The 540,302-nt window shown below is 40.5% G+C and overlaps 2 protein-coding genes, 1 non-coding gene and 1 pseudogene across 9 annotated transcripts; 1 reads left to right on the top strand and 3 right to left on the bottom strand.

Moving 5' to 3' along the window:
* Nucleotides 1-43,624: 43,624 nt before the first annotated feature.
* On the bottom strand, nucleotides 43,625-43,733 carry LOC122744997. The gene has a single exon (XR_006355313.1). It is a non-coding gene; the product is annotated as a U6 spliceosomal RNA (small nuclear RNA).
* Nucleotides 43,734-121,747: 78,014 nt separating this feature from the next.
* On the top strand, nucleotides 121,748-260,203 carry LCOR (ligand dependent nuclear receptor corepressor). 7 transcript variants are annotated; one of them, XM_043983000.1, is made up of 9 exons: nucleotides 122,535-122,682; nucleotides 122,991-123,064; nucleotides 194,523-194,588; nucleotides 194,986-195,065; nucleotides 207,874-208,006; nucleotides 214,516-214,803; nucleotides 219,477-219,570; nucleotides 222,137-223,141; nucleotides 225,692-231,924. In XM_043983000.1, the coding sequence occupies exons 1-8, from the start codon at nucleotides 122,633-122,635 to the stop codon at nucleotides 223,104-223,106; spliced, it is 1,755 nt and encodes a 584-aa protein (XP_043838935.1). In that variant the 5' UTR covers nucleotides 122,535-122,632; the 3' UTR covers nucleotides 223,107-223,141; nucleotides 225,692-231,924. The 7 variants fall into 7 exon arrangements, 5 of the variants coding, with proteins under 5 accessions (XP_043838932.1, XP_043838933.1, XP_043838935.1 ...); XM_043982997.1 differs by lacking the exons at nucleotides 122,535-122,682; nucleotides 222,137-223,141; nucleotides 225,692-231,924 and adding exons at nucleotides 121,756-121,881; nucleotides 251,054-260,203; XM_043982998.1 differs by lacking the exons at nucleotides 122,535-122,682; nucleotides 222,137-223,141; nucleotides 225,692-231,924 and adding exons at nucleotides 121,846-121,885; nucleotides 251,054-260,203.
* LOC122740590 lies at nucleotides 200,644-201,081 on the bottom strand (annotated as a pseudogene).
* A 12,819-nt stretch (nucleotides 260,204-273,022) lies between the features above and the next one.
* Nucleotides 273,023-521,149, bottom strand: SLIT1 (slit guidance ligand 1). The gene is given in 39 exon segments (XM_043983001.1): nucleotides 273,023-273,295; nucleotides 274,438-274,649; nucleotides 275,113-275,401; nucleotides 276,298-276,452; nucleotides 277,001-277,131; nucleotides 277,325-277,562; nucleotides 286,829-286,966; nucleotides 289,026-289,119; nucleotides 289,641-289,743; nucleotides 289,745-289,781; nucleotides 292,373-292,470; nucleotides 292,834-292,958; nucleotides 294,689-294,842; nucleotides 295,294-295,303; nucleotides 301,285-301,356; nucleotides 302,338-302,409; nucleotides 303,845-303,916; nucleotides 310,399-310,467; nucleotides 312,318-312,450; nucleotides 316,012-316,178; nucleotides 318,056-318,199; nucleotides 320,586-320,729; nucleotides 321,252-321,326; nucleotides 323,041-323,185; nucleotides 323,393-323,416; nucleotides 324,624-324,787; nucleotides 333,097-333,240; nucleotides 334,320-334,391; nucleotides 335,192-335,263; nucleotides 336,555-336,626; nucleotides 339,273-339,420; nucleotides 344,477-344,640; nucleotides 345,179-345,250; nucleotides 350,235-350,306; nucleotides 350,816-350,887; nucleotides 489,891-489,962; nucleotides 495,529-495,600; nucleotides 497,497-497,568; nucleotides 520,657-521,149. Coding segments are annotated over 39 exon segments (4,602 nt in total). The 5' UTR covers nucleotides 520,851-521,149; the 3' UTR covers nucleotides 273,023-273,056.
* Between the last annotated feature and the right edge of the window lie 19,153 nt (nucleotides 521,150-540,302).

Here is a 540,302-nt window from a genome sequence, read left to right as displayed (position 1 = left end):
TGATCATATCTCTCGTTCTATTTAAAATTTCTGCCTGTTTTATCAGGACTTTGCTCATCTGACATCTACTTCTGCCAAATTTCTCAACTTCTGAGAAATTAATTTCTGTGATTATCATAGCTTGATCAGTGTTTTTTCACCATTCATATCACATCCTCTATGTTGCATATAGTTCCCTTTCAAGTCTCCTGGCCCACTTTAGCTTTTTTCTAAGTATATTCCACTCTTAGCATATGTATTTTAAATCTCCTTCTATCCTATATTCCTATATTCTGCTTCCAAATACTTTACTGAATGAATTTCTTTTGGCTGTTTTGGTCCTAATTTCCTGATGTGTGATTAAAATCTCTTAATATAGTTCATTTCTTGTTGAGTACATCAAAGTGTCAAATCCTTTGGCCATTTTTATCTTTGACATTTCTTTGGGGACTATAGGCATTACAACAGGGGGCTGCAGTTCTGGTTGTTCCCAGACTCAAATACTCTCTTGGCTCATTTTTCCCCTACTAGCTGGCAATTCTTTATTCTTTTTCATTTAAAAAGATGTTCACAAGTCACATCAACTTCTTAGCATAATGAAAACAAAACATTTGGATTGGTCAAAGTGCGGTAATATCAAGGAAATACATCAGCAGTAAGAATTTCCAACAGCCTGGGATAAGAGGACATAAATCTTATTTCTTTAGGCTTTGGTCCTTAAGTTCAATTTAAAAGAAACTGCAACTTTTGGAATAGTGACTTGCTCATCACTACAGAAAAGTGACTCCTTAGCTTCCTGACCAGGATTTGCTTTGATATGGCTCTTTTTTGGTTCTCATCTTAAATGTCTGACCACTAAATAATCTCTTTTGCTAGTTCCTTATCCATATCACATCTCTTAACTGTATATTCTAAGAGTCTTATTCTTTGTCTATCTCCTCTCTCTTGGTGACCTCATCAGCTCCCATGATTTTCATTAAGAATTTTCTGCAGATGCATCAGATATCCTAAATCTAGTTGCTCTTGATCTCACCTATTAGACTATTGGACATTACAAAGTGGGTGTCTCAGTTCCAAAGAACTCATGATGGAAAATGCTCTCCACATCCAGAAAAAAAATAACTGTGGATTCTGAATGCAGATTGAACCAAACCGTTCCTACTTTTGTTTTTGCTTTTTCTTTTTTTGAGGATTTTCCCTTTTGTTCTGGTTCTTCTTTTACAACATGACTAATGCAGAAATATGTTTAATGTGATTGTACATATATAACCTATATCAGATTTCTTTCTGTCTTGGGGAGGGAAGGGAAGAAGGGAGAAAAATTTGGAACTAAAAATCTTATGAAAACAAATGTTAAAAACTATCTTTACATGTAACTGGAAAATAATAAAATTATTTTATAATTAAAAAAAAACAAAGTGGGTGTCTAAATGCAGTGTCTAAAACAGAACTTATTATCTTTTCCCCAAAACCTATTCCTCTTCCTAACTTTCCTTTTTCTATCTAGGACACCAATATTCTTCCATTTATCCTCTCTTCTTTCCCTCCCCCATCATTGAGAAGGCAAACAATCTGATATAGGTTATACATGTGCAATCATGCAAAACATATTTTCATATTAGTCATGTTTTATAAGAAAACACACACACAAAACACCAGGAAAAATACAGTTTAAAAAGTTTGCTTTGATTTGCATTCAAACTCCATCAGTTCTTTCTCTGGTGGCAGATAGACTTTTTCATCATGAGTCCTTTGGAATTGTCTTAGATCTTTGTATTGTGGAGAATAGCTGTCATTCACAGATGATCATCAAAAAATATTCTTGTTACTGTGTACAATGTTCTCCTGGTTCTGCTCACTTCACTCTGAATCCATTCATGTAAGTCTTTACTGCACTTTGAATCCATTCATGTCTTTATATGTTTTTTGTTTGTTTGTTTGTTTGTTTGTTTTTTTGCAGGGCAATGGGGGTTAAGTGACTTGCCCACGGTCACACAGCTAGTAAGTGTCAAGAGTCTGAGGCCGGATTTGAACTCAGGTACTCCTGAATCCAGGGCCGGTGCTCCATCCACTGTGCCACCTAGCCGCCCCAATAGGTTTTTAATAAAAGTATCCTACTTGTCATTTCTTATAGAACAATAGTATTTCATCATAATCATATACCACAGTTTATTCAGCCACTCCCCAATCAATAGACATCCCCTCAATTTCTGATTCTTTCCCAACCCAAAAAGAACAGCTATAAATATTTTTGTACATAGAGGTCCTTTTCCCCTTTTGAAAAATCTCTTTAGGATACAGGCCTAGTAGTGGTATTGCTGGATCAAAGAGTTTACATGACCTTTGGGGATAGTTTCAAATTGTTCTCTAAAATGGTTGAATCAATTCACAACTCCGCTGATTCTACATTAGTTTCCCAATTTTTTCATATCCCCTCCAGTATTTGTCATTTTCCTTTTCTGTCATATTAGTCAATCTGATACCTCAGAGTTGTTTTAATTTGCATTTCTCTAATCAATAGTGATTTAGAACATTTTTATAGGACTATAGATAGCTTTGGTTTTTTCTTCTGAAAACTGCCTGTTCAAATCCCTTGACAATTTATCAATTGGGGAATGATTTTATTCTTATAAATTTGACTCATTCTCTATATATTTGAGAAATGAGACCTTTATCAGAAAAACTTGCCACAAAAATATTTCCCAATTTCCTGCTTTCCTTCTAATCTTGGCTGCCTTGGTTCTATTTGTGCAGAACTCTTTTAATTTAATGTATTCAAAATTATCCAGTTTATACCCCTTAATGCTCTCTATCTCTTGTTTGGTCATAAATTCTTCCTTTATTTATAGATCTGACAGATAAACTATTCCATGATCCCCTAATTTGCTTATGGTATCACCCTTTACATCTAAATCATGTTCCCATTTTCACCTTATATTGTATATGGTGTGAGATGTTGGTCTATACCTAGGTTCTGCCAGCTTTATTTCTAGTTTTCCCAGAAGGTTCTATCAAATAGTGAGTTCTCTTCCCCAAAGCTTGGATCTTTGAGTTTATCCAACACTAAATTACTATGGTCATTTACTACTGAACATTGGGTATCCAAACTATTCCACTGATCTACCATTCTATTTCTTAGCCAGTACCAGATTGTTTTGATAGTTACTGCTCTGTGATAAAGTTTGAGATCTGGTATGGCTAAGCCACCTTACTTCACTTTTTTTTTCATTCATTTCCTTGATATTCTTGACCTTTTGTTCTTCCAGATAAATTTTGCTATTATTTTTTTCTAGCTCTGTAAAATAATTTTTGGTAGTTTGATTGGTATAGCACTGAATAAGTAATATAGGTAGAATTGTCCTTTTTATTATATTGTTTTGGCATACCCATGAGCAATTAATATTTCTTCAATCATTAAGTCCTGTCTTTATTTGTTTTTATTGTGTTCATATAGTTCTTCAGTTTGCCTTGGCATGTAGACTCCCAAGTATTTTATATTGTCTGCAGTCTTTAAATTATTTGTACTGTCTGATGTTCCTGTTGTTGGTCTAACTTCACTTTTTCCTCCAGGTTCTGAATGAGCAAACCTGAGATCTGCTTTCATGAGACTAAACCTCCTGATTTGCATACGCAAGTAGCTACCTGCTTGAGTAGTTACACCAGGTCCCACAACCTACCCACACTCCTCCTCCTCCCTTCCAGTGACCATATTAACTTCTGTCCACCATGAACAACTCATGCATACTGGTGAAACTCCTTTCATCCTTGCAGCAACCCTGTGAAGTCACTAGGGCAGGTTTTGTCCCCACAGTACAGATTAAGGAACTGTAAGACAAAGAAATCAAGTGACTTGCCCTAAAGTCACTTACTGCTAGCTACCAGTAGAGAAGGAACTAAAATTCATATATCTGGACCCCAACCCAATGTACTTTCCACTAGATCTAACTACTAGCTTCCAAAAGGAGCTTGATTGTCAAGTCAGCAGATGCTGATCTTTTTAATTTTTTTAAAGAAAAAATAATGCAATCCTGGGTCCCCAAAGCTGTCCATAAGTTTCACGTAGAAACTTTAATAGTTTCATAGCTTTATTCCATGCTAGCCTTTTTCCATCACTACTCTTTCACGAGCGCAAAAACAAGGCCAAGAACCTTGACTAGACATTCCAAGAAAATGACTAGCTATGGTCCATCCCACTTAGCTCTACAGTCCCAAAGACCCAATAATTCCTGGCTAACCTAAAGCCTCTTCTAGCCCTATATCTAAAATTCTATAAGAAAGTATTTTGGTTTTTGTTTTCCTTTGACCTTCTGGGGAAAAGAGGAGGTATATTTGACCAATATCTTATCTTCCTCTTTTGGTAGTAGAAATGTTAGTTCCTCTTTGGCTCTGGGGTGGAGAAATATTAAAAACTAAAAACAGTGTGAGGATCTTTATCATATAAAAACAAACATGAAGGGAAGTCCACAAAAGTGTAGAGGGCCCATTCAGAACGACAGGTTTCTCTCTTTTGTAATCTCTAGGAAGCATCTTGTCTATTTTATCCAGCCCTTGATGAATCACTAAATGGGGATTTGGGATCAATGATTCCGATGTTTTTCTTTTTTCCCCATTGTTTTTCTATGCAAATTTTAAAGTAAAAAATCAAACTGAAGCCAATCCAAGCATGTATTCAGTACCTGCTACATGCAAGATACCATGCTAGGTGCTAAGAACACAAAGACAAAATGAAAACCAGTGTGCCGGACATACAGAAACTACTGCTCTACCACAGGCCACATTTGAAAATGGGACTGCAATCTGAAAAAACTATTATAGCAGCTCTTTTGGGAGTAGCAAAAAAATAAATAAAAATAAAGGTATATTCACCTAATGGAGAATGGCTAAGCAAATTATGGCATGGGAATGTAATGAACTATTATTGTGCCATGGAAAATGATGAAATAAATAGTTTCAGAGAAAATTTGAAAGACTTGTATGAACCAATGCAAAGTGAAGAGAGCAAAACTAGGATAACAATTTATATAATTAAAAAAAACATTATGAAGAAACACAACAATGTCTCGGGTCAATGCAGTAACGAACTTATTCCAGAGGACCAAAGATGAAACATGCTACCCACTTATTGATAGCAAGATGAAGATGTAGAATGTACTTAAGATGAAGAATGAAATATAGATTTTTAGACATGGCTAGTGGTAGAATTTCCTTTGCTTGACTATGCATATTTGTTACAAGGATTTTCTTTTTCTTTTGTTCATTCAACAGGGGAAAGGTGGGAGGGAAAGAAAATAAATGCTTGTTAATTTATTAAAAATAAACTACTTTAAAAAAAAATAAAACAAATTAGTTTTAAAGAGTAGAACTGTGCAGAAAAACCTGGAAAGACTTATATGAACTGATCCTAAGTGAAATGAGCAGAACCAGGAGAACATTATATATAGTTTCAACAACATTGTGTGATGATCAACTGTGATAGACTTAACTTTTCTCAACAATACAATGATCCAAGATAATTCCAAAGGACTCATGATGGAAATGTTCTTCACATCTAGAAAAAAGAACTGTGGAATCTAGATACAGATTGAAGCATACTGTTTCTACTTTTTTTGTTTTTCTTTTTTGAGGTTTTCCCCTTTTTTACCGATTCTTCTTTCACAACATGACTAATGCAGAAATATGTTTAATGTGATTGTATATATATAACCTATATCAAATTGCTTGCTGTCTTGGGGAGGGGGGAAGGGAGAGGGAGAAAAATTTGGAACTAAAAAATTTTATGAAAACAAATATTGAAAACTATCTCTGTATGTAACTAGAAAATAATAAAATACTTTTATGATAAAAAAGAGGTAAAAAAGTAGAACTGTGTTACTTGGGAAATACTAGCACAGGCTTTTATAAAATCACTTTACTTATGAATTCAGAAAGAGAATGATTAACTGTCCTTTTTCTCTCTATCATTTCTCTATTTTTTCTCTCTATCTATCCCTTTATCATGTAAAACAACAGAAGGCTGTCTCTATGTTGAGTTATAGAACCTCATTCTTCCATCTCTTGGAAAAAAAGAATGCAAGAACAGCCCCATGATTCCAGCTCTTATCCTCATCCTGCTCATAATCAGAATAAACTTATGTAATGCAGAATCGTTCAATTAAAGTATAGCATGCTCAGTCAGGGACAACATCTGCATTTGGTTCCTGCTCTCAATGAATTTACAGTCTAATTGGGGAGACAACATGTGAACAACCATGTACAGACAAGTTATATACAGGATAAATTTGTGATAATACAGTTAAGGCAACCTCTCCCCTTTCTAACTTCACATTGCACATTTAGTAGCTCTGCTGTATATTTGGCACTTCTTTTCTTTTCATTTTTTTTTCAATTTCAAGAGTATTTCTGTACATGTAGGAAAACATAAACATAGGATTCTATGTGACATTCAGTATATGTGTGTATCACATTAACATCACTTTGTGGTCTGTGGTACCTTTAAGTATGATATAGTTTCCCTACTTATCTCTTCTAATCATGTCCATTTTACTGTTGCCTTGTTTGAGATTATGGTTACTACTTTGTAGGATCTTTTTGAAAATTTACCTGAAGCAAAATAAATTCTACTCTAGCGAGAAATCTATTTTTACTTTCATTCCTGTATTTCAACTCTTTATAAATTTTTGTTTCAAGTGTGTTTCTTATAAATAACATACTGTTACATTCTGCTTTCTTATCTATTCTACTCTTCTTTTATTTTATAAGTGGATTTATCCCATTCACATACATGAGTACGATTGTTGTGTATTTTTCTTTTATCCCTTCCGCTTATACTTTTTCCTCTCCTTGCCCCCAGTCCTCCATTTTACAAAGAAGTTAGTGAAAGATAGAGTGTGCTGAATACACATAAGTGATCTTCTTTTGCTCTGTGGTTCCTCCTCTCCCCCACTTGCCAAGACCCCAATCAGAAATTTTTTATCCTTTTTTTCTTTCCTTTCAATCCCCCTTCACAATCTACCCTTCAAAGCTGGAGTTTATTCTGCTTCCAACTAATAATTTCTTTATTATACCTTCCTTGTTAACCCCTATCCTTATCTGCTCCCTTGTTGAGTTTAAGGTTTTTCTACACCAAACTCTTTGTGTGTGGTCTGTATGTGTGTGTATGTATGTATGTATGTGTGTGTTTGTATATATGAATGTGTGTGTTCAACTCTCCTTTGTCTGGTTCAGATGAAAGTGAGATTTGTGTGACATCTTCCTCATTTTCTCCTCTAAGTCTTTTGATTTGTTTTCCTAATTCTTATTGTCTCATGGAATCATTCATTTCTGTTTTGGTCATTCTGATTTTCTAGGAGTCTTGGGCAAAATTTTGTTTTTAACCCTTTCTGCTAGAACTCTCATTTCATTTATAATGTCCTTTTTTAGCTCCTTTTTTCATCCCTTGCAGTAAATTCTAATAAACCTTGTGGCCAATATATCTTTATTTGAGGCTCTGCCTATTGTAATAGTTGTTGTAATAGCAGTAAAGTCATAGTTGTAGTAGTGGTGGTGGTGGTAGTGATGGTAATAGCTAGCATTTATATACTACTTTAAGGTTTGTAAAATGTTTAACAAACATTATTTCATTTTATCCTCACAACTACCCTGAGAGGCAAGTGCTACCCCATTTTACAGATAAAGAAACAGAGGCAGATAGAGATGCTATGTGACTTCCCCAGAGGCAGCCAGGTAGCCTCAGACATTTGCTAGCTGTGTGACTCTGGACAAGTCACTTAATTCCTATTTGCCTCAGTTTCCTCATCTCTAAAATGGGAATAATAGGAGCACCTATCTCACATAGCTATGGTTGAGGATCAAATTATACAATAATTTTAAAGGGCCTAGCCCAGTGCCTAGCTCATAGAAGGCACTATATAAATGTTAGCTATTATCATTATTAATATTATTTTAACTCAGGTCTTTTTTATTACAAAACCTGTGCTCTCTCCACTGTGTGACCTAGTTGCCTGATCTAAGCACTAGGGGTCACTGTGGAGTCACTCTCTTCCTCTAAGTGGGATGACCTAGGATCCCTAAATTTCCTTATCGTTAGTATCTTCTATTTATTCATATTTCCAGCTTTATTTCTTGAATCAAAATTTTCATCAAGGCCAGGCTCTGACTGTGTCTGCATACTTGGTGGACCCCTGTTTGGTCCCAATTTGTATTTTCTGGGAACCTGTTGCTAGGCCTCCCTTCTGCTGTTGTCTGCTCAGCACCAAGTGTTGACAGGTTTTAGGCTCACCCAGGTTCTCCAAATAGAGAGCATTGAACTCTTCGGGATCATGAAAGGTGGCTCATGTCAGTTTGCTGTGCATTTTCAGAGTCATCAGGGTGTGTGGATTGATTACTGCCTTTGCCCCTTTGCCAGCTCCATATTGTGCTTATCTGCCCTGGGGCCTTCGGATGGGGCACTCCAATTTTCCACCCCTGGATCTAGGCTGTGCTTGACTGACTGGGGCTTCCTGGCTGGAGCATCCTGAGTCTGTCAACACTTTGTTGTTGTTTAGTTGTTTTCAGTCATGTCCAATCCTTCGTGAGCCCTTCTGGGGTTTTCTTGGCAAAGATACTGGAGTGGTTTGCCATTTCCTTCTTCAGATCATTTTACAGATAAGGAAACTGAGGCAAACAGGATGAAGTGACATGCCCAGGGTCACACAGCTACTGTCTGAGGCCAAATTTGAACTCAGGAAGATGAGTCTCCCTGACTCTTTCACTATGGTGCCACCTAACTTCCCTGTCAACACTTAAAGCCTTCCTAGTGTTGCTGCATCTGTCATGCCCTGTCTCCTCCAGCTGGGTCCCTTTTTTAATGCCTGCAGGCTTCTCTGTGTCTCCTTTTGCTAACATAAATTAAAGTACTTACTGTCATTTTTCTCTTTATTTCCTGGGGGACTCCAAAAGATACAAGATAGCACAAGAACAAGCATTATAGTCCTATCTGGTTCCAAGAAGTGAAGTGAGCCCAGATCAGATCTTCTCTGGGCACACTAAATTCACACGGACATTAATCTGATCCCAATCCTCTTACATATTTCTTTTTGTGTTTTGTTTTGTTTTGTTTTGGCAGGACAATGAGGGTTAAGTGACTTGCCCAGGGTCACACAGCTAGTAAGTGTCAAGTGTTTGAAGCTGAATTTGAACTTAGGTCTTCCTGAATCCAGGGCCTGTGCTTTATCCACTGCACCACCTAGCTATGCCTCCTCACATATTTCCAAAGAACTTGGTAGTCTTTTTGCCTATTAGGCTTTGCTCTAACACAACTGAAATAAGTAAGCCTTGTCCTTCTCTGCAAATTCAGATTCCCCCCAAATTCTGCAACTTTATAGCCTTATATTGTTATTTTAAAAAATTTGCGGGACAGCTAGGTGGCACGGTGGATAGAGCACCAACCCTAGATTCAGGAGTACCTGAGTTCAAATCTGACCTTAGACACTTAACACTTACTAGCTGTGTGACCCTGGGCAAGTCACTTAACCCCAATTGCCTCACTAAAAAAAAAAAAAAAACCCACCACCACCACCAAAAACAAAAAACATTTGCCTCACATTTCTTAACTCCTGTAACAGTGGAAATGGGGGCGGCTAGGTGGCACAGTGGATAGAGCACCGGCCCTGGAGTCAGGAGTACCTGAGTTCAAATCCGGCCTCAGACACTTAACACTTATTAGCTATGTGACCCTAGGCAAGTCACTTAACCCCAATTGCCTCACTAAAAAACAAAACAAAACAAAATAAAAAACCAGTGGAAATGAAGTTATTTTCCAATCTCTAAAGTAAAATATTCCCCAGTACTTTGAGGCTTATTTGACTATTTTACTGAAGATAAAACTGAGGTTTAAAGTGAGATTATTAAATGGTTGTTTTTGTTTTTGTTTTTTGAGTTTTAATTTTAGTTTTTTGGTGAGGCAATTGAGGTTAAGTGACTTGCCCAGGGTCACACAGCTAGTGTCAAGTATCTGAGACTGGATTCGAACTCAGGTCCTCCTGACTCCAGAGCCAGTACTCTATGCACTATGCCACCTAGCTGCCTCTAAATGTTTTAATCGGGGCACAAAGAAAGAAGAGTAGAAGCAGCACTGAATTCAAAATCAAAAGACCAGAATTCTGAGACACATTCTTTGGTATCATTGTCAGCATCAAAATCAGCAGCTTCTTTAGTCAGGAAACTTTACACATGAGAACAGAGGCTCTAGGGAATGGGATGTGACCCTTGTAGTTATAAAAGTTTCATCATACTCTTTGGTCAAAAAATAGGATGCTGAAAACTCTCAGGTACAGTACATTTGAAGGGAGGGGGCTTGTATTGAAGAAAGAAATCTGCAAAATACTTCAACCATTAGTACAGAGGAATTAGAGAGGCCAGTACCATTTCAACAACCTCTATCCCTGCCCTAGTTTGATTCTTAACATGAGTAGTCTGTTGTGTCACCCACTGGTTGACAAAGTTGAATAATTTCAAATTTTGCCCTCTTCTTATCAGGATACTCTTTTGCTGTCCTGGATACATATGATGCAGTGCTATGGAGAAGACCTGGGTTCAGAGCAAGAACCTGAGATAAGGGACCTTTCTCAGCATTACCAAGAATGAAAGTATCAAACCTTGAAGATTGGGCAAGAGTCTATGTAATTGACTAAGACTTTCAACAACATTTCTACCCAGAGAGGAATGGAGGATGAAACCCATGGGAAAGAACAGATCTAGTTAACCATTTCACTTCACTTCTGAGGTCATCCTAGGGTCAAGTGAAGAGAATAAACCAGTTTGCTGTTTTGAAGGAAATATAGCTTGCCATTAAAGTGTGTCCTAAATAAATAATAAATAAGCAAATAAACAAATGAATGAATGAATAGACAAATAAATAAATGTAGTGTGTCCTAGTATAAACTATGAAATCGAAGCTGGCACTGTCCCATCCCTGTTTTGAGGGCTGGGGCAAGTCCTAAGGACATTTGTTAAGAAGCAGCATAGGATAAAAGATGAGGAATGGGATGACTAGGATTTTATTCCTTCCTTGGCTACTTCCTGAGTAATTTAAGTATGACACTCAATGGTTCTAAGCCTCTGTTTTCTAATAACAGCCAACATTTATATAGTACTTTAAAATTTACAAAACCCTCTTATGTACATTGTCTCATTTTATCCTCACAAGAACCCCATGAGATAGATGCTATTATTATTCCTATTTTATAGTTGAGGAAAACGAGACTGAAAAAGACTGTGACTTGCCCAGGTGGTTAAACAGTTAGTGACTATGTCAGGATTTGAACTCGGGTCTTCTCCCTGACTCTAAGTCTAGTACTTCATCTGCCATGCTACCTAGTTGCCATTGGTGAAATAAAGATGTTAATATCATGTATCATAAAGGGTTACTGTGATTATCAAATGGGTTAATGTATGTGAAAGTACTTTAACAATGATAAGATAATGTACAAAGGTAAAAGACTGTCATTATTGGTACCCCTGTAGGGTATACCCTTTCCCACATTTGCAATTTCTAGGTGAGATGGTACAAACTTGGTTGGGTAACATAGAAAATCAATTTGACTCAGGCAGTAGATGGGGGCAGTTTCTAGTTTCCTAATATGGCACACACACAAATATACATAAACATACACATATATACATACACACATATACACATGTAAGTATATACATATATATTAGACATGAATGTACAAAAATATAGATCTAACTCATAAATTTAAATGTGAATGGAAGAAACAATCCAACAAAATGAAAAAGAATGACAGAATAGATAAGAAAACACAACCCCCATAATCTATTGCTTATAAGAAAAATATTTTAAAAACAAATATATACTCAGCAAAAATGAGGGGCCTAAAAAAATTTTTTTTAATAAAAAAACGAGGGGCCTATTTACAATGCACCAGGTGAATCCAAAAAAGCAAGAATTACAATCATGCTATCAGTCAAAGCAAAAACAAGCATTTGAAACATAAAAAGGGATGAATAAGGAAACTATATTAAGCTGAAAGGAATCATAGTCAACAAACCAATTTCAATATTAAACTTATATGTTCCAAATGCCTTAGCATCTAAATTCATAAAGGAAAAATTAACTGATCTACAAGAAAATGTAGTAGCATAACAATGGCAAAATATTTCAGTGTTCCTCTTGGGTTTTGGATAAGTCTATCAGAAAGATAAACAAAAGGGAAAAAATAGAATTGAACAAATTGATGAAGAAATTAAAGATAAAAGGCTTTTGACATTTAAATGGGACTACTAAAGAGTATAGGCAACACCTAGCTGCTTCATAATGGGAACATAATAGTATCTTATGATAGGATCTAAAATTGGAAAAGACGGTAGATAATACTAGGTTAGGAATTTTAAAATTACCCTTTAACAACCTACGATTCCAAATACTCTCACCATTCCAAGACTTCATTTGTCTGATTAATAAAATTTGACTAGACATAACACCTCAGTGTTTTTAATACCCAGGATACATAAGTGAGATTTCACTCAAGTATTCACTTTTGAATAAAGCCAACACTGTAGTTTCAGTCTGAAATGTGTATAAAGGCCTAGAAAAAGACCACTAGTTGGAATAATTGGAATAGCCACTGTCCTTCTAAATGGAGCCTGTTGAAACAAGTCCCCATGGGATTTGAAAGTATTCTATATCATTTCTGCACCACACAAACCATATGAAAACTCTGCCCTTCTCCTTAATAAGTGAGATTGTCTAACAGGCTGAAACACTCCAGTGATACAAAGCAATGTTCTGAAGTTCAGAATTTCTTGAATGACCAATTGTAGACCATACATGGTGACCTCTCTCATCAATGTTGCCTGGACTGTTCAAGGAATCAAGAATTCCTTCTGACCTCTGGCCACAGAGTTATGGCTAAAAGTTCTTAGTGTAGGAAAGCCACTCACAATGTACCTTCCATACTGATGGCCCCATGAAGGGAGACTAGGCTCTGCCTCCTGGGAAGGAGCCATGTGGGATTGAGATTCCCTATGGGAACTTAATCAGTTAGGAGTAAGTTCTCCTAATCAATTACTACTAAATAGTAACACTGGATATTTGGTATGGAATGAGGGGTTGGAGATCTTCCTGCATTCAAAACCATGTAGCAATAGTGTAAAAGAAATTTTGATATGAGGATGAAGTTGCAGTATTTGATAAAATTTGTAGAATTCAACAAATAATAGCAAGTTCACTCTCCAGATGACAATGATACTTATAATGGAAACATCAGTTTATGAATTCAGAATGTTTATTATAAAATAGATATGGCTAAAGGGATCAAAATATACACAGGAGTCCATGATGCCTGGGAAGGATGTGGGGATTCATGTTGGTAAGTGGGTATGACTCATTTTAGCTGGGTAAGATTGCCTTCAAGTAGTTGCAGAGGGATTCCATCAGGATCTGAGGAGTTGCAGGTGGGTGCAACTAAGCAGAGGTGCCCCAAATCAGCAAGTGATTTGCAGGTAACCAGCAAGGGGTACACAAGTACATAGCAAGTAGAAAACATGTGATCAACAAGGCATGTGCAGGTGACTGGCAGGTGAATTGCATATGTTGTACACATGAAATAAAGATTATTTTCAAGTGAATCATATATGTGATGGACCTGATAAGCACCAGTTCTTGAACTGCATATGTGTAGGCATCACCAGGCAAATCAAGGGGTTTCTAAATCTAGTCCTATCAGCTCTCTGGAAAGGAATCTTTTCCAGCATCCGGCCTCACCTAGAAGGTAAAGAAGCCCCTCCCTCCTCCTTCCTAACTCAGAGCTTCCCTAGGGCACTAGGAAAACTGCTAAAAGGTAATGATGACCCTGCAGGCTAAGGCATTCTGAGATGGGTGTGCATGACTGCAAACTACTGAGGAGAGGTCCCTCATTAAATCTCCCGCATCTTAAGCTCCTCTGAGAGTAAGTACAGCTGATGCTTGGTCTTAGGTCCCCCTTAACTGGGTAGCTCAGACTTCCAGCTGTTGCATACACACCTCAGGGTTAGTGCCAATACATGGGTAGATCTAGAAAGGCTTTAGGCAAGGTACTGAGGTGCCCCACACATCCTCCTACCTACCCCCCCCCTGCTGGAAACTGGATTTCCTTGATGGAAATCTCACACCAGTCATACCTATAATCTCAATAATATACATTCTATAATAGTCCCTAACTGTGAGTGGGCTTCTTTAGGACAGGGGCCATTGATTATCTAAATATTATATGCCCCTCCCCCTGCTTAGCACACTGCTCTGCATGCATATTTATTGGATTCGATCGAATAATTTTATAGAATAAAATAAACCAAAAGTAGTTGATTAAACTCTGTCAAATACAGAAATCAAATACCAGTCAACTAACATTTATTTTAAAATACTTTAATTTACTTATTTTAACATTAATTTGTAAAAATTTGAGTTCCAAATTCTCCCCCTCCCTCCAATCTCTCCCTTACCCATTGAGAAGATAAGCAACAATATCAATTATACCTGTGAAACCATGCAAAACATATTTTCATCTGAGCCATACATGTTGCAAAAGAAAGCAAGAAAAATAAAGTGAAAAAAGTATGTTTCAATCTGCACTGAGAGTCAAGCAGCATATATTAAGAACCTACAATGTGCCAAACACTGTGCTAAGTGCAATGGGGACAAAGAAAGGGGGGAAATTTAGTCCCTGCTTTGAAGGAGCTCGGTCTAATGGTGAAGCCAAACGACTATGTACAAAGATGAAATATGCAGATAAACTGAGAGTTGTACCCTAAGGAAGGGAGATTCAGGAGGACTGAGAGAGGTTTATAGTAAAAGGTGACTTTAACTGAGACTTGAAGACAGGGAAGCTAGGAGGCAGAGATGAGCAAGAGAGTTCCAGGTTTGAGGGACAGCCAGTAAAAGTGCCCAGTTAAAAAGATAAAGTGGATAAAGCACTGGCCCTGTATTCAGGAATACCTGAGTTCAATTCTGACCTCAGACACTTGACACTTACTAGCTGTGTGACCCTGGGCAAGTCACTTAACCCCCATTGCCTCACCAAAAAACCAAAAAAAATAAAAATGAAAAGATAAAGTGTCATGTTCTAGAGACCACAAGGAGGCCAATGTCAATGGATCAAAGAGTAGGGTGGAGGGAAATCAGTACAAGAAGACTGGAAAGGTAGGAAGGGGATAGGTGATAAAAGACTTTAAAAGACAAAGGATGGGGGCAGCTAGGTGGTGCAATGGATAAAGCACCAGCCCTGGATTCAGGAGGACCTGAGTTCAAATCCGGCCTCAGATACTTGACACTAGCTGTGTGACCCTGGGCAACTCACTTAACCCCCATTGCCCTGCTCCCCAAAAAAATAAATTTAAAAAAAGACAAAGGATTTTATATTGAATTCTGGAAATAATAGAGAATTACTAGAGTTTATTGAATAGGGATTGAAGACCTGCACTTTAGAAGGATCAGTCTAACAGCTGAGTAGAGGATAGAGAGTTGAGGCAGGGAGACCAACCCACAGGCTATTGCAATAGTCTAGGTATGAGGTGATGAGAGCCTGCAACAGGGTGGTGTCTGTGTCAGAAAAGAGAAAAGGACATAGATGAGATGCATCATTTTGGTTTTATTTCCTTTATTCATAATCAAGAAGGCTTAATCTTTTCCCTGGCTGCATTCCTATTCCTTTGCTCCTCCATAAGTTGTTTATTTCTTTCAACAGCCTCAGGAAGCACTCTCTGGGACACTTGGCTGTAATTCAGATTATAAACCACTAGATGGCAAATTTTTCATTAAGTAACTGATCCTGGGTTTGGACTCTGTTAGGGTACGGAACAATAAAGTGTCCTCCACTTGCTAAAATAATAAAATAATGATGATGGTGGTAGTGGTGGTGGTGGTGATGATGATAACTTTATAAGAAGAGTAAAACTACAAGCATATATCATGCAAAATATAATAAATAAATTAGGCACTTTTCTGAATAAGATTTAAAGTCACAAAAAACAAGACATTCATTCAATTTATCCTTTCAGCAGGCATTTAAGCTCTTATTGTGGACATAGTGCTAGATGTTATAAGGAATACAAAATTAAGATAATTCACAGCCTCCTGCCTTCAGGATTACAATCTAGTAGGACAATAAGACATAGTTACACATAATTATATAATAGTTACACAGTAATACATGAAAAGTTCTTTTAAAAACTGCAAAATAAAGTGCTATAGAAGATCTGAATGAAGACATTATTTATCATGAAAGAATCAGTGAAGGTTTGTGGAAAAAGGTGGCACTTTCTGGTTTATTTCTTCTACCCTAGAGCCCAGTAAATGTCTTTTTAAAAAACAACAACAACAACCCAAAAAAACCTTTGGTATGTGTGGTTCTTGTATAGGGTCTCTCCCAAAGTGGTGAACAAGCTTTCTTCTAGAAAGGTACACATTTTAGAAAGTAGTAAATTCTAGTCAAGATGACAACTTGAATGCAGGGGAAGGGGGGGGGAGGGAACGGAACCAGAAAAACAATTTATACAATGGCAAAAAAAAGTAATTTTGAAAGGCAAAAACTCTGATCCATGCAATGACCAACCATGACTTCAGAAGACCTATGATGAAGCATGTTATATTGCTCCTGACAGAGAGGTGATGGACACAAGGGGCAAAAAGAGGCATTCATTTTTGAACATGGTCACTATGGCAGATTCATTTTGCTTGACTGTGCTCATTTGTTACAATTTTTTCTGTCTGTTTTTAATTGGGAGGGGTTGGAGGAGAGGAGTTAACAATAGTGATGCCAAAAAAGAGACCACTGAAACATTTTTGACTCAAAATAAAGCACAGACAAGTAGAACAGTTTAAAAGTAACATGCAAATTTTATTAATGCTTCTTTTAATAGTAACTGTTATGAAGCAGAGATTCATGGTTTCATATAGAATCCTTTTATGTGGTCTGCTGTGTATATGAAATGCTCCTTAGTGTTTAATTTCAGAATTTTAAAAATATTTTAAGTAAAGTAGTAAATATCAGGTAAAGGACAGCTATTTATTTCCTCCATCACAAAAGAAATGCTTAAAATACAAAAGACTCCTAAGCATATATTAACAAATTTATATAAGGTAGCATATGGACATAACTAAAATATCAATATTTTAGCTAACTGAGTAGAAAAGAACATTTGTATAAGGAACACTAATAAAATCACCTTAAGAAGAAATACAGTCCCTCAAATAGAAATGCCTAAGGAGAGACAGAGACTATTTTGAGGACCTGAGAGAAAACCTCCCTCAGATAAATTTACTGAAAGGACCTATTTGAAAGCACAATGTCAACTGATGTTAAAATAGCTGCAATGCATTATGGTCCATCAGCTCATTTACATATGACAATTTAGTTATTTGAAGGGGAGGGGTGAAAGGGAAGAGGGAAAGGAGTAAACATTTATACAGCACCTGCTATATGTCAGATACTTGACTAAGCACTTTTTACAAATATCTCATTTGATTTGAAAGATATTGCTGATAAACTATAAATCAAATAACTGGGGAGTAAAAGTGCCATTGGGATCACAGATTTTTTTTTCATTTGAATTCACATCTTAAGTTAGAGATAAATCACTGTTCTTGAGGAGATCCTGATTCAATGCATTATAAGCCAGGGGCATATTTCCTTATGAAAATAGAAGAAAAGATATGAGAAAAAGGAGAATGTAAGAGTCAAAAAGAAGCTAGAGACAAGACACAGAAGATGATGAGAAAAGCTACTTACAGAAGGTAAAATACAGGAGATGAAAGGAGATGAGCAAAGTTAACAGGCAAACTTGGCAACAGACTTGAGAAGTTGCTTGACTGAAGGAGAGAACTATATTTCCTGGAATCTGACTGAAGAAAATCAGAATTTTGTCCTTTTCTAACAGATTTCTGGGCTTATTGCCCTCTATGGCCTCAGGGTAGGGAAACCTTTCAGGGGGTGCCTTTGTTACCCTTCTTTTACCTCTGTGGCTTAGTAGAGAGGTGAAAAGAGAAGGGGAAAGATAAACTGTGCAGCTGTTTTGCTGTGACTTATGCTGATATATTTTTACTAAAAGAATGTAACACTTTCTCAGCAGCCTGCCAAGGGTGGCCTAATACTAAAAGAGACTGACACTGCTTCACCAGTCCAAGAGTATCAGAAAAACATATAGAAGAGACCCTAGAGGGAGCAGAACCCACAAAAGGATGGGTTGAGATCATTTTCCAGCCAAAGATCACTTAGAAGGTTGTCAGGAGGGGGATGCTATGCCAGGGTGGGAGTGGAGCCCAACTCTATGGTCACACCAACATAGATCCAGACCCAGGCTGGCCACCCAGACCCTAGACATGCTGACACAGATCCAGCTCCAGCCAGGCCACATCAGAGAAATTTACCCCCTGATCCTCTGAATTGGCTGCAGCACCAGCATCTTCTGGAACTAATAAGCTCATGTTCTGGTGAGGGGGTCAAGTGGTTGGCCGGGGGGGGGGGGGAGATTACAGGGGTTTCTGCTGGAACTGAGGCATAATTTGGTTGTTCTACCCCAGCTGAGAACCAGGAAGGAATCTTGAATGGTGGCCCAGGTTGGGGAGGGGCACAGGCTCACCAGAGCTATCAACCACAGCAAACAAATTTTGTTGCCTGGTTGAATAGCAAGTAGGCTTGGGGTTATTTACAGACTAGAGCACAGGCCAGGCAAGTGAAGAACCTGTACCTCCTTAAATTATACCACCTGGGACCCCATGAGTCTTGGGATAGTGCATCCTGGAAGCAGTGCCCCACTTTAAGAAAGAGTTTAAAGTCAAGAAATAGGCAGGCAAAATGAGCATACAGAGAAAGATGCAGACCATAGAAAGTTTCTTTAGTGACAAGGAAAATTGAGGTGCAACCTCAGAAGAGGATAACAATGTCAGGGCTCCTATATCCAAAGCTCCCAAGAAAAATATGAATTGGTCTCAGGCCATAGAAGTGCTCAAAAAGGATTTTGAAGATAAAGTAAGAGAGGTAGAGGAAAAAATGAAAGCAATGCAGAAAAGTCATAAAAAAAAAAAAGAAGAGACCCTAGAGGACGTGAATCCAATCCCTATATTTTATAGATGAGGAAACTGAGATACTTAAATAAGTTAAGTGACTTGCCTAGGGTCACACAGGACTGAAACCAGATTTTTCCTAACTTCTAGTCCACAGTCCTAACCAGTACACCATATAGCCTCTTTTTGCCATAGTGCCACTTTAGGAGGAAAAACTCAAAACTAGACTTTATAACAAAAAATCTGGGAAATTATGGACTTCTGAGCAAATATACACATACATACATACATACATACATATACACATATATAATAGCTGATATCTATATAACACTTAAAAGTTTGCAAAGCACTTTATATATCTTTTGCCCTAACAGTAACCCTGTGAAGTAACTGCTATTATTATCCCCACTTTATAAATGTGACAAAATAATGGAATTTGGCAGGCACCCAGGGGTCCACCTGATTAATTTAGTATTGTTTGAGAAACCAACTAAACACCTACTTGGGATGATTAGATATAGGCCACACCTGGCCTGCCCTGAGTGACATATACTGCTGACATCACCAGGGGGACCACTCTTGGCTGTGCAACTTGAAGGACCTTCCTTTTGGGGGAGGGAGAGAAAAAGTAGAAAAAGAGAACACTGAGAGGAGCTCTCTTTTCTGTTGGTGAGCTTCTGAGAGCAGACTGGAAAGGGACTGCACAACTGACTCCCATAAAAGCTATGGACCCCAGGTGGTGAGTTAATAGAAATGAGGCCAGATCTTCAAATTAGCTGAGCTGGAAGCATGTTTGAGGATTGAGTCAGTCTTTGCTAGAGCCAGGGAGCTTATCCATTTTTCTCTTCCTCTATTCCCTTGTCCCTGGCTTTATTAACTTCACCTTTGTTATATATTTTATTCCCATTAATAAAACCTGATTTGATTTGTGGAAAAGAGACTATTAATCTCTTTTCTTATGAGCCTGGGAGAAATAACTAAAAAAGGCAGTTTGGAAGGGAGGAAACTTCAGACCCGGAGGTCCCTCATTGTTTTCTGAACCCCAATATTACGGCAAGCTACCCAATGAACTCTCTCCATATTAAATTTGGCCCCTACATAATGAATGATTGAAAAACTCTTAATAGGGTCTTAATATGTGCCAAATGTCACGCTCAATTCTGGGGATATAAATATGAAAGTGAGACAAACCCTATGATCAAGAAATTTACATTCTTTTAAAAAAAATTTTAATCATTATTTAGAATTTTATTTTACCCAATTACATATAAAGGCAATTTTAACATCCATTTTTTAAAATTAATAAAGTATTTTATTTTTTTTCCATTACATGTAAAGATAGTTCTCAACCTTTGTTTATACAAGCTTTACAATTTCAGATTTTTCTCCCTCCCCTCCCCTCCCTCGCCCCTCCCCTAGACAGCAGGTAATCTGATATAGGTTATATATATATATATATATATACACACACACACATAATAACATTAATCCTATTTCTGCATTAGTCATGTTATAAGAGAAAAAAATCAGAGCAATGATGGAAAACCTCAAAATAGAAAAAAACCAACAGCATCAAAAACAAAAGAAATAGTATGGTTCATTTAGCATCTATACTCTGCAGTTCTTTTTTTTTTTTTCCTGGATTTGGAGATCCTCTTCCATCACTAGTTCCCTGGAACTCTTCTGTGCCATTGCATTGGTGAGAAGAATATAGTCCATCACAGTAGATCAACACTCAATGTTGATGTTACTGTGTACAATGTTCTTCTAGTTCTGCTCATCTCACTCATCATCAGCCCACGCAAGACCCTCCAGGTTTCTCTGAATTCCTCCTGCTCATCGTTTCTTATAGCACAATAGTATTCCATTGTATTCATATACCACAACTTGTCCAACCATTCCCCAATTGATGGGCACCCCCTCAACTTCCAATTCTTTGCCACCACGTAAAGAGCAGCTATAAATATTTTTGAACATGTGGGTCCCTTTCCCCCTTCCATGATCTCTTTGGGAAAAAGACCCAAAAGTGGTATTGCTGGGTCAAAGGGTATGCACAGCTTTATCGCCCTTTGGGCATAATTCCAAATTGCTCTCCAGAATGGTTGGATCAGTTCACAGCTCCACCAACAATGGATTAGTGTTCCAATTTTCAGACAGCTTCTCCAACATTTATTATTTTCCTTTTTTGTCATTTTAGCCAATCTGATAGGTGTCAGGTGGTACCTCAGAGTTGTTTTTATTTGCATCTCTCTAATCATTAGAGATTTAGAGCATTTTTTCATATGGGAATAGATAGCTTTGGTTTCTTCATCAGAAAACTGCCTGTTCATATCCTTTGACCATTAACATCCATTTTTAAAACTTTGTGCTCCAAATTCTCTTCCTACCTCACCCCTTAAGAACACAAGCAATTCAATATAAGTTATACATGTGTAGTCATGCAAACATTTCCTTATTATTCAGGTTGTGGGAAAAAAAAAGCAGACAAAAAAAACTTAAGAAAAAGAAACTAGGGGCAGCTAGATTCAGGAGGACCCGAGTTAAAATCTGACCTCAGACACTTGACACTTACTAGCTGTGTGACCCTGGGCAAGTCACTTAACCCTCATTGCCCTGAAAGAAAAAAGAAAAAAAGAAACTAAAAAAAATTATGCTTCAATTTGTATTCAGAAACCATCAGTTCTTTCTCTAGAGTTGGATCACATTTTCATCATAAGTCCTTTAGAGTTGTCTTGGATAATTCTATTGCTGAGAATAGCAAAGTCATTCATACCTGATCATATTACAATATTGCTGTTACTTTGTATATAATACATTTCACTTTTCATCAGCTCATATAAATTTTCCAAGGTTTTTTCTGAGAGCATCCTGCTCATCATTTCTTATAGCACTAGAGTATTCCACCATAATCTCATCCTACAATTTGTTCAGCCATTCCCCAATTGATGGACATCTCCTCAATTTCTAATTCTTTGCACCAGATAAGTGCTGCCATAAATATTTTTTATACGTAGAGGTCCTTTAACTTAAAAAAAAATCTCTTTTTGGATACTGACCTGGTAGTAGTATTACTAGGTCAAAGAGTATTCATAGTTTTATATCTCTTTGGCCATAGTTCCAAATTGCTCTACAGAATGTTTGAATCTGTTTACAACTCCACCAACGGTGTATTAATGTCTCATTTCCCCCATATCCCCTACAATATTTGCCATTTTCCTCTGCTGTCCTATTATCCAATCCAATAGGTATGAGATAGTACCCCAAAATTATTTTGACTTGCATTTTTCTAATCAATAGTGAGTTAGAACATTTTTATATGGCTATAGATAGCTTTGGATTATTTCATCTGAAAACTCTTCATATCTTTTGATCATTTATCAATTGGGGAATGGCTCTTATTTTAATAAATTTGACTCCATTTTCTATATGTTTGAGAAATGAAGTTTTGTCAGACAAACTTGCTTCAAAATGTTTTCACAGTTATGATTACTATTTGTATTTCCCTCCATCCTATTCCCTCCCCATGACATTTACTTTATTCTCTACCTCCTTTCACCCTTTCCCTTCTCAAAAGTGTTTTGCCTTTGACTGCCCCCTTCCTCAATCTGTACTCCCTTCTATCAACTCCCCCCCCCATCCCTTTCCCCTCCTACTTTATTGCAGGGTAAGATACTACACACAATTGAGTGTGTATGTTATTCCCTCTTTGAGCTAATTCTGATGAGAGTAAGGTTCACTCACTCCCATGCACCTCCCCCATCTTCCCCTCCACTATATAAGCTTTTTCTTGTTTCTTTTATGTGATATGATTTACCCTATTCCATCTCTCCCTTTCCTGTTCTCCCAGTGCATTCCTCTCACCTCTTAATTTTATTTTTTAAAGCTATCATCCCTTCATATTCAATTTACACCTGTTCCCTCTGTCTAACTATACTCCATCCAGATGCTCTAATAATTAGAAAGTTCTTATGAGTTACAAGTATCCTCTTACCATGTAGGAATATAAATAGTTTAAGCTTTTAATCTCTCTTATGATTTCTTTTTCCTGTTTACCTTTCTATGTTTCTCTAGAGTCATATATTTGAAATTCAAATTTTCTATTCAGCTCAGGTCTTTTCATCAAGAATGCTTAAAAGTCCTCTCTTTCATTGAATTCCCATTTTTCCCCTGAAGGATTATACTCAGTTTTGCTGGTTGGGTGATTCTCAGTTGTAATCCCTGTTCCTTTGCCCTCCAGAATATCATATTCCAAGCCCTCTGATCCCTTAATGTAGAAGCTGCTAAATATTGTGTTATTCTGACTGGCTTCACAATACTTTTTTTTTCTGTCTGATTGCCATATTTTCTCCTTGAAAATATAGCTCTGGAATTTAACTGTAATATTCTGGGTAGTTTTCATTTGGGGATCTCTTTCAGGAGGCGATCAGTGGATTCTATCAATTTCTATTTTACCTTTTGGTTCTAAAATATCAGTGCAATTTTCCCTGATAATTTCTTGGAAGATGATGTCTAGGCTCTTTTTTTGGTCATGACTTTCAGGTAATCCAATAATTTTCAAATTATCTCTACTGGATCTATTTTCCAAGTCAGTTGTTTTTCCAATGAGATATTTCACATTGCCTTATCTTTTTTTCATTCTTTTGCTTTTGCTTTATTATTTCCTTATTTCTCATAAAGTCATTAGTTTCCATTTGCTCAATTCTAATCTTTAAAGAGTTATTTTCTTCAGAGAGCTTTTGTGCCTCCTTTTCCATTTGGGCAGTTCAGCTTTTCAAAGCATCCTTTTATTCATTGGCTTTTTGTACCTCTTTTGCCATTTGGCCTAGTATGGTTTTTTTGTTTTGTTTTGTTTTGTTTTGTTTTGTTTTGTTTAGTGAGGCAATTGGGGTCAAGTGACTTGCCCAGGGTCACACAGCTAGTAAGTGTTAAGTGTCTGAGGCCGGATTTGAACACAGGTACTCCTGACTCCAGGGCCAGTGCTCTATCCACTGCACCACCTAGCTGCCCCTGTTTTGTTTTTTAAAGTGAGGCAATTAGGGTTAAGTGACTTGCCCAGGGTCACACAACTAGTAAGTGTTAAGTGTCTGAGGCTGGATTTGAACTCAGGTACTCCTGACTACAGGGTCGGTGCTCTATCCACTGTGCCACCTAGCTGCCCCTCTAGTATGTTTTTTAAGGTGTTATTTTCTTCAGTATTTTTTTGTGTCTCCTTTACTAAGCTGTTGACTTTTCTTTCATGATTTTCTTGCATCACTCTCATTTCTCTTTCCAATTTTTCTTCTACCTCTCTTACCTTATTTTCTTTTTTAATTGTTTTTGTTTCTGTTTTTTTGGTGGGGCAATGAGGGTTAAGTGACTTACCCAGGGTTACACAGCTAGTAAGTGTCAAGTGTCTGAGGTCAGATGTGAACTCAGGTCCTCCTGAATCCAGAGCCAGTGCTTTATCCACTGCACCACCTAGCTGCCCCCTCTTACTTTATTTTCAAAGTCCTCTTTGAGCCCTTCTATGAACTGAGACCAATTCATATTTTTCTTGGAAGCTTTGGATGTAGTAGCTTTGACTTTGTTATCTTCTTCTAAGGGTGTATTTTGATCTTCCTTGTCACCAAAGAAACTTTCCATGGTTAGAATTCTTTTCTATTTGTTCATTTCCTCAGCCTATTTCTTGACTTTTAAGTCTTTGTTAAAATGGGGCACTGCTTCTAGGGTGGAGGGTGCAGAGACTCAAGCTTCAGGGAGTTTGTGCAGCTGTTTTCATAGATACTTCTAGGAATTTGTAAGTTTTTAGTTCTTCCAAGGTGGTATGATTTAAGGAGAGGTATGTTTACTACTCTCCTGGCCTGGGCTCTGGTCTGCAAGCAGCCACAGGCCTTCTTTTCTGCCCTAGAATGATGAAAAGAGACTAACTCCACTGTGACTGCAAGCTCTTGTGTGCTTGTGCTCCTCCCCCACCTGGGACCACCACCCAAGACTGAGACCTGGATGGGCAAAATAACAGAGTCCCAGCAAACTAGGAGCAGGCCTCAGAAACCTCTGAATTAGCAGTGGCAGCAACTTCTTTTGGAACTCAGCCCACAGATGGTAAGGGGGTCAAACAATTGTTAGCTAAGAGATCCCTGTGATCTCCTTCTGGACAATTGTTGACCCCCTTACCATCTGTGCTAATTCAGAGGTTCCTGAGGCCTGCTCCTAGTTTGCTGGGGCTAAGGCTGGTTCTGCACTGGCATGGCCTGTGCTGGGCTGTGCTCCACTCTCACCCAGGTACAACAGATCTCTCCTGCCAACCTTCTAAGTTGTCTTTGGCTGGAAAAATATTTTGCCCTGTCTTTTTGTGGGTTCTGTTGCTCCAGTAATTGTCTCATGGCATTATCTGAAGGTATTTGAAGGGGTCTTGGGGAGAACTCAGAGAAGTCACTGTCTTTCCTCCACATATTGGCTCTGCCCAAGAAGTTTACATTCTAATGGGGGAGACAGAACTTATATGGAAATGGTAGCCAGGCAAGGGCAGTTTGGTTTGAGAAATCACAGGGATGTTGAGTGGAACCATAGGTGAGTTAATTAACATACCCTCCTTTCCAGAAGCAATGCTAGTATTGATTTGATTATAGCTCCCAGATCAAAGAATGGGGTAAATATAAATGATGATTGGACATGGTAAGGTAGCCTGGGGCTCTCTCTCTATTTCTCTCCATATGTGTGTGTGTATACACATATACACATATGTGTATTTGTATATGTGTATATATACATATTATACACATACATAAACACATACATACACATATTGTATATGGAGGGAGAGAGACAGAGACAGAGACAGAGAGAGATGATTTTTCTATGTGAGGTTGTACTCACTGACTCCTGTTCAGGACACCTTTGATTAAGAATCCCAAAGTTGAACTATGGAATATGGATGCTGATTGAACCATACTATTTCTTTTATTTTTGGTGCTGTTGTTTTTCTTTTTTGAGGTTTTTCCTTTTTGCTCTAATTCTTCTCTTATAACATGACTAATGTAGAAATATGTTTAATGTTATTTTATATATACATATACACACATATATACATACATATATATACACACATATATACATACATGTGTGTGTGTGTATACACATATATAACCTATATCAGATTACCTGCTGTCTAGGGGAGATGGGGAAGGAGGGAGAAAAATTTGAAACTGGAAATCTTATAAAAACAAATGTTGAAAACTATCTCTATATGTAACTGGAAAATAATAAAATACTTTTATTAATAAAACAAAAAAGAATCCCAAAGTTAAGTGTATTTCATCCCGGAGTGCATGATCTATGGTTACCTAGTAATCCCCAGGATGAAGCAGCAGGGAAGGTAGCAAGAAAATGAGGACAACAGGACTCAGATATGTCAAGTGGTTTTTTCCAGGGTAACAAAGCTAGTTTATGTCTGAGATGGGATTCAATCTTCAAAGTCTTCAAAAGTCTTCCTGACTCCAGGTCCATTACACTATCTTCTATACCACACTGCCCCTCCATAATTAGGACCATTATTTAAGAAAATGATTCTGGTATGTGATATGTAGGAATATTATGGTATGTAGGAATATTGACAAGGCAATGATACCACTCAGTAGGCTATTGCAAGAGTACAAACAAGAGGTAATGAAGGCCTTAGCTACAGTGGTAGCCATGGAAATGAAAAAGAAGAAAAACTGGCAGGATTTAGATCTGGTTGAAGGGGGGAGTTAAAGGAGAAGCTGTTAAAAAAAAAAAAAGACTAGGATTCACAGAATCCCAGAATTTCTTAATGAATCCTACCATTAAGTACTGATGCACCACTCCCAGCTTAAAAGTACCACTCCCTTGAAAATCACAGACTCATAATGATTAATAAAGCATCAATGTAGTGCTTTACACAACACTTTTACATCCATTATCTCATCCCACAGCCTCACAGCAATCCTATGAAAGTACATGGGTGCTATTATTATCCCTACTTCAATGCTGTGGAAACCGACCTTCAGCACAGTTAGACTTAACCAAAATCACACAGCAAATAAGTGATGGACTCAAGGTTCAAAGCCATGTCTTTGGATTCCAGGTCCAGTGCTTTTTCTAGGTTGCTGCACTGTCTCAAAATACAAATTTGGAGCAGCAAATTCCTTAGAGGTCCCCAACCCAAACCCCTCATGTTACAGATGAAGAACCTTTGGCTGAGTGAGGTTAGTTCTTTTTTTCTTTACTTTGATTTAATTTTTGGAATAAAACAAGCATTTCCACAACATAGTATAATTAAAATGATAATCGCACATGAAACTGCAAATCTATTATGTACAATTTGTTATTCCTTTTAAATACACAATAATGTTATCTTATAAATTTCTTTTTTTTCTTCCTCCCCCCAGATGGGATATACATATATACATATGTGCACACCTATTTGTGTATATCTATCTATCTATCTATTTGTGTGTCTATATACATACATATATATGCCTACACATATGTATATGTAAAATTATTCTATATACACTTCTATTTATCCATTCTTTCTCTGGATGTAGATAGTATCTTTCTTCATATGTCCTTTATATTTTGATTTTTTTTTGTGGGACAATGAGAGTTAAGTGACTTGCCCAAGGTCACACAGCTAGGACGTGTCAAGTATCTGAGGCCGGATTTGAACCAGGTCTTCCTGAATCCAGGATCTGTGCTTTATCCACTGCGCCAACAAACTACCCCCTTGATTATTTATAATAGACAAAATGACTCATTCACTCAAAGTCATTATTAAAGCAATACTGCTTTTACTGTATACAATGTTCTCTTGGTTCTGCTCATTTCACTCTTCATTATTTTTTGCAAGTCTTTCCATGTTTTTTCTAAAATCTTTGAGCTCATCATTTCTTATAGCACAGTGGTATGCTATCACAATCATCCACAACTTGTTCAGTCATTTCCTAATTGATGGGCATCCCTACAACCAATTTCTAGTTCTTTGACACCACAAAGAGAGATGCTATAAATATTTTAAGATATATTTACACACATATGCATATATATACATATACATGTATAAGGTGGGGAGAGAGGGAGGACAACTATGTGGTGCTGTGGATAGAGTACTGGCCCTGGAATCAGGAGGACCTGAGTTCAGATCTGGCCTCAGACACTTACTACCTGTGTGACCCTGGGCAATCCCATTTGCTTCAATTCCTCCTCTATAAAATGAACTGGAGGGGGGGGGGAGCTACAAATGTTGGAGGAGAATGTGGAAAAAATGGGGAACTAATTCACCATTGGTCCACAAGAGAGCTCGGACTAGAACCTGGATCTCCTCATTATTAAGGCTATGCTTTTTCCACTGTGCCCCACTGCCCACGTGGAAGCTTGCTATCCCTCTATCACAATGCCACTCCCAAAATAAATCATTGTAAGCAAATCAATTTCTCTTCAGATGGATTCAATTTGGTACTGTTTCGTGATTACATTTTTTTTAAAAAATGCTTTCCATCTGCAAAACAGCTTATTAAAGAGCCATTTCAGCTCCTTTTTATGCATTCTAATTTGTGAGATGATTACCCAGCTTGTAACATGCTCCATGTTAGCCTTTGGAATGCCCTTTCTTGCAAGCTATTTCAAGCTAGCTCTGTTAAATGAGGACGAAGATACCTCTCAGGGTTGTTTGGGAAGATCAAATGAGATAATATATGTAAAGCTTTTGTAGACCGTAAAGTGCTATGTGACCGTTGGCTATCTTTATCAGGCAAAATGAGAAAAGAGAGGCGAATTTTGGTGAATGTAAAGACTCGTAGATCTAGACACGACTTCAGAGGCAACCCAGTTCAAAGCCCTTGTTTTACAAATAGGGAATTGGTAAACCAAGAGAAGTGATGCCCCATCTTCTCTGAGGGGAATAAAGATGGAGAAGATGCCTTTGAAGTTAGTTTGAAAAAAATATGTCCAAGGACTGGAAGAGAGCAGGCATTTCACCCTGAGATGCTTCAACCCCTGCTTAAATTTTCAAAGGTATTCTGAACAGAAAACAAAAATCGGTTTGAGCAGATCGCTCACTAGGTGGTACTGTGTGCACATTGTATGATTATGGAGCCATTCATGTGGTGACTAAACACACACTTGGTAAGCACCTACTGTGTATAAAGCACAGTGTTAGATTCTGCGGGAGAAACAAACGTTCGCTAAGGAATGGTTCCTGATTTTGCTGTATTAATTTGTTTTACTGAATTTTTTATCTCCTCTTTTTCTTCATCTTTTTAAAAAAATTTCTCTGCTATAGAGGGTAGCACTCTTTGCGGGGGTGGGGAGCAGATACAGAAGGAAAGCTAGGTGATATAAAAACATATGATAATTTATTTTTAAAAATCTATTTTTCAAAATTAAAGAAGAAATGACCCATGGCCTCATGGGGCTTATAAACCAATAGTAGAATGTAAAAAATGAAAAAATAATTATAAACTAATAAATAAATGCAGAAGGGACATATAAGCAAAGTGTTACATGAGGTTTGAGGAAAAAGATGGGGATAACTTGTAGACAACTTGGACCCAACCTAGGGTGCTACTACCTTATGTTTGTAGATCCTTACCTTATATCTCCCAATTTATAACTACTAGAAATTAGTTCTATGTCATTTAACATGCACGGAGTACAGAAGCCATCTTTTCTAGCCTCCCCCTGAACAGGAGATCCCTCTTAGAGCATCTCTGACAAATAGTCACTCAGCTTTTGACTGGAGACTTCCAAAGACTTCTCTCAGATATCAAATTCTGAGAATATATCAAGTGCTTAATAAATGCTTGTTGTAGTGTTGCACAAAAACAAAAAATGTGTGATAGACAACCTGAGTGCCGGGGTGATAGGGTATGTTAGAAGACCTAGAACAAGGCTTTGAACATGTTGGAGATATGCCCTAGTGAGAATGGAGGGGGTGGGGGTATGAATGAGAACCACGAGGCCAATAAAGAGTGCATGATGGGCAGCTAGGTGGTGCAGTGAATAAAGCACAGGCCCTGGATTCAGGAGAACCTGAGTTCAAATCTGACCTCAAAAACTTGACACGTACTAGCTATGTGACCCTGGGCAAGTCACTTAACCCCCATTGCCCTGCCAAAAAAAAAAAAAAAAAAAGAGTGTATGGGTTACACAGAACACCCATAGAAGGAAGCCCCACATGGATGAGGTCCAAAATTCACTGAAATCAAATGATCTCAAGGTATTGCCCTTATGAGAACAAGGATTGAGTCTAATCTAAACTTTTGTATCTTTACAAATGCTTTGTTGTGTCATGGGGTGCAGAGCACCCCAGAAGTTCTCTGGGACACATCAAGGAATCTTCTCCTTGAGAAACTAAACCAGAGGACAGATAACGCCTAGAGAGATAAGCTGAACCAAACCGGACTGAGCTAGCTTCGGATTCCTACCCTTCATTCTGGTCTCCCTTACTCTGGGGAGATAAATTTGGGTGTGGCTTCGGCCTTTGTGTTCTGAAGAGGGATCTGTAGCCACCCCTCACCCAATTCCCCCAGCTACCACCAGTGGGGGATGGTCCTCACTCACTAAAGGAACTTTTCACCGGCAGATGGTCCACCCCCATCAGTCCTCTATAAAAGTACCTTCCAGTCTCCTGTTCGAGGAGATTTGGTACCTCTGAGCCATGTGCTTTATGCCAAATCTCCCCATGAAAAGTCCAAGGATTTCTTTCATGGTTTCCCTCCCCCCACCTTTCCCTTCCCTTGTTCCTCAATACCACCTTATTCTAACTAAGTTTTGTGTGCAAGAGGGTGTAATTCTTTAAAGAGGAATTCCCAAGAACCCCAACCCCAACCCGTACCCCATTTCCTACCATATCAGTTGGATTGATTACAATAATGCCCCAGAAAAGCATGCAAATCTGAGTAGTTTTAAGACACCTGTTTGGGGAATAAGATGGAACTGTCCCCTGGAGAATACTAGTGGATATTTGTAGTTTGTGGAAAATAGACAAAATCACATCATTTTCTTTTTCTTTTTCTTTTTTTTTTAGTGAGGCAATTGGGGTTAAGTGACTTGCCCAGGGTCACACAGCTAGTAAGTGTTAAGTGTCTGAGGCCGGATTTGAACTCAGGTACTCCTGACTCCAGGGTCAGTGCTCTATCCACTGCGCCACCTAGCTGCCCCCATTTTCATTTTAATATTTATTCACAGAACACAAAAATGTAGCAGCCCATAGGAATGATGTATAGCGGCAGAGTCCCTCAGCTCCATTTGTTCTCTTAGTTGTCAGATTCTTACACTTCCTTTAAAATGCAAATCAAATGCTACCTTCTTCCAGGAAGCTTTGTGTGATGCTCCCTTCTCTGTTAATAACCATACCTCTGGTTTGCACTTATCTGGGTTAGCTAGGTGGCACCACAGTGCTTAGAGGGCTGGGCCCAAAATCAGGAAGATTCATCTTCCTGAGTTCAAATCGGACCTCACACACTTACTAGCTGTGTGACCCTGGGCAAGTCACTTAACCCTGTTTGCCTCTGTTTCCTCATCTGTCAAATGAGCTGGATAAGGAAACAGAAAAACACTCTAGTATCTTTGCTAAGGAAACTCCAAATGGGGTCACAAAGAGTCAGACATGACTGAAAAAAAAAAATGAAAGTAATCACGTACAAAAAGGAAATGAAGTTAATCAGGCATCATTTGTTCTGAATGTCATAATAATGGCAAAGCCCAATGAGGTTCAGAAGTGTGAGTGAGAGCTTGAAAGGATATGGGGGGTTTCCATCTGGGGTGGCTTCTAGTTTTGGAAAGGGTGCTAGAGTTTGAGAGTGGGGAAGGATTTTTGACTTTGCATACAATAGAGAACACAGTGATATTAAAGCTGTGGACCAGGACAGAATCCCTGGGGTTTTATGCAGAATCTTCCAGAATAGGGTCCAAGCATGACCAGCCCTGTAGACTCCAGCAGTCAGATGAGTTGGAATCACTGCTATACAGAAAAGGGATGGTCCAGAAACTGCTAGTATCCACTGGACATGAAACAAAAGATGGCTCTTGGTGAGACTAGCTTGGAGTCACACTTCCTGGCACTCAACTTGGAGAGGAGACTCTTTCTCCTTGCTTGCCTTCATTTTCTTCCTGCTTTTCCTCACTCCAGCAGAGAACTATTATCTCTTTAAGCTTCATTTTGGGTTTCTTGTCATACATTTGAAATTGTATTAAAACCAGATCATTATTGAATATGTGCCATTTCTACTTGCTATTGAATAAAGCCAGATAGTTATTGAACACGTGCCATTTTCTATTTGCTCCAAGCTGGGAGATTAGAAAGGGAGAAGACAACCTGGGAGGAAGAAAATCTAAATTATTGAAGGTTTATAAAACCAATTTGGCTTTTGCCAGTGCAAACTGTCACACTTAATAGAGATTTATTTGTTTTAAAGATTGCAGAGAGAGACACAGAGACAGAGACAGAAACAGAGACAAAGAGAAAGAGCAAGGATATTTCCCAGAAGGGACACCAAGGTAAATACACAAGCTAGTATAACCCCAGAGGCAAGTGAGGGAGCTGATGTGGGCAGAGATTGTCCTCTTTCCCCAGAAAGGCAGCATACATTAAAGGAAAGCCAAGCCCCAAAACAGGAAGGAGAGGCTAGTCAGTCAATTAGGCATTGTCTACTAGTTGCTGGGGGATCTTTGCCTAACAACAAAATGGGGTGGCAGGGGAGTGAATTTCCCCTGCTCTACCACCAATCTTCCTCCCACAGGAAAGGAGAAATGAGCTCCTCAGACACAATAGACTGAGCCCCAGATTCAGGGGTGATGGACCACTCTGCTCACCTTGATCTCGGAGTCACCTGGTGATAGCATTAATGAAGGTATTGTTCTCCATTGTAAATGATCTTAAATCATTTCTTTGATCATACACTCTTGAATTTGTCAAGGATGCACTCTCAACTACCTATAGTCTGAAAATACCTTCTGCTTCCCCATCTTTTTAAAACACTTGGGGCAATTTGCCTTTTATATTCCTAAAGCACCTTTCCCCTTCTCCATGATTTTTCAAAGATCACAGACAATTAACTCATCAATCCTATCTTTTAGTTCTTTCAGGACCCTAGGACATAGTTATCCAAGCCTCTTGACTTGAACTCACTGAGGACAGCTAGTTTCTTCTCACCTTGCTTATCTTGGGATCATACTCCCTGTTAACCCCTTTTAATTCTACTCTTCCTAGTCTTGCTAGAGTCCAGTTTGATTTCTACTATAACGTGCTTCACCTCTGTAAGTTATGTTTCATGTGGAGCTGAATATGTATATCTTATCAGGATTCAATTTGCCTTATTTCATTATCAAGTTCTTATTGGCAATATACATTTATAAATATCCTGAAGTTATTGAATAATCCTTGCACAGAACCCTGCTATCTTCTCTGCATTGTTCCTTTTTTTAGTGCGGTGCTAAAACCATGTTGCAAATCTGAAAGCTAGGATATGTCTATAATAATAATAGGAATTTAATCTTATGAGAATAAGAGCCATTCCCCAATCATAAATGGTCTAAGATATGAACAGTTCATTCTCAAGGGAAAAAAAAACAGACTATAGGCATTAAAAAATGCTGCAAATAACTACCAATTAGAGAGAGATATATTAAAGCAATCCTGTAGGTCCTCCTCACAATTATCACATTGGCAAAGATGACCAATAAGAAATGATAAATGTTGGAGAAGCTGTGAGAAAACAGATACATTAATGCCTCATTGGTGGACTTGTGAATGGATGTTCTTGTTGTTATTTGTCCTCTTGTTTTTCAAGGAGGACCAATGATATCATAGAACAATGTCTTGACTTGCCTCCTGAATTGGATTTAAGTGAGAATTGAAACAAAAGACCTCAGCCTCATTTTCTCTTTCAGTCATCAAAGTCCTTGGCAGAATAATAAGTCAAGATGATTGGCCATTGCCTTGGATGCAGTGGATGACCTTGGTATCTCAAAATCTGACCAAAGCTCTAAGTGCTCCACAGCTCCTGTTTTCATCTGCCTTCATGGTTGTTGGAACAAATTGTTCTCATCTGGGGGCAGCCTAGGTGGCACAAGTGAATAAAGCACCAGCCCTGGATTCAGGAGTACCTGAGTTCAAATCTGACCTCAGACACTTGCCACTTACCAGCTGTGTGACCCTGGGCAAGTCACAACCCTCATTGCCCCCCCCCCAAAAAAATTGTTCTCATTTGCTGATTTTGCCATAGGAAGTCTTACATGGTTGGAGTAGACAAGCCCCTAACTCACCAATGGGTTGATGTATGTCAATGTATCCTCAACTTGAACCCAGTTGCCATGACCATTTACCAGGAGGAGCTACTGGGCATGCTATAGCTTCTTGTAGCCACAGGTGAGAGTTGATAAATGGACACCAAAGGTGAATGAGCAGCCCTGAAAGGGCTCAGCAAGCCCTCACACACGGGTGCTAGTCCTCCCTGAATCTTTCTGGAAAGCAATTTGGAATTATTACACAAAAAGGTATAATGATTATAGAGAGAGACATTCACCCTAGCATCTTAAGTTTTCAAAATGTTTTATACCCAGTATCTTATTTGAGCTTGTGTGGTACGTACACAGATTTTATTATAGTCATTTTAGGATTAAAGGAAACTAAAGCCCTGAAGATAAAATTATTTGCTATCATACCGCTCAGAATTAAGGTTAGCTATTAATTATTCATAGGGTTTCAGTTATTACATTTGGGGTGGGATTTGAATCCCAAGTTTTTCTTGCATGGAGGTCTAGTAAATTATCCATTATACCAAGCTGCCCCTAGTATTCTAAAAAGATATTTTTCCTGGTATCGTCTATTTAGTTAGCCTGACTAGTGGGCTTATTAGCATGATTAAAGAATGTCTCTCAAAACTGCTTTGAGTTCTGCATGTATGAGAAGTTACAAGGCCATTCTCAGGTTCAGCCACTTTATGCAGTAGCCAAGACCTCTTGGGCCACATCTTACCACCCAAGAAAAGCAAGATCTCTGGCCATATTGGATGTTAGCAGCTGTGCTACTAATGGTAGTTACTAATAATAACAGCAACCAAATATTGGCTTGGACTCCCTGGGTGGGGCCAAATCATTTTTTTAATTAACTTCCTCTCAAGGAAGATCCAAGTAGAAGCCTTGCATTAATGGATGGGAAACATTGGTATAGACCATTAGATCTAAGCAGAGTTATTATATTAAGCCCATCCCTCCATAATACCCTTGTTGGGCTATACAAGAAATCTAAGTAGAATGACAAAAGGGTTCAGTGAAGGGAGTAGTGTGCATTGGCTTCAGTTTCTTTATTCTAAATTTCTGCCTTTATATGCATTCCTGCCAGCAGCAAAATGCTTTGTCTTGAGCATTCCCCAAAGGAACAAATTTCACTGTTTTCTCTATTAACCTAAAGAAAGTCAATAAAGAGAAGATAAATGTCTTCTAATTTATATGTTTATTTCCTCATTTTTATAAAACTACCAATAACAACAACTCATATTTACATAGTGCCTTATGGTTTGCAGAGTACTCTTCTCACCAAAACCCCTATAAGGTATATTAACTTCATTTTACAGATGTGGAAACTAAGGCTTTGAAGTTAAGTACCTTCCCATGGTCAAAAAACTAATTGGGTATCTGAAGCAACTTTTAAGCTCAAGTCTCCAAGAGTAAACACTCTTCATATTTTGCCACTTTCTTCTCAGGAAAGATTGTTTAAATATCTTATGAGAATGAGTATGCACCAGGGGCAGCAAGGCGGCACAGTGGATAGTATATGGCCCTGGATTCAGGAGGACCTGTGTTCAAATCGGACCTCAGACACTTGACAGTTACTAGCTGTGTGACCCTGGGCAAGTCACTTAACTCCATTACCCTGCAAAAAAAAAAAGAAAGAAAAGAAAAAACAAAAAGAGAAACGATATGCACCCATTGAAGAGATCCTGATGAGATATGAGAAGGAATGGGCAGGTTTTCACAAATAGTGGTCTATAGAAGCCCACGTCTTCAAAATCACCCAGCCAGTTGACAGACAGTAAGAGAACATAAAATCCCACTGTGGATTATTGTTTGTTGATTATAAAAATGCATTGCCTTAAAAGGCTTTATTCCAATAAAATCCCTCAAGGTTTCTTGACAGTTGCAAATGAATACACCTTTATTCAATTATCCTCTAATTGTCAACATAAAGTGAAAATTAAAAAATGAGAAGTAGGCTTTGCCAAAGGGTACACTCTTTCTAGGCTGTGAAGGCTGTCCAGGATAGAATAAAAAAAAAAAGAGGATTCCCTATAGACTATGTAGTTCTTAGTTTGCATATGATTATTTTGCTGATTGCATCAAGCCCCCAAATACTATAGGACTTACTCTCAGTAAAACTCATGCCCAGACAAAGAAATCAGCCTAACTAAGAAAATACCAAAACAATAAAGAATGCCTATTGGACAGACTTTGACGTGCAATTGGAGGGGCAGTCCATTGAATTAATTCATTAATGCTACTATCCTAAATAGGCATGGCAGATGGTTAATGAACTGGATTTATAAGAGATTAGGGAACCTGTATAGTAATTGTAATTATTCCAAGCTACTCTCCAATATTAAGAAAACAAAATTCAACACCAATATTCTTCCAGTAATGGATGATCTGCCCTCAAAACATCTACACTGTTAGTAATTCAAAAGTCAATGAGGGCAGCTAGGTGGCGCAGTGGATAGAGCACCGCCCCTGGAGTCAGGAGTACCTGAGTTCAAATCAGGCCTCAAACACTTAACACTTACAAGCTGTGTGACTCTGGGCAAATCATTTAACCCCAATTGCCTCACCACACACACACAAAAAAAGTCAATGGAAACAAATGGGGGCAGAGTCAAGATGGCAGAGGAAAGTCAGTGACTTCTCAGAAAGCTCCCCCCAAATCATCCAAATATCTTCAAATAATGCCATAAAACAATTCCTGGAGCAGCAGAACCCACAAAGGGACAGGGTGAGATCATTTTCTTGCCAAAGATGGCTTTGAAGGTCAGCAGAAAAGGTCAGTTGTACCAGGCTCCACTCTCAGTACAACTGAGAGTGGAGCCTAGACCTGGGCCCTGTGTTAAGGGCTAAAATTCTAGCTAGTCTGTCTAAAATATCTAATGAGTGGTCGCCAATAAATTATAAGCTTTAGCAAGAGTTAGTCTTTTAAGCATTTATTAAGGAAAACAAGAATTTGGTAAAGAGAGAGAGAAAGGCCTAGATTTCTATCTATTAAAGGGAGAGCACATTTTTAGCTCCCTTCTCCGCCAGCGTCCCCAGGAAAGAGCCCCAGACTGAGCGCCAGTCTCTTCCTTCCTCCTCCCACTAGCCCGCGTCACTTCCTGACTCCTGGTCTTGCCCTCAAAGACCTTCCCTTCATGGGCAGAACTCCTCTACAGTAAGTATCCAGCAGGTGGCGTTATTCCAATCGTTACAGTCCCCCCTGTTGTTCCTCAAGAAACAAAATGTTTCCTTGACGGAACAGTAAAAACAATATGATAACTATTGCTAACTAATAATATGTGAACAACAATATAGAAAAGGAAGAGAGGAAAGTTTTGTCCAGAGGGGCGATTTTTTTTGTCCTCATGAACCGACGCTTTGACATTAGTCTTGCAAAGGGAGGGCCTCTGCAGAGAATACAAGTTACAGATGGTGCATATTATAACAGAAAGAGAAAAAAAACCAACAAAAAGAACAAATCAAAACTGTTCATTTAAAGTCTCTGAAAGTCTTTTCTCAGATGTCCTCTAGGTGTAGTCGTGGAATGGAAGTCTTTTCAGGGGTTGATGTGTGGATGCTGGTAATCAGCCAGGAAAATTTCCTACAAAATTGAGCTTAACAGAACTTTAAAATAGCTTTGTCAATAATCAAATCAAACAATGCAAGTTCTCAAAAACATGTCTAAGGGAATTCAGAATCTTAGTTGTTTACACATGAATCTATAATAAAACAAAAAATGAACCATTCTTTAAAATTATAATATTACTATAGTCCCCCCCCCCCCTTATGGAGGGTTAATTGAGAAGACAATTGCTGCGATATTAATATTAAAAATAATTTTTTATCTTTTTTCATCACTTTTTTGCATCAATCTGCCTAATTATCCTCATGCCCATTATGAGAAATTAGAAAATCTAATATGAATTGGTAACAGGTGTCAAGGCCAAATTCAACACTGTTATTTATCATGACACCTGAGATAATTATGGGGGTTACCATAAAAGAACAGAGAAATGTGGGATATGAGCATTCCCCACACTTGAGCATATGTACTGTCATGCAGTATGCCAGCAGCTTAAAATAGGTGGATGGAATATATGTCCATGCCACTGAACATATTGGAGGAAACTGAGTCAGAACTTTATTCAGATGCATGGGATTGAGATGTCCATGGCATCAGGCATATAGGAGGGAGCATAGAAGCCAGGTGTAGAAGTGAGATGGGTGGGATGAATACTTCCAGCCATCTGTACAATATTGTGGGGAAAAAGAGAATAAAATATTAAACCAAGAGAATCCAACCTCAACATTTGTCAAAAGCCGTTCCCTCGGCCATACCTTGACTTCATGCATGTCTCCCCTCATGTGACAGTTCAGTGTCTGCTCTTGCATGTATTCCTCTTGTGATTGGATGGCATCTTGGCCAACTGGCATCTGATAACTCAGAATAACGGCAATTAATGACTTAAATGATAAATTCCCATAATCCAAGTCTCATATGGATTTAAAAATGAGGATAATAAATGATTGCAAAAAATGCGAATACGTCTTGACTCAAAATATAATATATAATTATGCAACAATTTCAAATAATACCCTTTTTTTTAACTTAGTATACAATTACTTTTTTGAAAAATCTGAACATATTTAAATACAAGTTAAAGCACAACACAATCTCAAAGAAAACTTTTACAAATGTTCCCCTCTTTTTTTTTTTTTTTTTGGAATATGCTTATCAAAAATAATACTTCTAGAATCAATTTACACTTGCCATGGCAAACAATTTGCCAGGGAAATGCTTTAAAGAGTTTGATCAAATAATCAGTTGAGAAAAAATAACAAAAACAAACAACTCAGAATATGGGAGCACAATACTCCTAGAATTAACATTGTATAATAAAATCAAAACCATGTTTCAAAATTAGATAGATGAATGAATAGAAGAAGATACACGTGAAACAATAAAAGACAATGAAATTCAAACTAAGGAAATCTAAATGAATATGAACTTAATATCAATAAGAGTATTATAAAATATAAACTTGATCACATGATTATAAAAAGCTTTTACAAATATTCTCTTTGTTTTAAAAACTAAGTATAAAACACAATCTCAAAAGCATGAAAATCTCTATGAAAATAAACCCATACCATTAATTTCAAAATGTAGGTGTAATAGCATAGAAATCCTATGTAACCTCTGAACTGACATTAATACTCTGAGTGAATTCAGAACACTTTCGATTCCGATATCTAAAATCCCCAATACTCATATCAATACCTTGCTGTTTACTTCTACATTTCTGTAAAATATATACCCTTCCATGGCAAAAGAAGCAGAGTCTTGAACTATGGTGGTGATTGTCATTCTTATTCAGCTTAAGTTTTTCTTCTTTAACCCCTCTATATTGTCTGTCAGTCTTTTCACCATACAAATGCTTTATAAGGTTACTAATTAAAGACAAAAGCAGGTTAGCAAAATTATGAACAAAACGAGCATATCTGGAATTTAAAGTGTTTTCTAAGGTTGTCTCAGAAGCACAGCCAGGCTGGGGAAGGGCTGAGCCTGAAGCTGCAAATGTAGTTAGAGAAAGTTGCGCATGAGCATTAGATCTCTGGACTTCCCAGACCAGGGAAGCAATGGGCTTGGCCATGGGAGGAGTAGGGGGTGGGGTCTGGAGAGGAGGGGAGGGATCAGAGCAATTTGAATCAGACTTGATTTTGAACTCAGGCCTGGATTCCTCTTCCCCCACTTTGCCTCCAGGTGCTAGGGGATTAAAAGCTTCTAGAGGGGTGGGTCATTGCCTCCAGGCATGCAAAATTAAAGCAACAATTAGTGTTAGAACTGGGAAAAAGCTGCAGGAATCTCTTCAGGTTTCTCTGAAAAAGCATGGTTGGGAGAGGGAGAGATATTTCCTTGTGTGAGTAAGTTGCTGGCTCTTTTAACAAAAAGAAAAAGAAAAATAGAAAATCCACAAAAACAAAGCATTAACATGATCTTATCTCCCATTTGTCTGGTTAAACAGACTAAAATCAAAAATAGGGTAATTAGGGAGTTTAAAAGGTCCATTCGAAAAAATTTAAAGGAAAACACAGCCAGTACGCCAGTACTTAGCAGTTAAAGGGAGAGGGAGGGGAAATTTCTTACCCAACCAGAAGATCAGAAGACTGAGGGTTAGCTTTCCTCTTCGTGGTCAGCCATCTGTTAAGGGCTAAAATTCTAGCTAGTCTGTCTAAAATATCTAATGAGTGGTCGCCAATAAATTATAAGCTTTAGCAAGAGTTAGTCTTTTAAGCATTTATTAAGGAAAACAAGAATTTGGTAAAGAGAGAGAGAAAGGCCTAGATTTCTATCTATTAAAGGGAGAGCACATTTTTAGCTCCCTTCTCCGCCAGCGTCCCCAGGAAAGAGCCCCAGACTGAGCGCCAGTCTCTTCCTTCCTCCTCCCACTAGCCCGCGTCACTTCCTGACTCCTGGTCTTGCCCTCAAAGACCTTCCCTTCATGGGCAGAACTCCTCTACAGTAAGTATCCAGCAGGTGGCGTTATTCCAATCGTTACACCTGCCAGTACAGATCCAGTCCCAAGCAGGACCCCCCCCCCCCCCACGACTGACCCAGGCCTCCAGAGCATTTGAATCAGCTGTGGTAGTGGCTGCTTCTGGAATTCAGCTCACAAACCTGTGAGGGGGTTGAGTGGTTGGCCAGGGGGGAGATTACAGGGGTCTCTACTGGCACCGAGGTGGGACTCTGTTGTTTTGCCCATGTTTGGACCTGGGAAGCTGTCAGGCAGCAGCCCAGGTGGAGGAGGGGTGCAGGTACACCTAAACTTGCAGGCATAGTGAAATGGAAGTCTGTTCTCAGTTACAGGGAAAGCAGTCCTATGGTTGCTTGCAGACAAGAGCACAGGCCAGAGAGAGTAGGGAATGAGCTTCTCCTTAAATTATACCACCTAAGACCCCCTGAAGCTTGGGACAGTGCATCCTGGAAGTAGTGTCCCACTTTAAGAAAGAGTTAAAAGTTAAGAAATAGACTAGGAAAATGAGCAGACAGAAAAAAAATGCTGACCCTAGAAAGTTTCTTTGGTGACAAGGATGATCAAAATACACTCTCAGAAGAAGATAATAAAGTCAAAGCTCCTACATCCAAAGCTTCCAAGAAAAATATGAATTGGTCTCAGGCCATAGAAGCTCTCAAAAAGGACTTTGAAAATAAAGTAAGAGAGGTAGAGGAAAAAATGGAAAGAGAAATAAGAGATACAGGAAATTCATGAAAAAAAAGTCAAGAACTTGAAAAGCCAAATGGAAAGGGAAATACAAAAGCTCTGCAGAAAATAATTGCTTTAAAATTAGGATTAAGCAAATGGAAACTAATGACTTTATGAGAAATCAAGACACAATAAAGCAAATCCAAATGAATGAAAACATAGAGGGCAATGTGAAATATCTCCTTGAAAAAACAACTGACCTGGAGAATAGATCCAGGAGAGAGAATTTGAAAATTATTGGACTACCTGAAAACCATGATCAAGGAAAGAGCTTAGACATCATCTTCCAAGAAAGTGTCAGGGGAAATTGCCCTGATATTCTAGAAACAGAAGGTAAAATAGAAATTGAAAGAATCCACCATTCACCTCCTGAAAGAGATCCCAAAAGGAAAACTTCCAGGAATGTCATAGCCAAATTCCAGAGCTTCAAGATCAAGGAGAAAATATTGCAAGCAGCCAGAAAAAAGCAATTCAAATACTGTGGAGCCATGGTAAGGATAGCACAGGATCTAGCAGCTTCTACCTTAAAGGATCAGAAGGCATGGAGCATGATATTGCAGAAGGCAAAGGAATTGTGTTTACAACCAAAAATACCTACCCAGCAAAATTGAGTATAATCTTCCGGGGGGAAATGGGACTTTAATGAAAAAGAGGACTTTCAGGTATTTGTGATAAAAAGACCTGAAAATAAAAATTGAAAGAATCCACTGATCACCTCCTGAAAGAGATCCCAAAATGAAAACTTCCAGGAATGTCATAGCCAAAATCCAGAGCTCCCAGGTCAAGGAGAAAATATTGCAAGCAGCCAGGAAGAAACAATTCAAGTACTATGGAATCACAGTCAGGATAATGCAAAATCTAGCAGCTTATACATTAAAGGATCAAAGGGCTTAGAATATGATATTCTGGAGGGCAAAGGAACTGGGATTACAACCAAGAATCACCTACCCAACAAAACTGAATATAATCTTAAAGGGGGAAATATGGCAATTCAATGAAAGAGAGGACTTTCAAGCATTCTTGATGAAAAGACCTGATCTGAATAGAAAATTTGACTTTCAAATACAAGACCCTAGAGAAGCATAAAAATGTAAACAGGAAAAAGAAACCATGAGGGATATTAAAAGGTTAAACTGTTTACATTCCTACATGGGAAGATGATACTTCTAGCTTATTAGAACTTTCTCATTAATAAGGCAGCTGAATGGAATATATTTAGACAGAGGGCAGAGGTGTGAGTTGAATATGAAGGGATGATATCTTTAAAGCTATTATTGTTGTTGTTGTTGTTGTTGTCGCTATTATTATTGTTTGGGGTGGTCAGGTTTGGGTGGCTGGCCCAGGGTCACACAGCTGGTGAGTGTTGGGTGTCTGGGGCTGGATTTGGACTCAGGTCCTCCTGGGTCCAGGGCTGGTGGTTTGTAAGCTGTACCACCTAACTGCCCCATGATGACATCTTTAAAAAACATATAATTAAGGGGTGAGAGGAATGCACTGGGAGAAAGGGAAAGGGAGAGGTGGCATGGGGGTAAAATATCTCACATAAAAGAAGAAAGAAAAAGCTTAGGGAGTGGAGAGGAAGATGGGGGAGGTGCATGGGAGTGAGTGAGCCTTGCCCTCATCAGAATTGGTTCAAAGAGGGAATAACATACACACTCAAGTGGGTATAGCAATGTATCTTGCCCTGCCCAAAAGTGGAGGGAAGGGGATAAGAGAGGAGGGAAAAAGGAAGGGAGGGCAGATTGGGGGAGGGGCAGTCAGAAGCAAAACACTTTTGAGGAGGGATAGGGTGAAAGAAGATAGAAAACAGAGTAAATATCAGGGGGAGGGAATAGGATGGAGGGAAACACAATTAGCAATAGTAATTGTGAAAAAAATTTGAAGCAGAGATTAGGATGGAACACTATTGTGCTGTAAGAAATGAAGAGTAGGATGCTATCAGAGAAAGAACTGATGGTATCTGAATACAGATTGAAGTATAAATATTTTTGTTAGTTCCTCTTTCTAAGTTTTTTTGTCTGTTATGTTTTTCATGACTGCACATGTATACATATTGGAATTACTTGAGTTCTTAAGGGGGAGTGGGGAGGAAAGGGAGGAAGAGAATTTAGAACACAAAGTTTATTTGGTGTGTTATCCTTGCACAAGGGCCATGCTAATCTTCTCTATATCATTCCCAATTTTAGTATGCGTACTGCCAAAGTGAGCTCAGAAACACAAAGTTTTAAAAAATTGATGTCAAAATTTGTTTTTACCTGTAAGTTGGGCAAATGCTAAATAAATAAACTTAAATATGAAAAATCAATGGAGAAAGATGGTAAGTATAAGTAGGTTTTAGCATATGGCCAACAATAATATATGCAGGAAGTGGTACAAAGCTTATCTCCTAGGAAATGTATGTTCAGAAAAGGAATTCTGGTCATTTAGGAAAAGCATAGGATAACAGATTACAGTCTCAGGACTAAACTGACAACCATGAAATAGTCAAAGACCTAGAAGGCCTCTATCCTTTTATATATTGGGTAAGTGCAAAGGAAGTGCTGGGACAAGAATTATGCAGAATGTGAAGTCATAGATGGATTATGATTTAAGTCATCACATGACACAATATAGAGCTCTCATGTTAAAGAAATCAAAGCTCTGTTTAAGTGTGGAAGTATCCTCTGTCTAAAACAGAAACCTGTCCCCTACAGAAAGAGAAACAGAGTGAGCTTTGGTACAACAAGGCAAGCACCCATTTTTACTCTGATCAGCAACTGATTACATGCACTGCATGGGAACCCCTCAGTAGAGGTTCTACCCAGACTTGGAGAAGGAGAGTATTTAGACAGTTGAAAGGGGTGGGCTTGTACAGTCCCTGGACAATAAATATTTATATCTTTATTCATAAGTCAGTCAGATCCTGATTGATTAACTCCGTGCTTCTTGATTTGCAAGAGGATCCCTTTCATAATGAAAATCAGCCTGATAACTTACTCCTTGAACACAAGCAATGAGACACAGAATATGGAGCAGAAAGTCCTTGGGAATCTTTGCAGATAAGAATATCTCTTGGAAGGTCCATGCAACCCCAAGTGGCTCAGGAATCTTGGGGAGAGGAGACAGAAAGTCTCTCACACATAATGATGTCTCAGAAAGGACCATAAATTGACAAATGTCTCAGGAGAAACCTAGTTGGTTTGTGCTGTTATTGTCCTCAGGAATTTCTGACTATTTGCAAATCACCCAGGTTCAATTTCTGTTACTTTAAGGTACCTTTAATTTGTTAGGCTAGGTTTTCATACAGTTCCTCTGGAAAATAAGGGAATTCTAATAAATTTTGTATACCCTCATAACAATTTAGCAGTCCTTTGACATCTTCTACTTATTCCATATGATGAGCAAGAAATCAAGCATTAATCTTTTCCCTTTAATATCAATTGTTTAGGATGATATCCTGATAGAATTCAGGTTCCTCTTCTCTTCCTTCCTTTGTTTATTGAGTCCTTTTTCAGTTGTGTCCAACTCTTTGTGACCCCATTTGGGGTTTTCTTGATGAAAATAGTGGAGTGGTTTTGCTGTTTCCTTCTCCAGCTCATTTTTAAAAATTGTTATTTATTTATTTTCGTGGGGCAATGAGGGTTAAGTGATTTGCCCAGGGTCACACAGCTAGTAAGTGCCAAGTGTCTGAGGTCAGTTTTGAAATCAGGTCCTCCTGAATCCAGGGTGGTGCTTTATCTACTGCACCACCTAGCTGTCCCCCTCCATCTCATTTTAAATGACTTGCCCAGGGTCACAGAGCTACTAAGTATCTGGGACCAGATTTGAACTCTGGAAGATGAGTATTCCTGATTATCTATTGCACCACCTAACTTCCTAGCTCAGAAGAATTAGTCAAATATTTGACTAACCACCTCAGGATATTCAGAACTGCCTCTTGTCTTAGATTTTACAGGTACTTAAGAGGTGGGAAATTGGAGAAGGAAATGGCAAAACCACATCAGTATCATTGCCAAGAAAACCCCAAATGGGGCCACAAAGAGTCAGACATGACAGAACAATACCATACAACAAAATAAGGGGCAGGAAATAGGTAACCTGATCACTCTCTTCAATACATAAAGGGTTGTCTTATAAAAAAGAAACTAGAGTTATTCTACTTCTGTCAGAGGGAAGAATTTAAACCACCAACAGGAAGTTAAAGGGGGAAGTTTTAGGTCAACATTAGAACTTACTATATTTGTCTGAAAATGAAAGAGTTTTATGGTGACAGTGTACTCTCCACTATTGGAGGTAGTGGAAATTGGATGTCATCCTTTGTCAGAATGTGGTAGAAGGGAGATTTTCTCACAAGTTGGACTAGAAGTTCTAAGAATTCTCCCCAGACCTAGGATTTTCTGATTGTTCGCTTAAGGTCATCCACCTACCTAGCCCTCTATGAAGATATGCTAGCTTGCATGTTCTTAATTTTAATTTATCAAGGAGTGGAATAAATGTAAAAGGGGCAAGGAGAGAAAAAAAAACAATGTGATCTGACATTGGTACTCCAGCTCTCCTCCCAGCAGGAGTGACTAATCTATCATCCAAAAAAAAAAACCCAACAAAACAAAACCCCACCCTCCTGAAGCTCAGTGGTTCTGGACTGGGCTCAAGTAAAAAGGATGAACCATTCTGGAGACTTCCAACCAAAACGGCTAGCTTATTGCCACCAAAATATTTATAAATGTAAATATCTAAATGGGATCTTTTGCTACTTCTTTTATCTCTTTCGGGTATAGGTATAATGGTAGGTCAAAAGGCATGCAAAATTTAACAACTTTTTTTTGTGTGTATAATCCCAAATTGCTTACCAAAAAGGTTGTGCCTGTTCACAGGATCCACCACAGTGAATGCATCAATGTGCTTTTTTTCCCCGAAACCCTCCAACCTTTATCATTTTCCTTTTTGTCATGTTTGCCAATCTGACAGGTGTGAGGTGGAATCTCAGAGTTGCTTTAATATTCATTTCTCTTGTTACTAGTAATGCGGAGCATTTTTTTTTCATAAAGCTATAGATAGCCTGGGTTTCTTCCCTTGAGAACGGCTTATTTATATCCTTGAACCATTTATCAATTAGAGAATGGCTCTTATTTAAATCAGCTCCTTATATATCTTGGAAATGAAACCTTTATCAGAAAAACTTGTTGAAAAGATTTTTCCCCAGTTAATTGTCTCCTTTAACCTTCGCTTTATTGGATTTCTTTGTACAAAAGCTTCCTAATTTTATCAAATCAAAATTATCCATCTTATTTTCTCTGATTCTCTCTCTCTCTCTCTCTCTCTCTCTCTCTCTCTCTCTCTCTCTCTCTCTCTCTCTCTCTCTCTCTCTCTTTCTCTCTCTCTCTTGTTAGGTCATGAACTTTTCTTCTGGCCAAACATCTGATAGGCAGTTTTTTTCACATTTCTCTAATTTGTTTATGACTGACAACATTTTCTATCTAGGCCACATATCCACTAAGAGCTTATCTTGGTAGAAAGTATGAGGTATTGGTCTAAATTTAATTCTCTTCCATCTGCTGTCCTCGATTTTGGTTTGTTTATTTTTATCATTCACATAGAAAGTCCTTATCCCACTAGCTGGAATCCTTTGTTTATTGAATACCAGATACATTTGCTTCTGTGTGTTGGGTGCCTCATTGATTGGGATTGATACCTCTATTGTTTTGAGAATAACTGCTTGTAGTATAGTTTAAGGTAGTAAGTCTCCAAATGTGAAATACTGCATATCTTTTTAGAGGTTTTTTTTAATGTATTCATCAGTTTTGCTAGAAGGGAGGGTTCTCTTCTTCCTCTTTTTCCTTTTCTTTCTTTTTTCTTTTTTTTTGGTTTTACAATTACTACATGTTATAAGGTATTGCTCTCTGGGAGGGAGGAAAGGGAAGGATGCAGAAGGAAATCTAGGCAATATGAAAATAAAAGCTCAATATACTCTTTTTAAAAAGAAATGCATCAAAATTAATAGGGAGATGGGGCAACTAGGTGGTGCAGTGGATAAAGCACTGGCCCTGGATTCAGGAGGATCTGAGTTCAAATCTGGCCTCAAACACTTGACACTTACTAACTGTGTGACCCTGGGCAAGTCATTAACCCTCACTGCCCCACCAAAAAAAAAATCAATAGGGAGAAAAGCAGAGATAGGAACAGGGAGTGGGTTAAGAGGGAGATTAATACTGGAGTGGGAATATGAAGCAAAACAAACTTCCTGATTACATGCAGGAGATTAAAAGTCAAAAAGGAAAAGCAAAGAACTAGAATCTAAAATGGTGACCAAAATTTCCTCTTAGAAAGTTAAGGAATAGCCGGCTGCACAACTCGTTGCACAGAAATGTAATAGAATATTATTGTAACATAAGAAATGATGAAATAAATAGTTTTGGAGAAATCTAGGAAGGTTTGTATGAACTGCTGCAGAATGAAGGGAACAGAACCAAGAGAGCAATTTATACAAGGACAACAACATTATGAAGGCAAACAACTTTGAAAGACTAAAGAATTCTGATCAATAGAATGACCAACCATACCCCCAGAGGACCTATAATGACCTATATTATCCACCTCCTTACAGAGAGGTAATGGATTTGAGATCAAGAAAAACATAGACATTTTTGGACATGGCTACTGGGCAGATTCATTTGACTTGACTATGTTTATTTGTAATAATGGGTAACAAGAGGTCCCTCCTCACCTGTTGGAGATAGATCCATTGGTACAAGGGACTAATAGTATGATACCAAAAAAGGGTCAGTCATTGAAACATTTTTTAAAATGCACCAAAGAGAACAGAAATAAGTTCAGAAGAATATATAGAGAAGCAGGACAGTTTTGAAAGGATAGATAGATGACAGATGGATGGATGGATGTATAGATACATAGATACATAGATGGATAGATGATAGAAAGATGGATGGATAGATGACAGATATATAGATATATGGATAGAGATAGAGAATTTATTAGATCCTTTTCCCTTAAAAACAAAAAATATGAGATGGAGATTCACAATTTCATACAGAATTCTCTTTTTATGGTTCACTCTGTACATGGAAATGCTTGTGTGTGTGTGTGTGTGTGTGTGTGTAAGTTCAGAATAAAATCTTTTTTTTTTTTCAAAAAGATTTTTTTGTTTGTTTTTTTGTGAGGCAATTGGGGTCAAGCAAACCACCCAGGGTCACACAGCCAGCAAGTGTTAAGTGTCCGAGGCCGGATCCGAACCCAGGCACTCCCGACTCCAGGGCCGGCGCTCCATCCACTGCGCCACCCAGCTGCCCCAAAAAGATTTTTAAAAGACAATTGGTGGGGGCAGCTAGGTGCTGCAGTGGCTAGAGCACCGGCCCTGGATTCAGGAGTACCTGAGTTCAAATCCAGCCTCAGACACTTAACACTTACTAGCTGTGTGACCCTGGGAAAGTCACTTAACCCCAATTGCCTTACCAAAAAAAAAGATAATTGGTGAAGACATCCCAAAAAAGAGAAAATGACCTATTTGAACAAAAAAATATTTATAGCAGCTCTTTTTGTGGTGGCTAAGAATTGGAAATCAAAGGAATGCCCATCAATTGGGGAATGGCTGAACAAGCTGTGGTATATGATGGTGATGGAATATTACTGTGCTATAAGACATGACAAGCAGGATGATTTCAGAAAGGCCTGGAAAGACTTACATGAATTGATGTATACTGAAGTGAGCAGAACCAGGAAAACACTGTGAACAATGACAGCAATTTCAATGAAGAACCGTGAATAACAACTATTCTCAGCAATGCAATGATCCAAGACAATCCCAAAGGACTAATGATGAAGTATACTATCCACCTCCAAAGAAAGAACTGATATTGATTGAACACAGACTGAAACCTATTTTCACTTTCTTTCATTTTTTTCTTTTGTTCAAATTTTCTTATACAAAATTACTAATATGGTAATGTTTTACATAATTGCACATGTATAAATTCTATCTCATTGCTCACTGCCTCAGGGAGGAGTGAGGGGAGGGAAGGAAGGAGGGATAGAATTTAGAACTCAAAACTTTAAATAAAAATGTTTATTTTTATTAAAAATAAAAGATAATTGGTGTCAGCTGGAAAAAAAGGAAGGATTACCAATAACTTTACTAGATGACAGGACCTGTTGTCTGTTTAACATGCTCTCCACTTTACCTGCCCAGTGTGAATGTCGGATGCTTCAATTGCTTCATGATACTGGGTGCTTTCTATACCTGTATAAATCACAATCATTCTATACATCCTTATTTTATGGGAATTTTTGCCCAGTGATGTGCTAGGAGATGTTTAAAAACTAGTTCTCATGTGGGTGGGGGGAATTTTTTTTAAACTATTAAACTTTAAATTTAATTTACATTATTAACATTTTCTCTATCACTTTAAGTCTAAACATTCAACAAAGCAATGAATCAAGCCCTAATTTGTAGCTTTCACCTTTTTCTGAGGTGTTGATGCTCACAATGAACATTTAACAAATGACTCTTGGGAGCTCCCTCCAGCATAATCCTGTATCTTTTCCTTAACTTCCCAGCCTGGCACAGTGCCATGTACAAGTAAGAAGCTATTAAACTGCCTATTGTTTGGGGGGTTATTTTTTTAAATCATCATCATCATCTTTGCCTCCCCTTAAATTTCTCTTCCCTCTGCCTTTTGCTGTGGATTTCTTTCTTATGAAATATAGAACTTGTAGGTCTGTGTAATAAACAGCACAAATTCCACCATCTCTCTCTGCACAGAAATAAGCACTCTCTGCTCTCCACCCACTCACTTGCTACCTAGCACGAGCTGAGGAAAGAAACTAGAACAGAAAATGTGAGATTCTCTGCCATGCATGGACCACATTTAGAGTGCTTTGTAAGCTCTGGTTGCCACAGTTATAAGAATGACCCTGAAAAACAGGCAATCATGATAGTGAAAGGGCTCAGATACGTTGCCATACAACGAAGGAACTAGGGCATTTAGCATGGAGAAGACAGTATATTTAAAATGGGATATGATAGCTCCCTTCAGGTATTTGAAAAGATATCTCATGGAAGAGAGATTAGATTTGTTCTGCTTGACCCCAGAGAGCAGAACTAGGACTAAGAGGTAGGATATTAATGAGCAGGGGGAAAAAACTTCCTAACAATTAGAGTTCTGAAAAAGTAGGATGGGCTACCTTGAAAAGCTGTGAGTTCCCTCTCAGTCTAGGTCTTCAGGCAATTACCAAATGACCATTTGTCAAAGATCTAAGAGACGGGATTCCTTTTTAGATCCATGTTTTCCAAGTCACACCCAGCTCTGAGATTTTGTAACTCTAAACCATCCAGTTAAAAAACTGTATCTCCTTCTTTCCTATCAATCGGCGTTCTGCTGGGATCCATTGACCCCTGCTACTTTGACTAATTAAGGCTTTTATGGCCACACCACCTGCCTTATTTCACCTCACTGCTATCTAATTGATGATCTCACAATCAGACTTTTGACTTGTCCTTGCTCTAGGGAGTTTTCCCCATTCCTGGTCCTTGTGGACCTTGACCAGAGCTAATTTGGAGTTCTGGAATGTTGGAGGAATTGGGGCTATGACCTGGGAAGTTCAGATTACTGGAGTATAACATCAAGGACGGAGGGTGAAATAGGCTTCTCTTTTAGTTTCTATCACCCAGCCCACTTACACTGACTTCATTTCTGGGTCAAATGAGGATGAAAAAGGGTATACAAAGTATATGAAAGGGATTCAACAAATGAGAGTGAATTCTAATATATATTCAGTCAAGAGGCAGTATGGGAGAATAGCTAAGGGGCCAGTCTCTGAAACAAGAAGATTTGGGTCCTAATCCTGACTCTAACATATACAGACAAATCACAACCTCTCACCCCGCTCCTGCCCCCCCCCCCCGCCAGACAACCCTCTAAGACTATGTTATAGATGTGAAGTAGATATGCTTTGGTGGAGTAAGTTCCCAACCAGACCAAATGGTGAGCTGCTCCAGGTCTGTATCACAGCATCCTGGCCCCCCAGCAGCTACATTTTGCGAAACCAGGTTTGCACCCTTAGAGCCTCTACTTTAGGATTTAAACGTAGGTTAGAATGCTTCCTGTCTTATTTATAGCATCAGGGAGAAACATAGATTCACCAAAACAAAGTAACAAAGAACAAAAATGATGGAAAGCGCTCCTGGACATACACTATAGGACTCTATCTACTCTGCTACTCACTCACTCAGACCTGCCCCCCCCACCCCCACCCCCACCCCACACTCATCCCCATCATCTAGCCCCAATATCTCTAAGACCAGGCACCTGCTTGCACTTTGCACAGTCCTTTCTAAAGAGATGTTATTTTTAAAATTTAATTGTATTTGAGCAGGAGGGTGTGGGGGAGAAAGGAATGAGTTGTTAATCAGTAACAGACTCAATTCTAAAAAGCAGCTAATAAACCAGATGTCCCATGATGAGCTTAGTTCTGTACCTGAAGGTCAGTGAGATCAGTTTGGCATTCAGCACCCCCTAGAGGAGTTGTTCACATGTAGTATAATGGAGAGTCCAAATTCATTTGGATATGGAATCCTAAGATTTATGTTTATAGGCTCATGGGCTTGAGATCTAGAAGGGATCTTAGAATTCAATTCAATTCAACAAACATACAACTTTCACTCATCTCTCCTTCCCCCATCCTGAATCACTGGTTGAAATGGGGGATCTAGGCTAATCTTTGCTCCCCATTGCCATTTGCAGGTTCTCCCTCTACCCCTATTACTCAGTGTCCTCTCCTCCTTTTCAGTTCATCCATATTTATCACCCAAGCAAAATTCTGGTAGCTATCATCTACCAACCTGATGACATTCCTTTCTTTAATGAGTTCAGTGCCAGGCTAACAGTCTTTCTTTCTTTCCTCCCCTTTTCTCTCCTTCTCCTTCCCTCATACCAGGGAACTTCAACATAAACACTGATAATCCCTCAAATACTAACACTTTCGTATTCCTGAATTTACTCACTTGCCATGACCTACTCCATCACCCACAAGTATTCCATGTCTATGTTCATAAACTCTGAAATTCCTTTTTCTGATCATAATCTGATCACAATCCTCTGTCTTTCCATATTTCCTTCTGCCTTATGACCTCTAATCCTGTTCTTTGTGTTCACTATGATTTCCACTATGACTATGACTTTGTTTTTCCCCAGGCAATCACCCCTTTCCCGATCTTTAGTCCTTGGTGAACCAATTCAACTCTACATTGTCCTCTGCTTTTGAGTCCCTTGCCCCTTATCCAATCCCTATACATACTATGGCAAGCTCCAATCTTGGATTGGACAAAATATAATTTCAATTTGACCCTCACTATAGTAAGGCAATCCGTTTACACATCCCCAATCAATTAACTATCCCATTCACCACAATAGCTTTTCCAAACTTTTTATCCTTCTACAAATCTCCTATAGCTCTTCCTTACCCCAACCTTTTCAGCTGAAAATTTTGCCTTGTTTTTCACTGAAAAAATTGAGACCATTTGCTAAGAGCTCCCCCTTCTCTCCTGCTTATCTCATGTCACTCATCTGCCTTCCTCTATCTAGTCTATCCTCCTTTATTCCTATCTCACATGAAGAGATGGTCCTTCTCCAGAAATCTCCAGTAGATTTCCTTCTTAATCATCTTCATCCTCTCAATAATTTCAACCTCTCTCTGTCTACTGGCTACTTCCCTGCTGTCCCAAACATACCCATGTCTACAGACCACCATTCTTAAAAAACCCTCACTTGATCCATCTATTCCCATTAGCTTTCATCCTATATATTTCCTCCCCTTCATGGCTGCAGCTCTTTGAGAAAGCTTTCTAATAACAGGTGCATCCTTTCCTCTCATTCTGTTTTTTACTCTCTGTGGTCTGGCTTCTGACCTCATTAATCAATTGAAAATGCTCTCTCCAAAGTTACCAGAGATCTCTTTATTGCCAGATCTGAAGGCCTTTTGTCAATCCTCATTCTTCTTGACCTCTCTACAACTGTTGACACTGTCAATACCCTCTACCCCTTGATACTCTTTCATGACATTGATTTCTCCTGGCTCTTCTCCTGCCTGTCTGTCTGATTATTCATTCTCAGTCTTCTTTGCTAGATCTTCATCTAGGTGACACCTAGTAACCATGGGTGTTCCACAAAATTTTGTCCTGAGCATTCTTGTCTTTTCTATGTATACTATTTTACTTGGTAATCTCATCAACCCCCATGGATTCAATTTCTTTTTTTTTTTTTTTTAGTGAGGCAATTGGGGTTAAGTGACTTGCCCAGGGTAACACAGCTGGTAAGTGTCTGAGGCTGGATTTGAACTCAGGTCCTCCTGACTCCAGGGCTGGTGCTCTATCCACTGCGCCACCGAGCTGCCCCTTCGATCTCTATCTCTGTGCAGATTATTCTCAGAACCATTTATCCATCTCTAACCTCTCTCTCTCTCTTTTTTTTTTTTTTGGAGGGGCAATGGGGGTTAAGTGACTTGCCCAGGGTCACACAGCTAGTAAGTGTCAAGTGTCTGAGGCTGGATTTGAACTCAGGTACTCCTGAATCCAGGGCCGGTGCTTTATCCACTGCTCCATCTAGCTGCCCCCCAACCTCTCTTTTAAACTCCAGTCTTGCATCTGCAACATAATCTCAAATATAAACATCTTAAATTCAACATGTCCAAATCAGAACTCATTATCTTTTCCCCAAAACTCTCCCCTATTCCTAACTTTCCTTTACTATCAAGAGCATCACCATCCTTCCAATCACCAAGGCTTTCATCTCAACTTAAGCATCCTCAACTTCTCATTCTCATTCTTCATATCAATCTTTTTTCCAATTAGTCAATTCTATCTTAACAACTTTTCCACATATGCCTCCTTTTCTCTGTTAGCACTGCCACTACCATTGTATAAGCCCTCATCATCTCATACCTGGACTAGCCTACTGGTTGCTCTCTTTGCTTCGAATCTCTCCCCACTCCAGTCCATACTCTTCTCAGCTACCAAAGTGATCTTCCTAAAGCACAGGTCTGACCATATCATCCCCACCTCCCCCATTCAAATACCCCAGTAGTTCCCTATAATCTCCAGAATCAAATATAAAATCCTCTATTTTTAAAAAAAATTTTATTCATTTTGAACTTCAATACAAAAAGACCCAAAAAAGATATATTTCCATGTACACAGAACAACATTAAAAAAGGATTAAGTATAAAACCACGAATTTCCATTTCACACTGTTTACTTAAAAAAAAACCAAAAAACTATGTGGGGCAGCTAGGTGGTGCAGTGGATAGAGCAACAGCCCTGGATTCAGGAGGACCTGAGTTCAAATCTGGCCTCAGACACTTAACAATTACTAGCTGTGTGACCCTGGGCAAGTCACTTAATCCCAGCTGCCTCATCAAAAAAAACAAAACAAAAAACTATGTAAAATATCATTTTTAAAGCTGCCCTACTTTTCTATGCTTCCTTCTAAGTTTTCTTTTTTTCTTTGGTGTGCACTTTTTTTTCATCCCTCCTTCCCCACCCTGCCCTAGAGAGGGATACCATTAGACACAAATATGGCTATATATGTAAAATCATGCTAAATAGACTTCTGTTTCTCAGTTCTTTTTCTGGATGTGAATAGCAACTGTAACAATTGGAATGACGCCACCTGCTGGAGACTTTCCGCCATGAAAGGAAGGTCTTTGAGAGCAAGAACAGGCGTCTTTTCTTTGGCGTCAGGAAGTGACGTTTGCTAGTGGGAGGAAGAAGGAAGAGACTGGCGCTCTGTCTTGCTCTCTTTCCTTTGGACTCTGGTGGAGAGCGGAGCTAGAAATGTGCTCTCCCTTTAATAGATAGATGAATGTAGGCCTTTCTCTATCTCTTTACCAAATTCTTATTCTCCTTAATAAATGCTTAAAAGCCTAACTCTTGCTAAAGCTTATAATTTATTGGTGACACTCATTAGATATTTTAGGACAGAATAGCTAGAATTTTAGCCCTTAACACTTCATAGGTCCTTTGTAGTTGAATTGAGTGGTTATAATACTTGAAATGACTTAGTTTTTCAAAGTTGTTCTTAGAACGATATTGCTATTACTGTGTACAATGTTATTTTGGTTCTGCTCATTTCATTCTTCATTATTTCATGTAAGTATTTTTTTTCCTGTTTAGAATTTTATTTTCCAAATTACATATAAAAAACAAATTTTGACATCAGTTTTTTAAAACTTTGTATTCCAACTTCTCTCCCTCCCTCCCTTCCCACCCCTAACCCCCAAGAACTCAAGCAATGATAAGTTATACATGAGTAGTCATGGAAAACATCTCCACATTAGCTAGGTTGTGAGAGAAAACAGATAAAAACAAAACTTCAGATCAAGGAACTGTCAAAAAAATTATCCTTCAATCTGTTTTCAGATACCATCAGTTCTTTCTTTGTAGATGGGTTGTAATTTTCATAAGTCTTTCAGAGTTATATTGGATCATTGCATTGCTGAAAATAAACACATCTTTCCCAGCAGATCATCTTACACTATTGCTGTTATTTTGTATACAGTACATTTCACTCTGCTTTAGTTCATGTAGGTTTTTCCAGGTTTTTCTTATAGCATTCTGTTCATCATAACTTTTATATAGTACCTTAAACTTGACAAAGAATTTTCTTCACAGTAGCCCAATAAAGTAGGTACCACACATTTTGCCATTATAATCAATCATCATAACTGTTTCCCTCCATCCTATTCCCTTCCCAGGATATTTACTCTATTTTCTTTCTTTTACCCTATTCCTCCTCAAAAGTGTTTTGCTTCTGACTGTCCCCTCCCTGATCGACCTTCCCTTCTTTCACCTCTGCCTCCTTATCCTCTTCCCCTCCTACTTTCCTGTAGGGTTAGATAGATTACTCCTCCAAATTGGGTGTTTATGTTATTCCCTCCTTGAGCCAACTCTGATGAGATTAAGGTCTTTGAGCTAATTCTGTGTTCTAAATTTTCTTCCTCCCTTCCTGCTCAACCCTCCCTATGAAATCAAATAATTCAATATCTCATACATGTGCAATTATGCAGAACATCTTCACCTTCCTCAAAAGTGATTTGCTTTACTGCTCCCTCCTTCAAACTGCCCTTCCTTCCCCTCTTCTCCCCCTGCCCCATATCCTTCCCCTCCCACTTTCCCTCAGAGCAAAATATATTACTATACTCACTTGAGTTTGTATGTTATTCCCTCTTTGAGCCAATTCTGATGATAGTAAGGTTCACTCACTCCTCCACTTCTTCCCTGTCTTCCTTTCACCTCCACAAGCTTTTTCTTATTTCTTTTATGTGAACTACTTTTTCTCAGTCTCCCTCTCCTTTTCCCTTTCTTCCAGTGCATTCCTCTTATCCCTTAACTTTATTTTAAAGATGTCATCATGGGTTAGCTAGGTGGCACAGTGGACAAAGCACCAGCTCTGGACTCAGGAGGCCCCAAGCCCAAATCCGGCCCCAGACATAAGCCACCCCACCCTTCTTGCCCCCCCCCAAAAAGGATAAACAAAAAATAAATGCTTTACAGATATCATCCCTTCATATTCAGTTCAGATCTGTGTCTTCTAAGTGTATTACTTTCAGCTGCCCTAATACTGAGAAAGTTCTTATGAATTAGAAGAATTATCTTCCCATGTAGGAATGTAAACAGTTTAATCTTTTAATATCCCTCATGATTTCTTTTTCCTGTTTACCTTTTTATGCTTCTCCAGGGTCTTGTATTTGAGAGTCAAATTTTCTATTCAGTTCAGGTCTTTTCATCATAAATATCTGAAAGTCCTCTTTTTCATTGAAGTCCCATTTTTTCCTCTGAAAGATTATAATCAGTTTTGCTGGGTATGTGATTCTTGGCTGTAGTCCCAGTTCCTTTGCCCTCTGGAATATCATATTCCATGCCCTCCAGTCCTTTAATGTAGATGCTGCTAGATCTTGTTTTATTCTTATTGCAGCTCCACAGTATTTGAATTCTCTTTTTCTGGCTGCTTGCAATATTTTCTCCTTGACCTGGGAGTTCTGGACTTTGGCTATAATATTCCTGGAGGTTTTCCTTTTGGGATCTCTTTCAGGAGGTGATTGGTGGATTCTTTCAATTTCTATTTTACCTTCTGCTTCTAGAATATCAGGGCAATTTTCCCTGACAATTTCTTGAAAGATACTGTCTAAACTCTTATTTTGGTCATGTTTTTCAGGTAGTCCAGTGATTTTCAAATTCTCTCTCCTGGATCTATTTTCTAGGTCAGCTCTTTTTCCAGGAGACATTTCATATTGCCCTCTATTTTTTTATTCATCTGGATTTGCTTTACTGTGTCTTGGTTTCTCATAAAGTCATTAGCTTCCATTTGTTCAATCCTAATTCTTAGGCAATTATTTTCTTTTGAAAGCTTTTGTATCTCCTTTTCCATTTGGCTTTTCAAGCTGTTGACTTTTTTCTCATGACTCTCCTGCGTTGCTCTCATGTCTCTTTCTATTCTTTCCTTTATCTCTCTAAATCTTCCTTCTATCTCTCCTATTTTCTCTTCAAAGTCCCTTTTGAGTATTTCCATGGCCTGAGACCAATTCATATTTTTCTTGGAAGCTTTGGATGTAGGGGCCCTGAGGTTGTTATCCTCTTCTGAGGGTGCACCTAGATCTTCCTTGTCAATGAAGAAACTTTCTGTAGTTCTTTTTCTTTGTTTGTTTAGGGTTTTGTTTTGTTTTTTGTTTTTTTTGTGGGGCAATGAGGGTTTAGTGACTTGTCCAGGGTCACACAGGTAGTAAATGTCAAGTGTCTGAGGCTGGATTTGAACTCAGGTCCTCCTGAATCCAGGGCCAGTGCTTTATTCAATGTACCACCTAGCTGCCCCCAACTTTCTATAGTTCTTAACTTTCTTTGCTTGCTCATCTTTCTGTCTTTTACTTGACTTTTAACTCCCTCTTACAGTGGGGTCCTACTTCCAAGCTACACTGTCCCAAGCTTCAGAGAGTCCCAGGTGTTTTGGTTTGAGGGAGGGAAGGTTTTTCTCTTGCCTGGCCTGTTCTCTGGTCCGAAGATAACCTCAAGACAACTTGCTAATTAACCAGCCAGAAAAACTTTTTGTGCTGTGGTTCTTAGCTCCGACGAGCCTGTGCCCATCCCCCTCTGGGCCTCCCACCACTCAAGATTTCTTCCTGGTTCCCCACTGGGGTGGGATAGCCAAATTCCTCCTTAGGTCCCACAGATAATCCCTGTATTCCCCCCCTTCCCCCAGCCAGGCGTTCAGCCCTCTCACCTGACCATAAGCTTAGTTCCAGAAAACAGTGGTGCTGCAGCTGATTCGGAGGCTCGGGGGCAACTTTCTCTGGTACAGCCAGCCTGAGGACTGTGTTGGCATGATCATGAGATTGTGCTCTTCTTGCAGCCCAGCATGGTCCCTTCTAAGCTATCTTTGGCTAGATAATAATCTCAGCCTGTCTTGTTTTGAGTTATGCTGCTCCAGGGGTTGTTTTATTGCTGTTTTGGGGATAATTGTATAAAGAGCTCTGTGCATTTAATGTCTTTCCTCTGTCATCTTGGCTCTGCCCCCCGCCCCCCATCTTTTTTTGTTTTTAAAAAATCAACCAGTTCATCAGTTCTTATAGTACAGGAGTATTCCATCACAATCATATACCACAACTTGTTTAGGCATTCCCCAATGAATGGGCATCCCTTCAATTTCTAGATTTTTTGTCTTTTTCCCTAACCACCTTGGGAAACAGACCTAATAGTAGCATTGCTGGGTCAAAGGGTTTACTCAGTTTTATAAATCTTTTGGGCATAATTCCAGATTGCTCTCCAAAATGGTTCCATCAACAATGAATTAATGTCCCAATTTTTCTACATCCCCTCCAACATTTGTCATTTTCCTCTCTTATCATTTTAGTATGAAAGTATATGATGATATCTCAAAGTTGTTTTAATTTGCATTTCTCTAAACAATAGTGATTTAAAGCATTTTTTTCATGTGACTATATATAGTTTTGATCTGTTCACATCCTTTGACCATTTATCAACTGGAGAATGACTAATATTCTTATAAATTTGACAGCTTTTTATATATTTGAGATATGAGACCTTTATCTGAGAAATTGTCTATAAAATATTTCTCCCAATGTTCTGTTCTCCTTCTAATCCTGGATACATTGGTTTTATTTATACAAAACCCTTTTAAAATTTAATGTAATAAAAATTATCCATTTTATACCTCACAATGCTTTCCAACTCTTGTTTATTAATAAATTCTTCTGTCCAAAAGTATGGTGGGTAACATGTTCCATATTCTTCTAATTTTCTTATATCTCCCTTTATATTCAGGACATGTATCCATTTTGACATTATCTTGGTAAATGATATAAGATATTGGTCTATGCCCAGTTTTTGCCAGACTGCTTTCTAGCTTTCTCAACAGTTTTTACCAAATAACTAATTCTTATCCCCCCAAATTCAGTCTTTACATCTGTTGAACACAAGGTTACTATAATCATTTGCTACTGTCTTCTGAATGTCTGCTCCATTCCACTGATCTACTTTTCTATTTCTTAGCCAGTACCGGACAGTTTTGATAATTACTGCATTACAGTATAATTTAAGATTTGGTACTGCTGAAACCTTCTTCTTCTTTTTTCATAAACTCTTTAATATTCTTGATCTTTTGTTCTTCCAAATGATTTTTGTTATTATTTTTTCTAACATAGTTAAATAGTTTTTTTTGTAATTTAATTGGTATGGCATTGAATAAATAGATTAATTTGGGTAAAACTGATTTAGTCTGAAGGTGGGATAACATGGTGGATGACCTAGGTTCAATTCTCATCTCTGGCACATGGTATGGCTATATGACTCTGGGCAAGTGATTTAATCTTTCAGTTCCCAAAACAATTATTTAAGCCTGTATATTGTAGATTAGTTGTTGGTCTGCATTAGTAGAAAAGGTTTCTTCCCTGTGAATTCCCTACGTTAATGAAATTACAAGTCCAGATTAAAAGGGGGAGGGGGGCAAGGGGAGATTTTAAGAATATAGTCCAACCCTTTGAGACCTAGATTGGTGAAGTGACTTTCCCAAAGTCACAAAGCTAATCGATGGCAGAGCTTTAAACACAGGTGGTTTGCCTCCCAAACCAATGCTCCTTCTTTTATCCTACCCTGTCTCAACACCTTCATTTTACAGATGAGGAAATCAAGTCCCAGAAAAACTAAATAAGTTGCCTAAGTTCCTATAGCTAGCAATTGACTGTCCCAGGTTTCCGGACTCCAAATATATCCATTCCCCTCTCTAGGATACTAGACTGATACCGTGACTCAGAGTTGTTATATCTTACTAATTATAGCAAACTTTTACAAGTCATTTTTCCTTTATGAACCCGTGTCCTTATCTATAAAGTGGACACAATGATACCTACCTGCCTACTTCTCTCATAAGTTTTTCCCTTTCTGTGGATCAATTGAACTATTTCTATACTGTATATAAAAGCACTTTGTATATTATAATATGCTACATTAATAATTTCACTCAACAAACAGTGCCTATTATGTGTCAAGTAGGACACTGGCTAAGGGAAACCTGATTGCTAAATTTTTAGTGTAAACATTTACACCTCAGAAATCAGAAATCGGGGCTTGATTTATAGTTTTATTGATTGTTTCTAGACTTTCCATCTACTGATGGGAAAATGTTAATAATCCAGACTAATTTAAAAGTGTGTCATAAGTTGTTTTTTTCAGAGAGATGGTTATTAAACATTAACCAACAGACCCCCCTAAATACATTGACAAAAATGAAACACTGCCCTTGAGGAGCTAATATTCTACTGGGAATATTAATTTATTTCCTTTTCACTGTACCCTTTTTATGGTACTACACCATAAGGAATTTCCCCCTTCCTCATTCTTTCACTATAATTTGGTTAGTCCTTTTAGCCCTTAGTGTCCCTGAATGGGTTAGACAATTTAATGTTCTCTAAGACCTTTCCATTTCTTATTGGCTTCCATCTTCAGAGGAAGAAGACAGATCCTTGTGACATGAGTTTGAGGTTCTTTCTGGAAATGATCATAGTACCTAGAAAGGCAAAATTGTAGGATCACAGATTTCAAGCTGGAAAAAAAAAGTAAAGTCTAGAATTTCTTTAACATTCAGTCTGCTAGCACATTTCAAAGACGGAATAAGTTCCTGAAAGCAGCACAAAAAGACTAAGTAGGACTGATTCTACCATCTTTTTTTTTTTTAGTATATTTGTAACACTGGTTATTAAGTTATTGCTGTGGAGGGTACAGTTGGCTGCAGGTTCTTATCACCATATTCTCCTTCTTCACCTTCTTTGTCTGTAGAGATTTAATCAGCCACACTGTGTTACAACAATTAGCTCCTTTTATCTTAGAAGCATTGTGATAGCCCCTTGGGTGTATTATGGTCCTTTCCATTGATGCTTTGTGAAGTTAACATCTCACAGGTTGATAGCAAAACTCACAACAGCTCAGAGCCCCCAGTTAGGAAAATTCCTAAGATTCAGGCTAAGGTTTGGTTCTGTGCCCTAATTTAAATTTGTTTTTATCTTTGTTACTGGACAAGCTTAGGGAGGGAAAGTTAGGGAAAGGGTTTATTTTGTGTTGTTAGAATTTCTTTCAGTCCTTGAAGAGATGCATGCAAACCAATTGCTTCAGCCTTAATCTTCTACTCCAAGATACATGCAAAAGGAAGTGAATAGACCTTTCACTTTCTCCTTTTTTGGGGGGGGGGGCAGGGGCAATGAGAGTTAAGTGAATTTTTGTTTGTTTGTTTTTCACTTTCTCCTTTTGCCTGTTGCCTTTGTGTTTCCAATTCTTTCTGCTTCAGCTAGGTAAATTCTGGGCAGAGTGGGGGTGGCTACTCTCCATTTCTGCTGATGTAGCTAATCTCTTGAGGTCTCTAGACCTTCCTCTAAGTCTATCTCTCAAAGACTGTCTTTTTAAAGAACTCTGGGGAGCAATTCAATTCAGCTTTCCAGCTCAAAGATAGTGATAGTCTCAAATCATTCAGGGATGAGTGTGGAATACTTGTCCCTCTGAACTACAAATCTCAAAAGCCAGTTACTTCTCAAACCTACATAAAACTATAGTTATCAATTCAAAGGGCATTTTCAGAAATGGTGACAATAATCACTTTGGTTTGTGTATTTATATTAGATTTATGAATATCATCAATATTACCAATGTACTTTTTTATGGATTATTTTAGATTAGATTAGTATAAAAGCATACTTTGCAAAACCCTGAGTTTTTCAGAATGACATAGGGTGTCCCAAAAGTCTTAGTGCAATATTAAGTTTTAATAGCTTGAAACTGCTCTAAGCCTTTTGGGACACCCTTTATAACTGTTACAATATTTGCAACTCTATAAAAGATTCATTTTTAACACATGTGAAATGGAAAAATAAGGTCATTCCTCGACATGAAACTGTAGGAATCAGAAAGACTGCAGTTTAAATCTGACACAAAAGTTAAACCAGTAAGAGTAAAGAGAGATCAGAAGGAAGAGTTTAGATTTGCAATGAAAAAGGGTAATGGTTGATGGACAAAAATCCAGGACTGAATATAAAACTTAACTCTTACAACTATGGAAGTTGCAACATATTTCTGTGATGAAAGAGGAACTGCCACTTTAAAGCAAGACTTATCATTTTTTTTAAAGAATTTTTGGTTTTTGGGTTATTTTTTTTAAAGGAGTAGTGCAGACAGAGAGAAGCTCCATGATTAAGATTCAACCCTGGAGTTAATACTTTCTACTGACCTGTAACACATTCTCAGGACAGTTTTTGCAGATGGAAAGATTGGCTCCCACAGGCAGAGCAGAGGTATCAAACATGGTGCTCTGTGGTCTAGCAATGCCCTTGAGTGTAGCCTATGGTTTAGAGGCCCCTGTTTCTATCTGACTTTTTATTTTAGTGAGGCAATTGGGGTTAAGTGACTTGCCCAGGGTCACACAGCTAGTAAGTGTTAAGTGTCTGAGGCCGGATTTGAACTCAGGTACTCCTGACTCCAGGGCCAGTGCTCTATCCACTGTGCCACCAAGCTGCCCCTCTATTTGACTTTTACACCACTGATGTAGAGGAAAGAGGACTGGCCTCACTTAGCTCAAGAGACTATAAGGTCTAAAATCCTAGCTGTGATGTCTAAACTCTAATGAGTGGTCACCTTAAATGAGAAGTTTTAGCAAGAGTTTAGCCTTTTAAGTATTTATTAAAGTGTGTTAGAAGTTAGTGAAGAGAGAGAGGTAAAAAGCAAACTTCATCTAACTATCTAAGAGAGCCCAGCATCTGTCCTGTCCCACCAGAGTCGCCAACTGTGAGAATTAGAGTGCTACCAACCTGTTGAGAAAGATATTGCAGGGAAGCTCTGCCATGAAAAGAAAGCATGTGAGTTAGCATCCAGAAGTGACCTTTTCTGGGGTTTCATAGGTCAGATTGGTGTCAGGGAGTCGTGTCTGCCGCCCATGGGTCCTGTCAATCAGTGTTACCAGCCAATTAGCTTGGAGCTGTGTGTGTGGATGGCCCTATTTCCTGTTTCACAGGAGGATCCTGGGAGAAGCTGCAGGGGAGTGAGGTCTATGGGTTCGGGACTTGGGCTTGGTGGGAGGTCAGAGGCTGGCTCTTAGAGATAGTTAGACAAATACTGTTTTGCCTCTCTCTCTTCACTAACTTCTAATGCACTTTAATAAATACTTAAAAGGCTAAACTCTTGCTTATGCTTCTAATTTAAGGTGACCACTCATTAGATTTTAGACAACACAGCTAGAATTTTAGGCCCTTACAAGACCTTGCTTCTAGATCCAATTCTGCTATTAGCCAACCAACTACATAATGTCAAACAAGTCACTTCCGCCTTCCATCTGTAAACTGAGCAGATTCATTAGTTCTCAAACTCAGAACCCCTTGGATCCAACACTCTAGAGTGTGGCGCCAGAAGCTTATTAAAATGTCATTGTTGTTGCTCAGTCATGTCTGACCCTTTGTAATCCTTTCTGGGAGTTTTCTTGGCAAAGATACTAGAGTGGTTTGCCATTTCCTTCTCCAGCTCATTTTATAGATGAGAAAACTGAGGCAAACAGGGTTGAGTGGCTTGCCCAGGATCACAGAGATACTAAGTGTCTGAGGCTGGATTTGAATTCAGGTCTTCTTGACTTCAGACCTGATGCTCTATCTTCTGAGTCATCTTGCTGCCCAAAAATGTCATTAATTCATTTCTATTTGAGTTTAACAACCAATGGATTATGCTAATACCTAAAATCCCTTCTAGACCTGATGCTGGGGTGATTCTGGATTGATAATAGTTGATTTCAAGCTCGGAGAGGAGATAATTTCTGGCAGTGTTTCCTAATCTGAAGCAATGAAAAGAGCTAGCCAATGAGACACTGGCAGACAATCACCTTGCCCTTCCAAAATTGTCTCATGTTTATTCTGTATATATTCACTTAAATACAAATCATCTCTCCTAATACACTATGAGCTCCTTGAGAGCAAAAATTATTAAATAATGTTTTCTTTGTATCTTCAACACCTTGCAGAGTGCCTGGCCCATAAAACTTATATAAAAAATGCTTATTGATTGATTATGTCAATATAAAGGAAAGAGAAGAAAGAATACTTCCTTATATACTTTATATAGCTTGGTTTAGTACTTAACACAGTGCCCCACCCATACATGAATATACAAGGAATCTGTGATTTCAACAATTTAGGGAATTCTTGGTATGGTAGCCTACCTTTGTTATAATTTCATGGATAGGTCATCTCAAATTGCCTGAAGCAGACAGAGGTTAAATGACTAGTTGAAGGTCTAGGCTACTAAATGTCAAAGAAGTGGGGTTGAACCCATCTTCCTGATTCTCTCCCTTGTTCCAGGCTGCCTCTACTCAGTGTACATACCAGAGACTTAATACACATTTATTGAATTGAATTAAATCAACCTTTACCAACTTGTGGCAAGGCAAGAAGAGTGTTTTATAATCCTATGGTAGGCATATAGTGGGGGAAAAAACCCAAACTATAACCATCTTAGGTAAAAGCAAAGTTTTATAGTAGCTTTTTTTTTCTTTTCTTTTCTTTTTTGTGTGGGGGCAATGAGGGTTAAGTGACTTACCTAGGGTCACACAGCTACCACATGTCAAGTGTGTGAGGCCAGATTTGAATTCAGGTCCTTCTGAATCCAGGGCTGGTGCTTTATCCACTGTGCCACCTAGCTGCCCTCCAAAAGCAAAGTTTTATGAAGTTAATCCACCCAGGAAAGAACTCCCTTCCCTCCATTTAAACTATTTGCTTTAAAAACTTTGGAATCTAGAGGAGTACATAACAGTCAACCTGGTCATCAGGAGTAAGAGCTGTTCTCCAGTGGGTACTTTTATGGAACTTTGCTAGGTGTGCTTAAATTTAGAGTTAGTCACTCCAGCAATGTCAGGAGGTATAGCTCCTAGGCATCTTTGCCAGATAAGCAAGAGATAAAAAAACAAGAATTGTTTTTAGAGAGGAGACCTCTCAGCAATAGTGGGATGTGAACAGCAAGAGCTAGAAAGAGAAATTCCATTTAAAATAATTGTGGACAATATAAAATACTTGGGAGTCTATCTGCCAAGATAAACCCAGGAACTATATAAACCTAAGTACAAAACACTTTTCCCACAAATAAAGTTAGATCTAAACAATTGGAAAAAATATTCATTGCTCATGGGTATACCTGAAATAATATAATAAAAATGACAATTCTACCTAAATAAATTGATTTTTTCAATGCGTAACAAAATACAAAAAAAAAAATTATAGAGCTAGAAAAATAAAAAACAAAATCTATCTGGAAGAACAAAAGCTCAAGAATATCAAGGAAATCAATGAAAGAAATGTTAAGGAAGGTGGTCTAGGCATACCATATTTCAAATTGTATTATAAAAGCAGTAATTATCAAAACAATCTTGAGGGGCAGCTAGGTAGCGCAGTGGATAAAGCTCTGGCCCTGGATTCAGGAGTACCTGAGTTCAAATCCAGCCTCAGACACTTGACACTTACTAGCTGTGTGACCCTGGGCAAGTCACTTAACCTCCATTGCCCCGCAAAAAAAAAAAAATTAAAAAAAAAACACAAAAAAACAATCTTGTACTAGATAAGAAATAAAATGGTGAATCAGTGGATTAGATTAGATACAAATTACATTATAGTAAATGACCATAGTAATACAGTATATGATAAACCCCAAAATCCAATTTTTTGGAACAACAACTCATTATTTGATGAAAACTAGAAGACAGTATGGCAGAAATTAGGTATAGGCCAACATTTATACTGTATACTAAAATAAAGTCAAGATGAGTACATGATTTACACATAAAGGGTGATGCCATAAGAAAATTAAGAGAGCATGGAATAGTTTATCTGTTATATCTATGCATAAAGGAAGAATTTAGGACCAAAGAAAATATAGAGAACATTACAAAATGTAAAATAGATAATTTTGATTACACAAAATTTAAAAGGTTTTGCACAAACAAAACCAATGCAACCAAAATTAAAAGAAAAACAGAAAACTGGGGGTGGGGGGGCAAATATCTCTGATAGTGGTCTCATTTCTCAAATATATAGAGAACTGAGTCAAATTTATAAAAACACAAGTCATTCCCCAATTGATAAATGGTCAAAGGATATAAGCAGGCAATTCTCAGATGATCACTATTGATCAGAGGAATGCAAATTTAAAAACTTTGAGGTGCCACCTTACACCTATCAGAGTAGCTAATATGAACAACAACAAAAAAAGAAAGAAAGAAAATGAAGGATTTTGGAGATGTGGGAAAACTGGGTCACCAATGCACTGTTGGTAGAGTTGTGAACTGATCCAACCATTCTGGAAAGCAATTTGCAATTATGCCCAAAAAGCTATAAAACTGTATACAACCTTTGATCCAGCAATACCACTACTAGGTCTATATCCCAAAGACATCCAGGAAAAGTATTTATAGCACCTCTTTTTGTGGTGGCTAACTAAGACTTGGAAATCAAAAGAGATGCCCATCAATTGGGGAATGGCTAAACAAGTTGTGGCATATTATTGTGATGGAATATTATATACCATAAGATATAATAAGCAGGATGATTTCAGAAAAAACCTGGAAAGACTTACATGAACTGATGCAAAGTGAAATTGTACACAGTAACAACAATGTTGTTCAATGAAGAATTGTGACTGATGTAGCTGTTCTCAGCAATAGGATGGTCCAAGACAATCCCAAAGGACTAACAATGAAGCATACTGTGAGAAACCCCATTTAAAAATTTCTGGGACTCAGGATTAGAGAAGTATCAAAGGTCTTTATTTACATTCTCAAGAGAATAGGCACATTGCCTAATGGAATGGTGATGAAACATGGACCCCTGAGCCCTTTTATCCTTTAATATGGCTGGCCCCTCCCTTCTTCCCCAGTTACAATCTGCAGGCCAAGACACTGGCGCCCAAAACTAGCCAATCAGAATGCAGTGTAGCCAATGGGGGGAGGCAACACAGAGACAGCCCTCTAAACTCCTCCCCCACATGACCAACTTTGGGTTTCCCTCATCATGTGATTTGGTTTGCTGGGAAGAGGGAGGGGAGGCAGCCCTTTCTTAGATTGGGGGGAATCTGGCCCCTAGTTTGTGGACATTAGCATTTTCAAATTTTGGGGGTGGGGCCCACATTTTCCCACACATACTATACACTTACAGAGAAAGAACTGATACTGTTTTGAAGCATGATATTTCTTACTTTCATTCTTTTTCTTTAATTTGAGCCTTCTTGTACAAAATTACTAATATGCAAATGTTTTACATGACTGCACATGTATAACCTATATCTGATTGCTTACCATTGGAGAAGAAAGGAGGAATAGAAGTTGGAACTTAAAACTTAAGAAAAATGTTTAAAATAATTGCTATATCATGTAATTGGGGGAAGAAATAAAATATATATTTAAAATAAAGTAGTGGACATGTTGATGTAGGAGGCAAAAAAGGGTTAATAGAAAAACCCAAGACCCAAGCTCTATTTCAGATATTAGCTCTAAAAGGCAGTCAGACCGCAGTTAATGGATAACTTATACTAGATTCTTGTACCCACAGAAATCAGTGTCCATAACAGGAACAGAGGGAGAGAGGCCATGATGACCTTAGACTAAAATGACAAGGCTATAGAAATTCTAAAGAAAAATGATTATATTTTGAAACTAGCCATAGGAATCAGAAAGAGACATGCGCAGAAAAGGCCAAATTTGTCCCCAGATTCACCTTATGACGTGTAAACCCCCAAAACACACCTCCACTGAAAAAGGTCCCCGCCTCAGGGGTTGGCTTAGGACCCCAGGAACTCTAAATTAGGATAAGCCCTCCCCTGAAACACTCATAGGTGGAGAATATTATAATTAGAAGGACAGGCCCTCCCCTGTAGCTCCCTAAGGTGGAGATTATTATAATGAGACTGATAATCAATTTATCCATACTATAAATATAACTGTCTTTCCTTTCCTTATTTGAGAGATACCTTTCCAATATTCTGGTTCTCTCCCTGTGGTCACCCACAGTATTGCAATAAAACTTGGGAAATTGAGTCACTGAGTCTTTTAATTCTTTTGGGATGACTCACGATCAATTTGACCCTAAATTCCATCCCACATCAATGTGATGAAGGAAATGGAACACTATCTCAGGGATTTTGAGAATGATGGACAGGCAGCATGTTTCCGGGGAAAGATCATTCAGGGAGAAAAAATTATGACCCTTCATTTTTCTCAGAGATATAGAAGAAAGGATACAAAGAACATCAGGAACTCATAGATTAGCCGAGAAAGAGGAAGGAAGAACATTTTAAGACAGGTTTTATTAAATATTAAAATCTCACTTTCATGTGTGAGAGACCCTGGGTTCTCAAAGGCTATGCTAATATATCGCAAGCTTTGGCAGGTCCTACTAAACTAGAGATGTTGTGGACATGATGTAACCAACCATATGTCTGTTGTCTGAGGACCAACCTGACTAAATTCAGATAAACGCACCACCAGGTTGGTAAGAGAGAAGGGAAAGGATGAAGAGGGAAGGGGAAAAGCATTTATAAAGCATCTAATATGTGATAGGCATCATGCTAAGTACTTTTACAAATATTAGTCCATTTGATCCTCACAACAACTCTTAGGTAGGTGCTATTATTACCCCCATTTTACAATTGATTAACTAAGGCAGAAAGGAGATTTAAGTGACTTACCCAGGGTCACAAATAAGTGAAGCTGGCTTTGAACTCAGGTCTTACTGATTCCATGACTAGTCCCCTGGTACCACCTATCTGCCTCTAAGAGTGTAATGAATACACTTTCCACAGCAACTCTTAAAAATAATCTACTTAGTCTTAGAGGGACTATTTCTCATTTTCCTCCCCTCTATACCTCAGCCAAGATACCAAAAAAAAATCCATATTACAGCTCTTATGACTGTTGTTATTTGTCCTTCATTCTTTTTTTCTTTTCTTTTTTTTTTTTTTGGTGAGGCAATTGGGGTTAAGTGACTTGTCTAGGGTCACACAGCTAGTAATTGCTAAGTGTCTGAGGCCAGATTTGAACTCAGGTCCTCCTGAATCGAGGGCCAGTGCTCTATCCACTGTGCCACCTAGCTGCCCCTATCCTTCATTCTTGAAGAGCACTACGATATCAGGGCTATGTCATAACTTTAAGTGAATTGGATTTAAGTGAGGGAGGGCTGTACAAAATCACCAACCTCACTCTCTCTTCTGGAAGCATCTGGGTCCAATGGCAAGGTATACATCAGGACAACAGGAGATGGACCTGGGAACTCAAACATGCTTAAAATATTGAAGTGTTAAGCAACCTACCTTTGAGTATTGGAATCCTAACAGGTCATCACCAGCCCTTGTGAAGTCTGGTTCATGGGGGACTTCTGGAACAGATGACTGCCTGAGGAGAATTGGCCATGTCCCCCACCCTCACTAACACAAAACCCTTAAATTCGCATCAAACTCAATAATGAAACAAAAATTCAATGAAGAACCACAGGGACAGTGATCAATGGATGAGACTATCTCCTGGGCTTCCTCCTAGCCTTTATGGCCAAGCCATTCCTCCTGTGTCAGAAGGTGGTGATTGTTCTCTGTGAAGACATTAACTTTCTACAGAAACTTGTTGAAATTACTGGCCTTTCTCTGAAAGCACATGAACACAGAAGACCCTCAAAAGGCCCCTATCACTTCTGAGGCCCTGAGCCAGGTTTTCTGGAGGACAATACAAGGGAAGTTTCCTCACAAGGTCAAAGGAAGTCAGACTGAATAGCTTCAGGTGTTTGATGGTAAACCCTTACCCTGGGATAGGTTTATCCTAGCTGAAGCCAACCTGCAAGTTTGCCTATTTGGGGTACCTTGCCCATGAGTTTGACTGGAAGCATCAGGTAGTGACTGCTATGTTGGAAAAGAGAAGGTCAAGATGCATTAGAGAAAGAAAAGTTTGCACAACTCCTCAAGCAAACAGAGAACTTGTTATTATTCAGTCATTTCAGTCATGTCCAACTCTTTATGACCCAATTTGGGGTTTTCTTAGCAAAGACACTGGAGTAGTTTGTTATTTCCTTCTCCAGCTCATTTTACAGATGAGGAAACTAAGGCAAACAGGGTGAAGTGACTTGCCCAGGGTCACACAGCTATTAAGTGTCTAAGGTCATATTTAAACTCAGGAAGGTGAGTCTTCCTGACTCTAGGCCCAGCACCTCATCCACTGTGCCACCTAGCTGCCCTACAGAGAATAATTTGAAAAGAAAAATCCTCAAATAGACACACCAGCACTTGGTATGAGTCCTGTGAAATCTATGCTCTCAGGCAGATTTCAAAAAACCTGGAAAGACTTACATGAACTGATGCTGAGTGAACAGAACCAGGAGAGCATTGTATACAGTAACAGCAACATTGTGTGGTGATCGGTGGTGATAACTGTGGGAAAATATGGGCCCCCCTCAAAAGCTGATTGAAGTTGTCTGGGGAAAAATTAATGTCTTGGAGGTGAATTTCAGCTGGGAGAAGGGTGCTTACTAATGGCTCCTTTCCTCCCCCCCTCCCCAGCAATCAGGATCACATGATAAGAGAGACCCAAGGCTGGTCAGGTGGCGGAGGAGTTTAGAGGGCTGTTCCTGCCTCACCTCTGAGGAAGAAGGGAGGAGTTTAGAGGGCTGCCCTTTGACCATACTGCATTCCAATTGGCTAGCGTTTGGCGCCAGTGTCTTAGTGAGAAGATTGTAACTGAGGAAGCAGGGAGGGGCCAGCTGGGTTAAGAGATAAAAGGGCTCCTGAGTCCATTCAACTCACTGCCATTTCCATTAGGGAGCTAGCCCATTTGGGCTTGAATGTATAAATAAAGAACTTTGATACTTCAACACTGAGTCCCAGAAATTTTTAAATGGGGTTTCTCACAATAACCTTAGATCTTCTCAGTAATACAACAATCCAAGGCAATTCCAAAAGACTTCTGATAGGAAAATGCTCTTCACATCCAGAAAAAGAACTATGGAGTCTAAATGCAGATGGAAACATGCTATTTCCACTCTTGTTTTGTTTAGTTTTTCTTTTTCATGGTTTTTCCCTTTTATTCTGTTTCTTCTTTCACAACATGACTAATATTGGAAATATGTTTAACATGATGGCATATATATCACCTGCATCAGATTGCTTGCCATCTTGGGGAAGGGGAAGGTGTCAGAGGGAGGGATAAAAAATTGGAACTTAAAGTCTTGTATAAAATGAATATTGAAAATTATCTCTACATGTAATTGAGGGGGGAAACCCATACTATTTTTAAAAAGAAAGAAATTGATGCTCTCCTACAACTGGATTCTTGGCTCATCTTTCTGTCCCCTCTCTATAATACCTTCTGGAGGTGGGGGAGTAATGGAGAGGGACCCTCTCCTCAGAGCAGGGATCTGAGAATATAAAATGCTAGAAGCATATCCCTGTCTCTTACTTTCAAAAGGGCAGTCTGAAAGTGGAATGGCTGCCTCTGAGAAGGAATGGTTTATTCTACTGGGGGTCAAAGGCACACAAGAACATTGTTGATATACCTGCTGTTCACCTTTGGGATAAAAGACCTTGAGATTTCAGAAGACACCTTAAAGGGGAGAAGTAAAGATCTTGGGAGCAGGGGAAAAGATCTTTGAGGACAAGGTATCCTCTTGAACTTTGGACCCACAAGCCTAGGTGTTTAATCAACATCGGCTCAATTATTTTAAGAATCCTTTGCTCTTTCTACAATACTGCTGTGCCTTATACATACTATATCACTCACCCAAGGTCACATAGCCAGTAAATGGAAAAGATGAAGCAGAAATCCAGGTCTCTGACTCCCAGTTCAATTTCCTTTTCAATGCACTAATGCTTGATTTTTCTGTTTCAGAAGTATACTTGTTTTGTTGTGGGTTTTTTTTTAAACTCCTTGCTCATTTGCCTTTAAATGTTCTTCTAGCCTTATCCATTTAAACAATTCTGCAATCTTTAACTCTTCTTGTCTCCATGGAGAGCTTTCAAATGCTGATATATCTATAGTGTGCAAGTGGTGGGGTTTTTTGTGTTGTTGTTTTTTTTTAAGAGAGAAAAGGGGAAAACCAGCTCTATTGGTTTTAATATGTAAATGCCATCGCCGTGAATTCACTTGTCTAGAATCATTTTCTTCCCATATTTACTACATTTTCCTCTTCTGTAAGACAGAAACACAGTACTTTTTCTACATTAATTTCTCATCTCTAATTAGGAAAAAAGCAATAAACATAACAATTGTTGCAAAAGACAGTTTGTGAATAAAGGAGCTGACAAAGGAGATGTCATTAGACCAAAGGATTGAATCAACAAACATTTATGAAATAATGTTTACTGTGTACTAGGGACACAAAGGTGAAATAATACAATCCTGTCCTTCAAGAAATTTGCAATCTAGCAAGGGGTCCTTGTTACACAATTTTTAAAAATAGAGAGAAGAAGCTTTGTCTGACCTTTAAAGACTGACAACCTGGAGAAATACAAGATAGGGAGATCTATGGAAATGAGGTTGATTAAAGTGTAAGTAGCTCTCTTTCCCTGCCCAAAGGAGAGGCTTTCAAGATCTTTGATTTTTATCTAGTGAATATTTTACCTAGGAGTCACTTGGGGAGATAGAGATTTAAATGGCAAGTATAATTAAGTATCTGCAGAAGGGGGCAACCAGGAGAGGTCCCTGGTTCCTCTAAGGTATTTTGTTTTAATAAATATTTGTGTGTGTGTGTGTGTGTGTGTGTGTGTGTGTGTGTGTGTGTGTGTGTGTGTGTGTGTGTGTGTATTGGCCTGTTGATATACATTTGATCTAGTTGGCTATAATCTTATCATATGATTGTTTTTATATATGTGTAAAGCCCAACACTCCCCACTTTAGACTTGTATAGCTTAGGTTCAAATTTAAGAAGACTTCCCACTAATTATTCTGTCACATGCCAACACCCAGGTTCTTCACTCAGAACATTAGACAATAAATCAGACCTTTATCACACCTGGAATACTGTAATAGCTGATGGTGGGTGTTCCTGCTCCAAATCTCTCGTCCATCCTTCACCCAGCTACCAAAGTGATCTTCCTAAAGCACAAGTCTGACCCTGTCACCTCTCCCTACTTAATAAACTCCAGTGCCTCCCTATTAACTCCAGGAATTGTCTTTTAAAACCCTTCATAAGCCGGTCCCTTCCTACCTTTCCAGTTTTCTAACACTTTTAACCCCCTCCAAATAATCTTCAATGCAGTGACACTGGCCTTTAACACAACACCCTATCTCTGAACTCCAAGCATTTTCACTGCTTGTCCTTCATGCCTAGAATTCTCTCCCTCCTAATCTCTGCCTAAAGTCCTGCCTTCTTCAGGAAGCCATTCCCATTTCTCCTTAATCTTGGTGATTTCCCTTTAAGATTACCCCTAAATTATCCTATAGATATCTTGTTTGCCCATCGTTTCCCCCCTTAGACTGGGAGCTCCTTGAGAACAGGGAAAATTTTTTTTGCCTTTCTTTGTATCCTCAGTGCTTAGCAGAATGCCTGGCACACAATAGACACTTTCCCCCCAATATATTCTTACTTATATCATTAAATATTTTTCAATTACATGTAAACACTTTTAACATTCTTTTTTAAAATTTTTGAGTTCCAAATTTTCTCCCTCTGTCCCCGCCTTGAGAAAGCAAATAATTTGATAAAGATTATACATGTGAAGTCATACAAAGCATTTCCATATTAACTATGTTACAAAAGAAAACACAGACTCCCCTCCGCCCCCCCCCCCCAACAAGAACAATAAAGTTTAAAAAGTAAGCTTTAATCTGCACTCAGACTCCATCAGTTCTTTTTCTGGAGGTGGATAGCATTTTTCATCCTAAATCCTTTGGAATTGTCTTGGATCAATGTATTTGTCATGGGAGGATTATGGGGCCCGGTTACCCCAACAATTCTCTGGGGGGGTTCAAGGAACTTTTTCCTTGAAACCTCAGGGGTTTTCCCTTGAAATCAAGTAGGCCTCTCCTTGAACTCAATCAAGGACACACACACACACACTCACCTAACAGAGATAAGCGGCATAGATCGAACTGAGCACGCTCCAGGACCATCACCCTACATTCCAGTCATCCTAAACACTGGATGAGGTAATCCAGGAGAAGACCACCTGGAACCACCCATCAGCAGACTGCTTAGACCCATCAGGACAAAGTTGACACCCACCACCAGATTGCTCACAAGGGATTCCTCCTACCCCAGCTCAACGCGGGAAGACCACCAGCCCCTCACCCAATAAGAGATTCTTACCCACTCCATCTAAACGCTATCAAATGGCACCCCACAAGTTAGCGGGGGAGGAAAGCGTTTTGTTCTGGCAAAACCTTCCTCGCGGCCGGTTTCTCTTGTACCCCAATAAACCTGTTCTTTTATTCCTAATTAGGTCTTGTACGAGAGTGTCTTTCTTTACAGAGGAATCCTAAGGACCCACATGCTTTCTTCTATCAGTTTCTCCCCCATATCATATTGATTAGAATAATTATCATTCACAATTGATCATTGTACAATATTGATGTTACTGTATACAATATTCTGGCTCTGCTCACTTCACTTTGCATGAGTTCACGTTAAGTCTTTCCAGGTTTTTCTGAAACCATGCTGCTTGTCATTTCTTATAACACAATAGTATTCCATCATAATTACATACTATAACTTATTCAGCCATTCCCCAGTTGATAGGCATCCCCTCAATTCCCAATTCTTTGTCACCATAAAAAGAGCTGCTATAAATATTTTTGTATAGTAGACACGTAATAAATGCTAGGTGATTGATCTTAAAAGTGAATTTTGCGATTGGGATTGCTAGTCAAACCCCTTCTTTCATCGGATTGCATAAATTGCAGTGCAAATGAGTGCAGGGTATTCTCTTTTATGTTGCAGTTCATTCCTTTGTTTGTCTTCCAAGTCCAGAGCCACAACTTTGCTCCTCCTTACTTCAGAAGTCTAGGTTCAGGAGCTTGATACTGACTAGGGGTCTGGTGTTAGATAGGAAATAACAACACCACCCCCCTTTGTCTAAAAGATAGAGTCCAGTCATTCACTTTGCCACCTCCCTTGGCTTCACCCAGATATCTCCCTGTTCTTCTGGGACTAGGTTCTTCTCTCCAGGAGTCATTTGACTGTTCTGCCTCTGCCTTACCCCACATGTCATCTGTGGAGATGTGGAAGTTTCCTGGGAGATCTGTAACTCTTTTCCACCAGGACCTCAAGTCTACTCTCTGGTATCTGTCTATTATTTGGTGAATGCTCAGCTACCCATTTTATAGACCTACAGTAACCTTTCTTTCTTTCTTTCTTTCTTTCTTTCTTTCTTTCTTTCTTTCTTTCTTTCTTTCTTTCTTTCTTTCTTTCTTTCTTTCTCTTTTTCTTTTCTTTTTTTTTTGGTGAGGCAACTGGGGTTAAGTGACTTGCCCAGGGTTACACAGCTAGTAAGTGTCAAGTGTCTGAGGTCATATTTGAACTCAGGTCCTCCTGAATCCAGGGCCAGTGCTTTATCCACTGCACCACCTAGCTGCCCCCAGTAACCTTATTTCAATCCAATTAATTTCAATATGCTGACAACTACCCATAGGCAGAAGGTACTCATCTGTACCTCCAACAAGAAGATGTGAAGGAAGTCCCACAGGGCCTTCAAGACAGAACAAAGACCTCATCTTTAATCTTATCAGTTAACAATTTTAACTCAACTCCTTTCTGGTTACACCCTATACTAAAGCTACTTGTGACACCCCGGCAACTACTTGAAGATCTCTTTACCAATATATAGATATCTATATTTATTTGTAGATATCTGTATCTATAGACATATCTTAAATATTCAAATCTGTGATCTCATCGATGTGGGCATTCCCCCCAAATAATACAATTGCAACAGTCAATAATCAATTGATATTTATTGAATATCTACTGTGTGCTAGGCACTGAGCTATATATATGTGTGACTCTTGTCCTCTCCTAGGTTAAGCATGAGTTCATTCAATGGGCAGAGGACTTTCCTTGATATCCCCTATAAGAGATTATAGAGGGGGCAGCTAGATGGCACAGTGAATAAAGCACCGGCCCTGGATTCAGGAGGACCTGAGTTCAAATCCAGCCTCAGACACTTGACACTTACTAGCTGTGTGACCCTGGGCAAGTCACTTAACCCCCATTGCCCTGCAAAAAAAAAAAAGAGATTATAGAGATCATGGCTGAAAGATACCTCAGAGGCTAGTTAGTCCAACCCCTTCATTTTATAGATAAGGTCACTGAGGCCCAGAGAGGAGACTTGCCCAGGTTCACACAGGTAGTAAGCATCAGCAGTGGCATTTGAACCAAGGCCTTTTGACTCTGGAGTGAATACTATATCCAGACAGCTACAGTAATTCCACCTCAAAAGGATACCAAAGGAATAAGTGAGCTGTCTGTGGGCTATCCCTTGTTTTCCCCCTCACCTCTTTAGTGAGATGACACCTAACATAGCTTCTCTTTTGTAATTCCTTGCTTGTAATGTGTTACAACCTGTTCCTGCCTGCTGTTAACCTTTGGATGATTCTCCAGGTCAATTTGTCAAAGACTGAAGCAACAGCAAGAGAAAAGTAGTATGGAAAAGTTGGGCCTTTGTTTCTCTGAGAAGCTTGAAGTCATTTACAGAATTTTGCAGTTGCTGTCTTTGTGGTGGCAAAGAATTGGAGATTGAGGAGATGCTTATCAATTGGGGAATAGCTGAACAAGTTGTGTTATATGAATGTAATGGAATACTATTGTGCTATAAGAAATGATGAGTAGTCAGATTTCAGAAAAACTTGAAAAGATTTAAGTATACTGATGCTAAGTGAGCAGAACCAAGAGAACATTGTACACAGTAGCAGCAACACTGCATGATGATCAGCTGTGATAGACCTAGCTCTTCTCAGCAATACAATGAACCAAGATAATTCCAAATGTTGGGAAAATTTTTAAGTCCAACGGAAGAACGAAAACAACAAAGTTTCCAGGCTGAAGCAAATAGGTTTATTGAGAGAGGGTTAGTCCCCCAACAAAGCCAATAGGTTTATTGAGAGGGTTTTAGCCTCCCAATAAATCCGGTCATTCAGGCATTAGGCCTGAAAGACCCAGAGTTACAAAATTCATGGGTTTATATACCTTTCCAAAGTTACAATTGTACAGTATTATATTATTAGTTGAACTTCTAAAATTAAAACATATTCTTAGGAAATATGAGGAACTACCTAAATAACCAAAAATGTCAGCATTATGCTGACAATAGGGTGGGTCATTGTCAGGCCACTGGTCAGCAACGTGAACTCTTTATAGAAAAGTATGTCACTTGTGATTATTAAAATATAGCATTGTTGGGGCAGCTAGATGGCGCAGTGTATAGAGCACCGGCCCTGGAGTCAGGAGTACCTGAGTTCAAATCCGGCTTTAGACACTTAACACTTACTAGCTGTGTGACCCTAGGCAAGTCACTTAACCCCAATTGCCTCACTAAAAACAAAAAACAAAAAAACCCAAAAATATAGCATTGCTGACTACTAGATCTTGTGATATTACCTAATGCTTGACATTGGAAAATTAGGAAATATGAGAAAAGACTTAACCTTTTGACCTTATGTAATCTATACTAAATAGAATAAATCACAATTTTTTAGTTAATGTATTGATTATTATCTTAATCAAATCACTTATAGCTATGGTAAATCTCTTATAACTGAGGGATGGGGAAAATCTCACTCACACAAAGGATTCATGATAGAAAATGCTCTCTACATCCAGATTGAACCATATTACTTTTGCTTTTGTTGTTGTTTTTTCTTTATTGAGGCTTTCCCCTTTTGTTCTGAATCTTCTTTCACAACATCATTAATGTGGAAATATGTTTAATGTGATTGTACATATATAACTAATATCAGACTGCTTGCTGTCTTGGGGAGGAGGTAGGGAAGGGAGGGAGGGAGAAAAATTTGAAACTTAAAATCTTATAAATACAGATGTTGAAAACTATCTTTACATGTAACTGGGGAAAATGCTATTAAGATTGGGGAAAGGGGCAGCTAGGTGGCACAGTGGATAGAGCACTGGCCCTGGAGTCAGGAGGACCTGAGTTAAAATCTGGCCTCAGACACTTGACACTTACTAGCTGTGTGACCCTGGGCAAGTCACTTAACCCCAATTGCCTCACCAAAAAAAAAAAAAAAAGATTGGGGAAAAAAAAGAATTTTGCAGTTTCCCAAAGGCAGGTTGGTCTACTCTTCTGCCGTTAAATTCTAGGCCTAATACATTGTCTATTTACTGTATTTTTGCAAGATATATACGTATATATACGATATCCCTATAAACACATCTATATATACATGCAGATATGTATGTATGCACAAATATATAAGTGCATTTATATATGTATATATGCCTGATGTATGTGTGTATACATGTGTGTATGCATATGTATATGTATATATATGCATGCATACACATAGACACATACTTAGTTTTCCCTAGATGGACTCCCTTTTGTTTGATTATGGATCTCATTTAGGAGGTTCTATAACCTTCCAGTACTTGATGTTACTTTTACTATATTAAGAGAAACATCTGGACTGCTTTTGGGAAATCTCCAAGTGATTTTATTATCTTCAATTAAATGCAAAAGGCATTTATCAAGCACTGACTGCACCAGGCACTGTGCTGTGTGATTGGCATACAAAACCAAAATTAAAAAACAGTACTTGCCTTCAATGAACTTCCATTCAGCTTCCAACCCAGCTGGCCCTTTTAAGAATAAAGCTATTAAGACATTTTTTGCAGGTATGCTGTATTACTGCAGGACATGGAATACCAGGCTATGAAGAATTACAGGTGAGAGTTACCCTTAGGACAATGGAGAAGTACACAATGGGTGTGACAGATTCGAATAGTTACCTTCTGTGGAAAGAATGTCCACACTTGGAATTATATAAAGTCACACATACACACACACAGGCAATCCTAAAAAATAAATTTTGCACAAAGCATCATTTGTATTTTTCTTTCTGCTTTTAGATCATATATTGGATCCCCCCAAAACAACTCTTGAAAAGAAATCTATGGATTTGTCATGGGCAAATGATTGTGATACATATGAGGAATGAGATGAGGACATTGAAAAAGGTTTTATAAGAGTTTAACATCCAGAACAAAGCTACCTCACTGACAGCTGGCAATTGCTGGGACTTTGAAAAGTCATTCAGGTGAGAAATTGTGAGTTAAAGGAAACTGAAAAGGGACTTTTTTTTTTAAAGAATGGGATTTGAATGGTCAATTAAATCATTAAAACATGGTCCAATGCCTTTGAACTCTTTCTGAATAAGGATCAGCATGAGAGGCAGCAAGAGATTGTTGAAAACATACTCAGTTTTAAGTCGGAGCATCTGGATTTGAATCCTGGCTCTATTTCCTACTACCTTCATGAATTTGGGTATATCACTTGATCCGTCTGGGCCTATTTCCTTATCTGTAAAATAGAAGGGTAGAATTAGATTATTTTTTCCTTTTGGATCTAAGTTTATGATCCAGTGATATAAGGGCTGCTATAATTGAAATGCTTATCATCATACCTCTGTCACAGTGGAGCTGTGATATCATTGACAGGTTACTCTGTTCTATGCAGTTTATAACCCATCCCAACAACCTCATCCAGAACAGATCTGCCTACATCCTCCCATGAATATTCCATTGGAGCAGGGGTTCTTTTTTTTAAATTAATTTTTATTTTTTATTCTAAACTTAAATGCAAAAGAGAATGCAAATTTATATATGCATAGTGGAATAGAAAAAGAATATTGTACATGAAACCACAAGTCTCTATTATGTAGAATTTATTTTTTTGCATCCATTAAAGAGGTCCAGAGATTCTACCAGATGACAAAGAAGATCCATAGAACACACAAAAAATTTAAGAACTTCCACATTAGAGGATTCCCTCAATATTTGGGGGCTTCACTCTAGGGGGGTTTTTTGGGGGCGGTTTTGGTGAGGCAATTGGGGTTAAGTGACTTGCCCAGGGTCACACAGCTAGTAAGTGTCAAGTGTCTGAGGTTGGATTTGAACTCAGGTCCTCCTGAATCCAAGGTCGGTGCTCTATCTACTGCGCCACCTAGCTGCCCCCCATTATAGTTTTTCTGACATTATATGTCTACCAAGAAAGCATGCAAAGTATATCTTTGTTATTCCTCATTCTTCCCATATGATCAGCCTAACTTCTAGTCTTCTTCCTTTCTGATGACATCATTTTTGCCAATTTTCTTGTATAATTCTCAATTAGTAATATATTGTATCCTACTCCATTCTGCTAGGTACTTCTTCATTGCCTTTTGCATGACCCTCAACTTAAATTCTTTGGAAACTATGGGTTTTCATGATCTACAGCCTTACAACATCACCAGCAAAATATAATAATTAAAGAGTTAGCCCTTATTTCAGTGATAATTTTGAGGTCATTAATAGCACAGTGCCGTTTTTCAAAGGCAATCCAGCCTATTTCCTTTATCCTATTCAATTCTGAGCCCAGTTCAATGTCCATTCGTAGTGTCTGTACAAGATATAAGTACTAATGGAACAACTGTATGAGCTGTCCAACTAATCAGGAGGACTTATAGTCTAGACAATAGGCTTTCTTCATTCACTTGTCCTCACTCTACTCTGCCCTTTCTCCACATGAGGTATAGATCAAAGCTTCTTAAACTGTGAGTCTCAACTCCATATGGGGTCATATAACTGAATTTGGAGGTTGCAAAAAAAATTGGCAAGAGTAAAAGTTTATGTATATTTATTTTATATACTTATATACCTGGGGTCACATAAAAATTTCTTGGGTAAAAGGGGGTTGTGAATAGAAAAAGTTTAAGAAGCCCTGGTGTAGATAATTAGACCACATTCTTTTGAGTGATTAGAGCTTTCATTCAGGAATCTCTTCAATATTCCAGGGCTTAGTGGAATAAGAACAATGTCATCTACAAAAAGGCATCAGGAGGATTTTACCATCTATAAAAGAATACCTCTGCCATTTGACTTCCTCATCTGATTTCCTCTATGATAACAGCCAACACCTTTGACTAATTGAGCATATGTCTCCCTGTCTTATACTTTGCTTGATGTTAATGTAATAACAGTTTGAGGCATATGTAGACCCCATGAAAATTCATGGCTTATCCATCCTCTCTAAGTGTAGACACTGAGGAGAGAGAAATCATGATCATGTATAAAAGGAGATCATCATTATGTATAAAAGAAGTACCTTGAAGAGACTATGGAACATTCATAGATATTTGGTAACTGGTTCTGGTAGCCTAATGCCATGATTGAAATGAGCCTTTTTTTCATTTGACTACATATTGAGACTTGAAAAGGTCTGAGTCAGCTTTGGCTGTATTCAGTAAAGAGAAAGACCTTGGGCCATCTTCCCCCTCTGAAGCCATATGGCCCTCCAAAAATGGGCCTGCTTGGTTTTTTTGTTCATTATTTTCCACTCCCTATTAAGGGAGTGGAGTCACTGATCAGCAGCATGAGCCACAGTAATCTGAGAGTCATGATTCAATTCAACTGTTGCAGCTTACTATCAATTGCCTGAAGAGCAAGGAGTGACCTTCATGACTCCAGCCCAGCAGAAGGATTCACCTAGCAGTGATACTGAATCTGGACATGAACTTGATGGGATGAATGTTATATAGGAATCAAGCTTAGTTTGGAGCCCACTTTTCCATAGATTGAGGGGGTGTAGGGGAGAATGTGATCTAGAAGTACTGGACAAAATATTTGTCCTTTCTTCTTGCTATGGCTGCAAAGTAAATATCCTTTTGGAAAAACCAATTGATGTTAAATGGGTCTGGGGTGGTTCCCCTAACAACAGGGAGAACACAACTTTGGGGGCATGAACTAATTACCATAAAGAAGAGATACCCCCAAATCCCTCAAAGTACTTCAGAATACTGAGGGGCAAATGAAGCAGCCTGGCTCTGGGAGAGGGGAACACATGACATTAATAATTAAGGAGACATTGAATAGTTCTCTCTGTTGGTACATTTTTCAAGTAATCTTGTATGACTTTGATATATGATTGAGACACACTTTGTTGGAGGAGAGCCTTTAAGGTGGCATTTTTGCCCTACTGAATAAGTGTGGGGGTTTTAAATAGACAACAAACAACAAGCATAGTGGGATCTTGTATTCTTTACATGTTTTAATCAGTCAATTAATTATGTGACTACAGGTGTGAGTGTCACCACTAACTGGCAAGGAGGTTGGTGGGAAGTGTAGTTTTTTCCAGCTAGAAAACAGAACTGAAGGATCATGGGAAGTGGACACCAATGTAGGACAAGCGAAGCTACACTTTGGTTCTCTCTGGAGAAGGGAAGAGTCAAGGGCTGACCATGATGAGCAAATGTCAAGGAAAAGGAGTTGCTAGCCTAAACTGAATGTGCTCATGAGCAATTTGAGCGTTGTCTGACTCACTGACCCACTTAGTTTTCTAACTGCACAGAATTTGGTGTTTGCCTGACTTTGCATGATTGCTATTTTGTAGGACATGGTAAAGTTAACCCCTTCCAACTCATTTTCTCCTACTCCATTATTCCCTAATCAATTAGCATCACCATTAAAGATTTTAAACCTTATTTGTTTTACTCAAGCCTTATTTTCTATCTTCACTTTTAAATAACCCATTTTTTTTGTGGGGCAACGAGGGTTAAGTGACTTGCCCAGGGTCACACAGCTAGTAAGTGTCAGATGTCTGAGGCCAGATTTGAACTCAGCTCCTCCTGAATCCAGGGCCAGTGCTTTATCCACTGTGCCACCTAGCTGCCCCTTTCTTCACTTTTATAAGGGGATTTGTCCCCAAATAAAAAAAACTTATTTTTGTTCCATGCTAAGCAAGTGTTTTTTATGAAGTTTGCTCAAAGAAGAGAAGTTTAAAAGTCTATTTGAGGGGCAGCTAGGTGGCGCAGTGGATAAAGCACCGGCCCTGGATTCAGGAGTACCTGAGTTCAAATCCGGCCTCAGAAACTTAACACTTACTAGCTGTGTGACCCTGGGCAAGTCACTTAACCCCAATTGCCTCACTAAAAAAAAAAAATTTTTTAAATTTTAAAAAATTAAAAAAAAAAGTCTATTTGAGACTAATTGCTTTCAACCTAACCATAAGTCCATATAAAGCTTCTTCATTGAACGTACAGAGGCTTTGTCTGAAACATTATTTATAAAAGCCTCTTTTCTCTTTCCATATCTTCATCAAGTATGTCCTTGATGAATGTATATAATTCTCAAACAAGAGATGGGAATGCTTTTAAGTTCCCAATGGACCATCTCACCATGATGATGGTAGAAGCAGGAGGGCTCCAATTGTCAGCCAATTTCCCATCCCTTTTCAGTCATCCTTTAGAGAATTGGGCCTTGGTGGCCTAAAATACCAACCAGTACCTCTGGCTATCATTGCTTTGTATAGGGTTTTTGAAAGGGATGAAGGTCTAAGAGAACATGATTGTTGTGATAACTTAAAGGATACCAGAACTGACAAAATGAATGGGAAGCTGTTGTTTCAGTCCTAGGGTCTTAGATTTGTAATTAAGAAAGAGCAAAATGTCAGTTTTCAATTCTGAAGTCTAGCATAAAGAGGAGGTGCCACACTCCCCCAAAACATCTCTTTTCCTTTGATATTAAGAGGCAAAGTTGCCACCATATGGCACTACGGGGTCAAGCTGCTCCAGCACTTTTTTTTTAATGCACAGGCATAAGCATGCCATCATAGATCTAGGCCCCAAGTTCTTTTTAGTCTTTCTTGTGCCTGTGTGGACAGGAGCTGTCTTTTTTCTTTCAATGCTCCAGTCTGAACTCAGTCTAACCTAAGGTTATGAATAAATTCCCAATAATAATTCATTACTTAATTTTACTTGTTTTGCTGACCCCCTCACCCCCAACCTATTCAGATTCTATATTTTACTAAGGTGATGAAATAAAGAAGAAAAGCAGAGAAGTAAGGTTCTTTCTACATAGAGTCTGAAACCTAAATTTCTTATACTCCTTAGAGGTGAGGGAACAAAATTATGAAGGTTGAATTTAAAACTCCCAAGATATAGCCCCTTCTTCTTATCTTACAGGGCCCTAAATGTCAACTTCTGTACTCATTCTTCTGAACCTTGTTTTTCCACAGACAACAACTTAAGTGTTGGAGAACCAACCCTTAAGAATTTTGATCTTCAAGGTGTGGGGCAATCCATCTTAATTGACCAGATATAATTGCCTCCTCTGTCAGGTTGGACCTGTAATGACCATTCCTTGAATACCTTTGTAAGTAGGATCTTTGGTTTACTTTGAGCTGGTGGTTGGGTGAAGCCCTGATGCTTACATCACAAGCTGTATGTTAGAGGGACCACAGTCAAGTGTTATCCAGGCATGCTTTGTCTTGATTCTAATGTATCCTTCACTAGCATCTTCTGGTGTCATTTCTATGAAACACAGAGATTCTCTTTTTAAATGTCCCCCTCCTAGTGGTACATTAGCAAGAGCATAAGTAAATGTTTTTATGTTAAACAAATTCATCTCCATATTTCCTGTTTTCCTTTGTCAGATAGGAATGGCTGAAAAATGCAGAAGAAAAGAAAAACTTGGTCAAGTTGAGGTTACATTAGATCTTAATATACTTCACATTTCTAAATAGTTTATGTGCCGAACTTCCAAAAACCAAGGTGGTTGAGTAAGCAGGATATTGCCTGAACAATCCCAAATTCACCACCAAATAACTATAAAATAGCACCTTAGGCACAGCTAGGTGGCACAGTGGATAAAGCACCAGCCCTGGATTCAGGAGGACCTGAGTTCAAATCTGGCTTCAGACACTTGACACTTACTAGCTGTGTGACCTTGGGCAAGTCACTTAACCCTCATTGCCCCGCAAAAAAAAAAAATTAAATAGCACCTCAGAATGAATTCTGAAAGACACAACAACAATAACAACGACAAAGACAGAGCGAAACAATTTTCTAGTCTAAGACAATTTGAAAGGCCAGAATGAAAGGTCTTTCTCACTCATGTAAAAGGGGAGGGCAGTCCAAGTCAGATAGTGTCCTGGCAAGTCAGTAGCAGGCCTTGCCTTAGCAAGCCAGGCCAGTTGGAGGCCCTGAGCCACAGTACAGGTCAGTGACTAGGCCCTGTGGCCCCAGTGCAACACTAGGCAAATGGCAAGAACCCCACCTCCACCCCCATGGCCCTGAAACAACAGCAGGCCCCCAGCAGGTACCAGTATAGCACCAGGCAAGTATCTAGCCCCACCCCCAACCCCACAGCACTGGCACAGCACCAGGAGAGCAGCCAGGCCCCCTGGAGCACCTGTGCAACACCAGGCTAGTGGCCAAGGTCTAAAACCCCCAGCAAAATAAGCTTGGGATAATGCCCCCTCCACCCTGGGAAGCAGAGATCAACTTTAAAAGTCACAAAATAGGGGGCAGCTAGGTGGTGCAGTGGATAAAGCACTAGCCCTGGATTCAGGAAGATCTGAGTTCAAATCCAGCCTCAGATACTTGACACTTACTAGCTGTGTGACCCTGGACAAGTTACTTCACCCTCGTTGCCCTGAAAAAGAAAAAGTAACAAAATAGACTGAAAAATTACCAAAAACCCCTAATAAAAAAAAAAAGAATCTGACTATAGATAGTTATTATGGTGAGAGGAAAGATCAAAACGCAAACTTAGAAGAGGACAACAATGTTAAAATACCTACATTCAAGGCCTCAAAGAAAAATAAGAATTTGTCTCAGGCCCAAAAAGAACTCCTAGAACAGTGCAGAGAGGATTTAAAAAATCAAATAAGAGAGGTAGAAGAAAAATTGGGAAAAGAAATGAGAATGGCACAAGATAATCATGAAAATAAAGAGTCAACACCTTGATAAAGGAAGCACAAAGAATGGAAAATGAACTACTTAAAAAGTTGAATTGCACATAATAATTATATGAAACATTAGAGTCAATCAAAATTGAAAGAATAAAAAAAACAAAAGAAAATGTAAACTATCTCATTGGAAAAACAACTGACCTAGAAAATAGTTCCAGAGGAGATAATTTAAGAATGATTGGGTTACCTGAAAGCCGTAATAAAAAAAAGACCTGGATATCATACTTTAAGTAATTATCAAAGAAAACTGCCCTTATATTCTAGAACTAGAGGGTAAAATAGACATTGAAAGAATCCACCAATCTACTCCTGAAAGAGATGCCAAAATGAAAATCCCCAGGAACATTATAGCCAAATTCCAAAACTTTCTGGTCAAGGAGAAAATATTGCAAGCAGCCAGAAAGAAATAATTCAAATATCATGGAGCCACAGTCAGAATTACACAGAATTTAGCAGCTTCTACATTAAAGGATTATAGGGCATGGAATATAACATTCCAGAAGGCAAAGGAAGGAAGACTACAACCAAAAATTACCTACCCAGTGAAACTGATCATAATCCTTCAGGAGAAAAAAATGATCATTTAATGAAATAGAGGACTTTCAAGCTTTCTTGATAAAAAGACCAGAACTGAACAAAAAATTTGATCTTCAAATACAAAACTCAAGAGAAACATAAAGAAGTAAAAAGGAAAGAGAAAGCATAAGGGATTCAATAAGGTTAAACTGTTTGTGTCCCTACATGGGAAGATGATACTTGTAACTCTTAAGAGCTATATGTGTATTAATACAGTCAGAAGGAGTATACCTAGACAGGGGATGTGGGTGTAAGTGACTTTGATGGGATGATATAAAAAAATTAAGGGATGAGAAAGAGGTTTACACAGGGAGCAGAAGGAAGGGAAAGGCAGAATAGGGTAAATTATCTCAAATGAAGAGATGTGAAAGACCTATTACAATGGAGGAGATGGAAAGGTGTGCAGAGGACATCACTTAAACCTTACTCACATCAGAAATGGCTCAAAGAGGGAATAACATATACAATCAGTTGGGTATAAAAATCTATCTTACCCTATAGGGAAGGAAAAGGAGAAGGAATTAAGAAAAAGGGAGGGGGATTAACAAAAGAAATGGCAGATTGGGGGAGGTGGTGGTCAGAAGCAAAACACTGATTAGGTGGGAAGGGGTTAAAGGCAAGAGAGAAGGATAAATAGGAGGAAAAATAAGATGGAGGGAAAAACACAATTAGTCATCGTGACTGTGAATGTGAATAAGATTAACTTACCCATAAAGTGGAAGTAGACAGAAGAGTGGCTTAAAAAACAGAAGCCTACAATATGTTGTTTACAAGAAGCAAACTTGAAGCAGAGAGACACACAGAATAAAGGTAAGGGGCTGGAGCAGAATATATTATGTTTCAGCTGAAGTAAAAAAAAAAGCAGGAATAAAAATTATGATCTCAGACAAAGCAAAAGGAAAAATAGATTTAATTAAAAGAGATAAGGAAGGAAACTACATATTGCTAAAGGTACCCTAGACAATGAAGTAATAGCAATACTAAACATATACACACCAAATGATATAGCATCCAAATTGTTAAAGGAGAAGTTAAGTGAGTTATAGGAAGAAATAGACAATAAAACTATACTAGTGGGGGACCTCAGCTTTCCCCTCTCAGAACTAGATAAATCTAACCAAAAAAAAAAAAAAAGGAAAAGAAAGAAGTTAAGGAGGTGAATAGAATTTTCGAAAAGTTAAATATGACACACCCCTGAAGGAAACTGAATAGGAATTTTCTCAGTGGTACATGACACCAACACAAAACTTGACCATGTATTAGATCATAAAATCCTCACAATCAAATGTAGAAAGACAAATATTGAATTTATCCTTTCCAGATTATAATACAATAAAAATTCTATTCAATAAAGGGCAGTGGAAAGATAGATTAAAATTAATTGGAGACTAAATGATATAATCCTAAAGAATGAGTGGGTCAAAGAACAACTCATAGAAGCAATCAATAAGTTCATTAAAGAGAAGGACAGCAATGAGACAATATACCAAAATTATGGGATGCAGCCAAAGCCGTACTTAAGGGAAAATTTATGTTTCTAAACTCTTACATCAATAAAATAGAGAAAGAGCAGGTCAATTAATTGGGAATGCAACTAAAAAGAAAAAAAAAACACCTAGAAAAAGAACAAATTTTAAATCCCCAATTAAAAACCAGACAGGAAATCCTGAAAACCAACTGTGAGATTAATAAAATTGAAAGTATGAAAATTAATGAGCTAATAAACAAAACTGGGAGTTGATTTTAGGGGAAAAAAATGATAAAAGATAAACCACTGATTTTCTAAAAAGAAAACTAAATTATTATTATCAAAAAGAAAAAGGATGAATTCACCAACAATGAAGAGGAAGTTAAAACAACTATAAGGAATTATTTTGCCAAATTTTATGCCAATAAATCTGAGCATCTAAGCAAAATCAATGAATATATATAAAAATATAAGTTGCCCAAATTAACAGAAGAAGCATAATACTTAAATAACTGCATCATAGAAAAAGAAACTAGGAAAAAATCTCCAAGGCCAGATGGGTTCACAAGTGAATTCCACCAAACATTTAAAGAATTAATTCCAATACTATATAAATTATTTGGAAAAATAGGCAAAGAAGGAGTACTACCAAATTCCTTTTATGATGCAAATATGTTGCTGATACCTAAAACAGGAAGAGCTAAAACAAAGGTGGGGGAGGGGACTATAGGCAATTTACCTAATGAATTTTGATGCAAAATTTTAAAATAAAATACTAGCAAGGAGATTACAGCAATATGTCACAAAGATCATAGACCATGACTATGTGCAATTTACACCATAAATGAAGGGCTGGTTCAATATTAGGAAAACTATCAGCATAATTGACCATAACAATAATAAAACTAACAGAAATCATATTATTATCTCAATAGATGCAGAAAAAGCCTTCGAAAAAATATAGCACCTGTTCCTATTAAAAATACTGGAGGGGCAGCTAGGTAGTGCAGTGGATAAAGCACTGGCCCTGGATTCAGGAGTACCTGAGTTCAAATCCAGCCTCAGACACTTGACACTTACTAGCTGTGTGACCCTGGGCAAGTCACTTAACTCCCAATGCCCCGAAGGAAAAAAAAACAAAAAGCAAACAAACAAAAAAATACTGGAGAACACTGGAATAAATGGAGCTTTCCTTAAAATGATGAAGCATTACATATCTAAAACCATCAGCAAGCCTTGTCTTTAATGGAGAAAAGCAAGAAGATCAGAGGTAAAGCAAGGATGCCCATTATCACTAATATTATTCAATATTGTCCTAGAAATGTTATCTATAGCAATAAAAAAGGAAAAAATAAATTGAAGGAATTAGAATAGGCAACAAGGAAACAAAAGTATCACTCTTTGCAGATTATATGATGATATACTTAGAGAACCCTAGAAAATCAACTAAAAAAAAGCTAGTTAAAATAATTAACAACTTTAGCAAAGTTGTAGAATATAAAGTAAACCCACATAAATCATTATAATTTCTATATATTACCCAGAAAGCCCAGCAACAAGAGATAGAAAGAGAAATTCTATTTAGAATAACTGTGGACAATATAAAATACTTGGGAGTCTACCTGACAAGACAAACCCAGGAACTATATGAACACATTTACAAAACACTTTTCATACAAATAAAGTCAACTAAACAATTGGAAACATATCAGTTGTTCATTGATAGGTCAAACCAGTATAACAAAAATGACAATTCTACCTAAATTAATTTACTTACTTAAGGCCATACCAATCAAACTACCAAAATTATGTTACAGAGCTGGAATAATAACAAAATTCATCTGGAAGAACAAAAGGTCAAGAATATCAAGGAAATTAATGAAAAAATGCAAAGCAAGATGGACTAGTTATACCAGATCTCAAACTATATTATAAAGTAGTAATCATCAAAACTATCTGTTACTGCCTAATAAATACAGGTACACAAGACACAGTAGTGAATGATCATAGTATTCTAGGGTTTGATAAACACAAAGATCTCCACTTCTGAGACAAAAACTTACTGTTTGACAAAAGCTGCTAGGAAAACAGGAAAACAGTATGGCAGAAACTAGGTATAGACCAACATTTTACACCATATACCAATATGGTTAAAATGGGGGCATCATTTAGACATAAAATGATACCATAAGCAAATTTGGAGAGCATGGAATAGTTTACCTGTCAGATTTATGGAGAAGGAAAGAATTTATGACCAAACAAGAGACAGAGAGCATTACAAGACATAAAATGGATAATTTTGATTATATAAAATTAAAAAGCTTTTGCACAAACAAAACAAATGAAACCAAGATGAGAAGGAAAACTAAGCTGGCAAACAATTTTTATAGCAAATGTCTTTGATAAATGCCTCATTTATAAAATATATAGAGATCTGAGTCAACTTTATGAGAAAATAAGGCATTCCCCAATTGATAAATGGTCAAAAGATATGAATAGGCAGTTCTCAGATGAAGAAATCAAAGTTATTGTTAGATGGAAAAAATGTTCTAAATCACTATTAATCAGAGAAACACAAATTAAAACAACTCTAAGGTACTCTCTTATACCTATCAGATTGGCTAATATGACAGAAAAGGGAAATGATAAATGTTGGAGGAATTGTGGGAAAATTGGGACACATACACCAAAAGTACAATCAAACTTCATACTCTTTGGTCCAGCAATATCACTGCTAGGTCTGTATCCCAAAGAGATTTTTTTTTTAAAGGGAGAAAGGGGGAAGGAAGGACTTGTACAAAATATTTATAGCAGCTCTTTTTGTGGCAGCAAAGAACTGGAAATTAAGGGGATGCCCTTCAACTGGGAAATGACTGAACAAGCTATAGTAATGAAGGTGGTATGTGAATGTTACAGAATACAAGTGTGCAATTAAAAATGGTAAAGGGGGGGGGGGCAACTAGGTGGCGCAGTGGATAAAGCACTGGCCCTGGATTTAGGAGTACCTGAGTTCAAATCTGGCCTCAGACACTTGACATTTACTAGCTGTGTGATCCTGGGCAAGTCACTTAGCCCCCATTGTCCCACAAAAACAAACAAACAAAAAACAAAACAAAACAAAATGGTGAAGGGGATGGTTTCAGAGAAACCTGGCAAGCAGAATGGTTTCGGAAAAATCTGGAAAGACTTACATTAACTGATGCATAGTGAAGTGAGCAGAAACAGGAGAACATTATACACAGTAACAGCAACATTGTATGATGATCAACATGAATGAGTTATTTTCAGCAATACAATTCCAAAGGACTCATGAGGAAAAGTGTTATTCACATACTGAGAAAGAACTAATGGAGTCTGAATGCAGATCAAAGAATACTATCTTTATTTTTTTCATGTTTTTTTCTTTTGGTCTATTTCTTCTTTCCCAATGCAATAAGGGAATATGTTTTACATGATTGAACCTTTGTAATCTATATCAAATGGCTTACCATCTTAGGGAGGGGGGAGGTAAGGATGGGAAAGAAAGACTTGGAACTCAATTTTTTTTTTTTGGTGAGGCAATTGGGGTTAAGTGACTTGCCCAGGGTCTCACAGCTAGTAAGTGTCAAATGTCTGAGGCAAGATTTGAACTCAGGTCCTCTTGAATCCAGGGCCAGTGCTCTATCCACTGTGCCACCTAGCTGCCCCTAAATTTTTTTACTAGCTGTGTGACCCTGGGCAAGTCACTTAACCCTCATTGCCCTGAAAAAAAAAAAGAATGTTAAAATTTGTCTTTTGTAATTGGGGAAAAAAAAAATACTATTAAAGTACTTTATGTGCTGAATATTTTTTCTTTTTCAATCTTAGTTTCTGTTTATAATCTAATTTTAATTCTCAGACATTTTCGTCTTGATTATTACCTTTTAGGCAAGAGAATTACAACAGAGATTGTAAAACTAACTTTAATTTGTAATCTATATACAAATACCTCTTTCCTAGTGATTCTGATATATCTCTGATGTACTGATTTTTCAAAACATTTCAGATGGAGAAATGACATGGGTATTTTTGTCTGTTGCTATAAGGGCACATCTGTGTCCTATTTAGGAAATAGAAAGATGAGCAGCTACAACTAATAGATGGGTCCGGGTGCCCAACCTGAAAGGTTCTAGATGTGCCTTGTTAGGAAGTACTTCAAATGGCAATGACTCTGCACACACTCAAGCCTTTCCTTTGACTTGCTATAATTTGTTTTGCAGACCCTAACTTTAACCTTGGATCATTCTGTTTTCTTCTTTCAAGTTGTGCTTACAAATTATTGCTTTGTTTTTTACAGAGGGCTCCTCTGGGCCAAGAGCAATCCACAGAAGGTTATAGACACAGTAAAAATCCTGGTTTTCTCTACCGGAAATCAGTTTTCATTTCTCTGTGAGACAGAAAACATAGGAAATGGGATTATCTTAGAGTCACAAAAGACTTCTCTATCTCAAAAACCCTATTATAAGACAAAAGGAACACTACTTGAGACTACTCACTCTCTTTCCTTCTCCCCATTCAGACTTCCAAGAGAAAGAATCAGCCACAGTGACTGAAAAACCACATATCTAGCTGCAGATCTCATGACCGGAACTACCCAGAAGCAAACAATGTTTGGCAACTACTATGACTCTCCTGTACCAAAAGGCAGGTGAGCTGAGCAAAACATCATTTTCCCTGTATTCCTTTTTACACATGAGTTTCACATGGCAAGTCAATTGTCCTTCCCCACTCCTATTCATGAGCCAAAGGCATGTGCAGTTAGGATTTCTCTTTCTTTTTCCTGAAAAATCTGAGAGGAAACAAGTGGAAGATTCAGAAGAAACAGTTAATGATGATTGTCTCCAAAACAGGAGTTTGGGGTTTAGTTTCCTTTTCACTTTATTTTATATATAATAAACTGTGAGTATGATAGAAAGTGACTTGAGAAAGTAGAATCCCCATAAGGGTGGGAGCTCTGATTACTTCTTATGTATCCTCCTCTAGTTATACATAATAGATTTCATTTTAATATCTAAGCAAAATATCATTTCATCCCTTAGACTATATTGGAATCTGGGCAGGAAGAATGAAAAATTAAGGCCACTTTCAGCAAGCACGTATGGAATTGCCATGTTGGGGACAGTCACTGACTTGTTAAGGTTTCCATCCCTATCAGAAATTGACTAGCCTGGTCACATGTTGAGGAGTTCTAGAGCAGGGATTCTTAACCTTTTTTTTTCTTTTTAAATGTCCCGGACCCCTTTGGATTGCAAAGGATACTAATTATATTGAAATATAGTTATCAAAATAGTTTTTAAAAAATACTTCATGGATCCCCAAGTCAAGCACCCCAGACCAGAGACTCAAGTGTTTGAGGGCTTTTTGAGAGTCAATGGGGCTAACTCAGATGTTGTACTCTAAGCTAATTTAAACTACTTTGGCTAAATAGTTAATATAGTGTTACCTGGCTCCCTCTGATGATCCAGGAGATTTTTCACAGTGCTATAGATGGCTACTGACCACTCCCACATCTCCACTCTCGCCCCTAACCATAGGTCTGAGGGGAATGGATGACGGTATTGATAAATTGTTCTGAAAATTATATGGGAAATCACCATTTTAAAAAAATTTAATGTATTGGAACATATGTTGACAAATATTATTGAAAGTCAGAAGTTACACATTTGTCAGAGCATTTTGTTTTGATTTTGAAGTTTTAACAAAGTATAAAGCAAGGAGAACTGCACAGTGGACACACATTCTTCTCTTGTGCTTGTTATAGTGTCTCTTTCACACTTCAACCAAATTCCCCCAACTCCTACCATTCATTAGTGAGCAGGCACAAACCAGTAGTCTGAAGTTTGAATGACTTTGCCTTTTACACAGTATTATATGGTTAGTCTTTTAAGACATTAAATGGCATCCATTTCCTATTTCCTCTCTTGGCCCTTCAAGTAATTTAAAATAAATTATTTCAAAATTTTACTGTCTGCTGGGTTTTTTCTTCATTTTCAAAAAGAGTATGGGGGGGAGGAGAAGCTAGGTGGTGCAGTGGATAAAGCACCAGCCCTGGATTCAGGAGCACCTGAGTTCAAATCCAGCCTCAGACACTTGACACATACTAGCTGTGTGACCCTGGGCAAGTCACTTAACGCCCATTGCCCCACAAAAAAAAAATAGAGTATCAGGAAATATGTTTTTAGGAAAAAACACCAAGAAGTATAACATTGTTTTCAGGTGAGTCAAGGTGAGTTTGGAGGAAATCAGTGAGCTCTTATGGGCATACACACACACATACACACACACACACACACACACACACACACAAGTGAAAACTGCAGATGAGCATTTTTCCTGAATCCCTTCCAAAGTAATTTAACTTTTAATTAGCCAATTTGTTATCCTCTTAAAAGATCAGAGGGCCTAGAGCCTGAAGGGAACTCAGAAATCGTCTCATTTTTTTCCCGTTTAACTTAACTTTCAATTAACTGAAAATTGAAACATAACTTTTATGTTCCTTTTAAAGGATCTCAATTTTTTAAACTTTAGTTAAAAATTTCATTAATTATTCTTATGACTAGCTTTTGATCTATCTTTAATGCTTGGAGCTAAGACCTCATTTCTCATAGTGGATTCATTATCATCTCCTCATATACCTGTTATGAATGAATTCTTTTTATACTTTTGAATTTTTAACATTAATTTTAAAATTTTTGAGTTCCAGATTCTCTCCTTTGCTTCAGGATCTCTCATTGAGAAGGCAAGCAATATGATTCAATTAACCCTTAACCCTTAGCTCTCTACCCATTATTGTATCAGTCACAAGCATACATTGTACAGAATATAACATGAAATGAAATTTTCTTTACAAAAGAATCGGTGGTGGAGCCAGGAAAATGTGAAGAGCAGGTGATAGGAAGGTAGATTTTAAGGTGTTTTGTCAAAGATCTAACTACTTAAAAGGTCTTTTAGTCTGATAAGAACCCGTTCATCTGACCTGCTCAGGAGCACCTCTAGAGGGAGTTGTAAAATCTGACATGGATTTCAAATTTTAATTTTCAAAATCTGAACAGCTCATTGAGGAACTAGGAACTGAAAAAGCCTGAGGCTTGTTAACTTCAAAGACTTTCTCCTGATGGTCAGTGCAGCTGAAAGTCAGACACACATGGACTAAGGAAAGCCACAGAACCAGCCTGCAACTGATTAAGTTCAAAGAAAGAGAGACTGGAAATGTGTGAAACTTGCCCTAACTAAAAAGAGGCAAGAGAACATGAAGCCACACCAAGGGAATAAGAACAAAGTAAAGCCCAGCTGATAAGAAAATGACAGTGACTGCCAGAGGCATTGGATGACAAAGTGAGAAGATGGGAGCAAGAGACTTTGTACAAGGCTGAAAGAGCAGAGGAGCTGTCCAGGCCTAAAGGGAAGATCCCAGAGGTCAGTGGTCCAGGTAGAGTCATGAGCCTGAAACCAGGAAAGCAGCTGCAACATTTACTACTTGGGTGGTGATGGATTTCCCTTATCTGAGCCACAGTTTCCTCATGAGTGAAATTGGAATAATGTTTGCATTGCCTACCTTACAGAGTCATTAAAAGAAAATAACTTTTAACTGCTAAAGAATTGAGTTGTTTCATCAAAATTGGTTCAAAGAGGGAATAACATACACATTCAATTGGGTATAGAAATCTATCTTACCATGAAGAAAAGTAGGAGGGGAAGGGAATGAGGGGAGGGGATAATGGGGGGTGGGGAGGTAGTCAGAAGCAAAACACTTTTGAGAAGAGAAAGGGTGGAAGGAGGGAAAGAATAGAATAAATGGCAGGGGGAAGGAACAGGATGGAGGGAAATATAGTTAGCAATAGTAACTGTGAAAAAAAAATTTGAAGCAAGTTTGTCTGATAAAGGCCTCATTTCTTAAACATATAGAGAATGGAGTCAATTTTATAAAAATAAGAGCGATTCCCCATTGATAAATGATCAAGAGATATGATCACTTTTCAGATGAAATAATCAGAGCTATCTATAGCCATATGAAAAAAATGCTCTAACTCACTATTTTTTAAAATTATTATTGAATAGAATTTTATTTTCCAAAATATATGTAAAAACAAATTTTAACATCAATTTTTAAAAAAAATTGTGTTCCAACTTCTTCCTCCTCCATTCCCGCCCCCCACCCACTAGAACTCAAGCATTTCAAAATAAGTTATACATGAGTAGTCATGGAAAACATTCCCACATTAGCTAGGTTGTGAGAGAAAACAGTCAAAAAACTCCCAAAACTTCAGACTGAGGAATTGTCAAAGAGAAAAAATTTTTTAAAAAAAAATGTGTTTCCAGGGGCAGCTAGGTGGCACAGTGGACAGAGCACCAGCCCTGGAACCAGGAGCACCCGAGCCCAAATCCAGCCCCAGACACCCAACACCCACCAGCCGCGTGACCCCGGGCAAGCCACCCAACCCCAATTGCCTCACCAAAAAAAAAAAAAATCTAACTCACTATTGATTGGAAATATGCAAATCAAAACAATTTAGGGATACTACCTCATACCTATTATTTTGGATAATAAAACTACAGAGGACAATGACAAATATTATAGGGGATATGGGGGTAATAGGACATTAATGCCCTGCTGCTGGAGCTGTGAACTGATTCAATTATTCTGTAGAACAATTTGGAACTATGTCCAAAGGGCTATAAAACTATGCATACTCTTTGACCTAGCTATACCACTACTAGGTCTGCATCCAAAAAGTGATAAAAAACAAAAAAGAAAAAGGACCCATATGTACAAAAATATTTAAAGCAGCTCTTCTCTGGTGGCAAAGAAGTAAAAATTGAGGAGATGTTCATTAATTGGGGAATGGCTGAACAAATTGTAGTATGTGATTATGATGGGATACTACTGTGCTGTAAGAAATGATGAGCAGGATGCTTTCAGAAAAACCTGGAAAAACTTACATGAGCTGATACAAAGTGAAATGTACTGTGTACAAAATAACAGCAATACTGTAAGATGATCAGCTGTGAACGACTTAGTTCTTCTCAGCAAAACAATGATCCAAGACGACTCTGAAGGACTTTTCTTAATCATAAAAGTATTTTATTATTTTCTAGTTGTATGTAAAGATAGTTTTCAACATTTGTTTTATAAGATTTCTAGTTCCAATTTTTTCTCCTTCACTCCCTTCCCTCCCTCCTCCCCAAGACAGAAAGCAATCTGATACAGGTTATATATGTACAATCACATTAAACATATTTTTACATTAGTCATGTTGTGAAAGAAGAATCAGAACAAAAGGGGAAAACCTCAAAAAGAGGAGGAAAAAAGTAGAAACAATATGGTTCAATCTGCATTCAGAATCCACAGTTCTTTTTTCTGGATGTGGAGAGCATTTTCCATCTTGAGTCCTTTGGAATTGTCTTGGATCATTCAATTGTGGACAAGAGCTAAATCTATTACAATTAATCATCGCACAATGTTGCTGTTACTATGCACAGTGTTCTCCTGGTTCTTCTCACTTCACTCAGCATCAGTCCACTTAAGTCTTTCCAGGTTTTTCTGAAATCTTCCTGCTCATCATTTCTTATAGCATAATAGTATTCCATTACATTCATATACCACAACTTGATTGGCATTCCCTCGATTTCCAATTTTTGCCACCATAAAGAGAGCTGCTATAAATATTTTTGTATATGTGGTTTTCCCTTTTCTATGATCTCTTTGGGATATAGACCTAGTAGTGGTATTACTGGGTCAGAGGGTATGCACAGTCCCATAGCCCTTTGGGAATAGTTCTGAAGGACTTAGGATGAAAAAATGCTATCTATCCTCACAGAAAGAACTGATGGTATCTGAATACAGATTGAAACAAAATTTTTTTTTACTTTATTTTTCTTGGGGTTTTTTTCTGTTTTCTTTCACAACATGACTAAAATGGAAATGTTTTACATGACTACACATGGATAACTCTCAAAGGGGAGTGGGGAGGAAAGAAAGGAGAGAATTTGGAACCCAAAGTTTTAAGAATGGATATTAAAATTGTTTTTACATGTAACTGGGGAAAAATGATAATTTAAAAAAAAAGAATTGTGAGTTGTTGATTAAGAGTAGAATAGTGGAAACCAGAGCAAAGGGATTTGTCTTGCTGCTGTATTGCTTCTCACATCCTGAAAGATCAACCCTCTCCACCAGATGTCTAGGGATATCTCAACTGACTCATCTCTATGATGGCAGTAACCCACTCAGCTTTGGAATGCCTCCCTGGAGCTGAGTTGTTTTGATGGATGGATGGATGAATAAGTGCAAACTCACCTCTCTGTTAGATCTAGCCAGACTGTGCACACTGTTCTTCTGGTTCTGCTCACTTCACCATATGTCAGTTCATATAAGTCTTTCTGGGCCTTTCTGAAATCATCCTGCTTGTCATTTCTTATAGCACAATAATATTCCATTACAATCATAAACCACAGCTTGTTTAGCCATTCCCCAATTGTGGACATTCCTTTAATTTCCCATTCTTAGCTACCATAAAATCAGCTCTTGGGGGGCAGCTAGATGGTGCAGTGGTAAAGCACCAGCCCTGGATTCAGGAGTACCTGAGTTCAAATCCAGCCTCAGACACTTGACACTTACTAGCTGTGTGACCCTGGGCAAGTCACTTAACCCTCATTGCTCTGCAAAAAAAAAAAAAACCCAAAACCCCAAAACAAACCAACCAAACAAACAAACAAAAGCAGCTCTTGCTATAAATATTTTTGTACAAATAGGCCTTTTTCTCTTTCGGAGGATGTCTTTGGGATATAGACCTAGTAGTGGTATTGCTAGATCAAAGGGTATGCACAGTTTTATAACCCTTTGGGCATAGTTCCAAATTGCTCTCCAGAATAGTTGGATTAGTTCGCAAGTCCACCAACAGTGGATTAACATTCCAGTTTTCCCACAACCACTCCAACATTTCCCCAAATCCAACATTTTCCTTTTTTGTTAATTTGTATTTCTCTGATCAATAGTGATGACTATAGATAGCTTTGATTTCTTTGTCTGAAAACTGCCTGTTCATATCCTTCATATCTATCAATTGGGGAATGACTTGTATTTTTATAAATTTGACTGAATTCTCTATATATTTGAGAAATGAGGCCTTTATCAGAAATACTTGTTGCAAAAATTCTTTCCCAGTTTTCTGCTTTCCTTATAATTTTTCTTGCATTAGTTTTTTTTTTTGTGCAGAAGTTTTAAAATTTTATATAATCAAAATTATATTACAGTTTGTAATGCTCTCTACATCTTCTTTGGTCGTAAATTCTTCCCCTGTCCATAAATCTGACATAAATTATTACATGTTCTCTTAATTGTCTTACGGTATCACCCTTTATGTGCAAATCATATACCCATTTTGACCTTATTTTAGTATATAGTATAAGATGTTGGTGTATACCTAGTTTCTGCCATACTGTTTTCTAGTTTTCCCAATAGTTTTCATCAAATAATAAGTTTTTTTTCCAAAAGCTTGGATCTTTGGGTTTATCATATACTAGGTTACTATAGTCATTTACTAGAGTGTAATTTGTACATATTCTATTCCATTAACCCACCTCTCTACTTCTTAGCCAGTACCATATTGTTTTGATAATTATCATTTTATAATATAGTTTGAAATCTGGTATGGCTAGATCACCTTCTTTCACATTTTTTTATTGATTCCCTTGATATCCTTGAGTTTTTGTTCTTCCAGATGAATTTTGTTATTATTTTTTCTAGATCTATAAAATAATTTTTGATAGTTTCATTTGTGTGGCACTGAATAAATAGATTGATTTAGGTAGAATTGTCATTTTTATTATATTGGCTTGAACTACTTATCAACAATGAACTTTTTTCCAATTGTTTAGATCTGACTTTATCTGTGTGAGAAATGTTTTATAGTTGTGTTCATATAGTTCCTAGGTTTGTTTGGCAGGTAGACTCCCAAATATTTTTTTATTGTCTATAGTTCTTTTAAATGTAATTTCTCTTTATATCTGTTGCTGCTGGACTTTGTTGGTAATATATAGAAATGCTGATGATTTATGTGCATTTATTTTGTATCCTGAAACTTTGCTGAAGTTGTTATTAATTTCAAACAGTTTTTTAGTTGATTCTCTAGGATTTTCTAAGTACAATAGTATATCATCTGCAAAGAGTGTTGGTTTTGTTTTCTCATGATTTATTCTAATCCCTTTAATTTGTTTTTCTTCTCTTATTGCTATAGCTAATATTTCTAGTACAATATTAAATAATGGAGGTGATAATGGGTGTTCTTGATTCACCCCTGATTGTACTGGGAAAGTTTCTAGCTTAACCCCATTACAGATAATGCTCACTAATGGTTTTAGATAAATATTACTTATGATTTTAAGGTAAGTTCTATCTATTCCTATGCTCTCTAGTATTTTTAATAGAAATGAATGCTGTATTTTGTTTATTGAGAAAATCATATGATTTCTGTTGGTTTTGTTATTGCTATAGTCAATTATGCTGATCATTTTCCTAATATTGAACCAGCCCTGCATTCCTGGTATAAATCCCACCTGGTCATAGTGTATGATGGTTATGGTATATTGCTGTAATTTCTTTGATAGCATTTTATTTTAAATTGTTGTGTCATTATTCATTAGGGAAATTGGCCTATAATTTTCTTTTTCTATTTTGGTTCTTCCTGGTTTGGGTATCAGCACCATATTTGTCTCATAAAAGGAATTTAGTAAGACTCCTTTTGGCCATTGTTTTTTTGGGGGTTTTTTGCAGGGCAATGGGGGTTAAGTGACTTGCCCAGGGTCACACAGCTAGTAAGTGTTAAGTGTCTGAGGCTGGATTTGAACTCAGGTACTCCTGAATCCAGGGCCGGTGCTTAATCCACTGCACCACCTAGCTGCCCCCTGGCCATTGTTTTTAGAAGTTTATTCTGAACTTAAACACCAAATAAAATGACCATTTCCATATACAAAGTAGAACATAAAAAGAACATTGTACATGAAACCACAAATGTCTATTATGTATAACATCCTTTTTGTTTCAAAGATATAATAAACTCCATGTATAATTTTCAAAGCCATTCTGCATGTCTGTTTCTATATTTTCCTCAATCCATTAGAAAATAATTCAGTGACCCTATTTGCTTCCTTTTCTTTTTTTCTTTTTTTGAGTAATACTACCATTAGTCCCCTTGCTCTCCCCCAAAACAAAATCCTTGTAGTAAATATCTATAGTCCAGAAAAATAAATTCCCACAGTTTCTGTGTCCAAAAATATGTCTCATTCTTCACCTTGAGTCCATCACTTCTGCCAGGAGGTAGGCTGTATGCTGCAGGGGTACTATGGAATTGTGACTGGTCATTACATTGTTTAGAATTTTTGAGTTTTTCAAAGTTGTTTTTCTTTACAATATTGTTGTTACCATATAAATTGTTTTCCAGTTTCTACTTCTCTTTATATCAATTTATACAACTCTTCTCAGATTTCACTGAAACTCTGCCTTTGATCACTTCTTATAGGACAACAATATTCCATTACATTAATATGCCATAATTTGTTCAATCATTTCCTAATTGATGGGCACCCCCTTTATTCTCAATTCTTTGATATCAGGTCATTCTCTTTGGAAAAGAAAATAGAAGAAAAAGAGTTAAGCACCTCTGCCTTCTCTCCACTATTGGTTATCATTATCATCTGGAATAGAGGAACTAACTCTTCTTTGATTCTCTTTTTCTGCAATACAGCTTTTTTTTTTTTCAGAACAATGAGGGTTAAGTGACTTGCCCAGGGTCACACATCTAGAAAGTGTCAAGTGTCTGAGGTCAGATTTGAACTCAGGTCCTCCTGAATCCAGGGCCAGTGCTTTAATCCACTGCACCACCTAGCTGTACCCCCTCCCCATACAGTTTTTTAAAAAAATAATCTTATTGCCTTTTACATTCCTTTGCCATTCTGAGATTCTGAACTCCTGACACTATTCTTAAAGGACTACATCATACTTTTTGTATTATCCTCCACAACTGCTCCTTATCCAGGACATCTCCTTTTACTTAATTTTATTTTAAAATCTAAGTTGGTTGATAAGTTCCCTATTTAGACAATTTTCTTCTTTCCTTCTTATCAGTGTTTCCTTTTCTCTTTGTGTTATTTCCAAACCTAGGTGGGGAGAAGGAGGGCTTAACCTCAGTTTCTACTAACTATTAATTTGGCTGCATGTACACATTTGTTGGTTTAACCCAGGACTTCTGTGATCTTTCTGCTTCTGTGTGCATGCCTACCAAGCAGAATTCAACAAAATAACTTCATAATTTTGCTCCCAAGAACTATTTAATGGCAGCATCAGATTTTAAACCAGATTACAAAGCAGTAATCATGAAAGCAAACTGGTATTGGAAAAGAATTAGAGTGATGGATCAGAGGGATAGATTAGGTACACAATGATGTGGGATGGAATTAGGGTCAAATTGATCATGAGTCATCCCAAAAGAATTACAAGACTCAGTGACTCAGTTTCCCAAGTTTTATTGTAATACTGTGAGTGAACACAGGGAGAGAACCAGAAAAGTAGAAAGGTATCTCTCGAATAAGGAAAGACAGTTAGATTTATAGTATGGATAAATTGATTATTAGTCTCATTGTAATAATCTCCACCTTAGGAAGGTACAGGGGAGAGCCTTATCTAATTTGGAGTTCCTGGGGTCCTAAGCCAACCCCAGAGGTGGGTGCCTTTTTCCGTGGAGGTGTGTTTTTGGGGTTTACACATCTTAAGGTGAATCTGGAGACAAATTTGGCCTTTTCTGCACATGTCTCTTTCTGATTCCCATACTTAGTTTCAAAATATCTTCATTTTTCATTTATTTCTAGTCTGAATTTCTATAGCCTGTCATTTTATCATTGTTATTGTGAGAATTGGAATGACACCCCTGCTGGGAAAGACATTGTAGGGAAGCTCCGACATGAAGAGAAAGCATGTGATTTAGAAACCATGTGACTTTAGCAACTGGAAGTTACCCAGAGTCCAGAAGTTGCCCAGTGTCCTGAAGTTACATCTATAGAACCACCTGTGGGACCTGTCAACCAGAGCTACCAGCCAATCAGCTTGGAACTGTGTGTATGGATGGCCCTGTTTCCGGTTTCTCAGGAGGCTTCTGGGAGAAGCTGAGGAGCAAGCAGGCCTTTTCGGTGGGAGACTTTGGCAGGAGAGCAAGAGACAGGCAGGATAGGGAGAGCAAGCAAATTTCATACTTGATCCACATGTTTCTCTTTACTTACTCCTAATATACTTTAATAAATACTTAATGCCCAAAGATTGGTGCTATACTTTTTCTAATTTAAGGCAACTACTCATTAGATTTTAGACATTGTAGCTAGAATTTTAGCCCCTTACATTATAATTTAAGATCTTCATGGCCTGCCTCCCTATGTTCTCATTATGGGTACTGATTTATGTGGGTAAGAGAACCTAGCATCCTGACTTGTAAGTTATCTATTAACTGGGGTCTGAATTCCTTTTAGAGCTCATATCTGAATTAGAGCTTGAGTCTTAGGTTTTTTTGTTAACCCCCTTTTGCCTCCTACATCACACAATACACAATAATAAATGACCATAGTAATCTAGTGTTTGATAAACCCGAAGATCCAGACTTTTTGCATAAGAATTTACCATTTGATAAAAATTGCTAGGAAAGCTGGAAAGCAGTTTGGAAAAAACTAGGCATAGACCAATGCTTCATACCTTATACCAAGATAAGATCAAATTAGAAAAATAATTTCTAGGTAAAAGGTGATAACATAAATAAATTAAGGGAGAATGGGAAAATGTACTTGTCAAATCTATGGATAAGGAAAGACTTTATGACTGAACAAGTGATAGAGAAGATCACGTGAAGTAAAATAGATAATTTTGATTACATGGAATTTAAAAGGGTTTATACAAATAAAGCTAATGCAACCAAACAGGAAACTGGGGTAGGAAGTGAATTTTCAGCAAGTTTCTCTGACAAAGGCCTCATTTCTCAAATATATAGGGAAACTAAGTCAAATTTATAAAAAAGATAAGCCATTTCCCAATTGATAAATGGTCAAAGGATATGAATCAGCAGTTTTTAGAAGAAATCAAAGCTATCCATAGTCATATCAAAATTCTCTAAATCACTATTGAGGAGAGAAATATAACTTAAAACAACTCTGAGACACCACCTCACAACTGTCAGATTGGCTAATGTGCTGGAAAAGAAAAATGACAAATATTGGAGGGGATGTGGAAAAATTGAGCCACTACATAGCTGGTAGAATTGTGAACTGATCCAACCATTCTGGAAAGCAATTTGAAACTATGCCCAAAGGTCTATAAAACAGTACATATGGGGCAGCTAGGTGGTGCAGTGGATAGAGCCCTGGCCCTGGAATCAGGAGGACCTGAGTTCAAATGTGGCCTCAGACACTTAACACTTACTAGCTGTGTGACCCTGGGCAAGTCACTTAACCCCAATTTCCTCACACACCCCCCAAAAAACCCTACAGTACATGCCTTTTGACCTATTAATATCATTACTAGCTTTGTACTCCAAAGTGATCAAAGAAAAGGAAAAGGACCTATTTATATAAAAATATTTATAGCAGTTCTTATTATGGTGGCAGAATTGGAAATTGAGGGGATACCCATCAATTGCAAATAGCTGAACAAGTTGTAGTATATGATTATGATGGAGTACTCTAGTGCTATTAAAAAATGATGACCAGGATGGTTTCAGAAAAACTTGGAATGACATATATGAACTGATACAAAATGAAGTGAACAGAACCAGGAGAACATTATACACAGTAATGTCAATATTATAACAAAAATTAACTGTGAAAGACTTAGCTACTCTGTTCAAGACAATTATCCAAGACAATTCCAATGTGCCCATGACGAAAAATGCTATCCACCTCCAGAGAAAGAACTGATGAACTCTGAATGCATATATATTTAAATGAAACATATATTTTACATTTTTCTTTATTTTTCTTAGGGTTGGGTTTTTTTTTTGCATGCTTTTTCTTTCACAATATAACTAACATGGAAATACATTTTGCTTGATTTTACTTGTACCATCAACATGTTGCTTGCCTTCTCAAGAGGGAAGGGGTGGGAGAAAGGGAGAGAATTTGTAACTCTAAATTTTAAAAAATGTTTTAAAAAATTTACATGTAATTGGGAAATAATGAAATAAATGAAATATATTTTAAAAAGAACTATTTATTAAAATGAATAAAAATTATAAAAAATTAAAAGAACTATTTAATGGAGATCATCAGAAAACAGGCTGTAAGGGAATTTGTAGTTCATTAATGAATATATCAAAATAATATATATTGGAGTATCAAATACATGGACCATTAGGAAAATTATTAGTTCAACAACATCTACAGCTATCAATAATAGCTTTTAGATTTAAAGTTATGCCTACTTCAATGTCCCTCTGAGCTTTTAGGCTAGTTGTATTGCGATATGAAAATAATAGGAATGTGGTAAAAACAAAACAAAACTAAAAAGACAATGACAGGCAGCTAGGGGTACAGTGGATGAAGGGATGGACCTGAAATCAGGAAGATTTCAGTTTAAAATCCAGCTTCAGATACTAGCTATGTGACCCCTGGGCAAGTCACTGAACTGTTGTCTTGCTCAGTTTCCCTATTTGTAAAATGGGGATAATAATAAAACACCCACCTTTCAAGGTTGTGAGGATAAAGTGATATGATATTTGTTATATTGTTATGGGAATGTGGTGGGAATGCAAAAAACCTAAAGATCCCAACCTCCCCCCTCCCCCCCCAATCCTTGAACTCTCCCAGGGAAGGAGCAGCTCTACCTCCCACCTCAGGAATGGGTGTTGATGAGCATGACCCTGGTACACAGATATGTAAGATATGGATGGGTGCTGCATATCTTACTGATGCCCCATTATTCCAAATCCCCTCCCTGTTGTTACATTTCTCTCCCAGTTCTTTGTAATGCCCTTCCCTCCCTTTTGTCTGGTAAAATACAAAAGACCAGTCTTCTCTTACTCCAATGGGACAGTCACCAAGGAGATCTGTTCCCGGCCATATTTCTCTCTCCTGATAAATCTCTCTCTCCCTCTCTCTCTCTCTCCAGGACAATGAGGGTTAAGTGACTTGCCCAGGTTTACACAGCAAGTGTCTGAGGTCAGATTTGAATTCAGGTCCTCCTGAATCCAGGGACAATGCTTTATCCACTGTGCCACCTAGCTGCCCCTTAAATCTCTTTTTATTTTACAAGATTTGTGATGGGCCTCCAATACTTTGAGTGAGTTAGCCCCTCGATTCAGGTCACAAATCTACCCCAAACAACATGAATGCTAGTTATCATTAATATTAATTGTGTTGTATCCCAGTTTAGCTTATCTCTTTTATTTTTCCCCATCTATTAATCTACATGTAAGAATGGGAGAATGAAAAAAACTCTAAGTTCAAAACCTGGAGAATGCAAAACCACAGAGCTGTTTGGTAATCCTTTGGGTGAGCAACCATTACCCGACTCATAGTCTAACCTTCAAAGATTAAAAATCAGAAGGCCTATGGAATGTTCACCATAAATTAGAGTAAGGCTTCTGACAGAGGGACCCAAAGAAATGGCTAAGCCAGAAAATATTTGCTAGCTAGGAAGGCATTGCTCTCTGTACTTGGGGCTGAGAATCTTATGCCTGGGGGATAAGAAACTTCAGTAGCCAAGACTGTGAGGGAACAAGGCATAAGAATTCAAGGGGGAAGGTTTCTGCTGGATCTGGGCAAGGATTTCTTCTTGAATAAATGAGCTTGTGACTTGTCTGGCACTGTTCTAAGTGCTATCAATAGATAGTCCTTGTCCTCAAGGGGCTTACTTTCACTTCCCTTTTATGACAGTTCATTCCATTCACATTCACAGTTATTATTACTGTCTATTTCCCTCCATTCTATTTACCCCCTTTGTACTTTCCCCCTCTTCTTTCCCCCTATTCCTCCTCACCAACGTTTTGCTTCTTACCCCTGCCTCCCCCAATCTGCCTTCCCTTTTATCAGCCCTCCTCCCTTTTCTTTACCCTTTTCTCCCCTGCTTCTACCCTCCCTACTATTCGTCCTCCCTTTTCCCCTTACCCTTTTATTTCCCTAAAGAATAAGCTAAGTTTCTTTATCCAAATGAACATATATATTATTCCCTCTTTGAATCAAATCTAGTGAGAGTAAGGTTGAAACAATGTTCACCCATCCCTTCTTTCCCTCTATTGTAATAAGTTTTTTGCACCTCTTCATATGATATAATTCGCCCCATTCCACCTCCCCTATCCTCTCCTCCCCATAAACTTCTTTTTTAACCTCTTAATTTTCTTTATATCATCACATCAAAGATAATTTATGTTTATACCCTCTGTGTATAATCCTTCTGTCTGCCCAAATATATATACAGTTCTTAAGAGTTATAAGTATTATCTTCCCATGTAGTGATGTAAATAGTTTAGCCTTATTGAACAATTCCCCCCCCCCGTCCCATTTACCTTTTTAAACTTCTTGAATCTTGTATGTTAAGATAAAATTTTCTATTCAGTTCTGGTCTTTTTCTCAGGAAACCTTGAAAGTCCCCTATTTTATTGAATGTCTATCTTTTCCCTGAAAGAGAGTGATCAGTTTTGCTGGGTAATAGATTCTTGGCTGCAATTCAAAGAGCTTACTTTCAAATGGAAGAATACAATAATACATAAAGGAGAGCTAGAAATAGAGAGCTGGTGGTTTGGGTGCTGATGATATGGCTTCAAAATGCTCAAGAAATGATGTGGTGATCTGGTCCCAGACAGAATAAGGTGATAACTCACCTATCAGAGCGTAGCATCCCAGGCTAAGAAGCTGATTTATAAATGGAGGGAGATAAAGAGAATCGTCATGTATTTATTGTTCTTTTCTTGAATTTTGTCTCTCAAGCATTTCTGTGTGGGGCAGCTAGGTGGCACGGTGGCTAAAGCACCAGCCCTGGATTCAGGAGGACCTGAGTTCAAATCTGACCACAGACACTTGACACTTACTAGCTGTGTGACCCTGGGCAAGTCACTTAATCCTTATTGCTCTGCTCCCCCCCCCCCAAAAAAAAAAGAATTTCTGTGAATCTCTACTGTAGTTCTTCTTCCTATATTGTACTATTTTCTACGGTTTCTAGTTTGATAGCTATAAATAGACAGTTTCCTCCCTTTTATTTTCTATTTAGAACCCTTTTGATTAGATTTGCAAGACTCCAAGCAAATTCATTATCATCCCATATCAGGTGTGCTCTATCCCTGGACAGGAGGTCATCTTTTCTGTATTTTAAGTTGTAGTCTAAAACAAAGATTCTTAAACTGTGGGTCACAACCCCATATGGGGTCACATAACTGAATGTGGAGGTTGTAAAAAATTTGGCAACAATAAAAGGTTATGTATACTAATTTTATATACTTATGTGAGGAAATGGGGAATGGTCTCCTCTCAACAAGAATATAATAGTCACCATTCAAATTACACTCCTCCAGACCTGTTTAAGGAAAAAGGTCTCCTTCTTCTTCCCACCCACACCCTCTGGCAAACAAAATCAAATGGTTCAAGGAAGCCCTGAGCTGTTCTCAATTAGGTCCGCTCCTGAGCTATGTCCATATAAGGGAGGATTGAAAAATTGTCCCTGTATCACCTCCCCCACTGGCTAAGAAATAATACTGTGTTCTGGTTAGCTAGTTTTTGCATGTTGATTGTAATTCTTGAGTAATCTGCCAGTGATGAAAAAGGGGAGGGTCCATTCACATTAGGGACTAGGGGTTAAAATGGAGCCTGTGAGCCCTCATTCTCTGCACCCACCAGCTGCACACTGGGTTGCCCATTCTCACAAGAATGACAATAGATGAGCCTTTGACACATCACCACTGCTGAGTTTCAGAGAATTATTGAGCAGGAGTCATTTCCCTCACACTTATATACTCAGAGTCATGTAAAAATTTCTCAGGTAGGGGGCAGCTAGGTGGTATAGTGGATAAAGCATGGGCCCTGGATTCAGGAGGACCTGAGTTCAAATCCAGCCTCAGACACTAACTGTGGGACCCTGGGCTAGTCACTTAACCCTCATTGCTCTGCCAAAAACAAAAACAAAACAAAACAAAAAATTTCTCAGGCAAAAAAGGGTCTCACGTGGACAAAATTAAAGAAGCCCTAGTCTAGAAAACCAAATTCTATTCTCAAACATAATTTTTCTAGCAGGTGTTCATTTCCTAAATCTTTCTTTTCTGAAACCCTTGCCTTTAATTGGCATGTGATGAAAATACCGCCTATACCCTGAAAGTCTTCAGATTCTTGCCTAAGATTTTGTAATATTTAGGAATACTTTATTACAGCAACAACAACTGATATTTATACAGTTAATTCAAGTTTGAAAAGTAATTTATAAACATTATTTCATTTTATCCACACAAGACTAACCATTTTACAGGGAAGGAAACTTAGGCTCAGAGAATTTAAGTAATTGTCCTAGGGTGCATGACTAGGGTCAGAGACAAGGACTGAATTCAGCTCTTCCTAAAGCCAAGCCCAGCGCTCTTTCCCCATTAGGCTCTATTGCCTCTTAAACTCTGGATTCCTTCTGGCAATAAAATTTATGCCCAAGAGAAGACAAGAAACTTCTTTGTTATGGTTATCAGCCTGACAAGGGGCAGCTAGGTGGTTCAGTGGATAGAGTGCTGGCTCTGAAGTTGGGAGGATCTGAGTTCAAATCTCATCTCAGATAATTACTGGGCAAGTCACAACCCTAATTGCCTTAAACATCTGGGGCCCTGTCCAATGGTCCTAATACATATTTTGCCACTGGACCCAGATGGCTCTGGAGGAGAAATTGAGGTTGGTGACCTTTCCGGACCCTCCCTCTCTTATATCTAATTCACTGAAAGTCATGATATCACCCTGATGTCATAGTCCTCTTTAAGAATGAAGGATACTTACTAGTTGTGTGACTTAACCCCAATTGCCTCACCCCCCCCCCCAAAAAAAGAATGAATGACAAACAAAAACAACAATCTGACAAATAGCTGCTCAAAGGTTCCTCAACAGAGGATCCCTGACTACCAAGAACTGATCTCTTTTCCCTCCAGGCCTTATTGGATGAATGATCTCTCATCTGGCAGTACCTATGATTGACATCATCACTTTGTGAAGCACAAGCAGCTGTTTCTTCCTCAAAGACTCTAGTTTCCTCCCTTCCCAGAAGTGTCATATTTGTTACTTAGCTCCGGGTGTTCAGTGGTCTTTGTATTTCCTTTGCATCTTTGGGTAACATTCCTCTACCCTCCCAACTTCCTGTTACTGGATGCCTGACATAGGCCCCTCTGCCTTTTTTGGATCATTTTATGATTTCCTGAAATAGAGCTCTGGAAATCCAGGTTATGATAAAGCCCATTGGGATTCAAATGGAACTACTTGACTAAGCATTACACCTAAATCACTCTGGCTCTCAAAGATTTTTCAATAACAGGTCCCAGAGCAAGCCTCACTAAGTCATTGTTTGGGTTTTGATGGCTCAAAGTGAGTGTAAAAAGTAATTGTTTCTGTTCTGGCCAGAAACCCTGAGGGTCTTCCTCTCCCAGATTGATTGATTGATTTATTGATTGATTGATTGAATGAATGAATGTGTGGGTGTGCATGTGTGCGTGGGGCTGGGGGCAGTGGGGGGGGGGGACAACAGGTAGGCAAACTAGGCCATCTTTTGCCTCATTTATTACCTAGCCATAAATCACTGAATGGCCATTGTCTCCAACAAAACTGAGACCTGGGAAAGACCTTACTTTAAAAGGCCAAGGTCTCCTACTGCACCTGGGACCAGTTCCAGTTTTCCTGACCTATGTCTTCACATTGGACTTAGATGACTAGAGAAGAGAGTGAGGCTGATGACTTCGCACAGCTCTGCCTCACTGAAATCCATTTCACTTGCAAGTCATCACCCTCCTGACATCATTGGTTCTCTTCTTGAATGAAGGGGGAACAACAATAAGGAGCGCCCTCCCTTTCCAGAAGAGTCTCATTTTTGTTACTTAGCTCCAAGTGTTGATCGTGGTCTTTGTATTTCCTTTTCACTTTTGAGTAACGTTCTTCTACCCTCCAACCTCTTGACATAGGATCCTGACATAGGTCCCTCTGCCTCTTCAGATAATTTTTCTTCTTTGTTTTTACATGGAAGCCCTTCTGGTTTTGTTTTTGTTTTTTTTTTAAGGAGCGCTTCTGTTCTTGATAACTTGGAGAGCGGAGAGACATTCTTTAGACTCTTTTACCTTCTCTTCTAGCCTGAACTTTGAGCATAGATAGCAATTGCTTTACTGTGGTAGAAATATAAACATTGTGCACTCTATTCAGGTTGCTGTATACTTGCTTTTCATATTTGTTTGAAGTGAGATCTTCAGTACCTTGTAATCCTTGCTGATAGCTCCCTCAAAGAACCACGGTGTCAAGTTGCTTTTGGATGCCCTCGATTCCAGAGATGTCCCCATCTTGCCCACGTTGTACTGCCCTTTTGAAATCTATAGATCTCCTAGTTCCTAACCACCTGCCTATCCTCTAACACAAAGTGATGTATGGACATTCATGAGAAGTATGAATAAAGTCTTATGACTTTATGAGACAGCTAGGTAGTGCGGTCGATAGAGTTCTGGGTTTGTAGTCAGGAAGACCTGATTTCAAAAATGTGACCTCAGACACATCCTAGCTGTCTGACCCTGAGAAAGTCAATGGTAACCTGTTTGACTCAGTTTCCTGAATTGTAAAATGGAGGTAAAAATAGCATCTACCTCCAGGGGTGGTTGTTGTGAGGATCAAATGAAATAATATTTGTCAAGCACTTAGCACAGTGCCTGGTACATAGTAGGTGCTTAATAAATGCTTGTTTCATTCCTATCACAGTTCATAGAAGGGTGTATGTCCTTCTTACTTATGGGGACCTGGAAAGATCATATGGAAAAGGTGGCACTTGTTAAGGGCTAAAATTCTAGCTAAACTGTCTAAAATATCTAATGAGTGGTCGCCAATAAATTATAAGCTTTAGCAAAAGTTAGACTTTTAAGCATTTATTAAGGAGAATAAGAATTTGGTAAAGAGAGAGAGAAAAGCCTAGATTTCTATCTATTAAAGGGAGAGCACATTTCTAGCTCCACTCTCCACCAGAGTCCAAAGGAAAGACCGAGAGACCGAGCGCCAGTCTCTTCCTTCCTCCTCCCACTAGTCCGTGTCACTTCCTGACGCCAAAGCAAAGACTCCTGGTCTTGCCCTCAAAGACCTTCGCTTCATGGGTGGAACTCTTCTACAGTAGGTCTCCAGCAGGTGGCGTTATTCCAATCGTTACACACTTGAATTGAATCTTGAAGGATAGGGAGAAATACAATGGGTTGAAATGTGAGAGGAAGGCATTTCAGGCATAGCTACCATGAACAAAGGCACTGAGACATTCAGTAAATGCTTTCTGAATAAATAACACTTGCATATCTCTTTTTTTTTTTTTTTTTGGTGAGTCGATTGGGGTTACTGACTTGCCCAGGGTCACACAGCTAGTTAATGTTAAGTGTCTGAAGCCGGATTTGAACTCAGGTCCTCCTGACTCCAGGGCCGGTGCTTTATCCACTGCATCACCTAGCTGCCCCTGCACTTGTATATCTCAATAATAATTATAGCTTTTATTTATGTCAAGCTTTACAATTACAAAGCATTTTCAACATGTTATCTTCTGTGATCCTGATTTATCACCAAATGAACTGGATAATTACCAGAGATGCTCAGAGAAAGGTTATGGTTTGGGCAGCTAGGTGGCACAGTGGATAAAGCACTGGCCCTGGATTTAGGAGGACCTGAGTTCAAGTCTGTCCTCTGAAACTTGACACTTACTAGCTGTGTGACCCTGGGCAAGTCACTTAACCCTCGTTGCCTAAAAAAAAAAAAAAGGTTGTAGTTTATGACATGACAAACATAATATTTTAGGAAGGTTAATTTGTCAGTTAACAATTGCTAACATCAGCCCACAGACCTCAGGTAGTTATGGGTTACAAGCAATGAAACGGCAGAAATTTTCAAGTATGACCAAGAAATCTGGGTTCTAGCCTAGCAGGTAGGTCCACATGTTTCTCTAATTGAAAGGGATTTTGAGGTCTAGATGCATGCCTAAATCAAAGGTCAGAGAGTTAGGTAGGCAACCAGAAGTTAGGGCACCCCTGGACTCTGGGGCATTGGGAAAGCATCAGGTCAAAAACCTGAAGAGGCAATAGACAATGATGTAGATACACTGGCCTCCTGGCTGTTCCATCCCCTCATTCCATCATCATGCCTTTGCACTATCTCCCATGCCTGAAATCTCCCTGCTCCTCCTTTGTCTCTTGGTTTCACTGCCTTCTTTCAAGACTTCCCTCAAATACCATCTTCTTCAGGGGTCAATTTTTTAATGCCTGACACCTTCCTCTCTTCAACTGCTGGTGCCTTCCTCTTTGAAATAACCTTACATCTATTCTGCACAAACATTGCATGTACCTCATTATCTCTTCCATTAGAATGAAAGCTCCTTGAGGGCAGGGGCAATTATATTTCCAGTGCTTAACATAATGCCTACCTCATAGCAAGTACTTGATAAATGCTTATTGACTGACTGAAAGATACTAATTTCCAAGGCAAGGCAGATGGTTTATTAATCAATCAACATGGCAGCTAGATGACATAGTGAATAGAGCACATGGCCTGGAGTCAGGAAGATCTTTTTAAAAATTCTAATTAGTTAATTAATTAATTAATTAATTAGTTTTGGAAGATCTTCATTCAAACTAATCCTCAAACATTTCCTAACTGTGTGACACTGGACAAGTCACTTTACCTCTATGTCTCAGTTTCCTCAACTGTAAAATAGGGACAATAATAGCACCTATCTCTCAGGATTGATGTGAGGATCAAATGAGATCATTGTAAAGTGCTTAGCACCATGCACTATATAAATGTTAATTATTATTAAATATAATGAATGAAACAACCCCTACTCCCAAGGAGCTTACATTCGAATGGGGGAGACAAAAAGGACACATATATACGTATATATGTGTGTGTATACACACATATACACATATAGAATAAGTGTAAAGAGAATAAATACAAAGTAGTTAAATAGAAGGTTGTTCTAGAGAGAAAGCACTAGCAGTTAAGAGTTGAGGAAAGCCTTCACATAGAAGTGAAGTTTTGTTTTCTTTCTTTCTTTCTTTCTTTTTTTTTTTTTTTTGCTGGGCAATGGGGGTTAAGTGACTTGCCCAGGGTCACACAGCTAGTAAGTCAAGTGTCTGAGGTCAGATTTGAACCCAGGTACTCCTGAATCCAGGGCCGGTGCTTTATCCACTGCGCCACCTAACTGCCCCCCTTTCTTTCTTTTTTAATGAGGCAATTGGGGTTAAGTGACCTGCTTATGTCACACAGCTAGTAGGTGTCAAGTGTCTGAGGGAGGATTTGAACTCAGGTCCTCCTGAATCCAGGGCCAGTGCTTTATCCACTGCACTACCTAGCTGCCCCCGAGCTTTTGTTTTGAAGAAAGAGAGAGATTTTAGAGTTAGGAGTAAGAAGAACTTTCAAGGCAGGGGGGACATGCAGCAAAGGCAAAGACAGAGACAATGAGAAGTTTGGCTGGATTGCAGAATGTAGGAGCAGTCAGGAATTTGGAAATCTTAACAATCAAAGGGGCAATACAAGGTGGGCAATGAATGCACCAGTGACCAAGAAGACCATAAGTCTAAAGAAAGTTTATGGTTCCTTTAAGAGTTTCATATACACTTTTTCCCCCTAGCAGAGGAATCATCCTAGATATGGATAGACAAGCCAGACCCCCTAAAGAAGAATAGGTAAATTAATTTACCAAATTGGAAGAAGTGAAGGGGAGATAGTGAAGGGAAGATCTCCATAGAAGGGAGAGTCTGGAGGCACTGAGACTGTCTAGGAGGTTGTGGTTGTAACAGACCTATAAAATGATTGGAAAGGATTAAGTCACTTTCCAAGGGAAAGTGGCCTTTATGGTTTTGAATAGCTTCAAATGGTTTCCCTAAATTAGTAGGCTACTAGTTCAACTCTATCTTTTGATGTCTTTCAAAGGGATCAAAGCTAAATTTTCAACTTAGTGCCTGAAGTGAGTGGAGGTAATAAAAATGGATAGGCAGATGCAAACGCTAGTGTTCATTGCAGAATTAAAAGCTATGACTTAGAACCTGATTGGCCAGGAAAATACACACACCAACACACCACAGACACACAGACACAGACAGAGACACACACACACACACACCCAAGGGAGAAGGCACAAACTGCCATGTTTTACAATTCTATTTCGTTTTAACAGGGGAGAAGAGAGAAACAAAACATCTTCTGTTGGATGAGATCAGCCCAATTAGAAAAACAAGTACCAGTTTTACAAACGCAAGGCAAAACTGATTTTTTTTTCCCCTAAATTTCTGCTTTGGAGCAATGCTTAGCAGAACAGTGGAACAGATGCAGACATTTCAGGCAAAGAAAGTTTTGAATATGTATTTAACATATAAACATTATAGGACATCTCAGAGAGAACAACAGAGAGCTTTTTTAGAGGAAGTATTAAGTATTAAGGAGAAAACCCTGCAATTCCTATTAAGTATTTGATTATTTGCAAACACATTGTTCTGAATGGTTCCCTGGCAAATGTATTTGTCAAGAACCTAGTTAAGAAATATTTTCTGATATCTCAAAGACCTATGATTTTATCATTGTGCATTCTATCTCAAATGACACAGATCATAATGTTTCTCTGCCACTGGTAGCTAGTCTTCTATAGTCCGTTAACAAGCAATAGTTAGACACTCTCCTAGGCACTAGGAATACAAAGAAAGGTGAAAAACAGTCTCTGTAAAATACCTATTTGTACAAAAATATCTATAGCATCTCTTTTTGTAGTGGCTAAGAATGGGAAATCAAAAGATTGCCCATCAATTGGGGAATGGCTAAACAAGCTGTGGTATATGATTGTGATGGAATATTATTATGTTATAAGAAATGACAAACAGGACAATTTCAGAAAAGCCTGGAAAGACTTTTAGGAACTGATATATAGTGAAGTGTGTAGAACCAGGAGAATGTTGTGCACATTGACAGCAGTATTGTTTGATGTAGAACTGTGACTTAACTATTCTCAGCAATACAATGATCCAAGACAATCCCAAAGGACTAATGATAAATTATACTATCCACCTCCAAAGAAAGAACTGATATTGATTGAACACAGACTGAAGCATGCTATTTTTCACTTTCTTTCATCTTTTTTTCTTTATTTAAGTTTTCTTATACAAAATGACTAATATGGTAATGTTTTATATAATTGCACATTTATAACCTCTATCTGATTGCTTACTGCCTCAGGGAGGGATGAAGGGAGGGAGGGAAGGAGGGATAGATTTTGGAACTCAAAATTTTAAATAAAAATGTTTTTTATTATTGTTTTAAAAAAAGAGTCTCTGTTCTCAAGGAGCTCAGTGGCTAAAAAAAATAAGCATCTGGTGAACAACGTTTTGGTGATGAGCTTCTTCACATTTAGAGAGGTGGGGTCTTATCCAATGGGCATACAGTTCATTGCCAGGTCTTTCTACTTGATTATTTGGTAAGGCCTGCTAGAACTTGTCATCTTCTGGAATCTTCAAGAATTCAGGTTCCTCTCTATGTTACATAATATGAGGTATTGGTTTAAGACTTAGAGAAAAGGAGTTTTAAAAATTACTCGCTATTAACATGAAGCTTGATTTGGTCAAGAGAATGTTTTCTGTCTTTGAATCTTTCAAAATTTCTTCTCTCTAGAAACACAAAGCTGCTTGGTTAAAAAGGATTCCTCCCTCTCCCCTTCCCCCCTCCTCATCCCACTAATAGCATCTCGTGGTGAAACAGGGAAACCACAGGTATGCTTAAGTTGTGATATAGGCAGACTGTTCCATTCAATTCAACTAATGTTTATTAAACATTTACTACAAGTTAGGTACTTAACTAGACTCTGGGGATACAGCAAAAATCCAAACCATCTCTGTTCTCAAGGAGCTTACAATCTACTAGGGGATAAAACAGGTACACAAGTAAATAAAAACAGTCTATACTCAGTGTTAGTTCCCAAGACGGAAGGAAAAAGGCTAATACTTAGGGTAAGGATCGGATGGGAGATCAGGAAAGGCCTAATGTAGGATGTAGCACCTGAACTGTCCTTTGAAGGAAGCTAGGGATTGATTGCATGTACAGGCATGGCTCATTTTATTGTGCTTTGCTTTATTATGCTTTTCAGATCCTGTGTTTTTGTTTTTTTGTTTTGTTTTAACAAATTGAAGGTCTGTGACAACCCTGTGATTGCACCCATAGAAGGTGGCAAACTTAAAGGATAGATAGTGTTTGTGTTCCGACTGCTCCACTGACCAGCCATTCCCTTCTCTCTCCCTCTGCTCCAGCCTTTTTATTCCCTGACACATGACAATATTGAAATTAGGCCAATTAATAACCCTACAATGACCTTTAAGTGTCGAAGAGTCAATTTATGCATCAAACTTTATTGTTGTCTTATTTTAAGAAATTACCACAGCCACCCCAACCTTCACCAACCACCCCATGCTGCCATCCACATGGAGGCAAGACCCTCCACCAGCAAAAAATATTATCACTTGCTGAAGGCACAGATCGTTAGCATTTGAAGCAATAAATATTTTTAAATTAAAGTATTACATTGTTTTGACATAATACTATTGCACACTTAACAGACTAGTGTAAACATAATTTTTATATATATGCACTGCAAAAAATTCATACAACTCACTTTATTGCAGTGGTCTGGAATTGAACCTGCAGCAATATCTCTGAGGTATGTCTGTATTGTACTGAGGAAGAAGTGAATTGTAGACATGGGGACTACTGGAGCAAAGTCATGGAGCCTGGTACTGAAATGTCATGCATGGGGAACAGCTAACAGGACGTGGAATGGAAGGGGGAGGGGAAGGAGGCACATGAAGCAAGACTGGAAAGGGAGGTAGCAGTCAGATTCGGGAAGGGAGTTAAATGGAAGGTTGAGGAGTTTGTTTTTATTTTAGAGGCAATAGGGAAACATTGGAGATTTTTTTTTTTTAAACAGGGAGGTGACGGGCTCAGCTTTGTATTTTTAGAAGTTCAATTTGGCTGTTATGTGGAGGCTGAGTTAAAGGGCAAAGAATCTTGAGACAAGAATACCAAATTAGGAGGCTGTTAAAATAGTCTAAGTGAGAGGAGATGGGGACCTGGACTAGGATAGAGGCTGTGAGTAGAGACATAGGATCAAAAAAGATCGAATAACTAACTGATAGATGTGGAAACTGATCTGATAGCAATATACTACAAGGGTGATACACTTCTTATGCATCTGTCTTATTTTCTAACACAGTGATAACCATATATGGATGGGGACTGTATTTCTTACTTAACTGGTATAGAGAACTCTCAGGTAAAGAAACTTCTTTTACCATTGCAAGCCAACATTTTCTCTGTGTGTTATAGTCTTAGTTGCTTAGAACACTGAGAAGTTAAGTGTTTTGCCCAAGGTCACATAGCCAAATTTGGTATCTAGGTCTCAAGACTCTTTGCTCTTCAACTCAGTCTCCACTTAACAGCCAAATTGAACTTCTAAAAATACAAAGCTGAGCCCGTCACTTTCCTGTTTTGTTTTTTTTTTTAAATCTTCAAATGATTCTCTATTGCCTCTAAAATAAAAATAAAATTGTCAACCCTCCATTTAAATCCCTTCCCAAATCTGGGTCATAGATAGGACTTCCACCCAGGTCTTCCTGGCTTCAAAGGCAGCTAGTCTCCATGCATTCTAACACAGCTTCTGGTATAAAATGAGAATTCAAATGCTTTTAATTTTATGGGTGACATTTTCCTCTTTCTACTCTCTTCCAGTGTTCTTTCTACCCAAATCATCATTGAGGAGAAAGATTTGGATTTTTTTAGGTGAGAGCCAAGACAGTTTGAAATCTATATTAAGGACCTATTTTGTAGACTAAGATCATCCTCGCCTGTAGTAGTCTTTTACAGTCGGATTTCATTGTCCCCTTATCCCTCTTCCCTCCCCCCCACTTCTAAGAAAAATATCTCCCATGCTAGTTTCTTTTTAACACTAGAAATTATGGCATTGGGGGCAGCTAGGTGGCTCAGTGGATAAAGCACCGGCCCTGGGTTCAGGAGTACCCGAGTTCAAATTCGACCTCAGACACTTACTAGCTGTGTGACCCTGGGCAAGTCACTTAACCCCTATTGCCCTGCAAAAAAACAAAAACAAAAACGAAATTATGGCATTAGCATTTCAAGTATTGCCTTCTCAACCAGGCCCTTATCTGAAATACAAATACTTCCGATGTAAAAAGGTATACCACCTTAAGTCACTGAAATCTTAGCGCGAATTAATTTTGAGGTGTCTTTTTTTTTCCTAAAGGAAAAAGGGAAGATGAAATAGGGGTTAGGGGCCATCTGGGAAAAACGTAGAGGGTTACTGAAGACAAGCTGATCTCAATTTCACAGTTTTACACAGGGGCCGGTGCTGCTGACAGTTTAGTTTTTGTTTTCATTAATTTGTTCTATGATTAACTTCAATCAATCAAGAAGCATTCAGCTATGTACCAGGGCTTCAAGGACAAAAGTGGAACTGCCCCCGTCTTTAAGAAGCTTTCATTATGTTGGAGAAGAGATTAATATATGTACATAGATTAATATAGACAAAGTTATATATATATATAAATACATATTCATATTTGCAAAATAAAAATAAAGTGATTTTACGGGTGAGGCACTGGCAACCAGAAGGCACTTGAAGGGGGAGTACAGTGATAGATAATACACCTGGAAAAGTAGCTTGGAACCAGGTTGTGAAGGGCTTTAAATACTGAGTTTATTAATTATTTTGTTAATAATACGCCAATAAAGTCTATAAATAGCTTAAGGGTTTTTTTTAAAGTGGTAGTCTTCGAAATACAGTAATAAAGTCTATAAATAGTTTGTTTTTTTCTTTAGTTGAAATGATTTAGGTCCTATTCTTCATAATACCCTTAAAGTCTATAAATAGCTTAAGATTTTGGTTTGTTTTTTGCTGAAGTTGAAATGACTTGGGTCTTATTCCTCCATCGTCAACTATTACTCTTATTTCTGCCGCAATCGGGTTACTTAAACTTCACGCAACAGTTGGTACCGAGACACTGGAAATGGTGTAAAACCAAAAACAATTGGTCGATGGTGTGAAACCAAAGAGAATTGGGAAAAGAATAAGGGCAGGGCTTTGATCTGGGATCGCTGGGATCAGGCTGGACCAGGTAATGGGGGTAGCTTTGAATAGTGACTTTTCCAAGGCCAAGCTCGGAGAGGGCTGGAGAGGGCGGCCTATCTGTGAGTGGGCGGGGGGCTCTCCCACGGGACCCTGGGGAAATTCCTGGGAAAGACTTGCAGCCGAGTGACCCAGGCATCCCGGGGCGGGGGAGGAGGCGGCCAGGGATCCACAGGAGAGTCAAGAGCCCTAGGGGCCCTCCTTCCTCCTTCTCCCCCCCCCCGGGAGGCCTGACGCAAGGCGGGGTGGCGTGCGTGCGCGGCCCCGGGCGTGGCGTGACCATGCGTGCGCGGGGCCGCGGCGGAGGCGGAGGCTGGGCCGGGCTGGCGGCAGAAGATGGCGAGGGTGTGTAGGCGGCAGCAATGCTCCGTTGAGAGACGCGGCTTTCGGCAAGAACTGGATTCGTGGCGCCACAAGCTCATTCACTGTGTAGGTGAGACCCTCCCCCCCCGCCGCCGCCTTCGGTCCGGAGCTGCCCCGCCGCTTGCCGTCCCCGGCTGGAGAGGGAACCAGCTAGTTCCTCCTCCGGCCCTCTCGCTCTCTTCCCCCCCCCTCCCCCTCCCCCTCCCTCCGTCTCCCCTCTCTTCCCCCACCCCCTGGTGGGCGAGCAGCGCGCGACTACGGCGGCCGCTTCTCCCTCTGGACTAGGCGGGCGCGCGCGCGCTCGCCCCTCCCTCCCTCCTTCCCCCCACCCCCCGCGGCTTTGCCTTCTCGGGCCGGGCGCTCGCCCCTCCCCCCAGCCCTGACCCGGCGCCTGGGCCGCGGTGTATTGTGGAGACACGGTCCGAAATGCACACACTTTTCCGGGGTCGCCGCTGCCGGCTTACGCTGAGCTAGTTGGGCGGGGTGGAGGGAGGGGGGCGTTGGACCAATCACCGCCCCCACCTTCCCCAGCCGTCCTTCTCTCTCTCTCTCTCTCTCTCTCTCTCTCTCTCTCTCTCTCTCTCTCTCTCTCTCTCTCTCTTTCTCTTTCTCTCTCTTTCAGTGCCCCCCCCTCCCCATTTCCCCCGCTTCTCCCCCCTCACCTCCGGGACGCGTGGCCGCGCGCGCGCCCTCCCCCCCCCCGCCCCTGTGCACGCGCCTCGGCCCCGGGAGCCCGGGAGTGGGCGAGGGAGCTGATGGGGGAGCTGGAGCTGTCAGAGGCCCCGAGCCCGACCGAGGAGGGAGCTGAGCGGGTGTAATGGCCGCGGGGGGCAGCAGCTTCCCTCGCTCTGCTGGCGGGGGCTCGGGGTGGGTGTGTTATTGGTGGTGCAGTATGCGTGTGCCGTGGGGGGAGGGTGGATTGCACGGAGGTCAGCTGGGAAGGCCACGGAGGGGGCCTCTTTTCTCCTCTCAGGGGGTTTGCTTTCTAGTCGCCGCTACCCTGAGAACCGCAGCATCCTCTATCCGCCCGGTGCAGCGGCTTTGCGTGGGCCGGTCCCCGGGTGGTCTTCTCCCCGTGGGGAGGAGGGAGTGGACGGGGTTGCCCCCCGGGAGGGGCCCGGACGGCAGAGCTGCTCCTCTCACACTGTATGTTTTGTCTGTTTTTCTCTCCCAAGGTCCCGTTTCCCTCTGTGCGGCGGCCGGCGGGACCATAAGGGCTTAACTCATATATTTAACCCCCCTCCGAAAAGTAAGTGGCCCGTGTGGTGTCTCCGCTCCGCCCGCCGCCCCCCAGCCCCACTCCATCCTTGTGTCTTGACTCTCCTGCATCCAGTATTGTTAATCCTCATCCTTTCTCTGCTTCTGCTGCTGCTGCTGATGATGTGTGGGGAAATTTCCCCGTCCTGTACGCCCACTCTCTGGGGAGGCCCACGGGGCATATTAGTTAGGGACCTGGTCTTCCCTAACTGTTTGCTAATCTAGGAGATTCTAGAGGTTGGCTTGGGCCCCTCACCCCCTCCTTCCCTACAGGGTTTCATTGGAAGGAATTATGCAAATCCAGCTTTCTGGTGTCCATTCAGCGGCAATTTCATGCGGTGAGAAGTTCTCTTTGTTGTGTGAGGGGGAGAACAGACACTGATTTAATAGACATATCTGTTGGGGGGAAGGGTGGAGGGGGTATGGAGAGAGACTCAGTTTGGAAGAATTACTGCACTTGGTTAGCTCACTGTCTTTGTGCGTGAACCTTCTGGCTTGACAGGAGTGTCTGCCCTTTACCATATCCCACAAGGGATTTTTTCTTTAATAGATTAAAAGCAAAACTGAAACTTTAAACGAAGTGAAAAATCAGGTAACCTTTACCTAAAAGACAATACTTTTTCAGAAACAAGCTTATCCCTCTCTCCAGTGGTGTTTTATGCAAATGAATAATCTAAATCATGTTACAGACCTTGACTTAGTCTAACATCAGAAACAATGATAATTGATGCTACATTAGTGGTTCAAGGTTTGAAATGATTATGAGTATTTAACAGTGGGAAGATACTGAATTGAGTAAAGCCTACCAAAAATAGACTGCTAAAACGGGCTCTGTAAACATTTCCAATTCTGTATCTAAAAAATCATTTTCTCAATTAAGGGTCAATAAATTTCAGCCTCCACTGCATTCATGACCACCTTTGGCCTTCACTAAACCGCCTTTTAGTTATCAGTTTGCATTTAATTTGCTTTGATTCTGGGGCTTGTTTTATTCTTTAAGATAGAACTACTTTCTTAAATATAAGTGTTCATTTAGCTTGCATGTCTTTCTTTGGCATGATTTTAAAAGACATAGAATTTTTTAAACTGAACTTTCATGATGATGAAGAATATTTAGTTTTTATTTTCTAGAAGTGTCATGTTTGCTTGATTTTCTCAAAGATTTCTTTTGTTGCTTTAGACTCAATACAGTTTTTAAATGATTTTGAAATTGGCAGTCACCTTTGAGTTGTGAGACTACAGATTTAAAAAAATAAACATAACTTCAGATAGTTTTAATAAGTTAAATTATCTCACTCTAACAGTTTTTCTTGGTTTTGGTTATTCCTTATGGCAAGTTTTATATAGTGTTTATTGTTCAACATAGTGGTTTATCTTTGCACATTATGGAGCATAATCTTTAATGCCAAATTCTGAGTTTTGAGGAGGTAAAGTTCAAAAGATATTTAGAGTCCAAAGTGCAGTGGCAATATTTTAATCTCAGTAGTAGACTATAAATAGTCTGACTCTCAAATCACTCAGATCACAGATTCCCAATTTCCCTCACATACTCAGGGTTTGTTGTGTTTTTTTTAATCCAATATAGATTACTACATAAGTTAATTTTAACTTTCAGAACTTTTAAATTAAGAAAATGTTGGTGATCTTTTATACTGTTGGAGAAGCAACTATTTTCCAATTTTATAGCCTCTTTTAATTGGCTGATAATATAAAAAAATCTTGTAGTAAATAGAACAGTTGACCTGTTAAATGATCTTATGGTTCAGTTGTCTCAATACGGCAGTGTCATTTGGTTTTCAAATTATATTTCATTTACACTCAGCATTAACATTTTGGAATGAATGAAAATTCACTTTAAATGCCCTTTTTCTTGTCACTTCTTTGCCATTAGCAGAAATAGAGGTGGGTGGGCACATTGACATTGACTCAGCCTTATTACCTTTGTAGGGACTTGGGTGGTAGGAGAGGAAGGCATTGAAGTCCTGTGGGGATCATCCATTCAAATTGCAGGGAAATTACTAATTTGAATCTTCTACTACCTCAGATGTGACCGCTTTTTAAGGAATTTTATACAGTGTCAAGGAAATTAGGTCTGACCCTTGTCTTGATCTGGTTAGACTGGGAAAGCCATGTGGGAGAGCAAGTGTTAGATGACTATCTCTGGCCTGCACAACTATTTTACGTTGTTTTAACTCCGGCAAATAAGGTTGTGGTAAAGGAATACTAGGAGACATTTGAGCTATAACTCTATGAGTGTTGCACAGGGTGGGTGGTCTTCTGATTTTTTGACCTAGTCAGTGATTGTTTGCTTTATTCTGGTATGAACCTGAGTAAACACTCAATCACATTGGCATTAATATGCTGCTTTTAGGAATGCAATTTTTTTCAAAGAATTCGATTTATGTATTGAACTTTTTTAAGCTCCTACTATATGTAAGTCTCTGTGCTAGACACCAGGGATACAAAGATGAAATAGTTTGAGGGCTCCCTACCCTCAAAAAAGCTTATGAAATAGGGATTTTAAAAAGTATAGAACAAGACAATATTATTTTTTTTGTTTTGTTTTGTAGGGCAATGAGGGTTAAGTGACTTGCCCAGGGTCACACAGCTAGTAAGCGTCTGAGGCCGGATTTGAACTCAGGTACTCCTGAATCCAGGGCTGGTGCTTTACCACTGTGCTATCTAGCTACCCCAAAACAATATTATTAATTACCAATTAGTATAAATAAAGTTCTTATAGGACTTAGGAGTGATTGGTTGTGTAAGATTATGATAGGTGGGAAATGGGAACATTCCAAATGGAGGAAATGACAAGTCAGGTGTGGAGGTAAAAAAATGAAAGTCCTGATTGGGAAATAAGTAATCCAATTTAATTGAAGCTTAGGGTTAGGGTATAGGAGTAAAGGAAATAAAATTCTAGAAGGGTAAATTTATCAAGGGCCTTGACCAGTATGATTATGGAAATTATGCTTGATTTGGTAGGTAGCTCAGGAATTGTGGGACTTATTTACATCTCTAGTTTTAAGGAAGCTATTAAGAATGTAGTGTGTGATAATTACAGGATGATGAGATTGAGTGTTAGGCTAATATTTAGAAGTGAGTGTTGCCTCATTCCAAGTAGTTATCTTGGGAGCCTGTGGACTTGTTCCAGTGATGATGCTATTGATATTTTTGGGGGCTCCTATTTGGGAATTGCCTTTAGACTTTCTGACTCATTCATTCAGTTAACATTTATTAAGTGCCTACTCAGTGTGAGGAATACAAAGACAAAAAAATATAACAGTTCCAATTCACAAGGATTCCATTGTATTGGAGGTGCAGGGGGAAACTCTAAATAGCTAGGAAAACACAAAATGTGGGCAAAGTGATTTCATTGGGGTAGGACAGCAAGAGTAACTAGAGAATCAGGATAGGTCTTTTTTAGAGATGGTGTTTGATATGAGAATGTAGGGGTTCTAAGAACTTGAAGTGAGGAGTCCATTACAAAGGGAAGAGGGAACAGTTTGTGCAAAGCTATAGATGGGATGTCATATGTGGGAAATAGTAAGTAGGCTAGTTTGGCAGGAACTTGGAGTTTATGACAATGAGTGATTTGCAACAAGTTAATGCCCTGGTTAGGCAATGTACCTGGAGTCTGGAAGACCTGAGTTCAAATTTTGCTTCAGACACTTCCTAGCTGTGTGACCATAGACAAGTCACTACTGCCTGTCTCAGTTTCGTCATCTGTAAATTGGAGATAATAATGGCACCTACCTCCATGGTTGTTGTGAGGACAAAATGAAATAATAGCTGTAAAGAGCTTTGCAAACATTAAAGCCATATAAAAGCTCTCAGGTTAAATGTTAGCTGTTACTGTTGTTCTTGTTAGCATCTGGGAAAATAGGCTGGAACCAGATTGTGAAGGGCTTTAAAATTTAAACAGGAATTGATATTTATCCTATAGCCAGTAGAGAGCCATTGGTACTTCTTGAGCAGGAGAAGGAATATCAATTTGGCAGCACTGTGTAGGATAGACTGGAAAGGAGAGAAATTTGAAATGGGTAGACTAATATATTTTTGAGCAGAGTATGCTCTTTGTAGTATTTTCAGTGGTGGCAAAGTTCCACCTTGGTGGGGGACAGAGGGAGAAGGGTTGAAACAGCCAAAAGTTGTTTGGTGCCAAGTGGTTCTACAACAATTGTGATCACATGAGGTTTAGCTATAAAATGAGATCGATTTTTCTTGAATACTTTGTAAACTGCCTCTAACAATACTTCCAAAGTAGTTCCAAGAAGTGTCTTGAGCACTGACAGCATTTCTGTAATAAATGAAGGACAGTAGTATAAATGTGCTGGTATGGGTTATTTTAATTTTATTTAAATTTTTATTTATAGTCACAAGGGTGTGTGTGTTATGGGTAGATATTTTCCCTTTCATCTTTAATAATCAGAAGCAGGATACATGACAATCAAAAGCTTTTTCTTTGTCACATTATCTAGATTGGATTAGAGGACATTAGTTGTTTGGCATATCCCAACTACACCCTCCCCCCTACCCCCCGAATTTTCTTCCTTTTCTAACTAACCAAACACTTTTGGTATTAGTTTTTCTGAGTCCATTATGGTGAGTTAGAGGAAATACAGGAAGTTATCATTTCTTGGGTTAGTAATTAGAAACTTTTGCTTCGCAAATTACTCAAAAATTGGCTAGTGTATATATATATATGTGTGTGTGTGTATTATATATGCATCTATTAATATATCAGTGTTATGATATGCAGTGTATGTGTATAACACAGCTATTCTTTCTGCTGAGCTATAGTCAACGTATCTCTAATTCCTTCTTGGACATCTTTAACTGGATGTCCTGTAGGCATCTCAAACTCATTATGTCATAGACATTATTTTTGTTCCTAAATCCTCCCCTATTCCAAATTTCTTTGGTACTATCAAAGGCACCACTATCCTCCCAGTTACCTAGCTTGCAACCTGGATGTCATCCTCTTCTCATTAACCCCACATATCCACACCATTACCAGATCTTGCTCTTTCTACCTTCTTAGCAACATCTCTCATATGTGTATGCACCCCTCTTTCCCCTTCTTTCCTTTCATGCAACCACAATACTAGTTTGGGTCCTCATCACTTCTCCTGGACTATTGAAATAGTCTTCCAGTTGATCTTTGCCTCAAGTTTTTCCCCACTCTATTCCATCTTTTGCTTAGTTGCTAAGGGGATTTTTTTTACATACATTCATCATCTTTCCCTCTCTCTTTAAGCCCCTCCCCCCCAAAAGAAAAAAAGGCCTTCATCCTAAGCAAGCATAGTCCAGCAAAATAAATTCTCTGATCATTTTTAATTTGTCACTTCTCTGCCAGGAGGGTGAGTGGCATGTTTCATCTTTAATCCTCTTGTTTTTCAAAGGTTTGTTTTCCGCTGTGGTGCATTCAGCATCAGTTCATAGAGGTCTTCCCAGTTTCCCCTGAAACTGCCAAGGGAATTTTTAAAAATTGCATGTCTGGCCACATCACCTTCCTTTTCAGTTAGCTCCAGGGTCTCTCCCTGTTATCTCCAAAGCGAAATATAAAGACCTCTGTTTAGAATTTAAAGCTCTTCATCAACTGTCCCCTTCCTAACTTTATAATTTTCTTATACCTTACTCCCCTCCATGAACTCTACAATCCTGTTAAACTGGCCTTTCTACTGTTTATTGCCTTCTTACTGCCTTTTCTTAGAATGCTCTGCTTTTCACTGCTACCTCTTAGATTACCTGCCTTTAAGACTTAGTTCAAGTTCCGGGCTTTTGTCATTCCCCAGCGGCTTGCCCCATCCAGAGTGCCTTCATTTACTCTGTACATATCTTGTATGTACCTAGTTATTTTCATATTGTTAGGGTGTGTGCTCTTTGAGGGCAGGGACTGTTTTTGCTTTTCTTTATAACCTCGGTGTTTAATACTTTATCTGGTACATTCTAAATACTTAATGAGTGCTTGTTGACTGACGTCACTTCTAGAAATCATGGTCAAATACTGGCATGTCCAAATTCATATACGTGTGTGTGTGTGTGTGTGTGTGTGTGTGTGTATTATCTTTGAAGAAAATCCCAGTTTAAAACTGTGGGATGACTTTTAATTGAACAAGTCTTCATTGAACACTTAATATGTGCTAGAACTATTTCAGTACAATGGTCCAGGCCATCAAGAAACAAAAATTTTAGTTAAAAAGACAAAACATGGTAAAAATGTAATAAATATGAGACAGTAACTTCCAACTATGAAATACTATATTGTAGTAGTGTAGTGAAAATAATGTAAAAAACTCCTTGTTTACCTTAATATAGTTATCTTTCATTCTCAGCACAACCCACCCATCTTTGCTCAATTTCCTATATTGTTCTTTTGTTGCATTTCTGAAATGTGCAATCATTTGTATAAACTTACAAATGACTGTAATTTACAAATGAATGTGTTTCAGAAACAGATGAGCAGTATAGGAAATTTAATAGATTGAGAGTGGGTGGGGCTTGGAGAACACAAAGTATAAACTATTACTATAAACAAGGCATCTCCCTGTACATTATTTTATAATTATAGTTACTGTGTCTCATGTTAAGTCATTACATGTTTTACAATGTTTTGTCTTTGGGATTGTAATGTAAGTTTTTTGATGGCATGGACCATAGTATTTGGAATAGTTTCTGCACATGATGAGGCCTCAATGAGATTCATTCACTTGAGAGCAATACCACTGGGATTTTCCCAGTGGAGTATCTGAAATGTTTTTGTAAAATTACCTTTGGAGAGCAAGCTAAAATTTCTCTTCCGGCTTTTAACAAGTGCTTGACTCAGGGTGAGGGACCTGGAGACCCTTCTATATATAATACTAGGATCTTTTGAAGGAACCGAGAGTGTATAATCTGGGCAAGAACAGATTTATTCAGGGCAAAGAAGACGACTTAGAGAGACAGTGTGGTACAGTAGAAAGCACACAGGATTTGGAATAAAGGGACCTGGGTTTGAATTCTGGCCTTGTCACTTTTTTTTTTTAAGTGAGGCAATTGGGGTTAAGTGACTTGCCCAAGGTCACACAGATAGTAAGTGTTAAGTGTCTGAGGCCAGATTTGAACTCAGGTACTCCTGACTCCAGGGCCAGTGCTCTATCCACTGTGCCACCTAGCTGCCCCCTCTCTGTGTGCTTTTGATGAATATAATCATAGGGGTACTTCAGTGGCCCTTAAGTCCAACCTCATTTTACAGATGTGGAAACTGCACAGAGAAGTTAAGTGATTTGCTCAGAGTCTCAATGTCTCACAGGCAGGATTTGAACTCAGTTTTTCCTGACATAATCCAGTGCTTTCTCCACTACAACAGGTATAACTTGGAAATAGTTGGAATTGAAAAATTGAGCTTATTAAATTTAACTATGACATACTATTCTTTCTTACTTTCTTTTTTTTGCGGGGCAATGAGGGTTAAGTGACTTGCCCAGGGTCACACAGCTAGTAAGTGTCAAGTGTCTGAGGCCAGATTTGAACTCAGGTCCTCCTGAATCCAAGGGCAGTGCTTTATCCACTTCGCCACCTAGCTGCCCCTATGGCAGGCTATTCTAGAATGTTTTCCCTTACTATATACTTTCTCACTATTTGGATACTTCCTCAGTTTTGAGTAAAGTTAAAAGGGTAATTTTTATTATAGTTTAAAGTACTGAGTGAATGCTGAGGGAGCATAGGCTAAATGGCAAGTGATTTAGAACTATTTAGGTTTCATCAGGGAAGTTTCCTGGAGGGAAGTCTTTTTTCCTTTTTTTTGTGTGGGGCAATGAGGGTTAAGTGACTTGCCCAGGGTCACACAGCTGGTTAAATGTCAAGTGTCTGAGGCTGGATTTGAACTCAGGTCCTCCTGAATCCAGAACCAGTGCTTTATCCACTGTGCCAACCTAGCTGCCCTCAAGGGGGGAGTATTTGAATTACAATTTTGAAGATGAGTCTAAAGGATTTGAAGAAGAGGAGAGAGGAATACAGAGGTGGGAATAAGCAAGGAGGCTTGACTGGTGAAGAGGAGATACATTAGGTAGTAACCATCTCATACAATTTCAGAGCAATACGTAAACTGGGGAAGGAATGGAAGGAACATCCAAGTGCAAGTCTGCCTTTGCTGCTCAGAGTCGTAGGCTACTCACACTTTAATTATAGAGAAGTTACCTAACTGCCATTGGAGGGAGTTTCCACACAGCAATTTGCTTGTACTAGTGAAATAATCATCCAGACCAAAAAAGAGAAAAGGGCAAGATATTATACACACACACACACACACAGAGCATGGCATACTGAATGGCCTCAAGTCCTGCTTTTGACACATTCTGAGCACATCACTTACCCTCCCGTTGTTCTAGACCACTTTTGCAAACAAGGTGCTCAACTTCATTGGTAGAGGGAGCTTCATTATCTGGGAGTTCCCTGTGTCAATAAAATTAAAGGTTGAATCCATTCACTATATAAGTATACACACATTAACTCTGTTGTACAATAATAGTATCATTTTATTTTAAACCTGTGGCATCATTGGTTCAGGAGCTCCCCTACCAATCCAGTTTGTAATTTATAGTCTCAGAATGTTGCCTGGGCTACTAAGATTAAGTGACTTGTCCGCAGTCACAGACGTGGAGTGTGCCAGAGATGAGATCTGTCTCTAAGGCTGATTTTCTTTCAGACCACCATACTTCTCTTTTGTATGGCTGACATTTATATTGTATGCAAGAGCTTGCAAAATGCTTTACATACATTATTTCATCTGAACTTTGGTATTAGAGGTAACATTATCTCCCTTTTTACAGTGAAACAAACAGGTTCAGAGAGACCAAGTGATTTGGTATGGTTACGGTTAGGAAATGGGATTTGAACCCAGGTGTTCTTTTAAACTCAACAATATCCACTATATCTTGCTTCTTTTAAATTATATTTTGAGTTTTGGAGGTGGGAAAGAGAATGGATTTGTAAATAGAATGATCAGAGAGGGGGGAGTATTACTTAGGAAAGGCTTATTATTTAAACCCTTAATTCATTTTTTTGAGAATTCTTTTTAGTCATAATCATTATTTAGTCAGTTGATTAAAAACATGGTGATAAAATAATAAAGGTTTATTTTTAGAGAATGAATTTTAGTATTATGATTTGATTTTATCCGCACTTAAAAACCCAGAATAGTGCTTTTCCCGTGTGTGTGTGTGTGGGGGTGTGGGTGTGTGTGTGTGTGGGTAAAAATCTTGTTTGTAATAAAGTGGAATTTATTTGATTTTTCTAATGTGTGACTGATTTGAAAAGATGATTTTGATTTTCTATTAATCTTGATTTCACCAACCAACCTGGCTTTGCTTTGTTAGCACACCTAGGTTTTGCCTCTTTGTGCTTTTTTTTTTTTTTAGTGAGGCAATTGGGGTGACTTGCCCAGGGTCACACAGCTAGTAAGTGTTAAGTGTCTGAGGCCGGATTTGAATTCAGGTACTCCTGACTTCAGGGCCGGTGCTCTATCCACTGCGCCATCTAGCTGCCCCTCTTTGTGCATTTTTTAAGAAGCTCGACATATATAAAAATGCCATATAGATAAGTCTCTGCATTTTTTGTAAGTATGAGACTCCCTTTGGCGAAGGGAGGTATGATTTAAGTCACTTAAAACAACATATCATCTGCAAGCCACTTTGCTAAGTGCTGGGCTATAAAGACAAATGAAAGTTTATTCTTTCCAGGAGCTTGCATTCTAACAGTGCAGTTGGCTATGTGGCAGTTGGCATTTACAGTCTTTAGTAAAGGGTTGTAATTATTATTGTCTCTCTGCTGATTTTTCAGTTATATGACCTATGCTAAAGATAAATGTACGGACTACCATCTCAGTTTATTTGAATGCCCTACATTACTTTGCACATACTAGTGCAATAGCAGGTTTTGTTGTATTATACTTGTTCTTTACCCCAACACTTGACATTTTTTTTTTTAGGGCAGTGAGGGTTAAATGACTTGCCCAGGGTCACACAGCTAGTGTCAAGTGTCTGAGGTCGAATTTGAACTCAGGTCCTCCTGAGTCCAGGGCTGGTGCTTTATCCACTGCGCCACCTAACTGCCCCCTAACACTTAAAATTTTGAGTGATGAGAGCATATAGTTGTGTGATGTGATGTGATATGAAATAGAACTGTATTCAATTACTGTGGAAAAGAAATGAGACTAAGGCTTACCAAAGTGGGGGAGGGGGGAAAAGAAAGTAAGACAAACTTGTATATTCATATGATTTGTAAACAAGACTTTTTTGGGGGCAGGGCAGTGAGGGTTAAGTGACTTGCCCAGGGTCACATAGCTAGTAAGTGTCAAGTGTCTGAGGTTGGATTTGAACTCAGGTCCTTTGGAATCCAGGGCTGGTGCTTTATCCACTGTGCCACCCAGCTGCCCCCAGCAAGACATTTAATGATGAAAAGAGAGGAGTAGTTACATTACAAACAAAAATTCAACACTTTAAGTTACATAGTCTTGATAACAATTAAACATATTTATGCAAAGTATTCTACTTTAATACATTTGATTAACACCTATTTTATTAAAAATTATGAGGAATATAGTGTAACGATTGGAATGACACCACCTACTGGAGACTTACTGTAGAAGAGTTCCACCCATGAAGCGAAGGTCTTTGAGGGCAAGACCAGGAGTCTTTTCTTTGGAAAAGGAAGTGACGTGGGCTAGTGGGAGGAGGAAGGAAGAGACTGGCGCTCAGTCTTGCCCTCTTTCCTTTGGACTCTGGTGGAGAGCGGAGCTAGAAATGTGCTCTCCCTTTAATAGATAGGAATCTAGGCCTTTCTCTCTCTTTACCAAATTCTTATTCTCCTTAATAAATGCTTAAAAGTCTAACTCTTGCTAAAGCTTATAATTTATTGGCGACCACTCATTAGATATTTTAGACAGACTAGCTAGAATTTTAGCCCTTAACAATAGATAGCATTTCAGTTTAAGAAAAGAATTTGGAATGCTTACCATCAGCTTCTATGAATTTTTGAGAATGTCACACGTGAGCACTTATCTTTGTTGTTCCTCTTTGCCTTATTCATCTGAGGCAAATATCTAGAAATTTCTGTCTTAAATCTATGTTATCTTGAAATGGCTAAATGTGTTGATAATTGAGTTTCAAACTCATTTTTGGCTTTGACATTTCTAGCATCTAAATGACATTTTTCAATGTCTAATAGTACTTTAATAGGCATGTGTTCTCCAATATGAGCTGTAAATTTCTTTATTTTTACCTAAATTGCATTTAGTGTGTTCATGTTACACATCACTAAGATTAACTAGTGGTCTTTTGACACAGTGTAATATAGATTATGACATTTCTAACTATGTTTATAAGCATATGTGGAAACTATGCATACCTATATTATGCATATATAGATATTAGAAATTTCCAGTGAGCAACTTTTTTCATAAGTGATGCTATTTTGATGATAATCATTTTAACCCTATTAAGAAATCGAACTCACCTTCTAGATTATGTGAGAAGGGAGGAGGAAGGATGACACCTTTAGCACCAGTGAATACACAGTGAATACAGTTAAAGTGAATGTGGTCTAGGAATAAGCTTGAAAGAAAGACTGTTTCCATCCTTACCTTAACCAATTGCTCCTTGTTGTAATGCACTGTGAATAAATTTTAATGCTGGTGTTCATGGGAGGTGGGACAGACTTGGTCTTTTATTCCTTCAAGAGTCACTGACTCAAGAACAGTTGTTTGTGGGTCAGTGTTGAGGGTTACATGGTAATAAACAACTGTTATTTGCAGCAGACATTCTCAGAAATAATTATGCGAAGTTGGAATAGTTTTTACCCTTTGGGAAGCCTGAAACAAATTTGATAGTAGCTAAACAATGATAGAGAGCACAGTGCTTTCATATAAATGAAACAAATTTAACTTTCCCCCAAGTCTTTCTTATTATGATATTACTTTGGAGAGAAATTATTCTTTCTTCTTCCCCAAGAATTCTTGGGTCCAATCCCTTGCTGAATTCTACTCCTACCAGGGTTTCACCTTCTCTGCTTTTCTTCTTATCCCAAACCACATAATGGCAGCTTATCTTTTGCAATATGTCTATCATCAATCAATAAAACGTTTATTAAGCTCCTACCATGTGCCAGGCAGGTACTGTCTGGAATTGCCAGGGAAATAATGGTTATTTATGCTTTCTTCTATGTGCACAATTCTCTTAATCATTGTGCTTTTACAAATACAGTAAAAGCTATATTAAAGTCTTAAGTCTAGTTCTGGTTCATAGATTTAGAACTGCTTATATAGGTTAGAGGCCATCTAGGCTAGTGGTGTCAAATGACATGGACAGGGGCCACCAAACTACGTAAAGATCCCTGTAGACCACATATTAGAAAACCACATTAATATAATATATGTTTTATTGTATTTTTATTTATTTTTAAAAATTATTTCCCAGTTACATTTTAATCTGTTTTGGGCTACACTGGGGAGTGTTATGGACCTGGTGTGTAATTGATGCATCTGATCTAGACAATCCTTGAGTCTCATAGATGAGGAAACTAGGACTCAGAAAAGTTAAACGATTTGCCCACCATCACAGAGCTGGGATTTGAATGCAGGTTCATAGCCAGCACTTGCAGTGAGAATCTTAGTTGCCAGACTGTATTAAAATCAAACCAATAGAGGTTTGAGAGTCCAGACAAAAGTACTCCCTCAGATTAAAAACCAAACAAAACAATTAAGTATATGTTTTTCTACCTTTGTTGTACACAGACATATCAAGACTTCACTACAAAATTGCTTTCTGGATCTGAAAAGTGACTTCCTGAGGAAGAGACCATTGTTGAAAAAGTTGTATGATGAACAGTTCACACTGTTTATACTATATGCTGTCCTTTGGATAAGTAGAGTAACTGTTAGAGTGTAACTGTAATGTATCTTTTTGCCTCATGGTCATATTTTGTATGCAAGTTTATGTTTTATTATCAATAAATGTGTACTTAAATGCTTCCTGTGTACAGATATGTGGTACTGTGATAGGGATTTAAAGAGTCTGAGGAAGACAAGACAAAAACATTCAATTAAAAAAATTATATTCAATATTATAAAAGATATGTAGATGTACCTTATTTTAAGAAAATCCCATACAGCTAAAATGTAAATTTTCGTTAAACAAGTAAGGGGCATAAAGACCCCAAACAGCTACACTTGTATGAGGAAAAGTGAATGAGTTTAGATGGACAAAAATTCCTGATGGTGACTTGGAATGACTAAAGAAGAGTCACAATACTTCATATTGTAATAAGTTAATTAGATATAAAAATTACAAAGCAAGTAGAGTTGTACTGATATTTAGTATTTCTGTTTTGCTTTTTAAAAGAAAAGGAAGTTTTCATTTGACCAAGTAATCACATTTTTTTTTTAAGTGAGGCAATTGGTGTTAAGTGACTTGCCCAAGGTCACACAGCTAGTAAGTGTTAAGTGTCTGAGGCTGGATTTGAACTCAGGTACTCCTGACTCCAGGGTGGGTGCTCTATCCACTGCGCCACCTAGCTGCCCCATTTTTTAGTGAGTAATCACAATTTTTAAAACATAGTTTTTTTAAAAATTAAAGTTCTAATTTTTTTCTACTAACAGAAATCCTTTTTCTCTCTCCCACCACCTACCTGATTGTAATAAAAAGAAAAATACTTTGTAAAAAGTATGCATAGTCAAGCAAAACAAATTCCCTTATTGCCTATGTTAAAAAAAAAATGTCTCATTCTGTACTTTGAATCTATCACTTCTCTGTCAGGATAGCATGCTTCTTCATTCTTGGGTTTCTGAAATCATAGGTGGTAATTGTGTTGTTTAGAGTTCTTTTTTTAAAGTGTTATTGTATTAATTGTTTTCTTTTGGCTCATTTTAATCAGTTTATAAACGTGTTTTTGTAATATTGATGTTATAGTATACATTTTTCTTCTGATTCTGCTTATTTAATTCTACATCAGTTCTCACAAGTCTTTCAACATCTTTTGATGGAAAACCAATTTGCTTTCAGAAATGAAAAAATTGATAATTTCAGGTAATCCACAATTTAATTCAACTAGCAAGTTATAGTACCTAAAATGTTTAGTTTCATTTTCAGTAACATCTTGATCTAGTAAAAGAGGCTGTGTTTGTATTAGAAATAAAATATATATGCAAGCTCCAATTTAATTTTTCTTTCACCTTTTCCAAATTTTTTTATTGTGTAGGCAAGTTGTGATTTTTTTTTGAGGCACTTTCTGATAACGCACACACAAATACATTCCCATGAAGTGTACCTTTTCCTTCTTTTTCTTTCACGTACACATAGCAGATATTATGTGCAGTTTTTGTTGAGTTAAATTTTACTCCCTTTTCTTATTTTTTTTCTCAGACATTTATTAAGTACCTGCTGTGTACCAGGTGCTATGCTAAGCACCTTTGTTCTCAGTTAAGCCCAGTTTGAATTAAAAATAATCTCCTGGTTTCTGCCTTTAGGTTATTGCCATAAAAACAGGATATCCTAAGTATTTTCTACTCTATCATGCTACATCTTTTTCTGGATGCTTACTTTAGCTACTGAGGCCTTTTCTGTTGGAGAAAGAGCACCTACATTAGGTGATAGTTTGTATGTTAGCTCTTCTGATAGAATACTAGCTCTTCAAAGGTGGGGGGTATACATTTTGTGTCTATATCCCTACTACCTAATACAGAGTAGGCACTTAATTAAATGCTTTTCCTTCAAGAGGTGGGGTAGGAACATTTTGGCTTACTTTTTGTGACTTAGGTTCAGAAGTCTGACCCTGGTACAGTGGTGACTCATTTTTACCACTTGTTTGGACTTTCATAAAGCATTCTAGTTCCTGTTTGCTTCTTTTTGGGGTTGGGGTGGAGGCAAGGATGTTGTTTAAGCTTCTGTGGATTGATTCCATTGATGATATTTCATCAATAGTAAATCCTCCCTTCAACAATGCAGATTAATTATGTCACTTAATAGTCAGAGTTGCCTGGAACTGAGAGGAATGGCTTACTCATAGTTAGCTCACTACTAGTATATGTCAGAAATAGGACTTGAACCTGGATGTTTCTGACTCTAGGGCTGGTCCTCTGTCTGCTCTGCCTTGATGCCTCTCTTTATCTTTAGTGATTCTTTTTAACATGGGGAGGAGTGAGAGCTTTGTCTTCCCTCTTCAGTGGTACTTCCAATTTAACCACTTGTATATGTTACCCAGTAATGGAAAGGGGAGCTAAGGCCTGATCCCCACCCAACAACTTTTCTCATGCCCTTTAAGGAAGGACTGGGCTAGAGCTGCCTCCCTTCTCCCCCCCCCCCCACCCCCGCACGTACATCGTGAGGATATAACCACTGTTTTGCAAAACCAGAATTTACTGCAGCTTAAAAATTCCTTTTTCAGGAAGTATGAAAGAACATGATTATAAAGGACAATAATCTCTGATTTACTTGGAGGTAAGTGAGTCTAGACTATAGGCAAGACTGCCTGCCTGCTGCTGCTTGGAAATTCTTTTATTCTTTTATTCTTCCCTACTTGAATCCCTATCAGATTCCCCACTGTCACTGTTCTAAACATTTTCCATTTTCATTAATCTGCCATTATTGAACAGATGATATCATTTCTTATTTTACTGAGGTAATAGAGGCCTTCTGACTGGAGGAAGGTTGAAGGCAGTTCCTCTTGTTTTCGAAATTTCTCTCTTTCACCTGTTGTCATGGAGGAAAATTTATTTTTCTTCCCTTCCAAGGCTAGCCTGGCCACCTCTGTTCTTGATTGTATTCCTTCCCATGGGACCTTTTGTCAGTTCTCTCTGTTTAATCTCTCACCTTTAACTTCTTCCCTTCAGCCTCCAAATTTGCTTAATCATTCCCAATGTCCCCAAAACAAACTATCTTACCCTCTCTCCATCCTTACACTAATCAACATTTCCAAATTTGCAATTTATGCTAAATGCCTCTGTTCCTTCACCACTCTGTTCCTCTATCCCTGACGATGTAATTTCATACTCTTACTACCTTAATGAAACAGCTCTCTTGAAGGTTATAGATAACTACCTTTTTACCAACTAGAATGGCCTTGGTTAGTCCACATTAGAATTTCAGAGCTATGAAGGACCCAAAAGATATTTGTATCCAACTCTGAAGCCGTTACTTTCTGTTTATTTTGTATATGTTTTGTATTTACTTATGCGTGTATAAGTTACTTCTCAGCAGATTGTGAGCTCCTGGTTTTTGTGTGTTTGTATCTCTACACTTAGCGGTGCCTGAGATATAGCAGATGCTTTATACGTGTTTATCAAATTGAATTGAGTTCCTGTCTTCTTTATAGAACTTGACATTATTCAAAGAGGAATAATTTTTAGATAGGGAAGGGACACCTCTTCCTTGAAATTTTCTTTGCCTTTAATTCCCCAGCATATCACACTTTTTTCCTTACCTCAGATTATCTTGTCTCTTTTTGACAATACTTAAATATTGTTGCTTCCCAAGCATAAGCCCTTTTTTCTCTACAGACTCTTCCCCCTTAACAGTTTCATTCTAGCTTGTAACTTTACCTGTCATTTCTATGTAGATTACTTCCTAAACTATGCCTAGCCTCTTTTGAAAGCTCAGCTTTTGTATTTTCTAATTGCCTATTAGATAGTTCTACCTGGATGGTTCACAGGTACCTCAAATTCAATGTATCCAAAACTGAGCTTTGTAGATAACCATTGTACATAATAAGTTTTTTGTAATCTCTACTAGTCTTCAAAGTGATCTATTCTTTATTTTCTGAACAAATCCTATGCTTTGCCTTCACACCTTTTCATCACAACCTGTGTAAATCCTACTTATCCTTCAAGATCCAGCTAAAATCTTCTTTCCCTGTGTCTTCTGGACTTCTATGGGACCTTGAACCAATCTTATGGCACTTTTTCTTCATTGTATTATAGTTATGTGTACATGTTATATCTCCTTTTACTTGATTGTAAGCTCATTTAGAACAACAGCCATTTACTAATTTAATTTCTTCATCCCCTCTCATAGCGTCTGACTCAGATGTTTAATTGTTATTTTTTTAATGAATAAGTTGAATGGGCCGTGAATGCCTAGAATGCTACTTTGTTTTTGGTTAGAAGAAAAAGATGCTGCCAGAGCAAAGCTGTGAGAATTCATCTATTAGAGACCATAGTGATGAGGGCTTGAACTAGGATAGCGACCATGTGAATATTGAGAGGAGATGGGTTAGAAAGATGATCTGGAAGAAGAATTGACAAAGACTTCACAACTGTTTGGATGTATTGGGGAAGGGTGGGAGTGAACTTAAGGATGACTCCCTAAGTCAGGAACTTTTGGTGACTGAGAATGGTGGCGTTATCAATACAAATAGGGAAATGTGGAAGGAGGGTATGCATTTTGGGGGATTAGATGGTCCCTGAGGGCTTGTATAGAAGTCCATTTATGGATTTATGCATGAGGACTTCAAGGAGAAATTAGGAGGACTTGATCATGCCAAGAAATTGGCATGTGGTGTGTTTTGGCACACTTAAAACTGGGAACACAATAGGAGGCAGGAGTAGCAAGAGAAGGACAGGTTGGTACCCACTTTCACTTTGAGGCAGTAGCAAACACCTTGAAAGCCAGATAAGTATATAATCAGGGATATTGCCACAGAATAATCTTTCTTTAGGCTGTGCCAAGGAGTCTAGGGAAAGGAGGTTGTCCCTGAGACTCTAGTTCCAATTTCTGGTTTCATACCTCTTATGAAGCAGGGCAGCTCAGGGGTTCTGAAGAAGGATACATTTTTTTATAGTGAAGAGGAAAGTATTGCTTAGACACATCTAATTGGTTTCCCATGTCTGACACAGGCAGAGAATTACCAGTTAATTTGCCTGGTTGTATGTGAGATGCAGAGTTCTAGACATAAAAGATTCTGGACTAGAGAGGAGCAGGTTCCAGGCAGGAGAATGGAGCACAGGTAGAATAAAAACAGTCTAAGACAGACTATGCCTGTAAAAGTAGATTCTTTTCCTGCTACCACATGTCCTTTACAGCTTGGATATTGCATAATTTTGTGGTTTCCATAGATGGGTTTTTGTTCAGTGATTTTCAGTTTCAGTTGAGATGTCTGTAAGATGATCGAATTCTGTCATGGATGTTTTGTGAAAAGTACAAATGATAGAAGGATTTCATGTAAGTGGTAAAGTCTGCTGGTAGTGTAAATAATAGCCCATATATATATATATTTTTTATTCTGTTCAACTCTTATTCTGCCTTTCTAAAAGTCCTCTGACCATTGTGCTGAAAACCTTCCTTTAGAGCTCTTGACATTGTGTGGTTACCAGTGAAGCATACTGGTCATCTTTTTTCTCTTGTTCTTGCTACATGACTGGCCCACTTCCTTTTCTATCATCCTGAAAATATATGGTGAGAAAAGGAGTTGGATTGGTGAGGTAGCAAGAGCAAATGGTAACAAATCAGCAGTTGGTTCTGGTAATGGTATCAGCAGAATGTTAAGTCTTAGAAAAAGGCTTTTATCTCGTTGAATAGATTTCTAGGGGAACTATGAGTCATCTGACAGGATGAGAAAGCAAGGATGAACAGGTTAGGATCACAGATTATTTGAAGTATCGATGACAGGGCAATAGTATACTATGCTGGGTTAGAGGGTGGATAAATCTAAAACATGCAAAAAAACACTGCTTGCCCCTTTTGATGTTATATGAAAGATTTGGTCGTTAGGGACAGGCAGAAAGTTCTTGGAATGGCATTTCCACAAAAGTGACTAGGAAACTTCATGACTGTTGGAATTGTTTTAGTCCCCTTTCTTCATTAATACACCCTCATTACCTGAGAGGTAAGAGAAATAGTAGAATATGTTCCTGTGGCACATGCTTCTGTATTGTATAGTTAGTGAAATGGGCAACTGTAACTTTCTTGAAGTTTGTAAAAGTCAACTCTGTGAAGCTTGGTAATATGCCTTCAGCCAGTGAGAAGACTGGAAATATACCTTATATTAAATGACATTCATCAGTATTTGTAATCACAATTTAATGAGACCTTGATTGTACATTGGCTTTAGTATTATGTTAATCTTAGGTAATGGTTCCTGGAAAGACATTTTATTGGCAATGTTTATTGTATGTTTTGTATTCCTGAGAACTTTTTAAGTTCTGGGAGGTCAAAATGTTAATATTTCGCAACTTATTGTACTAAACTACTTATTGTACAACTAATGATACCAAACTCAGCAAGAAACATATATTTTTACCCTTTTGTGCTAGGCACTCTTGAATCTTTGTCCCTACCTTTTAGAATTTATAATTCATGTGGATATTTATGTAAGAGACCATTAGGATAAAAACATTAACATTTTAGTTCTATGATAGTAAGTTCCAAAGGATCATATGGTTTTAAAATGTGTATGATGATGGACTTTTATTAATTTGTTAAATTGAATATTTGTTTCAATTGGCAGAGCCACCTAAATTCTTTTTTATTTTTTTTGCCAGGCAATGAGGGTTAAGTGACTTGCCCAGGGTTCACACAGCTAGTGTCAAGTATCTGAGGCTGGATTTGAACTCAGGTCCTCCTGAATCCAGGGCCTGTGCTTTATCCACTGTGCCACCTAGCTGCCTGTAAATTTTATATATATATATATATATGAAATGTCACTGTATAAAACAATTAGTTTGGATTTCATAATCCATTACTAGTTGCATCTTAACTTTTTGTTTTAATTGTAGGACATGAGAGTATGTAAATAAACCCAAGGTATCATACCCATACCTACTGGAAGCAGGAAATATTATTGAGGACTTGCATAATTATGTGATCATATTTCTTGGACCTGATAAAATGTTGAAAGAACCCCATGGTTTGTAGACACAAAACTACATACATACCATATCAACAGGATGTAATGTGCCTTTTAAATTGATCATTTTATACATAATTAGGGTTGGACTTTTCACTTATATGTTGGAAACCAGTAAAAAATATTACCTTATTTATATGGTTGGGGGACCAGATAAGTATATAATTGGGGTAGAAGCTATGGAATCTTTGTGTCTGGATGGCATGAAAAAAAATAGTTAAGTGGTCCTTTAATATGTAAGAAGGCTTTATTTAGACCTGTGAGTCTAAATGGGTTTAAGAAGCCTACATGCCACAGAATAAGAATAATTTACAGGTATTAACAAAATATTTCAGAAAATCACTAGCACACAAGTTGCAAAAATAAGTGGAGTAATAAGACATTGATGGGATAACTATTGCTTTTTTGCTTTTTTTTTGGTAAAACAATTGGAGTTAAATGACTTGCCCAGGGTCACACATCTAGTAAGTGCAACTATTGCTTTTAAAATTTTCATATACTTAGATATTGTGGGAGATAAATGAATGAAATATTTTTCAGTTGGTGAAACCTCTCCTACAGTGATCTGCCCCAAGTTTTTGTTATTATTATTGAAACTTAATTTAAAGAGGAAACAAACAATATAAAATCCCTTTTATTATAGTCTTCTTCTATACTTCTTCTAAGTCTATACCAATAGTAATATAATCTCTGGCAATTCTGCCAATCGAGAAAGAATTTGAGCTTGGATGCAGTGGTAGTATGTCCAGCTTACCTTAGCTCTTAAAGTTTGTAGAGATTATCTCTAGATTGTCAATAAGTATGGTAAAATTTTTCTTCCACAACTTGCTTTTACTGAGTCATACTAAGTCATGACTTATCACAGAGTTATAATCTTTGGCATCAGAGGGAATACCTGAACTGATGTAATCACCAGTCTTGAAGTGTTGATAGCTTTCCTCCACCAATGGAATAGAAAGAATGATAGAAATAAAAAACATTTGTGGAGGAGATCACTTCACAATGTTTTTACTAGTTAGACTGCTAAGTGGCTCAGTGGATAACTTGGAATCAGGAAGAAGACTTTAAATTCTGATTTAGACACCTGTTGCCTGTGTATCACTGAACAGGTCACTTAACCTCTCTCAACCTCAGTTTCTTAAGCACTTAAGCCCTCCAGAGGGCTGTTAGGAAGACCAATTGAGATAACATATGTAAAGCATTTTGTATACCTTAAAGCACACTATATAAACATTATCATTATTATTAATGAATTGGGAAGTGATTGGTTGATATTAATGGAACTCTGAGTGAGAGGATAATTGGCTACCCATTTTTGAGGGCCCTTTTTTATAAATTTCGAACTGCTTTTAAGATTGATTAATCAGGGGCAGTTAGGTGGCGCAGTGGATAGAGCACCGGCCTTGGAGTCAGGAGTACCTGAGTTCAAATCCAGCCTCAGACACTTAACACTTACTTAACTGTGTGACCCTGGGCAAGTCACTTAACCCCAATTGCCTCACTTTAAAAAAAAAAAAAGATTGATTAATCAGCATGTAAGCTATACATATGTTTGGCTTTTTTTTCCCCTCAAAAATATTTTAAAGAATTATGCAGTATAACTGAGTCAAATTTATAAAAGCAAGCTATTCCCCAAATGACGAATGGTCAAAGGCTGTGAACAGACAGTTTTTCAAAGAAATCAAAGCTATAAATATCAAATGAAAAAATGCTTTAAATCACTAATAGAGATGTAAATTAAAAAAACTCTAAGGTACCACCTCATGCCCATCAGACTGTCTAATATGACAGAAAAGGAAGATGACAAATCTGGTGGATATGTGGTGAAATGGGGACACTAATGCCTTGTTGGTGGAGCTGTGAATTTTGGTCTAACCATTCTGGAGAACAATTTGAAACTATACCCAAAGGACTATAAAACTTCGTATCCTTTGACTAGAAATACCACTACTAGGTCTATACTCCAAAGAGATCAAAGAAAAAGGACTTATATGTACAAAACTATAGCAGATCTTTTTCTGGTGGCAAAGAATAGGAAATCAAGGGGCTGCCTATTAATTGGAGGATGTCTGAACAAGTAATGGTATATGATTGTGATGGAATGCTTTTGTGCTATAAAGGGAGAATGGTTTTAGAAAAACCTAGGAAGACATGAACTAATTCAAAGTGAAGTGAGCAGAAACTTATAATGATGATCAACTATGAAAGACTTAGCTACTCTTTTCAATACCATGCTCTAGGACAATTCAAAATGACTCATGATGCAAAGTGCTATCCACCTTCAGAGAAAAAAAAGAACTGACAAATTCTGAATGCAGATTGAAGCATATTGGTTTTTTCTTTCTTTATTTTTCTTGCCTTTTTTTCTTTCCAGCATTAGAAATATGTTTTCCATGACATCACATATATAATGCTTGTCATCTCAGAGAGTGGGAGAGGGACAGGAGGGATACAGAGAATTTGGAACTTGTAATGATTGGAATGATGGCCACTTGCTGGAGACTTACTGAAGGAAAGCTCCGCCTTGAGGAGAAGGCGCCTGAGGGCAAGACATGTGGTTTTTCTTTGGCGTCAGGAAGTGACCTTTGCTTGTGGAAGGAAGAAGGGGCAAGGCTGGCGTGGAGAAGGGAGCTAAAGATGCCCTCTCCCTTTGATAAATAGATGAATCTAGGCCTTTTTCTCTCTCGTCACCAAATTCTTATTCTCCTTAATAAATGCTTTTAAGTCTTAACTCTTGCTAAAGCTTATAATTTATTGGCGACCACTCATTAGATATTTTAGACAGATTAGCTAGAATTTTAGCCCCTTACAGACTCAAAAAAAACCAACTGTTAAATTTTAAAAAATTATGCAGTAGGTTTTGTAAAACTATTTACAACAACTTTTTCATCTGAATCTGTGCTCTTGTCAGTCATTACTTAGCAAATTGCCCAGAGAAAATAAACTTTTTGTGAATCTAAACATTCTTGCTTGTAAGTACGGAATAAAGTGGTTGAGTGACTGAGTATCATCAAACTAGCCCACTAATGCCACTCTGTATATTGGCTGGTTCTAGACAACCATGTACTTTACTTTAGCTTCATATACCTTCCAGCTATCAGGCCATCTCATCTTCTCTTGCCTACAGTTGTCCAAATGTCTTCTCTACTCCTACCCTTTTTTTGCCCTTCCCCTTGCACCTCCCCCAAAACAAAGCCCTTTTTATGTGTTGTTTTTCCAAATTAGAATGTAAGCTTCTTCAGGACAGGAACTTTTTCTTAATATTTGTATCCCCAGTACTTAGAACTGTGCCTGGCACATACATAATAAATGCTTAGTGTTTTTTCATCCATTCATATGGATTAAGAAGTGGGGTGGGAAGAGTTGTCATCAGCCAAATCTCTTGGATCCAAGATTGAGAGATGTATTATTATTATTTGACAGGCTTAGGGAATAACTATCATATTATGGCTTTGAAGTTGTAAAGATACTTTCACATCTAAAACACAAATCTCTTATGGTCTTTTATTAAACAACCCTCTCAGAACCATGGTTGTTTTAAAAAAAAAAGTCTATCCCCTGCAACATGTAAATAATAGTAATAGTAATAATAACTTACATTTAAAGTTTGCAGAATGTTTTTGTCATTAAAAACTTTGTCTAGGGGCAGGTAATATAAATATTGTACTTATTTTACAGATGAGGAACTACCCTGTAGTGGCTAAGCAATTTGCTTGTGGCTATACATTATGTAAATATCTGAGTCAGGATTCAAATCCAGGTCTTCTAATTTCCAAGTGCTATACTCTATCCGGCACACCAAATCAACCATGTGAAAAGTTAAGGAATCTTGTCATAATATGAGCAAACCTTCAGTTTTCAAATTCAATGAAGAAACCCTCTGTTCTTAGACCTTTTTAATAAGCTGTAGCTTCCCTTGAATTTCAGCAACTTTACAATATCTTCTCCATTTGGGCATGAGTATCTTTTGGTAGGAATTTATAATGGCAAAAGTCAGTCCTTTTATTGAAAAATAGTTATAAAATAATATTACTGTTAAAGTAAAAAAAAAAAAAACACCATAGAGCCATTGTCAGTATTGCAAGGGATAAGTGTATTTCATCCCCCCCTTACCCCCCCCCCCCTCCCCAAATGACCTTTCTTTCTCTACTTCAAAATTTCTGGCAGTTTATATCACCTGGGAACTTCCATTACTGCAAGAACAGAAGCAGAGTTTATAGGTAAAAGACTAGAAGAGAGATAAAAAGAGATGGTAGTAGACATATTTTGTTGACGCAGTGACCCTAGGACAATTAGTTGCTGCCCAGAGTAAATGGAAGAAAGTAGGAGTGATCCATTGGCGGCGGGGTGGGGGTGGGGGAGTACAGTTTGAGGAGGTAAGATGATTTTTACAAGTAGGTTTTTAACTTGGATAGTTCTATAATTGATTTGAATGTTTATAGCATGTTGTATTAGTGGGAACTTTATATTAGCAAAAACTTGAGGATCCTTTACAACTCCTTGTGTGTTTTTCCTGAGTTTGATAGCTAAACAGAGCAATTATGATTCTTTAATATTATAATTGAATATTGAATTATTATGATTGAAGTCTAAGTTTTAGCCTACTTGACATTTTGTTTTAGTTTATCTCACAACTTTTGAAGGAGTTAACTAATAAGAAACCATCTTGATGAATATATCCAGTCTTAGTTGCTCTTATGTATTAGAGAATGTTCCCATGGGCACCTCAATATCAATATGTCCAAAACAGAGCTCAAGGTCTTTCCTCTCCTCTTAAATTCTCCATTTACTGTCAAGGGCACCATAATCCTCCCATTTATCTAGGTTTGCAACTTTAGTGTCATCCTCTGCTTCTCAATTTTCATCCCACATATCCATTCAGTTGTCCTTTTTGTTTCTACCTTCACATTATCTTTCATATACTTGCTCTTCTGTCCACTAACACGGCATTGTTCAAGGCTCTCATTCCCTTTTATGTGGACTATCATGATAGCCTTCTAATTGGTCTCCCTCCCTCTCTGCCCTGTCTCCACTGCAATTTGTACTCCATACAGTTGCCAAAGCATTCTCCCTAAAGCATTAAATCTCTGTCTTTGTGTGCTCTGTAAACTTGTGCTTTTATTATTCCTTAATGCTGGCCAGTCATTTTACTCCCCATACTAGTTTCATCAGTAAAAATTTCCTGAACTGACTCTTTTCCACAGGTTTTTAGATATTTAAAGGATCTAAACAAAAATTTAAAAATCCTAATCTTCTAGGTTGATGTCAAATGGAGAGAGGCCTTTATTGATATTTCACAGAGGTCTTTTTCATTGATTTGGACAAAAGACATAGATGTAGCCTGCTTATTATTTTCTGACTTGAAGTTGGGAAAAGGTAGTTAATTGATTCAGTGGCAGAATTGATATCCAAAAATGTTCCTGAAAAGCTGTAATAATGGACGAAGTCTAATAAAATAACAAATGTAAAATTTGCATTTAGTTTCACATGATTAACTACATGGTTTAGAATTGAGAAATTTGACTTACTAGTAGTTCTTGTTGAAAAAGTTTATGAATTTTAGTGAATTCTAAGTTTATTAAGACTTGGTGACAAAATATTAACAACTGCAGTAGTAAGGTGAACATAATCGTAGGCTGCATTCAATTCATTATCCTGAAAGAAGGTCCTGATAATCCCATGGGGGTCTGCTCTGATTAAACCATATCTAGAGTATTGTCTCAGTGCCACTTTTGAATGTTTAGATTTTGGGTCCTTGGATTTCGTATAGCTCTATCTTTTTGTTTTGTTTTGCAGGGCAATGAAGGTTAAGTGACTTGCCCAGGGTCACACAGCTAGTGTTAAGTTTCTGAGGCCACATTTGAACTCAAGTCCTCCTGAATCCAGGGCCTGTGCTTTATCCACTGTGCTACCTTGCTGCCACCCATATAGCTCTACATTATGCCATTAAGGTGGTTCTTTTCCTACACTGGCAATGGACAGCAGCCTCTTTTTATAGTTAGGGTCGAGGTAATAGAGAGGGTAGACATTCATATTTTTTAGTCCTTTCTCTTCTTTTTTTTGTGCTTGCACTGCCTATTCCTATTCCTGTTCTACATCTTGAGCATCTTTCTTTTTCTTTAGTCTAGGAATTTCTGGGATTCCTGTCCTTTGAGATGGTATGTGAAGCTCCCTTTTCCTTGTCTGTCTTCTATATTATCAATACTACCAATAAGTAAATCAAGTATTTATTAAATCCTCAACATTAATCAGCCAGAAGGCATTGTGTTAAATCTGGGGATACAAAAACAAAAGTGAAACAGTCCTTGCCTTTGAAGAAGCCTGTGTTCTAATGGGGAGGAAAGAGAGGCACACATGCACACATATAGATAAAGAATAGAACTAAAGGGATCAGGGAAGGAAGGTTTCCTGTAGAGGGTGTCACTTGGGCTGAATTTTAAAGGAAATGGGAGATTTCAAAAGGGAGGTGAGTGGGCATGACATGAATGATGATCCAGTGAAGAAGTCAGGTTGGAGGATAAGCAGGAGAGAGCAGTAGTACCAGGCTACAACACTAGTATTTTGTAACAGTCGCTCCTATGCTTTGTTATCATTTAAGTATATTACATAGTTAAACTATAGCCAATTCCTAGGAAAGTAGGAAAAAAGGGACAAAACCGGTAATTTTTTCTAAGTACAAACCTATGATTTTGCCACCAGGTGGTGCTGGTGCATAGGTTAGGGCAAAATGTTAACTTAGATGTGTTTCTTTGCACATTTTGGAAAATGGAGATTGAGGCTGAATATAATTGAGAAATGAAGTTTGTGTTTTCTAGTAACTTGGATAAGAAAATTCTGTGTGAGGACACGATAATTGCATTGTCATCATTCCCCCAGACATAAAGAATGGCCTTCTTTTACTGGTAGTCCCAGCTTCTGGTTCACTTCTTTGGCCTGTGAATCATTTTCTTAGGGATGATATTGGACCTAGGTAAGAAGTCACTCATTCTGAAATAGCATATCTGAAAGAATATATAATTTGCACCAGGGATCCCATTTCATAACTGAAATTTTCAGTTAACTTGTTCCTAGTTATGTGCCCTAGAGTTAAAATGAGATCTACCAAAACCCCTTAAACCAAAAATACTTAACCTAGGATGCTTAATTTTGAAAAAAGATTTTTAAAAAAAATTGGTTTCTTTATATTATGCTATATACTGGATGTCATAGAAGCTTTGGTTCGGCTTTATGCGATTAAAGCTTAAAATGGCATTGACACTTTTGGGATACACTGTTTTTAAACTTTACCAGGCTATAGCCAAAGGGATTTGTGACACAAAAAAGGTTAAGAACTCCTGCTTTTAGGCATATTTGTCTCTAATGGCAGTTACTAAGCCTTTATCTCTCTCCCTTAATGCTGATGTCTTCCCTCTAAGATGATCTCCAGTTTATCCTATATATATATTATTTATACATGTTCACTTGTCTCCCCTGTTAGATTGTGAATTCCTTGAGGGCAAAGACTTTGTTTTGTTTTGTTTTGCTTTGCTTTGCTTAGGGGTTTTGTTTTTTTTTTTTTGGTCTGTCTTTTTATCTTCCAGTGCTTAGTAAAATGCCTGGTATAAAGTAGGCACTCACTGCTTGTTGACTCAACATTTCATGATGTTTCGTTTTTCCCCTATATCTATAGAGTCTCAGGGTTGGAAGCTTCAGTCCACCAAAGGAATAGGCTGATTCTCAAGGGCAGAGAACAATATAGTAAACATTTAATTGCTTCCCCTCCCCTCCCCCCAACCCCCAAATAGCTAAACTCCACCTCAGGTATAAAGCAGTGTTTAGTAATTCCACCTCAAGATAAAAAATTGTTTTCTTTTACAATAATATCCATCATGTTAAATTTTTAGGTTTTCAGGTGAAGAAACTAAGGTATCTCAGACTAATCTTAGAATTGCAATGGATCTGCGAAATAATCTAGTCTAACCTCATGTAGTTTAGGAATCATTTCTATAATATCCCTGATGGGTTATTTATCCTTACCTTACTGTCTGTGATGGGGACTTTGGTACTTAATGATGTAATCCATTCCATAGCTGTACAACTCAAAAATTTTTCCTAATATTGAGTTGAAATCTACCTCCTTGTAAGTTCTACTCTGGGTTTGCTTTTTAACACAAGAAGAGCCAGGCATGTCTATTGAGGCAAACATTTTATTATAATTTTACTTTGTAATAAAAATGTTCACCCTAATCCCCCCTCCCCCCACTTCATGCAGTAGAAAGAAATGTACTGTGTGAGTGTAGCTTGATCCTTCCAGGTACTCTTAAATTCTGGTTCTTCTAGTTAAGCACAAATCAACACAGAAGAATCTATTTCTTCCACTGGACAGCCCTTCAGATACTTCAAGACGGCTATCATTATTTAATCTTTTCTCTGATCCTCCTTAAGGATCCACATCGATTAGGTAACCTCTTCAAACCTCAGTTTCCTAATCTGAAAATGGGAATGGGGAAAACAATAGTTGTAGCACTTAATCACAGGGATTTTGTAAGAATCAGCTGAGTTAATATTATGTATATGGTTTTGCAAACCTTAAAAGCACTATGGAACTATCATTCTTTCTTGGTCTAGAGTTCTACCCTATTGAAATAGTTTCAAACTCTGATTTTGTTATCCAGCATGTTAGCTATCCTTCCCAGCTTTGTGTGATCTGCATTTGGTATGTATATCTTCAAGTGTCTTAATCAGTAGATAGAAATGTTAAGATAGTGCCATTGACTGTTCTGTGACATACAGAACATTTCCCTTTAATTGACATCAATCTATTCATTAACCACAACTTTAGATGTTGATGTTTTATGATATATTAAGTTACTTAAAATTACTTCCCAGTTTTTCTTTTCCACAAGAAGATATAAGAGAGTTTATGGCTTAGCTTTCTTACCATTCATTTTACTAAAGATGAACAGATTATATAACTAGCTAGAGCCTGCAAAATTAAGCTGACATCAGTTTTTGCCATTGTGTTAAACTGGCCTGTTTGCAAATATGCAGCTTGAGATTTCAGCTAATACTAGCTAGTTTCTTGTTTTACGTGATACAGAGCTTCCCCTTTTGTACTATATGTTCTTTGGTCTGTAAATCATCATGTTCCCTTATGTACTGTTTGAAATTCCATTGTACTCATTCCGTTTATGCACCTAGGACTTATATAAGATCTGTGAAACTGCTGCTCAAGCTTCCCTTATCTTTTTTTTTTATATACAGCGAGTTTATACTCTGAGCATAATAAACTTCTTAAAATCATATTTCTGTGTCATTGATTGTATAATTGGTAGTAGTGCTTGTCAATAAATCTTGGACAATTTTTGTCACAAATACAATGAAAGTTTAGGGGCCCACCTTTCCTCATCTACCTATAGGCAGACAGGCACAGGAGCCTTAGGAGTGGTAGCACCTTTACACTTCCCTCTTACACTGGTCCTGCTTCTAGCCCAGCATTCACAGCCATCATCGGGGAAGCCACTCCTCTGGAGTGGGAGGTCTGTCATTCCTACCAACAGGGAGGCAAGCCAGCTTAGCTACAGCAGGAAAGCATCCTGAGGAGAGAGAGTAGCCACCACTTTGACCAGCATCTCCCCTCAGACCCTGATGAGAACCAGCCAAGAATTTGAACATGAGAACCTTGGGAAGAGCACTGCTTCCAGCCTAGTGCCCTCAACCACCATCCAGGCAGATGTTACTCCTGTGGAAATGCTCCTGTAGGAGCTATGGCCACAGCTACTAAAAGACCCCCCCCAAAAAAGTTATTCTTCCCAAAGTCCTTGATACTGTCAAATGGTTCAACATCAGAAACTTATCATCTTGTCAATGGAAAAAATGATGTTAAAAAGGCGTTAACATTTATTTTGTGGCTGTACTGTAAGGCTCATGGAGCCTTTCTATCTGATTTGCAGCTGAAACTTTCTCTATGTGTTGTCTCCCCAATTAGAGAGTTCCTTGAAAGCAGGAACTGTTTTACTTTTCAGTGGTTTACTTAGTGCTTTGTACATAGTAAGCACTCAATAAATACTTTATTAATTCATTGATAAATTCAAATGCATTAATGAAATAAAAATATCTTCCTTTAGTAGATTATGTTCACTTACCAGTCTAGTAACCCTATCAGAAAAAGAAATTAAATTAGCTTGGAATAACTTTTAACAAGACCAAGCTGACCCCTAGTGAACACTACTTTTTCAAGCAAAACATTTCAAATAAACCAATAAAACATTTATTTTTATTTTATTTATTTATATATTTTTTGCGGGGCCTTTTGGGGGGGGGCAATGAAGGTTAAGTGACTTGCCCAGGGTCACACAGCTAGTAAGTGTCAAGTGTCTGAAGTCGAATTTGAACTCAGGTCCTCCTGAATCCAGGGCAGGTACTTTATCCACTGTACCACCTAGCTGCCTTCTCCAACAAAACATTTAGTTGGAGTTACTGTCAATTAAACTGACCTACTGTTTCTTTAAGTCTCCCTTTTCCCCCTTTTGTTTTCTCAACTCTAAAGTTCCAGCCCCTTTTCCATTTTTAATGATTTCTGACAGTAGGGACTCACTTAAAGGAACTAGGTTCTGTCTCATTGTCTTCACACATTGTTTCATGTTCTCAGGTCTGATGAAACAGTTTTTCTCTTTTTGCAAACATTCCAAGTTATTATTTATTTTGCGTTCTTTTCTTTTTACATTTTGAGTTCCAACTTCTCTTCCTCCCTCTCCCACCCACTTAGGAGGCAAGCAATATGACATCAGTTTTACATGTGAAATTATGCAAAACTTGTTTCCGTATTAGCCATTTTTTTTGTTTTGTGTGTGTGGTTTTTTTAAAGCAAGAAAAATAGAGTTATACTTCAGTTTACACTCAGTTCATCAGTAATCTCTCTGAAGGTGGAAAGAATTTTTTCATCATGAGTTTTTAAGATTGGGGGCAGGGCTGGAAAAGATGGAAATAAAATCACTTATTTATATTACACCATCTACTCACACAAAACCAAACCAAAAAGGCCAGTAAGCAAAGGTGGTCCGTGTAAGTTTCAAAAGACAGGGAATTAGTTTTTGCTCTTTAATGAGGGTAGAATTAATTTTTTTCCCCAAAGGCAGTAGGTACACCCATCATGTATCTCTTTATTATGTTCTATTTAACCTATAACTTTAATTCTTTGAAGATGGATATTCTATAATTCTTCTGCCATATAGCATCTTTTGAAAGAGTATTGTAGTTCAAAAGATGAGAACTGTTTCAGAAAGAAGTTTGGGAGTCATGGAAAGGAATGAGTACTTTCTCATGCCATCAGACCTTCTCTCATTCAATTCTGGGCCCAGATCATCCTCCATCTCCTCTGTCCCAGGTCTACATGTGCATGCATGCATGCATTTTGATGGACTACCTGAGCTGGTCATCCATATACATATCATAATACATATGTTCATTTTTCTTCTGATTGTTTTTTCTTTTGTTGATAGGCTGACCTCTTGAATAATTGTAAAGCTCATTTAGAAGTCTCCCAATTATCTGGTCTGATAGAATCATCAGGTGCCATCAGGGAAACAATACCTTATCTGTAGTCTAGCTTCTTAAACTGTGGTTCTCCACCCCATATGGGGTGGTGTAACTGAATGTGGGGGTTGCAAAAAATTTGGCAAGAGTAAAAGGTTATGTATACCTATTTTATACACCTATAAAACCCAGGGTTGCATAAAAATTCAAAAAGGGGTTGTGAGTGGAAAAAGTTTAAGAAGCCCTGATTTATAGGAAATCCTATTTGAACTCTAGTGCACATCTTGCATGACAGTAGCAAACGTAATTTCCTGATTTACCTCCTGATTTTTATATCTCAGTTTTTTAAAAGTTTAGACTTATGATTGTTTTTTTGTTTTGTTTTGCAGAGCAGTGCAGGTTAAGTGACTTGCCCAGGGTCACACAGCTACTAAGTGTCAGGTGTCTGAGGCCGGATTTGAACTCAGGTCCTCCTGAATCCAGGGCTGGTGCGTTATCTACTATGCCACCTAGCTGCCCCCTAGACCTGCGATTGTTGTGAACTCCCAATATGGTCATTCCTTTTGGTGATAGATATTGGCAGTACTTTTCTGTGACTTTCTTGTAGTCTTAGAGAGTTTCCTGGAATATTAGGTATTAAATAGCTTGGCCATATATAGTATATCAGAGGCACAACTTGAACCAGATCTTCTTGACTCATGTTGATTTTCTGTCCACTGTGCTCACATGGCCTTTTGTCAAGTAATCTTGATAATGTGTGGGGGACTCTTTATACTAAGAGTGGCTGTAAGTCAAAATGTTTCCTTTTTATAAGCACTAAATAAGAATGGTTGATCTTGCATTCTTTCTATCTTTCAATCGTGTGTCTTTAAAAGTGGGGACTCCTGAAGATTTTTAGTTGTAAAAACTTGATTTCCCTTTTTTATAGTTTCTTCAAGGATGCCCTAAATACATGTGTAAATTTTGTTTTTGTTATCTGAATTTGTTACTTCATAAATATAGGGAACTTCTGTGAGGAACCCCTCTAAATCAATGGAGACCAGCACCTGCTCTGCAATTTACAGTGTTAAAGAATTGTATGGGGTATTGAGACATTCAGCAGTTTATGTAGGGGCCACTGCCTCTAAACAGAGACAGGACTTGAACCTAGGCCATCCTGATTTTGAGACTCAGACTACCTTTATCATGTGTTAATTGTTCTCACAATTTGTAGAGGTGGGGAAAATTATGTAGCTCATTTATAGCCTTACTCTAACTTTTTCCCCCCTAGTAATAACCGTGGTTCTCCACCCATCCCCAGTTGTATCTTCTGCTCTTTCAGATAGCACTGGATTTATTTCTTTAATGCCCTCAAAATTGTATCATCTCCAGCATGGAAAGTTCTCTTATGAATACTTGGTCATCTCGTTCAGCTAACCTTTTTATCTTTTCCTTTTGTGTTATTTCTACTTTTTCTTACAGCACATTGGAAGGAGACTGGCTTGTTGGAGTTCCAATGTGGTGGTTCCATTGTCATTGGTACAGGAAAAAGGTTTGTTCTAGAAATCTTGACCGATCTTCCCATTTTTCCTACACAAGGCCTTTACTGATCCCCTCCATTGTTACTGCCGTCTTCTTCCCCTGAAACTACTATTTCATTTATAAGTATTCTATCTGAAATTCCTTTATCTGACCAAAATCTATTGTCATTCCACCTTTCCCTCCACCTTGAATCTTCAGCCCCACAGTAGTCTGCATTCCCTCAGACTCTTCTTTCCCAGAGTGTCACCTCTGAGCTAGTTACAGTCTCCTCTTTCCCATATTGTCTCTTTGATGAATCAGTTCAACTCTACATTGGTCTTTTCTCTTGAGGCTATGGCCCCCTTATTTTATTGCTGATCTTGCCTTACCTTAAGGCAAATACCTTAGCCTATAGGTATTTCCACTAACTGCTGCCTTTACTCCTTTTACACTTCCCTAATTAAATTGCTATCCTGTTCATCACAGTGGCTCTTCAAATCTTTTCATCCCTTCTCAAACTTTCTATGGGTCTTCCATCCTGACCTATCATGTCAGCTGAGAGCATTGCCTCATATTTTACTGAAAAAAAAAAATTGAGGCCATTTGCTGAGAGCTTGTTCTTCTCCCTTTTTCCTCATCTCACATCACCCAGATGCCTTCTGTTAATACTTCCATCTTTACCCCTGTCTCACATAAGATTGTCTTTCATGCCAAGGAAAAGATTTTAATTTATGTGCATAGATATATACATGTATGTACACATACACACATACTCTATACAGTTTTACTTGGTGATCTCATCAGCTCCTATGGATTCAATTATTATTTTTATGCTGATTTTTTAAATAAATAAAAGTCTTTTATTATTTTCCAGTTACATATAAGGATAGTTTTCAACATAGGATTTTTAGTTCCAAATTTTTCTCCCACCCTCTCTTCCCTTCCTCCTCCCCTAGATGGAAAGCAGTCACAATTAAACATATTTCTGCATTAGTCATGTTATGAAAGAAGAATCAGAGCACCAGGGGAAAACCTCAAAGGAAAAAAAAAACAGCCCCAAAGTAGAAACAGTATGGTTCAATCTGCATTCATAATTCACAGTTCTTTTTTTCTGGATGTGGAGAGCATTTTCCATCATGAGTCCTTTGGAATTATCTTGGATCATTGTATTCCTGAGAAGATCCAAGTCTATCACCATTGTTCATCACATAGTGTTGCTGTTACTGTGTACAATGCTCTCCTGGTTTTGCTCCTCTCAGTTAGCATCAGTTCATCTAAGTCCTTCCAGGTTTCTCTGAACTCTCCTCTTGCTCATTTTTTTTTTTTTTTTTTTTGCGAGGCAATGAGGGTTAAGTGACTTGCCCAGGGTCACACAGCTAGTAAGTGTCAAGTGTCTGAGGCCGGATTTGAACTCAGGTACTCCTGACTCCAGGGCCGGTGCATTATCCACTGCGCCACCTAGCCGCCCCCCCTCTTGCTCATTTTTTCTTACAGCACAGTAGTATTCCATTACATTCTGTTAAGGGCTACAATTCTAGCTGAACTGTGTAAAATATCTAATGAGTGGTCGCCAATAAATTATAAGCTTTAGCAAGAGTTAGACTTTTAAGCATTTATTAAGGAGAATAAGAATTTGGTAAAGAGAGAGAGAAAGGCCTAGATTCCTATCTATTAAAGGGAGAGCACATTTCTAGCTCCGCTCTCCACCAGAGTCCTCAGGAAAGAGAGCCAGAGTCAGCGCCAGTCTCTTCCTTCCTCCTCCCACTAGTCCCCGTCGCTTCCTGACGCCAAAGAAAAGACTCCTGTTCTTGCCCTCAAAGACCTTCCCTTCATGGGCAGAACTCTTCTACAGTAAGTCTCCAGCAGGTGGCGTTATTCCAATCGTTACAGTTCATATACCACAACTTGTTCAACCATTCCCCAATTGATGGGCATTCCCTCGATTTCCAATTCTTTGCCACCACAAAGAGAGCTGCTATAAATATTTTTGTACAAGTGGGTCCTTTTCCCTCTTCTATGATCTCTTTGGCATATAGACCTAGCAGTGGTACCACAGGGTCAAAGGATATGAATAGTCCCATAGCCCTTTGGGCATAGTTCCAAATTGCTCTCTAGGTTCGTTGGATTAGTTCATAGCTCCACCAACAATGTATTAGCATTCCAATTTTTCCACAGGTTCTCCAACATTTATTATTTTCCTTTTTTGTCATATTAGCCAATCTGATAGGTGTGAGGTGGTACCTCGAAGTTGTTTTAATTTTCATTTCTCTGATCGTTAGTGGTTTAGAGCATTTTTTAATATGGCAATAGATAGCTTTGATTTCTTATGCTGATGATTTTTTTTTTTGGTGAGGCAATTGGGGTTAAGTGACTTGCCCGGGATCACACAGCTAGTAAGTGTTAAGTGTCTGAGGCTGGATTTGAACTCAGGTCCTCCTGAATCCAGGGCCAGTGCTCTATCCACTGTGCCACCTAGCTGCCCCATGCTGATGATTTTTAAATCCACTGATCCAGCTCTAACCTTTTTTCTGACCCTCAGTCTTACATCACCTGTTGGACATCTTGGATTAGATGACATCTTAAAAACTTAACATGTCCAAAAGTTACTATTGAAGTCACCACTATCCTCAAGGTCACTCAGGCTTAAAACCTAGGTGGTGTCCTCAACTCTTCACTCCCCTCCTCTGCATCCAGTCTCTTTTCTCCCCTGACACTGCATACAGTAACAAATTAACTTACATTCTTTATCATTGTTTTGTGTTAGTCTGTATGCTCCTTGAGGACATGAAGAGTAGGTTTTACTCTTATGTGTCATTTAATTAATTTCAGCAAGCATTTATTAAGTATCTACTATGATCCAGGCATTGTAAGAGGTACTGGTCATAGGATAGGCACTGGAGATAGAGAAAAACAAGAGTTAGTACTAAGTATACTATAATAGCTAGTTAATATATTAAGGACCACTAATTTCACATGACACAGATTAGCACCTCGATAACTTAGGAGATGATTGTTGAAAGTTGTGATCAGTGAAGAATTGACCACCTTTCAGGTTTTGTCAAACCAGGTGACAAACCTTTCTGAATTTAGGGTGATCTTAAAGCAGATATATAGTTCATCCCTAGTCCCATACTTGAGGACATTCCAGCTTTGTAAAATCTGCCAGTGCTAGCACTCTGTTGGCAGACTATTCGAGAAACCAGGACCATCTGAGTGCCACACATGGAGGTATTATGGTAAGACTGAAGTGGAGGAACATAATATGTCATAAAGAAAAGAGTGCTGGATTTGTAATTCCAGGTTCCATAGCCTGCCTCTAAGCACCTATTAGCTGTATGGTACTGGACAAGTCACTTAACCATGATGATCCTTATTTCCTTTCTCAGAAAGAGACCATAAACATTGTCTTGTCCAGTCCTCTCATATTACAGGTGAGGAAACTGAAACCTGGACAAGTTAAATGGCTTGTCCATGGTCATATGAGAAATTACTAGCAGAACTAGGTCTCTTTCAGTGCTTTTTTTTCTACTGTGCCATGCTGTCTTCCAAAACAAACCTTGCTTCAATTCAATACATAATTCTCCATTGAGAGAACTTAAGAAACTCACTAAAACACAAATAGTTCTTTTTTTTTTTTAAGTGAGGCAGTTGGGGTTAAGTGACTTGCCCAGGGTCACACAGCTAGTAAGTGTTAAGTGTCTGAGGCTGGATTTGAACTCAGGTACTCCTGACTCCAGGGCCAGTGCTCTATCCACTACACCACCTAGCTGCCCCAAATAGTTCTTTAATAGTAATCAGCTTACTACAAAACATTGACACTTGAATTTCTAGCCCGTGTAGACCTAAAGTTTCAAAGTTTCAATATGCTTTTTATCTGCTTCAGCCTTTAGCACATTTCAAATAATTCATTACTAGTAATTGTTATTTTTCCCAAGTATAAATAGTGGTCCTGTAAATTGTAGACCTCAGTAAATATAATCACAGATTGATAGATATGTCAGTGTTGGTAAGAAAAATATTTTATGGAATGAATGTAAATGTTAAAGCCCTATGAAAATACTTGATTTTATCAAAACGTGTTAACAAATTGAAAAGATGTTCATTTGAGAACTGTCCAATGATCATTTTGTTTCAAGATGGCAGATTGCATCATAAATTCAACTTGATTGTTCTTTGCTCCTGTTCAGTAGACAAATCCTACCCTTGGGTGGGCTTTCAACCATGGAGTAGAGGGGGAAATGCTATAATTGAAACTTGTGGTAGGCACAAGCTGAAGAAATAGTATGCATTTATCATTGCAAACTCATAGCAGTGTATTTTCACAATAGCCATGCCACTTATTATGTACGTTTTGAGGAAAGACCAGTAAGTAAAATGTGTAACTCCTGGGAAAAGACTTACTCAAAACTACTCTCTTTGAAGATAATTTTGAATCTAAATGAAATGAAAAATTCTTAGTTTTATTCTACAGAGTTAAGATATCTCAGTAGTAATCAATATTATTTCTACTGCAACATAATTTTGACTATCCTTTAGAGGCCCCCTACAATGTGTTCTGAACCAGTTTCTATATCAGATCTTTATTCTTGAAAGGAGTGAGCTGGACTTTGAAGAAGCATATATTTCATCCTTTCCCTTCCCACTGTCATTGCCGTAATCCAAGCCTTCATTGCCATCCTATCTGTTGGCTTTTTGCAATAACTTTCCAACAGGCCTTATTCTTTCTACTCTTCTCTCCCTCCCCCACCCGTCTACCCTTTCTTTTCTGCCAAACTGATCTTCTCTATGCATAGTCCTGATTTTACTGCTCTTTCCGTTGAAACCCTTTGTCTTTACTTATTCCCTACTGAGCAAAGTTCAAATTCTCATCTCATTTCATCTTTTTCAGCCTTGGGTTTTCTCACCCATATCTTTTTGCTCATAATATGCCCTCCCTTTGTTCTATTAGTTGTTGAATTCTTACATTTCCTTTAAAATCTAAATCAAATGCTACCTTCTTTCCAGGAAGCTTCCAGACACTAGCTATGTGACCCTGGGCAAGTCACTTAACTGTTTTCCTCAGTTTCTTCGTCTGTAGAATGAGCTGGAGAAGGAAATGGCAAACCACTCCAGTATCTTTGTGAAGAAAACCCCAAAATAAAGAGTCAGACTACTAAAATGACCAAAGATGATCATCATCATTGCACTTACCTATTACTTTGGTGACCTGGACCACCTTTTAGACAGTAGGAATCATTATTGTTTGTTCACTAAACTACCACAGTGCTCTGCACATAATCAGTACTTATTAAATATTTTAGTTGAGTTGAATTGAAGCTTTCTGCACCTTCAGACTTAGATTATTTCCTCTTCCAAATTCCTGTGAAACTTCTTTATAATGTTTATTTTTGCTCTTAATCTAGGGCCATGGATGATGAGGAAGATAACATTTTTGTATCCCCCTTTAGAATGTTTAAACCTGAGTGGTTCATTGAAGTTTTATTTCAAAGTTACTACTTTTTGGTTGAATGAATAAATTTAAAAGGCTTGTGCTATAATTTAATATTTTAAACTATTGTCTAAACCAAAATTATCTTTGGGAACACATCTGTGAATTCATAAAATGAAGTTCTTTTAACAAGTTCAACCATGCATCCCTGTGACAAGTAAAACTGTTATATGCTAGGCAGTGAAGATTAAAACAGTTCTTGTTCTCAAGCAATTTATATTTTACTAGGAAAATATAGCATTTTCACAAATAAATAAATGTGGGATGTATACTAAGTAAACAGGCAGTATACAGGGATGGGGCGGGCAGAAAGGCAGGGATCACTAGCAACTAGAAAAATCAAGAAAAACTTGGGAGGAGGTGGCACTTTGGCTCAGCCTTGAAGAGCGTTAGGGTTTGGGGGAGGGGACATTCCAAATATTAGGAGATAAACTGTTCAAAAGGGAAGATATTTTATCTCCCTTTTGCATTTCTCTCTCCAGCATAGCATTCAAGGGTTCTTGTCTGCCTTGTACTTCAGTGGAATTCTGCCTTAGGAGCATTTCTGGTATCACAGTATACTTTGGGGCCAGACCTGTTCCATCTCTTGTCCCTCCCATTCTGTCAGGGCCTTCTCAAGAGTGATTAAGATAACCTGTTTTCCAGCCAGACTCTCCTCCCTGGTTCCCTCCTACTTTGAGGTAGGCCTTTCAGTACCTCCTGGGGCAATACATTACTACTTATTACCAGGTTGAACTTGAAGAGGTGATCCGCACAATCTATCTACAGACCACTCTGTTTCCTTCAACAGACTTTTCCAACAATAATAGTCTTTCTGGATTCACTCTCATAGTATACTCCCATCCCCTTACATTTGCCTCATCCCAGTGCTTCTGAACCTGACCATCTTCTGATATACAAACCAGTTTCCCCACCACCAACCTGCTGCTGGTTCACTCCCAGCTACCTTGACTATATCCTAACCTTAAGATCCTACTTTAGATCACCTGCACTTCCTCTTTAACCCACAAATATGGTCATATTTTTTATTTTGTTATCACTCAAGTGTTCTACTTCCTTGGTCACAAACTCTGAAATCCCTTTATCTGATTATAAGCTTTATCATTCAGTCTTTCCTAATGTCTTATGACCCTTAATCCTGTTCTTTGTTCTCTCTCTGAAATTCATTTCCTCTACCCCTAAATTCCTTCTTAAACTATCATCCCTATATTTTTCTTCCCTTCCCTATCTCAACCGCTTTGGTGAGCCACCTTAACTCTTCACAATCCTCCATTCTAAACTCCTTATTCCTTCGAACACTGGAGTATGACCTCCATCTTCCTCCTTTACTACTATTCATTTGTTGCTGAGTAGAACTGGAGAAAATCATGTTGAAGTACTGATTGTGTTCACTACAAGTTTATGTAACCTAATCCCAGATTGGGGTTAGAGGTAGTTAGATGATTCAATGGATAGAGAGCTGGGCCTGGAGTCAGGAAGATCTTGAGTTCAAACCTCCCTTCACATGCTTACTAGCTGTCTGACACTGGGCAAGTCACTTAACCTCTATTTGAATTAATCTACTGGGGAAGGAAATGGCAAATCACTCCAGTATCTTTGCTAAGGAAACAGGAAGGACAGCATTGTCAAGCTGTGGTCAAGGGGGGGTCATGAAGAGCTGGACATGCCTAAACAACAGATCCTAGTGGGGCCCTCACTACAGCCAGGAAACCATTTGAATGTACCTCACTGCCTGACTATCCCTCTCTTCACATGGCCTTTGCACACCTTCTCTCCTGCATTCAGTTATCTCTATTCAATATATTGCTGTCTCTTGGCAGATTTCCACATATATGTATATATACACATACACATATATGTTTGCATGCATACACATACACACACACCTTCCTCTAGTCTCTCTCTCCCAAAGTCCCAGTCCTTCTTTACCTTCTCTATTTAGATGTCCCTTAGGTATCTCAAACTCATAATGTCTAAAACAGGACTCATCTTTCCTCCCAAACTCCTTCTTCTTTACCATAGAGGGGGTACCACCATCCTCTCAGTCATCTAGGCCTGTAACTTTGGTGTCCTTCTCGATTTCTCATCATTCACCTCACCTACCCAATCCATGGCCAAATTTTATTATTTCTATCTTTATAATATGTCTCATATATGCACCTACCTTCCTCTCCACTTACATTGCCACAACCTTAATTCAAAGTGCTATTACCTCTTATCTGTACTATTATAATAGCCTTCTAACTGGTCTCCTTGTATCAAGTTTCTCCCCACTCTAAGCCGTTCTCCTTTCATTTGCCAAGGTGATTGCTTCCCATACCTTATTCATAAAACATTTGATATTTTTTTCTTTCTTTTCTTTTTTTTTTTTTTTTTGTGGAACAATGAGGGTTAAGTGACTTGCCCAGGATCACACAGCTGGTAAGTGTTAAATGTCTGATGCTGGATTTGAACTCGAGTCCTCCTGAATCCAGGGCTGGTGCTTTTTCCACTGTGCCACCTAGCTGCCTCCTATTTGCTTTCATTTAAATCAAATTGTTGCACATGCTCTTAACAGTTGTGCTTGGATTGTTAATGAAAACTTTATTGAAGATTTAATTTGTATTGCATCTTGTGTATTTGTTCTTAGGTTGATTCAATTGTTTAAATACAAATAGAATGAGTGGCAAAAATGAAGGAAGAAAACATGTGCCTTTACAAATAATGGAATGTGAACTGTTTCTGCCCTTCAGAGTAAATTGACTGGTTTAAAACTTGGTCTTAAGGAATACTTCTGCAACTTCAATAAAAAAGTATACATATTGAGATTGTATATTCCATAGATAAACATGATATGAAATACAAAATCTCTGGGACATCTGTTTCTACCACAGCTATGAGTGTTACTATGTTAAACCAGTTCAAAATAGCTATACCTATGGTTAGAGCCAATGATCTCTCCCCTGTTCTGCTCCCTAAAGATAGCTGGCATTTTGTTTTAACAAGGAAGCTGGTCTTGTGAAATCAGTGTACTAAAAAAAGTTGGGGCGGGGGGGGGGCAGCTAGGTGGTGCAGTGGATAGAGCATGGGCCCTGGAGTCAGGAGGACCTGAGTTCAAATCCGGCCTCAGACACTTAACACTTACTAGGTGTGTGACCCTGGGCAAGTCACTTAACCCCAATTGCCTCACCAAAATAATAATAATAATAATACAACAGATACATAAAACATATATAAAAATGTGTATCCCCATATTGGCCATATCAAATGGAAACAGATAATTCCCCCAATGTCAATTGGCTCTACTCTCCTAATATTAAACCTAAAAACCACATGGAAAATAGAGAGATCCAAACAGAAGTAACATAAACCTATCATAAACTATAAATGAAAACTATTTGTGGGACAGCATGGATGATGGTCTCCTGTGTAAACTTTAGAATGAGGCAGGCAAGTTGGAAAGCTGGTTAATTCTCCCTAGCTATTTCATTTTCATCTTCATGGGTATTCTAAAGTCCATCTGCAGTGTTAAGTTGTTTTGAAGTAGTTGCATTAACTAGTGTGCTCTTTGTGTGGTTTTTCACTTAATGTATCAATTTTAGTAGTAGCATCATCAAAAGCTTTTCATAAGAACAAAACCTCTGGATAGTTAAACTTTAAATAGTTAAATCTTAAAACAGAGTTTAGAGCCAAACCCAATCTTATAGGATACATTGGTCCTGTATCCTTTTGTTGATTTCAAATGCTTCTTGATATACTTCTTGTGATTGAACCACTATCTTCTCTTGTCATCACTGTCATTAAACCCAAAAGCAGTAGGAGTTTCATTTTGAAATAGAAACTTTTGCTTTTTTCCTTATAGGAGTCAAGAACTTTTCCAATAGAGACTATATCTTTGAAATATCTCTTATCTTGGTCATTTCGTTTTCTTTCTGCATTCTCCGATCATCTTCTCATCACCTTCTGAAGTCTTTTGCTTAGTACTTCAAATGATACTTCAAGATGAGTTTGGATTTTCAATTAAATTTTTATAAGCAATGAGAATATTTCTATTTTCAGCTCTTTACTCATTTGCAGATTTCACAACAGCTGTCATGTCATCCTCTCTCTCTCTCTCAACCTGTTTGGTCATTTTGACTCTTCTGCACCAGTTCATTTTTATCCATGACTAAATATTCTGTTCCTCGAGTGAGGTGATGGCAGGGTGGCATGATTTAGGAGTCTCTGGACTCCATTGGTGGTTCACAATTGTTTTTCTAAAACACAGGTATGACCATGTCACCCCAACATATTTCAGTGATTCCTTATTCATGTCAAGGGTCAAATAGAAACTTCTTTGTTTGAAACATAAAACTTTTCAAAACCTGGCCTCTTCCTATCTTTCCAGTGTTACACTTTACTCCCTGTTATGTGCTCTTTGATTTAGCAACATTGACTATTTGCAAAAAAGGGGGGGGGGCAGCTAGGTGGCGAAGTGGATAGAGCACCAGCCCTGTAGTCAGGAGTACCTGAGTTCAAATCTGGCCTCAGACACTTAACATTTACTAGCTGTGTGACCCTGGGCAAGTCACTTAACCCCAATTGCCTCACTTAAAAAAAAAAATCGACTATTTGCATTTTCTTAAATAGGATACCTCCATTTCTTTACCCTATTACTTTCTGTCTTCCATTCCTGGAATGCTCTAGCCCCTAATCTCCATTTCTTAGTTTCTCTAGCTTCCTTCAAGTCTCAGCTCCTATCTCTTCTATTCTCATTAACTCTGTTAATGCCTTCCCCTCTCAGTGCATTATATCAACTCTCCATGTATTTAGTTTCTACTTAGTTTTTTTTTTACATTTAAATAAATTTTATTTTTAAAATTATACTAAATACAGAGTAACAGAAAAATTTTACAGAGAAAAATAGCCATGTCTTTATTTTAGAAACATGATTCTTCAAAAAATTCTTTGTTTTTTATGAAACATTTTACTCATGAAGACTTTTTTCCCATCAGACCTGTTTAAAGAAAAGCTTAAATTTAAAAATTCCTTATTTTTTCTTTTTATATCTTAAAAAATGTACACTCTATAAATTCTTTTCATTTCTTTTGGGGGGGGCAGTAAGGGTTAAGTGACTTGCCCAGGGTCACGCAGCTAGTAAGTGTTAAATGTCTGAAGCTGGATTGAACTCAGGTCCTCCTGAATCCAGGGCTGGTGCTTTATTCACTGCACCACCTAGCTGCCCCTATAAATTCTTTAAAATAACACACAGTATCTTTTGGGATCAAATGGATCACAGGCAGTTTGTTGTTGTTGTGGTTGTTTTTAAAGTCAGTGGAGAGAGACTCCCTGAATCTTTTCTGAAGTGCCTTTTTCTCTGTCTCTGGGGATCAATAGTCCAGATTCACATGGGAATTCAGACCTCCCTTGGTGTTGTGGAGAAGGCAAGGAGGAAGGCAGGAGCAATGGCAGGGCACAGCTGCAGTGTCCATAGAGTCTGAAAAAAAAAAATCCCCCAAATCATTAAGATAAGGCAGATCTCAAAATTCCAATGTGTTCTATGCCTTCTCCCAATCATTCCAAAGGTCTCTGATGGGTGAATTCTGTTGCCATGCAGAGATTCCATAGGAGTTGGCATCTGGCACTTTTTTGTTCTAGAAGTTGTAGCAGTGGGCATCTCCTTTCCCTTTGGCATCATATCCAGGGAGTGGTTGTCCGTATTTATCCACATACCAGCAGAAACCCCTCTTTCTTCCTTTGGATGGGCAGCATTGCTTCTTCTTATAGAATTCTTTCTTGTCACAGTTTGGAATATGAATCCATCTTGGGCTCAAGACATTCAGAAACTTCAGGTGGTTCAATGTGTCTTCCATTTCTCTGTGGCAAGGCCCATATTCCACCTCCTGTTTGAATTCAGAAGAGAAATTCTCTTTTGTCGGTGCTTTGTGACTCATACTCTATTTTGTAGCACTGTCTTTGGCTTGTCCTTTCCTGATGATGTCTAGTTTGGTTTGGTGTGGATGGAATTTGGAATCAGGTATCGGGGGAACACTGGGCATTGCCTGGTTCTCCATGCTGCTGGTGTTCCCGTATTCTTCATCACTGGCATTTCCCAAGGTACATGCACTCTTAGACGCCTCAACAGTTTGCCTTTCTCTTCCTCTGCTTAGTTTTTTACATGTCTCCTCCATTGGAATGTAAGCTCCTTAAGGGCAGGGATTATTTTTGCCTTTTAAAAAATATCCTGAGTGCTTAGCACAGTGCCTGGCACACGGGAAGGGCTTCATAAATGTCTGTTGACTGACCACCTCTGCCATGCATGGGGAAAGACAAGTTGGTCAGTTTGGCCAGAGTGTAAAAAGTATATAGGGGAGTGATATTATAATCAACCTGAAAAGGCAGATTGAAGCCAGACCATGTACTTTATATGCCAAACAGGAGTTTGGAAAGGAGGAATTCCATGGTCAGACCTTTACTTTAGGAATGGTAGCTTGGCACCTGAGTGCAGGACAGATTGGAAGGGAAAGATATGCGATATAGGGAGACTAGTCAGGGAGGTTATTGTAATAGTGGAGATGAGAAGTAATGAGAACCTGTAAGAGAGGGTATTTGTATTGTACATGGAATCAAGATAACAGATGTAGGAAATGTTGAGGAGATAGAATCAAAAGACTTTGCCACTGTTCACTGTGTCCTCGGTAATTTATTATTAATTTTATGGAATCTGTTTTGTTTGTTTTCTTATGTGATTGACATCTTTAGGCTCTTAGCAATGAAGACTTGCTGAAGTGTTTTACCAACAGCTTTTGAGAGACAGGTCTTTAGTGGGCTTTGATTTTTTTATGAGTATTTGAGGCAATTATTTTAAGGTTTAGAGTAGTCCAGAAAGTTCCTGAGATTAGATTACTAGGGAGCCCAGAAGAGTTTCTAAGTTAAAGGGTGGTGGTGGTGTTACTGCTGCTGTTGCTGCTGCTGCAATTGTTGTTTTAAAGTTTTACCAAAGAAAGAAATTGTTTTGTTTCTGACCTTTGACTTAATAGCCTTTCATTACTTACTTGATTGAGCAGTTAGGTGGTTCGGTGGATGTGTAAACAGTGTATCCAAAGCACTGCCAGGCCTGGAGTCAGGAAGTCTCCTTTTCCCGAATTCAAATCCAGACTCAGACACTAGCTGTGTGACCTTGGGCAGGTCACTTAACCCTGTTTGCCTCTGTTTCCTCATCTGTAAAATGAGCTGAAGAAGGAGATGGCAAGCTACTCTAATGGCTTTTCCAAGAAAACCCCAAATGGGGTCATGAAGGGTCAGATACAAGTGAACCGGCTGAATGCTACCACCTACTTAAATTCTTAATTTCAGAGATCTTTATGACTTTTTTTTTTAGATCTGAAAACAAACTCACAGAAATCCTTGTGGATTTGTTTTGTTTTGGTTTTTTTGCTGAAAGAGAACCTGAAGAAAATTAATGGGGAATTAAAATTTTTTTTCCCCAATTCCACTGTGAATGGGGCATCAGTCAGGGAGTATGGAGATACACAAGATTAAATAAGTTAGAATTTCTATCCTTAAGCCACAGCATGAGGACTGGCCTGGATTTCAGTCCTGCCTCAGAAGCTACTTACCTTAACCAAGGCAAGTCACTTCACCTTCTTGGGCCAGCTTCCCTCATCTGTAAAATGATATCCTTTGGTCCTTTCCAACTCTAGATATATGATTCTATGATCTAAAACATTAATTTACAACCAAGTTAGGTAGACCTGACACATATTGGCTATGTGGTCATAAACAACTCTAACTTCAGTATCTTAGGTATTTCTAAAATTATGAAGTTAGAGATTAATTAATTGCTTGATTTGCTTGGTGGATGGAGTTCCCTAGGCTGTGGAAAATTAGTTTGAAACACCTCTGCTCCCCAAAATGACCAAGTTAAGAGTTATACCAAAGTTACAAAGGTGTTCAATATTTAATATTAGGAACAAGAAAAAAAATCACATGATTAAATCAATAGATGCTGGGAGAAAAAAACTTTTATAAATTGTAATATTTATGTTCCCTAAAAGGCATAGTCATGGAAGGACTCTTCTTTTGTATAATGAAAAGTACTTGCAATGGAAAAACAGCTTTCCGAGTAAGTATAGGGGTAAAGTAAGAAAGTGTCCATTCTCCCCACTATTATTTGACACCATTCTACAAATGATAGTTATAGCAATAATACAAGACCAGGAAATTAAATCTATAATCATTAGCAAAGATGAGGCACAATTGCTCCTATTTTATATAACATAATGGATTGTCCAGAAATTTAAGGAATATTAACCAAGAAACTTCAGTGTGCTGTTCTCTGGAAGAAGGCTCATGGGGAGGGAACAAAGAGGACATGGAGGGAGTGAGCAAGAGATTGAGCCTGCTCTTATTCTATGAGAAAATGCCCCTCAGTTGCATCCAAAGACTGGACTATGATCTTACCAGTTTGACTAGGGAAATCAAATTCATGGTTCACCTCTCTAACATTAATGACCCGAACATGAGTATATCTGATTGTTATCTGGATGAGTATCCCAAATAAGTCAGAATATTGTAGTGGAATGGGCTGGGAACTCTAGTCCTGAGTTCTAGTCTTGACTCCATGTGGTCTCAGAGAAGTTACCTTTTCTCTCTAAGCTTCAGTATTGTCACTTGTACCTTTGCACCAGTTGTCTATTCTTGAAATGTTCTCACTTTCTTGCTTTTGCATGTTAGAGTCTTTGCTTCCTTTCAAGTCTTAACTCAGGCCCTTTTTCCTGTAGCAGGCCTTTCTGATCCCTTCTGTTATTAGGCTCTCAGCTCCTTTCCGAAGTGATGTTTTATTTTATCTGTATTCATGTCGGTTCTGTCTCTAACCCCCACCCCCCACCACAATGTAAGCATTTTGAAGTTAGGGATCAGTTCATTTTTGTTATTGTATCCCCAGCACTGAACACAGTGCTTGATTGGTCCGTACTTAAATGCTTTTTGAAGTTAAGTTGTGGGATACAAAATAGGGCAGCTAAGTGGTGCATTGGATAGAGGGCTGGGCCTGAAGTCAGAAATACGCCTCTTCCTGAATTCAGATCCTTCTTCAGACATATACTAGCTGTGTGACCCTGGCCAAGTCACTTAACACTGTTTGCTTCGGTTTCCTTACCCAAAAAGAAGTTGGAGAAAGAAATGGCAAACCACTTCTGTATCTTTGTCAAGAAAACCCTAGATGAGGTCATGAAGAGTCAGACCCAGCTGAAAAACAACTTAACAACAGAAGGATACAAAATAATTCCACAGGAATCATCACTACTAACAAAACCAGGAAAAATTCTAGAGAAATTTCATTTAAAATAGCTATATTTTGTAATGACCTATTTTGTAATGACATTTATATGACCTTTTAAGGGTTGCAAAGCATTTTATATACATTATCTCACACTCAAGACTTAAATTCACTACAAAACACTTTACAGAAAAAAATAAAGATTTGAAAAATTGGAGAGTCCTTGTACATGGTTAAACTGTGCCAATATGATAAAATGATACTACCTAAATGAACTTATAGATTGAGTTCTATACTGATCACACAAAGAATTATTTTCTATAACTTTTATTCAGTCAGCAAGCGTTTAGCTTCTCTTAACTTCCAGGCACTGTGTATTAGGTACTTGGGATACAAAAACAAAAGGAGAAAGTACTTGCCCATAAGTAGTTTACATTCTACTAATTAGACAAAATAATAGTTCATATTTGGGGCAACAAAAGATCTAAAACCTCAAGGGAAATAATAAAGAAGGAATGGAATAAAGAGAGCCTTGCATTACTATATCTTAGGCTATGTTGTAAAACAGTAATCTATTTAGTACTAGTTAAAACGTTAGAAAAGTAAGATCCCAGGAATGGTTCCTTCTCAGAAGTAGTTACATAATAAGTAGCCTAGCATTCAGGAATTCCAAGAACATAAATTACTTGTGGAATTCTCTCCTATTTGACAAGAATTTCAGGGACAGCTGGAAAATCATTAGCAGAAAATAGATTTACATCAGCATTTTATACCCCATACAAAAATGAACTACAAGTTGGCATGTTCTTTATATAGAAAAGACCACATAATAAGGAGAACAAACTCACATATGTATCTAGGGGGAAACGCTTTAATTATATAAGAGGTAGAGGTGATTATAAATGATAAAAAGTAATTTTGGTGACAAGTTTTGTTTGAACAAAACCAATGTAACTAGAGAAAGAGAGGCAGCATGTACATAGACTGTTGGCCTCTAAACTAGGAAGACCTGCGTTTAGATCTTGTTGCTAACATTTATACAGGCTGTAGGATCCTAGGCGAACCACACTCAGTGCTTTAGACAATACAATTGCAGAGAATGTGTCAATTTATATTAGTAGAGAGAGTTTCAGTTACTAGGAGTTTCTTCTGTCACATCACAGATCTAGTCCCCGTTCCTAGCATATAGGGACAATTATAGGGTTGGTGTTGGAGGAATTAGAATAGAAATCTTTGCATTAAGCATCTATTAAGTTTGCTATATAAGAAATTGATGCAGTTCTACAAAAACCATTGTTTATTGCCTAGTAGATAAATGGTTAGAGGGTATAAACAACTTTGAAAATAAAAATAAAGTATTTTAAACAAACTTTTAACAATTAGATGAAAAAAATGTTCTAAGTCATTAATGAGAGAAATAGAAGGTAAAACAACCCTTAGGTTTTGCATAACTCCTGTTAAATTGGTAAAGATGATAAATAAAATAGTCAATGTTGGAGAGGCTTTGAGATGCTAGACACACTAATATACTGTTGGTAAAGCTGTGAATGGGTCTGGTTGTTCTGGAAAACAACTTGCAGTTATTCAAGAACTTACCAAACTGTTCCTACCCTTTAAACCATTGTCATCACTCAAGGAGATCCAAAAGGGATAGTTCCTTTATTTATTGTAATATTATTTGTGGTATAAAGAAATTGAAAATAATAGATTTCAATTGGTTGGGTACTGTTTGAGTAAATTATGGTATTTTATTTTTATATGGGTCTATCCTGAACTGCCATCTTCACACTCCACAGTCTCGATGACATTCAATTCTCATGTGTTTAATTATTAGTTCCATGGAGCAGCTAGGTGGCACAGTGGATAAAGCACTGGCTCTGGATTCAGGAGGACCTAAGATCAAATCCGACCTCAGACACTTGAAACTTACTAGCTCTGTAACCCTGGGCAAGGCACTTAACCCCCATTGCCCCACCAAAAACAACAACAACAAACCCCTATTCTAATTGTTATTTCCCTGTAGGTGATTTTCCAGTTCAATATATCCAACCCTAGTGTCTCTCTTGAGCTCCAGTCTTTTATAAATCAATTAATCAACAAGCATTTATGCAACACCTCTGTGGTAGGTACTGTGCTTGTCCATTGAGATATTGAGACAGAAGTGAAACATTTCCAGCCTTCAGGGAACTTATATTCTGTTGGGAGAGTCAGCATGTTCATATGTTGGTCTGTACAAAATAATACAAGGTTAGCTGTGGGAGGAGGCACTAACAGCTATTGGGGCTATTAGGATAGGATACATACAGAATGGAGTGTTCAAGCTGAGTTATCAGTCATTTAGTAAACATTTATTAAGTACCTGTCATGTAACAGGCACTGGGAGTACAAAGACAAATGTGAAATAGTACCTACCTTCAATGGGTATTTGAGTTTAGTTTTGAAGGAAACCAGGGATTCTGAGAGATTTGAGAAGAGGAAAGAGCATGCCTGCTATGGGAGACAGTCAGTACAAAAGTATGAGGGAATATGGTGTCATGTGTGAAGTGTGAAGAAGGCCAACATAGTTCATGTAAGAGGAGTAATGTGTAATAAGCCTGAAAAGATAGATTAGAACTAGGTTAAGAAGAACTTTAAATGCCAAAGAGAAGTTGTTGACTTTAGAGGTAATAGGGAGCCATTGGAGTTGAGTCATGGGGAAAGGGAATGACATTACCAGCCCTGTCCTTTAGGAAAATAATTTTGGTGGCTTTCTGGTGGGGAGTTGGGGAGACTAAGTAGGAGACTATTGAAGTAATTCATGCTGAAAGTGATGAAGACCTGACCTAGGATGTTGGCAGAGAGGAAACAGATGAAAAATATTATGGGGGTAGATCTTGAGGACGTTTTACACATGGGGCAAGGGAAAGTGAAGGGTCAAAGTTAACTGAGCTTGTGAATTAGGCTGACAAATTATGTTGATGCCCCTGATAGAAATAAGAACATTTCAAAGATTGGTCTGTTTAATGAGAAAGATGATGAGTTCTTTTCCAGAAATGTCTTGTTTTAGATGTTTATGGGATATCACATTTAAAATGTCCAGTAAGTTTTTGCTAATGTTGGATTGGAACTGAGAAGAGAAACTGGGTTGAATATATAGATCTGAGAGTAATATGTGTAGAGATGATACTTAAACCCAGGGGAGCTGGTGAGATCACTTAGTGAGAAAGTATAGAGAAAAAAGAGAACACCCAAGATAGGGCCTTGGGTATACCCAGTTAGTGGTCATGACATGGGTAAAGGAGAATGAGAAGGAATATTCTAGAGAAGTGTCATAAAATCCAGGGTGGGAGGGGGTAGGGGTGGGCAGCTAGGTGGTGCAGTGGATAAAGCACCAGCCCTGAGTTCAGGAGGACCTGAGTTCAAATGCGACCTCAGACACTTGACACTTACTAGCTGTGTGACCCTGAGCAAGTCATTTAACCCTCATTGTCCTGCCGCCCCCCCAAAAAAAGAGGGGAAAAATACTGAAGAAAACCAGTCAATATATTGAAATGATCTGACATTGCATGCAGTGTCCCATACCTGAGCCCAGTGTCTACTAATGAGTTGTGAGGGTTTTTTGAAGATAGGTGATATTGTAGTGTTTGTGGGCAACATTGAAGGAACCAGTAGATAGGAAGAGCCTAAAGGTATGTAGGTGTGAGAGAAGATGATAGAGTAATATGGTGGAGAAGAAGGGTTGGGGACATAGAATCAAGTAGGCTTTTCTCACTGAGAAGAGCCACCTCTTCATTACAGGCTATGTAAAGAAGATAATGGGAGATTATGTCAATGGGTTGTGAGTTCAAAGAGGGAAAGAGATAATTGCTGGCAAATGGCCTCAGTTTTCCTTGTGAGATCCATTACTGAGAGGATAGAGGAAGGCCGCTGTGGGAAGCTTGAGGAGGGAAGAGGTTTGAACAGCTTACTGTGGTAAAAAGGATAAAGAATCAGTTAGGGAGCAGAAAAAAGATTGCCTTGCTGCATTGAGGGCCCAGTTAAGATTGGATAACAAAAGTTTGTAATGGAGCTAGTCAGTATGGCTACATGGCTCCCTTTAGTTCCATACATTAATATCTTTTGAAGTAATATAAGGATTTTAAGAGGTAGAGGTAAAGACGTTCATTGCAGGCAAAATGTGATGATGTTGAGCAGCAAGAAGCAATAATGCATGAAAGGAATTAGTAGTATGTTTAAAAAAAAAAAAAAGCTGGGAAGGTAAGTTGGAGCCAAGTTGTGATGTACTCTAAATGTCAAAACAGAGGAATTTATATTTGATCTTAAAGATAAACAGAGCCACCAGTGTTTGGTCATCCCTGCTATTTAAGAAAATCATTTTGGCAGCTATGTGGAGGTAGATTGGAGTAAAGAGAAAGGAGGAACACCAATTAGGAGATTATTGGAATAAAGTAGGCAAAATTTGATGAGGGCTGGCTTGAGCTAGAGTGGTGACTCTAAGTAGAGAAAAGGGGACAGATGGAAGAGACTTGTAGAAATGGAAATGACAAGATTCAGCACTCAATCTAATATCTGGTGTGAGGAGTCATGGATGACATTGAGATGGCAAATCTAGATGATTTTAAGGTGGTGGTGCCCTGAACAGAAGTAGGGAAATGTGGAAACTATATGCTTGTGATTGTGGAGAGGGATGCCTATGTGTCTTTTGGAGCCTCTCAGTTTTAAGTTATCAAAATGCCCATTAATTGCTGTGCTTATAGTAGAACCTGTGGTCGATTTTTCTCCAGGAATTACACCAACAATCCAGATGGGAGAGGAGAGGGAACTACCAATAAAATGGATAAGAATAAAAAAGGCATGATTTATTTTAGTTTTAGTAATATGTTTTGTTTTTCTATCACTTTCATTTTCTTCTTCTGTCTTACTTTGTATCAGTTCATATAAGTTTTCCTATGCTTCTGTGTATTACATTCATATACCACCACAGTTTGCTTAGCTATTATCTACATTATTTCCAGATGTTTGCTACTACAAAAACTGCTGCTATAAATTTTGATGTGTTTGGGACTTTGTATCTTTGACCTCCTTGGGATATATGCCTAGTAATGGTATCTCCAGGGTAAAGGAAAGGGGCAATTTAGCCACTTAGCATAGTTGTAAATTGTTTTTTAGAATTCATAGCTCTGCCAACAGTGCTTTAGTGATATAGCAACTATTTAAAGCTGCTTTGTTGTGATTCACTTTGTTGTTATTTTCAGTGATAGGCTTTGTTCCATCCAAACTAGATAAGTAGCTGTTCCCCATCTCAATGTATCTTGCTTTCTTGGCTCTACATTCTAAAAGACCACTTTCTCCCCTACCTGGTAAAAAACCTTGTTTTTTATCTGTTAAAATACTTCTTTTTTAAAAAAAAAATTTTTTTAACGAACTTAACAAATGGCAAAAGCATGAATATTTTTGTATACAAAGAACAGAAAAGAATGATTGTATATGCAATGGTGGACTATCATCTATAGTTTTTAAAGTTGTTTCACCAAGGAAACACTCCATGTCCCTGAAAGAAACAAAGGAGGGAATATATTAAGATAATGGAATTTGGTAGCCACCCAGGGATCCTACTTGATTGATTTAGTAGTGTTTGAATTGGGTGTGAATGAGGAACTACTAAGTACCCACTTAAAGGTGATTATATCTTGAACTTCAATTTGGCCAACTCTGAGAAGGAGTGTTTTCAGAGGCTGTGGACTGCTACTTCAATAGGAGACCGCTCTCAGCCAATTAACTTGAAGAACCTCCTGTTTCTGGAAGGAACTGGGAAGTAGGAAGTGGATGCTGGTGGAAGGGATCTTCCTCTTTTGGTTTGAGACATTAGCATGGTGGCAGAATTTTATGTGGGCTGTTAGGAAAGGAAAGGTTTCTGTCTCTCTGGCTATACTGAATAAATCCAAGCTTTAATAAATCTTTAAAAGCCTAAACTCTTGGTGAATTTACCAGTGATTTTAGCCAGTTTCTCCCAAAACTGGGAGAACAGATTAGAACCCACATTTAGATTTTTAAACAACACAAAATGTATAATAATTTTAACAATAACAAAACTGCCCCACTTTTCTTTGTCCTTTACTGCACTTTTCTTTATTTTTAATGTTTCATTAACACATTTTAAAAAATGATCCACTTATCCATCTTCCTAAATAAAAGCTCAGCCTTGTGTCAAATAGTATAGTCAAACAAAACAGTTCTTCACACTGAATATGTTTGAAAATATATATCTCATTAGTCCAATACTGCTCTGCCAAGAAGTGGGAAGTATGCTTCATCATTCTTTTGGAGTTTCTGGGCAGTGGGTTGATCAGAGTTTTTAATCCTTTCAAGGTTTTCTTTTTCATCATTGCATTGTAATGGCCTTTGGTTGGTCTCTCTGTCTTAACTCTTTCCACTTCAATCCACCTTCCACTTAGCTGCCAGTTTGGTTTAAAGCTCGGGTCTGACCACTGTTTTCTTTGTTTGTTTGTTTTTAGTGAGGCAATTGGGGTTAAGTGACTTGCCCAGGGTCACACAGCTAGTAAGTGTTAAGTGTTTGAGGCCGGATTTGAACTCAGGTACTCCTGACTCCAGAGCCGGTGCTCTATCCACTGCACCACCTACCTGCCCCTGGTCTGACCACTGTTAACCTCTATTTTAGAGATTCCAGTGACTTTCTATTACTTCTAAGGTCAAATATAAAATCTTCTGAGTTTTGTTTTTGTTTTTGTTTTTTTTAGTGAGGCAATTGGGGTTAGGTGACTTGCCCAGGGTCACACAGCTAGTAAGTGTTATGTGTCTGAGGCCAGATTTGAACTCAGGTACTCCTGACTCCAGGGCCGGTGCTCTATCCACTGTGCCACCTAGCTGCCCCAAATCCTCTGAGTTTTAAAGTCATTCATAACCTGGCCCCTTTCTACCTCTCTAATTTTTTTTAAAAATAAAAGTATTTTATTATTTTCCAGTTACATGTAGAAATAGTTTTCAACATTTGTTTATATAAGATTTCCAATTTCAAATTTTTCTCCCCTCCCCCCTCCCCTAGACAGCAGGTAATCTAATATAGGTTATATATACATAATAACATTAAACATATTTCTGCGTTAGTCATGTTATAAGAGAAGAATCAGAGCAAAAAGGAAAACCTCAAAAAAGAAAAACAACAGCACCAAAACCAAAAGAAATAGTATGGTCCAATCAGCATCCATATTCCACAGTTCCTTTTTTTTTTTCCTGGATTTGGAGAGCCTTTTCCATCATGAGTCCTTTGGAACTGTCTTGTACCATTGGATTGGTGAGAAGAATCTAGTCTATCACAGTCGATCAACACATAATGTTGATGATACTGTGTATAATGTTCTTCTGGTTCTGCTCGTCTCACTCTTCATCAGTTCATGCAAGTCCTTCCAGGTTTCTCTGAACTCCTTCTGCTTATTGTTTCTTACAGCACAATAGAATTCCATTACGTTCATATACCACAAGTTGTTCAGCCATTCCCCAATTGATGGACATCCCCTCAATTTCCAATTCCTTGCCACCACAAAAAGAGCAGCTATAAATATTTTTGTACATGTGGGTCCTTTCCCCTTTTTTATGATCTCTGGGGAAAAGATCCAAAAGTGGTATTGCTGGGTCAAAGGGTATGCACAGCTTTATAGCCCTTTGGGCATAATTCCAAATTAACCTCTCTAATTTTTTAAACACCTTACTGTCCTTTCCATATACTCCACAATCCAGTGTCCTCTCCACATACTCCACAATCCAGTGACACTGGCCTCCTTGTTGCTCATAGCACTCCATCTCCCAACTGGTCTTTCCCCATACCTAGAGTTCTCTTCATCCCTGCTTCTTGGCTTTTTTCAAATCTTACCTAAAATATCACCTTATACAAGAAGAAACCTTTCCTGGTTCACCTTAATTAGCCTTCTCTCCATTGATTATTTCCAAATTATCCTGTATATATCTTTTTTTTGGTACATAATTGCTTGCTTGTTTTCTCCCTGATTAGACTTAGTTCTACATAACAAACCAGAAGACTTAAAGATAATAGAGCTTGTTGAGTAGTAGAGGTGACATGATCATACCTAGTCTTTAGGGAAATCATTTTGGTAGCTCCTTGGAGGGGGAATTGCAACAGTGACTGGATTTTTTTTTTCTCCCCTATTTGTATCTCTGGCACTTAGGCATACTACCTGTTATGTAGTAGGTACTTAATAAATGCTTCTTGTACACATTTTGCTCCTGGTTCATTTCACTTCACTGCATCAGTTCATACAAATCTTTCCAGGTTTTTCTGAATTCATTCTTTTCCTCATTTCTTATGGTATGTTAATGTTCTTTTACATTCATGTTATCATTTGTTCAACCATTCCCCAACTGACAGATGCCTTTTTTGTTTCCAGTCCCTTGCTACAAAGCAATGTTACAAGTATTTTTGCACAAAGAGGTCCTTTCCCTCTGTTTTTAGCTTTTTTGGGGATATAGGGTAATGGTATTTTGCTGGGCCAGATGGTTTGCCCAGTTTAAGTGACTTTTTAGACATAGTTCCAAATTGTTTCTAGAGGCCATTTCACAACTTCATAACAATGCATTTGTGTGCCCTTCCTCACAGAGCTCTCCTACTATTGCCACTTTCCTTTTTTTATTATCTTTGCCAACCTTGCAGGTGTGAAATAGAATCTCAGGATTATTTTATGTTTTATTTCCCTCAGTAGTGATTTGGAGCATTTTTCATATGGTTTTTGGCAACTCACATTTCTTCTTTTGAAAGCTTCCAGTTCTATTGGGAAATGTTCTTACATACTTGCATTAATTCCTAGTATATCTTCAATATGAAAAATTAATATTTTTAGTCTTTTTGGTTTTAGGAGCAGTAGAATTATGAGTCAGACTGCAATGCCTTTTAAGGATGCAAAGAAGTATAAGATAGTTCTTTGTACCCTTAAAAAACTTAATGTCATTCACAGAAAAGACAGAATTTGAATAGCTATTCCAAACAACAATATAATGTTATAGTATAGTACTGCTTGCTAAATGAATGCTAGAGAAAGTAAAAATATAGCAGTTAGATAGAAGATGTGGGCCAGTAGGGACAAGGGAGGTTTCAATGAATAAAAGGGCTTTGGGCTAAGCTCAGGCCTGATGAATCAGTTGTAGAGCTGAGAATGGGGGAGGGCATGAGCAAAAACCAGGAAGTTGTGGGCTGTTTGTATTAAGGAACATGGGAATATAAGACTGCAAAGATAAATTGGTGTCAGATTATAGACTGGATTTTGAATGCCAAAGTTAGCACTTTGGTCTTGTAATGACTACAGGGGACAATTAAAGGGTTATTTTTTAAAGGTAGAGGAGAATAAGATTTTGATAAAGTAGTGTTTTAGGAAGATCTGTTAAGGATAAGAATTGATTGGGAAGGAGAGAGGCTTAGATACAAGGACTATAGGATGTTCAAGAGAGATTCTATAGAAATTCCCATTTGAAAAGATTTTTTATCCCTGTATGTATGGTGGTCCTATTCAGTTTCTTGTTCTTTATAGATTTTTTGTTATTGTGCTTCATGGCTGTTCTGTGAAGTCCATAGTATAAATTCTGAATACATTCATTCTTTCCTTATTTGCCTTTTGTTAATGTCAAGCATAGCACATAAAATGTTCTACTGTTGCTATGCAACTGCTAAATCCAATATTTAATGCTGTTCAGTTTTATTAATATTAACATCAGTGAACAGAGGGCTAGTAAAATATGATTGCACAATATCCAAGCAACAAAATTTATAAGTATTTAAATGTATTGTTGCATGTATGACCAACATGAGGGCCATAATTAATGCATTTGCTGTTTTGAGAAAAGTTAGTTATCGTTAAGTCTTTTAGCTCATAATCATTATGAGTTCTTTCTTTTTTTTCCCCTTTGAATCAGGTAATTTGACCTTTTCCCCCTTGCTACTTTCTGAGCTTTGGTTTTTCTGATTATTTCTATGTAATTAATACAGTTCTTAACTCTTTTATTCCTTTTTATTCTTTCTCATGTTCTGCATTGTTTTCTCTTTGATTTCTTTATTGTCTATCCCCCAGGATATCCCTACTTTCATTATTTAACTATAGAATTATAGAATGTTAGAGCAAGGAGAGAACTTCTCTATTTAGTTGATCAGTAAACAAGCATTTATTAGTACCTCCTGCATGCCGGTCACTAGATGATTGAATATAAAGACAAAAATGAAATTGCCCCTGCCCTCAAAGAGGACACTTTTGAGTTCACTTTTGGACATGTTGGTTGGGTTTGAAGGGTCCATAGGACATATACTTAGTGCATACTTTGGGACATTACTTGTAATTCCATAGTTTCTGAAATGAAAGAACAGTAAACATGTTTTCATCAAGCCTTTAATAAGCATTTATTAAATTCTTATGTTCCAGTCACTGTACTAAGTACAGAGACAAAAATGAAATAGTCCCACATATTCATACTTAATGCTTGTATTCTGTTGGGGCAAGCATTAAGTACACATATATGAATATACAAAATAGACAGTAAATAAAAGTAATTGGCTGGGGGATATTAGCCCCCAGTGGCTAGAGGAATCAGCAAATATTTATTCTTGAGCAAGTACCTGCCCATAATATAATCTAGGCATTTATATTACACACTTACTAGCTTCAGATATTGGTTGGAGTTTTTACTTTATATTAGATGTGAAACTTGTATATTGCTGGTGACAGTTTTTAAAATAGTGAACTCATAAAAGTGGAGGCAGTGTGGTATAGTGGGGAAAATGTAGGATTTCGTATTAGATTATAAGAAAGACAACTTTAAAAATGGCATTTTCTTAAAAATCAGTGTTACTGAGGTGTGCAGAATGAGATATGTTTTTCATACTTGGCTATTGTATTAATTTGTTTTGCATAACTATACTTACAGAGGAAGGCCTTTATTTGGGAAGAGGAGAATGTTAGTGTGGCGGAGGAGTAATGATAGTTTAAAAAGAGAATGTATCAATGAAACATTTAAAATAAACAAGAGTAAAGAAGAAAGTTCATAGGATCATAGCTTTAAAGCTGAAAGGGACCTCAGAAGCCATGTAGTCAAATCTTCTTATTTTACAAATGAAGAAACTGAGGCCCTGAGCAGTTAAATGACATGCCCAAGGTCAGCACAGGAGGTAGGGTATAAATTCAGGTCCTCTGGATGCTTTTTCCATTATTTCATGCAGACACACACAGGCAGGGCAGTATAGGTGTTAATGTGTTAAATTTAATATGTACTTTTAAAGAAGTGAATGTTGTGAGATGTCTTGCTTTCCAACTTTTTGTTGTTACAAGGAAAGATCATGGTGGGGTAATAAAACCTGGAAATGCCAGTGTTGCAAAATAAAAGGCATTAATAAAATTTATTTTTAAAAGATGTTCTAGAACCTTTAAAGCTCTTCAGAACCTGGCCCCTTTTTACTTTTAACAGTCTTTATAGACTTTATCCTCTAAACATTCTGTGATCCAGCTACACTGGCCTACTTGATGTTCCTTGAATTTTCTATCTTTTGTCTCTGTACCATTTGTACCAGTTCTACATTTGTACCATTCCTATGCTTGGAATGCTCTATTCACTTATCTCTACCTCTTAGTTTTCCTAGCTTCCTTTGAGTCAGCTTAAATCCTACCTTCTGTAGGAGACCTTTTCAGTTCTGTTTCCACTACTAATGCCTTTATTTCTCAGATTACCTATCATCTACTTTGTGTGTACCAAGCCATTTATATGTTGTCTCCTCTCTCCAATATTTTAATATAGGTACCTTCAGGACAGTGTCTGTTTTTGTATCTTCAGAACTTAGCACAGTACCTGGCACATAGTAGTGCTTAATAAATATTTGTTGATTGTCATCAGATTGATCCATATTCAATCCAAAGTCTACAAGACCCAGGGGTTTAACCTTTCTGTATTTTTTAAAGGCTTTGACAAAATATAAAGATGATACATAGATTTCTCACTAATATCTTCCTCGTAGTTTCTGCATCTTTTTATATATTTTATTTTAATGAGTACTTTCATTTTTAGAAGGGAAAGAGTAAGGAGAGTTGAAGAGCAATTACTCTTGGATAGTGTAACAAAAAAATTCAACTATCCTTTGCCTACTTACTATGTTACAATATAAACAGCTGAAGAAAGTCAAATGCTTTCTTTTACCATTTATACAGCTCTTGAATGTTCACAAAATGATTTACATATATCATCTTATTTGATCCTAACAACAGTCCTATGTGGTAGGTACTATTGTTATCTTCAGTTTACAGTTGTAGAAACTGAGGCTTAGCAAGCTTAGTTAAGTGGCCTTGTCCAGGGTCACATGGCTACTGAATGTGTTAAGTAGGGGTCTGAGGCAGGTCTTCCTTTGTTGAAGTCTAACACTCTATTGAGTTGTACATCAATATTCAGAAAGTAGAGTTTTTATAAACAGTGAAACATTGCACTGGCTATATAGGCCAGTACACTTCCCCACCTCCCCCCAAGATGCTAACACAGTGTGATTGCAGAGGCTGGCAAACACTTTGAAGAGTAATATTCAATAAGAGTTAGAAAACTCATCATACTTTTCATTGCAATAATTCTCTTGCTAGAACTTTATTCCAAAAAAATCATAAAAATGAAAAAAAAATTCCTGTCTGGCACACAGAAATATTCATATTCACTTTGCACTAGCAAAACAAAAACAAGGCCAGCCCATATGTCCAACCAATGAAAAAAATGTCTATATGTTATATATTAATATAATGGAATAGTTTGATACTATGAAATGACAAATTAGAAACACAAAAGAAATTCGGAAAGATTTTTATGAGATGATAATAAATCAATCAGTAGAACCAAAATTAGATACATAAGGACTATACCAATTTATTTCTTAAAGAATAGGACAGCAGGGATAAAGATGGTCAAACTTTGGATAGCCTTGGTTTGGAAGGGGATATAGAAGAGTAACATTTTCTTTTCCCATTGGATAATTCTTTTGGTTTTACCTGTAGACTGTTTACAGTTTTCCTTTTCTATGTGTTTGATAACTGACTAGGCTTAAAATTGGTTTGTATATATTATACAGACAATATTGGATTAACTGTTTTGGATTCTACCATCTAAGTGAAGAAGTGGCTTATAAGAAGATGAAGTTGAGAAAAATGGCTGTATTTGACCAGAAATATACAGAAAAATGTTCTAGCAATGATAGCAGTTTTAAAGGTACTCAGAAATCAGTTTTCAAGATAACTCATAGGGGAAGATTCTCAATGTAGAAAAAAATGATCTTTTGCTTCAACCCCCCCAAAATGTTCTCAATACACAGATATAAACTACTGTGCCTAGTATTTTTTATCTCTAAAACTTTCAAAAGAAGGTTGTATTGCCATATCGAAAGTGTCATTAGCAAAAACATGAAAAAAAGAACAGATAGGCTTTTATAAGTGATTTTGTCACAGTTGACTGAGAGGTGTCGAAAGTATTAAAGTCCCTCTGTTTCTATTGTTATTATTAAAAATTCATTTGATTCAGAAAAAAGTGCAGTTTTGATGGCTCTCTCCACAGACATAATATCTTCCATGTGTGCGTTAGAATTTTACATATATATATATATATATATATATTGTTCAGTAATCCATTAAGTATTGGCATCAATCAAGATGTAAAACAGGAAGGTATTCTCAGCAAAGACATTTGCAGTGTCACAAAAGATCCCATGCTGCATTAATTCAGTTCAACAAGCATTTATTAAATACAAAACAGTGGCACAATTTGTGAAGAATTAAAGTGAAAAACATACAAAGAGCAAATGAGAAGTACACAGTGAGCAAGAATAGACTGGGGCGGGGGGGGGGGCGGGCAGCAATGAGGGTTAAGTGACTTGCCCAGGGCCACACAGCTAGTAAGTGTCAAGTGTCTGAGGCTGGATTTGAACTTGGGTCCTCCTGAAATCCAGGGCCAGTGCTTTATCCACTGTGTCCCCTACCTGCCCCCAAGAGTGGATTTATATTAGTAATGAATATTTGTCTAAGAAAGTTGCTGCCCCCCTCCCCAAAAGTCCCTGTCTTCAAGGACCTGACAGTCTTAAAGGAGAGAAATTAAGCAATAATATACAGACAAGATAGATACAGGATATATTGTAGATAATCTCAGAGAGAAGACACTAGAATTAAAGGGGATATCAGGAAAGGCTTCTTACAGAAAGTAGGGTTTTAGCTGACCCTTGATGAAAGCCAGAATGTGGAAATGAAGAGGAAGAGAATTCCAGGCCAGTGATAATGCATGGAATAAGTAGATGGAGTGAGTACCAGCAGAGAGGTCATTATCACTGAATTGCTAACTATGTGGTGGTGGTGGTGGTGGTGGTGGTAGGAGGAGAACCAGGTTATGATGAACTTGAAAAGACAAACAATTTTATGTTTGATATTGGAAGAAAAAGGGAACCCCTGACATTTATCGCATATAGGGGAGGAAGTGACATGGTCAGATAAATTTGACAGTTGAATGGAGGATGAACTTGAGAAAGCCAAACAAACCAGAAGAGTACTGTAATAGTCCAGGTGTGAGGTGAGGGGACCTGCACTAGGGTGACAGTAGGGTTAGAAGAGAGAAAGAATTGCATATGAGAGGTGTTATGAAGGTAGAATCCACAGGACTTGGCAACAGATTGGATATGGAGGGGTGAGAGTGAGGAATGACCCTCTAGGTTGAGCGCTTGGGTCACTGAAAAGATGGTGATATCTTTGACATTAATAGGAAAGTTAGGAAGAGGTAAGGGGATGGGGTAGAGATGACTTCTTAGGTAGTCAAGATACTGGAGTAGTGGGAAGAATTACAGCCTAACGCTCTCACCAGACTTCTTCCACGAAGATATAAGGAATGTACCAGACCAAATCCTGTTTGGGAAATCCAAAACAAGTCACAGTGAGTAATTTTTCCAGCCCACAGGAGCTTAGGGAGACAAAGATGTCTGTAGATATTAAGGACAGGGTCTCGTCCACAACACACCATTTGAAAACATTCCAGCACCCAAGAACCGAAAGAACTGACACTGAGAACAAGGCAGAAAGAGATCGTTGGGGATCTCCAGACTATTGCAGAGTGCATGAATGAATGCCATCTGTCAGCTGTCACCACCCAATTTTGGGTTACAGAACTATTGTGGAGAAGAGTAGTCCAAGTGGAGAAGTTGCTAATAAATCTTTAGCTGCATACTGACAAAAGATGAGTTCTGGAAGCAAACCAAAGCTGTGTGACTCCAATCCCAGGAGCAGAGTGTTTCCAGCTTTTAGTCCAGCCTGGAATTCTACAGTGAAATAACCAGGGCAGAAGTCCTAGACAAAAGGGAAATCTCCAAAACCTCCCAGTGGGCTAATAGAAGTTGGGTACAGTGTCAGTCTTCTGAACCTTCCAAGTGGGGGCAAGCCAACAGACCCAAACCCAGGTCAGGAATTTGGAAAACTCAGAGCAGGAGGATAATGAGAAGACTTTGCCCTGAATGACATCATTTTGGGAGCACTGAAAGTTTGCTGCCCTCCAGCCCACACTGACTGAGCTGTGAAATTATCAGACAGATATAAGAAAACAAAAGTTCAGACCAGAGTTTCCCCTAGAAGTATGCAGTGCCCAGCACTAACATAAAGTCCAAAATGAAGAAGTAGGCTGCAAGAATGAGCAAACCAAAAACAAGAGTCCTACCATAAAGAGCTGTTATGGTGACAGGGAAATTTAATACAAACCCAGAAGAGAATGGTTTGAAAACATCAACAAGCAAAACCTCAAAGAAAAATAACAAGTCCAACCAGAATTTCTGGTAGAGTTAAAGTAACAGTTTAAAGAAGAGCTAAAAATTATTTTGAAAAACAAATGAGAATAGTAGATGAAGAGAAGTATAACACTTTATGCAAGAAAATAATTCACTGAATCAGAATTGACCAAAGCAAAATCAAAAGACTGAAAAAACAGAAGAAAATATGAGGTATCTCAATGGCAAAACAACTGACCTAGAAAGAGATGTGAGAAGAGATGATTTAAGAACCATTGTATTACCTGAAAGCCATGACCAAATAGAGCCTAAACATCATTTCAAGAAATCATGGGGGCTGGGGGTGGGAAAGAAACTGCCTAGATCTCTTAGAATCAAAGGACAAAATGGAAATAGAACAAATCTGCTAGTTACCTCCTGAAGGAAATTTCAAAATAAAAACTACTAGAAGCATAATAGCAAAAATCTAGAGCTTCTACGTCAAATTAAAAATACTGCAAGCAGCCAGGAAGAAAGGATTCAAGTACCAAGGAGCAATAGTCTAGATCACACATGATTTTGTAGATGCCATTACAAAGTTGCTGAGAGGGGGCAGCTAGGTGGCGCAGTGGATAGAGCACCGGCCCTGGAGTCAGGAGTACCTGAGTTCAAATCCGACCTCAGACACTTAACACTTACTAGCTGTGTGACCCTGGGCGAGTCACTTAACCCCAATTGCCTCACTTTAAAAAAGAACAAAGAAAAAAGAAAAAAAAAGTTGCTGAGAGCTTGTAATATGATATTCCAGTAGGCAGACTATCTAGGTTTACAACCAAAAATAACTTAACCAGAAAAGGTGAGTATAATTCTATAGGGGAAGAAAATAAACCTTAAATGAAGTCGAGGACTTCTAGGCATTTCTGATTTGAAAACAAAAACCAAAAAAACCAGAGCTGAGTATAATATTCATGTTAAGAGAAACATTTAAAGGTAGACATGAGCTTACCAATCATAAGAAACTAAGCAAGGTTAAAGTATTTACTTTCTCATATGGGAAAATGATACATGTGACCTCTCAGAAATCTATCAGGGGTAATAGGATTCTAATTACAGAGGTTCAGTGTGATTTTGTTTTTGATGACCTTAAAAGAAGAATGGAAAGGGTGTGGAATAGAAATACACTGGGAGAAGGGAGAGAGAAGAATGGGCAAAATTCTATAAATGGAATGTGCATGTAGAAGTCCATATGACAAGAAGTAAGTGGGGGTACATGGGCAACACTCTTCAAAACCTCTCATCTGAATTAGTTAAAAGAGGGAATAATATATAACACACCTACATTTGGGTACAGGAATATATTTCAGCCAACAAGGATACAGGAAGGAAAGGAAAGATAAAAGGGCAGGTAGATCAAAGTAAGAATTAGTTGGAAGCAAAAGAACTTCTTAAGGAGAGGATAGAGATAAAACAGAAAGAAATGTACAAGAGAATAGGATGGAGGAAAATAACAATTATAACTGAATGTGAAAGGGATTAACTCATCCATAACATGGGTTAGTTGAATGGGTTCAAAACCATAATCCAACAGTATGTTTACAAGAAACACACTTGAAACTGGGAGATACACACAAAGTTAAAATGAAGGGATGGAACAGATTCTATTAATCTAAGGTTCAAATAAAAAAAAGGCAGGGATAGCAATCATGATCTTAGACAAAACAACAACAAAAATAGACGTTACTAAAAGTTAATATAAATAATGAATGAATCCTAATACTAAATATATATGTACCAAATGGCAATCTACATTCTTTATTTTTTAATAATGCTGTGTTTTTCCTATTACATATAAAAAGAATTTTTAACATTCATTTTCTTTAACATTAAGTTTAAAATTCTCTCCCTCCTTCCTCATCCCCCTCCTTGAATCAGCAAGCAATTTGATTATAGGTTATACATATACAATCATGCAAAACATTTCCATATTAGTCATACAACATTTATATTCTTATAGGAAAGGAAGAATAAAGTATAAATAGCAAAACTGTAATTTATCAATTTATTCCTCTCATACCTAGATAAATTAACCAAAAACAGAAAAAAGAAAGAAGGGACCTGTATAGAATTTTAGAAGATGATAGACCTCTGGAGAATATTGAATGGAAATTAAAAACAAACAAACAAACCTATTTCTCAGCTGTATGTGGTACCTTAATAAAAATTGGCCATGTTTTATATAAAACCTCACAAAATAAATGCAAAATAGCATAATGCAATGAAAATTACATTAAATAAAGAGCCTTTGTGGCAAAGTTTTAAAATTAATTGAAAACTAAACTTAATCCTAAAAAATGTAAATCAAAGAACAAATCATAGAAACAATTTCATTAAATACAGTGGCAACATGACAAAATTTTAGGAATGAAGTAAAAACACTACTTATGGAAATCTTGCATCTCTAAATGCTGTCATCAACAAGAGGGGGGAAAAGAGTAGAGCAGTGAATTGGGCATTTAATTTTCTAAAGCTAGAAAACCAACAAATTAAAAACTTCAATTAAACACCAAAATAGAAATCCTGAAAAATCAAAGAAAAGATGAACAAAATTGAAAGCAAAAACATCTGTTGAATTACTGAATAACATTAAATGAGGGTGTGTTTTTTTTGGGCGGGGCAATAAAATAGACAGCCCATTAGTTACAATTATTTTAAAAGAGAAAACCAAATTACTGGCATCAAAAAATAAATAAGGTGAATTCACAGCCAGTGAAGAAGAAATAGAAATTATTAGGATCTATTTTACCCAATTATATGTCTCTGGGTTTTTTGTTTGTTTTTTGGCTGGGTAATGAGGGTTAAGTGACTTGCCCAGGGTCACACAGCTAGTGTCAAGTGTCTGAGGCTGGATTTGAACTCAGGTCCTCCTGAATCCAGGGCCAGTGCTTTATCCACTGCTCCACCTAGCCTCGCGCCCCCCCCCATTATATGTAAATAAAACTAACAACCTAAATGAAATGGATGGGTAGTTATAAAAATATAAATTATTCAGATGAACAGAACAGGAAATCGAATACTTAAATTACCTCATCTTAGAAGAAGAAATTGAACAAGGTTTAAATTAATTCCCAAAGAAAAATTCCTCAGGACCAGGTGGATATATAGGTGAGTTTTACCAAATATTTGAAGAACAATTACAGTACTATACAAACTTTTTTTTTTTAAACAGGAAAGAAGGGAGCCTGTCATTCTTTCTATGATACAAATGTTCTTGATATTTAAACCAGGGAGAGTCAAAATAGAGAAAGAAAGCTGAAGAAAACTATCCCTAATGATTATTGATGCAAACACTTTAATTCAAATATTAAGGAAATTACAGCATCATATTACAAAAATTATACACTATTATTAAGCTGTATTTAAATTAGGAATTCAAGATGGTTCAATATAAGGAAAATTATAAACAATAATGTAAAAACAAAAATAATTTTATTATATCACTAGATAAAGAAAAGGTTTTTGCTAAAAGCTTATAAATTGTTGAGTGGCAGCACCCATTCCTGTTAAAAATAACAAGGAAGAATAGAAATAAATGGAGCTTTCCTTAAAATAAGTAGTATCTGTCTAAAAGTAAGAGCCAACATTATCTGCAAAGAGGCCTTTCCAGTAAGGTCAGTGATAAAACAAAGGATGGACATTATTGTCATTACTATTCAGTACTGTTAAATATAGTAGTGACATGAAAAAGAAATTGAAGGAATAAGCATAGATGAAAAAGAAAGCAACAGAATGATCTTTTGTAAGGAATGTAATGATTTACTTACTTAGCGAACCCTAGAGAATCAGCTAAAAAACTAATTCAGCAAAGTTGTAGGATGTAAAATAAATCTACATAACATGCCAGTATTTCTAGATACTATCAACAAAATCCAGTAGGAAGAAATAGTGAAATTCTGTTTAAAATAACTACAGTTAATACAAAGTGTTTGGGAGTCTACTTTCTAAGGCATACAGGAACTATATGACCATAATTACAAAATACTTTATTCAAATACAGGGTCTACATGGTGAAATTTTAATTTCTCATGAATAGGCTGAGTAAATAGAATAAAATAACAAAAGTACCTATTTACTAACTAATTTCCATACCAATCAAACTACCCAAGAACTTTATAGAGCTGGGGGGAAAATAACAATTCATCTGGAAGACTAAAAGGTTAACAAATATTAAGGAAATTGTTGTTTGTTTTTTTAATGTGGGAAAGAAGAGAGCTTGGATGAGCCAGCTCTCAAAGTTTACTACAAAGCTGTAATTTGCTTAAAAAAACCTTTAGTACCAGATATTAAATAGAGTGTTACACAATATGAAGAAGCAAATTAGCACAGTAGTATAGTGTTTAACAACCCCCCCAAATCCAAGATATTGGAACAAGAACTCATTATTTGACAAAAACTGATGTGAAAATTGGAAAGCAATGTGGCAGAAACTAGGTATAAATCAACAGCTCACTATATGTCAAGACAGGTTGCAAATGAGTACAATCTTTAAACATCATATGCAAATTAGAGGAACATAGAAGAAATTTCCTGTCACATCAGTTCATGACCAAAATTAGAAGAAAAGCAGAAAACGGGGTGAGGTGAATCTTTGCAGAGATCTCATTTCTAAGATATTTAGGGAGTTGATTCTAATTTGGAAGAATAAGAACCATTCCCCAGTTGATAAATGATCAAAGGATATTAATAGGCACTTTTCATAGCAAGAAACTCAAGCTATCAATAACCATATTAAAAATATTCTTCATCATTAATGAATGATGAGAAAAATACAAATAAAACAATTGAGGTATCAACCTCAAACCCATCATATTGGCTGAGATAACAGAAAAGGAAAATGACACATGTTAGAGAACTGTTGGGAAAATAGTTACACTGATGCACTGTTGGTGGAGCTGTGAACTAACCCAACCATTCAGAAGAACAATTTAGAGCTGTGCCTAAAGGCTATAAAAATTTGCATGCTCTTTGACCCAGCAATGCTACTATTGGGTCTATACCCCAAAGAGATCAGAGTAAGAGGAAAAGGACTTATATGAACAGAAATATTTATAGCAGCTGTTTTTGTGTAATACCTGAACAAGTTATGTGTACATGACAGAATGCTGTTCGGCTATAGGAAGGGGATGTTTTCAGAAAAAACTGGGAAGACGTATGAACAAAGTGAAATGAGCAGAACCAGGGTGGGGGGATCTCTATCTATCTATCTATCTATCTATCTATCTATCTATCTATCTATCTATCTATCTATCTATCTATCATCTATCTATCCATCCATCCATCCATCCATCCATCCATCCATCCATCCATCCATCCATCCATCCATCCATCCATCCATCCATCCATCCATCCATCCATCCATCCATCTATCTATCTATCTATCTATCTATCTATCTATCTATCTATCTATCTATCACAACAATATTGTAATGATAATAAATTATAGCTAACTTAGTAACTGATCAATACAATAATGCATGGCAGTTTCCAGATAGAGAACTGAGTGCAGATTGAAGCATATTAGTTTTTTGGACATGACAAATGAGGGCATTTACTTTGTTTGAATATACATTATTTGTAACAGGTTTCGTTTTTCTTACTTTCTCAGTGGGTGAGGGAGGGGGAAGGAGTGAGATAAAATGAAATTTAAGCAATAAAAATATGAAAAATGAGTTCAATTTTAGACATACTAAGTTTAAGATATCTGTGGTTCAAGATGTCTAGTAGGCAGTTAGAGGTCAGAGACTGGAGATTGATAGAAAGGTTAGGGTTCATAAATTTACATAGAGAATTGAAATGATAGAGGAGGTATTGAGATTAGCTAGTATAGGAGGATAGAGGGAGAAAAGAAAAGGTACCAGGACAGAGTCTTGAGATATATTCTCACTCAGGGGATGAGAGCTGGAGTGAGATTGAGAAAGAGTGGTGGTTAGATAGGTGTGAGGAGGATGGGGCAGAGAAGTGTCATGAAAACTTAAATGAGAATATTAAAGAGAAGAATGTGATTAGCAGTGTCAAAAAGTGCAGAGAGGTCAAGAAGGATGAGTATTGAGAAAAAAAGATCCTTAAATTTTACAATTAAAGGGTCCTTACTAACTTTGGAGAGAACAGTTTCAGCTAAAGATGAAGTCAGCAGGGGCAACTAGATGGTGCAGTGGATAGAGCACCGGCCCTGGAGTCAGGAGGACCTGAGTTCAAATCCGACCTCAGACACTTGACACTTACTAGCTGTGTAACCCTGGGCAAGTCACTTAACCCCAATTGCCTTAAAAAAAAAAAAGATGAAGTCAGCAGCCACACTAACAGCTCAGGAGATAAGGAAAGGACTACAGAAGATATTTCAGTGAAATCCACAATAATATGAAAAAGATTGGTCTAATATCCATACTGAAGTGGATAAAAAGCATGTACTTGTTTCTCTAGTATTTGTATTGCTGAGTCTAAAATTGTGTAGGAAAATATTGTTCTACATTGCATTCAGGATATTTTACTTTGTTTCCATGGTCTCATACTGCTAGTGGCAACAAAAATCCATGTTTTTAAAATTAGTATTTTTGCGATTCTCTGTGTATGGGAAATTGCAGAAGAATCAAAATTGCCAGTAATTCAGAGGGCCTTGCAAAGGTGAGCACGTGTGGGTTGAAGCTTGTTTCCACTGATGATCTGCATGTAAGAAATATGAAGCTCATTATTGAGTATTTCAGTCAATAAGTATTTATTTTTAATCAATGCGTCAGGTACATTGCTAAATTGGGGGGGGGGGGAGGTCACCAAATGAATAGAAATAAGAGAGCAGAGAAGGCAGAAAAAAAGACCTGATTATGTGATTAGAATGAGATTTAAATAATGAACAAGGACAATAAGAGGGACTTTAGTTTCTTGAGGTAGTACAAAAAATAGAAGGCTGCTCCTATGGGGGATTATGGAAAGGCTTAGAAAGAATAAGGCTGTCTGAGAAGACTGGTAGGAATTGCTCTTTGCTTGTACTCACCTGGAGGAGCCACAGAAAATGTGAAAGTGTAGATCCCATCATTGTAATTATATTTTTTGGAATTAACTTTTACCTGTGTACCTTCCTTGTGAATAATGCACATTCTATATTTTGAACCATCACCCTTTCTGGTATATTGTGCTACATAAATTTCTGTAAGTATATGAAAATGGGCTTTCATCCCCCCCCCCCCATTTTTTATAAGCAGCATATATATATTTAACAGAAAGCACAAATAATGGAAGGTCTTTCTCATTAGACATGGCCATGTGATAGTACTAGGATATTGCTGTTTTGGAATGTTTAATTTTCTCTTGGGTATCGTTGGTGTTTTGATTTTGAACACCTGATTATCATCTGTTCAATTGTGGTAAGATTTATTCTGAACCTGTCTTTTCTCATGCATTGTGTGTTAGTGATTTTGACTGTGAGGTGATCATTGTATGAAGAGAAAGCAGGGGTGGTCTTCTGAAAGGATGATTATCTTAGTTATTTTATTCAGAAATGTGGAAATTATTTTTCATTCTAGGTACTTCTTATTTAAAGAAATTGCTAAATTTTAAATTTAATTCTAATTTAGAATTTAGAAAGTATCCTTAAATTCAGCCACTGGGTCAGAATTGCTTAATAGGACAGAAGAGCAATAGTGAACAAGCAGAAAAGAGACATCCTTTGAAATTGAGTTTGTAGGTTGTAAGAAATTGAGTCTGTAAGGTGTAAGGAATGTTAAGACATTTTGGGGAAGGTGTTGATATGTATATGGAACCAGCAATAACTTTTTATATTTTTAAGTTGTTTTTACTAATGCCTAGCTTTATTTTTTCTTTTGAATTTGTGTGGGGTGTTTAGTATAGGTATGGAAATCCTTTTGGACTTAAAGCTTGTCATACTTTTGTTTGCATTTCTTCACAAATGACCCAGGGGTCTTTCAGTACTAGGAGACAAAGTCCTTTTTTTCCAGCAACAGATAAATGCTAATTGTAGCTACTACAGAGCTACCATTGCACATTTTTGGTGATACACTAACATTTTTCCCCTTTGTTCTTAGGGTTTGAAAGTATCCTCGAAGGGCTGTTTGGACCTGGATTATTAAAAGATCTCAGTTTATTTAAAGGTATTCAGTCTTTTGTTTGTTTGTTTGTTTCTGTTCTGCTTTGTTAATAACAGAAACGCTAGTCTCTAGACAATGTATGTTACCTTGGTGATTTGTTCTTCACTCCCCTCCCCCATCCCTCTTGTTCACAGTTTCATATTTGTTAAAAATTATACACAAAAACACACCCCTTTAAAGCTAGAAGCATGAATGTTTGACATAAATACTTTTATATAAAGCAATTATATGCACACACAAATATAGAGATATATAGTGCTAATATGGAATTTAACACTTTAAGGCAAAGCATTATTTTCCTTCCTAGTAAGTAATTATTTGAAATTGCTCATAAGCATATTCTTTGTTACCATAAGTAATTATATGACTTAAGTAATTTGCTTTTGCTATAATTTTACAGACTGTGAACCTGAAGGTGTTTCTGATTGGACTTTTAATGAAAATTGTCTATTCTGTTGCTTAAGAAGGGAAAAAGTAAAGGTAACTATGAAGCTTATGCAACTTCATGTCTGATATACTTTTAAAAATCCATACTTCTTTAACTGTGGAAAGGCAAGATCAAGCCATAATTATATGTAAAATGTACATGTAACCCAGTATCCCTGGCGGTATTATCAAACATTATGTTAGAAAGTTTGTGCATTATTTTCTTTTTGATGATTTTAGGTGCCAGCTAACATTGCTTCATTTAGATATTTATTTAGAAATAAAGTTGACTGAGTGAATGAAGCTAAATAGACAAGTAGGCAGATAGTCATGTATTTTAAAGTCGAATTGTACAATTATTTAAAAACAGATTCTTAGCCCAAATAATACAATTTATAGGATAAATAATTGTGTTCTTTGTAAAAAGAATAGTAATTTATGTTTATATTGTCCAAGTACTCAAAAGTGAATAGAATATCCATTGTAAAATATAAATTATATGCTTCTCCCACTTTATTTTCTGAGTTCCTTGAGGAAAGGAGATTGTCTACATCTCCAATGCTTAGGACAGTGACTGGTACATAGTAGGCACTTAATGTTTATTGATTAATTGACCTCATTTAGAGATCTGGTCATAATACTGATTATTATAGTAGATATACTAAAGTGTTTTGTAATTCGTTTGTATATATTGTGTGGCCCTCCACAAAATTATTTGAGACAGTGCCTTTAGGTTGAATATAGTTTGCTTCAGTTTTTAGAAATTAGAAACTTGCTACTTTAATTGCTTGTAGCATTTAATTATAACGAGGTGTTACATATTTGTGCTTTTATTTCAATTATCATTCTCTCAGTCTTGAGATGTTAGAAACCCTCATAGTTCCTTCTTCTCATTCCACATTTACTTAGCTACTAAATCATCTTGATTTTCCATCATGTACTTCCATTCTTTTCCTACTAGTTACTACTCTAGTCCAAATCCATATTATTTAAAGTATGGACCTCATAAGTTACAGGATCATAGATCTAGAATTGGAAAGAAACTTAAAGGCTACCTAATACATTCTCTGCATTTTATAGATGAGCAAACTAAGATCTATGAGGTTAGGTGATTTACCTAAAGTTGAACAGAGGTAGTAAGCATCAGAGGTGAGGTTTGAACTCAGATTCTCTGACACCAGAGTCCATTCTCAGCTTATTCAACTGGGCCTATATTGATTTGGCAACTTATCTCTGTATGTTTGTCTTTTACCCTCTCTTCTCATCCAGTTCTATTCTGTCCACCACTATCATGTTACTTTAACCTATAGCTTATTTTATAAATGTCCATCTCTGCCTCCAACCCTTCCAGAGCTCTTCTATATAGTATAGGGACTAAACACATTATGCTGACATTTAATGCCTTCTGCCATCTTATTCCTACCAGTCTTTCTAACTTTTTTTTTTAACTATCTGTTTATGGGAACTTTCCCTTTCTTCCAAAATAGTCTACTCTGTTCTCCATTATGGAGTCTTAGTTCCTTACAGTTGCTTGGGGAAGTGGGTAAAGGGTTTCCCTTGCTTGGAATGCTCAATGCTTTGTCTCTTTCTGATAAGCCTACAAGGACCAGCTTAAATTCTCTTCAAAGCCTTTCTTTTTTTCTTTTTCTTTCTTTCTTTCTTTCTTTCTTTCTTTCTTTCTTTCTTTCTTTCTTTCTTTCTTTCTTTCTTTCTTTCTTTCTTTCTTTCTTTCTTTCTTTCTTTCTTTTTTTTTGTGAGGCAATTGCCTAGTGTCACACAGCTAGTAAGTGTCAAGTGTCTGAGGCTGGATTTGAACTCAGGTCCTCCTGACTCCAGGGCCAGTGCTCTATCTGCTGTGCCACCTAGCTGCCCCTTCAAAGCCTTTCTTGAGGTCTCCAGCCTTCAATGATTTGTACCCCCTCTACTTTCTTCTCTTCCTCTTCTCCTCCTCCTCCTCCTCCTCCTCCTTGCCCAGGGTCACACAGCTAGTTAGTGTCAAGTGTCTGAGGTCAGATTTGAACTCAGGTCTTCCTGAATCCAGGGCCGGTGCTCTATTCACTGCGCCACCTAGCTGCGCCCCCCCCCTCTACTTTCTTAAAGGATTTATTATCTACCAGACATTTGGTACTCATCACTTCATACTAAAACAGAAAAGCAGGTTAATATGCTTTAGGAAATTTTTAGTAAAAGGGGGGTGAAGTGAAAAGTAATTTTTCATTGATAAGGATTGATCCTTCATTTGTATTGTTCATTAATTTTAAGTTCAGTCATACACGTTCTAGTTTGGTCCACGTAGTAGTCCTATGATATAAGAAGAATAGATATTGTTAAACTCATTTTGTAGATAAATCAATGTGGTTCAGACTTTGACTTTCTAGCAAAGGTGGAGATACAGCCCAAACCCAACTGTTCTGGCACCTCCTCTAGTACTTTTCCCACTAACACTTCAATGAATTGGTAACATTTCATTAAACCAGCACTGAACATTTCACTACCATGAAATTTTCTATTTGGGTGTTTTTCTGATGAACTTGGCAACTACATCAAAAAATTGAGTAATGATTTATTTGGTAGGTGAAACTTAAACTCCTGATGTCATTAGGAAGTGTATGCTATCTCCAAATCAGAAGTTGATCTGGATATTTGGAGAAAAAATTTCCCAGTTGTATTTGAAAGCATGATAGATTTTAAAATTGGTTTAATGATTTAATAATAAAACTTATTAAGCCCCTATTATTTACATAATGAGCATTGTTTCACTAAGGGATACAAAGATGCTTCAGAGGTTTGATAATTTATCTAAAGAAATAAATAAAAAGATAATTATAAATAAAAAATAACCACTTCAGTATTTGAGCAGTAAGGACAAGAGGAGGTCAGAAAATATGTAGATTGGTTTGGTGTAGAAAGAAACTTTCATGTTGGAGGTAGGGCTTAATTGGCTTTGAAGGTCAAGAAGATTTATATAAGCAGATGGATTGGATCATAGGATCATAGATCTATAGCTGAAAGAGACCCTTGAGGTCATCTAGTTCAGCTTCCTCATTTTATAGGTGATGAACTGAGTGGTAAATGAGGAATTTCAACTGATTCCTCTAACTCCAGTCTAGCATTTTTCTCACTGTACCACTTAGTGTTTTCTAGAAAACCTATTGGAGCTATGTTCATTGGCAAATAAAATTGAAAAGGGTTGGTTTGGGTTAGATTTTGGATACCAGTCTAAAAAGTTAAGACTTGTAGGCATGAGAGAGATAATACAGGATTTCATGAAGGGGAATGATCAAATTTAGGTAAACGAAATCATTTAGTAACAACGTGCAATTTAAATTAGCTGGGAGAGAAATTGAAGACAGTGAGATCAAGGAAGATGCCATTTGCATAGTCTAGTTGTGGGGCAAGCACAGAGATAAGATCCAGAGCTGGCTGCATGGTCCCTGCCATCTGGTAATTTAAGTAATTTTATTTTAGGTTTTATTCAGAGTCCTTGGGGAGGGGATAACAAAACCTCTATAGCTAGTTTAAATTTGCAGGGAGCTTTGGCTTGCTCTATTTTCCAACCTGAACTGGTTCCCTTGGGGCTCACCATATTGATTCTGGACTCAATCACCTTAGCCCTGCTGTAGTTCAGACTTCCCAAGTTAAGTAATCTACCAGCCTTAGCTTCCCTAGTTTCAGGATTGATTTTAGGCATGTGCCATGAGGCCCAGCTACTTATTTATACTTTGGTAAAAATGAGTCCTAGTGTAGGTCGTACTTGCACCAGGCTTGTTTATATTTTAAACTTTGTCTGTCATTTTGGAATGACTGACTTCAAGTCACCAGGGTTCTGAAAGACTTGGTGGATATAATGATGAACTCATTGTTATTAGCAGTCTTTGAAATAGAGTGGTAAAAGGAGAAGTGTTTGAGCGATGAAGATGAATAAATGTCCCTGTTTTCAAAATAGCGAAGAATGTGGAATGTTCAGATTATAGGCTTGTGAGATTGACTTTTATTCTTGATTAAATTCTATATTGTATTAATAAAGGGATGGTTCTTGATGATTGATCAAGAACAACTACTGTCAGACTAGTGCTATTTCCTTTTTTGACAGAATGACCAGGCTGATGGATTAAGAGAGGGCTGTAGAGATAAGTCTATTTCAGCAATGAACTTGAAAAACATTTTATCTATGAAAAGCGACCTGGTAACTTGGTAAAAAGAGTGCTAGACTTGAAAGCAGGATACCTGGGTTCACATTTTATCTCAGATATTTTCTTGGCAAAGTCTTCTCAAGAATCTTCAGTTTCTTCTCCAAAATGAAGATAATAGTATATGATCTCACAGTAAGGTTGTGAGGAAACTTCTTTGAAACCTTAAAATACTAAACAAACTTGAATTATTGTTGATTTAGAGTGGAATGTTGTGCTAGACGACAGTGCAGTTGGTGGGTTTGGAACTGATTGACTTGACCAAAAGAGAAGTCCTTAATGGGTAAATTTAAATTTGGAGAAAGTTATCTAGTCCCATGCCACAGGATTCTGTCTTTAGCCTTATGCTTGTTTAACACTTTTGTCATTGATTTGGATGAAGGCATTGGTGGAATGCTTAACAGATTTTCAGATAACACAAAGTTAAGAGGGACAACAAAAACAATGGATGCTAGAAACAAAGTCCTACTGTAGTATACCTCCACTCAGCTGTCAAATTGATCTCTCTAAAGCACAGATCTGACAGTGTCAACCTCCCCCCTTCAGTATGCTCTCATGGCTTCCTGTAATCGCCAGGATCAAATGTAAAATCCTCTATTTAGCAATAAAATCCTTTCATAACTTGGCCCTCTCCTATCTTTCCAGTTTTCTTATGCCTTACTTTTCCCTCCCCCAATATGCTCTTTGACCAGTACATTAACTTCTTTGCTGTTCCTCAAACAAGACACAATCTCACTTACTCTTCCTCACACACCTCCCAATTCCATTCATTTCAACTGAATGTCCCCTTCATGCCTGGAATTCTTGTCTTCCTCATCTTCACTTCCTGGCTTCCCTGACATCAGGGCTCAGCTAAAATCCAACCTTTCACAAGAAACCTTTCCTGATCCTCCTTAATGCTAATGCCTTCCCTCTAAGATTATCTCCAACTTATTTTGTCTTATTTCTTGTTTGTACATGGTTGTTTGCATGTTGTCTTCCCCACTAGACTGTGTGTTCCTTTAGAGCTTGACTTTTTTTGTGTGGGTGTGGGTGTGGGAAAGCAATCATTTGTGTTCCCAGCACTTAGAACAATGTCTGGTGCATAGTAGTTGACTAATAAATGCATATGGACTTGACTTGATCTGATTCCTAGAAAATCTCAACAGCCTAACACAATGGGCCTAATTTAATAAGGTGAAATAAATATAGGTATGAATATAAAATTTTGTGTTTGGTATCATAAAATAACTTTACAAGTTCAGTATAGGGGACTAGATAGCAGTTCCTGGGCTAGGGGAAAGCCCTCGAAGGTTTTAGTGCTTTGCAGTCAATGTGGGATATGGCAACAAAAACCAGTCTAGTCTTAGGCTTTTTTTTTTCTTTTCTTCTTCCCCCCCCCCCTCCCACTTTTTTAAAAATACAAACAAGGCAATTTATTAGTGAATCTGGTGTGGTCTGTCCTAATGCTTCTTGTTGGCAACAGCCACCTGTCTGGCAATTCTGTTCAGGTCTCTCTGTCCCTGAGATGTCAACTTCTGGCCCCCATCCTGGTCCTTCTCCACCATCTTGAGGCCTTCCAGGGCCTGTAGGACCCTTCAGGCCACCCTCTTGGAGCCTCTGCTGAAGTGACTGGGCATGACCCCATTGAGCTGGCGCCTGCTGTAGATCTTGGTCATTGATCCCACCCCTGCACCGCCTCGGAGGTACAAGTGACGGGCTGTGGAAGCAGCCCGGGTATAGAACCAGTTCTCGTCATAGGGTTCTAGCTCCTTATGTTTGGCCAGTTTGACCGTGTCCACCCATTTGGGGACTTTCAGCTTCCCTAAATTTTTCAGGAAAGCAGCCAGGCCTCGGATGAACTCCTGCTGGTTTATGTCCCTCACTGTGTCTCTGGGCATCGTGTGGGCTCCGCGCAGCCAGCCAGGGGAAAGCTCTTAGGCTTTCTTAAGAGAGAGCTAGTATACAGAATAAAGGAGTTGATAAACTCTCTTCTTTTACTCTGCCTTTGTCAGATTATATTCAGAATATTAGGTTCCATTTTACATCTGACATTTTAGGAAAGATTTTTTTAAGCTGGAACTTGGCCAGGGAAAACAGCCAAATGTGAAGGAAATTAGAGATGTGCCATATGATGATCATTTGTAGGAACTAGGGATGAATAGCCTGGAAAAGAGAATATTTGGGAAAAACATGAAAGCTGTCAAATATCTTAAAGTCTTAAATGGAGAAGAGGCCTTAGTCCTACTCTGCTTGTTCCCAGGCAGCAGAATTAACAGTAGTGGATGGAAAGGACAGAGGCAGATTCAGGTTTGATTCAGGCTTTCCAAAAATGGAATAGGTTGCCTCTCAAGGGGTTTCTCACAGGACCAAGAAAAGGCTGGATAACCACTTGTAGGGTGTATATCGTAGAAGGGATTTCAGTTCAAGTGTAGATTGGACTTAGATGACTTGAGGTTTCTTTAAAGAGATTTCTGTGATAATTAATATTTTATCCTTTAGGAATTTTGTAAGAAGATAAGGTATATGGGGGAGATTTTTGATTTCCACTTTTGTTTTTTTTAAATGGTAGTGACTGAAATGCCCCAGAAATTAAACTCTTGTTTTTGAAGTCCATTCTAAATAGTTAATCACCTTTGGGGACTTATGACAAAAAGGGCACTGTTTCTCAGAAACTTCACTTTTTATCCTGAGGAGGACAAGTTTGGAGGTATTTGGTGCAAAAGAATGGGTTAACTACCACTAAAGTTTTACCAAGGTCAAGGAACCTTTTTCTCTCATCTCAAGACTCCAAGATGCTGGATATTGTACAATGTAGTCTCACTTTGCTCTTTCATTTCTCTTGTTGTATTATCTCCCCCAGACCATCTCTCTTCCATCCCATCATTTGTTGATCAGTTGAATTCATCAAATACTTATACTACCTATTATATATAAAGTACTATGAAGAATAGAACAGATGAATAAGATAAATGTGCTTATGTAATATGGCAGATACAGAAATATCTACTATACAAAGTCAGATATCAGTGTCATAACAGCAATATACAGCAGGAAATCAGAGAAGGAAGGGATCATACGCAGTTGGAATGAGGGAAGGCTTTGTTAACCTGCTACTCCCTGGCCTTAATAGCTGTGGTCTAGTCCAGCTGGTATCAACAAACTGTAATCTATGGGCCAAATCCAAATGGCTGCCTCTTTTTGTGTAGCTTGTGAACTAAGGGTGGTTTTTGTTTTTAAAAGTGTAAAAAACATTTCCTGGCTTACACAAAAACACCCCTTGTCGTGGCTTAAGTATTTCCACTGTCTCTGATACCTATCATCTCTAGGCTGGGATGAGGAGCATCTAAAGGATGCTACATGTGTCATACCAGGGTCTGAAGGGATGGAAGACTATTAGAATCTCAACTGTGGTTCATTAGTAATGAGAAAACAAGAGCACAGGGGAGCTTCTGCGTATTGGGGGAGTTAGGTTCAGGACCTTAGACTTATGGAAAATCATGTAGAAGTTCCTTTCTTTTATATGCATTTGAAAGTATTTTCATTTTGCCATGTCTTCAAAGTTGTCAAGGGGTCATTTCAGGTAATTTTAAAAATGGTGATGGTGTGAGAAAAATGGGGCTTAGAAAGGCTAAACAATTGGCCCAGTGTACTTTCTGGTGTACCCACTTCCTTATCTTAAGGGTGGTCTTAGCAGGCCAGGGTTCTTTTTAATCCTGTTTCCCTCTACCATAGAGGAAGAAAGAGTTCTATGAAACTTCTCTTAGCCCTTTTAGGGGAGAAGCTGAATTCAAAAAGATAAAGCTTTTTTGGGGGGGGGGGTGTTTGTTTTTTTGCAGGGCAGTGAGTGTTAAGTGACTTGCCCAGGGTAACACAGCTAGTAAGTGTCATGTGTCTGAGGCTGGATTTGAACTCAGGTCGTCCTGAATCCAGGGCTGGTGCTCTCTCCACTGTGCCACCTAGCTGCCCTGGATTGAGCATTTCTAAATTTACTTATTTAGACCAGGAGTTTAGGGTGGGGAGTGGAAATGATTAGTGGAGATGCTTGAAGAAAATTACAATCATAAGAGATGGAAGAGACCTTAGAAATTACTTATAAAAACTAGTGTCTTCCTGATTTCTGGTACAGCGCTCTATGCACTACACCATGAGGTTTCTAGCAGAAGCTACTCTATTTGGGCCACTGTGGCAGTAGTGGCATAGCTACTTGTTCCGTTGCCCTTCTTCATCTTTCTCTAAGATCTGAACTATATCAGCCCCTATGGAGACTGACATAGGCTAAGTGAGTAAGGGCCTAGTCCACATGGTCAAAGACTGGGCAAGAGGCATGTGGAATCTGGGCTGCCTGGCCAGGACCCAGACCACTGACTCCATGGAGTGGCCAGGGATGGGAGTAGCTGTGAGGTTGAGAGGATAGAAGCAGCTGCAGAGGAGACATTGGGGTGCCAAGGGTTTTTACTAGTATGTCCTATGTGGAATCCCTCAGTTCAGCCTGCTGGTTTTCCTTTTCCCCTTTCCATTTCCTGTTCCTTCAAGGGCTGGGCAGTTGGTTGTGATGTGGAAACAGGTTAGGCAGAACAAGGAAGTGGGGCAGTCGGGAAAAGACCTGTGCTCTAAGTTCAGCAAGGGTTTTGGTCTGTTCTGGGAATCCCCTGACAGAGTGTAACAATCTCTACCCTTGAAAAATTTATAGTCTAGCCTGGGGCAACATGTATGGAAATAGGGTTATACACAGTAGAGGCATGATGATTTTGGGGAAAGGCACTAGCTGATTGGGTGAGGTTGGGGTAGGTCAAGAAAGGCAGAAGGTAGCTTTGAAACTGACCCTTAAAGGAATCAAGAGGTACAGGCACATTTTTTCTCCCTAACTCTTAGAAATGAATGCTTGAAAAGGTTTTGAGACTACTGTTCTAGACTTAAACCTTGCATAAGACAATTCCAGGAAACATTTTCCCCTGGGATTTAGAACCTTTTGGGCATTCCTGCAAGGGTCAGTATTTCAGTAATAAAACCCATTGCCACTCTAGAACAGCTTCATCCAGTACTAGTTAAGATGCAGCTCGAAAGAGAATTATTTTATCACTTTTACTATTTCAACACCTGTACTTTTATATTGGGAATGATGAGATAAACTATTATTAATGCATATGAAAGAAAAATATAAGTTTCAAATCTGAAAAGAAAGCACTGCTTAGCTGCAGATAGAGTGGGAGCATTAATAAGCCCTGGAGGTTGTCTATGCAATATATCCATCTTAGATTTAGAAATCATTTACCTTAAGCCACATGGGGATATGAATAATTACAGCTTGTAAATTTTCATTAGTTTTCTAAGCAGCGAGATTCTAGGACCCTTGGTGTGGCTATGTGATATAGTAATGGACCCCTGAGGGGTTTGATCAAAATGCTGTAAGTGATAATGAGGAATTGGTTTAGAGGAAATACCCAAGAAATAGGACAAGACCAGTTATTAATATTATGGCTCAGAGGTTCATTCTTAAAATTAGTATTTGCTGCCAGTTTTGCCCTTGAATCAGTTCAGTTTTTTTAAGCCTTTGATTAAGCAGCTTAGAAAAGTTTAAGGAATGTTTATTTTTTAAGTACTATAATTTTAATCACTCAGCATATTTTCCACAGCTGAATGTGGTGACAGAAGTACAACATTTGTTAATGCAAACAAGATTCATTTAAAATGTCAGCTCCTGTGACATGTAGAAATAAATAAGCCTTCCATCACCACTAGTTTAAAAAAATTAAATTTTTAAAGGTAAGAACAATCATTATATTTTCAAATGATCAGGTGATTTGCAATAAAGTGATACTCAAGATTTATCAGCTCCAACTTACAGTTCACACTCTACATGCTTCACTCCATACTATCTTTTTATTGGGAAATCTAAGATTAGAGGCATAATGAACATTTAGGCAAACATTCAGGAAGACCTCACAGTTTGGAGATGATATGGCCATGACAACTTAGGCAGTCAGTACCTTATCTTCTGCAGCTCTACTTTCTGGAGCTTTCTGTTGCTTTCAAATTACCTGATCAAGAAAACTTCTAGAAACTAATAATCCCTTCTTTCTGTGTTTAAGAAACAAATCTAAGACCTTTAAGAAAAGGTAATCACTCTTATATGTAAACTTCCTTTTACTCATATGCAAATCCCTTTCTCTACTCTTTAATAAACCCATGTGAGTCTTACAGAAAATATTATTTTTTAGGACCTGGAAACGATCCTATGCCAGTATGGAGGTTAGATGAATTTTCAGGTGCTTTCTAACTCTTAGAATTATAAATCGTTGGTTGAAGAAAGGATAAAATGTAAGGAGATTGCATTTAACATTTTTACTGTTGCTATGTAGCTAGATATTAAAGGCCTATTCTTTGGTAAATAAAGGTTTCTGAATATACAGTGACTAGGACGTCGTCACTTCATATTCTTCATAACCTTTTATACTCTCTTTTTGAATGAAAATTATCAGGGGAAAAGAATTGAATTATTCTTATACCATATTAGATTTTTTTCACATAACTGGCCATCTTTCAATCATTTTCATATTCATTAGTTAGTGTCCTTTATGAATTTGGGGGATGGTATTAATGTTTAATTTTGGAATTAGTATGTACATACTAATTTGTGTACACATACCATATATGTCTAGGAAAAATCAATTATATGTTTTATATTAATTAAGTTTGGTGCAAAAATGTGGAAGATTAATGGTTCTTTACCTTGTTTTTGGTTCTTATAGAAATCTCTGTATTTTGTCTGAAAAATTATTTTTAGATTTGACTATGGTGTAGTGCCTTCTCCCTAAAATAATTTTGTGTATATGTGTATATATACATGTTGGGTTCCCTGATTATACTTTAATGTTCCTAAAGGCAGGAACTCTTTTTTGCTTTTGTTTTTGTAGCCCCAGTGTCTGGCACATAGGAGACACTTAATAAATGATTGTTTATTGGTTAAACATCTATTGAAAGAATTTTTGCAAATTTCAAAGTTTATGAAACTGGTTGCCTTTTAGTTCTTCTGTTGCTTTGATAATAGTCTGTTCTGAAAGACTGTGTGTAAGCCATTTTGGCAGAGGAAAGCCTGGTTTGGAGGGGCTTGTTTTTCAATATGATACAAAACTATTACAAAACTCATAGTAAATTCCTGAACAATTAAATGAAAATTTAGACTAATTATTGGAGGGAAAATTTTCTTAGAACTTGCTTTTGATATTTATCAATACATTTCTAGAAACAGTTTGCTAATTTAATATCAAAATTTTATGACTATCTCCTTGGACGAATCCAATTTCTTAAATCATTATTATATTGGACCAATTCTTTGTAACTTAAGAAATGGCAAATACAGTCACCATAATGTTTATTATAATTACTGTTATCATTTTAGGACTGTTTAGACTAAAGTGAAGCTTTATTTCGTTATGTGACAAGCTTAAATTTTCACAGTCATTTAAAATAGTTATAGTTTCTTTAAAATATTTAAAATATACAATTTATATACTATGTATTTTGTGATTATTCAATTAAGCAGCGTAATTGATAACATATGCATACTATTTACAGGTTATAGTTTTTTGGTGGGGTTTTAGGAAAAGAGAAAGGAATTAGTTATCTGCAGGGAAGTTTATAAAAGAAGCAGTTTTCCACTTAGAAATGGAAAAAAGCTTACAGTCAAATCCTTGTTTGTTTATACTTCGTACTATCCATGTATATTCCTATTTAAAAATCTAAAATATCTCTTTATTCTTCCATTATGAAAGGAAATGTATATCCTTGAATTCTAGTAAATTTTATGGGGTTTAAAGGCTGCTCAAAAGGCCTTTCCTTTCCATTCTGCTCTCATTTTCTTGTAGCATGACATTCAGTTAACTGGATTATCCCCAGTAGTAGACATAAGCACAAATCAGTGGGACTTTTCCTAATTGCCAGTGCAACATTGGACAAGCAAAGATTGGATAGGGAGATGGGGAGACTTGGTGAATTTACTTTTTATTTTCTACTATTTTTGCTGCTCTCTAAACAGATTCTTTTAAATTTTTTTTCTTACGTCTCACTGAATAATAACATGTAGTTAATTTCCTATGAAATTCTAATAAATAAAAATCATTTATGCTTCGTTAGAAGACGCAAGCAGAGCTGTACTGTCAGTACATTATTAATAATATTTTTAGTTTATAGTACTTATGTCTTCAAGAGAACTTTGTTTTTTTAAAAGGATTCAACTTAACATGTGATCTTGAGTTTTACTCAAGTCAAAAGTCTGAAAAATCTTAAGTGGAATTATAGATGGAGATCTTACAAGGGGGGCTTTTTGTGTGTACATTTGTATGTATTTATGTATGTGTGTTTTGTCAATGAAATCTTAGTGCAAATTTAAGCTCTTAAATACATATACTCTGTGTATATATTTAATACACACACTCCCTTTTTGTATTTCATAGTTTTTAGAGATAAAATTTTGGTTGAAATTCACATACATTTAAATGAATTTTGGTTTTGAATTAGAGGTGGCAATGAGATTTTTTAAAATTCATCTTAAGTTGTATTAAAAATTTTATTTTAGAATTCATCTTAAGTTGTATTAAGATATTTTTATTTTATGTTGGTATGTAATTATTCATTTATGCCTTTTGAGGAGAAATATTTTTTTGCAAATGTTTCACTGACTGTTTTTGCAGGAACATTTAGTCGATCTGGATGAACCAGCTTTGGGAGCTGGGCAAGAAGCTCTGCTTAGACAAGGGCAAGCAAAAATCATTCGTTTCGAGAGACAAGCAGAAGAATTCCTCAATGCAGTCTTTTATAGAAAAGGTTGGTTTGGGGAAAGAATAATATCCAGTATTAGAGGTTGCTGATTTTGTTACTGAATTTGATCACTTTTTATGTTTTTGTTTTATATTTCCATTTGGTCAAGGTAAAAATTGATGAAATTTGTCAAGGTGGTCACCTATAACTTACCTCTCTATTGCCTAAAAATGTTTTTTCATAAACTTTTTAAAAATTCAGTATTTGATTTGATTTATTGTAAGGTTGAAGAGATTTTTATTTTAGGTCATCTTGTCTATTCTCTTGTCTTTAGACATATTTGCTTGTAACCAATACCTTTAGGAAAGTCTATTCTAGAGTACTGTATGAACCTTCCCAGTATAAAAAAAAGATCATTCATTTGCCAACCTAATTTCCTTATCCTACAAGTTTCATGTTGTTCTTAGATTGAGATGAAAGCTAGCTAGTACTTGAGCGTTGCCTAAAAACTCTTAATATGTTTAAAAGCTTATTTATAATACAACATCTGGAAATGACCTTTAAAAATTTCCATACCTGTCTCCTTATTTTTAATGACAAAACTGACATCCAGGCATGCTTACTACCTCCCCTTTAGACTATGACAGCAACCTTCTAATTAGTATCTTTCCCCACTCCAATCCATCTTTCCTATAGCTCCTGAAGTGGTCTTCTGAATAAAGCATCATTTTGGCAATGTCATATTTCTCTCCTCTCCCCCATTCCCTCCTACCTCCAGGATCAAACAAAAGAGTTTTCATTTGGTATTTGGCCTTTCCCTTTGATCCTTTCCTGCCTCTCTAGTCTCCTTACCCTTGACCCTACTCCATAACTCTGGATTTTAGCTCCAAGGGCTCCCTTGCTATTGTACACACATGACATTTCCATCTCCCTGTCCTGGGCCTCTGCTCTGGCTGCCCTTACCTGTCTCTGTCCAAGACTCAGGTCAAATCTCCACCTCCTGCTTGAGGCCCTTTCCCTTCTCTCTCAGATTATCATTCTTTCTGTAACAAAGATGACTTTCCTATTTACACTTGTTTATATCTTGGATGTACATTATTTGCATGTTCTCTCTCCTGTTAGACTGAGTTCTAGAGGAAAGGGATGGTGTTTTTTCTTTTCTTTGTATCCCCAGCACTTAATCCCAGGTTTTACACACAGTAAGCACATAAAATTAATGCCTACTGACTGACTGGTTAGAGAGCTGGCCCCTAGACCCAGGAAGGACCTGGATGTCAGGTAACTTCCCTGGCCAGGTCATTGTACCTCTTAGTGCTCTAGGCCAGTGTGTCAAACTCAAAGAGAAATGGGGATAGTCCTGCCCGCCACATATTGACTTAGAAAACCATGTATGCTAATTTAACTCGTGGTTTTCTAAGTCATTTTTTACCAATATGCTATTATGTTTTTATTTATTTGGTTAAATATTTCCGAGTTATATTTTAATCTGGTACAGGCCACAGACCTTTCAGCAGCATGTGTGATACCTCTGCTCTCTACAGATCTCTTGAGTTGCAAAGAAAGTAGCACACATTGATGGAGAGGAGTCAGTAAAATCACAGGTCCAGCCCTTTTCCTCCATCTTCTGTTGGTATCCACAAAGTAAATAGCCAGTAGAATTGAAATACAAGTCCTCTTACTCTAAATTGGATGCTTTCTTTTGTTAGTCAACAAGCATTTAACAAGTACTGCCTTTGTGCTAAAGCACAGGTACTGTGTTCTAAGTACAAGAAAGACAGAAATGTGACCCTTCTTTCAAGGAGCTCATGCTCTAATGGAGACAGTGTGCCAAATCCAAGTGCATGCTAGTGAAAGACACTGTTAACAACTCATTTTCATTAACTTTTCCTCATTGGTTTTAGTGTATTCATTTTTTGTCTTACCAAGAGCCTCGTGGAATATCATCAGATCTGAAGGCCAGATTTAGAGCTCTGTGTTTAAAGAGTCAGCTTGGGATAGGAAGATTGAGAGAAGACTGATCTGAGAGTTAGGAAGATATGAGCTCCAGGAATGACTGTCACATAATAGTATGTGACCAGAGGCAACTTTTCAGAGTTCTGTGTAATTCTAGGAAACTTAGTTCCAGAAGAATTACCTATGTATATCCCTGGGAGTTTCCTTCAGATTGATAAAACCTCATTATACCCATATACCATAAAGAAAAAAGTAAGAGACTGACAACTGCTAATTGTTCAAGGGTTATTTATTATCAGAAATGTATGTATATATGAATCTCATTGTATACATCAAACTGGACGTTCTATCATAAATAATTCCTGAACAATTAGCATTATATATACACATATATGTGTGACATGCTCACCTTCTCTAAATGTTTTAACTTCAGGGCAATCCCCATTATCATATTTATATGGCTTTCTATAGGGCTATGTCACCATGCATTTGTATTAGTTTGTTGGTACTTTTTGCCTCCTAGATCACGAGTCACATTTCAGACTAATTTTATACTTTTTGGTTGACTTCTTTGTCCCCACCTTCATTCAGACTTTCTTCAAACCTCTAGTGAACTTTATGCTAATGTCTAGTTCCTTCTCTGTTTGGCACCTTACAGACCTAAAGTACATGGGTAGGTGTCCATGCTACAAAATTACTTCTCCCTTTAGCTAGTTGCTAAGGGAACTGATTAAAAGTACAGTAATTCACTTTAAGGTATGAATGATTGATAAATATTTTAAATGGGAATCTCATTTATTAATCATAAAGAATTTTTCAATTGTGTAAAATGAGTATCACTTTCCTTTGTTCTGGTGACAGGAAATTTGAGATGGAAGGAAAGAGTGCTATTCTTGGAAACATCAAACCCTATTTTCTGATATGGACTTTGGTTTTTTTGTTTGTTTGGTTTGGTTTTGTTTTGTTTTGTGGGGCAATGGGGGTTAAGTGACTTGCCCAGGGTCACACAGCTAGCAAGTATCAAGTGTCTGAGGCCAGATTTGAACTCAGGTACTCCTGAATCCAGGGCCGGTGCTTTATTCACTGTGCCATCTAGCTGCCCCCTGATATGGACTTTGAGGAAAGGGAAGAAAAGTTCAGTGACACTTTTTTCTGGTTGTTTTTGTATTTTGCAGGGCAGTGGGGGTTAAGTGACTTCCAGGGTCACACAGCTAGTTAGTGTCAAGTGTCTGAGGCCAGATTTGAACTCAGGTCTTTCTGAATCCAGGCCTGGTGCTTTATGCACTGTGCCACGTAGTTGCCCCAAGTGACACTTATTTTTTTTTTTGTAAGTGAAGCAATTGGGGTTAAATGACTTGCCAAGGGTCACACAGCTAGTAAGTGTTAAGTGTCTGAGGCCGTATTTGAACTCAGGCACTCCTGACTCCAGGGCCAGTGCTCTATCCACTGCACCACCTAGCTGCCCCGACACTTACTTTTAAAGCTCATCTACCTCTATTTATTGTACCCTTTTTTTCCCCAGGCCATCACTGTCAGAAAATTACATTGCAGTAATTTTACACTTACACACACAAACACACATACACAGTCTGTATATATGTATACATGCGTGTATATGTGTGCAGCACACATATACACACAGTTCCATACATAAACACACGTGTGTATGTACATACATATATACATACATGCATACCATATACATAGGGTTAAGTTTCCTGACTTCTTTTTTTTTTTTTTTGGTGAGGCAATTGGGGTTAAGTGACTTGCCCAGGGTCACACAGCTAGTATGTGTTAAGTGTCTGAGGCCGGATTTGAACTCAGGTACTCCTGAATCCAGGGCCAGTGCTCTATCCACTGCGCCACCTAGCTGCCCCCGTGTTTCCTGACTTCTTTAGAGGACTAGCCTTTTCATCTTTTACATATAGGTTTGTGACTTTTAAGTTATACATGTTATATAGATTCTAATAAATTGTCATAAATTACCTAAAGATAGGAATACTTCAAATAATTTAGAATTAACCCTTGTTTAATATATATTTAATAATTATGTTGAAACATAGAACTTAACAAGAAAATAGACTGCTTGAATGTAAATGATGTTTTAAGTAATAAATGGTTAAAAACCTAAATGACTGAAGTATTAAAGTTTAGATTTTTGTTTTAGTGGCACACTTTCTGAAGGGACTTCAGATATTCAATTTATTAATTTTCTATGACTCATCCATTTGGAATTTATTTTCCATTTGAGGTTCCTTTTAGCTTAGTTGTCTGATCCTTTGTTTTAATTAAATTTACTTCAGTTGTAATTTTTGAGAAAGTGCCTTTCTTATTCCAATTTAGTGACTTACATTTTAGAATGGGGATATGTCACATTTAGCTATTTTAGTTAATAACTATAATAATTAAATGGTGGTGGTTGTTCAGTCATTCAGTTGTGTCTGTCTCTTTATGACCCTGTGGACCAGAGCATTCCAGTACTGTCCATTAGGTTTTCTTAATTAAATGTTAGCTATTATTATTTTGGTTTTAGCTAATTTGTCACTTTTCTATCCTAATAATGTTGTATAGGTATGCATATGGGTACATATAATATGTTTTAGATACATTAAATAATCAATATGTCCAAGGTTTTCAAAAGAAGCAGAAAATAAAACAGGACAAGTATTTAACCAATCTAGACATTGTTTGCCTTTTTCTTAATTGTATTTCCTTCGTCTAGACTATATTACTATCAGAAGTGAAAATGAGCTTCAGGGTCTGTCCTCAAGACTCTTGTTCTCCAAGAATTTCTTTAACTATGGTTACTAATCTAGTAAAAGACATGCCTCTAAACCATTTCAATGTGGTTCTCAATGTGAAAGTATTTCACTCATTTGTTGAATGTTTTCTACTTTTTCCACTGGAAAAATTGATTTTTAAAAAATGTTTGAGATTAGAATACTGTTTTATAGGAAAGTATTTTTTTAAAGAAATAAATAAAATAAAAACCTTGACTGAAAAACTGTTCATAGACAATTGACAAGAAAAACTAGTGGTTGGTGAGAAATAAGTGGCATTACAATGCTATTTATTACTAATCATACCTAGTATTTTCTCTTTGATTTTATTCATTTGTCCTCACAGGACTTTCTGAATATTCACATTTATACTCTGTCCAAAAGAAACCAAACAAAACCAGAGTCTTTCCAGTGGAACTGCACTGAAAGATAGGCCAATGAGAAATGTCTGTAGTTATATTTATTTTTGCATAAATTGAATCTTTAAGTATATAAATTCAATCATAATAGTGTCATGTTTGTTTTAAAAACTGGACTTTAGGAAGAATTAAATCCACTATTCTAAATAACCTAATCAGTTAGAACAGATTTAATAATAAACTTAATGGATTTGACTCTCAATGATTTTATTCTATGAAAATAGTTTTCTTTTGAGGCACTTGGAAATTTTATATTATAGTGAGGTTTTTACTTTAATGGACTTCAGGTTCATGTTCCTTATCTGTAAATTGAGGAGGTTGTACTACATGATCTCTAAGTCACTGTCTAGTTTTTTGTGTTTTGTTTTTTGTTATTTTGGGTTTTTTGCAGGGCAGCGAGGGTTAAGTGACTTTCCTAGGGTCATACAGCTAGTAAGTGTGGTGTCTGAGACCTGATTTGAACTCAGGTCCTCCTAAATCCAGGGCCGGTGCTTTATCTACTGAGCCACCTAGCTGCCCTGTCTAGTTCTAAAAATCTCTTCCCTCAGAAAGACCAAGGGACTTAGAGCCTTCAAAAGCAGTTATTGGTATGCCATCTAAAACTACCTTCTCTAAAAACTGAAAGTAATATGGTTGGATTACCCAATCAGGATAGCAGGGTTCTTGTCCAAGTTCTGCCACTAGTAATCAGTCATTTAACCTCTCTAGGGCTCACTTTTCTCTTAAAATGAGAGAGTTGGGCTAAAATATTTTTATACGGTCCTTTCCAACTTTGAAATTCTAGTGATTTTCTGAATTCATGTTTATTATTTTAAATCTTTATAATAGTAGACATTTATAGCTTGAATTTCTGCTTCAGAACATACCTAGAGCTATTATATTAGTGGAAGTCATGGTATTGTTAAAGAATATACCACTTGGATGGCCTGTTTTGGCTTTTTATTTAGATCATTAAGTTTAGTGATCCCCTTCTGTGATCTTACTATGCCTCACATAGTTTAGTACAAGAAAATTAAATACCCAATAACTTATCTCCCAAAGACTTTTAAGAGATGGATTAGTTAGTTAATCCAAAGATTTTGAGTAATCTTGTATGTGGTAAGCATCAGAATAATTATAAGATCTTTGGTTAAGGTAATTAATAAAAGATGGGTTTTAGAATTTTCGTATCAGATAAGTCTTAATCATAGGTTAGGTTCTGCTTTCTTTATGTATTATACTATGACTTTTAGGTAATGCTACAATCTTAAAAAGTTGAGAAATATAATTGGAAATTTCCTTTTGTGAAGGAATCTACATCTCAGAAATAAAAACATTTTATGGGAAAAACACCTAGATTTTAATGAAAATTTTTAAATGAAATTTTATATTTCATTCAAAAACTTTAAAATTTATTTTTAATTAAATAAATTTTTGTTTACAGACAGTCTCTGGGTCTCTGACCCCAATATTCCCCTAGTGGCCCGTGAGATCATGCAGCGAATGATCCAGCAATTTGCTGCTGAATATACCTCAAAAAATAGCTCTACTCAGGACCCCAGCCAGCCCAATAGCACAAAGAACCAAAGCCTGCCGAAAGCATCTCCAGTTACCACCTCTCCCACAGCTGCAACTGCTCAGAACCCTGTACTCAGCAAACTTCTCATGGCTGACCAAGACTCACCTCTGGACCTTACTGTCAGAAAGTCTCAGTCAGAACCCAGTGAACAAGGTATGATTTTATTCTCTGGATCTCTTCCATCTCTTTGAAAAAAAGTGCTGATTTAGTACTCTCACTTTGAGAGACGGTTTCGGCAGATAGGGCTCAAGCATTGGTGAAAACATGATGAGCTTCCAGCTTCACTTAGATCAAATTATGCACTGAAAAGAAACATGGTATTTTATATTCAGTCTCCAAAAGGTTATGTTTGTTTATTTTACTGAGTCACACTACTTATATTGTTATAGATCAATATGACAATGCCTGGTATACATGTGTAGTAGGTGCTCTTGCAGCTCTACTTCCCAGCCTCCAGTTGCGTGCCCCATAGGGTGGGAACCCCTAATTTAGGATGAGCGTCATTAACTAGAAAAATTATGGCCTGGAAGGCAAGAGGGTAAAACAATAAATCACTCATCTCAGGTTTCTACCTGTTTCAAAATCCTTACAATCAGGAAGGACAGTTCAGCATCACTCTTGGTGGGGGAAGGGTGTGTGTACCCTCTGGGGAGCTATTTTGAATTATTCAGTCTTACTGTCTTGTGTACAAAGTCAATGAAATATGTTGGAGTCTTTTAATAAATGAGAAAAATTTGTAATGAATGTATGTGTATTCAAATCTATCGTCACTGGTCATAAGTACAAAGCTCCAGGCTTGTTGAAGTAAACATTTATTTTGAGTAATATGTGAAATGCACTTTTTCTAACTTTCTTAATTTTTTTCTCAAGTAGGTTAAATATTACCTTTGCGTTATAACTTTGTAATAGTAAAGTATCTTTAGACAAAGCAGTACTTGGATTATTATGCATTCTAAATTTAAAGTTTAATTAATGAGCTTTATTTATGTCAAACTATAAGGCATACCTTTTTGTAAAGTGGTATAGTTTTGTACCTATCTAGTGGGGGAGACAGGGAAAGGAGAAAATCATCTGAAAGAAAGTATTAACTTTAAGCAATTTGATTGGATAAAACAAATATAATGTTTGCCTCTTAAGATTTCCATATACAATTTCCATAATTTAACTTAAAAAAAAATTGGGGGCAGGGCATTGAGGGTTAAGTGACTTGCCCAGGGTCACACAGCTAGTAAGTGTCAAGTTTCTGAGGTCGGATTTGAACTCGGGTCCTCCTGAACCCAGGGCCAGTGCTTTATCCACTATGCTACCTAGCTGCTCCTCATAATTTAACTTTTACAACTGACCCCAACAATCTGCTTTTGAAATTATTTTCTTTTGCTTAGTTAAAGTAATTCTTATTTATAAAATAGGCCACTTTTGGTTCATCATATATAAATGCCTATTTGAATTCATTACTTAATACTTTTTCAGTGTCAGTAAACATTTGTTAAATGCCTTTCATGTGGCAGGCACTATGCTAAATATTAGGACACACACAGAAAGACTAAAACACCACACCTTCCTTCAAGGAGCTCACATTCTAATGGAAAAAAGACATGTAATCAGCTATGTACATAAACTATACAAATATAGAGTGGACAGAAGATTATCTCAGAGGGAATGTACTGTCAGGAGGAAGAACTAGGAAAGGCTTCAGTGATCAAAATGTTGGAAGGATTTCCTAACTAGACAAAATGTAACTTGTTATGGCCACTTTATTGTTGGTAGTATACTCTCAGCAAAACTGAGGCCTTTCTGAACACTTGCTATTAAAGGAGATTGTTTTCTTTTCAATACTTTTGTTAGTTCTACTAAAAAAACTATAAGAGTTTAGTTATTTCATACTTTTTGGTACCTCTGCAGATCATAGACCCCTAACAGTCTTCATGAGGTGTTATGACCAAATAATTTCTTTCTTTCTGGTGATGAGCCTCCCTGAACTTAAGTAAGTTATCTTTGGACAGCAGATACATGTCTCTTGCCAACCTTATTAAGAATTTATTTCCTCTAAATATTAGTGTAATCTTTTTGTTTTACAACCACAAAGCAGTAGCACAGTGGATGTATTTGAAAGATTAATGATAGTAGTTAATTAATTAGTATACAGTTATCATTTGGCTTATAATTTATCTTCCTTCAGAAGGGGTGCTATAGCTGAAAATTATATTATCAACATCATTATTGTGGTTATATTGTGGTCCATATTTGGTTAATAAAAAGTTCCATGTAGACTTTGGAAATGCATCAGTGGCACCAGATTGACTTTTAAAAAATGAGTATTTTTAATCTTGACATCCTATCAGTTTATAATAGCCTGCAATAGGAAATGAGAAGGTACCCACGAGTCCTATATCCCTTTATCTGCAAAAAGAGGGAAACTAGATTTTAGAGACCTGCTGCTATTAACCTGGTGGCAAAGGTTATTTGATATTAATCTAATATATTAGTTTTGCCTAAAATGTTCTTTTTAAAAGTCATGCAGTATTTTGGGTTGCCCTAAACCATTTCTGAAATTGTGGAATGGTTGCTTAATAAAAACAGTTTACAAGGTTAATTGTTCATGCTTTATATAAAGTGTAATTGTCTTGTACAATATTACACACAGATGGTAACAATGTAACATTTGGTATATTCGTCATTAATAATGGGTGCTTTCGTAAATGATGTTTCATCTTCATTGCTTTGTTTTCCTGTAACTTGGCATACTCCTTTTTTTTGTTTTGTTAAAAAAATAATAATAAACACAAACTTAAAACTTCTTTCCTGTTAACTTCCCCTTAGAGGTAGATTACTGACCAGGAAACCTTTCCATATTTAGAGCTATCATATTTATGTACTTTATCCTTGATAATTGAGATGCAGGAACCGACGGGCAACAGAGAGCCCAGTTTTCTGATGTCCTCGTTGTGGCAGGAGCTGCGGCTCCCGTATCGGACTGCACAGCCACATTGTGGCCTATGGCTCTTCAAGGTGCTGATCCATGGTCGTCCTCGACTGGTGGAAGCCTACAACTAGATCCTTGATAAGTTGTGTAGGAAAGGCTGTGGGATGTAGTAAAAAAAGGAACCAGAGATCACTGAACTTGAAGTCATAGGACCTGGGTTCAGATCCCAGCTGTTCTGTTTGTCACCTTGGGCACTTATTTTAATCTCTCTGCATGTCATTTTCCCCATCTGTAAAATAAAGAGAATTGGACTATATGATCTCTAAGATCCCTTTCAGCTCTCGATTTGTGATCTTGGAAGTATAGCCATTTTTATCTAAATGTATATGAAATCACATACTAGTAATACCTAATCATACTTTATGGAATTTCTATGTATGGTATAATGGAAATAACACTGGACTTGGAGTTGAGAGAGACATAGGTTCATATCCCCTATCTGATAACTGTGTGATCATGGACAAGTCACTTAGCTACTCTGAGCCTCAGTTTTCTAATTTGTAAAGTGAGGATAATACCAGTATTCTCCCTCACAAGGTTGTTGTAAAGATCCAGTGGAGCAACATCCATAAGGTTGTCTGTTAATTCTAATCAGTCAACAAGCATTTATCATTGTCTATGTTGTTTTTTTTTTAAACATAGCATTCACTTGTAATCTAAAACAACTATTTTATTACAGTAAAGTTGTTGTAATTAGGTTTGTGAACTCCCCCTTTGAAAAATACTTGCAAGTATTTTGAGAATCCAAGATATGTAGACTTTACCTTTTTTAGATAGATTCAGTTTTTAATGTTTGACTTTATAATTTCTGACTTTGAGAGACTTTGGCTCTTTTTGAATCTAGAAAGTCAAGGCCAGTGGGTCTCATGAAGAATTTGGAACAGTTTAAATTGGTATTTCTGGTATCTTGTTTTATCTTTGTTAGTCTTGTGAAATGTCTCAACTTTTGGGGGGTTGGGGACAGTCTCTCTAATATTAATCTTTGGTCATGTTAGCCATGAAGACTAGACCTTGGATTTCACTGGTATAAGGAACTCTGTGAAGAAACTCTGTTCAACTAATGCAGGTTGGTACCTGCTCTGCAGCTCATGATCTTAGAGAGTTGCTTGGGGCACTGAGATGTTAAGAAACTGGCCCAGGTCAGGCAGCTAATGTACTTCAGAGTGGGCTTTAGACAAAACTTGGACTTTTTTCTAAATCCTAAGGCCAGTTGTCTCTTGGCTATGCTAGTCTGCCTTTTATAAGATATTGTCATAATATTTGTGAGATTTATAGTTTCTTGCCATAGGGTCATTTCTTTGTTGTTGTTTTTGTTGTTTTGGGGTTTTTTTGTGGAGCAATGAGGGTTAAGTGATTTGCCCAGGGTCACACAGCTAGTAAATATCAAGTGTCCAAATCCAGATTTGAACTCAGGTCCTCCTGAATCCAGGGCCAGTGCTTTATCCACTGTGCCACCTAGCTGCCCTGAAGGGTCATTTTTTTTTTTTTTTACTACATTTCTCTGGCAATTGGCCAGGCTTCCCTCCCTTCCCACCATTAGCTTGTGTATAATCTAAAGTCAGTTTATAATCAGCATTGTGGTCAGTATGGACCTCTTGAGTTTTTTCCCCCTTTTAAGAGAGTCCCTTTTGTGGGGTGGGGCAGTGAGTGGTGCATAGGGCATCAGATGGGATAGCCTGTATTCTAAATGATACGGTAATTTTACCAGTTGATGATTCAGAAATAAAAAGTAAATGTATTCATCTACAGTAGGCCAACAGCTTTTAACTTTTTAATCCAGCATACGTAGTTCATGATTATACCTAGTTTTTTACATTCTCAGGTGTTCTTTATGTTTCTACAGACGGTGTCCTTGATCTGTCCACTAAGAAAAGTCCATGTGCTGGCAGCACTTCCCTCAGCCATTCTCCAGGTTGCTCCACTACTCAAGGGAACGGGTAAGGGAAAATATTTGCAGCTTTCTCATAATCTATTTTAAGAGATGTATTACAGATTGATACTAATTTCCTCTAACATTTAAAACAAATGGAAATCCTTCAGAGTAATGATTTTTATGGTGGATCTTCTGTAAAGTCAGCCTTTACCTAGTCCACCTTATAGAAAAACTGCATTCTGAAATTTGATAGCACAGGTGAATAATATTATTTTCAGTAGTTAAGAACTTGGCAAAAATGCATTTGTATTTTTGGATGGTTTATTGGTTTGACATGTGAGTAAAGAACGTTGATCAAATATTACAAAGTTAAGGTATATCAATTATAGACTTTAGGTTGAAGCTTTTGAGTGAGAAGTGGACTTCATTACAAGACTTGGTCTATAGGGAATTTGGGGGTTTTGGTAAATGTGAACTGCAAATATAATTTCCAGTGTTGACAGTTCATAAAATAGAATGGTGCTTTCTATTGCCTCTTTAACAGATGGGGTAGATGTGGGTTATTGATAGGTAACTTCCTCTATCAGGACGCTATACAGAATCATAAAAATTAGTTTTTGTAGCACTCTTGAATATAAAAGTGAATTTTCTGATTCTAGGAAGCAGATTTTATAGTGAACCATGATCTGGAGCCCTTTATCAACTATGTATTTTTTTTTCCTAAAGGAGCTATTTTTATGTAGAATATGTTAGAAATCAAGGTACATGAAAGCAATATGATGAAGCTGTCATAGAACTGTAGTACATTGTTAGATATGAAAAGCAGCTTTCCTAGTAATACTAAATAGATATTGAGGCTTAGCTTCAGAATAGAAATCTTCTGTAAGTTACATGAAGGTAGGGGACATCACAATGTCTTAACTTTTTGAAACATGCTCTTAGCTGTTGTTTTTAAAAGTATCCCTTCCTTGTATTGCTTTGTAATATCAGCTACTACAACACTGTCCCTGTTATTTTTCTTTAATGTTTCATTTTTCTGTCTTTTTGAAATGAAAAAATATACCTTTTACTATTTTATCCATTTTGGTTTTTTAAAAGGATTTGCTTTTGCACCTTTCTCTTCAAATACTGATATAAATATAATAATTCTGTTCTTATATCACAATATCATGGAATATTTGGGAATTTTTCATTAGCCCAAGTTAGTTTCAATAAATGGAACTCTTTGATAAGACTTACCTGTGATTTGGTGGGAAAAAACAGCATAGTATTTTGCTTAAAGTTTGTCTTTGCAGACTGTACCTTCACAATGGAAATTATTTCTCTGTTCTTATCATTTCGTGGAAGTCAAATCAAGTTCTCTAATCTCTTAAGTGAGTTAGCAGTACCGCCCTGTTTTTAGGTGAAGTTTTGGTATTCTTAAGGTATTACTTTTGCCGATCATAACACAAAGCCCACAAGAAAAAAAATCTAGCATGTTTTTGTAGGTATAATAGGAACCATACCAGTGTGTCTAGTTTCTAAACATTTACTTTCTTAATGTTATCACTTCTTTTGGGCATGCTTTACCATTCGCCATTATTGACCTTGATAATCTGTCGTCATTGTGAAAGTCTGACACTTGCAAACCAGTATAAGTTTGTATTTGTAGTCGTGTGGGTGAAAAAATGGGCTAAGAACTAGTAATTCATGAAATCACTAACTTTTGGTAGCATTCTTTGGGAGTCATCAACTTAAAATATAGATAGAAATGACTACTCCACAAATAATAGATTTTTAAAATAAAGTTTAAAAGACATACAACATAATGCTCATAACCTTGAAATGAACCAAATTTAGTAGCATTGGAGGTAAGAAAAGACCATTTCTTTTGAGCCTGGGACATTTCAAATGGAGAATCAGACGTTTCTCAATTCATTGTGTTTCTTCTTGTGTTAAAAGAAAGCAGTGTGGTAAGTTGTTAACATGCAGCTTCTTTGCTAGTGGCAGTACCACTTTGCTTTTAATTCAAGTGTAAAAGAATAACAGGCTGTTTGGAGTTGTTTATTTTTTGATGATGAGCATCAGCTTTTCGTGTGGATTAAGTGAGCACCCATCCATGGCCTCCACTATTGTGAACAACAGTTCAGGTTTCGTAGCAGGTTGTCCAATGTGTGTTGAATGTGTTGCATTTTAAAGTCATTTGGCTTACTCTTTTATTACTGTACTTGTTTAGTGGTAACGTCACATTAACAACATAGTTGTGTATAGAGCTATGGAGACTGACGATTACTTTGTCATTTATAATTAAGGTGCTATTTTCAGACAGTTGCGCGAAGCCTTTCTCCTCCGAAAATTTGTGAACCCAACCAGAGACCAGCTGACAGGTTTCATTTTTCTTTGCCCAAAAAGCTCCTGGTTTTTGTTTTTTGTTTTTGTTTTTTGTTTTTGTTTTATTTTTGTTTTTGTTTTTTGGTGGACAAGTTTTAAAATGACTGCTGAGACATTTTTTAAATTTTAGAGAGAGAGAAAATAAATAACACAAAGTGATGTTACCCAAGCAAGGCCTTCTAATAAAGGAGTGGTCCCCTCACCCATCCCTCCCTACCTGTGCAAGTCCTGCTCACATCAGTTTCCTTCCATCCAATTAGGCGACCTGGGAGACCCAGCCAGCACCGTCCGGACGGACTTCGGAGTGGTGATGGGGTACCTCCAAGAAGCCTACAGGATGGAACCAGGGAAGGTTTTGGCCACTCCACATCTCTCAAAGTTCCACTGGCGAGATCACTGCAGATTAGTGAAGAACTACTGAGCAGAAACCAGTTCTCCTCAGCTGCCAGCCTTGGGTCATCTGGATTGCAGAATCATGGGCAACATTTAATCTTATCCAGGGAGGCCTCTTGGGCAAAACCACATTATGAATTCAACTTCAGCCGCATGAAATTCAGGGGAAATGGTGCATTCAGCAACATCAGTGACCTTCCTTTTATTACAGAAAATTCTGCCTTTCAAAAAATGGCACTTCAAACTAAACAAGATGGAAAAAAGGACGTGAGCCATTCATCTCCTGTAGATTTAAAGATACCACAAGTTCGAGGCATGGACCTTTCATGGGAGTCCCGCACTGGTGACCAGTATAGCTATAGTTCTTTGGTCATGGGTTCACAAACGGAGAGCGCGCTTAGTAAAAAGTTAAGGGCTATTCTTCCAAAACAAAACAGAAGAAGTATGCTGGATGCTGGACCGGATTCTTGGGGCTCAGATGCTGAGCAGTCTACCTCTGGACAGCCATATCCCACATCGGATCAAGAAGGAGACCCAGGCTCCAAGCAGCCTCGGAAGAAAAGAGGGAGATATAGACAGTACAACAGTGAAATACTGGAGGAAGCAATCTCGGTGGTTATGAGTGGAAAAATGAGTGTTTCCAAAGCTCAGAGTATTTATGGGATTCCCCACAGTACACTGGAGTACAAAGTAAAGGAGAGGCTGGGCACTTTGAAAAACCCTCCAAAGAAAAAGATGAAATTAATGAGGTCGGAGGGTCCAGATGTTTCAGTAAAGATTGAATTAGATCCCCAGGGAGAGGCAGCACAAAGTGCAAATGAATCAAAAGATGAGTAGGAATACTGTAGAGTGCCAATTACTTTACAAACTGGGTGAGCACTACTGCATTGTTCAGTTATCATTGAATGCACCTGACTCGATATACTGTAACCCTTGTTCTTTGCAGATTTTGCATGGACACCCAGGTGAAAGGTGCATTCTGAATGTTGCATTTTTTAAATTTCCCACGTGCAGTATGGCTCAAAATACCTTTTTAATTTTTTCCCCTTTGGCCTTTTGCATGTTTCTCTACAATTTAGAGAATTGAGTTACCTCACAGAGAATGCAGATATGTGGAAGTGGACTCCTTGCCTGTAGAGCCAGTGTGCTTTTTTTTTTTTTTTAAAGGAGGGAAGGGAGTTACTGTCATATTTACCTTTTTTTTTAAGGCCACTTTTAAAACCCAACTCTCTTCTACTTGGAGCTTTATTGTTCATATTTAGAAAGCCATCTTAAACTAGAAAATTATTCAGAATTTTCTTTCTTCTTGGATCCAGCTAATTGAAGTATTACAATAAAGAGTACTTGCTCTTTAGATAGGGTAAATCTCTTGAGCTCATGGAGATTGGTTATCTCCTTAATAATTCTAAGTAATCAATTGGGTCTAATTACATTTTTATTGTTTTCTTTCAAAAATTAAATTCATTTAACATTAATAATCTCTTTAGTGCTCACCCAGTAGGGAGGGGGGGAGGGGAAAAGGTACATACACTACCTTCAAAAATGCTTCAATTACTTTGTAAACACTACCTTCACTGTAGTTTTGTTTGGGATTTTCTAAGGGTAGGATTTGATCTCACCAGTTTGTGAGGATGTAGCCTTATCTCATGGAGGACAAGCTCCGCTTTTACTCAGGAGCAGTCAGGGTACATTTAATGATACGATAGAGTATGCCTCATTTTTAGCAAAACTAGGTTTCTTTGTAACCTTTTAACCCTTTTTACAGATTTGATTACGCGTTTACTAACTACTATGTGTAGTTCCAGCAACTGGTTTAAATTATTTCAGATCTGTATATTAGGGTTGGGGAAATAGGGAAGGGAAATGTGTATAACTGTGATCTTTTTAAAATGATCTCTCGACATTACAACCTCAGTAATTTGCCCAAATGACCACATTGATGAAGGATCCATTTTTTGTGTTGAGGGGAAAAAGAAAAAACCCAAAGGTAGCCTAACCTGATTTAGGCTATGCATCATATTTAGCTATAATTCAGTTATAACTAAAGATCCTTAGGGTGTTTCCTTTTTAAGTAACCCGTTTGCTAGTAGCAGGTGTTGTTGTTTTGTTTTTTAATTTAGCATCAATTCCCCCTCCTCCCTTCTCCTTTTCCAGTTTTTAACAGTAATAGGATTCAGTAATTAATTTTTAATGGTTGCTTAGCACACAATACTTTAGGCAGTTTCTGATCATGTTAATATAAGCACTCCTTAAACTCTTGGTTTTTTGGTTTTTTTTTGAGGTGGGTTTTAAAAACTCCAATAGACCCAGAACTAAGTTTGGTCAATGCATTCTTCTAGTATTTCTGCAACAATCATCCATAACTGGGTGAAGCTCACAGGTTTTGATGCTTATGTAAGTCAGAATTATTGTCTGAGCAAAACAATAAAAACACTGCATACATCTTATAAATAAAAATTAACTAGGAAGGGTTTTTAGGCCCTCTCAGTTTTTTAATATTGCTCAACCAAAAGAATCATTGGCTTTTCTGTATAAAATAAAAATAATAAGCATTGTACTTGGGCATTGATTAAATTGAAGTTGGTGATTTCGAATAGATACCAATATTTCATAGGGAAGGAGGACTAGGTAGGCCCAAGACTGTGTGATTTTCTTTGTTTGAAAATTTTGGAGCAGTTAATTAAATTAGCCTTTTTCGGTTAAGCTTATTTTTTTCCTGCAACTTACCTGTTCAAAGGTTAGGCACACCATTGCTGTCACTTAGAAATATGCACTGCTCATTTTTGACATGGACGGGACTTGGGGCCCTTTTTGCTTCAGTTACTTTGTGTGATGATTTAAACATTGAATGAGCCTGCTTCCTCTTAGATCTCTAGTTGTCATCTGAACATAATAAGCGGTTTGAGTTCAGTACCAGTATGTAAACTCTGCAGTATTTTCTAGCATAGCTAGAAAGTGCAATAAAAATGCATTGCTAAATTTGTGGCTTCATCTGCTGTTGAAGGAAGTTGTAGAAAGTTTGCTGCGAGCAAAGGGCTACATTTTTAAAGGGAGCCTCCTATTTTCCTTCCACCCTTATTTTTAATTTTTTTTGGTCAGCACATAATTAATTGTGGCTACTGGTGCCTTCTTGTCCTTTACTTGGATTATTCAATAGCTAACAGTTGTTGCAAAAAGGCCCTTGTGAAAGCAGTTAATTTGTTCATGTGCTGTTTTTTCATTTGCAGACAGATATTAATGGCCCGTTTAAAAATTTGGCCCTAAAAGTTCAACTTTTGTAGAGTTTTACTGTTCAGAGAGGTTTAACCCTATATGGTAGTCTATTTAAGTGATGTATGAGTTGAGTTTTGTAAAACTTTGTCATTGTAGTGTACATGGAGTGATCATTTTACTAACATAAATATTTTCTATGTGTGTTTCAGTGGATGACAATCGAGCAGCAGAAGAATGGTGTGCCTACCCTTTAATGCTGCAGTTTAAAAAGAGAACTTGTATTGTGTCATTTCAGATTGTAGGCTAAGAATTGTAAATAGTGAAAATTTGAGTACTTCTATTATTTGCTTTGGTTTAGAAAGTGAATTTAAAAACAAACCAAACTCTAAATGTTCTCAGATTAAATGTCCTGAGACCTGAAGATTGTAATATTCATGTCTGTGAAGCTTTTTAACATTACACTTGAGATCAGTGACGACTTAATATTCAGGTAAACTTTCTTTTCAGAGAAGCTTTTGAACAAGCATATTTCCTCCAAAGGTCTCTTGTGTTGGCTTTTTTTTTTTAAGTAGATTTTTTTAAGCACTAATTGCATTACATTGGTAACTGCAATATAAAATAGCCATTATTGTTTTGTGAAGCATGGTTGGAATTAGTTAGTGGTCCCTTTTAAATTTCATGAGCCTCTCAAAAAAAAGACAAAATAAAAAAAAACAAAAACAAAAAAAGCTGCTGAATATTTCAAAAGATATATATTTTACCTTATTGTAGGTTTTGTAAAGTTAGTTTGTAATATTCAGGTGCACTTTTAATGTTAAATTTTGTTCTCAAAGTTCCATTCTACCATGTATTTCTTGAAGTGGTTCATCACATGGCTGGCTATCAGTCTAGGTGCTGCAGTGATCCCTTTATGTTGGACTTCTCTCTTGATTTGCCGCTCTGCTGTATTGGCACTTTCAGTGTAGATCTACTCGTTGTGTTTGGGATCATCTTAAATATGGAATGGGGGATTGTCTTATTAGCATGCTTAATTTCTGCTGACCAGAGGTTTGCAGGGCTCAGACCCCGTTGACCAGTTGTTGTTTTTTTGGAGTGGGAAAATGTAGTTTATTTGTCACAAAAGCCTTCTTTCTCACATCTTTTCTGATAATTGGATGACAATGCTACTGGGTCAGGGATATGTATTTAGAACCTGTTATTCCTACCTTTTTGTGAGAGAACACTGATAACAATACGCAAGCTTATGACACTGTTGTAGTGAAAACACTAAGTGATTCTGTGGAAGGATTTCTTTCTGGTATTTTTATCATTAGTCTTTTGATTCTCAAGGCAGTGTACTTCATGTGTAGTCATCAAGTTTGGCAGTAATATAAGTCTTCTGTCATGATAGTGTGTTAAGTAGGGCGACAGGAAGTTAAGTGGTTATGAACAATTAGCAATCAGCTATGAAATTTTTCCCTATTCCAAGTACCATGAAAGATAAGGTTGTTTCCTTTCACAAAACAAGCATTTTATATTTGTGTGTACAATACTTTAAAGTATTAAGTTTGTTGTTCTACTGAAATAGATGTTGCTTAGTAAGCCTTTGCTGCAGCAGATCATAAATATGGGTAAGGCTTTGTGTGATAGGGGTCCTTATGTAGAGTTAACTGTATGGTTCTGGTGAGCAAGCTCAATAAGTGTGAAGTATATTAGCTTTATTTGAACTATATTTCCTTTCCAATGTTGAAGTGCTTTTAAAAACTCTGGTTATCTAGTACCAATCATTACCTCAACGAATTGGCATTTCTATTCCCTAACATTTTACCCTAGCTGTAATGTGAGCTCTAAGGGATCAGATGTTCTAATACTTTGGCATCATAGGAGTTTAATGATTGTTTAACTTTTTTTCCTTAAGGGAATTCCATATTGTATGCAAAACTTACTACATATAAAGTCTGTTTCATAGCCATTTTCTGTCATTGAGAGGTAGTTAACAGTATGGTCTGTCCATTCCTCCTAGTAATACAGAATGGGGGCTGTTCCATAACAGGAGACCCCTTATACTTCTTGCACGCCTCTCTTGGAACTTACCTTACAGTTAAAGGGCTCCATCTGAATTTTTGTGATCCTTGCTAGAACTTGAAGCTTGTACTACATTTGTAAGTTTTGGGGGAGATAAATTGAATTTCTGCTTAAATTTGGATTTCCAAGTAGCTATCAACTACATGAGATTTTTTTAGGTGCCACTTTATTATAGTTGTTTCTCCCTTAACTTTGAACCACTCACTTTTGCTTTTTGAATTATTTTACCTGTCTGAATTCCAGAAGACATTTTTTCATATGAGCCATCCTTTCCTCTATATTCAGGTTACTGTCTTTGGTGATGGAAGATTGACAGTGGACTGAAAAGCTCCTTAAAAAAGCATACTGTGTTTCATGGGAGACATTAAAATTAGATAAGCCAAGTCTTCTCGGCTTTCATGAAGTAGTAGACCATTTTCCTTGTTACTTGTTACCTTGCTTTAGAATTATGGCTTTATGTTGATACCTATGGCCAGACCAGTGCTATTGAAAGCTTAATGGTCTTAACTAAAAAACCCACCAGTTAATGGCTTACTACATTGTATGGGCCAGAAAAATATTCTGTTTGTATAAAAATGCTCTTCAAACTTCACTTGGAAAAAAAAAAAAAAGGATAACTTTGTGGTGCATGGAATACAAATCCCCAGATCCTTTTGATCAGTTTTCTTAGGATTAAGTCTGGTTACAACAGTACAGGTTATGTCACTATGGCAATTGAAGGGAAACTGGAGAGAGATTCTGTGCAATGAACCCCTTTTTTCTCCAAAATGACCTTGCTTTAGCCTTTTTTAAAAAAAGTTATAAATTATCCCTGTAGCATAACACTATAGCTGTGAGCCCTAACTCTTATGAAGGAGATGGGGGGTGGGGGATGGGAAGGGGATAAAGATATGTAGGCTTTTGAGAGAAATTAGGTTGGGATAAAGAAGGGAGAGCTTAAGCATTCTGTCCTAAACTCTGAAAACTAGTAAGAGGACATACTGTGATAAGGTTGAGCCATCTACATTTCTTGAGTCAAAAATCTTCTAGATCCTTTTTATAGCCATTTACGAGAAGCATCTAGATTAATATATGTTAAATTGGCAGACAGCAAAACATATGAGTGATGTACAAATTACTGATACTATAACTTGTTGGAGGGTACTTTTAAGTTTTCTGGTTTTATAGCTATGTGTTGAAATAGCTAAAAGAGATTCTGCAGAAGCCTAAAAGTAAGCACTTTTAGTTAAAATCACAGATTAATTGGATGGAGCAAGTATTGTAGTCATATATAATCTATATTATTTGTATGTAAAAATTGAGCTGTTTATCTTGTCTTAGACTGTTATATGGAACAGTCTTAAAGGTAATTATTTTTAGACACTGGAAATGACCCTGTACACACATACCAAAAAAAACAAAAACCAGTTACACATATTCAACGATCCATACCTCTTAGACTTGTAGATTTGTCTTGGGCAAAGAATTTGTGAAACTATTACCAGTATTAGTGCAGTCTTGGGTTCCTTGTTCTGCATAATTGCTCCCTTTCTCAGGTATCATCCTGAAAACACTAATTTAAAAATAATCTCTTTAGAGATTAATTTCTCAGAGGATAGTGTGGAAGGGGCTGGACATAGGACACTGAAAAGTAGAACAGACTACAGCAGTTACTAGCCAAATGAAATTGAGATCTAAACTATTTTCTGCCCCCATCAGAATAATGGGGACACCTACCAATTGAGTTTAATAAATACTTGGTGCTGCACTTCTAAAAAGGCTTTTCTTTTTCAAAGGTGATTTTTTTTCCTTTATTGTTGGAAGCACGAGCAGTACATTTTACTGTCACTATTAAAGCACTTGTCTGACATTTTTAAAATACTGGAAAAGGGATAATTCAGCACTTTTTCTGTTACAACACTAAAGTCTTATCTTGTCTTCAGAGTCTTAGGTACTGTAAGTTTTAGTGATTAAAAAAAAAAAGAAAAGAAACCATCTCCTAATATGGGGTCAGATCACATTTATATAAATAAATCTTTGTCTTAAGGGGAAAAAAAGATAACATATTATACCTTTCCAGGCAACTCTAGTGTTTGCTTGATCTTTCTCTCATTTCGTTAAGCTTTTTAAGGGCTTAGAATTTGGATTTGAGAGGAAGCGAAGGGGAAAATTCCCCTAAATGAAAAATTGTGTCAGATCATTATCGTCACTAGGAAAATGGGTAGAGATTCTCTCTCCCTTTTATGTCTTCAGGGAATGAGCAGTATTTAGAATCTTTGGCTGAAATTCAAGCCTTTTTACCATGTAAATTTTTCATATTTGCTCACTGACATGCTTTTTACATCAGAGGACTGAAAAAAATGAGTCTTAATGTTTTTAAGTCGTGGAATGGTATATTTCTAAAATGAAGGGGGGTAGGTAAATAATTACATAGGTTAGAATACCAGCATTAGTCAGTTTAAGGAATTTTAGTATGTAATAGCAAAGTGTTTGATTAAAAACCTAATCCTGAATTGCTAGTCTGTAATTAGGTGCTTTCTGATTTAGGAGATAAATAGTCTTTGGTTATTGATATGATCGGTTATATGCCGTGTTGTCGGGAAACCAGACTTTTAAAGATAGAAACTTTTATCAGACTCCCACTTGTTGCTTGTACTAATGGGATGTATACTTTACAGCAGCTTATTGCTGCTTTGAAAAGAAATGTATACAATATACTTTTGGAGTGTTTACTCATAATTCTTTATAACCTCCACTTGTTAAATTGTCAGACATGGGTATTTTATCAGTCCACTATGTAAAGTAAGACTAATGTGCTTAGGAAGCTGACTTGTTCACACTGTTTAAGAACCCTCAGGGACAGTTGACACACTCTTCGAACTCAATTCAGGTACTTCTACTCTATTCCTAAACCTAGCAGTGACTTGTATTTTTTGTTTTGCTTTTCTTTTGAAGTGCTGGTAGCACATCCTTGATGAATGTCAACTTAAAACTCAGTTCAGGTATCCAGGTATAACTCAGCCAAACGGATTTTAAAGCTGCATATAACTCTCCAGCACACAGTGCCTCAGACACTTAGAGTGGCATTCTGTATATTCAGTTATTACTACTGAACAGATAACATGGGGGTTCCTGTTAACAATGTATTGTAAGAGATATATATATGTGTGTGTGTGTGTGTGTGTGTGAGTATGTATGTACACACACACACACACACACACACACACACAATTAAACAATATACTTAAAAATGCCACTAATAACCAGCACAACTAAAGTAGATGACATTCCCAGCTGCTTCTATAAATTCTATAGAGGCAGTTCCTTAATGTGGCTCTTGCTTCTTCACCATGACTACTACTAAATTCAAGCACTGGTCCTTGGGCGTCTGACCTCTACATTCTAGTTATGCAATGTCTTTAGAGAATTCTGTGCACTGGCCACTGTGATGGAACCAATGGGCCAGGAATGCTTTGAGTTTATTAGTAGTGATTCTGCCAAAGTCGGTGTTGCATTATTTAGTATGTAAAAATGTCAAAGAATCAGCAGAGGTGGGGGTGGGGGGTGGGGGCTTTCCTGCACAGAGGCAGGCATTTCCATCTAATTGGTAGTCTTTAACCTCTTCTGATGTGAAGTTCTAATTAGTTCTTTGCATCTTTAAAGAAGAGATCAGTCTACAAGGGAGAGGAAGATAATCTTTAAACATACATCTTTTAGTTACTGCAGTGTTATCTGTGGTTTACAAAACTGATTATACCTCTGCTTTATTATTTGATATCTTACATATGAAAAGAATTCTCTTTCCATTTGTATAACCCATAGTCTTTGAAATATGAAAAATGGCATTTATCAGATTTCTAGAAGCTCAAGTGTCATGAAAAAAAATAACAGGAACCCCTTTTACTCTTATGGACCTCATTTCAATACTGTTTACAGTTTGACGGAATTGTATAATTTAATATTTCTCTTGTACTGTAGTTTATATTTATTTACAGATTTTTTTGTACTGTGTGATTTGAACTTTTTGTTTCTTGCTATGATCAATGTTTTATGTAGTAGAGCACTTATGATCACAAATTAAGGTTTTTGGTTTGATTGCACTACATTAATTTTTTTTAATGCAGTTCTGATTTTTGACTGGACTAAATAAGCTGTGTCTTAATGTATGTGATAAGTACTTAAATTTTAATCCATGTGGTTCCCCCTACCCACTTTTTTTTTTTTTTTGCATTATATGTCAGAAGCGCTAGTTCTTTCGTGCATGTGTAAGATTTAATGGCTCCATTGTATTATTTGACCATGACATTTTGGAAGAACATTCCCAACTGTAATGTTGTGTATGGTAGTTCTCACTGGATGCTAGACTTTTCAAAACCACTATTCTTCTAATAAATTTTGTTGTGAAAAACTTTTAAAAGTTTTATTCTTTTACTCTGTGTTAAATTTTTAAATGGCATGAAATGATAAAACAATAAGAGTGGTAGGAATTATAAATACACTAAACAAATGTGGAAAAAAATGTTTAAGACATTTTTACCATAGGTGAGCTTCCAGGTGAAAGCCCTTTAGAAACTGGCAAATTAGAGTGTTCAGATGTAACATCTGTACCTATAACTTTACTTGTACCATTTAGGTCTTCCCTGGATAGCTGGGTTTTTAAAAGCTATTTAGTGAAAATGAGAACACCATTTTTAGTAAAACTAAACAAATTAAAGATAAGCAAACTTGTTCTTGAGAGACTGGATTCAACTTTTTTTCCTGTCCGTAATACTATATACGAGACTTGTTTTTAAATGAAGAAAATAATGATTTGCTTGGTAGTGTTTGCTCTTTAGAATGCTGTGCTCTGCACGTAGTGCACAAACATAATAAAAATATTAACATATTAATCTTGCCCCTCCAATCCTCTCAAATATCCATGATTTCAGTGGAAAGTAGGTATTTCCTTATATCTGGATCAATATGGAGAGTATGACATAATAAGCTAATGATATTATTACTGCATCTGGGTCGATAAGTATATGCAGGTCACATAGATTTTGTGTACAAAGGGGTCATGATTTTAAAGATAAAAGTGCAAGACATTAGACTTAGAGAAATTTTTTAGAAAGATTTCTCAGATTTATGTTTATTGATATTTTGAACTTAGATGCATTGAAATAATTTTCCCATCATTTCAATTTCATTGTTACTGTCCCAGGCTTAAATGTAGTATTATTTATGTATGATATTGTATGGTGCTAAAATTCTAGCTAGTCTGTCTAAAATATCTAATGAGTGGTCACCAATATATTATAAGCTTTAGCAAGAGTTAGACTTTTAAGCATTTATTAAGGAGAATAAGAATTTGGTGAAAAGAACGAGAAAGGCCTAGATTCATCTATTAAAGGGAGAGCGCATTTCTAGCTCCCTTCTCCACCAGCATCCTGAGGAAAGAGAGTGAGAGTGCCAGTCTCACCCCCTCTTCATCCCCCAAGCCAACGTCACTTCCTGACACCAAAGAAAAGCTGCATGGCCTTGCCCTCAGAGACCTTCTCCTCATGGTGGAGCTTTCCTACAGTAAGTCTCCAGTAGGTGGCGTCATTCCAATCATTACAATATATATGTGGGTCTGTCTGAAAAGATCGATGTAGAACTTATCAGTCCATGGCACACTGAACACAAAATGTATCCATTGTTCTGTGCTTACGTTTATCTAAAGAGACTTTTGTGGCCTTAAGACTTAACTACCTAGGGGGCAGCTAGGTGTCGCAGTGAATAAAGCACCAGCCCTGGATTCAGGATGACCTGAGTTCAGATGTGGCCTCAGACACTTGACACGTACTAGCTGTGTGACCCTGGGCAAGTCACTTAACCCTCATTGCCCCGCCACCCCCACCCCTACCCCCCAAAAAAGACTTAACTACCTAGTCATAATGTAGTTTCTAGAAAAACTCTTGAAAGTTCCAAATAACCAACTTTAAAAGAGTTTTTGGAATAAAATCCAGGTAAAAATAAGGGACTGCCTTATGTATTTAAATAGATATGGTATATTGATGGAGTATTTGTCATTATGTTTAATTTTATATCTCCCCACATAACTATATACTTGTTTTACATTAAACATTTCTATCTTTTGCCCTTCCAGAACATTTTTTTCAGTAAGCTCAGTAAAGTCTATGACTGGGCAAAACTTATTATAGATAAATCTAATTTTCACACAGTGGACAGATGTATTTTGTCAAACTAGATCTCAAATATACTACTGAAAATAACTCTTCAAGAAACCTTTTGGTGGGGCAGCTAGGTGGCACAGTGGATAAAGCACCGGCCCTGGATTCAGGAGGACCTGAGTTCAAATCCAGCCTCAGACACTTGACACTTACTACCTGTGTGATCCTGGGCAAGTCACTTAACCCTCATTGCCCTGCAAAAAAATAAAACAAAAAAAACCTTTTGGTGATTTGTTTTGTAATGTAATTCATGCCCATATTTACCAGTTTTCTATATTTGGGTTTTCATATTGTAGTTTTCTTAAAATGGGCATTCCTGTTATCATTGTTATATTACCATAAACTTTTTGCCATACCAGTTTACTTCTGAAGAGCTTCATCTTTTTTTTGTGTGAATAGGTTGCCTTTAACTAATCTTATCTCCTGCCTGTTCACCACAAGAAGTAAGCCAAAGTTTAGCTGTAGCCAAACTGACAGTCTTGTTTCCTTAAAGGTCTTAAGTCTCTGTTTGATTCAATTCAACACATATGAATTGAATACCAGCTTGTATGGAAAATGTACTGTGCCACTTGTTGTGTTCTTAATATATATTCCTCTCCCTGTCCCCCCCATTCTCCATTGCAATGTCCTTCTCAAGTGTCTAGGTAGCAGTGGCTAGGGTGCGGAGCCTGAAGTCAGGAAGACATATATATGTTCTTTTGAGGCTGAGTAAACATTTGTAAATATAAATGAGGATAATTTCTAAAATACACTGGGATTAGGTGGAACTAGGAGGCAATCCATTTTCTACTTTCAAATCTAGGCAGTTGTAATTTAGACTAATCACTTTAAATGGTAAATTAACAATTGATATTTTCCTTAGCTTCCATTTTAATTAAATATTAAGTGTAGAGTTAATGAAGGGAAATTTCAATATGAATGAAATGAATGTTTTTTAGGAATAGTACTATAATACCCCTGACCGGTTAACAAAGATTTGCTGAGGCCTTCTAGTATACCTGACACTATACCAGGTAGTAGGGAAAACAAATCTATATCTACACTAAAGACATCCTCTGAGAACCTCGTGCATGGAGGAAAACCTGAATTTTTAAAGTTTATGCCAGTGGAATGTGCGTTCTGGCAGAACCTGCACCAAGATAGAAAGGCTTTAAGTTTAAGAATGGGCCCAGCAGAAGACCATTTGTTGTCTGAAGGCCATCCTAGTCTGGTTCATCACCAGGTTGGCTCAAAGGGTGATGATTTTTAAAATTTTTCATAAAGGCAATTTTTTGAGACCACGTGCTAAATGATAAAGGACTTGTAATTTGCCTATGTGTCATTTGCCATACTAATGAAATCACAAATCCACGAAGCATTAAAGTGATTACACAAATACATGTCTGCTCATTTATTAATCTTCACTACAAGGAATTTACAATCCAGCTGGGTAGACAACATAGTCTTTTTCACTCTGTCTTCAAACTCACTTAACAGATTGATTACAAACCCCTCCTCCTTACACACTTGGTGTTCTAGCCAGAGCGACCTACTTGCCAGTCCATATTCCCTCTCCATACCTTTGCCCAAGCCACTTCTTATGTCTGGATTCTCTTCATTTCCTCTCAGAACCCCTAGCTCCCCTCAGGTGTAAGTAACACCTCCTTTAAGAAGCTTTTCCTAACCACCCAAGTCATTACACAGTGCTTCCTCCAAGAAACCACTTTGTAATTCTTTTGTATGTATTTTGACATTTCTTTCTGTATGAAAATGTTAGTCCTCTCATCCCCATAGAATGTAAGCTTCTTTATTAGGGCAGGGACTGCTTTGGTTTTGTGTTTCTATCCCAAGCATCTGGCGTGTAATAGACACAACAAATGCTTATTGAATTGTTTGTCAGATCCATGAAACAAAAGGCTGAAGAGTGTACCATTACACTAAACAGGAATTTTCTAGGTCTGCCACCAACTAGTTGACTACTGATTGGCAAGTGATTTAACCTCTCTGCCCTTCAGTTTACTCATGTGTAAAATGAAGTTAAGACTAGAGAGATCGTCTCCAAAGTAGTAGTCTATATAGTTCCAAATTGTTCTCCAGAATGGTTGGATAAGTTTACAGTTCCACCAACAGTTCATTAGTACCCCAATTTTCCCACATCCCCTCCCTTCATTGTGTCTTGACTGGATTATTGCAATAGCCTATTAAATGTGTCTCTTTATCAAGTCATTCTCCTCTCCAATCCATTTTCCATGCAGCTCCTAAAGTGATTTGCCCAAATCATGAATCTGACCCTTACTTAGTAAACTGTAGTGGCTTCCTATTGACTATCTTATCCTTTTAAAATTCTATTTTTTTTGTATGTTTCATAAGTACAGTTATATACACGAAAATGTATGTTTCTAAATTTTTACTGATAAGGATGCAAAATCAACAGTGGTACCCACTAGACTACAGAATCTCCTATTTTTCCTTCTACACTTGACATTCCTTGTGTCTAAGTAGGTAAAACAACACTATATATTCTGATAAGATTAATTGTGCAATAAAGAATAGGAAAGTATATAAATATAAATTGGATTGGAAACAGAAATTACAAAAAGTAAGTAGGTAATTTCTATTAAAATATGCTTTAGAAGTCAAGTCAAAGAAACAAACATTCAGTGCCTACTCTGTGTCATGAATTGTGCTAAATGTCAGGGATATAAAAAGAAAGGCAAAAAACAGTCCCCCGGCTTAAGGAGCTCACATATAAATGGAAGAGACAACATGCAAGTAACTACATTGAACCCTGCCAAAAGCATCTGGAAGGATCATTTGTTTCTGGAAATATTGAGATTTCAGTAGGGTGAGTCTATAATAAAGCCTGCCTCAGATACTTAATAGTTGTGTGACCTTGGGCAAGTCACTTAATCCTTTTTTTTTTTTGCCTCAGTTTCCATGTCTGTAAAATGAGTTGGAGAAGGAAATGGCAAACCATTCCAATATCTTTGCCAAAAAAAATCCATATAGGGTCACAAAGAGTCGGACATGACTTAAATGACTAAACAACAGCAACAAAGCTGTAACAACTACAAATGACACTGGATAGAGAATTCAACATCATCATGTTGACATTAATTTGCAGGTGTGGATTTGTGTTGTCTTTGTTGCATAATTTTAGATTTTAGGAATATTCTTCAACCAAAAACATTTCTCTCTCTTTTTTTTTTTGAGACTTAGAGCAATTCCCCCCACCCCACCCCCCAAATCAAACATTTAATCCTGCATAATAAAAGCAAGCAAAATCTTTGTCAGGGTCTAGGGGATTGTGTTGTTTCTGTTCTTCCTATCTAAGATCCTTGTTCCTCCCCCTCATTCATTCAAAAGCATTTGTTGGTCCCACCCTAAAGAAGCCTACGTTCTAGCTAGTGAGTATTAGAGAAAAATACAAGGATATAGTCAAATGTCAAAATAAGTTGTACAGTTAATATATATGTCCATGAGGTGAGGAAGCAGAGGGAATGTGATCCAGAGCAGGTTGAGGAGGTGCTACATGAGTTGAAGACCAAGTTGGATTGCATGAACAGGGATATAGGGCAAAGCAACACCACCTAAATTGGAAATGAACATGATCTGTCCATAGGGTGATCAAGATATGCTCTTAATTGGAGCAGAGGCTATTGTTGTTGGGAATTTGTGAGAGAACCATTGTGCTCACTACCTAACCCATCACCCTGCGTGTATAAATGGGTAGTTAACTAACAAGGGCCTACAGTGTGCCACACACTGTGCTAAGTGCTAGGATACAGAGAAAAGCAAAAATGCAACCCCTGCCCCCAAAGGAGCTCACATTCTCATGGAGGAATTAGACAGTATTTGTTGGGTTGGATTTTTTTTTTTTTGGTCATTATGTAGGAGCTAGGGAAAGCACTAAAGATCACAAGGTGGATATGGTTCATTGATAACCAGTGTGAATACTATCATTTTTAGGCTACTAGATGGCCTAAAGGGAATAGAGTGTTGGACTTGGAATCCAAAAGAACTAAGTTCAAATCCTGCCCCAGACACTTCGCTTTGTGGCCCCATGCAAGTCACCCTCTCTCAGCCTTAGTTTCTCCATCTGTAAAATGGAGATAATAATAGTACCTACCTCTTAGGATTGTTGTGAGGAACAGCACTTTGTAAACCTTAAAGCACTATAGAAATACTAGCTGTTATTGCCATTATCACTATTTACAATGTTGCTATCCTTGTAGACATTGTTTACCTGGTTTTATTTACCTCACTTGGCATCAGTTCATACTCAAGAGTCTCTGAAATCATCTTTTTAAAAAATCATTTTTATACACCAGTAATATTCCATTATATTACTATATCACAATTCATCCAGCCATTCCTCAGTTGTCAATCTAAAGTACTACTTTATACTCTAGTTCTTTGATTTTTTTTTTCCTTCCCATTTAATCCCCCTTTGGAATCAGGAAATTTGTTTTGCTTGTGACTGATCCCTCCGTGGCGTTATCCTTCCTCTTACCTCTATCCTCAACCCCACTTATTTTCCTGTTTACTTTGAAGTGTGTGTGTGTGTGTGTGTGTGTGTGTGTGTGTGTGTGTGTGTTTGCATGCTGGTTTCTCTGGGTTTGTATGTTTGTATTTCAAAGTTCCTACTCAGCTCTGATCTTTTCATCAGAAATACTTTAAAGCTCTCTCATCCATTAAAGGTCCATCCCCTCTTCAGCCCTCCCAAGCCCTGCCTTGATGTTACTGTGTTCTTTATTCTCCTGGTTTAACTCACTTCACTTAGCATCAGTTCACACATGTCTCCCCAGGTTTTTCTGAAACAGTCTTGCTTGTCATTTCTTATAGCACCATAGTATTCATCACATTCTATACCATAACTTGTTTAGTCATTCCCCAGTTGATAGGCATCCCCTCAGTTTACAATTCATTGCTACCACAAAAAGAACTGCTGTAAATATTTTTGTACACAAAGGCTTTTTTTTTTTAACTTTGATCTTCTTGGCGTATGGACCTAGTAGTGGTATTGCTGGGTCAAGGGATATGCGCATTTTATAGTCCTTTGGGCATGGTTCCAAATTGTTCTCCCAAATGATTGGACCAGTTCACAGTTCTACCAGGAGTGTAACACTATCCCTACTTTTCGCATCTTCTCCAGCATTTGTCATTTTCTGTCATCCTAACCAATCATTCTGCCTTTTCTTTTTTTTTTCAGCGAGTCCAATGATTTTGTTTTTTTACTATAGTAAAAAAACCCAATCTTTTTCCAGATTTTTAAAATAGCTCTGAAAGAGTAAGCTTCTCCCACCTTCCAAAAAAAAAACCCCAACTGTCTATCCTTGGGCAAGTTCATCTTGACTTCCCAGTTTTTTAGGAATTTCTTTTACAGGTTTCCAGAGCCTTTCCACTTTGTGGGGTGATAGCATCCCATCCTCCCCAGAGTCCACTGATTCTTAAATTGTCTCTAATTGACCTGTTTTCCAGTTTGGTTGTTTTTGACATCACCTATGTTATATTTTCTTTTATTCTTTTCTATACTTTTATTTTCTAAAATGTTCACTCTGGAATCAGGAGGGCCTGAATTAAAATCCAGCCTCAGACACTAACTCAGCATGTCACTTAACCCTAATTCTCCACCCTCCCCAGCCCCCCCCCCCAAAAAAAAAAACTTAAAGACTTAAAAAATTAAGTAATGTTTGCTGTTTCATAGAGGCACTGGTTTCTATTTGGTTTGTTCTTATTTTCAGGGATTTCAAATCTAGGCTAAGGTTTAAAACCACTTTCTCTTGCAAGGTTCTTATTCTCCTAACTTTAAAATTTTTATTTGATTTTTTTTTATCTCATTATTTCTTCTAAGTATTCATGTAGTCCTTGTGGAAACCCTTTTTTTTTCCCTTTGAACATGAGCTTGTAATTTTTATGGAGTTACTGACTCCTTTTTGAGAAATTCTAGATTTATAATCTTTCTTGACAAGCATTTTAAAAAATTTATTCATCTCTCCAACTTTATTTACTTAATTGGAGTCTTGAGCCAGGGGTAGGCTCCATCTCGTCCTCTTAATTTATGTGGAGTAGTCAGCCATGCTTCATCTCAACTTTGGATCCTCCTTAAGTTTCTGTACTGACCTTTATATGATGAGGTTAGTATTCCTCACCCCAGATCTTTGGCTCTCTTCAAGTCTTTCTCTGGCCTATCAGGACAGAGTGTTAGGGACCTCAGAGTCCCTGGCCAGGAGGTCCTAATCTGAGCATTTAGCAATTCACTAATCTTCTGTCATTCCCCTGAGCTTCCAAAGTCTCCACGCTGAAACTTTCTAACCACCTTGGAGTTTTCTCAGGGGAATTCTCTGCTCTCAAAGCCTCTGTATGCCAACAGAGCCTTTTGGGCTTCATGTGCCCCAGTCTACTTCTGTTTGTGATAAGGAACTACGTGTGTTGGTACCAGCTTTGCTAGTGTGCCTCTCTTCCTATTGCCCTAGGGCTTCTGGCTAACTTTTTAGCACACTTGTGGAGTGGGAGACCACTTCATTGTACTGTCTCATTGAATTTCTTCATCATTATTTGGTCTGGTGTGATTGACAGGCCTACAGTTAGTGAAGGGTAGAGCCAGGATTTGAATCTATTTCATCTGTCGTCAAGTCAAGTATTCTTTCTGCTATACTGCATTACCTAATTAGACTTTTTAAAAAAGACTAAAATAGACTACAGTTGTTGAGATCAGGTATGTTCTACTGGGTTAGAAATAATAATGAATACATGTATAAAGGTTAAAAGGTATTGATTTTTATAAAAAGTAACTTTCTTTGGCCTTTTGAGAAAAAAAATCAAATTACAAGGTATTATTTAAATGTAGTGTTTGTAAAGAAGGCTACAGAAAGTTTTGTGACTCCACTCATGTTACATGTATTAGAGCTCAATTTTCCTTTCATTTTTCTTTTTATTCCTAAGTGCCTAGTATAGTACCTTTCACATAGTAGGTACTTCATAAATGTTTATTAAATTTCACTTAAATTGATATGTTCATTTGAAAATTTTTAGACTTTGTCATCTTAAGAGTATTTTTTTTTAAAAGATTGAGTGAGTTTTGCACACTTTGCGCGGGGTGGGGGGTGTTTATTTGTTTTTGCTGCTTCTCAGTCATCTGAGTTTTTAAGTCTTCCAACAACAGTGTTTATTCCATATTTTTGTGGCGAACAGCTGCAGCTGACTACAGTCTTTTATGTCAGAACTCCAGGACACTTGTTCTTATACCTCTGGCTAGATAGGACATATACATTATGGAGAATAGGGAAATACTGGGAACATAGGGGAAAAAACAAGGGTTCTTTAAGTGCAATTGATTCACCTGTGTGGAGGGAACAACGGAATAATGGACCACCATCATCAAGGCTAATACAGCCCCTTTTCCTCCCATTTTACAAATGAGGAAACAACCTCAAATAAGTGAAGTGAATTAGCCAGGGTCCCATAGGTGGTAAGTAGCAAATAGAACTAAGATTGGAACACAGGTCTTTTGGTTCCAAGTCTAGGTATCTTTCTGCCACTCTAAACTGCCTCCCATACAACCTCTCATTGATTCCTGTTCTTTTGATGTACTATGGATGACCACATTAAGTGTCTCAATTATAATGTAGGAATTTGATAGTGGTGATTAAAATCCTCTTGCTCCATTATTCTTACTTGTCTTCCTGCCTACCTAGCAGCCACATCCATGAGGAAATCTTTGCTTTTAATTTCTTCTCACCTGAAAATTTCTCCCTTGAATTTATCGTCCATAATCTATTCCTGTTGAAAATTCCTCCTCAGCCTTGTTTTTATTTCATCATTTTCCCATTGTCTACACATTCCCAAACACACCTTAGGAAAGATTCTTTTAGACTGTAGGATCATATTTAGATTGAGATCATATTGTAAATTCTATTGGGTTGAAAATGTATTACAATGAATGCATGTGTAAAAATTTAAAGGTGGATTTCTTTTAAACAAAGTACAATACCATTCTTTGGCTTTATCTGCATTCTTCCTAAGTAGTGTAAAAGAAGGCTGTCTCCATGATCCTTCCAAAAAGTCATTACTCTGAAGGGTTGTGGTTGTTCTAGGGTTATTCAAATGCATTTTTAAAATGTTTAGATGTTAGTCTTATTTGTGTGTGTGTGTGTGTGTGTGTGTGTGTGTGTGTGTGTGAGATTTAAGCAAATTGATTAAGTATAATCTTGAAGAGATTAACTTTTTCCCTCTAGTTGTAATAGCTTTATCACTGGTTTACCAGAGCATAGTATGTGGGGGAACAGAAATGTATGCATTCAGAGAAAAATCAGTGAAATTTTATCTTTATTGAAATTTTATTAGTTCTTCAAAATTTATCTCTGTTCCCCTTATTTCTCTATTTTTACTACAAATTTTATTTGCTGTACTAAATGGAGGAAAACTAAGCCACTGCAGAAATCAAAATGCCAGTCTAATATTGGGGATTCAGTGAATGGGAGATGGACAGAGTCTGTAATTCTCATGATAACTGAAGTAACCTTTGAACCTTTTCTTTTGAAGTTGATACTGTTTTTAAAAAATAAGTATTTAATATGAATACATAGGTAGCAGAAGACTTCGTATTTACCACCAAACTCAGAGGCTTCATATGTAGAGTTCATGTTCCTCACTCAAGATAAACTGTAGTAAAAACCAAAACTTTTGAATAAGTTTTTTTCTCTCCTAACTCTGAAAGTCTTAGACATGGAACGGCTTCTAAAAATGCAGGCTTTAAAATCGAATAAGGGACATCGTTTTGTTGTTTATTATAGGTATGGTAATCTGATGTATCAAGAAAGAAAAGTTGCAAAGATGTCTGTCTGCCCAAGTATCAAATTAGATTTTGTAAACTTCTCTAGTTTTTATTTCATTTACAAAGTTTTAGTCTTCATTATTTGTTCTTTTTAGAACACCGAACTTTTGCTTTGATTTTTGTTCTGGTATAAGTAATACCTCACTCAAAATTAGAAAAACGAATGTTAAGGAGTTTAGAGAACAACCTGATAGTTTAGTTTGAAAGTTCTCATTTGAGATGTTTCTATAAAATAAACAATCATTCTTAGTTTTCTTTCTGACTTTACCGTATAGAAGGATTCTGTTGAGTTGAGCAGACATATATGTTAAAGCTCCTATATTGTACTATATACTGGGAATACAAAATGATCCAAGACATCTACCCTTCTCCTCACCTACTTTCAATGGAGCCCATGGAGGACTCTGAGATGGAATAAGAGATGACTGACTATACTTCCCAGAATCAAAACTTGGGGCAAGTAGTCTTAAAAGGGTATTTTTTTAAAATATGTTTTTATTTATTCCATTAAATATTTCCCAATTATGAGGAAAAAAATTAACATTCATTTTTTAAAAGTTGGAGTTCCAAATTCTCTCCTTTTTACCCCTTCCCCACCCTTTGAGAAGACAAGCAATTTGATGTCAGTTACCTATCATACACATATTTCTATATTAGCCTTGTTGCAAAACAGACAAAAAGACTAAGAAAAATTTTTTAAAATTTTGAAGTATGCTTCAATCTGCATTCAGAATTTTTCAGTTCTCTCTCTGGAGTTACATAGCATTTTTTATCATTCAAATGAAACTTCTTTTTTTGGAGAGGGAATGTCTCAGAAAATCGGAAATATATAGTTGCCATGATATAGGGTAGAGGGAAAACTGGCAAATGTATTTCCCCAGAATATTCAAGAATGTGATTGTCTATAGACCTGAAAAGGTACTAGGGTACAATTACGTATAGAGGCTTAGTTCTAGAAACTGCCACAGCAGAGAAAAGTGTGCTTATTGTTCCTTTCAGTGCCTAAAGAGAGGAATCAAGCTGAATTATGTTTTAAGTACAACCTGTTTCTGATCTCGTGGTAACTATCTTCTGCTTCGCTTACTGCTTCCTCTAACTACCATGCTCCCCTGGCATATTTTATTTTTTAATTTTTTTTTTTTAATTTTCCCTGGCATACTTTTTAGGTGGTTTCCCCATAGCTTCTTTGTCTTTAGCTGTTGAGATTTAACTAAATTCCACAAGTCATTTACTACCTCTAGTTTTGTGTTCCTATTAAAATTGTTGTTTTCTAATCTCCATCTTTGTCACAACATAAGCAGGATGAGCCTGTACATTATTAGTGAGCTCTTTGTCCATCCCCAGGCCTTGCACACTATCTAGGTGATGAGGGCGGGGACCATCACCCAGTTTGAGTCACAGGTGGCTTCTGTAGAGAACATTGCTCCTAAGGACCAGGTCCTATTCTAGTGTGCCTCCTCACTCACCATGAATGAAGCCATCCTTTGGGGCAGTGTGAGATAGAGCCCCTATCCACTCTGGAAGTGGGCTGTCTGTATATTAAGTACTTGAAAAGTGAGGGGTCATACTCCCAAGATAGCGTGCTAAGAGACAGATGCAGTACAACTGCTGCTTTGTCCATGTAATTCCCACCTCTGGCTATAAGGGGTCCAATGCCAATTTATAACCACCTCGGAATTCCACTATAAACAATAAAAGATGGTATTTACTTTTCCTTCTTTTTTTTAAGTGAGGCAATTGGGGTTAAGTGACTTGCCCAGGGTCACACAGCTAGTAAGTGTTAAGTGTCTGAGGCCGGATTTGAACTCAGGTACTCCTGAATCCAGGGCCGGTGCTCTATCCACTGTGCCACCTAGCTGCCCTCGGTATTTACTTTTCAATGAGATTGTGTTTGCTTACCCAGAAATCTCATTGTTGCTGAAGGATAGACAGCAAGGGACTGTGAATTTCTCACTTCCAAATTTCCAGGCTCTTCTTAGAGACTTATCTTTTTAGCTCCTCTTTCTTGCGATTTTCATCTGTCTCTGTTACTTAAGTACATGAAGCCCTGTAGATTAATGGTAAGAGCAATAGGTTTAGAACCATTTATCAAGCACTTATTATGTGCCAAACATTTTTCTAAGAGCTAAAGATACAAAAACAAAAACAAAGACAGCTTCTGCTATCAAGGAGCAAGAAAAATAACGCACACAGGGAAGTAGCAGCCAGGAAGAGAGAATTTGGTCCAGAAACCTAGAGGACTGGTGAGTGAGGTCAGAGTTTGGAGTAGTGGAAGACCTGGATTCAAATCCTACTACTTATCTTCATGACACTCACTGGGCAAGCTCCTTAACCTCCCCAAGGCAATCTCAGCCACCAGATTTCTTCATGTATAGAAAGCAGGTTTTGTAGTACATGATCTTTAAGGTCCATATCCCATGATAAGATAATGAGGGACAAATTGTGGCTAGATCATATCTGCCTTTTTATATGCTTATTCATATAGTCAAGAGGTGGCTGTAGGTGATTTTAGCTATATCTACTATCTGTACTAGAAAAAGAAATCATTGGGAAATCATTAAAGATGAGGTTGTGAAACAACTCTTTAAATAGCACCTTTCAAAGGAATTTATGAGTATTTTTTTTTCTTCCTATATCACACACTTCAAAGTTAGGTTGATCATGGACTTGCTGGCCAATTCTGCACTCAGGGTTAAACCAGTTAGTTGTAAAATTCAGTTCACCAGATATTTCTTCAGGACCTACTATGTGTAAAGACTCCCCTTTTTCAGAACCTCCCTTTCCCCTTCTACTAGTTCTCGTTTTAAGATTGCTCTTGTGTTTCAGATGGTTTTTGAAAATGCTGATTAGTTAGTATATGGTTTGTTCTGATATGGACAATCTTCTTTGGGGGCTTTAGAAACACTGGAATGGAACAAACAATGTCCATTCCAGGTCCATTAAGTGAATTATTGGCCTTGCACAGGGTAGTAAGTCACTAAAACCCACTTATAACAAGGACCATAATCACTGGACCACAACAGGTTTTATCTCAAGCAGGAAATTGTTTTCCATTAGGATCATTGGCTTCTCTCTAATATTTTTTTGAAGTATTCTTAATATATTGTGCTGAATTTAGACCTTGAAAAGGCTTTTCATAAAGACCAAGAGCTCCTTAGAAAAATTAAATAAATAGAGTCAAAAGGAAAGTCTTGTCAGATTTTAAAATAAAAGATATGGCTGTAAATGACTGATTTTCACACTTTGGGAAGTGGTTAATAAAAGAGTAGAAAGTATTCTAGGAGTTTGAGGAAATACAAGAGAAGCAGAGGAGCAAGATCATAAAATGGGCCAGTACTATAAAGTTATTATGATTTATTGAGGCTTTAGGGAAGGTTGGGAGTGAGGAGTTAGGTGGGGGGTTAGAGGCGATTCTACAGAGAACAAAACAAACTAGGAAACTGGAAAACAGTCAAAAGTGTTCTCATTATCTCATTTTAAGATTATAGTAGTAGATGGAGATATTTTATTAGACCTGACCGGAGGTCAATATTATAAAGAATCTCATATCCAGTGGAGATTTCTAGTGAGCTTTCAAAAGCAAGGGAAGGACTAGATAGCTAAGATGAGTGTTCATTTTTCATAAAAATTAAAATGTGCATCTAATAGCATACACTCGTTAATTACCATGGCTGAATGGGGAATGCCCATGGAATTTCTGTAATATGAAATTAGCACTTTTGTAGAGATTTCTGAAACAGGAAGATTTGCCTCAATTCACCTTCTGGTATTTTGTCAGACACCAGATCTAAGCAGTCTCATTTAGATGAAGAGGACTTGGATTTTTTTTTTTCTTTTCTTTTCTTTTTTTTTCTTTCTTTTTTTGGTGAGGCAGTTGGGGTTAAGTGACTTGCCCAAGGTCACACAGCTAGTAAGTGTTAAGTGTCTGAGGCTGGATTTGAACTCAGGTCCTCCTGAATCCAGGGCCAGTGCTTTATCCACTGCGCCACCTAGCTGCCCCCTCATATACAGATTTAAGGAATTAATGAATTATCTAATTGAACATGAGCACTTTGAATGGTTCAGATGTCACTTCTACATGCTCTTAGGGCATCAGCTCCATATCAGGGCATCAGTTAAAGTTAAGTATCTTTTTAATTTGAGAAGATTCAACACAGGAATCATCTATTAAAATTGTCTATTATTTCCGATTTAAGTATTAATATTTTGGAATACTGTTACTAATATGACCATTTTGGTTTTCCTTGAAACATGATTAAATACTCCTAAGAATGATTTTGTGACGTTTCAAGGTCCAAGTAGATGGTATCCCTGATCATATAATGGAAGGCAAAAGGAAAAAAACCTGGTTCACTGAACACAGCTTAATTTACAAAAGAAAAAACAAAACAAAACAACTTTGCTTCAGTGTATCTGTTAACTGAAAGACATTGGTATGGCATTCAAAGCCTGCCAACCTAATGCCTTGTACCTGAAATTTGCTATTGGTTTTCAGAGCCTTTTATCTCTTTATCTGCTCATTCCACAATTTTGATTGAGTACCTCCTGCTCTGTGTGCTTAACACTGTAGTTTGCCTCATGAAAGAGGCAAGGTGAGATGTTACATTGCCCATGACTTTTAGATCTCTGTTACAATAGCGCTTTTCTTCATGAGAAACTGGAAAATGTTTGTAATGTATTACTTGATTTACTGTTAATACAGCAACATTGATTTCACTTATTCGCAGTTCACTGATCTGGAAATTTCAGTATTTGGTTCAATTGGCTGAGACCCAAGAAATAAGCTAAGAAGGACTCTAAAGGACCAAAGGAAGAGCCACACAGCTTATGTACCATAGGTAGAGAAGTTTCTCAGGTCTTCCCTGAGACTTCTTAACTCATAAGTAGTCCTGAAAAGTCTAGTTATCTGGTTTCCTAGCCAGTGATTGATTAGAAAGAATAAATTAAGAGGAAGGAGTGATAGGGGGTAGAGGAAAGACACAAAAGCCCAGTGGTTTGGAGCCTTTTAGCACCAAGGCAAGCTCCATCACTGTGTCGAGCAGCAAATATCAGACACCACAGTGATAACCCTGAGTCGAGACACCATATTAACCTTAGTATCCCCATTTAACAAGACAGAAATCTGTAATTCATTTTCAAAGAATCCCAGATTAGATAGCTCAAATAACTGAAGACTTGGGCTGCTCAAAGGTGTTAGCATTAATTATGGATATGGAAACTTCACTTATTCGAAGCATTCCCTTGATAATGGTGGATAAATGAGACATTGTTGTAGCACTTTAATATGATACCTTTTCTGGATGAATAGTATAGGCAAAGAACCCTCAAAAAGCCTGCTCATTTGCTCCAGGGTGCCAAACAGTACTGGCTGAGAAGGTAGAGAATGTGTCTTAACTCCTTCACAAAGCAAGTCCTAAGACTTTTAAAAATCAATAAAGGTATTTATTTGGAGAAGAAATGGAAATATAAAACATTAGCAGAATTCTCAGCACCTGTTTCTCAAATAGCAAGTCCTCATTCAAGTTCATAGAATTCCTTAGAGGCAGCTGGTGGTATAGGGAAGAGGGAGCTACGCCTATGGTCAGGAAGACATGTGTACAAATTCAGCTTCAGATACTTAGTAGTTGTATGACCCTGGCCAAGTCACTTAAACTCTGCCTCTTTTTCCTCACCTGTAAAATGGGGATAATAATCTACCTATCTTGCAGTTTGGTTATGAGGTTAAGATGAGATAATATTTGTAATATATGGCTTAGCACAATGCCTGGCACATAGTAGGTGATGTTCAGTTGTTTCAGTCCTATCCAACTCTGTAACCCTTATTTAGGGTTTTTTTTGGCAAAGATATTGAAGTGTTTTGCCAGCTTTTTTTTCTCCTGCTCATTTCACAGATGAGGAAACTGAGGCAAACAAGGTTAAGTGATTTGCCCAGGGTAAGTATCTGAGGCTAGATTTGAGCTCAGGTCTTCCAGACTCTGGGCCTGGCACTCTATCTACTGCACCATCTAGATGCTCTATTAGCACATAGTAGGTGCTATATAAATGCTTATTCCCTTCCCCTATCTATAAACTTTCTGTGGTTTATACTTCAGACATGTTTGTGCATGGCTGACAGGGTGAAAACTCATTCATTCAAGCATTTATTAAGTATCCACTATGTATAAGACACTGTGCTATGTACATACTCATAGTTCAGAAAAACAGTCCATACCTTCAAAGAGCTTTTTTACATTCTAATTGCATTCACACAAGATCCCTTCCGAAGAAAAATGAAATTCACTAAAACTGAGCACGAGCAGACTAGGAAAAGTCATCCAGAAAAGTTGGGAAGAGGCAGAATATAAAGATCTTCCATTCAGGTGGCCTCCACAAGTAAAAGTCTGAACACTTAATTGATTCCTAACCTGAAGCAGTTTGTGTTAAGCAGCAGATATGATATAGTAGCAAACAACTATTATTGATTTGCTTTTCATGCCATGTATCGAGAAACGTGTTCTCCAGGAATTTTTAGGGTTTAGATTGAAAACCAAAAGGAGAGAATATAAACTTCCTAGTTCACCCCTCCCACGATTTAACGAAAGACATCATAACCATAATAAAAAATTGTTACTCGGTGCTAGGTGCTGTAACAAACAATAATCATAGTCACAGATGTAGATCACTACTATGAAGGAGTTTATGATTTTGCCCCCCAAAAAGCCACTGATAAATTGAATGAAACTTCTTGGAAGAATTAGCAGTGAGAAAACTTGGCTAAGCAGATCTGTCACATTAATAATAACGACGACGACAATAATAATGTTTGCTCAGTAAATCCCAGATGTCCTGAAATTGTTCTTGCTAAAAATCATTAGCCACTGTATCATATCAGCTGTACATTTGGTTTGTCTCCTGTACTGTTATTTCCATACACACCTTATACATTCCCCATTAAAACTCCAGAAGTTGGGGGGCAGCTAGGTGGCACAGTGGATAGAGCACTGGCCCTGGAGTCAGGAGGACCTGAGTTCAAATCCGGCCTCAGACACTTAACACTTACTAGCTGTGTGACCCTGGGCAAGTCATTTAACCCCCATTGCCTCACTAAAAAAACAAAAAACTCCAGAAGTTTATTGTGGATTAGCTTTTGGAGGCTTTCCAAATAAAGGGTTCTGGTATAACATAATTACCAAAAATTATAGACGACTATATAGGGATGACATTATAAGATGATTGAGAGAATTTATGTAGCAATGGCCTAGTGTTAATAATAATAATAACAACAACAACAACAGTAGCTAACATTCATCTAGCATTTATTATGTGCTGGTAGGCACTGTGCTAAACAGTTGATACATATTGGCTTATTTGTTCTTTACAACAACCCTGGGAGGTTACAGGTGAGGAGACAAAGGCAGAGGTGAAATGATTTACCCAGGCTCACACAGCAAGTATCTGAGATTGGATTTGAATGAAGGTTTTCCTGCCTTCTGGCCCAGCACTCTTTCTACTGGGCCACCTCGCTGCCTCACATGTTCAGAGTTAAGGCCTAGGAGTCAGACACTTCGGGTTGCAAGACTGCCTCTGTGTTGACCTCCCAGAAGGCAGATCATTGTTTTCTCCTTGTATGTATTTATATGAAAAGGGGTGGAACAGCACCTGCATTGTTATTATCAACCAGCTAGCAGTGTTGGGCAAAAACATATGTGAACACCACATGCAAAATACCAACACTAAGATTTATCATAATTTTGTCATCTATTAAATGACTGGACTGCTAGGATTTCATTTTCAAATTGGCTTTTTATTTCCGGGCCTGATATATGTGTCCTAAATATGTAAAAATAGCCACACTGATAGCATTGCAATACTATCAGCTAAAAGTCACTGTTAAGGTAATTTAGTGATCATTTTCATACCCATGGGACAGGGATATTTCTGAACAGCCTTTTTGAAAGAACGAAGGATGTTCTATAATGGTAGATGATGAAATCAACTAAATAATTTCGAAAATCTGGGGTTTTTTAAAGCATATTATTAGGAACTGAAAAAATAAGCATCTTTGTCATTTTCCTAATTTTTATCCAGTTGCCCACTCCTGTTTATGGGTTTGAAATGTATGCTGTGAGTGAATCCTGACACTCCCACTTATTAATAAATGACTGTGGACACAGTCACACAGCTCCTCTGGACTTTAGTTTCCTCATTTGTGAAGTGAGCAGATTGAACTGGATGACCTACAGTTTCTTCCAGCTCTATAACAATGATCATAGCTACAGTTTATTAGCTTTAATTTTTTTTTAATGAGTAAATGTTATAATCCATCTGCTGCTAACTCTAAGAAATCAAGCCCATTTCAGCTAACCAGAATTTATTACATATTGGTCATTATTCTAGCTCACATCCATTGTGAATTAACTCTGGCAATTTTTGACATATATAAATGAAATTAAGGTTTGCTGATGTGCTTTTCTTTTAAACTGACTTGTCTTTATTGACTATTTTTCTCTCTATCTGTCTAGTGAGGACCCAGCAGAGACAGTAACAATAGATTCAAACAATCAGCCGAAGTCACCACTGGAAAAGTTTATGGTCAGACTGTGTACCCATCATCAGAAGCAGTTCATTCGTGTTCTAAACGACCTCTACACAGAAGTGCAGCCAGGGACTGACGGCCAACGATTTCCTGATTCTGATACTATGGATCTTTCTACTTGCAGCCCTGGGTGTGGTCAGCTAAGCACTGAAAATCAGGAAAAGGGAACTATTTGTTTTGACATGAAGTCCCCTTCTGCAGATTTACTCGTAGATCGAATGACCTGTCAAGGGTCCCCTTGTTTGACAGGGTCAACTCCGAAGGAGCCTGCTGAGATGAAATCTTTAGAAAGAAAAGAGAATTCCTTTACTGCTATCAGAAAAGATGCTTCTGAACTTCCAACTACTAAAGCCAACTCTGGTGGCCCAAAGGATGGTTCTACTCTTGGATACCTCACTGCATCTAATTCTTCCTCATTTAACTCCCACCATGTTTCTAAATGCCCGGAAGGGCAAACCACTGGACAAGAGCATGACATTAGTGTTAAAAAATCTGAGGACGAAAAAGACCAGATACACAACACAGCTTTAGTAGAAAGTTTGATTTCTGTAAAAGTGGCAAATGTGAATAGTACTGAGGATGGTGACAGTTGTGTGGTTTCTCAGAAGAATTTATTCAGAGCTTTACCAGAAGAGACTTGGGACTCAGGGTTTATGGGAAGCTCACCTAGAACTGCTGACAAAGAGAATGCTTTACAATGTAGCTCAAAATCATCTTTGCACCAGGATTTAGAAGAAAATGAACAAGATACAAGGCCAAAGCAGGAAAACCATCTCCACATGCTAGGAAGGAATAAGGCAGGTTACCATTTACATCCTGGTGACAAGGGTCAGTTTGATAATTCCAAAGATGTTTGGTTATCACCAAGCCCCATGCCAACTCTACACAAAGCATCCATTGGACATTCACGAACAAAAATTATATCAGCCTCTATTAAAACAGCTCGGAAAAGTAAAAGAACTTCAGGTTTGAGAATCAACGATTATGATAATCAGTATGATGTTGTTTATATCAGCCAACCCATAACTGAATGCCACTTCGAGAGTCAGAGATCAATATTGTCTTCTCGGAAGACAGCAAGAAAGAGCACTCGAGGATATCTTTTCAATGGAGATTGCTGTGAACTACCAACTGTCCGCACATTGGCCAGAAGTTCACGAAGTGAGGACAGAAACAGCTACTCACCTCTGCATACAGAGGCCATAGGGACTCCCAAACAGGCCATGACAGTTTCAGACAGTGAACCTGCAGGAGATGTGGAGATCCTTGGAGAAGACCCTGAAGAAACTAGTGAGGAAAGAACTCCCCTCAAGGAAGTATTCCAAGACTCTCCATCAAAAAATGACTCTCAGGAGTCTGAAGCTTATTCTGCAACAGATGACACTGAAGAACAAACTGAACCTAATCAAGTTAGTTTCCTGAATCCAAAAGAAACTACACCTTCAGGGTCTCCTCTTTCTTTTGTCCATAAAGATAAGGTACCAGAAGACAATTCTGATGCTGTAGTAAACAGCTCACCTTTGCATGTGGGAGACCAATCACAAATTGAACAGTTAGGCACTAGTGAGGTTACTGTTCCCCTGGAAATGGATAGCTGCATTGACCCCTCCCCTGAAAGCCTTCTTGAAGGTAATCATGATGCTATTAGTGCCTCAAGACCTCATTCTCCTTCTGAAACTCTTAACAGGGAGGACAGTCCTGTTTGCTCTGAAAACCAAGCTTCCCCTAGGAATCTAGATGCCCCTGCAGATTTCGAAAGTGTTGCTAGAAGTCAAAGCATTAGTATCGATACTGGAACCGATAACCCTCAAGAGCAAGAAGAAAATCAGCACAAACAAGATGAAGTTTTATGTACCAATGAAAATTTCGATGACAGTGAGGGAAGTGAAGCAGCACATGATACAAGTGAGCTAGAGAAAGAAGAGCAAAGTGATGATAAGCAGTCTTCAGAAACAGAGGTATGCAATCAAACTACTCATCCAGAAGAGAATCCAGATAAGAAGAAGAAGAAAGGCAAAAAAACCCTTGTGGTCTCTGATAGGTGCCTAAGAAGTCAGCTTTCAGACACACCAGCAGCTTTCCAACTTCCTTGTCTTCAAATCAAAGTTTCCAAAAGCCCAGGTGCAAAACGTCCTAAGAGAGAAGTGTACTTTGATGAAGCATCCTCTGTACATTTCCCAACCGACTGCTTCCACAAAACACTGTTGAAAAGTATTGGAAATACAAACACTGATGAGAAGGATCCTGAGCAAAAAGAGGCTGATGGGAATGGGATAACCACCAGACAGACTCTTAAAAATGTGATAGCAAAAGAAGATAAAGTTGCAGGAGGAGAAGAAACTTCATCTCAGAGTAATAGCCCCACTACCACAACTAGTCAGGACCCACAAGGAGAGAAGCTTGCAGTCTGTGAACAGACTAATTCTGACACCAGAAATGTTCACCTTCCTGCAGAAAGCAGTCCTAAGGAAGACACAAAACAATCAGAAAAGGAGTCTGCAAAAAGTCTAGAAAAGGAGTCTGCAAAAGATCTAGAAGAAGTTGTCAATGAGGTAGACAGTGAAAATACAAAACAGAGTGATGCACTATCTAGTCTGTGTGCATTGCCAAGTGACAGAAGGGAAAATACCAGCGCAACCCTAAGATCATCAATGAAACATAAAAGGCTGGCCTCTCCAACTTACAACCTACGGCATGCTCATACAGTGGACTCTTTGGATGCTGTACAACCTACTGCAGGAAAGGATGTTGTGCAGGCACATTCAGTGCCAGAGGAAAACCAAGTCTCAGATGCTGAAGATTCTGTGGAATTGAAAGATGCAGATACACTCGTGGATGATAAGCCAAAGTTTGTGGAATGGTGTGCTGAAGAGGAAAATCAGGAACTGATTGCTGACTTCAATGCCCAGTACATGAAAGTTCAGAAAGGCTGGATCCAACTGGAGAGAGAAATACAGCCCACACCAAAAGCAAAGAACAAGTCTGACAAACTGAAAGAGATCTGGAAGAGTAAGAAAAGATCACGCAAATGTAAGGGTTCATTAGAAGTTCAGAAGCTTTCCCCTGTTCAGATGCTATTTATGAAGACTTTTAAACTATCTGACATTTGTAAGTGGTTCTTAGAGACAACTGAAACAAGGTCACTTGTAATTGTGAAGAAACTCAATACCCGCCTCCCAGGAGATGTACCCCCCATCAAAAGCCCCCTTCAGAAAACCTCCTCTTCTAGCCAGTATCCAAGTTCACAACAGGCTGAGCGCTTGAAAAAACACTTAAAAAAATTTCCTGGGGCAACGCCTGCTAGGAATAATTGGAAAACTCAAAAGCTGTGGGCTAAATTCCGAGAAAATGTTGATAAAATGGAGTCAGCAGAGACCGCCACTGTCAACCTTGGATCTCACTCTGAAGCCAGTTTGGAATTCAAGGAAGAAAGAACTAGCCAGCCTTCTTCTAATTTGCCTACACCAGCAAGTACTCGAATCCTAAGAAAATATTCCAATATTAGAGGAAAGCTCCGAGCCCAGCAGCGTTCAATGAAGAATCAGAAAATGGAAAGTTCATTTGATCTCCCTATGGAAAATAAACAGAATCGAAAGAGTGTGTGCATTAACCCTTTAATGTCTCCCAAACTTGCTTTGCAAGTCAATGCAGATGGATTTCCTATGAAGTCCTCAGGTGCTGAAGGAGCCAGGGGAAGGAAAGGGAAATCAGATTCCTTACCTAAAGCTGAAGGTCAGCAGAACAAAAGGAAGAAAACAGCCAATGAGAGCAGCAGCCCGCAAAACAATACCACTTTCACTAGCAAGGACAGATTGCAAGTAAAGAAAGCCAGTAAAGCAAAACATTTAGATGTGTCCTCCAAAGCATCTGCTCTCAAGAAGCGGCCTTCATCTGATAAGACCAACAAGCTGTCCAAAAAGGCGTCTTTGAAAGAGAAAACAGTTAAGAAGGCCACAGACAAGGCAGCAGGAAAGAGCCACCTTCCCCTCCGGAAAGGAAAAGAGAATACTCAAAAGAAGCCAAGTCAGACTCAGCCCACCCCTCGAGAAAAACTGTCCAAATCTCCAAAACAGAAAGTTGCTAGTGAATCACCTTCCAGGTCACAAAAAACTGCTCCCAAAAAGCAGAGTAGTGGAAAGAGTAAGGACAACAGATCATCCATGAAGAAAACCCCAGAGAGCATCATGGCCCAGAGAAAACGAAAGCTACGGGCAAAACTTGACTGTTCTCACAGCAAAAGAAGACGCCTGGATGCCAAGTGACGGAAAGAATGGTAGCCAGGTGTGAGCTGGTCTGTGGCAGCAACCCTGTATTTTGCATTAACTCAACCTGCTTTTATAAGCTGTAGCAAGCCTTTAAAATCTGCAGTTAAAGGAAAACACCCACAGTTTTAGGCATCAGAAAACAGTGTCTCAGATGGAGAAAGGAACTTGCTTTCTCCCTCTAGGGCTGAGAAAGGGAGTTATTAATTACTTTCTGAATGTTCCTTGGATTTTAAACTTGGAACCAGGCAGATTTAGTTTAAAAGTACAGTGCCTTATTTATCCTTTTTTTTAAAAATAAAAAAAAAAGCTAATCTGTATGATTAAAGGCTTGCCTTTTATACTTGATGCACAAGCACTTGTACTGTAGCAGAAATGACCACCATCAAACCCTGAAGTCATTTTCCAGCAATGTCTCTGTCTGAACATTTGTTCCTCTTTGAAAAACCTCTTGGTATACCCTCCCACTTTTTTGGGGTTGTGGTAAAGCAAAACCAGAATCATTTGGGATGGTGTGAAGACTCATGGGGTGGAGGGGAGGGATGTCTGTTGCCCTTTAGTTAAACATTAATCCTATTTGTTACCTTTTTTTTAAAAAAAAAAACAAAAACAAAAATCATGTTAATTGTTGGTCACTTCTGTGGACTTTGAGTTTTTTAAATTTCAGACCATGTATTCTTATCATTGAACCCCATGTTAAAATCCATGTGGCACAGAGGTATTTGCTTGTAGCCTCCAGAGTTATTTTGTAGGCCCAGTCTTTGCTGCTGATTCTTCAGTATCTGTCATCCTCTTTGTTTTGGGGCCCGATAGCTTGGCTTTCCTTCTAATACTTCCCCTGACACCCAGAAACAATCTAAGCTTTTTTTCCCTCTCTGTCCATCTGTAGTAATATCACTGTCAGTACAAAACCAGCCATTTTTATTTTCTCTTTCTTATCCAAAGTCCCCCCACATTCAAAGCCTAAATGTTATTTTACTTAATAATAAGGCTCAGCTTTGGGAAGCATGTAGGCACGCATTGAATAATGAACATTTCTCAGTTCCAGTTTTCAATTTGTTAGTGTTTTCCTCATATGATGATGTGTGCACATAGCATCAGTGGACTGAATAATTAACAAAGTTCAATCAGTTCATATAGAACAGAATGCCTCTGTTTTCCTCCATTGCCAGGCCTATTTTGGAAACAGACACTTGAAGATCTAACCAGTGTAACCTGTGAGATAGGTCAGGGGTTAGCTTAAGATTCCCTACCCCCTGGGAGAGGCAGACACCCTTCCCCATGCCAGGGTTTTTCCCCAGTGGCCAGAATCAAGGGCCGCTTCCTTTTTTTTTTTTTTTAATCTTTTCACTTCTTCATTGTAAGTCTCTGGAAGGAGGGAGCACACATTGGCTGTAATCTGTGCCTTGAATGTTGCTTCTGTGCAAAGCTGATACATTCCCATTGAGCCACTGCAAAGGAAAGCTGAATTGTTGAAGACTTCCATGTTTTTACTTCCTTATGCGGCACCTGAAAAGGGTGTTGTGGGTGCCTGTTTTGAGAATGGCCACCTGTTCCAGATGTTCCGTATCTCTGTACATAAAATGTGATGTTTCTTGTTATTTAAATGCACTTCACTCAAATCATGATAAGACAGGCATTTCTACCAAATCTCCACTTAGTGATAGCAACCATAGAGGTATAGTAGAGAAGAAGGGAGGAGTGAAAGGCTTCCCCCAGCCTTGAGAGCTGTTCTGGACTTCCAAGACTCCAAGGCTGGCAGGAAGGGTTTGCAAGTGAGAACCTTTTTTCATTAGTCTCCACTCTGTAAGACACAGACTATGTTCATGCTTTGAAAAATCCCTGTGCTTAGCTACTTAAGAGCTACTGTCATTAATGAAATTGCCAAGTGTATGTTTTGATAGCCTTCTCCCCTGCCTCCTCCTCCCAGGTGCATGAAAAATAGTGGCACAGTTGTAATGTTTTTTAAAAGAGTTTTATTTTCTTAAATCTTTTTTCACATAAATATTGATGAAGAGAGCTTAATCGTGATTTAAATAGCTCTGCATTTGCCTCAGCCAGGTGCATTTTCCCCTAGCATAAGTATGTCTGGTTTGATTTTGGTTTTGGTTTTTTGTTTTTTAGCTATATGTATTCCATTTTTGCAGGGGCTGAATGAAATAAGGTTGAGGAGAATATGGAGTAATGAGTAAATGGAGAGGATTTTACACAGACTTGCTTTCAGAATCCTCTTAGGCTTATTTGGGGATTCTATCATTTTCTGTTTTCCTATTTTGGGCTACATTTGGAAAATGTGTGGATTTCATGTCTGTTAAATTAATAGAGCCTCTTTTAAATCTACTGATAACTTTGTAGCAGTGACTACTACTGTTGAAACAGATGGAATTCTACGTAAGAGAGATACCTTTTAAAATGATGCTTTTTATCTTGAGCGAATCCATCACATTGTTTTAGCTTACTCAGAGTTTCCCTTGAAATGATCTGTGCAGCAAATGTACAAAAAACTTTCCCCTCTTGCTCACCCTCTTTCTGTTGCTTCCCTAGTATTCTTTCAGTTCCTTCCTCCATGGGGTGGTAGCCATAAGGCCAGTCTTTGCAGGACTGTTTGCTGTTGAGTCATAGGCTGGTTTTCCTCTCTCAACCCATATCCCCTAATTCATTGTGGCAGTAGCTGTCCCCTCACCTCTCTGGCTTGCACTGAATTGTCACTGCATCCCCAAATGTTTATAGACCAATAAGAGAGTCTTGTGACAGTTGATATGGTCATTGGTGAAGAGCTCTTGAGCTTAGGAAAGGGGATGCCAACCTGACTCTCTTTGCCATCTTCACTCCCCAGAAGGAGCTTCAGGATCCTATACTGTGGTACTCATAATCTTCTCCCTTTTTTTATATTCTTTTCCCACTGACATCTTTGTAATTCATTCTTTCTGCAAAGGTAGATGTATATGTGTGAATATCCATGATTAACTATCATCCCCCTTTCCAATTAGACATTTTCCCCAAAATTGAATTTCATACTCCTTAGAAAAGTACTCTCTTCCTCTATCTTGTAACTATTTACCCATTTCTCAGGGGAAGCCTAAATTCTGCTCCAGAATGGAGAAGCAAGAGGAGTCTTTTGAGACTCTCAGTATGGAGAGGTTTAAGGAAGAGCCACCAAGTGAAAGTTCAGAAACAACCCGCCAAAGCCAGCCTCCTTTGATTCTCACAATCAAATACCTAATGACCTAAGAGATGCTGCTAAAGCAGGCAGAACTCTTTATTTCTGTTTCATATTGTAACATTACTAGTATCTGTGAGTCACAAATTTCCTTCAGGAGTCTGCCTACCCCTCAGTGTTTCTTGAGTTTTTTGGCAGTGTCCATTTCCATTACTAAAGAAATCAATATAGAAATAATGGCCCACACATTATCTTTAAATTGTTTATCTATTACTGTACACATATTAAGATACATGTAGTAGAATATGTTTCCCAGGGAAGAGGCATAAATAAATACTACCATATGTGTATGCTACCCTCTATTTAGATCAATCACTTATATGCATCATATACTACCTTATTGTAGATTTCTTAACTAAAAAACCTTTCAGACATTATAGGTAAAATTTATTACTTGGAGACAAATAATTAGAATTGACGTTTTCATTTCTTCAAGTGAACTCATGATTGCCCTGTACTTGCCACTTGTAGCTTATTCCATTTTTCTCATTTAGAAATGGCAGTTTGATCGGTTTGTGGGCCATATTGGAATAAGAGGGTACTGCTGAGTAGTATAGACTGGTGTTACAGATGGTGTCACCATCATTGGTGGCAATGGCCATGATACGGTGGCACTAGGAGATGTGGGAAGCTATCAGCTAAGCCAAAACAATCCAGCAAATGCCACATTGTCCTTACTGTTACTCAAGTTTAAGAAAATCAAATTACTAACTTTGAGATCAATAGATTCATATTCATTTTTCTAAACTCTCCCCATCACTCCTCTTCGTTCTACTTTGTTTCCTTGCTCATTTTCTCCACCTTTTTTTTTTTTTTTTTTTGGCTGGGCAATGGGGGTTAAGTGACTTGCCCAGGGTCACACAGCTGGTAAATGTCAAGCGTCTGAGGCTGGATTTGAACTCAGGTCCTCCTGAATCCAGGGCCGGTGCTTTATCCACTGCGCCACCTAGCCACCCCCTTTCTCTACCTTTTTAAAAATTTCTGACCTCTTCACATTCTTCTTCCATTGACTTATCTTTATAACTCATTCTCTGTCTATAAAGGTGAATGTGTATGTGTGAATACCTATGATTAACTATCATCCCCCAATTAGACATTTTCCCCAAAATTGAATTTCAAATCCCCTAGAAATGTACTCTCTTCTATCATCTAACTATACACCCCTTCTATTAATCTATATATCGGAAATCAATGGCCAAATAGGTTTGAAATGCTGAAATGCACTCTGGTGTCATCCAGTGCAGTGTAAGCAAAATGATCCAAGGACAATGGGGACCTGTGCCTTTAAACTTATTTGTTATCAAAAGAAGAAGAGAGTTATTTTTATTAGGAAAGAATTTAATTTGCTCCTGTTGGACTCCTAGTTTCTTGATTGCAAATTTGGATACAGTAAAGCTCTTTAACAGAATGATTTTTTTTAAGTGAGGCAATTGGGGTTAAGTGACTTGCCCAGGGTCACACAGCTAGTAAGTGTTAAGTGTCTGAGGCAGGATTTGAACTCAGGTACTCCTGACTCCAGGACCAGTGCTCTATCCACTGCGCCACCTAGCTGCCCCTAACAGAATGATTTGAAGCAAGGATCACTTCCAAATCACAATGGTGTTTTTTTTGGGGGGGGGGTGGGTTTTTTTTGTTTTGCTGGGCAATGAGTGTTAAGTGACTTGCCCAGGGTCACACAGCTAGTAAGTGTCAAGTGTCTGAGGCCAATTATTTGAACTCAGGTCCTCCTGAATCCAGGGCCGGAGCTTTATCCACTTTGCCACCTAGCTGCCCCCACAATGGCTTATGATTGTAAAATATAATTTGGTTTTAAATGCTATTTTAAGTTTTTTTTTTCCATCGGAGTCTGAAGAGAGGTGCATGGCATCGAGCTTTTTATAGATATGTTCCTTTGCACCTTCCAAAATTGTCATGTAAAAGGTGAAAAAACCGAAAGCACAGAACAGATGGAACCTTCGTCCTAATAGGGAGTCACAGAATCATGAATTAATCTAAAGAAGAAGCTCGAAGTGATTCATTGCTCTTTTTAATACATGCTCCAAGGACTGATGATACAGGAGCAAATGATAATGGAAAGATCAGCTCCTTGTTTTCTATCCATAAATATAAAAGACAAATTCATGTAAGACAATTATTGCATTGCTGAAACTTCTCCTGAGAAGCCCCAGCACTTGATTCTATTTGAACAGAAAATTTGGTTGGGTGGTTCTTTGCCATTGAAGTATTCCCATCATGTAGGCTGGACAGAGTATCTATGATACTGGGGTGTTTGGATTAGTTGTGTAGAAATCAGGTTGGAACCCCCCACCCCAATATTGAATCACGCCTGCCTTAGGCACATGGTGATCATGTTCCTGACTCAACACACTTTCTCTGCTCTCCTCAATTATTTTAAAAGTAAGAAAAAGAATTCCATACTTAAAACAAGGAGAATGACAACTTTATGAGGATTTGTGGATGTTATGTCCTCCCTGAACAAGACAGGACAGACCCTCCTACTATGGGATAGCCTAAAAGAGAAATCTTGAACTCTAAATCCTTTGCTTCAAAGATGAAGAAACTTGGGAAGAAACACAGACTCTTTTCTGTGCTGTACTATCTGGAGTCTGTGATATACTACATTGGGGAACCATGTTCCCAGGGACTACATATCATCATCGGCAAGAATATGTGCCGTGAGAGGTTGATTGTTGCTCTGGACTGTGTAAACTAGACCAGGATAGCCAAGTGATGTAATTATCACTTCTTTGTCCTCTCAGATCTTTATGTCTTATGCTCAGCTCTTGGGGAAACTCTTTGGCTTCACCTTTCTGGAGAGTAGTTGTGCCAGTGGTATTAAAAAAAGTTATTATCACCCTAACACCAGCAGAAGGTGCCATATGCAATTACCATACGTGGTCATTGAACGTTCATTAAGTGCCCATTGCAAGCTTGGCTCTAGACATGGAATTGTGTAGTGGCCCCACTTGCTGGTGCTCTTGGGGAGTTTCAGAGCGTCATCTCGATTTTGAGTGTATTGAACCATATGTGTCTTCTAGAAAAAGAAAATTCAAGGCCTCTTCTTTTTGGGCATGGAGTTGGGTAGCTAGTTTGGAAAACATACATGGTTTACGAAAATGTCATGCAGAATCATACTGGTCTTCATAATCCCCTGTGTAGAAACTTAATCTTTCTGTAATTTTTCCTTCCTTGATGACATTGCATTTTCTCCTGGGTTTGCACACATTATTAGGAGCTGTAGTATAATGATTTTTTACGATAAAGGATGCTGTGCCCCATTGTTGATTATTCAACATTATTTGTCCGTAACACATATATAAGTAATGCTCAAATCCATTATGTGTCTGTAGTTAGACTACTGGTGGTGGGGAATAGTCTTTATTTTTGTTATTCAAGAATGAACTTGTACCTTTTGAGACACACACACACACACATACACACACACACACACACACACACAAGCTGGAACAGCTGGAAGTGAATGGTAGCAGATCCTTAACTCACTTAGTCTTTCCTACAGTTAAAGTGTTTGCAGGTCTCTTACTCTCCAAACTACCAACCTTTAAATACAGACACTTCCCTCAGCTTTTGTTGAAGCTTCACATCAGCCCTATGATCTTTTCTCACCACGGCTGTCCTGTTTATTTTGAACAAAGAGGCTGCTGAAGCCCCTGATTGGCAAGGAACCAGGCTTTCTCATCATTATCTTGTCACTTTCACTTCTATCTCTAACTCCTTTTCAGTACCGCCGCCCCCCCCCTTTTGGGGTGCAAGCACCTTCTCCCGTGCAGTTTTAATCAGTTTTTGTATTCATCTGCTTCACGAGTTTTACATTTTCTTGTCCAGAAATTGTCCTGTCGTGTCTCTTAATTGCTCTTCTTGTCATTGTCTTCAAGAGTGTTTGATGTTGTTTTTTTCACTCCCAGTTTCTTTCTGTAATTTATACGATATATTGTCTTATATTTAATGCTGTAAAATATTTGAAAGTCTGGTTTGCAGAAAAAAGTCTATACAAAGTCGGCTGCATTGTGTTGTATATTTATGCCATGACTGAGGAGGGGTATTTTTTAGAGCCGCTGTAGCTTAAAGTTGTGAATTTTTACCAATAGTTGCTATGTTCTGAGTAGTCCTAGGTGTGATCTAGTGATGACTTTGTCTCAGTAAGGTTTCAGATATCTGTATATATACATATTTATACATGCCACTGGGGAGTTGATTTCACTGTAAATAGTGGTAATTTCCTGTTCAAATGCTTCTATTGAAAGTATTTATTTTAAGAATATAAACCAACTGTACTATTGGTCAAAAGGACTGTCAGAAAAAAGCACTATTTTTTTTTTGACAGTTAAACACCCCCAGCCAACTGTACCCAGCTATTACACTCCCAAATAACATGAGAGGAAAAAGAGGAGATGAAAATCTTTCCCCTCTTTGTACCGCAGGTACCTTTTAAACCTGCACATCAGATCCAGGTGCAAGAAAATCATGGGTGAGGAGCCAGATTGCATTTCCCGCTCTTCATCCACTTCACAATAAGAGTGGAGCCCTGTGCCCTGCATTGTGAGTGCTGGGCACTGCCCCTAGAAGGTAGATCACCTGGCATCGCATCAGGCAAGCCTTTCTTTTTGTAGACAGTTGGCTGCACCTCTGCTTGAGGGCCTCAGTGGGAAAGGGAGCCTCATCTGCAGCCCCGAGAAAATCTGGATGCACATCCATGGGAAATGGCAAAAAAGCCATCAGTCATGTCAGCAAAGCATTAAACCACATCGATAATCTATCCTCTGTCCTTATAAAAGACACTTCACTAACCACAGGAAGAAAACCTCCCTTGAATTACCTTGAACATTTCCCGTGAACACCTTGTCTTTTTCCCTGTTAGCACCTGACTTGATGCTACTCATAACCAGGGGTTAAGAAATGAACCCATCTGTTCTAAGATGTGTTCATCTTACTTCTCAGGAGTCTGGTTTGCATTAAACGTTTCCATAGATCGGTGGAACCCTAATTTCTATAATCATGTTTAGCTTCACTCTTGGGCTCTCTTATCTGAGTAGGGTTTCCGACAGCCCTCAAGTAGAGGACTGGGGCTTGTGTCCCAGGGGAATGCTTTAGAGTCGGGGGCACGCTGGGGTATTTTCATCCATTTGAATCACAGTTTGTATATTTCTTTGGGGGCCTCCATTTGTCTTTTCTGAACAAGTGAAGAGGTTACCTGAACAGTAATGCTGGAGGATGTTTTTCTAAGATCCTATTTGTAAGTAAATCTGGTTTTACAATAAAAATGTGAATGGTTTTACTGCAGGTGCCAGGGAATTTAGCACTAAGCTAGACATTCAACACTTTTTTAACCTTTGGGGAAGAAATAAGATGACTTATACTCATTTAATAGTCACAGGAAGAAATATTGTAAATAGTTTTTTAAAAAATATTTATTACGTGTGCTGTGTGCAGATTCATGTTCTGAGTGATGTCAGTTTGCATTGTAATGTAGTAGAAGGATATATTCTGAGCTGTGGTTTTACTTTTAATAAATCCAGTTCTCACATCTAGAAAGAAAACTGAGCTGTTGGGCTGGGGATGGGGGTGGGTGGGGGAACATGGGTAGGTTGGGGGGAGGGGGAAGGGTGATTTTTAAAGTAGCATCAAGTCTGAGCTTTAACGCTTCTCTTCATCTCATCCAATAACTTTTTAAAAAATAATTATATCTATATATACCTATAGGACTGAAACTGGTCAGTGGTCAGTACACGGGTCTGCAGAGCAGATTTCCCTTTGTTCCTTTTGGTGTGCCGCTCTTGAGCAATAATAATCTTGATAATAACACTTGTGTCAGAGGCCCCTGCGGCCCCTGGCCTCAGAGAAGGGAGTAGGACTAGAGCGTAGTCCTGCTAAGAACTCTCGTCTTTGCTTGGAGATGTTGCTGTACTTGAATATCTGCTTCTGTTGATGTGCATTTTCCTACTTTGAGAAATAAGGATTGTAGAGTATGTATAAAATCTGTTAGGACCAGACCCATTAGAAAGATCCAGTCCAGTGAGGATTGCTGGTAACTTTCAGGGGATTATTGGGATGTGCAAAATCCTGATGTGAGGGGAGCCAAGCTGCAGTTAAGGCAGCTTTAGGAAAGTTTTTTTAGAACAGACTTAAAATGGCCAATAGAAGAAACTGCTGTTATCTGGCCATATTTTATTACCTTTTAACTAAATTCCATTTTCTATCAAACCACACACAAACTCCCTCTGCTTGTAGCTTTGAAGCACTAATTCAGTAGATAGAGAATAGCATGGACTGTCATCCCCAGGATATTTCCACACCTTTCACTTCACCCTAGGCAGTTCAGCAGCATCTCCTCAAGACCAGCCTGAACTTCGGTCAGAAAAGCCCCGTGTTAGCTTCAGTAGCTGTCATGTAAATGTTAGGCTTTTAAACTGTGTCTTCTCTCTTGTATTTATGAAAGTGTTTGGAGAATGTTCACTAGTGTTACTTAGCTTGAAGTGTTCCATTGGAATAAACTTTTCCTTTGCTAGGCCTGAAACCAAGCAGGCAGAGAAAACCAACCTCCACTTTTGTATCATGGGTGAAGTGACAATAACTCTTCGGTCTATTGGGGTGAGGGGGGAGGGGTTTGAAATGAATCTGACCTAAGGTTCCTCAAGTCTTAGTACCTTATAATCATCCTCTCTAGAATTTTGTCCATACCTTCTAGGGACAAGTAGTTCTCAAAGCATAGCTTCGAGGGCACTAGTGAATGCCTTCCTGTGGCACTGGCATTAGGAATCAATTATGTGGGAAATCATGACTTCAATTCTTCATTTCCATTACAGCTCTAAGGTATTCACCCAAGGTCAGTACAAAAGCACAGACAAGTTTCTTCTTTAGTCAAATAGATCATGTTCGAGGACAAAGGGGATCCTAGAAACCCACACTGTTTTAACTTTGCCAAAGGAGCTAGTGTAGTCCTATTGGGAAGTTGAAGTGGCATGTTGGTTTTTGATACTTTTTACATCTTGACCCTGTCAAGTTTATTTAGGGGATTTGAGGGGTCAGAGAGCAGGGTATCAGTATATATGTGTACTGCAAGGAGCTCCAAAATTAATCCGCCATGCCTCTCAAGGTCTTTTCAGGTTCCTCCCCATGTTGTCATGACTGAGGTCAATTCCTTATGCTCTTTTTTTTTCTTTTAAAACTGTATGTGTGAGTCTTAGAGACGGTTATCCAAGATATCCAAGGATTGTATTTCCAGAGGGTCCTTCCCATTTTCTGGTACTGTGTGCATAATCCTGGCCAATGTGAAAGCTCTCTCCTTTCACCTTTAGCAAAGAGCAGCGATGAGAAATATTGCAAGCTGGTGCTCTTAAGGATTTGATAATATCTCTTGGGTCTGGATTTCCGTTATGTTAGTGGGGATAGGAAAATACTGTGTCTTTAATGGATGACAATTAAATGTATGCTGTGAATTGTTGGTCTGAAACATTGAAAAAAAATTCATTAGACAATGTTTACATACCTCACCTGAAGAACCTTTGAAAGTGTAAATAAAAATAAAAATTATATTAAGTTGCTTTAAAACTATGTATAGCTATAAAGTTGGAGTTGGAGTTATTTTAACTTTGAATATGTACCAAGTCTCTTAAATATTGAAATTTTGTGGAATTTTTGTGCTTCTGTGTTTTACTTTCCTGTTAGGCCACATAAGACATGTTCTTGCTATTGGTAAAGGGGCCCTCACTGAAATCCAAACTTTGAAGGATTTCCTTTTCTTTTCCATGTTTGATTTGGGGGGAAGGGTGGTATGGGTGATTGGATTGGTGGGAAGAGCTTATCCACCATTGACATCTATCCTGTGAGCTTTCTAAAGGCGCTTATTTTATTGAAGTTTATTAAACATCTCTTTGATATTAAAATGCATTTGTGTCATTACTGAAAGGATGAAGAATTATCAGGCCCAGAATGTATATACACCCAACGGCCATTCAAGGAAAGCATAGATTGTATATCTGAAGCTGGCAAGAGCTTGAGTCTATGTCATTAAATTGTGCTAGACTTTAACCAGAACAAATGTTTTATATACACACACACACACACACACATACATGTTGGGGGGGGGGATGTATTTATCTCCTAGGATAACAATAAAAGTTGTCATTTCAAGCCTAGCTTAAAGGGAAAAATCCTGTACAGTTAATGGCTCCTTTGGATTTATATGGTACTCTTGGTCAGGCCTTCTGACAGGACCACACTTAAGAAATAGTTATCATGGAGCGATCATACTATTGTCAGCCCTCCAAAATGGCCTTTGTGTATGAGAATACCATCTAGAAGGTCCTCTCCTATGTTAACCCCAGGCCCCTGTTCCATTGGTTGTGTCTTGTAATGAAGAATAACTTAAAATCTGAGCTGTAACAGCCCTTTTTAAAATTGATTCATATTTTAAGGAAAGACCCAGTGTATTCGCTTTTTTTTTTCCCCCAGACTTAAGGGAACAATAATTCCACTTTTCAAGTCCCTCCTGCCTTGTTGCTCTGCATCTCATCAGCCAGCTGAGTGTGGAGCAAATGCCAAAATCTACCCCAGAAAGGCTTATTTCAGACTAGATTCCAGAGTATCGATTTCAGGATTGAAACTTCACAAAGTGGTCCAAAGTTTTTTGTCCTAGCCCATGATTTAAAGTTTGCCCGATATAAAAAGCCTTGCACTGAAAGTCAAGATCAGCTCTCTTCACCTGACTTTGTGTTACCTTGATCCTCACTCAAAATAGTAATTGTTAAACTAAGTAAATATTTTCCCCACGTTGTTTCTTTGTGCTGGAGATCCAGGAAGGTACTGCCACAGATGAGTTGGCGCTCTACTGACAGGGGCTAGAATTGAGGTCCAGCAGTAGCTCAGAGGTGAATTGAGGTTTTGGGGTAGAGGTAGACTATCTGAGCCACAAAAACCTCTGAAGCCTCCAGAGAGAGGGAGAGATCACAGAGTAAAAGCCGTAATTGTGGAAATCCATGTCAGCATGAAGGGTGAGTTGTGGATTAGATGAACCCAAAGGAGTTTAATGTCTAAATCTAAAATGTTATGAAAACCTAAATTACATGGTATCCTTCAGATCACTTCTTGCTAACCTTGGGCCATATATACGCATCATGATATTCATTCTCTTAGTCATTAATTTTATTGTATAGCATGCTCTTTTGAAATGAAACTATTGGTTGGATTTACAGCCTATTTGGTGACCTCTATAACAATTCTAAAGTTCTGATGACTAAAAAGATCAGCTGTAGAAGTAAAATGACTACCACTGAGAAATGTGTCATGTAAGCATTGTCATTGCCAATAACAGTGTACTTGAGTTCACCTTTCTTTTTGTGGGGCAGTGAGGGTTAAGTGACTTCCCCAGGGTCACACAGCTAGTAAGTGTCAAGTGTTTGAGGTTGGGTTTGAACTCAGGTCCTCCTGAATCTAGGGCCAGTGCTTTATCCACTGCCCCACCTAGCTGTCCCTTTGAGCTCACTTTTGCAGGCATTTAACAGTCTTAATAATTGTATGATTCTGTGTGGAAAGAACATAAATACATAGAAGCATTAAGGTCTTTGGCCACCACTGGCCCAAAATCTTGCATCTTAAAGCAGGGGTAGGCAGAGGATGCAAGTGATTATTTCAGCAGTTTACTAAAGAAGTCTTACTGACTGTGGGAAAGACCTTTCGAGCCATAGTTTGATGACTATTATATGTACACCCACATGGAGCATATGTGAAATGAGAGAAAGTGAGGTGAGAACTCTCCCAGATCTCCATGTCAAATCCCACCCTTTACATTCCCCCTACAGAGAGGCGGAAAGAGCACAAGTGAGTTTGTGTCCTGACTCTCTCCCATCTTGGTAGGAATGTTTCTCCCTCCTTTGCCAACGTGCAAAGTGATTTTTAAAGTCCAGAACCCTGTCTCCTGAATCCCAGTGCCACACCTAATTCATGGTGTCACTAGATAAGGGCAGAAATACAGATTGTGCCCAGTTGAATGGGGAGCAGCCCAATGTCAGCTAGCAGCAGTGAAAAAGACCAGCAGCCCAAAATCTCTGGATGACTAAATATCATGTTCACACAGAAGGCAACATAGACAATGTCAAAGGACTGTTGCTGACTCCCCTGTGAGTCTATTGCTAACCAGCCTTCTTCCAGAATCAATAACGAGCTAAAGAAAACCCCTAAATAACGTTGCTATTGTAGAGCTTCTGGAAACCAAAAACAAAACACTTTTTACCCTTAACATAAAAATACTATAACAAAATTAAATAATATATAAATGTGTGTGTGTGTGTGTGTGTGTGTGTGTGTGTGTACACACACATATTAGAATCTGTAAGTATTATGTATAAAGAGATTCCTTTAAGGAGAAGCCACGACAGGCAAAAAAGAAGGTAGAAAGTCTAGCCTTTTCTATTTTCTACTGTTTTCCATGGGGAATTTTGTGGCATTTTCCTTTTAAAATGGTTCCTGAGTCCTTTTGCTTCCCTATTCCTCTTTTAATAACAGTTTAGCTAAAAGTGGCCTCTTCATACAGTGGCCAGTGATAGAGCTAAAAGCAGTTTTAAGTTCTCAAATAGGTTGTCAGGTGTGATGGGGGGCTTATGTCTTAAATGGTTGGCCTCAGTCACTCCCAGGAAACCCAACCTGGGGTTGGACACAGCAGGCTGTTAGTGAGTGGGAGGGCAAAGAAAGTGGTCAGGAATGGCACGAGAGCCTGTGGACCACTCCCTGACCTCATCTCCAAGAATAGGCTTACACATCAGGGGCTGTTCTTTTGGAGTGATCATCGTTGCTCTTATAGGAAGCCCTATGATAGTATAGGCAGCTGTCTGAGAGGGAGGGCAGTATTCTAGGAGAAACTGAAGAAGTAACAGAAATCATTGCCTTGATACTTAGCAGTCCTCATGAGTGCCCTGGGTACCCTATAGCATGTGGCTTACAACTGATGTTTTTCCTGCCAAGTGGCCCGTGTTGGGGAATTGAGGGTTGAGTTTTCTGGGGGTTAATAGACCTCCTAAGATTTTTTTTCCTCTACTTTTCATTCTCTTTTGGAAAGGAGCGGTTTAGTATCTATTTGGTGTTGCTGTGGTAGAGCAGCTTGCTTTCTGTCCACTTCCAGTGGTTTCCCAATATGCTGCAGAATAAGACAGTAATGCCTTGGAAAGGCCACATTAAAAGAGAGCCTGTGTCTCAAAAATGGGCTTCTTCTGGCAATGCAAAGACATCCCTTGTGAGTAAATCTGCATTGTGTAGGGGTTAAAGATCCCCTAAACTCCCTTCTTTCCCAAGAGATAGCTCCAGGTCCTTCTACAGTGGGCATTAGAGAGCTGAGAGACAAGCCAGGGCCAGTTTGGAGGGGGGGGGGTCGTCTACCTTTTGAACTTTGAAATGCAACCCCCTCCCTCCCTTGCAACATTAGCATAGGAAAGTTGAAGACCAGCTTGGAGACAGGAGGGTTTGTAAGCCACTGAAGTGCGGGGCCTTTTGAAGGAAGAGAAATAAGTACCCAAAGTTATTTTCCTGTCCTCCCCACCAAAAGCTTCCTCTAAGTTGGAGCTTAACCTTTTTTATGTCACAGACTCCCCAGAATAATGTTTTTAAAAGCATAAAGTAAAATACAAGGAAATCAATTCCACTGAAATGCAGTTATCAAAATATTAAAAAATTTTTTTAAAGTTCATGGGCCCCAAGTTAAGAACCCAGTTCGAATGACATCTAGACAGGATCTCAAATAATTTGGCAAAAGGAGGCCATGGCCTTTCCCCCCTTGGCCCCTCTAGCCAGGCTGGTGTTTTAGAATAAAAGAATGAAGTCTCATGTTTATTTTAAATTTCATAATACTTAAATTCATAATCGATTCAATTCCATTTACAAGTGGAATTTTTATTTGTGGATGGTCAACAATTTAATTGGTCTTAATTGTGGCCTCTCACACACTCCATTTCCACCTTCAGCTGCCTTCCTTTTAATAATACTCTAATGTCTGGTAATCACACTCTAGAGGTCTACAATTAGAGCCACTGAAGCCATCTCCTCTGCTCAAGCCTTCTATGACTCATTCAGCCCTGGCCAAGCATCCCTCTCCTCCCAAGCCAATCAGTCTTCATAATCTACACCATGCCGTTTTACAGTCAGACTAAATGCTCAATTCTGCTTTCCCGAATGTAGGCTACAGTCAGGGATTATGTCTTCTACTCGGTATCTCTCCCATTCGCTATGCCTAGCACAGTGCTTAATAAAATACTTGTTGGTTAACATTTGGGTTTTTATTTTGGTAAATGTTTTCTAACTCAAGGAATTGTTTTTTCCCAACTTCCATCTTCAGCTGTTCCCCACAGCTCAGTGATCAAAATCTCACTGAGTTCACCCTCAAAATTTTTCATCTCTTGGACCCTCCGAGCCTACTTAGACTAGAGCCCACCAATGGCAGCTGTGCCTTAATAAAATGATCTGTCTGTCCCTAGGCCCCCTGACCCTAGAAACCACAGAAGGTTGTGACCAAAGCTGAAAAATGTTGATCTAAATATTGAGACCTAGTCAGAGAATTAGAATCCCAGATCTGAAAGGAGCCTTAGATAATCATCTTCTACAAAAGACTTGTTTTACAGATGAAGAAACGGGCCGGAAATGACACTTGCTCAAAGTTACATAGCAAGTTAGCAACAGAGCTAAGAGTAGGATCCAGGCCATCTGATTCTGAATGCAATTTTCTATCCATTATACTGCACTGGTTAGGACTTTTTAAATGAATGAGCTCCACGGAATGCATCCCAGGAATGGACCTGGTTTGGTGAGATGAATTGAACCCATGCACAGAGCCTTATTCATACCTATTACTCTGGCCTGTAACTCAGTGAGACCTTGGCTCCTGCTGGGACTAGGGAGGCCGATTTGGAAGGACAGAAGAGAAAGAAGGCAGTCGTCTCCAGTCTGACTGAAGTCTTGACTTTTCTCCATGAGCACATTTCCACAGCCAAACTTAAGGCTTCTGCTATGTATGCATACTCCCCTCTGCCCTCTTTGCACAACCCAAATCATTTCCCTAAATGTTAGCACTTAGGGAACCCAGGAAACTCTTGGTCATTTCCCCTTGCTAAGATAGATTTTCCTAGAGAGTGACTTGCTATCCCTGGTTTCATAGCTGTGGCCCCAAGGGACCGTGCCCTCCCCACCTCAACAGATTGCCCTCTCATAGCTTATTCCCAGGTTCAATTCCTGGCCCTATGAAAATAGGCCCTCCTCTAATAGCTTAAGTAGGCGTCTGTTTTCCCTTCTAAGTGAAGAATGCTGGGGAGTGAGCTACCGGACAACAAGGATGTTCTGCAACCAAAGCCTGCCTCGTTGAAAGGATGAAGGTGTTGCCGTCGCAAGGGATGCATGGTAAGGGGAAGAACTAACATAAAGTCGTTTCTCCCCACCACCACCCCTGCCCCTATCTCTGGACACAAATGGGTCTTCACAAGTGTCTAGGGCTGTTCAATGCCATCTGCTTTTGTGCTTATATTTGCTGGATGTGCCATGTCAGCCAGGGATCATGAAGAGATGCTGAATTTCCAGAAGTCCTCAGTGTTCCAGTGAAGCTAAGGTGCCTACTATGGTCAGATCCCCACATGACCACCTTGCCCATGCCGACCCAGACCATTAAGAGAGCACTCAGAAATGCTCTTCTGTACAGTCAGTTCCCAGGGAGGGAGGCTGGATGAACTATCCAAATCAGTGCCTCTGTATCATTGTCCATGAGCCCCCCGAAGGCATCTTCTCTGGCACAGGAACCGTGCCCCCGACCACCTTTAGTTCTAGGAGCTGGCAGCCTACAAAGGTGGAGAACACATCTGGCCTCCAAAGCCATGCAGTCCATGCCCCAGCCACAGGCAGAGAGGAAGAAAGAGTTGAGTCCAGATGGGTAGAGTCAACCCAGGTTGAATAGCCTGGGCATCTGGCAGGAAGGGATTTGGGCAAAGGATCTGCCCCTCCCCCAACCTCACTCACTCACTCATTCATTCAACAAATATTTATTGAGCGCCTACTATGTGCAAGGCACTTCAAGCCGGCCCCAGGAAGAGGACAAGCCAACAACACAGAGCAGCTCGGCTCAGCCCCAATGCTCACAGCTGCCATTTTGTTTTGAGCTTCAAAAAGGGGGAGAACATCTATCTACACACAGGCTCTGCCCATCAGCAGTTAACCTTGCCCTTCCATCCCCCACTTCCAATGGCCATGGTTCCTGCCACAGGGCTCTGCTGTCTACAGACATCAGCACAGTTGCTATTCCAGTCCACCGTCCACACCTATCCCTGCAGCATTGACCATCCACATTCTGGCATCTCTGTCTTTGCTGTGGTTGTTCCCCACCCCATCCCGCCCCTTCCTCCCTCCCCGTATCCCCAGCCCGCCCTCCCCCACCATCAGCCCAGATTTGGGCCGTTCTGGCGCTACATGCAGCGAGCACAGCCACACTTGACGGCCTTTTCCACCTCCTCCACAAATGAGGAACCATCGCTGCACTCAAAGGTGAATCTCCTCCGTTTCATCCGCAGCCCCGTGCAGCAGCCCTGGCCCAGGCAGGAGCCTCGACACTCGACCCAGGACAACGGGCGGGTGGTCTGGCAGATGGCATAGCCCCTCTGGACCTGATGAAAATCCCGAACAGGGTCCCCCTGGCACTCGGACTCTGAGTGAGACACCAAGAGAAAGGCACAGGGTCACATGCCTTCTTCGGAGTGGTTTGCGGAGGTGGGAAGTGGAAAGTTAGTTTATCAAATGTCCTTGTAACCACCTTCCCGTGGCTTGTGGGCTCTCCTTTCCCTAATTCCTTCCTCCCTCTAAAAGTCTTACAATTCTTAGGATCATAGATTTTGGAACCGGAAATGACCTTAGAGATGGCTTAGTCCAGCCTCCTGGTTTTATGGATGAAGAAACTGAGGCCTCGAGTGTAAGTGACCTATCCAGTCACATACAAGAGGGAAGAGCTAGGAATCAAACCCAGGTCTTCTCTCTCCAAATGCAACTCTCTCTTTACTGCACCATGGTGACTAAAAGGGACGGTGGAAGTCAGTGATAGGATCATGGGTTTCCAGTTAGAAGGGCCTTCCTTCAGAAGTCATCACATCTAATCCCTTAATTTTCATACAAAAGGAGGCCAAAGGCCTGGAAGTTAAGTGATTTGCCTAAGATGACACAAGCAGCAAGTAGCAGAGCCATGATTAAAACCCAGGTCTTTTACTCCAAAAGCCACTCTCATTTTATTGCCCTAATTTTACCTTCCACCTTCTCAACTCCACTCCCCATCCCCACCTCAGCCCCACCTCAATTCCTTATCTCAGCAGTGGCCCGGGAGGGAATAGGACCTGGGCCTTTAAAAACCTGGCCTTCCCTTTGCTATACCCCACTTCCAGGCATGGAGAAGAGATGGGGGATAGGAAAAGGCCTTTTTTTTTTTTTTTTTTTAACCAGGATGCTCTAGGCTGGGAGTATTCTCTGGAGAAGAGGAGACACCATGCAGACTTGGAGAGAGGCGCCAGTCTTCTGTGTGCACTGAGGGTGAGTGGAGGAGCATTTCATTTCAGAAGGCCCCAGGGAGGCTCTGGCTCCTCACCAGATGTGGGGCAGCCAGGAGGCATAACCAGGTTGGGGAAGCAGTAAAAATGCTGTGAGGTGATTCTCTCGTTGGAGAAACTGGGGGGTTGGTGCCCAGAGGGGAGGGGAAGAAAAGAGGGGACTCTGGGCTTGGGCAGAAGGCAGAGAGGTGCTAGGAGACGGAGCGGTGAGCTGAGGAGCGTTAGGGAAGGGTGCATTAGGATGGGGGCCCCTGACCTTGCTCACACAGCTCCCCAGCAAAGCCGGCCTCGCACACACAGTGCGCGGCCCCTTCGGCGGAAATCTGGCAGTGCCCATGGAGACAGTGAAGGTTCTCACAGGGATCCGGTGGCCCCCCTGGCTGGTTGCACAGAGCCCCTCTGTAGCCATCCTGGCACTGACAGCTGTAGGACAGAGCATCCAGGGGCATGCAGGTCCCATGTACACACCTGGAGAGGACAGAGCAGGAGACCCTGCCTAACCCGGGAGTTCTGTGTGTGGGAGGCAGGCGATGTAGGGCACTGCCCCAATTCTGCCCACACCATATATCCAGAGCCATCCCCTCTCACTCTTCATCCCAGCAGTGGCTGAGTTCCAACGGTAGCCAGGGGAGAGGGGGCATCCCTGTCTTTCACAATCTGGACTGCCCTTTGCTCTACCCCACTCCCAGGAGAAGGACCCTTTTTACCAGGATGCCATCTGTCCTAGGGAGCTGAGGCCACGAAGGGCATGGGCTTGACCAGGATGGAGAAGGGACCCTTTTACCCTAAGGCTCCAGACGAGGAGTATTACCCAGAGAAGGCATCCTCCCTATCCCGCTTCTGCCTTGCTCTTTTCCTGGGCTAGAGCATCGGCAGGTGGGGACACTTTCTCACCCAAGGAAGGAGAGAAGGTTCACGGGGGCTCACTCACTTGTGCCCCTGGCAGGGGTTGCTGAGTTGCTGATCGCAGTGAGGGCCTCCCCAGCCTGGCTCACAGTGGCAGACGGGCCCTTGGGCGGCATTGGGCTGGCAGATGCCATGGAGACAGTACAGCTTACGGCACGGCTCACAGCCTGGCACCACACCTGGCTTCATCTGGGTCTTGGTGAAGTCTTGCAGCTCATTGTTGATGTACAGGTTGCGTATGCAGCCGTGGAAGCTGGTACCATTGAGGATCTGCCACAGCCGGAAGGCAGCTGAGTTCACATCGACAGGCATGCCTGCAGCCAGAAGCACAGCTTGCCTGAGCCCTAGGAGAAGCCCTGCAGTGGGCACTATCTGGGGTACATTCACTGGAAGGACTTTATCAGAGATAAGGAATCAAGTCTTTGTCTCCCCCCATTCCATCAGCAGGTCTTGGCTACTTTTCTTCTGTTCCCCCATTTCTGGCTAGTTCCTTGCCTACCCAGAGCTTGTAGATAGTTCCCCGCACCTCTGTTAGGTGCAATGTGTGGCTCTCTCTTCTGGCCTCCCCCAAAGCTCTCAGTGGCCAAGAGAGAGAAAGAAGGCTTGGGAGGATCTGGTCCTGTGGCCTAGCAGTTCTAAGAGGTCCCTCTCTTTGATGATGCCAACTTTTGCCTTCACAGAGTCCCCACACAGGCAACAGCAACTAACCTGAGCTAAGACACCCTTTCCTCTAGCCCTCTCCTTTGTGACTTTTTGTCTGTACCCATCCCGCAGTGAACTTTTGTTCTGAAGCCCAAAGCAGAAGAAGGGTGACACAGAAGGAGATCTTTGGGACCTGAGCCTCGATCCCCAGCCCCGCGTCTCCCTGCACCCAGAACTGCAGGCCAGAGACGGAGTAGGTGGGAGTGAGGAGCCCTATGGTCAGGCTCTGTAGGACCTTAGAGAGGTTAATCTTCTTGGTTTAAAATTAATCCACACTAGAAAGGGCTTAGGTCATCAGCTTCTATGCAAGACCAGATCCTAACATCCAAGTCGGTTTTAGAACTGCCCCCCCTGCCTTCCTGGGAACCTCCAGACTAGGGGGTGGGAAAGGCCTCCATGGAGCCCTGTGGCTTCCAGGGATGGGAGTGACCGCACCCAAGGTTTCTTTGAGTCAAAGTGAATGGAGAGGTCCTGTCACCAAAGCGCTGCTCCCTCCCTGGGGCCTCACCTCCCACATAGAGCGGGGCCTCGCTGTTGAGGGTATAGTGTTTGCCAAAGTTGTCCATGGTCATAGGTCTGCCGCCATCGATAGAGAGATTCACCATCTGGTCAAAGGTGACAAGTTCGACTGTGTGGAACTGGCCATCATTGATGGTCTCGGCGCTAGAAGGAGACAAGGCAGTACCCCCCCACCACGGGTCAGGGGCTTCAGTCACAGACCGTCCTTGCCACAGGAGAACATCCGCATCTGTTTCTCCAGAGATGTGGGGTGCTACTCTAGTGGCAGGGCCGACCACTGCTCTCCTAAGGATCTCAAAGCACCTTAGAGATAAACGGCCTCACAAGAAGAGAAGGATGATGGGGCTTCATGGTGACTCAGTGACAGACTTCTCACCCACCTCCTTAGGCTCTCTTGGGAAGGCATGTCAAGGGCATCCCTATCTTGCAGAGGCTCCCTGACCTTTCCTGACCCTTCCCCTTGCCGCACATGCTCTGTCCACCTATCACCAAGGTGAGGAACCCTCAGAGCCTCCCTTCTGAAGCAGACCCTGAACTGAGAGGTTGGAAACAAGATGGTGGAAGGGGCTCTGGATCATGGACCCCCTGGGAGCCATCCTCTCTACTAAGAATAGCAGTCATAAGTGCAGAGACCAAATAACAGATGCTCCCTAGCCCCAAAGGGTGAGCAACCAGGTCAAAGGAGGAGCTACCTGTAGATGGCCGAACTGGGGTAGCTGCCCGGATCATAGCTGACCCTCACATGCCCTTGGTGCAGTTCTACAGCAATGTGGTCATTGTCCCCATTGTACAATAGGATTCCATTGTCTTCCGCTGTGGCAACCTACGAGAAAAACCAGATACCTCTGCCGACTGCATGGAGGAAGTAGGCAGGAGTGGGAGCCCCTGGGCCCCTTGCCAAGCAGCACCCTCACAGATACAAAGTTCTTAAGGCCACACCCCCAGGGAAGGGCTTTCTTCTTCATGCATCACCCCACCTCTCCTTCCCCACACCCAGACCCCTCATCTTATTGTACCTGGAGTGTGATGTTGGCCCGGGGCCAGTTCTGCAAGTCGGTGAACTGTAGGTATGTGTCTCTGTCTACAAAGTTGACACTTAGCAGCTTCTCACACTCGGGGCCACCGAAGCCTGGCAGACACTGACATACAGGCCTGTTACCCAGGTCCACACAGTTAGCACCATTCTGGCATTCGGCCCCCTCACAGGGACTCGGTGGCATTAGGGACTGGGAGGCCATCTCACACAGTTGCCCACTGCGACAAAAAGAGAAGGGAAGAGAAAAACTAGGTCAGAATAGTGATCCAGTGTCTTAGGAACAAGGCCTAGCCTGTTTCATCCTCTAGCCCTTCTCCCCCATACACACTCATTACTAGTCACCTGAGTCCTGTCCCTATTTTCAGCTAAATTCAATTAAGTATTTAGTAAATGTCCAGCTCCAGGGACATACACAGCCCTTGTGCCATAGAGCTTATTCTATTAACTGGCATGTCCACTGTGTTCTTTGGAATCATTAATTCTATTGTTTCTTGGGTTTAAAAATTATGGTGAACTTAACAGCTATTAACAGAAATAAGCAAATATACATACACAATGATCTTCCTTCCCTGATCTATTTCTTTTTTTTTTGAGGGGCAATGGGGGCTAAATGACTTGCCCAGGGTCACACAGCTAGTAAGTGTTAAATGTCTGAGGTCGGATTTGAACTCAGGCACTCCTGAATCCAGGGCCGGTGCTTTATCCACTGCGCCACCTAGCTGCCACCTAGCTGCCCCCTCACAATGATCTTCCATCGGACCTTAAAGAAGTCAGAACTAAAAGAATTAAGAGACAACTAAGGAAAAAGCATCTGTTCTGTGTCTGCCCAAAAGATACTTATAGACTACAGTCCCACATCTTAAGTAGAGAAATTCTACCAAGAACTCGATAAGACCTTCCCAATTAAACCCACATCTATTTTAATACTTGGTGAAGTCAGGGGCAGCTAGGTGGCGCAGTGGATGGAGCGCCGGCCCTGGAGTCGGGAGGACCTGCGTTCAGATCCATCCTCAGACACTTAACACTTACTAGCTGTGTGACCCTCGGAAAGTCACTTAACCCCATTTGCCTCACCAAAAAAAAAAAAAAAATACTTGGTGAAGTCAGTGCAAAGATGATCAAAGAGTAGTGAAAAACATATTGTTTTTGAAAAACATATGGTCCAGGAGACAGAAACCAAAGAGGCTTGTAGATTTTATAAGTCTTTTCCCTATAAATTGTAAATATTTTCCCCCAGAAACAAGTTGGGAGGTGCATGGTAAGACCCAAATAACAGCAACAACAAAAAGAACCAAATAACATCAGAAAAAGTGAAAATGTTCATATTTTAATAGGAAATTATTTAACAATGTGGAAGTCATTTCCAAATTGGCTACTGGTGCACCAATGACTTGTTAAAGCAAAGATCAAAACCAGCACAAATTAGAACAATGAAAAGGTATGGTGTTCAATTGAGGTGACTTTTAACCTGACCTATTAGAGCAAGCTATTGACACTGAAAAATGGGAAATTGATCAAAAGAACAGACATAAAGACTATCCCAATTTCCTAAGGAAGTTTGATGCGAATTGATCACCAAAAGCAACCATTTTAGCTACAGACACATAATTTCTTTGCAGAGCAGAGAGATATGGCAGCTAAGCACATAGCCAGTTCAGAATATAAATTTATTCGTAAAATCCAAAGAAGAAGGGCAGTGGAAGATAATGAGCAACGGTCACCTTATAAGACAGTAAGAAACAATTTCACAGGAAGCTTGGTGTGATTATGTTAAATGATCTCAAGAGCACTTAAGGACAGAACTTGAAGAAGGGGCGGGGAAGAGACAAAATAATGGAAAAGATTCAGCAAGGTTTCTGTAACAGACCCTTTACTCCGCCAATGACCATTTGGATTCAACAGCACAATCCCAGTGGACCACATTAGGAAGCAGAAATGGTGCTGAAGAAAATGAAGCGGGGAAGAGCATCTGAACTACAATAAGGAGGCCTGTGCTTGAGCTTGTGAGAAATGGTGATGGTCTGATACATGGTGAAATCTTCTCCGAACATCTTGGTACATGGGGAAATTTTCTCAAGGGAAGTACGTCCATATAGAGAACAGCAGACAATATTGTCTAGTAAAGTACGTCAACTCAAGAAAGAGAAAAGTAAGTTTTTCAGGGCTAGAGATAGAAACCAGTTGGAGCTGGCTCTCTCTGGTATCCTAGAGAAAGTAGGTAAAAGGTGAACCCTAGTCTCTACTGCGCTTGCTCAGTAGACATTAATATTAACTTCTCCTCCCCTGTCTAAAATCTCCACCCCATTTTTGATCATGGGTCACATGAAGGTATATATGTACGGGAAGGGTAACATATCAAGGTGGATTTAGCTAGAACTCTTCTGGGAAGATTGTGAACCTGTGCCTAGCAACCTATGGTGGCTCAGGGGAGGGACTGACTGTGGCAGAATAAAGGATAAATACCCGATGCTTGCTTTCAGCATTTGGCACTCACTGATTGGCTTTACTGTGGGTGCCCCATTCTCATGAGAATGCAATAAAGGCTTTTGTCATACCAAAGCTGCCTCTGAAAGAACTTATTCTGAGGATGTGGTCTGCACCTGTTTCTCACAAGCTGATGTGATTAATTTTTTTTTTTTTGGTGGGGCAATGAGAGTCAAGTGACTTGCCCAGCTAATAAGCTAGTCAGTGTCAAGTGTCTGATTTGAGCTCAGGTCCTCCTGAATCCAGGACAGGTGCTTTATCCACTGTCCCCCGACCCCGCCCCCCCCCCCACCCCGGCTGCCTGAGCTGATGTGATTTTGAGGGCCCTGAAGGACTGATTCAAGCTCTCAGAAAGAGGAGAAGATACAAGGTGCTTGGGGAAAATCTGAGATTTTATTACTCTAAAAAGTTGGCCGAGAAAAGATGAATAACTATATACCCATATACCCATTTTTGCAGCTCCTCAAGATCTAAATAGGAATAATCTACAGGTGCATTGAAAATGTCCTTGAGAAAGGTATGAGAAGACAGCTTGTTGGCTTTCACAAATCATGCTACAATGGCAACATCTTTGCAATTGACCAAAAGATGTAGAAAATATAAGATCCCATTGCAGTTATCATCTGTCAACTACTTTAAAAAGCATTTGATTTGACAGAACAAAATGCCACCTTAAAAGTTCTCTTAGGGGAAGCTAGGTGGCGCAATGGATAAAGCACTGGCCCTGGATTCAGGAGGACCAGAATTCAAATCTGACCTCAGACACTTGACACCTACGTACTAACCTGTGTGACCCTGGGCAAGTCACTTAACCCTCATTGCCCTGCAAACAAACAAACAAAACACAAAAAAGTTCTCTTATATCAGGGTGTCACCCATGTGTGTGATAGAATCATACTAGATTCCTTGAAAGATGTAACAGAAGAGGGACCTAATTATTAACAAGTGAGGCACAAACAGTGAGACAAAGCTCTTTAAAGGTTATTTGCAACTGCCAGGAAGGAACTAAAGTCCAAGGTTTTCTATAGTTGGTGAGGTTCTCCAGACCAGTCTGCTTGCAGATCACATTGTACTAATTGCCTCAGTCTTCAGAACATTTCATATGCTCCTAAATTAGAGAGACATAATTGCTCAAGAGCTCAGATAAAGTATCTATCTATACAGGAAAAGCCAAGTGGATGAAGAACGCCTATTGTCTAGACTATAGCACTCAGTAGGACAGACAAACAGTAGAACCTGTCTTTCAATACTATTTGTTTTCCTTCACTCTTTTTTTTTTTGTAGGGCAATGAGGGTTAAATGACTTGCCTAGGGTCACACAGCTAGTAAGTATCAAGTGTTTGAGGCCGGCTTTGAACTCAGGTCCTCCTGAATTCAGGGCTAGTGCTTTATCCACTGCACCACCTAGCTTCCCCCTCAATACTATTTGTTTTGAACATAAATTGTAACTAGATAATAAGCTAGGCCTGGGCCCATATGAAAAGGAGGAAGAGAATCAGCTATTATTGCATTTGGTAAGATACACAGTGTTTTTAATAAGCAAGCTCCTCCCTGAAAAAAAGACCTCTCTCTAACATTAGTACCCTTTCATCGATACTGTCAGACCATGAATCATGGACGATCACGGTCTCCAAAGTTGCAGGTCACTCAAAAGGCAAAGGAGAGGTGTGTGATAGGTGTGAACGGGCTATTACATGTTACCAAGTAATTATAGGGGAGAAGTTACTTAAAGGATATCATTGAAGAAATGCCTGACCAAGAAAGAAGGAGGACCAGTCACAGAGCGAAAGAGAGGGATAACTGACACATAGCCAGTGTGCCTCCGTAGATGTAGAGGGAGCATCTAGCATTTGGGGTGAGCCACGTGTGGAGAATTACAGCAGTTTACAGAAATGAATGGGAATAAGGCATGGGGAGGTGGGGTGCCTTCGGTAATGTCGGAGGGAGTGCCTACATTAACAAAATCACAGATACATCCAGACAGTGTTGCCCAGAAGGCAGCTGAAGATACACTGCAGAATAAAGCTGGATATTGTGACTTGGGAGCCATCAGCCATTGAACACAAGGGGTATAAAGAGAGAAGATGGTCCAGAGCAGAACCTTGAGGGATACCACGCTTATGAGACAGGGCATGGATGATGCCAATGCAATGGAGATTAAAAAGGGAGTGGGCAGACGGATGAAAGCACCAGAAAAGCTGTCACATGGAACTAAAGGGAGAATAGAGAGGATTCTTCGCTTATGTCAAACTCCACAGAAATGTCAAGTAAGATGACTGGGAAGAGGCTGTGGGAAACCAAGTAGGTGCTCATTGGGTGGGGACTGGCTAGAAAAAAAAAAACTGGGCATCTGAATATATAATAGAATATAAGCAATTTAGAAAAACGTGAGATTTGTACAGATTGATGCAGAGAGAAATAAGCAAAACAAAGAACGATATGTACAAGGACTCCGATAGGAATTCCTGGGACAGACCATTGTACATATTGTTATATTAGATTTCTATACTGGATGTTTCAGCTTAATTGTTTTTCCTTGTCACAAAGACGGATTCACAGAGGGATGAGGAATAACTTAATATGAAGACAAAAGACATCAATTGTTGTTTTGTCGATTAGTTATGACCTACTCTTCATGACCCCACTTGGGGTTTCTTGGCAAAGATAATGGAGTGGTTTTGCCATTTCCTTTGCCAGGTCATTTTACAGATGAGGAAACTGAGGCAAATAGGTTAAATGACTTGCCCAGAGTCACACAGCTAGTAAGTGTCTGAGTCGATTTGAACTCAGGACCTGCTGACTCCATGGCTAGCAGTCTACCCACTGCACCACCTCGCTGCCCTAATGACATCAATAAAACTTTCTTAATAAACATTTTTAAGAAGAGACTGGGGCAGCTACGTGGTGCAGTGGATAGAGCACCAGCCCTGGAGTCAAGAGGACCTGAGTTCAAATGCGACCTCAGACACTTAACACTTACTAGCTGTGTGACCCTGGGCAAATCACTTAACCCCAATTGCCTCACTTTAAAAAAAAAATTAAGAAAGAAGAGACTATTGGGTTTAGAGGTTTATAGATCATTGATAACTTTGAGAAAGCAGTTTCATTGGAGTGTTGCGGTCAGAAACCAGATGGCAAATTGCTGAGGAATTAGTGGGTATTAAGAAAGTAAAGATAGGAAGTAGACAACTCTTTCTAGGAGTTAGGCCATGCGGGGGAGAAGGGAGAAGATGAAAGCTTGAGGTGTATGATAAGGTCAAATAGAGACTGAAGAGAGATCGAGCATTTTAGTGGGTATTGGGAAAGGAGACATTAAATAGGAAGAGATTAAAGATGAAAGTGGGGATCTGGGGGAGAGGGAGAGAAGAACAATCAGCAGGATAAGCTTTCAGAAGAGAGGGATGATAGTTGCCATTTAAAGCGTACTTACAAAGTACTTCACAGCCATTATCTCATTTGATTTCACAATAGCTCTGGCAGGTAAGTACTGTACTATTCAAGAGACAAGGACAGTGTACAGTTGAACTGGCTTACCAAGGAGGCAAGATGGGGATGAAGAAGCATGTAGCTAGTATAGGAGGGACAGCCTGGGAAAGACCTGAAGGGTGGAGAGATCAGAGGTCATGGGGTTGTAAGGCCAGAGGGAAAGGTGGAATGACAATATATTGGGATCAGATAAGGAGTTTTTAGAGTCCATGAACTTAGAAAGGGCGCATTTGTGGGTGATGGCAAGGTCAAGGCTTTGTGGGTGGCTGAGGTGGGGCGGGGAAAAGGTCTCATGAAATGAGTAAGTTGGAAAACTGTTAGGTTAGGAAGTTTGAGGGAGTAATCATTATGTCTATTGAAGTCCGCTGGTATGAGGGCAGGCGTTGAAGAGGAAAGACTGAGTCAGGCACTAAACCTGTTGAGAAAAGAAGGGGGGTGTCTGGAGCAACCCATTTTGATTGGGTGGTAGATCCATATTAAGGAGAGGCTGCTGGGTGATGGTGGTAGAAGGAGGGCCTGAAGGTGGCAGTGGGGGACAAAAAGCATTCTTAAATCCCCCACCTCAAGCCGTGAGTCAGGGAGAATGACACACTGGCTATAGGAACCTTGGCACTCTAGAACTGTAGGTTACAAAATAGTAGGAGATGCTCACTACAGATGAGATCACAGGTGGGGGGGGGGGCTGGCTGCAGGAGCAGGGTGTGGGACACGACTTCCTGGAAGAACTCTTCAAGTCTCTCATAGGACTTTCCCTGTACTTAAGCTTGAATCTATCATACTCTCCTATGCTTCATGTCACTTGTATGCATGCAATTTCCCACCTGAAAATGTATGTACCACCAAAAAATGGCAAAATAGAACAGACTTCCATCATTTCTATAATGGACTCATTTGGAACAGGTTCAAATCTCTTCTTGGACAAGGAACTGAATCTCTCTGGTGATCTCTAAAGTTCGAGGCAGCTCTCAATTTATAATCCTAAGGTTATCATCAACAGTGGAAATACTCCATTGGGAATCTAATACCCCAGTACCTGATGTGTTATATGAAGAAGGAGAAATGGGAAACCAAATCTAGAAGAACAGACAGGAACATGAGAAGAAATCTGTGCTGGAAGTGATCATTTTAAAGGTACTTGGGGATCCGTTCTCAAGATATCTCAAAGAGAAGACTCCCAAGGAATAGAAAAAAATCACAGCCAGTATTACTTCCCAAAAAAGGCAACTGAGAAGACAGCAATTTGCCTATTTTCTCATTTCTATATAGTCTTTTTTTGGGGGGGGGAGGGGGAAGGTAATTGAGGTTAAGTGACTTCCCCGGGGTCACACAGCTAGTAAGCATCTAGTATCTGAAGCTAGATTTGAATTCTGGTCCTCCTGACTCCAGGGCTGGTGCTCTATCCACTTTGCTACCTAGCTACGCCTTCTATATAGTTTTTTGGAGGATAGTCTGCGCACACATCAAGGATATTTTTGATGGAAAAATGAGAAGAGCACAGGCAGATTTTCTTCTTCTTCTTCTTCTTCTTCTTCTTCTTCTTCTTCTTCTTCTTCTTCTTCTTCTTCTTCTTCTTCTTCTTCTTCTTCTTCTTTTGCCTTAAACCTTTCATGGAGATGTCTTCCACAGATTTGTTAAAGTCATACAAGATGGATATAAACAAAGGGAAAATCTGATAGAAGATTTTTGGGAAGGGAACAAGCATTTATATAGCACTTAATACCTGCCAGGCACTACGCTAAGCACTTCACAAATATTATCTTATTTGACCCTCATAACAGCCCTGTGAGATAGATGCTGGTCTGATTTTATTCCCATTTTACAGTTGAGGACACTGAGGCAAACAGCAGTTAAGTGACTTGCCCAGGGTCACACAGCTAGTAAGTTTCAAGTGTCTGAGGCCAGATTTGAACTCAGGTTTTCCTGAATCCAGGGCTGGTGCTTTATCCACCACGCCACCTAGCTGCCCGCTTCTTCATAGATTCTAAATGGAAGAGAGATTCAGGCCATCTAGTGAAGCCTTCCACACACTCCTGTTTGTAGATAGCATTGTAGTGATGATATTATGCCCTCACACACGAGATAGTCTCCTCAATGAGATTCATAGCTCCCCAAAAGAGATTAGCCTAGCAATTCACACAGGAAAAACCCCAATAGAATAAAAATACATATTGTCCAGATGCTATGCTACAAGATGGGCATCCCATGAGTTAATCCATCAGTCCATCCATCTTAGACAGATGCTACAAACAGGGCACTACCTGGGCCCAGAAATGAATCGGAATGAGACAGTAGACTGGACTGTATCAGAAAGAGGGATGATGCAGTATTCTCAGTGATCCCAAGCTGTCTCTCTTTTTAATACCAATATTCTCTCATTATGCTCTATGGCCTTAGAGACAGATCCTTGTAATCTCAGAAGGATCAAAATTGTGGGTGACCAAAGAATTTAAAGATGAATGTTGTCTAGAAGTAGGCTGCAACATATCACCAAAATTGGTTTGAATGCAAGACTTGATGTGAAAAACATTAAAGAAATGGAGGAGGACTGATTGACATTGTAGCAAAAGTGAAGGATAATTGGGGGCAGCTAGATAGCGCAGTGGTAAAGCACCGGCCCTGGATTCAGGAGTACCTGAGTTCAAATCCGGCCTCAGACACTTGACACTTACTAGCTGTGTGACCCTGGGCAAGTCACTTAACCCTCATTGCCCTGCAAAAAAAAAAAAAAAAAAGTGAAGGATAATCAACAGAGAGCTAAGTGGTACACGCCAACACTCCTCCCAAAGAGGAAAGCCATTAGCACATAGGGCAGATCCTCTATGGAGGATTTAGGGAGGGGGATGCACAAGAACTGCAAAGGATGGGGAGGAATGATTGTCTGGCAGTCTACACCAGAGGAGGGAGGAGGGAAGGAAGGAAGGAAGGAAGGAAGAAAGAAAGAGCAAAAGAACAAAAGAAAGAAAGGAAGGAAGGAAGGAAGGAAGGAAGGAAGGAAGGAAGGAAGGAAGGAAGGAAGGAAGGAAGGAAGGAAGGAAGGAAGGAAGGAAGGAAGGAAGGAAGGAAGGAAAGAAGAAAGAAAGAAAGAAAGAAAGAAAGAAAGAAAGAAAGAAAGAAAGAAAGAAGGAAGGAAGGAAAGAAAGAAAGAAAGAAAAGAGAGGGAGGGAAGGAAGGAAGAAAGGAGGGAGGGAAGGAAAGAAGAAAGGAAGGAAGGAAGGCTGTGCCACATCTATCCTTGTATCTCCAATACCTGGCACAGTGTCTTAGCTGTATTGGGCACTTACTTAATTGAACTGAATGACAGAACAGAAGAATTTCTTTAGCTGTCTCAACATTTGTTCCTTGATTGGGAAGAAGCTGGTACATCCCAGACAAAAAGAGGTTCCTGTTTCTGATGCCAGGAAATCACTGGGTTTAGCCCAGCATCTTCAGTAGAGGGAAGGACATTTGGATGTAGGATTAGGGACTCTACTTGGGCTCAGACAGCAGGTGGCACTTCTGGGCCCCTGAATCTTACCTGTATCCTTCTTCACAAAGGCATGAGTAACCGTTCACTTCATCTACACACCGGGCACCATTCTGGCACTGATGATCTATACAGTCATTGTAGTTTATGCTGCAGTTATCACCCACATAGCCTGGGGTACATTCACACCTAGGCAGAAGGGAAGCTCCGAGTTTACTCATTGCTACAAAGCCAAGCCCATCACCATCACTATAGCCATCCTCCTCCTCCTCCTCATTATTGATGTTTATGTGGCACTTTAAGGTTTCCTAAGCATTTTATAAATATTCTCTCATTTGATCCTCATAACAACCCCGTAAGGGAAGTGCTATCATTGCCCCCATTTTACAGTTGAGGAAAAGTGAGGCCAGACTAATATTAAGTAGCTGAGGCAGGATTTCAACTTCACTTATGATTCAATGTCATTTGGGGACAGTTCTAGCATAGGAACCACACCAGTGATTTCATTGCTCCCTATAGTGGTGGAGTAGGTCAGCAGCTTCTCTACAACAAAGTGAGTCAACAACCATTTATTAAGCACTTCCTAAGCTTCACACAGGAACTAAGTGCTAGCGATACAAAGAAAACCTCCCTGCCCCCCTCCCCCGAAAAACCCCTCAGTCCCTGCCCTCAAGGAGGGGACATTTTAATGGAATGTACCCAGAGGCTTAGATAATTGCCTAGAGCAGAGGTGACAAAAACTAGGGGCAGAAAGGGATTACAGATGTCATTGGGAAATTTAATAATATAACTGAATATACAATAAAACATCATTAACATCATATTTTAAAATTAAGTCAATATGCAGCCCATGGGGAGCCTTACTCACAGTTTAGTGGCCCCCACTTCTATTTCAGTTTTATACCATTGATCCAGGGCTGGGAGAGGTTTGGTGCCTCACCCAAGGTCACACACAATCAGCACGGGTCAAAGCAACTGGAACCTAGGTCTTTCTGACTCTGAGCCCATCTTTCTATCTAATATATCATGCTGCCTCTCATCAGGAACTTTTTTCCCCCTCATATTGAGCTAAAATCCCTGAAATTTCCACTTACTGTTCCTAGTATCCCCCCACCCCCACCATGGGACATCTCCTTTCTACAAAATAACCCAGTAAAACACGAATTGAAAATGACCTCAGCGGCCATCCAGTCCAACCTGTGCCTAAACAATAATCCCATGTACAAAATACCTAACTAGTGGTCATCCAGTTTTCGTTCCCTTTACAGGAAGCCTAGCTGTTTTATTTTTGGATGGCTCTCCCTATCTGGGTATCAAGTCTAAATGTGTCTCTTTTTCCTAAGCCCTACCCTCTGGGGTCAAGCAGGGAAGCGGAGGCAATAAACTTTTTTTTTTTTTAGTGAGGCAATTGGGGTTAAGTGACTTGCCCAGGGTCACACAGTTAGTAAGTGTTAAGTATCTGAGGCCGGATTTGAACTCAGGTACTCCTGACTCTAGGGCCGGTGCTCTATCCACTGCGCCATCTAGCTGCCCCGGCAATAAACATTAATTAACTGCCTACTATGGGCCAGGCCCTCTGCTAAATATTTTACAAATATATCATTTGATCCTCACAACAACCCTGTGAGGCAGGCAGTATTATGACCCCCATTTTACGGTTGAGAAAACTGAGACTGATGGAGATTAAGTGACTTGCCCAGGGTCACACAGCTAGTAAGTGTTAAGTGTCTGAGGCCGGATTTGAACTCAGGTCTTCCTGACTCCAGGCCTGGTGCTCTATTCACTGAAGTACCCAGCTGCCTCAGCAGAAAAAGGACTATCTCCCTCTTCTACACAGCAACCCTTCAAAAAGCTGCAGATGGCTGTCACGGGCACCTTAGCTCTTCTCCAGAATGAACATGCCCAGTTCTTTTGACAAGTCTTCATATGGCCTGACCTCAGGGCCCTCTGAACCCCCGGGTGCCATCCTGCAGAGGCTCTCCAGCTCCCCAAAATGTAGTTTTTTAAGCAAAAGCCATTTGCAGCTACATGGTGGAGGGAACTCTCTTTTTTGAGCATGGGTTGGAGTAAACAGCTGCTCAGGTCAACTCTAACATTCGGTGATTCTCTTAACTCTTGTCTGTATCCTGGTTAGCAAGTGACTTGACGCATGGACTTGGTCACAACGCAGGCAGTGCCAAGTAGCCTCTGAAGGTGAGGGGGCATGTTTCAGGGAAGGGGGGTGACCCATGGATTGGGAAACACTTACTTGGGCCCCTCAGGGGTCCCCATGCACTTGGCACCATGCTGACATGGGTTTAAGTCCAGAGAACAGAAGTCCACCAGCTGCTCACAAGCCCTTCCTATAGAGAAAGAGACAAGACAGGACGCCAACTTTATAGTCCTTACTCATATAGGGTCTCCCTGGCCCAGGCTAAATCACGGTGCCATAGAGACAGAGCTGGGGGGGGGGGACCCAGAGTTCATCTAACCCAAGCCCTTCATTTTACACACAAGAGAACTTAGGCACAGAGAGGATACATGACTTGCTGAAGGTCACAGAGGTAGAAAGGGGCAGAGCTGGGATTTGAACCCAGATCTTGACTCCAAGCCTAGCATTCTTTCCATAAGGAAGCAGGGCCACCTCAGGCCGCATGCAGCCCCTGCTACTGTTGGGTGGTAAGGAGAGGCTTTGAGAGCTGATGAACCCGGCCTATCCCACCCCAAGGCTAGACTTAGACAGTAAGAAGGGATCTGAACAAGACCTCCCTTTCTTATATTTCCCTATTTTATTTGTCTGAAGATGTGTTCTCTCTCCCTTTATTCTTTCCCCCTTAATATTCAGGTACACAAACACACAATCTCTCTCCCACAAAGGTGGCACCTGTGTATTGAAGGGGGCATAAACATGTGTAGTTGTTGATGCCATCCACACAGATGCCCCCGTTCTCACAGGCGTGATCTCTGCAGTCGTCTGTGTTCACCCCCACAGGTTGGCCCCTCAAACCCCACGGGGCAGGAACACCTGCAAGGGACAGGGAAAAGCAGGTCAGCTTCCAGGCAGCAAGAAGTCTCAGAGTTTCTGGCTCACTTCCTGATTCCTATACCTTTGGACATGCCACAGTTTTCCCAGTCATAGCTGAGGCCTCCCTTCTGGACACTAGTTCTGATCCTGCCAGTGATGCATTAGAGCAAGATGTGCACTAGGAGTCAGGAGACCCCAGTTTTAGTCCCACTTACTAGCTGTGTGACTTTGGGCAAGTCATCTTCCCTCTCTGGGCCTCATTTTTCTGATCTGTAAAATAAAGGGGTTGGACAAGATAACCTTAAGGTCCTTTCCAACTCTTAACAAGTCTATGGTCAAGTGTCATCCCCACTTCTGGAGTCAGAGGTGCTCCTTCTATGCTGGGGGTAGGAGCCCTAGCATTCTCATCTCTTGTTCTTGTCCTAATGCTCTAGAACACTGGGCAGTGCCAATGCTTGGAAGCCTCAAACCAGTGCTCTGTGTATTCTGGGACACTGAAAGCATATTCCTAGGTTTAGAGTCAGGGGGCCTGGGTCTGGTTCCTGCTTCTGTCACCTACAACCTGGGCCATACTGGACAAATGTCCTTCCTCTCTCTGGGCCTGTTTCCTCACCTGTAAAATGAGGCTTGGACTAGATGCCCTCTTAAAATCCATGATCTGTGACGTAGGCTGCTAACCACCACTGAACTGAATTAAATGAGCATGCGAATGTGCGTCTGTTCTCCCTAATCTCTTAGAGGAAGGAGCTATAGCTCTTGTGTCTTTTCTGTGTCCTGGCCCCCATCCCTGCCCCCCGCCACATCCGCACTGCCTCTGTTTACAGTATGAGTGAGATAAAGAAGTCACGGTGGAAGGGCCACAGCTTCCAGAAGCCTACCAAATTGTCTGCTTTCTCCAAGGTCTTTCATTCCCGTCCTTCAACAAATCTTTATTCAGAACATGTGAGTCTAAGGGACCTCAGAGTTCATCCACTCCAACCCCCTCATTTTAGAGATAAGAAAACGAAAGCCCAGAGGAGTTGGTGATTGGCCAACGCCACACGAGTCATTGGTGGCAGAGGCAAGAATTTGAACCCAGGCCCTTTGACTTGAGATCTAGTGATCTTTGACTGTACCACATTAAAGATCTGATCTGCCGGTCAGATTCTTGGCTGTCATGAAGCTCCTGCTTTACAACGAAACTCCAAGCCTGACTCCTGCCCTCATGCTCTGTGGCTTGTCTGTTTAGCTGCTTGCTCTAAGCCAGCCCTGACATTTTTGCTTCTCAATCCAAAAAAGTCACTGTGAGCCTCCGGGAGGGCACCCCTTTTGCCCGTGTCTAAGAGATGGGCTGGGTAAATGCGTTGATTGAGCTTCTCTGCCAAACCCCAAAGGAGAATCTACGCCTATTGTAAGGATGCTGGGTTTCCAAGGCGACGGGAAGAGAGGCCATTTAGCGTTTTATTTTTTACATCTGGTAATTTGGGTTTGAAGAGACAGGTTTGGCCATCTCTGCTTCTTGATTCAACATCATTTTCCAGGGAACCCATTTGCTCTTTCCCTGCTGGGGATTTATTTTCAGAAACTAATTATGTTCACCAGAAAGGCCCACGGCCTTGGAACTCAGGACTGGAAAGGGGGGAAACACTGAGACACCCCAGCTGGGCACACTGCATTTGGCTCCTACCTACCCCCTGCTCCTGACAGATCAGGAATAACCCCCTGGCTTCCCTCTGTCCATACCCCAAAGGGAAGCCAAGCATAGCAGATTGAGGGGCTCAGATCCAAGGGAAGATAATCTTTGGATTAGGATTTTAGGGCTTACAGGGACCTTAGAAACCATTTAGTGTGACCTTTTAATTTCACTGAGAAGAAACTGAGGTCCACAGAAAGGAAATAACTCGTTCAAGGTCACACAGCTAGTTCATGGAGAGGCCGGAGCTCAGACTTGCTGAGTCACCAGGCCACTGTTTCTTCTGGTCCCCCAGCCCCAGCTCAGATGAGGGCCTCACATCAGACACCCATGACCTAGACCTGTCCTGCTGTCACCTGCTCGTGGGCAGCTCTTTTAGATGCCAGCTTCTCTAGGGAACCTGATGCTCTTAACAAGCTTGGCTAGAGCCATCCTGTTCTCTGCTCTGAGGGGCAAAGGGGAGCAGATTTTTTTTTTACTGTGGGGGCACCTCCCTCTCCCTCCATCATGCCATTCACTGCCAAGTCCAGTGTCACACCAGAATGAGAACACATGTAGTGACAGACACATAAATATGTTTGCCCTGAAGATCGTCTGCTCCCTTCACTCCGCTGTTCTGTTCCCCGGGGGGGATTCCCCCAGCCCTCTCCCTGATTTTCCTCTTTTCCAAGCTCATCTGCAAGTCCTAGTTACTGCACCCTTTCAGAAGCAGAGACTTTGGTGCCACCATAGGTGAATTAGACTTGGCTCCTCCTGGTCTTTCGGGTCTAACCAGGTTTGGGATCGTCCATCCTTCCAGGAACCTGACCCTTACTTAGTCCAGCCCCCACGAGAGAACTACCTTGCCTCCCCACAAGGCTAACCCCCTGCTACCTGCCCAGGATGTCCTGGGGAGGGAGCAGGCCCTCTGGGCACTCACGTGAACCCGGCTCCCTCTCCTGCTTGGGGGTGGCAGGTCCCGCCATTTTCACAGGGGCCACTGGAGCAACTGTTGAGTGATATTTCACAGTCTCTGCCCTGGGGAAGAGGAGGGGAAGGAGAGAAGAGGAAGAAGAGGAGGAACAGAAGGAGAAAGAAAAGGAGGAGGAGGAGGAGGAGGAGAAGGAGGAGGAGGAGGAGGAGGAGGAGACAGTAAATCCAGGGAGACACAGGATCTGGAAAGACTAAAGAGAAAGTTGGAGCAAAAGGTGGGGCCTGAAAAGGCTGCAGGCTATGAAAATTGCCCCCACCCAGCCCCCAGGCACCCTCCTGGTCCCACTAAGCACTGCAGACTCTGGGATCACAAGAGATCTCTGCCAAGTGCCCTGGAGCCAGGGAAGCAGTGACTTGGCCCAGTGGGGCCCTGGCAGAGCTCGGTGCCTGATGCCCAGCCCTGCCTACCTTGTAGCCACTGGGACAGGCACATCTGTAGGCATCCAGGGGGTCATTCTGGCAGCTTCCCTGGTTCTGACATGGGTTGGACAGGCAGGGGTTACACTTGGCTTGCACAGCCACAGAGGGAGGACCTAAGGGGAGAGACCAAGAGAGGAATTTGTGAGGACCCTCGGAGGAGAGTCATTGACCTCGGACACTTACTAGCTGTGCAACCCTGGGCAAGTCACTTCACCCTGTTTGCCTCAGTTTCCTCATCTGTAAAATGAACTGGAGAAGGAAATGGCAAACCACTCCAGGATCCTTGCCAAAGAAGCCCCAAATGGGGTCATGAAGAATCAGACACAACTGAAAATGACTGGACGACTGCAAAGATGAACATCTGGAGATAGGTTTCTGCAAGAGTGCCAGTTCTGGAAACAATTACAACTCCAAAGGGGCGTCCATCCCCCAGAGCAATCCAGACACCCAGGCAGTAATAGTAGGACCACACTCATAATGAGCGAGACCCCCCAGGGGGGTCATTGAAATGCTTTGGGGATACCAGGAATTCATTGTGATACTGTGGGGAATGCAAGTGCTTATGCTGGGACCATCAGTGCTGATGGGGTGAGCCCATAGGTGCCAGCAGTAATAATGATAACAACTAAGACATACAGCACTTTAAGGTTTACAAAGCATTTTATAGACATTATAACCACATGAGGTATCATAGATATTTTTCTCACTTTACAGATGAAGAAACCGAATCTGAGAGAGGTTTAATGACTCAACTAGAATCACACAGTTGGATGGATCAGTGACAGAATTCAAAGCCATTTCTTCCTGACAAGTCTAGTATTCTCTCTCTCCTTTCTCTCTCTCTCTCTCTCTCTCTCTCTCTCTTTGGAGGGGGGGGGCAATGAGGATTAAATGACTTGTCCAGGGTCACACAGCTAGTAAGTGTCAAGTGTCTGAGACCAGATTAGAACATAGATCCTCCTGAATCCAGGGCCAGTGCTTTATCCACTGTGCCACCTAGCTGCCCCCCAGTCTAGTATTCTCTCCACCATTCCGGCATACCTAAGGGTAGAGCTGTTGGGATGCTAGAGAGATGATAGATTCTAATGATGGAAATCTAAAGACTGGGGCTGTCTGTCCACAAAACTTCCTCAAGGAAGCTCAGTGACATACATCACAGAGACAACTGCTTCAGACTGGCAGTCTGTATATTAAGCATCCCTTGCTTGTAAAAGAAAGGGTCTTCTTGGCCCATTTCCCCACAATGGGGGAGGGGGACGTGATTAGCCTTTGTTCAAACTCCCTATAAATCCTTTCATCTGCTCCTCTGTAGTTCCTCAGGTAGGGAAATTGTCCCCATCATGGAGCAAGCTCATGCCCAGCTCTGCGCTCTGCTCTTCCCACCATGCCCTCCCCTTTCTTCCCCACCCTACCTAAATCCTACCCATCCTTCAGGACACAGCTTTTTCTTACAATATTCTTCAGCCTCTTCCATGGTTAAAGCAGCATTAGGCCACAAGGCAGGAGACCTGGGTTTTAGTATGACCGCTAACTACCTACACGACCTCGAACAAATCATTTAACTTCAAGACGTGTATTATTCATTGCTGCATATAAACCATTCTGCAAAGGTGATACAGGGAAATGAAAAGATTAAAGACGATATTGCCCACAGACCAACCATGTCTTCGATAGCTGCATCCAGGACAGGAAAACCCCCTGAGCTGCTGGAGGGTCGCCTTTGGGGGCAGTACTTCCTGGAGGCTGGACTATTGCCCTAGCAATACAGGAAAGGTACTGGAGAAACAGGAAGCCTTGGGAGATCTGTAGAGGGTGCTAAAAGGGAGAATGGAAAGAAGCTCACCTTGGCATTCAAACTTCTTGGCAGGAGTCGTGAGGAGCAATTTGCCTTCCATGTCAGGGGGTCCGGCACATCGGGCAATGCCAGGTTCCTTGTAACCTGTTTTGACCCAACTGGAGAGCCAGCGAAGGTGGCAGTTGCAGTAGAGTGGGTTGGCCTCCAATGGCCCTGAACCAAGAAGGCAGAGAGATGGGCATTAGAATCCTGGAGCCCCAGAGTATCAGAACCGGGAAGACTGCTGGAATCTGGAACCTCAGGACACTCTAACACTGAAGGCTAAAGGTGGAATAGAATGTAGATGTCATCTGGTCCTATCCTAGTCAGGTAATTACAGCTCCTGAGCATTAACACTAATTCATCCATCCAAACAAACTGAGCACCATCCGTCTCTACTCCCAACTGACCACCGCCTTTTAAGGCTCACAAGGACCTTCAATAGCTCCTGTGAGCCTCACACCATCCCATGGTGAATAGAAATGCAGGCATTACCATCCCCATTTATTTAATTAAATTTTTTTTTTTTTTTTTAGTGAGGCAATTGGGAGTTATGGACTTGCCCAGGCGTCACACAGCTTGTAAGTGTTAAGGTCTGAAGGCCGGATTTGAACTCCGGTACTCCTGACTCCAGGCCGGTGCTCTATCCACTGCGCCACCTAGCTGCCCCTACCATCCCCATTTTAAAGGTGAGAGAACTGAGGCCTCAGAGAGGTTAAATGGACCTTTTCCCATGGACAAACACCCATTTATTCTGGGTACCAACTCTTGAGACCAAGCAAAACAATTCCCTCTTCCCTGTGACAGTCCCTAAGACACTTGAAGATGCTTCCCTTCCCTCCACAAAGCTAATATTCCCTCTAAGGACTGTAGAATCCATCATTGGGGGGGGGGTTGTTCTTAAGAAGCTATGGAGATGCCAGAGGTCATATTGAAAGCCAGGTCTTCCCAACTTTCTATGCATCATGTGCCATGCACGATACATGGAGAAGACAAAGATTTACAAGAATCAGATCTCTCTCCATGCTAGAGGCTAGCTACCGCAGTAGAGGAGACATGTACACACATAGCCACAAGATGGGACAGTGGGTGGCCCTGGGCTTGAGAACTTTTCCCAAGCTCACTGCTAACTGTATCTGTAAATCTACTGAGGTTGTTGCCAAGGGAGATGGTCCCTTCCCTTTCTATGATTAGGTGGCTTTTTGTTTGTTTGGGGGTGTTTTTTTGCGGGGCAATGAGGGTTAAGTGACTTGCTCAGGGTCACACAGCTAGTAAATGTCAAGTGTCTGAGGCCGCATTTGAACTCAGGTCCTCCTCAATCCAGGGCTGATGCTTTATCCACTGTACCACCTAGCTTCCCCCAAATATACTGACTTTTTTTGTTGTCATTATTGTTTTTTTGTTTTTGGTGAGGCATTTGGGGTTAAGTGACTTGCCCAGGGTCACACAGCTAGTAAGTGTTAAGTGTCTGAGGTTGGATTCGAACTCAGATCCTCATGACTCCAGAGCCAGTGCTCTATCCACTGCACCACCTAGCTGCCCTCCTTTCCTTTCTATGAGACAGAACCACATGTCCCAAACTACCTAAGGAGGCTGGGAAAATCCTCCAGCATGGGACACAAATGTGGATCCAAGAATCTGGGAGGTTTCAGTGAGTCGGGCCAAGCATCCACCACAGACTCCCTCGCCCTGATCAGCATCAAGCCTTTGGTGTATTAATCTGGCCCCATCTCTGGAAAGAGCCAGGGCACTGCACTGGGAATCAAGAGATGTGGGTTCTAATTCCAGCCCCTCCACGAATTTGCTGTGGACTTTGGGCAAGCCACTTAACACCTCCAGGCTTCAGGTAAACATATGAAATTTTATCTGAAGCCCCTTCCAGCTCTCATAGTGTGTTGCCATTGGATGTATGCCCTTGCCCATATAACCCTCCCCTGGAGAACTTGAAGAAACAGGCAAGTCAGTCACTGAGAAAGGAATGACCTCCTCCCAGGGACCCACCCTAGGAGGGACAGCCATTTCAATCTCTGACTTACTGAAGGACCCATTCAAAACCATGCCTCAATTTATCCCATACATGAAAAAAGGCACCTGAAGGCAATTGATTCAATTTAACAAGCACACATAGAGAATTTACTATATATAAAACACATGGTAGACTTTGAGGGAGGTGAGGGGAAGACCACTGGAATAATACTCCCATCCTGTGAAAACCCATAATGCCTCATGCGACAGTGTAGATGGACGTCAGAGGGACCTCAGAGATCATCTAGTTCAAGCTTCTCCCTTTATTGCTGAATAATGCTGAGGTCCAGAAGCATGAAGCCATTTTTCCTAGGGCACACTTTTTTTTGTTTTGTTTGTTTTTTTAATTTTTTGCAGGGCAATGAGGGTTAAGTGACTTGCCCAGGGTCACGCAGCTAGTAAGTGTCAAGTGTCTGAGGCCGGATTTGAACTCAGGTCCTCCTGAATCCAGGGCCAGCTCTTTATCCACTGCACCACCTAGCTGCCCCAGGGTACACTTTTAGTGCACAGCAGAGCTATGAAAAGAGCACACAGAGTTCTCTTGACCACCAGTGTGCTATTCTCTCCACTCCACCAGATTGCCTCTCTTGAGGATTCAGAAACTGGAAAGATCAGATGGTTCAAAGAGTTTTCACCTGAAAGGGACCTTGGAGGTCACCTGCTCCCAAACCCTCATTTTATGGCAGAGGAAACCGAGAGCTTAAGTGACTCATCCAAAGTCAGGGCTGCGACTCAAGTCCAGGTCTTCTGAATCCAAACTCTACGTGCTTCTTGCTGCACCATGAAAAGATTGGTTCCTAGCCTACCTGGCAGCAGAATCATAAGGATCCAAGATCATTGAGAACAAATCTGGGGGAAGAGTCGCTAAGAAGCCTATGGTTCTGCACCCACTCCAGGACTCTTAAAGAAGGCAGATAACCATATTTATCAAATACATCCCTCTGTTCACCCTCCCCCAATAATCACTGCTGCTTCAAAGGGTCCATGGCAGTTTATCAGTGGGGCTGTCAGGGCAGCAGCTTTAGGTGCTGTGTCTCACTTCCTCTCTCCCGGGCCAGAAATACCTGAAAACACCATATAAGGTTTGGGAGACAAAGGGCTTCATTGCTGGTGTTTTATGACCTGGCTCATTAAACTGTGGTTGCAGAGATAAGTCATCCAGCAAGGGAAAGGTAAATAAAAAAGGGGGGAGGGAAGCAGGGACAAGGAAGGAAGTGGATGGTGGAATGGGAGATGGGGGAGAGAAATAAAAAGAGCTAGCATTGATATTGCTCTTCAAGGTTAGCAGAGCTTCTTTCACACGCTTTCTCATTTGATCCTTTCCATATGGGAAACAGGCTGAGAGAAATTAAAGGGACTTGCCCATACAGCTAACTATGGATGTGAGACAGGATCTGAACTTGGGTCTTCCTGCCTCTCAAGTCTGATACTATCCACAGTGCCACCTAGTTGACAAAAGGATAGTGGGGGGGAGGGGAGAAGGGAGGTAGGAAGGAAGGAAGGAAGGAAGGGACCTTTTATTCTTTTATTATATGCAATTATCTGTTTTTGGATATGACATTCTGTGTGTTTTGCCCACAGCAAGTAGGGATTAACACTTGTTGAACACCTTGCTTTCAGTCCCAAGGAAATAAAATGGAAAAAATAAATTTTATTCAATGCAACAAGCATTTATTAAGCATCAACTGTATGTAAGGTCCTTTGCTAGATACTGTGAATCCAAAGACAGAAAACAGAGCCAGGTCTTCCTTCAGAGAGATTACATTCTGCTGAGAAGAGATAACAGTAAATAATAGCCTGGGTGCCTTGCAATGGAACCCAGCCACCAGGTGATTTTCCCAAGCTCTGTGCAAGAATTTGGGTGGTTGCACCAAGTGAGAACCCGATCCAAGGGTCCCGAAAGAAGCCTGTATGCAGAACCAGGGGCCTATGACTATCCCACACCAAGTCCCTTCTCTTGCTGTAACTGTGGGCATTTTACTCCTGGATCTCCCACTGACCCCCACCCATGTGACCATGCCTAGGCCCACACACCCCTCTCTAGCATGTGGCCTGATCAACATTTGCACACAGCAGCACCAGTGTTTCCCAGCCCACTCCCCTTTCTCAATGTTACCCCCTCATCGTCTTGGCTTTCCTGGCCTTCTGTTGCCTCCCAAGTTCCTGACACAGAGGACAGAAGCATCTGCCTGGAACAAATGCAGTTAGAGTGTCCCACCACCACAAGCACCACTGTCAAGTCCTCTTAAGACGGAGCAGAGAGGGAGGGGCAGGGGCAAAACAGGGCATGCAGAGGGCCCTGGCCTGGGAGCTGGGGGAACAAGGCTCCATTCCTCTATCCCAGCTCACTGCTTGACCTGGAGTAAGTCAATTTTCTGGTTTCAGCTTCTTTGTAGGTAAAATAAGGGAATCAGACTAACAGATCCCTAGGGTCTCTTTGAACTCTGAATCCCTCTATCTGTCACTGTCTCTGTCCCTTGTCTGTCTCTCCTTCTCTGTCTCTTTGTCTACCTCTCTTTATCTCTCTGTATCTCTCTTTTTTTCTGTCTCTCTCCCCTCTGTCTTTGTCTCTGTCTTTGTTTCTTTCCCCAGTCTACATCTTTCTTTCTGTCCCTCTTTCCCCTCTGTCTCTATCTTTCGGTCTCTCTCCTGTCTCTTTTCTCTTTCTTCTTTTTCTCTCTTTTCTATCTCTGTCTCTCTTCTTAATTTGTCTCTTTTACACACACACACACACACACACACACACACACACACACACACGCAGCTTCTTTGTTAGCTTATTTGGGTTTTTGTCCTTAGTTATAAGGGGCATTGCTTTATTCTCAAAGCTAGCTGAAGTACTGTAGGAGATCCTGTGTTGTCTCATTGAAACATCCTTGTACCAGCCAAAACTCAGAAATCTCTGTAAACAATTAAACTTTGTGACCAGGCTTAGACAGAATCAGCCCAGAAGCTGACTGGTCATATTGGGAATGGGCTCTGAAGTGACATCTGAACAGATCTGCATCATCCATGTTTATCAATGTGCTGCTCCTATATTGGCTCTGCCTTCCGACCAGTCTTGCCATTCGCCCAAAGAAGGAGTTTGAATCTGCAGACGAGAAGCTTCGGCCTCAAAAGGACGTTCTCTTTGTCTTTTTGTCTCTGTGGGTTTGGGACTTTTTCTTTTGCAAAATGCAAAACTGAATCCTTAGCCTCTGAGCTGGAAGCGGAGGCGGGACGCAGTGTCCTCGACTATTGCTCCGTTTTTATGTCAATTCATAAAGGTCATAAATGCAGAACGAGTTCAGGAAGGTCACAGCCAGAGGTTCTCATGGTAACTAGAACGCGCCCACTTGTACTACACGGAATACGGTGGGGTGGGGGCGTCTGCCGGAGCCAGAGAGCCGCTGGTGAGCGCAGGCTCCGCGTTGTAGGCGGGGAATTAATGCCACAGCTTGGCATCGGGAGAGAACTCCTCATGACTACGGCAGGAAGTGGGAGGCAGGACACCTACCCGGGAGCCAGTGACACCTTTGTCCTGAAAACCAGGGCGCGGGAGCCACAGAAGGTCAAATAGCGAAACTGAGTGTGGATCTGAGGCTGCCCAGAAGAGGCAAAATTGTGTGTGTGTAGTGGGGGACTTCTCCCTTGTGTAGCTTCCCTTTAACACTGCCAGGGGTACATGACTCAATGGTGGATGAGGAGTCACTTCAGACCTGGATAAATTCTAAAGTCAAACTTACTTTTACCCCCTGCAGGCATGGCTCTGCAGGTCTCTGTAAAGACAGGAGTCTATGTGTATATGTGTGTGTATGTATATGCGTGTACCATATATGTGTGCATACACACATACATCTGTAAAATGGGAATTAGTGGGAGGTGTGTGCATGTGTATGTGTGTACTTAGCATGTATATGTTGTTGTTCAGTCATTTTTTAGCCATGTCCAACTCTTCGTGACCCCATTTGGGGTTTTCTTAGCAAAGATACTGGAGTGATTTGCCATTCCCTTCTCCAGCTCATTTTACTGATAAGGAAACTGAGGTAGAGTGAAGTAACCTGGGTCATACAGCTATCTCCAGAGCTAGCTCTTCACAGAGCACTCCACCTTAGAATTGAGAAATGTAAGCTTCTTTTTTGTTTGTTTGTTTTTTGAGAAATGTAAGCTTCTTGAGGGCAGGACCATCTCGTATTCAGCTTTGCATCTTCCTCGGTATTTAATGCACTCAATATTTAATTGGAGAATAGAACTGAATAATTTGGATAAGCAGGCAGGTGGCTCAATGGATAAAATGCCGGCTAGGCTCAGAGTCGGCAAACCTGAGTTCACTTCCTATCTCAGACACTTACAGTGTGACCCTAAGCAAGTGTGCCCCAGTTTCCTCATCTGTAAAGTGATGATGATAACAGCCCCTACCTCAGAGAGTTGTTGTGAAGCTCAAATGGAATAACATCTTGAAAAACCCTTTGCAGACCTTAAAATGGTATACAAATGCCAATCATTTTTACTTTTTAAATTTTCTGGCCCTAGTTCTGAAGCTCTGCCTAAAAACCAAAGGGGGCACCCTGGATAGGGAATATCTGTAGCGAGATACTTACAGATGAGACAGGGAGGTCACGTCAGTGAAGATGCCCTCACGGAGAGTAGAGATGTCGTTGCCATGGAGAGACCTGAGGAGACAACAATCTACTGTTGGTATAATTCCCCAGAAGAAAGGCTCCAACAATTTGCAGAAACACAGAGATAAAACAGGAAGCAGGGCTGGCTTCAGTTCTGACAAGCTGGGACTTGCCAGTGTCTTGTCACCAAAATATTCCTGTCCAGGGCTCTCAGGAATCATCTGACTAGGCCATAGCTCTTCCCTTGCAGGCCATGGTGTCATGGACTGGGGTGGACGGCTTAGAGAAGAGCCTTTTCCACTGGCTCTTGTTCAACAGCCTCCCTCCAACTCATATCAGGCCATACCAGCTCCAATACTTATTAGCTGTGTGACTGTGGGCAAGTCACTTGGGGACTCTGAGCCTGAGGGTTGTTTTATTTCCACCTGTAAAACATATGATACCTGCACTACCTACCTCATAGGGATGTTGTTCTGATCATTTGTTAGGGAAATAAATGATTTGAAGAAAACTCTTTCTAAAGTGTAAGTCACTCTATACATGCCATCGACTTATAATATTGTTTTCTCCAGGGAAAAGCAAATGTTAGATCCTTAAAGAAGGGATGTATTTGTAGCACTGGGGGTAGGGGAAGTGGGGGTGGGACATAATAGAGTTTTCCATAACTATGATAACCCATATCTGCATCCTATGCAGGCACCATCTTTCTGACCACATACAACTTGGTTGTATTTGGCAAATTATCCTTATTCCCTTCTGCTGATTCCGCCCGGCAGTTGTGACTTAGAGTCTCAGCTGCCAGGGGCATGGATGGCCAAGGTAAATGACTTGCCCATAATCATAAGCTTGTGTGAGTTTGAATCAGGACTTTGACACAGATTTCCCTGACTCCCTTTAACAACCACCACCATGCTCCTCTCAAAGGTCTAGAGGGAAAGGCTCATTTCTTTCCAGCGTGAGGGTGGGAGGATCCATTTCTTAGTGGAGGGACCATCCAGAGTAGAGGAGATGAGAGGAGCCCAAAGGACTTACAGCAGCCGGAGAGAACGGAGTCCCTCGAAGGCCAGTGGTGGGATGCACTGGAGGGAATTATAGCTGAGAATCCTGTGAAGAGGGAGAAGAGGCATTCGGAGACTAGCAGAAGAGTCCTACATGACACATTTGATCTCTGCATTCAAGGGGTCAGCTTTTCTCAGGTTTTTCTCTTCCTCCTCCTCATTCTTTTTCTCCTCCTCATTCTTTCCCTCCTTATTCTTTTTCTCCTCCTCCTCCTCCAATAAAACATCTACCTGTGAGTGGTATTATCTGAAGAGCTAAACACAGCAAACTTTAAAGCTAAGGCAGACAGGGGAACAGATGTTATTAGTTAAGGGCATAAAGTTAAATAAATGAGCAAACAGTGGGTAAGTATTAAACTAGATAGAGTATTTACACTGTATGCAAACAAAGGAGCCTGTGCCCTCTGACAGTTTACACACTGGTAGCTGCCAAGATCACCAACAGGGTGACTGCCAGCCATGGAGACAGCCTCCCAGAAACTCAATGACTCTTCCCCATCTAAGTAAGACATGACAGTTGGGGAAGTACCAAGTTGCCCAAATACCACAGATGCTTAAAAATGAGGCCCAAGTAACTGGGTAACCCCTCAGGAAGCCAAGTGTGGGTATTGGCATACCAATGATGCTCTTCGGCTTCGAAGACCTAGAAGCCCTATGTGCTTTTAAAAAAAAAAATCATAGTGTAGGTTGTTCAAGGGTGTGGGGTAAACTACATGCTATCAACGATGGGAGAAAATGGCCATTTAGCTCCATCTCTGGACTTCAGGCACACTCCAGGCTTAGGAGAAAAACCAGAGCAGATACACGGGTTAGACAGGAGTCTCCCAGAAAGGGAAGAGAGGAGAGGAGGTGGCCGGGGCTTTCTTATTCAATTCCTCCCGCCTGCTATCATCACCTTACTGTTTGTCCCTGGTTTATCTCTCTGATTTCAGTTAGATTTAAGAAGAAATAAACTCAATCTGTTCTCTGGCTCTTAGCTGTAAGAAGGAGATGATGTGAAGAAGGAGGAAACTGTTTAATTGATAACAGCTCAATTTCTCCCTGTGAATTTCAGGTGCTGCACTCACTAGACTATAAGCTACTTAAGGGGAGGGACTGTATGTTCTTGATCTTTCTATCTCTTCCTAGCACAAAGCCAGGAACATCACCGGAGCTTGTCAATGGGCTCTAAAATACTTGCTAAGCCTGACAGCCCTGCTAATGAGCTGGATCATGCTCATAGTTGCTATCTCTGAATAGTTGGCTCTAACTGGAAATAAGGAAAATCACTAAGATCTTCTCAAAACAGGGAATGCAATGAAAAAGAAATGACCAAGCCAGAAGTCAAACCCCGCTTTCACTTTTCCAGGCTCTGGACTCATGTCATGGGGAAGACTCACAAAGATCTGACTGTTTGAAGTGAGGCTAGGCTGGGGGAAATAAGTGAAGACAACGGACTACCATCACAATTGCCCTGCCCAAGGGTTTCCAGCAGTACTCACAGGGTGGTGAGCTGGCTCATGTTGGTGAAGGAGGAATTACTCAAGGAGCCGATCTTATTGTTGCTCAAGTCCCTGGAAAACACAAATGTGTCATTTGGAAAAGAGAAAGAAATCAGTTATTGCGAGTAGAGCCTAAGAGGATGCAGTCATACCTGGCCAATGCCCAACCTTCCCCCACCCCTTTTCTATCATGTTCCCAATGCCACCTGATCACCCAAGGGGCCACTTATTCCCTTCCCTCATCCCTGTTGGGGGTAAATGGGAGGGAGCAGGGGATGACCAGGACACTTCCCCCTTCTTTGGCCCTCAGTTTATGCATGAGGAGTTGGGACTGAGTGAACTCTAAGGTCTGTCCTAATTTTAAGTTACTGGATCCACAGTTGGTTGGAGCGCAGCAGAACCACACCCCTTTCGGCAGTGCACCTGTATGTATCCATTAATATCTTAGCCTCGGCTGTCTGACATCTCTTTTATTCCTTGGCATGAAAGATAAAGTACTAGACTCTGGTTGAGGAGGACCTGGGTTCAAATCCCACTTCTGAGGCTCTGTGACTGAGGCTAAGTCATCCAACCTCCCTGAGACTTGCTTTCCCTCAACTGTAAAGTAGGAATAATAGAATGTGAATTCTCAGCCTCAGAGAGTTGTTGTTACGCTGCAGTGAGATAATGTATAGAAGGTGCTTTAAAGTTTTTAAAGCACTTTAAAAATGCCAGCAATAATAATAATAATAATAATAATAGCATCTATGTTGCTGTTATTACTGCTGTCTAATAAAGTCTCTGTCTTTCTCCATATCTGTCTCAGTCTCTGTCTTGCTCATTTGATTTGCTCATTTCCCCTGCTTAGCTCTTTTTTTTTCTTTTTCTTTTCCTTCTACAGATGAAAAGACTGGCTTCCTGGGAACTGCTGAGGAATCTCTTCAGGATCAATTGAAACTGGGAGACACAGCTGAGGGCAGGAGTGAATGGGCAACCACTAACTTGGACTAGATATTTGTTGGATAAGCAAATGTGCTTCGGGATATCTATGTCATTATCATAGATAATAAACATTTATTGAATGCTTACTATGTTATGGGCAAGAGACCATGATATATATATGGGTGTATACATAGATATATACTATGTGTGTGTGTGTGTGTATATATATATATATATATATATATATATATATATATATATATGGGTGTATACATAGATACATACTATGTGTGTGTGTATATATATATATGTATATATATATATATATACACACACACACACACATATATGTAGGCATAGCCACTTCCCCAGTGAGCTTACTGTCCAGTTTTATTTTTTATAACATTTTTTCACTTTAAAGAAAATTATATTTTCTTCAAATTTAGTTTTAACCAAGAGTAGTAACTTACGGTTCTATTTTTAACTTTAGAAACTCAATTGCACAAGTACAGGAAGGGGAAGGTCTGACTTTGTAATCATTTGTGAAGGGGGGAATTGGGTTTTAGTTGACCGAAAGTTCTGTGTGTGTGAACCAATAATGTAATGTGATTACTTTTTTAAAAAGCAGCTCATTCAACCATAGGCTACAGCAGTGTTTAAATCACAAGAGGTGATAACAGATTCATTATACTCTGAGCAGATCAGACCTATCAGAGATATGTCATGTTCAGTTCTGACTGACACAAAAGAGCCAGAAAATGCACAAACAAGGATGACCAGGATGGTGAGAAGCCCGGGACTGAGCATCTCAGTCAAAACAGTTGAGGATATTTGGCCTGAAGAATCCCTCCATCATTCAACAAGCATTTATTAAATACTTACAAGGCACGTCACAAGGGAGTACAGACCTTGCTTTCTGCTTGCATTTGTCCCTAAAAATCTCTTCATAAAGTGGATGGTCCCAAGACTCATCTTATTTTGCCGTAGGAACAATATTAGAACCAACTTTACTTGACATTCTATGAGTAGCTAGCAGAGCTCTTCACACTTCATTGGAAAGCCATAAAAAACAATTCCTGACCAAGGACGTTATATAAAAGAAATCACAGCCATGACCAACAATATGTCATAAAAGTCATGGCGACAATTATAAATCTCTTTAATAATCCCAAGTAGTAAAACAATGTTCCAAGACAGAGATCATAGACTTGTAGAGCTAAACAGATCCTCTTTAGTCTTCTGCTCTGACCCCCCTTTTTTTAATAGATGAGGACAAATCCCAAGTGATTTGTTCAAAGTCACATAATAAGTGGCAGAGTTAGTCGGGATTCAGCCACTTCAGGTCCCTTGAGTCAGAGTTTGGAATTTTTTCCACCTTTCCCTGTTACCACTGTCTAAGAAAATGGGAAAAAACATACTGTAAGCCAGAGCTGTCTGGCCAGTGGCCGTATGTGACCCATGGTGCTCTCAGATAAAAATGCAGTCCCTATCTTGTTTTAACATGTTGACATATTGATTAAAAAAGAGAAATATGTAAATATGTGTGATTTTCTAAGTCAACATGCAGCCCAGAAGGATCTTTATGTGGTGCCCGTTTCTGTTTTAGTTTAACCCCACTGAGGTGCACATCGATTGTACCAGGGATCCCACTTTACTACAACATGCATATGTAAGACATAAAACATGCAACTCCCCTGTTCATAAATTTAACCTAAAACCAAAATGCTGATTATTCGAAAACATCGAACACCTTGTCAATTTTGTCAAATTAATAATTCTTTGGGCAGTCATATTAGACGTGTCTGGGGGATTTCTTGCATAGCCCAGGTTGTGTGAAAAGTTTATCCAAGGAATTTCAAATTTGTGCCTCCAATAAATGTCTGTTTTTCATTGGTAACAGCAGTGAGAACATCGATGGTGTTTTTCCCACTGAGTAGCATTTTTCACAGTAAGGGCTGATCCAACATTTTGCTCTTTCATCTTAGCCTACCTCTCCAATTGGTTCAAAGCTACAAATGCAGCTGTTTAGTATCAGACCAAATAAAGGTCACCAGGAAAAGGGAAGGGCTGTTAAATCACTTTACTTGACATTCTGTTGGCAGCTACCAGAGCTCTTTGCAGTTTATTGGAAGCTCATAAAAACAATTTCCAAGGGCTCCTTCGAGATTACATGGACGGTCCAAGTCTCTTTAAAAAAATCTTTCTAAGGAATTTTGAGCTTATCCCTTCTCTTTTCTTTTGATGGCCAAAAAAAGGCATCCAAAATCAGTAGCCAGGACATTCTTTCAAGGGTCTCCAAAGCATCTCTCACAGAATTACTATGCTGAGCTTTGCTTTTTAGACATTGATTAAAAAACCACCCAATAAATAGATAAAGGCCACAAGAATTGAGGCATGAGTGTTAATTAGGTATAACACAAAAGAAGGATGATGTTCTCGAAACTTGTTCTTTGGGGGACAGAGAAGAGAACTAAGATCAATGAAAAAAATTAGGCAAACAGGGTAAAGTGACTTGTCCGGGGTCACATAGCTAGTAAGTGTCTGAGGCTACATTTGAACTCAGATCTTCCTGACTTAAGGCCCATCACTCTATCCATATTGTCACCTAGCTGTCCACAAGAGAACTAGGATCAAGGAATAAAAGTTACAGGGAGGTAGCTTTCAACACAATGAAAGGAAGAACTTAAAAACAATTATAGGCATTCACCAATTAATGATATATTTCATTCCCATCTGGGAAAGCCTTAGAAGTGTACCAGAGGGACAGCTAGATGGCATAGTGGATAAAGCACTGGCCCTGGATTCAGAAGGACCTGAGTTCAAATTTGGCCTCAGACACTTGATACTAACTAGCTGTGTGACCCTGGGCAAGTCACTTAACTCTCATTGCCCAGGGGGGAAAAAGTGTACCAGAAAAGATTGACTGGCCTTCTCTTAGGGATGTTGTAGAAATGATTCCTATCCTAGGTCAGAGGTTGGCCTAGGCAACCTCTGAGATTCTTTTCAACTTTAAGATTCTAGGGGGGCAGCTAAGTATCACGCCTGTATTCAGCAAGATCTAACTAACTGTGTGACCCTAGACAAGTTACTTAACCCCAATTGCCTCAGAAACATTTTTTTAAAAGATTCTGTGAATCTATGAAGTCATGCAAATCCTTCTTGAATCTTTAACATTTTTAGGATTTTGTAATAACACATTCCATCTATTTACAGAGGTAGCTAGGTGATGCAATGGACAGAGCAATAGACTCAGAGTCAGGAAGACCTGAATTCAAATCCTGCCTTAATAGAGAGAATATTCACAATGATGAAATCACAAATCCTTAGAGCAAAGGTTCTTAATCTTGTATGTGAGGGACCCTTCTGGCAATCTGGTAAAACTGATGGATCCCCTCCTCAGAATAATCTTCTGTTGGCAACATTTATAATCAAAGAAAATGCTAAATTTCAGGTATAGATCAGAGAAAATAAAAATGTAATTTTTCTCCATCTAAGTTCATGGACCTCTGAAACATATCCATTAACCCCTTGGGAGTCTGTGACCCCAAAGGGTGAGACTCTCTGACTTAGAATATTCTTGCCATACTTCTATTTTCATAGCTAATAATCTAAGAGCATGTAGTCCCCCACGTTACCTTGCAAATAGCAGGTACTCAGTGAATCTTTCTTGACTAGTAATGAGTAAACCACCAGAAAATGCAAAGATCCTGCAGAACAGGCTCTCTAGCACCTAGCTGAGTGCCCGGCACATAATGCTTCATAAATTGCTTCTTAATTGAATATAAAATTTCATTCTGTTGCTGCTGAATAGCATTTATGAAGGCAGATATTTTATGCATTTTTTATGGTAAATGATTTGAGGTTATGCCATGTAAATTGTCAAAGGAAGGAAGTAACAACTAGCTTTGTGCCCTGGCCTTTGGGGGCACTTAGCTGCCAATTATCCCACAGACCTTCTCTTGAGCCTGTCTCAGAGGGCTGGGAAGTAGTCGTGGGGCGGCGTGGATCATTACTCAGCAGCGTGCGTAGGGTGACAGAAGGAGTATGGAACAAGAGTTAGCATTTGCAGAGTGATGGGTCAATTCATGCAGCAAAAGAACAGTAAGTAGCTTGAGTGAGGGTTGGTTCAGCTAGAGAGAGAGGTTCCCTGTTGTGGCAGTATACTTTTGAGTGGTATGGAGTAGGAGGAGAGAGTTGGGAGCAGTGAGTCAGTGGAAGCCTGCAGAGGGTGCATAAGGGGTAACTTGGGAGAACAGAGGAGAGGATTGGGAGAGGCACATGGAGTCTGGATCCAATTGCTTTCCCTTTTCATGCCATCCCCCAATGCTACGGTGACCTACATCATCAAGAAGAACAATGACAAGAGGCTGCTAGTCAGCTATGGTCTCATACCACTTACCCAAGTCATGTATTTTCTGAAGTTCCCCAGGCTGGTTTATTTTTTTGGGGGGGGGAAGTACCTGGTGTGGGCATAGGTTGATGCCCAAGGGCATTCATGGCACAGAACATATGGAACAAGATTATGACATTAATGACCAAGAAAGAAATAACAAAACTTGACTAGACACAGACAGACTGCTAATCAGGACTATGTAGAAAGTGGTATCAAGTGTGGATTTGGTCAGTAGCCAGGTGCTCTTAAATAGAGTATTGTTAAATTGTATTTAGAGTCCCCAATACCTGGAATATCCTTCATTCTCTCCTTCACCTGCTGAATCTTCACTTTTTTTTTTTTGGTGAGGCAATTGGGGTTAAGTGACTTGCCCAGGGTCACACAGCTAGTAAGTGTCAAGTGTCTGAGGCCAGATTTGAACTTAGGTACTCCTGAATCCAGGGCTAGTGCTTTATCCACTGCGCCATCTAGCTGCCCCTCACCTGCTGAATCTTGAAAGAGTAACCCAAAAGACACCTCCTCCTTAAAGAGTTCTGTGATTCCTCAGAAGCAATGATGCTCTCTGGGCCTCAATTTCCTGCCTTAGCACTCTAGTACTTAACACAATGTACATAGTAAGGGTGTAATGATTTTAAATCGCATTACACTTAACTGAATGGGCCCCAACCCCTACCCTGGGTTCAGAACTCTCTTGGCAGAATCTGGGATCTCCAAATTCCCTTTAACACTACCCTTTCCTTTCCAGCTGCCATTGTTGCCACCACTTCATTCATTCTGTTTGGGGACAGCAGTGGGTGCCGAGGAACCTACCGGGCATGCTCATTCCCTTTGTAACTTCCCTGCCTGCTTCCCAGCATGAAGGTAACTAAAATTGAAATGAAAATGAGCAGCCTACAGGTGACCTCACTAAGCTAAGGAGTGTCCAGGAACATTTATGGGCCAGCTGGTAAGGTTAGTGAGGGAAATGCATCTAGATTGGGATGTTGGAGGTACAGTCCCTAATATGGCCACAAGGTGGCAGAAGGACTGCACTCAGAGCTACTAGGAGGAAAGCTTTCATGTGCCCAAAGACAGAAGTCTGGAAGAGGCTGTAGAGGGAAGATCCAGGGCTGCTGTGGACCCTCCCTTCAGGTTCTGAGATCAGCTATGTCTGTCTCTTGCCTCCGGTACATTAGGCCACATGAACCCTTCCTTTGCTGTGACGGAGAGCCCTGGAAAGGGAAGGGTCCTGGGTACTCACACAAGCTGCAGATATTTGAAGGTAGACAGCTGGGCAGGGACCAGGGTGAACTGATTCCCATCCAGGTATCTGGAAGAGAAAACCACAAGGCATCTTGGTGACTAGCGGGCCTTCCCCTCCAGACCTCCTTTCCACCAACGCCTCTGCCGAGACTCACCTCCTAAATCGTAGCGCCCTCTTTCTTTAAGGGCAATAGCAAGCTTACTCCTCTGTCCCACTAAAAGAATACCGCATTTTTATAACATTTTAGAGGTCCAGAGCAGTTTGGCTCATTAAATTTTTGTAACATTACTTTTTTTTTTTTTTTTGGCAGGGCAATGGGGGTTAAGTGACTTGCCCAGGGCCACACAGCTAGTAAGTATCAAGTGTCTGAGGCCGGATTTGAACTCAGGTACTCCTGAATCCAGGGCCGGTGCTGTAGCCACTGCGTCATCTAGCTGCCCCCCCCTACACATTACTTTTTGACTCTTATAACAACCATTTGAGGGGAGAGAGTAAATATCATTGTTCCAATTTTGCGGACAACACACTAAGAGTCAGAAAAGGTAGATGCCTTACCTAGACAACACAGGCATGAGTAGCAGGACTGGAACTCAAAGCCAGAGCTTCCAACTCCAAAGCTAGTGCTCTTTCTACCCCACCCAATTTCAGGAGGAGATCCATTTTTGTTTTGTTTGTGATTAGGTAATATAATTAATTATTTGGGCAGCGGCCATGCAATAATGCTTCTAAAAGCTAAGCAAAACCAAGGGCAGAGACATGTTCATTGAAAGGGGAAAAAAACTCCCTCCTTCTTGGTCATACCTCTGAGTCCTAGCTCCTCTTCCTGCTCCTGTTACCTAGCTGAGCCATTCTCCAAGGCTCAGTTAAGACCCAATGTTCAGGATTAGGGTCGTAGATTTCAAGCTAGAAAGAACCTTAAGAACTCATCTGGTCCAACACATTTGTTTTACAAATAAGGAAATTCTATGATTAGACTTTTACCTTTGGTGACTTGATCCTGCCCTGTGTCGTCAGTTACCAGTGAAACTCAATGACATATTTCTTTTTTTTTTTTTATCATTTATTTATTATTTTATTTAATGCATCAATGACATATTTCTAACTTTGCATTAGCACTCATGGTCAGAAGCTTTTCAAGCTTCAATCTACCTCTTTGCCAATTCTACATCTTCCTCACTCCTTTGGGGCTAGATGGAACAGTTTTCATCCTTTTTCATGGGACTACTCTTAAAATACTTGAGGTCTGCTCTCATGTTCCCCTTAAGGCCTTTCTCTTCAAGGGAACAACAACAACAACAACACATTTATAGAGTGCTATGTACCAGGCATTTTGCTAAGTGCTTTACAGTTATTATCTCCTTTGGCAAACCCCTCCCCTCCCCTCCTTTTCAAGATTAGAAACTTGAGACCCAGAGATGTTAAACAGAGCCAGGATTGGAACCCACTTCTTCTTGACTATTCATTGCATAATCACTGTGTGATGAGGACAACCATTTCTGCTTCTCCTTGCCCCAGATGATTCTCAAATACTCTAAATTATAATAATTAAGATTAAAATCTCCACTGCTGATGGGATTTTATGCCCAGGGAGCTTCTCAGGCCAGTGAAAGTGATCTGAATAAATAACAACAATATTTGTTCTACCCACTTCACAAGGTTGTTATAAGGAAAGTGCTTTGTAAGAGGTAAGCCAATATCTATGTTTGTGTCTGTGTCTATGACTGTCTAGATAGATCTGTTTAGATAGACTTTTATATCTAGATAGATAGATATAGATAAAGAGACATAGATATGTAAGATTTTGAATATTAATGATAATAGGAAACCCCTCATTTCCTCCCCTCACCCCCAAAGACCCTGCATGGCCTTCACTAAGCCAGAAGGGGCTAGAGGAACCCACTGATGGTGTCACTCACAGTTCAGTGACATTCTTGGGGATGCCCTTGGGGAGAACCCGAAGATGTTTGTTGCTGCAGCGGACTACGGTGTCAAGGCAGGTACATTCCTGTGGACACTGCGGTCGTGGGAGGCAGCCTCCTTCCTCCTGACCTGGGGAGGAAGTCAGTGAAAGGATGATCATTGAGGGGGACCTACCTCTTTTCCCTTCAGCCTCCTGTAGTCAAGGCTCAGCTGGGCTACTTGGGAACTGAAGTCACTGCATCTGGACACTAAGCCGATCTCCACATTACCAACAGTAACTGGTCCTTAATTGATAGAACTTCTTATAAATTGGATATTTGGGTCCAAGTGCCACATTTTAGTAAAAATATTGATCAGATTCTCCTAGTCTCTATCTCCCTCATTTGGCCTTTACTTGTGTCCATTCACAATGTGACCCAATCATCTGACCCTTTAATGCTTCAACAAGCCACTACCCTAGAATAATCATCCCTTGATCTTCTACCATGTTGACCTATGAACCCTCACCTGTGGATAACCCACCCACCCCAACCAAATTCTCTGTTCTGGGGCCACCAAAGGGTCCTGGAAGAACTCGTGAGATCAAACTAATCTCAGGAAATCATCCAGTACAAATTTATGATGCATAAATTCAACTTTGCCTTTGCTGGCTTACTATTTTTAACTATATCTCTAATTTCCCTGGTTTTTAACCTGCAGCCAATCCATGAATAAATTTAAGGTGGTTCATGAACTTGGATGGGAAAAAAGTATAACTTTTTTTCAATATAATTGGTTTCCTTTGTAATCCCTTACATTTTCTTTTATGCATTTAAAACATTATCCTGGGAAGAAATCCATAGGTTTTATCAGACTGCCAAAGGTGGGGCCAGGACACACAAAGGCCCGAAAATCTCTACTGTAGCAGCAGCCATGGCACAGTGTGGGGAGCCATCCTGGGACTCAGAAAGACCTGGGTTCAAGTCCTGATTCTAACAAAACTGGCTCTGGGCAAGCCCATTATCCGCTCAGTACGGTAGGCCAGGGGTTTCAAATGCAAATATAATTAGTGGAGTCACTGATCTGTACATAATTATCACGTAGCCACATACTGACTTATTTTTAAAATGTTATATTATCTGTGCTTGGTCGTATTTGTTGTTCATTTTGTCAAATATTTGTCAAAGACTCATCTTCCTGAATTCAAATGTGGCCTCAGACACCTACTAACTGTGTGGCCCTGTGCAAGTCACTTAACCCTGTTTGCTTCAGTTTCCTTATCTGTAAAATGAGCTGGAGAAGGAAATGACAAATCATTCCAGCACAATTGCTAAGAAAACCCTAAAAAGGGTCATGGAGTTGGACGTTACTGAAAACCACCTAACAACAACAAGTGTGTGTGTGTGTGTGTGTGTGTGTGTGTGTGTGTGTGTGTGTGTGTGTGTGTGTGTGTGTGTGAAATATATCTGGATGGGTCATCACTAGCTCAAACTTAACATGTCCAAGAGCTCTAATGATTTTGCCCTCAAAACCTTATCCTTCAGACTTCAATCTTTCTGTCAGTGATAACATTGTTCACGCAGTCTCCAGCTTTTGAAACCTTGGTATAGTCTTCGATTCTTCCATCGACTTTTCCTCCAGTAGTCAATCACCAAGTCATGTCAACTCCACCTACAAAGCATGTCTTCCTTGCATCCCCTTCTCCCTATTCTTACTGCTACCATCCTAGCACAGGCCCTCATTACTGCTCATTTGAATAATTGCAATAGCCCTCCAAAAGGATTTCCCACCTTTATTCTCTACGCTGTCCTCCCCCCACCAAATTACCATTCCTGCCACATAATTACCTGTTTGCATAGATCTAATCGTGTCACTCCCCTACTCAAAAATCATCAGTGGCTCCCAATTACCTGCTGATTCAGGCTGAAATGGTATTCCAGGCCCTCTGTAAACTAGTATGAGAGTGGAAGCCCTTGAGGGCAGGGGCTGGTTTAACTTTTCCATCTTATCCCCAGCACTTGGCACAGTGCCTGACACATAGCAAATGATTGATAAATGCTTGTGTGTGCTCAAAGGGACTTGACCAGAAATGGTTTAAAAAAAAAAACTTGAAAAAAATAATGAATTGCAGATGTCTAGCCTGAAGAAGAGAAAATTCTGTAAGGGAGCAGGGCGGGGCATGAGATCTCCCTTTAAATATCTGCAAGGCTATGATATGGGAAAGGCTTATTCTACACAGCCCCAGAGGGCAGAACTGAGACCAAGGAGAGGACTTACAGCAAGGCAGATTTTTACTCAATAGGAGAAAGGACTTCCCAACAATCAAAGCTGTTCCCCCTCTTAAGCTGTCGCTACCTTAGGAAGTAATGGACCCCTTCGAGAGACCCTAATGGTCATCTAATCTAATCCCTTGGTTACGTAATTGAGGAAACTGAGGCCCAGAAAGATTCTATCCCTGGCCGAGATCACGCAGGGAAAATGGCAGACCCAGGATTGTGACTGAGTTCTTCTGTCTGGAAATTTAACCCTCCTTACATTGTACCATGGTGAGAGCAGAGATCTGATGAATAAAGGGAGCTCCCTTTAGTGTTGTGATGCTTCATATAGGGGCTTACACTAAGTGACCCCCAAAGCTCCTTTGAGCTCTGAGATTCTGATTCTAGATTCTACCCAAGTCTCCTTAACCTCTTTAGCTGTAACTTCCTCCACCTCAGTGACCAAAGAATAGCCTTGGGTCTCAAAGACACAGCAAGAATTTGATAGATTTCTCTGGCCTGGTTTAGCTGGTAGTCAGGTCAGGTACACAGGGTGGGTAGGCTGATTATTCATATTCCCAACAGGAGACTTAATGCAGCCATGGGAGAAGAAGGTGAGGCATTCGCATCTGTTATACTCCCCCATGATCCACTCTACCACAGGGTCCAAACAACACTGGACTTTTGACTGACTAGGCAAAGAGCAGATGCTGAATACCAGCACCTACGATTCAGTATCCCCTTAAGGAGGCTATAAGGGAGGGGTGTGTTATATGCCCCCAAATTCAGGTGGGCCCTGAACTGCTAGCAAAGCCAATTCTCACCATTAACCCTGGAGCTTCTGCACTATGCAGGCAATGGTTCAACAAGCATCGATCAAGCCCGATCTAGGGATATAAAGAAAGGGAAAAGCAATCCCTGCCTTCAAGGACTCTACATTTTATTAGAGGAGATATTAGGCACAAAAGTAGGTCCCTTCAAGATACACAGGCTGGAGAGAGAACAACCCTGGCCTGGGATTGGGGGAGGTGGGGAGGAGAGCTGGAGGATGCAGGAAAGGTTTCCTGCTTAGGATTCAAGAGAGAACCAAGATCAGGGAACACATGAGTGTGTGCAAGAGCCAGGAACTATGTCCTGCATGGAAAAAGAGATTTCTTGGGCAACCGAGAGATGTTCTTTTATGGAAAGATTCAAAAGTGATGAGGTGAGCCCAGGGGGAGAGGGAGGGCACGTCTCAGGCCTAGCCGTGCACGTCTCCAGCACAAAGCGGCCTTGTGAGGTACAAGGAGAGCCAGCCTCGCCCTGTACTTGTTGAGAGGCCTCAGCTCTCTGCTATCAGCAAAGTCCTAGCTGTACCTCTGCCGGGGTAAAGGGAAGTCCACGAGCTCCCCTCCTAAGCAGCTCCCAGGCAGAGCCTCAGACAGGTACCCCCTCCCCCAGGATGCCTGTGAGTTACCTTCCTCACACCTGAAGTCGGGGAAGGCCACGTCCTGGAGCGGGATCTGCCGTAAGAAATCTGGGTTCTGGCACCGGGGGTTCCCAGTCACAATCTTCCTCTTACGAAGCCAGTCCCCGAGCCAGGCCAGCTGACAGTTACAGTTGAATGGATTAGCCAGAAGATTTCTGGAAGGACAAGGAGATGTAGATGTAGACAACGACGATGATAGCAGTAATAATAGCAATAACAAGAGTTAATATTTGATGTTGCACTTTAAGGTATGCAGAGCACTTACCATATACTCTCATTTAATCATTACAAACCTATGAAGTTTTTTGTTGTTGTTCATTCCTTTCAGTCGTGTCTGACTCTTCTTGACCCCCTTTGGGGTTTTCTTGGCAAAGACACTAGAGTAGTTCACCATTTCCCTCTCCAGCTCATTCGACAGATGTGAAAATTGAGGCCCAGGGTCACATGGTAAATATCTAAGGCCAGATTTGAACTCAGGAAGATGAGTTTTCCTGTCCAAATGTTCCGTGTCCACTTTAGACCCCATGTGCTTATTTCAATAGCACTGATTAAAAGCTTTATTGGAACTCCTCTTTGGGAAATGCCTTTGGAGCCAGTTTGTTGTCCAGGCATGAAAACCCATCTCAGATGTGCCCTAGACTTTGTAGACAGTTGCCAGAGAGGGCCTACAAATAGATTCTAGGCAATGGGGGCCCATCAGACCAAGTATACAACCTGCCAAGTAACTGTTCTGAAGGGGACATCACTCATTTACATGTAGAAGAACTAGTCTGTCCATTTTTAAAGTCACCTTATTAAATAGTCACATCTTTTAATCTTGGCACTTTTATAATAAGGTTTGGTCTATGACACAGAGAAAGATATTAACATTAGGAATGATGGTGAATGGTGCTGGGGCCACCTCTGGGGGGTGCCTGCCAGACCTCTCCGACAGGGAGTTCCCAACTCCACCAAGACTGCAATCAATGGTGCAGCATCAAATATACATCAATGGAGGGGGAAAGTACAATGCTTAATTCAAAATGGCGGGTAGTAATTTAAAAAAAAACATTCCTCCTTGGCCTTAGGTTAAATTTTCATATTTGCCTTTGAATCAGGATGTGCATGATGTTCAGGGGATTCACAATACATCAGATAATAATAAAAATAATGTTATGTTGACATAGCATTTTACAGTTTACAACGTGCTGTTGACTTAGGAAGGCAGGTGTTACGACTCCCATTTTACAGATAAGGAAACTGAGGCTCAGACATTAAATGATTTGCTCTCTAGGCCACTTAGCCAGTAATTGTCAGAGACCGGCCCTAAAAAAAGGTTTCAGACTCTGCCATGTTGCTTCTAAGATAGCTTCCTCTTTTGAGGAAGATTAGCATAGAGTGAGCTGGAAAGCTGAAGAGCTTCCCAAATTCTTCTGAATTCTACTCTGCTCCCAGGCTCAGGAAGAGAAAGACTACATTCTTCCTCAGATGAGAGATAATGCATGTGAACTGTTTTGCAAATCTTAACACGCTATAGAAATGCCTGCTGTTGTTATTATTGTTGTGGTTAGGTGCATAGACACTAGGGCCCGGAGTCAGGAGGACTCACCTCCCTGAATTCAAATCTACCCTCAGACACTTACTAGCTGTGTGACCCTGGGCAAGTGACTTAACTGTTTTCCTCAGTTTCTTCGTCTGTCAAATGAGCTGGAGAAGGAAATGGCAAACCACTCTAGGATCTTTGCCAAGAAAACCCCAAATGGGGTCACAGAGAGTCAGACACAACTGAAACAACAGAACAGCAAAAGTTGTGAGACTGATACGAGCCCGGCTCAGCCGTGCTCTTTGGCATCATTGTCCCTCACTCTGGTCACCAGAACAAAAAGTGATGTGGCCCTGGCTGATGAGACTGACTCAGATGGAGGTTTGCTCTTTATCATGCCCTCAAGGGTCCCTGGGGCAGGGAAGGTGCTGGGGCCACCTGCGGGGTGCCAGCCAGTCCTCTGGGCTCCACCAACAGGGCCACTGCTGCCTCCGAGAGCTCTCAACTTACAGGGTGGAGAGTGACTGGAGGGTGTCGAAAGCTCCCGGGGAGATGGTGCTGATCTGGTTGTCATAGAGGGAGAGGAGGCGGACATTTCGAAGGCCCGTGAAGCTGTCGTTGTGGATGCAGCTGATGCGATTGTTCCTCAGCATTCTGAAAAACAAGGAAAAAGGGGAGGACAGGGCTCCTCCTGGCTCAGACACACTCATCTTGTGCACTGAAGCTTAACCTACTTCCCAAACGAACCCTCCTCCTAGATTCACAGGCAGTAGAGGCAGAAGAGAGCTTTGAGATCATTCTGGTCAGGGGGGGGCCAAACATGTCTGGGGCTAACCCTCTGGGGCTGTGGTGAAGCCCAGGGACCCATCATGTAACAATGCTTTTGGATGCATAAAATAAATACATAAAATACAGAGAATTACAAAGGAATGTGCGGATAACCAAGAAAGTTTGTAGATAGGAAGATTGTAATCACATGTGATCTAGCAACGGGTCTAATAAGTACAGTAATTTTGAAGTTGTAATGAGTGTAAGTGATATTTTGAGATAATGAAGGCAAGAGTAATGGGATACGCAAACACCTGTGACTTCTGTGGTGACACAGTCTAACCGTGCTGTGCTATGCACTAAGATCTGTGGTAAGTTGTCTGCGTTTGTGATTGGAGGAAACTCTCGATTTCAGTTCTAAATGAGTGTAAATAACGGTGTCATTTTTATTCTCATCTAAGTTCTCGGCCCTCTCCGGAAGTCTTTCCACAGATCCCAAGTTAACAACCTCTGGTTTAGTACAAACTTCTCATTTTACAGATGAGAAAACAACAGCCTAGAGAGAGGTCATGTGGTCAAAGTCACAGATTGAACAAGCGGCAAAGACAGGTCTAGAACCCAGCTCTGGAACTCTGTGGCTTTTTAAAAATCAAGGTCCCTTTGAAATAAATGAGGGGCTGGGGTGGGAGGATGGTGGAAGGAGGCAGCTAGGTGGTACAGTGAGCACCAGCCCTGGAGTCAGGAGGATCTGAGGTCAAATCCAGCCTCAGACACTTTCTAGCTGTGTGACCTTGGGCAAGTCACTTAACCCCAATTACCTCCAAAGGAAAGGAAAGAAAGGAAAGGAGAGGAGAAGAGAGGACAGGAGAGGAGAGGAGAGGAGAGGAGAGGAGAGGAGAGGAGAGGAGAGGAGAGGACAGGACAGGACAGGACAGGAAAGGACAGGACAGGACAGGAGAGGACAGGAGAGGACAGGAGAGGAGAGGAAGGGAGAGGAAGGGAGAGGAAGGGAGAGGAGGGGAGAGGAGGGGAGAGGAGGGGAGAGGAGGGGAGAGGAGGGGAGAGGAGAGGAAAGGAAAGGAAACAGGGGTCCAGCTGCCTCTCCCACCCCATGCTGTCTCTCCTGCTTACTACCATTATCAAATAAAGATAACTTCTCCATACATACACATTCATGTTGTATACACACACAAAACCATATAACACACACAAATACACATACACAATATTACTCCCTCTCTTGTCTTTGTTCTTTGCACAGCCTTCATACTTGGGTAGTAGTTGTCCTTAAGTCCTGGAATGTTCTGTCTAGTACATGCTTATGTCTATGCATGTATTTGTGTGTGTGCGTATATGCATATATGAATTTTTTCCTTTGGACCAGAATTGTGATTTCCTCTGTATGGGGGTTGATGGTTAGAGAAAGATGTCCTCTGAGTCAGGAAGACTAATTCTAGTCCTCACCCTGTCTCATGCTGGCTGTGTCCCCGAGGCACTGAGTTCCCAAGACACCTAACTTCTCAGTGCCCCTGGCAATCCCCTAAGACTTATATTGCAGAGAATGTGCTGATCTACAGTCTCAGAGAGTTTTCCTACTGGGAATTCCCTACACCAATGAAATCCTGGTTCAGGCCAGATATGCATGTGTGTATTATCTGTGTGCATATGCATACGTCCTTATGCTTGTGTATATGTGGATCTATCTATATCTGTATATCTTAACTACCTACAATGGCTCTCTTGCACTCAAGAACATTGGCCTTTCTCTATGTTGGTGTCATACTCACTCTTAGGACAAGAGGATGACTGGGATTATTCATGGACACAAGAAAGACCCCCAAGCCTTCAGCTGGTGATAACAAAGACTTTGTGAACAAATGCCCTTTTATAATCTAGGTAGTACTAAAAAAATTTTCTGTAACAAGACAACAATAACGAGAATTCCTTTCCATTGGCAACTCCATCTTCCCACAGATAAACCTGTCTTCCTTGCTCCTGTTCCCATTTTATTTTGTTTGTTTTTTGGGTTTTGTGGGGCAATGAGGGTTAAGTGACTTGCCCAGGGTCACACAGCTAGTAAGTGTCGAGTGTCTGAGGCCGGATTTGAACTCAGGTCCTCCTGAATCCAGGGCCAGTGCTTTATCCACTGTACTACCTAGCTGCCCCCATTCCCATTTTATTTTAATACCTGTTGTCTAACTCCACAGAGATATTATTTTGCTCATCCAAATCCATCAATCCATGTCCCACTCCCCATCTCCCAGGTACTCACAGGGTCCTCAGGCCATCCAGACCCCGAAACATGCCACTCCGAATGGATTCCAACTGGTTGACAGTCAGGTGCAGCTCACTCACTGAGGCTGCCCCCTCGAAGGCACCATCTTCTATTTCTGTCACCTTGTTGTTGCTGAGGTTACTGGGGACAGCAGGAGGGGAAGAGAAATGTGAGCCTCAATATAGCTTTGAATCCAAGACCATGTATTCATGAAGGCTATTCTTCTCCTTCCTTTCTCTTTTAGAATTCTCTCAGATTTTGTCCTTAGACCCCAGCTGAAACTCCTATTCGACCAGAAACCTTCCTCCAACTGGTCTTTTGGTCAACCTCTCTTGCTATCATGCTATTCCTGATGCTCAGAACTTCTCCTCAACCCCCAGAAGTGGGTAGGCTGAAGTCCTAGCCAATTCTTCCACATCCATTTCAAATGCCACCTCATCTATGATGTCTTCTCTGGTCCTCATAAGAGGACAATGATCTTCCCCTCCTTTCCTTAGTCTCTCATTAATGTTATAAGTTTATGTGTATACGATGTATTCCCCCATTAGATTATTAATTCCTTGAGAGCAGACTCTGTGTCTTATTCATCCTTGTATCACCAAGCACAGTCCTCCACACTTTCTAGGGGCTTGCCGAATATTTGATGAATAGAATTGGACTCACATTTTCTTTAGATGTGGAAGTTTTTTAAAAATCCCAGTGGCTTCTAAGATTGAGATTTCATTGTTGTTCAACCTTCTGTGGTAGGCAAGGAAGAGAAGAAGAGGCACTGAATGGGAGAAATTAGTCACTTCCAAATAGATGACAGCATCAGAGGAGTATCTCTGGGGAATCCCATAAAGATATGTCACCACCTCAAAGAGAGTCCACTCATTAAGCCAAATTGTCTTATCCTGTTAAAATAATATGATAGACCTAGAGCTAAAACAGTGAAAATACTAAAAATGTCATTTCAATATGAATAAATAAGTTACATATACTTTGAATGTTTGCATATATTTGTTTGTTTGTTTGTTTTTTGTGGGGCAATGAGGGTTAAGTGACTTGACCAAGGCCACACAGCTAGTGTCAAGTGTCTGAGGTCGAATTTGAACTCAGGTCCTCCTGAATCCGGGGCTGGTGCTTTACCCACTGAGCTACCTAGCTGCCCCGAATGTTTGCATATATATATTTTTTAAGTGAGGCAATTGGGGTTAAGTGACTTGCCCAGGATCACACAGCTAGTATGTGTTAAGTGTCTGAGGCCGGATTTGAACTCAGGTACTCCTGACTCCAGGGCTGGTGCTCTATCCACTGCGCCACCTAGATGCCCCATATGTTTGCATATATTGATAAATACACATATGTGATAGATTAATGTCAAACTTTGGCTAATAGTTCTTTTTTTTTTTTTAAGTGAGGCAATTGGGGTTAAATGACTTGCCCAGGGTCACACAACTAGTAAGTGTTAAGTGGTTGAGGCTGGATTTGAACTCAGGTACTCCTGACTCCAGGGCCAGTACTCTATCTACTGCATCAACTAGCTGCCCCTTGGCTAATAGTTCTAAAGAGCTTTCTGAAAAAAAGGAGATGTTATCAAATCTATTCACTAAATTCATGTTTTTACTATTTTCCATTAAAATCTTTTTTTAGCTTGGTGTTTATTTAACAAATATTTGTTATAGTAGGCAAATATTTGTTAATTTGGTTTAAACTGAGGTATCAATTTACTGTAGCAAAATCTACAATATGTTTGAATTTCATAAGCATACTCTTGGCAAATCAGAAACTCTTACTTAAGGCAATAAATTAATATCTTTCAAAACAGAACTATAAACAGAACCTTAATTAATTTTCTAATCACCATTTCCTATTTGTCTGAGTTCTGTCTTCAGGCTCAAAATAGCAAATAGACACATACCTCACATTACCTCCAAGAAGAATAGGGTAATTGGCATGTATAAATACATATTTACCCTCACAATATTGCTTAGGTAAGAGGTAGGCATAATTATACCCATTTTATAAAATGAGAAACTGGGGTACAAATAGAGTACACTGTCCAAACTCTGTCAGCTAGTCAGCAGCAAAGGAGCAAAACTGTCCAGTTGTCTCATCAAAGAGTAGAACTCAGCTATCCGCCAATGTTTATGGTGGATGGCTATCTGCCCATTCAATATTTGATCGTCCTAGTGGTTTCAGAAGCCCTTGGAGTGAGAGGTCCCAGGATGGATGGAGGTTACCCTAATAGCCACAGCACTTTCATACCCCCCTTACATAGCAGTGATTGTAATGGAGTCCCCAAGATGGACTAGAAGTAGGCAGCTGTCCCTCTGACAGCCGTAGAGGAATAAAGCTGGAGTCAATTCCAGAAAGAACAAAAGGGGAGAGTAGAAAGGGGAAGGGGGAGAGGCAAAGGAAGGGAGAGGGGAGGGAGAGAAGCAGGTCAAGGTGGTAGAGGAGGTGTCCTCACAGCTCTGCAGTGGACTGGGGGATCCGCTCTGGGATCTTGGTAAGTTTCAGGTTGGAACACTCCACCACGTTGGATTCACAGCGGCACTTGTGAGGACAGACAGCGTCACTGTTGCACTCGCTGTTTAGCTGGTAATCCTCTGTGCCTGGCTCAGGGGAAAGAGTCAGGAGAAATCAGGAAAGGGTACTTGGCACAGGACATCCCTGTTCATAAAAAAGCCCAGGGCTAACCTGGCTCCCCCCACCCAGGGCATGCACTGGAACCTCGTCCAAGCCCTCCACCACACCAACCTCCCAGGGCCAGGGCGCTCAGGGATCTCTTTTCTCATCCACACTCCTCAGAGGTTCCTTACCTGGAAGGAAGTACTGCTCTTTGGCTGGAGAGAAGGAAAAAAAGAGAATTGGCTGATTGTCTAGAAAACAGATCAGGAACCTGTACCTGTACCTGCTTCAATCTAACAACTCATAGAGATGATCCAGGGACAGAATTTGAAGGTCTAAAGTCATGGCCCAAGAGTTTAAGTGGGCATCTCTAAAGTAGTTACAAAGAATGCTTCTCTATAAGTTATAGAAAAGTTCTTATTTCCAAAGGCAAAAATCCCACATTTGCCACATTATCTGTGTGACAGTGGGTAAGTTACTGAACCTCTCAAGGCCTCAGTGTCTTCATCTGTTAAAATGGGGGAGTTGGGCCAGATGACCTTCCAAGGCCCCCTTCAGCTCTAGATCCTTTGAAAATGATGGGATTGGAAGGGTCTCTAAGGTCCAGCTCTGACATTTTCTGCAACTGTAAAGTAGCATCATATTTGTATTGTGTGTTCAGGAGGAGTTAAAAGTAAGCTGTAGAAATGATCCATTATGGTAAAGGAAAGGGCAGGAACTATTCTCATTGTACTAGTGGGGATATGATACAGTAATGAAGCATACTCAATGTAAAAGGGATTTTAGAGGCCATCTAGTCTAAGACTCCCATTTTACAGATGAGAAAACCAAGACCCAGAGAATCTGAGACGTGCCCAAGGTTACACAGGTAGTGGGAGGACCAGCATTAGAACTCAGGTCCTGATTGTCATGGATTTTTTTGGGTGCTTCCCATGTGAGAAGCAGGCATAGATTTCAAAGGCTGTGATTCTCAGTCCCATACACTGAGCCCCACTGCCCCCAATACACATAATACTCATATTGGTTTAAGTTGCAGAAAGCATTCCTAGTGGAAGGACTAGAAAAACCTCTGATCACTGTCAGTAGGTTCCCTCTAAAATCCCTTTTACATTGAGTATGCTTCATTACTGTATCATATCCCCACTAGTACAATGAGAATAGTTCCTGCCCTTTCCTTTACCATAATGGATCATTTCTACAGCTTACTTTTAGCTCCTTCTGAACACACAACACAAATATGATGCTACTTTACAGTCGCAGAGATAAAAAAGTCATGCAAAAAAAAAATCTGGTGGGCAGCCTGGAGGGAAGGGTACATGGGCAGGGTGGTCCTATTTGACTCTTGAGTCCTAAAACTTCCCAGGCTGTGCTGGGCTCCCATTTCTTCATCCCTGAGAAAGAAGGAGACAGAAAGGGAGTTACCCGAGCACCGGAATTTCTTGCTTTTTATCTGCCCGATGCGCTTGTTGGCCAGACGGCGAGGACTAGCACAGCGGGCGCCGCTCGTCTCGATGGGGTTGGTGCGTAAGAAGTCTGCCAGCCACTTCAGGTTGCAGTCACAGATGAATGGGTTTTGAGCGAGGTGTCTTTCCAAAGTGAAGACAAATAGAGAATAAAGAAAAAAAAAGATGAAAGAACCTTTTCTGGCCTCCATCTAGGCTAGTCTCCCTTCCCTCCCCCCAACCTCCAAACTTTTTTTTTTTTGTGGCGAGAGACAATCTGTTCTTCCCTTAAAGCCCAATTAACCATGAAAGCCAGGGAAGGGACTGGAATAAAAGAAAAAAACTGGGCAGGGGGTGGCGCTGGCAGGACATTGTTCAACCATGGGGCCAGGGGGAAGCTGATGTGAGTGGTCAAGAGGGCTGAGAATGTAGGGTTGGGAGTGTTAGGAGGAGCAGTGGGGAAGAGGTGAGGGAGCTGACAGAGAAGGATGATGGAGATTGTGGGTCAAGGACACAGGGAAGGAGGCGGGAATGGTGAGGGAGCTGAGTGGAAAGGGGGGGTGGGACAATGATCGGGAAAGTAGGGTGGGGCATGTTATAAGGAGTGAAGGGGGAAAGTGAAGAGGATGCCTGACTGGACAGGCAAGATGATAAAAAGCTCAGGATAGAGATCACAAGGAAAAGGGTCCACTGGAACTGTTGTTTCCATAGGAAGGAAGACTGTAGGTTTAGTCACTTACGGGCGACTTGTAGCTGCAGTCTAAGGAATGCTGGGAAGTGAAGGGGTGGAGAGGAAGGAGCTAAGATCTGGGATGCTCCATCAGCCTCCGGCAACCCTCTCCCTCCCTCTGGTTTCTGTACATTTATAATTCCAGGCAGTCGCTTTTCTACCACTTGACTCCCTGGGATCTTTGGCATGTCAAAAACCTAAGCACTTATAAGGCGCTAGAAGGAGCAGAGGCTTCGGCCCCATAATCAACCAATCCATTGTGATGGCCCTATTGGGAATCCCTGACCTGGAGACAATTTTCACAGAACCGCCAGCTTTTAAAAGGTCATCCTGTCCAGAGCATCCAGGCAGGGCTATGCCCAAAACACAGAACACACATATAACCTATCACTTTCTGCCTTCTTCCTGTCTACAAAGCAGATGCTACAGATGCTCAACAGAAAATCCTTATTCTTTATGTTTCTCAGTAGTGGCAATGGGTTTGCTAAGGACCATCCAAAGTCTTTCACCTGTCCCCCAAGTGGTCAGCAGGACATACTTCTAAAACAGCTCACGGAGACTAAGAGTTTGTGGTCAATCATTAGGGAACCCCCGGCGGTTCTCTGTGTAAATTTAGCCAGTCCTTTTGGGGATTAACTCCATGGTAGCCTCATGAGTTCCCTGCTTTATTAACTGAGCTATCCTGTCCAAACCAAGACAGGTTCTGAAGAATAACCTATAACATCACCTATTCACTTGCTCCAGTGTTAATTCCCCCTGACCTACAATTCAAAGCAGTATTTTTTTTTCCCTGCTGTCTGGTACACAACTAATAACACAACCACTGGCATTTCTATTGCAATCAAAGGCTTACAAAAGCACTTTTTTTTACAGCAGTTTCAAGTTTTATCATCTCCATTTTATGGATGAAGAAATTAGGTCTTAAAGAGGTTAAATGACTTACCCATGATCACATAGTCCCTAACTGTCAGAGCTCTGCTGACCCACCAAGCTGCACTGCTCTGGACTTTCCCATCATGCCTCAGAAGCCTCCCAATCCTGAAGATGCCTCTAACCCTGGAACTTAGATCTCAGAAGCACCCACTGGGGTCCTGCTCTCTGATTGGAGGGCTCTTTCCAGAACCTCCATTTAATGAGGGTGACCAGCTGCCTGTGCTCCTTTGAACCCCATGCAGAGGCACCTTCTCTGCCCCCCCTCACTTTTCAGCTTTCTTTTATGTGTTATATTCCCTGTACTTGGCACCTAGTAAGCACTTAATAAATGCTTGTTGACTGACTATCTGACTAACCCAGGGCTTCATACTGGAAGACCAGGGCCCTTGACCCTGTAACATGCTGCCTACTCAACATTGTAAGTCACTGAGCTTGCCAGGTCTTGACACAGCTAAGACTAAAACCCAAAATTTAGGTGACGGTCTTTTAATCCTGTCTGTTACTCAGATCCCCTCTTTATCATAGATTTAGAGCTAGCCCCAATCAATCAAGAGTTCATAGATTTAGAGCCGGAAGGAACCTTAAAGGTCTTCTAGTCAACTCTCTTCCTCATTTTACATATGGAGAAACTGACACCCAAAGAGATGAAGTTACTAGCCAATGTGCACACAGTCAGTGTGCTCGGAGCCTGGATTTGAACCCAAACCCTCCCACAGCAAATCAACCAGTTTTCGACTGTCCCATAGTACCTTTCATTCCACTAATGAATTTTACAAATGAAGAAATAGAGTCCCTGAGAAAAGATTTGACCAATCAAGGTCACAGAGTTAATTAGATCTACTCAACCCAGGATTTGAACCCAGGTGCTCAGACTTCCAATCTGGTATTCTTTTCATTATGCAACATTGCCTCCTTTTAATCCAGTATTACTTTAAAAAAAATCCATTTTCAGCTGTTGACCTTTGCCAAGAAGATGTGTTTGCTGACTCTCTCCAAGGAAGATTTTACATCTATTTGAAAATTCATCAGATTGTAGGGGCTGGAAAGTGAACTCTCCCTAGCCTCCATTAAAATATATCTGCTTATGCTTAGATGCGTCAACCTCTGCTAGCCTACTTCCATCAATCTGGGTCTCTCTTAGGAGAAATCACTGTATATTTCTGTTGAAATCTGTTCTACTCTGTTTTTTAATGTTCTGGAGTTGAGGGAAAGTATATTCATTTTAAGTTTGTTGGATCTGTGGCAAAAAAAAAAAGCAGGTTGTAAAATTTCCACTACTGTGATTAAAAAGAATGGTAATGGATAACCTTAAATACTACATGCAAATAACTGTTTCATGCAAGACCTAGCTTCAAAAGGGCAGAAAGCTCAGAACAAGAAAGGATTATATGGAGACAACATTTTCTTCTCTTGCTTTGAAAACTAGTGTCTGATTCTCATGCTGCTTTGCAGACTTGAAATGACTTTGGGTTCTCAAAAGTTATGCCAGCAGAGAGTTGGCTCTGATAGGTGCTACCCAGAGGCCTCATAACAGACTATATGTCTACTGGTCAAGGACTAGCCTAGCTAAATTTGGAGTCTTACTTGGCAGCAAATGGATAACTTTTATCACAATTATTTTGGCTACAGTGATTCTTGAAGACCAAATACTAAGTCATGGAATCTCTATCAGTAAGGGGAATGTCCATACTGATAAAATTATAGCTCCTTAGAATTATCTTTGTTGTTGTTGTTGTTCCTGATTATGGAAGGGAAAGGCAGCAAAGAACTAATTAGAGTTAATGGAAAGCCAACCTTGGATGGCAGAAAGCCATCCTAGATAGAGATCTTCCACTGGGGCCATTAGGGCTGCCTCAAAGGAGAACTTCAGGCCATCAACACAACAAAGTGAACTGGGCTGGTCTTCAAGTTAAGGGAATCGAGTGAAATCTTTTTGGTCCTGAGACCTGACATATTTAAACTAAGCAATGGTTCTTTTTCTTTTTCTTTTTTTAAATCATAAAAGTATTTTATTTTTTCCCAGTTACATGTAAAGATAGTTTTCAACATTTGCTTTCATATGATTTTTTTTTTTTTTAGTGAGGCAATTGGGGTTAAGTGACTTGCCCAGGGTCACACAGGCTAGTAAGTGTTAAGTGTCTGAGCTGGATTTGAACTCAGGAACCCCTGACTCCAGGGCTGGTGCTCTATCCACTGCGCCACCTAGCTGCCCTCATATGATTTTTTAGTTGCAATTTTTTTTTTCCCTCCTCCCTTCCCTGCCCTCTCCCCACGACAGAAAGCAATCTGATACAGGTTATATATGTACAATCACATCAAGCATATTTCTGCATTAGTCATTTGTGGAAAGAAGAATCAGAACAAAAGGGAAAAATATCAAAAAAGAAAAAACACAACAAAAGTTGAAACAGTATGGTTCAATCTTAAGCAATGGTTCTTAAAGAGAGCTAGCGAAGAAGGTTTATTTGGGTGTTTGTATTTCTTTGTTGTTGTGTTGTTTTGGTTTTGGTTTTGTTTTTTTTTTTTGCAGGGCAATAGGGGTTAAGTGACTTGCCCAGGGTCACACAGCTAGTAAGTGTCAAGTGTCTGAGGCCAGATTTGAATTCAGGTACTCCTGAATCCAGGGCCAGTGCTTCATCCACTGCACCACCTATCCACCCCGTTTGTATTTTTTTAAATCTAGTTCTAATCTGCATATACTTCATCACGTGTACAGTAATTACCAAAAGTCATTAGATATAAGTGATAGCTAAGAGAGATTCTTCCACAAAAGTTCTATGTGATCTTGGTGAAAGTTTATATTTGGGGACTGAGGACTAGTCTAATCAGCAAATTGGCCACTAAGTGATAAATTCTTCTGCCATAATGAGCCATGAAACAAAGAAAAAGGATACTGCATTCACGGTGACCCTGGCAAAAGAGCAGAAAAAGAGGCAGATAGTGCACAGAACAGTTTTTAATGCATCTTCAAAATGAAACTGCTGAGATTCTACATGTGAAATCTTTGTCCAGTGACCAACAATTGAACCATATTCCTATTGGCGTTCTTGGCAGCAATTAAACTAAACATCATAAGGAAGTTATGGTAGAATGGAAAAGTGGCTCCGTGTTTCTTCTCAAAGAGGCTAAAAGAGGAACCAGTGAAGCTTCATTGAGCACCCAAAGACAACAAGAAACAAAATTCATTGGGGGCAGCTAGGTGGAGCAGTGGATAAAGCACTGACCCTAGATTCAGGAGGACCTGAGTTCAAATTCGGCTTCAGACATTTGTCACTTACTAGCTGTGTGACCCTGGACAAGTCACTTAACCCTCATTGCCCCCCCCCCAAATATTAGCTGGACCTTAATAGGCAGGAAATGAATCATCTTTCTGTGTTAGACCATTAATTGATTAGTGCAAAAGGCAAAAACAACACCAAACTGGAAGAACAGAGATTAAAATAAGGAAACTACATGCAAGTATAATCCCTCTAATCAAGCATGAACACGTATTTATTAAGTGTCTATTATGTGCTAGACACTATTTTAGGCTCTGGGGATATAAAAACAAAAAAAATTTTAACAATTGAAAAACAATCTGAAGGACAGCTAGATGGCTCAGTGGTTAAAGCGTTGGCCCTGGATTCAGGAGTACCTGAGTTCAAATCCGGCCTCAGACACTTGACACTTTTACTAGCTGTGTGACCCTGGGCAAGTCACTTAACCCCCACTGCCCCGCAAAAAAAAAAAAAAAAAAAAGAAAAGAAAAAAGAAAAACAATCTGAGATGACAGCATGCACATACATACATATATATGTAAATTATATAAAATGAATACATAAAGACAAGATAACTTTGAAGGGAGGGGACTAGCAACCAGGGGAATCAAGAAAGGCCTCATGTAGAAGGTAATGTTTGAGCTGAGCCTTAGAGGAAACTATGGATTCTATGGGGCAAAGGTGAGGAGGAAGCACATTCCAGGCATAGGAGACAGCCTCCAACCCAATCTGTTGAAACAAGCTATCAACCCCAAAATGGGAAATAAGACTGACATCTACTTGTGTGATGCTTTAGCATTTGCAAAGTGTTTTCTGCTGCAAAATGGATAAAAAGTAAAGACGTTGACTCTGATTATGATCATTTCTTAGACATGTGTGACCAATGTAAGACAGTTGGCCCAAAGATAAGGCCAGACGAGCCCAGAAACTGTCTCAGGCAGAAAGCCCTGATCCTCTTACCACATGGAAAGATGTGGCAGCCGAAGGTGACACTGGTTTGGAACACAAATTCCTTTGTAAAACGTTTCAGAAAAGGATTGTAGAAAATCACAAGCAGCATCAGCTCATAAAACAGCCACAAGCAACAGAAGAGATTTTCATAAAGTTTGGCATGAAACATAGCTAATATGGAAACATGTTTTGTATGACTTCACATTATAATGGCTATTGTATCGCTCATCTTCTCAATGGGTGGGGGAGGACCTACTAGTAGGGAGGAAATTTGGAAGTGAAAATCAAAATTTCAATTAATGTATAAAATTTTAGATAGAAAATAAACAAATGAAGACTTTAAAAAATAAAGCTTAATATGAGAATGAATCATCCTAAAAGCATAACCTTTGAGACACTGGTACAGGATCACCCAGCACAGCATGCCCACATCAAAGAAGGAGCTGTGCTCTATAAGCAAAGCAGAACTGCAATAGCTCAAAAGAAACATGAGATGCGTACACTGAGAGACATCTCCATTCCAGATGTTCATATGGACTATTTGTGCCCGACCTGTGGTAGAGCCTTCCAAGTTCATATCAGTCTTATCAGCCACAGTTGGACACACTGTACCTTCACCCCAACTTAGTGATGTCATTTTGAACAACAACCAACCAAACAGAAGCATTTGTAGATGAAACTGGAAGTGGGACCAAAAATTGATAAGAAATAGAACAGGTGTGTCAGTATTTCTGTAGGGATCAATCTTCATCACTGATGATAATTGATGGGATAATCATCTCATCTGGACTCTAAATACCTCAGTATTCAAAGTATGCATGTAGCGCCTACATGTGTTCCACGAAGAATGAACTTTGACATGAAAATAGCATTGAAAAAGATGAAGTTGGTGGGGCAGCTAGATGGTGCAGTGGATAAAGCACCGGCCCTGGATTCAGGAGGACCTGAGTTCAAATCCGACCTCAGACACTTAACACTCACTAGCTGGGAGTCACTTAACCCCAATTGCCTCACCCAAAAAAAAAAAAGATGAAGTTGGGGAGAACAGCACAAAGAAGAAATCTGTATTGGAGACAGCATAATTTTAAAAGCACTCATAGATTGATTTTCAAAATATTTCAGAAGATGGAAAATACCACAGTATTATCACCAAATAACAGATGACCAAGAAGACATCAGCCCACATGCCAACTTTCTTATCCTTATAAAAATTTTAATGAGCATGTTAGACATGTCAGCCCTTGATGAAAATATGAGAAGAGACAGGATTTCACAGATAGTTTTCTACAACAAACCATACTTTCATTAGTCACACAATTTACCTTCTAGTATAGTGAAGATGAGATATCACTGAGTTTAATATTTGTCGATCTCCTAAAAGTGTTTGACTAATACCTGGGGGAGGACAGAGGAGTGACTAGGATTAGCAAATGAAAGCCCACTCCTTATGAGCATGTGGAATGTGCTCTACTCAATACAATCCCCGTGTGAATTTGAGCACGTACAAGTATTGTTTCTAGTAAGTTTAATTGAAAGAGAGGAGCCTTTTTTGGCTGCTAAGCCAGAACCGAGGACTGCATTCATTTTAAACATTTATTAATATCTTTTGTTGTTATTTCACTGCCTGAAGTTTCCCTCAGTATATATCCCTCCCTACTCTTCCCCAAAGTATCTCAGTTAACAAATAACTCGGTGTGCATTCAAAAGGCACTGTCCAATCAAGGATTTACTCTTTCTGTCCTGTTGTGTTTGAGTAAGAATAGACATGCTGTAAGTCCTCTGGATAGAGAGAGGTTTCAGGACCTCCCACCCAGTACCAATATAGGGTAAAGGAAACAAACCTCTAATTTTTTCCCATCTAAGATCACAGACACCCTAAAATCTATCCACGGCCTCTTGGGTATCTGTGAACCTCAGAATAAGAATCTCTGCTTTAAATGGATTTTTTTCACAGAATCACAGAATTTCAGAGCTAGATAGGACTCCAGGGGGTCAACTAGTCTAACCTATACTTCAGTAAGGATCCCCTCTACAACATCCCCAAGAAGTCAGTCATCATCAAGCCTTTACTTCATGACTTTCAGACACAGCATCTTGTGCAGGTATGACCTGACAAAGAGAAGATGAATGATAGAAACACAGAGGTGGTAAGCCCCCAGAAAGACAAGGACTGTATCATTTTTCATGTTTGCATTCCCAGCAACTAGCAGAATGTCCTGCATGCAACAGGTGCCTAAAATATTTGATGAATTGTCTATCACATTTCCCAATCAAGAAAGCTCCACAAAATCTATGGATTGCCCCAACACTGAATATTATAATAGGGACTACAACAGGAGGCACAGAATGGGAGACATGGAGCAAACTCTTAGCTTAATTGTTCTCCAACTATCTACCACCTATAACCAGCCAATCATATGGGTGGGACATTCCCTCATGATTAGGTAGAAATTGATCCTGCAACCAGGAAGCCACAAAGGATAGAGACTGAGCCTGAAAGCAAAAAGTCAGCCCCAATTCCTCCCCACTCCATGCACTTTCGTGGCTTTGGAGCCTAATGGGAAAAAGTAGGGGCTACTCACAGGGTCTGGATGGCACGGAGAGAGGTGAAGGTCCCCTTGGCCAGGCTCTGGATCTTGTTGTCATATAGTGAAAGCAGGGATAGGTTCTGGAGATCTTGGAAGGCATCAGCTCGGATGCAGTTGATCTTGTTGGCATTGAGAAGGCTATGGAATGAAGACAAGAAGTAGCAAGGAAGGCAAGAAATAAAGGCTACAATGTGCTTGGTTGGGTGTACAACCTGCAATAGTCTGGATGTTCATTGCCTACAAAGAGGGCATATAATTATGTCACAAAGTTATGATCTACTGTGCACTGATCAGTCACTGAAGGATGTGTCCTATAATCATACCTTAGAGTTTAAATCAGAATGTAATTGCAAGATTCTGTCCATGATATATTGGTTCACTGAAACTTATCCTGATCCTAGCAGTTGCTAGTGTGTTCTCCACTTTCCAGAAATCATTTTGTATTTATTTGTCTGTGTTCATATTCTCTCTCTTGTTCCCTTTCCCTCTCCCCAGTGGGATGCATGCTTCTCTAAGACAGGGGTAGTTTTCTTTTTTTGTATCTGTATCTCCAGTGCATAGCAAAGAACCTTTCGCAAAGTAGGCACTTAATGAATGAATAAATGGATGGATGAATTGACAAACACTGAAAATTGCTATACTCAAGCACTTGATGGGACTTGCCCACATTCCCCAAGTTCTATTTGGCAACTTGAATAGGTGAGGTAAGGAAGCCGGGTCTGATTCTGTAGGGTTCCATGACTATATCCGCACGTTGTCACCAGAATGTATCTAAGTTATAAGCTTCAAGGGAACATTATAAGACATGCACGTGTCTACTCCCAGACAGAGCTATCTAAAGAAGCCTGCTTTCACAATCTTCATTGTCCTAGCAACCGCTGGTTAGCTCTGAGTCTGCTTTTTTACCTATTCCCAATGATACCCTATCTCCATCTCTTTCTACATAAAGCACTGAACTGTCTATGGGACTCCACGGTCTCTTGTCATCCTTTTGTATTGATGATATAGTGTGATAAGGCCACCCCTAACTCAACTGTGACAGGATAGAAAAGTGAAACCTCTTCCTCCCCTCCTCTTCACTGTGACTAAAAATGCTTAGGAGCATGAGGTTAGCCCTGGGAACATTTTCTGAAAGGTCCGTCATGCCCCCAAATAGGCTCACTGCCCTTCCCTCTGAGTCAGGTCCAAGGGAGTGTTCATAAGCTGATGGTCCTTACAGCAGTTGCAGGGTGTAGAGACCTCCAAACACCCCTCTGGGCAGGTCTGTGATCTTGTTCCCATAAAGCACTCTGGGAAGAGAAAGCAGAAATAGGAAGTTAGATGAAGACTCTCCCCTCACCCGGCTCTCTCTACTTAGTTCTGTGCTAGAAACATGGAATTAGAGGCAGGTTCCGAAAAAGGGAAGGAAGAGCCCCGTATCATGCTTCAGCTGGAGCTCTGTCCTCACAAAAGACTGTGGACGGCTATCACAGGATTTTAAAGGGTTGTAGCTCTCAATGACAATCTGTGCGGATTGAGGTCAAAACCTCTGCAGTGCAGATCAGGCAAATTCACATTATTCCAGGGCACATTCCCAATACTCTCCCGATGGACCCGGGCCTCCAGTGAGCTACATGGGGGGCTGGGCTGCTGCTACAGCAACTGGGTACCACCTTGGGAGAGCCAATTGTCCATCTTGGGTGTAAGCATTCACACCTCAGTAATCAGCAAAGACTACCTAGGTTGGTTTATTGATCTCTAAACTTACGACAGTGATGAAGAAAATGTTGATAATGCAAATTAAACTTAAAAGTGTGTCACAGTTCTCAGAGATATAGTTATTTAACATTTACCAGTACTCCCTGGCTGGGTCAGTTAGTGTCAATGGGCTCAGAGCCTCTGTCAGAAATTCTCCTTAACTGCTCGGCTCATTCTCATCCAGCCTGGAGGCATTTACTCCTACTCTGTCCCTGGCAAACCTAGCCCTGCTTTCATCTCCAACACCCCACTGCACCTGTGACCTGGATTCTAGGCGAGGCACCAGGAGCTGCTCCCATTCAGGAACCCCAACTAGAGCCGGGTGCAGTCTTGGCTGCCATCTATTACTCACAGAGAGTTCAAGGAACGAAGACCCTGGAATGCATCAGGGGCAATCTCAGAGATCTGGTTGTTGCTCAAGTCTCTGGAAATCAAAGAGAAGGGAAAGAATTCATCAACTTCATCGATCACGACCATATTTTCCACTTCCTAAATACTCCCTTTTAAGAAAGCAAAAGTACTTTAGGTTTGTTTTTATCATTTCATCTTATAAATAGTTTATTGGAGATAAAATGGGCCAGGTGTGGTTTTCCCTCTTTTATTGATGAGGAAAATGAGGTAAGAATCACGGAATCATACACTTACGGCTGGAATAGTCTTAGAGGTCATTCAGTCCAACCTCTTACAGAGAAGGACACTGTGGTCCAGAGAGATTGTGTCACACAGGTAGTAAATGGCAGGGATAGGATCTGAAGCCAGGACCCCTGCCACTAGGTATAGTACTCTTTCCACTACACCACACTTCTTCCTTCCTAAAGTTGAAATCATTGACTTGCCCAGAATTATATAATAAGCAATAATGCTAAGAAGATAATCCAGAAATCTCATGGACTGAAGGACATGAGCTGAAATGGCTCTTATAAGTTATTTAATTGAATGCCCTCATTTTCCAGATGAGGCAACTGAGTCACAGAGAGGTTAAGCAATAATATAGCAAGTGAGTGTCTGAAGTGGGACCTGAGCCAAATCTTCTGACAAGTCAAGTCCATTTTCCTTTATGCTACAATGGCTCTCGCCATAGTAGTCCTTATTCTTTTCCAAGCCCTACTGCAATATTCCACATGATTTCTTTAGCCCTAAGTCCTGACCTGATATTTTCTTTTCTTTTCTTTTCTTTTGCGGGGCAATGAGGGTTAAGTGACTTGCCCAGGGTCACACAGCCAGTAAGTGTCAAGTGTCTGGGGTCAGATTTGAACTCAGGTCCTCCTGAATCCAGGCCCAGTGCTTTATCCACTTCGCCACCTAGCTGCCCCTGACATTTTCTTTTCTTCCTTTTTTTTTTTTTTTTTTTGCAGGGCAATGAGGATTAAGTGACTTGCCCAGGGTCACACAGCTAGTAAGTGTCAAGTGTCTGAGGCTGGATTTGAACTCAAGTCCTCCTGAATCCAAGGCCAGTGCTTTATCCACTGTGCCACCTAGCTGCCCATGACCTGACATTTTCCAGGATCAGAGGGAAGCATCTGTCCATTGAGAGTCAGTGAGGCTCAGCACCAAATCACTACAATGAAGGTGGAGGTGGTAAAACCAGATGAACAGCTCTGTGCTCAATCCCAGCCTTGCCTGTCCATTCCTCCCACCTCCCCATGTAAGTACAGAAGTGACAGGACAAGTCATAGGTAGGTCCAGAAGTACACTTGTTGACTAAATGTACTTACATCCTCCTCAACTTTCTGTAGGGAGAGAAGGCTCCGGGGGGTATTGATTTGATGCCATTGAGCTCCAGACGGCTGCAGAGAGAAAAACAAATAGGAAAATTAAGGACTGATTCCACAGTCTACAGGAAACCCTTGAGCAGAGTACCTATGAGAACCTCAGCTACCAATTAATTCCCTGCCAGAAGGCAGCTTCTCCTAGCAGCCTGGCATCGTGTTTACCCACCTGGGGAATCCACCCAGCATGATAAGCTGTGCTCATCCAAAAGGATGAGGCTGATGACTGCCAGTGAATGGTTGGCCCAAAGGCCAAAGTCCCCATCCGAACCCTCTAGGGAAGCGGTGGGGAGCAGGGCTGATATTGCTTCAACTTACAGCTAATTAAAGTTGCATATGTTATCAAAAGGAAAACCCTCGTTGAGGCCAGAAGGCGTTTCTGCTTGAGCTGAAAAGTTTCTAGATGAGAAAAAGTAATAACATTCCCTTTCCTGTTCACCACCTTTCAGCCCCAAGCTCTCAACTACTATATTGCCTGCATCTTCAAACTGGGGTTCCAGAAACTCAGTCAGGAGACACATCCTGAGGATCCTACGTCTAGAGCTAGAAGGGGTCTTAAGAGGCTCTCTAGTTCAACCCCTTCCTTTTAAGGTTGAGGAAACTGAAGCCCCCGGGATGATGCAGCTATTAAGTATCTGAGGTAGAATTTGAACCCAGGCCTTCCTGCCTCCAAATACGCGACACCTTTCACCCCTGCTGCTTCCTCTTCCCCAGGTAGAGCTAGGAATTCTGAAGGTGGAGCTTGCAGCTGGTCAGTCTGAATTCCCCCCTAGAAAGGACAGAAGGGACTAATCCTATTAGACTCCAAGAGATGGCTGAGGAGCAGGGGTCCTGCCTGAAGAAGAAAAGTGGCCCAGGCACTACTGATAACAGGTCTTGGGTGCCCTGCACAATGAAAGCCACTGTCAAGGCTCAAACTGAGCAAACCCTCTGACATTTCTCTCTCGGATACTTCCCAAGCCCCTTCCCCGCATGTTCCCCTCCATCTACTAGTTTACCTGCCTGGTTAAAGGAGGTAACAAATTGCACAAGCTGCACTTTTTCCTAATTCAACCCAAATCTCTTTTCATTTGGGGGCCTGTGACTTCTTCAGTGAAGAAAGCGCCCAGTGAGAAACTCTCTCTACTAATTTGGATCCACACCTGAAACTTCAGAGAGCTGTCTAGGCCACTGTTCGGTTAATGGCAGCCAGTACATGTCAGACACCAGACTGAACCCAGGTCTTGCTCATGCCAGCTCTCTGCCTACTATGCCAGGTTGCCTCCCTCCTCCTTTCTTCAGCCAACAGTAGCTCCCTAGCCTAGAGCCAGCAGGGTAGGGGATGGGAGATGGTATCTGAGGGGGCCACCATTGTTTGGGAGACCTGAACTGTGTAGAAAGAGTCACAGGCCAGGGTGCATATCCACATTCTAGTCCTCCTTCTGCCACCAATTAGTTGGGTGACGCTACAAGTCGCTCCATTGTCTGGGCTTCAGTTTCTTCCTCTGTCAAATGAGGGGTGGGACTGAACAATCCCCAACGGTCCCTCCCAGCCCAGAAATTCAGTGTTTTTATGACTTAACCTTTATTACTCCAGTTTGAACTGGCAACACTAAGCTCCCATTCAGAAACCATTTGAGTAACCATGAACCTAGTCTTCTTAAGACTGCTAAGAAAGGCTACTACCATAGCAGGAACTAACAATGACTGACATTTATTTGGCCCTTTAAAGTTTGCAAAGCTTTTTATTCTCTCTCTCTGTCTCTGTCTCTCTCTCTCTCTCTCTCTCTCTCTCTCTCTCTCTCTCTCTCGGCAATGAGGGTTAAGTGACTCGCCTAGGGACACACAGCTAGTAAGTGTCAAGTGTTTGAGGCCAGATTTGAACTCAGACCCTCCTTAATCCAGGGCCAGTGCTTTACCCACTGTGCCATCTGGCTGCCCCCTTTATCTCATTTGAACCTCACAACCACCCATGAGGTGGGTACTCTGTGTGTGTTCAGATCTATGCTTTTTTTTAATACAGAGAGCTATCAAGGAAATTTTTTAAAATCTCACATACCAATGCAGATCAGCACATGTTCTGTGACTTAGAGGCTTATAGAATTGCCTGGAACATCAGGAGGTTACGTGATTTGCCCAAAGTCACATGCCAGGACTTGTGCCCAGGCCATCCTGACTTTAGCCTGCCCTCTTATCCACTATGCTGCATGACTCAATTCTCCTTTCCAAGGATGTCCCAAAGCTGCCATTTATTTCCACCTGGATAGTACTTCTTTCCCAATGAGAAAGTAGTGCCCTCCTCAATTACAGATTCAGAACCTAAGGTAGACATTCAAGGTTATTAGAGTGGCTCTCCATCCTATTAACATACAGAAATGGAAGTCAACAGTCCTGATCCTTTGCTAGGTGCTAAGAACACAGCTTCTAGAGAAGAATCCAAGTCACAAGAACCCCTCAGGGAACCCAGGCCCTCCTTCAGCCCCAAAATCCAGTCTGGAAAAGGCTCCCAGGTCCCCACAGTGCCCCAATCTTCCCCAATTCATCTGAGCAGAGGAGGCAGGTCCATGTGAAAAAGCTTCTTCATTCCAGGGGATTGCTGTCCCAGAAGATCTGAAGTGAGGGGATCTGAGCCAAGCCTGGCCACAGCCTGCCTCCCTCCCCGTGGACACGTCCCCCAGTACTCACATCTCTGTCATGGTCTCAGGCAGGTTGGCCGGGATAGCGGTGAGTCCTTTGCCACGACAGTCAACAATCCCATTGCTGCAGGCACACATGGGTGGGCAGGAGCCTGAGGACAGGGTACAGACAGGGGCCCGGGCAGCCTCCCCTTGACCTACAAAGGGCAGCAAAAACAGTGGCTAATGGACAAAAAGTGTGTGACCCCTTGGAAGGTAGGAGGCACTCCATGCACAGGCGCTGGTTTGTTTGATTTACTATTACAACATTTCTTCCCCTATGCCATACAGAGCAAGAAATGGACAACAGAACCCCATGATAATGACTTACCACTGATTTAGAATAAGTTACCATTGCCGAGTTCAAATCCAGCCTCAGACACTTCCTAGCTATATAACCCTGGGCAAGCCACTTACATTCTGCCTGCCTCAGTTTCCTCAACTGTAAAAAGGGGATAATAATAGCACCAAGGGCTTTGGGGATCAAATAAGATAATAGTCATAAAAGCACTTAGTATGGTGCCTGGCACATAGTAGGTGCTTGTTCCCTTCTTTTCTATCCTTGTTTGGGATCCTCCTGAACCAACATCAGTAACTATGAATGGGGTGGCAGGGGAGGGGACAGTGTTAGTGGTGGTACAGGATTTGTATGTGTCTTAAGAAATCCTAAATTGATGCACATGTATAACCTATATCTGCTTGCTTACCACCTCAGGGAGGAGCAGGGGCGGGGGTGGGGAAGAGGGAGGAAAGGAGGAATAGAATTTGGAACTCAGAACTTTAAATACAAATGTTTATTACTATTTAAAAAAGAAATTCTAAATTGAGGAGAGACGATAATAAATAGAACTAAATAGCTGATGTTAGTTTAGGCTTTACAATTTATAACGTGCTTTAGACACATTATCTCATTTGATTCTCATAGCAGCTCTGAGAGATGGATAATACAAATATGATTGTCTCCTTTTATATATGAGGTTAGTAAACTTAGAGCTGGAAGAGACCTGTGAGCTGGGAGAGATCAAAAATCCACAGATTCTTAATCTGTGAGCATTGAGGGATCATGGGAGTCACTTCGTCTAACACTCTCATTCTAAAGATGAGAAAACTGACATTCAGAGAAGTCAAATAACTTGCCCCTTGGGTGAATAGGAGGCAAAGATGGGATCTGAACCCAGGTCCTCTAACCCCCAAACCTTGACCACTTTCCACAAGACCACTCTAGATCATGTACCTCCCAATTTGACAGATAAGAAACCTGAGGATTAGGGAGGTTAAATGAGCTGTCCAAAGGCATAGAGTGGGGACTCGAACCCAGCTCTCTGCCTTCCTCCAGGGTCCAAGTGATCTTCTTCCTCTGGCTAAACGTTCAGAAACCTAAGTAACTTGCATAAGGTCACATATCAAAGAAATGACAGAGCACAACCTGATTCTAAATCTAATCCTATTTCCAATTCACCCCATTGCTTTGCCAATGTGGACACATCTTAAGTACTCTCAGAGAAGCAACAATTCTCTCATCCCTTTCACAGTGAGATCATGGCTGCTCTGATCAAAAATGTCTTAGCCTATGTGAGATAAGAAGCTAGTATTGACAGTGTCAGCATTCGTTGTTCATAAGGTGACACTGAGTCGGGCCAGTAGGAGCAAGAATGGGGGCCATGGTGTGATGTAAAGGAGAAGGAGATCCTTCTACACTGTAAGTGAAAAGCCATTGTCAAACTTAGCGAATTACAGAACAGACTTAGAAGAGATCATAGAGCTTATTCTAACTCCATTGCTAGGACTGGGGCTCTCCAACCACCCTCCAGGGTTGCTAAGGTGGACTAGCAGACAGGAGCATCAAGAGCTGCAGCCTGGGCTATGTCAGGAAGAACTCAGCATCACAGACTCACTTAATACCAGAAGACTGACCTCACCCCCCAGCCAATGGGGAGTCACCAAGCAGTGCTAGAGGACACGAGATGACTGGGGATAAGAGAAATCCAGATACATATACCTCCCCTTGCTGCCTTCCTAAGAGCAGAAAGCCAAAGGAAGATACACAGTGCCGTGGTTGGGACAATAAAGTCTCCCTGGGACTTGTGCTACAATGCAGTCACACTTGGAAATTCTGGTAGTGACATTCACTTTCCCTCTTCTTCACATCTCCCACTACATGCTGCCCCTGTCCACCCTAATCAGTTTCCTTTGTAATCCTATTTATTTTATTTCATTTTTTTAAAAAATGTGATTCTGAGATGGATCCCTGGGTTTCATCAGGCTGCTAAGAACCCTTGACTAGATTTCTAAAGTTCTTTCTCTCTGCGTTAAAGGTTAGGGGGTGGAAACTAGATCTAGTAGCAGTGGCAGCATTGACTGGAATGCTGTATCGGCCCTGGAAAGAAGAGGGATGAGTGATGAAGAGGGAGCACATACAGGGCAGATGACAAGAAAATTGTGAGGTTGGAATGTGGGGCATGGCTGGGGCTGACTGGATATGGAGAGGTATGAGAAACAGATATGAGAGAATTCACCAATCAATCGACAAGCATTTGTTAAATACCTACGATATGCCAGTCACTGGGCTAGGGGTCGCGAATATGAAAACAAACCCAAAATCACTCTTGGACTTACATTCTTCCAAGAAAGCTATGGCTTGATAATCACTGCTTGTAAGAAAAGCAGTTCCTATAAGAATAGTGGCTCCCAGCAGCTAATCAGAAGTACATTGGGGCAGGTGGGAAACCCATCACAATAAGTCAGGGAGCTAACAAAGATTCTGTAAAGATCTAGTGGTGTTTCTCCATGTAAGCAGCCAATGGCCAGTCTAGGATGGCCTAAAAGGAATATTCTGCAGCCAGCAGGATGCTGAGAGAGGAGCTCTCAATACAGGCTGCTGAGTGCTCTGATAGACTGATCATCAAGGGCCTGTGCTCTACTTCTGCCCCTGGAGACATCGATAATGGCACCAGATCATAGCTATCAATTCAGTTCTCTTAACATTTACTAAGTGCCTACTATGTGCAAGGCACTGGGGTCGAAATGACATGTTTGACACAGCTTAAGAAGCTTACAATCTGATAGAGGAAGAAGCCAGACACACAAATCATTGATCCAAGGGAGGATGTTATTAAGTGCCAACAATGGGTGCAGACAATACATGCTAAATGCCTGGGGCATGCTAAGAAAGGGCAAGCCACACTGGCCCCACTCTATGTCATATCCGTGTAGACTGTCACAAAACTAGCCAAGTTCTTGGTTCTCTGTCCAGGGAGACTTTGATACTTTCTGCCAGTCACTGCATCCCTCTCTTCCTCTTACCTATGGTGCTACCAGTGGCACCAAGTCAGACAACAAGGTTGGGCTTAGGCGTGGGTGAGACTTTTAGGAAGGGAGTATGGAGGACTGAGGTTCTGTGTCTACAGCATTCTTACAGGCCCTCCGATGTCTCTCCGGTTTCCAAAGCACTACACAAGTTCCAACAGGGTGAGCCCCGCTAAAGACAAGCAGCTAATGCTCCAAAAGACAGTCAGTCCTGCTAAGGGATGCTCAGCGTGATCACTCTGTGTGAAACCTTCCAACTAGGAAGAAACTAAGCATTACCCCTGTGAGGTCCACTGGAGTCTTTAAGCTCAATCTTGCTTCATGAGTGCCTTGCACGGCCACCATATCCAGCCAGCCCCAGCCATGCTTCACATCCCAACCTCCCAATTTTCTTGTCATCTGCCCTGCATGTGTACCCTCTTTGTCATTCACCCCTCCTCTTTCCAGGCCTAATGCAGCATTCCAATCAATGCTGCCACTGCTACCAGAAAGGGCACCAGAATCAGTTCCCCTTGGACCAGTCCTCTGACTTTGCAAACCAGGGCACTTCTTCCTGGTCATCACTGCCTTACAAGTGTTATTTCCTTCATTAGAGAGCAAGCTCCTTGAGAACAGGCCTTGTTGCCTCTCTGTTTTTATGTTCAGTGTTTAGCACACAGGAAGCACCTAATAAAGCCCTTCTTCATTTATTCATTAAAAATAAAGTAAGAGGGGCAGCTATAGGTGGCGCAGTGGATAGAGCACCGGCCCTGGAGTCAGGAGTTCCTGAGTTCAAATCCGACCTCAGACCCTTGACACTTACTAGCTGTGTGACCCTGGGCAAGTCACTTCACCCCCATTGCCTCACTAAACAAACAAACAGATAGATAGATAGATAAATAAATAAATAAAGTAAGTAAGAATTCTGCGGCCAGGGTCTATGCTCGATTGCTACCCAAGCGAAGAATAGGAACACGAAAGGAAGAGAACACCACAGAGAGAAAACACCCAAAATAAGGAACCAACATGCTTCAAATACAAGGGGAAAAGTTTCATTTCATGATACAAAAAAATGACCCTCAACACCCACATTCAGTAGCTGCTGGGACCGCATGGCCATGCTGTTTCTTCCCTATGGTCTCCACTCCCCCTCCATATTGAAAACTATTTTGCAAAGCTGAGTCATCTTTGTTTTTCCTTGTTTTTGGAGGAGGGGAGGGGATCTTTCTCTTGGGGTTTCTCGAAGTCATGGCAAACTTTGAGACATTCCTGCTTGTTAGACTTCCAGCCACACATATCATGATTCCTATTTGGTGAGTGATTAATGACTCTGGGTCTGGGCAGTTTCTGCTTTGTACAAAATTAAGTTCAAGGACCAGCATGCAGCTACTGGACCAAGAGATAGTTGTTCATTAGCCTAGGTAGGTCTTGAACTCTCATGTCCAATGGGAGAAGAGCTGTTTTCAAGTTTGATTCAGGGTTGTGAGCATATCTGTTATGGCTGAGCGAGATAACCACATCTACCTAATCAAGTCACATTACCAAGAAACCTTTTTCCTTTGGAAAGATATATCCAGTTATATCTGGATATACCTACCTCCCACCAACAGAGCAAAGGGAAGAAAGAGCGCTTAACAGCAAAACTTTTGTTTCCTTGTTGAATTGAAACTTTTGGTACAAATAGATATGGAAATAGATACAGTGATCTACAGAAAATAGATACAGCTATAGATATAGAAAGAGAACAGTGATATCTATATCCTTGGTAGTTGTTACATGATGCTTCTGGAAACACACAGGGTGGGAAGGATAAGATTAGACTAGAGAAACACGTGCTTCTTGTTCTCTCTCTATCTTGTAATAGGAAGAATCCAAGGGCAGGGGAGAGTTAGAGGAGGCAGGGGCAGGGAGAGCTGTGGTCCTCCTCACCTGAGCAGCTGAACTCACTCTTCTGGACCTCGGCCACATTGAGGCTTCGCAGGGAGGCAGGTCCTGCACACTGTGTGAAGAGCCCAATGGTAGGACGTTGCCTCAGCCACTGAGAGAGCCAGGCTAGGTGGCAATCACAGAAAAGGTGGTTGGAGTGTAAACGGCTGGAGGCAAAGGTGAAAAGTGGGAGGTTACAATCAAAGCAAGGCTCTCCCCTCTCCCTCAGCCAATCCATCCTCCTCCCCAAAGCCATCCCCTTCCCCCAAGCCATCTGCCTAGACCAGCTGACCTTTAAGGGCCCTTCCAGCTTTAAATCTAGGATCCCCATCCCACTTAGGAGAAGTTGTTTCATTCTCAGTAAATGAGAGTAATTTCAATTATCTGAGACAAAGTACAATTAGGAAAGAAAATTTGCAGCCAAATATTACCTAGCATATCTCAAAGGGAAAAGCAATTATAAAGTATTTTTAGATTAGCCATTGTCCCCGACCTACTCCCACCCCCAATTCTACCAGTCAATCACCAAGTTATACACACAGCCCATAACCATGCTAGAATGTGAGAGAAACTTAAGAGAAATGGGTAAGATTTAAGAGCTCTACCCTCAAGAAACTTTCACTGGCTTTTCTTCTTATCATACTCTATTAGATAACTGAAATGGCTGATTGAAATACTTCTATTTTGCTCCCAAGGCATACTCACAAAGTCCGGAGCTTGGGCATGTGGTTGAAGCTGGAAACAGGAATGGTGGTGATATTGTTGTTATTCAGTGTCCTATACACAAGGAAACCAATGTTGTTTATTCAGCAGATGGCAAATGGATGGTGATATATGAGGACTAATCATGAGGTAATCTAGTAGAAATCTGGTCATCTGCTCTGATGAATGTGAAAATCTTAGCACCAATTAAACCAATTAAAGCACCAATAATTACCTACTGCTTGCTATATGCTCAGCAGTGTGTTAGGCATTGTAGGGGCTGGGGTATGAAGGAAACATGGGACATAGTCCCTCCTTCAAGGAATAGGTCCCATGTTCTGTGTGAAAAACCCAAATGAGATAGCTAAGTGGAACAGTAGGTTTGGGTATCAGGTTTAAGGTCAAGGAGACCTGAGTTCAAATCCAGCCTCAGACAATGACTATGTGACCCTGAGCAAGTCACTTAACCTCTGTCTGCTCAGTTTCCTCATCTGCTAAATGAGGGTATTAATAGCACCTCTTCACAAGATTGTTGTGAGGATCAAATGTTTATAATATTTACAATGTGCCTGGTGCACACTAGGCATGTTCATTTCCTTCTGAATGGGCAATAAATGCTAGAGTTCATCGACAGACATCCCTATCACACTTTGAGTTTTTCAAAGCATTTTATGTCTATTAACCTGCTTGACCCTGACAACAATCTACATGTGCTTCAGGTATTATTATCTCCATTTTTACAGGTAAAGAAATTGAACCTCAGAAGTAAAGTGGACAAAAAAGACGGGCTGAGATTATTTTCCAGCCAAAGACAGATTAAAGGGGGCTGCTGGGCTGCAAGAAGAGTCCAACCCCGTTATCACACCAACACAGTCCCTAGGTACCTTGTGCCAGAGGAAATTATCCCCGAGCCTTTGAATCAGCTGCAGTACCAGTATCATCTGGAACTAAGCTTACGGTCATGAGAGGGCTGAACAGTTGGCCAGGGGGGTAAATACAGGGGTGTCTGTGGGACCTAAGGAGGAATTTGGCTATCCCACTCCAGCAGGGAACCAGGAAGAAATCTTGAGCTGCAGGAGACCCAGGTGGGGGAGGGGCGCAGGCTCATCCAAGCTAAGAACCACCACAGCACACAAAGTTCTGCTGGCTGGTTAATTAGCAAGTTGGCTTGAGGTTATCTTCAGACCAGAGAACCGGCCAGGAGAGAGAAAAACCTGCCCTCCCTCAAACCGAAACACCTGGGACCCCCTGAAGCTTGGGACAGTGTAGCTTGGAAGTAGTGTCCCATTGTAAGAGGGAGTTAAAAGTCAAGTAAAAAAATGACAAGATGAGCAAGCAAAGAAAGTTAAGAACAATAGAAAGTTTCTTCAGAGACAAGGAAGATCAAGGTGCATCCTCAGAAGAGGATAGCAACTTCAGGGCCCCTACATCCAAAGCTTCCAAAAAAAAAAATATGAATTGGTCTCAGGCCATGGAATCTCTCAAAAGGGACTTTGAAGAGAAAGTAGGAGAGATAGAAGGAAGATTTAGAGAGGTGGAGGAAAGAATGTAAAGAGAAATGAGAGCGATGCAGAAGAGTCATGAGAAAAAAGTCAACAGCTTGAAAAGCCAAATGGAAAAAGAGATACAAAAGCTCTCAAAAATGAAGTGACTTGCCCAGGGTCATACAGCTAGTGTTGAAGTTAAAATTTAAACCTAAGTCTTCCAGGCTCCAAGTCTAGAACTCTTCACTATGAGAAACCAACAAGGCCTGAAGAGGCACACAGCAACACTGGAGACCACGGGAGGAAGACATCATGGGGGAATGGAGGAGGCAGTGGCAACTGGAGCAGGCCTTAAAGGAAGGAGGAGAGGAGAAAGGACATCTGGAGTGAGTAAGCACCATCTAAGGACTCAGCAGACTAGAGAATTCCTCCTGAGGAACAGGAAAACAGTATAAGACAATTGATAGAGCACCAGACTTGGTATCAGCAAGAACTGACTTCAAACTGTACCTATGACCTACCTGGGATCATGGAAAAATCTTTTAACATCTCTAGGTCTCAGTTTCCTCACATGTCAATAGTCAATCGACATTTATTAAGAGCCTACTAAGTGCTAGGCACCATGTCTGTACTGTAGCTAGGCATAGAAAGATATGAGAGTCCCTGCCCTGAAGGAACTTACAATCTAACAGGGGAAGGCAACACACAAAAAGAAAATTAAAAGGGACCAGGGCAGGGGAAGGTTACCCAGCACTGGGGAGGGGGAGTAGCCAGTCAGGGTGGAAAATGATCTGAGGAGGTGTGAGTTTCAGAGCTGATTCCATTTTGTAGAAGGATGAGTTTCTGGAGATCTGGAAATTTCAGAGGTCAGCAGGGTGGGAAATGATGAGATTAATTCCTTGGCTGCCATCCTCAAACAGGAGGTCTGAGAGGTGCTCCCAGATGTCCACCCCTTCCCTCTCAACCAGAGGGAGGGAGGGACCTCAGGGGTAGGGATTGCAGAGAAGGTGTGAGTTTCAGAGTTGATTTCATCTCGCAAAGCTGTGAGTTTCTGGGGATCATGAAATCCAGGTCATCAGGCTAAGAAATGCTGAGATAAATTCCCCCAGTGCCCTCCTCAAATGGTAGAGGATAAGAGGGGAGGTCTCCAATGTCCAATTTCCATCTTTTCTGATCAGAGAGAGGGAGGGATTCCGGGGGCACAGGGTACCGAGAAGATGTGAGTTTCAGAGTGGATTTCATTTTGCAGAAGAGATTATGAAATCCAAAAGATCAAGAGGGTAGGAAATGATGAAGCAAATTTCCTTGATTTTCCTCCTCAAAGGTAGAGGATTGGGGCAGCTAGGTGGTACAGAGGATAGAGCACTGGCCCTGGATTCAGGAGGACCTGAGTTCAAATCTGACCTCAGACACTTAACACTTACTAGCTGTGTGACCCTAGGCAAGTCACTTAACCCCAGCTGCCTCACCAAAAAAAAAAAAAAAAAGGTAGAGGATTAGGGAGGAGCTCTCTGATGTCCAACCTCCACCCTCTTCAATCAAAGGAAAGGAGGGACCCCCAGGGACAGGGGGTGATGAGGAGGTGCGAGTTGATTTTATCTTGCAAATGCTAAGTTTCTGGAGATCATGAAATCCAGGAGGTCAGCAGGATAGGAAATGATGAGATGAATTTCTTAGTCACTGTCCTCAAACAGAGGGTTTAGGAGGAGCTCCCAGATGTAAAAGGAGGGTGTTTGGCTAGATACCCTCTAGAGATTCTTTCTGGTTCTAAACCTATGAACCCAAGAAACAAGGTTGGGCAGATAAGATGAAACCAAAGAGAACAGGTAAGCCCTAGGAGGAGGCTGGGAGAAATACAGGGTGGCCTCACTATTTAGTTCAAACTATTAAAGCTTCAGACTGCTCTAGGACCTTTGAGATATTCTATAAAAGAGTCTATGAGGACTTGTAGGAACTGGTGTATGGTGAAGTGAGCAGAGCCAAGAGAACAGTGTGCACAGTGACAACAATATTGTTTGATGAAGAACTGTGAATGACTTTATTCTCAACAATACGATGATCCAAGACAATTCCAAAGGACTAATGATGAAGCATACTATCCACCTCCAAAGAAAGAACTGATAGTGATTGAACGCAGACTGAAGCATGCTATTTTTCAATTTCTTTCATTTTTTTCTTTTATTCAAGTTTTCTTGTACAAAATGACTAATATGGTAATGTTTTACATAATTGCACATGTATAACCCATACTGATTGCTAACTGCCTCAGGGAGGGAGGAGGGGAAGGCGGGAGGGAGGGATAAAATTTAGAACTCAAAAATTTAAATAAAAATGTTTATTTTTTTAAAAGAGTCTATGAGAGTGTTCTCTGAGTGAAAACACCTTGAAAGCATTCAAAGAAGATGAGTGATTCAAGAATCATCTCTGCATATGAAGTTGTGACTGAGATCGCCTGAAGAATAGGGCAAGAAGTAAGGCTCTGATGAATCTATTTTCCCAGAGGGAATTCATCCCTAGGGATATTTTTGAAGGCTTTATTTCAATTTTATTCAATTCAACAAATACATATTAAGGGTCCACCATAATGGGCCCTCATCAGAGAAGGTGCTGTGCTCTATGAGCAAAGCAAAATTGAAGTAGCTCAAAATAAATGGGAGATGAGCACATTTAGAGAATCAACCCCAAATGCTCATGGGGACTATTTGTGCCCAACCTGTGTGGGGCAGAGCATTCTGAGCTCATCTCAGTCTGCTCAGCCACAGTTGGATGCACTGTAACTCGACTCTAACATAGTGATGCCATTTTGGTCCTCTTTGAGAATGAAGGACAACAACCAACCATGTGTAAGGAATTATTCTAGGTTCTGGGAATCGAAAGACAAAGTGACACCAAGAACTCCTGCCCTCAAAGAGCTTACATTCTACTTGGGGAACACAAAGCATATACAGATAAGTAAATGCAAAAATACAAAATAACACAAAGAATTTTTAGGAGGGAGAGAATGTAGGGGCAGCTAGGTGGTGCAGTGGATGAAGCACCGGCCCTGGAGTCAGGAGGACCTGAGTTTAAATCTGGCCTCAGACACTTGACACACTTACTAGTTGTGTGACCCTGGGCAAGTCACTTAACCCCAACTGCCTCACACACAAAAAGAAGGAGAGAATGCTAACAACTTGGGGGCTGGCGTAGAAGGTGGCACTTGAACTGTGTCTTGAGGGAAGCTAGGGATTCTACAAAGCAGAGGTGAAGAGGAGGAACAGATGGAATGTCATAGACAAAGAACAGGATCTTTGTTCTCTTCCAAAGTTAGCCTGCTTAATGAACGGGCTTAAGCAACAGAGAGGAAAATTGGAAGTCATAATACAATGGAATCTTTGCTATGTAATGTCAGACAAGTCACTAAATGTGTCTGTAAATTGACTAACCCCCAATCTGTTAAAATAGTGGTCAAACTCCTCAAACACAAAGTGTTACGAAATGGTTGAATAATCTACGAGAGGCAATTAAGGAGAAGGTTAAAATAAAGTCTCCCCTCTTCCCTTTATCCTTGCCTGATGAGCCCTAACAATACTTACAGCACCTCTAGGCCTCTTAGGGCTCGGAAGGCCCCATCCTCAATGCAGCTTATCTGGTTCTTATCCAGCTGCCTGTAGAGCAAAGGAAGAAAGAGAGTTTTAGACAGAAAAACACAGCTCCTTAAGGGAATGTGGTCACAGAAAGGGGAGGGAGACTGTAGCTTAGGATAGAATGACATGGACAGAGCTAGGAAGGTAAGGAATAAACACTGGAATTATGTAGAGGACTTTTAGGCAAGAATAAGAGCAAAAAAGGCCAAGAGATATTATCATTGAACACCCCACCCTGCCAGTGGCTTTTTTGCTCAATGATGTTCAATCACTCTCCCCAAAGCCCACTGGTCTTCATTAGTGTGCAAGGCTCCTTCTCTAAAAGAATAAACTTTTGGCCGTGGCGGCTCTACTGCACAAGCACACTTCTCTAAAGGCACACTTTGACTCCAGGTTACTCTCTTCAAGAATGACTCTGCAGGGAAGTCTGAATGGTACCCACTGGGAATCACTTGGAAGGAGACGTAAGGGGAGAAAACCAGACCTATCATTCCCCAGCTCTTTTTGAACTGATGTAGGATGCAACTCACAGGTTTTTTAGGTCAGTGGCTCCACGGAATGCTTTCCTGGGGATCGCCTGGATGGCATTCTCACTCAGATCCCTGTGGAAATGAGGAGGGAGGGAGAAAATGGTCAGAAGGGAGGTTCTTCTAAATACTTCTCAAGACAGTCAAAAGGGAAGGAAGGAAAGAAGAGAGGGTAGAACTTGGGCTTCATGGCTAAGCTTGAGAACTGATAAGCTGAGATGACCACATGCCACTCTCTTGGGAAAAGCCCCTGCCTTATTTACTCCTCTTGTTCCCGAGGTAGTCTTTCAGCTCATAAGAAATCATCGATCTGCCTCTGACTCCCTCAGACACATTGAGGCAAAAGGTCCCCAAATGCAAGCTGAAGGTGCCTGGACCCATATAATGAACGCCTTAGCAGGAACTCCCCTTTGAGGGAGAAAATCCCAACCCACTCCTTCATTGCTGTGAATTTGAGAGAAAACATCAACTCCAGTTCTCCTGATATGAAATCAGCTTTTCATCTTCTTGCATGAGGATTCAAATAGAGGATGAAGGGAAGGATCCTAAACTTCCCAAGATGTTAGACTTCTTTATTTTACCAGAATCAAGCTGGGACATTGGCTTAGTAAGACCTTCTCTCCTCTCCGCTTTCCCCACCTTGTCACATTCTCTCAAAGAATGTACACAACTCCGTACCCCAAACAGCTAGGGTGGGACCCACACCAGCTGGTCTAGAATACCCTGTGCCTGGGGTGTCATTAGCCATCCCTCCTGATTACTTAATGATTATACTTAGCTGTTGCAAAGTAATTCCCATGAAGCCTGCCCTGTGGTTTGGAGGGCATAGCTAATCAGGGATTTAATTACTTTGCCATTAATTAATGTTACTCTAAAAACCCTAACAGGCCATTTGCACCAGAAGGAACCCAGTGACTTCTGTGACACAAGCCAGCTTCCTGGTTCCCTTCTCTAGAGTGTGTCTCTGAGAAAATGATCATTACTCATGGAACTTCTTCCTTCCTCACTCTACAACCTATGATATCTAGGTGCTGAATTATGAAGTATGGCAGATCTCAGTAGGATAAAACATCAAGGACTTCACCCAAAGGAAGCTCCCTCTAGTCTTCCTTTTTCTTTTAATTCAATTTTATTTTATTTTCAGTTCCAAATTTTCTCTCTCCCCCTCCTCCTCCTCCTCCTTCACTCATTGGGAAGGCAAGAAAAAAAAGCCCATTAAAAAGGCATATGATCATGTGAAACAAATTCCCGAATTAGCCAGGTCCAAAAAAAGAAGGAGAGGAGATGAGGAGCTGCACTCTGAGTTCATTACTTCTCTATCTGGAGGCGGAGAGTGTGTTTCATCATGGAGCCTTAAGGAACTGTTGGTCATTGTGTTGATAAGAGTGTCTGGGTCTTTCAGAGTTGATCATCCTTAAAATAGTATTTTTAATGTAGAAATTGTTTTCCTGGTTCTGCTCACTTCACTCTGTATCAGTTCATAATAACTCTGTGAGGTGGGTACTTACAAGCTGTCTTAGCCTGCCTTAATAGATGAGGGAACTAAGACCCCGTGAGAGACGAAGTGACCACAGGTGCTCATGACCAAAGAATTAGCAAGTTCATAGGATCGAAGATCTAAGTCTGGAAGGAACCTTAGAGGTCATTGAAACCAATCCCTTCATTTTACAGATGAGGAAACTGGCCTCTAAGAAATGAAGTGATTTGTCCATGGTCACTGAACTATTGTTAGAGAAAGGATTTGAATCCAGGTCTCACTGTCCCCAAGTCGAACACCATAGCAAACCCTTCCTTCTGCCTATAAAAGTTCCACTGTCTGTGTTTACATGTTTATGTTCATTGAGAAACATATTCATTAGTTACTCCATATTAGTACTGTCCACATTCATTATGTCACTTGCAAAGTGTTACAGCTCTTCACCAATGCCAGCTAATGTTTTCCCACTGTGGGAGTTGTAGTTTAGAATTTCACAATTAGTAGGCAATCCATTTGTGGAGTTATGGGTTGGACTCATCCTCTAAGGTCTCTGACATATCTGAGATTTTAATTATTGTATGATTCTTTGATCCCTGCTGCACATTTTGTTCATGTAGAGCATGTCACTGAATTAGCATAACATAACCCAAGTCAGACTAGACATCAATGAATGACAAATTAATAACAGCAACATCATCTAAGCTTAGATACTGTTAACATAAAAATAATTACAGAAATAGTTTATCAAGTATGGAAAAAGAAAGAGTAAATACCTTAACTAGAGTAGCAATACCTAACTCTGATATGGCTACCTATAGATATTGATATTGCTTAACATACATTTATTAAAAGTGCCTACTATGCACCAGGTACTGTGCTTGAAAATGAAGAATCCCTATCCTCAAGGAAGGTATGTTCCTGGGGGTGAGTGGAGAGAGAGAGAGAGAGAGAGAGAGATGGAGAGGGAGGGATGGAGAGAAGGAGGAAGGAAGGAAGGGAGGGAGGAAGAGAGAGATACAGAGAGACAGAGACAGAGAGGGACAGAGAGAAAGAAGGAAATACAAAATATATACAAAATGGACAATATCACTGAGTCAGTACAGCATAATTAATGTCAAACTGTCCATCCACAAAGAAAAAAAACAGTTATGGATAAAATGAAGCATAGTTCTTAACACCACCAGGATTAACCACCAAAGGCACAGTTGAGATGGTGAGCTACCTACCTTAGATAACTTTTATTATAACAACTAGAATAGGCCAGTTAATATTATAAAGTTTGATTGGGGATGCCATTCTAACTCTTATTTTCTTGCTTATGACAATGGCAGCCACAGCACCATTGACAGTAAATGCAAGGTTACCTAGCAATAAACTATTACATCCTTAAGAAAATTACATTACCAAAGAGTAAGCTGTGGACAGCAGTGGTATCATTGAAAGACCCAGATCCTGTGCTGACACCATTAATTTTCCATAGGAAAAACACATACTGTATGTCTTAAGTTCTGCTTTTCTGTTTAAGTTTCTGTTTCCCAGAAATCAACTAATTAGTTACTAACTTTCCCACAGGGAAATGTATTTATGGTGAAAGGAAAGGTAAACACTACTTCCCCTGCATTCATACCTTCTCCCTTTCTAAAGATGCCTTATGCAAGACCAACTAATGATTATTTCATCTTTTGTTTAGTTTTATTTATTATTTATTTATTTTGACATTCTTTTCTTCTTAAATTTTGATTTTTAAATTCTCTCCCTCCTACCCCCTTTCCCACTCATTGAGAAGGCAAGCAATATGATAGCAATTATACATGTGAAATCATGCAAAACATTTCCATATTAGCCACATTTCCCAAAAAAGCAAGAAAAATAAAGTGAGAAAATTATACTTCAATTTGTACTCAGAGTTCATCAGTTCTGTCTCTGAAGGTGAATAGCATATTTTCATATCTTGGATCATTGTATTGGGGTGCAGGTTTTTTGTTTCTTTGTTTGTTTTTTGGTAGGGCAGTGAGGCTTAAGTGACTTGCCCAGGTTACACAGCTAGTGTCAAGTGTCTGAGGCAAAATCTGAACTCAGGTCCCCCTGAATCCAGGGCCAGTGCTTTATCTACTGCGCCATCTAGCTGCCCCCTGGATCATTGTATTGTTGATCAAAGTAGTCAAGTCTTTCATAGTTGATCAATGTTACAACATTGCTGTTACTGTGCACAATGATCTCCTGGTTCTCATTTCACTGTGTATCAGTTCATATAGGTCTTGTCATGTTTTTCCAAATCCACCCCCTCATCATTCCCCATAGCACAACAGTACTCCATTACAATCATATGCCACAATTTGCTCAGCCATTCCCCAACTGATAAGCATCCCCTTGATTTCTAATTCTTTGCCGCCACAGAAAGAACTACTAAAAATATTTTGTACACATAAGTGCTTTTCCTTTTACCTTGATCTCTTTGGAATGCAAACCTATTACTGGCATTGCTAGATCAAATAGTATGCACAGTTTTATAGCCCTTTGGGTATAGTTCCAGATTGTTCTCCAGAATGGTTGGACCATTTCACAACTCAATCAGCAGTGATGATTTCATCCTGAAACAGTGATAAAGGCTTACACTTAGGGTCATAGCTTGAGCTAATTCCTTATCCCATCGGAATTAGTGAGGAGCGGGGCAAAGCAACAGGTACTATGTCATCACTTTCCCATGTAGCCCCAATGGAGCATAAACACCTCTTTCCTGAGGGCTGAACATTTGAGTCACTCAGTACTTAATAGAGTTCCAAACTCTTTTGCAATAGAAGTAGGTGTGGTCCAAGGAAGAGAAGGAAAATAAGGGAGGGGAAGGGGGAAGAAACTGAAGCCAAGGTAACCCCAGGGAGAAATAGAGAGAATATAGAGAAAGAAGGCAATGATTTCTCCTTGTGATCTCCACTCCTAAGGAAAAGAGGAGAGAGAAGGCAGTGGGATAAGCACAAGTTAACAATTGCAGTGAAAGAAAAATTTTCCAAAAGACCAGGCAGCTGGAAATGTAGACTCAGGAGTAGGCACCCCAAAAAGTGATCATAGAACTTAAAGTTATATGGTAGGTGATTGCTGGTTTATTTCCTCAGGTCTGACAGACACGGAGAGCGAAATTTTCATATCAGATTATGTGTCATGTAGATTTGCATGAATTTAAGAATTCCTACATGACGATGTCTATGAAAAGATCCTGAGTCTACCTTTCACCAAAATGGAAAGTTTGACAAGTCATCACAAACTTTTATTAATTGTGGATTTGATATGGGAAAATACAGGGGATGAAACTGAGGCCTGAGCTGAGACCCCCAAAATGAAAGTTAGGACATACTGTTTGTTCCCCTGAAGTCTGTGGTTTAGTACCAACTTCCTGACATATGCCTCTGTTTACTGAAATATGCCTTCCTGTCTGCCAAGTAAGCTTACCACAATGTACCTGTGAAAACCTACATGCATTTTCGCACTGAAAAGATAGAAAAACTGCAGCTTGGGCACTTGGTAGCTGCCCAGAGTATCAGAGGTGACTCTGCTTTGGGCCGGCGCATCAACAAACTGCTCTTTCTTATTCCTGAGTGCCGTTTGGGTTTCTCCGTCGGAATTTCCCACAACAGATTGAGTACAAATTAAAATGGGAAAGAAATTGGGTGTTTAAAAGATTCTTATTGGACCTATAGCTTCATTATTTGGGACCTAAATTTATAACACTGGCTTGTTATAGGGACATTGCCTTTCAGGTTTTTATACTTGTGGTGGGTTTTGAATGCATCCACCATGGAGTAGTACTATTAAACTGGGGACCAGATATTTAATAATTTGGACATTTGCATTTCTTTCCTCACCTCCCCCTTTCTCCTAATCTTTTCTCCTCCACAGAAATAGGAAAGCAGAAGAGCAATGAGTACAAATGCTTTTTTTTTGGTCATATGTTCTCCTTGCAGCAGACACTTTATAACTCTTCATAGATTTTATGTTGTGTTCATTTGGCTGAGTTGTTCTCTCTTTTTGACTGAAAGAAGAGTTCTAACTACTCTAATTTTCTTCTCTCTGTCTCTGTCTCTGTCTGTCTCTCTGTCTGTCTCCCTCTCTCAAAGTCCTTTCCCTCTGAGGTATAAAAGATGTTTTTGCTTTTCCAAAGGCTCCAAAGCAACTTTATACAAATGTGTCAAAATTATCTGTATTGCTCTGTCCTATATTTCTACAAGTTGCAGACTCTTGCTTCTCTCTCCAACCTCCCATGTGTTTGTGTATATTTCTTCTCTGTCTCATGAACTCTATTTGTATCAGCTTTCTGCATATTTATTTCTGCATGCTTTATTAACATGTGTGGTTTCATATTAGAAACTGTTACAATGAAGTTCCTTATGATTGAACTAATTCTTATTTTGACAAACACTGATTCACATGCTTGTCTTTGAGCTGATATTCTCCCAAGGAACATTTTAATTCAGTAAGCTTATGGTCCTATTTTCAAAGATAGATCTGCGAAAATGTCAGCAATTGGGTACAATTTGCTAAGCTGTGCTACTGCCACTGCCAAAGTCAAAAGATTCCAAGTTCATGAGACTCTTAGTATATATGTAAAATAAGCTTGTGCCTATGTTTGCCAAACCTGTAGGCAATGCCCCAGCTAGGTTTACTCCTGATTGCTCTTTTAGTGGACACACTAATGATGTGTTTGCTTCTATAAATTGAAAAACAAAGTTGAATGTTAGATTATAATCTCTTTTTTTTGCAGGGCAATGAGGGTTAAGTGACTTGCCCAGGGTCACACAGCTAGCAAATGTCAAATTCTGAGGCTGGATTAGAACTCAGGTCCTCCTGAATCCAGGGCCGGCGCATCATCTACTGTGCCACCAAGCTGTCCCCTAGATTATAATCTTGAAACTTGAATGAGAAGCCATGACTGGAAATGTGTAGTTCTGACTAAGATACCCCATTGTGTAAATGTCAATGAAACATCCAGTCCTAGGAATTAAAAGTCCCTGAGAATCATGGACTAGGTGAATTTAGAAATCAACACCTGCGGTCTTCCACAATACCTAACCCTTTGTATTTGGGTCTTGACCCACAGTTATGGGAAGCTATGGGTGGGTTTGCTCCCTAATTTTCTCTCCATCACTGCTCAGACTTTGCAGAATAAGAATCACAGAATCTGAGTTGCAAGGGACTGTGGGAATCCTCTCTGCAACATATCCCAAAAAGGGGTCACCCATTCTTTGCTCTGAAACCTGTAGTGCCATGGAACTTACCACAAATTTATTCTACCTCACAGGAGCCTTTTTCAGCAATTCTGATTATTTTCTTTATATTGAGGCAAAATGTTCCCCAATTTTGACAGTCACCCCCAAACACACATGCTTCTTTGCTTTATTTGGCCCAAGACCCGAGTTCAGGGATTCTGCTCTAGGAAACTGGTATTTGGGAAGCTAATACAAACAAGAGCTTTGTTACTATGTGGAGCTGCAAGTGGGGATGAGGGAACAAAAGCACACATAGAGACTATATGGTAATGCAGACCGACAAAAGTCTGGCTCCACGGATGCAAAGAAACTCACCCAGCTCAATGGGGAAGGAGATGTGAACAGCTGCAAAGATCTCTGTGGAAGTACACACTCATAGTAGAAGTCCAAGCAAGGAAGATTTATACCTTAAAAATGGACTAGGTTGAGAACGGGGAAATAGATACCAGATACAGGAGGGGGCATTCCTAATTAGAAGAAAATATGTTGGGGAAATTCTTAGGGTTACTGATTGATTGCAGGCTCAGGTGGGGGCAATTTCCTTATCTGTAGCCAAATTTGAGTGAGGCTTTGAGTTGTTTGCTATCTGAGAGAGAAGTAATGGGAAAGGATCAAAGGCTCCTGCAGTCGGCCAGGAGTCTTATCCAATCAGATATTTTGATCATTAACAACTTGTCATTGGGTTAGGATGAGCCAGGATGGTGGAAAAGCATAAACTGCCATTGCCTAGATGTTTTATGGGCACAAGGACCACTTAGCAGAAGTGACTCCAGATCAGAATCCTATCATTATAACTATCAAACAACATTTATTTTTAAAATCCTGATGATCATAGTCTTGGACACAGGAACTCCATTTCTCCCTTTTTTTGTACAGTGGGAAGAGCTTGCTATTGATTTAAACAGATTTTCTTTTGGAGACTGAGTCTCCCTATATCTCAACAGCTGGAACGAGGCCTGATCCCAGTGAGGATTGGCATGGAAGCTTTGAGTTACTCCATTTCTGACTTGGGCCAATTCAACCCTCCCTGGGCAGCCTGTTTGCCTCCTCCTCCCAAGAGCTCACTGTACTGATGCTTCACTAGCCCCAGTGCAGCTCAGAACTCCCAAGTTCAAGTCATGTACCATTCTCAACCTCCCCAGGAGCAGGAATTCCAGGTGTGTGCGAGGGCATCTGGCTAAACTGATTTTTTTTAGAGTAGAGATCTACACTGTAAATACTTGACCCAAGGTTTTGAAAGTTTCAGGAATCCCAAACTTTATGATATTGGTTTCAGTTAAAATGACAATTAGGGGGCATCTAGGTGGCAGAGTAGATAAAGTACTGGCCCTGGATTCAGGAGGGTCTGAGTTCAGATCCAGCCTCAAACACTTGACACATATGAGCTGTGTGACCCTGGGCAAGTCACTTAACCCCCATTGCCCTGCAAAAAACAAAAACAAAAGAGAGTAGGTGACAGTCCTATTAGTAGAGAGGCACTAAGTTTGATGAAAAATATAATATAATATTCACGTGTATGTTAATAATTTAGCTTTGAAATACAGATCTAGTCCCTAAAAGAAATCCTACCAATAGATCAAATTAGCAAAAAGTAGAGAAATTAAGTAATCATAATGCTATAAAGATCACAAAAAGACTAGGGAATGTTAAATGAAAAGATAATCCACCCATATGTAAAAAAGTGAAAAGAAAAGACAATGTCCTTGGAAGTCTAGCTGTTTTATGTATGATGACCCTCCATTTATTTGTGGAGTGAGCATAATCAATGTCAGATAGTATTATTGTTATGATTGTTTTCTCTTTCTCCTTCCAAAACTATTGACAAACTATTTCTGTAATTATTAGTGTTATTATTAGTATTTGATCCTAAGGGATCTCCAGTGGACTGAGCATAGGGTGGTGACAAGCAGAATTAAATAAAAGCATGTTTGTGCCCCACAAGTAGCAAAACAGAGATAATGGGCATGTGACCATGTGGTACGGACTTTGAAGACTCCAGAATAAAAGCACAGAATGGGAAACACTGCTCAGAAGAAATAACACAGAGCAAAAGAACCAGGGATATAATGAAAATGTTAAATGGGGATTAGTGGTTATGTAATGTTTAGGAAAAAGTTATTGGCACCAGTGCAAAATGGAACTGTGGCAGTTGGATGTCATCTGCGGCGATTTTCCAGTCCAGAAGAACTGCCTACACTGTGGCTTCAATGTGAATATGATCAACTTTGTGATTCTTTCCTGGAAACTTGAAAACTGATTGAGTGACACCTGGAATTGGAGAACTGGTACATCATGGGACTTGCTGGAAGGTCCACATGTAGACTGTATAGTTTTGATTTCAGTTCTTCTCTCTCTTCTATACTTCTATCACCTATCATTCTATTGTTTTCATATTTAGAGGCCTATTAAGGTGTTCTTTGTTGGGGTCTAATTTGTTTGAACTGTTACATGGATTCAGTGGACAATGTACATGAACAAAGTGTGCAGTGTGAACACAGAATCCTAGAATCATAAAACATGCAAGTGACCTCAGACGCTATTCTGGTCCAGCCTGCATTGTGGATGGTTCATTGACTGACCTATAGATGCAAAAGAATTAGAGCCTAGCTAACATGGATAAGAGCTAGAATAGTAAACCAACCTCCTAATGAATGTAATGTGATTTTATCTGGTGCTGATTATAAAAAGTGGAACTTAGAAGTAAGCGTGGTAGAGAATGTATATAGCTTGGACTTGGAATGCAAAAGACACTTCAAATTCTGCCTCTGACTGCTACATGTCACTTTACTCACTGAGCCTTAGTTTGCTCATCTGTAAAATGAGAATGATAAGGCCTATAAGCACTTGCCTCTTAAGTTGGGAAGTTTGAATAAGACCATGCATGTAAAGGCATTGTAAACAATAAAGGGCTACATATGTGTCAGCAATCATAATTATCACCTCATAGAATGTCAATAGGGGTTCTCTGTGATCCTGACCTGATAATAGAGGGCTCTGCATAGTCCCCCTAGGACCACACTCGCTACTTACAATCTGTTTTAGTTCTCTTTTGACCCTGGGATTTACATATGAGAGGCACCTGGTAAGTGGTTCCCCTAAATTATAGAAGGTCATATTAGAGCTAGGAACCATAGTCAAGATGATGAATATCAGAGAGACAGTATCACAGGGTTGCTTATCCGAGCAATCATGAAAGATATCCACAGCCATAATAATGGTTCTGAGCAGCACCATCAGAAATAGTTAAACCATCCCGGATGGGTGTATAGGAGCAGCAAGAAGCAGACCTGTGAAGGTGGTGAATTGGACTTTTCTGAAGCCCCTATTGCGTTCCCTCCCTTGAAAATGGCAGCACCCCAGCCCGGTTGATCACAAGAGTAATTTTAGCCTTTAGAGACTATGAAAATGCTACTGCATGAAGACAATCTGGCAACCAAACTACCCAAGATCGGATCAGGATTAAAAGAAACTAAACTAAACAAAAACCCCTACAAGATCATTCCGTCATTCCCAGGAAACAACTTGCCAAAAATATTTTAAATGTCACCCCCAGGCGTGCCCCCTATCTCCCCTTAATATTAAGGGGGCAAGGGGAGAGGGAAAGTATCTACTATGTGTCAGGCATTGTGCTAAGTGCTTTACACTATTTCTCATTGGATAAGTATTTATAGTCCTTTAAAGGTGGTAGAAAAGTGGACCATACTCATCTTCTATACCACATTTAACTTGTGCATGATGTAAAAGAAAACAAATAATTGCAAGCAAGAATATGCCTGTGATAAACCTACTTTGGGCATGCAAAGAGTAGAAAACAAAGCAATAGAGGATAAGATGAGCAAACCCTTTGAGCGAGAAAAATTCAGAAATCGCTACAAAATTTGAGAGATTCCACATATTTTCCCCCTCTCACCCTGGTGTCTCTTGCTTATTTGGATTTTTTTTTATAGTTTCTCCTGTGGGTAATTTTTCTCCCAATGATCACCACACCAATTTACTCTCAAGCCATGACGCACAATATTTTTTCCATTTGAATTAGCCCCCAAAGGCATAATTATGGCCATAGGTCACTCTGACCCAGATAACCTGGACTGTATGAAGCCAAACTAAGGTCATAGTGTGGACTGAGGTCTCTACTACCCTGCCTCACTTTCTCACCTGATCCTTGAGTGACCTTTCCTCTAAGCCTTCCTGTTTCTGAGTACTTGGTTGCACTTGTAATTCTTGGGGTACATTCTAGGCAGGTTCTGTTAAATGGGGTTCACCAGTGACATCAGTCATCAGGAGTCTTAATTCAGAGAGATAAATATCTGTTTGAACTGCAAGTCCAGGACCCCTAGTAATCTGTACTCAGTGCTGATGGCATGAATAGTTGACACCTGTAGCTGTTAATGAGTTCAATAAAACTTGTTACATTCCATGACTATAAGCCTGCTTTGTTGTCACTTTCTACATCTCTTAATTCAAACCCAAGTTCTATTTGGCTCATCCATCAGGCTAATCCACATTCTCTTTTGGTGATTTTATCAATACCCATGGGTTTCAAAAGGTCCTCTTTATGAAGATGAGTCCCCAATCTGTTCCCATCTCTCTCCAGAGCTTCCAGGTGCACATCACCAACTTCCTGATAGACATATTCACCTGCATATCCCACAGGTATTTCAACTTAAACATGTGCAGAAGTGAACTCATTTCTTCCTCTCTAAAGCCACCACTTCCTAAATTCCCCCTATTTTGTTTAAATGGAACAAAAATCAACAATAAAGCAAAGACTGTTTTCTTTTTCCTAGCTGTATCACTATCACTTGGCACAGAGCCTGTTAAACAGTAAGCTTACTTTTGATGTGCCTTTTGAGGGGGGCAATGAGGTTAAGTGACTTACCCAGGGGTCACACAGTTAGTAAGTGTCAAGTGTCTGAGGTCAGGTTTGAAACTCAGGTCCTCCTGAATCCAGGGCGGTGCTTTATCCACTGTGCCACTTAGCTACCCCTTGATATGCTTTTTTGATGGACTAATTGACTGGATTGTTTGGTTGAGAGCACCACCGTCGTTCCTGTCATCCAAGTTTGCATTCTCAAGAACTCATCCTTGAGTGTTCCCTCTACATCAGCTCCTGATCTAAATCTAGGTGCTATCTTGTCAGTTCTGTCTCTACCTACAACACCTCCTAATTTGTCCCCTTCTCCCCTTTCACCCACACAGCTACCACCCCAGCTCAGATCCTCTTCACCCCTTGCTTACTGTTTCCTAATTGGTCTCCCTGCTTTCTTTTTTCCTTCCTCCATAACCCTCCTCCAGACAGCTGCCAAAATAATAAAGCACATGTCTGACTATTCTAAAGAATATCTGGTGGACTCCTTATTGCCTCTAGGTTCAATACAGACATCTCAGACTTGGCAATGAAAACACTTCACAGTCTGCTCCAACCTAGCTTTCCTTACTCACTACACATTACTCCCCTTCACACCCTTAATGTTCTAGACAAGTAGAGCTCAGAGTGCTCTATTTGCTATTCCTCACTATTCTGGCATCCCTAGAATGCACACTTTCTTCATCTTTGCCTCTTAAAATGCTTGGCCTCCTTCAAGGTTCATGTCATATGCCGCTTCCAACAGAAAATCTTTCCTTATCCTTTTTTTTTGGTTAGTAATTTCTCTCTCCTCAAAATATATTTACTTATCTTTGCAAGTAGCTTATTCTCCCAATAGAATATAAATTCTTTGAGACTTTTGCTAGTTTTCTCTCTATCTCCAGTGTCTAGCACAGCGCATTGAGTATAGTAGACTCTTAATGCAAGCTTTGTAAATGAACTGGAATTGAACTGTACAAAAATGTTATGGTCTGCTGAGATGCTTGGGGATCATGACTTTGTTGTTCAACATGTTGGCTATCCCTCCCAAATCTTGCATTATCATCATATGTGATAAGTACTCCATCTGTGCTTTTATCCAAGTCACTGGAAAACACATTAGTGAACAGAGGACCAAGGACAGATCCCTAGAGCAATCCATTAAAGACTCGCCTCCAAATTGACATTGAAACATTAATGACTACTCTTTGCCAATGTCTCCTGAGGGCCGAAGAGGTTAGGTCACTTGCCCAAAGTCATAGAGCTAATAAGTGTCAGAGGCAAAATTCAAACTCACACTTTTCTGATCACACATCTAATAATCATTCTGCATCAATCTGCCTTCCTAAACCCAGTTTATTCGGACACCTAATCTAGGGCTCTTTCCACTACATTACTCTGCTTACACAATACTCCAACAAATCAAGGATCTGCCACTTGGTCAGTGTCAATCCTACCTCCACCAACATGAACCACAACCCCCTTATATTTTAGAAGATTGTCACCGACAGATGATTTGGCTGAGAAAAATTCTTTAGTCTGCAATCAATCTAGTGATGAGCCTCTTCAAATTTAGCTAGAGTTTGTGCTTGAGAAACATACATTCACTAACCAGGGCCTCTCCTGCGCACTTTCCACTGTACCACATGAATATTTCAATGTAAGGAATCCTTCCTATAATTCCCCTTATTTATTTTGTCTATGTCCTGGCTTCCTTCTTCCTTTCACAAGGGGAACACTTTCCCCTTTTCCCTTTATCACCTTGATGATGTGACTTTTCTTCTTGAATTATTCTTCTATTGTTTCTTCTTCACTGCTGACCTATGGGATAACTGTGATGATTCTTATTGCTTTAATATTTGAGACTGATCATTGCTAACCCTTTCACCCTTTCAGATGAGATATTTGTAAAGCATTTGGCACAGGTAGCCCCTTAATAAATGCTTGTTACCTTCTGTCCCTTTTCTCCTCTTTGGATAAAAATGTTTCCTTCTCTGTAAGTCACCCTAACCTCCCACCCCTGCAATCCATAATATCTTTGCAATGTTCATCAGCACAATCCATTGCCTAATCACATCAGCGGTGTTAATGGCCTGCATAGGCCATTAATAAGCAAGGGGCTGCTTTAATTTTGGATCCCACAACTTCTTCATATGTACCATCAGCCATCCCCATACTCTATCTTGGTCCAGATTCATTAGGTGAGCAGCCATCTCTCTGTCTTTGTCCATAAACTTTAGTGGCAATAATTCAAATTCCAGTTCTGCACTACCTGCCCCTTCTGGGGAAAACTAACAAAGGGGACACTCCCCACTCACAGGCCCTTCTGAGATCTCCTGAATGTACAAGAGCTGCTTGAGCAGTGCCTACATTTGAGATTTCATTCCTTTTGAGCTGGTTACATAAACTACTAATTAATCAACAAACATTTATGAAGTGCCTACTAAATGCAAGGTACTATTCCCAACAATGGGGAAAGAAGAACAAAAATAAAAGTCTCTGCCTTCAAGGAACTTATATTCTATTGGGGAGACAACACGAAGTTATATACATATGTACAAAATGAAATGAAGGTAATTTGAGGGCACGGGCACTAGGAGCTGGGGGCATCAGGAAAGGCATCACACAGAAGGTAGCATTTGAGTTAAGCCTTAAAGGAAACAAAAGATTCTAAGATGCAGAAGTGGTGCATGCCTTCCAGGCATGACGGGCAGTCACTGCAAAGGCACAGCAGTAGTAGATAGAGTTCATGAGTAAGGAACAACAGCAAGAAGACCAGTCTGGTCGGGCCGCAGAATATAGGAAGAGGAGTGATGTATAACAAAACTGGAACATAAGTTAGAACAAGGTTGTGAAGGGCTTTAAAAGCCAAATATAGGAGTTTATATTTTATCCCAAAGATAATAGGGAGCCACTGGAGTTCAGAGTAGTGGGACAACATGGTCAGGCCCACACTTTAGGAAAATCATTTTGAAGGAAAAAACAGAAAGGGGAAAGACTTCAGGCAGGGAGACCAACTAGGAGACTGTTGCAGTAGTCCAGGTTGAAGGATATGGAAGGCAACAAGAGCCTGAATTAATGTGGTTATCCACAGGAACAGGAGACCAGAGAACATGGATGTGAGAGATATTGTAGAGGTAGAGAAACAATAAGATTTGGTCACTGATTGGTACGTGGGATGAGGGAGAATGAAAAGCTGGGAGGAAAACTAAGGTTTGTGAACCTGGATGACTGGAAAGAAGGTGGTACCCTCCACAGTGTGACAGGGAAAATTAGATGAGGTTTGTGTTTGAGGGGAAAGATAATGAGTTCTGTTTTGTACGTGTTGAGTTTAAGATGACTACAAGACACTTAGTTTGAAATATTCAATAAACAGTTGGAGATGTGTGATCAAAGGTTAGGAGACTGGGCTAATGAATAGAGATCTGTGATTCATCTGCATTGAGATGATAATGAAATTCACGGGGGTAATCCCAAAGAGTCTCTCACCTAGTGAGAGAATACATAAACGTATAAGAGACCACTGAATCTTTGGGATACACTCACAGTGATAGGAATGGACATGGATAGTGAACTAAGATGATGATGAAAAGGAGATGGAGAAAAAAGTGGTCAGACAGGTAGGAGGAAAACCAGGAGAGAGCAGTGTCACGAAAACTGGGGAAAGGACAGAACATCCAAGAGAAGAGAATGATTCACGATATGAAATGCTGTGAGAGGCCAAGAAGGAGAATTGAGAAAAGACCATCAGATCCAGCAAATCAGGAAATCATAGATAACTCTGGAGAGACCAGTTTAGTTGAGTGATGAAGTCAGAAGTTAGATTACAAAGGATTTAAAAAAGGGCTCAAGGGGCGAGCTAGGTGGTGCAGTGGATAGAGCACTGGCCCTGGATTCAGGAGGACACTTGACGCTTACTAGCTGGGTGACCCTGGGCAAGTCACTTAACCCAATTGCCTCACACAAAAAAGAAGGGTCAAAAGGAAAGGATGTGGAGGCAATGAGTGTAGACCACTTTACCTAGGGGTATGGTTGAGAAAGGGAAGAAATAGGATGATAGTTTTGGGGGCTAATGAGGGTTTATTAAGGATCAGGGAGGCTTGTGCGCATTTGTAGGCATCAGAGAAGGAAACCGTGGACAGAGGAAGACTGGAGAATAGAGAAGGGGGGGTGATTATAAGAGCAAACTGCCATCAGTACCCTTCTGTCTTTGCCTAAAATCACAGAATCTTAAAGTTGTGAAGGACCTCAGAAATCATCCTGTTCAACTCTATTAAAATAGGAATCCTCTCTACAATTTCCCTAACAAAAAATCCTCCAGCTCCTGCCTAAAGGCCTTATCATGATAAGGAACTCACTACTCCCAAGGGATCCCTTTCCATTTTTTAATTTTTTTTTTTGGCGGGGAAATGAGGGTTAAGTGACTTGTCCAGGGTCACACAGCTAGTAACTGTCAAGTGTCTGAGGCTGGATTTGAACTCAGGTCCTCCTGAGTCCACTTGTCTTTATCCACTGCACCTCCTAGCTGCCCGGATCCCTTTCCATCATGGAACAACTTGAATCATTAGGGACTGTTTGCTTAGAATCAAGAGATCATAGATGTTCATCTGGAAGAGAACTCAGAGGTCCTCTGGTCCAGCAGTCTTACTGTATAGATGAGAAAACTGAGACCCCGAGTCCTGAAGTTAACTTGCTAAAAGGCAAATGGGGGAGTAAGTGACAGAGTCAGAATTTCAGTCTAGGTGCCCTGAATTCGAAATCTGACATTCTTTTTTTTTTCTTCTATTGAGCTAAAACTTACCTTCCTATAACTTCCATTCACTATTCTTAGGGTTGGGGGCAAATCTTGTGGGGTCAAGCAGAACTTCTATGAGAGAAATTAAAAATATTTCAAAATGGGGCACCTAGGTGGTACAGTGGAAAATGCACCAGCCCTGTATTCAGGAAGACCTGAGTTCAAATCTGGCCTCAGACACTTGATACTTACTAGCTGTGTGACCCTGGGCAAGTCACTTAACCCTCACTGCCTTGCAAAAAAAATTGAAAACAACCATTATGTTGTGCCAACACACACACACACACACACACACACACACACACACACACACACACACACACACCCTCATTTATTCTTGTCTTCTTCAGGCATCAATTCCTTGATAGACCAGTCAAAGCCTTGGGTATCATTTTTCTCAAATTACTTCACAAGTCTATACAATAAAATATCCTACAAATATTTGGGTTAGAATTTTTGTATAATCATACTAAGGTCCTGCAAACCTTGCTATCCTCCCTCTCTGCTTAAATAAAAGGATCAACAGACTTTGCCATTTCCCCATTCAGGAAAATTAAACTGAAAACATCTGCTAAAGGCTTACACTTACACAGCAAACTCCTGATAAAATTCAGTGAGGGGCCCATCTGTTCCAGACACACTCTCGTTTCTCACCAGTCTTATTGTGCTTTCTATCTGCTGGGCAGTTATTTTGGCTTCCAAATCCTTAATTTTTCCGTCTGTCGATGATTTCCTGAATGCTGCTCCTAAGTTTTTACTCTCTTCTTGCATTCTTCCCTCTTTTCCCAACAAATCTAAGAAAACAATCTTCCATCTCCTAACTCTCCTTTGTTTCCATTTTAATTGGTCTGTCACTATCCTTTAATGCCACATTTCCCCCGTCCATCTTCCCTGTAAGCACCTTTGCATATAGGCAGAACACATCACTGTACCTTTCTTATTCCAAATTTCCCTCATTTCTTCCTGTCATCTGTGCAGTTCCTCTTTTTCCTGTTTATTCTGTCAATATTGTCCTATAGACATCACCTGCATCCATTCGCTTATTCCCTTCCTTAAATTACCTCACATTGTTCCTAGTTCCTACCACCTTCTTGGAGGTTATTTCCAGGAATCCCCGCTGATCTCATACATCTTGAAGGAATAAGGGCTGCTCAGCCTTTCTCTACTTTACTTTGCTTTTATCTCTTCTTGGCCTTTATCCATCACCACATCCCCTTCCCAACTTTCCCACCTTGCCTAAATTAACTGCGTGTCTTACTATAGCCTTTATTTTATGGGGAGTCATGGGGATCCTTTTTATTAGAAGAATCTGTGATTTTGTCATCATAGGGAACTCTTGCTGTAGAAATTCCCTTCACCAATGCAGATTGCAATCTATACATTATAGTAGGTAAATCCTAAGGAATTATCTGAGGCATGTTGAGGTGAAATGACTTGTCAGAGGTCACACAGCTCTTAATGTCAGAGGTGGGATCTGAACCCAGGTCTGCCTGACTCCAAGTCCTCCACTCTATCCATTACTCTTTAATGCCTCTTAAATACCAACCCTCCTTCCCAGCCCCGCTGCCCTCTCCTCTCAATCAGTATTGATATTTTCTCCTTTTCAACAGGTTTGTCCTATTTGGCTTGCCTAGTCTTTCCTTTTCCAAAGGGAAGGCTCCAGCACTGACACATGTGAGCTGGGCTCCCTTCTGTGTGTGTAGCCCTGGATGACCTTAAATAAATCAGCACAGCTTCTATTTATCTGCACACAGTGGAAGCTAAGCCTGCTTTAGTCCTTTAGGAATGCAATTTGTCTGCAGTGATTAGAGGTTAGCAGAATGCTATTTGCTAAAGGTCTTCGGTTATTAGCCACCTATTGTGTTTACAGGTGCCTCTTTCCAGCACAACCCATCAGACAAATGAAGTTAGTCTTGCTTTTGGCCATCTAGCTGAAGCAGGAATTGTTGGTACCTTATGTGTATGTCTTTAAGGCATTGGTCCTTACACTCCTTTCTCCACTTTTCCCAAGGTCCGGCAAAGAGACCTCAGACCACTGGTCACTTCCAGCCCAGCCATCATCCAGGACAGCAATCCTGGTGGAAATTCAACCTTTGCAACTGTCTGCTGCTGCTACAGCTCTCGTCTCCTCAGCAGTCACAGCTAATGAAGACCCAGAAAAGAAATCCCACCACCAAAATCCTTGGCACTGTCAAACAATTCAATGTCAGAAGCACATATGGTTTTGTCAAGGGAACTGACACTACTTTGCCACCACACCCTAAGAACCATGGGACTTTCCATCAGACTTGTGGCTGAAAACTCTTATCTGTATTGTCTTCCCCTGTGAGAAAATGAGCTCCTTGAAAGCAGGGATTGTTTCCACTTTTCTGTTTGTATCCCCAGTGTTTAATAAAAATAGTCCCCAGTGTCTTTCATTCATTCCCTGTCTTTAAATTGTCAGAAAATGACAAGATATGTAATGGAGAGCACCGGAGTAGTGTCAGTGAGATACGAACTGAGTGGTCATCAGTAAAAACCTCCTTCAACCAGCAATAGGGTCCTTCCTCCCTACCATAACCTTTGTCCAAGTCATCAAACACCTATCCAGAAACCACCTGGGAGAGCAGGTCAAAGACTGGTTCCATCATACCAGTATCTAAGTAGAAATTTAGAGCTGATTTATTCTACAAGCATCTGTCTACTACAGATTTACTTCCCCAACCCAACTTTCTGCTCATCTGATCTCGACTAGGTAGAAGACCTGTGAAGACAGATGGTCACCCCCATCACTGGCCTTCTCCACTTCTGCCTTCCTCATTGTTTGTCTAGTTCTATTATACTCTAGGTTCTCCACAGTGTTTGACTTTAGCTTTAGTCACTCTAGCCCCACGAGGATCTCTGTCTTCTTTGAACTCCTTCTGCCCTTATAATGTGACCTGCATTATTTATTGTCAAGTTCCCTGAGAAGGCTGCAAGCTTGTAGAGGGCAGCTACTTGGTCTAAGGTGTGAAGGACACATGGGATGAGGTAGACAGAAGCAGTCTTATGGCGAAATCTTCCTAGCCCTGAAGTGACAGCCCCACTTAGGATCTCAACTCCCTACACCAAATGTGACTGTAATATGCAGAACACTGCCCTATGTGGAGCCTCCCGGTTTCCCCTTCCCCTCCCCAACTCCACTTAGAGTCTCACTGAAGCAAAAAGTCTCCATGAAGACACCAGCAGCTAGTTGAGGTCACCTGTTTCAATAGCCAGGTTTCAGGAAGCCCCTATCTTAAGCCACACTGATTTCATCCATACTGAGCCCCTGAACAGGATGTGTGAGATGATCTCTAAACCAGTAAGAACAATTGGGCTTTTTATTCTTTTTGTTTCAGGTCAAATGCGTACATTGTTTTTGTCCAGATTTGTGATTACACTGGTGTAGGGAACTCCAGGGTAGCTGGGTGAGGCCACAGTACATAGATCACCAGGCTTGGAATCAGGAAGACTCATCTTACTGAGTTCGAATCCAGCCTTAGACACTTATTAGCTGTGTGACCCTGGACAAGTCACTTAGCCTTGTTTGCCTCAGTTTACTCATCCATAAAATGAGCTGGAGAAGGAAATGGGAAACCACTTCAATAATTTTGCCAAGAAAACCCTAAATGGGGTCATGAAGAGTCAGACACAACTAAAATGACTAAATAACAACAGGGAGGTTAGGTGGAGGAGATGCCTGCTACCAGAGCAGATCGACAACTTAGAGCATTGCCTGTGGCACTAAGAGGTTGTCATTTGTCAAGAATCACACAGACATGGAATGTCAGAGGAGGGCCTTGAACTCAGACCTTTGTGTTTCAGAGCCCGACTCTCCACTGCTGCCTCTCTTTTTGCAGTGGAGGGGAAGTGATATTGGGGAGGGGAAAGTACAGAATCAACAAAAGCTGTTACTAATTGGCAGTCTCTAAGTTCTAGCTAAAGAAGAGATTTCAGGGCTGGGGGCCATAATATCTGTCTTTGAATATCTGAAGGTCTGTCAGGTGGACAAGGGATTGGATTTGCTCTGTTTGGTCCCAGAGGGAAGGAATAAGGTATGGAAGTGGCATAGGGGAAATTTGAGGCCTGATGTAACTGAAAATTCCCTAATAATTAGAGCTGTCTAAAAGCAAAATGGACCACCTTGGGAACTGGGGAGTTCTCCCTCACTGGAAGTCTTCAGACAAAGGCTGGATGGCCATTTGTCAAGTATTGTTAAGTGGATATTCTTTTTTCTAGTACGGGTTGCCAGATCTCAATTCCCAATTCTGAAATCCTATGGTTCTATTACGTATGTCACATTATCCATCATACCAAATGAGGGTTTACTGACCACAGCCTAGCATGAGTGCTAATTAACTTGTTCTCTTGGAGGCAGAGGGAGATTGACAAGGCAGGAGCTAGGAGTGAAGTGGTACATGTTTGCCTTATCTCAAAAGCAGATAGAGTAAGAATTAGGAGAAATTGGTAATTAGAATTAAAAAAAAAACTAATCATACAATAGTTAATACTTATACTATCCCTTAAGATAGATAGATAATCTCATTTGATCTTCTCAAAAATCCTGTGAGACTACTGATTAGAGTGTTGCAAATTAAAATAACTCTGAGGTATCATATCACATCTATCAGACTGGCTAATATGACAGAAAAGGAAAATAATAACTGTTGGAGAAAATGTGGGAAAACAGAGATGCTAATACTTTGTTGGTGGAGTTGTGAACTGACCCAACTATCATGGAAAGCAATTTGGAACTATGCCCAAAGGGCAATCAAATTGTGCATACCCTTTGATCCAGTAATGTCATTACTATGTCTGTATCCCAAAGAGATCATAAAAAAGGAAGAAGGACATATATGTATGAAAATATTTATAGCAGCTCTTTTTATGGTAGGAAAGAATTAGAAATTGAGGGGATGCCCATCAACTGGGGACGGGCTAAACCAGTTGTGGTATATGAATATAATGGAATACTATTGTGCTATTTTTTAAATGATGAGTAAGTGGATTTCAGGAAAAAATACAGAAAAGACCTACATAAACTGATACTGAGTGAAGTGACCAGAACCTAGAGAACACTGTACACAATAACAGCAACATTGTACAATGATCAACTATGATTTGACTTAGCCCTTCTCAGCAATACAATGATCCAAGACAATTCCAGGAGACACATGATGAAAAATACTATCCACATCCGGAGAAAAAAACCTGGAGTCTGAATGCAGATTAAACCATGCTGTTTTCACTTTGTTTTTTCATGGTTTTTCATTTTGTTCTGTTTTTTTCTTTTACAACATGACTAATGTGGAAGTGTGTTTTACATGATTGCACATGCATGACCTATATAAGATTGCTTGCTGTCTTGGGGATGGGGGAGGGAGAGGTGGGAGGGAGAAACATTTGGAACTCAAAATATCTATAAAATGAATGTTGAATATTGTCTTTACATGTAACTGGAAAAATAAAATACTTACATTTTTAAAAAGAATAATTTTTAAATCCTGTGAGATAGGTGAGGTATTCTTTGGGGGGTGGGGCAGGGCAATGCGGGTTAAATGACTTGCCCAGGCTCACACAGTAGTAAGTGTCAAGTGTCCTAAGGCTGGATTTGAACTCAGGTACTCCTGAATCCAGGGCCTGTGCTTTATCACTGCACCACCTCAAGCTGCCCCTAGGTGATAGTATTCTTAACCCCATTTTACAGATGAGGAAACTGAGTCTGAGAGAGAAAAAGTGACTTGCCCCAGGTTCACAAGCTAATAAGTCTCAGAGCTAGGATTCAAATTTAGATCTTCCTGACTTCAAGTCCAACATTCTATCCACTACACCACTTAGCAGGCCCAAAGCAAAGCTTAAGACGTTAAAATTAATCAGACCTTCTGAGAAGTCCAAAGAACAAGCATACAGTTGCTGCCCTCCAAAAGGGTTTCGACCAACAGACCTCTGAAGTGTATTTCAGCTCTGACTTCCTTTGTCTTTGGCCCTGTGACCTTAGGCAGACACTTCCTCTCTCTGAAACTCAGTTTCTTCACCTGTAAAGGGAGCCGATATTCATAGATGACCTCTGTGGTGCTTTCTACATTTGATATTGTGTGATCCTCTATAATAACAAGTCTCGTTTATAAGCAGAGTGGCAATAAACAACACATAGTGCCATGAATTCTTATTCAATGATGGATTTTATAGAGCAGGGATACCCTAAATGTTATTTAAGGAGAAATAGCTTTTCATATCCCTTAAAGCCCATACATCCTTGGTGAAGGAGGAAGGTGAGGGCTGATGACAAAGCTCTGGTGGGGCATAGGGGAATGAGAAAGGACTGCTCCTCATGGGAATCTCAGCCAAGAAGGGAAAAGAGAGTATGGTAATAGCCCCCAGTTTAGGGATACTCCCAGATGAGACTTCTTGCTTAAACGGTAGGATGAGGTTGTCATGTTTTAGAATTTCCCAGTAGGAACACTAATGGCTTAGCAAATGGGCCATTCCTTTGAGATAAATGTGTAGACATAAACAACAAGTAAAACCTTTCAAGAGAAAACCTTTTCTCAGCTGTACTTGGTATAGCAGGTGACAAACTTACAACCACCATTCAAGAGGCACTGATATTGCTGAGGAATTACCTGAGTCAGGCACTGACAAGTGTGCCTGTTGGCCACAACAAGAAAAAGACACTGTGCTGGCTTAGCTTGGTGACCTGGCTAGGGGCAACAGTGAAGGTTCAATCACAACCTGCTGAAAGAATGAGAGTTTGTTGAGTTGAGTTGAGTTGAAGCCTTTGGGCAAGTCAAGCTTCTGAGCCTTCTTAGAACTAGATGCCTCATAAGTCTTTGAGTCTTCTGGAATAGTGTAGTAGAATAACAGACAGCCAGAACAGTGTACTTGAAGGGGCTCTGGACCCGGGTCTGAATCTTGGCTTACTACTTACTTACTACCTGTGGACCTTGGCCAAGTCACTTCCTTCTCTATACAAGAAGAGGTGGGATTTAGATGGTTTTTAAACCTTACTTCCTGATCTAGGAATCCATGATTTCTCAACAGATTCTTTCTCTAGAATGACTCGGCAGTTATTTACCTCTTTACCCACTGGGTGGTGCTAAAAGGCTTCCCTGCCTAGGGGCTCCTAGAAATACTTGGCTAAAATGTACAGATTGCTCTTCTTAGTTTTTTTGCACCTAGTTAGTTTCTCTACTTGGTCTGCTGTTGACATCTAATCTCAACTTCACTCCCCTCCTCTATCCTCCCACACTCCTTAGTATGAAGCTCCTTCTCATCTCTTGTACCCACTTGACATGGAAATCCACCAGGCATACCGCCTACTCACCATGTTACTTTTGTTCCCAGGGTGCTAAGCTGCCTCCTTACAGCCTAGCCACTCATTTATAAACACCACACTGCATGAACAAAGAAGAAAAAAACTGATGATGTCCCCAAGATGGATCTCAGGACCAGAAAAGAAAAATATCTATCTGCAAGGTTCTGTGCGAGACTCTGGAGCTACAAAGATGAAAAATGAAACAACTACTGCCCTCAATGAGCTTATATTCTACTCCATGAATACAATATGTACAAATGTACATATGTAAATGTACAATATGTAAATTCCTTCCCGATGGGAGGAATTTAGTCCAGAGTATGTACAAAGTAAATCAAAATATAAAAGTAAATTAAAAGTATATTAAGAGGGAAGAAAGGACTAGTAACTGGAAATGGAGAAAGGTCTTATGTGAAAGGTGCACCTGAGCCATGCTTTGAAGGAAGCTAGATGCTCTCTCTCCATAAATAAATGTATTTCAGCACCTACTCTTTGCGCTACATTATGATAGGTGCTAGGGGCAGAGGGCAGGGCAGGACTGAGAAATACTCTCCTCCCTCAAGGAGTTTACAAACTTGTGACGGGACTGAAGAAACTCACAAAGCAATACGAGAATAGCCAAAGAATCACTCAGTAGTGAGGTGCTATCAACACAGGTGAGTAACAACAAGAAGAGCATTTTCTAAAAAAACTTAATTGACTATGGAATTAGAAGAAGGGAAATCAAGTAGGAGCTTGTTTTTGTAACCTATTCTGTACCATAGTGTGAGGATGGCTGCTTCTAGGAGCACTGGCAATGGCTAGAAAGCCATCATGATCTAATAGAAATAGCAATGGAATCCGAGTAAGGAGGCTTGGGTCTGAATCAGGATGAAGGCAATGACTGATGGGCAAATCACATTCTCTGTTGTTGTTGTTGTTGTTCAGTTGTGTCCAACTCCTCATGACCCCATTTGGGTTTTTCTTGGCAAAGATACTGAAGTGGTTTGCCATTTCCTTCTGCAGCTCATTTTACAGATGAAGAAAACGAGGCAAACAGGGTTAAGTGACTTGCCCAGGATCACACAGCTAGTAAGTGCCTTAGGCCACTTTCTCCAGGTTCCCTTTTCTCCTCTTTAAAATGAAGGGTAAGACTAGGCTTGCTCAAAGATCCCTTCCAGCTCTAATATTGTGTAACACTACGATGCTTTGCGAGAACATTTTTTATGAAGTGGTGGGAGGGAAAGCTAGATTTCAGGCAGTTAAGAAAGTAATATGTAGCTAAGAAGTGAAGTGGATGCCATTTGAAGCAAATGCCCAGCCCACCAGCATCCTCCTGGAAACGGTTCCTTCCCACTAACATAACAGTCCCAAGTGACAGCAGATGCTTCTTTTGCAGTGGCAGATTGGGGACAATTTAGTCCATCTTATTTGGTATCGTGCAGTTCAGAAGCAAATTAGGAAAGCAATCAGCAGTTTTCTAAAGGAAGGGGGTTGAGGATTAGGATGGCAAAGTGCAATGTCTTTGCCAGCATAAGCAAAAGAAAAAAAACCTAGGGCTAACCAGATGCACTGAGCTTCTAAGAACCTTGGTCAGTGGTGAGTCTGGCCATTGGAGAAAGGGTGTCACAGACACTTTAGATGGAGGCTCCTCCAATGGGAGGAATTTAGTAAATGTTCGCATCCTAAAGAGACCAATTCTGAAGGAAAACTTGAATCACATATAAACAGGAAAAGCACAGTCCTAAAATCAATGCTCTCTTTCCCCCACGGCCATTTAGCATTCCTCTCTATTAGACTATCTCCCTTACCTAGAGTCAGGACAATGTAAAATACAAAATGGTAGAGCCAGAAGGAACCACAGAGATTTTCTACTTAAATCCCATTATTTTCTTGATGGGGATTTTTTTTCTTATTTTCTCAAGGCTCAAAGAGGGGAAGAAAGCTATAAAATGGTGGGATGTATCAGACTACCTCAAGCATACTGGAATTTCTTCATTGTTGAATAAGCTACCTAGCATCAACGGGTGTATTAACTGATATCACCCAGTTCAGAAATTGGTAATAAGGAATTTTATCATAATCTACAGATCACAATTCCTTTCTCCAGTTTATTGTCCTTAGTGGCTAAAAACAAGTCAAACCTCATTCTCCCACTTTTACCAATTCTATTTGCCCTCTCTCCTGGAATGTTTTCTCTGAGGATGTTTGATATGAACCTTATAATGTGTTTGAGTACAAGGATCCTTTCCAAAGGAAAGCCAATTAAGTACCCATCACTATTTAACTGACAGAAGGCGTCCTAACCCAGGATTGGGGCATTCTGTCTACTTTAAGAATTTCAGTAGGCAACCTTTCTCTTTCCATTTTGCCTCTGTATATGCAGCATCCAATATAATTCCTTGTACTTAGCAGACACATAATAAATGTTTGTTGGGTGGGGCTGGATGTCTATAGCCATTCTATTTCATTCTCTCCTTTTAAAAAAAAATGCCTTCTTTTTTCTTTTATGTAGCCGTACCTTCCCAATGACTCCACCACTCTCCTCCCTCCTTCCTGTCCTTTAATAAAGCAATATTGTTAAGCAAAACACAGCAATGCAGTGGTCATGTTTGACAATGTATCTTGTACCTATAGTCCTCCACCTCTCTGCAAGGGAAAGGAAGGTATGTTTTATCTTCAGTCTTCTTAACTTATGATCAGTCCCTACAACAGAGTTCTGATGTTTTGCAATGTTGTTTTCCTTTATATTACTGTGGTCATTGTACAAAACTTTCTCTTGGTTCTGCTCACTTGGCTCTGTATCTGTTCATGCCAGCCTTCGCAGAGTTTCTCTTGAATTTTTCACACAGGCCATTTCTTATAGGATAATATTCCATTACATTCACATGCAACAATTTCCACAGTCATTCCACACCTGACAGGCTTGTCCTTTCTTTCCAATTTTTAGCTTTCACAAGAAAGGCTGTTACAAATATTTTTGTATATATAGGACCTTTGGCCCCTAAGCACCTTGAGGGGAGCAGAAGGAGGTCAGGAGACATTAGTCCAGTAGTGGTATCCCTAGGTCAAAAGCCATGGACAGTTTTGTTACTTATTTAGCAAAATTCTAAAGTTCTTTCCAAAATGACTCAGCCAGAGGAGCAACTAGGTGGCACAGTGGATAGAGCACTGGCCCTGGATTCAGGAGGACCTGAGTTCAAATCTGGCCTCAGACCCTTAACACTTACTAAGCTGTGTGACCCTGGGTAAGTCACTTAACCCCAATTGCCTCACCAAAAAACCAAACCAAAACAAAAAAAAACAAACAAAAAAATGACTCAGCCAGTTTCATTTCTCAAGTTTAGTTAGCTACTCTCACCTAGATCTAGGTTTCTCAGATATAAAGGCTTTCAGGAATCAACTCAGAATTCAAAACAAAACCCTCTAAGAGTTTCCTCTGCCCTTCTAAACCCTGGAAATGAGATGCTGCTGAATGTGTTCACTGACCTAGCTCTTCCTCCAGAGTGTCCTGCCAACCTTTATAGTAGGAACTGAGAATCAGTCACTCAACAAGTATTTAATAAGTGCTTCATGTGTGCCAGGTACTGTAGTAACTGGAGGGATACAGAGGTGAAAAACAGGCCCTGCCCTCAAGGAGCTCCCATTCCAATAGGGGAGACAACATAAAATCAAACATATACATTCAAGATGTGGACAGTGTAAATTTTGGGGGGGGGGAGCAAGGCAATTGGGGTTAAGTGATTTGCCCAGGGTCACACAGCTAGTAAGTATTAAGTGTCTGAAGCTGGATTTGAATCCAGGTCCTCCTGACTCCAGGGCCAGTGCTCTATCCACTGAGCCACCTAGCTTCCCCAACAATGTAAATATAATCTCAAAGGGAAGGCATAGCCATGAAAGGGGTTGGATTCCCATAAGATGGGGCCTCCCATGCTTTACCAAGGACACTGGGCAGCACCGAAGGATGAGAGCCCATGTCCATGTCTGGAGTACACCACCCTTTTCAGAAACAGCAATGGGAAAAGCAAAATCTGCTTTAGGGACCTGTTTCCATAATGGCTCTTGGGGAGAGAAGAGCAAAGAATCATTTAGTATTTCTCTGCCTGGCACTTGGCTGAGAGCAGGTGGGAGCCAAAACATTCAGCGCTGCTAGGACAAAATTTCCCAGTGGGGAGTCTGCTCAGGCCAATAAGGCAGCCTTGCTCTTCATCTGTTTGCTGGCTCAGCCAACATTCTTTCTCCTGCCCTCTGCCTGGAGGCGACAGAGAGGGCAGGAACCCCGGTATTCTCTCCACTAATCCCAACTTCACACTTTAACCAGATTGGAGTTTGCTGGCAAATCCCATTTCAGCCCGAGGAGTCTCAGAGTAGATGCGGGTGGGGCTCGCACCAGAGCCTGACCTTCCTTTTCCTCTCTTGGGGGCACACTTCTGAGAACCCCGCTTTGAATAGAATGAGTCTTTATGCTGCAGTCACAGGCATCAGCCCAACACTGCTCCCACCACAGCATTCTTCTGTACCCCTCATGAACCTTCATTTGTTCTCAGGACAGGCTCAGGCCGGAACCTCATCTCCAAGAGAAAATGACTCCTAAGAGAAAGCAAAACCTTAACTGAGACTTGAAAGAAGCAGAGGAGGGGCAGCTAGGTGGCACAGTGGATAAAGCACCGACCCTGGATTCAGGAGGACCTGAGTTCAAATCTGGCCTCAGACTCAACACTTACTAGCTGTATGACCCTGGGCAAGTCACTTAACCCCAATTGCCTCACCAAAAAAAAAAAAAAAAAAGAAGAAGCAGAGGAGCCAAGAGGCAGAGATGAGGAGAGTTCCTGGAATGGGGGGGGGGGTGCAGTCAAAAAAATGCCCAGAGTCAAAAGATGGGATGTCTTGTTTGAGGAACAGCCCAAGTGACTGGATTGCAGAGTTTGTGGGTGGGGAAGGGAAGAGTGTAAGGCAAGGGTAAGGAAGGTAGGAGGGGGGCAGGTCATACAACTGGAACAGAGGATTTTGTATTAGAGCCTGGAGGCCACTGGGAGCTACCGGGGTGGGCTGAATTGGGAGGATGACATGGACAGATTTGCACTTTTTAGGAAGATCGATTTGACAGCTGACTAGAGTGGGGAGAGACTTGAGGCAGGGTCACCAACTGGGAGAAAGAGACAGACATTCAGACAGACAAAGGGCAGGGGGAGCTGGGGAAGGGAGGGAAAGACTCGGAGACAGAGAAATAGAGCATTTCTTAAGTGCTTCCTATGTGCCAGCCAGTGTGATAAACTCTGGGAACACAGCTGCAAACAAGACTTTCACTCCCTTAAAAGAGCTCATAATATAATTAGGGAAGGCAACACATATAGGCAAGCAGAAAAGGTAGGTGCCTGGAGAGGGCCGAGAGAGCAGCTGGTGAGGGGTGGGTCAAGAAATGCAGAGACATCAAGGTGTAGTAGAAAGAGCACTGGACTTGGAAGTAAGAAGACGTGGGCTTGAACCAGCACAAAGGCAGACCAGTACATCTGGAATCAGAGGATCTGAGTTCAAATCTCACCTCTGACGCTCCCTACCTCAGTGGCCTTGGCTAAGTTATTTAACTTCACTAGGCCTCAGTTTCATCATCTGCAAAATGGGGGAAGGGTGAACTCGATAGCCCCTGAGGTTCCTTCTAGCTATAGACGCATGTACCTGAGTCCCACTTAGACCTTTTACCAGCCGTGTGACCTTAGACTAATGGTAAAACCTTGAGATTTCGTTTCCTCACCAGTAATGTGGGTTGCATAACGTCTGCCAGGACAACCCTCAGAGGTGTTGTTGGGAGACTCAAGATAATTTGTGAAGCAGTGCTTTGTAATGTCAAAGTGTGTTACCTAAATATGTCAGGACAATGAAGATGTTAGTGGTTTCCTCCCCCTTAAAGGGATGTTCTGTGGGGAGGGATCTTCAGGGATGAGAGAGTTACGTCTCTTTAACTGCTTTGGTTTTGGTGAAGGCTGATCATGTTTGGAGTCTCTGAAAACCTAAGGTTTATTAAGCCAGAGAGGAGCTCTAGAGAACACTCATACCTAACTAGACCTGGGACAAAGGATTCCTGACCTAGAATAAGTTTTGTAGCTCTAGTCTAGAAGGTGCCACGGGGTTCAGTGCAAACAACAGTACTTCTATAATTCCTTTATTCAACACACATTAAGTACCTACTGTTTATTAGTAATAACTCCCTCCTCATCTCCACCTCTTAGTGTTCCCTAGTTTTTTTTCAGGATTCCTAGCTAGTACTATATTCTCTTTATGAAATCTTCCCTAATTTCCCCTTTTCTGGTGCCTTAACCCTCCAAATTACTTGCATTTATTGTGTATATACCTAAAATACACATTTCTCTGCTGAAAGAATGTAAACTCCTCGGTCAGGTGCCTAGCATGGGCCTGGGTACACAGTTAGTACTTAATAAATCTGTATTGGTTGACTGATTGACCTCTAAGCTTCCCTATATAACCTCACCATTGTAACCACAAAATGTTAGCACTCAATGAAAAATCCATGCAATTCCTTCATTTTAGAGATGAGAAGAATGAAGGCCCAGGGAGGGTTCAGCAGCCATTTTCCCAAGCTCACTCCATCAGCAAGTGGCAGAGCCAACACTGTCAGAGTCACCAAGTCTCAGAGTTGGAAGGAATCCCAGAGTAAATCTAGTTCAATTTCATCCTCAGCAAGGATCCCCTCTGTATCACACCTGTGTCACACATTCCGACTTTGCTTGAAGACTTCTGGTGAGAGCGATTCCCCCAAGGCAGCTCATTCTACACTGATAGCTTGAATCATTGGAAAGTTTTTCCTTCCATCGTGCCTAAATTTCCTTCTTTACAACTTATACCCATTTCTCCTAGTTTTTGCCCTCTTGGACCAAACAGAACAACTATAAACCCTCTTGACAATTATCATGTCCCTCTAAGTCTTCTCTTCTCTAGGTAAACCATCTCATTTCCTTTAACCTATTCTTATAAGACATGAATTTAACACCCTTTAATATCCTACTTGCCCTATTCTGGATACTATCATTGATTAATATCCTTCCTAAAATGTGGAAACCAGAACTGAACACAAATCTGTGGTCTGACCAGGGAGGAGGACACTCTCCCTAGTCCTTTACTTCTCTCAATGAAGTTCAAGGTTACATTAATGTTCCTGATTGCTATATTAGTGTTAACTCATAGTGACTTTTCAATCCACTATAAACCCCAGATCTTTTTCAGATAAATTGCTGTCTAGTCACACTGCCTATATTTGTGAAATTGACAAGGATGAAATACAGAGTTCTTTGTTTGGCACTTAAGGCTTTCCACAAAATCCGGTCCCTTCCAACTTCTTCTTACATTTGACTCCCCTGTACAGCAAAATGAATCTATTTGTTCTTCCTCTCATATAACATTGTATCTCTCATCTCCGTGCCTTTGCACTGGCTGTCCCCTATGCCTGGAACATTCTCCCTTCCTCACCTCTACCTTTCAAAATCCCTGGCATCTTTCAAGTCAGTTCAAATGTTACCTTTTGCAAGAGATTTTCCAGGTCCTCCAGTGATTTGAACCTTTCTAGCTAAGGTTACCTTCCTTCTACTCTGTATCATGTATTTACCTATTTATTTACATGTTGTACCCCTTCATTAGCAAGCTTTTGAGGATAGTGACTGTTTTGGTGTTTTTATCTTTCTTGGTACTGTCCACACCTAGCACAGGACCTGGCACACAGATGACATTAATGCTTGATTGGTTAAATTTCATCTTCTTAGATTCAGCTCAATGTTCTAGCTTGTCAACATCAATCCTAACTCTGTCATCTAGTATGTTACTTAGTTCTTCTGCTTTTTAACACCTACAGATTTGATAGGTTTGCCATTTAATTATTTCTCCAAGCCATTATTAAAAAGGTCAGTGTAGGACCAGGCCGAGATCCCTGAGTCATTCCTCTGGAGACCTCCTTCCAAGCTGTCATCAAATCGTCATTGACTCTGCTTTAGCTCCCACCATTCAACAAGATCCAAATCTAGCCCACATCTCTCCCTTTTTTATAAGGATAGGATAAGAAATAGTCTTCTGGCTCAGAATCCACCTCATGCCCACAGGTCAGCCTGGCTTTTTTCCAGACAATAGTTCTGTATATCCAAGGAAGGACCATAGGGCCATGTTATAATAGTAACAATTCTGGCTGCTTACATTTCAATAGAGTCAAAGACTATTGGATCTGTACTCTTGTTAAGAGATCATGTAGTCCAACCTCTTCATTTTACAGATGAGGAAATGAGATCCAAAGAGTGATCAATTTGAAGTCACACAGTTCTAGTTAGTGACCAAGTCAGGAGCATAGCCCAGGACCCCTTAATTTCATCACAATGAGAAACAATAATTAGTCCATTGGGGATCACATAACAATTGAAATCTCCCCTTTAACACAGCAAATCGCCCTGACAAAAGAGGCCCAAGACAACTCTAAAAAAAAGATTTCCCAGCCTTCTGCCAATGGCAATTCTCCAACATCACCACCAGGAGCTTAGAATTCCTCATCAACAAGGACATGACATCCTTTCTCATTTCATTTTCTTAGGTGATGTCCTCTGTTCTACCTTCGGTATAGAATACACTTGGTTAGTGGGTTAGTATATAAGGAAATATCTTACTACCCTGTGAGGAACCCCAAGGATACAAATTATATCCATAGAGATGAATTACGAATGCCCAATACAGTTACTCAGCTTGTTTGGTGAATCCTGACCCAATGACCAGGATTTCAGAGCCTCCTTCAGTTCTCCTTTCCAGCTCCATCTTTGTTTTAACCTCAACTTTGTTCAAATTTTCCCTTTAAGCTCTCCTGGTCCTTGAGGAAGTAACATCTTCTTATTTTTATTTCAATAGGTCATCCTTGATGCAGTACACAAATCCTATTTCCCAATAGCTTTTATTACATAGCTATTGTATGATTGTGGCACAGATTAGGAGTTTAACACATACTGGCTAGATTGGATTGTGTTCTCTTTCTCTGCTGAACTATAAGCTCCAGAAGCAAAGGAACCATCAATCTTCCTTTGTAGAACTGTGGAAGTGATGGGAACCTTAGAAGAAGTCGCCCCTCAGTCTTAGAGCTAATGAGAGATAAGGAGAAGGAACCTGAACATGGTCCCCACTCTGAACTTTAGTCCTCAAAGAGAACAGGGAAAGAATAAGTAAAATCTCTTGGCTTAAAATTCTACAGAGGAAGCCAACCCAAGAGGGATGGAAATCTCTTAAGAATGAAACTCTACAAATACAATCATATGTGATTCTTATGAGGAAGAAAAGGGGAAGCTATCCAAAGTTTGAATTCACAGAGAACTCATTGATTAAGTTAGATTTTTGAAAGATATACACATGAGACCCAAGGATAAGTAGAAGAGATTGGAATGATCCTATAAAATTAGAACCAGAAGGAATTACAGTTTAGGAAGAACTGAGTTGTTCAATCAACCCCCAAAAGCTTTTTTCCCCTTTTATCACTGTTAGGGGAAGGAAAAGGCTCATAGAAAGAACAGGACCATTGCTCAGGTATTATAACAGACATGTGAGAGAACTCTTTTTTTCCCTCCTGTTTCTCTACCAAGGAGAACAATTTTCAGACTGAGGATAGGAAAAGAAAAATTAACAGGAAGTTCAACCCAAAATAAGTGAGGAGGGTACCCCTCTTGTCCTCAAGAAGGTCAAAACATCAGACTTAGAAAACTTCATCCCTAGATACTGAAAGAACTGGCAAGTGTGATCACTGAGCTGTTCATGGTGGTTTTTTTAAAACCATGGAAAATGAGAGAAATGTTGCATCTTTGGAGATCTTTAGGTAGAACCTGAAGACAGGGATCTTACAGGTTAGATTCCTACTCAAGTATGGGCACAATAATCAATAAACATTTATTAAGCACCTACTATGTGCCAACCACTGTGCTAGGCAGTGGGGATACAAAAAGAGGCGAAAGACAGCTCCTGCCCTCAAGGAACTTACAATCTAATGAGGGAGATAGCACACAAACATATACATACATACATATATATATGTATGTGTGTGTGTGTGTGTATCAAGCTATATACAAGATAGATGGGAAAAAATTAACAGAGGGAAGGCAATTGAATTAAGAGGGATTAGGGAAGCCTTTCACTAAAAGATAGGATTTTAGTTGGGATTAAAGGAAGCCAGGGAAGTCAGTAGGCAGAGTGGAAGAGGGAGAACAGAGCATCCAGGAATGGGAGATAGCCAGAGCAAAATGCCTGGAGCCAAGAGATGAAGTGTCTGGTTCCTGGAAGAGCCAAGAAGCCAGCATCACTGGATCGAAGAATAAGAGTACAAGTCTGAGAGTAGTAAGAACACTGGAAAGGTAGGAGGGGACTGTCTGCTCACTGTCCAGGAATCTGGGAGATGCTTTTTTCAGAGGATTCTCAGGAACTCTTCTCTAAATACCTAATACACTTTCTTTCCCTCAATCCCAACACAAGTATAATATTGGCTATGTCTCCAAGTTAGAACCCAGTGAACTCTTGGAGTCCAAAGACCCAGGTTCAAGTCCTTGCTCCTCCACTTACTAGATGTGACTTTGGGCAAGGCTCTCAGAGCCACAGTTTCCTAGCCCATAAAATGGGTTAACCACATCAAAACTGCCCATCTTGTTGTAAGGAAAGTACTTCTGTTAAACTGTAAAGGGCCAAATAAATATGAGTTTTTATGGTTAAAATGGAAACACCACTGGGAAAGAGAACACTTCAAGCCTTGGACTTCAGTACAAAAGTAATTTATCAGATCATTTCCAGAGAGCAGGTTTTGAAAGTAAGAGAGTTTCAGGGCCCTGAGGGTTGGAAGCACAAGGACACCACTAAGGAAGGAGAGAAATGCTGACTTCTGACAAACTTTGCTTCTCCTAATGGTTGCCTAGGGCAGGCCCTGCTGGTAAGGTTGTCTGAACAAAGGGCTGTGTGATAGCTCACTGTAACTGTTGAGATTTATAAAGTGCTTTCCTCCTAACAATCCTATGAGGTAAAGAGTATTAGTGCTATTTTACAAATGAGGAAACTGAGACTCAGAAGCACTAAGTGACTTGCCCATAATCACAAGGCTAGCAACTAGCTTGTTGACTGCCAAGTCCAGTACTTTTTCCAAAAAAAAAAAAAAAGTCACAAGTAATGGAGCTGGTTCTGAAAAGTAAAAAAAAAAAAAAGGTTTTCAATCCTCAATTTTACTTAAGCACCTGGTTCTTCTTTCTATCCCTGAATTCCCTTTAGTCCCATCAACTCACCTATAGTCTAACAGCCTCTGCTTCCGCTAAGCCTCCATCATATGCTCTACTGGGATGATTCCAAGTCAAAGACCAAGGGCTTCTGGTAAAATTCAAGGACCAGGTCAGTTACTCCCTTGATTTCTTGGTTTTCTTTGTCAGGGTCCCTTGTTCTCTGACTGTCCCACCCTCTCTGACTCCAGTATTCCACAACTTATGACAGAGGCATGCCCAAAAGAATAGGGAAAGGCACAGAAGGTATTGTCAAGGATGCAGGTGTAAGTGACCTTTGAACAGGGAGCCCATCAATGTAATCACTTTAGTATTAGGGCCACTTTAGGAAAACCAGCCCACAGGCCTAAAGCTCTCCCTAGTTCTGCCCTCTGAGCCCAAGCTGAGCTAGTTATCCCCCTTCAAATACTTAAATTCACCTATAAAATCTCCTTTAAGTCTACATTATCTAAATGAAATAACTGCAGTTCCTTTGATTGATCCTCATAGGGCATAGTCTCCTTCCTAAAATATTGCAGTCAAAATTGAACATGATACTCCAGATATGATTTGACCTGGGAAAACCATCTTTGTGTCTCAATTCCTCTTAATTCTGGAGTCTTCCCTCTGTTAATTATTTTATATTTAATCTGTATATAGCTTGCTTTGTACATATTTATTTAGATGTTGTTTCCATTAGATTATAAACTCCTTGAGGGTAGGGTCTATCTTTTGCCTTTCTTTTGCATCTCCAGTGCTTTCATGTCTTGCACATAGTAGGTGCTTAATAAATGCTTACTAATTGACTAATTATAAACAGTTATCTAGCCCCACCTCCTCTATCCTGAAATTGAACAGGTGACTTTTTTGAACCCAAATAGAAGACTTTGAAATTTAGTCCTATTAAATTCCATCTTATTATGTTTCCCCATACTCTTTTGTTTTGTTTTTTTGTTTTTTTGGGTTTTTTTAGTGAGGCAATTGGGGTTAAGTGACTTGCCCAGGGTCACACAGCTAGTAAGTGTTAAGTGTCTAAGGTCGGATTTGAACTCAGGTCCTCCTAACTCTAGGGCCGGTGCTCTATCTACTGTGCCATCTAGCTGCCCCTCCCCATACTCTTGTAGCCAGGCAGTACCTTTTTGGATCCTGACTTTGTCATCCCCCTCCAGCTCTGTGACATCTCAATCTGTTATATGGAAAAGGGATTAGGCTTGTTCAGTTTGATCCAAAACCTATCCCTATCACTGCCAGGCCCCAGAGGGCAGAGCCAAGAACAATAGAGTGGAAGAAAGGGGTGGTAGAAATGGGCTTGGGACACAGTAGGTTTCTCACACCCAATGAAAATCCTCAAACAGAAGCTCAATAACCATATGTACAGTATGGATCAGACAGTGTGTCAGTCAGGCAGACAATGAACCTTTATTAAATGCTAGCTTTCTGCCAGCAATGGGGAGACAAAGAAAGACAGAAACATGGTCCCTGCCCTCAAGGAGTCCACCTTCCAACTCTAAAATTCTCTGAGTTAAATTGAACAAAATGCCATGTATACTTTCATTCAATTTATTTACAAAGCCAACAGGAAAGAATGCAATAATGATCCCTGGGACACTTGAATGGGATGCTCTTGGGAAATGTGAGCTTAGAGAACTGTTCAGGACCCTCTCCTCAGAAGTCATGTCCTCTCAGGCCATCCTGCTGTCCCAGGGACCAGAGCTCACTGCCTCCCTGGGAAGGGGGCTATGAATAGTTCTTTGGGGATCCCAGCACCAGCACTGGCAGAATTAATGCTGCAGAAACTTCATTACGAATGGAATTTAAGTAACAGTGGGAAAGGGTCATAAACTGATTCTGGGGAACTGTTTTCTTGAGCTGGGGTGGTGTTCAACTCCAAGTAGCTGTAGGAAAATAAATGGGATTGTTAGTAATTCCTACCAAGCTGTGGAAGAAGACATCCTTTAAGGGAACTGATTCTCTGCACTTTAAGCTTTGCCTCTCCCCAAGGAAGCCTGGGCTGGAACAATATTCAGAGGCAAACATCTCAGGGACAGATAAAAATGATGAAAGCCTTCCCACTTCCACTATCTGTGTCATCCTGGATGCGCCAATTCTATACCAGACTAAAAGCTGCCAGTTAGTTGTTCAACAACATTGAGTGACCACACCCAATATGCCCCTCCGGGGTGGGAAACTTAGGTCTAGTCCCATTTCCCCCCCTAACTCACTGTGTGATACTCAATTATAAAAAATTCTTTATGTAAAGTTTTGAGTTCAAAATTCTATCCCTCTCTCATTCCCTCCCTCGCTACCCTCCCCCTTCCCTGAGGTGGTGAGCAATCAGAAATAGATTATACACATGTAGTTATGTAAAACATTACCATATTAGTCATTTTATATTTAAAAACAAGTAAAAAAAGAAGAAAATGCAAAGTTGTATGCTTTAGTCTGTTCATTCAATATCAGTTCTTTCTCTGGAGGTGGATAGTATGCTTTATCATTAGTCCTTTGGGATTGTCTTGAATCATTGTATTGCTGAGAGTAGTTGAGTCATTCACAATTGCTCACAGAACACTAATGCTGTCATTGTGCACAATGTTCTCCTGGTTCTGTTCACTTCACTATACATCAGTTCATATAAATCTTTCCAGGTTTTTCCGAAGTCATCCTATTCATCATTTTCCACAGCACAATAACATTCCACCACAATCACACACCACAACTTCTTCAGTCATTCCCCAATTGATGGACATTCCCTTGATCTCCAATTCTTAGCCACCACAAAGAGTTGCCATAAATATTTTTGTGCAATTTTTTTCCTTTTCTCTTTTTCACACTTATTGTTGTTAACTGTTTCCCTTCACCTTATTCCCTTCCTCATGATATTTACTCTATTATTTATCTTCTTTCACCCTATCCCTCCTCAAAATGGATTTGCTTCTGATTGCCCCTTTCCCCACTCTGCCCTCCCTTCTTTCACCCCTCCCTCCTTATCCCCTTCCCCTCCTACTTTCCTACAGGGTTAGATAGATCACAACACCCAATTGTGCATGTTAATCCCTCCTTGAGCCAACTCTGATAAGATTAAGGTCTTTGAGCCAATCCTGATGAGTTTGAGGTTCATTCATTGCCCCATTCCTCCCCCATCTCTGCCCCAGGGTTAGATAGATCACAACACCCAATTGTGTATGTTAATCCCTCTTTGAGTCAACTCTGATGAGATTAAGGTCTTTGAGTCAATTCCAATGAGTGTAAAGCTCATTCACTACTCCTCTTAGGTTACTTTACCCAATTGAGTGTATATATTAATCCCTCCTTGAGCCAACTCTGATAAGATTAAGGTCTTTGAGCCAATCCTGATGAGTGTGAGGTTCATTCATTGCCCCATTCCTCCCCCATCTCTGTCCCAACTCCATAAGCCCTTTCCTGTTTCTTTCATGTGGGATTTCACCCCATTCTACCTCTCCCCTTCCCCCTCCCCCAGTGCAGTCCTCTCACCCCTCAATTTTACCCTAAAGATGTTATCATGGCGCAGCTAGGTGACACAATAGACAAAGCACCCACCCTGAACCCAGGAGGATCCAAGCCCAAATCCAGCCCCAGTCAATAGATGCTCACCCACTGTTTGTCCCCAGGTATGTTAAACAACTCCGACCACCCCACAGAAAAAAGATAATCAAAAATTAAATACTTTACAGATATTATCCCTTCATAATCAATTCTCACCTGTGCCCTCTGTCTAAACTTATTTCTATCATCTGCCCTAATACTGAGATATTTCTTATGAGTTAGACTATCATCTTCCCATATAGGAATGTAAGCAGTTTAGCCTTTTAACATCCCCCTTAATTTCTTTTTTCTTTTTACCTTTTTATACTTCTCTAGGGTCTTATATTTGAAAGTCAAATTTGCCATTCAGTTCAGGTCTTTTCATCACAAATACCTGAACATCCTCTTTTTCATTGAAGCCCCATATTTTTCCTCTGAAAGATTACTCAGTTTTGCTGGGTAGGTGATTTTTGGTTGTAATCCCAATTCTTTTGCCCTCTGAAATATCATATTCCATGCCCTACGATCCTTTAATGTAGAAGCTGCTAGATCTTGTGCTATCCTGACTGGGGCTCCACAGTACTTGAATTGTTTCTTTCTGGCTGCTTGCAATATTTTCTCCTTGACCTGGGAGTTCTGGAATTTGGTGATGATATTCCTGGGAGTTTTCATTTTGGGATCTCTTTCAGGAGGGTGACACTGAATTATTGAATCTCTTTAAAATGGAAGGGTCCTATCTATCATCTAGGGCAAAGCACTCTTCCTACAGATGAGGAAACTGAGTTTCAAAGTCATATAGCTAGTTGTTGGCACATCTCAAGTGGAACTGGGCTGTCTTGATGCCTAATCTAGTCAGAAGAAGCCAAGCACAGTGGATAGAGCATTCAATTTGGAACCTCTGTCAATTACTCCTTCTGTGACCTTGGTAAGTCACCTTCACTCTGAATCTCAGTTTCTTCATCTATAAAATGTGAGGAATGGACTCTTAGAAAGACTCTAGGGCAGCTAGGTGGCACAGTGGATAAGGCACCAGCCCTGGATTCAGGAGAACTTGAGTTCAGATATGGCCTCAGACACTTGATACTGACAAGCTATGTGACCCTGGGCAAGTCACTTAACCCTCACTGCCATGTAAAAAAAAGAAAAGAAAAGAAAAGAAAAAGGAAGGAAGGAAGGAAGGAAGCAAGGAAGGAAGGACTCCGAGGTCTCTTCCAGAAACAATAACAACAACAATAATAACTAATATTTATATAGTGCTTACTAAATGCCAGGCACTGTGCTAAGCAATTTACAAGTATTATTTCATTTAATCCCCACTGTAATTCTGCAAGACCGGTGCTGTTATTATCTCCATTTTAAATAAATAATAGCTAACATTTGTATAGTACCTACTACATGCCAGGCATTGTGCTATGTGCTTTGCAATCATTATCTTATTTGATACAACAACCCTGGGAGATAGGTGTTATTAGTATTCCCATTTCACATATGAGAAGACTGAGGCAAACAGAAGTTAGCCCAAGATCACACAGCTAGAAAGTATTCAAAACTGGATTTTAACTCAGGTCTTCCTGACTCCAGGACTGGCACTTTATCTCCTGCACCACCTAGATTTTAGATTATTATCTAAGTCCTGGTTTTATCTTCCTACTAGGCTATAAGCTCCATGAGGACCCAAACTCTGTCTTATATAATCCTTGTGCCTTCCCACATGCCTAGAACTGTGCTGTGCATATATGTAGAAGATCTTTAATAAATATCCTTGAAAGAAGTGACAATGAAGCTGTGCATATAGGCACAGGAAGTCATGAGAAGGAAGGGGCAGAAAGAAGGGAATTCCATAAAGTGAGTCAATTCTTTGGTATTCTTCAAGACAGCCCATGAAGAACTGAAGCTGAGAATCCCCAAAAGGCAATGGAGAGGTATAAGGTGGCCTGTAATATATTACAAATGAGAAAGTTTGCTAGAGAAATGGCACTAAGGATGTTATCTGAGACATAGGCCACCAGAAAAAAAACCTCATACATAGCAGGAGAGAGGGAAAATTCAGGGATAGCCCACGTGCTCCACTGATATCTATGAATTAAAGAAAACCAGAGGCAGGTCCCTATTGGGTGGAGGCATGATGACAGATTCTTGGTAGAGCATGAGCAAAGGATTGGCAGGTCTGGAAGAGTGGCAATTTGTATCAAGGGAGGGAGTGCTCCTATCAATGAGAGCACAGACTCATTAGAGTTAGTGCTGGACTATAAATGACCAGATTCTCACTGGATTGGGCTGAGTGTAGCACCACAAGTTTGGTTGGGGAAGCCTGACTTACCTGCCTTACACTAAACATGGGGACAGAGGGGCCCTATTCACATCATGCTGAGTTCTTTGGAGCTTCCTCAGGGGTCACTTTCAGAGAGGAAAATCTTTGAACTTTGAACTACCTTTTTTTCTTTTTCTTTTTTTTAATCGTGTCATCTCTACACTTTATTACAAATTTATTTTACTTTCAATTCACAGAATGAAAATGAAAATCAGACATTGAGTGGAGATTAGTTCACTCACACACACATACATGTACACTCACACAAAATAAAATCACACTGCGGCATTTCAGGACACACTAATACAGCCTGGTAAAGCATGGAGAATAGAGAATGGGGGGTCTGAAACCTAACCATGGCCCCGTCACAGGCTCATGTTCACCCCGGCCTAGTTGGCTGGTGACATCTAGTTCCTAGAGAATTCAGAGCCTGAAGTTCTGAGGGGAAGCTCTGGTTACCAATCTCAGATCATTTAACTCAAAGTAAAAGACATCAAGTCTTCAAATAGTGGTGGGAGGACCCCAGTGGAGCATGATCTACAGGGGATTCCAGTTGAGGTGCAGGTTATATCTGTCTCTGATACATCTGAGGAACCTTCCAACCCTGAGATACTGTGAAGGTGAGTTCCAAAGTAAGGACCCAAAGAGAAACTAACTCCCACAGCCTTTCTGGATCTCCATTAATTCTAATGCCTTCCTCTGTTAATTATCTCCAGTTTATCTGTATATATAGCTCATTACTGTCTGCCCCATTAGACTGTGAGCTCTTTGAGAGCATGGACTTTTTTTTTGGTTTTGCCTTTTTTAATACCCCCAACTTAGCACATAGAAGGTGCTTAATAAATGCTGACTGAATGATTTATCTATGAGAGCTCATCTAAACAAGATCATCAACTCTTCACTAACAAGTAAACCCAGGGTTCCACCTTCATCCGAACCTTAACTCAAGTCAAACCCACAAGCATTTAGGTGCTTACTATGTGCCAAGCACTTTACTAAGGGCTAGAAATACAAGCTAAGGATACAATAAAAGGCATGAATGAATGAATGAATGAATGAATGAATGATAAAAATAAGAAACCAGCCCCTTCCCATAAAACATTCCCACTCTAATGGAAGAGACAGCATGCAAATAACTATGTAAAAGGAAGATATAGACAAGATAAATTGGAGATAATCTCAGAAAGCACTAAGATTAAGAAGGAGGGTAAAGGCATATTGCATAAAGTGAGACTTAAGCTAAAACTTGAAGAAAGTCAGGGAAGCTAGGAGGGAGAGAGATATGATAGACAGTTCCAGGAATGGGGAACATTCAGTGAAGATGGCTAGAGTTGGGAGATATTGAGAGATCTTAAGGATGATCTCCTTTAGGGGTTCTTAACCCAGTGTCCATGGATTAATTTCCAGGGATTCATCAACTTGAAAAGAGGAAAAATTACATAACTCCTTTTACAAATCTTTAAATGAAATTCAGCAATTCTTTCAATTCTAATTTCTTTTAAAAGCATATTATTCTAAGAAAGGGTCCAGAGGTCTTACCAGCCTGTCAAAGGGATCCAAGACCAAAAAAAAAAAAAGTTTTAAGAAAACCTGATCTAGTTCAACCCTTTAATTTTGTAGATAGGAAAGTAAGGCTAACAAGGTGAAAAAGACTTACCTAAGGTCCCACAATTATATGTAAATTGATTCAACAAGCATTTATTAAGGAATGATTGTAGGCCAGGCACTGGACTAGGTGCAGGGGATCCAAAAGCAAATATGAAAAGAGCTCCTGCCCTCAGAGAAAATTGAGGCATATGTAGGGACCAGAAAGCAATAAACCAAAGACCAGAGTTAAAGGAGTCCACTGCCCTGGGAGTGACTACCACTAAAAAGGCAAAGACATCTAGTGGAAAAGACATGGCAACCTAGGCTTGAGGCCCAGCAGTTACCTTAATTTCTCTGAACTCAATTCCTCATCAGCATTGAATGATGGACCCCTCCCCCCCAAAACAAAACAAAACAAAACAAAAAACCCTGAGTCTGGCACTAGGGGACCTGGATTTGAATCCTAGTTCTACCACTGGCTTGTTAGGTAATCACAGGCAAATCATTTAACTTCCTATGAGACTCAGTTTCCCCATTTGCAAAATGAAGGTTCTTGCATTACTTGTGTCACAGGGTTATAAGAAGTGTTTTGTAAATCTTGAAGTGGTATAGAAGATGTATCATGAATTAAAAGGAGGGGATTGGATCAGATTCTTTTAAAGGTCCTCCCAGTGTTAACATTGAGAGATTCTATATTGGAGAAATTTCCCTACTATAACCAAGCTGGAGTTGAGTTGTCCCTTGGGTTTCATATAGGTTTAGATGTTACAGCATCCTCTCTCTAGGCATGATCTTCAGTCATTTGACAGAAAGTAGGCCTGATTTAGAATACTGGAACGGTAGCTTCAAGCATGTAATAACTCTGAGACCAGGCTCTGATGGGGCTGGGCACCACCCTACCTCTGTTGATGCTGGAGGGTAAGGACGGCAGTAGCCATTAGGCTTCCAAGAGGGGCCCAGGCCAAGTGCCCTCTGTGGTGTTGGCAGCGGCAGTTGGTGGGGATGCTGGGATCTGTCAGTACACAGGCTTGTGTGTCCTCAGGGAGGTATATTGAGAACGTCCAACTGTCTAGATGGGCAAGGTTTCCCTCCCCCTTGTCCCACCCCTTTTCCCTTGCCTAGGTTATAATAACGATGGTTAATTCTACAAAACATTTAACACAGATGGAAACACAGGCTCCCTGCTGTTGGGGCTGCCCTTGTTTCCTTTGGGAGGGACGAGACAGCAGCAGGGAGGGCAGAGGACCAGTGTGTGTGATGGGGAATCGACCTTCTGGTACTCAGGGGGGTTGATCTTAGCCCCCAACTCAATCCATTTCCTGAGGCTTTCCTGGAGAGCCGTTAACATCCACCAATTTCTAGGAAGCCTGATCAAAGTCTTTCCACTCCCTCCCCCTCCCAGACCTCCCCCTACCCTTCCACCTACCCCCACCTACCCCCACACACAACAAATACAATCAGACTTTCATAGGACACTGTTTCAGATCTATCTCTTTCCCTATATTGCTTCTAACTTCCAGACTCAGTTTCGTTTTGTTTCTGCATCCCTGGTGCCTAGCAAAGTGCCCTGCACATACTAAGTGTTTAAAATATATTTATTGGGTTATACTATAAGAACCAGCTCAGGGACTTCCTCCTATAGGACTCTCACCCCTACTTTTGAATGCCCTTTCCCTCCTCAATTTATTTTAAATGTACATACCTATTAATGTGTTATATTGTGCATAGTAGGTACTTAATAAATATTCATTGGATCAAAATAGAAAGTAGGACTTTGAAAGGCATCTACTAACAGTTATGGATTATCAAAACTGGAAGCGATATAATCCTTCCCATTTAGGAAACTACTGCAGAAATCTAGGTGAGAAATACTTGGAACCCGAACTAGGGTAGTGGCTACCTGAGGGAACCAAAGTTGATGTATTTGAGCGATGTCGTGGCAGGTAGAAACAAGATCTGGCCACTGATTAGTTATGGGGACTGAGTGCAAGTGCAGAGTCCAGGATGTCACTGAGATTGGAAGGATAAACTCTAACAGGGAAGTCAAGAAGAGGGGTGGGCTTGTCAGGGGTAAAGGGGCATAGATAAGGGCAGGGGGAAGGGGTTAGTTTGAAATGCCTACAGGATATTCAGTTCAAAATAAACAAAAGGCAACTTAGGACATAGGCTGGGGATAGAGAGCTAGGAGTCATCTCCATGGAGATGATAACTGAGCCCACAGGAACTGAAGAGGATGCCAAGCGAAAGAATGTAAAGAGAAAAGAGAAGCATGTGTGTGACCAAGCCTTGGGGAACAGCCACAGTGAGTAGACTTTCCATGAGTGATGATGTAGCAAAGGCAACTCTATGAAGGTGCAGTCATCCCGGCAGGTGGTGAACCAAGAGAACAGAGTGGTCCTTCCGCTGGGCAATGATGCCATCCTACTGCCACCATGATGCCCCTTTTCTCTGTACACTGAAGAGTCACTCCTGCCCCCCAATGACATTGTGGAGAATAGTTGACGGAGTGTGAAGAGTGGGGCTTACTGAAAGGATAGACAGTAAGCTAAATCCTTCTCTTCTTTTCAGAAGTCTGTCTTTTAATAAAGTCAAGAGTTATCTCATTAGCGAAGCCACAATTGTATACTCTCTGGTATTGTTCCCAAGCTCAACATAAATAATGCTTCTTTAAATGGCTCAAAGGAGCTCAAAATCAATCAGCTTCACAAAAACAAAAACAGAAAATCATATACATAATTGAGAAGGCCTATTGCTGTTTTCAATGTTCCTCAGATCCTAAGAAGCTAAATCCTTGCTTCAACAACCCCTGAGCGTTTTCCTTCATTTGGGTCCTGAAGTCCTAGTTCATTGCTCCTTCCACCATACCACACTCTTTGTCCTGTGCCTGGCAGCATCTTCTCCAGCAGTCGGCAGGGGCCACCAGGGCTTAGAACGTGTTTATCTGAACAAATGAATTGTAAGGGGGCAGTCACAGCCGCAAAAAAAGCTTGTAATATAAAGTAACAGAAAAAACACATCCACACCCACACCCTGCTCGTTCTATTATCACTATCTAGGATATATAGTTCTATGGAATGCAGAATTATATAGGATAGCTGTGTTTAGGCATGCCTACACCCCTATCTCCTGGTGCCTCCACTGCCCCTCCTTGGCCAACTGAGTCACACTGTTCCATTGGGTATGTGTCCAGGACAGGAGCAGGACTCACCTGCTCCCACTGCTCCCACTTGGCTCCTCAGTCACTTACTATTATTATGGATGACAAGTACAAAGTGGTGGAGAGGGCAGGGTCTGTGTGGGTTGAAGGGAAAGAGACAAATGGAGAACTGAGTTTAGTTTGGCAACACAAGGAGCAGTGACCTCAGGAGGGATGGCAGAGGCATAAGGGAACAAAAGGAACACAGGACCCTGAGTGGCTGCTCTGAAGAAATTTTACAGGCTGAGGCTATGCTGCAAAATGTTCTATTTGACCCCCAAAAGTCTTTGCTTCCCACTGCCCCTTTTGTGAACCTCTCCCACATCTGGTGCTCCCTTCCTTGACCCAGGTGACCAGTATCCTCTGGCCACCTAAAGCTACTACTTCAGTTCGAGCCAGGCCAGCCCTCCAACCTGGCCCCAGGATTCCAGGCTCCCAAATTGCCTCTCACTACCTCGATTTCAAATGCACAGTCCTTCCAGATGAGAGATCTCAGCAAAATATTGGTATGAAATAATTTGATTAAGGTAATAATAATTAATAATCTACATTTATGGAGAGAATTTTACGTTGGGTTCAAATGCATTACTCCATTTAATTTTTTGTTTGTTGGTTGGTTTTTTGTTTTTTTGGTGAGGCAATTGGGGTTAAGTGACTTGCCCAGAGTCACACACCTAGTAAGTGTTAAGTGTCTGAGACCGTTTTTGAACTCAGGTCCTCCTGACTCCAAGGTCAGTGCTCTATCCACTGCGCCACCTAGCTGCCCTACTCCATTTAATTTTCACAAGGGTACCATGATATAGGTCAAGACAGAGACGATTATCTCCATTTTACAGATGAGAAAGATAAGGTTCAAAGATGTTAATTATTTCATCCAAAGCCACACAGTAGCTAGTATGTATAGGTACAGTGAAGAAGACATGGAATTTTGGCATTAAAAGACCCAGATTTGAATCCTGACAATGACACTCACTACCTGGTATGACCTAGTACAGATCACTTAACCTTCTTCAACCTCAGTTTTCTCATCTGTAAAATGAGGGGATTAGGGTTAGAGTTAGGTGCTCTCTGGGGTTCTCTTCCAGTTTTGAAATCCCATAATCTTATAAAACCATCTAGGCAGATTTTGAATTCCTGGCACCCTGTCCCGTGCTCATTAAACGTATCCCAAGTTGTGAACTACCCCCAGAGTCCTCCCCATCTTCTTGGGAGGTATCAGTAGTCATAAAAGAGGGGACCTGTTAAGAACTAACTGGGAGGATTCTAAGGAAGAATGAGGAATTAGCCAGAAGGGATTTTAGTCAAGAGGCAGGCCTTCCATTAGGAAGCCTTTAATGCAGGGGCTAAAGAGTGTAATTCATCAGCAAATGTGAAAATCTGCCTTGTACTTCTTAATAAAGAATAGTTCTGTCTAGGTATGCTTATATTCCTATATCCTATTAATATTATTATTCTTTTTTCCCCACTATACACCTAACCTAGTGTTGTAAGAAAGAGAAGTAGGAAAGACAGGATTAGAACTTGGGAGCCAAATAATAATAATTTAAAAAACAATGATATCATTTTTTTGGCAGGGCAATGAGGGTTAAGTGACTTGCCCAGGGTCACACAGATAGTAAGTGTCAAGTGTTTGAGGCCAGATTTGAACTCAGGTCCTCCTGAATCCAGGGTCGGTGCTTTATCCACTGTGCCACCTAGATGCCCCAATATCATTATTTATGTAGCACTTTAAGCTTCTTAAAGCACTTCACAAATATTATCTCATTAGATGCTCCCAACAACTCTTGGAGGTAGGTGCTATTATTATCCCCATTTCGTAGTTGAGGAAAGTGAGATAAATAATTATTAAGTGACTTGCCCAAGGTCACTCAGGTAGTAAATATCTGTGACCACATTTGAACTCACGTGTTCCTAACTCCAGGCTGACTCTGAATTTCAGTGCCCTTCCTGTGACACTCTACAGCCTCTGGGGCAGGTAGGTGGCACAGTGGATAAAGCACTGGCCCTGAAATCAAGAGGACCTGAGTTTACATCTCACCTCAGACACTTACTTGCTGTGTGACTCTGAACAAGTCACTTAACCCCAATTGCCTTAAACATTTAGGAGCATCTCCAGTCATCCTGATGTATATCTTGCCACTGGACCCACATGGCTCTGGAGGAGAGAGTGAGGCTGGTGACCTTGCACAGCCCTCCCTCCCTTAAATCCAATTCAGTACAAGTCATGACATCATCCCAATGTCATGGTCCTCTTTGAGAATGAAGGACAAACAAGATAACAGCCTCTAATCAGACAACACCATCCATGTGAACACCTGATCTAGGGATTTCCTAATTCATGGAGAGAGATGGACTCTAATAGTCCCCTAATCCATAAAATAAAAGTGATTACTCTTCCCTTAATTTCTCATTTCCCCACTCCTGTCTCTTTCTCTTCCTCCCCTCCTATTTATTTGTCTCTCTATCAGTAACACTTAGCACAGTGCCTGGTTATAGTAAGTGCTTAATAAATGCCGACTGCCTGCATGATCACATATAAGGAAGCTGCTCAGGGCAAGCCAAGTTCTCCTTCAGTATCTGACATTAAGTCAATGGCACTGCTTAGAGAGGGGCTCATATGGAGACACTTACTTTCATTTTCAATTACTAAATATGAAGACTCAACTATTACCAAATCTATATCTAGATATCATCTATCCACATCGATATCATTTACATATCTCTGTCTCTATCATCTACCTACCTATTTATCTATCATCCATCTATGTATCTATCTATCTATATCTATAACTATCTATCTATATTCCTCTAAAACCAGATTGTTGTTGTTAGGGAAAGGAAAGACTAGTGGATTCTCAGCCAGGTAACACATATGGCTCTGGTCCTAGCTCAATCCCTTAACAATTGTGTAACTGTGCAAATCAGTTCACTTTGCTAGGTCGAAGTTTCCTTGTTTGTAAACTAGAGATCAGATAGAATGTCTATCCCACACAACCACAAGATCATTTGAAGGAAAAGATGAGATCGTATAAATGAAAGCATTTTGCATGCTTTCAAGTCAATGCAAAGCAAAAGACAGAGAAGTACAGGGCTGTGGAAAAGGCATTGGATGAGGACTCTCAGATCATGAGTTCAAATGCTGACTCTTCCACCTACTACAAGTATGACCTTGGACAGGTCACTTTATTTGCTGGATTTCAGTTTCCTCATCTGTAGAGAAAGGGGGTTGGACCAGACAACCCCTGATGTCCCCCTCCCAGCCCTAAATCTACCCTCCTACTAGCATCAAACATGCCTCCTGCTCAGTTTCATGGAGACTTCCCTTTCAGAAGCAGCACCCTTTTCTTCCTCAGATGAACTTTACAGCCACATCAGGAAACCAAATCATCTGGCAAGTTCAGACCTGCTCTGTTCATTCTTCCCCAAGCATCCTCCAGCTGAGAAGGTGGTTTTTCAAGCCACCAACCTTCCCCTGGAGTGGCTGGGCCTTCTACCTCCCCTGCCATGATTTACATTTGCTTCCACTGACTTACCCATGGGGATAGGAACTTCATTAAAACATGCCCCCACCGGGTCTCCTTTAGGGTCTGCTGCCAAGATAGGTTTTCTCACTCTTGTACCATTCCCTCGATAGGTCTCAACCGAATGGAAGCTATACTGAGAAACTTTCCTCAAGGCTATTGGAATATTGTGCTCAAAAATTTTCTTTTTTCATTGCTGGTGCCCCTGCCCCCTCGCATTTATCTCCTTCCCCCATTCTATGCCTCTCATAGTCAGGGAGGAATATAATTTAAGGAGCATAGCCTCCAAAATATCAGCCCCCTGCTCCTTTTAAGTATGCTGTGGTCCCTGAAATATCCCCAGTATTAAAAGTATTTAAGAGCATCTCCAGAAGGCCCCTGTTAAAATGCAAATTTGCTCATCAAGAAATGTGTTGTATTAACTCATCAGCCATCTTCTTTAATAAGTTGCATAGATTAGAAAGCTATCTCCCAATGGAAAGTCAATATGACTATAAAAATAAAACTAGCTAGCAATGATGTAGCCTTTAAGGTTTACAAAGCATTTTACATGGTATCTCTTACTCCATTTTTACAACAACCCTCTGAGGTTATATCCCCATTCTACAGATAAAGGAACTGAGGAGGAGAGAAGTTAAGTGAATTGCCCATGGTCATGCAGCTGGTATCGAAAGTAGGATTCAAACTCAAGTCTTTCCAACTCTAATTCCAAATCTCTCTCCATTGTGTTAGGTAGCTGCCTGATGGGAAGGAGAGCTGGACAGTCCAGGGTGAAGAGGCAGAAGAAAGCACAAGTGGCATCTTGAGCAGATATGAGGACCCTGGCACCTATAGAAATGAAATGAAAGATGAGTATTTAAGAGAAGATAAGTATGAGAACTGGGAACAGTGTCCCTTTGGTCAGACACACTTCCATGGAAGAGCCTGGTTCATGGATGCTGGTCTGACTCAAGGCTTGCTCTCACCACCATGAGCAGACTGTGGTGAGAGCAAGGTAGAGAGGTAGACTGAGGCCAGGAGGAGCAATATAGCCAAAGCCAGGCAGGGGCAAGATACACTCTGCATCTGTGAGTTGAGTGGAGAATAGAACCGACGACAAGAAAGAAAGCAGAGCCATATCACTCTGCAGTATGGGGGCAAACAATTCTGTACACTTCTACCCTAGGTTCTCCATTGTGCCCCAATAATGACACACCAATAAGTATAATCTAGCAATCTGAGAGCAGTTAATGAAAGGACAAGCTAAGTCCCACTTAACTCAATAGTGTCTGAAGGTATCATATCCAGGTTTTGATTCCCTGCTGAAGACACACCAACCAGCACGGTTTTGTGGTCTTTAGGACACTGACATAACTCCTAAGTCACCTAACCTCTCTGAGCCTCAGTTTCTTTATCTGTAAAACCAGAGGGTCAGACTAGATAAAGGATAAAGTTGATACCCAACTAATTTATGAACACTGAAGTACTATAGCTATAGAACTGTGAATGCAATGCCATGGATTCCAAGCTTCCTTTAATGAAAAGACTAGAGGATACCACTATCTCTGGCCCCAGCTAATTGAAAAAGGCAAATGCAGCTGACTAAGCTGCGTTGTTTTTTTTCCGATGAGTGGCTTTGGCATTTCAAAGTTAGATAAAGCATTATTTAAAAAAGAACCATCCACCAGTCAGCCGAAGCACAATTAAGTGGCCTCTTCAGAGAGCCCCTTTCTGAGCACTTCTGTACTCTGACCGGTTTTACACCCACATAACCAAATTGTCCTATCCTGGCAAAGCCTAATAAATCCTACCATACAAGGGTTAGTGAACTGAGAGTCCTGAATTATAAGGACAGGATGTTTGGGCTTCCATGTGCTAAAGCTACAACATCCCACAGAGTGAAACCTTTGATGAATGGAAAAATTTCATCTTCCTCTAGTTTCAAAAGCACTACACATTTCCCCGGCTACTTACAGAACTCAACCTTAAACAATGTTAGTCTTCTTTTTTTCTGAATGGTTCTTTGATCTTTTCCTACCTCCAGTGAAACAGCATTTCATGATCTTAGGCCTACCAGGGAATAGAAAAGCCAATCTATTGCTACAGAGTTCAATTCGGAGGAACACAGTTACAATAGTATCCAGGAATATATATATATATATATATATATATATATATATTTTTTTTTTTTTTAACCATCTTTCAGTCCTCTCAAGATAACTCAAACTATAGACTAGGGTGTTGTTCAGACTATGAAATGTTACCACATAAGAAATTTCAAGAAATTGTTGTCAAATCATTCAGGCACTACAAAGTAAAGACCCAATTTTTAACGTAGCTTATCCTTAGAATTATGTCCAAAATCACACACTTAGAAGGAGAAAACTGAAAGTTGGTTTCAAATCAGCAGGAATATTCTCTTCCAATGATGATGAAGCATCTGTGGTTTTTGGAGTAAGACCTATCCAATCAACACTAGTACAAATTTCGAGATGTTGAGAGGCACTCTGTCTTCAACCAACAGTGCAAATGAGATAGGATGGTAGGTTGAAGTCAACGAAGAAGCGGTGTGTTGTAATAGGGATATAATAATATTATGAATATTGTTGACACGTCAGTAGACACTGCTACTCATTTTCTGCAGGGTGGAAAAAATCACTTGGGAGAAGGCTGTTTTGATTGAGATTTGCCAATCAATGTTGCGGAATGGTGGCTAATACTATCTTGCCCTTCCTTTCACCTTTATGAGAAAGAGGCAAAGGACCACCAAAGCAAGCAGATATCTGGAACTTTTTCAAGAAAACAAGTGCATAAGGAGCTCTTAGGGCTGCTACCTGATGTCCCACATAATCTTTCCTTATCTGTAAAGTTAAGGGTATTAGATTCAGTGATCTCTAAGGACTCTTCCTATTCTCAAACTATGATCTTAAGGTGTACACCTGCATCTCCTCCAGCATATCACACTAAGTTACTTTCATGATAAATACCTAGAGTTCATATATATATATATATATATATATATATGTGTGTGTAAATGTATCTCTACACATATATATGTATAGATATATTTATTGTGCTCAATTTAAGAAGGCAAGGAGTGTGTTCAAGACATTTTGAAAAGATTTCTGTTTAAAAATTTTAAAGTTTGGAAGCATGGAAAATTGTCAGGCAGAACAGCTGCATAACTCATGATGCTGGATAAAAAAGGCATCGATGTAATTATAAGTTATAATGCCTATTACATGATGAGATCTTTGAGCATTCATGTATCTTGAAACTATTTTTATACAGGTTTATTTGTTTTTTTCTCTCTTGCAAACAAAAAGCCAGTTTACGACAAAAGGAGATGAAATAAAGAATTCTTCTTTTCCACCCTGGAACCTTTCCAGGTTTGACGGCACCTAATCTCCCCACCTATTGCCATGTCATTTCTTAGAGAAGAAGAATACTAGGATTCTTCTGAACATAAGACAACAAGTAGGGCCCATATCCCTGACCTCGGTTCACTTCTGGGGTCCAGGTACTAGCTACGAAGAGGAAGAGAAACTTCTGTATGTCAGATAAAAGAAGTGGAGAAATTTAAGCAGGTGTCAAAGGATTCAGAGTGGGAAGAACAACAGAATCATACCACAGTTCCAATGCCCTAAACAAATTCCTAGAACACCTACAATAGAGGGGGAGAGCTACAGGGAGGGGAGAGAAGTGTAGGACTACATTAGGATGTGTCAGAATGGATAACTAAGACAGTGAGAAGTGATATGTGACAAGCACAATGCTGGGGAGCACTGCTGGCAGTGGAAAGAATCCTTGGTTTGGGAGTCAGAATACTGGGCTTCTGCATTAGGTGCTTCCATTATCTAGCTATGTGACATCCTAGACCAGTGGTTCTCAAAGTGTGACTTGGGACCCTTTCACTGTGTACATGAAGCTGAATCTACTTTCAAAATACAACTAAGATTTCTAACATAATATTGTAGAACAGAATATTCTAATCTTCTAGAATAATAGATTATTCTAGCACACTAGAATATTCTAAAACAATAGACTATTCTAGCATGCTATGATACTCTAGAATAATGAGTATTCTCGCATGCTGGATTATTCTAGAATAATAGAATATTCTAGAATGCTGGAGTGTTCTAGAATACTATGGTTTGGTATTCTACAATGGAATATTCTAATAGAATATTCTAAATTTCTAATTCTAAATATCAACAGTTATAGCCCATATACAAAAGCTCTTTGTTGGGGGGGCGGGGTGTGTCAATAATTTTAAAGCATGTAAAGGAGTCCTTGGACTGAAGAGTTCCCAGAACTGCTACCCTGGACAAATAACTAAATCTCTCTAGGCCTCAATTTCTCCATCTTTAAAACAAAGGGATCAGGCAAGATCTCTGAAGTCCTTTCCAACTTGACAATGCTGACCATGGGCCTATTTCTCTCCTTGCCCTTCTCTTCTCCAGCAGTTGAGATGAGGGAGAGGCCTCAGTCCCGAGTGAGGAGGGCAGCTGGCTCTCTTCTCCTAGGTCTGGCCCTGGAAGACAGGCAGTTTTGTTTCTGGCAGCCTCCAAGGGGCCAGATGGCACGGGACCACCCAGCGTCCTAGCCCTGAGGGATGGGAGGCTTGGAGGATCACAGAATGGTCAGCTGTAACCAGAACCCAGGAGTCACAACAGCTTCATTTCTGTTTTCCCTTTTGAGAGCAAAATTTGAGGCAATTTCCATCTCTCTTTTTTTTTTTTCCCTTTGAGCCACACAAAAGCTTGTGAGGGAGCAAGTGAGTATCTCCACACACATCCATCTGATCATCCTCCTCCCCAGAAAACTAGCCAAGATATATTACTGTCATCTCAGTGTTGAGGGAGGCCCCCTGTTTTTCCAGACTGTCAGTCCTGGGTATCTCTCCCCCGGCCCCTCCGTGGTTTACGGAGTCAGCTCACCTCTAACAGAGCAGGCCTGCCAGGCTTATTTTTAACAGCTCTGATTGAAGCTGGTTTCCTGCTGACATTTACACTCCCTCATCATTATCAGCTTGAAGCTTCCAGCAGCCAAGATAAAAGGCTGGAGTGGGGGAGGGGGAAGGGAGGGAAAGAGGTAAGTAATGAAATGTCAGAACATTTGTGCCAGTTGCATCCTGCAGGAGAAAGGCACCAAAAGGCGTCCGGAGACAGAGAGAGACAGAACAGACCAAGAGGAGCACAGCTAGATGGAGGGGCCTTTCATGTGGCAGAAGAATCCCACTCACCCAGACGACCTGCAGGAAACATTTCAATGGTTTTCCGCCGCACACCTAAAGGTCTAAAGAATTGTTAGTGCTTCTCCATCCAGCCAGGCCTGGCAGCCGCTGAAAGGCATTTGTACTATTACATAACCCACTAAGCCTGCCGAGAATTGCTCTCTTACTCCACCCCACCCCACCCCCAACAACTCAACAGACATTTAGGTGCCTACTGTGTGCAGACCACTTATGCGAAGCACTTCGAGAGACCCAACATTTAGACAAGATGTGAGTCCCTCCCCTCTTGGAGGGAACAGTCTGGCTGCCATAACTTCTTATCTTATAGGTTAATCTCCTTCAGTAGGAAGATAAAGGGCTAATGCAAAGGTTAATATCATCAGAGATTCATCCCTCAAAGTTTTGTCAGTACTATTTATTAGCTTAAATCTAAACTTTTCGGCTTGTCATTCGAGGCCCCCCATTAGATGCCTATCCCCAATGCCATCTTCTCATTTGTTCTTCTCTCATTTTTTCTGTCTTGCCTCCTTATTGCTTTCTGTACAAACTGGGATTTCTTCAGTCTTGATGGTTCATTCTTGTTGTGTTTGGGTTTTTTTGTTTGTTTGTTTGTTTGTTTGTTTGTGGGACAATGGGGATTAAGTGACTTGCCCAGGGTCATACAGCTAGTAAAGGTCAAGTGTCTGAGGCCGGATTTGAACTCAGGTCCTCCTGAATCCAGGGCCGGTGCTTGATCCACTGTGCCACCTAGCTGCCCCCATTGACTGTTCATTCTTGACTGCTCTTGCTTTTCTAACCCCTCTGGATCCCTCTCCCACCTTCCTTTTGTTATATATTAATATATATCCTTTCATCCAGACCCTATTCGGGTTCAAGAAACATCCATTAAGACTTCCCTGCAGGACTTTCTATAGGAAACTAATATTAAGGAAGCCCCAGAAAGAATTGTGGGATTTACCCGTCTGACTGGCTGGTTAGACTGTCAATCAGCATCAGGATGGCCAGGGAGAGTTTTAATTTATCGTTATAATGCTGCTGTTTGGCCTGATGCTAACTGACAATGCATTTAGCCAATGACAGGAAAGGCATGGTACACAGTAGTCCTAGCTATTCAATATAAGGGAAAGGTCCCAGGCAGGAGGATACAGAGCTCTGTAAATGAGCAAACAACTGAAGACACTTCCAAATCCCTAGGCTATTGCTTAGTGTCTTCATTTTGTCAAAAATGAAATCAGAGCTGTAATGCAGAATTCCACTGCCTGGGGCCCATTTGGGGTGAAGAGAACATCAAAAGTATGACCACTCTTGGGTAGGATGAAGAAGACATGGTAATTGAGGGGCTTGGGGAGCTGAGAAGCTGGGTGTTTAAGAAGGTAGAGATTGGGGGTGGGGAGAAGACAGAAAGTGATCTGGAGGTCCACCAATTACAGCAATAGAGATCTGGCTGGACAGGATAGAGTAAGTGTTTAATAAATACTTCCTACATGAAGGAAGAGTAAAGGAGATGAGCTATCCATATCATATATTTGGGGGGGGGGGCAGGGCAATGAGTGTTAAGTGACTTGCCCAGGGTCACACAGCTAGTAAGTGTGTCTGAGGCTGGATTTGAACTCAGGTCCTCCTGAATCCAGGGTCAGAGCTCTATCCACTGCACCACCTAGCTGCCCCCTATCCATATCATATTGAGTGATGGTGGCAAAGGGAGAGTTTGGAAGTGGCCCTGGAGCATTCTGGCCATTTTCCCACTATGCTGTTTATTGCACTCCAGACATTCCCTCTGATCAGGCCTTCCAGCTCTTGCCCTGGGGTCCTGTCCTCCTGACTTGTAAAAGCTCACAACTTCTAGGTATCCCAAACCCACCCACCATGGCACTATCTGGACATCTTTCTGCCATGATACACCTATACAACACCTCCACCCCACCCCATCTCAATCCCTCCACAACACACACTTTCCCACTACTTGCTCTAGGAAAAGTGACTCCATCTCTATCATTCTTTTTTTTTTTTTTTGGTGAGGCAATGGGGGTTAAGTGACTTTCCCAGGGTCAAACAGCTAGTAAGTGTCAAGTATCTGAGGCCAGATTTGAACTTAGGTCCTCCTGAATCCAGAGCTGGTGCTTTATCCACTGTGCCACCTAGCTGCCCCCATTCCTATCATTCTTAAAAAGGACGCATCAATCAATTGTCCTCTCATTTCACTTACAATCCCTGCTCTTTACCAGACCAGAACAGTCCTCCCTGACCACCACCCCTCTATGTGTTGTCTTTCCCTATTAGAATATAAACTATCTGAGGGCTGGGAATGCTCTAGAACAGTCCAGGAAGGCTACTCTGAGGCTAAGAGATTCAAACTGTGTCTTAAAGTATAGATAGAATTTGGAAAGAAGAGAAGGGACAGGAGATGGGAAGAGTCTAAACAGAACAAAAGATGAGATCCAAAAGCACTAAGTGTGGCCGTAGTGTTGTGTTACTTCTAGGGAATAATGGCTAGAAAGGCAGTTTGGGACCAGATTGTTGACAAGGTTCTTCAATGTCCAGTCAATAAGTTTGAATTTTACCTAACAGGAACAAGGAACCATGGAAGGAATCAATGGTTTCTAAGATCCCTTTTCTATCTCCAAGTTCTAGGACTGTATAAGGTTTTGGAGCATGAGAGAGACATGACCAAAGCAATCTTTAGGATGATTAATCTGGGGGGTGATATGCATGACGGATTAGAGAGAAGATACAGACAGAAAGACCAGTTATAAAGGTGCTACAGCAATGGTCTAGATTGGAGGTGTTAAGGAATTTAATTGGGGTATTGGTGATGGGAAGGAATAGATATAGGAGAGGAATTGGAAGAAAGGACTTGGCAGGAGTCAGAGGCTAAATGGATTAAAAAGGACAAGGAAGGGGCAGCTAGGTGGCGCAGTGGATAGAGCACCGGCCCTGGAGTCAGGAGTACCTGAGTTCAAATCCGGCCTCAGACACTTAACACTTACTAGCTGCGTGACCCTGGGCAAGTCACTTAACCCCAATTGCCTCACTAAAAATTTAAAAATAATAATAATAATAAGGACAAGAAAGAAAGGAGCCCAATGTAAAATGATTCTGGACAAAATTAAGTAACTCAGAGGGGAAGATAATATAGGATGAAGGAGCAAGGAAAATGAGGAGTCTGGTTCCTGACACATTGAGTTTGAAGTGTTAAGAGACATGTAAATGAAAACATCCAATGGGCAGTTGAAAATGCAGGACAGAAGGTTGGGAGTGTATGGATTTTGTGTGTACCCATTTAGTCCCATGTCACCCCCTCCATTAGAACGGAAGCTCCTTGTAAGTAGACTGGTTTTGTGCCTTTTTACTCTCAGAGTTTAGTACAGTGCCTGCTATACGGCAAGCCCTTTATAAATGCTCCTTGACTGACTGATTAACTGATTTGGAGGTAATGGTTAAAACTGTTGAGCAAGCACAGGATGGTTGGGGTTATAGAATGTAGAGACAGAAGGGCAGAGGGTTCAAGGCTGAGCCTTGGGGAGTGATGCAGGTAGAGGCAAGTATTCATTCTCCCCAGCTGGCCCAACTGTCCAGAGCTAAAGAAAAGTGGCAGATTTTGACAACAGCTGAATGGGGTTGGTGCCATCTGGGATTTTCCCAAACAGAAAAACAACACAAAAGGAAATACTTTCCCAATCTGCAACGGCTGACAAAGTTTACCATATAAATAGATAGAGAGCCAGAGATAGCGCTTTCTCTACCTGTATGTATGTGTATATATATGTATGTATGCATACATGCACACATATGAATATGTAAAAACACCAAGTTGAGGAAATAATACATTTTCTGTCTTTTCATTCATTCCAGCTTTTAAAGGGAGCCTCAGTCATTTTTCAGCGGCAGTACTACTGCATAGGAATAGTAATGGGGGACACTCTCACCATGAGATTGAAGAGCCCAGTGCTCTGGAGGTAGCAGGCACCCTCAGAGCCGTCCTGCTGGGCTCCTTCTTGTTGTTATGAAATGGAATTTATACATGAAAATCAGGAAAGAGGCCAGCCCTGGGCACCACAGCCATGGGCCTGACATAACTGACAGCTAATTAGAAAGCTCCATTTGTGCCTAACATTGAAAAGCCATTTAATAATTAAATGTCTTATCTGTATTTAAATGCCTCTGACAATATATACTTAAACCGTGGCCAGGGAACCAATTTTCTCACTTCCATCACCCCAAAAGACACAATATTTGAAGCCTTGCATGTCCCCTCTTGACAATAAATTGCATTATGTCAAAGTGATTTGAATCAGAAAATGTTCCAGCGTTTCATTTGGATCTCTTTACCGGTCTTTTGGATTGATGAAACACAAAGAGAGAGAAAGAGACACAGAAACATCCCCAACATGAATATGTCTCTTCACCAATCACCAACCAAGCTGAAATTTCTATGGCTAGGATTTTATTATTTTGGGGGGGGGGCGAGTGGGAAGAGGAGGGTACTACCACATGAGGCTCTCCTCGGCTAGGTGAACATTAATGCTAATTGCTTGAAAGCTGGTAGTTTCACTGGCCCTCTCAATGATGGTGGAAGAGGAGGGTGGGCCATCATGGAATCAGCAAATCCAGAAGCCCAGAAAAAAAAAGACGGGGAGGAGAAGGAAAACAAATGTTTTTTAACTTTTCAGTAGCCCATGTGAAAATAAAGAAAGGGCCTTTGGTGCAGGAACTGGAAATGGGCCGGGCTGTGACCTCAGAGGAAGGATTTGGCTTTGACATTTTCCAAGGAAGCCCTGGCCCTCTTCTCCCCACCCCTCTTCACTTCAGACAGCCTCAGTAAGAAATATCAAATGTCCTGGGAGGGGGTGAGGATGAGGGTGGAAGGAAGGATGGAGCAGATCCCCAGGAAGGCGCACAATAAGACATCTGCCCATGGGGTCCAGATATGGGAACAAATGACTCTAGGTCATTCCTACTGTTCTGAGTAAGACTAAGACAAAGCAAGAATCTAGGAGAGGTGTTAATCCATTTCCACTGCATATATCTTATATGTACAGTTATTTATGTGTTGTCTTCCCCTATTTGAATGCAAGCCCACTGAGGGCAGGAACCTTGTTTTTTGCCTTTTTTTGTATCCCTAGCACTATGCCTGGTACATATGTGTTGCTGTTTTTGTTCAGTCGTTTCAGTTGTGTCAGATTCTTTGTGATCCCATTTGTGGGTCCTCTTGGCAAAGATACTAGAGTGGTTTGCCATTTCCTTCTCTAGTTCATTTTACAGATGAGGAAACCAAGGTAGACAGTCAGGGTTAAGTGACTTTCCCAGGGTCACATAGCTAGTAAGTGTCTAAAGCCGGATTTGAACTCAGGTCTTGCACTCTGTCCACTGAACCACCTAGCTGCCCCTATGTCCCTATGCCTGACATACGAGGTGGTTAATTAATGCATGTTGCCTGACTTCTAACCCTAAACTGGTAACAAGCCAACAACATTTGACAAAAAGACCCTCAAGAGAGAATCCCAGGATCACGGATAGAGGCTCAGAGACCATCTGATCCAACTTCCTCGTTTTCCAGATGGGAAAACAAAACCCTAAAGTGGCTAACCTTCAGGTTAGAGAGGTGATACGTGTCACAACAGGGATCTGAATTCAGGTCTTCTGGCTCCAAAGCCAGCATTCTTTCTGCTGTGCCCTTCTGCCTCCAAGTCACAGAATCAGAAAATTACGTCAAGAAGGCACTTAAGAGATAACCTAGTCCAACCTCCTTATTGAAAGGGGAGGAAATTAAGACCCAGAGAAACTGAGTAATGTGCCCAGGGTCACATAGGCAGTAAGAAGCAGAAACTACATCTCCTGCCTTATGGACTCCTAACGCCATAGGGATGAAAGAGTTCTTAGATTGCCAGATAGTCTTTTAAAATCCTAGTTCTAGGGACACCTAGGTGGCACAGTGGATAAAGCACTGGCCCTGGATTCAGGAGGACCTGAGTTCAAATCCAGCCTCAGACACTTGACACTTACTAGCTGGGTAACCCTGGGCAAGTCACTTAGCCCTCATTGCCCCGCCAAAAAAAAAAAAAATCCTAGCTCTGCTACTTGGTACCTATATACCCTTGGGGAATTTACAACTTCTCTGAGCCTCAGTTTCCTCTTGTGTAAATTAGGATAATAGCGCCTCCCTATCGTCATTCCGCTGTTGTAAGGCCAAATGAGATAGTATACATGAAATTCACTAAATATATAGATTACTACACAAATTATAAAATATAAATTACTACCACTATCATAGTTATTATCATCGATAACTAGAATAAAATTTAGAGAATTGCAAGCATTTAGGTGTTTTTCTTACTAATATCTTGTCGTTTACATGTCATATTCCCTTTTGTGGTTGTTCAGTCATGTCTAACTCTTTGTGACCCCATTTGGGGTTTTCTCAACAAAGATAATGGATTTTCTATTGCCTTCTCCAGCTCTTTTTGCAGATGAAGAAACTGAGGGTTAAGTGACTTGCCCAGGGTCACATAGTATCTGAGGCTGGATTTGAACTTACAAAGATGAGTCTCTGATGCCCATTCCCTTTAGCATCTTTAAAGCTACTTGAAGTCAAAGATTATGTTGTTTTCATTTTTGAATCCCAAGTCAAGGCTTTGTATATAATAGCTACTTAATGAATGTTTGCTGAATTAAATAGAATAGCATCGAATTTAATTCTCCACCACTACTTAGTTCACCCTGTTTTTCTCCAGGTTTGAGTACAACAAACACATCCTAAATGGTTACTTAATTCTTGTTAAAATTCTACATTCTAGGGGGCAGCTAGGTGGCAGCTAGGTAGCACAGTGGATAAAGCACTGGCCCTGGATTCAGGAGTACCTAAATTCAAATCCAGAGTCAGGCACTCAACACTTACTAGCTGTGTGACCCTGAGCAAGTCACTTAACCCTCATTGCCCTGCAAAAAAAAATTAATTTAAATTCAATTAAAAATTCTACATTCTAGTTCTTGACACATTCTACCTCTTGAGATCACCTTGGCATTGAGGAAGTAGGCAATAGGAAGCCATTTTAGGTTCTTGGGCAGAGAAGTGACACGATTATAGGTTTTATGTGCATCTATCTCCTCAATCTGTCTGGAAGCTCCTCAACCTGCCCGTGTGGTATTTCCTACGCCTTACAATGCTTTGCATACAGTAGGCATTCAATCAATGTTTGTTGAATGAATGCCTATTGATCTTTGTCTCTCAGCTTCTTAACATCTCTAATATTTTAACGAAACCAGTTCTAAGTTCATAGGATCATAGATTTAGACCTAGAAGGGACCTTAGATGCCACCCAGTCCACATCTCTCCCAATTTTACAAATGAGGAAACAGACGCAAAATGACTTGCCGAGACCAAAGCTTCTTAAACCGTGGGTCACAATCCCTGTGGGGGCACATGACTGAATCAAGGCAAGAAACATCTGGCCACAGTCAAAGTTATGTCTACCTATTTTATATACCTATATACCCAGGGTTGTGTACAAATTTCTCAGGGGGAAAAGGGGTCTCAGGTGGAAAAAGTTTAAGAAGCCCTGACCTAGACCCAAAGTGAGACAGCTAGAACCTGTCAGAAATGGAATGAGAACCCAGGTGCTCTGATTCCAGAACCAGCGCCCTTTCCATTGTCCCACCTTGAATGGGTGGAAGTGTCTTCCTTCAGTCACTGCAGTGCCAGAGCCCCCCCAGCCAGCTATGGGCCCTAACTGGCTCAAAATCTCAGCTCCGGTGGCCTAGAAGACTTTCAGCCAGAGGTACTCGGAAGAACAAAGCCCAAAAGGAAAAGGAAGGTGTCTCTGACAGCTTCGGGGAAGAGTTCCCTTCAAACTCTCTGGGCTTTGAAAAGCCAAAGCCCAGTGCTGGCTCGCTCGCCCAGTGCCTAACATCAGAAGGCATTATAATCATCTTCACAGGGAACTTTTCCCAGAGAGAAGCTGGGAGTTCACGCGGCTCTCTGTGTCTTGAGTGCAGGCTTTCTCTCTTCTGCCACATCCCCCCTCCCTGTTCTCCCTGTCAAACCAAGCAAGGGGGATGAAAAGGACTGAGGTTCAACATTAACATTTCAAAGTAAATATGAGAATAGTTTGGGCTCCTGCCTGCCTCTTGACTGGCTTGAAGAGTGAGTCAGAACACAGAGGTGAGCTGAGAAAAGGGATTTGCAGATCCCCGATGCTTTTATGCCTGGATCAATCATCTCTTATTTTCCTGATGCCAACCATGAAAGAGATGCGGCTCTCGGCAGGGCGTGTGTTTCCTGGGCGAGGCCACTCACAGGCTTAACGTCAGACATCCGCTGCCTCAAACCACCAAGGCGCCGATTTCAAATCCCTTCCCCCTCTCTACCTTGCAAACCTAGCTCAGGCTGGAGAAGAGGGGCGAGTTTATTCAGCTCAGTTTGCCTCCAATCCCATACTCTGCATAGATGAAAGCAAACAGGAAAAGGGGCTTACTTGTTTTACTAATGGTCATCCCTTCACTTCTTAAGTGGCCTAGATGAGGGTAAAGAGTCCTCCCAGGGAGTTCTGTCCTGAGCCTGACTGCCAACACGGAGAGCTAAGGGCCAGGGAAGCTGTTTTTTTTTACTGAGTTCTTCCAGAACTTTCTAACAGCCACAATTGTCCCACACTGGACAGAGCCACCTGACAGACTGAAGGTTGGAGCAGGCCTAAGAGACTATCTAGTCTAGGGGTTCTTTACCCTTTTTGTATCAGGAACCTCCGTGGCAATCTGATGAAGCCAGATGAGACAAATGAGAGATTATCTGGAAAGTGCTTAGCATTATTTTGCCTAATACACAGAGAGTGCTTCATAAATATGCTGGTTTTCTTCCCCTTCTCATCCCTCCATGGGCTTCTCACAATCATGTTTTTAAAATGCATATATATATATATATACACACACACATATACATATATACATATATACATACATATACATATACATATATATACACATACACACATGTGTGTAATGTATATGTTTATACATACACATTTATACTATGTATATGTCTACATACATGTATGCTATGTGTATATATACATATATCCCCAGAGGCTCAAAGTCTACTTGCATAAGAGCCTCCTCCCAAAATAAAAATCTATAGGATTACAAAGGACACCAATCTTATCAAAACTTTTATTTTAAGTTCACAGACCCCCTCCTTTTTTTTCTTTCTTTTTTTTTTTTTTTTTAGTGAGGCAATTGGGGTTAAGTAAGGGTTAAGCCCAGGGTCACACAGCTAGTAAGTGTTAAGTGTCTGAGACTGGATTTGAACTCAGGTACTCCTGAATCCAGGGCTGGTGCTTTATCCACTGTGCCACTATGCCTCCCCCTTAACCCCCTCCTTTTAAAGATGAAGAAATTGAGAGTTTCAGTGATGGGTCCAAGATCCCAGATTCAAAGGCAAGGCATTAGATTCCAAGATTCATCTGCCTCCCTCTGTACCACCTTTGGTTGGTTGTCATGAACCCAAAATCACACAGCTCCTAAATTTGTTTGTCCTTCATTCTCAAAGAGGACCATGACATCAGGAGGTGATATCATGACCTGCAGTGAATTGAATCTAAGTGAGGCAAGCCTGTGCAAAGTCACCAACCTCACTCTCTCCTCCAGAACCATGTGGGTCCAGTGGCAAGATATACATCAGGATGACTGGAGATGGCCCTGGATATTTAAGGCAATTGGGGTTAAGGGACTTGTCCAGAATCACACATCTAATAAGTGTCTGAGGTAAAATTTGAAGTCAGGTCCTCTTGACTTCAGGGTCAGTGCTCTATCCATTGCACCACCTAGCTGCCCCCACAGGAGCTATCCAAACAGAAGCCAGATAACCCTCTGCAACTGGTACTGGTTATGAGGCTGGAGTAAAAGGAGCTCTCAGTTTCTTTCATTCTCTAAAATGTGTCAGGATTCTGATGCTCTTTAATTCTCTCAGATTTTTTTTTTGATTCTTTGACAAGCACAGGGAGAGATATTATAAACACAAATGTTTAATGATTTTTGCTTGACTTGATAAGGCCCTATTCTCTAAACTGCCTATCATGAAGCAAATAGTGCATTCTCTGGAAAACAGGCAACTGAATGCATCGAGAACGGATCGGTTCTCTGTACATTTCTACTCAGACATCCTTGCTTCAATGCTCATGTGCACACCCAAAACATGAATTTCATAGCATCAGAAATTTAAAGCTAGAAAACACCCCAGAGGATGGTGATTCTAGTCCTATTGTTTTAATGGATAAGGAAACAGGGTTAAGTGATTTTTGTAGGGTTGAACAGTAACAGTCTGAGGCAGGATTTGAACTCAGGTCGTCCTAACTCCAATCCCACTGCCCTAGCCATTGTACTACCCAGCTGAAGAACCCTTGAAGGTCATCTCATCCAACTCCCTCCCTCCAGGATGAGGACAGCTTAGCCGAGGTCACAAAAGTACAAAGTAGCAGGGCCAGGATTTATACCCCAGGCCTCTGACCCCAAATTCAGCACTTTCTCCTGAGCCCCAAGTTGGATGCCTTCACCATCTGTCAAGGCATCATGGTGGTAAGGCCTGGTCACACTCATGAGCCTACAAAGCACAGCCTAGAATAATGGAAAGAATGTCAGATTTTGAGCTAGAGGTTCCAGGTTAGACCTTGGCCCTGCTACTCACCAGATATGAAAACTGAGACAATTCACTTATACTCTCTGGGACTCAGCTTCTTTCTCCACAAAACAAAAGGGCAATTGATCTCCAAGGTCCCTTATTGCTAAAAATTCCTTGATATCTTTGTATCCTCGTGGCTATGGGCCTAGTCACTTTCCCTGAGAAAACATTTCCCTACAGATAACCATAGGGGTAGCTGGGTTACTCAGTGGATGGAGTTCCAGACCTAGAGTCAGGAAGACCTGAGTTCAAATTTTACCTTAGATACTTACTAGCTGTGTGACTCTGGGAAAGTCACCTAACCCTGTTTGCCTCAGTTTCCTCATCTGTAAAATGAGCTGGAGAAGAAAATGGCAAAACACTCCAGTATCTCTGCCAGAGAAACCCCTTATGGGGTCACAAAGAGTTGGACACAACTGAAATGACTGCATAACAACAACATAGATAACCATCAGTCATTCCCTGTCAGGGAAAGGGACCAAAAACAACCATTTACAGGGAAGGAAGAGATCTTTTATCTTTTCAATTTGTCCGATGAACTTCTCCTGGGTCTAAAGCAGGAGTTCTTAACCTTTTTTGGTATCATGGATGCCTTTGGCATTTTGGCGAAATCTATGGACCTCTTTTTTCAAATGTATAAAATAAAATATAGAGGGTTACAAAGGAAATCAATTAGATTGAGATGGCCATAGAATCAAGTTATTATATCAAAAATCAATATATTGACTTATCAAAATATTTTAAGTCAACTAAATTATCTAAATTAACATAAGTTATCTAAATTTTTAAAGTTATCTAAACTTTTTTAAGTTGTCTAAATATTTTTTAAAGTTTAAAGGATAAAAAGCCCAGGTTTAAATGGAGATAGCTGAGATGTTGGCGGCTAGGAGGAGGCCTCAGCTACCATCTCTGCTTTAGCAGTGAAGTCTAAAGAACACACACCTTGGTCACTGGTGATGCTCACCTGGTGACAAGCCTTTGCAAGCCCTCCACTTCCCAGGGCATCTGAGCAATAGGGACAGCCCCTCTGGGCTTCACGTCTATTCCTCCTCTCCCCTGCCCTCTTCCTAAAGAATCAAGAAACAGAGAAACCAAAGCAGCAACAGGTTCAACAGGAAGACAAGGGTTTCCCTTGTGAAAGAAATTCCTGTTCACTTCAGCAAGGATGAGAGGGGAAGTTGTCTAAAGCAGAGGGTGCTTTATTGGCTTTCTCAGAAATAGGAGTGAGCAGCTGGCTAACTATGGGGTAACGTTCCTCAGGACACAATAGCAGAGGTGGGCTCTGAGTGCCAACGCCCAGCACAGTCAGGATCTTGCCCCAAGCAGAACTCACCCTGTGAGATGGTGAAAAGAGTTCCCCTGAACTTGGAATCAAAAGACCTTGATTTACTTAGGAGCTGTGTGACTTTGGGTGCATGACTTCCATTTCTCCATCTGTAAGATGGAGGCAACAATGCTCATGCTACCTATTTCACAGAATTTAAATCACTAATAAAATGTAAGCCAAGTATTATATAAATGGGAACTATCATAATTAAGGTTGACTTCCAGGAAGCATCAGTATTAGTGCATGTGCTGAGCAAGCACAGCTTTGTCCAAAGGCAGAAACCAGCAGGCACCAAACTTTGAAGAAAGGAGTATTGCTACACAGCAAAATGGAATTAAACTTAAAGGATTTTTTTCAATGAGCAAAATATAAATGAGAAATAAGCATAGGGAACAATACCACCAGTTCAGATAATAGCCTCTCTTGAAATGTAGCACCCAGAACCCAACATGATATTGTAGCATCCTGACCAGCCCAGAGTACAGTAGTCTCCTTTTAAAAAATACATCTTGAGGGGGCGGCTAGGTGGCACAGTGGATAAAGCACTGACCCTGGATTCAGGAGTACCTGAGTTCAAATCCGACCTCAGACACTTGACACTTAACTAGCTGTGTGACCCTGGGCAAGTCACTTAACCCCCATTGCCCCGCAAAAAATAAATAAATAAATAAACAAACAAACAAACAAATAAATAAATAAATACATACATCTTGAGATAAAACATTAACATTAACTTTTTTTTAGCAGTTCTATTGTGGTGTTGGTCCACATTAAATATAAGGTCAACTAAAAGTCCTATGTGTTTTTCAAACAAACTACAAGCCTAGAAACATGGGTTCCTAGGGTGGGAAAGAGCCTCAGTATCTATTCAGTCCAACCCAACCTGACCAAGAATGTCCTCTATGACATCTCCCATTCTGTCTTAGCCTGAAGACCTTCCAAGGCAGCCCATTATTCTCTCCAGTTCAACTGGAGACTACTGTGTTCTAAGTGCTGGAGACCCAAAGAAACTTTTGGATAGCCCTAATTGTTAGGGAGTTTTTTCTTCTATCCAGCTAAAATCTGCCTCAACCACCCATTGTTCTTAATTTCTTGGCCAAAGAGAAGGAATCTAACTGCTCTTTCACATAATAAATCCTTGAAGATATTTATCATGTTCTCCCCAAATATATCTTTCTCTGGGTTAAACATTCCCAATTCCTTCAAACACGCCTCATGTACCATGTTCTCAAGACCTTTCATCATCCTGGTCACCCTCCACAGATTATCCATGACCTTCCTAAAATAAGATACCTCAAACTGAATGCAATTCTCCAAATAACATTTGACCCAAGTAGAAAAGGGTGGGACTACCATATCTCTCATTCTGGACACCATGCCTATTTGGGGGGCAGGCCAATGAGGGTTAAGTGACTTGCCCAGGGTCACACAGCTAGGAAATCTGTCTGAGACCAGATTTGAACTCAGGTCCTCCTGAATCCAGGGCCAGTGCTTTATCCACTTCGCCACCTAGCTGCCCCCACCATGCCTCTCTTACATCTGCAGATCATACCTTTGGGGACTGCCACATCACACTATTAACTTATAGTGAGCTTTTGCAGTCAAACTGCTCTCTGACTAAGCCTCTCCCATCTTGGATGTGTGAATCTGATTTTTTTAAACATGAATGTAAGATTTTTCATCTATCCCTATTAAATTTCATCTTATTAGAAATTAGCCTAATGATCTAATCTGGCAAGATCTTTTTGGGTCCTATAAGTTTCCATCTGGCTCTGTGTCATCAAAAAATCTGGTAAACATGCCATCTATGCCTTTATTCAAGTTATTAATAAAACTGTTAATTAGCACAAGACCAAGCAGAAATCCTAAAAGCATTCCACTAGAGACCTCCCTCAGGCTACTGTGGAAATTTATTTTGATTTGGGGACCCTACCTTTAGGCTGAGATTAGAAAGCCTTAGGCCCTCAGGGTCTCTTTTGTGTGGGAGGTGCTGGTGCCCTTCCCCCTCTGCTTCAACTGAGCCAAAAAGCCCCGTGGGCTATAAAAGACCCCAGGTCAGACAGCTGGGGGGAGGGAGCACTAGCTCCCTCAACCCTGAGCGGAGCTATCCGAGAGATCCTGGGCTCATCCAGGCCAGGCTCTGGCACAGCCTATGCTGAGGTATGGGATGCTCAAGCGCACCCCCCCCCCCCCCACCAGCCGCAGCCCTGGCTGGCGGATTGGCTTGGTCTGTGGAGGTGCAGGAAGCCCTGAGATTTGAGTGTAGAAAAGAAAGATATATATAGACCTGGGGGTTAGACTAGAGGGGGAGGCAGACGAGAGACAGGGGCTACAAGGACGCAGGAGAAGGCTAAAGGACTAGGACCAACAAGAGGAGGAGGCCGGTGGACAAGACTTAGACGGGGGAAGGACAAGATAGAGAGACTGGGCGGACAAGATTAGAAGTTCCAGGCGCAGCAGGTGGGAAAGAGACCCAGTGGAAAGAGACGAACAGTAATGCAGTCAGATTGTACATTTTATTTCCCTGTATTCTTAATTTTAAATAGTATCTCATAAATAAACTCTGCTTTGATTATTTAGTTAAGAGGCTTCTTAATATTTTGCTTATCAATTTGGGAGAGGAGCAGTGTGGTAGAACTTTATAAATGGCCCATGCTAAGTTAATAGCAGTCAGGTAGCTGAATAGTCAAAAGTCCCAGAATTAATCCTCCAGTCAGATTAGCCTCCAAATTAGGCTAGTCAATTTAAAATATTTTACACTACCATTTTTACTCTTTATGTTTGACGATTTAATTCATTTTACATTTACCTTGCTATAATAGCGTTGGCCTATATCTCTCCATCTTGTCCACTAGGACATCACAAAAGCCTTTGTCAAAGATGGTCAAGCCATCCCTTGTCTGTCCATCCTCCACCTGCACAATGGCTTTCTCTAAATCCAGTTGGAAGACTTTACATTCTTCCCGCCCCCATGACATTTCATGTTGTTCATTTCTGTCAGTCTGTCAATATCTCGATCCTACTGTCATATTTGCTATAACATCACTACAAACAATAACTCACTGATGTAGCCCTTCAAGGGTGGCAAAGAGCTTCTCCCTCCAGAATCTCCCAATTTGTTAAACATGTTCCTAACGTCCTCATCTGGGATGTCAAGGGAAAAAAATGTTAAGCAGAAAAGGACCAAGGACAGAGTCCCGCACTATTCACATAGCCCCAAGCTATCCTCACATCATAAACTCATAACCTCTCCACTAAAATAATGAAGTCGATATGCTTGGTCAGTTTTATCCAATGTGATGATATATGTAAAGTACTCTCTCTACCTTAAAGCACTATATAAATGCTGCTATTATTATTATCGCTCCTCCTTGCTTTTTTCTTTTTTTTCTTTTTTGTTTGTTTTGTTTTTGCTTTTTTCTTTAAAAAAAAACACTTCTATTCAAACATTTTGTTTTAACACATCAGTCAGTTCCCAATAACATAAAACCTTGGTGGTGCAGTGTTAGACCTCAAATCAAGACCAGAGTTCATATTTTGCCTCAGACATTGACTAGCTGTGTGACTCTAAGCAAGTCACTTAACCTCTGTTTGCCTCAGTTTACTCATATGCAAAATGGGGGTAATAATAGTACCCACCTCTCAGGGTTGTTGTGCAAGGCACTTTGCAAACCATGAAGTACTATATAAATGCCATCTATTACTATTCTAAAAAGTTAAACAAAACTGTAATATAGTGATATGGAGGTACATGTACCTCTCCACTCCATGCTTTTTTTTTTTTACAATGAACCTGTGAAGCAGATAGGCGATTATTATCCCCATTTTCTAGATCAGGAAACTGAGGCTTCTACAGCTAGAACTTTCCCCAAGGCCCTGAGAAGCCAAAGCAAGATGACAAATATTTCTCCCCATAAAGAAATGTTTGTTTACTTTTGCAAGGTCAAGAAAAAAAAAAACTAGCTCTTCTTTTTTTCCTAACATGAGCACACAGCTGTCTGGGGGGTAAGGGGGGGGGGGGCTTCATCCTTCTTGAACCTACTCCAGCTAATGGGTAGAGGAGTAGACACTGACATCGAGAATGCCTGATTTGTTACCCTAATGAGCTAACATCAGGCAGCAGTCTAGATTGCTCCCTTTCTTCCCACCTGAAGATTACAGGGAGAGCAGCTAGAGAGCAGAGGCATGAGTGACTGTCACTTCCCAGCTGGTTGCTGAAGAGGGGGAGCCCCACAGCCTCTGTAGTTCAGCCAACCTCATCTCCTGCTGGATCCCCACTCTCTGATGACAGAGCCCTCCCCATCTGTGACGAGGAATCTCTCCTGTCATGCTGCAGCTAGCTCTTGGCAGGCGATATGGCTTGTCTCCGTGGCCTGGAGTGTTTATTGATACAGTCAGGGCCCCCCCCCCCCCCCCGTCTAATTAACACTCTCAAGAATTCCGGGGATGCAGCTGCGCTCCATGGCTGCTGCGGTAGTCAGGGAGCATCCCTGGGGAGGAGAGGGGCCCAGGTGTTCATTCCTCTTCTCTGGCATCAGGCTGGGGGAAGGGGCAGAAGGGTTGGAGCCATGAAGGTTATGAGATTCAAAAGGAGGTCTCTGGTGACTAGACATAGAGGAGTTTCGGACTCGTGCCAACCAGGCCCAACTTTCCAGCCAGGATGGAGAGAGGACAGAATGATAGTTTTCCACACTTGGCAGAGACCCTCATACCTGCAGCTACCTGTAGCTAATCCATAAAGATTTACATGCATTTCAGAAAGATGGCACAAATTATTGTTTTCAATCAGATAAAGGCTCTGATCCAGATTTTAAAAAAATTGTGAGGCTTACACAAGATTTTAGAAGCCTAATGCTATAGCAAGCTGAGATTCTCTGTCCCACGGTGCCCAGAGCCTCCTTCTCCCCCATTTCCTCTCCCCAATACAGATTTGAACCTACAGCTTACCAAATTCCCTTCCCCCAACAGCTTCTCTTTCTCTTTTCCTCAATCTCCTGATTTTCCCCCATGCCTGGTGCTACTAACCCCTCTCGATCCTTCTTCTGCTTTACAAACACTGGAACTGACTCCCCAGTATCTCCAGTCCCGCCCATCCCCCAAATTGAAGATTGCTAACAAGAAATATAAATGAAGACAGAAAACTCCCTGTCACAGGATGGATGGTAGAGTTGGATATTTTAAAAATGCAAATCATAGACGTAAATAGAGATGTATATAGTCAAGGACTAAATGTCAAATGGAAATAAAGAAAAAAAATTAGCCATGTGGAAATCCTAGCTCTGGGTAGGAGACTAGTCCATTCTTCATTGGTCTAGTGGTTTCCAATGATTAGACTGGGTTTCTGTTCCTAAATTCACCAGGCATTTAACAAATGCAATGAAATCACTTCAATTTTGTTTTTAGATTCTATCCAAATGTCCTGTGAAGGATCCAATTTCAACATTTCCCAGGCAGTTTGTAGAAGCAGCCAATGGCTAAATGTTACTAGGGGAAACCATAACTCCATAGCTCCATAACTCCAGTCATTGTCTATATGAAAGCTTCTTAAACTGTTGTTGAGACCCCATATGGGGTTGTGTAACTGAACGTGGGGGTCACAAAACATTGGTGGCAAATGTTCGATTTGTACACCTATTTTATATACCTCTACACCTGGGGTCCCATAAAAATTTCTCAGTCGAAAATAGGTTGCAAGTGGAAAAAAGTTTAAGAAGCCCTGGTCTACATATCCACTTTTCCATGTTATGACTCCCCTACTTTCTTAGAAAACAAGAAGACATGGAAAACTTTTGTGACTTAAGGAGTTTTTTTCTTCCCAAGTAAAAGCTTAGCTTTCTGACAGACAGACAGGCAGACAGACAGACCTTGATGGAAAAAGCCTCTGCCTAGGATCAAAGCTAAAGGGGGCTTTGATGCCAAAGGAGTTGGGACACTAGAAAAGTTAGAAAAAATCATGAGGGATTGGAAGGAGTCGCAATTCTGTTTGGAGCTAAGTATGGAGAGACAAGGGAGAACAGACGAGGTAAGTCAATATCTAAGTTTGGGCAGCTGGCAGTCCAGATTTCATGGGTGTAGGAAACTCCTCCCAATGTAGATCATTTGCAAAGAATAAAATAATCCCTATTCTTAGGGGTTTACATTCTAATGGGGAATAAAATTATGTATGTGTATGTATACATATTTGTACACATACATCTTTGCAAACACACAGAATAACTGTTTTTTAAAATAAGTCAACAAGCATTTATTAAGCACCTAATATATGCCAGGCACTGTGCTAAGCCATAGGGATACAAAGAAAGGCAAAAGACAGTCCCTGGTCTAAGGGAACTCCCAGTCCAGTGGGGGAGATAATATGCAAACCACTGTGAATGAACAAGCTGTACTACATAGTATGTGGAAGGGAATGATGTGTAAGAAGGCTGGAAAGGTAGAATAGGCCCAAACGTTTTGAAGAGCTTAAATGCATAGCAAAGAAGGACAGTTCATATCTGATCCAAATGTGAAGTTTGCTATGTAATACACATGGACAGCTAAAAGAGCACTGGTCGTAGTTAGAGGAGCTGGGTTCAAATCCTACCTGTGACGCTTCCTACCTGCATGACCTCAGGCAGAAGGAAGTATCAGAGCTGGGAATCTGTGGATTGACTAAAAAAATGTGGGAAGCTAGGAACTCCTGCAGCAGAGAGAACAGGAGTTTCTTCCAGAGAGCAAAGGCCTTGGGGTAGCTGTGAGTCTAAAAGACAAAGTTGCCAGTGGCAACAGTGAAGGTGGAAGGGAATTTAGAGGCTTGTCTGGTACATCCCAATCACTGTGAAGATGAAGAAACAGAGGCCCCTCAGGATTCATTGACTTGCCCATGGTCAAGTATCATTTTAGTGGCAGAACCTGGGCTAAAAATCAATCTTACAAGGCAGCTTGGTGCTGCGGTGGATAGAGCATGGGGCCTGGAGTCAGGAGGATCTGAGTTCAAATCAGCCCTCAGACTGTGTGACCCTGGGCAAGTCATTTAACCCCTGTCTGCCTCAGTTTCCTCATCTGTAAATTGGGGATAATAATAACACCTGCCTTCCAGGGTTGTGAGGATCAAATAAGATAATATTTGTAAAGGTTCCTTTTGTAAACCTTAAAGCTGCACGTAAACTGTAGTGATTACCATTATTATAAAACCTCAGTGTGGAAATAGTAATTATTTTCTCAGGGATGCTTGAGAGGGGCCCAGGAACTGCCCGGGTATTTATGATGGACTGGAGGCTTCTAGAAAGAAACCCAAAGGGCAACCAGTGATTTGCCTGAGGAGCTCCCTTAGACCAGGGACTGTCTTTTTTTTTTTTTTTTAGTGAGGCAATTGGGGTTAAGTGACTTGCCCAGGGTCACACAGCTACTAAGTGTTAAGTGTCTGAGGCTGGATTTGAACTCGGGTACTCCTGACTCCAGGGCCAGTCCTCTATCCACTGCGCCATCTAGCTGCCCCCCAGGGACTGTCTTTTGCCTTTCTTTGTATCCCTATGGCTTAGCACAGTGCCTGGCACATATTAGGTGCTTAATAAATGCTTGTTGATTTATTTTAAGGGGGTAAGAGAGAAGCATAAGACTGGCCATGGCTCTCAAGAGATTTACCATCCAGTTCCATCCACCTTACCTCTTACAATGACCATATTGGACTTCCTTATACACTTGCTGCTTAGAGATCCAGCCTCTATCTTCTCTTTGTACCTTTCTGGTTTAGCATTAGTCTGGCTTGGATCTAGGATTTCAACAATGTGGGGGAGGGAGTGGGAAGGGGAGGTGCTCCCTGTATGGAAATTCTCTCCACCAAAACAGAGTGGTACCTTATCTATAGCTTGTAGGCTCAGAGAATTGACTGGGAAGGTCCTTAGAGTTAAGTGGCATGCCCATGGCCATACACTTAGTGTCAGGGGGAAGACTTAAATCCTCCTAGTTCCATGTCTAACATTAAGCACACTGCTTCTCCATCTTGGCTTCATGTAATGAGCACTGCTTCCATGCTGCATAGTCTGGCTTTTTTGGGACTGCTGCTGGTAATCTGGTCCCATTACCAGACATTCAGCAGGGCTGTTAGGGAGCAGTGATGAAAGTGTTCCTGATATCCCAGAAACTGGATGTTTACGTTGGTAGTGGGTCCATGCCTCAGAATGGACTAAAGAACACCATCTCTTTCCAGGAAGACTTTATTTTATTTTGGGGCGGTGCAATGAGGGTTAAGTGACTTGCCCAGGGTCACACAGCTAGCAAGTGTCAAGTGTCTGAGACCAGATTTGAACTCAGGTCCTCCTGAATGCAGGGCCAGTGCTTTATCCAGTGTGCCACCTAGCTGCTCCCGGAAGACTTTATTTTGGTCTAGAGCTTCATGCTCCAGACCAGGAATTCTTAACTTTTTTTTTTAAAATTCCATAGGCCCCTTTGGTAGTCTGGAGGAACCTATTGACACCTTCTTAGAATGATGTCCTTAAAGGCATAAAATAAAATACATGGGGGGGGGGGGTAGCTAGGAGGCACACTGGATAAAGCACTAGTCCTGGATTCAGGAGGACCTGAGTTCAAATTCAGCCTCAGACACTTGACACTTACTAGCTATGTGACCTTGAGCAAGTCACTTAACTTTCATTGCCCCACAAAGATAGATAGATAGATAGACAGGCAGACAGACAATTAGATATATAGATAGATGAATGAATTAATGAATTAATGAATTAATGAAAGACATGGGATTACAAAGGAAACTAATTATATTAAAATGAAAATGGAACTTTTTTCAATCCAAATTCACAGGCCCTTTGAAATCTTTCCACAGACCCCTAAGACCCCCTGACTGGTCTACAATATCACCATATATTTTGTCTTCCCCATAAAGGATGTACTGGTCTTACTAATTCTGGATGCTACTTACAGACTGGAAAAAAAAATGTTAGAGCTGAAGAGGACCTCTTCCTTGAGGAGACTGAGACACCAAAAAGTGAACTGACTTGAACAAAGTCTCATAGTAAGTTGGTGGTGGGGACAGAACTAGAACTCCATGCCTCATGAATCCTAATCTGGTATTCTTTCTACAATATCACATTGGTGTGGAGAGAGGGAGAGAGGTGGTGATTAAGAGACCCCCCCCCCCATCAACTGAGTCCCCCAGCCGGCCAGATGAAATTACAGGATATAAGGGGACAGTTATCATAGACAATGAGGTGTTACGGTCATAGGAATTGTAATAAAATATTTATAATGTGTTACTCCTTTAGGGAGAGTGAATAAGTTATTCAAGCAGCTTCTTAATAGAACTAGAGCATGGCTGGTTGAAGGTTCAGGCAGACTCCTGGTAGCTTTTTTTTTTTTGGCAGGGCAATGAGGGTTAAGTGACTTGCCCAGGGTCACAGAGCCTAGTAACTGTCAAGTGTCTGAGGCCGGATTTGAACTCAGGTCCTCCTGAATCCAGGGCCGGTGCTTTAACCACTTCGCCACCTAGCTGCCCCTCTGGTAGCTTTTTAAAATGCAGTGCAAGGGGGTGGCTAGATGGCGCAGTGGATAAAGCACCGGCCCTGGATTCAGGAGGACCTGAGTTCAAATCCGGCCTCAGACACTTGACAGTTACAAGGCTCTGTGACCCTGGGCAAGTCACTTAACCCTCATTGCCCTGCCCAAAAAAAAAAAAAAAAGCAGTGCACATTCCTTAAGACAGGGGGTTCTTAACCTAGGGAACACCAAAAAGGTCTGTAGAAAGATTTCAGGGAAGCCAATGAACTTTTTAAAAAATATTTTGATAACTATTTCAACATAATTGCTTTCCTTTTAAATTCTATGTATTTTATTTAATGCATTTAAAACCCTTCTGATAAGTGGTCCATAGGTTTCACCAAGTTGCCAAAGGGGTCAATGACACACAAAAAGGTTAAGAAGCTATGCTCTAAGGAGTGAGTTGAAACAGCCAACTCTTAGGAGCACTTCTAGCAGAGACTGCATAGAGGAAGAGTGATTTCTTTCTTTTCTCTCCCTCCTCTCCAGGGGACCATCCCCTGGCATGGACTCCAGTCATGAGATGAGAATTATCTCTAGCAGGCGAGACAGGAGTAGTTCACTCAGTTGAAGAGATTTATCCCTGGCAATCAGAAGTTGGAACTGTAGACAAGCAGTCCCAAGGAACCCTCAGGAAAGAGAAAGGACATTGGGACCCTACAGAATCAGAGACAGGAGTTGCCTCTTTACTAATATGTTATCCATAAGTGCCCACTCTCTTCACTCATGCTGTGAGTATTTCTGGATGAGTGGTCCCAAGGCTTATTAGGGGGTGGGGTATTGTAATGTTTTGTTACTACTATTCAAGTTATATCATTTAAGTAAATGCTTCTGTTTTGAGATAATTGTATTACCTGATTGAATACAGTTAAAGTAAACATATTGGTAGGGGCTCTCAAGCTATAAATTTATGAATAAGGAGCCAGAATACCTTAAACCTGGGGTAGTCATCTGTCAAGAAACCTATCTTGCAAATTGGAGCATAGGCCACAGTGGAATGCTACAAACCCAATCCTCTCCAATTTTACAGATAAAGAAACTGAGGGTCACAGAAGTGAAGTGACTTTCCAAGGTCAGATGCCTAATTAGTGAGAGAGCAGAGACTAGAATTCATGTTTCCTAGCTCTCCATTCTGGGCTATTTCTACCACACCAAATTCTTTATTACCACATGCAGAGGTCAAGCGCATTCCTACTGAAGAAGTAACTTTCAGGGGAAGCTCTGTATTTCTTCTTTTCTTTTCTTTTCTTTTTTTTTTTTTTTGTGAGGCAATTGAGGTTAAGTGACTTGCCCAGGGTCACACAGCTAGTACTTGTTAAGTGTCTGAAGCCAGATTTGAACTCAGGTCCTCCTGAATCCAGGGCCGGTGCTCTATCCACTGTGCCACCTAGCTGCCCCAGCTCTGTATTTCTTATGAAAATCCTACCTAATCTAGAAGGCTGTTTACCATAGAAACTGACTATCTGAAATAGAAATGAACCTTCACAATATGGCACCAGGCTGCACAATGACTGGGAGACAGCCTCCCCCTTTGGCCACTATAACTTTAAGGAACAGATCTTTCTTCCCCCTTGCTACTTATGTGTATATATGTGGTGTGTGGGTTTGAACTCTAGCTAAGAAAAATGTTCTGTTCATCTCTTTTGCATTACTACCCTCCCACACATACAACTCAGACCCTCAAGCTCAATGTCTTCCCTACTCTTACTCCAAACCTGTCCCTCCTCCCAACTTCCCTATTGCCATCAATGGTGCCACCATTCTCCAAGTCACCAAGAAATCAAAACCTCACAGTCATCTTTCAAGGCTCCATCTTTCTTTCTCTCTCTCCCCCTCCATAGTCAGTCAGTTGCTAAGTCTTGTCAATCGCACCCCCATTATGCCTCTGCCATCAGTTCCCTCCTTTCTATGCCTATTGGCTTTTCTGTATCTTCCACTGGTTTTAGAATAGTGCTATGCACATAATATAAAAGGCATTCTTTAAGTGCAAAAATGTATAGTGGAAAGAAGTCAGAAGATTTGTGTGACCTTGGGCAAGTCTCTTCATCTCTCAGTTTCATTATTTGTAAAATAAGGCAGTTGGACCAGTTGGCTGGACGAATTTCTTTCAACTCTAAATCTATGACCCTCATGCATTCCCCCATTATCGCTATTGCAATAATCCTTTAACTGTATGTCCCTATAACTAATGTGTTTCTACTCCAATCTGTCTTAAATCCAAATACCAGATTTATATTTCGAATTCCACTCTGCTGTCTATCTTTAGTGTTTCTGCTTGTTCTCTACTCTCTAAAACCCTGTCATCTGGCTACCAATTGAAACTGCCCTTTCCTAAAATGTCAGTGATCTATTTATTCAATCCAATGACCTTTTCTTAATCTTCAACCTACTTGACCTCTCTGTAGCATCTAAAATTATTAATCACCTTCTCCTCCTGGATAAAAAAAAATTCTCCTCTCAGGTTCTCCCATCTGTGTGACCACTCTCCTTTCCTTTGCTGGATCTTCATCTGTCATGCCTACTAACTTTGACTGTAACCACAAGGCTCTGTCCTAGGCCATCTTCTCTTTTCATTTTATATTCTCTCATTTAGTGATCCCATGAGTTCAATTATCATCTCCATGGAAATGTGTCACAGATCTCTATATCCAGCCTTACTCTCTATTCTGAGCTCCATTTGCCATCAACAACTGCCTTTTGGACATCTCTAACTAGATGTCCTATAAACATCTCAAACTCAACTAGCCCAAAACAAAACTCCTAATCTTTCCCCCAAACCCTTTCCTTTTCCAAATTTCCCCATCACTATTGAGGGCACCATCAACCTCCTAGTCACCCAGGTTCATGATCTCAGTGTCATCTGTGACTCCCTACTCTCACTCACCCCACATAACTAATCAGTTTTCAGACCTTCTTATTTCTACTTTTCCAACATCGTTCCTATATGTCTCCCATCCTAGTTCACATAATTATCACCTCTTGTCTAGATCAGTGCATTAATTGGACTCCCTAACTCAAATTCTTTCCACTTCAAATAAAGCATAGGTCAGCCCCAATTGGTAAACTCCAGTGGGTCCTTATTACCTCCACAGTCAAATATAAAGGTTTCAGGGGAGGGTTTGGCACTTAAAACTCTTTGACACTTTGCCCCTTCCTACCTTTCCAGTCTTCTAACCTTTTACTCCTCTCTTCATGCTCAGTGATCCAGCTATACTGCTTTACTTCATTCTTCTTTGAACAAAACATACCATCTTCTTTTCCTCTACCTTTTCATTAGCTGTCCTCCATGCCTTGAATGTTCTCCCTCCTTACCCCTGACTCTTAGAATCCCTGGCTGTCTTTCAGACTCAATTCAAACACTCCCTTCCACAGAAAGCAAGAAGCTGATCCCCTCAACTACTAGAGCTTTCTCTCAGTTACCTTCCTCCTATTCTCCACGTGTATCCTGTGTGTACCTATTTATTTACATGTTGTCTCCTCCATCAGAATGTAAACTCCCTGAGGACAAGAATTGTTTTTCCCTTTCTTTGAATACTAGCACAGTGTCTGGCACATAGTATTCATGTTGGTTGATACAGTATCTCATTTGATCCTCATAACAATGGGGTGAGAGTGGCAAGAAGGCAGGTTCTATTGTTTGCCCCATTACCTGAGCTAGAAAGAGGCTGAATGCGGCAGTGTCTGAGGAAGGACTCAAACTCAGGTCTTCTTGACTCCAAGTCCAGCCACTTGACCAAGACACCAAGCCTTTCCATCACAGCCTCTTGGAGTAAGAATAGTCTATGATTTGTTTTGTTTGTTTAGCTTAGTTTTAATTGCTTTGAAATTACAAAATGTTTCCTCAAACCTTATCTTATGTGATCCTTAAAACAACCCTGTGAGGTAGGCAAGGCAGGTGACATCACCCCATTTTATAAGTGAGGAAACTGAGGTTCAAAGATACAATGATTCCCTTGTGCCCAAGACCACACAGCTAGTAGTAAGTGGCAGTGCTGGGACTGGATTCTCTGATGAAATCCAGAGTTCTTTATCACTAAGTTCTGAGTGCCAAGGTCAGAGAATCAAGTTCATTATTATTTTTTGTTATAATCATTATAATCAAGGCACTAAGCAAATCACCTTTCAACGAAGGAGGAGCATTTCGTTTAGGGGGAGGAAAAAAGGAAAAGAAACCATCACAGACCCAACTAGCTGGTGATTCTGTGTTCTTCAATTACTATTACAAAATGAGTTGATGAAGGGAACCCAGCAGACATCTGGGTTTCAGTTAAGCATCTGACATGGGGCCTCACTAATTAATCTGGAAACATGAATTCACAATGGCTTAAATCTGAGTGCAGCCAGGGTGAAAGCTGGCTGATGGACCATGAACAGACGGTCGTGAGAGGTGGCGGCAGCGTGGAGTTCATCGGGAGTTTCCTGGAGGGAGCGCTCAAAAGGATCAGCGTTGGGTTCAGTGATCCCTCTTTGCTTTGTAATTCAATCCCCAAAGGACGTTTGGGGATGTTACCCCGTAGCAGCTGGAGGGGGATGGCGACTTCTTCCTGTATTTACAGGGATCTGTGTAGACAAAGGGACCAGAACGCTTCCATCCCCGATCAGCCAAGGCTGCTGTCTCTTAAAGCCACCATCCTGACGCGGACGTCCATTTCCAACCCTTCGCCTGTGTTTCGCTTCCTGCCTTCCCCAGTCTTCAAAATGGGACATTTGCCCTAATCGGCACCTTGGCTGTCCACACATTTTACAAGTACCTCTGCCATTGCCTGAAACCCTTTGATTATGGCTGTTTGGGGGATGTTACAAAATCTTAAGGGCACAGAGTGTCAGAACAAGCTCCGTATAAGGGAGAGGTTCCTGGCTCTAGAGTTAAAGGATCTCTGATGCTTCCTCCTCTTCCTCCTTTTCCTGCCACTACTACATAACTATATGTATATATGTATATATATATATATATATATATATATATATATATATATATATATATATATATATAGAGAGAGAGAGAGAGAGAGAGAGAGAGAGAGAGAGAGAGAGAGAGAGAGAGAGAGAGAGAGAGCGCTAGTCCTTCAAGCTGACCCTCTGCTTAGTACTAGCAAGTCTGGTCAAATTCCTCTTAGGGAGATTTTGTTGACCTTGTTCTTCATTCACACTGGGCAGTTGTGGGATGGTAGAAAACACTCTGAAATCACAATACTTGGGATCCAACTCCTAGTCTGCTATTTGCCGCCCATGTGATTTCTGTCGGCCTCAGTTTCTTCATTTGCATGGAGGAAAACAAAGATTTTTGGTTTTGATGGCCAAAAAACCATTCCAAATGAAGAGACTAGCTTCAACTGATCTCTAAGGTACCTTCCTATTTTATAATATTATATCCCTGAAGAAGCTATTTAATCTGAGCCTCAGTTTTTTCATTTGTAAAATGGGGTAATAACACTTATACTACCAGTGACACAAGTCTGTGAGGAAAGTACTTTTATATGCCTTTACAGCACTCTTATCTGTAAAGTGAAGGTGGTAACTCTTCTACTACTTACCTAAGAAGGTTGTTGCAAAAAACATATGGGATAATGTTATGTGAAGCAAGTTTTTACCTCCTTAGTGGTAGCTTTACAGGATACAATGTTGACTTTAGCTAGGTGGCAGAGTGGACAGAGTGCTAAGCCTCCCCTTCCTGACTTCAAATTTGGCCTCAGACACTTACTAGCTGTGTGACCTTGGGAAAGTCATTTAACCCTGTTTACCTCAGTTTCCTCATCTGTAAAATGAGCTAGAGAAGGAAATGCCAAACCACTGGTATCTTTGCCAAGTAAATCCCAAGTGGGGCCACAAGGAGTCAGAAACAATTGAACAACAACAACAAAGCAAAACAAGCTTGACATCAAATTCCAACCCAGACATTTGCTAAAATCTGTTACCCTGAGTAAGTCACTTAACAACTCCCTCAGCCTGTTTCCTCATCTCTAAAATGGGAAAAATAATAGCGCTTCCCCACCAAATTTTTGTCTGTTCAAGTTCTCCAAATAACTTTTAAAAGAATTGTATCCTGTTTGTGTGCAGGATTTTAAGTGAAAACAGCACAGTACAACAGGTAAATCCTTTTGGATGGTGAGGAAGGAAAAGGAAAAAGAAGAGGACAAATCCATTCAAATGGACGTCAAAATATTGACCATATCTTGCATCATTTATGAAACATTTATAAAAAACAGTGTACCTCAGTATCATCAACATTGAGTGTTGACCTACTGTGATGGACTATATTCTTCTCACCGATGCAATGGTACAGAAGAGTTCCAGGGAACTCATGATAGAAGAGGATCTCCAAATCCAAGAAAAAAAAAGAAAGAAAGAACTGTGGAGTATAGATGCTGATTGAACCATATTATTTCTTTTGTTTTGGGTGCTGTTGTTTTTTTTTTCTCTATTTTGAGGTTTCGCATCACTGCTCTGATTCTTTCTCTTGTAACAGGATTAATGCAGAAATAGGATTAATGTTATTATGTGTATATATATATGTGTGTATATATATATATCTATATGTATACGTATAGAGATATATAGATATAACCTATACCAGATTACCGGTTGTCTAGGGGAGGGGGGAGGGAGGGGAGGGAGGGAGAAAAATCTGAAATTGTAAAGCATGTATAAACAAAAGTTGAGAACTATCTTTACATGTAATGGAAAAAATAAAATATCTCATTAAAAAAAAAAGTGTACCTTCTGGAACAATAAATATTCCGTTTTTTAAAAAAGGGGGGGTTCTGAGGATCGGATGAAATAATATATGCAAAGTGCTTTCAAAACATTAATGTGAGAAATCAATATTAACTACCATTATTAAAGCACAAAGAGGTGTGCATAGAGTCAGGGCAGGGTGTGCCAGCACACCCTGAGGGAACCTTCCCTCTGGTCCTTACCAGCACACCTATGGGTATATCTAAAAATCAGGCAACTAGGTGGTACAACGTGACATTGAGTGTTGAACTTGGAGTCAGGAAAAGCTTCTGAGTTCAAATCCTCTCTCTGACACTTTAGCTGTGTGATCCTGGGCAAATTCCTTAACCTCTCTGTGCCTCAATTCCCTCTTCTGTAAAATAGAGATGATCACAGAACCCCTTCACAGGATTGTTGTAAGGAGCAAATGAAAGAACATTCAGCCAGCTCTTTGGATATCTTAAAGCACTATATAAATACTGCTATTCTATTGTTACCACTTACTATCACTCTCCTCAAAGACTTTTGCTCAATTGCTTCTAAATAAACAAATAAACAGATCAGCTCCATTTACTCACCATTCCTTCAATCAAAGGTTGTTTCCAACCTTTACAGAACTACCTAGAGTGCCTCTATCCATTCTTCTGCTCCTCCTTCTCCTGATCTTTCCCCCTCCCTTCCCCCACTCTATTCCTATAAAATATTAAGATCTGACCCACTGGCCTGGAAGTGTTATCATCTCAAGCCTCTCATTTAGCTCAGGGTTGGCACCATTGGTAACTCCGTAGATCTATTCATCTCCACCACCACCCCCCCCCAGTTTTCTTGGCTTCTGAAAATTAATTATCAGTGATTTGTTAAGTTCATTAGTTGTGTCTCTCAGCAGTATGGAATGCCTGCCATCTGGCCTCCGATTTTCATCTTTACGCTCATCATTTCCTAATTACACAATGAACTATGCTGAATGGCAGAGAGATGCTGAGTGAGCACCCCATTTACTGAGGGAGCCAGAGAGCCCTCCTCTTCAGCTAGGGAATTTTTCAAAATGAATTTTCCGTCATAGTATTATCGCAACTGTATCTCCTAAATAGACACGTGCCTTTCCCAAGGTCTTAGCTTGACCTTGTTGACTACTCTGCATATCATCCTACACCCCCCACCCCTTCCTTCCACTGAGTGGAAAAAGGGCTAGATGTGGGGTCAGAGGGCCTGGTTTGGAGTCCTAGCTCTCCTACTTAGTACCTAAGTGTTCTTTGAACCTCAGTTTCTTATTAATAAAATGGGAGTGAAAATATTTACATTAACTTTCCCCACAGGGTTTGAGAAAAGTACAATAAGAAATGATGACAATGAGAGCTTTTATATGTCTCAGTTAAAAGGCCTCTAGGAGGTCTACAAAAGCATAATATTGCATACACTATCAGTTTTTTATGCTCAACTGCTCTTTAGTTAAAAAAAACCAAAGGATCCATTTCTGGGGATAGAGGTAGGGTAGGTCTAAAAATGACTGATTTTTTTAAAAGGCATGAAAAATTGAAAAATAAAATTTTATTTTTTAAATGTATTAAAAACATGCATAACCATCTCTGTTTGCTTGACGGCTCAGGGAGAGGGGATGGGAGGGGAGGGAGGGAAAGAGGGATAAAAATTGGAACCCAAAACTAGAAATAAAAATGTTTGTTACATTAAATACATATTAAAAAGAAACATGAACTATTCTTTTATTGCTAGATGTCTCAAGCATATGGGCTATCCTTACAACCTCTACTTTTTCACTGGCCATTCCCTTTTAACACTCTCCAGTCTTGATTCTATGACCACAATTCTACTGACTGTTTTCTTGTAAGCCACCAGACACACAATCAGCCAACAAATATTTATCAAATATATGCTATATACTATATGCTAGGTGCTATAAGAGAGAAATGTGAGGCAAGAAAGAGAGAAGGAAGAGGGAAAGGAGAAGAGAAAAATATAATATGGTTCCTGCCCTCAAGGCACTTACAATCTATTGTGGGGAGGGGAGTTACTATAGTGTGGGGAAAGGGAGGCAGGATTTATTTTCCCTTCTTATTTTCTGTAATAAGAGAAGAGGAAACCCAATCCTTCCCCCTCCTCAAGACAAAAGATATATTTTGATAATTTAATAATAATAATAACAATAATATAAGTGCAAAATTATAAAGGGCTATGGGATTTCAGAGAAGGGAGAAAAGACTATGGGTAAGGGGGATTAGAACAAAAAACTCTCTAAAGGAAATCGAGTCTTAAAGATCTTGAGTAGGCAGAGAAGAAGGGGGCCAGTATTCCAGATAGAATGAAAAGGCTGAACAAAGACTAGGAGTTGGTCATGTACGTGGTGTACATGAGAAAGATTGATGGGTGAAGTTGGAAAGGTCAACTTGTGAGGCCTTGAATGCCAGGTTGAGGAGCATAGTCTTTGCCCTGGAGAGAGTGAAATACCACCAAACATTTCTTAGCAGGACTTCATCCATGTTTTAGGAAGATTAATTTTGCTGGTGATGTGCAGGGTGGATAACAGTGGTGAGAGATTGGAGGCAGGGAGATTAGTTAGAAGGCTAGAACAACTCTATCCACATAAGGTGATGAAATTGGTGGTTGGAGAAGACATCAGAAAGAAGGAATCAACAGCACTGGGTGACTAATGAAGAATTCACAATGATTCGAAATGTCTGGGGAATGGTGATAGGAATTATGGTCATGTCCGAGCTGGAAGGGACTATCATCTAAGCCCATTTTTCAGATGAGGAAGCTAAGAGGCAGAGGGACTTATTAAAGATCACACAGCTAGTAACTGGCAGAATAAGGATTTGAACTCGGATCTCTGACTGCAGGCTCTGTAATTCTTTCACTAGACCATGCTGCCTGTCATTAACAAAGGTTTAAGACAATCATGTCCAGGTATCTCCATCTTTGGAAAAAAGTGCCCCCTCTTCCCACTGTCCTTCATCTCTCCTTCCTTTCACTGTTAAGTTTCTAGAATGAATGAATGTAGTCTATGCCTCTACAATGTGGTTTCTGACATTCGAGAACCTTTACTGTACTGAAACTGCTCTCTGAAAGATCTCTGTCAACAAATCCAATTGTGATTTCTCAGGCCTGAATCTCCTTGACCTCTCTGAAACATCTCACAATGGCAGCCGTCCCCTCTTTCTTGTATTCTCTCCTCTTTTTACTTCCATTGGCACTGAGCCCATCTGATTCTTTTCCTACCTCCCTGACCACTCCTTTGTCTCCTTCATCAGTTCTTCTCCCTCCTCTTCCCCCCAAAATGTGCCTCCCCCGGATCAGTCCTTGGTCCTCTACTCCCCTCATTGCACTCTGTTTCCTGGAGTGCTCACAAGCACAGATGGAGGTCACAGATGGTGAGAGACGAAGCAACTTTAGGGAAACGTGAATCAGAAAGGGGAATGATTTGTCGAAGCTTAGACAGGATCAATAAGTGGCAAGAATAACCATTGACTGCCCAGAAGGAAGCCAGTTAAGGAAGGATGAGAGCAGGGAGCCCCTCCCATGGAAACTTCCCAAGCAGAAAAGGACTAGGAGAGAGACTTATTTTAAAAGGTGCTGGTAGAATCTGGGGGAAACCACCATATTGGAGTTAAGGTTGCTATGAACAGAACACAAACCTAAAATTCAACTGAAAATTGTAGGATTGAATCTGCAGCCTGGTTAAGATACTCAGTTTCTCTCCAGACCAGAATTTTCGGGAAGATATATTGGCTACAGAAGAAAGTGACTTTTTGCTTGTTGTTTGTCTTTCATTCTCAAAGAGGACCACGACATTGGGGTGATGTCATGACTTGCACTGGATTGGATTTAAGTGAGGGAGGGCTGTGCAAACCTCACTTTTCTCTTCCAGATCCACATCTGGGTTCAGTGGACCTGGACATATATCACGATGACTGTAGATGGCCCCAGATTTTTAAGGCAATTGGGGTTAAGTGACTTGCCCAAGGTCACACAGCTAGTAAGTGTCTGAGGTGACATTTGAACTCAGGTTCTCCCAACTTCAGGGCCAGTGTTCTATCCACTGCACCACCTAGCCATCCCTGAAAAAGTGATATGAACTCTTAAGAACTAAATATGTTTTAACCAAGTCAAGACAGATTCCATCACTAAAGGGTGTAGTTTTAATACGAATGTGTATATGCCTCAGGGAAGTCTACAAGATTATGAGTTGCAGAGGAGGTGCTGACCTGCATTGGTAGTACAAGTTTCTTCATCTGAGAATTCTCTTCATCATAGATCCAGTCTCTATCCCTATTCCCTATCCATATCTCTCTACAGATATAGCTATAGATTGTTGTTGTTTAGTCATTTTCAGTCATGTCCAACTCTTCATGGCCTCTTTTGGAGTTTACTTGGCAGAGATACTGGAGTGGCTTGCCATTTTCTTCTGCAGTTCATTTTACAGATGAAGAAACTGAGACAAAGAGAGTTCAATGACTTGCCCAGGTTCACACAGCTACAGTCTGACGTCGGATTTGAACTCAGTTCTTCCAGACTCCAGGCTCAGAACTATATCTCCTGCACCCACCTAGCTGCCCCCAAAATATACAAATACATACATAAATACATGTAGATATATATATTTCCACATAAGTATATACATAAATAAATATGGAGAGAGAATCTCCCAACAATATCTCCTAATATAGTAATAAAATAGTTTTGCCTATTAAACCATTCATTCTCTATAGCCTGAGATTAGTTTAATCAGTCAACAAGCATTTAAGCATATACTCTGTTAAAGGCACTGATCTAAAAAGATATAAAGAAAAGCAGAAATGGTACCTCAAGAAGCAAATGGGTAAGATAATATGTAAATATCCAGATACATATGAAATCTATGCAGAGTAGATGAAAGGTAATGTGGGAGGCATTAGCAGCTGGAGGAGTCTAGAAAAGGTAGCATTTGAACTGAGTCTTAAAGGAAGCCAGGAGAAAGCTAGAGATAAAGGCTGGGGGCAGAGGGACAGCTGATGCTAAGGCACGGAGGCAGGAGATAGTCTCGTGTTCGAGTAAGATATAAGAAGAAAAAGAAGGCAGGAGGGGGGTGGGTTATTAAAAACTTTAAATGCCAGACAGAGGAATTAATATTTAAGAGTAGAGGTAATAGCAGCCCCTGGAATTGATTGAGTATGGGGTAGGGTGGGGATGACACAGTCAGGACTACAGCTGAGTGGAGGATGGATTGGAGAGGCCTTGAGGAAGGGAGAGCAGTGAGGAGGCTATTGCAATAGCCTGTGTGATGAGAGTTTCCATCAGGCTTGTGGCTATATGAGTGGAGAGAAAGGGACACATATGACAGATACTGTGAAAGTGGGAACAAGATTTAGCTAGGGATTGGCTGCATGGGGCGAGCGAGGTCCAGGATGGCTCCAAGGTTGTGAGCTTGAGTGACCAGCAGGATGGTATAATATCAGAGAAGATTCCTCTGCTATTTATCTGACCATTATTTCCCAATCCAGTTTTCAATCTCTGGGCATTGGAGAAATCATAGCATCATAGATTTAAAGCTAGAAGAGGCCTCAGAGGTCATTTTACAGATAAAGAACTGAGGCACTCAAGGTCTCACAGGTAGAAAATAACAGAGCCAGGATTTGGATCCAGGTTGCCAGCCCTCTTTCCATTGTGCCACACTGTCCCTCTCCATCTGGTACTAGACCCTGTCTTTTATTGTTTAACTCAACCCAGCTACCAGCTAGTCTGATCAAGGAAACTCTAATGCTCCAAGGGATCTGAGATACCAGTGGTGGGGGGAATCAAGCCTCTAATGGTGCCACCTCTAGTCCCCCTACACCTATTCCCCTGTAAGTCCAGTCACCCAAGAAGCTGAAGGACTTACTCTCTTTCTTTCGACATTGGGTGGATACCAATGGAGCGTGTAGTCTCTCCATCAGTTCTTTCCTGCTTTTGTTATGGCCTGCCTACCATTTTTTCCACTTATGCATCTTGCTGCTGATGCCCTTCACATTGTTTCTCCTGTGTAAGTCCTCATTTGTGATTACATAGTAAGTAGCCTATTCACACCTACTTCCATTGCCTTTGGGTGATCCTCAACCCAGTTCTCTAAAGACTGCAGTATCCCATGAATTACCATTAGAAGAATACTGGTGTTAAAAAGATCGACCCCGGAAAGGCAGCATGATATAGTGGGTAGAGAGCTGGCTTTGGAATCAGGAAGGCATGGGTTCAAATCTACTTCTGACATATCAAGACTGGGTGACCTCTCAATGCCCCCAGATAACTCACTAGAAATTGCAGAGCAGTTGCTGATCTGAATTGGTAGAGGGAGCTACTTCACCAGGGAACCCCCTACATTGATGAATGAATGAATGAATGAATGAATGAATGAATGAATGAATGAATGAATGAATGAAAAGATGGGCTAGTAATCCTTCTTGAGACCAATGGAAAATCAGACATGAAAGGCCTTAGTGGAGCCAGTCTGGGAGAACTCTTAAACTATTTATTAAACACCCCTCTGGAGCTATAACCTTGGATAAATCCATCAATTAATCAACCATGAATTATGTGCTGAACATCTGCTGTGTTTAGCACAATAGGCTAAACCTTTAGAAGTATAAGATGTGGCACCTGCCCTCAAGGAACTTACAATCTAATTGGAGGGGAAAGACAAATACGAAATATATAAAACTGTTAAATAGTGGTAAGAAGCCGGGCAGGAGTGTCCAGGATAAGTGAAAGCAGGTTTGAGGTGTCCCCTCAATCACTCTGCCTCCCGGAGGCATTGCTGTTTCGGAGCTGAGGTCATTTTATAGCTTATCAATAATTCACGGGTACAAAGCATGCAAAGGAGAATGTCAGCTGTCATGGTTTGTGGGCAGAGGAGGGGCGGCCTCCGAGGAGACCAAGGCCTGGGAGGGATAAATCTTTAACAACCATCTCTGTGCAAATATCCATGACCAGGGCTGAACACAGGCACTCTCTCCTCTGCAATCTGCCTTTGAGAAACTCATTAGCATGTTAAAAGTTCCCCCCCACCCCCAATCTCCAGCTAAGCTATAGCCTGAAATGTTCTCTCAGAGAAAACGTTCTGGAGGGGACCCCTTGACGTGGCTGATCTGAGTCATTGGTCTTGAGATCCTGCAGGATAGCACAGCCCAAGGCCCACTGTCTATTCCCCAGAGCATCAAATGCACATGGCCTAAGGTAGAATTGTGTGCATGTGCATGTGCATGTGTGTGTGCGTGTGTGTGTGCATGTGTGTGTTAGGTAGAGGGAATAAAAAAATGGGGGGGGGCAGGGGGAAGGGGTTCTTAACCTTTCTGTGTCCTGGAAACCTTTGGCAGACTGGTGAAGCTTACAGATCCCTGCTTAGAGCAATGTTTTTGAATGCATAAAATAAAATATATGGAATTAGAGAGGAAAATTACATTAAAATACAGTTATTGAAAAAAATTTAAGCCACACAAGTCCACAAACTACAGATTAAGCTCTAGGCTCTGCTTTGAACTATGGCAGCTGAAATGCTGGCCAATTGTACAGGCGAGGCCCCAGAAATTGATCCTCAAAAGCATTCCATTTGTTGTCAAAAAAGGAAACGACCTGGGTGCGAAATGATGCTAACTCTGAAGATAGTGAGGCTTTTCCTTTTGCAAAGAATCTCTCTAAAAGCTGCAAAGGGAACAGATACCTACATAACTCTGCGTGGAAGATTGTGAAAAATCTGATTAACCGACGATAAAACCTGAGACCGCCAAATCTCAAGGGAGGGGGACTTTTCATCTGCTTTTCTGCTGATAAAGATTTGAACATGCCCCACTTCTATAATCAGTGACCCAACAGGTCACAGAAATGACCTTTTCCCTAGTCTAAGAAGTGAGCTCAAAGACTGCTCCTATCACATTAAGAAAAAGGTTAATCGATTGGGCGGGGGGGGGGGGGGGGGGGGGGGGGGGGGGGGGGGGGGGGGCCGCGGCAGTGCATGAGCATCACAGATAAAGAAACTGGTAGTGGCTTTGAGCCTCCCTAAATCTTAAATGTGTGAAAGTATGTCTATGATTGGTAGTGCCAAATTCAAATAGGAATGTGGGCCACTAAACCTGTAAGGATCTGGGAGGGCAGAGATTGATTTAGAAAGTAACAGATTAACATTATCTATGTTCTATTGTATTTTTATTTCTTTCGTCAAATATTTCCCAATTCATGTGGCGGTTTCAACCACTCAGGGATGATGGGAGTAGCATTTGACACCTCTGCCTTATGTGATCTAAGGAAACTTCTAAATAGGAAGTAAGGCGTTTTTCATTTTTTTTTTACCTTTGTATCCCCAGTGCCTGTTGCTTATAGAATATGCCACTACACATATTTTTTTTTTTACTTTTTGACTGAAACTGTGGTGTCATTGATGTGGGAAAATGGCCTCTAAGACCTCCCCTTTGACTTCTGGTCTTCAAGAGTTTCCTGGGTTCTTTTGCAACACGGCTAATGTGGAAATGCATTTTGCATGACTGCACATGTATAACCTATATCAAATTGCTAGCCTTCTCAAGGAGGGGGAAGGGGAGGAAAATAATATAGAGCTCAAAATGTTTTTTTAAATGAATGTTAAATTTTTTTGTTTACATGTAATTGTGAAAAATAAAATAAAAATTAAATGTAAAAAAGGAAAACCACATATTGATATTTTTTTTTAAAGAGTGGCCTGAGACACTGAGGGTTCAGGTAACTTGTCTGGGGTCACACAGTCAGAAGTGACTCCAATCCAGGTCTTCCTGACTTCCAAGCTTGCTCTCTATTAATACAACACACTGCCTCTCCCCATATAGAGTAAGCACTTAAATAAATGCTTGTTGAGTTGAAGTGAACCATTCAGAGCCAGGCCCAGCTAGGGCTAACTGAGCCAAAGACCAGTAATAGGTTATACTTAGAAAAAAGAAGAAAAAAGAAAGAGAAAACAATTTTCTATTTACCATCTGTGGGACCAGCTATAGAATGTCCCATCATAATGAATAATTGGAGCACAGTCCCAAAAACTAGCCAAGACTGTGCATCCACCAAGAGTTCCCTTATGGCACCTATGGGACTAGAAAATCCATTCAGCATCACCTCCAGCCCCCAAGGGGTGGTTTAGAATTGTTGGTACTCAGATGTGGGGACAGCTAGGTGGTGAAGTGGATAAAGCACCCAGTCTGGAGTCAGAGTTCAAATCCCGCCTCAGACACTTAGTAGTGTCTGACCCTGGGCAAGACATTTAACCCTGTCTGCCTCAGTTTTCTCATCTGTAAAATGAGCGGGAAAAGAAAATGGCAAACCCTTCCAGTATCTTTGCAAAAAAAAAAAAAAGGGTGGGGGGGAGGGTAGCAAAGACACAACTGAACTACAACAACAAGATGGTCTCAATTCATGTGTGGTTCTTAAACTCAATTAGCCAATAAACAGTTATCAAGTACCTACTGTATACCAGGTACCATGTTGAGTATACTAACATGAAAAAGAAAGACACAAGGAGCTTATCATGTCTTGGGGGAAGACAGTACACAAAAGGAATCTGAAAAGGGGGTGGGGTGGAGAGGAAGAAAGGTAGAAGGGGAATGGGGGGATGTGGAGAAGTTCCAAGGAATGCACCTCGGTGAAAGTGAGGAGGTGGCTGTCATGGACCCTCAAACAGAGAGTTTTGGGGGTCACGGCTCCACCCTCCAATCAGATGGGTAGCTAGTGGTAGAATCCTGACTCCAAATGCAGCAGTCTTCCTCTAGAGTAAATGGCTTTTATCATTTCTTCATTCATTGCCAAGTCATGGGTGATAGTCCAAAAACCCAGGAGCTTCTGGACCTCTCGGGACCTCTTAAGGCTCACCTTTGCCAAGCTATCTCTGCTTTGGACACTGGCTATGTCCCTGCCTTATATCTCTGCCCTGCTATTTACTCCAGGTTTGCACTCCTTAATGATTCACCGTTGGTCACTGGTCATGATTTAGCAACCCCCTGTATCATATACCAACTAGAAGCACCTGGGTGAGAGCCCAGCCCCTCCCCTTATCAAACCCATGACCTTTGGTTGCCTCAAGTTGCTGCCTTTGAGTGAAAGGGCCTACAATCCAGGTGTCCCTCAAGGAGGAGTGATCAGGGAGGCCTCTCAGAAGGACCTTCATCAACCCCTTTCAAGAAAAGCCATAATGAATTCATGTCATTTTGGAGGAAGGTGTCTAGTAATGTACCTGCAACAATCTCATCCATGATATGGATAAAGGTTGACATATAAGGCTTACCAAAAATGAAGAGGAGTTGGAAAGGATCACGAGCACTTTGGATTACAGAATTGAGATCCAAAGAGATCTCAATGGGCTGGAATAATGGGCCAGATCTAATTGGAGGAATTTTAATAAGAAGCTGTAGAGGTAACCATGGTGTTCAAATCCTAGATCTGACATATACTGGCTGTGTGACTCCGTACAAGTCACTTAATCCCTCAGGGCTCTGAGCATCTTGCTAAGACTTTCACTAGCAAAAAAAAAAAAAAAAGTGCCAATATGTATTGGTAGTGGGAGCTTTCTTACCAGGAAATTCCTTATATCAATGAAATCACAGGTCCAATTCCATAGGTCAAATATTCTTGAGTTCAAAAAATAAACTGGACAAATTACAAGATGCAAAAGATACTACTGGGGGGGGGCGGAGCTAGGTGGCCCAGTGGATAAAGCACCAGCCCTGGATTCAGGAGGACCCGAGTTCAAATTTGGCCTTAGGCACTTGACACTTACTGGCTGTGTGACCCTGGGCAAGTCACTTAACCCTCATTGCCCTGCCCCCCAAAAAGACACTAGTAAACAACAGTCCACATGAAAAAGATTTTGTAGATCCTAAAAAAATACAAGGGTAAGCTCAATACGAATCAAGTGTATACTATGAAAAAAAAAATTTTAAGTATATACTATGATGTCTCTAAAAAGCCAGAATCAGTCCTAGGTTGCATGACAGTAGCATAGTGTTCTGGTGAGAAGGAATTGCTAATCTCCCTGGTCAGACCACACTTAGAGTGTTGTATTCAGTTCTGTGACCACATTTTTGGAAGGATATCAAAAAGCTGGGAAAAATGTTCCAGAGGAAGGGAGTCAAAACTGTGCCACAAAAGAATTGGTTGTGAGGACTGAGGAAGGTGACCCTGGAGAAGATGAAAGGTGGTAGTGATGGGCACGATAACTGTCTGGGTTTTTTAGTTTTTTTTTAGTGAGGCAATTGGGGTTAAGTGACTTGCCCAGGGTCACACAGCTAGTTAAGTGTCTGAGGCCGGATTTGAACTCAGGTACTCCTGATTCCAGGGCGGGTGCTCTATCCACTGCGCCATCTAGCTGCCCATGGTTTTTGTCTTTTAAATTAAATTTCTATCTCTCCCTCCTACCCCCACCAATGACAAGAAAAAGAAAACCCTTATAACAAATATGCATAATCAAGCAAAACAAATTCCCACAATAGCTGTGTCCAAAAAAATTTTTTGTCTTATTTTACACTCCGAGCTATCTTTAGAGGCATTGCAGCAAGCCTGGACTTGGAATGAAAAGACTCAAATCCGAGTCCTAGGTCCAATAGTCAAGGTCTCTCTGAGCTTCGGGATCTTGCTTAACTACTCTGAGCCTCAGTTTCCATATCTGTAAAACAGGGATAATCATATTTGTACTATAGACTTCAGGGAAATCCCTTTGTAAAATGGAAAGCACTAAATCAATGTGACTTGTTATTCATTCAAGTATTTGAAGGCTGGCTGTGTGAAAGAAGAATTAAATTGGTTTTGTTTGGCCCCAGAAGACAGAAATAAGAGCAAGGGGTTGAAGAGTTAATAATATATTGGTGGACTGTTTCCACACAGAATTAATAAATCACTGTCATGACCTGTATATGTCTTGTTTGTACTGAGTCTTTTGGATAGCGTTTCCCCCATTACACTGTGAGCTCCTCTAAGGAAGGACTTTTTTTTTTTTACCTTTCTTTGTATCCCCAGAAATTAGCATAGTGCCTGACACATAGTAGGTGCTTAATAAATTTGTGCTAACTTGATTTGATCCTTCCTTCTCCCCTCTACCCAAATAAAAGGAGAAATAGATAGGATTGCTGTGCGGCATACTATATCCTTCTACCAAATTTGTGATTTCATCGGCATAGGACATTCCTAATGAGGAGCTTACTGTACAAATACAATATGGTACCTTCACCAAAACAGTCTTAGAGAGTCAGTCCCCTGAGGCACTGAGAGGTATATGGCAGAGACAGGATTTCAATTCTGGTCTTCTTCCCTCCAAGGACAGTTACCTATTCACTGTACTGCATTGTCTTATGGGGATGGGGGAAGGGAATGCCCAATTAGATTAAGGATATGAATGATGCTTTCTAATACAGATGACAAAATTGGCACAGAGACAAGCTAAAGGAGGAACAGGGGCCTTCAATTATCCCTACATCCATTAGGATTCTCATTCTGCTAAGGTGGAGCACCAGATGAAATTTTAACTGGCTTTGCTAAAAATTTAATTCCTCAGAAGATAGAGGAAGCAAAAAGAAAAAAAATTGGCACACAGGAGAAGCAAAGAAACAAGAACTTTGAATCACTCTCATAATAAGGAACAACAAATAAACTACCCAACAGCATCTCTCACGTCCTTCACCAAATACCTCTTTGTCTTCATAGTATCTTCAGGGTCCCATCCTTTCCTCATTCCCCATCACAAATTACAACCAGTCTCTGTCTCTTGCCCTCAGAACATTCTCTTTCTATTACTCTTACTGTTATTTCCATCTATTCTTTTCTCTCTTCATTTCCCACCTGACCTTTTCCCCCATCAATCTCCTCTGCATGGTATTATTCTGGGGCTGAAGATATAAGAAAAGCCCCAGGATTCCCCTAATCATATTCCAGAAAGTATACACTCTAGGAAAAATATCTATAACTGCAAAGGTGGACCCAGCATGACTATTCATACCATTCAGCTCTTATCTGGCATGGTGCCCATTAATAGTCACAATATGCCTGCTGTGCCTTATTATATATTACACATGATAGACCAAGTCCCTCTTCCCTTGTTCAAAAAGCTAGGAGTGTGTATCCAGCAAGTAAGAATGCTCTTGCACCCCATTTCTCAAGTTGCCTGAGACCTCCTTGTCTCCTAGCCTTCCCTCTAAAACCCCTCTATTTATCCAGGGAGCTACGGGTTAACACTCCCCATTTTTTCCCTCTGGTGCTAACAATCTGCATTGTGTGTGTGTGTGTGTGTGTGTGTGTGTGTGTGTGTGTGTGTGTGTGTATGCGCGTGCGCCCGTATGATGTACAGAAAGTAATGCACCAAAAAAGGCAAGCCCTGAGCCTCCAGCTGGAGGCGGTTGCTAAGAGACAGAGGATGCCCAGCTGGAATTGTGACTAAGGTTTCTTGTCTGTGCAAGAGTAGGAAAGGAAGAGAAAGAACGTGTTGGCTGTGATGAATCTCAGCTTCGATCAGATTCTGCCAGAGGGAGAAGAGATTTCACTTGGAATTAGAGCCAAAGGGTGGTCAGTCTACCAGCTCTGTGGAGTGGTGGGCTCCTGCCAGAAGTACTCTAACCCATGTAGCCATTGCTTCTCTATTCCTTAAAATAATTCCGCCCCCTCGCCCACTGAAAGCAAAGAAGAGCAACGCTTAAGAGGGGACTAAAGTTATATTAAAGCAAGCCATTCCGGTGTTTTGTTTTGTTCTTTAGATTAGATGCTGCTGGGATCTAAAACTCCATCCTTGTTTGGCCCTCCACTCTATTTCCTTGGTACAAACCAATCAACAAGCATTTATTAGGCACTTACTATGTGCAGGGCACTGGGAGATTTGGTACACATCTCAAGTTTCCTCATCTATAAAATGAACAAAATGACCTCTAAGGTCTCTTCCAGGTCTAAAACTATGATTTTACAGTCTTAGGAACCAGGATGAAGAAATAGAACCAAAGACAATCTTTCCCTCTGCCATGATCTCCTTTTGAAGGGTTAGTACTAGCACCCAGGGCAAGGAAAGAAGGAAAGGAGGATTGCAACCCACATGGGGACACTGAAGATTTTCAACAAGAACTCTTACACCTAAGTGTGAATTACCCACAGCATCTCATTAGCCCTCAAAACGAGGAGTGTGGTAGGAAGGTGGTACCCTCCTAAGCAACGAAGGTGGTACCTAAGCAACACAACTTCTTTTCTGCAGAGGGGTTTGAGGAAACAGTAAAGGAATCATTTAGCCTTCATTTTATACATAAGGACAAATGTGAATTCACCAAACCTCCCCATGCTGATGCCCAGAAAGGTGGTTCGACTTTGTAAAAGTCACACAAGTAAGTTAGTAGCAGAGCCAGATTTAGCACCCACATCATTTGGGAGAAAGAATGGTACAGTAGAAAGCATGATGGATTTGGAGTTGGTACCTGGGTTCAAATCTGGCCTCTGTCACTTACTACCTATATGACCCTTAGGCAATTAATTCGCTTCATCACTCTGGGACCCAGAGGGACACCTCATCTGTAAAATGGAAGGGTGGGCTAGATCAGAGGTGAAGCAGAACCAGATTAAAATGGAATCAGGAAATGTTTAACAAAATAAATAAAATTATAATAGAACATAATGTTAATATGTGATTTTCTCAGCATTCCTTATGTATGAATTAGTGGTCCCAGTTTCTACCTGAATTTGACACCCCTGGACTGGGTGGTCTCTGTGACCTTCTCTGTCTCTAATTAGATCTTTGATACTCATCCAATAATGAATGCTCTTCCCAGTCCCCTACACTGACTCTATTAGTGCACTTTGCTCTCTATTCTTTAAACATATCTGCTCTTATTTGGGAGGCCCTGAATTGATAGTTCCAAATAAGTACATTTAAAGCTAATCTGATCAGCTCTGGGTTGATGGGTTATGCGCTATCCATTCTAGACTAAGGGTTTTAGATCCCAAGGGAGATTAGCATCATACTTAAAGTAGTTGTGATCAGTGCAGTCACATGGAATATATCCAAAGCGGGTAGCCTGCACTATAACTTGCTAAGATTTGATGGTTCTCTGGTCCCTGTGAATTAGAGAACCTGAGAATCCCATCTGTGTAGCTAAATATCTGATTGTGGGCCAGCCCTGTAGTATTGTTGTTCAAGTTCCAACATAACAGATACTTTTTAGTATCTCCTCCATAAGAGTGCTGGGTCTAGAGTCAGGAAAACTCTTCCTCAGACACTTACTAGCTGTGCGATCCTGGGTAAGTCACTTAACCCTGTTTGTCTCAGTTTCCTCATCTGTAAAATGAGCTGGAGAAGGAAATGGAAAACCACTCCAATATCTTTGCCAAGAAAACCCCAAATGGGGTCATGGAGAATCAGACATAGATAAAACGATGAAACAACAAACTCCAATGGCAAAGCCATGGAATTTCGGGAGTGACACCTTTTAAGATTAGAATGCCAAAAACATACTTTCCCACAAAATCATTTTTTGGAGTCTTTGTCAAAGATCTCAGGATCATAGATAGGATCACTAGTTGAGAATGGAAAAAACTTCAGAGGTCTGCTAATCCTTTTTTTTGCAGGGCAATGAGGGTTAAGTGACTTGCTCAGGGTCACAAAGCTAGTAAATGTCAAGTGTCTGAGGCTAGATTTGAACTCAGGTCCTCCTGAATCCAGGGCCAATCCTTTATCCATTGCGCCACCTGGCTGCCCCTTCTAGTCCTTTTTACAGAGGAGGAAACTGAGGCATAGGTAGTTTAAGTGAACAGTTAATAAACATGAGAGATGAAATCTGAACCCATCTTCCAACTCCAAAGACTTTCCACATGTTTTTCCAATGCCTCCCAAACATAACGGTGGCTTTAAATGGTTAGACTACGGTTCTCAAATAATATGATGATTCTATGTGATAAAAGTTGCTTCTTCACTTCTTCAGAAAATGACCCAGGTGATCTGCATCAGTGCCAGCTAAGACTTATAAGCAGATTGAGTAGAACATACTTAGGAAGTATCCTGTGAGATGGACTTGAACTAAGGTGGTAGCTGCACAAGGGGAGAGAAGGGAACACATATAAGAGGCATTATATGGATAGCAAGATTTTCACCACTGGAGATGTGAAATGGGTGAGAGAAAGAAATGGATGGCACCCATTGCTCACCTTCTCAATGTAAGGGGGAGGGACTGGGAGGAGGGAGAGAATTTGTAACTCAAAATCAAAAATGAATATAAAAAAGGGATGATATCTAGATTGCGAACCTGAGTGACTGAGAGGATGGCAGTGTCTTTGACAGTGATGGGAAAGTTCAGAAGGGGGAAGAGTTTGGTGAAAAAGAAAATAAATTCTGTTTTGGACATGCCAAGTTTTTGATGCCTACAAGATTATCCTGTTGAAGACATACAGGTGATGCTGCACTGGAACTGGAGATGTTGATCTGCATGTGGATGATAACTGAGCCATGGAAGCTAATATAATCATCAGATGAGAGTGTGGAGAGAAAAAGAGAAAAGGGCCCAGGACACAGCTTTGAGAGACATGGGCATGACACAGATGTCGATACAGGAGGAGTGGCCAGATAGGTAGGAGAACCAAGAGAGAAAAGTATCATGAAAACTTAGAAAGGAAAGAGAATATCCAGAAGAAAGAGGAGATCAGCAGTGTCAGATGCTGCATTGCAGCAAGGTTAAGAAGGATGTATATATATATGGAGGTGTTGAGACAATTTCACATAATAATAATAAGGTTCACATAATTATAGCATTGATTAGTACTAGTCAGTTCAACTTTCCAAACAGCATTAAGAATTCTTAAGAAGCTGGACTCTAGAGGAGCAGCTAGGTAGTGCAGTGGATAAGAGCACTGGCCCTGGATTCAGGAGGACCTGAGTTCAAATCTGGCCTCAGACACTTAACACTTACTAGCTGTGTGACCCTGGGCAAGTCACTTAACCCCAATTGCCTCACCAAAAAAAAAAAAAATGAAGAAGCTGGACTCTACTTCACCAAGCCCTGGGTGTCTTCATTCCCTTTAAAATTCACACTCTAAACAAGTTGTGGTATATGAATGTAATGGAATAAATACCATTGTGCTGTAAGAAAGGATGAGCAGGAGGATTTCAGAGAAATCTGGATGGACTTACATGAACTGATAGGAAGTGAGATGAGCAGAACCAGGAGAACATTGTACACAGTAATAGCAACATTGTGTGATGATCAACTGTGATAGATTTGGCTCTTCTCAGCAGTGCAATGATCCAAGACAATTTCAGAGAACTCATGATAGAAAATGTTCTCCACATCCAGAAAAAAGAACTGTGGATTCTGAGTGCAGATTGAACCATACTGTTTCTATTTTTTTGGCTTTTTCTTTCTTTTTTGAGGTTTTTCCCTTGTGTTCTGATTCTTCTTTCACAATATGACTAATGCAGAAATATGTTTAATGTGAATGTACATATATAACCTCTATCATATTGCTTTCCATCTTGGGGAGGGGGGAGGGAAGGGAGGGAGGGAGAAAAATTTGGAACTAAAAATCCCATGAAAACAAATGTTGAAAACTATCTTTTCGTGTAACTGAAAAATAATAAAATACTTTTATGATTAAATTTAAAAATTACCAAAAAAATTCACACTCTATCCTCTCTGGTCCTGGATCAACCTAACTTGGAGTTGGCCCCACAAGTGTGGTGTGGACTGAGGGAGAATGGTCCCTGCTTTGGTCCAGGATCCTCCCCTCTGGCTGCAGATCATTTTGCAATTATCTCTACCTCTTCCCCAGGGTTCCCACAGGTTCTTGACCCTGAGGAGAAAGGTTACTTCCATTTAATCCCCAGGTCAGACTTAGGTAGAAACTGTATTGATGTTACAGAGGTCCCCCCCTCCACAGCAAATATTTCCCTGGGACCTCTGTTCTCAGGAAACATGTCTTCCATACTGCCTCCCATCTCCTTGCCTAGCAGTGTAGATGGCATTCTTTCACCTTACACCGTAGGAATAATTCTAGACAAACTGTAAATAATGGAAATGTAGGTGAATCATAGTACTATTTATTTCTGTATTTACATGTTTGTATTTCTTGAAGGGCATTAAGCTTATAATAAATAATTTTTTGGACCTCACCTCTGATGTCATTAATGTGGAGGGCCCTTGCTGGGGAACTCCCTCTACCAGTGTAGGTCAGTACTTTGCTGAGAAATGACTTGTACAGGGTCACACAGCTAACGCATGTCAAAGGTAGGATATGAACGCAGGTCTTTTTTGACTCTGAAGCTAGCTTTCTATCTACTACATCATAACAAAGACACAAACACATACACTTTAAAAACAACATCCTACCAATTCCATTCTGCCTTCTCTCTTTCACAAGTCTGAACTCTTCGTGGGTAGGGGGGTGGGGGGAGAAGAGGGGCTCAGGGCTGGCCTCAGTCCCTGATCTCCGGATCATTCATGTTGTGGTTTAATCACCTTGCTCCAAGTCCATGTGATCCATCTTTCCCTGGTTTCTTCCCTCCTTTTGTTTCACAAGTTTCATCTGCTCTGTCTCCCTCTACACAACTTCAGCTCTTCAGAGAAGGACCCCTCCCCCTTCACTACCCAGAGGTTCTAGGTCTGCATTTCTATCTCCCTGGGTATAGGGACAATTCCCAGTTCCACTCACCCATGCCCAGGTGTATCACTGCGAGGATCAAGACCTCACTATTCTTCCATTCGTGCTACCTGACAATGCTTGTAACATACATTCTGCGGCGAAACAAAACACCAGCTGCGACAGAGGCCAAGGGGGGCATTTCTTCATAATAATAGAGGGATAACGTTCTCAGTCCATTGCCTTAACACTTTCTACTTTAGCCACCCTCTGTCATTTTACAGATGAGAAAACTGAGGCACACAGAACCTGGAGAAGAGGGGTGTGGTAGTTCTGGGTTCAGGAGAGGTGTGTGTGTGTGTGTGTGTGTGTGTGTGTGTGTGTGTAAATATTAAATAGAAGCCCATGATCATCCCAGGATATCTGTTTCCTCATCTGTGAAATGAAGGGGTTAAACCATGGCCTCTGGGGTCCTCTTTCAGCTCAAGACATGAATCCCAACCAGTTTTTCCCACAGAAAATCACTCCAGCAAGAAGTAGCAGCTGACATGAGTGGAAGAAGGATAGGGAGGAGAACCCGTCACTGTCATGAGCAAGAAAGACAGGGAGAAATGGTGCCCCTTTGATAGCCGTGTCTCCAGGAGACTTGGAGACTTTAGGTCAAAGTGAAGCCCTGGCTACAGTCACAGTCCATTCCCATCCCCCCTGGCCCCCACCCCCTTGATGCCACATTGTTTTTTCTGATAATATTTACTTTTTCCTGGGTTCCACCTTGGAGGGCTTAGACTGTCAAAGGTCAGCATCTGTTACGCTTTCTGCCTGGAGTGAAGGGAGCGAGGGAAGGAGGGAAGAAAAAATGTGAGGACAAGGGGAACAAATTTCCTCATGAAAGGCTCTGTGTGCTTGCTTTTGGGGGGTTGTAAGAGATAAGCATAGAGAGAGAGTAGTACAGCGGGAGCAGTGCTGCATCTGAAGTCACAAGTCCCTACTATGCGCCAGCCACGGTACCAAGTACTCAGGGATACAAAAGAAAAGCAAAAACAATCCTGGCTCTCAAGGTGCTCACATTCCAGTGGGGGAAACAACATAACTCAGCCTATGCAAGATAAATGCAGACTAGATAGAAGGTCATTTTTGAAGGCCTGGCACTAGCAGGAAGGTGGGGGAAGCTGAGAAATGCCTCCCGCAGAAGGTGGTACTTGAGCTGAGTCTTAAAGAAAGCCACAGATTCTAAGAGTCAGAGTCTCGGAGGGAAAATATTCCAGGACTTGAATCTTTTGCTCTCTCACCCACCATCGATGTGACCTTAGACAAGTCACTTTGTTTTTCTGGGCCTCAATTTCCTCATCTGTAAAATGAGGGGAGTTGAACTAGGTGACCTCTAAGGGCTAATTCTATGATAGGATGTTATAGACCCTATGGTCCTAGAGAAAGGGGTCCGGGTGAAAATCAAGAGCATCAGAATGCTTGTCTTGTGAAAACAAGCATCCCTAGACTGCATCTTGAAAGACAACATTTGGGCATTTGGGGCAAAGCCATAAAATCCAAATGGGAGAAGCTAAGAGCCTTGGGCTGATCACCAGCCATGCTTTGTTTGAATCCTTACCATGCAGTTTGAGGGCAGGTCTCATACAGACGATATAATGGTGACACTTACCAGGGCTACCTACAACCTGACTGAGTTATAGTTATGTGTAGCAAATGAAAGCTCTCCTATTTCTGGGTATCAGCAATTGGTTCAATTCAACAAATATTTATTAAACTATGTGCAAGGGACTAATTGTGCCAGAGGTATAAACTACACCAATTCTGGCAACTTAGTCGTCCATGGTCAAAGGTTTGAATGGAGTTTCTTGGCTTGAGAAGGTGCTAGGGCAGGGGAGGTTTGACACCCCTAATCTGCCCAACAGAGCAACATGCTGAGTAAGGGCATCATGGACTTAAGAGTTTCTTGCCCTCATATTTCCTTCCCTTCTCTCTCCCACCAGGCACCTAGAGAGGGGATCTTCCTTTTGCCCCCCAAAAAGAGGATCAGGCTCATAACAGCCTTTCATTTTCTGTGGAGCTGTCCATCTTGAGCCCATTAGGCAGCTCCTAATCCCCTTTTAAAATTCTGCAGCCATCTCCACTCCCCCCTACCCCATTCCCAGCACACACATATACACACACAGAGCCATTCAAGCAGCTAATTCAAACAAATTCAGCCAGTGCTCTGAAAGCCACGGGTGGATGTGAAAATGCAAACAGGGCCTTCTTCCAGCACTGAGGCCTCCCAGCCCTGGATTGATAGGGGGAGAGGGTAAACAGGCAGAACTAAATTGGCACACCATAACACAGGCTCTCGGCCAAACACTGTCACGGCGCTCCTTGGGGGGAGATAATGTTGCCAAATGCCCAAAGGGGAAGAGGTCCCTTCTCCATGGGGCACTGGGGTGAGCAGTTCATAGGAGGGCATAGCAGCCTTGAAACTGGAAGAGCAGTTTAGACAAAGACTACACGGTCCGTGACTGGTTAGAAAATTAAACATTCACAGTCAGGCTTCTAGGCAAGCTTGAGTTTGGGAACAGAGTCACAAAATGTTAGAGCTCGGAGGGGCCTTAGAGATTAGCCAGTCTAAATAATCACTTCTCCTTGGGCCTGGGTCTTAAAATAAACAAAAACCCAGCAGGCATGCACGAGCGCGCGCGCGCGCGCGCACACACACACACACACACACACACACACACACACACACACACACACACACACAAAGATAAAAGGTTTAAAAGAAATCATTTCTTGAGGCTTTTTTTCTATAGCTGAACTTAATATATTCTGTCCCCTTTCTACAATCTTGCCTTCTGGTTACATTTAAAGGAGTTTGTGCTCGAGAGAGGCATGGTTAAATATATTTCAAGGGCTCAGTACCTGAGCTAATGAGTAGCCCCAGTATTATTTCTTGGAAGGATCCAATATTGGTTAACTTAAGAGATACCAGAAGACCCCCCCGAGTGAAGTAGAAATCCTATAATCAATCCATGAGTTGAGGACTTCTCACCAGTGATCAATTCCCCTTCTGACACTGAAGACTTTGGCCTCAACAGCAAGTAAACTTCTTCAATAGCCATGCCTCAAGAGTGACTTCACCCAAAGCTGGAAGGGCTGACCTCTTGAATATGGGAGGTCTCACCACATCTAGGAAGACTAAGCCAATGCTGAAACAACATGCAGTTCCCAGATCAGCCTGGGCCTTTTAAAGACAGGCAAACAATAAACCAACAAGTACTCATTGAGCACCTGTGAGAACAGGCCCCTATTAGGTGCTGTTGAGGGATTCTGTTTTTTAAGTACAAGATAAGATCCCTGCCTTCAAGGAATCTGCAGTCTAGTTGGGAAGATAAGACACAAGCTCGCTAACAGCAAAGGCTGAAATGACTGTTTATTGGGAATGGCATAAAGGAAATTCTTTTCTGTGTGTAGGTTGGAACGGCCAGATGCTGGGGTCTCTTTCAACTTTGAAACGCTGTGATCCTATTGATAAAAACAGGCATAAATGATGAAGAACCAAATGAGCAGTACAGGTAGTGGTTTCTATAGAATGTTTGGAAAGGGGGAACTGTGTGTGGGCAGGAATAATGGAGAAGAATTTTGCAGAAGAGGCATGGCTTGAGTTTGACTTTTAACGATGGATGGGATTTACACAGATGGAAAGGAGATGGACCAGAATGTCAAGCAGAAATGCATTTCGAATTCATTCAGTAGCCCAGCCTCTTCCCGGTAGTGGGAGATCATATTGGCAAAGTAGGTTAGGCTAGATTATGAATGCCAAGTAAGGCGCTCCGACATTTTTCTTGGGGTCACTGAGAACTACCAAACCAGCATCCTATAAGAAAATACTTATTTACTCACTTAATGCTCTGCTCCAAGAAGAAACAAGTGATGTGAAAGAGTAATGCCTAAATCCTTTGCCTGTATTTTTCCTCCCTTCTCCATGACCCTCAAATCTCTGTACACTCCTATCATCTATAGACTTTTTTTAGTCCTGAGAAGCAGCCATATTTTGTACTGGCCCCGTGTTTGTGGCAGAGGGTAAATAAAGACTGCCTTGTGTAGTGGAAAGAACATTTGAGTTCGAATCTGAAGACCTAGATTCAAGATGGCTCTGCCACCTACTAGCTTCATGACTGTGGCTAAATGACTTAAGCCTCAGTTTCCTTACCTGTTAAATACTCAGTTCATTTCAACAACCATTTAGCAAGAATTTACTAGTGTGCAAGCTACTGTTCGTGGCACTGGGAATACAAACCCCAAACAATCTCTGCCTGCTTTCTCATTTGTACTAGAATATACAACAGATGCAAAGCTAAGTAAATGGATCTGAGTAAAGCAAGATTACCAGAATGTGGGGGGCTGGGGACCATCCTGGTAGCAAAGGCTGAAGGAGGAGGGAACTGAGCTGAGTCTTAAAGGGAAAAAAAAGTTCTGAGCAGCAGTGATGCTGAAGAAATGTATCCAAGGTATGGATGGTGAATGATGGAAATGCATGGGAGTGGGCAATGAATAGTCAAGATCAGTACAGTTTGGCTGTAATGTTGAGAGGATGAAAATAAAGATAATAGCGCCTACCTTCCCTCAACAGCCTTAAAGGGTCGTTGAAGATCAAACAAGATTATAGATGTATGACATTTAGTAACTATAAACCGTGGCATAAATATAGGTCATCATAAAGAGGAGGAGGAAAGGCACTGGTGAATGTGCAAGGAGCCACTGAAAATTTTAATGGTTTTATAGATTTGTCTAGATTTCTCCTTGTTTAATGATGTTCAGAAAGCTTTCATGAATTTGCCCGGATACTCAGTGCTTTAGGTCAGTGATTCTCAAGCTCTTTCAATCCAGGGACCATGTCAGCGAGGCAAAAAGATCCCATGAACTATGGACACTACTTGTCTCCCATTTGCCACCACACAAAGAAACTCACTAGATTCATAGGAAAACATATATTGCTTTCTTGAACACCAATGGTGGCACATTCCTAACTCCCCAAACTGTGCCAGAAATGAAGGTGGTAGGTTTGTTATTTTAGAAACAAGAATACAATAAGACACCAGCCTGCTGACCATCTGAAGCGCTTCTAATCTAAAGGTCATTGCTCTGGGGACTCTGAGGCAGTGGAGAAAAGCAGGATGTACTAAGAGGAAGCAAATCAGCTGTTCTTGTCCACGCAAAGCCATTTCCCTAACACTGTTTCATCTGACCCTCCCAACAACCCTGTGAGGTAGCTAGTAAAAATATTATGTATTCTATTATAGATGAAGAAACTCGGAATCAGGGAAGTTAAGGTCTTTCTCAGCATCACACAGCTGAGAAAGCCAGAGCTTGACCTTCTAATGACTCCAAGTCTAGTATTCTTTCTCTGAGATTAAAAAGAAAATATTTGAGAATGTGATGCCAAGACAAATTCTATTAGTGCCCCACTTAGGTCACGAGCTCATGGATAAAGGACTAGAAGGTAAGTCAATGGTCATCTAGACAAACCCCTTAGTGATAGCAAGTTCTTAGAAAGCTCTTTCTGACCACTATGGGATAAATTAGATCCTTATTCCTATAATTCAACCCTGGGGAACCTGGTTCTATACATGTAAATGAATCTTAAATTCTTCAAAAGAAACTATTAAAGTCAATATGCTAATATTATTATTAATAGTTTTCCAAAGGCATTAATTCCCCTGCCCTCCAAAAAATCAGCCCTGTCATCTCATGCCAGAGAGGGCTATATTCATCCTCTCTTTTCCCCTTTGCCTTTCAATTCAATTCAACAAACATTTATTATAAACGCCCACAAGTCACAAGGCCATTTGTGGCAGAGAGGATAGAAAACTGGCCTAGGAGTCAGGAAGATGTGGGTTCAAGTCCTACACCTGGCATATACTGGATGAGTGACCCTGGGTGTTTAATTTCTCAGTGCCCTGGGCAAGCTTCTAGTCTGCATGGAGAGAAGGGAATTTCACCATCAGGAGTTCACTGTTCCATTGAAATCACTGGTATTTGCTTCTTACATTAGATCTGATTTGATTTTACTTAAACCATGCCCCGCCCTGCTATTTGGCCACAAGGCATGCTGACCAGTAAACTGTTTGATAGTCTATGGCGTTGTATGGAGCATGAGACTTGGAGCAAGACCACCATGATCTTAAGAGGACAGTTCTGATGGACAGTCTCTGGGCCTGGGTCTGGTCCCACACTGTGCCTTTTGAAGTGCCCCAGCCCCTGAAAAGCGAGGGGCCTGCCTCACTTCCTTTCTCCAAAGAGGTGTGTTTGCTCGGTTCCAGGGGGCAGCTATTAGCTAACCCCATCATCAGTTTCCCCTCATCCCACTCCCACCCCCGCCTGCTTCCTCCCACACCGAGTTGTGTTCCTTCACAGACACCGAGGACGGCAATTGCCTGACAAATGGCTGAGGAGGTCCTGGGGACGCCCATTTCATTCTGTAGCCTTTATTGTGCCTGCCCTAAAACCAAATACCCAGGCCCCTGTCTCCCTGGTGACACCTGAAGGCCTCCGTTACCTAGCAACCAGGAATAATGGCCCCTGGGAAAAGCACATACAGTTTGGGGAAGGGCAGACTTTTCTCTGAGCTCCTGGGTATCACCGCGAGCTCTCTCAGCTTTTGCAGGCAACGTCTGGAGGGAAACTCAAGCTGCTTGATGTGTTTGGTCTTTGGTCCCCACCACCCCACTGTAACTTTTGAGCAGCATTAACTCTCCCGAGCGAAGAAGCAGTTTACCCACCTGTGGAGTTATTAGCTGGCTCTTAATGGGACAAAAGCCTCTTTCAGATTTTCTCCCTTCTCTCCTTCTCCCTCCCCCCCCCACCCCTTGGCCCCCTCCAAATTCTTCTCCTTCCCTCCTTTGGCTGCCTCAGAACACTTGGTCTTCTCTCCTGCACAGTCACCTTATGCCTGCAAAAAGAGACTTATTCTTTCTTACTCAATTGTCTAAAGGGACATTTTTCTAGTTCAAAGATATTGACATCATGTCTCTATTTGAGTCTTAAGTCGCTCCCTATTGCCTGCCAGGTAAAGTAAAAATTCCTCTAGCTGACATTTAAAGCCTTCCACAATCTTGACTTAAGGAGTATTTCTTAAGTGGGATTGGGCTAACTGTTAAAAAAAAAATGCACACAATCCAAGAACTCCTTAACTCTCAGGCCAGTTCTGACATATACAGATAACACAAGGCAGGGAATGATGATGGGGGGGGGGGTCCGCAGGGGGAAGATCTAGCCAAAGTACTCTATGAATCTAGCTCTACTCCATCCCCCCAACCTCATCCCACAATGTTCATATTAATCCCCTTTCTCTATTTTATGCTCCAACCAAATTTGATCACGCTCTGCTCCCCAAATGCACAAAGTATTCCAATCCCTTTTCTCAGGTTAGTCCCTAAACCTGAAATGCCTGACCCACTGCTGAAATCCATCCCATTTTTTAGAGCATTATTCCAATACTACCCTCTTCCTGAAGCTTTTCTTAAACTCCTTGGCCAATAATAATCTTCTCACCTCGGACTTCACATAGCTCTGTCTTGTAACTCGAATGCATTTATAATGATACTGTACATTATGGCTAACAATGTATTTTCTCCCTTCTAGGTTGTTTGCTTCATGAGTGTAGGAGAAGGGTCACCTAATTCTTGTCACACCTCCAGAACCTAGCCCTGTGTTCTATGTATAGTGGCTGTGGTAAAATTCTGTCATTGTTCCCAGATTAGCCATTGAGACCAATCAAAGCTGGCTTCAAATCCATCAGATCCTAACATCATAATTAAGGGCCAGGTGTTGATGTTGATGTCCTATTACCAACCCCTCTGGAGTGTAGGAAGCTAGGTCTCCTCTTCTCCATCCAATACAGGCTGAAATCCTGAAATAATGGCTGAAAGACGACTGAGAACCTTCCTAGAGCTGTGTATTTCATCTTTCCCTAACAGGAATACTGATCAACTGTCCCTAAATTCTAAAATTCTATCAAATCTACATTTATGCCTCCAACACGTCTTAGCGGTGAAGTTTGGCACTATACAGACACCACTTTTGTAATGGCCATAACCCTTTCCTACTACTACCAAGATACACAGGAGAAAAGGAAACCTCCTCATCCCCATTTTATTGTGCCCATTTTATGGACGTAAAACATTGATATTTACAAGGAGTGTTTGAGTTCAGACAGTAGGTAAATGGCAGAGGTATCAACAAAAAGAAATTCTGTACATGCTCATCACAGACAATTCTGTAGGCAGAGGGATCCAGGAGGAGTAAAAAGCCAAGCTAGAGGAGAGAGTGGGCAAAATCCTGGGGGTAAAGGGGGTCCAGAGAGGAAAAGAATGAATAAAATCAGACACACGAAGAGAAAAATCATGCCAGCAACCGAAGAGGGCAGACTAGGAATTGGGAAGTGTTCCACTTAAGCAGGACTATGGCGAGATGTCACAGGTTTAGTCAAGGCTAGGTGTCCTAAAACTATAGGACTTAATGGTTGGAAGGGATATCCTGGATTAAACCCTAACTCACAGCCAGGTCATGTTTCCTACCTTGCTTATTGGAATCGGAGCACATAAGATCAAATCTTTTCTCTGATGATCTGAGGTCCCTTTTAGCCCCAGACTCATTATTTCCTGTCTTCTCCTGCAGATTGTCTCCTCTATTTCCATACTCTCTCATTTTTAATCTCAGCCTGTCTACTAGCTCCTTCTCTTCTGCATTCAAACATAACTATGTCCCTCTTTAAATTATTTTTAAAAAACACCTTAGTTAATACTACCATCCCTGCTAGCTATTATATCATATCTCTCCTCTCCTTCTGGGCTAAAATCTTTTGAGAAAACTGGTTACATTCCATGCTTCTGCTGCCTTTCCTCTTCCTCAGTTCTAAAGCTTCAGGCCATCTGGCTTCTGACCTCATAGTTTTACTGAAGCAGCTCTCCCTAAAGTTACCAATAATCTCATTTGCCAAACTCAGTGGTCTTTTCTCAGCCTTCATCCTCCTAGACCTATCTGAAGCCTTTGATCCCTTTGCTCACCCTCTCCTGGATCCTCACTCCTCCCTAAGCATTCATAACACTATTCTCTCTGGGTTCTCTTCCTTCATATCTGACTGCTCTTCCTTAGTCTCCTTTGCTCAGGATCTTCATCCAGGTCATGCCTCCTGGGAGACCAAGCATGGCACAAAGTTCTGGCCCAGACCTTCTTCTCTCTTCCCTGTATAATCTCTCACCTGTTGATCTGAGTGGCTCCCATGCGTTCAATAATCGTCTGTATGCAGATAATTCACAGATATATATGGATATGGAGGGAGAGAGAAAGAGAGAGAGAGAGAGGTGTCTAACTGTATCTGTATGTATATATACATATACACATATGTGTGTATACATATATACATATAAATACATACACACACATATATATCTCCAGTCCAGCATCACCAACTGCCTTTTAGATGCTGTTATTCAGACATCCCACGGCCACCTGAAACTCAACATGTCCAAAATAGAACTCACTTTTTTAACTCCAAAACTCTTCCAAACTTCCCATCAAGGGCATGACCCTCTTTCCAGTTACCCTTCTTCACGTTCTCAGTGTCATTCTTCATTCCTCAAATCAAACAGCTCCTTCTACAGAAAGTAAGAAGCTGGTGCCCTCAATTCCTAGAGCCTTCCCTCAAAGATTGGCTTCCTTCTACTCCAAGTGGATCTAGTGGGTATTTATTTGCATGTTTTCCCCTTCATTAGGATGTCAGCTCTCTGAGGGCATAGACCATTTTGCCTTTCTTTGCATACCTAAGCCCTCAGTTCAGTGTCTGGCTGGTTGTAATCATTTAATAAAAACCTGACTGCCTGATCCTATGATCATTAAGATTTAATTTAATTTAATCCCTTCGTTTTACAAACAAAGTAATGGAGAACCAGAGGAATGAAGTGGCTCGCTTAAAGTCAAGCCAGTCAAAAATAATGAAGCAGTTCAAGGTTTTACAAAGTGTTTTCCATACATAGGTTCACCTGATCCCCAAACCTACAGCCCTCCTGACTCCAAGTCAGTTCCTCTCTCCACTCTAGCAAGAGGCCTTAGAATAACAGTGCCTTACATTTGTATGGTACCTTTCCTTGACTTCTTACAAGCCTGGGAGTGCAAAAATATATTTATCCCCATTTGACAAAGAAGTTAAAAGGCTTGTCCAAGGCCACATGAGTAATGAATGGCAGGGTGAGGCCACAAACTCCAAATCTATTGCTCCTTTCACCACCCTACTGTAGATGTGTTAATGAGTCTCCATGCCTGTGGTCAGTGAGTGGTCAGTTGGTCAAAACATAGTGCCCATGAGGATATCTTCTGTTTATTTACCACATGGCCTAATTTGTTACACTCAGATCTGTGGCCACAGATGGTATCCCTAGCTCCAGCCAGCATTCCATAAATCTATGCCATCAGTTACTAGGGGGATTAAGTGACGGGGCATAAAAGATCAGCAAAAATCCATTACCATTCCTGGGAAGGAGAGGGAACAATGACATCATGCAAAATCGTGTCGTGTTAATATTAAAAAGACAGCACACGGGGCAGCTAGATGGCGCAGTGGATAGAGCACCGGCCCTAGAGTCAGGAGTACCTGAGTTCAAATCCGGCCTCAGACACTAAACACTTACTAGCTGTGTGACCCTGGGCAAGTCACTTAACCCCAATTGCCTCACTAAAAAAAAAAAAAAAAAAAAAGACAGCACACCCTTCTTCATTTCTTTGTCTCTAGACATATGTCCTCCACTAAAGTCCTACTTAGAAGCCTTATTAAAGTATGGCACACCCCTCTCCAGGGCTGTTGGATGGTGTAAATGCATGAATGTCATACCAGGGTAGTCCAAGCCCTGGCAGACCCCTACCAAGTTGGAAGGCTTCAAAGATTGGCTCAGGAATAGACATTCTGCCTGCTGTCTGAAGGCCAATCTACCCTAGGTTCAGAAAGACTCACCATCCAAGAGCTGGCCACTAGATACTGATCTTTTTTGGCCACAGCAACTCAAGTATATATTCTGCTAAGATACAGAGGGGGTAAAATCTTCATTGGCAAAAGAAATGCCTGCACCGATGAAACCATGGATCCTTGGAGTCTGTGTACACATATATATTATGTACATAATATGTACACATAAATATGTATTACATACATACTTTGCCTTGTATGTATGTAAATCTATATCTGTCAGTCAGTCGACTGTCAATAAGCATGTAAGTGTCTACTATGAGTGTTCATATATTATAGCAGCTAGAGCTGGAATGGATCTCAGTTTATTTTAAACAGCTGAGGAAAGTGAAGCCCAGAGAAATAAAGTTTGGTCAAAGCCATCTAGCTAGTCATTGGCAGAGACAAGAATCGAACCCTGGTCTTCCAAATCAGAGTTCTGGGTTCTTGTTATTGCATCATGCTGCCCCCTCTATCTTTGTCTCATTGCGTAATTTCTCATTCTACCTGCCACTGACCTGAGAAGAACAGGCAATGAGAAGGATTCCCATTGGGGGAGGGCAGGGATAGAAAAGAACAGGACCACCATAATGCAGTGTCAGCAAGTTTATTGCCCACAGCATTGCCAAAGAGCAATGGAAGAATGAGAAAGCTGGTGGAAATAGAGCTGAGATATAAACACATGTCGTGATAGTTTGTCTTAAGGAGGCAGAGGCTGAGGACAAATAGAGAAGTAGCTTAAACTGGTACCCAGTGATTGGTTAGGAAGCTTGGAGCAATTTCTTACTGGTAAATTAGTGGTTAGTTAGGAAAATAGAAATAACGTCCTACTTGGCTGCACTGATTGTTTGAGAAACTATGAGAAATTTCCTATTCAGCACCAGTGATTGATTGAGATAATAGAAACAATTTCATACTGGCCGGCAGTAATTGGTTAGAAGACTAGAAGCAATTTCTTACTAGCTACAGGTGATTGGCTGGAATGATAAAAACAATTTCTTACTGGCTAGCAGTGATTGGTTGGAAGACTAGAAGCAATTTCTTACTTGGCCCCAGTGACCGGCATAATAGAATCAGTTTCTTACTAGGTGGCAGTAACTAGATGGGAATACTAGAAGAATTCTTACTGGATGGACATCAGTGATTGGTTGGAAACTGATTCCAATCCTTTGACTTTTAGTTTAGAGAAAAACTCCCTACCAGTCACTATGAATCGGTACACACTAGCAGTCAGACATCTAGGAAAAAATATCGTTGAAAGGCCAAAACCTCCATTGGGAAAGAACAGGGCAGAACCAATCCTAATGTAGAAACCAGACACGCATGGTTCAACAGTTCAGTCTAAGCTTGGTAATATCCTATCAGCCTCTCAAGGGATATGAGCTCCGAATTCCCCTAGCACTTCCTGTGTACCTGCCTCTCTTATTATATTTTCACAGTCCAGTTTGTATGATATTCACCTCAGTATATTTCTTATCTTTTATACTAGAATACAACCACCTGAAGAACAAAAGAAGAATTGTCTTCTTCCTTGTATTCTCCAATACCACCTACCCCAATGCAAGGCACATGGCAGGTGTTTGGTAAATACTTGTTGAGTGATTTTTAAAGAGAAGATATGTTCCTCGTTGCTGACTAATGGGCTGAGGCTCTGAATCCTACTGTATTTCCCAAAAGGGACTGTTCAGCAAGCAGGAGGGAAATCTGAAGAAACCCATTTAAAACAGCCATGACTACTTCCTGCCTCCCATTTCTAGAAAAATGAGAATGGGGCCATCTTTGGTTACAAATGTTTCCCTTAGGCACAGTAAAAATTAATCCAGCTTTTCCTGTGTTTAAGAAACACACACATACACACACACACACACACACACACAGACAATGAATAGGATGCAAGACCTCAGGGAGGGATGGTAAGGAGCTCACCAACACACTCTAATCCACAGAGCCAGCTGTTTAACTGGCTAGATCCTTAGGCTAATGATAGTGGGTTTTAATTTAAAGATGGAGTCGATGGATAGACTGGATATATACACACATACATACACAAACATGTATGTGTCTGGCAATGAGGAAAAACAAAGAACTCATTAATGAAGCCAAATTCTGGAGAGCTGATCCCTTCTCTTCTTAACTTAAAACCCCGTTCTCTCTGTCTCTCTGACAAGCATAAATAGATCACTTCTATCAGCTCCTCAAATATTCTTAAAGATGAGCAATGAGCTTTAAATGAATGAGCCTGCTCTGTTTAATAAAAGGTTTAATTCCAAAGTTTATAAGGTCTGTAGTCACATTCTTCTTGTATACAAAGTCAAACTGTATTCTAGGGTTTAATGATGAAGATAACCAGGCAGAGAAAACTGGAATCATACATAACCCAGGGTTCTTACAACTAGACTTGGTCCTGTGTGCTCATGAGTACAAGCTGGTACCAAAAAGGCAGGGGAAAGAAAAGAACCTATGTGCATGAAAATATTTATAGCTGCTCTTTGGGTGGGTAGGTGGGGCAGACAAAGAACTGGAAACCAAGGGGATGCCCATCAATTAGGGAATGGATGAACAAATTATGGTACATGAATGTAATGGATTAATATTGTTCTGTAAGAAATTATGTAACCGATACTTTCAGAAAAACCTGAGAAGGCTTGTATAAACTGTTGCAGAGTGAAGTGAGCAAAACTAGATTCATTTCTATAAGAACAAGATCGTGAAGACAAACAAATTTGAAAGGCTTAATTCTGATCAACATAATGACCAACCATGATTATAGAAGACCAGTGATGAACCATACTACCCACCCATCTCCCACCAGAGAGATGATGGACTCAGGATGCAGGATGAAACATTATTTAGGGCACATGATCAATGTGGGAATTTGTTTTGTTTGACTATGCATATTTGTTACAAGAGGGTTTTTTTTCCCCAAAAGCAGGAGGAGGGAAAAGAAAATAGATTTTTTTGTTTATTGAAAAAAATATAAAAAGGTAGGGGAAGATAATAAACTGGGACTCAGAAAAGCATTTCTCCTCTCAGAAAATTAACTGGGTAACTGTTAAAGCAGAAGACTCAGCCAAAATCCGTACTTATAATAGTTAATTGAATAGTTAAGACTCATGTAGCTCTACAAAGAGACTACCACAAAAGATATGAAGTCCATTGGCTGATTTAAATAGAGTTTTCCTCTGAGTGAATGATTTTTCCATCCCTTTTCATTAATATACATTTGTAATAGATATTCCTATTAATCAGTTATGTATATGAGGAACCCTATGAGATGCTATGATTGAGAATTTAAATCGACAAAAACAAGCTATGACATTGTTTGGTTTCACCAAATACAGCAGAATAACAGCAATTGTTTACAAGGTGACACTGGCTTTATGAAACCACTCTCCAAAAGAATGAAAGAACTCTACATGTTGGGATACAAATAAAACGCCACTTCTATATACTGGATCACACCTATGAAAAAAACAATTTGTCAATTTTTCATTCAACAAATATTTATCAGGTGTCCTACTACATAATGTCTTCCTCCTCAAATAATCACAAATATTAGCTGTTTAAATGTCATATCTCCCCAGTAGAATATAAGATCCCCAAGGGAAGGGATTTTTTTTTCCGTTTCATCCTTTGTAGCCCTACCCAGCAGGTATCAAAGGGTCTTTCTTTCTTTTTTTTTGTGGGGCTATGGGGGGTTGAGTGACTTGCCCAGGGTCACACAGCCAGTAAGTGTCAAATGTCTGAGGCTGGATTTTAACTCAGGTACTCCTGAATCCAAGGCTGGTGTTTTATCTACTGCGCCACCTAGCTGCCCCAAAAAGGGTCTTTCACATAGAAAACAGTTGGTAATTGCCTGTTGGGTTGGGTTGGGTTGGGTTGGAGTGTCTGTGTAAAGCACTAGAGGGCACACAAAGAGTAAATAAGATGTGGCTCTTAACCTCAAAGAGTTATCATCCTCCCTCCCACCACTGCCCAATGAGGAGATCATCTCTTCAGTAATCAGCTCTATAAATACTCTTCAGAGAAACTAAAGTTAAAGAACTAGCTTCTGGTCACAGGTAGTTGCCATTTTGTTTGTGAAACTCCATACCATCAGTGAGACTTGGGTGATAACAGGAATTATCAGTACACCAAATATAACTTCCTGGCTTCGCTCCTATCCCTAATGAGATCCTATCAATAAGAACACTGGAAGAAAAAACAAACAAACAAAAAACACAGGGGCAGCTAGGAGGTGCAGTGGATAAAGCACCGGCCCTGGATTCAGGAAGACCTGAGTTCAAATCCAGATTCAGACAATTGACATTTACTAGCTTTGTGACCTCGAGCAAGTCACTTAACCCCCACTGCCCCGCAAAACAAACAAACAAACAAAACCCACTGTATTTGGAATCAGAACTGGGTTTGAGTTACAGCTGTGACACATGCATAATACACTTGACTTCTTGGACCCCACATTCCCTATTATCTCATCTGTAAAATGGAGATAATGAGTACACAGCCTATCTCTTCCTAGGGCATTGTATATCAAAGAAGATAATTCAGCCTTAAACAAGTGACAATCTCTCAGCCTCAGTTTCCTCCTGTATAAAGTGGGGCAAATGCACTCTGACTACCTACCTCATAATGTTGTTCTGAGGAAAACATTTTACTAGAGGGATTAGTAATTCATGTAGATGGCACTGCTAGGTTAACAATTAGCCTTCTTCACAACAGCACTGTGACTGTAAGAATCATTGTCTCGTTTTAAAAGTGAGGTCTAAAGGAGTTGTGACCAGGGTCACAAACTTCAGTGTCCAAGCCAGGACACAAATCCAGTGCTCATTCTATAGTGACATGAGAGTTGTTATTATTAGAGCTGAAGTCCTCTATGTTCCATTAGATTGATTGTAAGCTCCTTGAGGATAGGTGATTTACTTTGCCTCTTTTTATATCCCCAGTGCTTAGCACAGTGCCTGACATATAGTAGGCACTTAATAAATGTTTGATATTGATATTGTTATGTTCTCAAAGATGCCACCAATGAGGCAAAAACTCTGGCAGGTCTTGCTGAATCCTCTGTATTTGGGCCCAGCATTTGACCATAATTCTGTTTCTGAGGATTCACCTAGGTAAGTTTAAAGAAGCTCACTTCCAGCTTGGTTACATCAACTGATGAAGCAATCAATCGACAAACATTTATCAAGCATTTACGATATTCCAGACAGCTAAGCAGCTAATCGGTGCAGTGGATAAAGTGCCAGGACTGGAGTGAGGAAGACTCATCTTCCTAAGCTCAAATCTAGCCTCAGACACTAGCTGTGTGACCCTGGACAAGTCATTTAACCCTATTTGCTTCAGTTTCCTCATTTGTAAAATGAACTGAAGACAGACATGGCAAACACTTTAATATCTTTGCCAAAAACAGAAAGGTGGGTCACAAAGAGGCAGATGCCACAAAAACAACAAAAATAAACAACAACATATTCCAGGAACTGGGTTAAAAGCTAGGAATACAAAGAGTGGTAAAAATAAATAAATAAATAATCAGTCCCTGCCCTCAAGGAACTTATAGTCTAATGAGGCAGATAACACCTAAATAAGTATATGCCTATAAAATACAGACAGAGTAGATGGAAGATAACTTTAGACAGGAAGACTCTAGCAGCTGGAAAGTGGGGGAATGGAGAGATGACTAGGAAAGGCCTTGGTCAAAAAAAATTGGTCTTAAAGACCAACTATTCCATTAAGGAAGGACTAGAACTTATATTGATGGAGCAAGAACCCTTGCTTTTGAACTTACAAATCCTTGAAATATTGAAGCATTATCATTACTATCATCATCATCAATCATTACTTCTTCAATAACTATGTTTTCCTGCTTCCTATGGTGGTTTAAAACATCCATGTTTTCCCTGACCCCCATAAGCACAAAGCCATTTGCTACTGACCCAGTACCAAGAACTTGGGCTGCTGCATTTCAAGGGCCCCAGAGCAGCGTTTCTCATAGAAGAGCTACCATGCCAGAGGACAAAAAAGAAATCTACACAGAGAGGAGCATACAGATGGTACTTGCAGACCAGTTTCTCAATCAACAGGGGCACTTAACAGGAGCCCAAAGGGAATGAGGCAGTATAGTCAGTTGTGTGAATGACCTTCCCACAGGCACGTAGTCCTCTAATTCCATATCCAATTGACTGTGAAAGATGCTGTTAAAAATAATCAATAAGTGACTAATTCAGCTGCATGCTTGCTTACACAGTTTATTATAAGCTCCTGCTTTTAATGATTTCTTTGTTTCCCATAAATTGAACTGAAATAGGGAAAAAGGTTTTTCCCCCCTGAGTATATCATCTCACAGCTATGGATTTTACTCTACTAATTGGACTTTTTGAGAGGCAGCATGGTGTTAATGGATAGAAGCACAGGAAAAACTTGGGTTCAAATTCTATCTCTGACACATATTAGTTATAAGACCACAGGGAAGTCATTTAACCACTCCATGCCTGATGCCTGAAGCAACTCTCTCTCTAAAGACTCTTAAGTTATAGATGTCTCCAGTTTACATTGGTGGATGGAGTTTTAACACCAGAAATCTTCCACACACAAAAATGAAATACCAGATCTAGACAAAAAAAAGTTTAGAAAACAGATGTATTTCTCTCAATATACTTTTCAGGAATGTGATCCATCACTATAAAGAATCTTAGAAATGAAAAAAAAATCTTAGAAATGATAGATTCCAACTTCCTCTCCCCCTTCCATTTCAGAGATGAGGAAAATAAGTCCCAGAGAGGAAATAACTTTACCTCAAGTCATGAAACTAGCAAAGGACGGAGCCAACCCTCAAATCCGGGTCTTTTGATTCCCTTTCCAGGATGCCAAGCAAAAACCAATGTCTTTGATTCACACCACCAAGCTCAGAGAGAGAACAGGCTATACCTCATCCCATTGTAGAGACAGGGAAAGTTAAATGATATGTCATGTTTGAAAAGCAGATCCCATGTCAGAGTCAGGGCAGGACCCCAACATCCTGCTTTCTGCCTGCAGACCCGCTCTCCTTGGGAAATGGCCTGTGTTAATGAGCCAGAGAACAAGCAGCCGCTGTCCAAGCTACACAGCCAACGGGAATTTAACAATCCATTAAGATTTCGCCAGCTCGGTGTGGAGTGAGAGGTTTTAAAAAGGCTGCTATTGGATTGATCCTCCCGAAGACACAAAGTCCATTTAGATTATACTTCAGAAGAATCCCTAACAGCAGAGACACTCTCCTCTTTCTTGAGGGCTGGAACATAGTCCAAGGAATACAAAGATAAGTGGCTCACTTGGCAGAGACTGAGCACACGATGGGGAAAAAAAAAAAAAGAGGGGAGGTGGTCTTTTATTAGAGCAAACTTCCTCTCTCTGAGCCTCACTTTCTTTACCTGTAAATTGAGAGGGACCACAGCATCATAAATCTAGAACTAGAAAAGGAGCCTTAGAAACTGTCAAGCCCAACTCTCCCCTCCCATTTTGCAGATGAGGTAACTGAGACCCAGGGAACTTAAAGTGGCTTGTCCAGCGTCGAGCTGCTCGATTAGTTAACTAGACAGCTCTCAACGAGGCTTGAACCCAGGTCCTCCAGGCATGTTCCATGCCTCAACAGAGATGGCTAAGGTCTCTTTCTCCTCTAAACTGTGAGTCTGTGCCTTGAAATCGATGGTCTGGGAAGGACAGACAAGAAAGAATGGAAGTCTGGAAGAAAAACGTGACTATCTGGGATTCTGCTCTATGTGTGTCATCGAAGAGAAAGAAGACCAAAATATTCTACAGATGGAAGCGCTCTATCGCTTCTCCCCGACACAGATGTCGGGAGAACACAGAGGTGACGGCCCCCCCCCCCCACCCAAGGGCACCTGGGACAGCCTGCTCCCTACTCCGAAAGGATCTCAGAAGGAGGGATTTGGGGCTGGAAGGAACCTGCGCAGGTCATCTATTCAACCTTCTACCTTTGGAGAGGAAGAAACTAGGACCGAGAGGCTCGCTTTTAGAAATGATAGGTAGAGGGGGGCAGCTAGGTGGCGCGCTGGAATAAAGCACCGGCCCTGGATTCAGGAGGACCTGAGTTCAAATCAGCCTCAGACAGTGACCTTGGGCAAGTCAACTTAACCCTCATTGCCCCGGAAAAAAAAATGGCACGTTAAGTTCCACAGGCCACAAACTAGGGGAAATAGTGGGTTCCTTCGGCAGTCCCGTAACTAAAAGAGCGAGTGACTGGAGGAGAGGGGATGCGGCCCCCTCCTATTTCCATAAACACCGGACACGAGACGTCCTGAATTCCTTCTTCTGCCATCTCCGCACACCTCTTAATAAGTCCGAAGACACTGGGCCAGGGCCCGAGTTCTCCGAGGATGGGGGAGAAGGAAGGGCCCCTCCCTCCCGATCTGGGCAAGCCGCCAGCATAACTGGGAGCCCAGTGGGTTTCACCGAGTTTAAACTTTTTGTATTTCTTTCTGGCACTTATCCCGAGGCTTTGACTTCTACGGGGGCTTCTCTCTCTCTCTCTCTCTCTCTCTCTCTCTCTCTCTCTCTCTCTCTCTCTCTCTCTCTCTCTCTCTCTCTCTCTCTTCTCTTCTCTTCTCTGCACCCCTCCTTCCCCGGAATCCTGCTGAGTTCTAAAGGGCCAGTATGGCTCTTCCCCTTTTAGCTGAAGCCTCAATCCTAGCCACGATCTCTGGAAGCCAGAGAATTTCTTGTAGTTGGCCGCGAAGTCCCCATTGGTGGGTAAGAGAACAAGGGTGAGAGCGTTCCGCCCCCCCCCTCCTCCCCCCGTCTCCCTGCAAAGGAGGGGAGGGGGAGAAGAGGTGTCACATCAGGATAATTTATCTGCAGCTTCCTTTAGACTGTGTTTTCCTAGGTAACTTCCTGCTTATTACTACCTCGTAAGTTTCATGGGTTTTCCTCAGCCGGTCAAAGGGCCCACATGGCTCTTTGTTACACTGCAGAGGCTCTGTTCTCCACAGGGCCAACCCCTCCCCATCCAGGGGCTCCGAGTGACCTCCAAAAGTAAAATTGAAATTCTCGTTGTGAAATGCTTCCTCCCTCTCTCCAGCATCCGCCCTCCCCTCTCCATGCCCAGGGCTTTTAGGAAAACAAATCAACCAAAGGGAATTCTCATCTCTGTTTGCACAGCACAAGTGGGGCCCCTGGGAGGCCTTAGAGCCCCCTCACCCTCAGTAAACAAACTTTTCCTCCTTATTGGTATTCAGTGAATACCTCCCTTTTCTGACTCCCTCCATGTTTAGCCTTGAAGCTCCGCTGTCAGTAGGGTCTTTGTCAGGGAGCAAAGAGGTATGAACCCGGCAGATACAAGGGACTTCAGAGAAGAAATCGGGTCATTTCTGGGAAGGGGCTACATATCACGGAGGGCTTCCTCTCAAAGCATCAAGAACCAAACCCCTTTTGAGAACTTTGCTTAAAGAACAAAACTTCTGGGTCTGGCCCAGCATGCTTTCCGTCACACTACAATGACCATGGTCTCCAAAGCGGGCAAGGAAAGCCAAAGGCTTCTTTAAATAATCTTCATGTGCTAGGATTTGGTTGAATTTAAAATTACTTTAAAAAAAAAAAAGGTCAGCCACTATTGAGGCAGATAGGTGGCCCTGGGGATAGGACTGGACTTGGAGTCAGGAAGATGTGAATTCAAATCCTGCCTCGGACACTTACCAGCTACTTGATTCTAGGCAAGTCACTAACTACTCCAAGCCTCAATCAATATCCTTGTCTATAAAATAGAGATAATAATGGCAGCCACCTCTCAGAATAGTTGTAAGGATCAAATGAGATAATGTAGGTAAAGTACTATGCAAAACTTAAAGCACTATATATTTATATAACAGGTATCATTTATTGTTTAGTATTATTATTATTATACTGTTATAAAGTTCTTCACCATGCCTCCTTCCCACCCATCCCTCCTAATTCTGATCTCTGGTGCATAACAGAATAAGTCTATTCCCTTTTCTACATATCTGAAATACTTTGGCCACATAGTGAGAAGACAGAACTCATTAGAAAAGATCCTGGATGTTGGGGAAAATTGAAGGCAAAAGGAGAAGGGTATGGCAGAGGATGAGTTGGCTAGATAGCATCACAGAAGCAAAGAACATGAACTTGGACAGACTTTGGAAAATAGTGGAGGATGAATACTATGGTCCACGGGGTCTCAAAGAGTTGGACACAACTGAACAACTGAACAAAAAAAATCCTGTCTTTTCTTCTCCAGAGGAACTATCCCCTGTTCTCTTAATTATTCCTTACATGACCTGGTGGGGCAGCTAGGTGGCACAATGGATAAAGCACTGACCCTAAAGTTGAGAGGACATGAATTCAAATCTCACCTCACACACTTAGTTGCTGTGTGACCCTGGGCAAGTCACTTAACCCCAATTGCCTTAAACATCTGGGCCCATCTCCAGTTGTCCTGATAATATATCATATCTATCTATCTATATTTATCTATATCTATCAATATAGATGTCGATATAGATATAGATATATCGATATCTTGCCACTGGATCCAGATGGTTCTTGAGGAGAAAGTGAGGCCGGTGACTGCACAGCCCTTCCTCACTTAAATCCAATTCATTGCAAGTCATGACATCTGTCATGGTCCTCTTCAGGAATGAAGGACAAACAACAACAACAAAATGACCTGGTTTCTAGGACCTTCACCAGCCTCTGGACAAACTTTATATTGTCAATATCCGTCTTAAAATATATTGCCCATAACTTAACACAGTATTTATTCTATATGTAGTTTGACCAGGGCAGAGCATAACTGGGACAGTTACTGAATTAGCACAACACTGTTTGGTCCATATTGATCTTATGCTCATCTACAGCTCCCAGGTCTTTTTCACATGAATGTCATTCATCTAGGCCTCCCCCACAGTGTATAGAGCATTGGCCCTGAATTCAGGAGGACCTGAGTTAAAATCTGTCCTCAAACACTTAACAATTACTACCTGTGTCACCCTGAGCAAGTCACTTAACCCCAATTGCCTCACCAAAAAAAAATAATAATAATAAAGAATTAATCCATTAGCCAGCATTCTCTAGGTGGAGTCATTCAACTACCTGCAAACCCGTCTAGCCGTAGTAGCGTCATATCTAATCCAGGTAAATGCCATTTTCTACTGCCCCGTGGTCTCCTTCTGTAGCCTTCCCCTCTTGCTCACTTTCTGCTCATTTCCATTATTCTTACATTCTTTCAAACCCTCCCCCTACCAAAACTAACTCTATGGAAAGGATCTGATAAAGCTATTCACACTGAAGCAGAAGTTACTGGTAAGGCTAATGTGTAGCCCTCCTAGAGATGTTTATGTTTTTTAGGAGGAAAACAAACCATAAATCATAAATTATGTTGAAACTCTAAATGGAGGAATTTTAGATGGGAGAGATTGGGGTTAAAACCTTATATTGATTGATACTGAACTAAATTCTATTAACCTTGTTCCCTTGAGGAAACTGCTAATTTATAATATTTATGTAGTGTTTAAAAGTTTACAAAGCAAGCACATTCCTCACAACCCTGTGAGATAGGCAAATAGTAGAGATAGGGAAACTATGGCTTACTCATAATACAATAGCTAGGAAGTGTGAAGAGTTAGAATCTGAGCCCAGGTTTCCTAATGCCTAGTTCAGGTCACTTTCCATTATACCACATCGCCTCCTGCTCCCCTCCCCTCAGGCACAAATGGAAAGAGATAAGGACAGCTATGGTCCCTTAAACATTTGCTACTATTTATAGGGTTTTAAAAAATGATTGGGGGGGGGGGCGGCAGCTAGGTGGTGCAGTGGATGGAGCACCGGCCCCTGGAGTCAGGAGGACTGAGTTCAAATCCGGCCTCAGACACTTAACACTTACTAGCTGTGTGGACCCTGGGCAAGTCACTAACCCCAATTGCCTCACTAATAAAAAAAAAATTATTGGGTCTCACTTTCTCACCCAGGCCAGGGTACAGAAGCTATTCCCCAAGCCTGATACCACTCTGATCAGCAGATCATAGCCATATATGTTGTCCCTCACCCTTAGGATGTGAGCTCCCTGAAAAGAGTCACCATCTTATTTTTCTAACTGTCTCTCCAGCACTTAGCATGAAGCTTTGTACATAGTGAGCACTTAATAAATGCTTTTTCATTAATTCATTCATTCATTCATTCAGTCAGTCAGTCAGTCAGTCAGTCAGCTAAGTTAAGAGAGCACTGAGCTCTTGAAGGTCCTATCAATCCAGAAAGTCTTGGACATGACCCATCCATCTGTCACTGCAGACACAGACTGGCTAAGTTCAGGGAAGCTTATCAACGCAAGTCCGGCCAGCAGATAGATGATGCTTTCTTTCTGGCCACGGCAACTTATTAAACTATCTGTTAAGGCATGAGGAGGTCACAAGATGCATGGGGAGATGGATGAAATCATAGATCCCTGAAATCATGAAGCTAAGCCTCCCATTCATATGATCTTCTCTGATCATTTCTATCCCCCTGCATCCTCCATCCACCCTCCAAAAATCTATATTCTGGTATAAATTCGGCGGGGTGGGGGGTGGAGAGTTTTTGTTGCTTTGGGTGTTGGTGGGGGGCGGTGACTACAAGCTCTGCAACTGAAACCGTTTGACTCTAAATCAAGTCTGTGCGCTGTAGCTACAAGAAGCTGGCTAGTGAATAAATTTAATCATTGTATTTAAATTCATCAAGTAACACCTGGCAGCTGGTGATCCCTGATGGGAGGGGAAGCTTGGAATGAGTTAGTCTAGCAGTTAAGGATGCTTGTTCTGCTTAGGGAAGGGAGTCATGTGCCTTCAGACTGCTGTCAAAAAAGACCTGCTATGTGACTGTAATCCATCTCTATTTCTACTGTAAAGAAAAAGGGAGGAAGCCCCAAGGCTCTGAGAGCTCATCAGAGATGTTAGAAAGGTCTAGGATACAATTAAAACCAAAGGCTCTCCGCTACTTTAGTGGCAGGACAGCCTCAATCTGTGGGGGACTTAGAATCCTAGAATAGCAGAATTATTTAGGGCTAGACTGTACCCTAAAATTCTCCTACTATGCCTGAGCCACACGTGACACTGAAAATTATTTTGATAAATCAAGTAATTTAAGTGAAAGCTGAGGAGTCAGAGGGAATGATGTGGCCAACCCCTAATTTAGATGTAATAGCCTCAACTGCCTGTCTGAAAATGATTTTTGCCAAGCTGCCTCTGTGTCATTAAAATCACACATTCCTCACCCCTGGGAGGATTTTTTTTGATATGCAGTATATTTTTAGATATTCATTGTAAGTTAGTTCTACTCAAAGCTAATAATAGAACCAACATTAGGTTAAATGACGATTATTAAAAGTAAATTAGTAGAGGGCAGCTAGGTGGCACAGTGGATAAAGTACCAGCCCTGGATTCTGGAGGACCTGAGTTCAAATCCAGCCTCAGACACTTGACACTTACTAGCTGTGTGACCCTGGGCAAGTCACTTAACCTTCATTACACACACACACACACACACAAAAGTAAATTAGTAAGAAAGGTACCAAATTCTACTTGGGTGTTTATTTCCATAGTTCTTGCTCCAGCTATATGTCTTTTAAGAGAGTAGGTACCAATATTGGTTAATATTTATGCTTATGTGCTTTAGTTGATTTTTTTAAATGAAAATTGATGGCTAAGTGTGATCACTTCTCTGTTATGGGACGTCTGGCTGTTCAGATTACAAGGCCATAACCAAGGGACCACCATTCACATGGTGAGTATATGTCTTCATTGTAGACAAAGCACCTAAGAGGATAAACTCTTAAGGGTCCAGTTGGCAAGAATGATAAATGCCACAGACCAAAAATCACAATCAGAAAAATCCAAAAATCTCACTCTAAAGCCCTGAAGTTCTTCCCCTCCTGGAGTTATGTCTCAAGGGTCAGGTGAACCAATTTGCTTTCCTAATGGTCTCTAGGTTTAAACACACAGACACTTGTGCACATACACACACATGAGGGAGTAGTCAATTTTTGTAGCTCTTCATATTCACACCTCCAGTCAACATGCCCTATCTCAAGGTAATTAGAACTTTAATTGTATCTAACAAAAAAGAGATTCAGTTTTTGGTTCAAAATCAGGGCATCTGAATAGTCCTAATCCTTTGAGGATCTTCTTGACATGGATAAAACCCAGGACTTAGAGTCAGGAAAACCTGCGTTTGAATCCCACCTTGGACACTTACTTAGCTATGTAAACCAGGGCAAGTCATTTAACCTTTCTTTGCCTCGATTTCCCTTAGTGTAAATGGGGATAATAAAAGCGCCCATCACACAGGATTGTTGCAAGGATCAAATGAATTGAAAAAGCTTTACAAACCTTAAAATGATATATAATAATAATAATTATTATTATTATTATACTTCATCCTGGCCATATAGTACAGAGGCTCATTTATTTATCAAAAAGTATTTCAGATGCATTCGTTAGCATTGTGGCAAGCATATTCAGGAAAGAATTAGATGAGGTAGTTAAAACTGCCTAAACCCAGCACTGAGCACATAGATTATCCTATAAATCTACTTCCTGGAGCATAGACATCAGTAGTACCAAGATATATCAGTGAAAAACAAATGTCTGTTGTCAAAGAGACATTGCTGTATGTTGTAGACATGAAGAACACTAGAGGAAAGGCTCTGGCCAATTCTTAATATCTCTTTTAGTAGAAATGGTTTAAACATAAACAATTATAACAAAGAGTCAGGTGATAATAGATGAAGTATGAAAGAAAAATTCTATGGCTGTTTAGCCATGAATTTCAAACCTTGATAATCAAACTTTATATACACTTCCCACAGAACATAATTTTCACTTTTGACCAATCAAATCTCACAGTGCTAATACATATTTCTTGGGATTACTAGATCACATTTACTCCTCATTCTATTTACTCAAGGCAGAATGTCTGGAAATAAATTTGTTGAAAATTACCCTAAAACCACTTGCAGCCTTTCATTGAAAGCACCAGTTGATATGGTCAAAAGTATCAGTGTTCCAAAGATTCTCAGAAAGTGTGATGCTTTAGAAAAATTGATGAAAGCAAATGATGACTTAATTAACATATCAGCAGAATGGTTTGCACATAAAATATTCTACAGAAGAAAAAGCTGCCAGTTCCCAATAAAATACCATCTGGCAACACTGCCAGTTGTGGTTGGGATCCTTTGTCTTACAAAAGGAGCCCTGCTCTCAGGCACAACTCTGCCTAATTGACTCTTCACACTCAATTTTTGTATTCCCCCTAAAATTCTTCCTTCCTACCCAGAGATTTTCACTTGGGCAATGAAGAGCAGATACAAGATCAATTACAACTGATCAGTTGACGCCCCCCCCCCCATAATGTGACATAATGGCAGCCAACTCAGTTCCATTTGGTTCACTAAGTTCAGTGTGCGCCATCTTGATTCTCCTATGTGTAAAACACTATGCTAGGTGCTAGGCATACAAGGATTAAAATTAAAGTCTCTTACCTCAAGGGACTTGTATTCTACTGAGGGTAAAATACCCGCCATGCTTCTTTCAAGAAAGAAGAAATCAAGCTGTGATGAATGGAGTCTAGCTAATGTCCCAAACAGAAGGCTCACTGACTATTTTGCCTCTACTTGCCATCTCTCCATGGTGACCTCGCAAGGTATCAGTTTTGTTTTAAAGGCTATCTATTATACAAGTCTAGGTTCATTATTCACTTTGATGGCACACAGGTTCTAATATATTTGGTAGCTAGGTGGTACAGTAGTAGGCCAGAGCACTGGCCTGGAGTCAGAAAGACTGAATTCAAATCTGGCCTCAGACACTTACTAGCAGTGTGATCCTGGGCAAGTCACTTTCCCCTTTTGCCTCAGTTTCCTCATCTGTAAAGTGAACTAGAGAAGGAAATGACAAACCACTCCAGTATCGTTGCCAAGAAAACTCCAAATGGGGTCATAAAGAGTCATACACAACTGAAACAACTAAATTATGTGCAATTATGTGCAAGGAACTGGTGTAGGTTGTGAAGATACAAAGACAACAAAACAATATGTTATAGGGGCAGCTATATGGCACAGTGAATAGAGCACTAGCCCTGGATTCAGGAAGACCTGAGTTCAAATCCGGTCTCAGACACTTAACAATTACTAGCTGTGTGACCCTAGGCAAGTCACTTAACCCCAACACAAAAAAAAAAAAGAAAAGAAAAACAGTATGTTTCTGCCTCTGGGGAGCTAATATTGTACTGTATGGGGTAGGAATATGATATATAAACAGATGTTTTGCACATGATGATTTAATGAAGAAGAAAGCTCCCCTTTCTCAGTATTATCTTCTCAAAAATATAGCCAATTATATTTTAATTAGTCTATATTTTTGTTATTTTATTATTCCACCAATCTTTTTGGGGGCGAGGGAGGTAGGGAAGCAGATGGGTTCTCAACACACATGATTTGTGACAAGGGAAGTTTTTGCTATATACAGTTGCAGAAAGTTTTCTACCTCACCACCTAAAAATTGGCAGAAAGTTCAGTTTCTACCGTACCGATTCTCACTTGCCGGTCTGTTATACTGTAAACATGGAGCATTATATAGAACAAGAACAGATCTTGGAACCAGAAGACCATAGGTCCTAAGTTCTAATTCAGACGCTGATTGGGTATGTGACCATGGGCAGGCTACCTAGGATCCCAGAATCCCAGAAGTGGAAGTGGCCCTAGCCAGGTCCCCTAGTCTGAACCCCAGCCAAGAGACAAGTCCCCTCTGTAACATCCACTTTGCTCTTACAAGCACCAATCAGTGTGCTCCTCTGTAAAATGAGAGCAGGGCTATGTGCACTGTCGACCCACCCCACAGCGTGGTCGAGAGGAAAACACTTTCTGAACAACAGCAAGGAATGCTTTACATGGTATCTTCTAGTTATGAAGCAGAGAGTTAACACACATGATCTCATTTGATCCTCACGCTAAATGTGAACCACTGTTATTATAAAACCAGCCTTCAGCTTTTTCATGTGTATTTTGTCTGCCCCCAGCATTGGATCAGGACCTGTGCATGCTAATTATATTGTGTCCCCCTACAGAAACTAATATAGCACCCCCTCTACACACACACACACACACACACACACACACACACACACAAGTCCTCATCTGGATATTGACTGACTTCTTCCTGCTGTTCCCTTTTATGGGCCCCTTTTCTTCTGCCATCCACGTTTGTAAAGTCCTATAGGTTACACACCCAATCAGCGGCCAATTGAGGATTGGAAATCAAAATTTCTGGCTCACAGTCCGGCCCTAAGGCCATTAATCCATGCTGTGTTTCTGCTTCCAGGTCCACTTTTGCATGCTCAGACTCCAGGCCTGGCCAGTTCCGAGGCATCATTAGCTCTCGTTCTGTCTTCTCAGCACAGACCTCCTGCGTCTATCCCAGTGTGACACTCTCGTTCTTCACTATGGGCCTGACGGCAGGCTCAGATTTAATGATTGTAAAGCACTTTGAGAATACAGAGAGCTACATAATTGCTAAATCATAATTCCCAAATTGTTCTCTGCATGGCTGCTGTGTGATTAACAGTCTCCTCTTCAGCTTTTTCTTTTCCTTTTCCTTAACATTTTTTTTAGCACTGTTCTCACACAAAAACCTAGCTCTAAAATTCGTGATAAAGATTAGGGCCCCACAAAAACCAATCGGAGTTTTGCCTGAAGGACAGTAGTCAAAAGCCCCAGGGCATACTATACAAATACCTCAATTGAACAGCATTAAGGGGACACCACGTCCCTGCCTCCGAACTCTCAAGAATAGCTTCTGTCTTCTGTAAATGCTTCTAGAAGTGAGATAAGCCAGCAGCCTTGACCCCACACTGCTGACTTCATCCTTTACATCAGCTATTATCCCCACTGGTATATGAGGGGAAGCATCAGTCCAAGGGAATGCTTAATGATTAGAACTGGTGGGAGTGGACCAAAGAGTCAGTTTCACCAAGTGTTGATCAGGGAATGAGGAATGAACAAGAGAACAGGGAATAACCGGCTTTTCACATGTATCTCCTACGAGGAGAAATCTTAAACACCAAAGACTTCATTCATGTCATCATCAAAGTATGACTTTGAACTCACTGAGAAAGGGATGAAGCAGTAGGATAGAGTGAAAAGAGTACTGGACTTGGATTCTTGGCACCTGAGTTTAAATCCCAAGTCTGACACTTACTACCTGTGGGACCTTGGACAGGTAATTTAACCTAACTGGCCCTCAGTTTCCTTATCTGTAAAATGGACTAGATGACTTGCTCTAAATATGGGATCCTGTCATTGAAATTTGGGGGATAGAAGCAAAGATGGTGCTTAGAAAAGAAGATAGAAGTCTCGGGTAGTTATGAGAAGTTATATAGTTATAAAGAAGGGTTATGGGTAATGACCAGAAAGAGAAATCTAGAACGAGGCAGGGTAACCTGAACAAGATTTGACCAACTCCCCTCTATACCTTGCTGGAGTTTATACCCTCATAAATCATTACCTTATAGCAAACTAGCCTTTGTCACAGTCTGCCTTTGATGCCTCTCTTCTGAGGAGAAGGTCCAGGAAGTAAGAAAGTGGCTATGTTCCCAATACCATGGTCTCAGAGAAGGACACCTCATTATCATGTAGGGGAGCGGAAGGAAAAGCAAAGCTAGGGAGACTTGTTTGGGTTTTTTGTTTAACATGAGGCTTTTAAGTGACAAGCATGGGAAATAGCTGACTTAGGAGGGAACCATACAGAGAAGAAAGGAGGAGAGAATGGACAGTTATCCTGGGCTCTTCTGGAGCACCATCCCCCTACCCCCACCAGTTTTTCCAAGTGTGTTTTTTTTGGACCAAGGATCATTCCTCAACATTGCACAAATGGACAAGGTCAAGGTCCCTATGGAGTGAACTCATTCTCAGTATTCCACTAAAGGACTTCTAAAATGTGGTAGGATCCATCTGCTATCAATGGTTGGCTGCCTACACAGCAGGCCTCTGTGTGGCTGGGTTGGCTCTGTGGTATCCTGGTTTCGTGATGGTGGACGTCACCTTCCTGCCTGCCACTGGTGATTTCCATCGAGGAGAAGAAAGATCCATTTTTAACAGCTCTTCTTTTCACCAAAGACAATGTCCTCCTGCCCATGTTGGGGGCTGGGAAAAGGGAAGGGGGGGTGGAAAAAAAAAAACCACCTTTGTTCCTCTGTCCAGTCCTGACAGTTTAATTAAACAGAGCTTGAGACAGGGTCGATAGGGTCAGGCATTCTTCAACAGTGCTTCTGCAAAATATCCGATCAGCACCATTTTAACCACCAGGGCCCAGTTAATGAGTTATGCTACTTCTTGCGGTGCTGAGATATAAATAAGGGGAAACAAATGCCATGGGTTGCCCCCCTGACTCTTTAATCACTAGCCCCTCATCCTTTTCAGGCCCTGGCAGAGACAAAAGGTCCGTCTGGTCAGGATACACATTGGTTTTATGCTGAAAAAGAAACCCGTAGGAATTCAGTCTCCAGAAAAGGAGACTGCTACCTGTGATCTTCTGGTTGGGGAGGGAGATGTGAGATAAAAGGCAAGAGAGCTGAAAAAAGGAGATTGAGGGGCAGCTAAGTGGTGCAGTGGATAAAGCACCAGCGCTGGATTCAGGAGTACCTGAGTTCAAATCCGACCTCAGACACTCAACATTTACTAGTTGTGTGACCCTGGGTAAGTCACTTAACCTTCATTGCCCCACAAAAAGAAAGAAAAACTTAAGGGGCAGCTAGGTGGTGCAGTGGATAGAGCACTGGCCCTGAAGTCAGAAGGACCTGAGTTCAAATCCAGCCTCAGACACTTAACACTTACTAGCTGTGTGATCCTGGGCAAGTCACTTAACCCCCACTGCCCCGAAAAAAAAAAAAGAAAAAGAAAAAGAATGAACTAATTCCACAGAAGAAAATCTGGAAATATTATGGTCAAACCACTAAGCAGAATTTCCATGGAAATGACTATTTACATCCCTCCTCCCCCCGTCTTAGAAGAATACTTTTAAAATATAGATTACCATACAGACCATTGAACAAATGCCTGCATATTCTCAGGGGCAACCCAGTGCTTCCTGACATGTTTTCTGACCTTTGCAGTAATCTGATCTTGTCTACTGGCCATGCCCCATGAAGAAAAATGTTATATTCATGGATCCACAAATAGAGTCATGTGACACAATCGAATACTCACTCCTGTGGTTCTGTGATCTCATTGACATAAATGTGCCCTCCAACAATGCTGCTCATAACCCATCCACCCATGCCTACCCCGTGCGATTCTCATGCATGTTTTCCATTAATTCACCAAAATAGGTCCACTCAAAGTGGTTCCACAGTGGATAGAGCACCAGGTCTGGCATCAGGAAGACTCCTCTTCCCGAATACAAATCCCTCCTCCCACACTTACTAGCTATATGACCCTGGGCAAGTCACTTAACCATGTTTGCCTCAGTTTCCTCATCTGTAAAATGAGCTGGAGAAGGAAATGGCAAACCACTCCAGTATCTTTGCCAAGAAAAGCCCAAAGAGGGTCACAAAGAGTTGGACACAACTGAAAAAATGACTCAAAAAGAATAATCTGTTCTGACAGAGGTAGGTTCCTCACTCAGAGTTCCCTACAGCAATAAAAGCAAAGGTGAAGTAAAACAACCACCACCATTTTATACATATATACTGTTTGGGGGTTTACAAAATGCTGCTTCAACAAATACTGGGTAATCCCCATTTTACAGATGGTGAAAACTGAGTCTCAGGGAAGCTAAGTGACAGGCAAATGTTGACACAGCCAGCCAGCATCTGTGCCCAAGACTTCAGAAGGAAGTTCAGTGCTCTCTTATTCAGTCACACAGCCTCTCGGGATAAGTATAAAACCTCCTACTTTGGGGAAGAGCTAAAGTCCAAAGTAGATCTGGCCAAATAGAGTGAAACCCCTTAGACACTGATAAACCTCCACAGGCCCACAGCCTGTCTCTACTCCGAGGCAGCTGCGGGCCTCAAGGGAGATCCCCTCCCACCCCCCAGTCAATGCCTCCCACTAGTGAGACCTAGCAGAGCAAAAGAGTTAGCTCAGCAATGCCCTGGGGCTTGGAAAGCCTTCCACTCTAACCTCCAACCTGCTGCTAACTCTCTTCATGATGCTGGGCAAATTATCTCCTTCACATAAATGATGAATGATAATTTCCCTATCTGAGAAATAAAGGGATAAAATGACCCATTTTGTGAAGAGCTAGCCAAAAACAAAGGAGTCGTGTGGATAATGTATAATAGGAATCCAGGGATATTATTCATAAGAAAACTGAAAGCAAGACTCCCAAACACAAATTTTTCTGGGACTGTCCTCTATCTCCCAAATCCATTTTCAGCCTGATTTAGTGAAATTGTTGGGTACTAAGGTACATCTTTCACACCAGAGAAGAAATGAAGTAGCATTAGAGTCACTTCAAAGCAGGAGAAAAGTCAACAAGGGGGTCCTCAGCAGAGAAAACAAATGTCCAGGGAACAAATCTTCATGGATAAATGCCCAAGAAAAAGTTAACCAGACCATTCTGCGATGCTTCGGATTCACTGGGTTGAAAAAAAGCTAGATTGGACAAATAGAAAACCCCATCATGGGTCTTCTGGCCTTTCTAAGAAAACACCCACAACTCCCAGGGAAAATGACTTGCGTAAATCTTAAATTCAGTGGTGAAAGCCTCTCACTAGAAAAGACACGTTACAGGAGGGAATGCTAAGGAAGCTAAGTAGCCTATTGGCTAGAACACTGGGCCTAGAGTCAGAAAGACCTGAGATCAAATCCATCCTCAGATATGTACTAGCTGTGTGACCCTGGGCAAGTCATTTCATCCTGTTTGCCTCAGTTCCTCATCTGTAAAATCAGCTGGAGAAGGAAATGGCAAACCATTCCAGTATCACTGCCAAGAAAACCCCATGTGGGGTCACGACTGAAACGACTGAACAACAAAATTTCATGCTTTACGGCCCCATGGTATGACTTGGCATAGAAGGGGACTATAACAACAACAAAAAACTATATTCAATCTAATAACACAACGATAGAGGCCATACAATCAAAAGCAAAACTTGAGCTATACAAGTTGAATTTGGAAACTATGCTAAAAAATCTGTGTTTAGGCTAATCTACTGATTTGACACTTGTCATATGATGTCTTATTGCCAATTATCTTTTTGTTTTGCTTTGTTTTTGTGGGGCAAGGAGGGCTAAGTGACTTGCCCAGGGTCACACAGCTAGTAAGTGCTAAATGCCTGAGGCCAGATTTGAACTCAGGTCCTCCTGAAGCCAGGGATGGTGTTTTATCCACTGTGCAACCTAGCTGCCCCACCAATTATCTTTTTACATATCTCCCCTATTAAGTCATCTCAATAAAGACAGAAACAAGAGTATCCCCAGAACCCAGGAGAGGGCATTATTGAGTAGGCATTGAATAAATATCCTTGTGTTGTTGATGATGAAGACAACATGGCAATAACAATGATCCCGGGGATGGCATGACCTACCTTTGAATATCTGTCTCAGGATTCAAGCTGGACAAAACTCATCTAGTCCAATCTCTTCGTTTCATAAATGAGGAAACTGAGTCCCAGACTGGTTAAATGACTCAGTGAAGGTCATACCAGGTAAGTTGGCAGACCTATGATTCAAACCCATATTCCCTGATTCCAAACCCAGTGCCCTTTCCACTACATCAGGATACACTGCTATGTGAAGTGCCTTCACGACCAGCATTGCTTTAGGAAGCAGAAATAGTATGAAGTATGGTGAGTAGAGACACCAGTGAGGAAGACAGCAATGGTTAATTGCCACTAAACCTATCATGCAGAATGGCAGATGACTGAGAATCTCACTTATAGGATTTGTGGAGGCCATGGGGAATTTGGCAGTAACTTTCCCAGAAAGCATGGTTTGTCTATCTGTTATTGTCGGTAACTGCTAAGTATTTTCAAAGTGCAGGTTGGTCTTGCTCCTAGAAGAGGTAGAGGGGGTCAGAGGAATGCCTCTCTATTCTCCAGATTATCAGATAAAACAAATTAATTATTCTTTGAAAAGAATGACAGGATTGCAAACAAAGAGGAAGAAGGAACCTCTAACCTCCATCAGGAGGTTGGAGGATAGAAGAATATGACACCAAACAGGAGGAGGGGAGGAAGAGATGGTTCCATTTTAGAATTTGTGATAAAGGAGAGAAAAGACAGGAATAAACCAATCTACACTATAGATTTTGGCACAGTAGGTTTCAAAGGGTTGGTTCCTATGACCTAAAATTTTCCATGAATAAGTTACCCCAGGAGGAATGGGAAGCTCTCCGAAATGAAATTCTGAGGCCATAAACAGAAACAATTACAATGAAGAAGAAAAGAGGGAAACCTGCCTAAAGAAACTGATGCAGATAGAGAGCAAACTCATCAACCAACTTAAACTTTGAAGGTGCCCTTAGAAGATGAAGGCAAAAGCAGGTAATAAAGGATGACTTTGAAGAGAGTCACAGACCTCCATAAGTCAAGAGCACCGAGATCCAGATTGTGGAGTCAGGTGATGAATGCTAAGGACAACAAAAAGAGCTTTTTCTTTGGCTACACTGGATAAGGGAGGAAAAAAGGGGACTTAGGGTGATTGGAAGGTGATAACAAATCATCATACAAAAGATAGAACTACTCAACTTTTATATTGGGAGCTCTTCTGTATTCTCTGAGAGCAATATTAATAGTTAGCATTTACATAGGGCTTTAAGGTTTGCAAAGCACTTTCCAAAGATCTATCTCATGAGTGATCTCTGGACTGGAAAGGATAAAACAAATAACTGAAAGCCATAAGAACTCTGATCAATGCAATAACCATCCATGATTTCAGAGAATGGATGGTGAAGCACACTACCCACCACCCACCCCCTCTTCACAGAAAGGTGATAGATTCTCTGTCCATCAGAGAATAAGACCTGGGGTTTTTTTAGATAAAGTCAAAGGGGATTTTCTTTGCTTGACAATGCATATTTGTTACAAGGGTTTTGTTTTTATTTCTTGTTATTTTCAATGATGGGAAGGATGGGAAGGAGATTTTTGTTAACTGAAAAAATTTAACTAAAAAATTCTTTTTTTAAACAAAGGTTAAGAGAATTGAGACTTAAGGAAATAGGGAGCATACACTTGACTACAAATATTATCCCAAGAAACTAAAAGACCAGGGAAGCTAGGTGGCGCAGTGGATAGAGTGCCAGCCCTGGATTCAGGAGGACCTGAGTTCAAATCCAGAATCAGACACTTAACACTTACTGGCTGTGTGACCCTGGGCAAGTCACTTAACCTCAACTGCCTCACTAAAAAAAAAAGAAACTAAAAGATCCAGCAGACATGATTATCTTTAAAAATCTTGAAGAAAAGGAGGACTGCAGATGTGAAGTTCAAATACCGATGCGATTTTTTTAAGGGACAAAAGTGAGAAGTTTATAGGCCGTATGCCAGCGATCTCAACTTCAATCGTTGGCAACATTCTAGAACACATTAAAAAAGGAGATGGTTTGGGACAAGTCAGAAAAGGAAGTGGCTTCATCAGGAGGTCATGCCTGATCAATCTCACTTCCTTTTTTGACAGGGTTACTACTCAGAGAGGTCAAGAGAATGCTGTAGACATAGTTTATCTAGATCTCATCAAACATCTAACAAAGTCTACTATGCAGTTCTTGTGGGCAAAATTGGAGAGATGTGGGCTACGCGATTCTACGATCAAGTGGAATCATTTGTAAAATGGAAATAATAGTTGCACTTACCTCAAAGGACTGTGGTGAAGAACAAATGAGATGACATATGTAACGCCCACCTTGTAAACCTTAAAGCATTATATAAATGCTAGCTATTGTCATTGTTGTTGTTGTTATTCAGGAATTGGCTGATGGCCACCAAACCCCAAATGTCATCAATCAGTGAATAAGCATTTACTAACTACCTGCAACATGTCAGTTACTGAATTAAGTGCTGGATATACAAAAAAAAAAAAAAAAAGGTAAAATCCAGTCTTTGTTCTCGAGGAGCTCACAGTCTAATGGGGGAGACAACATTCATGCCAGCTGTCGGACCAGTGCTATTTGACATGAGTGTCTCAGATAAAGGTAGAGATGGCATGTTTGGCAGATGTGCAGTTGGCAGAAAGCTGGTGAATGACTCTGAATGACAGGACTGGAGAAGGCCTTGACCGGCTAGACTGGTAGGCTGATTCTAATAAGATGGAATTAAGGATCAGCCACCTAGAGTTGGAAGGGACCTTACAGGGCATCCAGTCCAATCCTTTGGACTAGATCTTACAGATGAGGAAACCAAGGTATAGAAAGGTAAAGTGATTTCTAAGGGCCACACACAGTATCAGGGCTGGGATTTGAACTCATGTCCTATGGCTTCAAGATTATCCTTCCCCCCCGCCCCAGCTCCTTCTTTTGACATCCTAGCTAGGTGACTGGACCTAGGACACTAGACCTGAAGTAAGGAGGATTTCAGTCCAAATCCTGCCTCAAATATTGACTGTGTGACCCTCGGGAAATCATTTCGCTTCTCTGTACCTCAGTTTCCTCAACTGTAAAACGTAGATAATAGTAGTACCTACCTCCCAGGGTTGTTGTGAAGATTCAGTGAGATGATATTTGTGTAGCACTTTGCAAACCTTAAGGTGCTAGACAAATGCTAGCTTTTGTTATCCGTCCTTCCAGACCTAGTTCAGTTATCATATCTTCCATGAAATCTTCCCTAATCTGATCTTATTTCACTTCCTACTCTTCTTTTAATACAAATTAGAACATCAACCAATAATCTGTGTCGATCACCCCTTTTAGATTTTAATTTCCTTGCGGGAAAGAATCCTATGTTATTTTCCCTTATATTTGTATTATTTCCCTTGTATTTTCCCAGAGCTAACACAATGTGTTACACATAACACATGGTTATGAATGCCTGGTGGGAAAGAATTAAAACATAAATAGATTCAAGAAGGACTTAGAGGGGGGCAGCTAGGTGACACAGTGGATAAGGCACTGGTCCTGGATTCAGGAGGACCTGAGTTCAAATATGACCTCAGACACTTGACACTTACCAGCTGTGTGACCTCAGGCAAGTCACTTAGCCCCAATTTCCTCAAGAAGAAGAAGAAGAAGAAGAAGAAGAAGAAGAAGAAGAAGAAGAAGAAGAAGAAGAAGAAGAAGAAGAAGAAGAAGTTAGAGATAACTATAAATGACAGAGTCTATGCAAAAACGCTGTCGCTGTGGGGAACTCCTTTTACCAGATCACACCCCAATTCTAAGTCTTAGGGAGGAGGCAGCTAGGTGGTGCAGTGGATATAGCACTGGCCCTGGATTCAGGAGGACCTGAGTTCAAATCTGGCCTCAGACACTTGACACTTACTAGCTGTGTGACCCTAGGCAAGTCACTTAACCCTCACTGTCCCACAATAAATAAATAAAAACAAACAAAAAAAACTAAGACTTAGGGAGTTGCCCAAGACACATAAAGGTTAAGTGATTTGCCCAGGGTCACACTTATACCATCAGAGACAGGATTTGGACCCAGGTCTTCCTGACTTGAAAGCCCGGATTCATAACAAGATATGAAGGGAAGGTACGGATGTTTGGCTATTACAAGTCCACTCTGTTAAAGCTGATATCATTGAGAACAACCAAACACTCCTGTAATGCTTCCTTTATTTCTTCTATCACAGCCAGGAAGACTATGATAAAGCAATATTTGATAAACATTTGGTAAAGCAACTGTTCTTATGAAAAGAGTCTGACCCTTGGATGCCACGAGTGTTTCTGACCAGGTGAGAGGCAGGCTAATATCAGGCAGTTCCAAGAAGAGCCTCTGCAGATGCAATCCTCACTGACTCCCCAACACTCCCCACTTAGCCTGCCAAGAATGGCAAGAAAAGAAGCATTGTTCCAAGGATGAAAAAAGGTTACTCACAGTCTTGAAAGTGCCTGGTTATTCTGGAACAGTAGTTCTGGTAACAAGTGCAGATGGTTCCGGTTCAGTCGTCTGAAGAAAAGAAAAGAAAAACTAAAATAACTTTGTTTTTCATAGAAAAAGGAAAAAATGTGTTCTACGATAGAAAAAAAGTTGTTGAGTTATCCCTAATAATGGACTTACATGTATGTGTACTTGCACACACGTACATACATACACATATTGCAACTTTCATTTTAGCATCTTGTGCCATGTAGTAACTATGTCATGAGATACCAGAGAAAATCAACCACTCAACTGGCAACAGTCTTAAGTAAATAACACCTGGACACTTTTGAAAAATGTGAATATCAGAATCAGGATCCAAATGGGAGCAGTGTTGATCACACCATCTTCTTGACCTCATGAGCACTTTAGGGAGAATAGTATAATGGAGGTGGATTTGCAATACCTCAGTAACCAGCCATACCTCAGGACTCTACTGACCCCTGCCTTGATCATTAGGCAGGACCAAGAATTCTACACCTGCCCTGCTACCAGGCATAATGGCCAACTCCAACCCTCTCAACACACATACTTTTTCATCTCTTGCTCAGGAATTCATGATAAAATCAATGTTGCCATTACTACTGTGAAAAATGTAACATTCTATTTCTCTGTGGCTCCACTGGGAATCCCTATGAACCCCAGCTAGGCTTAAGTCCCCTTCCCTGGCCATCAATCCAGATTCCCTCCTACCCATACCACCTATGCCCCTATCTACCCTAACCTGCCATCTGGAGCCTCCAACCTATTGTGATTCTGATTTTGGGGGGGTGGGACAATGGGGGTTAAGTGACTTGCCCAGGTTCACACAGCTAGTACGTGTCAAAAGCCTGAGGTCACATTTGAACTCAGGTCCTCCTGGTGCTTTATCCACTGTGCCACCTAGCTGCCCCCGCCTCCAACCTATTGTTTTGTTTTGTTTTGTTTTTAAGGGAGGCAATTGGGGTTAAGTGACTTGCCCAGGGTCACACAGCTAGTAACTGTTAAGTGTCTGAGGCCGGATTTGAGCTCAGGTACTCCTGACTCCAGGGCCGGTGCTCTATCCACTGCGCCACCTAGCTGCCCCATCCAACCTATTGTTAACAAACTGTCTTTCACAGCAGACATTTGCTATGTAAATGCCAACTCCCATTATTACCTGAAACTACAAAATCCTGAATCCTAAACCCTCTACCAATTTGGATAACCAAGCTGCCAAAGATAACCTACACAGACTCACTTAAATTTAGGCAATTAGAAACAAGAGGAAGGAGGGAATCTTAGGGCATATGTTCAAAACTTACATGTCTACTTTAGCAGTCCATTTTAAATGACACTCATTTGATCATAGCATTTTTAAATGGGTCATCTCATATAAAGTTTTAATTTATCTGGAAAAATTACCAATATAGTTACAGTTTTCCCAAGGGCTAAGGAAGAAACTCTGAGTTCTATAAATGTAACCTGACTTGGAAAGATAATCCAGGGGAGGAAAGCACTGTATTGTGAGAGAAAGATATGAGGCTTGGAGGTTGGAGGCCTCCCAACTCGCTTACTCACTAGCTGTATGGTCTTGGGTCAATCAAGGAAGCAAGCAAGCCTTTATTCACCACTTACTATGTGCCAGACACTCAGGTAGGCACCGATGATACAGAAATGAGAGGGAAACAGTCTTCCCTTAAGAAATTCCCATTCTAGGGGCAGCTAGGTGGTGCAGTGGATAGAGCACTGGCCCTGGATTCAGGAGGACCTGAGTTCAAATCCAGCCTCAGACAGTTAACACTTCCTAGCTGTGTGACCCTGGGCAAGTCACTTAGCCCCAATTGCCTCACCAAAAAAACCCCAAACAAACAAAGAAATTCCCATTCTAAGAAAGGAGATGACAGGTACCTAGATAAAAATATACTGAATATATTAAAAAGTAGAACCAGGTAGTTTTAAGAGGAAGGGCTCTATCACTTGAGGGGGAATCAGGAAAAGCTTCATAGAGGGGGAGACACAAGCTAGATCAAGTCTTATCCCTTTTCTGGTTCTCATCTATAAAATGAAGGGGACCAGATTATCATCACTAAGGTCCCTTTCCAGCTCAAACATCCTGTGATTCTATCAACCATTTTGGACTAGCCCTTGAGCGTTGGACTCCTTCTTCCCTTTCTGAATCAACAGATTTCATGAAAACATGTTATCTGCCCATCTTTTAGCTTAAGAGATATAGATTTCATCCATAGGGACACCCCCTCTACTAATCTGTGTCATCTCCACTCTTTGCTTCAGCAGACAACCTTTAAGAATTTTATAGCCAAAAATATTCATTATCCTGTGGCCAGACTTCTGATGAAAAGCTTCTCTGAACTTAGCCAGACAGGTCCCCAGAAGACATATATTGTCTGTCACTTGGACTTGCTCAAAATCCTTCCAGCTTGAGAGGGCCTAGCAGGGCTTGTATTCTGCCAGCATCACTTTTTTTTTTTTTTGCAAGGCAACGAGGGTTAAGTGACTTGCCCAGGGTCACACAGCTAGTTAAGTGTCAAGTGTCTGAGGCCGGATTTGAACTCAGGTACTCCTGACTCCAGGGCCGGTGCTTTATCCACTGCACCACCTAGCTGCCCCTCCAGCATCACTTTTGACTCTCCTGGATCACCACCATCCCACAATGAAGCAGCAGAATAGGATTTTTAGTGGAGTGAGAGTACTCCGTGATTCAGATTTTTTAATTCTTCAAATTCTATTTACCAAAAAACAACCCAACAGAGCTGAAATTGTTCCAGGGGAGGCAACTAAAATGATAGAGGGGCATGAAGAACCTGCCCTCTGAGAATCATCTTCAAAAGAGGAATACTTTCCCATTTGGAAAAAATAAGATGAGAGAGTTTATGGCTGAAATCTATCAACTCATGATTATAGATTAGGGGAAAATAGGCTTATTCATGACATCCCAAAATACTCAAATTATGGGCATCCACTGAACCTTAAAAGGAATTTAAGGGCAAATAAATATCCATAAAGGGATTTCAGAAAGCATCACTTTATACCATGGACAATAAGCTTCTAGGATTTGTTTCCTCAAAAATTAAAAGAGGCTAATGATTTAAAGAGATACAAAATAAGCTGGGAAGATGAGTGAAAACTAGTCTCCCAGCTGTATGACCTTGAATAATTAACTCCCTTTTCTTGTCTTGTACCAGGCAAATTCTAAATTCTGTGATGCTGTGATTCTACTTTTCTATATTCACGGACAATAGATTCATAACATACTAGTAAAGAAAGTCTGGAATATATAAGGTACATTCCTAACTTTTTCAGGTTGATTCCATTGAAGTCAACCACCACCTCTAGAAAAAAAAAATGCTTTTTGGTATGTATCATTGTCAGAAACAGAATACTAGGTCACATGGGCTAGGAGCTTGACCTAATGTGGCATTTATGTTCTTTTAGTTAAAAAAAACCCTAAGCTTTGCTGATGCCTTTTGATCATAGTTACTTCCACATATAGCCCCCAAAGCCATCAAGTAAGCTCTCTCTTATAAAAGAGAAAAACAATTAGACTAATTGGTATTGACCAATCACCCAATTAACCACATATGCCAGTGCATGCAACATTCCTCACCTGGAATCTACCTTGAAGGGAGGGAGGTATTTCCACATATCTTTTTTGGACACCAAGATTAGTCATTATAATTATTCAGTATTTGGTTTCATTTTAATTTTCTGTTTATTTTCATTGTAATAATTGTTACATGATTTGTCCCCTATGTTCTATTTATTTCACTCTGCATCAATTCAAACAATTCCTCCCATGTTTCTCTTAATTGTGAAGTTCTGTCCTATTCACAAAACTGCACAGGCTAACAGAGCCTGATATCTCCAGAAATGAGGGTCAAATGTTTGAAAACTCAAGCAATTATTCAATTCCATGTAAGTATCTATTAAGTTCTATAAAAAATTCAACACTATGTTAGGTGCCATGGGGTATACTAAAATGTAAAACATGGCCCCTGGCCTCAATTCAATTCGACAAGCATTTATTAAGTTCCTATTACATGCCGAGCACAGGAGCTCAAGGAATTTTTCATATAGCTTGAGCTACAGAACTCCAAACAGCATTAGAATATGCAAACAATCAAGAAAATTCAAAAACATTTTTCTTAATTCCTTCCAGCAACCATAAAATCATATGTCCATTGGAAATCAGCTGACCTTAGGGTTGTAATCAGTCTATGGTCAACTCCAGGAAAATAACCTGTCAGCAGCTACACAAGGCAGGTCAGCACCTCTTCCCTAGGGATCACGAAGGTCCAGTCTGGCACAGATGTTATTTGTATGACTATCCCTTCCTACCTGCCTGCCGGTAAAAATGGTTTAATCCAATGGTCTTTCTTCTAAGGGAAAAACGTCATTTTTGAAGGGAAAAAAATGATCTTTTAGATCCCAAAACAATGGCAACTGACAAGATAATATTTCAATTTCTAGTAGCTTCTTCCTCCAACCACAATGCTTTGTTCCCCTCCCACAATCCCTAGTAAGTAGAAACCAGACTGTGATTCTTATTTTCAAATGGGAGAACTATGGCCCAGAGATGTGAAATGATTTATCTGGTGCCACACAACAAATTCAGAGGGAATTAATTTATCTCCTCTTCCCCCCACCACAAACACACACACAAGCACACACACACACACACACACACACACAATGAATAGTTTCTTCTTCTAGATTTCTTTTGTGTCATCTTATCTTAAAAAGGTGAATTTAACCATAGCTCCTACAAATTCCTAGATCAGATCAGTGAAGAGAAAATCTGGGAAAGGGAATAGTGAAGAGTCCTCAGTATACCCCCTGGAAGTTCCCCCACATACCATATTGGGAGGTGACTGAAAACAAAGCCCATCTCTCTCCTATCGAGTCTCTGGTTGATTGGGCTCTCAGCTGTTTTGGAAGATATTTGTTGAGGGTTGTTTTTGTTCTAGCCATCCTCCTCCTCGAGTCTAACCAGAGCCATAACCACATTGGCAGATTCCAACAATGCCACTGTCCCATTTGATGATACATGGCATCCACCTGGAAGGCCCATCTCCCCACTGCCATATGGGTACCATTTAAACCACAATTTAAAGATGCTTCAATGTCCCCACCGCTGCCCCTGCTTTTCAGAAAAGCAAAGCACATGATCCCTCCATGCTGCTGATGCCAAAGACCTCCATGTTGAACCAGTGGCGAGGTGGGCAGAGAAGGACACATATAGGGTCAGTAAATGTTCCTGTGTCCCCCATCACTGCCTGGGTGAGCTATCAATCAGCATCATGCCAAACAGCAAGGATATAACAGCCAAGTAAAACTATTGATGGATGACTCGATGCTAACTGTCAGCTAAGCCATTATCAATTATGAGGAGAGAAATGTATTGGGAAATGACAGCGATGTGTTTTAAAGTACATCAATAAAACATTTAACAAAACTGGTGGGAAGAAGGAAAGGAAACGGTCTCCACCAGTTACAGGGATTTTTTTTTACAAGCCTCAGATATATGGCTGGGACACCATGAGTAAAAAATTCATGCATGGAGTCCTGTGTACATCCAACTTCTCCCCCATCCTTGTGCCCTGTGGATACTCACAGTCTCTCCAGCTCCCTCATGTCATCAAAAGCTCCTCGCTCCACTGCTCCAATCTGATTTTCCATCAGTTGTCTGGTGAGGCAAAGAGACAAAGACTGCTCTAGGTCAAGGACTCCAAGAAATAGGAGGCAAATTCAGAACAAGGTATTTAGTTAAGGAATGATAAAGAAAGTATACAACCATTCTATTAAGTTCCTTCTTGAGTGGATGAGATTTCCTTGAAATCTGGTGAATTCAACAATGAAGGCTTCTTCCCAGAACCAAACCCTGCTACATAAATGCCTCCTCTCCTCCCCAGTCCTGCCTCATTGGAATCAGGCACCCCTATGGCATAGGGCCATGCATCCACCAAGCTACCAGATTATCTTTCCAAAAACATATCAAAAGAAAACCCCAGTTAGTCAGCAGTGAGCAAGGGGCATGGATCTATCAGACCCTGGCATAAGTGTCCATCCTGGCAAAGCCTCCAGCACTAACCCAGAGGGCACATGTCCAGGCAACAGAACAGCAAGTACAGCATGCTGCAAGTGGGCAAAGGATTGTGCCAAATGGGCAGAGCTTATGAGGGCAGAAAATGCACCGGCAGCTGGCAGACATCACACAACCCTCCCACTGCCCCCGTCTGTTTTGGATGAAAATGAAACACCTATGCCAAGTCATCGCTACCCATACACAAGCCCTTGATTTTGATTTTGATTTTCCCCATGTCCTCCCTGATCTCATATCTCCCTATATCCCAAATGAAAGGATGCACAATTTCCAGGCAGTGGTGAACCTATGACAGCATCTTTGCACTTGGTACAAAGTTTAACAGGTCTCCTGCCTTTCTATGTCCTACCTCCTACCTCCATGTTTATAAAGAAGTAGGAGAAATAGAGGATGGGCTCATGGTCTCCTCCAAGTAACTTAGCTTCTCCTTTCCTTGCCTTCTCCCTTACTCCCATGATTCAAGCTGAGGCAATCAGGTGGCTCAGTGGAAAGAGTCCTGGCTGGGAGTCAGGAAAACTTAAATTCCAATCCCACCTCCGATATTTACTAGCTGTCACTATGGTGCCTCAAAAATACATCACACCTGATCTCTACTGTTCCTGAATTAGAGATATAAAAGTCAAACTCATGGAACTCACAGAGCCATAGGATGTCAGAGCTAGAAGGGACCTTTGTTGTTATCTAAGACCATAGGTCTCAACCTAGAAGGAACTTCACAAGCCATTTGCTCCAACCCCTCCATTTTACAGATGAAGAAACAGAGGAATGAAGAAGTTGAGTGATTTGCACAAGGTCACAAAGTAGTAGACATCAGAGGTGAGATTTGAACCCAGGGGTTCTGAATCTTGAGTCAATGCATGTACTACTCTAGCATAATGGCTCCTAGGATCTTCGGTTCATAGATTTAGGGACACAAAGGACCTTAGATGTTTGTTATCTCAGAGGTCTATAGACCTAGAGCTAGAGGGGTCTCTGAGGTCATCCAGTCCAATCCATCATTTTACATAGAGAATCTAAGGCCCAGAGGGAAAGTAGCTTTCCCAAGGTTACACAGTGAGGCAGCAATAGATTAGGATGAGTCTCCTGACTCTCAGGCCAGCATTCTTCAAAGGGCAAGGAATGAAGTTCCTATAACATAGAATTTCTAGTCCCTGATATGGGATAAGACTGAAGAGAAGAGTTACCAAGGCTTGGAGGCTTCAGAGGTACACAAGAAAAGACTTTTCCATTTCCCCACCTCATTGCCTCGACTGGGGCCCTTTGGGGAGGCCCACCTTGTAACCTATCTTAGAACGACTGAAGTCCCAGTGTTAGCTCTCTGCTGATCTGGGCCAGGACTCAGCCCCTAACATCCTCAGATCTCATTTCCATGACCAAAGTAGACCGAGGGAATCCCACAGCAAAAGTTCTGAGGATGGGCAAGGGAATAGAGAAAGGGGCGAGGGACTCGGGAAGAAGACAAGGAAAGGAGACACTCACAACACACGAAGCTGCTTCAGTCCTGCGAAGTCATTCTTGTGGATCCGAGTGATGTTGTTCCCATTGAGTTCCCTAGGGAAGTGAAGAAGAAAGAACAGTCAGTGAACAGACTAGAGCAAGGAGACAGAATACATGGGCTTTCCTCCAGATCCATACTGCCCAATTTATGCCTACCATCTGTTAAATAGAACACTATGTTTCCCAACTGATATACCTGAAGACACAAGTGTATCACACAGCCCTAAGTAATGTTTCGTGAGTTTTCTTTGCAACTCTGTCTCTCTTCACTCCCTTCTCCAAATCTTCCTTCATATAGGTGCCAAAATGATCATTCGAAATCAGAGTTCTGACCATTTTACTCCCCAGCTCAAAAAATTTCAATAGCTCCCTATTGTCCATAAGATAAAATTTCAACATCCTTAGCCTGATATTTAAGGTCTTCCCCAATCTGCCTTTGGTTAACTTTCCATCCCTTCTTTATATGGCTCCTTTTCATGTACTCTGCGTCCAGCCAAATTGGACTACTAGCTATTCCCTGAACTTAACATGCCATCCCCTACCTGTGTGCTTCTGGTAAGTGTCCTTTATACCTAGAATAGAGGAAGGCTTCCTCTCCTCCACCTTCTAGAACTCTGCCTCTACAAGTCACTGCCTCATTTAGTCACAGTGGCCTGTAAATAATGGAACTGGTACATCCTTGCTGCTATACTTTTATATTGGCTCTGATCCTGATGCATAATAAATGTCTGCTGAGTGAATGGACATGTTGTGGTGGAGAGTTCTTGAGTTGGTGTTAGTGTGTGACCTTGGGCAAATTATATCATTTTTCTGAACTCTAGCTTTCTCATCTGTGAAATGGGTATGATGGTAGCTGTAGCACCTATCCCCTAAGGTTAGGAGGACTAAATGACATAATGCATGTAAAGTACTCTGCAAACTTTAAAGAATTATATAAATATCAGTTATTATTATTATTACTACCTGTTCTTTCTTTCAGACTAATTTAAGTCTGGGACAGCTAAGTGGTACAGTAGTTTGAGCAGTAGGACTAAAGTCAGGAAGATTCATCTTCCTGAATTCAAATTTGGCTTCAGACCCTTACTAGCTATGTGACCTTGGGCACTTAACCACTGTTTGCCTCAGTGTCCTTATCTGTAAGATGAACTGGAAAAGAAAATGGCAAATCAATCCAGTATCTTTGCCAAGAAAACCCAAATGAGGTCACAAAGAGTCGGACAAGACTGAACAGCAGTACAAGATAACCTACTTCTCACTGATGTGATACTCAAATGATGTATATAAACTACTTTGCAAAATACAATACAATAAAAATGTCAGCTATTATTGTTAAGTATGATGATAACTGGGATTTGAACTTACATTCATTAAGGATTTATTTTATTTCTCATTGAGATTGGTCTATTTAGGCCATCTATTTCCAGTCATGTCAAATTGGGTGTTTGCTATTTTTTTGCAGATATTTATCTATTTCTTAAATCCTAAAGTTTATTCGCACAAATATTTTCTTAAATTTATTTCATATATTATCACATCCCCTTTATGTTTCTAATTCTGGTAACTGAGTTCTCTTTTTTAAATTAAAATTTTAGGGTGTTTTTTAAAATCAGCTTTCTTGATTATACAAATTAGACTTATTCCAATTATTTTGTTTTCCATTTTATTCATTTCTGCTCTGATTTTAACGGTTCTCCTCTTTTTCTACTTTCCTTTTGATGTATTACTTTGCATATTTTCTATGTTCTTTGAATGCAGACCTAATTTGCTAATTCATTCTTTGTTTCTCTCCTCAACCCAAGGATTCAAAGCTATAAATTTGCTTCTAAGCTCTGAACTGGCTGCTTACGTTGAAATATGTGGTATTTCTGTTGTCATTATCTTTGAAGGTAATTTACTATTATTAAATCCTTTTTGAACTAAAGCATTAATAAATTGCTTTTTTAAATCTCATGATCAAGGCATTGATCCTCTATCACTGTTTGCTCCTTGGTTTTAATATATTAGGATCCATTAACATATTTTTAAATTTATACCTTTCCAAATCTGCTTATGACTTTAATATGGCCAAGTACATGATCCATTTTTGTGAATGTTCCATCAATTTTTTTTCCACTGGATATCCCTTACTTTGTCCATTAAGTTCTCTCCATATGTCTATTAAAGCCTCATTTCTCAATCATCTAAAATGTCTCCAATCAAAACTGTGTATATCTTGAAAGAAAGGGAAAGGGAGAGGTTGAATGGGGTAAAGTAGCTCACATAAAAGAAACAAGAAAAAGCTTATGGAGTGGACAGGAAGATGGGGAAGGATCGGGGAGTGAGTTAGCCTCTCATCAGAATTGGCTCAAAGACGGAATGAAATACACACTCAAGTGGGTATGATAATATATCTTGCCCTGTGGGAAAATGAGAGGGGAAGGGGATAAAGGGGGTAGAGGTAAAGGAAGGGAGGGCAGATTGGGGAAAGGGGCAGTAAAAAGCAAAACACTTTTGAGGAGGGATAGGGTGAAAAAGATAGAAAATAAAACTGTGTATATCTTTTTTATATTAGACGTGAATGAATGACACCAAGAGCCAACAATTGGGCTAAACACTGAAAACATGTTTAAAAGATATAGTTCCTTCCCTTAAGGAACTTACATTTCAATAGCAGAAGACAATACATATGGGAAATAGCAGCCATCAGTAGGGTTTTGTTCTAGTGAGGTGGAATGGAAGTGGGGGACATTGCAGGAGAAAACAAACAGGGAAAAGCTCAGAATAGGTGGCATGGGATGCTGAAGCGCGGTCTGGTACCTAGGCTAGCCAGAAGATAAAGTGAGCTAAGTGGATCAGTTTGCACTCATTCATCATTCAACTGGGTGTGAACCTAGGGCAGAAGCTCCAAATATGAAGAGATTCCCTTCTCTAGGGACTGAAGTCTAGATGCTGGAAGACCCATGTTTGAAGGTCAAGTTCTCAGGTCCAATACAAAAGGTTCTAGGTCAGGTGGGAAAGATCACATTAGCCACTGCACTGTGGTTTGCATTCATTTTATATCCCTTTTTCTTGTTAATTAGGGGAGCTCTATTTATTTCGATGTAATCCTGCAATTGTGAAATTTGACATATACTATTTTTTTGTCTTCAAAATGTAACAGGATAAAGGAATAAAACTTTATTTTGCTATTTCCATTACTAGAGCAATTTCAATGAAAAAATATTAAACAAAACTCCTATATTTTACACTTTGAGCTCTAAATATCTTTAAAATGGGCGGTTAGGTAGCACAGTAGATACAGAGCAGGTCCTGTAATCAGGAAGACCTGAGTTCAAATCCATCTTCAGACACTAAATAGCTATGTGATCCCAGGTAAGTCACTTAATCATATTTGCCTCAGTTGCCTCATCTGTAAAAATGAGCTGCAGACCAAAGGGCGATAAAGCTGTGCATACCCTTTGACCCAGCAATACCACTTTTAGGTCTTTTTCCCAAAGAAATCATGGAAAGGGGAAAGGGACCCACATGTACAAAAATATTTATAGCTGCTCTTTACGAGGTAGCAAGGAATTGGAAGTTGAGGGGGTGCCCATCAATTGGGAAATGGCTGGACAAGTTGTGGTATATGTATACAATGGAATACTATTGTGCTGTAACAAATGATGAGCAGGAGGAGTTCAGAGAAACCTGGAGGGTCTTGCGTGGGCTGATGATGAGTGAGATGAGCAGAACCAGAAGAACATTGTACACAGTATCATCAACATTGAGTGTTGATCTACTGTGATGGACTATATTCTTCTCACCAATGCAATGGTACAGAAGAGTTCCAGGGAACTCATGATGGAAGAGGATCTCCAAATCCAAGGGAAAAAAAAAAAGGAACTGTGGAGTATGGATGCTGAATGAACCATACTATCTCTTTTGGTTTTGGTGCTGTTGGTTTTTTTTCTATTTTGAGGTTTTTCATCATTGCTCTGATTTTTTCTCTTATAACAGGACTAATGCAGAAATAGGATTAATGTTATTATGTGTATATAGAGATATGTATATGTATATATATATATATATATATACATATAGATATAACCTATATCAGATTACCTGCTGTCTAGGGGAGGGGGGAGGGAGGGGAGGGAGGGAGAAAAATCTGAAATTGTAAAGCTTGTATAAACAAAAGTTGAGAACTATCTTTACATGTAATGGAAAAAATAAAATACCTTATATGTAAAATTAAAAAAAATAAAATAAAATAAAAAATGAGCTGAAGAAGGAAATGGCAAACCAATTCAGTATGTTTGCCAAAAAAATCCCAAATGGGATCACAAAGAATCTGACACAACTGAAATGACTAAATAACAGCAATCTCTAAAATAGGGGTTCCTAACCTGGGGTACATGAATAGATTTCAAGGGGTTCTTGAAGTTGGATATAATAAAAAAATCTTTCTTTTCCTGAACATCTAACTGAAATTTAGTATTTCCTCCAATTGTTTAAAAACATATTCTGAGAAGAGGTCCACAGTTTTCACAAGAAAGCTAAATGGGGTCCAGAACACAAAAATAGGCTAAATAGTCTCTACTCTAAAACTCCCCCTCCCTTCTTGAAAAGAATAGGAGCTGCAAAAAGGAAAGAAAGAAAAGAAAAGAATAGGAGCTTCACTTGGGCATGGCCACCAATCCCAACTCTTCTCTAGTCATTCACCTGACTTTACCTTGTTCTCTTTGTTTATCTGTAACTTCCCTTTAATTATATACCTTTATTTCTGTTCATTTGTTTTACCTTCCTATTGTTTTCTCCACCCCAAGGTCAGCTGTATCATTCCATAAATTTAATCAATAATGCAGTTATTTTTAAGTACCCGATGGAGGTTCTTTCATTAAGATAACTATTCGATCATAATTGAAAAATAGCCACTGCTCCGAGTACTTAGCTTTCCTGGTACTTCTATAGTTCAGTTCCAAAAAGCTTTTGAAACATGGTTTCTCCTCCATAAATTATTTGAGAACCTTTTGGTTTTTAAATGTACATCCTTTGTATTCTGATGGAATTTAGATAGCTAGGGATTTATTTCTAGAATTAAGACCCATGTTTAAAAACTTTATATAACCTATTCTAACTCCTTTAATCATTTCTGGTTTTTAGACAACCTTCTGAGACCCTGACAATAGCTCTTGATAGGTAATCTGTTTCTTTCTCTGGATAGCTCGAAGATATTTTTCTTTGTCATTGTGGTTTTGAACTTTGATGCACCTAGATGAGTTCAATGCTAAGTTTCCCTTTATTGGTTTCCTCTTAATTCTATTTACAGGGTATCATTTGGTTTTGAAACTTTAAAATGCTAAAATAATAACAACAATGACAGCAACTCACCATAATATACTGTTTTAAGGCTTACCTTATGAAGTTGGGAGTACAGGTACTATTTCCCCTGTTTTTACAGATGAAGAAACTGAGGCTCTGAGAGTTAAGTGGCCTGTCCAAGCTCACATAGCTAATTAAGTGTTTAAGATGGGATTCAAATGTGTTCTCCCAACACCAAATCCAATACTCTTTTGGAAAATTTTATTGTACAATTTCTTTAAGTCAATCTTAGTTGTCATCCTTTCTTTTGATATTTTCTAGAATCTCAATAATTCTGAGGTTTCTTCTTATTTGGCCTTCTAAACCCATTACTTTCATCTGCTTTTTTTCCAAATATTTTCCTAGTTATTTTCTGAGTTTGTTTCTCCATTTTAATCAAATTATCTATCATTCTGCTTTCTTTAGTTGCCTCCACCGGCTTTTAAACTCTCTGTGCCATTTTTGTGGAGTTTTGTTACCATTCCTCCTGAGATTTTTCCAGCTACGTGTGCCTTTTGTGATTTCAGACACTGATTTTTACTTCTTCCTTTAATTCCCTAAATGTGTTAAAGTCGAGAGACCTTTAGAAGACAACCTGGATGGACCCCCTATTTCAGATCTAATATATACCAGCCTAATTATGATTAGTGGGTCCCCTTATATACCTCTAGAGGAAACACTGGTACTATCAGTTGTCACTTGATTCAGCTGTTTCCCAGCATCCTAGGAGGCCCTAAGATGTTACCTGCAGCCTCTTCAGCCTTTGCACCCCAAAGTACCCTATTTGCCCTATGATATTAACAAAAAGTAGTTCAGGCAACAAACAATGAAAAGCCCTGGCAGCATCCCTGGAGTTCTACCCTGGAAGATTGGTTTCTGATGGGGTGTGAAAAGCCATGGATGGCCCCACATCTAGGCCACTGCCCTCACATCAAATGCTCAGAACACCAGTAACAGCTGTCTCTTCAGCCACACTCCTCTGACCCTGGAAACTAAGTGCTGTCAACCTCAGGGGAGAGCCATTAAAGCTGCAGCTCCCCACAAGAAAAAGACATCTTTAAAGGGCTAATAAAGTTCCCAAGTTTGCAGTTTAAGGGGAAATTATTGCCACTTAGGGTGAGAAAATTGCCTCCAATGGGCAATCCCAGCTGCCCCTCTCAGCATGACTGCCCATCAAGATCAGGTTTCCAACCTGGGGCCAATCACTTTCACTTGAAATCTCAACAAAATCTTTCTGAATAGAGGCGGGGAAAGGTCGTTTTTATTAAGCTCCTATTTTTTCCAACAGGTGGTCCTTCTGATCACAGAGCCCCAGAGTTACCATGGTGATCTTCCAACAGCTGCCCAGGGAAGCTAGAAGGTATGGACAGGCCTTCAGGGGACTCCAGGGAGGGTGAAAGGGGGTGGGGGGTGGGAGGGAGGTCAAAAATCTAAATGGGATGGGATTCCCTAGGGTAAAATTCTGATCTAAATTTTCCAGTGGGAACCTAGAACTGAAAAAGTTCCCTTTAGGTGTTCAGGACCATGGATAATGAAGAGTCTAGCCCATGGAATCAAGCCAATTTCATCCATGTAAAAAGTTCTATGAGTATATCAGTTCATTCTCGTGAAGATACTGGGTTCAAGACCAGAACTACTCATGCCAAACCCTGGGGACTCAGGTCCAGAATAGCCCTGACTGCAGCAGGCTCTGCATTCTTGACAACTTGTCCAAGAGGCCTAGTCATAAGTGGCTTATGGTGAGTAAGATTGAAGTGAGAAAAGATCTCTTACTAGTCTAGGAGAAAGTTGATATATTTTTTTAAATCTCTCTCTTCCAAGGCATACATGCACATACCCTAAAAAAATTTAAATATTACAATGCAAAATGAATTCTGATTCAGTTAACCAGGGACCATGGTATGTACAAGGGATTTCAGAGATAATCTAGTTCAACCCCCTCATTTTTACAAGTGAGGAATGTGAAAGGAGCAACTTAGCCAAGTTCACGCTGCTAGAAAATATCGCAGTCAAACCTAGATGTTAAAGCCCCAAATTCAGGGCTCTAAACCAACCAGATACTAAAAAATAACAAAATAAATAAAATAAAATAAAATAAAATAAAAAGGGGCAGCTAGGTGGCGCAGTGGATAGAGCACCGGCCCTGGAATCAGGAGTACCTGAGTTCAAATCCGGCCTCAGACACTTAACACTTACTAGCTGTGTGACCCTGGGCAAGTCACTTAACCCCAATTGCCTCACTTAAAAAAAATTAATAATAAAATAAAATAAATAAATAAACCAACCAGATACTCAAAAGCCAGAGAGAAAATCCCAACCCAGGTGAAATCAGTTGGGAAGAGTTAGGAACATACAGTAATTTCTTAAATGTCCTCAAAAGATGACAGATTCAATCATAAAATCCACATGTGATAACCTATCACGAGGTCCTAAGATTTCCTCGGGGGTGTGAGAATTTAAAAAAACATTCTAAGCCCTTAATCCCAGCACTCTTGGGTCTTCAAGTCCTGCACAACCATAATTTGCCAAGGAATTCCACCAGTATCATTACTAAAGCACATCAGGTTGTTATGCCCTGTTTTGGTTATACCATGACCTGAACATTCAAAGAGAAATCTAGTCCTACAACTGGGGAGGAGAGAGACCAAAGGGAGGTTAAGGAGGCCCTCAAAATTCTGCCAGACATCAGAAATAAGTAAATGTTCTTACTCCCCTAACTAAGGGACTTGCACATGGTGAGCATTTAATAAACATTTGCCAAATGAATGAAGTGAATAAATGGATAAGCAAAGGGACAGGTCTTGGATGCTCAAGAGTGGTGTATGCCTGACTTTTCCTTTGAGAAACTGGTCCATCTGGATGAGGGCAGCTGTTTTTCAATAGCACCATACAGGAAAGAACCAAAGCAAAAGTCTTGTCCAAGAGGAACAGTCAGTTGAAGCATGTCCCCCTGGAAATCTCATTCACTCAAATCTCTATCAAAAGGGAAAGGGAAGACAAAAGAGGCTCACTGGACCAATCTGCACTAAAACCAATTTGGTTACAAATGGTGTTAGAACAATGGCAGAATTGGGCACATCATGGTCTTTGTTTGTTTTTTTCCCCAACACTCTGGGCAAGGAATACTCTCCCCAAATGGACACCAGCCAACAAAAGCTTCGTTAGCAGCTGCTGCTGCCATGGTTACTGGCAACCTAACTGCTTGCCATCATTTCCAGAATCACCCATGATTCTCACACACAACCTCTACACAGTAGGAATTAAACATTAAACCTGATGGCAGAATTAATGAAAAAGAGAACTGAGTCACTACAGATGTCCTAAGCACATCTAGTTAAAAACAAGTCAGCCTCTTGCAACTGAGGGAATTGTCTGAAATCAGGAGAATTAAGGAAAAGGAAGAGGTGTTGGTGATGGCAGGAGCAGCTACTCTTTAAAAAGTTTTCTTAAGCTAGTCTCCAGATTTCAGAGAAAGTCTTGCATGGGCCTCCTGACCCCAACATGCAACCTGGGAACAAGAATGATCTAAATAATAGACTATCTCTTAAGTAAAAGAGCCTATCACCATATGGTCCCACTGCAGCTATTAGAGACATTCACAGCACTTGGGTGTTCAGTGCAGACATGATGGAAGACATGTACAGGGACAGGGGGGATATAAATGCTTGTTGAATTGGTGAAGAAACTGCTTAGGAGCTGATGAGTTAAAAGGAGAAGCCTTCCTTTCAAGCATCCCCTGTTCCCTTCTGGCTTAAATCAGTTTCAAGGCAATTCTGGAGGCCACCAAAGATAAATCTTTCTTGGCTTCAGAATGGAGTGGACAGAGTAGAAAATCCGAAAAGGAGATTCCCCGAAGGCAGGACTTCACAAATATTATCTCTCTCCTCTGAGCTTTACGAGTTCCTTCCAGAACGTGGGTTTGAATGAAGCACCGGCAGTCACAGAGTGAAATTGGGTTTGTCTGGAAACTTGGGCATTGTCAAGCCATTTACATCCCCGAAGGCCCCAGAATGATGTTCCCTGTCTATGCCCGCTCCGGCAAACAGGAAGGGAAAACAATCTGACTGTCACACAGAGAGGACATAATGTTCCCCAGAAGCTACACAAGCTACACCAGGGGCTGAGCTGTCCATAAGAGCTTTCTAGCAGAAAGGGATACCCTTTGATACCAATAAAAATTATTCTTTCATCACCTTGTGGTACAAGGTAAAGCAGGTTGTATTCGGAATCAGGGGCCCTGGATTCAAATCCCACCTTCCTCATTTACTACTTGTCACAGCAGAGTCAGGAAAACTCATCTTCCTGAGTTCAAATCTGGCCTTAGATCCTTATTAGCTGTGTGACCCTGGACAAGTCACTGAACCTTGTTTGACTCAGTTTCCTCATCTGTAAAATGAGCTTGAGAAGGAAATTGAAAACCACTTCTGTATCTTTGCCAAGAAAACCCCAAATGGGACCATGAAAAATCAGACATTATTGGGGGAAAATACTTTGGGAAAGTCACTTTACCCTCCATAGGCCTCAGTTTCCTCAACTGTAACCTGAGAAGGTTGAGCTAGTTGGCTTCTGAGATCCTGTGCAGCTTTAAATCTATGATCCTATGATCTCCTGCATCATGGGATCAGAAGTCAGAGAATGGCCCAAGAAATTGGACGCCAATCCAACCAGGTAGAAGGCCCAAGAATAAGAGAGAATATTCCCAATCCACAACATAGGGAACCGTCGGAAGCCGGCCCCATGAGAAGAATGAAGCCTGTGTGGTGTCTGAGCGTTGGACTGGGAGAACCTGGGTTCAAATCTTGGCTCTGTGTGACCTCAGACAAGATCCTCACTCTCTCCAGATGTCAGCATCCTCATCTATAAAATGAGGGGGCTGGTGTCTCCCTTTTGTGATCTTCCATGTTCAGTTCTGGACCTCCCGTAACAAGTTCCTAAGTGGTCTCCCTGTCTCCTTTCCCAGCCTCTTTTGCACCTAGCTGGCAGATTACACATAAATATGTCAGGACTTTGACCTCATTGATATAGAAACTCCATCCACCCATCCTAGATTGGTAGGCCACTTATAGCTCCCCGCCCCCCTGCCCCCAGGTTACTGTGACTCCAATGAGGTCATGTATATAAAGTACTTTGTAAAACTTGAAGTAGCAGAATGCTTTTCAGCTATTTATTATCATTGTTAGGGTTGTTGTTTCATATCCCCTGCAACCTAACAGAGTGAGCACTTGGAATCTAGCAAGGTATCCCATACCTATGTAGCAATATGGCATTCAAAGCCCTTCTTCAGGCTGGCTCCATTCAGCTAACCTCTGCAGATCTACCGCACACAACTCTCTTTCATGGGCCTTCCTGCTAAAGTGGTCTACGGCCATCCCCCTCCATGACATCCCATCTCCTCTACCTACCCAGGCTTTGGCACAAGCTGCCCTGTGTAGAAAAGGCTCTCACCTCTACCTTAGTTTTAGGATACTTAGTTCCCTTCAAGGCTCAGCTCAAACACAGCCTTAAAAGAATAATGCCTGGCACACAATAAGAGCTTAATAAATGCTTGTTCACTTCACTTGTGAATACAACTTCCTATGTGAGGCCTAACCTGAAAACCCCAGTTTCTAGTGCCCTTCCCCTGGAAACTACTTCAAATGTTCTGTGTGTGTGTGTGTGTGTGTGTGTGTGTGTGTGTATGCACTCTCTCTGTCTCTGTCTCCTCTATCTCTCCTCTCTCTTCTCTCTCTTCTCTCTCTTCTCTCTCTCTCTCTCTTCTCTCTCTCTGTCTCTCTTTTCTCTCTCTCTGTCTCTCTCTGTCTCTCTGTCTCTCCCCCCTCCCTGTGTGTGTGTGTGTATGTGTATATGTGAGTGTGTGTGCATTTGCTTATATATACATGTTGTATGGCCTTAACAGATCCTTGAGAACATGGACTTTGTTTCTGGGTTCATATTCCTAGTACCTGGTTCATTCTTTAGTATACATAGTTTACTAAATGTTTGTTGAATGAATGAATGAATGTATGTATGTATGAATGAATGAATGAATGAATGAATGAATGCTCATCCCAATTGCAACCACCAGAAAGGAGAAGAGGCCCTCTCCCTCTCTCTCTCTCTCTCAAGGGTTCATGCTATGCCATGCACTTGGTGGCTGCCATACAATGTCTGGTCATCATCTGCTCTGGGTAATAAGTATTTGTATGGCGATAATTACTGCACTTGAGGAGAAAATCCCATTAAGAAAGAGTCCTGCTGAGCCGCTAATGCCAGTGCTGAACTGAGCTGGAGGTGGCTGCTCAGCAAATATCCCAGCTGATCCCAATAACAGGAGCTGTTCCTGCCCTCCCCAGCCCACCTCCCCTCCCAAACCTCTAAGTGCAATCACAGAATGTCGACATTAGAAGGGACCTTAGAGATCATCCGGTTCAACCTGTATCCCAACAAGGACCCTGACCTACAGCATCCCCTAGGAGCAGTCATCCAGATGGCAACAAAGGACTGTCGGAGATCACCTAACCCTCCTGGCTGCCCCTCCTCAGCAAGCACAGAAACCAACCCACAAGAATGTAAAGGAAAATGACATGATGGCCAATCTTGACTTCAGAGGACACACCACAAGGCATACCTCCTAATTCTCAGGAGAGAGAGGGCAAACCCTAGCAGTAGCAGGAGGCTTACACGGACAGAAATGGCCAATGTTCTGGCTTGCTTTGTTTAACTCTACTTCTTTGACAAGAGAGGGGTTGGAGAGGTGGGGGAAGTGCTGAGATTAAGAAGTGACAGTCAGTAAAATATTCGTTTTTAAACAACTGGGGGGAGCAGGATGGGAATCAAGAATATGGGTCAATCCCCAAAAGCTGCTTCAGGGCAAGCTGGTATCCTGCCAGGCATTCCTTGTTTCATTTAAGGGAACACAGAAATTTACGGTCACCCAGGAACTTGGGAATTCTCAGTGTAGTCAGAGCTTCCTGTCGCTTTCAAGTGACAACCCAGATTAAGGGAAAAAGCAGAAGGTGGGGAGGGGGAAGGAGGAGAGGGGGGAGTAGTGAGAGGAGCCTTCCTTTTATTTTTAGCATTAAAAGATTCCTAGTGCCTTCCCTGTCGTTTTCCATCACCCTAAAAATGGCAATTGTATCTACAGAATACAAATGCAATGATGGTGGGTGTTGAATGAGAAGAGTAAAGTTCTTTAATATCCTTGGAAGAAAGTACATAGGATGCTTGTTAGCATCTTGTGCGCTGAAATTCAAATCCTCTTTCCAATTCACTGACTCTTGGGTCCTGCTCTCCAAACTACATCCTGCCTAGGCTGGACTCTGAGCTGGGAGAAGGGGTTCTATTGCATAGTAATGAGCACTGCTGAGAGGAGACAGATCTTCCATATATCAGGCTGTGAAAAAGATGTCCTTCCTGTGTCAGCAAAGTCCTGGGAAGATGAGTCCTACCTGGAGAGTTAAGTTGGAACTTAACGGAAGAGATTTACATTGAAGCACTGACCAAAAAAGGCCCGAAAACATCTAAGCAAAAAAAACCAACAAAAGTGTCTGTAGTGTGATCAGATGGGCTTAGGGGCAAACAGGTAAAGCAACAGCAGAGTGGACTGAGTACATGTAGATGCTTACTAAACGTTTATAGATTTATGATTATTTCTTCATCTGTGAAAAGGGGGGATGATCTCTAAACTTCCCTTTCAGCAATGAAACCTGTGCCAAGCTAAGAAGCTCATATTTTATCAGATAGGCAACAGAAAGCCGTCAAAAATTGATAAGCAGGTGGGGTAACATGGTCAGATAGCGCATGAAGAAAGATTATTTAGGCAGCTGTGTGAAGGGTGGATTCAGTAGGAAGGCCAGGTATGGATGAAGCTGTTACTGTAGTCTAGGTGGGAGGAAATAAGCACCTGAACTATCTTAGGCTATATGTAAAGGGGAGGGGACAGACAGAAGGAAGACAAAGAGGACTAGGAAAGTAATAGGTTATACGGCAGTGAGGGGGAAGGAGATGATCAAATGTTTCTCACAAGTTTCAAGCTTCAGTGTCAGGAAAGATGGTAGTGCCATCAATAGAAACAAAAAGAAATTAGGAAGAGGGGCCAGTGGGAAGGGAAGATACAATGAAGAGTTCCATTTTAGACATGTAGCGTTTGAGATAGATAGACATCTACTTGCAAATGTCAAGCAGGCAGTGGGGAGTATGGGATTGGATCTCAGGGAGAAATCAAGGCTATTTCAGTAGACCTTTGCACCAAGGTGCAGAGTACAGAGAGTTCAGAAAGTTAGATGGTTTAGTGGATAGAGGGCTAGAAGCTGGAGTCACAACAACCTGAGTTCAAATCTGGCCTCAGACATAACTAGCTGTGTGATCCTGGGAAGGTCACTTAACCTCTGTCTGCCTCAGTTTTCTGTAAGATGGGGATGATGATGCCATTCACCTCCCAGGGTTCTTGTGATGATCAAATGAGACTATTTGTAATGCACCTAGCACATAGCAGGTGCTTGACACCTGTTTATTCCTTTCCCCCTTCAAAGAGAACCTCCCTCTCCAGGTTTATTAACAACTGCACCAAGACAAAACACCATGGATGAAAGTGTTGGAAAATATGGGTTTGAAGAAACTTAAATAAAAATCTCTAACTAAACTGGAAACAAAACATTTGAATCACAGCCAAGTGAAATGGAAAGAACATTGGAGAGAGTCAAGCCAATATGCATTTATGTGCCAGGCCCCATGCTAACTGTCCTCAAGGATCTCATAGTCTAATGAGGGAGACAACATGCAAACTACTATGGACATAGAAGGCTATACATACAGGATAAACTGGAGATAATCAAGACAGAGAAGGCACTAGAATTAAGGATTGAGAAAAGCTTCCTGTAGCAGGTGGGATTTGAGTTGGGACAGAAGAGAAGCCAGGAAAGTAGGGAGCCAAAAAGAAAGACAAAAACAGACTGACCCCAAGGACTTCTCATTCTAATGGAAGAGAAAACATGCCAACAACTATGCATGGACAAAAAATATACAGGGTAAAAGGGAAGCAATCTCAGGGGGAAGGCTCTAGCACTGGAAGGAGGGGAAGAAAGGATGGGCATGGAAAAGGACTCTTGCAGACAACAAGATATGAGCTGAGCCAGTTCATTGAACTATGTACACAGGATACTACAATACAAAATGTATATGAAGATCTATCATACTTCGGTGCTTTGAAAGATCAGTGACCTCATACAGACTAGAGAAAAGGCCAGGTAACTGAAGAAACTGCCCCCTCATTAAATCATAACACCTGGGACCCCCTGAAGCTTGGGACAGTATAACCTAGAAGCAGGACCCCACACTAAGAAGGAGTTAAAAGTAAAGTAAAAGGGGAAGCTAGGTGGCACAGTGGATAGAGCACCAGCCCTGGAGTCAGGAGTACCTGAGTTCAAATCCAGCCTCAGACACTTAACACTTACTAGCTGTGTGACCCTGGGCAAGTCACTTAACCCCAATTGCCTCACTAAAAAAAAAAAAAGTCAAGTAAAAGATGGACAAGATGAGCAGGCAGAGAGAGTTGCAAACCATAGAAAGCTTCTTTAGTGACAAGGAAGATTGAGGTGCACCCTCAGAAGAGGATAGCAGCATCAGGGCCCCTATATCTAAAGCTTCCAAGAAAAATATGAATTGATCTCAGGCCATGGAGGTGCTCAAACAGGACTTTGAAGATAAAGTTAGAGAGGTAGAGGAAAAAATGGAAAGAGAAATGAAGGTGATGCAGAAAAGTCATGAGAAAAAAAGTCAACAGCTTGAAAAGCCAAATGGTAAAGGAGATGATACAAAAGTTCTCTGATGAAAATAATTGCCTAAGAATTAGGATTGAACAAATGGAAGCTAGTGACTTTATGAGAAACCAAGACACAATAAAGCAAATCCAAATGAATAATAATAATAAAAAAAGATCAATGACCTCCATGAAGTAGCCTCTTCCTCTATCAGTGCTGACAACAACCTCGTCTTGGGAGTTACCAAAGATTTTTCCAAAAATAAGGGAAGAGAAGGAAGTCCATAAACAAACCAAAAAGTTCCCTGACATTTTCTTGCCTTTCTCTTTTATCTTAGGTCCCCTAATTTAGTGATATTGCTCTGTGTTGGAGGGGGCAATAATTCCTGGCTCAATTCTAGAGCATACAGGGTATCCCAAAAGTCTTAAAACAATTTTAAGCTTTATCTACAATAAGACTTTTGTATTTTTAAAGGGCTAGTTGAGGGGCAGCTAGATGGCGCAGTGGATAAAGCACCGGCCCTGGATTCAGGAGTACCTGAGTTCAAATTCGGCCTCAGACACTTACTAGCTGTGTGACCCTGGGCAAGTCACTTAACCCCCCATTGCCCTGCTAAAATAAAAAAAATTTTAAAAACAAAATAAAGGGCTAGTTGGTGAAAACTAGACAAATCAACATAGCTTCATTAAGAACAGATCTTCCAAGACTAGCCCCCCTTTTTTTCATTAAAAACCCTTTATATTCATTTCATGTTGTTTTGGAATCACAAAAATTAGGTGAGGGAAAAAAGACTCAAGGGGACAATTATAAGTGAAGAGCCCAGCGTTTCCCAAAAGTTCCCTTTTTAAAAATAAAGTTAGGTGACTATTAGATCAGGGGAATGCCGTGGATATTCTACCTGCATTTTATCTAAGCTTCTAGTAAAGCATCTTTCTGCCTTCTTGCAAAGAAGGCAGAGAGATGAGCTAGAAGAAAATAAAGTTACATGATTCATAACTGGTTAGATGGACTGGACTCAGAACAGTTAGTTGTTAATAGTTCAATGTCAATGTGGCAAGTCATGTCCAATAGAATACCCAAGGGATCCTTGGTTGGCCCCGTGCAAAATGTCTTTTTTATAAAGGACTTGGGAAAAGGCATAAATAGCAGTCTCATCAAATTCATACACGACACAAATCTGAGAGGGATGCCTAACAATGGATAACAGAGCCAGGATCCAAAAAGATTTTCACAGGCTAAAACATTGGGCTGAATTTAAGAAGATGAAATTCAATAAGGATAAATATAAAGTTTTACACTTGGGTATAAAAAAATCAACTTCACAAGCACAATATGGGAGAAAGAAATTTGTCTAAAAAAGATCTAGGGGGGGTTAGTAGATTACAAACTCAATAAGAGTCAGCATTAAAAAAAAAAAGCAAAAAAAAAACAAAACCCCACCAATGCCATCTCAGTCTTCATGAAAATAGTATCTTCCAAGAATAAGAAGGTGGGTAATTTCCCTATAATCTGGCCCCATCAGATCTTATCTAGAGAATTCTGTTCAGTTCTGGATGCAACAGTTAAAAAAAGACATTAAGGGGCCGCTAGGAGGCACAGTGGATAGAGAACTGGCCCTGGATTCAGGAGTACCTGAGTTCAAATCTGGCCTCAGACACTTAACACTTACTAACTGTGTGACCCTGGGCAAGTCACTTAACCCCAATTGCCTCACCAAAAAAAAAAAAAAAAGACATTAATATTCTGCTGAGTAATATTCTGCAAGACAACAAGGATGATTGAAAGGTTCCGGAGGAGGGGTAGATACAATGTCTGTCTTCAAGGATTTAAAGGATTATTGTGTAGAAGAGGGGGTCAATCTGTTCTGTCTGTCCACAGGAGAAGAAAGAGCAAAGGGGGGAGCCAAGACTGCTGAGAAGAACTTGCAAAAGGGGCAAATAAAGGCTCGATGTCAAAAATTTCATAACAATTAGAGTGATAGACCTCCCCCCCTTGGATGCCCTCAGGCACAGGCTAGATGACCATTTGTCAGACATGTTGTAGTTGGGATTCCTATTGGATACAAATTGGACTAGATGACCACTGAGGTTCCTTCTAACTCTCAGCTTGTGGGATTCTGTAGTTCTCACAAAGAGGGACTCTGCTTGTCTGCAGAAGGCAGACCTCAAAGCAATGAGAGACAAAGGTGTCGATTTGGGCTTGATGTAAGAAAGAACGGTCCTAACAATTATCATAACCCAAAAGTGAAATGGACAGTCTGAGGAGGCAATAGGCCTCTTCGCTTCCTTGGTCTTTAAACAAGTCAGATGACTATATGTTAGGTTATTTGGTGGAAGGCATTCTTTTTCAGATTTGAAATGGACTAAGGAAACACTAAGTCTCCTTCCAGCTCTAAATTTCTATGATTCTGCAACAGCATGCACAAACAGAAGCATCGAGAGGACCCCCTTATGTATAATCCTTTCTCCCTTCAGATCTTGCCCAAGACGTCCTCCATGACACTACCATTGGCAAGCACACATCTGACTGTCTTATTCCTTGTTTGCCATGAACAATCAGAGAGTCATTGAACAGTTGTCTCTTTGGGGAATACATGCTCAGTTCTGAAGGAATTTAGAGTGACACGGCCGTCCCTTCATCTTCGTGATGACGGCAGCTAGCTAGCTATGATTGATAGAGGCCTCTTGGGTTTGCACAATGCTTTACATATGGTACCTCATTTGATTCTCATAACAACCCTGGGAGGGAAGTGCTATTATTATCCTCATTTTAAAGTTGGAGAAACTGAAGCAAACATAGATTAAGTTTCTCGGCCCAGGGTCACACAACTAGTAAGTGGCTGAGGCAGTTTTTGAACTTGGGTCTTCTTGACTCCGAGTCCAGCAATCTATCAAATATACCACCCAGGGGCAGCTACGTGGCACAGTGGATAGAGCACCGGCCCTGGAGTCAGGAGGACCTAAGTCCGGGTCTGGCCCAACACTTAACACTTACTAGCTGTGTGACCCTGGGCAAGTCACTTAACCCCAATTGCCTCACCAAAAACCAAAAAACAAACAAACAAAAAAACTAAAAAACTAAATATACCACCCAGCTTCCAAATAATTTGTTGTTGCTCAGTTGTTTCAGTCATGTCTGACTCTCTGTGACCCCATTTGGGGTTTTCTTGGCAAAGATATGGGAGTGGTTTATCATTTCCTTCTCTGGCTCATTTTACAGATGAAGAAACTTAGGCAAACAGGGTTAAGTGATGCCCAGGGTCAGACAGCTAGTAAGTATCTGAAGCCAGGTTTGAATTCAGGTCTTTCTTCCTCTAGGACTGGCACTCTATCCACTAGCTTCCCTTAAATAATAATAGCTAGCAGGGCAACTAGGTGGCACAGTGGATAAAGTACCAGCCCTGGATTCAGGAGGACCTGAGTTCAAGTCTGGCCTCAGACACTTGACACTAGCTGTGTGACCCTAGGCAAGTCACTTAACTGTCATTGCCCCGACCAAAAAAATAATAATATTATTATTATAATAGCTAGCATTTATATAGAACTTTAAGGTTTTGCCATATAAATGAAGCTGCAAGAGAGGGCTGGCCAAGGAGCCAAGAAGAGCTGCTCACTAGGTAGACTTTAAAGGAAAAAACAACTTCTGTTCTCACTCTCTTCTTCCTCTCTCCTGAACATGTGGTATGGAACTCTTACTGGGATTGTCTGTGACAGGGGGAGAGACAGAAAAGAGTCAATCTTCCTACCAGCACCAACTCCCAGCAGCTACGCCATTGGCTCACTTGAGGCCACATGTACATGTGCTGTTGAGGTAAAACTGACCCTAGGTCTCAAGGTACTGCTGCCTCTTCTGCTTCGTGGGTTGTTTTTTTTTTTTTTTTGCCTGAATGTAGGAAATTAAACATTGATCCCGAGATGGATGTTTCCAGTATGGAAAGAAACTTCTTGAGTCCAAGAAGTCCAGGAACCAGGAGTTCCTGGTTCCTCAGTTAGAGAAGTTTACAGCTGCTCAGTAAGAGAAGCTTGAAGAGTTTTCTGCCACTGTACCCATTCTGGAGAACAGAGTACCAGCTGGAGGCTGAGCCCATTCCACGTCCTGCCTGGCCAAAAGACATGAATCTTGAAGGAGTTGCTCAAAAAGTGCAGAGCCAAATATGAAGGTGAAATACCCGGCTCAACAGTCCCAACCAAATGTTCCATGTTGTAATGTTTTAAGTATCTTATCTCCTAGTAGAGTATAATAGGAGTATGTATTTGTTAAGATGCGCTTGTATGGATTTTGTGCTTTAAGCCCTTATTCCATGTGGAGGAAATAAATAGCTGTCCCATACTTGACCTACATTGTACACTGGGTACCTTTATAATTCTCCCAAAGGGACCAGCATCCAAAAGTAGTAGTTCATCTATCACTGATGATGAAAATAGTCATAAAAACACTGACAAATTTGTTCCATTTTACATCTATTTGCTGTCCTCCTGCCACTTTCTTCATCCATGAATGTTCCTTGGGATACTATGGCTCATTTGAATCTCATGCCAATCTTTCTGAATATTTTTGCTTTATGCTGTGATAGAAGGCACTACTGCAGGTAATCTGCCATCCTTCTTGGTAGTTTTATAAATTATTTTATATACTAAACCATTATTGCCCATGCCTGTTACCTTTATCTAACTGTCAAGGAGATCAAGTTTTTGCTGGTTAAGGGGGATTCTGAGTTCTTGTGGCAACTGTTTTACATCAGTTAACATTTTGCAGGAAATGGTGATAATCAAGGTCAGTTTCTTTTGCCTTTTTTTTTCATTTTCCACTACTGAGCATCACTGATTCATCTTAATAGGTCAGCTTGAAGCTGTTGTTGATGTTTAAAGTATCACCTATTCCTCTTTAACCTTTCTTCTAAGTTGATGTTCATTTTGACCTTTGTTCTAACTAGCCAATGGGCTGACACCACACAGATAGATGATTCTGATGACTTCTATATGAATAACCAGTTTCCTATATCTTAAGATAAAGTCATTTCATATTTAATAAAATTTCATATTTTTATAAAAATAGATTTTATAATAAATATCTACATATTTAATCAAAGCAGAACAGTTTTTATTTTTAAAAAGCCAAACTAGAGTAGTTTTCTCTGACTCCTAGCCCAACAAATAAGAAGATGCTTTCTGGATGCCTGACCCCTACTCCTTGGCTCTTATTTTAATTGTTCCATTACAGTAAATTATTTAGCATCCTTCTCCCCCTCCCAGTTCACCCCATAAGCGTCTCCTAGCTAAACTGCATTTCCTTAGCAGCTGTGAGGGCCTCTGGTGAGCTTTCCGTAGAAGCCTCTGCTGGAATCCAGGGACAATTCCACATTCATTTGGGGCAGACGAGACTAACCAGTGTTATGGAATATGGGATCATAAGTTGCCTGGCCACACAGGCTGCCATAGAAACTACCCAGAGGACAAGAAGAGAAATGCCACAGCTGCAGACTATAAAAATTTCACAGCCTCAGAAGAAGCTGCTGTTTCAGTCACTTGATAGTGCTCAGCACCCATAATTGATTAGAGAGACGAATTTATCACTGTTATTTTAAGTCCATGTGTGCACTCTTTCCTGGCTCTGTCAAATCTCTTGTTTTTGTTTTGTTTTGTTTAATTCTCTCTTCTTTACCAAGTACCTCTTTCTTGATCTATTAAGAGGAAACATTATATTTCTTTCCACTATTTCTCTCAACCCAAAACTATCAGATAATAATAACAATTCATATTTCTATCATCTCTTAAGGTTTTGCAAAGAACTTTCCGACAATAATCCTGTGAAATAGATGTTGCAAAAAAAAAAAAAAAATCTCATTCCATTTTACAGATAGGAAAACTGAGGCACAAAGAGCTCAAGTAACTTGCCCAGGATCACACAAGCAGTATTAGAACCATGATCAAAACCTAGTTCCCTCCTGACTCCACGGAGTAAAAAATGGACCTCTCCTTTTTCCTCCAGAATAATCTACTCCTGGGGCAAAACCCAAAGTTTTCCCCTTTGTTGCTCAGCCTACCCTAACTCCACTCGTCTAACACTTATATGTATTCCATCTCACTCTATTTTTAACTATAAAGTTAAATAACTTAAGTGAGTTAAAATAGAAATTACCCTGAGGGGAAAAAAATGAAAGAGGCCAAGACTAAGAATGAATGATCAAATCTCTTCAACAATTTTTTTTTTCCAAAGGAGGTTATTTAGGGTTGGAGGCACTGCAGAAGGACCGGTAGACACATATCAGGGAATGCAGAGCTAGCCACTGTTTCAAATGAGAAGAGATGGGAATAGAGAGGGGGGAAGCTTGGGAAGGAAGCATACAAACTCAAGAATTCAAAGTCACTGTACAAACGTCTGTCCATAGGGCTACTTCTTCAAGAGAAACAGCTCTGGGTAGAGCCACTATTGAGTTCTGCTCTGAACCCTGACGCTATCCTGATAGGCGTGAAGAGGGAATAAATTGGTGAAGTGATGGATATCATCAAGGATTCCAACCCTTCCCTAAGAATCAAAAGCAGAATCTCAATCCCTATCTAACCTCCCTGTTCCCTGTTTGGCCACAAATGGCTCATACATTTCAAGGGGAACTTACAAGAATGGGACACTAGGAGGATCTAAGGGAAAATGTCTGCTTCCTAATAGTTGACCTTAGTGCATAAAGTTTCATGGAGAAAAAGGATCCCCTTAGGGTCAGATTTCTGTCTCTGACCTGCTGAGAGTGATGAAATTGTGTGGAAAAGTTATCAAAATATGGGCTCTTTGATTGAGAGCCACTGGATTTGCACAGGGGTGTGGGAAGAAAGGGACCGAACGAGCTTCAAAGGAGGTAGCACAGCCCCCTACATATTCCTTTTCCAAAATCTATTGGTGCAATAACCTCTCTGCTAGTACAAAGGCTCTGTGTGTGTCCAAAAATCCATCACACACATGCATGTATCCTGTAGATGCAAAACGAGAGGCACTATCGGTCTGGGGCAATAGACACTACAAATTTGCATATGCAGAGCCTGGATAAGGCTCTAAGAACATTACTAAGCTCTGTAAACACACACATGCTACCCACACACTCTGTCCCCCAGCAGTGCTCCAGAACTATAAAAGACATAGAGTCTCTTCAAGAATTCAAGGGAGGGGGCAGGGTGAGGGTAGTGAGTAGAAATGATGTTTTTATTACTTAAAATGGTCAATCTCTCTTTAACCCTGTTAAAGAGAGCTCCCTGCCCCATAGCAGGAAGAGGGGGACAAGAGTATTGTCACCGGCTCTGTTCTTGGGCCAGCATTTACCATGTTTCCCTCCCCCATCCCTCTGCCTGGCTTATCAACAACCCCTCTGATGAACCAGATCAGTCACAACCCAAGCTCCCAATATCAAAGATGTCCCAAGGCTATGGTGACATGTTTCATTCCATTGTTTATCTGGACTGGAGATGAAGAGGGGTAACAAGGAAAACTAATGGGTGATACCTACCAAGGAAGGGATACTGCACCAGGACAAACAATAGGGAAAAGGAGACAGGAGAAACCTCAACTAAGCACCCAAGCCACCCCAGCAGCAGCCCGGCAGCCTCCACGCCTGCAAAAGCCAAATGCATACACACCCACATACACATACACCCCCTATTCCAAGCCCACATTTCCCCAAAATGAGATTTCACTCCTGGTAAAGTATGATTCCCTCCATTCCAAGCGGGGGCCATAAGGATCACCTCATAAGAGATTATGAAGCACCCTCAAAACAGTTACTATATCAATTGAAAATAGCAGAGGGGAAGGAAGGCTGGGGGTGCAGGTGTGAGTGAGGATAGGGGAGCGGGGGAACTTACAACCCTAGGGAGGGCTATTTGAATCATCAAGAAGAGGCAAGCAGCTGTGCTCGGCTCAGGAAATAACCTCAGCTCCACTGACCAATCCAATAGCTGTCTACCCAGGGCCCCAAACTGTGCCCTCCGGACTAGGGAATTAAATCTAGGCTGGGAGCAATCACGGGGCTAATGTGGGGGGGGGGCGCTGCTGCCTGCTCCCCACTGGGAATAAACAGAAGGAAAAAGGTCCCCATACTCACAGTCTCTCAGTGTTACGCGGGATGTTTTTGGGAACGGCTCTGAGCCCCATGCCGTGGCAATCCACAGTCGTCCCTGTGCAGGTGCAGAGAGCAGGGCAGCCACGGGCACACAGCTGGCACAGGGCATTCCACACCAAGAGCCAGACCTCTGGCCGGAGCCAAGCAGAGTGGCCACCCCTGTGTTTCAGAGCCATGCTACCCACAAACAGTCCTGTTTCAGTGCCAGAAGACTGGATCCTTTGACCATTACAGTCCTAGGCTTGGCTCCAGGCACCACACAGGTTTGTGTGTAATCCCAGGTAAAAAAACAAGGGAGGGGGGAGGAAATAGGGGGAAGAGGGGGAGAAAAGGCGTCTTTCTTCTGATGCTTCAGAAGTGTCTTTCTGGATGTAAAGCACCTTCCTCTTCCAGTAGCTATTCCACTGCCTCTCTGGATGGATGGAGTTCTCTAGAGTGAGCTTATCTCCCTCTCCTATTTCTCTCCCTCTCTTTCCCTCCCTTCCTCCCTCCCTCCCTCCCTGTCTCCCTCCCTCCCTCCCTGATTGCTGCGAAGAGGAAAATGGGAAAGCCGCGAGCGCACACACACACACACACACACACACACTCACTCACTCACACTCACACCCTCTCGCGCGCGCATACACACACTCACATCCAGCAGTCATCCATCAATCTAAAGGCACAAATATCGGCCCTGACTCCTCCTACCCCATCCCTCCCGGCTCTCCCCAGCCCCAGCCGCCACAATCTCCAAACCGCCACTCAGCTCAAGTGGAGCCGCGTACAGTTTCAAAGGTGTAACCCCAGCGCACCGCAAAGGAAGGGGGCCGGGGGCGCCGGGGGCGCGGGGGGAGGAGGAGCTTGGGGCGAGGGCGCTGCGGCTCAAAGGCGAGGAAAAAGAGGCTCAGCTGGAAGTAGGGGCGAAAGCCGAGTCTGGGCGCTGGAAGAAGCGCGCGCACTAGCAAACACATAACCCCCAAACACACGCACGAAAAGCCCCTCACACAGTCACGCCAGGCACACAGTCACGGGCACACGTTATCAGTCATACTAACAGGCGTGCCCAAGAACGCACTCCTCGATCTGCCCGCGCGCACCCCCACACACACACACATACCCCCCCCCCACACACACACACACACTTCCAAGGCACTTGAGGCCGTGGCTCTCGTTCTGCCTTCGGCTCTGGCACCCAGCTCTCCAGAGTGGAATGACCCCTTCAGCGTCTCCTGCCGGTCTTGGGAAGGGCGGGGTGACCTGTGCCCCAGGGGGCTCTGGGAACCTCAGCAGGGGAGCTATGGGGCCGGGGCTGGGGGTGGTGGTGAGGGGAACAGGCGGGTGCCCAGCTCGTAAAGGTGAAGCCGGGGCATCCCCGCCCAGCTCTGGGCCCCGAGCTCATCGGGAAGGTGCGGGGTCAGGCAGCTGGGGCAGAGCTGGAGTGCTGCATGGGCCCCAGCGCCCGGCCCGGGATGGGGGCAGACCACTAGGGCTCCGAGCTCCTGAGAGAACCACCTGCCCCGCAACGTCCCTGCTTCCCCCCCCCCCGCCCCCACACCCTCCACCAGCTTCCTGGCCTCCAGGGTGTGAGAACAGGGGCAAGACAGAGAAAGGCTATGGGGCACCCTCAAATCACATACCTCTCGAGGGGTCCAAGGCTGCACTGGCCGGAAGTTTGTATACCTCGAACCCTCAAGTTTCACTCTGCGATCCCCCCACACCAACCTTTTCACCCCTTGCACCCCACCACACACACCCCTCAGGACCCAAAATTCCATTTCACTGTGAGGAAAACTAGGAGCCGAGTTAGGCTGTTATTTATTAAGAAGGTCACTGCATTGTACAAGAAAGAGAAGGTCGTTTACTGATGGCTACAGCTGACTCCCTCACTGAGGGGGAGCCAGATCCTTAGGGGACTCAGGAAAGAGTAGGAGATCCCCACCCCCACTAACATGCAGAAAGAATAAATTCCAAGGGCATTTTTGAAGGAGGAAAGGAGTCATAGATCATGGAGCTGGAGCTAGAAAGGATCTCGCCGGCCATCCAGTCCAACCCCCATATTTTACAGAAGAGAAAACTAGACAGAGTTTAAGTACCTTGCCCAAGGTCACACAAGTAATATTAGCAGCAGACCTCGATTCAAAGCCGGCACTGGACCTGGAGTTCAGAAATCCAAGTGTCACTTCCCGGGTGGTGTAAGTAAGTCAGAGCCAGTTTCCTTCTCTGTAAAATCAGATGATTGGACTAGATCCCTGAGGTAACATTCGGTTTCTATGACTGTGAAAATACAATTTTTTTTTTTACAAAAGGACAACTGGAAGGATGGGTCCTAACAAAGAGCCCTACTAAGGACAATTCCTGCTAATTTGCTATATGAATGGGAATAGTAGAGAAAGAAGGGAGGAACCTGCCTCTTCTAGATAGGAGTTGCAGGGGTTTTTGTTTGTTTGGGGGTTGGGTTGGTTTTTTAGTAAGTTACTTCCTCAACCCTTGGGAGTCACTACCCAACTTCCAGTCCTCTTCACCCAGTTCCCAGTCCCAATACAGCATCAGTTAAAGAAGATTGGCATTCTGATGCCCACATCTTTACATATTTAGGGTCTGCTTTTTAAAAATCCTTTTTTTTTTTTAAGTTAGCAGCAGGATTGTCATAGAATTGACCATTAGAAGGTCACTGTTCAGACTGCATCCTGCAGTACATTCTTTTCACTCCTTAAGGACATTTTCCATCAGTCTCCCCCACACAACACAGAGCACTATTGGAATTTCTGTCATGGTGGCACACTGTACATCTGTTATAAGGAGACATGCAGTAATACAGTCAGAGGCAAAGCTGAATGGTATAAAAAGATCTTCCCTGTTACCTCTCCACTTTTTCTTCACTAAATCATCTCATCACATTTCCCTTTGGGAAAAATGGATAAAAAGATTGCTGCTTCCAAGAAATAGCACTGATTATTACTCCAGGAAAAAAAAAAAATGGTCACTGGTGTCTGAAAAGAGCACAGAGAGGAGGTTTTGGTGGGTACTATTTTTGTACCACATGGCTTATGCTTTTAGAAGAGGTGTTGAGGAATAAGAATTACAGGATTATAGAATTTCAGAATTGGAAGAGAGCTTGGGGGCCATCTAATCCAACCTGAAAAAGAATCCTCTTCAACGAATGGACAAAAAGTCATCAGGCTTTGCTTGAAGACCTCAAGTGGGAGTGGGGGATGACGACCACTGCCTCCTGGGGCAGCCTATTTCACGTGTGGACACCTCTACTACTTAGGAAGGGTGGTGTGTTTTTTCCTGATAGCAAACCTAAATTTGCTGTCTTGTGACTTTCACCCACAGCTCTTGGTTTTGCCTTTTGAGGCAAAGCAAAACAAGTCTAGAATTACTCATTCCCATGATCATCCTGCGGGTACTTCAAGATGGCTATCTTGTCACTTCTCCCGCCCCTAGGATTCTCTTTTCCAGGCTAAGTATCCCCAGTCACTCCTAGAGATAAAAACATGGTATGATTTTCATGATCCTGGCTGCCCATTCCTGACCTCTCTTCAAAAGTGAGCAAAGCAAATGGACTTTGTAAGGCTGCCAATGTGCATCTTAGCAGCTCTTGGGACACTCTTTAGCCTTCACTGGGAATAGGGCATATACAACTTGCTTTACTTTGTAGGCCTTAGGGTCATAAGCAGTGTATGCTGCTCTGTGTGCATCTCTCCATCTATGAACAAATACAAATGGACCAAAGTCAGCTCAACAGAGCCATAACTAGCAATATTTCACTTGGGAGCAAGTAGCTAGCTGGGTAAGAGGGACAGATGAGAAAGAGTACAGATGGGTGAGGTCAGTGATAGCTTTCTCTACTCCTGGGGTGGTGCTGTCAGTGCCCTCTAAATTATCAGCCCTGAAACAAAGCTCCAGCTGCTCTGCCTTAGTTATGGCTATGAAGATTATTCTTCAAGGCTCAGGGCAAGATGGTATTTGGAATGAAGGGGAGGAAGACTCTGTGTGATAAGACATGAAAGAGAACATGCGATGATGCCATCCAAGAACTTTCTGTGGGAGCTTGAGACCTGCAAATAAAAGCAGAAAGATAGTCTTATTTTCTATGAAAAGCAAAAAGGGATGGCAAAATTTGTCTCTTACATCTGCCTTTGACCAGACTCCAGCTTGTTTTAACTTCTGGTGGCTAGAGACCATAAGTAAACTAAGAAGCAGGAGTGTGTTGTTGTTTTTCCTAGCAATTTCCTTCCCTTGGAGCATCTGTCCTACCAAGGGTACCAAATTCTAATCCTGCCTGGACATAGTTCTCCGACCACAGCTCCTGTTCCCAAGTGGAGTATAATGAAATGTCTCCTGACCTAAGACTGTAAGCTGTCCAGTATACAAAGATTTGTCTTTCATTTCCATGATACTTTCCATTTCCCTTTTATGTTATATAGTTACAGATAATCAGTATGGGCCCATGCTTGAACCAGTGATCGCTGTGAGTGAGCCCTACTCCTTTTCCAAGTACCTCCTATGTTCTTATTCTCCATGCTAAAGAAGATAGGTAAAAACCATCCCGGCCTCAATTTTGCACTAATATCAATTCCTAGCTATGCATCATAGAGATGAAAAGAACCTTCAGGATCATTTAGTCCAAGTCATTCATTTTACAGACAAGGAAACTGAAGCCCAAAAGAAAAGCGATTTACCCAGCCTCACCCAGAGCCAAAGCTTCCTCTCCAGACTTCCAGGCCCCACTGTTATTTCTGTGACACTAAGCTGCCTCAAATGCTAAATCTTTTAGCTCTTCCCCATGGGGAACAAATTGTCTCTGATGCCACCGAGGGAAGGACCGGCCATTTGCCTGACTAACCATCACTAAAATGTGGCTGTCTGCTCAAAGCTCACCCCCTCATTGTGTTTAGCAGGAAGATGCCAGGAGACTTACCAATAAAAAAAAAATTTTTTTAAGCTATCTAAGAGACCTAGGATGCAAAAATTACACTGGGGACTTCATCTTTTTCAGTTGTTCCTCCTGCCTTGACCCCCAGAAGGGCACTTAGACTCAGGGTCCTATGTGGGGAATGTGGGAGTGTCGATTGGCCAGACTAATTCCCTTGGGGGGCGTCCGCTGAATGCTGCTACTGAGGCTTACGGAAAGAAAACAGGGGGTCTGGAAGTGGGAGAAAGGATGGGAGGGGTATAGTCCTTCCACTGGCTGAAGAATACCTAAACACAGCTACGGACAGCAGCAGTGACTTCTAGAATAGCTTGGCAGTCCTCATTTTCCTGGCCCTTCACAGCTGCTAAACTGTAAGTAAATCATGTGGGAAGACAAGGGCAGCAAGATGCCAGAGAAAGAATGCAGGATTTGCCAATCCAAGAACCTGGCTCTGAACGCCAGCTCTGCCACTTACTAGCCCATGTGACCTGGTGGCAAGGCCTTTACCACCAGACCTTAGTGTCTTCATCTGTAAAAGGAAGGATTTGCACATAATCATTTCTTTGATACCTTACAGCTTCAGATCCTATGATCCTCTGCCACGGCTGCTCTAGCTCCCAGAGTTCAAAGGCTGTGTAGCTCAGGGGGCAAATGACAAACTAGCCACCTCCAAGTTGTAGGAGGTCATCCAGGCACACCCTATGCTCAGGAGTTACTCCCCCTCTTCGGCTGTTTGTCCCCCTGTTCTAGGAGACCCAAGGACCTGGCCCAAGTCCCCATTTTGGAAGGCGGTGTTCAGTGAATGCTTCCAGCTCATTAGTGTTCATAGCACATGCACTCATTAAATAACAGCTCCAACCCTCCTCACTGCCACCAGCCCCCTCCCCTTGCTTTTTCAATTTCCTTTCCCCCCTTCCTCTCTTTGGTCTCCCCCTACATTACTTACCACCTGCTCCCTCTGTTTAGGGAGGGGGAAGAGGGGGAAGGAGACAGGCCTGGCAGCCTGCATCCCCTTGACTGTCCCCCTCTCCCTACTCCCTCCAGGAGGAGAACCCACACTATTCCTACAGGTTACTCTCAGGTCACCCCCATGGAAAATAATTCTGAATCAGCACACACACCCCAAGCCTGAGATAGGAATCTCCTCCCTCTTTCAGTTAATGGTAAGAATGGGGAGAGTGAATGAGTTAAGAGAGAACTCCCCAAGTTCTTTCTTCTTTGAACTGGTTTCTCCTCCATCTCTAATTCCTATTCTCCCTCAAGACTCAATTTAAGTGCCCCCTTCTATAGGAGGTCTTTCCTAGGAGCCCCAGTTGCTAGTACCTTCCCCTCAAAATGACCTTGTAACTATTCTGTATAGACCTTGATGCTGTCTCATCCAGGTAGACTGTGGGATTCATGAGGGAAGGGACCATTTTCCCACCTTCATCTGTCTCCCCAGTGCCTAGTGCCTAGCCCAGGCACTGGCAGGTTGGAGATGCTTCGATACTTTAGGGCTTATGGATCTGGTTGTTCATAATTCAACACACCCCTCTCACTCCCTTCGGTAACCACAGGCAGGATTCTCACAAAGCCTGAACAAAAGAGGCAGTTGGGGGTTCACAAATGGAGACTTACTTGCAGGGAAAGAGCATTCCCCCCAGCCTTGCTCCAAGTGGCCTAACATTTACCCCCTTTTTTGGCCTGTCGTTCTTTCCTACCTCTCCTATTATAGCTGTCACTTTTCATCCAAGGTATCGATCATAGGAAGCAGAGAACAATAGGCCTGACACCTGGGTGGGCAACGTTGCTGGCAGAGGTTTGAAGTGGAACAAAAGACCGGAGCCTGGTTGTGAAAGCTCCCCCACTCTCCTCATCCCACAGAACAAAAAGTACGGGGCTCTCCAGGGCTGGGTGGGCCCTAAGAGAGACTCCAGCCCAGGTCCCTTATTTTGCAGAAAGAGGAAGCTGGATGGGACACAAGAAATTATTGGATTGTCGAGTGCTGAATAGACCCGAGAGATATTCTGGTCCAAATCCCTCATTTCACAAATGAAGAAAACTGAGGTGCAGAGAAGCAATGGGGTCACTCTCCTTTCTGTAATGTTCTACAGTTTAACAATGACTGACATTTTATACAGTGCTTTGATGTTTGTGACAACCCCAGAAGGCAGATGGTACAAATACTGTAGCCATTTTATAGAGGAGGAAACTGACGCTCATAGGGGTGAGGATCACATGACTGTATGAGGCAGGACTCATATGTGTGTTCCGAATCCAGGTCTAGCATTCGATCCATTTACCTACCTCCTTAGTCAGTATTAGAGCCAAGCCCAAGCCCGCCATCTTAAAACCCAGTGCTTTCTTTCCACCCAGTCTGTCAGCCTGGCTCTCCAGATTACCTAGCCTAAACCCTTTGATTTACAAAAAGGAGGGAGATGAGGCTCAGGAAGGGAAGCCAATTTGCCAAAGATTACCCAGGTAATGAGTGGCAGTGAGGGCCAGAAGCCAGGCCTCTTTGTGACACCAATTATTGAACAGGCAACCTAGTTTAATAGTAAAGCAAAACAAAGCACTGTGCTAGGAACCAGGCGATGCTGTTTGCTAGCCATGCACCCTTAAGCAAATCACTTCATCTCTTCAAGTCAGAATTTTCTAGTCTGTAAAATGGGGGCAATACTATTTGCACTACCTGGATCAGAAGGTTGTTGCTAGGAAGGCAATTTGTAAATCGTCAAGTGCTACAGAAACGTGAGCAATTAGGAACCAAGTCTATTTTGACTCTAATCTGATCCTTCCAGCGCCAAGAGGTGCTCAGACCAGAGGATCAAATAACTTGTTTCCTTTCATCCCCTAGCCCCTCTGCAGGAGGCAGTCTCTGGGTCTCTCCAGGCTTCTAGTTTCTACTATGATTTATTCCTTCAGCCTTACAATCAAGCAAGATCTTTAGCCTCTGAGGGCAGTGCAGGGAGCAGGGCTGAGCAATTCCTCAGGTGCCACTTGACAGCCTAAGACACTGGCAAAAGAGAAGGGAAGAATGGAAGGACAAAGAAAATGGAGGAGACCGGAGAGGAAAGAGCCTGACAGGGAGGGAAGAAGGAAATAAAATGAGAGAGATGGATAGAGGCAGATGTGTGGTCAGTCGGTCAGTCAATACACATATATTAAGCACCTACTAAGTACCAGTCATGGTACTAAATGCTGGTGCTAAGCACCTGCACGATATCAACAGCCTTTGCTTCAGGTGCCTGTCAATGACGCCGCCCCCCCCCCCAGCCCCTGCTCACCTGCCACTGCTGTAGAGCTTCTTGATCCAAAGGGCAGACCCAGGAACCATTTTAACCCTCCATTTCCCGAACCCTATCTCTGTGCTTTTTAAAGATATCTGAACTAACCTGTTCAGCATTTCCCCAGAAGGACAAGAATGGTGATAACCTGCATTTGGTCTGTTTCACAGAGGGAAGAACTGAGGCACAACTGGAAACCGCATGTCGTAGTAGACTGCTTATTAGTGTAATGAAGACCTGGATTCAAATCCCACCTCATATACCTACCAGTTTCGTGACCTTGGTCAAGTGTCTCTGTCTCAGCTCCCTCATTTATAAAAGGAAGGCACTGAGGGGGCAGCTAGGTGGTGCAATGGATAGAGCACCGTCGTGGAGTCAGGAATACCCGAGTTCAAATCCGGCCTCAGACACTTGACACTTACTAGCTGTGTGACCCTGGACAAGTCACTTAACTCCAATTGCCTCACTAAAAAAATTTTTTTTTTAATTTTAAAAAAGGAAGGCGCTGAATTTTATGTCTTCCAATGGGCTTTCCAACTCTAAATCCATGATTCTGTAAAGTGACTTGTCTGACAGGATTTTGACAGGACCGATTTACTTGATAGAGTGAGCTAAGGGAGAAGTGGGATGTCTTGTACCCACCATCCCCCCCAAAATGGGGAGCCCCAAGGGAGGCTTCCTCCCAAGGAACCTGGGATATAGGTGTATAACCGTGGTCACAAAACAACAATAATAGTCAATATTCATATAGCACTTACAATGTGCCAGGCACTATTCTAAATGCTTTACAATTATTCTCTTTGTTGATAATAAATTATTACCTAATAAATAATAAATGAATGAATTATTGCTCAATTGATAATAAATTATTATTAAATTATAATTATCAATCTTCACAACAACCCTGGGAGGTAAGTGCTATTATTATCATCCCCATTTTACAGATGAGGAAACTAAGGCAAACAGAGAGTTCTGTTGGGTTTGGTTTGGGGAGGTTTGGGGGGATTTTTTTTGACAATTTAAGAAAAGCAACTGATCATTAGTTAGGGCAAACATTAAGTACTTTTCAGGTATCAAGTCTTTTTTGTCAGGAACCAGGGAAATAAAATCATAAAAAGAGGAGTAGCAGATATAAAGTTTAACAACAGAAAGGCTGAAGGAAGAAGGCTGAGAAGCAGAAAGAACCACAATTAGCACATGGGAAAATGGGGCTTTGTCCTGGAAGACCACCATCTTGTTGCCGTTGTTTGTCCTTCCTTCTCGAAGAGGACCAAGACATCAGGGTGATGTCATGACTTGCAGAGAATTGGATTTAAGTAAGGAAGGGCTGTGCAAGGTCACCAACCTCACTCTCTCCTCCAGAGCCCTCTTTGATCCAGTCAGTGGCAAGATATATAACAGGATGACTGGAGATGGCCCTGAGTTTTTTTTAACCAATTGGGGTTAAGTGACTTGCCCAGGGTCACACAGCTAGTAAGTGTCTGAGGTGAGATTTAAACTCAGGTCCTCCCAACTTTAGGGCCAGTGCTCCACGGTACCACCTAGCTTTTTGAAAAGCAGAAAGAACCATAATTAGCACATGGAAAAATGGGGCGCCATCACAGATAGCAGTGTTGTATATCCTGTCTCCATGACAAGCACTGTCCCTACCACCACCACCTCAACTCATGGTCCTTCACCCAAGCCACTCTCGGGGTGTCTTGGGTACCTTCACCTCCAACCCTAAGGGGATAAAGGTAAGACAACATCTCCCAACTTGACTGCACCCATCATTAAAACTATCCTGAGCTGCTGATACACAAAGAGTGGAAGAGGGGGTGTGGGTAAGTAGAAAGGTGATTTCTCGCTACAACTATAGAAACAGCCCAAAGTTGAGCACAAAAGGAGCTGGAAGGGCCCAGATTATCCACCGCCCATTGGCAGCTGGACCTGACATTCTTGATTGCTTCTACTGCTTTTGAACGGTCCCTCCATTCCTGACATTTAAAGAGCTTCATCTCACCAGAGCTCTGCTACTGAAAGAGCTCGGAAATAATAGCTCCCCCCAGACCAGTATCCTCTGGTTAATAGAGTGGTATGAAATTGATCGAGCTTAGCCCCACAGACATCTTCCTCCCTGAGTAGCACCCATAAATTGTCTATGGCAAAATGGGCAATATTCAGGTCAGTGAAAATATACTGTCTATGGCACTGTGCCCAGAGCTGCCACTGCACCACCTGGAACACAATGCTATAAATTGATGTTATCTAATCTCAACTGGACCTTCACTGCAGCACGGCATTCCTATTATTCCTCCCAAATTCATTCCAGAAGCTATTCCCTTCTCTTCTCTTGGCAAGCCTCTCAAACCACAATCCCCACCACCGCTGCTACCAGCAGCATCTCGACTGAGAACCTTGCTTATTACTTGACTGAGAAAATTGAGGTGAGTTTCTGGGAGCTCCCTTCTTCCCTCCCTTTCATACTAAAGCTCCTTGGTGTCATCCCCAACTCCTTCCTCTTTTCCTCAGGCTCTGACAGTGAGGTGCTCCTTCCCTTACCTCCTCCAGATGTTCTCTCGATGCGATCCTTCCCAATCTCTTTCTCTTCAATCTCTCCGGATCTACAGGTACCCTTTTTTGCTGCCTTCAAGCATATATTCAATGTCTCCCCATCCCTACAAAACTTTACTATACTCAATCATCCCCTCAAGCTAGCATCCTATATTTCTCTTTCCCAGACAAATTCCTAGAAAAACTTTCTCTATTCATTGCTTCCATATCCTCTTTTCTTCCTCCTCAGCTCTTTGCAATTTGACTTCTGACCTTATCACCCAGCTGAACCTGCTCCCTCCAAAATTATCTTTTAATTGCCAAATATGGGAGGAGTCTTTCCTAGGTCTCCATCCTTCTTGACCTCTTTGGTCCAGTCACACTGTTGACCACACTCACTGCCTAGCTGCTCTTTCTTCTCTGGGTTTTCATGACACTATTCTCTCCTGGCTCTCTTCAGACTCCTTTACTCTCCTATTATCCATATTTGTTGTTGTTGTTCAGTCATGTTTTCAGTCATGTCTTCAGTCACATGATTCTCTGTGACCCCATTTGGGTTTTTTTGGCAAAGATACTGGAGTGGCTTGTCATATCCTTCTCCAACTCATTTTACAGACAAGGAAACTGAGGCAAACAGGGTCAAATGACTTACCCAGGGTCACACAGCTAGTAAGTGATTGAAGTCAGATTTGAACTAAGGTCTTCCTGACTCCAGGCCCAGCATTCTATCCGCTGCATCACCTAACTGGGTCTTAACTATGAATGTTGTCTAAAGCTCCATTCTGAGATTTCTCTTTCCACATTCTCTCTCTCAGTGATCTCATTAGTTCCCATGATTTAATTATTATCTTTATGCAAATAACTCACAGACCTATAAATCCAGGCCCCATCTATCCTCTGAGCTTCAGTACTGCATCACCAACTGTCTATTAGATCTTCAAACTAAACTTTGTGTTAGAGACATCTCAAATTCAACTTGCCTAAAATGAGGCAGATTATGTTCCCCTATGCCTAAAACTTCCCTTCTTCCAAACTTCCCTATTTCTGTTGAATGTTTCCATGTTTCCAATCTACCAGGTTTATAACCTCAGCATAATCCTCAACTCCTTACTCTCCTGCACCCTACATATCCACTCAGTTGCCAAATGTTATTTCTTCTACCTCTACAATATCTCACATCTGACCCATTTTCTCTATTCATGCAGCCACCATCTTAGTTCAAGCCTTCATCATCTTCCACCTGAACTATTATTGCAATAGTCTTTTAGTTGGTCTCCTTGCCTCATATCTCTTTCCACTCCATCCTTGACTCCTCACTCCATCATCCCACATATTCAGTCAATTGCCAGTTCTTTTTCATTTCTATTTCCACAAGTCTTATATCCACTCCTTTCTCTCCATTCAATCACCCTTCTCATCCAGGGTCTCAACAACTCTCACCTGGACTATTGTAATTGCCCATTTGGTCTTCCCTCCTCTCTCCCCACTCCAGTCTACCCCACACACAGCTGCCAAAATGATCTTCCTTGAGCACCAATCTGATTGCATCACTCCCTTACTCAATTAACTCCAGTGGCTTCCTATTCTAGAATAAAATGTAAACTCCTTTGGTACCAACCTCTTTCCCAATGCATTATATAACACTCCCCTCTCTGTATTCTTCACTCTACCTTTTCCTCTCCTTGCTCTTCACCCATGGGCCTCTTCCACCCATTCCTAAGCTTTTGCATGGGCTGTCTCCCATACCTAGAATTCCTTCCTTCCCCACTCCCACCTCACATAATCCTTTACTTTCTTTAAGACAAAGTTCAAGGGCCATCCTGTCCATGAAGTCTCCTCTGCTTCCCTGGTGGAACTTGAAGAATTGGGTTTGTCCCCATGGAAAATCTCTTAAATTCTCAGGTTCCTGATCAGTAAAATGAAGGGGTTTGTGGGGGAAAGGAAGAAGCATTTACATAGCACCTGCTTCATGCCAGGCACTGTCCTAAGCACTTTACAAATATTATCTCACTTGATTTGATTCTCACAACAACCTGGTGAGGGAGGTGCTGTTATCCCCATTTTACAGATGAGGAAACTGAAGCAAACCATTTAAGTGACTTGTCATAACAGCAGGTCACACTGCTAGTAACTATCTGAAGCTGGATTTGAATTCAGGTCTTCCTAATTCCTGACATGGCACTTTAACCACTGTACCACCTAGTTGCCTTAGCAGCTAAACCAGATGACCTCTATGGTCCTTTCTAGCTCTAAATCTCTGATCCTATGAACTACTTAGTATCATCCCTAACTACCTTGTATTTATATTTATTTTCTGTATATTTATTTGGTATATACTTACACATATTCTAGTTTTTGTTGTTATTCCGTCATTTCAGTCGTGTCTGACTCTCATTTTTCAGATGAGGAAACTGAGGCAGTATTAAATGACTTGCCCAGGGCCACACAGCTAATAAGGATCTAAGGCCAAATTTGAACTCAGGTTTTCCTGATTCTAGGGCCAGGCTCTCTATCCACTGCACCACCCAGCTGCTGGTGTATTCTAGTTATCTCCCCCATTATGATATTAGCTCCTTGAGAAGAAGGACTGTATCATTCTTTGTATTTCTATCTCTAGTTGCCTGTGTCCTTTGAACAGAGCATCAATGTTAATGTTGATGCACAACAAGTAGAAAGAGATGTTCAAGTTGATTGGGCAGAACTCCAATGATAGATGCTCCCCTACAGAGATAGGGAGAGACAGAGACAGAGAGTATTTATTTTCTACCATGTACCTCATCAATAGCCTCAGTTACCTCAGCATTTCTGATTGAAGGGCAGAGCATTAAACTCCTCCCATAAGACTCCCCTTCTAAAGGACCCAGCAGTCCGGACAAGTCTTCATTTCTCCCCATTTGCACTGCTTGGTTTGGATCGCACCATCATCATGACCCTATGCTGCTCCCTGCCACCCTTTTTCAGCTTCCTTTTCTCTTCCCCATTGGATTGTAAGCTCCTTGAGGATAGGAACTCTCTTTTGACTTATCTGTATCCTCAGCACAGTGCCTGGCATATAGTTTTTAAGATAAGTGCTTACTTATTATACTATGTTGTGGGGATACAAAAATGAAAAACATCACAGTTCTTCTCCCAAAGAAGCTTACGATATGATGGGGAAAACAATGAGTGGTTATAGAAACGTTGTTTGAGATGATGATAGGACATCCAAGTGGGGATGTCCAGCAGATCACCAGAGCTGTGGAATGGCAGTTCAAGAGAGATTGGAGCTGAAGAAGCAGATTTGGAAGAAAGGTGATAGATAAGACCTAAGAATGGTGAAATCTCTAAGTGAGAACATATAGGCTAAGAAGAGTCAGAAGGCTCTTCCCTTAAAGAATGTCCAAATTTAGGGGAAGCTAGGTGGCACAGTGGATAGAGTACTGACCCTGGAGTCAGGAAGACCTGAGTTCAAATCCGGCCTCAGACACTTCACACTTGCTAACTGTATGACCCTGGGCAAGTCACTTAACCCCAATTGCGTCACCAAAAAAAAAAAAAAAAAAGGAATGTCCACATTTGGGAAGGGAAATGACTATTGCTTAAAGAAGGTCCACATTTAGGGGCAGCTAGGTGGCACAGTAGATAAAGCACTGGCCCTGGATTCAGGAAGACCTGAGTTCAAATCCGGCCTGAGACACTTGACACTTACTAGCTGTGTGACCTTGGGCAAGTCACTTAACCCTAACTGCCCTGCAAAAAAACAAAATAAAACAAAAAAGAAGGTCCACATTTAGGGTCAGATGGAGCTAGCAAAGGAGACAAAGAAAGACTTGCCCAAGAGAGAGAGGGATAATTGGGACCAAGTAGTATTTCACAGGAGCCAGGGTAGAGGAAATTTTTAAAAGGGAGAAGGGAAGGGACGTGGTCAAATGCTACTGAGAGGTCAAGAAGGTCTTGAGGAATACGGAAAAAATTCAGTAGAACTACTGAGGGAAATGGGATATGGAATCAATTAAAAGAATAATGAGAAGCAACAGGAAAGGACTGAGTTTAGAGTGTCTGAATATGTAATAACACAGTCAGTAGAGTTCTATGCCTTTCTCCAGCAATATTCAGCAGCCAGAAGCAGAGGGAGTAAATGGTAGGGACGTCCAGGAATCATGCCATTGACAGTGGGGCCAAGATATCCTAAGGTGTAAAGAAAGCACTATTGAAACAGCTTACCCAAGGGGTAGATGTAGAAAAGAGAAGAAAGTTAAGCCAGAGGAGGCCAATAGACTGGAGGAGCAGGGAAAGGTCAAGAGTCCAGAGCCTACCATGAGATCAAAGAGAAAATTCAATCGGTGTGAGGCAGTGGGAGAGGTAGGAGATAAAAAGGAAGTTGTCAGAAAAGGAAAAACTTCAAGGTCAAGCTCTTGGAGGTGGAACAGTTCCGGGGAGTGGCCGTGACAGGGGATAAAAGTCAACGTGAAATAAATGTATACAAGTTATTGAGGTGAGGTCAAGGAAGCATAAGGTAAGGGTGGCCACAGTATCACATAATTTGAGAGCAAGAAGGGGACCCCAGCTGCCATCTAATTCAACACACAAAAGGACTCCACACTATAATATACGGGGGGCAGGTATGGAGGGTGGGGGAGTTCCTTGTTGATCCCAAACCCCGGCTATTGAAAAATGAAATTCTTACAGTCCGCATCTGTATCAAAGAAGCCAAGATGTAAAGCACTTACTGTGTGCCAAGCACCGTGCTAAACACTCAGAATAGGAAGAAAAGCAAACACAGGGTCCCTTCCCTTTAAGGAACTTAAATTCTAATGGGCATAGACAGCATGTAAAAAACTAGGGAGATACAAGATTTGTACCGAGTTGATAGTAAGAGAAATGAAGGCAAGCTGAAAGAGGGGTTAAGGGACATTGGGAAAGGCCTCCTGGAGGAGATAGGATTTGACTTGGGCCTTGAAGGAAGAGAAATTAGATATTTTTAGGTGAAAAAGAAGGTATTTTTAGAGGTGAGGGAGTAGAGCATTTCAGACATAGGGGACAGCAAATGGAAAGGCATGGACATGGGACTCAGACTGTTGTATCCATGGAGTGCCTAGAAGTCCTGTGTTGCTGGAATAGAGGGGGTCATGTGGAGCCCCTAGAAGCTAACAGAAGTTGGAAGTGAAGCCAGCCATCTTTATGGCCACTGAACTGAATCCCATTGCTCTCATTTTCAATCCATCAAAATGTCCATAGATTTTCCGTTCCATTCAACAAACATTATACCTATTGTGTACAGAGCACAGTGGGCTGAGAAGATACAAATTTTAAATAAAGCACAGTCCCTCCCCAATGACACCTAGTATGGAGATATTACACATTCAAAGATAAATATAATAGTGAAAAATAATAATGTGTGGCATAGCAGATAGAGAACTGGCCTTGGAATCAGGAAGACCTGAGTACCAGTCCTGCCTCTGACATAATAGCTGTGCAACCTTGGAAAAGTAAGTGACTTCTCAGTGCCCAAAGGCAATAGTCTAAAAACTAAAGTAAATTATAAAATACCCAATAAATCAATCCCATAAGCCTTAGACCAAATGTGGACTTAGACTAAAAGTCCTTCAAACTGTAGCAATGTTGCACAAGAATTGTGATTGGGTAGGCAAAGGAAACTTGACCGTAAATTATCAAGCTAGGAAACATGAATGATTCAAAAGTTTGGAGCATGGCTTCCCAGCATATCCCTGTGGAAGAACTTGCTGGGGTTGGGGGCAGGGGAAGAGAGGTATCTCTTTTTTTTTAATTAATAAAGTATTTTATTTTTTTCCCGTTACATGTAAAGATAGTTCTCAACTTTTGTTTATACAGGCTTTTCCAATTTCAGATTTTTCTCCCTCCCTCCCCTCCTTCCCCCCTCCCCTAGATAGCAGGTAATCTGATATAGGTTTTATATATATATATATACACATAATAACATTAATCCTATTTCTGCATTAGTCATGTTATAAGAGAAGAATCAGAGCAATGATGAAGAGAGGTATCTCTTAGCTTTGGCACTCTCCCCTTGGCCAAAGAAGAAACTTGCAAGCTCAGAAGGCTCCAAAGATGTTGGGACTTCCCATTTTCCCATCAATGTCACAGCCGAAACCTTGCAGGGGCATCAGGATCCAAGGACAGATGAACACAAATTCACCAACTTAAGAGAAACTTCTTGAGTACCTCACAAATGGGAGAAAAGGAGAAAATTACTTTTAGCAACCATGAGTTGCTACACATGCTCTCAAAGCTTGAGTCTACTTCCCTCTGCATTCTGAATGTACTTATGGAAAAGTGAGTCACACGCTTTTGGAGGGAGATGTTTTATACCAACGATTCTTACTGTACCACTTTAGTGGTTGCTTTCTAAAATGAATAAAACATCAGTAAATATCTCTTTCTAAAAATTACTTAAGGCTGGCTTAGTAAATGATTCTCAGCTGATAGTGTTAAGGGGAAAGTACACCAATAGGGGCTCAAGCTGATAGAATCAGTCCTCCACAACTCAAAGGTACCCTAGAACCTTGTGAGAGAGAAGTAGCCAAGCTCTGTTTGGTTTGGTCCCAATTGGACAGTAGGAGTGGGAATTGGATTTCTGAACTTTATGGGCAACACTATAAATTGAAGAGAAGGTATTGCTGTTCCTCACTGAGAGCTCCTTATATCAATTAAGCCACAGTTTGAGTTTTAAAAAAACATTCATGATTAAGCTTGCTGGAGAGGTGTAAAACAAAGTGCTATGTGAGAGGCTGGGGACAAAGCTTGTTACCAACTTGGGGATCACTTCTTGGAGAAAGTGTGATTTGTGTTGGGTTTTAAAGGCTTTAAGTTCTTATTTTCAACAGATAAGGGAGATGAAGGGAGGGTATTCTAGATAGAGGAAATACTGTGAGTAAAGGAATAGAAGGGAGAAAGCACAGAATGTTATGGGAACAATAAATGGTCCAGTTTGGTTAGAGCAGAGAGTACATGGAAGAGAGTTTTATGAAATAGGCTAGAAAGACTAAATATCACCCGACTGTGGAAGACCTTGAATGCCAAGCCAAGTATTTTACATTTCACTCAGTGGGCAGTGAGGATGCTTGAGCAGAAGAGCTAGCACTGATAGAATTTATATTTTCTGTGAATGCAGGAACTATTATTTACTTTGGGGTTTGTATCCCTAGCATTGTACCTTGCCCCAAGTAAACACTTAGTAATTGCTTGTTAAATTAAACAACTCAATCAGCAGACCTTGGTAGGAAATATAGTCCAGGAATCTGTAGAGATGGAGATCATGGTGCCAGGATGACTTATATCAAAAGAGTAAGTCAGACAGACAGAGGAGGGACCATCAGGAATGGGAAACAGACAAGATTGAAGTTCAGGTGATAGAAGAGCCCTTAAAATGACCTATTAGAATCACCTCATTTTACAGTAGAGAAAACGGAGACCCACAGGGGACCTGGGTTTGAATCCTAGCTCTAACAATTCCTGTGTCAATCAGTCAGTTGTTGTTGTTCAGTTGTGTCTGACAGTCGGTAACTCCATTTGGGATTTTCTTGGCCAGAGATCCTGGAGTGGTTTTGCCATTTCCTTCTCCAGTTCATTTTACAGATGAGGAAACTGAGGCAAACAGGGGTAAGTGATTTGCCCAGCGTTACACAGCTAGTAAGTGTTTAATGCCAGATTTGAACTCGTTAGGATGAGTCTTTCTGGTTCCAAGTCCAGGACTCTATACACTGCACCACCTCAGTGCCCTTTTTCAATTTCAGTGAACATTTATTAAATGCCTACTATGAGTTAAGCATTATGCTAATTTCTGGTAATATAAAGAAAGGCAAAAGACAGTCCCTGCCTTTGAGGACTGTACAGTCTAGTGTGGGGAGTCAACACACAAACAGCTATACACAAACAAGCTGTAGATAGGATAATTAGAGATAATCAAGAGAGAGAAGGAATTTGAATTAAGAGGGGTGGGTGAAGGCTTCCCTTGGAAGGTGGGCTTTTAGCTGAGAAGCCAGGAGGCAGAGACAAGAACAGAGAGCTTTCCTAGGCATCGGGACACAGAAAAAATGCCCAGACCCAGGGGGACAGGATGTCTTGTTCCAGGACCAGCATGGAGGGACAGTCACTTTCAGAAAATGATTTAGAGCCTCCCTGGTCCTCAGTTTCTTATCTGTAAAGCAAGGGATTTGGACTAGATGTCTCTGAGGTCCCTTTCAGTTCTAAATGTACGATCCTGTAACAAGAGGTGGAAATTCTCCACTGCAGTGAGTTTCTGCCTCTTGTTTTGTCCAAGGCAATTTGACAGACAGAAGCTCAGCTTTCAGTATCAATATGCCACCCAGGTTGTGCGTTATCTGTGTCAGACTTCCTCGCCCTAGGGATATTCTCCTGGTGCAAAAAATCTCAGGCAGAAAGTAGGAGTTCGGTGTGTTAGCTGCCCTGTATTACTACAACCATGCAGCTGTGGCACAAATGAAGAGCTTTAATAAACATTTGTTGATGGGCTGACAGAGTAGCACTTAATAAATGCTTGTTGACTCACTCATGTGATCAGTTGCAGCTCCCCCTCCCCACCTTCCCTCCCATCGTCCCTGGCAAAGGGAAAGAATCATTCTACCTTTTAGAAAACCCGAGCCTTATGTTGGGATAAAAGGGAAGCTCCACCAAGTTTGTGATGTTTCTGATAGATGGCATTCACCTAGCATTATCTCCCTTTATTTGGGGGTCACTTGGAAATAAATTTGAGGAGCTTTCAGCTCCTGAAAAGCCGAGGCGTTAGAACGGAAAGGTATTTCTGAAGCATCTCTGGTTCGTGTAGGCCACATGTTCCCCCAGCTCTGCCTCACCTGGCACAGAGCCATTCCTTAAGCCTCTAAATGAAGAAGTGTTGGAGCGATAATTTACTGTTTAATAGACTAACTTTCCATTCGCCATTGCCAAGT

The sequence above is a fragment of the Dromiciops gliroides genome, chromosome 2 (assembly GCF_019393635.1).
Source record: "Dromiciops gliroides isolate mDroGli1 chromosome 2, mDroGli1.pri, whole genome shotgun sequence".
Classification (NCBI taxonomy): domain Eukaryota; kingdom Metazoa; phylum Chordata; class Mammalia; order Microbiotheria; family Microbiotheriidae; genus Dromiciops; species Dromiciops gliroides.
The sequence above is the reverse complement of the archived record's forward strand: the minus strand, read 5'-3'. Positions and strand labels throughout refer to the sequence as shown.

Coding starts and splice junctions, on each gene's coding strand:
- LCOR (XM_043982996.1), top strand. CDS start 122,633: ATGGCCGCGGGGGGCAGCAGCTTCCCTCGCTCTGCTGGCGGGGGCTCG. Junction 123,065..194,522: donor ATTTAACCCCCCTCCGAAAA/GTAAGTGGCCCG, acceptor CTTTGTTCTTAG/GGTTTGAAAGTATCCTCGAA. Junction 219,571..251,053: donor TCCACTACTCAAGGGAACGG/GTAAGGGAAAAT, acceptor CTATCTGTCTAG/TGAGGACCCAGCAGAGACAG.